The sequence below is a fragment of the Esox lucius genome, chromosome 13 (assembly GCF_011004845.1).
Source record: "Esox lucius isolate fEsoLuc1 chromosome 13, fEsoLuc1.pri, whole genome shotgun sequence".
Classification (NCBI taxonomy): Eukaryota; Metazoa; Chordata; class Actinopteri; order Esociformes; family Esocidae; genus Esox; species Esox lucius.
Genome location: NC_047581.1, coordinates 6,082,519 through 6,645,086, shown reverse-complemented (window position 1 = coordinate 6,645,086; position 562,568 = coordinate 6,082,519). Strand labels below are relative to the sequence as shown.

Here is a 562,568-nt window from a genome sequence, read left to right as displayed (position 1 = left end):
TCATTTTGGCCCCACTTAATTAGGAAATACAGATTAAAATGCACATTCATACACACATACACACACACACACACACACACACACATGTAACTTTTTTCTATCGTTGTGGGGACTCAAAATATTCCCATTTAAAATGATATTTTCCCTGACACTCACCCAAAACCCTAACGCTAAATCACACTTAAGCCTAATTGTTAGGTTTACCCTAAAACTTACCCAAAAGCCTACATAAAAATCCTAAAATAGCCCATGAGGTTGAAGGATGTTTGTTACTCTGGCATAGTTAAACAAGGACACGCAGAAACTCCCACACAAAGACTCAGACATACACACACGCAAAGACACACAGTCCTCCAGAGAGAGGCAGGTCCGGCCCGTATCCCGTCTCTGTCTGTCACTGTTCATTAGGTTATGTCACTGCACACTCTTCACTAGGCCCTGTGTACAGGCGTACATGTGAATGTGAGCAGTGCTCCCAGCAGGGCAGCTCATTATGGGGAGGATTGATAGTTAGGTCGTCTCTGTGGTCTGACTAATGACTCTCTCGGTAGTTGGGCTCTGGTCAGCTCTACACTAGCTCTAAGCTGCTATCCCTCATGTAATACAGGATCTGCGGTCAGACCTTGGAAGGTGATCAACAGCTCGGTAGTTCTTTATACACCTCCACTGTGACTTTCAGCTCTTTCAGGATTTAGCTCTCCATAGGATGCACGGACTACTTAGAAATACGACCCTCATTCTAAATTACTTGATACAATATGTAGATGGTAATATACAGAGCCCTTGAGTATATTGGCCCACTTGGTAAAGATTTGCACTAACAATTATTAATTGTTTTAACAATTATTATTTGTTAAAATCTTACAGACATCTACATTTCTTGTGAGGTAAAATAATTATAATTATTTTTAAGAAAAAAATTATGATCTTAAAATAAAGAAAAATCTCAAACAAATTGTATAGTTGTCAGCACCCCTACATTTAGTACTTTGTGTAGATAAAAGCACTGTGCCCTTTTTGTCCTTGCTTGTGGACTCTCCTCTTCAGGTCACCCCACAGGTTTTCAATGGTGTTTAGGTCGAAGGACTGGGATGACAATTACAAACATTTGATTCTGTGGTCAATGAGCCTTTTTTGTGTGGATGTTTTGGATATTTCCCTAGAAAATGTATTGATAAACCAATGTCAGCCTCCTAGCATCGGCAGACAGATTATGCTTTAAAATTAGCGGTGTAACTGTATGCAGAAATCACAGTTCGGTACATACCGAAACTTTTAAGTCACGTTCAGTGAAAGAAAACATGCAAAACATAACATATTTAAATTTATTTCGAAGTTATACAGTGGCAATGGGCAAAGTTTATTTAAAGCATGCAGTAGGTTGGATTCTTTCTGTAAAAAAAACAATTACAGCATTTTGCAATTACTCACCGGTCAGAAAGCGGTTCCGCACCAATGCCCGATAGAGAATGACGTTACGAATAATAATATGAAAAATAGAATTACCTGTTCCAAAAAGCACTAACTCAGAGTTTGGCATTAATTTTAGTCTTACTAACATTAGCTTTGGGTTCCTGGTTGCTAGCTAATAGTTTTTTCAGTTTTTTTCCACTGTTCTGAAATCATACTGAACGTGACTTATTTTGCTCCAAAACCTATATATTGTTCAGCATTTATAGTTCCTTCACAGATATTCAAGTCACCAAGGCCATGTGCACTAACACACCCCCATACCATCACGGATGCTGACTTTTGTACTCTGCACTGGTAACAAGCCATATGGTCACTCTCCACTTTAGCCCAAAGGATGCAGCATCCAGGATTCCTAAAAAATCTTAAATGTTGATTTGTCAGAGCGCAGCACAGTTTTTGACTTGGCCTCAGTCCATCTAAAATGAACTTGGGCCCAGAGGAGGCACTGGTGTTTCTGGATCTTGTATATGGTTTCATCTTTGCATGGTGGAGTTTTAACTTACATTTGCTGCAACGTACTGTGTTTACAGAAATAGTTTTCAGAAGTGTTCCTGAGCCCATGCAGTGATGTCCATTACAGAATCATGTCTGTTTTTCATGTAGTGCCGCCTGAGGGCCCAAAGATCACGGCCATCCAATATTGGTTTTTGTCCCTGTCCCTTGCGTACAGACATTACTCCAGATTCTCTGAATCTTTTATTGATATTATGTACCATAGATGATGAGATCCTCAAACTCTTTGCAATTTTACATTGTGATACATTATTCTTGAATTGTGGCACTATTTGCCTGTGCAGTCTTTCACATAATCGGTCGCTTAGGGCCTGTGACCACTAGGGTGGCCTCCGACTGCTAGGGAGCCCTCGACCGATAGCGGAGTGGGGGCCCCAAATCAAATTTACCTTAGGGCCCCCAAAAGGCTAGAGCTGACACTGCTCTCTGGAATGATCTTTTACTACCCAGTCATGTTACTGACCTTATGAAAATTGGCCTAATTTGTTGTGTAATATTCTACCAGGTTTAGCATTACATAGTTTCCGGTCTTTTGGTGCCACTGTCCCAACTTTTTTTAAACGAGTTGTTGGCATCAAATTCAAAGTGAGCATATATTTTCCAAGAAACAATAATCTTTCTCATTTTCAACATTTGATGTGTTGTCTTGGTACTATTTTCTATTGAATATAGGTTTTAAATTATTTGCACATCATTGCATTCTGTTATTCTTAACATTTTGCACAGCGTCCCAACTTTTTTGGAAACATGGTTGTAGATGTAATTTATAAGAATGTGTAGGGATGCCAATGACTGTGATACACATGTCTTTGAGTAAAATATGTCATTGTTGATGATATGTAATTGTTCCTTTTAACAGCTCTTCCTCGACCAACTCTTACATTTTAAGTGTAATGTCAAACATATAAACAACAATGATATTGATTTTCTTAACTTTTCATATTTTTTACGAGGGGGGCAATAGTTCTGGAGGGCACTATACATTGTGAACATGATTGATGATCTGTTATATATATATATAATATATATAGTAAATTCTGGATCTGACCACTGATGAGTTCTTGATTCACTGATAACGAGGTAATGACTATTGATTCTGGATCCCCTGGTCCTCCCAACATACAGCAGATTTAATTGATGGATTTTAGGTTTGTTTTAGGATGACAGTTATGCTATTTTTTATTTGATTCTGTGTTTGCTTATCGCTTTAGGGTCGTTCACTTGTTTAGGAACGATCTAATTTATCCATATTGACTGAAATCATGAAGACAGTTTGAGTGTTTTGTAGATATCCTGAAGTGGGTTGATCCATGCAATGGATTAAACTGAGTGTGTGAAATCTAAGTGCAGGGAGAGTGTGTGTATGTGTGTGCATGAGAGTGTTTGTGTTTACTGTGCTAACCAAAGTGTTTCATTATAGTCAGCAGAACGCACCGGGGTTGTTCCAAACCAACCAATCCTGGGACAGCTTTTACGGGACCGGCGACACCCGTTCCTACTACCTCCACGACGTACGCTACCTTTGTGACACGCGACGCCTGTCTGTACGCCGTCAAACTTTACCCTGTTTAGCAAGTCCCTGGAAGGAGGTATTTTGCCATCTCGCTTTTTTATTTTTAAAACTAATCTTTAAAACTAATTACTTTAGCCTGTCTTACACCATCTCAACCAGTCATTTACAACCAACGAAACTAACAAAACTAACAAAACAAAACTTAACAGATAGGAAATGCTGTGCAAACCTGAAGCTAACATGCTACCGAACTGAGATCACATGCACATGCATGTTGAAACAGACTTGTTTGCTGCTAAAACACATTTGAACAATCCATCAGTTCCTTTATTCTAAGTGTATACTTGCATGTAATGTCTGGAGATACCACCAAATTAATAGAACAAATTAAGTGAGAGGCTGCTGACTGGCCAGTTCATCCTTAACTAGAATACTGTTTGGCCAGTTTTAACTTAAGAAGATGATCGTCCTGAACATGTCACAGTTTGTTTGAGACATTGGACGGTTTGAGGTGGGGTTTTGATTTGTTATTTATTTTTATCTTTGGCCACATTCACTTACAGCATTTACAGCGCTTTGTCTGACTATTAATTAGCAGAATAATAACTTTGAATAGTTAGATTTTCACTGGCCAGTTACTTTAACGTTGGTTGCAATTGACTTTATATGGCACTTGCTAAGATTTTTATCTAGCATTTTAGTTACCATTATATTTGACATACATGTGTATTGATTTTCTGTTGGCTCTTTTAATTGTCCCCATTTAATTCATGTTCACTCATTGGCAATGACAGTTTACAATTAAGAGCTCTTTCCCATTGGACTCATTATCTGCATGGTGAATGTATGCATGTGTGTATTGACTTCACGTTTGCTGCGTTTGTTAATTGCCGCCCATTTTATTTATGTTCATGTTAGTCTTCTCTAGACACCTCTTGTTACAACTCTACATCTTTTGGTTCCTCATCCTTCACTGGCTTGTAGTGGAGACAGAGAGATGATTATTTAAACTACTGTGAGGTTGTTATTCTACTTATTCAGCCGCATAGAACAGGATATCATAGGGAACTATTGTTTATAAAACTAGGTAGTATAAATAAAATACTCGCATAGCGGTATGAAGAGAGATTTTTTAAATATCTAAAACTGTCTGTGAATCATTATAATGACCTGATAGCTGTCTGACATTAAACAGATGTACTGTAAAGGTACCTGTTGGTTGGTTCCTCTCATAAGCACAATACATTTACCTGTCTTCTCCTTTTTTCTGACTTAATTAACATAATTTCAAGGTGTACATCAGCCCACGTAGTACCTCTTGGCTGTGAATAGAACATGTTTCCTTTCTGTGTTAGTTGGAGTAAAAGAGTAAACCTCTGCTGGGGCTGGAGCACTGGTACTTTGTGGGAGTCAAACCATCTGTCTTAAGAGTCTAGGTGAGAGTTGTTGATTTTTGTCTGGTGGCAGAAAAAGATGCTAATCTTTTCTGGATGTTGAGATGACAATAGTTTGTTCAGTTGTTTTTATGATAGGGTTAAACCTGTATTTATTTTAAATTATTATTCTAGCACTGACTTTGCTGATTGGTACTTTAGTTAGTACTTACTGCTACTGGGCTGCATGGTTGTTTCATTTACTGTACCTACTGTATTGTCTGATAAATGCACTAACTTTAAGTCATCATGTATACCTTCTAAATGTTAAATATTTAAAATGTAAAAATTTGAAATATTTGTGATTAAGAGGCTTAAGGTCAGATATCCTTTTATGCCACAGCATTGTACTCTGATTACAGAAAACCTGAAATAATTGTTTTGAGAGTCCAGTACGTTTATTACCTTGTATGTCACATATAAGAGTAGTGTAACACAATACGTTAGGTTAGGTTATTGAGGTTAACGTCAGATTTTGGGCTAGGTGTTAGGTAATATTGTTATTTTTTATTGTACTATTTGGCCAGTCTGCACCTTGATAGTAAAACCTACAGTATGTGTGTGTTTGTGTGCCCACACACTTTTCCCCCATCTCAGACTGTCGAGAGACACACCAAGTATTCTCTGCAGGATCTCTTTTCAGAAGCTACATCTCAAGCACTCTCTCACAGTAAGCTATGGTGCTGAGAGGCCTGAAGTCGCAAATGTTTCTATCATTACCAGTGATTAACAAAATGAAACTCCAGGGTAGTAAGACCTCCTCCTTCCTCCCCCTTGACCTTCTCCTCCATCATTTTTTAATACAATTTAAAGGCAGAAGAAATGTTTTGTACACGTTCCCATGACTGCTTTTTAACTAAAACATTTAATGTCTAAGTTGGAAGAAATCAGAAAACCAAGGTAAATGTTCCATTCGCAAAAGGCATCTTGGATGTTGTATCCTTTGGTATGGACAGTGTTCTAACGATCCATTTACAAGTCGTGTTGCTATACATAACTCTAAACTATAACTATGAGTGCAATACATTAGCCGCCCGTGGTTTTACCATTTATTTACCCTGATGTCACCACTACTGCATATACAGATTTGAATCCAACACTTTTTAATTAGAGCAAATATCCGGCAGCTCCCGAAGGCCCATAAATCTCCGGAATAAAAATGTGTCAGACGGCTTTTAAAACAACCTCAAAACCAAGTTGTATATTTCACAGACAGATTCAGAACAGAAAGGAAGGTGAAGAAAGAAAAGAAATATGCTGGATCAATGTTGTCGTCGATGGCCGACCTCTCCCTGGCCACATTAGAATGCCATTAAGCATATTGGGAACGCCACTGATTTATCCTGCAGGGACGCAACCACAAACACACACACACACACACGCACAAACACACGCTGGGTCCACTGACTCCTGCAGTCTCAAAGATGGAGAGTGGGGATGCATATATACAAGGCATTTTCCAACTGCGAAAGCTCTGGATGCATTTCATATCTGTTACAGACACAGTGGGCCCCTGTTGCAACACCACGCCTTATTGTCTTATTAAAGGAACCAGCAGACAACACACAATATGGCCCAGTCCCACAGGGACTCTCTTCAACTGTGATCCGCATGTAATTGCTGAGCCCATAGATGGCTACAGCAGCACCTTGTGATCTACGGTTCAGTTACGGAAAACCCACTTTTGGATGGGAGACTGTGCTTTACCGCCATGGCTTGGGTGGATAACGAGCCTGTCTACTAAACAGGAGATCCTGGGTTCAATTCCCAGATGTGCCTTTCCCAATGAGGTTCACTGTTTGGGGCGGCAGATAGTGGTCAATAGCAGTGGGCCAGTAAATGACAGATCACCAGTTCTAATCCCAAACAGACAACATAAAAAAGGGTTAAAAAAATGGTTGTGCCCTTGTGCTGGCACTTAACGCTAATTGCTCCTGTAAGTCACTCTTTATGCTACATTCCTAAAATGGCCCCTACGTATCTGTAGCTACTGTACTGAAGTGTGTTTGAATATATTTGGCCTATCATTACATTGTAAGGATATTTTGACATTAAACTCTTAACAGCGTGGCTAGTCATACACAACATGTATAATCTTCCTGGTCTTTACAGTACTTTTGGCCACTGGTTTGGTGCTGTCGAGCCAAAATGGGCCCCCAACAATATTGTGATTCTACTTATCAATGATGCAAATATTAACAACATATCCAAAACTGTAGAAGTCCCAGGCTGCATCTTTGACAGATACTTGTTCTGTAGACATACCAATTGTATTGTCAAGCTCAAAGCATCCCCTCTAGTGGTTGTCTGTGGTACTGCACCATAGCCTACCCTGACTAATGGTAATTTAATACTGACAGCTGCGGGATGCAACTACACGTTCTGAACAGTAAATCGATAGCACCGTTTAAAAAAAAATTCAGTGGCAGCTTGTCGTCGCAATTGAGATGTTAACCGGATGTCTGTTTTACAGTTGGTCTGACTTTGAACCGAGACGGGAGCTGGATACTGGACAGCGACCTGAGAGGGGGTTATAATGGGGCGGTAGTATTTGTTTGGCCGTTTGTGCAGATGGCGGATCATTAACCCTTTGACTGACATTAACTCCTACCCCAGCCCCCCATCCCCTCAGCATGCCCAACCCTCACCCTAACCCTCACCCCAACCAATTCTGATCCTCATAACTCTTAAAACTGTTGGTCATAGAAACACTTTCCATTTGACGGAAGGCCTCTTGTGGCTATTTCTGTCTGGGGCAGGCTGAGAGTTTTTAAAGCCTGGTGGCTGATTCATCTCTATCACTTTCTCTCCGTCACTCTTTCTCTCTCTCCCGCTCTCTCTGTCCTTTTCTCTCTCTCTCTCGCTCTGTCTCTCTGTGCATACCGATGCATATTTCATCAGCAATACTGTTAGGCTGGCTCAAAAGGAAGGTTTACCGTGCCCCCTGTGAGAGGAAAGGCCAGCGCTAAGTCCACTGCAGGACTTCAGAGAACATGAAAACCACCGTGAGCCAAATGGCGCACTAGTCGTCACACAGTCCAGTACATCTGTAGTGCTCTAGAGAGTGTGTCATTTGGAACGCCGCCTGCAAAAGGAGTTATGAGAAACCATCCAACTGTCAATCATCAGCTGCTGCCGGGCTCTGTAAAGAGATGTCCCTGTCCTCATTATAAGGCCAAAACATAGAATGGAGAATGGTATCCAGCCAAAACATAGACTGGAGAATGGTACCCAGCCGAAACAGACCGGAGAACGGTACCCAGCCGAAACATAGACTGGAGAATGGTGTCCAGCCGAAACATAGACCGGAGAATGGTGTCCAGCCGAAACATAGACTGGAGAATGGTGTCCAGCCGAAACATAGACTGGAGAATGGTGTCCAGCCGAAACATAGACTGGAGAATGGTGTCCAGCCGAAATATTGACTGGAGAATGGTGTCCAGCCGAAATATTGACTGGAGAACGGTACCCAGCTGAAACATAGACTGGAGAATGGTACCCAGCCGAAACAGACCGGAGAACGGTACCCAGCCGAAACAGACCGGAGAACGGTACCCAGCCGAAACAGACCGGAGAACGGTACCCAGCCGAAACAGACCGGAGAACGGTACCCAGTCGAAACATAGACTGGAGAACGGTACCCAGCCGAAACAGACCAGAGAATGGTACCCAGCCGAAACAGACCAGAGAATGGTACCCAGCCGAAACAGACCAGAGAATGGTACCCAGCCGAAACAGACCAGAGAACGGTACCCCGCCGAAACAGACCAGAGAACGGTACCCCGCCGAAACAGACCAGAGAATGGTACCCAGCCGAAACATAGACCAGAGTATTGGTATCCAGCCGAAACTTTCTATGCAAGATCCCCATCCTCTTTGCTTTGAAAGGAATTGAAACAATTGACAGTGAATGAAGCTCCTTTCTATGCCTTCTTGGGTACGGATCCATTTATTTTCCACTGCGATAAAGCATAATTAAAGCAGGTGTGGGTTAACTTGATTTACCTGAAGGGTGAGTAGTTCACAACTCAACAGCACAGTTATGGAGGGATGTAATCATGTGCGAGTGTTGGTTAGGAGTGTCAGTGTGGTTACTCCGGAGGAGGGTGTAATTGCATTGTTTACATTATTTATCATTTGTATTTTTCCAGTGCTCAACCCTCTCGAATCCTTGCCCTTGAATAACCTCTGTTTACTTTCTTTCATAATCTCCTTCCTTTTCTCTCTCTCGAAACGCCTGTACAACACTGCCTTTAACATTTTACTATTTTGTCTACCTCTCAGTGTCTCCCTCCCTCTTTCTCCCCCTCTATCTCTCTCCCTCCTCCCAGTAGGAAGTGAATGAAGGGCAGGGTGAGTCGCTGATGGATGCCAAACCCTCTGTATTCCTCTAGTGTCCCCTGGGATCACTCTGCCATCTATTTATCCTCCTTAATTAGCCCGTCCCAGATACCCCAAACCCTGAACTCCTGAACATTACACCCGTGGGGCAGACAAAACACGGAGGCCCATTTGCATATTGCTAATCAATAGAAGGTGCGTTGCTCTAAGAAAGAACGGTTCAGGCTGTATTTGAATTGGGTTCTGTTGCTGCCGCAGTGTCGGATGGTTCCATTTGTTTATGGTTTCAAACACCGGTCAGAACAAAAACACGACATGAAGAACATGGAACCGCTTCATCCTGGTTTTATCTTCGACAGTGTCCGTTGTCAGACAACCTCTCTTGTTGTGTAACATGTTACGTCCCACAGTTCTACATCTCTATTTTTATCCGTTCTGGCGGTCTTTCATCTCTCAGGGGTGCGTGTATTGTATGAGGCTCTGCATATTAAACAATCTCTAATGAATTTAAAAGGCATAACCCGCTGATGAGGTAAACACACACGTCATGTTCTCTGTAATCATCGTTCCATTTGGTAAGATAATGTAGGGCCCATAATTACTCCTTTCTGTGTGTGTGTGTTTGTTGGTGCTAGTGTGCGCAACTGTGTTGTTAACACATGATTACATTAGGTTGTAAATAAGGTCCATAATCCTTTGTCTGTCAGCAGCTACACGTTTATCTTTCACCATGACAAGCAGATATCTACAGATACAGAGAGACGGAGAGGGAGGGAGAGACGGAGAGGGAGGGAGAGACGGAGAGGGAGGGAGAGACGGAGAGAGAGAGGGAGAGACGGGGAGAGAGAGAGGGAGAGACGGGGAGAGAGAGAGGGAGAGACGGGGAGAGAGAGAGGGAGAGACGGGGAGAGAGAGAGGGAGAGACGGGGAGAGAGAGAGGGAGAGACGGAGAGAGAGAGGGAGAGACGGAGAGAGAGAGGGAGAGACGGGGAGAGAGAGAGGGAGAGAGGGAGAGATGGAGAGAGAGAGGGAGAGACGGAGAGAGGGAGGGAGAGACGGAGAGAGGGAGGGAGAGACGGAGAGGGAGGGAGAGACGGAGAGGGAGGGAGAGACGGAGAGGGAGGGAGAGACGGAGAGAGGGAGGGAGAGACGGAGAGAGGGAGGGAGAGACGGAGAGAGAGGGGGAGAGACGGAGAGAGAGGGGGAGAGACGGAGAGAGAGAGGGAGAGACGGAGAGGGAGCGAGAGACGGAGACAGAGAGGGAGCGAGAGAGAGAGAGAGAGACGGAGGGAGAGAGAGAGACAGAGGGAGAGACAGAGAGGGAGCGAGAGAGACAGAGAGGGAGCGAGAGAGACAGAGAGGGAGCGAGAGAGACAGAGAGGGAGCGGGAGAGACAGAGACAGAGAGGGAGCGGGAGAGACAGAGACAGAGAGGGAGCGGGAGAGACAGAGGGAGAGAGGGAGCGAGAGAGACAGAGGGAGAGAGGGAGCGAGAGAGACAGGGGGAGAGAGGGAGCGAGAGAGAGGGGGAGAGAGGGAGCGAGAGAGGGAGCGAGGGAGCGAGAGAGACAGAGGGAGAGGGAGCGAGGGAGAGAGAGGGAGAGACTGAGAGGGAGAGAGAGCGAGGGAGAGGGAGCAAGAGAGGGAGAGGGAGAGAGAGGGAGAGACAGAGGGAGAGAGAGGGAGAGACGGAGAGGGAGAGATTATCTATTGCACCTGCAGCAGTTACTCTATCAGCTATTAACAATAACAAGGCGCTATACACAAATGATGTATTAAATCTGTTTTTGGTTTAAATACGGCGAAGAAACACATTCTGGTGCCTCGTGGGCAAACAAATGTTTCTCAAAAGGACCGATCTCTCCTCAACCCTTAACCATGAAAGACTTAAGGTTTTAAGACAAGGCTTTCTGTTCAGTTTTGAGACAGGTTTTTCTTCGCTTCATCTGAAGTGTCACTGGAACTTGACTAAAAGGACCGGAGCCTGAAACCACTAGGACAATTGATATATCCCAAAAACCCTGTATTTTTATAACATTAAGTACATGTAAATGTACTGTACCTTCAACGATAATACCTTCTTTCATAACTCATGCACAGCTTCAGTTGAGGTTAACTTTAGAATTTTTTTTAAACCTAATACAGTGCATTTAGTTTTAGATTTATTTAAGACCAGTTAATTGGTAATCACCCATTCTGATACTGGCTGGAGTTCCTTATTAGGAGAGATGAGGGTTTAGAGGAGACCCCGATCCTAAATCATATTCTGAATATTAGCACATTTGTGCCTAGTGTGGCGCGGTGGTCCAGCTGGCCTCCATGAACATACCCAACTCCCCATCAGGCCATATGCATTCCAGTCCAATAGTGTCTTCTTGTCACTTACTTTTTAAAATGAAGCATGACAAATATGGGAGGAGAGTGATTCTCCTCTCTCTTTTAGTAGTTACCACCCCAAGACCTGATAAGTAAATATACACATACTTAGTATTTTATTTGGTGTGACAGTCATTGCGACTGATAAACAACGTGGCAATGAATACAAAGGTTGACAGAGTTGATATACACTTAAATGTAGTGGTGAGCATATAAGATGAGGATATACAAGCCTAAAAAGAGGCACTGCTGAGACACGTCCTTCAGAATGCTCTGTGAGCGCCCCTTGTCTCCTGAACCCACCTCTAGAGGTCACTAACGCAGTAAACACAAGCCAGTCAGACGTTTCAACACCCGCTACTAATAGAGGCAGCCCCATTCTAATCTTTAGTTAATCTTTCAAAGAAAGTTGTGTTTTGAGCAATCCTATTCAATCCCTTTCAGAGCTGAAAAAAACAATTTGGCTGACTGTGAAAACCCAGCCACAGGGGAACGATTAGCGATGAACATGTCAATTTCTTATTAATAAACACATTACGCTAATGTACTGGATTGACAGCTGTTGGACAATCAAATGAGACTCCTAAGATGGCCACCCACCAGCACCCTATTACCCGCATTTCAGTTTGTATTGCATGATAGGAGTGCAGTATTGAAGAATTGTCTCTCTGTGTTCACTGTGTTTTGTGCTTCGATGCGGAAATGACGGGAAGTAGTTTTTGGAGGTGGGTTGATGGGTGACCTACATAAAGGGGCGTTAGTAGCATGCTCTCACACACACATGACCCACCGTCATCAATAGCACATCACGCGCACCCTAACCCCCATCACAATAGTGTTTTTGTTTCCGGTGTTTGAGGATGACGAGGAGCCGAGGCGCGTCTTCAATTCACGTTTTACATTTAATTGTATTTACAGTGGGGAGAACAAGTATTTGATACACTGCCGATTTTGCAGGTTTTCCTACTTACAAAGCATGTAGAGGTCTGTCATTTTTATCATAGGTACACTTCAACTGTGAGAGAAACTAAATCCCGAAAATCACATTGTATGTTTTTTAAATAATTAATTTGCATTTTATTGCATGACATAAGTATTTGATCACCTACCAACCAGTAAGAATTCCGTCTCTCACAGACCTGTTAGTTTTTCTTTAAGAAGCCCTCCTGTTCTCCACTCATTACCTGTATTAACTGTACCTGTTTAAACCCGTTACCTGTATGAAAGACAGCTGTCCACACACTCAAACAGACTCCAACCTCTCCACAATGGCCAAGACCAGAGAGCAGTGTAAGGACATCAGGAATAAATTGTAGACCTGCACAAGGCTGGGATGGGCTACAGGACAATAGGCAAACAGCTTGGTGAGAAGGCAACAACTGTTGGCGCAATTATTAGAAAATGGAAGAAGTTCAAGATGACGGTCAATCTCCCTCAGTCTGGGGCTCCATGCAAGATCTCACCTCGTGGGGCATCAATGATCATGAGGATGGTGAAGGATCAGCCCAGAACTACACTGCCAGGACCTGCTCAATGACCTGAAGACAGCTGGGACCACAGTCTCAAAGAAAACCATTAGTAACACACTACGCCGTCATGGATTAAAATCCTGCAGTGCACACAAGGTCCCCCTGCTCAAGCCAGTGCATGTCCAGGCCCGTCTGAAGTTTGCCAATGACCATCTGGATGATCCAGAGGAGGAATGGGAGAAGGTAATGTGGTCTGATGAGACATAAATAGAGCTTTTTGGTCTAAACTCCACTCGCCGTGTTTGGAGGAGGAAGAAGAAGGACGAGTACAACCCCAAGAACACCATCCCAACCGTGAAGCATGGAGGTGGAAACATCATTCTTTGGGGATGCTTTTCTGCAAAGGGGACAGGACGACTGCATCGTATTGATGGGAAGATGGATAGGGCCATGTATCACGAGACCTCCTTCCCTCAGTAAGAGCATTGAAGATGGGTCGTGGCTGGGTCTTCCAACATGACAACGACCCGAAAACAAAAAGCCAGGGCAACTAAGGAGTGGCTCCGTAAGAAGCATCTCAAGGTCCTGGAGTGGCCTAGCCAGTCTCCAGACCTGAACCCAATAGAAAATCTTTGGAGGGAGTTGAAAGTCTGTATTGCCCAGCGACAGCCCCGAAACCTGAAGGATCTGGAGAAGGTCTGTATGCAGGAGTGGGCCAAAATCCCTGCAGCAGTGTGTGCAAACCTGGTCAAGAACTACAAGAAACATATGATCTCTGTAATTGCAAACAAAGGTTTCTGTGCCAAATATTAAGTTATGCTTTTCTGATGTATCAAATACTTATGTCATGCAGTAAAATGCAAATTAATTACTTAAAAATCAATCAATCAATGTGATTTTCTGGATTTTTGTAATAGAAATTACAGACTTCTACATGCTTTGTAAGTGGGAAAACCTGCAAAATCGGCAGTGTATTAAATACTTGTTCTCACTGTACCTTTATATAAGGCAGCCATTTTCTATAATGTATATAGGTTCTTAACATGGCTGTATTTAAATTGCTGCTGCATTGTGTCTTGGCTGTAGGGACACTGTAGAATGAAACAATCCCACTTGTGTTTTGGGTGGGCCGATTGTATCGTTTTGCATTAATAGACAGGTTCTGCACACAGTAAACACAGTAAAGTGCAGGGAGAGTGTTCTTTTAAGGGTATAGGCCTGTTCTAAAATGAATAAAGGTTTTTGATTAGTATGCGGTTGCATGAAAAATGCATTGTATAATCTGCAGTGGTTGCAACTTCAGCACCGTGGAAGTGATTGGTAGTCTGTTCTTCGGGTGCTGACACTTTTTCATTTATATTCAGACCCCTTCACTTTGTCCACATTTTGTTGGATTATAGACTTAATCCATAAATGATTAAATTCATTTTTGCCAATTTATTGAAAATTAAAACCAAGCATCTCGTACATACTGTATATAGGAGGGCTCTTAGGGCCCCACCCCCGTTTATTCAAGATTCAAACATTTTTGAGGGCCCCTCTACATGTTAGCGCCCTATATACTTAGTACCCCTTTTCCCCCCAGTCCAACGCCACTGCTAATAATGAAGACCCTTAACAGCATTCCTCACATAGCCCAGCTTGACCTGCATATGGAGCTGCTCATTTGAAAAATATAAGCGCCAAACTCTTCTTTCTCTCCATTTAACATGCATGATAAGAACCGAACTCCAACAACCCCTGGGACCCAGTTTCTCAGGCACTCTAACTCAGTTCCCATGGGCACCCCCGAGATGACTCTCTTAACAGGATCCTTCTCCGACATGTAAAGTACTACACATCTCAGGATCATATACTTTTACACTCTTCCTGTTCGTCCGACTGACAATTTCAATAACAAGACCACTCTGGTGAATTCAACTTTTCCCAACACGTCTCTCACTAGATTCAGTATATCGATAGCCCAAATATACATCTTTATTCAAAAAACAAATACAACTAGTAATGAATTCCTCCAAGTCAGTTTTCCTGCCATACTCCACAATGTAGTGATGGGCTGCTCAGAACTCCCACTCGATACTGTCCCAATCTTTTCAACACTCACTACATCAGAAAAAAAATTCTGATAGGTTCTACGAAACACTTTGGGTCACGTGACGCCTGGTGTTGAAAACTTTGTCCAATAATATTGAATGAATGAATGAGTGTCAAACACCTAATTCTCTCAGGTTTTGAAAACGTGGTGGCAATACTAGCAACATAGAATTAATTTTGTCGATTAGTTGCAAGTGAGACATTTGACATCTCAGTAAGATTATTGAGAGACTGTGAGAAGTGGCTGTGTGACAGTTGTTCAATTAGCAGTAGCTTGTTTCAAAGTACTTGTTGTAAAATGCAGGTTTCCACAGTTCTTCGATGCTTGAGTGTAAGTATTGGTGGTTTTATACAATTGATTTACAAATGTTTTCAACTATTCTTACTTCAACGGGATACGCTTAGCACGTAGCGATGCAGACTTCTAAACTAAATTGATGAATTTTTGAAAATGTTTAAAGTTGAAACACTTATTTATTGTTATTCATATAATGTTATTTAATGCATCTTCTGACACACATTTCATCCCCACGTCTTTATCATTCAAATCTTTATAATGAATGAATGGTTACAAAAAATGGAAAGGCCAGAGAAATCTCAGGTACGAAGCCCACATTCTTATTTCCCTTTTCAAGGCAAACACACACCAATCCATTGCGCTACAACTTATTTTCCAACAGTATGGAAAAATGCGTCTGTATAAACGTTAAACAGCTGATATTTATTTATAACCAGCAGATGTCACTCTCTAGTAAATGTTTAGAGCATTTCGTAAACCCTCGTTTAGATTTTCTCAGTGCTTCGGGATGCCTTGTTCTGCCCATGAATACCACCATGTCCTCCATGCCTCTGATGAGGCTGGATTGGATTCAGATGGGCCTCATCAGGGGGTGACAAATGAGCTGCATTCAAGAGTCTCTAGTTTTTGAAGCTTTGGGCCTTCTGGTGCTCATGAGAGCTTAGGTGTGATGTTGAAATAATGAGATGGCATGGCTGCGTCACAATTCCCAGTGGTCGTATTGGAAGTGAGGATGACCTCATGCAGAAGTGAGAGGGTCAAGGGGTGACAAAACAATAGATTAATTAGGCCTGTCTCTGATCACTTGTCACATATGGAACAGCTGGTGCCAGTTACAAAAATGCTCCCTGTGGTCGAGATAAACTGACCCTGATTCAGCTCTTGGAGGACCGACACATGATACATCATGCCATGTGTTCTATAACAGGCTTTCCCAATGTTTCACAGTAAAAAAACAGGTGTGTCCAGCTAATTTGGATAATAGAGTAATGAGAGGAGGGGACAGAACGGAAGAATGCAGAGGACAGGAGAGAGGAAGGGAAGGGAAGGTTGGTTTTCATGTTGGGCTATTAGGGAAGGACAACCCTATGCCCTGTTAATAACGACCTATCTTCCCAATCTATCTCTCTGTTACCCTGTCTCTTTCACTATTAAACTGTGTGTCTCAGCCTCTCTCCCTCTGACCTTCCCTGCATTACCCTTCATTCTTTCAGTCAAGCACTGATTTGCAGAAAAAGTTAGTAGGTGACAGTGACACAGGTTTTCATGTTTTATCTTCGTATTCCATCACATCGGATTTGAATTAAAACACAAACTAAGAGGTTAAATTGCACCTCTTAGTTTGCACTTCCATTTTTTAGGGTATTTACATCCGTTAACTATGTAGGAGTTACATCCATTTTAATACATAATACCCCCTATTTTAAGGGACTAAAAGAAGTTTTAGTAATGAATTACTATTCTTAAATTGAGTCATCATATTTAGTACTTGGTTGCAAATCCTTTGCATTCGATCAATCAATCAATCAAATGTATTTATATAGCCCTTTCTACAACAGCAGTTGTCACAAAGTGCTTTACAGAGACACCCGGCCTTAAACCCCAAGGAGCAAACAACAGTAGTGTTGCATTTCAGTGGCTAGGAAGAACCCTAGAGAGGACCCAGGCTCAGAGGGGTGACCAGTCCTCTTCTGGCTGTGCCGGGTGAGATATTAAGAGTCCAATTGGAATAATAAATACATTTCTCTGGGATAAATCCAGAGTCTATTTGATTCTAGACTAGGTCAAAAGTATGACCAGGTGGACAAGGACAGGGACAGCAACGGGCCCTCCGAACCAGATACTCCGCAGGTGTGGACCAGGACCTCATCTCCTCCTAAAATGTAAAACTGGAGGAGACTGAGAAAAGTAAGAGTGCATTCCTCATATCCCCCAGCACAATAATATAGCAGCGTAACACCTTGGAACTGAGATGGGGGGTCCGGCGACACTGTGGCCCTACCCGGGGGAGGCCCCGGACAGGGCCCAACAGGCAGGAAATCAATCCCACCAACTTTGCCAGGCATCAACCAAAGGGACACCCACCAACCGCAACTGCCTGAAGTCCATGACCCATAGCTATCACCAGCCACTGGGTGTCTTCCTTGGTGAGGCTCTGCGAGGCCTCTACTGCAGTCATCTTCATTTGTCGTTTGTTTCAGAATATGTTTGACTTTAGTCTTTGTCTTCAGCAAGGGAAAAGCATGTTAGATTGGGTGACTGACTTGGCCAGTCAAGAACTTTCCACTAGTAGGCCCAGACTCATTGGTTTATTTGTCAGTATGTTTGGGGTCATTGTTTGGCTACAGGGTGAGTTTTGAGGTATCTGAGCAGATCTTTCTGTACCCTTCAGAATCCATCCTAATGCTGCTGTCAGCAGTTACATCATCAACGACGATAGGTGAGACAGCCCGTGGCAGCTGTAACTAAAATAGTAACTGTATCATTTAAAATCCAGCTGCCGGAGTACAGAGCCAAAACAGCCAAACTTGTGTTACTGTCAAAATACTTATGGAATGCACAGTGACCGTTTTAGAATCCAGTCTGATTTAAAGTATTGCCACGATTGCAGTCCCACAAAGGTTTATCAGTTGTGAAGGAGATATCCTATGAATCTAATCTCATGGGAAAATTTAAGGACTTACAGGATTTAGTTTCCCATATGTGAATGGTGCTTTTTTCACTATTATATAGAAGGTGCATATATTAACACTTTGGGATAGACACAGGATATAGCATGTGATAGAACATATATATATTGAAACCTAGTTAGAAGAAGTCAGGGACCAGAATTGCTACAATTGGACTCTGTAAGTAAATACACTTGTTTATTTTCTGTGAACTCTTGAGAACAGTAAATCAATGTGTCCAATCCGGACGAGTCCACTCCGGCAGAGGGGTGGACAAAATATTATCTTTACACATATTTATGCGCAATATTTATATGCTGGAATTAGGTTAAACTACTTAAAATTGATGAGTAAACGTAAATCGGTCAAGCAATCGTTTTGTTAACACCCACTTAAATGAGTATAGACGCAACATTAGATCCTCCCGTTTAGCCCCGTATTCCTAAAAGTAGGTTGGCTGAGTTAAAACTCCGTTTCGGCTCCCACCGTTAGGTTAAAGCAGCATTTTTTTTAAGGAACTCGGGAGTCGGACACCGTAGGAAGTAGCAGAGTTAAGCTGACTTTTAGAATCGCTGTCATAAGCACTGTTTCATTTTAGAGAGTCGTTTCTAAACATATCATTCCTGCAAGCCTTACACTTGTATTACGGTTAACAGAAATCGACATTGTTTCAAAACTTCTACGGCGCAGAATGCCTGTGAAAGGAGGCGGAAGAGTGACTGCGTATCCAAGCAAAGGCGAAAATGTCGGAGTAAGTTAACGCTGGTTTGTTTTACCATTTTAGACGATAACTTTTAGCATTCCCCATCACCTCATTAACCTGCTGCGTCACATAAATACGCTTTGGGTATCTGTAAAACATTTCGATTTCTGGGTGAAAATTATTTTACTACTTTTGCAACTGAGTTACCAATGGCGTAAACCAATTCACCGTGTGAATTCACCTGTTGAGTTTCTCTCTCTGTCAGCCAATAGGAATGACGACTGAAGTATTTAGTTACATATGCGCATGGGGTCAAGTAGTTGTTCATTATTTGGATACCGCTATAAAATAATACGTTGTGACAATATTTTTCTTAATTATGTATCTTTCTTTTTCCGAAGACTATTGAGTTTAATAAGTGTGTGTGTGTGTATACATTAGGGTTAATAATTTAAAATCGGGCTTGTGCATGAATCAGGAATTATTTTCTGATTAAAAAGTCGAACTGTCACTTGATCAAATCCCTCCCTGACGCAGTCTGCGAGCGCTGTTTACGGGAAACAGTACGCATCAGTATTATGAGTAAGGTAATGTCAAAGGATTGTCTTATTCATTAGCAGTCCAAAGAAGTGAGCCATATTGTTCTCAGACCTTAGGACATGTTGCCCATTTAGCATAGTTCATTTCCGAACCTAGGCTAAGCATGCCTAAAATCATATCCGCTTGGTTGTTTCAGTCTGACAGTTAGTTGGCTGGCTGCTGGCGCGTGTGTGGGTCGGGTTGAATCTGTGTGTATGTGTGTGTTGTGTCAGTAAGTGTGGAAACATTTTGTCAACACATTCCTTTGGGACTGAAATGTCTAAACAATGCCTCCCCTGGCTGGTTAAGGCTGACCGTTCCTTGGCTGGACGTGTGTGTGTGTCGGGTTGAGGTCTGTCCGTCTGTACCAACCCCCTCCCCCAAAGGCCTTCTCTGTACTTGTCTCATTATTGCCAGTCTGTCTGGCCTCAGCAGGGGAGAAGCTTAGGGCAAGGCACGCACATTACTGGTCATCATTACTGGGATGAGAAGAGCTAGAGGTGTGTGTGTGTGTGTGTGTGTGTGTGTTAGGTCTTACTGAACTCATGGGGACCAAATGTCCCAATGAGTATAGTAAAACCATAAACAATTGGACTCATTGGGACCTTTTGCTGGTCCCCGTGAGGCAAAAGTCAATTTCCGGCTCAGGGTTTAGGTTTAGGGTCAAACTTACAATTGATTTTATAATTACAGTTGGGGTTTCTTTAAGCTCCAGGCGTTGTTAGTTAAGTTTAGGGTTAAGGTTAGGCATTACATCTAGGTAAATTTTAGGCATAAATGTTACTTTATTGATGTTAGGGTTAGATTAGGGTAAGGGTTAGGTTTAGGGTTAAGATTAGGGCAAGGGAGCATGCAATTTCTATTTTCTGGTCCCCATGAGGGTAGCTGTACAAACGTGTGTGCGCGTGCGAGTGCGCGTGCGAGTGAGTGATGGGTTGAGGATGATCACGTTGCTAACCTCGGACACCCAGAAGCTTCCATTCCCCAAATCCTCTGTTTTGGCAACTTGCCATTCGTTTATACTGCCAATGCTCCTGTAATACTCAATTGGAACTTAACACTAATTTATTTATTAGTTTTGCAATAATAAATAATTGTATGTATTTAAATATATATATTTACACACACCAACACAGATTTCAACTTTGCAAGTACAGTTAGTGGGGCTTCCTTCAACTCTTTGATAGATTATTTAGAGAATGTTAAGTTTTGATTGCCTGTTCATGTGACACAACATTTGTTTGGTCTCTCTAGTTTGAACTGTCAAGAGGTACTCCATTAGGATTATTTATTACTAATTATGCAAATGTATGCACATTTGTCTCATCATAGCCAATACATGTTCAAGAATATTGAGTTGGGACAGCCTAAATATATTATACAAAGTTGCTTTGGTCTCTTTAGCTTACATGGTGAAAGAGAAAGAGATTCCGTTAGTGTTCCCATTGAAGGCAATGAAAAAAATCCCATTAAATTCAACAGAAGTTTTAACTGTTTCAACTATTCCAGACCATTCTGTAAATGTTAAAGTTAGAACAGAGGTTCTACCTTAAGCGGTGTAGGAGTAGTATTGCAAAGAATTATAATAAGCATTATTCTTATGCTATGCAAGCCACAGTAATGATATGCATGCCCCAGCTATTACTGCTGATACACACCTTATTCATATATTATGTGTCTTTTCAACATGTGACATTGTAAAGCCCAGTTATTTTCTCCCCCCTTATTTTAAAGAAAAGTGGGGAAAAACATTCGTCGGCTTTATTTGATATTCATTCAGTCTCCCCAAGCACTATAACACATCTCTGAAAAATCTATATAGGCCTTATAAATGTTTTAAGAAGTCTTTTGAAATTGGAAAAAAAAATCGGACACAATCCTTGATTGTTTGATTGCTCTTAACGTCATGAAGCTTAAGATGAAATCATTCTTAGTCACTGTCAACGCCCTCCACTGAACCCTCCTTGTCCTCCCCTGTTTTATCTGGTCAGCTGCGGTGGACCTGGTTAGAAACAGTATGCAACTCAACAAACTGAACTTCCCTGTCACCAATACTCTGGGATGAGAATGGAATGGAATGAATCAAGTTTCTATTGAGTAAAAGGCCGACTCCATTTACAAGGGAGTATCTCTTGCAGTGCTGTGTCATTCTCTATTGGGTGAAGACTTCTGGCATGCGGTAACACTTTATTCCAATTTCCAGAGGAGGTGATCAAAATGCACGCTGGTCTCCCGTGTCTCTCTGAGAGGTAGGGTGTGTGTTTCAGTGTGCACGGCAGTCTGTAAGAGTGTGTGTGAATACACGAGCCTGTAGCCCTGTCCTTCTTTGTACATGTTTCAGAGCACAATGTGAACTGAGCATAAGAAACTGTTGCTTCAGGGTTTCAGTGGAGAGATGTTTGGAGAAGGCCTAAGGGCGTGTGTGTGTGAGGGGGGGTGTGTGTGTGTGAGGGGGGGTGTGTGTGTGTGAGGGGGGGTGTGTGTGTGAGGGGGGGTGTGTGTGTGAGGGGGGGTGTGTGTGTGAGGGGGGGTGTGTGTGTGTGTGTGTGAGGGTGTCTGCCAGAGGGGCCTGTGTCTTGCTGACCGCTGTAAGCATGGAGCAGGTGGTCCCAACAGTAATCCCCCAGAAGGCCATAGAAGAGATGCAAGCAGTGGCACTTCTAATCTCCCAGGGGGTCGTTTGGCTTTAGCTCAGCCACCCCACCCCCCACACACACACACGCACAGATCTAAACATGCACGCTCACACTAACACCCGCCCTTGTAATTACGACAAGCGCAAACTGGATTTAATTGGCACTATCTTTCTATTTCTCCGCATGAGATGAATCGATTTAAGACCGTACATTTATTTCATTATTCTTGCCTGATGGAAGCAGATGGGGTTTCTGTTCTGGTTTGGTAAGGCCAGTTAAAGGGAAATGGTTCCCCAGAACATAATACAGAATGTGTTCATGTCACCTCTATCCATTCCTAGCGGTTATTGTGGATCAGGTCTGACGCACCCTCTATCATATCGTCTCAGAGAGGACCATGTTACACATCCTTATGCGCCTTGCTAGGAGAGCTGTTATTTATGTTGGAAAATACCCAGCTGGTGAGTAGGCTGACTGGAGAGAGCTCACTTAGCGCTAAGCATTTCCCTGTGATGAGGCCAGGGGCACAGTCGTGTTGATGTCCAGTCCCTTGTGGTGGGAACACATTTGGACTATATCTGCCTGAGCTATCTTTCAACAGTCTTCAGCGGGAGGTCAGAGGTTGTTGCCGGTCAAAGCGTCGGTGCGCTTCGCTCGGAAGATGAGTTGGCCAGTTGTCACGTCACAGAAACACGGGCTAACGCACACGGCCGGTGGTCATCCAGTGTTGTGTAGTTGGGCCTGGTTTGTCATGATGACCCTGTGACCTCTGACTGGCAGCCCGTGTAACATCGATGCCTAGTGCCCAGATCGGCTGTCCTGCCTCCAGGAATACACATGCACGCACAAACTAACGCACACATGCATACACACAGCCTTATCCGGTTCTGTTGTTAAGTGTCTGTCTATCTGTCTGTCTGTCTAAGTATATTTGTTTCCCTATCTTTTCTGAACAACAATGACCGGATGCTACATGCAATATTGTTAAAGCCTGTACCTTTGTTAAATACATTTGTAGTCTTATAGGTTAAGGTTAATATTTAATGTTAGGTTAATATAGGCTTACTGGGTTTTTAGAATGGGGGGACATTATGTGTGTGTTTTAAAGTGGACAATTGCTGTGCCTCTACGTTTCACCCTGTAGTGAAGGGGTTTAAATACCCTGACCATACCCATCTGAAACTCCTCCTACCCTGCATGTCATCGGCTTACCGTAGCCACGTTCAGAGCGCCCAGTGCATGACATGGAGGGAATAGAGGCGCTGTTCACAACTCGATAACTGCTGTGTGTAACATTCCCATCACTTGAGGTGACTGCTCTTCTGCACATGTAGGCCGACTGAATGCCGCGGTTGTCAGTGGCATATAATCAATGGGGGGGCTTTCTGCTAAACCCAGAGATCCACAAGTATCCCAGATATGCCCCAGGAATATCCCATCAGGATATAAGTGTACGCTGCCCGAACAATGCCCTATGCCATTTTGAGGGCGTTGTTTGGTTATTCCCAGGGCTGATCAAAGATAGTGCTCTGTTTAGGGGGTAGGATGCCATTTGGGATGTGTCAAATGGGAGGGGGTGCACTTTTTCTGGTTCAGCTGTAATTACATGGCATTGATTTCCGTGGTGCTGGCCGGTTTCGGCGTGGTGCTGGCCGGTTTCGGCGTGGTGCTGGCCGGTTTCGGCGTGGTGCTGGCCGGTTTCGGCGTGGTGCTGGCCGGTTTCGGCGTGGTGCTGGCCGGTTTCGGCGTGGTGCTGGCCGGTTTCCGCGTGGTGCTGGCCGGTTTCCGCGTGGTGCTGGCCGGTTTCCGCGTGGTGCTGGCCGGTTTGAGGGGACAGACAGGCTGAAGACACACAACCTGCCGCCTCCTGTAATTGCTACTCTGGCAACCATCTTATTTCACTGACTTTGTTTTGATGTCACAACAGAGCTGGTTTGGAGAAACAAACATCTCAGCTATTTTAGGGATTTCTTGGAGAGCTGAAAAAAGCCCCACCTTGGTTTTATTTTTATCCCTCAAGTGAAACATTTTCTTCTGAGGCACTTCTATTTGTGGGTATGAATTTTCAGGATGTTGATTTAGTTCAGACGTTTTTTTATCCTAACCTCTTCTTACAGGTTATATATAGAGATCTTAGAGATGTTCCCATAGGAGACTGTCCGTGCATGCCTGCGTGCGTGTGTGTTTCTGTTCTTCCAGTGCGTAGCATTCCAGCACTCAACAACCAGTTGTTTTTTTCCCTGTGTCAACATGACTTCTAAGATATTTCTAAAATCTTTATCTAACAAATGGCAGGAAGTGGCAGGCCGAGAGAGTTTACAGGACACTTCCTTTATGGCTGTCAGGCCAGCAATTCCTTTCTCAATCCACCACAACTCAGTCCAGAGGGTGGCCAGGCCCAGACCGTCAGGAAGCCGGCTAACGCAAACTGAGATCTCAGAAGCTTGGTATTATTGCTACGACATGAGAGGCTGTATTTAATATGTGCTATGTACTCCTAGTATAAATACAAGCAAGAATGACCAGTAGACATGGTGGTTTTTCTACATTATTGTTTAAGGTGCCTGAGGTATTCCCATTTAAACTTTCTTTCCAGTCTATCTATCAGTTTGCATTGATTTGAAGTCATTCATCTTAGACACTCGCTGTGCTGTATTTAGTATATAAACCGATATAAATAAGAGTAAGGCAGGACCAAATGTATTGTTCTGTGCTAATTTAGCTTTATTTACTATATAGATATCAGTCAGATATGTTCAGATCCTGGTCTAGATATACAGAATGCAGAAGTCTTGGATATCATCAACTCCTCCACTAATGACGCGATGAAAGGTACGGAATGTGTGTGGGTCTGGCTGTGTTTGACAACAACTAACTTCTCTGTGGCTGCCCTGGGAAATAAAATACCCTGATTATTTAGTAATAACAGGAAGAGTCCTTTGAAGCAGCTACGAGGAAGAATGTGTGTGATTTGTATGTTTGGTATTTCTGTACTTACAAGCATAATAAGCTATGGACAATTTTGACAAGTTGAGACATTTTGCCTGTCCACACAAGCAATCATACTATGTTAGGCGTCGATGTTTACTTAGAGCTAGGGATTTGGTTATAGGGTTAGGTTTAGGTTTTGTCAGTGGAAAAAAAGGATTTTGAATAGGAATTTCCCCGCTCCCCCCAAAGTCCTCAAAATACAGTTAAAACACAATGTATGCATGCATTGTCATCCAAGTGAATAGGAATTGCTTCTGGCTTCTGTAGTCTCTTTCAGATCAACCATCCTCACAAGGCAAATCCACAATCCTGGATGCGACAACAAATAATATTGGCCTCAGCACTAAGCCAAAATGCTGTGTTAACACTCTTACTGGTACATTGTAATTGAGGAAGCCCATCAGAGTGAATTGTTTTTCCATAGCAACCCTAGTTCTGTGGTACAAACAGCAGTGTTTTGATTGTATTGTTATCATGTATTTTACCTGACATCATTTCCTCCTTGAAGCAGCCAGGACAATAGCCGGACACTGGTCAACTGGTGGGCTGTGAGTGAGGCACAGGGGTGAGGGTGCGAGGCACAGGGGTGAGGGTGCGAGGCACAGGGGTGAGGGTGCGAGGCACAGGGGTGAGGGTGCGAGGCACAGGGGTGAGGTTGTAAGGCTGAGAAAAGGCCTGTGTCTGAAGGCGTTGTTTACCCAATTGGTCCTTTCAGCAGTCGAACGGCTAATCATTTCTATTCTGTACTCTGCTGCTTTGGCCTACCTCCAGCTCTGATCTCGATTACTCTGCCCTGTCAGATGTTCTGAAGACATTCCCAGGTGCAACACTGAAGAGGAAAGGCTAAAAATAGAACAACTATTTATCATAAAGAGAACAAAAACGGAGATCTTCAATGATGCACGCCTAGGTGGCTGAAACAAGACAAGAAATATTTTTTACTCTCCAAAACTAAGCCTCGTGGGATTTAAAAAATATAGATTTCAGTGATGAGACAAGGTCAACTTATGAATAATTTAGACTAAGAATGCTAATGGTGCTAGTAATGTTAATGTTATTTAAAGAACTTTCCCATACATTTGGACAAAATAAACAGGCCTTTCTAATAAAACAATGACGAGCAATTCAAAATATGTGAATACAATGAGTCGCTAATGAGATGACATCATAATAGAGAGGTCTGTGTGGAGAGGGGGGAGAGAAACAGCAGCCCGAGGTGGGATGCAAATGAACAGAGCGCTCTGAAATACTAGCCTGGCCCTCCAATGCCAGCATTGTTTTATCATAACAAACAACAGTCTGAAACCGGTGTTGGCTGGAACAATCAGCCTCTCTGTTTTTCGAGTGCTATCTCCAGTGCAGTCTTGCCAGGGTTGGAAAGATCCACTTTATGTGAAGAAGTGATGAGTGCATTTGTAGTCTTTTGGAATAGTATTCACTGAAAGAAGCCCTCGTCTACACCTAGACGGACTGTGGATGTCATTAACTTAGAATAATAATAAAAAGTTGTATTGTTTAGATTTCTCAGTAAAACATTCTCCAATCTAACGTATGTCTCATTGGAGAGCCAAGTGGGGGGAGATGTGTTTTAGACCCAGGCTGCAGCAGTTGATGTGCCCTTGCGATGGCTTGCTGAAGGACCCTATGCCAACCTTTCTTGTGTTTTAAGAACCACGGAATGCAGGGTCTGGTTTAGACGTGGCGGGACGTGTCTTAAGGAATTGGCCTTTTCATTCCCTCGCCACGTGTCTGGCTCTGTACAGAGATGACATCACAAGTATCCTGCTATAAGCACTTTAGTAGTGTGATATGACCTTTCCAACATTCCAGCGCTCAGCAGAATGGATTAGATGGCTCCCGTCTTCACTACTGAACATTCTATAGGACTGGAGAGATTGCTGGAGGAAGTGGGCTTGAAAGAGAGAGAGCGGGAGGGAGAAAAAGACGAGAGGGGAATTAGTTTGGAAAGAAAGTAAAATTAAAAAAAAAAAATTAAGAGGGATAGAAAAAAGGCTGGGCGTTGTGTAGCCTTTGATCGCTGAACAGGAAGTGGATTGGGCATCCCTGACTTAACATCACAAATCCTCTTCCGCTTGTCAGATTGACTCCAAAGACATTCCTCCTGCTCTCTCAGATGGAAGGAGTCATTGAGGGAGGGGACTTGAAGATCAGACTGCAGTCTTCTCCTCTTAGATCTTCCTCAGGATGTCCAGGCTTGGGCCTCCCCAGCAGTTGTAGGGTGTGGTTGACTGGCTTCCTGGTAGAGATTGCGTTGATGGTCTGCAGCCACAAAACCTGCTCCACCCTCGTTAACAGTTCCCAGCAGAGTCATCACATTCCCCAAGAGAGGCTGTATGTCTTCATTTCCTATGGCTAGCTGGCTAGTCCTCTCCGTCTCCGGCCCTCTGCCGCATCGTGTGCCTTCTGCATATATTAGGGATAGGCAAAAAAACACATCTCAATGTCTTTAATTGAACCTGCATGTTTTCTGACCAGGAGCCATCATAACTACTTTTCTCAAGGCTCTCCTACTGCAGCGGACGTGTGGTGCACAATATGTTCAGAATGTCGCCTTGCGATGCAGTCGCAGTATGATATCTCAATGCAGCATACTGTGCATTCCTGAGAATTGTTATGCATATAGAATAGAAAGCCTCTCTGAGGATTTTTCATATTAAATTCCATGTTAATTCCAGTCAATTTATGCACCACATTCAAATGCCCATCCTCTTGAAAATATTTTAATTAGGAAACATTTAACTTTGAGTTTGGTTGAAATAAGAATTAACTGGAATTTAAATGGAATTGACCCTAACTGATAAAGCCATATTATATACAATTAAGGAATATCTTTATTTTAAAACAAAGGAATGAAAAACAAAGGAATGCTTTTGGCTTGCTACTGTGTGTCTGCTCTGCTGGAGGGGACAGAAAATAAGCTCCAGTTACTTGACTGGTGTTACCTTTCACACAGGTAGGGAGGATCCTTATTGGCTATAACTGCTAGGCTGAGACACCCAACTGGTCACTAACAGTCCGGGATCTGTGTCCCTGACCAGGAACCACAGATGTTTTAATCCTTAAGGCACAACATTGCACAAGATCCAGGAGTGCTAGCAGGGCAGATTAAATGGGCCAGAGCAGGTTTCACAACTCAATCAATCATACTTATTTTATGAAGCCCTTTTTGCATCAGCAATTCTCACAAAGTGCCAAAACACCCAGCCTAAAACCCCTAAGAGCAAACAACGACAGGGTTGATGCACAATGGCTAGGAAAAACTCCCATAAAGGTTCAGAACTTTGGAAGAGTCCTTGAGAGGAACCAGGCTCTGAGAGGTGGCCGTTCTTCTTCTAACACATGCAAGTTGGCGGTGTCCACTGTCTATAAACCCGCGGAGTGGCAGCCAAAATTGTCAGGTTAGTCATCAGTTACTTTAACTGCAACACAACCAGGAGGACTTCTGACAGGGACAGCTACGAGTCTTTTGGGCCTGGTCGTCCTGAGGTGTGGTCCAGGGGCTCATGTCTTCCTATGTGTAGACGGAGCAGGACACAAGGACAATTTAGAGAGCGCGTTCCTTAGATGTACAAAGGAGAAGAACTGACCCCGACATGATAATATAGCAGCGTAAAACCTTCGTGCTGCGACAATGAGTTGTGAAAAATGTGTCCACAGTTAATTTTCTCAATCCTAGATTCGAGCCAAAGTCAAATGTAGCTGACTCTGTCACTATTACAACCATGTGGATGTATCAAACTGACATTGTGAGAAAGAAAAATACTCTATTGTTCTAGTCTAGACGTTGTTAATGTTTCAAATGATTATTGTAGCTGGAAACGGCAGATTTTTTAATGGAAAATATGCATACTGTAGGTGTACAGATGCCCATAGTCAGCAGCCACTCCTGTGTTCCACTGGCACGTTGTGTTTGCTAGTCCAAGTTTATCATGTTATATGAGGATTAGAAAACCCTTTTGTAAGTACAGGTGCATCTAAAAAAATTTGGATATCATGTAAAAGTTCATTTTTTTCCGTAATTCAAATGACACCTTCATATTCTAGATTCATTACACAAAGTGAAAAATGTCAAGCCTTTTCTTTCAATCTTGATGATCATGTTTTACAGCTCATGAATCTCAAAAACCCAGTTTAAAAAATGTTTTACCTGATTTAGATGGGCAAAAGAACACAGACACTGGACAGAGGAAGAACTCTGCCTTAACAGTTTTCAGTGGTGCTAAAATCGTAAAAGGGTTTTCTAATCCTCAGTTTGTGCAGGCTGTTTTTAGAGCATGTGGTGTATTCAGAATAGTGTTTTGGAGGAGTTAGTGTTGGGTAGAAATTTTGGAGCATAAACACACACCTCATGTATCAACAGGGTTGGGTTCTGATGATAAGACCAGAGTCCCACCAGGCTCCGGCTGGAGACATAGCTTGCATGCTTGTGTTAAAACAATAGTTGGCCTGAAAGAAATATCAGACTGCATAACGTAGCCAGTGGGACCTATCCCAACACAGCATGCTCTATGCACTCAGGCTGGACAAACAAGCTCCTTTTGTATCATTATAAAAATATTTCATTCTCTTTTATTCTTTTACGTTCATTATGTGGCCCACTCACTCTGCCCATTGTCTAGTGCTTTTCTGTAGAAAACAAGGGCCTGACCCATTTCTCAAGTGCAGAGGGCTATTTCCATTTCTAGTCAGTGACGAGTAAAGATGGCAGCCGTAACGACAGTGTCATGGCACAGCTGTAGTCCCAGTTCCCAGGGGGGAGGTTCACATACAGTGGGGACCTTGAGCCAATGTCTCGACTCCAGAATCCCCACTTCTGGAACATGGGGGAGGGGTGGGGTTGTCCCACTTTGTCAAGGGATTTTTTTATTATGTAAATGGAAATTGTTTTGCCATTTTGAACAAAGGCACTTTTTTGGCATGATTGTTAAGTTTAGGGCAAAATTTGCAAATGGGGTCAGGGTTAGGTGTTTGGCCTAGTAAATGTTTACGCTTCAATTTTAGATTGATGTTGGGGCTAGGGTAAGGTTCAGGGTGAGCATTAGTAAACCTAGATATTTTCTGAAGGCAATCAACTTAAATAGCTGCGTGTGTGCGGGCAGGCGTGCGTGTGTTTGTGCACCTGTGCGCATGCGGGTAGCTACTACACATTTGTGGCCTAGCCAATGGGCCCAAAACACATTTAAACAGACCTAGTCAACTCCGCTCCACCCCGGTTCACCAGAAACACACAAGAACGACTAACATAGCTGCCTAAAGACATGCTGCTATGTGGCATTGAACTGTCCTTAAGAGTGGTCAGGGACAGCGCTGGGCATGTTCAGGCACCCAGCTACTGGAACGAAGGCATATATTCCCTCCTGGGGGGAACGGCTATGCAGTCATGATATTCTTATAGTAAACGAGTAGTGATGTTATTTATCTGGGAAGTCAACATGCAATCTAGAGTGACCTTGACTGTGTCCATGCCACTCTGAATGTCGCTCTGGAAAAGACTGTCTGCTAAATGATTGAACTGTAAATGTTCTTGAGGGGTGTGTGTCTGTGTGTTGTCAGAGGAATTTAGTTTGGATCTCTGTTCTCTCCTGTCCGCTGGGCCACGTCTTTCATATGTCATCTGTCAGGATTTTGAACATCAGAAAGGATTTAATGCATTGACATAACTGGAATAATTCTATTCCAACATTTTCTTTTATTTCTATATCCGGTGGAATGGGCTGCATCTCTGTGCATTTGAGAATGTTGGTTGTTTGGTGGGGTCCTGTATAATGTTGGTTGTTTGGCGGGGTCCTGTATAACGTTGGTTGTTTGGCGGGGTCCTGTATAACGTTGGTTGTTTGGCGGGGTCCTGTATAATGTTGGTTGTTTGGCGGGGTCCTGTATAATGTTGGTTGTTTGGCGGGGTCCTGTATAACATTGGTTGTTTGGCGGGGTCCTGTATAACGTTGGTTGTTTGGCGGGGTCCTGTATAACGTTGGTTGTTTGGTGGGGTCCTGTATAACTTTGGTTGTTTGGTGGGGTCCTGTATAACATTGGTTGTTTGATGGGGTCCTGTATAACGTTGGTTGTTTGGCGGGGTCCTGTATAACGTTGGTTGTTTGGCGGGGTCCTGTATAACGTTGGTTGTTTGGCGGGGTCCTGTATAACGTTGGTTGTTTGGCGGGGTCCTGTATAACGTTGGTTGTTTGGCGGGGTCCTGTATAACGTTGGTTGTTTGGCGGGGTCCTGTATAACGTTGGTTGTTTGGCGGGGTCCTGTATTACGTTGGTTGTTTGGCGGGGTCCTGTATTACGTTGGTTGTTTGGCGGGGTCCTGTATAACGTTGGTTGTTTGGCGGGGTCCTGTATAACGTTGGTTGTTTGGCGGGGTCCTGTATAACCTTGTGGTGGTAGAACACAACATATTTTCTCTCAAGGTGTTCACCAGGCAGCTCTTGGGGCTTTCTGTTTGTTGTGTGATGTGATGTGTTGTGAAGAAATTGGTGGCTGTGGAATGGATTAACTGGGATCCACAGCTAGTCTTTTCCTTCTTCTGTTTCTTTCAATATTGTTTCTCACCCACGGTTTTTTTCTCTCCTTTGGCTACTGTACTGCAGTTCAGGTAAGCTCCCATTGAGTTTAAATTTTTATTTTACCTGGCCAGGTTTCTTTGATCGGGTGTCAGCCCCTGACACAATTTCCCTTTCCAGTTAGCAAAGCCCTTCAGCCGCATACTAGCAATTATCAGCAATAGTGGCGCAACTATTTCTAGAGTCTCTCATGCTTTATATGGCTTACGCTACGACACCTAATCCCCCGAACCTGTTCAGCATATCGCATGCAGCTCATCTGCTGTCCGAACTGAACCACAGCGTGTATGCCCATGCCATCTCTCTTTCCCGATGATCAGGGTATATGGTTGTAACAGGTCTAGCTGGTATTATTAGCCAGGCCTGTAGTAAAGGGTAAGGGTGGGGTGCGGTTGCTGTTTACTGTCAGATGGATGGACACACACAAGTTGGTATGGCTATCCTCATGGGGAACAGAAAATGGAAAATGCATGCTCCCTTGCCCTAAACCTAACCCTTATCCTTACCTTAACCTAACCCTAATCTAAACCTAACCTTAACCTAGTAAAATTTGTGCCTAAACTTTACCTAGATGTAATGCCTAACCTTAACCCTAAACTTAACCAACAACACCTGGACCTTAAAGAAACCCGAAATTCTAATTATAAAATGAATTGTAAGTTTGACCCTGAACTCTGAGCCGGAAATTAACTCCCCCCCCCCCCCCCCCCCCCCCACACACACACAGACTGTTGTCCAGAGCGATTAGAATCCCCACAGCGACCTCTCCCTGTCACAATATGGGGAGGGTTCAGTGGAAGCCAGGGTCATGCCACGTCAGCATCGTGAACGGATTGGGAGGGAGGAAAAAGATCAAGGCTGTTATAGCTGACACAGGCCCGGGCTAGCCTAATTGTTACTCCCCTTCCTTCCTCCCTACTGACATCTACCCACTCCTGTAGATCCTCTGTATAATCAGAAGGGTGTGATACAGCCATCAGGTCCACTGTGGTCTGTTCCCTGCACTTCACACGCTCCTGGCTTCCCTTCTCCCATTCAACCAGTCAGAGGTCTGTTACCCTCATAGAGAAGGATAGAGGACTCTAAGGGGACCAAAGCATGGACAGCCCTGTTTAGATAACATTTTTGTTAACTGGGTGGGATTTGTTCAGGAAGGATCAAATAGTTTATATCAGTTTTTAAGTTCTTCAGCTTTTTTTCATATGACTGTGACTGCATGGAATTGTAATAATAAAATAATACTAATTATTACAACTTCTTTTACTATCCATGAATATATTTCAACATTCAATCAACACAAAATACTACTTGATGCAGCCTACAGGAAATGACAAGATAGCTAGTTGAAGCTAACCAAATAATGGCCAAAACAAACTGTCCTTATGTCATCAGAAGGTATCAGCCAATTGTTTACTGTTATGCAAATGTATTGAAACCCCTGACCAATTCTGTCATATTATTGAATTACAAAAAAAAGGTTATTCTCCTACGGTATTTTATTCTATAAAACATGAAAGATAAACAGCATTCCAAATGGTGTTGTATTGGCCATTACAGTATCACTTATGCTTGCTAAAAGTTTCATCAGAAAATGAGCACTTTTGGTCACTTCTTACACCTCTGTACGAATGTCATTGCATTCACATTGTTGACAGAATTATCTTTTTTATATATCCTCTCAAATATTTTGTTACCAGTCTAGCATTTAGTTTGGTCCTAAGGGGGTAAATTTTCTGCCCATATTGCTGAGCCATAGTCCAATGAGACCAAGATGGAGCTTTTTTTCCAAAACATGATATGCATGGCATGAGCTTAACACTGCCAACACCATCCCTACAGTTAAGTTTGGTGGTGACAGCATCGTGCTGTGGGGAGCTTTCTCATGAGCAGAGACTGGTAAACTTAAAATTTAAGGAAGACTGGATGGAACAAAATACAGGGAAATAACGCAAGAGAACCAGATTTAGTTGGTTGCAAAACTGAAGCCAATGCAATATTTAGTTGGTTGCAAGTGTAAGGCCAATGCAATATTGTACTGGCTTATAAACAAAAAGGGGGCTGTCCTACAGTGACCAATTCAAAGTCCTTATTTTAGTCACACAGATGATCTGGCGACTTCAAAAATTGCGGTCCACAAGCATAATCCCACCAAACGGATTAACCTGGAGCGAAACTGCCAAAATCACCCCAGCACAGTGCAAAGTTGGTACATACTTACCTAAGGAGCAGTTATTAAAGCAAAAGGTGGCTCTAATAAATAATAATGTGTAAGAGTTTAATACTTCTGCTAGCAACACATTTCACTTTTTATGTTTCTCAATATAAAACCAGTATCACCATACAATAATTGATATTAAGTGTTGAGTGTAGGTGTTTTAAAATACAAAATCAATTCTAAATCTGTGATATGAGACAATTGGTCAGCTGTTTCAATACTTTAGCAAGGCACTGCATATTTGCCAGTAAACATTCCATAACTGCAGGTGGCAGTAAACTACCAACTTGGTCTTTGTACATTTTCAAACATTACACTCCAGGGGGCAGTACCAACCCTTTTAGTACATTTACCAACTCATCAAAGTGGTAGTAGGAGAAAAGCATTTCCGGAAGATTGCTTTAGGGCAGGGGTATTAAACTCTTCCCATACGCGGTCCGGAGCCTGCTGGTTTTCTGTTTTACCTCATCATTAATTTCACCCACATGGTGTCCCAGATCTAAATAAGTCCCTGATTAGAGGGTTGGAATGAAGAAACAGATTGTAACTGGCCATAATGTTCAGCTCTAGGGTTTCATTAAACTAAAACTGTTGGACAACCCCTACGGTTTGAAAGATGCTAATACGTTTGTGCTTTTATTTTTATTTTAGTTCTATGTATTATAATTTATTTTCTTTTAAGCATTATCATCGGGACATACTTGCAAATGATACATTGTTCTGAATGTGTATCCCCGAGTAAGAAAAATCTAAAGTAATATCTGAAAAATGCTTACAGTAGTTACTCCAATAACCCTTTTATATACATTTAAAGTGTTCTTTAAAGAAGTCATTTTGAAGAGTTCCTAAGAAAATATAGATGTAATTTTATTATATATATTTTTATTTTTGGAGTGGAGGCATTAGATGTGTGATTCTGTACCCACAAAGCGGAAACCATAGGGCTGTGCTAGCCCTACACAGATACTATTTGTCTATCTCAAATGCCTCATCTTACATTGGTCAATATCGCAAATGTTTGACCTGAAGTGGGTTAGTTGTTTTATACTCCTTGCATCCACATGAGCAAAAAAAAACATTGATCGTTGAACAGCTAGATACATTTATATGAATAATAGAACATATAAAAGGACTGAATCGACAAAACAACAAGGCCTATTTTCAGTTATCATTGTGATGGCGGTAACACGTGAAGCTAACAGTCAGCAGGCTAAGTGTATGGATGTGTGGTAAAGGGTCAAAGCTCTGATTCTTAGTCCCTGGGTAAAGCGGAGCGCCTACTCTCTGCCTTGCTTTGGAGATTAAACTTTTCTTTTAATGATTTACTCTTTTCTTCTCACTCTGGAATAAGGGGGAGGGTATAAATGGCTTTTGTAACCGGTCTTGCGATCTTGTCTTATTTTAATTGCTTGCATTCAGCAATGTCATAAGGGTACTTATTGAATTATTACTATGGCTATTGGGAGGGGATTGGAAAATGTGAGATTTCTTTTGAGGCTGGTTGAAGTGTTGAGTACTGGTTTTATCATTTGGAGCAGGTCATGTGGGTGACAAATGTAGGGTTGGTTGGGGTCATTTTAATTAGAGGTAGTCATTATCATTAACCTATTGTATGAACTGTGGGCTTTTTAAATGGAATTAAAGCAAGGGACTTCAATGGCTATTTCTAAAATGGGGGAAAATAACAATCACAGTATTCGTTGGGAATACATTACTTAGTATGAAAAATCAATACCATAAGCCCCCGCTCCATTGTCTACTACTTTGTAGTCTTTGAGATCTACTTAAACTTGTTTTTATTAATCTTTTTGATTGGCGTGGGGCTTTTTACTTTTCGTTTTGGATTCCTCATTCTTTTGTAATTTCTTAAGATGTAGTGTGGTCCGAATCTGAAGTATAATCAATCAGCTGCCATTTTTAGAGATGTTAACAAGATAAATAAAATATTAAATATTAACAAGAGCATTTATTCAACGTTATCTGTCTTATCAGATCAACTATATTGGAACAATTGCAGATGTTAAGGTTGTCATGACATTATGGAAGAACATTCAATAACCATCAGTTATTATTAGTGGTCTTTGGAGAACTCTGTCCAGATTCCTGTCTGGTACATATCTCTTCTTGCCTGTTAAACCACCCTACAAGTCTAGAGCTCTGCTATGCTTTGCGCTTCCAAATGCTGATGGACACATTCCTTATTTATACATGAAGGAACGATGATGTCTGAAATATTTACGTCAGAGGAGCCATAAAGAACTCTCAATAACACGAGGCGCCACATTTGCTAAGTTTCTACTTCCTCACAGATTTTAAGAATAGCTGTCTTTGGGACCTCTGGTGGCTGGCTGCTTAAAGTGCCGGATAAGAACTGTTGCTAATTTAGACTGAACAATAATGAATAAAGCACAGTTATCAGGACCCAGATAGACCATTCCCCTGTTCACTACAAGCCCTTCATAGTAGAATTTGAGTATGTAAGGAGATTCAATCACTTCATAGCCATGTCCAAGCCTGTGAAAGTCTGGGAAATGGGAAAATGTTCAGTCTACTCAAACTACAATACATGTGTGTTTGTATTTTGATTGTACTGAAGCTGTTGCCAGTCAGTTTAACATGTTTTGTGAAGCGTGTTGTCCTCCTACATAGGCTGAATATCAAAGAGGCTGATTATGAGAGAATACATTTAGTGCTCCTGCATATAACTCAACGGGCTGCCACTCCCTCCTGGCAAAGCGTATCTTACTCAGCAACCTTTGCTTACAAGAAGCCGGAAAGCACTTTCACTGGCTCCAGTGTCTGGTTTATAGTCTTGTAAAGTGTCACTGCTTGGGCTTATCCTCCATGCGGAAGCTTTGAGCACCTACATCTTCCAGTTTGTCCTGCTGGATGCTTGGGCTAACAACGCAGCATTGACAAATGAACCCAGCGGGATGTAGTTCTGTCCGTAAAAACGGCAACGGTTCCACGCGCGGTGAGTGAACACTACACAGTTGTGCCGCGCCGGAACATCTATCAAATAGTAATGTGCGTCATGAGTCAGATTTTCCTTTCGCAGCGTTTATTCTCTCCCATTTCCAAGAGGACAATTTTTTTAGCAGTCAGAGTAGTATTATATTTTTCTGCCCTGTTTTTTGTGTTATTTTAAGCCCCTTTTGTAGTGTGGTTTTAATCGGCCGCTGTGTGTTTTAGTTGCGTAATGTACACAGGAGTAATGGTCTCTCTGCTCTCAGTGGACATTCTGTCTGACTGTCTGCCTGCCTGCTTATCTAGGTGCATTTGGCTACAAAGCTTCAGTTCATAACTTTGTAAAATGAAAGCATTTCTCAGGGTATAGAGAACAACAGACACATTCCTACTTATTCCAGAACTATTGAAATTATATTGACAAAAGTTATGACATTTATTAGCATCTTTGGAATATAGAGCAGTGTGCTGGCTTGCTTAGTAATTGTGTGTGCGTGCATGCGCTAGAACACACAAACGTGTGTTCGTAAATGACAGGAATGTGTTCTGACACAGTGGAGAGCAGCCTGTCTTAAGCAGTGAGGGCCACCTGCAGACAGCTAGGGCCAACTGCCTGATCTACATTGGCCCTGGCCACACACACACCCACACAGTGTGTTATTCTAGGCTAGGTAGGGGGAAGAGTGTTACAAGCAAAGCCCCTGTGTGACTTGTAAGCAAACAGAGAGGGAGAGGAGGACAGTTAGAGATGTGGGATATGATTGTATGGATACTTCATCCTGTTCAACTGTGAGCAGTAGAAAGCAGATCAACTATTGCTATTTTAGTTTCAAGTCAGTTAACAGCTGTTCCCTTTCTGCCAGCACATTGTCAGTTGATTAATGTGCACTGTCCCTAGATATTTGAATAAATAAATATACTTCAAACGCACGTTTAGATGTTACTTTAAAGCAAGGCTTTCGGGGGAAACTTTTGAGCAGACAGTGGAGTTCTGTGGTGCACTTTCTGGTTACCAAAATTAGTCCGTCTCCAGTCAGACCGGTGGCTTTCAATATCTGACAATTTGTCATCCATTTTAGAGATGGGCTGAGTGTCTCATGAACTTAACGACCGCAGTCTACGAATGCTTATGGCAAAATCTTAGGAAGCATTATGAATAGGATGAGGGCTCGACCGCTTCCCTTGCATGAACAGTCAAATGAGTACTGAGTGTCACCGTTTAACCCTATGAAGATCTCAGACATGCTTGTACACACCCTCACCATCTTAATTTCACTTTAATTCCAGGGGAATCTGTTCCAGGTCACCCCAAATGTGCTGCCTAGAGATCTGAACAATCACACACACTGTCTTTGCAAGTTTTATATCTGCACAGGGAATACATTGGCTTAGGGATCGCAGCTCGCCAACATGTCTGGTCATGTTGTGTGTGTGAGATCCATTGTCCTGACTAGTCTCTGCCTTGTGGATCAGGAAGTAATTAAATTAAAGGGGTCTAATTAATACCCAGTTAGACTGCATAACTGGATTCCAAATTGGATCCCAGCCGATCCCACTAGATCCAGTCTTTCTCTGGCTGTTTGTCTCTTCTTGTTTTTCCTCACAGTCTCTCAATTCCAATAGGTGCTTTATTGGTATTGTTGGGTGGTTGCCTCTATTGACAAAGCACGTGTTTAAACAGTAATAATATGACCCTATGTATCAACCGAAAAAAGGAATTCACATGGAAAATTATAAACCTCAAAGAAAACAAATCTACAGAGCTCATGAGTGTGCTGTTTCTGTCTGCCTCTCCATGTGTTTGTGTGTTTCTCTCAATCTGTCTGTCTCCCTCAGTTTAATTATGTTCGAGTCAGTTCAGTGTGTCATGAATCATATGAGTTAAGAAGAGCTGTAGATGCTCAGATCAGCTTGCTCTTTTTTTATTTTCCTGGACTTTTCTACCGCTGCTGTTTTTAGCATGGCAACTAGTGAACATGTCACTGTTTGGCTCATAGCTAGGGGTTTCTGACACTTCACTATGACTCAAAGTATTACTGTGTGTATGTGGGTGTGTGTTACTAAACTTGTGAGAACCGAAAGTTATAAACAATTCCAAATCTGACAAAGTGAGAAGATTCTATCTGTCTTTACTTTAAAAAAAGTCATTTCAGGCTTGTTGTGAGTACCATGGAAAATAAAACAAAACAACACCCAACACCCATGACGAAAATGGCAAAGGCAAGCGTATGGTTTAAAAATTATAATTAGGTTTGGGTATGTATTTGAGGTTAAGGTTGGGTTTAGGGTCAGGTATAGTGTTAGGGGTAATGACTCATTGGATTACATATAGGAATAATTATGGGATGTAAGGATGGACCTAAAGCACAATCCCAAAGTTGCGTCTGTGAATGTGGGACATCGTTCTATTAGGGTTACATAAGACTGGAGGGAGCCGTTGAATTTGGGGAAATTAGTCCTTCCTGCTCTGCACTGTCTAATGTTAATAGAGAGATGGATGGGAGAAAGAAAGTGAGGGGAGGGAGGGAGGCAGGGAGAAAGGGAGCTAGAGATGGAGGGAGGGAACAGCACGATAGAGCGAGAAGAGCGAGCATGGTGGGAGGGAGAGTGGACGTGTCAGGCGGACAGGAAACCCTGGCGCCCTGACCCCCGTCCTGGCTGCCAGCTCGGCAGGTGTCTCGTAAAGCCCGGTGATTCGACATGTCGACAGCTCTCCGCAGGAAGTGGGTGCGCGCCGTGTGCGTGCTCAGGACTCTGAGAGCCAGAGGAGGTGGGAGCGGAGGAGCAGACGGAGGAAGCGTGAGTTGGGTTTATTTTTAGTTCCCCCTGGTGCGACTAATCCATTCTGCCATGCCGGCTTAACGGGATTGAAGGTCGGCCGACTCCAGTAGGCATAAGACTTCAGGAGCGTAGGGTTGCTCAGCGGGCTCGCTCGCCGGGTTTGTCTGCTGTGACCCGAACAGGCTGCAGGGTCTGAACCGAGCCAGCCTGGGCTTGGGATGAGATGAGCTATGAATCTGGACTGCCTACACTTGGGAGACTGGTGTTTGGGGCCCCGAGGGGGTCCGTGGATGGGCCACACAGAGGAGGACCAGGGCGGCGGTGGTGGGGGCCGGGTCGTGGGCCAGTGCAGGGCGGCGGGGGGAGCGGGCGGAGGTGGACCCATGCTGAAGGTGCCTTTCCTGGGTGGTCCCTGGCTCAACCCGGAGGAGCTAAAAAGTAGCGTGGTGGTGCTCTACGCTCCGGCCGGAAACACCTGTTTCCTCCGACTGGTACTGGAGACAGAGGTTATCGTCCTCCCTAGATATCACATTATCTAGCCCGGAGGACCGATCATTCCCTGCTCTTCCCTTTCCCCTTAGGTCCCTCATTCCACTCTCACTCCCTGGTTTTCTGGTTTGTGTTTGACTAGTCGGTTGGTTGTGGGAACGGGCTCTGAAATGTTAGAAGTTTGTTTAACCTGTGTTTGATGTTCTGTCGTTGTAGCTAGCTATACCACTTTATAGTCCGATTTTTTTATCAACTGAGGAACACTGTTCAATTGCTGGTGTTAATCATTAGGTATAAACCACCGGAACATGCTACTGGTCATTTCTAATTTTTTTATTGATAGCAAATTGCTCAAACCAAGTCTTGTAATGGCGAAGTGAATATTCCGTTGACGGGAAACGTGCGCTGTTCTGATGGGCAATTGTTCTGGCTGAGAGAAACTAGATTTTTTTAATGCCTTTGTTTTGAGAGTTGATGATGTTCACTCATAGTCCTATAGTTGTGTGTGTGTGTGTGTGTGTGTGTGTGTGTGTGTGTGTGTGTGTGTGTATGTGTGTGTATGTGTGTGTATGAAGAGATTAAAGCTCTCCTGTTCCTTTTCTGTTAGCAGTGGAGTGAGAGAGTGCTTTAACATTGATGTTCGATGGCATTTCGCAGTGGGATTTGAAAAGCAGGTAATCAGTCAATCTCTTAGTCAGTCAGGGCTGTGGGTAGGAGGGAACGGTTATTTCCAGGTGGCTAGTGAGATGTGACACGTCAGCGATGTCCATCCTTTGGGTCCAGTAGTCAAAGCACACCCAGATCTTCAGAAAAGACAGGATCTGATACGGATTCTGATGCTGTTCACTGTGAGACTGGATCTTACAGACAGGATAGCATCTCAGGGTTGCAGTACGACTTGGACAGGTATGTAGCTGTTGGTGTCAGAGATGGGACAATAAACGCAAAAAGATCGACATCATCATGTTGACCACTTAAAGTACTGCAGGAATTTTGCTGATGTAATTGATCACAGTAAAGTAGCCTATGCTAGAAGTTTGTGATGTCTGAAACTAAATATGTTTTGCTAATCTGGCTGATTGTTATTGAGAAAGATATCCACAACCACCAAATGAGTACTAGCGGGGGAATGTGGAGTTATTTCAAATAGTTGTTTAAATGTTTCCAGAAAATAGGCAGAGACTGGTTTCCTACAGCTTTAAATATGTCTGATGATTAGACTTGAGGGTTTTTGCTAAGGCGTGTGCAGGCAAGTGTTCCATAACATTCATGATTCATTTACTTATATCTTTTAATATTTGTTTCACATTTTACAGGTCATCCTAGATGAGTTATTTTTTCCATTAAGACTCCCGTGGGAATTTTGCCTACAATACTGGCTTTGTAAACAGCACGCTTCTGACCTGGACAGGGCTCCGTTGTAGTTTTCTCATTCATATTAAAATGGATGCTCGAGAATCGGTTCTCGCTAACGTAAAATGTGGATGTGTTTTTGGGTGGTAAGAGCACTACTTTTGCCCCTGGGTTCTTTTTTAAGTCCTGCTGTTCAGAACGGTTCGGTGAGTTGCTCAAAATGTGTGTGATGTCTAATGTAGGAGTAGAGTGTGTGTTTGTCTTGTCTTAAATAAGAACAGTACGTCAGGTTTTAGAATACATGTTTTTTTTTTTCTCCTTTTGGGTTAGTCCTCGTGGGAGAGCTGCTCCTCTTAGTGAGATGTCTTAAGTGCAGCAGTAGACACACACCGACACACACACCCAGTACCAGGTCTCAGAAAACATATATTATAGGCTTGTTGTGGAACTGTCTGTGTTCAACATGACGTTGTTGTAGCTTAGTGACTCAGGCAGTTTTTCTAAGATGTTGTTTGATGATGGTTGATGAGGCCATGTGTGGGCCAAGTGTCCAGTCTCTCTGCTGCTGAAAGACTAGTTGATATTTTAATGGTCTTAATGCCTGAAGAGGATATAAACCACTTGTTCATTGTTCTGGACTCTAAACCATTGCAGTTTGCCACAAGATGCTTCCTTGCCGACCTAACTAGGTGAAAGTTTGAGTTTTTTGCCTCAGGGCCCTGAAATCTCATTCCATTTCACATTCAAGCAGCAGTTGGTCTTGAGGCAGAAACACAGCAGTCAAAATGTCAGTCTGGCATTTATCTGTTGTTCAAGTGTGTGGTGTAATTTAGCAAACACCAACCACTGATTATCAGTGACTCACCAAAGCACCTACCAAATTCTCTTACCAATTGAACATGTAGAATGTTTGCCCAGTCAGTGATGAGTCAATGAGAGAGCATGGGCAAGGAGCAAACTAAATAGGCTATCTTTTGGCATTGAAATCATTAATCTTGCAGCTTGATACATTTGTCAGTGACATGCTTATGGAAAGATAGCTGTTAGCTTTCTAGGTATAAGGCTAAAAAAGCACACAATTGAAATATATATATATATAAAAAAAATATTTTGCTAGATTGTTATTTATTTGTGACATAGCTACAAAAAGGACTTTCTCCAACAATAGAAACAGTATCCCAAAGAGTTGGTTAGCTAGCTAAAATTGTCTGACTACCAGCAGAACTATTTTTTTATGACAGCTCGTACTATAGTATGACCTTCTGCTCTGCAATTGGTAATCACACATTACCTACTTCTCCTTGAGGTAGATAATGTGGGATATAATTAAATAAAGCCTTTAGCAAACAATATGAAAGCCCGGATATAATTAAATAAAGCCTTTAGCAAACAATATGAAAAAAACATTTTAGAATCATGGCTAAAACTATTGTACTATTTGATGACAGGCATTCTGGTATAAGTGGAATTACCATTGAGTTATAGAACTGTGCCACCTAGTTGAGAAGTTCCCACTATCCCCTGAGACACGCGGTCTAAAAAGTGTTTTAACAAGGTCTGAATCCTACTATAGCCTTCTCTTTATCAATATATTCATTCACCACGTACTGGCTGGGAGAATGTGTTAGGAACTATAGGCTTTGTACAAACAGTCACACACAGAGAGCATACCCATTAATTGAGTGTCCTCACGATAAACTGTGTGCAAATATCTGCAGGCAGAGTCCTCAATTAAATACCAACAAGGGGAAGGGGAGGGGAGGTGGGGGTGGAGAGATGTAACTTTATTGAGCCTGTTGTTTCTGGTGTATAATGATGGTTTGTGTCTAACACATCCATAGTTAAAAGAATAGGATTTTTTGGCCTACACACGTGGGTACCTATTAAGCAGAATTTTAGACATTTCTAATGTTCTGCACAATGTGAAAAGTTCTGGACTGAGCTTAATGGGTACGAAGTGTAACCACTAAAACCAGCTCTCTAAAAAAAGCAAACAATGACATGCTTGTTTTAGATTGAACTTATCATACTGATCCCTCTTCCTCCTCTGTTATAATTGGCTCTTATATGATTTCTCTTCAGGTGCATCGGTCATGCTCCTGTGCAATGCAAATTAGTTTTGCAGCAAACTGTCTTTTTTCTTCTTCTAAAGTGTTCCCATACTTTAGACAACTTTAGTCACACACAACTTTCCACTAGTAACCACTGCCACATTTAACCATTTTTTATTATTTTCATCCTATTGTTATTATAGTGAATCGATAATGATCAGTTAGTTGTTGCACACCTAGCACTTTTCTTTTTTTTTCTTTTAAGCATCACATCCTAAAAATTATTACATTATAAGGTAATGTACACCGATCAGCCATAACATTATGACCACTGACCGGTGAAGTGAATAACACAGGTAATCTCGTTATAATGGCACATGTCAGTGGGTGGGATATATTAGGCAGCAAGGGCACATTCTGTCCTCAAAGTTGATGTGTTAGAAGCAGGATAAATGGACAAGCGTAAGGATCTGGGCAACATGGACAAGGGCCAAATTGTGAAGGCTAAATGACTGGGTCAGAACATCTCCAAAACTGCAGCCGTTGTGGGGTGTTCCCAGTCTGCAGTCAAATCAAAAAGTCTACATCAAAAGTGGTCCAAGGAAGCCGGAACCGGCGACAGGGTCATATGTGGCCAAGGCTCATTGATGCACGTGGGGAGTGAAGGTTGGCCCGTGTGGTCCGATCCAACAGACGAGCTACTGTAGCTCAAATTGCTGAAAAGGTTAATGCTGGTACTGATAGCCGCAGACCTGTCAGGGTGCCCATGCTGACCCCTGTCCACTGCTGAAAGCGCCTACATATGAGCATGTGAGCATCAGAACTGGACCACAGAGCAATGGACGAAGGTTGCCTAGTCTGATGAATCACGTTTTCATTTACATCACGTGGATGGCCGTGTGCGTGTGTGTCGCTTACCTGGAGAGCACATGGCACCAGGATGCACTATGGGAAGGAGGCAGGCCGGCGGAGGCATTCATGTGGATGTTACTTTGACACGTAGCACCAACCTTTCAGGGCAGTGGTATTCCCTGATGTCATTGGCCTTTTTCAGCAGGATCATTTGCCTTGCCACAAAGCAAAAATGGTTCGGGAATGGTTTGTAACAAAACGTTCAAGGTGTTGCCTTGGTCTCCATATTCCCCAGATCTCAATCCAATCGAGCATTTATGGGATGTGCTGGACAAACCGGTCCGATCCATGGAGGTGCCAGATACTACAGCGCACATTCAGAGGTCTAGTGGAGTCCATGCCTTGATGGATCAGGGCTGTTTTGGTGGCAAAAGGGGGGCCTGCACAATATCAGGCAGGTGGTCATAATGTTACGGCTGAAAAAACAACATCTGTGCCCTCTGTTTCAATTTAAAATAACTAAACGGGAACACTAGTGGTCTATTGTAACCAGACAGAATTATTTGACTTAGATATAAAATAAAGAACATTGGTAATAATTGTTAAATTAAATAAATGTCGATTTGGGACATTGTGTTGTATGATGTGGTGAAGTTAAGCTGAGGGACATAGAGGACAAGCAGGGAATGCTGTCAGTGGTGTGACCAACTGCCTCTTGACTAATCTTGCACACCTGATTCAATAATTGGTTGGATGCAAAGCTGATTCAGGTTAGTCACTGGGGTTAGAGAGAGTGTACTAGACTGTTGCTCTCCAGGAACAGGATTAGGCCACAAAAAAAGAATGAGTGGGCTGTCTTTGAAGTCACCACCCTCAGTTTATGCGCTGCCTCAGCCCAATCCTGATTTGTCCAAATAATAAATGACAACTGACTTTGCCTCTGTTACAAAATCACTAAAATTCTTTCTTGTTTTGAATGTGTGTCTTTGGACACAACCACTTATTCTGAATTGAACTATGAAATTCCAGTCAATAGATCTCATTGTGACAGTTTTTGCAGCATTGTACAAATTAACTGGAACATACATGTGAGAACATTTCATACTACTGATGAACACTGAATGTCCTCTTGAATGAGCCAGTCTGCTTGGTTCTAAAGCATGCCTACTGATATTGCTCAATTGCTTCTGCCTTTTAATCAGACTTACTTCAGTAGGATATTTTAATTTGTTGCTGTTTAGCAAGGTTATGGTGATTGCCATATAGAAACAGTGGCATCAATTGGGTATCACAGGATGGTGTGGGTGGGTGGTTAGGTCTTACTGAACTCATGGGAACCAAATGTCCCAATGAGTATAGTAAAACCAGAAACAATTTGACTCATTGGCACCTTTTGCCGGTCGTCTTCGTGAGGCAAAAGTCAATTTCCGGCTCAGGGTTTAGGTTTAGGGTCAAACTTACAATTGATTTTATAGTTAGAATTGTTTTTTTTTTAAGGTCCAGGCGTTGTTGGTTAAGTTTAGGGTTAAGGTTAGTCATTACATCTAGGTAAAGTTTAGGCATAATGTTACTTTATTGAGGTTAAGGTTAGGGTTCTATTTTCTGGTCCCCATGAGGGTAGCTGTACAAACATGAGTGTGTGTTTGTGTGTGGTACTTTCCTGTGTTTTCCGGACCAAGATTCCCCATATACTGACAATTAGGTGTAAAGGTTAGGTTTAGGCATGCAAGGTTAGGTTTATGCTTAGGGGTTCAGGGAAATGTACTTTGTTAAATATAAAAACAACTTTTAAACATGTGTAAATGCAGGCCAGGCTCCTGTGCTGACTAAGTAAATCACTAAGTTATTAACCAATGCATTGATCCGCCCAAATGTGTTTCTGTTTCCACTGTGTTCTGGCACTCTGCATGTGTTACTTCCAATTCATTTGCTTGGAAAGAGTGGGTCTAGCCTGGTTTAAAGTCTATGCTGGCCAGTGTTTTTAACCAACGTAGGATGTTTTCTTTTTGTTTCCCCATCCACGCCTTTATCATAGAACCTTAAAGATAAATGTTTTTTATGTCAAAGCTTTGCTTCATCATCATGAACATTTCACAAGTTGTGTCATCAATGAAAATCTGAAACAAAAATGTTCTTGAAGGTTTTTTAAAGTTTCCCAACAGAAAGGCCCTTTGTGAAAATAGATTCTTGCATGTAAGTGTCATGAACTTCTTTAAAAAAAAGAAAAATCCTATTGAGGGCCTCTTCAACAGTGAACTGCAGTCCAGGTCTAAATACACTTTTGGTCCCGGCAATACACACACTTTCTTTTTATTTATTTACATTTCTCTCACCAACAAGAGGACTCTGATAATATTTGGGGTCCCATTGGCTGCGAGGCGGCGGGTTTGTTACTATGTCTAAACATTTGAATATGCAGTACTACGCCCCAGAATGTACATACAAACCTTGGTCACAAATCCTTGAAGTGTGCAACTGCACATTCTCAACTTAGTGCTCAAGTGCTCTCTCAATATAATGACCGTTGTTTAAATGTGTGTACCTAAATGTCTTCCCTTATAGTGGAATGCCTACTATTTGCCAAATAGTTACCACAGTCCTTAGGACTCTTTGCTGGTCTTAAGACTTAGTGTTTAGCTAAGTTATGGTTTTAAGATTTGTGTTAAGATATTTAATTGTGTGTGAATGTGGCATTCACTAACCCTGTGTGTTCTTGGTTGTTTTCCACAGAGCTCAGGAATGGAGGAGACTGTTTGGGAGCAGTACACTGTGAGCCTACAACGGGTGAGTGGACCTACTGGTAGACCTACAGCACTCTCACTCGCTCACTCACTTTCTATCTCTCTATCTCTCCCTCCATTAATCTGTCTATCTCCAGCTGTGTGTGCCTCAATTTCTTTCTCTCCCTCAAACTCTTTCTCTCTTTTGCTGTCTCCGTCAATCTGTCTTAACCTCACTGCCTCAATCTGTCTTTCAACCAAATCTGTATATATATATATATATATCTTTCTTTGTCTCCTCAATTCTTGTTCTTGCTCTTTTAATTTTTCAGTTTTTTGCCCACTCCTGCTCTTCTGTCTCTCTCTTAATCTCTTTGTTTCCATTTCTAACGCTCTCTCTCGCGCTCTCTCTCGCTCTCTCTCTCATATTTCTGTGTTTGTTTCTGATGCCACAAAGGAGGATTGGGCGTGTGACCTTTACATGGACTGGCCCTGGAGTCTCTCCTGTGCTCTTTCTCCTAGTGGATGACCAACAATATTGGGAGTGTGTGTGTCCTTTGCCTTTAGCCAATGACCCCAGCTGGTATGCATAAATCTATTGTGTGCATGTGTGTGTGTACATCTCCCAAGTCCCTGACTGGACAGCAGTTTACTGAAGCCCCGTGAGTCACCAAGCCCAGTTCATCTAGCAGAAAGACAGGCAGATAGGCAGGGAGGAGTGTCTCTGTGGTCACTGACTCTTGGGATTGAATCAACGTTTTATCAGCCTTATCAGGTCAACTAGAATCTCAGGATGCATCCAAATGGCACCCTATTTTCTATACAGAGCGCTACTTTTCAGCCAAGCCCTGTGGTCTAAGTATCAGATGAATTATCGATGAATAGTGATGGAGGATGTGACATCAACCAGAATGGGAATCTATGGGAAAGGCTATCAACAGGAAGAGAGGGATAGTTCAGGAGGAGGACTGAGAGTGGTTCCAAGAGATGGTTTTCAGATGTTTGGTTCTGTTACTTCCTCATTACACTGATTCATTCACTAGACCAGCCCCTGGCTACATACACACACACACACACACACACACACGAGACACACACACTTGCAGCTACACACGGTGGCACTCGCATAAACATGGCCATAATAGAGGAGTTGAAAAGTAGAAGGCAGAAATAATTCCATTATAAGTCACTCTCTGCCGGGGGTCTGTGACTGTTTTATCACATTAAACAAACCATATGTCTTTTACTCTGCTTGCCATATTTCCTCATTACTGCGTGCGTTGGACGTCTCCTACAATGCATCTTTGTTTAGGACCGGAAATGTTTCGTTTCCCTCTGATAGCTCAGAGCTCCAAGGTTCTCTCCCCCTCCCCCCCCTCGCCCCCTCTCCCTCCCTCCCTCCCTCCCTCCCCCCCTCTCCCTCTCTCCTCCTCCCCCCCTCCCTCCCCTTCTCCCCTCTCTCCACCTCTCCCCTCTCTCTCCCGCCCCCTCTCCCGCCCCCTCTCCCGCCCCCTCTCCCGCCCCCGCCCCCTCTCCCTCCCTCCCTCCCTCTCTCCCTCTCCCTCTCCCGCCCCCTCTCCCGCCCCCTCTCCCGCCCCCTCTCCCGCCCCCTCTCCCGCCCCCTCTCCCGCCCCCTCTCCTGCCCCCTCTCTCCCTCTCTCCCTCTCTCCCTCTCTCCCTCTCTCCCTCTCTCCCTCTCTCCCGCCCCCTCTCCCGCCCCCCTCTCCCGCCCCCTCTCCCGCCCCCTCTCCCTCTCTCCCTCTCTCTCCCTCTCTCTCCCTCTCTCTCCCTCTCTCTCCCTCTCTCTCCCTCTCTCTCCCTCTCTCTCCCTCTCTCTCCCTCTCGCCCCCTCTCCCGCCCCCTCTCCCGCCCCCTCTCCCGCCCCCTCTCCCGCCCCCTCTCCCGCCCCCTCTCCCGCCCCCTCTCCCGCCCCCTCTCCCGCCCCCTCTCCCGCCCCCTCTCCCGCCCCCTCTCCCGCCCCCTCTCCCGCCCCCTCTCCCGCCCCCTCTCCCTCTCCACCTCTCCCTCTCCCTCCCTCTCCCTCTCCCTCCCTCTCCCTCTCCCTCCCTCTCTCTCCCTCTCCCTCCCTCTCTCTCCCTCTCCCTCCCTCTCTCTCCCTCTCCCTCCCTCTCTCTCCCTCTCTCCCCCTCTCTCTCCCTCTCTCCCCCTCTCTCTCCCTCTCCCTCCCTCTCTCTCCCTCTCTCCCCCTCTCCCGTCCCTCTCCCGTCCCTCTCCCGTCCCTCTCCCGTCCCTCTCCCGTCCCTCTCTCTCCCCTCTCTCCACCTCCCCCTCTCCCGCCCCCTCTCCCGCCCCCTCTCCCGCCCCCTCTCCCGCCCCCTCTCCCGCCCCCTCTCCCGCCCCCTCTCTCCCTCCCCCTCTCCCCCTCCCTCTCCCCCCTCCCTCTCCCCTCTCCCGCCCCCTCTCCCGCCCCCTCCCTCTCCCTCTCCCCCTCCCTCTCCCTCTCCCTCTCCCTGTCTCTCCCTCCCTCCCTCTCCCCCTCCCTCCCTCTCCCCCTCCCTCTCCCTCTCCCCCTCCCTGTCTCTCCCTCCCTCCCTGTCTCTCTCTCCCTCCCTGTCTCTCTCTCTCTCTCTCTCTCTCTCTCTCTCTCTCTCTCTCTCTCTCTCTCGCCCGCCCGCCCCCTCTCTCTCCCTCTCCCTCCCCCCCCAAAAGCTGTTTCTAAAGTATTAACTTGCCCTGAAATTGTTACCTGGTGTTTGGGCTTGGGTTGTCCTTCTGCCAGTGCCCTCACTGTACATAACTCAAAGTTACATAACCCAGTTCTCTGGGGCTGTTCTGTATGCAACCGGTTTGGCTGTGATTGATTTACTGCTTGAACACATCTGGCCACTGTCATCTGAGCCTCCGGGTCTCCCCTTTGTGCCTGGGGAACGTGACCATGGGGACCAGCCTCTGTCGGTCTCCCCTTTGTGCCTGGGGAACGTGACCATGGGGACCAGCCTCTGTCGGTCTCCCTTTGTGCCTGGGGAATGTGACCATGGGGACCAGCCTCTGTCGGTCTCCCTTTGTGCCTGGGGAACGTGACCATGGGGACCAGCCTCTGTCGGTCTCCCCTTTGTGCCTGGGGAATGTGACCATGGGGACCAGCCTCTGTGGGTCTCCCCTTTGTGCCTGGGGAACGTGACCATGGGGACCAGCCTCTGTCGGTCTCCCTTTGTGCCTGGGGAATGTGACCATGGGGACCAGCCTCTGTCGGTCTCCCTTTGTGCCTGGGGAATGTGACCATGGGGACCAGCCTCTGTCCGTCTCCCCTTTGTGCCTGGGGAACGTGACCATGGGGACCAGCCTCTGTCGGTCTCCCTTTGTGCCTGGGGAATGTGACCATGGGGACCAGCCTCTGTCGTTGCAGGATGCTCTAATGGGCTTAGTTGCATCATAAATGCTGAAAACGATAGAATCTTCCTCAGCTGATGGGGTGCAATGAGCCGCCATGACTCAATACATCGCTTTGGCACATATTTGTGCAGAGCTGGACGAGTCAGCATGGGACCATGGCTATTTACCTTTATAATAGGAAGGTGTTCTAAGATAAAAAAATGTTTTTATGTTTACTCTGGATGAGAGCGTCTGCTAAGTGACAAAAGTAAATGTCCAAAGGTGATGTTACCTTATTACATTAGTGAGTTTGGATAAGCCAAAAGCTACGGTGCTGATTAATGTTTTGGTCAGGTAACTACAACCTGGTTTCCAAAATAAATGTAGGGATGCTGCATTAAATGCAAATAAAAACAGAATGAAATAGTGTGCAAATAATTTATCCCTGTATTTAATTGAAAATTGTACAAAGACAACATATCAAATGTTGCAAGAAATGTTGTTGTTTTTGGAAAAATAGATGCCCATTTTGAATTTGATGCCAGCAACACGTTTGGTTTCGGGACAGGGGCATGTTTACCACTGTTGCATCACCTCTTCTTTTAACAATACTCTGTGAGCGTTTGGGAACTGAGGAGAACAATTGCTGTAGTTTTTAAAGTGAATTTTTTCCCCATTCTTGCATGATAAAGGATTGCAGCTGCTCAACAGATCAGGGTCTCTTTAGTCATATTTTTTGTTTCAATATGCACCAAATTCTTTCAATGGGTGACAGGTCTGGACAGTTGGCAGGCCAGTTTCGCTCCTGGAGTCTTTACGATGGAGCCATGCTGTTGTTATACATGCAGAATGTGGTTTCACACTGTCTTGCTGACATGTGGAAGACCTTTCCTGAAAAGTGTTTGGATCTTGTCTATATATGGTTTCTTCTTTGCATGGTAGAGTTTTAACTTGCCTTTTTGGAAGCAGTGATGTATTGTGTTTAGTGGTGTTCGGAAGTGTTCCTGAGCCCATGCAGTGATGTCCACTACAGAATCGTGTTTGTTTTTAATATTGGTTTTCGGCCGGGTCCCTTGCAAACAGAGATTTCTCTGTATTCTCTGAGTCTTTTAACAATTTACGATTTTATGTACCACAGAGGAGATCCCCAAACTCTTTGCAATTTTACCATTATTCTTATATTGTCACAGAGTGGTGAACCCCTCCCCATCTTTACTTCTGATAGACTCATCCTGATAGATCCATCTGTTACTGACCTGTTGCCAATTTACTAAACACATTAGTTGTGAGCTGTTCCACCAGGAACATTATACAATTTTATATATTTTTTTGCATTACACAACTTTTCCTGTCTTTTGTTGCCCCTGTCCCATCTTTTTTGAAACGTGTAGCTAGCATCAAACTGAAAGCGGGCATTTGTTTTTCAAGAAACAATAACATTTCTTAGTTTCAACATTTGATATGTTGTCTTTGTACAATTTTTCTGTTGAATATAGGTTTGAAATGACTTGCACATCCAGGGATTTTTCTGCATATAAAACTCCAAAGGCAGCTCCTTCCTAAAATCAAACACCGCCTCTGTGTGTCGGCGTTGTAAAACATAATTTTGCGCTCATATGTTAAATACCTGCAAAAATACTGCAGCGAATGTGACTGTAAGGAGGAGAGTTTTTTTGTGTGGAGTAGGCATATGGAGTTACTTTTGTTTCAGTAAGAACAAACAAAAGTATTAGTATTGCAAACAAAATAATAGATATTGAAAGCAAAGCATCAACTAAAAAGTGTTCATCAAAAATATATATATTGCAAATTAAATCTTTTGAAATGTGAAAACAAATGGATTTAAAATGAATAAAAATAAATCTTTGAGAGGGAATATTTTTTTCTTGATAACGCGATTTTGGTTAAAACAAATGTTTTTCCTATTTTTGGTTGCGTTACCCTGGATTTTGCTCTCGTTTTTCTTTTTTTGCGGTTGCGTGTTTTTGGCACAAATTATACTGTGTCAAAAGAGCGGAAATGCGTCATCCATTGGTCCATTGAGATGAGTAATGTCAGAAAAACAAGTGGATCCTAGTTTTCCTTTACACCCCCACATAAAACAAATCCACATTTGTTTTAACATTTTAGATGACTTCTAGCAGAATCACCTATTTTATTCCATAGAGTTCGTGAGACAAAGATGACAGGTGAAAAGATGATTAGATTAGAGTGTGTAGGTTACTGTCCCTAATGACATTACATATGCAATATACAGTGTCAAAATGTACAATGAACATATTTAAGTCACTAACAATATAAATATATGAACATGAAGACACTGGATCAGTGAAAGCAGCATAGCCAAGTACAGCTGAAGGAAGTTAAGAGAGGGAGATAAATGGCATGGCGTCAAGGCAAGGATTGAGAAAAACAGCTCTGATCCATTTGTAAAGCAAGTCAAATTAACAAGAATTTTGACTGTGAATCATTATTAAGCTTGAGTCATTTTTGTGATTTGTAGGTCTTCTAATAAACTTCGGTTTGATGTTCAATGGCAAAAATTTTCGGGTGGCTCAGACATAACAAAAAGGGAATAATACTCTGTATGCTAGAAGCATTGTATTTGGGGCCTTAGGAAAACAGCCAGGCAAAAACTATAGGCTGGAGGCACTATATGGACAGGCAGAGGAGAATAAAAATAATACACGAGGATAGAAACCTACATGTGTAAAATAATATTGTGTGTGTGTGTGTATACACGGTACCTAACATGTTAATATGTAAAGATAAATATATTGCTTGTTGTTTGGTTGCTATTAGGGAGGACCTTGTAGTGTACATTAGCTGCTCAAGTGGACATGTTCAACTGGGCAGATTTAACACTATAATAGTTTTCTTTTTCCTGTATCTGAGGGGCATCTGGTGGAGTGTGGGGTACCATCTTTACCTAATTTTGAGCCAGGAAAAACCCTGACATCAATGCATTCTAGTTTCAACTACTACAGGGTTGTGTAACATTTACCACATTACCGTACCCAAACCTGTTTTCAACCAGCGACGCGGTTTTTCTTTCCGTTTGCCCAAACCCCATCTCAATTTTCCTTCTTTTTCCACGTTCTCTCCTCACTCCATTTTTTCCTCTCACTGTCCTGCATACAGGATTCCAAGATGGGGTTTGGCATCGCCGTGTCCGGGGGGCGGGACAACCCCAATGTGGACAGTGGAGAGACGTCAATCATCGTGTCGGATGTCCTGCAAGGCGGGCCAGCTGACGGGTTACTGTTGTACGTTACATCATTTCCTCTCAATAGTCAGACCCTGATCAGACCTCCAGAGGTTTTCCCATCAATAAGTCTGGGCCATCAAGGAGCGGTTGGTTCTCGCTTCATTGTGTGAAATTACATCAGATGAAGGGAACAAACATAGCAATCTAGTAGAAAGTGATTCAGCCTGTGTATATCTGGAGTGATTATGTATAGGTCTGAACTGCTGTTCTACATTGAATGTTTGTTTTCCCCCCCAGTGAAAATGACCGCGTCATCCAGGTCAACTCTATTCTCATGGACAACGTGCCTCATTCCTTTGCTGTACAGCAGCTACGCAAATGTGGGAAGACTGCCAAGATTGTGAGTACCTCTTTGATGCTATGTATAGCAGCTAGATACAGTCTAGGGATCTAAGAAGATAGAGGTTATAGAATCAAATAAAAACGTTCACAATTGACTAAAACATTTTGTCTCACTGGTGGATGACTTGGCCTTTAACTTGTAATGAACCCAGCGAATCTGACATTAACCCCGATGTAACATTTGTGAAAGTTTCTCACTTCTAGTTTTACTTCCAGTGCAAACAATATAAACGTGTGGTTTTCAATGTGTATTAGAAGGAAACCAAGGCTCCTCCCGCGCCAAAGGAAAAGCCAAATTCCTCCCTTCCGCTAATTTCAGTAGTGTTAATCATACACAACAGGCTTGATATCCGCCACCTAGTTTTGTCACTGTCTTCGACCTAATTCAGATTTTTCCAAACGATCAATGACAGACACCCCAAACTGGGAACTGCTACTCATTACCTAATTCTATGTAAGCCAGATCCTCAAAGTTGCGAGATGCCAGACAGGTGATATGAAGACCGGCAGTTCTATCATTGACTTGGCCGGAGTGGAAAACCTTGAACCTGTCAGAGATGATCCGGACGGTGTAAAACAACTTGCCCGGCTGTGTAGCGTCACTCAATTGAGCCAACATGTATTTTCTAGCTGATTCGACTCCTGGCTCTGTGTTCCCGTGTGTCTCTTGGGTGTTTACTAATGCCATCCTTTCCCTCAAAATGCTGCACTCCAGTGTTTTTAGAGTGCAGTTATGCCTGGGCTGTTCAGCATCTTAACTTTTTAGTCTCTGTTTGTCTTTTTGTTTTCCCCCAGATGGTGAAGAGGCCTCGGAAGGTGGCTCTCCACTCCCTGAAACGCCCACCCTCCCCCGGCGCCGAGAGTCGTGAATTCGGCACCACCCGTTACTATGACGCCGACGACAACCAGAGCGACAGCGGCTGGCACCGCGGCAACGGCGGTCCCGGCTACCCTCGCGATCTCACCCCCGACAAGAACTACCTGGATCCCGACTATGGTAGCCGTGGAAACCGGGGGAGGAGCCGCGGGCGGAGCATTGACAGGGCGTCACCGAGCCCGGAGCCTCGTCGTGACAACAACAGGGGCCGGACCTTGGACCGGGAGCCGCCCAGTCCCGAAAGGATGCGCTATTCACGTGAACGCAGCCGGGGGAGGAGCATGGACAGAGCATCGCCGAGTCCGGAGCGGCACCGTGACAACAGCCGGGGGCGGGCCTTGGAACGTGAGCCTCCAAGTCCCGAGAGGCCGCGCTACACACAGGATCGCAGCCGGGGGAGGAGCGTGGACCGGGAGGACAGCTATGAACGCGGAGGGGGGAGATACGGTGACGGGGGAGGCACTGGGGGGAGGATTGTGAAAAGTAAGAGTAGAGACCATCTCCAGGAGCTGTCCCCCTCGCCTTCCCCGGACCTCCCCCGAAGAGGAGGAGCCAAGGACCTGGAGCCGCTGGAGAAACCGGTTAACGTCCTGTTGGTCAAGAACAGACCCAACGAAGGTGAGTCGCTGATGGCACTTCCTCCCGAAGAGTTGATGTGTCATGGATGCAGGACCCTTTTAAACCGTATTCCCTGTCTACAGCAGTGCATTACTGAACATTCACTGTAGGAAAGGGGCAACTTGTTAGGATGCAGTACGTCGTTACTGCTTTGAATTGGAACAGTCTGTTTTTCGTGTTACAAATGTTGGGAAATGGTCAGGTTTTAAGGTCCGATTGGAGGCATGTTCTCTGGTCCTCCCTGACTAGTCACTAACTGTGCCTGGGTTTGTCTATGCGTTTAGAATATGGACTTCGTTTGGGCAGTCAGATCTTCATCAAGGAGATGACCAGCACAGGACTGGCTTCCAAGGATGGAAACTTACAAGAGGGAGACATCATTCTCAAGGTTATATTGAACACACACACACAATCTCTTTCTCACACAAACATTTGTTGTCATCTTGTTCTCCACACACACTCACAGTACACTCTTAATGTACGCTGAATTGGTGGTCATTGCGATCGCTTTGAAGCAGGATTGTTCCTAATAGGAACATTTTAAATGGCTCTCATTCCTATCGCTCTACCTTATACCCCCATCAGAATGACTATCCTACACCTACTTACACTTATCTCTCTCATTCCTATCGCTCTACCTTATGCCCCCATCAGAATGACTATCCTACACCTACTTACACTTATCTCACTCATTCCTATCGCTCTACCTTATGCCCCCATCAGAATGACTATCCTACACCTACTTACACTTATCTCTCTCATTCCTATCGCTCTACCTTATGCCCCCATCAGAATGACTATCCTACACCTACTTACACTTATCTCTCTCATTCCTATCGCTCTACCTTATGCCCCTATCAGAATGACTATCCTACACCTACTTACACTTATCTCTCTCATTCCTATCGCTCTACCTTATGCCCCTATCAGAATGACTATCCTACACCTACTTACACTTATCTCACTCATTCCTATCGCTCTACCTTATGCCCCCATCAGAATGACTATCCTACACCTACTTACACTTATCTCTCTCATTCTTTTTGTTTCTATCTTTTTCTCATGGTTCTTCTGTCCCTCTGCTTTTTGTTTCTCTCTCTTTGTGTCTCTTTCTTTTACTTCTACTCTCTCTTGCCCCTTCTCTGTCTTCTCACTCCTTCCATCCTGATTTCCCACTCGTCTGTCTCCAGATAAATGGGACGGTTACAGAAAATCTCTCTCTGAGCGATGCAGGGAAGCTCATAGAGAAGTCAAGAGGAAAACTCCAGCTGGTCGTCCAGAGAGACCGCCGCCAGATCCTCATCCGTATTCCGCGTCTCGTAGACTCCGACTCCGAACCTGATGGTGAGTGACTGTGGGTGATGAGCTATGACGGACACCCGTCCTGACCAATAGCAGAGCAGAAATTCATAGAAAATAGTGGGCCCAGTGATTTGCACGGCCCTGTTCTGGAAGGATATTGAGTTATGTGTCACTGCTAACTACACTGATCATGAACCAGCACCATTGTTTGGCTAAAGACTGGGAATTTCAGATGCAGTACTTGGGCCAAATCACTTGGCAGTGCAGTCAAAAAGGATGTGTTCCAGCTGACACAGTGAAGTTTAGAATTTAGGTGAAGATATGCTATTAGGTTTGGTTCTCTGAAAACAATATTCACAAGTATCCAATGGCATTATTTCAACATTTCAGACCGCCACCAGTCAGGGCCCAGGGCCCGGTTGGTGTAAAAAATATCCAGGATTTAACGCCTTTTTAGGCACATTCAACATCTGTTTAGGCACATTCAACATGTTTTTAGGCTCATTCTCAATGGCTTTTTAGGCACATTCAACTGGGTTTGGCATTTCTGCTTGCAGCTGCCACATTGCACACATTCCCTGGTCAGCCAGTCTTTTTCTGTTTAATGTACATATAGGATATAGGGACTTGAAGTCATTCATTACTGGCCTAAAGTTGGACTCTTTGCTCCGGGAGAGCTGTGACATTGTATTGCTATCGCTCAAGGCTACATCCTATATCCCAGAAATGTTTTCACCAGCCTTTTGGTTTTCTTGTCACGAAGGCGAGTCTATGATCAGTCGAGCGGACTATACAACATTAGTTAGGTTAAACAATGTTTCTCTAAGCTTGCTCCCTTCTCCCTACACAAAGCAGTTGCCATGTGATATTACAGTGTAAACCCAGATGACAGATTCTTCATGGTGTGCAAGTTAAATATGCATGATGCTTTTGGCACATTGTGTACCCGCCGGACTGATATGGCTTTACCGTTTTTAGATCTGCATTCAGTGATGGGAAGCTTTCTCTGAAATGGGTGAAATAAAAATGGAGAAGAAAAAGTTCTATTTTTCTGGGACACGGGATGTAGCCTCAGTGGTGGAAGACAGTTCTATTTGGAGTGTAGTGGCTAGGCTAAAGTACAATATTTTTTTTACGCTAAACATTTTGGACGTTTATTCTGACTCTATCAAGTTGAACTGCCATGAAGTTCCATGCAGTATTGACAACAAAAAGAGATTTCCTCAATTGTAGCATACAAAAGAGAAATCCTTTTTTGTCTTCTCTCTTCCAGATAAAATGTCATACTTTTAGATGAAGAACCACCCAAGAGACTACTGTAACGTTTGCATTGGTTGCCTTAAAGCTGTAAACCTGCCACTAAATTACATACTATGTTGTAAAGCTTTTCAAACATTGCACTTCCTTTTTTGCTATTAAACTTGCATTTTTTAATACTTTCCTAAAACCAATAAAAGTATTTTAATCACTGTTTATTTTGTTCTGTGTGATTTATTAAGTACAGTAGGTTGAATAATGCCAATGGAACAAATCTTTTTTTCTTGAAGTACATTTTAGTACAAACATCTTTTGATGTGTATTTAGGTGTGCTAACAAGTACCTTAGATTTCTAACAGTTGAAGTGATCTGTTAGTCTTCCTATGATATCATTATTTTTTTCTTTTCATTAGTATAACATGCAACAACTTTGAGAAGGGGTAATAACATAGCTGCTTTTTAATTGCAAACACAAAAATGTGCCTGAACAACAGTGGCTTGTATTGTATGGCTGGGTAAGTCATATTTATATATGTGTAACAACATGAGCATTCTTCCTTTATTGTTAGCAGGGTTTGAGTAAGTGTCACTATTCATGTCCTATCACATACACCATGTTATTATGTACAATATTAGCATGATCTCTTCCTGTAGTTGTGATTGTGTGTTGAACTGATATCAGACCAGCCCATGAAAAGAAACAAAATGTCTTTGTCTATCACCTGTCAAAACAAACTACCTCTGAATGGGTATATGGAGAACAGCTGAAGTCACTTCAGATATGTTTGTTGTGAAGAACTTGACATTTCGCCTTAAAAAACAAACATAAAACAAGGAAGAAACCCAAAGGAAGGACAAAGTCTCAGAAAGAAAGAAATAAGGAAAAAAACACCCCTAGCAACACCCCTCCCCCTTTCCAACCCTCCCCATTCAACCCCACTGGCAGTTGAAAGACTGAGAACAACAGCATGATTACTGGCTGGCTGACCCACTTACAGCCTGGTTCTTTACTGTCCATCGCCCCACAAACCCTTAGTTTTAAATGGGGTCTTTTGGTGGATTTGTGTATCGGCCAATGTTTAGCCAACCTCATCGTAATCCGGGCATCCAGGGTCGCTCCTCCCTCACCCAGTTCACCTTCTGTGTCCCTCTCTCGCCCATGTTTCTCTCACCCATCCTCACCCCTCTGTATAATCCAGACTGTCCAGATGAGATTGCCAGGCTGAAATTAATCCCAGCGTCCATAATGGAACAGATCTGAGGGCTAGTGTGTCTGATAAGGTTAACGCTAATCCCAAACCTTTCCTCTAAATTACCCCCATGCGCTTTCACCCTAGAGTAAAAAAAATAACTTCTAACGCTGGATTTGATCTGTTATTTTTCTGTAGCTCGGTTTGTTTATCTCTCTCGTCCCCTGCCAAAGACCCAGCCTGTGCCTTTGCCAGTATTCTGATTAAAAAGAAGGATGGAGAAGGGTAGAATGGGAGGGATGGGAGAGGGCCGGGCCCACATTGCAATGCCAGACCACTCTGTTCAGAGCATAACAGACACACACACGCATCGAAGCCAGCCCGAAACACAGACGCACAAGCCTTTTTTCCTTCTCTAGTTTTAACCTTTTTGCGGCTTGTGAGTTATGATATCGGAATGGCCTCCTGCTGCTGTGCTTGTGTGGCTGTCCTGGAAATATATTTGCTGTTACGAGAGGTTGTCTGTCTGTCTTCGTCCGCCTGTCTGTCTGTCTGTAGTTTTTTACAGGAGCTGAGGAGGCTTAATGCAACAGGAACTTTCCGATGCAACACCACCACTCAGTAAATACCTTCCTCACACCTCCCTCCCTCCCTCTCTCCTCCTTCCTCTTGTATTATCGGTCCTTCGCTCTTGCCTCTCTCTCTTGCCTCTCTCTCTGCCTCTCTCTCTGCCTCTCTCTCTGCCTCTCTCTCTGGTGGACCAGTCATCTCTTCCCCTCTGCTGGTGTTGGCTACACGCGGCTGTGTGACAGTAGCAGTCTAAGGGACATCAACTGGAACCCATTCAGTAGCCATACGTTCAGTAGCCATACGTTCAGTAGCCATACGTTCAGTAGCCATACGTTCAGTAGCCATACGTTCAGTAGCCATACGCTCAGTAGCCATACGCTCAGTAGCCATGCGCTCAGTAGCCATACGCTCAGTAGCCATACGCTCAGTAGCCATGCGCTCAGTAGCCATGCGCTCAGTAGCCATGCGCTCAGTAGCCATGCGTTCAGTAGCCATACATTCAGTAGCCATACGTTCAGTAGCCATTTAATGACCTGTCCCAGACAAACTCCCCCACTAACAAATTTACTCATCACTTTTTGAAACGGCCAATAGTTAAATGTGAAGAACGTATTGAGTAATGGAGTGTGACTGAAAATACTGCCGGCGTACATCGTAACTAGCGTCCCAAGTACTGAGCTGTAGAGAGGGGGTGATTGAGTGTCTGTGAGTTTTATCTGGCCGGAGCGCATTGGTTTTTACGTATCACTCAAGGCCCATAGCTTATATACGTGGGTAGGGTGCTAGATACTACTGTATACTGTACATTTGTTTCAATACAAGGCTCATTTTAAACAGGGACTTTTCACAGACTTTCTATAACATGGTTTCTGTCAAAGCCTGTTTTGAGCTCCTTTCCGCAGGCTTCTATGTCTGACAACTCCCCCTGTCTTCTTTTCTCGTCTTCTGGCACTTCCGAGCACTGCTCTGAGTCCGACACTTTGGACAGCCACAGATTGACAAGATCCAAACCCCTGACAGACAAATGAAAGGCTTCTCATTGGCATTGGCATCAGAGGGAAGGAACGGGAACAGCCTGGCAGAACACATTGACTGGGGCCTGTTAGATCTGTACAATCGGTGTGTGTCAGGAATGTGTCTACTGGCGCTTGCTAACCTCTCATGACACTCGTATGAGACTGTTTGCCTACTACCCTGACATACTTAGCAATATTAAGGAAACATTGGAGTAAAAGAGAGGAAACAGGAAATTTCAAGCAGACTTTTCAATCACCGCCTGAAAACATAAAAACAATGAAACCTTCAATAGAGTTTCAGACATTTGTAGAGTGTATGCCAAAACACATGGAAGCTGTTATGGTGACTAACTTTTTTACTTTTATCGGTCGTCTCTGGTTTTAGAATAAATGCACTGCACTGATCTGGAGAGTAACTGCTTTAGTCATAAATAGTACAATATTTGCAGACTAAATACTGTGTCATAATGGCTTTGTAAATTCAGAATTTCTAACAGTCACAACAGTTTGGAATAATGTAACTATCTTAGCAATAAGGAACATGGGGGTGTTCTTTTGGTTTAGAATGGCAGGATCTACTTTGCATAAATACTGTAGATTAAGAAGGACCGTTTAGTACAGAACTGTGGGATGTGCTTTGAAGTCACACAGAGCATGGGTTTGACAGAATACTTAAGTAACTTTGGTAACTCTACTGGCCGACTCTTGGCTCTGACGCAACTACCGCTGGGTTGGTGATGGGCCTATTTCTTGGGACAACAAATCAGGTTTCCGCTTGTGTACCTGTGTGATTCTCCTGGTGAAGGGAACAACCATCAGCATTTGCTGCCACGGTAACACCCTGTTTCTCTTCCTCTTTCCCCTTATCTCTCTTTCTCAGACATCTCCGAGATGGAGTCCTACCATTCCTACTCTCCACAGGAGGACCGGCGGTCTCGTCAGTCGGACCTCTCCTCCCACTCCTCCAACGATAGAGAGAACCCCAGGTATGAGGGAGGGATGGAGGGAGATGCATGAGAGCAGATGGGCAGTCGCAGGAGAGCAATGGAGGGTTGGAGCAGATATATTTTCTATGAATAAAAAGCAAAACGTGGAACATACTACTTTTTTTCTTGCCATTGTCACATTGCAAAAAGTTAGTCTGTGCTTCATCGTGCTTGTAGCTGAGAGTCTACAGAATCATCCCCCTTCATTCTACTATAAAAGAAGACCAATTAATAAAATGTAAAAGTAGTGCCAGACTTGAATTTGCTGGACACCAGTATTGGAACCATGTCCAACTAGGGAGGCAGGAAGTTGAGTCTGTAGGTCAGTTGGTATACAGTAATGCTTGCATAACCGGGGATGTGAGTTCAATTAGGGGGGATCATTACAAAAACATTCTAAAGTATGAATGTCGTGCAGGTCAGTTAGATGTGGTGTCTTTCAGTTTTGCTTTGACCAACCTGTCCAGTGTGTGTCTCCCATCCAGGCCTGTGACCAGTCTGCAGGACTCTCCCAGGGTAGCCAAGATGTCTGCCATGGCCTCACCCTTCAGGGTGCCTGCCCCACAGGACCCCCCCGCCCCCGGGCCTGCCAACCTAGACTCAGGGGGGCCGCAACGCCTTGACGAGCCGAACGGTACCCACAATGCATAATTTCTCCACTTTGCATCTAGAAAACGTCTTGTACTCGTGTACTTGTCATATTATTATTATTATTTTTTTAATCTCATAAAGTGCCCATGTTTTTAATTCACAGTTTTTCAGTGGCATTTTCACAACGTTTTCAAATGCATTTATTATTTAGATGTGTGAGAGCATGTTAATGTGTGAATGTGTTTTGGTTGTGTTCTAGCTTCAGTAAAAACCACTCCAAAGATTCTGCTGCGCCCCAGTCCAGAGGACGTGGAACTCTATGGGTAAGTGGATCAGATACATTTCTACTCCCCTCTATCTTTTCTCATTCCTCCTCTTCTCCTTCCTTTTCTCTCATCCTCCTCTTCCATTTTCCCTTTTTGTTTTGTGTGTACAACTGGGTAGTTTATGTAGTTATATAGTCACAGCCCTGGTTCTGAAGAATTACACCGTTTGAGTTGTTTCTGTCGTAACCGTATTCCCTCAGGCCGAACACGGTGATGGTGAGTTTCCAGAAGGGGGACAGCGTGGGTCTGAGGCTGGCGGGGGGCAACGACGTGGGCATCTTCATCGCTGGCATTCAGGAGGGCAGTCCTGCCGAAGAGGAGGGGCTACGCACTGGAGACCAGATCATGAAGGTATCCACCTTTGACCTTGAGCGACATCTGAATTCAATAGAAAACCTCAAATTGTTGTGTTAGTCCCTGGCAGACACATTATGAATCGTAGTCTGTAAAACTACTCGTAATTAGATTGTGAAGTGTGTGTGTGTGTGTGTGTGTGTGTGTGCGCAGGTGAATAACGTTGACTTCCGAGGCATCGTGAGAGAGGAGGCCGTACTCTTTCTGTTGGAAATTCCTAAAGGAGAGGATGTCACCATACTGGCCCAGAGCAAACCTGACGGTGAGGTTTCTTCAGCACAGCTCTGAGGAGAAGTTGGAGTGGGTTGGTCCGTTTTCCTAGAAGTCTAGTCGGAATACGCTGAAGGTTGATATTTTAATTCTCAGGGTTGATATTTTACTCCGTTCATTAGACTCCCATTTACCTATTGCACATGCAGCAGCTGCTCTCCTTACCGTCCCCATAAAACCTCAAACCCACGACAGAGTTCCAAACAGGGCTAGACAAGACAGCGCAATGCGGATTCCATTGTGTTCAACTACAATACATTAAAACTTTGTGTCTTAAGTAAAAACCTTGAATTCCAATGGCACGAGAAGAACCCAAGAACAGGGATATGACGGGTTTAAAGTGGACAGTGGAATAATGCCTCAAGCACAGAACTGCACACTGCTCTCCACGCTCTGCTTGTTACTCATTAAACAAACACCGTGGGTCCGACCCCAGGGCCACACACGCACGCGCGCTCACACGCACACAGACCAACTTTGTGTCAGGATGATACAGAACACCAGCTTGTTGCCCATCGGCACTGGAACCAGTTATAGCCAGACACACACACACGTGCGCACACAGAGACAAGGACATACAGTTGCATAATGCCTCCTAAAGCATTGCCTCCTAAAGCAGTTGGCCCTGAAATGTGACATGTAATGACGGAATCTTTGTTACTGTATTGGCATTCACCGAGATGTATTCCTGTGTGCCAGAGGAGAACAGTGCCACTGTTTAGTGCCAAAAGTTTCAGCACGGCTGCTCCACTTGATCTGTTTGAACAGGACAAGACCCAAATGGGACTCATCCGTTTTATAGCGCACAGCTTTTGACCAGGGTCCATAGTCCCTGTGTGTGAGGAGCCATCGTCCTCTAACGGACGGACAGAGATGGACAGGCTGGGAGGGGCAGTGTATTGTTGGGGGTGCCGCCCGTTATCCAGCCAGGCAGTGCAACGCTAGCAGCTGGGTTGTAGGAAGGCAGTGTGGGGATACTATTGATCTTGGAGACCCACCAAACCGTGTGCTCTATACACTGACACACACACATTCACCGCCAGCGTAGACAAGGACAGGCATGACTGACCTCTACTGTCACAATCACTCTTATCTGTTTCTCCTTTTTTTCTTTCTTTTTCCCCTATATTTTTTTTTTCTTCTCAATATTGCTTTATTTCTCCCTTTTTCTTTCTCCTAATGTCTTATCTCTTTCTCCCTCTGTTCACTCCTGCTTCCCGCCTCTGCCTCTTTCTCCCTCTGGCCTTTTTCTTTCTGTCCCTTGCTCATAATCCCTCTCCATCTCTTTTGAGCGAGTGCCTGGGGGTTAGAGGTCTGCTGGCGTGATCTGTGAATCGTGGGACTGAATGGGGACACAGGGAAGTAGAACATGGAACCTGGCTAGTAAGGAACAACATAAGCCACTAAATGTTCCAGTTGACTCTCGAATTTGTTCACTGGCCATTAAGGCGTACAGGTTTGGACTCTAAGCAAGTGCAAGGCTGGACCAAAGGCTCTGTAAATCTCCAGGGGGTGTTGACCACTGAAGCACAGTGTTGTACATTTCTACATGGAACAAAAATATACAAATAACCGCAACATGGCAACAATTTCAGCAATTGTAAAGTTTTAGTCAAATCAGTCAAATGAAATTAATTAATTAGGCCCTAATGTATGGATTACAGACATAGGAAATTAAAACAACATATCTTCTATTCTATAACAATCTTCTATTTCATCTCAAGAAACAAGGGCCCAATACTTTACTTTATTTTTATATTTATTTTACAGCTTTACAGTTTTTTATATTTTTGTTTGCTGTTCTTGTTGCATGAGCGAGGAGCGAAGCCTGATTTATCTCATTGTTCTTAATTTTGTCTTTCTTTCGTCATCTTTTTTTTTCTGTCTCCAGTCTATAATGACGTCCTGTTGTCCGGACGTGGCGACTCCTTCTTCATCAGGACTCATTTTGAGTATGAACGGGAGACTCCCCAGAGCCTTGCCTTCTCCAGAGGGGAGATCTTTAAGGTGGTGGACACCCTATATGACGGCAAGCTGGGCAACTGGCTGGCCATCCGCACTGGCAAGGACAAACAGCTACTGGAGAAGGGCATCATCCCTAACAAGAGCAGGTAATCATCCGTCAGGCGTCGTCCCTAACAAGAGCTGGTAATTGTCCCTAAGTCATTATCGTCCCTAACAAGAGCCGGTAATTGTCCCTAACGAGCCGGTAAACAGGCTTAAGTCGTCATCCCTAACAAGATTGGTTAATCGCCCCTAAGTAGTCTTCCTTCACAAGTTATAGGTAATTATCCCTAACTTGTCACCACTAACAAGAGAAGTTCATCTTTCCTGAGTACCCTGTAACAAGGGCTGGTAATTGTCCCCAAGTCGTCATCACTAGCAAGAGTAGGATGTACTTACTTGAGTTATTGTTCCACTTAGCTATGACTAGATCTCCCCAAAACCATTAGTTGGTCTGGATAAAAAGCATCCGCTAAATGACTAAAATGTAAATGTATGGCCTCATGGCTGAGATTAAAGGTTAGACCAAGACAGTTGGGAGCTAGCTACAGTAGCACACTGGGGTCAGGATCAGGCCCTTGTATAGTAACTTTCAGAGGAAAGATAAGATTCCCCAGTCATCCTTTGACTGCCACGGGATCACTCAGCCGGAGTCAAATAAGAGTCAAATCTCTCACCATCCTTTAATGCTATTGAAGAGACTTTGATATCACATACACACGCCTCTTATCACCGGCCACTTCACCCACATCTCCGCCATTTATGTCTCCCAGAGCCGATCAGATGGCGAGCGTCCAGAACTCCCACAGGGCTGCCGGGACAGACCGCGCCGACTTCTGGCGTCTGAGGGGTCAACGTGCGGCCAAGAGGAAGGAGCTGAGGAAGAGCCGAGAGGACGTCAGTGCCGCGCCCGTCGCCACGCGCTTCCCAGCATACGAGAGGGTCGTGCTCCGCGAGGGTATGGTCTTATCAATGGGGGAAAAACAGGAAATGAAATGCATGCGATTGGGGGAGGGGTGCTGAAGAGAACTACACATTGACATGAGGTTTTAGAGTGTAGTTCACAGGAAATAACACAACACAAACACACACAAAATGTGCAGAAAGTAGAAATGGCCCGTGAGAGGGATCGAGAGTGCGTGTTGGAACGTTCACAGAGATGATAGTCACAATGATTAACAAAAAAGGACAACTGCAATAGAAATTGAAATGAAATCTTACAACTTTCAAAAGAATAAAAACACTTCAGTTACTGGTAGTCGCAGTGTGCAATTGTATTGCAGTGTTATTGCACTATATTATTGGCAGGGTGCAATCTTATTACAACATGTAAATAGCTAAAGGGCAAATGACAACTGAAAATTACTTAAATAACTGTCTGCCCTTTTCTGACAGATCTTGCTAAAGTGTTTTGCCTATTAAATAGTGTTTTGCCTATTCATAAATCTTGGTTTATTAATGTTTTATTGGTTATATACCTTTCTTAATTCTTATAGCCGGTTTTAGGCGTCCTGTAGTACTGTTTGGTCCTATAGCCGACGCAGCCAATGAAAAGCTAGCCAGCGAGTTGCCAGACCTGTTCGTCATTGCAAGTGAGTCTGTCTGCCTGCCTGTCTGCTTGTCTGCCTGTCTATGTACATTGCTTTCGAAATGTATTTAGATGTCCTCACTTTCTCCACATTTTATTTATTATTATACTTTGTTCAAATTAATGCCAATTTATAAAAAATAAGAAATGAAGTGTACATAAATATTCATATTATTTGCTGTGGCACACCTAACACTCAGATGTATCCTGTTTACTTTCATCATCCTTAAGAGGTCACTAAAAAACCTGAATCCATCTGTAGCAAATTCAGCTGATAGGACATTATTTAGAAAAGCACTCACCTTTCAGTATAAGGTCCCACTCTTCACAGTGCCAGTCAAAGCAAACACCAGGCACTGAAGTTAAAGGAACGCTCTGTACAACTCTGAGAATTTTTTTGAGGCATAGATCAATTTATATAAGTTATAAAAAAAAAATTATTAAATAAATGGTCTGAATACTTACACTATCGTTCAAAGGTTTGGGGTGACTTAGAAATGTCATGGTTAAAAAGAAAAAGAATCGAATAGATCAGAAATACAGTGTAGACATTATTAATGTTGTAAATGACAACTGTAGCTGGAAACGATTGATTCTTAATGGAATATATACATAGGCGTACAGAGGCCCATTATGAGCAACCATCGGTCCTGTATTCCAATGCACGTTGTTTGCTTATCCACGTTTATCATTTTAAAAGGCTAATTGCTCATTAGAAAACCCTTTTGACATTATGCCAGTGCAGTTGAATACTTATGGCTTACGGCCACACCTCCCTGAGAACGCCCGATCTGGTCTGATCTCGGAAGCTATGCAGGGTCGGGCCTGGTTAGTACTTGGATGGGAGACCGCCTGGGAATACCAGGTGCTGTAAGCCTACCCCTCCATGAACTGCCACCTGAATGTGGTGGAGGGGTTTGAGTACCCGAGTGACCCTAGGAGCTATGTTGTCTGGGGCTACATGCCCCTGGTAGGGTCTCCCCCAACACGTCCTAGGCGACAGGTCAGACTAAGAGCGGTTCAAAACCCTTTAATGATGAGAAAAATCTTGAGGTCGCCCGGTATGGCGCAGCCGGGGCCCCACCCTGGAGCCAGGCCCGTGGTTGGGGCTCGTACGCGAGCGCCTGGTGGCCGGGCCTTTCCCCATGGGGCCTGGCCGGGCTCAGCCCGTGGGCTCACCACCTGTGGGAGGGACCATAAGGGGCCGGTGCGGAGAGGGTTGGGCGGCAGTCGAAGGCGGGGGCCTAGACAACCCGATCTCTGGACACGGAAACTAGGGACGCCTAGGGACGTGGAACGTCACCTCGCTGGCGGGGAAGGAGCCTGAGATTGCGTGAGGTTGAGAGGTTCCGATTAGAGGTAGTTGGGATCACCTCTACGCACGGCTTGGGCTCTGGAACCACACTCCTTGAGAGAGGATGGACTCTTCACCACTCTGGAGTTGCCCATGGTGGGAGGCGGCGGGCTGGTGTGGGTTTGCTTATAGCTCCCCAGCTCTGCCGCCATGTGTTGGAGTTTACCCCGGTGAACGAGAGGGTCGTCTCCCTGCGCCTACGGGTCGGGGATAGGTCTCTCACTGTTGTTTGTGCCTACGGGCTGCCCTTTGTCGCCGGTTCTGTTCGTAATTTTTATGGACAGAATTTCTAGGCGCAGCCAGGGGCCGGTGGGTGTCAGGTTTGGGGACCACACGATTTCGTCTCTGCTCTTTGCGGATGATGTTGTCGTGTTGGCCCCTTCAAGCCAGGACCTTCAGCATGCACTGGGACGGTTTGCAGCCAAGTGTGAAGCGGTGGGGATGAGAATCAGTGTTCCTCAATCGGAAAAGGGTGGCTTGCCCACTTCAGGTTGGTGGAGAGTGCCTGCCTCAAGTGGAGGAGTTTAAGTATCTAGGGGTCTTGTTCACGAGTGAGGGAAGGATGGAACGGGAGATTGACAGACGGATCGGTGCAGCGTCTGCAGTAATGCGGTCGATTTACCGGTCAATCTACGTTCCTACTCTCACCTATGGTCATGAGCTTTGGGTCATGACCGAAAGGACAAGATCCCGGATACAGGCGGCCGAAATTAGCTTTCTCCGCAGGGTGGCTGGGCGCTCCCTTAGAGAAGCTCGGTCACCCAGGAGGAGCTCAGAGTAGAGCCGCTGCTCCTCCACATCGAGAGGGGTCAGCTGAGGTGGCTTGGGCATCTGTTTCGGATGCCTCCGGAACTCCTTCCTGGGAAGGTGTTCCGGTCCCGTCCCACCGGGAGGAGACCCTGGGGAAGACCTAGGACACGCTGGAGGGACTATGTCTCCCGGCTGGCCTGGGAACGCCTCGGTGTCCCCCCGGAAGAGCTGGAGGAAGTGTCTAGGGAGAGGGAAGTCTGGGCATCTCTGCTTAGACTGCTGCCCTCGCGACCCGGCCCCGGATAAGCGGAAGAAAATGATGATGATGAATACTGTTGTACTGATTAAAGAAGCAATGAAACTGTCTTTCTTTAGTCTAGTTGATTATCTGGAGCATCAGCAATTGTGGGTTTGATTACAGGCTTTAAATGGCCACAAAACAACAAACTTTCTTCTGAAACGTGTCAGTATATTCTTGTTCTGAGAAATGAAGTCTATTTCTCAGAACAAAAAGGAGTGGGAAGCCCCAGTGCCCAAAGGACAAATACATTAGTTTCTGTTCACAGGTCCTCAACTGGCAGCTTCATTATATCGTACCCACAAAACACCAGTCTCAATGTCAGCAGTGTAGCAACTCTGGATGCTTGCCTCCTAGGCTGAGTTGCAAAGAAAAAGCCATATCTCAGACTGGCCAATAAAAAGAATAAACAAATAAACACAGAGGCCTTCACCATCATCTGGGGGTGCTTTGGTGGTGGTAAAGGGCAAGAACTGTACACAGTAAAAGGTATCTTGATGAAGGAAGGCTATCACTCCATTTTGCAACACCATGCCATAGCCTGTGGACAGCGCTTGATTGGAGTCAATTTCCTCCTACAACAGGACAATGACCTAAACACAGCTCTAAATTATACAAGAACTATTTAGAGAAGAGCAGTCAGATGGTATTCTGTCTATAATGTCTCAACCCCTAATGAGGTAATCTCTTCAGATTACTTCAACAAATTGACAACTAGAATGCCAAAGGTTTGCAAGGCTGTAACTGCTACAAATGGAGGATTATTTGATAAAAGCAAAATTTTAAGGATAAAATTATTATTTCAATAAAAAATGTTTAATTCTAACTTTGTCAATTACAATATTTCCTATTCAAACTCATGTACGTTTTCATGGAAAACAGTGACCCCAAGTGACCCCAAACTTTTGAACGATAGTGTATGTATATGGGATATTGTAGTTATTCATTTTTAATAAATTGGCACATTTCTCAAAACATGTTTTCCTTTGTCATTGTGTATTATGTGTAGATAAAACAAAAATGCTTTAATGAATCAAATGAAGTTTATGATTATTAATAAAACAAAATGTTGCTCTGAATATGTCTGTTTAAGAACGTCTGCCTGTATTAGAGTGAAAACTAACATGGGCTCTGTGTCCACGGTCAGAGACAGAGCCTAAAGATGCCGGGTCTGAAAAATCCTCAGGAGTTGTGAGACTGAACACCATCCGCCAGATCATTGAGCAGGTAGGAGTCTCTCTTGCACTCTGTCTGTTGGTCTGTTTTGTCCTGCTCCCTCTATCTCGACACCTTATTTATGTGTCTGTATCCTTCGCTTTCTTTAATTACATTTGACATTTAAAGCGCTTTATTGGCATGGAAAAACGCGGAAAATAAGGATATTTTTAAAATAATACCATTGTTGCTTAAACAGGAAAAGGCAATTCTAATGTTAATATTAGCTTTGTGAAATATAGTAATTTTGAGTATGAATGACAAGGGAAAACAAGTGATAAACATGGGTTTGGTTCAATCTTGTTTGTGCTCCAATGGTTGCCCTTTTCTCATGGCACCAGGCTCTAAATGGCTCCAATGGTTGCCCTTTTCTCATGGCACCAGGCTCTAATTTGCTCCAATGGTTGCCCTTTTCTCATGGCACCAGGCTCTAATTTGCTCCAATGGTTGCCCTTTTCTCATGGCACCAGGCTCTAATTTGCTCCAATGGTTGCCCTTTTCTCATGGCACCAGGCTCTAATTTGCTTTATTGGTTGCCCTTTTCTCATGGCACCAGGGTCTAATTTGCTCCAATGGTTGCCTTACAGATAGAAGAGTTAATCCATGTTTGATTTCAAATTCTTTGTGACTCTGTTTGTTCTGGGAAATCTTTATCCATCGATTTATTTACTTATTTTCGTCTTTCTGTTAATGCCTTTCTCTGTCTCTCTCTTTCTACCACCCCCTGGCCCTCTCTCCCTGTACTTCTCTGTCTCTCTATTTAACCCATTTGCCATCATTGGCTCCTATAGGACAGGCATGCCCTGCTGGATGTGACTCCCAAGGCGGTGGACACCTTGAACTACACCCAGTGGTACCCAATCGTGGTCTTCTTCAGTCCAGACAGTAAAGCCGGAGTTAAGGCCATGAGGCAGAGGTTGATGCCTTCATCCAACCGCAGCGCTAGGAAACTCTACGAGCAGGCTGTCAAACTGAGGAAGACCTGCTCTCACCTGTTTACGGGTCAGTCACACACATTTAAAGAAACATGCAGAGGTCCAGAATAGTTTTTTCCTTATGTTCCCTACACCCTAATCTTAATCCCAATATCCTAAACTTTTTATGTTTAATCTCAAAAAAGGTTGCGCCCTTTGCTGTAAGTTCCCACCCTCAGGGGAGTACATACTCCAGTAAATACTGTATTAGACCAGTGACTCATGTTAGACCTCTCGATTTCTGTAAATCCACATCTAATACACACAATCACAATCCCAAGTGATTCATGTTAGGCCCATCTTTGTTTATTGACATTAGGAAACGGATAGTCATCAACAAACAGTTAAATTGCTTGTACTGCTGGGACAATAATGTTTTCTCTTTTTCCGTTACACCCTCCCCTTTCATTCTGCTTTCATCTCTTTCTTACTTTCTTTTCCCACTTTTTCCTTTCCTTGTATTTTTTTCTTCTCTTTCTCTTCTCTGTGTCTATATTGCTCTTTGCTCTTTGTGTCGCTGTCTTCCCTGTTCTCCGTACAGCTACCATTGACGTAAATTCGGCCAACGATGCATGGTATGGCAGTGTGAAGGACTCTATCAGGGAGCAGCAGACTCAGGCTGTCTGGGTCTCTGACGGGAAGGTAAACAAACCCAGCATACAGTGCCCTCTGTAAGTATTGGGACAGTAAGGTCAGAAATGCTATCTTTACTTCACACTCAGGACACATGAACGTACGATTAAAAGATGAATATGAGGCGAGAGTACCGACTGTTACCTTTCATTTTTGTCCATTTATACACTTGTATGTTTTACCAACCAAGAATAACAGCACATTCAGAGACCCATCCACCCCTTTCGTGCGAGTGTAACTATTGGGATATTTGTTTCACAGGTGTTTCAGATTGATCAGGTGTTTCTTGTTGCATTAATTGTTCACAAATAAAAGACCTGAATGTGTGGTCTCGGTTTTCTCCTTTGCTTTTGCCTTTGGAGTCTTGTTTAGTTTCAGTAGGCCTAATCAAACATGAAGATTAAGGGAGCTGTCTATAAAAGAAGTACGAAGATCAGTCTCAGATTTGGAACATAATTTTGTGTAAAGGTGAGACAGGAGAACCTTAATCAAAGTGATGGAAAGGCAAAACTGTAGTGAAAAAAACGAACTGCAGATTATCCAAGGCATACCATCTGTGAAGCACAGTGGAGTTAGTGTCATGGCATGGGCATGCATGGCTGCCTCTGGAACTGGCTCACTCATCTTTATTGATGATGTTACAAATGATGGCAGCAACAGAACGAATGTACAGAAGCATCTTGGCTCCCAGTGTCCATGGAAATGCCCCTAGGCTTGTTGGATGGCTCTTCACAATGAAAAGGGACAATGACCCAAAACACCCTGCTGATGCAACCAAGGACTTCATCAGGGGTGAAAAGAGGAACGTTTTAGACTGGCCACGTCAATCTGCTGATTTAAATCCGATTAAACATGCATTTCACTTGCTGAAGAGGAGTCAGACACTACCCAAAACGAGCAACAGCTCAGAATGGCTGCAGTAAAAGCTTAGCAGAGCTTCTCAAAGGATGATACCAAGAGTTTAGGGATGTCAGTGGGTCGAAGTCTCACTGTTGTTATTGCATGCAAAGACTTTTCTACTTAATACAAGCTTTATACTTCTTAGGTCTGCTTTTAGTTGAATTGTCTCAGTACTAATGCGCGCATAAAGTGGGGGATGGAACTCTGCTGTTAGTCTTAGTTACAAAAACATATATTGTGTTGAAGCAGACAGAAATAAAAGGTAACTGTCTGTACTTCTGGGAAATATACATATTTTCAATGTATTTTCATGTGCCTTGAGTATACAGCAAAAATAGCAATTACTGTCCCAGTAATTATGGATGTCTCTACATACACCAGATACTGAACTATATTGTTCCTATACCCCACTGCACAGCACTACTGTACTATATACTATGCTATTCTATTATCTACTGTACTGTACATTTATGTATTTTACTGTATACTTGTTGAAACTTCTTTTACTATTTCAACCCTATATTCTATCATGTCTTATTTATCATTGTTGTTAAGTCATGCTTTAGAATAGTCCTACTGTCCTCATTTCTTTATAATATTCTGTGATTCTTCCTATCAAGTCATTTCTTTAACTTTCTATCATTACTTTCCCTTGACACTGCTAAAACTAGTTTTGTTTCTTCAAACTACTCAGCGTTTTGATACAGTTGCTCCTTCTACTTCCTGTCCAGTGTTTTGAGCATGCTCTGTGTGTGAATCCTTCTACCACTGGTGCTCTACAGCTGGGTTCTTCTTTTCTTTCTTTGTTTCTTTTCTGTTTTTGTTTCTGCTTCCTCTCTGTACACCAAGATCCATCATGTGTCTCTTTTAGCTGGACGGGACGGAGACGGACCTTGATCTCCACGACGACCGCATGTCTTACCTGTCAGCCATGTCGGCCGACTACCTGAGCATGGACAGCCGACTGGCCAGTGACTATGACGATACGGCGGACGAGGGCGGGCCATACACCGATAACGAGCCGGACAACGAGCCAGTTGACCAGCTGCACGTGTCGGCTATCAGCCGCTCCTCTGAACCCGTTCTGGCAGAGGAGGTTAGAGACTGACAGAAACACACACACGCACTGTTAGCAACGCGCACACAATTAGTTTTTCCTGCCCTGGGTTTGTATGGATCAGAAAAACGATTCCGTATTCTCAGTAACCCTGATGCTTAGTTCTAAAACTAACACCAATTCCAACGCTAACCTGAAGTTTTATTGTAGACCTAGCAATTAATGCAAAAAATTGACTTCTGGTACCCACATATTTGGTAAAACCAAGATCACATATTTCACATTATAATATCATTGCAGGATCGTTTTTTCCTAACCCTTATTCTAAACCTAACTGAAATATTTTCCCTGAACCTAACATCTAAGCTGTAAACTAACCTTTATCCTGATAGGCACTGTGAAATATTCTGACAAAGGCAGCTGTTGCTTTTGCTATCCTTGCAAGGGTGTTCCCAATAAGTGTAGTAAAACCTGCATACACACACTCACTCGCCCCAGACATACTCAGACAAAGCCCATTTCAGAGGAGAGGTAGCCTATTGTGCTGTCCTTAACCCAACGGTTATCAAACAAGGGAACATTTTATTTGAACATTGGTATGTAAAGAGAAATGCATTTTGTACTTTGCTCTTGTATTACACATCTAGACTCTTAATGAACAAGACACATGTTCTTCCAAATGTTTTAACATTTAAAACTACAAAATACCCTTGGAACATGCGTCTCCAGTTTCTTTCAGATACTCTTGAAAGGGTGGGTATGACCAGGTAGCATATCAGAATTGGGGGGGGAATTGTATTATTCATTTCTCATTGAATGTATCACTTACATATGCCTATTTTATGAGGTTGCACTTATTTTCAATCAAAATTAGGTCACAGGCCAAATTACATTGGGAAACCCTCTCATAAAATAGCTTTAGGGTTATACAGCTAGAGTTGTAAGAATCTCTGCTGCCCTCTACAGTTAAACCATCTTTATTACACTACTGTATGTATCCTCCAGTCCAATGTAGTCCTAAATGACCAAAATCAATACCAACTAATTAGCATTTCTGTGCAGTTTACAATAGGCCATTCAGCACTATGATGAAATCCCTTCCAAAGGCCGGTAGCTTGTTGGAAATGTTAGAAACATTTCATTAGGCAACTGTAAGATTCTGTTTAGCTGTGCAAGAATCTTAAATGGTGCATGTGTGCGTGCGTGCGCGTGTGTGTGTGTATGCGTGCGTGCGTGCGTGTGTGCATGCGCCTGCGTGCGTGTATCCCATAGGGGTAGGAGTGCATAAAAGTATTACATACTAACAGCATGACATTGTAACTTCCTCTCTTCCCTTTACCAACGTGTTCCCTTGTTATTTAGCAGCCAGACACCATGACAATGGCCTCTATGTACCTGGTTTAAGCCGGTGTGACCTCTTTGCCCTTACTGAGAAACAACCAAATCTACAGTATTACCCCTAAAACAATCAGCATGGTTGACCTTTGACTTATCCTGTAAACCTGCATGATACTTCCTGTTGACCCTGTGTGTCTGTGTGTCTGTGTGCTCACTTGTATATGTGTGCACGGGCGTGTGTGTGCATGTGTATGTCTGTGGCCAGATCCTGCGCAGGTGTAGTCCAGACATACGTGGTCACATCAAGAAGGTTGGCAGCAGGGAGATCCTCAGCAGCGCGAGTCCACCCCCCGCATTCGTACCTGATTCCCCCAAGGTGAGAGAGAGACAACGTTCATACTAATTCATTCCAAAAAAATTATACTGTATGCAGTATTGGGCAAAAGTCTTAGGCACCTGAAAGACGAACTAAAGTCATTTATATGACTTTAAACTAAAGTAATTTCAGGTGCCTAAGACTATTGCATAGTACTGTATAATATAACATGTTTTTGGTAGTCTTTATTAATTCCTTTGTTTTTTTTACCACCGATTTCTTTTTATTCACTTTTTTGTATTTTTCTTGTCTTTTTTAAGAGTGAAAAATAAATACAACTACTGTAAACATATTTAGCATGTTAATGTCAACCTGTTTGGAGCATCAGGTTTCTGGGAAAAGATATTTATAGGACCTCGGGTAGCTTTCAAAAACCCTCTTATGTTTCAATGTTTGAAACCCCACCCCTTAGCTCTTTAACTCTATCAGAAGAAGCAAACTCCCCTTCTCTATGAAGAATGGTCTCATCTGGAGAAACCACGCCCACCGCGGCTCGGATTCCTCCAACGGCAGCTCATTGGACCACTCTGGTACCTAGCATAATCACGTTAACTCCTAGAATTCCTTGTGGTGATAGAAGGGTCCTGTGAGTGTAGAACAATCCCTCATAGACAGAGTGTGAAACTACATGTTAAGTTAGCGTTGTGAAATTTTGTGAAATTACAGTCCCTTTAGGGATCATGGCTTCATATTGGTGAACAGTAGAAATAATTAAAATGCCAACTTTTTCTCTCTCAAAATCTGAATCAACCAAATTAAATGATTAACCAAGTGGCATATGGTAGAATGCTACATTAGCTTTTTGGGGTATTCTTTATTAATTTCAGCACTTGGCAGGTCCAAAGTCATAACCAAACTTAGTCAGCTAGCTACAGCTTGCATGGTTGACTGGCTGTCCAGCAGACAAAAAATAGGAGTATGACATAACCTACTTTGCTACCGCTCTGTAAAGTTAGTAAATTATTCAGCGTCATCACTCAGTGCTTCTTTACGTTGAGTATTTTCAACAAAAATGTTAAGAGGGGAAAAGTACCCAGGAGGGAATTTAATGTAGAATCACATAATGCTCAGTTCTGGCTCCACCCAGCAGACTCACAAACAATCATCCCCTAACATTCCCACATTTGCAAATCAGCAAATTAAGCGTATCTCTTCATTATTTTTTGGGGTAGAGTCCTGTTTTTTGTGTGTTTAGGGGGTCACATAAAAATGTAGCATGGAAGGGATGGCCATCCATTTTCATTTCAGAGATCCAACTTGCTGACACCAACACTGCCTCAGTGTGCCTGAGAAAAGTTCATATGAAATCTTATATCATGTGCCTCTATGATTTTAATTGGCTGATATAGATGTCTGTGGTTTGATCATGGTGTTCTGAAAATTACCATTGTCTTCTGATTGTTTTTAGGAAAGTAGCACCTGAAGCTTTTATCTAATCTGTTTTCAATAAACAGTGAGGTAGTGAAGGTGGAAGATTTGAGTTAATGATATCTTCAAACGTCTTTTCCATTTTTTGTCACAAATCTGTTATTCATTTTCACAAATGTTTGTGTTGCACTTCTGTCACTTTTTTTGTTTGGTCCCCATGGAAATTAAATGTTTCCGTTGACTGAAGTGAAAGGATTCTATCCTTATTCTGTGCTCGTCCCCCCTCCCCTCCAGGTAAAGCTGCTGTTCGTGGACGAAGTAGCCCCTCCCAGGGGAGTGGTAGGGGCCTACGAGGCCCCGCCCAGCCGAAGCTACGACTCCCACTCCTCCAGCCCTGCCAGCAGCGACCCTCCTCCTCTCCCTCGTGCCCTCAACTCGTTCGGCAAGGCCAAGCCCCTGGCCCCTGCTCCCGCCGGCTTCAGACCCTCCTATAATCCCCAGGACACCACCAGCCGTCTGGCCCCAGTCACAGCAGTGTCAAGGGTCCCGGAGCAGCCAGGCGGGAGTCCCGAGGACCCCAGCCTCAGAACATTTCTGGGGAAGATCAAGGCCTTTGAGAAGATGGACCACTTTGCCCGCGCTCAAAGGATGCTGGAGCTGCAGGAGGCCCAGAATGCCAGAGTGAGAGTTTTGGATTGTATGTGTGTGTACAGCTCCGGAAAAAATTAAGAGACCACTGCACCTTTTTCTTTCCTTTCCAAAAAAGTTGGAAAGGAAGCTTTTGAGTGAGGAACAGACGGGTTAAAATTAAGAGACCACTGCAAATTGAACCCTTCTGTTCCTCACTCAAAACTTTCCTTTTCAACTTTTTTCCTTTTCTCCAAATTTTTTCCAGAGATGTGTGGTTGTGTGCGTTATTGAACCAGAATAAAAAAAAAAAAAAGATTTAACCTCTGTAATTCTGGGACATTTTGCCTTTATATAATATTTAAGGCTTGTGGTCAAGTTTCTGCTTCGGTTTAGTGTTACATATCAATCAATCAATCAATCAAATGTATTTATAAAGCCCTTTTTACAACAGCAGTTGTCACAAAGTGCTTTTACAAAAACACCTGGCCTTAAACCCCAAGGAGCAAACAACAGTGTTGAATTTCAGAGGTTTAGTGGTAGGAATAAAATATTTTAGATTTAGGGTAAATGTTTGCATTAGGTATAACAAGTAAAGTAAATGAAAAGTGTTTGTCAATCTCAATGTGAGCGTGAAGTAGTGTATTTGCTAGGTTGTTCTGTCACAAAGGTATCATAGTAATGTCTGTCTCCTCTGTCCAGTTGGAAATAGCCCAGAAGCACCCAGATATCTACGCTGTCCCTGTGAAAACCCAGAAGCTGGACCACAGCCGGCCACAGCCAATAGGGTAAGAACAACCGGGGAGGGTATTAACCAACCAATTTCGTAAAGATTTCTGTCTTTTCAGCTCCTATTCTATTCCGAATGAATACGTGTGTCTGGCTTTTCACTAAGTTCTATGGTGAGTTTAGCGCCTCAGTATGTATCTGTGTGTGTGCACGTGTGTGTGTTCAGTTCCAGCTCCCGTCCCGAGCCTCAGACCCCTTCCTCCAAGTTTCCATACCCTGAGAGTCGTGGGTTCTACCCAGGCGAAGAAGAGGAGGAGTACCGACACCAGCTAGCAGACCACACCAAGAGAGGCTACTACCAGACCAACAACCAGAAATACCAGGACACAGAACTCTAGACCCCGTCACCTACAAACAGAAAAACCAGACCACAGAACTGTAGACCACACCGCCTAAAACCAGAAATACCAGGACACTGAATTCTGGACTACTCCATATGAAATCCAAAATACCAGGACACTGAACTGTAGACTAACCGCCTAAAACCAGAAATACCAGGACACTGAATTCTGGACTACCCAATATGAAATCCGAAATACCAGGACACTGAACTGTAGACTACAACGCCTTCAACCAGAAATACCAGGACACTGAAATGTAGACTACACCGCATATAGCCAGAAATAGCAGAACTGAAGGTTAGCGCCACTATGAGCGCTAACGCCCTAAACTGTAATGCCCCTCCTCTACTGGACCACCTGCCACCCCTTACCATATATAGGCATAAGACCACCCCTTACCACCCTATATAGGCATAAGGACCACCCTGTATAAGTATAGGGCTGGTTGACAGAACCAACCACACACACCATCCATTCCTCCGGTTCTCCTCCCCTAGCCCTGCACCAATCCGCTGCTGACTCAGAAGCCATCCCGCTTTACGTTTTTTCTTAAAAACTTTTTTTTGCTTCAAAGAAGTCAATTGATCTGTACTATCCATTTGGATAGAATCACACATTTTTATTATTATTACAATTGCTATTATTATTTGAAAGAATTAATTGTATTAGCCAGGCCCAGCACCGGGGGGGGGGGGGGGGGGTAATATGGGGCTCCAGATAAAATCTGTGCCCCATCAGTTTTGTTTCCCCATAAACACTGCAAATGGTATATGAATTAGATATGCCCCCTTGATTTCTGAAAAATCCCCCCTCAGTCATTTCATTCTGCAGCCGGGCCTGATATTAGCTTTGTTGTTGTTTCAGACAGGTCTTTTGTAATACCGTTCTCTAGTATGATGTGTTCATTCAGGAGCCACGTGTTATTTCTTGCCTATGCAACTCATTCGGTTGGTCCTGCCTGCAGAGCAACTGGAACTTATAGCCACAAGACTCTCCACTCACTCCTAGAAGAACCTTAAACCTTAAGAGTGCTCCAAGCTTTTGCTTCTCCTCACTCCCCCCTTTCCTTTTGTACTATATCCTATATAACCAGCTGTCTCCAAACTATTTTAAAAGGTCACAAATATACATATTATATTACATATAAAATGTCTAGTGTTTATACTCTATCCTGGCATTCCTTCCTATATGATTGTGTGTATGCACAGTATAGTATTTATATACAGTTTAAAAAGCAAGAGAGCGAAATAGAGGGAGTGCGGGCAAATGAAAGAAACATTCTATTATATACGTACAATACACTGGAATTTGTTCAGATTTTTTAAAGTGCCTTTTACTTTGTGTAACATGATGCGGTTTGGGGACACGCGTCAATGCGTGGCGCCCCAGCCCCTGTCCCCTGGACCACACCACTCTGCTGCTCTTAAGCTTTTAGGGAAAACAGGGAACAAGAAACACCAAATCCTTAATACTGCATCGTCCGTCCATTTGTCCCCCAGAGACATGGCCAAGATGGGGACAGCATTCAATCAAAACCTTTTCTGAGTTGCCGAAAAACTTTCTTCAAACATGTTTTGACATTGATATGATGTTCAGTGTGTGGAACAGAATTAAACCAGTCAATGCTATTACTCAAACATGATCTTACACAAGAAGTCAATGTTTTACCCACGGTAACCTGGCAAACGGTTTTAATTGAACAGAACACCATATCAGGTGGGTTCAGGGTGCAGGTTTGATTTTGGTAAATGTCTAATTGGTTAATATGTGGGTTAGTCCTTTCTTTTGTAGCGTCTGCCGTTTCCCACTGTTGATGTGTCAACATTTTATTACGATTGTATCTCAGTTCACACTTTACCTCCACCAATGGGCTTTACTTGCTTATTAACACACAGTATTTAAGTATATCAGAGGAGAGAATGAAATAGAAAATGGGCTAGAGAGAAAGAGAGGAATGACCAACTAGTGTCTGAGTCTGTCGTGGAGTTTCATCTTACAACACCAAATAAAAGAAAGTCTTTAACTGACAGTGTGGAGAATGTCTTTTATCTGTTTTATATATTGTCTTTTCCTTTGTGATCAACTGTACCTTCTCAAGAACACAAACCTGAACAAAAGAAGTAGGAATGGAAATACACTGATGAGCCGAAACATTATGACCACCTGCTTAACTTCTAAGTCGACATCCGCGGAACCGCTGACAGTGCTCATTTGCATAAATATTTCGAAAAATAGATTCGCCATAATGTCCGATTCCAATGGTATATTATTTGTAGCCACTTTCGTGAAGCGTTCTGTGTATAATTGGGGTTGTCCGTGTATAATATGGGTTCTATAGTTTGGGTTGCTATGAGAACTTTTCACCAGGCAACGACATTGACCATGCATCTTAGAAAGGCTCATGTGTAGACAAGAATAGAGATTACAAGGGTGTACATCACTATATTTGATGTTTTGAACCATAATACATCGTTTGTATTATAAATATGATATAAAAATAAATATTTAGTCCACATAGTATGGGGGTGTTGAGTTTTTGGGAAGAAGTTGGTAATTTTTCTGAGTTTATAAAATATATAAGTCCAAACGTAACTAGCGATCTAGTGCTGCCACCTGCTGGCCGTTTTGTGTCATTACACCTAAAAAAAACGTTAGATAGGGTTATAATCTTTCATTTTATAGTGTTTTATTTCTAGGTAGAAGAACCAATTTTTTTGGGGGTGCCTATATTTTTTACCTTCTATTATTTAATTATTTCATTATTTTCAACCCAATTACAGTGTAATTTGATAGTAAAGGCATGAAAGTATGAGGAAATACCATTGACACAAAACCTCATAATGCTTTCAAAAAAAAATCTTGATGCTGAATGGCAGAAATGTTTTCCGAAAACAATTTTTTTGCCTTTCAAACAGATGAGTTTTATAAATATTGACACAGAAGTCTGTTTTTATGTGTTTTTATTGTAGCCAGAGGTGTTGTTATTACCAGGATACATCATAATAGGTTGTATCTGTTACAGAAATGAATCTAGGACCCAAAATGTCCAAGTAGTGAAATCCGGCCAAAATCCCCATAGGCTACCTTATGCTGTTGGTCCTTCATATGCCCACGCCTGAAGGTGTCCTGTGGTATTTGGTACCAAGACATTAGAAGCAGATCCTTCAAGTCTTCTAAGTTGGGAGGTGGAGCCGCTGTGGATTGGACTTGTTGTTCCAGCACATCCCACAGATGCTGAATCAGATTGAGATCTGGGGAATTTGGAGGCCAGGGCAACACCATGAACTCTTAAATCATGTTCCTCAAAACATTACAATGTGTACAGATTTCCAACTGAACAACGTGTACAGTGTGGCAGGGCGCATTATCCTGCTGAAAGAGGCCACTGCCATTTGGGAATACCATTACCATAAAGGGGTATAACCGGTCTGCAACAATGTTCAGGTAGGTAGGTGACACGTGTCAAATTGACATCCACATGAATGCCCAGACCCAGGGTTTCCCAGCAGAACACTGCCAAGAGCATCACACTCCCTCCACCAGCTTGTCATCTTCCCACAGTGCATCCTGGTGCCATCAGTTTCCCAGGTAAATTGCGCACGTGATGACGTGATGTGAAAGAAAACGGCACTGATTGGCCCAGGCCACCTTCCACTGCTCCACGGTCTATTGACGCCCCCCACGTGCCCATTGTAGGTGCTTTCAACAGTGGACAGGGGTCATCATTGGAAATCTGACCGGTCTGCAGCTACACAGTCCCATACACAGCACGGTGCGATGCACTGTGTTGCACTGTGTTGTGATGCATTGTTCCCGTAACTATTATTAACAATTTCTGTGACTGTGCCACGGCAGATCTTCTGTCCGTTCAGAGCAGATGGCATAGCCTTTGTTACCCTCATGCATCAATGAACATTGGGCACCCATCACCCTGTCGCCGGTTTGTGGTTTGTCCCTCCTCTGACCACTGTCGGTAGGTCCTCTGACCACTGCTGACCTGGAGCACCCTGAAAGCATGGTCGTTTTTACTCCGGCCCATTTCTCCTGCGTTCACGTTGACTATGAGAACTGATTGTTCGCTTAAAATCTAATTTACCCGTACCTTGACATGGAGACGTGCCCTCGTAGGAGATGATCAACGTTATTCTCTTAGATTCAACTTTGTCATTGAACAGTACAAGTACAGTACAACAAAATGCAATTAGCATTTAACTTGGCACATGAGACAGGGATTGTACAAGCTAAGAAATTAACTGTCAACATACAATCTGTTAACAGTAGCTGCTGCTAGTTTACAGTGTTATGTATATTATTGCTATATTTTTGCTTTATATATTTCTTTATTCTTACTACGTAGATGTCGTGTGCCATATCACATGAATTTCCTTGTGCAGGATGACATGTTATTTGTTGCATTTGATAAATAAACTTAAAGATTTAAACTTTGAACCTCTATAACAATATAGTTCATAAAAAGCATTTTCTTCTATTTTTGTGCCATTTTAAGGTTTGAAATAACTCTACAGTTGTACAAAATGTGATAATTCTCTTTTTGTGTAAAAGCAATTTTAAACATTTGGCATGTTCTGCCTGTTTGGAAGACTGGGATGATTCTTCTGGCCACATGTATGACACCCTAACGTTGATGTATGACACCCTAACGTTGATGTATGACACCCTAACGTTGATGTATGACACCCTAACGTTGATGTATGACACCCTAACGTTGATGTATGACACCCTAACGTTGATGTATGACACCCTAACGTTGATGTATGACACCCTAACGTTGATGTATGACACCCTAACGTTGATGTATGACACCCTAACGTTGATGTATGACACCCTAACGTTGATGTATGACACCCTAACGTTGATGTATGACACCCTAACGTTGATGTATGACACCCTAACGTTGATGTATGACACCCTAACGTTGATGTATGACACCCTAACGTTGATGTATGACACCCTAACGTTGATGTATGACACCCTAACGTTGATTTAACAGAACTAGAGCAATGACCTTTTAGCTAGGTAATGGGGTGGACAAAATGTATACAAATATATGCTTTCATTTATTTATTTTTTATCTTTTCAATAACTTTATGGTTTTCAGATGGTTTTCAGATTCAACATTTGTGAAAGGTTAATACCAAAGAGTAAAGAATATAAAATTTGAAAAACAGGCAACTTCCATACAACTATTAGAACAGTTTCAAAGCAACAACTCAACTTGGAATGGATGGCACTGATTGAGATGGGGGAAATTGTTTGAACTTCACAGTTTCTCAGAAAAGTCACTGACAGTGAATAGCAAGCAGTTTCCTTGTTAATGCAGGCTTTTTGAGCAGATTCCTTGTTAATGGACATTTCCTGTTACCCCAGTGACATTTTTGAGCTGATTCCAGCATCAGTTTCATCTGCAATTATGTCAGCTAATTAAGGAACTTTATTCCTAACCTTACTCCTAACCCTTACCGTAACTTTAAACTAACCCTAAATTCAATAATCCTACATTTATGCCGAAACTAAAATATTTTGTGTGGTCAGTGCCCCTGGGTGGGTGGAGTTTGAATATTTGAAACCATTCCATCGGTCCTTACGTGAAGGAATTAAGGTTTTCACCAAACCTTTCTAGCTCCCAATCACAACATTTTAAGAGAACAGGTTGGAACCCTTATATTCCTTCTTATCAGGAGGGATCAGGTAATGACCAGCTGGTTCATCAGGAGAGATCAGCCAATGACCAATTTGATCATCAGAAGGCAATATCCATGTTTGAATAACTTTGGTCCTAGTCAAGTCTTCTAACAATCTCTATGATTTCTTTCTCATCAGCTCTTTTTTTTTAAAACCTGTTCTGATTGGGCAAATCATCAATTAGTGAAAAATCTGCGGAATTGGGCTGTCTGTGTGCTGGGCTTTATAAGCTCAAAATGTGGTGGATGACCATTTAGTTATACTGATTCACAGAGACATGACAGTCACTCTATTAAACTTACTGGTCTTTAGTCCACTTGCTGGCACTTATGGTGAGTAACCATCATCAAAATGGCTCTAAACATAGACTCTGTTTGCTCCAATACTGTTTGGTGTTGTTTACTTTGTCTTAGTATACTTTACTCAAATGGCTTTGGTGTTTCAATACAGTGGCATGGGACTGTCAGAAGGTTGGGAAAGTGAAAGATCTGTTGCAGATTGATGCCGGACAAGGTCAGGTGGTTGCAACAGACAAAAGTCAGATTCCCTACTCCCTCCGAGGGTCCAAATGGAGCCGCCTGCCTGGTACTCTGAAGCATGTCACTGTTGGACCAGCAGGGACCTGGGGGGTCAACAAGGAGGATGCGATCTACAAGTATGTGGCTGGGAACTGGGTCCTAGCTCAAGGTACACACCTCAATTATGAATTTTGAGTACTTATGTTAATTCTTCCTGATGCAATCAGTGTCCATAAGTATTCATGTTTTATGAATTAAACATGTATGCCATTGTTAGTTGTCTTTAAGTGTGTCTCTTTGGTCTTCAGGCTTTCTGAAGCAGGTGGATGCTGGGGGTGACCAGTTCATTGTTGGCACCAACAGGCAAGACAAACCTTACTGTTTAAGTAGTAGTGCCACACTTGGCTACAAGGGTCCTGGCTCGCCCTTGCCATGGACAGAATTACCAGGAAATGTAAAGTACTACAGTTGTGGACCCTTTGGGTGCTGGGCAGTCAACAAACAAGACGCTATCTTCTTCATGAGAGTAAGTTATGGGAATGTACGCTGAAATGGAAGTGTTGTCTGAACAGTTAATTCGTTTAGAATAATTTATTTTGTCTTCTGTTCAGCTGAGGCCAGACTGCCAAAACAATGGGTGGAGTGGTGTTGCTGGACAGCTTTCCATGATTGAGGTGGCAACTGATGGTAGTGTCTTTGGGGTCAACTCTGCAGGTGACCTCTACTCCAGGTAAGATTACAACATGGTTGAGAAATGTTTCTTGTTCAGCTTTAACCCAAATTCAACTATGGGGGGGGGGGGGGGGGGGGGGGGGGGGTTTAAAATGTGCACAGTGACTAATGTAAGCCCTCTGGATAAGTGAGTCTGCTAAATTACTTGCACATTAACATTTAAGCAGACCAGTGCATTAAGGGCTTTAGTTGGCTCTCTTTCCAGTTTGGGATTAAAACAAATTAAATCATCACACTCCGGCCATGACAAGGCAGAAACGTAACACAAATTCATAGATATGGATGCATTAATTAATCTTTAGTTTTAGTTCTGTAAAGCTACTGTATATACATGTGGTTGACAAAGTGAAGGCATTTTAGTGGTATTTGGCTCAAGGCAGTGATAACTTGTATCAATGGCAATCAATCAATCATAATTTATTTATAAAGCGCTTTTTACAACAGCAGTTGTCACAAAGTGCTTTACAGAGACACCCGGCCTTAAACCCCAAGGAGCAAACAACAGTAGTGTTGAATTTCAGTGGCTAGGAAAAACTCCCTATGGATGCATGGCCCTTAAAATGTGCTTTAAACATATGAACCCCCCCCCCCTGCAGAGATGGTGTCACTTCAGATAAACCCTGGGGAACTGGATGGAGCCATATCCCAATGAAGATGCCCATGAAGCACGTTAGCTATGACCTGGGCCGTCTTTGGGTCATCTCAAAGTCTGGAATCACCTTTCTGTGTACACTTTAGTCTCTCCTGCAGATGAAGACTATTCAGGATCTGACTTGAATGTATTCCATGTAATTGCTGATTAATATCCAATGAATAAAGTGGTTCAGAGTTAACATTATTTTAAATGTTATTTGGAATAGGGGGCTTCAATGTTTCTCTGTAGAGATCTAGTGACACTGTAATATTAGCTCAGGGAACTGCATTAACTGTTTGAATTAGATGGTCTGAAGGTGATTTGCTACATTGAGAAAAGCAATGTGTAATTCGCATGAAGTAACCAATTGTGCATTGGCTAAATGCACTTATCCTCTAAGGAAATTACCCATAATTAGCCTTATCTAATAGGGAGTGCCAGAGCTGTTCCATTTCTGCATCGAAGTGTGAATCAAACCTGTAAATACTGTGCTGTATAGTAGGCCTAGGAGTCGCGTCTTCCTCATCTCTGTGCAGAGCTGCTCATTTTGCTGACTACCTTTTTATCCCAACAAAACCTACCCCATAGTGAATGACACAGCTGCAGGAAAAGTTTGCTTCTGTAAAGATCAGGCTGGACCATACTTACAGAGGTTGCTCAATGATTCTGCAGATCCATTGTATTTCTCATGGTAAAAAAATGTGCTGCCTGTTTCAACCGTAATATGTAGGATAATTCTTCACAAAGAATGAAAATCTTAATCTATGCTTGGTAGAGTAAAGTGTAATATTTGTAGTGTGAGAAAGGGCTGAGGTCGGCTCCATTTCTCAATTTTCTATCCTTTTAAATAAAGTGGCAGTAAGTACAGATTTCCTTTTTCATTTTTGCATAAGTTTGATGTACCAGAGGACATTTGATTACATTTAAGAGGAGAACAGAACTGAAATAGTTTGAGGACTTGTTAGTGGAGAATGCATCCTGTTGCCATTCCAGACGTCACAAGTGGGTCAAAATTAACTCTCAATGATCTGATACCTCTTAGGAATTGCATGTTTTACAGATCTACACTGAACAAAATTATAAACGCAACACTTGATTTTGCCCCCATTTATCATGAGCTGAACTCCGATCTAAGACTTTCTCTATGTACACAAAATGCCTATTTCTCTCATATTGTTCACAAATCTAACTCTGTGTTAGTGAGCACTTTTCTGAGATAATCCATCCACCTCACAGGTGTGGCATATTTCTTTCCAGAGCTGTATATACAAGACCCAGAACCTCTGCCGCCACCTCCGGGCCCGAGCTCATTTTAGATGGGCTGAGGTGAAGTGCAAATCTGTCCTGTGGTCTGATGAATCAGAAGTTGAAATTCCTTATGGGAATCATGGACACTGAGAGACAATCTGGCATCTTGTCAGCGTACAGTTCAAAAAACAGCATTCGTGATGGTACGGGTTGCATTAGTGTACATGATGACTTCTGTATCTCATCATGTATGTATGATGGTACAGCACATCTGTGAAGGCACCATTACAATTTTTCTGAATTGCTAAAACACTAAACCCCATTCTCTGAACCAAATTCTCAGTGTCCTAAACCCATTTCTCGGATCAATCACACTTTTGGCAAAACAAACAAATGCAGGTAGTTAGACACCATTTGCAAATTGCATTCACTCTGTTTGCAAAACTCTAAACACATTCTCATGCACTAAATCATGTTTTGCACTGTGATACACTTGTGTTGCAAAATGGTAAACATGGGCTGCAAAAGTTAAATACAACTATAATACAGATGTCATCGTTAACACACAATGACTCAAAATAGTTCACACTTGTTTCTAATAATGTGATCAAACTAATTGTACAGAATATAACAGTTCAGTGTACATGTGACGGCCACAAAAGTGTCATATTTGTGTTTTAAGAATATTCACAATTTTTGTCTTTTATTTGAGCACAAGTTATGGTATTTCTTAAAAACAAAATTGAAAGAAATAAGTATCCCAAGGGTTTTATTTTTATGTGAATTTTCTGCTTCTAAGTTAATTGTGTAGTGATTGCTCCGAGCCAGCAGGGGCAGGGTCGGGTGACGGGTTTACTGTAGCTGCGTGAGTTGTGAGTTTCTCATTACTGCAGAGAGCTCGAACCTGATTCACTGTCTCCTCGTTTCTCTCCTGGTTTACAGGTGGGTAAATGTACAAAAATGTAGCCATGCTGAAATGTATGTGGGATATGAGTGGATTGTTTTAGTGAAATAATTCTCGTTAGTGTCGGTTTACGACTGTTTATGATGAGTTTGAAACGAGACGGCAAAGTCCGGCAGAGTAACGGTCGACCGACAACGCACACATTACTTTAGAGAGCAAATCAGCTCAACAAACACACTTTCCCATGCACACATGCACCTGAAGATATCGTTTTGAGCTTACAATGTTAACAGATACGGTTAACTCATTGTATGTTCGTTCCCCACCATCAGTTGGAAATGTTTTTGCTCAATAAGTTTAGACAAAAATGTTTACAGTTAAAAATTAAGTTTAAGGTTACACTTTAAGCACTTAATTAGTTTTGAGCATTATTTTGCAGTACTTGACATGATACTGATAAAAATACTGTGAATGGAAGATTCTAAGTATCTTTAAAAATAGCTGGTGAATATTACCATTGTCTTTACATTTCATTTTGACAAAAAGTGTAAAATACAAGCACTAAGAAAGGTGAACATGCATTTGGTGAGAAGAGGTTTATTTTATTGTGGATTATGTACTGACATGGACACTGAAAATTCATTGTAATGTTAAAAAGACACTGAATATGCAATATGTGAAACATAGTGTTTGCTGAAGAAAATTCAGAAAATAAATTACTGCAGAGAGCTCGAACCTGATTCACTGTCTCCTCGTTTCTCTCCTGGTTTACAGGAATCAATCTGTTTTCCACGGTGCCGTTGCTACGGTACCCGTTACATACACAGGGGGCACAGGTCTGAGGCAGAGGAGAAGAGTATGTGTCAGAATTGGTGGATGAGGAGGAGGAAAAAGACCTGTAACAGGTTATGGACGAGGAGGAAGAGTCCTCTGGCCGGACCCATCACAATGACATGATGCTCAGGCAGAATGAATTGACTTTGATTTTGCAGTTGCACCAAAGAATTTTGTTTATTGTAATGTGCTTTTCATTTAGAGTTTTATTTTTTCTTTGGGCTTTTGCAGTTGGACTGAGTGCTGAATATAAAGGCATTCAATACTGTATTACTTACAGTACTTTCAGTATGCAATTTATTCATAATACTAAGTTGTGATTGTTATACTTTTTTTTTTGCAAAATGCATTTACTTTGTAAAATAAAATGATAATTTTGACCTACATGCCCTGGATCCTGTGTTCTCTGATTTTTATGTAATGTCTAATGAATGCTCTGTACTGTTTATATATTGACTGGCAGTGTGTTTGATCTGAAAGTATTGTTTGATTTTGAGAACAGATGAAATGGTTTTGAGGCAAGAGTTTGATTTTGACAGAGGATAAGGAGTTGAAGATATCGATCTGTGTTTACACAGTGTCAGCACCGTGTTATGCACTTAATTTAATACCTTTTATTTGTAGCTGGCAGTGTTGCTTTTCATTCTTTTCCTATATAGTTTGGTTTTGAAGTTCCGTCTGTGTGTATTTTGTTTTAGAAAAATAAATGTGTCTTAGCAATTGTGAAAACCTGTAATGCCGAACAATATATACAGTTTTGGAGCAACATTTGCTGCCATCCAGAAAACATATTTTTCAGAGAAGGCCTACATGCAGTCCAGACCTGTCACCCACTGAAGACATTTGGCACATTAGGAAATGAAAAATAGAGACCCCAATCTGTTGAGCAGCTGCAATCCTATATGAAGCAGGAATGGGAAAACATTTCAACTGGTCCCCTTCAGTTCCCAAATGCTTACACAGTATTGTTACAAGTAGAGGTGATGCAACACAGTGGTAAATATGCCCCTGCCCCAACTTTTATTAAATGTGTTGCTGGCATCAAATTCAAAATGGGCATGTATTTTTTACAAAATAATAATATTTCTCAGCTTCAACAATTGAAATGTCTTTCTCCAGATGCTGGCTGCCTTGGCTGAGTTGCAAAGAAAAAGCTGTATCTCAGACTGGCCTGTATAAAGAAAAGATTAACATAGGCAAAAGAACACAAATGCTGGATAGAGGAAGAATGGAAAAAAGTGTTATGGACAAGCTAATCTAAGTTTGAGGTGTTCAGATCACAAAGAAGAACATTTGTGAGACACAGATCAAATGATAGGATGCTGGAGAAATGCTTGTTGCTATCTGTCAAGCATGGTGGAGGCAATGTGATGGTCTGGGGGTGCTTTGGTGGTGGTAAACTGGGAGATCTGTATAGGGCACAGGTGTCAAACCGGTTCCACAAAGGGCCGAGTGTCTGCAGGTTTTTGGTTTTTCCTATAAATTGGTTCCTAGTTTAGACCTACACAACCAGGTGAGGGTAGAAACTAACCAATCAGTGACCTAATTAACCAATCAAGTACAAGGAGAGAGCAAAAACCTGCAGACACTCGGCCCTCCGTGGAACCGGTTTGACACCTCTGGTATAGGGTGAAAAGGATCTTGATGATTCTGCAATGCTATGCCATATCCTGTGGACAGCGCTTGATTGGAGCCAATTTCCTTCTACAGGGCAAGGACCTAAAGCACAGCTCCAAAGTCCTTTCATGTATGTTTTCATGGTAAACAAAGACATTTCTAAATGACCCTAAACTTTTGAATGGTTGTTTACCTGACTGCATCACGAGAACTGGCCAGGATTGTAGGCTTAGCTGATGGTTCTGGTAGCCATGGAGCATAAATAGCACCACTTCACTTTATACCGAGTCTGAGTTTTGCACCTAATGCGGATAGGGGATTTGCTTTCATTTTATGCATGGTAATAGATAATTAGATATTAACAAAGGCACTGAAATGCTTGCTCTCTCTCTTTCCAAAAACTAAAGTCCAGTAAGGTTAGTTAAGACTTTAGTCACAGCCCTTTTTACATCTGCAGGTGTTAAATTGGTTACACAGATTCCGCTTAAACCCCCAAGAGCTTAAACCCCCAAGAGCAAGAGAAGAAATTCATGCACTGTGGCTCCGAGAAACTCTGTCGTAGAGCTGGAACCTAGAGAAGACAATCAGGAGTTGGACCCTGAGGGGTGGCCTGTCCTCAGCTGTGATGGGTTAAGGTAAAAGTACATTAACAACTAAGGCAACATTACTAGGTTACCATGTTCTGATTACCAGCATTTCAATTAATACAAGCACTGCCCAGAGTCTTTAAGCAGAATCCAGGTTAGCCGCACAACCAGGTGGCCTGTTGTAGGAAACTAGATCTGCAACACATACAGTAGCTAGGAGTCATCAAGCCATGTAGTTCTGATGCGTAGTCCAAGGGTTTGGGTGCTCTTAAGATAGAACTGTACACTAGAACAATTGGAGAGAATTCCATGAATTCAAAGGGGTACCTCAGCATAAAAATCAGACTGACCCTAGTTTACAGATGTCACAGGACTCGGTACTTTGATTCCAATTCTTTACTAAATAAAAAAACTGTTCTGATAGTATTAATAATACCAGAGAATAAATGCACATGTCACAAAACGATGTCAAACCTTTGCAAGGACAGAGAAAAAATCACCATCATGGCGAGTGCAGCATCTGAACATGGCGAGTGCAGCATCTGAACATGGCGAGTGCAGCATCTGAACATGGCGAGTGCAGCATCTGAACATGGCGAGTGCAGCATCTGAACATGGCGAGTGCAGCATCTGAACATGACGAGTGCAGCATCTGAACATGGCGAGTGCAGCATCTCAACATGGCGAGCGCAGCATCTCAACATTGTTCAAATGAGTAGCAAGCCTAGCCGGTAATTGGATATTTGGATATTCATAGATCGGTATCCATCCTGCATTTTAATAAGCATTAAACAAGCATTAAACAAACATATTTTGTACAAAGGCCACTAAATCAGCTGATAAGGTTAAAACATTATTCCTATTCAAAACCCTCTTTGTGGACTTGGCAGTAGGGAAGGGTTTTGGAACAATGGCGCTTTGGTTGCTAACTACAGAGCCCCACAGGCTTTAAGCTGGACAAAAGCCAGGCAAATCAGTTGCTTTAGTCCATTTCCTCACCTTTCCAATTCATTCTCTCAAATTTTAATAATTCCCTATATTTTTTAATGAATATCCTAAGATCTCAACGGTTCAGTAATGATTTGAGTAATGGAATACTACACTACTCAAATAAATGAAGGGAACCCTCAAATCACACATCGGGTCTCAATGAACAAAGTATATTAAAGATCAAAATCTTAACTGTACATTGTGTAATACATTGAGGACAAAACTGACATTAGAGTCAAAGGAAACAAACAACTGATTGAGGGCTGGATTCAAACTCACATTAAAAATTAAACAATTGAAGTCACAGGCTGTTCCAACTCATCACGGCAACTCATAATGTGACTCAGTAGTGTGTGTGGCCCCCACATGCCTGCATGCACTCCAACAATGTCTGGGCATGCTCCTGTTGAGACGGTGGATGGTGTCCTGGAGGATCTCCTCCCGACCTAGATCAGGGCATCAGTGAGCTCCTGAACAGTCTGTGGCACTACTTGGCGGCTTTGGATGCACCAATACATAACATCCCAGAGGTTCTCGATTGGATTGAGGTCTGGGGAACATGAGGGCCAGGCAATGGCATACATTTTTTCATCATCCAAGAACGGCCTACACACTCTGACCACACTCTTGAGACTGTAATGGGAGACACAGCAAACATTGTGACAGCACATATGGATCCTGGAGGAGCTGGACTACCTGTGCAACCTGAATGGGCTGCAGGTACCGCCTCATGCTACCTGTAGTGACAAGAACACTAGCAAGAAGAATCAGTCAGGAAGGATAAAGAGAGCGATTGTCTGTGGTCCCGACCTGCAAAACCATTCCCTTTTTGGGGGTTGTTTGCTGTTGCCTTTCCAGTGCACGTTTTCACTTTAATATGTACCAAAACAGGTGACATTGATTCACAATCGCTTATGCTTCCTAATTGGACAGATTGATATCCCTGAAGTTTAATTGACTTGGTGTTATACTGTGATCATTACGTCTTCCCTTTATTCTTTTGAGCAGTGTATTAAATATTCAGAACGGCTGGCATATAACCAGTGCTCTCGCATATGAAAAAAAAAAGTCCGCTGTAACACTTCCGTCCCCCACATGTGGTCGGTCATATACCTACAGCCTTGATATGCCAAGGAAGGGGTTGAATTCATGTAGAAAAGTGGTCTAATGGGAAACCTCTACAGCTTTGATGTTCACAAAGAAGAGTTGGGAGGGACCAAGAAACAGATTTCATTGTGATTACCTAATTTAAAAACAATATTAATCTCCCTCGTCAGTTTGCCTTAAACCATATTCTCACAGCAATATAGTAAGTTTCTAAACAGATTTTTGGTTTCACTTAACCACTGAGAATAATAAAAATTATAATCTTCTGAAAAAACAAACCTGGATAAATTTGCTTTGATTTAACAATCATTATACTGCACATGTAAACAATTTACTTTGATAATAAAAAAGTGTTTTTGTTAAAAAAAGAAAACTTTTCCCATGCGCCTTTATCACTCCTAGTGGAAAATAATTGGTTCATACTGAATATATTGTCACATGGCACAAATTTTGTACGCCCTAGATTTCTATGGGGTGGGTCAACTCAACCAATAGTTCAACTTACCCCACTCTCCCCTATATTTTATTCATCAAGTGGACAATTTCTAAAATAGTTATGGATTCTTTTTGTCAGAGTGTTGAGCATTGAGATAAAAAACCTGTCATTGCAAGTCAAAGGTTTTAGTTTGTAGATTCTATAATAGCAGTTTTGAAAGTTATTTTAAAAAATTATTGATCATACTTTCTTTTTTCTCCCATATTTGTTTACTTAGTTTTTCTTAAAGAAATTATTGATCTATCAAACTTTCTTTTTTCTCCCATATTTGTTTACTTAGTTTTTCAGGTTTATACACAATGTTTGTTATGCATATCAAAACAGTGACAATTATAATTATTTAGTACATTTTCAAGTGCAATAAAAAAGTGATCAACAAAAAAAAAAACAGACACAAAAAATAAATAAACCAAAAGCTAGGTTAGGTTTAAGTTAGAATATGCAATATCCTAAGATATAAGTATATAGTCAACAGGTCACAAGATATCTTGTAGTACACTCTACACAAGAATAAACCATAATATAAGGAATCAGTCGGGACTAATGGAGAGCACCACTACCTTAGCACCACATGCCCCCACGTCTTGTCAAATTTGGCAGAGAAACACTTTATTGTAAACCAGATTATTTTCTAATTTAACAAAGTGGAAGATATCTTTTATCCAGGAGGAGGGAGAGGGAGCAGCAGACTTGTATCTAAGAAGAATTAAGCATCTGACCAAAAGGGTCACAATGGCAATGAAGTCCGCTTTATATTTTGCAAGTCATAGAATGGGGGGGGGACGACACCATATAGTGTTGTGAGAGCAGTAGGTTATATTGGAGTTTTAATGTTTTTGGGATATAGTGTCAAAGTTTTCAGACCAAAATGTATGCAAGCGTGAGCATGACCAAAACATGTGAATATGAGTAGCAGGAGCCTGTTTACACCTGACACATGTGGGATCAATGTCTATCCAGATCTTAGACAGCCTGACTGTAGTTAAATGAGTATGGTGAAGGAATTTACACTGGATAAAGCCTTGCCTAGCGCAAACGGTGATGAGTGAACCCAGCACAAAACTTTATCCCATGTCTCCACTGAGATTTCCTTCTTCCCATAGGGCTTTAATATTATCCAACAAAGCTGGACATAATGAATGGACGCAACAATACAAGACCGAGAGCATGCCCTAACCAGTAGGCAAAGGAGTCAGAAAGGAATCAATGTCTGTACCCTCTGGGATATTGGGAAGCAACAAGCTAATATTGCAGACAAAACTGCAGATCTGTAAGTATCTGAAAAAAATGCTGATTAGAGAGGGAAAACTTTTCATAGAGTTGCTGGAAGGAAGCAAATATATATACCAAAAATAAAGGTATTTAAATATGTTGATACCAATGTCAGGCCATAAGGATAATGCCTTATCAATTATATTGTAGAAGAACAAAAAACAGGGTTAGATGCAATTGGGTCTAAGGAGGCTTTATAAAAATGTATTTATAAAGCCCTTTTTACAACAGCAGTTGTCACAAAGTGCTTTTACAGAGACACCCGGCCTTAAACCCCAAGGAACAAACAACAGTAGTGTTGAATTTCAGTGGCTAGGAAAAATTCCCTAAGAAGGCCGAATTTTAGGAAGAAACCTAGAGAGGACCCAGGCTCAAAGGGGTGACCAGTCCTCTTCTGGCTGTGCCAGCAACGGGACCCCCAAACCAGGTACTCTGCAGGTGTGGACCAGGACCTCATGTCCTCCTAAAGTTTAAAACGAAAATTCAGAAAATGCATTCCTCATATCAACAACGATTTATAGTGGAGAAGGAGAACTTAATGGGGAAGGAGAACTGACCCAGTATCCCAGCACAATAATATAGTAGCGTAAGACCTTGGAACTGAGACAGGGGGGCCAGCAACACTGTGGCCCTACCCGGGGGAGGCCCCGGACAGGGCCCAACAGGCAGGAAATCAATCCACCCACATTGCCAGGCATCAACCAAAGGGACACCCACCAACCGCAACCCCCCTGAATGAGGGCAGAGTATTGCCAGCAGCGTACAGCCCAATTGCACAAGTGCGCAACAGAGAGACAACAACAAGCCAGTGACTCTTCCCCTGAAAGGCATCGGAGGGAGGGCATCCCAGTGGCGACGAGAGCCCACCTGGCAAGACAGCAAGGGTGGACAGTATCAAGCCTACTGGTCACCTTCACGCCCCCGGGCCAATCTACACCTAATTATAAACTGTGCTGTAGAGATGAGTTTTTAGTAGACACTTGAAAGTTTGCATTGAGTTTGCATTTCTAACCTTAATTGGCAGATCATTCCACAGTAGTGGAGCTCTATGAGAAAAGGCCCGGCCTCCGGCTGTTTGTTAAGAAATTCTAGGTACAATTAAAAAGCCTGCATCTTGCGATCTTAGGTTACGTGTAGGTATGTATGGCTGGATCATTTCAGCAAGGTAAGTAGGAGCAAGTCCATGTATTGATTTATAGGTTAGCAGTAAAACCTTAAAATCAGCCCTAACCCTAACAAGCAGCCAGTGTAAGGACGCTAGGACAGGAGTAATGTGTTACATTTTTTTTGTTCTAGTTAGGATTCTAGCAGCCGTGTGCAGCACTAATTGAAGCTTATTTATTGATTTGTCTGGGTAACCAGAAAGAAGAGCATTACAGTAATCTAGTCTAGAAGTAACGAAAGCATGGATACATTTTTCTGCATCAGTTTTTGATAGAAACTTTCAAATTTTTTGCAATGTTTTTCGAAAATGAAAATAAGCAACTCTTGAGACATATTTTATATGTTCTTCAAAGGAGAGGTCAGGGTCAAGGGTAACGCCCAGGTTTTTTACAGTATTTTGGGATATGACCATGCAGCCATCAAGGTTCACAGTGAGATCTGGTAACAACGCTCTTTGTTTCTTGGGTCCTAAAACAAACATTTCTGTTTTCCTTGAGTTTAAGAGCAAGAAATTCTCTGTCATCCACTTCCTAATATCTGAAACTCATGCTTCCAAAGTAGATAATTTTGGGGCTTCTCCATGCTTCATTGAAATATATAACTGTGTGTCATCAGCATAACAGTGAAAATTTACAATGTGATTTCGGATTACATCGCCCAGAGAGAGCATATATAGTGAGAACAATAATGGGCCCAGAACCGAGCCTTGAGGAACACTAAAGCATCTCTTTGACTTGTCAGAGGATATGCCATCCACACTAACAAACTGATATCTTTTAGATAAATATGATTTAAACCAGGCTAGAACATGTCCACGTAGCCCAATATGAATTTTCAGTCCCTCTAAGAGAAGGGAGTGATCAATAGTGTCAAAAGCAGCACTAAGATCAAGATGCCTTTGTCTGAGGGCATTAGAAGGTCATTTGTTACCTTCAGGAGTGCAGTCTTAGTACTATGATGGGATCTGAAACCAGACTGGAGCATTTCATAAATGTTATTTAGCTTCAGGAAGGCATTCAGTGTTTTTTTCTAAAATTCTAAAACATTTTAGAGGAACGGGAGGTTCGATATTGGCCTACTTAGACTTGCGACTTTCTATCAAGGATAAACCCTGTTTGTTCTGGAGAAATAATCGAACGTTGAACAGTCTCTAAACACATGGTTAAGAGCTTAGATAATAGCTGCACATCAACACAATGCAAACTTATTGCACAATAGCTTGTTAGAGGCAAGTTAAGGGAGTGAAACGATTCATTAAACAGATCAGAGTAGGTGCCCATTTTTAAATTTGATAACTCCACTGGGAATCCATCTGGCTGTTGGGCAGACATAAGTGTTGCGAACAACATGACTGACGATCAACATGTGAACCGCGCTGTGAATTGTGCATTTTTGTTGAATGGAAGCCCTTCTGGTTTTACTGAAACACCTCTCACACACTATAGTGAAATCCTTTCACACATTATAGTTAAATATTATATATATATATATATATATATATATATATATATATATATATATATATATAATAATATTTAACTATACATATATATATATATATATATATATATATATATATATATATATATATATATATATATATATATATATACACTTACAGTACATCCCCCGTATCCATGAGGGATCGGTTCTGCCAACCTCCGCGGATGAGTGACACACCCTTAAAAATCCCTCCCTAACACCCAGTTACCCAACATGCCCCATTACCCCAGTTACCCTACCTAACATGCCCCATTACTCCAGTTACCCTACACAACATGCCCCATTACCCCAGTTACCCTACACAACATGCCCCTTACCCCAGTTACCCTACACAACATGCCCCATTACCCCAGTTACCCTACACAACATGCCCCATTACCCCAGTTACCCTACACTACATGCCCCATTACCTCATGCCTCAGAACACTAATGTCTACCCAACAGCCTGCAAGCAGCCTAACCAAGGCAGCAGCCTTACTTCACACTGTGCTGGCGTCAGCGAAGACCATCAGAACCTTGTCAAATGCGACTACAGTCGGGCAGCTTTTCAGTAGTGTATATAAGAGCGTTTCACTTGTATGTATGAGAGCTTTTCAGTAGTGTATATAAGAGCGTTTCACTTGTATGTATGAGAGCTTTTCAGTAGTGTATATAAGAGCGTTTCACTTGTATGTATGAGAGCTTTTCAGTAGTGTATATAAGAGCGTTTCACTTGTATGTATGAGAGCTTTTCAGTAGTGTATATTAGAGCGTTTCAGTAGTGTGTGCGAGCGAATAATCTTCCAGTTGTTTATGTGAGAGTGTTTCAGTAGGTTAAGTAAGAGCATTTCACATGTGTTTGTGAGAGGTAATTCTGAATAATGTCCCTGACGGCCCCTCATACTTCTGGGTCACTGTGCAGACAGTTAAGTTTTGTTGATTTTGTCGATATTTTTTATAAATCAACTGTAATAATATGCATCTTACAACAATATCTCTTATATACCACAGAGAGGAAGATGTGAAAATGAGGAAGATGTTTGGGAGACACCCGTCCCCAGCAAGCGCCCCTGCCCGTCATTCTGTCATTTCATCTGGAGGTGTGGGGGCAAGGAAATCTAAGTCTCTACGTAAAAGTGGGATAGGCAGTGGAACCAGACCAACTGAGGGAGACACAACTAAGATCAGATGGCAAACAGTCCTTGAGGAGGACGGGAAACCAGAACCCCTCTGCTTTAGACCAAAATGACACGATAGCCCACAGTTGGTTAAGGATGCAACATACAGCCCACTACAACTGTTCCAGCTTTTCTTCACAACAGTAGCGTCGTTTAGGCCTGGGCGTCCGGGCCTTCGAAAATCCACCAGAAACAGTAGCAATCAAGCATGAATATCCCTTGATTTATTCATCTATAATTCCGATAGCACATTATTACAGTGTAGACATGTAGGTCGCTAGCATGTACATTGACATTTTCCTCATGTACATTCATTCACAGAACCGATCCCTCGTGGATACGGGGGATGTACTGTGTTAGGTAATTTGGCGTACACCAGCTTAAAGAAACTCTCATTATCCCTGGTCCACAATGACACCAGAGCATGTAAATGAAACTGAATTATGAATTACAATGGCAACAGCCCTAGATTTGCTTTGAAAATATGAGTAATTCACCTGACCAACACCTGACATCTTCCCTGTAAACTAACATGATCAAATACCTTTAGATGAGTTTGTTAAGGATAGGCAATGTGAACCCCCAAATGTTGAAGATGAACAACTTTTTCTGTTTAACTAGCTGGTTCAGACCTCATTTTAAGACCAAATCCCTGACTACTAAATTCATATACACATGCACACCCAGATATACATGCTCATACACATACCTAAACCTATAAACAAGCACAGCTTCAATACCTTAAGTGACTACATGAAAACAACATCTAAAAGGGTCAAAGTCTTGTATCAAATACACCGAAAAATATAGCGTCATTCTGAACAATTAAATACTTATGACATGGCACAACATCTACACAGTAAGAATTTAGAAATGTATAAAGAAAAAAAATACACGAGACTACAGTCGCAGCAATTTCAGTGAATGCAGGAATATGGACAGTATGAAAAATCTTCAATATTTTACATGTTGTAGTGCTTATAAATGGATACATTGAAATGTGCTAATGTATATTGAATGTATGTAGAAAGTGACCAGAGCATATGAAATGTTCATGGAATACATTAATGTTGCTGGTTGAGAAGCCTTATGGCCTGAGGGGAAAAACTGTCTGGAAGATGCTCCAGTAACAACTATCAGACTGCAGCAGTTTGAACAGACAATAGCCTGGGTGGGTATGGTCTTTTAAGGTGTTCTGTGCTTTCCTAAGGCATTGTGTATGGTAGATGCCTTGCACGGAAGGGATATGGCAGCCTATGATGCGCTCCGCTGACTTCACCCTCTGGAAGGCCTAGCAGTCAGCAGCGATGCAGCTGCCGTACCAGGCAGTAATGCAGCCTGAGAGGATTCTCTCAATGGTGCACCTGCTGGGCAACAATCTCAGTGGGATGTGGCCCCTCTGATACTCAAATTAGTCAAATGTTCCGTCAACCTTCCCTCAAAGTCCTCACAGGTATCAGAAAAGCTTTACCTCTGTTTTTAGGTCATTTGCTGCCCAGACCATAACAGCTAATTGGTTGCTATGGTCAGAGCAACTTCCAGTCACTCAATGGCCTGGTAATAAGTGACAACATTTTGCTGCATAGGTTCGACCATGCTCGTCAACTCCTGTCCAACCAATGCAATCTCCTGATTGAGAGCCAAATCCAGAGTTGATCTTACTACAACTAGTTCAACGAGTTCTGAAACAGTCACCATTATATAAACGAACAGTCACCACACACTTGATGCTTGACCACACCATGGCACATCTGATGCAGGGGCATCAAGAATTGTGTAGTTTGTCTGGTATCAGGATTTGAAAATGCTGGTTTTATGACATCGCTACCCTAGTCCTCAATTAAAAATGAAACACTAGGATGCTCAAAAATTCTTTGACATGCAAATGTTTAAAATAATGCTTTATTTGCAGGACATTTATATAACCTTTCACATTCATCCATCCCTATTGTGTAATGACTTAATGAAGGCAAATCAGGTCAAGTGGCCTTCAGCAGACACTAGCGTGTGCAAGAAAAGGTGATGCCAGACTTTGAGATGGCCCAAAGACGTCCCTGGTCAAAGCTCACATGCTTCATGGCAGTTTTCTGTGGGATATGGCTCCATCTAGTCCCTTTGGGTTTTTTGGCAGTAATTCCATCTCTGAAGAAAAGGGTTCATGTGTAAAGCTGATTAATTGACTTTGTATATTATCACAGATTTAGGAAAACAATGGATCACTGAAGAAAAACAAGGAATCAGAAGTCAATGTCTACAAATAATTAAGACAATGCAATTTCCCCTTCCACAGTGCACCTCAGCTGTTCATCCAAAAACTGGCTACAAATCTCAAACAGCATATTTTGCTTTCACTTTAGGCCCGTTTTATAGTGTAACACCCTCACATTTCATAAGATCTACACATTTTTAGATTTAGTCTACTTTCAATAGGTTTAAGGCATGTAGTGTAAGAGTTAGAGTAAAAGGCAGAACTAGAAATGGTAAAGAAATTTAACAAGACAAACCTCACCTGGTATAAATATCACCCACAGAGTTGACCCCAAAGACACTACCGTCTGTTGCCACCTCAATCATGGAAAGCATGCCATCAATGTTACTCCACCCACTGTATTGGCAGTCTCGATCAAGCTGAATACATGGTAAAGACTGATGAGACACTTTCACTTGTTTGGATGACTAATAAACATACACATATATATCTTACATTCATGAAGATGATCGATTCATCCTTGTTGACTGCCCAGCACCCAAAGGGTCCGCAACTGTAATATTTCACACTTCCTGGAAATTGTTTCCAATTGGACCCTTGTAACCAATGGCGGCACTGCTTTTTAAACAGAAGGGTACATTTTGCCTGTTGGCACCCACAATAAATTGGTCACCCCCAGCATCCACCTGCTTCAGAAAGCCTGAAGACCGAAGACAGACAACCAAGACACTGAATTACTACTTTGAAGAACTTCAAAACAATTAACTTCTGAACCTCATGATACTTAATCAGTACCTGGCTGGTAACAGGAAAGCTAAAAAGCCAATACCCTTTGGATCAGAACTGAACAGTGCCACTTACCTTCAGCATGCACCCATTTACCCTCCAAGTACTTAAAGATTCTATCAGTCTTGTCAACACACCAGGTCCCTGCTGGTCCAACAGTGATATGCTTCACAAATCCAGGAATGCGGATCCATTCGTCTTGGATGAATCCACGTTGTAGGTAATAGGGAATTTCATTTGTGTCAGTGGCCACCACATGTCCCTGGCCTGCATCGATCTGCATCAGGTTCTTGATGTTCTTCACCTCCTTACAGTTCCATGCTATGGAAAAAGACATGAGTACAAGACAAACACATGAAAGACCAGGACAAACAGTCTGGAAACAAGCTTCAGATTGTTACTCACCATGAGTGGCTCTCAGCAGACTGAAGATCAGAACAACTAATGCAATGGCTCCCACAATGTCTCTATAAAGCTGCATGATGACTTTAGGTTTTACAATACTTCCAAAAAGGTCACATTTTATATTTTTTTAATAATTGATCTTTTGACCAATCAGCAGTGAAATACATCATAGAGGTGGTGGGAGTACTAAATAGGGGCAGAATTCCAGCCTAGACAAATCTGCTGTTTGAATGTAGTCAACTGGGTGGGACTTCACTTTTCATTGACTGAGCCCTGCTGATGCGCTGGTTGATCATAGGCCAATCCTTCCTGATGACCCGTATAGATGAGCAAAATAATTTTTCCATGATTACTACTTCAACTTGAACAGGACCTCAGAGGTTGTGCCCATCCAGATATCATAATGGCATGTTACATAGAAGAGACCTCCTTTCATCTCTATGGAAAATATCTGATGTGATTGGTCAAAAGACCTGTTAAGCTGCATTTACACAGTTTAATTCTTAACTAGTCTTCATTAATTAGGCTTTTGGCCAATGGGACAATACTGTGACTGCTTAAAAGAATGAAATGTGCACATTTATTTTACAATTTTAACCAAAACCTGGTGTAAAATACAGAATTAACACAGAAGTAAAAAAATAAATGTCTCTACTCATGGAATATATAAAATTGTAGTTATGTTAAAATATAATCACCCTCTAAACTGCTTGCATTAACTGCTCGCTTCAGGTCCTGCCACACCATGTGAATTGATTTTAAGTCTAGACTTTGCATAGGCCATTTCTTAATGCCAGGTATGTTGCTTTTAATCCAATCTGACATACTTGTGTTATTTGTCTTGCTGCATGACCCCGGTGCAATTCCAGCTTCAAAGTCAAAGTTTATTTATCAAATGCACAGAATAATATAGTGTCACCCTGCACAATAATGTGACATGACACACAACTTCTACGTAATAAGAATGAAGAAATACATAAAGCAAAAATATAGCAAACATTTAGCAATACAATACATAATGTAAACTAGCAGCCATTTATATAAAGAATAGGATGGGAAATGTGGACAATGTGGGTAGAAGTATTAAATATTATAGATATAGCAAGTAAAGCAATAATATACATTACAATGTAAACTAGCAGCAATTTAAAAAAAGAATAGGATGAGGAATATGGGTAGAATTATTAAATATTATAGATACAATATGCGTGTAGTATGCTTATTGATTCGGCTAATGCATTTTTCAGTATTCCTGTGGCAAAGGAATCTCAATTTTACATTCCGTGGGAAGCGATGGACCTGGTCCGTCCTCCCTCAAGGGTATGGAGTCCACACCATGTGCATCTTGGGTTAGAGCTTTGGTCGTTAGAATCCAATCTATCCTTGTAGTCTCTTTTGGCATCTCTGATGGTCTTCCAGAGGTCATATCTGGACCTCCTCAGAGCCTCCAGGTACTGGAACTATAGGCAGAGGGCCGTGCTCTGAGCATAGCATGGACATTACCATTAACCCAGGGCTTTTGTTTGGGGAAAGTCTCAACATCTACCCTCGAGATGACATCATTGATGCACTTGGAGATATATGCTGAGTCTTTGTATTCATCAGTGTCTCCATCAGCCAATTTAATAATGGCCTGACATTTGTTTTTTAATCCTTTAATATAGAGAACTGATGTAATTCATGGTGGCAAATTTCAAATACTGCATTCCACAGTAGGAACCCAATACCAACAGTGAAGAATGTTGCTGATAGCAAGTCAGACAGATTCCTGTAAGCTTTTCCATAGCAGCGGTCCATTTGGTTTGAGGATGCCTAGCTGCCTCAGTACTTAGATTACTTTTTATGACTGAAAGAGCTATGATATCTGCTCTGTATCAGGTAATTCTAAAGAAGAATATTAGGCCATCAGTCAGTGATCTTATGCTGAAATGCAATGGGTCATGCAGCAATGGTCCATGAACAATGTGTCATGCAGCATTGATCCACACACTTGCTCAGCCAACCAGGCTATCTGTTGTGGCACCTCTATGCCCACTGGATCTTCCTCTTGCTTTCCAATGTGTTCTGGGAGGACTTCCCGATTTACATTTGTCTAGCTAGCTATATAATTAAGTATTAAGTATGAGCCGACATTTGGTACCTGAGGTATACAAAAATTTACAGTATCTCACAAAAGTGAGTACAACCCTCACATTTTTGCTAATATTTGATTAGATCTTTTCATGTGACAACACTGAAGAAATGACACTTTGCTACAATGTAAAGGAATGAGTGTACAGCTTGTATAACAGTGTAAAATTGCTGTCCCCTCAAAATAACACAATACACAGCCATTAATGTCTAAACCGCTGGCAACAAAAGTGAGTACACCCCTAAGTGAAAATGTCCAAATTGGACCCAACTAGCCATTTTCCCTCCCCAGTGTCATGTGACTCATTAGTGTTACAAGGTCTCAGGTGTGATTGGGGAGCAGGTGTGTTAAATTTGGTGTTATCGCTCTCACACTCCATCATACTGGTCACTGGTCAGCCTGTCACTGCTCAGACCATACGCCGCACACTGCATCAAATTAGTCTGCATGGCTGTCGTCCCAGAAGGAAGCCTCTTCTAAAGATGGTGCACAAGAAAGCCCACAGTTTGCTGAAGACAAGCAGACTAAGGACATGGATTACTGGAACCATGTCCTGTAGTCTGATGAGACCAAGATAAACTTATTTGGTTCAGATGGTGTCAATCTTGTGTGGTGGCAACCAGGTGAGGAGTACAAAGACAAGTGTGTCTTGCCTACAGTCAAACATGGTGGTGGGAGTGTCATGGTCTGGAGCTGCATGAGTGCTGATGGCACTGGGGAGCTAGAGTTCATTGAGGGAACCATGAATGCCAACATGTACTGTGACATACTGAAGCACAGCATTATTCCCTTCGGAGACTGGGCCGCAGGGCATTATTTCAACATGACAACGACCACAAACACAGCTCCAAGACGACCACTGCCTTGCTAAAGATGCTGAGGGTAAAGGTGATGGACTGGCCAAGCATGTCTCTAGGCCTAAACCCTATTGAGCAACTGTGGGGCATCCTCAAACAGAAGGTGGAGGAGCGCAAGGTCTCTAACATCCACCAGCTCTGTGATGTCATAATGGAGGAGTGGAAGAGGACTTCAGTGGCAACTTGTGAAGCTCTGGTGAACTCCATACCCAAGAGGGTTAAGGCAGTGTTGGAAAATAATGGTGGCCACACAAAATATTGACACTTTGGGCCCGGAAGAGGGTGAAAATGACTGTCGACTGACCGAGATAACCATCAATTCATTTGAATGTCACTCAACAACCGTAGGATGACATCAAGTGACCTACAAAAAGAATGGCAAACAGCAGCTGGGGTGAAGTGCACGGCGGGGACAGTTCGAAACAGGCTCCTCGAGGCAGGGCTGAAGTTGTGCAAAGCTAAAAAAAGGCCCATCATCAATGAGAAGCAAAGAAGAGGCAGGCTAAAGTTTGCAAAAGACCATAAGGATTGGACCATAGAGGAATGGAGTAAGGTCATCTTCTCTGATGAGTCAAATTTTCAGCTTTGCCCAACATCTGGGGATGCTTCAGCAAGGCTGGAATTGGGCAGATTTGTCTTTTTGAAGGAGGCATGTATCAAGCCAGGTACAAGGTTATCCTGGAAGAACACCTGCTTCCTTCTGCTCTGACAGTGGTGCCCGACTCTGATAATTGGTTGTTCCAGCAGGACAATGCTCCATGCCACACAGCCAGGTCAATTGAGGTGTGGATGGAGGACTACCAGATCAAGACCCTGTCATGGCCCAATCTCCAGACCTGAACCCCATTGAAAACCTCTGGAATTTGATCAAGAGAAAGATGGATGGTCACAAGCCATGAAACAAAGCTGAGCTACTTGAATGTTTGTGCCAGGAGTGGCATAAAGTCACCCAACAGCAATGTGATAGACTGGTGGAGAGAATGCCAAGACGCATGAAAGCTGTGATTACAAATCAGGGTTATACCACCAATTATTTATTTCTGAACTCTTCCTAAGTAAAGATATTAGTATTTTGTTGTTGAAAAATGAATAAGAATTTGTTTTCTTTGCATTATTTGAGGTCTGAAAACTGCATGTTTTTTTGGTTATTTTGACCAGTTGTTTTCTAGAAATAAATACTCTAAATTACAATATTCATATTAGATTATGTTGTCAGTAGTTTATAGAATAAAACAAAACATTTAATTTTACTTAAATATATACCTATGAATAGTAAAACCAGAGAAACTGATCATTTTGCAGTGGGCTCTTTATTTAATATATGTGGAGGATTTCTCAACATGCCATTAAAATGTTTATGAAATATATAACTTGCAGTCACTATAACTAGTATAATGCATATAATATATTTTACCATTGAATATTTTATGTGTTCAAATAATGAATATATGAATATGCAGTACAACAAGCATTTCCCATCAACCCATCATGGAATTAACCTTCAAATTATTATTTTCCAGGGAATCTCCTTGTTATAGTGAGTTTAATTCATTATCATTGGCAAAATGGGGAGCAAACCAAAAAAACTACAAGTCTAGGCCATATTGTAATACATGATTTACTGTGAAAAGACAATTATCTTTTACAAACAAGAGTTTATCTGTATATTGTACAGTATTGATTTTACCATAATTGCTATTAAATACATTGCAATTGCAAGTAAATAAACAACTAGTTAGAGTAATCTTAATTAAATAAGGACCTTTATTCCCAGTGTCATACAACTGCCATTATGTCACAATATAATGAAAAAAGTTTAGTAAATACACCAAAGTTTAGACTTTAGTTACTATCAAGCAGCATATAGAACCTTTTTCAGTTTCAATATAATGAACCACTTTATACATATTGAAAACAATATGCATACATTTTAACACAAAATCAAAAATGCCATTCCTTTCTGTATAAGTACTTCAAAGAAACAACTAAATAACATAATAAACACATGACAGGAAACAGTACAAATATGGAAATACATCAGTTAGATGTAAATGCCACATGCATATTACCAACTACAATTTTGTCATTCTTGTAAATATATTTACATGTATTTAATATGAAAAATATAAGAATATTTCTAAAATCGAATTTGTAAATATATGTATGAAATATAGGGCCATACATTAGTAATATGTATAATACAATAGTATATTTAAAAAATATATATATTGGCACATATTAAAAATATATGTTTTTGAAACACAGCTCTGGCAAAAATGTAGAAAATGTATTTATTATTATATCATTTTCCTTTTCTGTTAGAAGGCCTTTGTGTTTGCTTGAAACATTACATATACTCAACAACTTGTCTTTCCCTGCCAGCAACCCATGATGTCTCTATTTGTGTGCAGTAATGCATGGGATGTCGGCCATCAATGTGTGGTAGACTAAGCCTTGGGCCTAGCAGAGACCACTAGAAGAAGTCTCTCTTTTGGGGGTATGTCTTAATAGCAGCAGTGGGGCTCCTGCTCCTTATATTATAGAGGTGAACAGGACTATTATAGAAGTTGAGTTAGCAAAACCACCAATAGTAACATGCCCCTGCTGCCGTGTGTGAGCTTTCACCAAGTTGTCTGGGCAACCGACATTCTATGATTACCTATGATTCCTGGATTTACATCTGTATGCAACCTTGCATTCACTAGGCTACGTCATGGCAACAGCAATTCTTTGTATGTACATTTTTGCAAGTGCTGATGTTGTCACCTGTACTGTTGGAAGAGAATATAAGCTTGAACCTGAAATGCCATTATTGTCAGAACTGAAAGGAACCCAAACGCAGACCAGATGAGTGCAGTGCGAAAATCTATTTAATATGAAAGGGGGAGATCGGGGAAGGTTCGAGGGCAGGAGTAGGTGCAGGGTAGTCGTGGACAAGCAGAGGTTTGGTACACGGGCTGGTGGCGGAGGCACAGGCAGGGAGTAGGCAGAGTAGTAGTAGACGGGCAGGAGGTCGGTACACGGGCTGGCGGCGGAGGCACAGGCAGGGAGTAGGCAGAGTAGTAGTGGACGGGCAGGAGGTCGGTACACGGGCTGGCGGCGGAGGCACAGGCAGGGAGTAGGCAGAGTAGTAGTGGACGGGCAGGAGGTCGGTACACGGGCTGGCGGCGGAGGCACAGGCAGGGAGTAGGTAGAGTAGTAGTGGACGGGCAGGAGGTCGGTACACGGGCTGGTGGCGGAGGCACAGGCAGGGAGTAGGCAGAGTAGTAGTGGACGGGCAGGAGGTCGGTACACGGGCTGGCGGCGGAGGCACAGGCAGGGAGTAGGCAGAGTAGTAGTGGACGGGCAGGAGGTCGGTACACGGGCTGGCGGCGGAGGCACAGGCAGGGAGTAGGCAGAGTAGTAGTGGACGGGCAGGAGGTCGGTACACGGGCTGGTGAGGGTCGTCAGGAGATTCCTATAATCCCAGGGAGACAAGATTAATTGAGATCGAATAGCAAGGCTATCTCAGGAATTAATCATGAGGCGTAACACATACGAATGTGGATCAAAGATCCGGCAGGGACGGGTCGTCAGGGCTCCTCAGATATACAGCCGGTGATGAGCCAAGCGGGAACAGGTGTGTGATTGGTAAGAGGGAACAGCTGGTACCAGCTCTATTCCAAAGAGTGACGCCACGCCCCTTAATGCATTGCCCCGACATCCTGGAGAAACCAAAACACGGCACTTCAAGGGAGGAAGGACGTGACAATTATCAGAACAACTGTCATGACACCACCCTGTGTTGGTCTCTGTACTTGTACTCATTTTGTTCCCGTATATATGATTAAACCTGAAATAATTAACTGTTATGCTAATGACTGAAGGAGTTTTTACTTGATACATTTCGAACATTTTCCATCTTCCACAGACCACTAGACCTTTTTCTTTCCTTTCCAAAAAAGTTGAAAAGGAAAGTTTTGAGTGAAGAACAGAAGTGTTCAATTTGCAGTGGTCTCTTAATTTTAACCCTTCTGTTCCTCACTCAAAACCTTCCTTTTTAACTTTTTTGGAAAGGAAAGAAAAAGGAGCAGTGGTCTCTTCATTTTATTCGGAGCTATATATGTCAATATACAGTTGTGTTCATAAGTTTGCATACCCTGGCAGAAATTTTTAAAATCACTGATCAAGCAAAAACACTGTATTTTATTTAAGGATAGTGATCATATGAAGCCATTTACTATCACATAGTTGTTTGGCTCCTTTTTAAATCATAATAAAAACAGAAATAATCTAAATGGCCTTGATCAATAGTTTACATACCATTGAATGTTTGGCCTTGTTACAGACACACAAGGTGACAAACACAGGTGAAAATGGCAATTAATGGTGAATTGTCCACACCTGTGGCTTTTTAAATTGCAATTCGTGTCTGTATATAGTCAATGAGTTTGTTAGCTCTCACATGGCAGGATAGATACTGAGCCATGTGGAGTAGAAAAGAACTGCATAACAAGGTAATGGAACTTTATTGCAGATGCCAGTCAGTTCTGTTCAATCACTTATTAAGAAGTGGAAATTTTGGGGACCTCTTGATACCAAGCCAAGGTCAGGTAGACCAAAAAAGATTTCAGCCAAAACTGCCAGGAGAATTGTTCGGGATACAAAGAAAAACCCATAAGTAACCTCTGAAGAAATATAGGCTGCTCTGGAATAAGACGGTGTGATTGTTTTAAGGAGCACAATAAGGAGCACAATATGACGACACTTGAATAACATAAATGAGCTGCATGGTCGAGTTGCCAGAAAGAAGCCTTTACTGTGCCAGTGCCACAAAAAAGCCCACTTACAATAAGCACGACAAAACCTTGACATGCCTCACAGCCTCTGGCACATTGTAATTTGGAGTGACGAGACACAAATAGAGCTTTATGGTCGCAAGCATAAGCGCTATGTTTGGAGAGGGGTTAACAAGGCCTATATTGAACATAATACCATCCCCACTGTGAAGCATGGTGGTGTCTCACTGATGTTTTGGAGGTGTGTGAGCTCTGAAGGCACAGGGAATCTTGTGAAAAATGATGGCAAGATGAATGCAGCATGTTATCAGAAATACAGGCAGACTATTTGCATTCTTCTGCACAAGAGCTGAGCATGAGACGCTCTTGGACATTACAGCACGACAATGACCCTAAGCACAAGGTCAAGTTGACCCTCCAGTGGTTACAGCAGAAAAAGGGGAAGGTTCTAGAGAGGCCATCCGACCTTAATATCATCAAGCCACTCTGGGGAGATTTCAAACATGGGGTTCATGCAAAACAACCAAAGACTTTGCATGACCTGGAAGCATTTTGCCAAGACGAATGGGCAGCTATACCACCTGCAAGAATTTGCGGCCTCATAGACCACTATTACAAAAGACTGCACGCTGTCATTGATGCTAAAGTTGGCAATACACAGTATTAAGGACTAATGGTATGCAGAACAGGGGTCAGTTCATTTTTTTCTTTGTTGCCATGTTTTGTTTTATGATTGTGCCATTCTGTTATGACTTAGAGTTTAATGTGAATCCCATAGGAAATAAAATAATTGTGTTTTGCCTGCTCAGTCTCAGTTTTCTGTACAAATGAAACATATATTACCAATTCTCCAAGGGTATGCAAACTTTTGAGCACAACTGTATAATACTTCTGTGTGGGAAATGATTAGCCATAACATTATGACCACTGACAGGTGTTAGAAATCAGCCGTTTCATATAGTGGTTGAAATATTGATTGCATACCTGATCGTCAAGGGAGAGAGTAATTGAATAATTCATTGCAGCATTTGATAATCTCTTGTTAATGAGCTCACAGACTTGTTACTCGGTCTTACAAACTCAATCTCATCTCAAAGAAACTTCATTTGCAGGAAAATGGGGAGGGTAAGGATCTAAGCGACCAAGGCTCCTTGATGGCCAAGGCTCCTTGATGGCCAAGGCTCCTTGATGCAGGGGGGAGCGTGTGGTTCGATCCAACAGCCAAGCTACTGCCAGATACCACAGCACACCTTCAGAGGTCTAGTGGAATCCATGCCTTGATGGGTCAGGGCTGTTTGGCGGCAAAAGGGAGTCACAATATTAGGCAGGTGGTCATAATGATATGGCTTATCGGTGTATACCTAGGTACTTCATTGCTGTCCTAGTAGGCTATCATCGGAATGTTAATTTCTTAACAGATATTTCTGTTTGATGTGAATGCAGGCACAAAAGTATTGCTTTCAACTGCCTAGCTTGCTTGATCCTTGAGATAACATCACTCAGGAACAGATCAGAATGTCACTGATTGAATAGGGGTCTATTCTACAGGACTAGTCTTGGTCCCTTTATGTTTGCTAATCAACCCCCACGACATCAGGTTGAGATATGAACCAGAGTGAGGTATGGGAAATCGCTTGAATTTTCCTCAATTCTGCATGAGTTTTTGCTCTTGCAGCATCTCCAGAAACCTTTTATCTTTTGTACTGTAATTTTAATAATTTCTTCATATATTAAATTCATTTGTTACATTAATTCATTGACTATTTGGAATCATTTTTAAACGGGTCAAAAAGCCTGTTCCTTCAACACTAACCGGCAGGAATCAGAGACAAACAAAGGAAGCAGATAGCGAGAGGGCAGTAAGAGGGCCGTAATACATTATAAACTAGAGACTGGTATCCTATCTGTCTTTCCTTTCCAACCGGACCTGAGAGTCTAAACCATCTCCCCATCCACACTTACCAATGATGTTCCCCAAGGTGTGGTTCTACGGCCTCTGCTGTTCTCTTTGCACGTACACTGTGTCATATTCTCACTTGGTCTTTGATTTCTATTCTTACCCTTCCCTGGCAGGTGCCTTACCCATCCAAGCATCTGCTTGGATGTTGGCCCCCCACCTCAAGCTCAACAAGACAGAGCAGCTCTTTTTCCATGGGAAAAACAGGTAGCAGGTACAGGTAGCAGCACTCCACAGTGGCATATGAAGAAATAAAATGAAGGGGACGACACTGTAACCTTACCTGGTATAAATATCACCCACAGAGTTGACCCCAAAGACACTACCGTCTGTTGCCACCTCAATCATGGAAAGCATGCCATCAATGTTACTCCACCCACTGTATTGGCAGTCTCGATCAAGCTGAATACATGGTAAAGACTGATGAGACACTTTCACTTGTTTGGATGACTAATAAACATACACATATATATATATATATATATCTTACATTCATGAAGATGATCGATTCATCCTTGTTGACTGCCCAGCACCCAAAGGGTCCGCAACTGTAATATTTCACACTTCCTGGAAATTGTTTCCAAGGAAGGGGAGAGCCAGGACCCTTGTAACCAATAGCGGCACTGCTTTTTAAACAGAAGGGTACATTTTGCATGTTGGCACCCACAATAAATTGGTCACCCCCAGCATCCACCTGCTTCAGAAAGCCTGAAGACCGAAGACAGACAACCAAGACACTGAATTAGTACTTTGAAGAACTTCAAAACAATTAACTTCTGAACCTCATGATACTTAATCAGTACCTGGCTGGTAACAGGAAAGCTAAATAGCAAATGCCCTTTGGATCAGAACTGAACAGTGCCACTTACCTTCAGCATGCACCCATTTACCCTCCAAGTACTTAAAGATTCTATCAGTCCTGTCAACACACCAGGTCCCTGCTGGTCCAACAGTGATATGCTTCACAAATCCAGGAATCCGGATCCATTCGTCTTGGATGAATCCACGTTGTAGGTAATAGGGAATTTCATTTGTGTCGGTGGCCACCACATGTCCCTGGCCTGCATCGATCTGCATCAGGTTCTTGATGTTCTTCACCTCCTTACAGTTCCATGCTATGGAAAAAGACATGAGTACAAGACAAACACATGAAAGACCAGGACAAACATAGTATGGAAACAAGCTTCAGATTGTTACTCACCATGAGTGGCTGTCAGCAGACTGAGGATCAGAACAACTAAAGCAATGGCTCCCACAATGTCTCTATAAAGCTGCATGATGACTTATGGTGTTTACCACACTTCCCAAGTCTTGAGCTGGTAGAGCCCATCACACAAAAAGTCAAAGTTTATATTTTATGAGTAATTGGTCTTTTGACCAATCAGCAGTAAAAAGAAATACCATAGAGTGGTTGGAGGACAAGATGGGGCCAGAGTTCTAGCATGGATTTGAATGTAGTCAGCTGGGTGGGATTTCAAACTTCATTCGTTGAGCACTTCTGTAGATCCGGTTGATCATTGGCCAATACCTCTTGATGACCCGGATGGATAAGCAACTATACAGAAATTGCTACTTCAACATGAACATGGCCTCAGTGGTGCTGCCCATCCAGATATCATAATGGTATGTTTACATTGATAGGACCTCTTTTCAACTCTATGGTAAATATCTGATGTGATCGGTCAGAAGACCAGTTAAGCTGCATTTACACAGGCAGCCCAATTTTTAACTATACATCCATAATTAAGCCGTTGGCCATATTTGGCCACTTGAAAACAAAACCTAATATTAAATAAAATGAGTCATTAAAAACCCACAACATTTCTAAAGTTGCATAATGTATTTCATATAAATGATGATAACAAAGGTAATCACCCCATAAATTGCTTGCAGTTTGTTTCAGGTCCGGTTACACCATCCAAATTGGATTTTGGTTTCGACGTTGACTAGGCCATTTCAAAATGACACACTTGATTGTTGATGTAATTCATAGTGGCAAATGCCAAACAATGCATTCCACAATTAGAACCCAATACCAACAGACAAGAACACTGATAGCAAGATAAGGTTCTTTGGATCCCTGATAGTTTTTTTCAAAGGAGGGTCCATTTGGTTTGAGGATGCTTGGCTGCCTCAGTAACTGGACAACTTGTCATCACTGAAGCCTGCATCTTTCAACACTTTCATTTATTGATTTACCTTATATTCTGTTAACTATTTTGTGTTGTTCTTGTAGGAGTTTCAGCTAATTATTAACTATTAATTTCAATGCATTCATTGCTTAGCTAAGCAAACATACTGTATGAGTTTACATTTGGTACCTGAGGTATACAAAATGACATTAATGTTGTTCTGGTTCTTATAACACTGCTCACCCAACCTAAGTAACTAACTCTGCTCTCTCAGAACAATCTCCTCGACCTTAAACAGTCAGGCTTCAAGACATGCCACTCGATCAAGACTTTTCTTCTCTATATAGCCAAAGCTCTTCCCAATGCTTAAACAAACTCTGTTCTTATTCACCTAGATCTACCAACTAACTTCGGTACTGTAAACCTGCCCAGGCCGCAACTCACTGTTGGTTTTCCCCAAGGCTTGGTTCTTGGTCATGTTCAGTCAATACACAAAGTTATTTGGCACTGTCATATTGTTGAATGTAGCTATGCAGATGACACTATTGTTCTGCTTCCCCCTACTGACACCTTCCTTGGATGTTGGCCCACCACTTCGAGCTCAACCTCAACAAGATGGTGCTGCTCTTTTACTTTTTTGCTACAATCCATAGTGCCTGGCTACAAGGCAACAAGGTTAGCTTGCCCTGCCTACCTTCAAGACATGCACTGACTTCTGCCAATAACTGACTGGAGTGTACTCAATATTAGTGAGTTGTTTGTTCCACCTTATTTTGTAAAATGTATGCATTATATTTAAGTCACTCTGGATACGAGCATCTGCTAAATTACTAAACTGTATCCATTAACATGGCACATCAACTTCCTCACTAAACTTTCTTGGTGATTTAAATTTGCTAATATCTATAAGTTTAAAGAACTGCCGACTACATGCCACTGAACTATAATGTTAGGTCTACAGTTATATGTCGTGGAGCTCCGCCCCCAAGAGGGGCTTTAGCTCCTAGTGGTTTACCCTGGCCGCCTCAGCGGCTGTATTTAAAACTTGTTATGCAAGATGCGTCAGCCAATCAGGGCACACCTGCCCCTATATAGGACCTGTGAGCCCAGAGAACGCCCTCCCTTTTTATTCAGCAAATCCTTGCTGAGTGCTTACTGATTACTCTACTTCAGCCTGATAATTTTTGCCGTCGACGTTCTTTAGCTCCGGGTAGATGATGATCCAGTTGTTGGCAGACTGTTCGTGGTCAGTTCCGCCCAGGCAGGATGCACTGTCCCAAGCGGAGGGCTTGATTCTACACCTTCTATCGCTCTCAGGAGCTCTCAGGGTCTGGCCCTGGCATTTCTATTTACTAGACGTGTCTCCGTCTTCCCTTGTTCTTTCGGTCCTTGGTGCGGCTGCCCAAGATCTCTGAACTCGGTTAAGGAATCACATGCTTTGCATTGATTCTATCCTCTCCTTCTCAATGCTGGACCCTGTGGTTTGTTGGCTTAGGGTTATTGTCACTGTCTACCGATACACTTGGTGTAGGTTTGCCTCCTCCCAGGGGTGTTCCCTAACATTTCATATTTTTTTGTATTCTCATGCCTCTCATCTCGTGATGTGTGGTGCATGGGTATTTTCTGTTGTGTTTGTGTGGAACGGATACGTTTCCCTCTCGCTTGAGCTCAACTTCCTTTCTCCCCGGGGTGGCCTATGTGTTCATGGGCCTACACTAAGGGGGATTCCATCATTACACATTCGATCATCCCTTTCTGACCTTGTCAGCTGTCAGGGATGTTATCGTCTTGGGGTTTTTGGGGTCGGTTTTTACTGGACCCTGTGAGCTTACTGGTGTTCCGGCAGGGAGTACATCTTTGGCTCGCTTCCTCCGCCGTGAACCACTAGGAGCTAAATCCCCTCTAGGGGGCGGAGCTCCATGACATATAACATTAGTTATCGGGAATGTAACTCCGGTTATATGAGTGGAGCGGAGCGGAGCCCACTAAACCTGTTGCCCTGCCATCCCACAAGTAATGCTGAATAATCTCGGGAGGGTGTTCTCTGGGCTCACGGGTCCTATATAGGGGCAGGCGTGCCCTGATTGGCTGACGCATCTTGAATAATGAGTTTTCAGTACGGCCGCGGATGTGGCCAGGGTAAACCACTAGGAGCTAAAGCCCCTCTTGGGGGCTCCGCTCCACTCATATAACCAGAGTTACATTCCCGGTAACTAACGATCTACAGTCTAACAAATTCTAATAAACACCAAGCTTGTTACTTCAAATATATTTTCCCTATTTAAAAGTCCCTATTTACATCTGCAGTTGTCAAATTCTTATTCAGATTGCCAGCAGAAAAAATCAAGAGAAGTAGTTTTAACAAGGCGGACTCACTCCATCCGCTACTGGCTGCCAGAGTCCGGAACTCCAATGCATAATCTGCTGCCGTTCGTTCTCCCTGTCCGATGTCACACAGCTGGTCCCCCACACTACGCCCGGAGAGTGGGTGGTCGAACACCTCCCTAAAGAGGTTCAAAAACTGATCCAGGGTTTTCATCTCGGGGCTGTCAGCAGACCACAGGGCGGTGGCCCAATCCAGGGCTTTACCAGTCAGGAGGGAGATGATGAAGTGGATCTTATCAGTGTCCGTGGTAAAGGAATGGGCGTGGTGCAAGAAGTAGATGGAGCATTGAACGAGGAAGCCTTTACAGTGACCGGGATCCGTCGTATTTCGCCGGGACCGCCATAGATGGGCAAGCAGCAGGTGGACTGGTCTGGCCAGACGAAGCAGCAGGAGCAGTGGTGACCTGATGGAGGAGGCGACACAACTCCTTGATGCGGTCCTCCTGTTGCTGTAAACGGTGGAGTAGCTCCGCTGGATCCATGCGTTAAGGTGAGGTATTCTGTAATGAATGGGGAAAGGGAGAGGGAGAGAGGCTGGTTCCAATCGCGGAGCAGTGTTGTGGAAATTCTGAAACCTCTGATGCATTCTTACTGATTAAAGGACAGAGTCCCATTGTTTGGATGTGAAAATGAATGTGTTAGAGAGGGATCTGGTATTTGTCCTAGGGGGCATTCTTGATTGGTAACAGTAGATATTAGGGTTAATCGTAAATCTGTAGGTTGTCCAGATGCTTTAGGTCCCCCTCAAGGGTTGAGGAGGATACCCAGATGGGGAGGACAACATGTGACTTAGGACATGAACAGAGGGAATGAGTTGTATTGACATAAGACAGACGGGCAGCATCTTACCACACCCCTTTTCCTCCCTTATATACTGATAATTGACCTGTATTGAGTTAGAGACTCCTTGGACGATTATGTTTGTGTTTGACGCTACTCTCTTATTTGCAAAGAATTTTGTCTCTGTTTCTTACTCCTTTAAGATCAATCAAATGTATTTATAAAGCCCTTTTTACAACAGCAGTTGTCACAAAGTGCTTTACAGAGACACCCGGCCTTAAACCCCAAGGAGCAAACAATAGTAGTGTTGAATTTCAGTGGCTAGGAAAAACTCCCTAAGAAGGCCGAATTTTAGGAAGAAACCTAGAGAGGACCCAGACTCAGAGGGGTGACCAGTCCTCTTCTGGCTGTGCCGGGTGAGATATTATAATAAATAAATTTCCCTGGGCTTAATCCAGAGTCTATTTGATTTTAGACTAGGTCAGAAGTATGACCAGGTGGACAAGGACAGGGACAGCAACGGGCCCCCTAAACCAGGTAATCCGCAGGTGTGGACCAGGACCTCATCTCCTCCTAAAATTTAAAACTGGAGGAGACTGAGAAAAGTTAGTAGTGCATTCCTCATATCCCCCAGCACAATAATATAGCAGCGTAACACCTTGGAACTGAGACGGTCGAGTGTCGATCGATGGAATTGCCATCACAGCAGGCGGTTTATAAGGGAGACAAACTCCCAGTAGGGCAAGGCGAAGAACGGTCGTACAGGCTAGGGTCAGAATCACAAGATACGAAACAATACAAAATCACAGGGCTAGAGACGAAGTCGAAGAGCAGATCAGGCGAAGGTCAAAACACGAGAATCAATACCACGATAACACTAGGCACCGGCGAAAACAGAAGGCTCAGTAATGAATGACAACATGACCTCACAAAGGGCAGGGAGAACTGAACCACACTAAATAGGGGCATAAACTAGACACAGGTGGAGGCACAGGTGCTCAGAATGAGGGTGATTGGGATCTGACTGGGGTGCGTTCGTGTGCCGTGGAGTTAGGGGTGCGTTCGTGTGCCCTGGAGTTAGGGGTGCGTTCGTGTGCCCTGGAGTTAGGGGGGCGTTCGTGTGCCGTGGAGTTAGGGGTGCGTTCGTGTGCCGTGGAGTTAGGGGTGCGTTCGTGAGAGGTGGAGCGCGGAGGACATCACATGTATAACTAGTAAAAATATTAATAGCAAAAGTTGTCGATGGGGGGCAATGGAAGAAGACTGTGTTTTGTCCGCCAAGTGGGTGTTCCCATATGCAGTGACGACACGTGAAAACTATCAATTTAAGAATGATTCTCTTCTCGGCATAGACCCTACTTATGCATACGACGTAGACCCCACTTACTGTTTCCTCTGGTTTGAGCGCAAGTTCACACAAAAGAGGTGTTCAGATATTTTGATTTCACTAGAGATGTGACACCTTACATGCCCTTTTATAGAGGTAGGCTACATCTGTACACAGGCCAATTAATTTGTTTAAAAGCAATAGTCTATTAAATAAATAAATGAAAGTGAACAAATTATAGTGTAGCCTAATATGTGTTCAATCCTTATTAGGGATGTGTCTATGAAAAAACTAAGCTGTACATTGTAAACCATGTTAGACTGGCACAGCTATAACATAAAATGCATGTGAAACATTAGCGTTCACTGCCATAATAGTTAAAACAATATTGCGTAGATAAAAAGCAGGTGCATTTTGTGTCTTTCTTATAAATTGTGTTTGATAGCCTAGGAGAGACCTGGGCATTGTCATAGGGTCTTCTACCCTGAAACTAAAAGTCTTTGAGTCGTACAGTTGGACAAATATTAGCATATTCATAAGGGGTTTTCTAACTTTGTTTTGAGTTGTCTAGGTCAAAACATCAGGTGATTACAAATGGTATTTTTTCCATACACTTTGTGTGACAAGGTGAAGGTTATCTATCATTTTATGTTAAGTTTGAATGGCTGTGTCAAGCTATGTGCTCAGGGCAGCATAATTTGTCATAACATTCTGGTCAGGGCAACACTGATTGTGGGGCATGTTGTTACATGTGACAACTTACCCCATTACATTGTATTCCTCTTTAATTCATGAAAATATTGTAAAACAGATGACTTGGTGGTGTAATGGTAGTGCTATGATGATATATAACATTATATTTTCCCTAATAACATGATGGAGATTTGGTGGAGCAATGGTTAGGGCACTGGGATTACAGTGGGGAGAACAAGTATTTGATACACTGCCGATTTTGCAGGTTTTCCAACTTACAAAGCATGTAGAGGTCTGTAATTTTTAGCATAGGTACAGTTCAACTGTGAGAGACAGAATCAAAAATCCAGAAAATCACATTGTATGATTTTTAAATAATTAATCTGCATTTTATTGCATGACATAAGTATTTGATCACCTACCAACCAGTAAGAATTCTGGCTCTCTAAGACCTGTTAGTTTTTCTTTAAGAAACCCTCCTGTTCTCCACTCATTACCTGTATTAACTTCACCTGTTTGAACTTGTTACCTGTGTAAAAGACACCTGTCCACACACTCAATCAAATAGACTCCAACCTCTCCCCAATGGCCAAGACCAGAGAGCTGTGTAAGGACATCAGGGATAGAATTGTAAATTTGCACAAGGATGGGATACAGGAAAATAGGCAAGCAACTTGGTGCGAAGGCAACAACTGTTGGCGCAATTATTAGAAAATGGAAGAAGTTCAAGATGACGGTCAATCTCCCTCGGTCTGGGGCTCCATGCAAGATCTCACCTCGTGGGGCATCAGTGATCATGAGGAAGGTGAGGAATCAGCCCAGAACTACACAGCAGGACCTGGTCAAGGACCTGAAGAGAGCTGGGACCACAGTCTCAAAGAAAACCATTAGTAACACACTACGCCATCATGGATTAAAGTCCTGCAGTGCACGCAAGGTCCCCCTGCTCAAGCCAGTGCATGTCCAGGCCCGTCTGAAGTTTGCCAATGACCATCTGGATGATCCAGAGGAGGAATGGGAGAAGGTCATGTGGTCTGATGAGACAAAAATAGAGCTTTTTGGTCTAAACTCCCCTTGCCGTGTTTGGAGGAAGAAGAAGGATGAGTACAACCCCAAGAACACCATCCCAACCATGAAGCATGGAGGTGGAAACATCATTCTTTGGGGATGCTTTTCTGCAAAGGGCACAGGACGACTGCACCATATTGAGGGGAGGATGGATGGGGCCATGTATCGCGAGATCTTGGCCAACAACCTCCTTCCCTCAGTAAGAGCATTGAATATGTGTCGTGGCTGGGTCTTCCAGCATGACAAAGACCCGAAACACACAGCCAGGGCAACTTAGGAGTGACTCCGTAAGAAGCATCTCAAGGTTCTGGAGTGGCTTAGCCAGTCTCCAGACCTGAACCCAATAGAACATCTTTGGAGGGAGCTGAAAGTCCATATTGCCCAGCGACAGCCCTGAAACCTGAAGGATCTGGAGAAGGTCTGTATGGAGGAGTGGGGCAAAACCCCTGCTGCAGTGTGTGCAAACCTGGTCAAGAACTACAGGAAACGTATGATCTCTGTAATTGCAAACAAAGGTTTCTGTACCAAATATTATTTTCTGCTTTTCTGCTGTATCAAATTCTTATGTCATGCAATAAAATGCAAATTAATTACTTAAAAATCATACAATGTGATTTTCTGGATTTTTGTTTTAGATTCGTACACTACATTTAACGTGTTAAATTAGAAAGAGATTACTGTAGGGACCGATTGGGACAAACTACCTGGTCATAAAATTGTGTCTCGACATTTTGTAAAAAATTAACATCACGCCAAGTATGAATATTTAGCTAGATACCATGAAGCATTGTGTTAAACTGACTAACGTTTCTTATTAAGTTTACTTCCACTACAAATAGCATCTATGAACTGTATGGCTTTTGCCACTGGCTGTTTTAACAGCTTATTAGCCAGTAATAGGCCTACTAGTATCTACTTACTACTTGGAATAGTAATAAGAATTGAGCAATTGCTAGCATGACTGAAGATTAACTTTACACTGCCATAGCTATTTCATTTCATGTTACAACATCGTTAGTTTTTCTTCCATCTGGACAACGGGATTTTTTCCAACTAGTGGATTTTAGGCTGGACAATTTTTTGGTTGTGAGCCTAGGAAGTACAGGATTGAGAGGGGGTGTTTTTTAGGGGTTGGGGTAATAATAGACCTAAGTGTTTTGATTTGTTTCGGTCGGGCATGACCGGAACCGGATGGAAATATAGATGTTGTTTATGGCTATGTAGGGGTGGGAGTGAGTGTTTGTAAGCTGCTGTCATGGTAAGGGACCATGGGAAAATCATGATTGGGGATATTGTGTAGTGGTCCTTGAGGTTCCAAGCGCATCCAGACGATACACTTGTGGTGTTAAACATAATACTGTGGTTTAACTTAGTGTGCTCCGTTGTGCTGAGGTGTGTACAAGCTTGGGTGCTCTTTACAGTGGTGAGAAGTATTTGATACAGGTTTTCCCACTTACAAAGCATGTAGAAGTCTGTCATTTTTATCGTAGGTACTCTTCAACTGTGAGTGATGGAATCTAAAACAAAAATCCAGAAAATCACATTGTATGATTTTTAAGTAATTAATTTGCATTTTATTGCATGCAAGTATTTGATACATCAGAAATGCAGAACATAATATTTGGTACAGAAACTTTTTGTTTGGAATTACAGAGATCATATGCTCGGTTACAGAGACGGTTGCCTTAGACATATGCTCAGCATCATTGATTTTATACAGAAAACTGCAACACAAAGAATGTGTTCCGAACTAAGAGCATGTCCACCATGTATCATAGGAACAATATGAGGGCTGAGAATATTTTTCAGGTAAATTATTTTATAGGGGTTTGAAATAATTGGAGAAAAACTGTAATTCTCCAACAGATAATCATTAGGGAATGATAAAACATCCAAGCGGGGTCTGATCACTCTCTCCCCTGACTGAGATTTCTGCTGAGAATTTGTGCTTCTACTGGCTTTTCGAGAAAAGGACACACCCTGTCTGATACATTCAGATGGCAGGTTTCAGTGAAAGAGTAAGACAAACTCAGGGTTAGTTAGATAAAACCTGCTAGCGAGCAGGTTAGCTTCACAGAGTATGTTGCCATACTGAACTGGACTGGCTGAACTGGCTCTTTGAAACCGTAAACCCAGAGTTTCCATCAACTTTGATTCAACTAACTCTAGGTTTTCACTAAACCTGCTTTCTGAAATTATGTTCTTATTGTTCAACAGCCAAATTAATGACTAATAGTTTAGAATTGGGTTGCCTGTGTTCTAGTTCTTTGACCAATCACATAAGATATTTTCCATAGAGAATAAAAGAGGTCAGAAATGTGCCATTATGATTATCTGTCCCAGGATGGCTAGCACCATTGAGGCCATGTTGATTTTGAGTAATTTCTGCATGATTAAATTGCTTATCCTTCCAGATCATCAGGAGTGTTCAGCCAATGACCAACTGAATAATCAGTAGGGCTTAGCCAATGAAGTAGGAAGTCACATCCAGTTAGCGATATTCAAATAGGAGATAATTTTAATGGTGACATCCATGTTAAAAAATCTGCCTGATCTAGTCCTCCAATCACCTCAAAAAAAAAATTTTACAATTGATTGGTCAACGAATAGATTGTTTGAAAAATTTACTTTCTGTGTGCTGTGCTATAAAGGCTCAAATATTGGGAAGCCTGGTGAAAACCAAAGTTATCCTGCAGACTTACAGAGGCATCATGGGAGTCACTGCATTAGGCCTACTGATCCTCAGTCTGCTGACAGACACTCATGATGAGTATGAATCTGAAGCTAGTGATGGTCAGAACAATGCTTTCAGAAACACAGAGACAATTGAAAAATTTGTTTTGAGGCTTTCTGATATGCTTGAAATATTTTCTTGGTAGTGATCTTCTGGTTAGAAATGAAAATCACTTTAATGATCATAGATATTTTCACATTCTGTTGAAAGTCTTTAGTGCAGTAGTTCAGAGCTTGTGTGCTTTAAAAAGGGAAATTCCAGTTTGCTTTTTATTTAACCATGCGTGTGCATATGTGTGCAAGTGCCTTTGGCTGGACTAAATAAGAAATAATTTGACCAACAATAAACAATGAGGTTTCAATTGAGAATGTTTAGAAAAATGTCATCAATCTTGTTTAGTGTTGCTTAGAAGTCAGTGATACTATGTGCTAAACCACTGCTGAAGTTAGGATTGTAAAACATGTTTGTACTTAAATTGCTAAATAAGGTGTCTAGTTAAGGTTGCTGTTGGAAAGCATCAACATGTTCTCTTATACATTGGAGAACTGTGGAAACCTGCATTTTTCCTCAAGCACTTTAAACTTGATACTACTAACTATGCTCCCTATAAAGAATATCACACTAATAACACATTCAATCTATCAGTAATCTCATGTCTCTGTGATTCTGTTCATTCAAAGTAGTTTTTAGACACCTGGCATCATGTGACCAGAAGTGTTTCGGAACATAGTTTCAATGAACTGACTGACTAAATGATCGGAACAGTGCACCACTGCTTTCTTTAAGGGTGCCTCCATTATAATGTTTCCTATGATAATGGAAGAGTCAAAGGATGAAAGGAATCATTTAAGAACAATACATAATGGTGTTTCAGGTGAAAAGATTCAGTTTCAGAAAGTTCAAGATATTGATCTTGTATGGTAGTACTGAGAATCTGAAACAATTGACAACGTCTGTACCAAAAATGCTAATTTGTCCAGTAGAGGTTGTGACATTTCCTCTCAGGTTTTGGAGAACTCTTGTTGCCTGTTGTTTTTTTTTATGTATTTTTACTTGCAATGTTGATTTAAACATTTAAGATAGTGTTTGACTTGTAACCAGCACCAGTGTTTGAACACACAATGTCACCAGAAGTGTTTTGGAACAGTCTAGGAACACTAGAGAGACATGCTGTGAATGTCAAACACAATAATATCAAGCATGAGTGCCAAGCAGCTAACTGACTAGTAAAAATGCTGGGCAGTCAAAAAGGATGACTCCATCTTCATGAATGTAAGTTATGGAAAAGGGTTAATAAGTTATCCTAACAAACTGCCGATACAGTGGGTGGAGTAACATTGATGGCATGCTTTCCATGATTGAGGTGGCAACAGATGGTAGTGCCTTTGGGGTCAACTCGGTGGATGATATTTATACCAGGTGAGGTTACAGTGTCGTCCCCTTCATTTTATTTCTTGATATGCCTTTAATCTTACACTACTTGCTGTAAGTCCTGTAAAACAATCCCCTTTCTTCAGAGATGGAGTTACTGCCAAAAAACCCAAAGGCACTAGATGGAGCCATCTCCCACTGAAAATTGCCATGAAGCATGTGAGCTATGACCAGGGACTTCTTTGGGCCATCTCAAAGTCACAAGTAACCTTTTCTTGCAGACACTAGCTTCTGCTGAAGACCACTTGATCTGGCTTGGATTCAACAGGTGACCACACAATAGGGTTGGATGCATGTAATACATTCTCATTATCTATTTGTCCTGCCAATAAAGACCTCCATTGCTGCATCTCAGCTTACTGATGCTTCAGAAATAAGAACACTGAATGGAAAAGTTTAGGAAGCTTCTTCTTTCAAAAATATTCTTAACTTTGCAAGAGACCCCCTAGATAAATCAAATAATTTCTGGAAGTACATTTGCTTGACAGATAAATCCAAAATATAACTTTTTGGTCACAATCAAAACAGCTATGTTTAGTGAAAATCCAACAATGTCTACCACCAAAATAACCTTATCCCAACATTCAAGCATGGTGGTGGGAATCCGGGGCTGCTCTTAGATCCATGAACTCAGGTCAGATACAGTAGTAGAGCCCAGAGTCCAAACCATACATGGCGACGCAGCGTTTAGCAGTTATGCTGCACACAACTGGAATAAACTACCAGAAGTTCTTAGACATGCCCCAAACATTATTTATTTATTTTTCCAGATTAATCCAGATTAAAAACACTTCTTTTTTTCACGTCTATGACAGAGCGCTAAAACCTAACCATCATTTAGTTTGAACCAAACCATAATTTTCATTTAAAGACTGACAAGTTGATCCAAGCACTGGAACGTGAGGATTGAGATACCGGGGTGGTGCAGTAAACAGTTCTGGGAACTGTAATTCATTGAGGATGAATATTAAATACATCTCCAGACATGCCATAAATGTCCCCCTGGAGACAGCCAGGTAAGACATCGATGCAGAGATAATATCACGCAGGGACTGACTGGTTCATTCTAGCGTTGTGCAAGGATTGAAACAACGGCGTGGAGAGTCCCCCTGGAGGGTGGTTAGAGAACTGTAACAATCTGACTTAAAAATGTTTTTTTATTGCATTTCAATATTTTTTCATTGTAAAGCACATTGAATTGCTTCTAAGTATGATTTGTGCTATATACGTTTGCTTGCTTGCTTTTCTTCCACTGGACCAGGTCAACTGTTCACCATTAAGGGTTCTGTGAAATCTGAGGTGGACAAGGAGATTCTTGAAATGATTCAGGCCATCAGTCAAGGAGCTGAAGCTGGGCCTAACATTTCTTCAATGTCCCAAAGCAATCAAGCAAATCTACCAAAGAATGTCTCAGAGAAAGATTTGTGTTTTGGAAGGGCAAAGTCAAAGACCATACCTTAATCCAGTGGAGATGCTGTGGCAGGACCTATTGCTCTGACATTAACGGATATAGCAGAGTTGTATTTAGTTAAGGTAAATACAATACTAGAAAGTTTGCCTTTCTATATGCGTGCATGTAGCATTAAGACAACTCATCGGTACTAAAGACTGAAGGGAGCAAAATGTTAGCAACTTTAACGTTTTTGCTTGAGGTGTCTCCACACTGCACTTCTGTTATTTGTTAACCAGTATGGATTATTGTTATACTGGTTAAGGTGTTGCACTTGTCAGTATGTTAATTTGATCTGTTCTTCTTTCAAAGGGTTAAACATTTTGTGATCGGTACTACCGAACATGTTAGAAATGGAGATCAGAACCATTTTTTGAATTTGGTATGGATTTGGAAACTAAGTATTCATTCTCGTGACATCCATATAATAGAATTAGTCTAAATTAAATGCTGAGGTATTTTAAATCCATGGAATGGTCTCTTTGGTGTCCTGTTGCAGTGGCAGAGGACCCAAACACTTGGAGTACGCCTCACAACTACCTAGCCTGACAACTCCTAGCTGCAACTTTTGTTGTGTTTCCTTCAGACAAACTCCTGCCACAGGCCACCTGGTTGTGCGGCAAACCTGGATTCTTCTTAAAGACTCTGGACACTGCTCACCTGTATTTATGGACCCGTTGGTGATCTGAACATGGCAACATATTGGTGTTGCCTTAGAAGTTCATGTACACTTATCTTCACTCAGTACAGCAACTGGAGGACTGGCCACTGTCTTCTCTAGGTTCCAGCTCTACTGTGGAGTTTCTCTGAGCCACTGTGCATACATTTCTTCTCTTGCTCTTGGGGTTTTTAAGCTGTGAATCTGTATAAACACTTTGAAATCTTCTTTGTACAGAGGCTTTATTTAATACATTTTAATAAGTGTTTTGACTATTGATGTATGGGCTTAGAATTCCAGTAGAATGTTGGTGACAGTGCTTGCAATTTCTAGATGGTTGCAAAGTTTTGTTACAATTTTTAACAAATAAGGGGATTGTGCCATGGAGAAGGGTTGAGTTTAGTAATTTTGCCATGGAGTTACCTAAAGCTAATGCATACATTTTTAGCCAGGTGGAGCACACAACTGAGTTACAGTGAGTACACTCCACTCACGTTTTGGCACAAGTCAATAATGAACATAGCAAGTGTTAATAAAGTCTACAGAAGGAATCGCTTTTATTTTGGAGTTCTACATATGAGGATTTCTTGCTCCAGGGAGGAAATGGATTTAAGGCCCAGTGGTGGAACAGGCCCAGTCTCTTGGAGAGTAGGGACAGCTATAGCCAGTACACAGCCAGCTATACAGGGCTCCTAAAGACGGAAGCTGTGATGCTTATAACTTCATAAAAAATTTTCTATGGAGTAATCAAACATTATTTAAAGGTTATTACTTTTTGAACATATCGTGAAGGTATGAAGGGCAAGCTCTCCTTACTCTCCTTGATACCAAGGGCACCATGGCCTTGCAAAAAATACAAACGTAATTCCTCCAACAGTTCCTCCAGCCCTACAAATAGTAAGTTACAGTAATCAAGACAACATATGACAAGATCTTGGATTAGAACCAGTGCTGCTACCTGTATGAGAAAAGCTCATACTCTACAAATGTTATAGGGCGAGTCACTGCTTTGATGTTTTCAGGGAACTAGAAGGTCTAGAGTCAAGCCAAGGTTCTTTGGAAGGGGGACACTGTGCAGTTGTCAACCACGTTGGACCTTACTAGGAGCAGACAAAGCGTCCCATGGAAAAAGAGCTGCTCTGTCTTGTTGAGCTTGAGGTGGGGGGCCAACATCCAAGCAGATGCGTCTCCACCTGCCAGGGAAGGGTACGAATAGAAATCAAAGACCAAGTGAGAATATGACACAGTGTACGTGCAAAGAGAACAGCAGAGGCCGTAGAACCACACCTTGGGGAACATCATTGGTAAGTGGGGGTGGGGAGATGATTTAGACTCTCAGGTCCGGTTGGAAAGGAAAGACAGATAGGATACCAATCTCTAGTTTTTAATGTATTACGGCCCACTTGCTGCCCTCTCGCTATCTGCTTCCTTTGTGTTTGTCTCTGATTCCTGCCGGTTAGTGTTGAAGGAACAGGCTTTTTGACCCGTTTAATAATGATTCCAAATAGTCAATAAATTAATGTAACAAATTAATTTAATATATGAAGAAAGTATAAAAATTACAGTACAAAAGATAAAAGGTTTCTGGAACCTGCAAGAGCAAAAACCCATGCAGAAGAGAGGAATATTCAAGCGATTTCAACCTGATGTTGTGGGGGTTGATTAGCAAACATAAAGGGACCAAGACTAGTCCTGTAGAATAGACCCCTAATCAATCAGTGACATTCTGATCTGTTCCTGAATGATGTTATCTCAAGGATCATGCAAGCTAGGCAATTGAAAGCAATACTTTTGTGCCTGCATTCACATCAAACAGAAACATCTGTTAACCATTAACATTCCGATGATTGCCTACTAGGACAGAAATGAAGTACCTAGGTATACACCGATAAGCCATATCATTATGACCACCTGCCTAATATTGTGACCCCCTTTTGCCGCCAAAACAGCCCTGACCCATCAAGGCATGGACTCCACTAGACCTCTGAAGGTGTGCTGTGGTATCTGGCAGTAGCTTGGCTGTTGGATCGGACCACACGCTCCCCATGTGCATCAAGGAGCCTTGGCCATCAAGGAGCCTTGGTCGCTTAGATCCTTACCCTTCCCCATTTTCCTGCTTCTAACACATAAACTTTGAGGACAGAACGTTCACTTGCTGCCTAACCTATCCCATCCAGTGACAGGTGCCATGATAACCAGATTATCAGTGTTATTCACTTCACCTGTGTTGAAGTATATGTTTATCTGTACACAGGAAGTCACGTTCAGTCAAAGCGCGACAGTAATTAGACAATGGGCTCACAGTACTATGATGTGTATTCTGGGTAGCAATGTCTATAAAGTAGAGGTACGACCGGAAGTTTCTTTGAGATGAGATTGAGTTTGTAAGACCGAGTAACAAGTCTGTGAGATCATTAACAAGAGATTATCAAATGCTGCAATGAATTATTCAATTACTCTCTTCCTTGATGATCGGGTACGCAATCAATATTTCAACCACTATATGAAACGGCTGATTTCTAACACCTGTCAGTGGTCATAATGTTATGGCTAATAATTTCGGAAGTATTATACAATTCTGCTCAAAAGTTTGCATACCCTTGGAGAATTGGTAATATATGTTTCATTTGTACAGAAAACATGACTGAGCAGGCAAAACAATTATTTTATTTCCTATGGGATTCACATTAAACTCTAAGTCATAACAGAATGGCACAATCATAAAACAAAACTTATACAAAACAAGTACTTATTCAGAAAGGAATGGCATTTTTGATTTTGTGTTAAAATGTATGCATATTGTTTTCAATATGTATAAAGTGGTTCATTATATTGAAACTGAAAAAGGTGCTATATGCTGCTTGATAGTGACTAAAGTCTAAACTTTGGTGTATTTACTAAACATTTTTCATTATATTGTGACATAATGGCAGTTGTATGACACTGTGAATAAAGGTCCTTATTTAATTAAGATTACTCTAACCAGTTGTTTATTTACTTGCAATTGCAATGTATTTAATAGAAATTATGGTAAAATCAATACTGTGCAATATACAGATAAACTCTTGTTTGTAAAAGATAATTGTCTTTTCACAGTAAATCATGTAATACAGTATGGCCTAGACTTTTAGTTTTTTTGGTTTGCTCCCCATTTTGCCAGTGATAATTAGTTAAACTCACTATAACAAGGATATTCTCTGGAAAATAATATTTTGAAGGTTAATTCCATAATGTGTTGATGAGAAATGCTTATTGTACTGCATATTCATATATTTCATTATTTGAACACATAAATTATTCAATGGTAAAATATATTATATGCATTGTACTAGTTATAGTGAGTGCAAGTTATATATTTCATAAACATATTAATGGCATGTTGAGAAATCCTCCACATATATAAAATAAAGAGCCCACTGCAAAATGATCAGTTTCTCTGGTTTTACTATTCATAGGTATATATTTGAGTAAAATGAAATCTTTTGTTTTATTCTATAAACTATAAAATATTGTAATTTAGAGTATTTATTTCTAGAAAACAACTGGTCAAAATAACCAAAAAAACATGCAGTTTTCAGACCTCAAATAATGCAAAGAAAACAAATTCTTATTCATTTTTCAACAACAAAATACTAATATCTTTACTTAGGAAGAGTTCAGAAATAAATAATTGGTGGTATAACCCTGATTTGTAATCACAGCTTTCATGCGTCTTGGCATGCTCTCCACCAGTCTGTCACATTGCTGTTGGGTGACTTTATGCCACTCCTGGCACAAAAATTCAAGTAGCTCAGCTTTGTTTCATGGCTTGTGACCATTCATCTTTCTCTTGATCAAATTCCAGAGGATTTCAATGGGGTTCAGGTCTGGAGATTGGGCCATGACAGGGTCTTGATCTGGTGGTCCTCCTAAGTACTGAGGCATCCTCAAACCAAATGGACTGCTACTATGGAAAAGCTAATAGGAATCTGTCTGACTTGCTTTCAGCAACATTCTTCACTGTTGGTATTGGGATTTGCCACCATGAATTACATCAGTTCTCTATATTAAAGTATTAAAAAACAAATGTCAGGCCATTATTAAATTGGTTGATGGGGACACTGATGAATACAAAGACTCAGCATATATCTCCAAGTGCATCAATGATGTCGTCTCGAGGGTAGATGTTGAGACTTTCCCCAAACAAAAGCCCTGGGTTAATGGTAATGTCCATGCTATGCTCAGAGCACGGCCCTCTGCCTATAGTTCCAGTACCTGGAGGCTCTGAGGAGGTCCAGATATGACCTATGGAAGACCATCAGAGATGCCAAAAGAGACTACAAGGATAGATTGGATTCTAACGACTAACCCAAGATGCACATGGTGTGGACTGCACATCCTTAAGGGAGGACGGACCAGGTCCATCGCTTCCCACGGAATGTAAAAGCAAACCGAAATTGAGATTCCTTTGCCACAGGAATACTGAAAAATGCATTAGCCGAATCAATAAGCATACTACACGCATATTGTATCTATAATATTTAATAATTCTACCCATATTCCTCATCCTATTCTTTTTTTAAATTGCTGCTAGTTTACATTGTAATGTATATTATTGCTTTACTTGCTATATCTATAATATTTAATACTTCTACCCATATTGTTCTCATTTCCCATCCTATTCTTTATATAAATTGCTGCTAGTTTACATTATTGTATTGTATTGCTAAATGTTTGCTATATTTTTGCTTTATGTATTTCTTCATTCTTATTACGTAGATGTTGTGTGTCATGTCACATTATTGTGCAGGGTGACACTATATTATTCTGTGCATTTGATAAATAAACTTTGACTTTGAAGCTGGAATTGCACCGGGGTCATGCAGCAAGACAAATAACACAAGTATGTCAGATTGGATTAAAAGCAACATACCTGGCATTTAGAAATGGCCCAGACTTAAAATCAATTCACATGGTGTAGCAGGACCTGAAGCGAACAGTTAATGCAAGCAGTTTAGAGGTTGATTATTTTTTAACATAAATACAATTTTATATATTCCATGAGTAGAGACATTTTTTTTTTACTTCTGTGTTAATTTTGTATTTTACACCAGGTTTTGGTTAAAATTGTAAAATAAATGTGCACATTTCATTCTTTATCCACAAACCTCTGATTAAACAAGCAGTCACAGTATTGTCCCATTGGCCAAAAGCCTAATTAATGAAGACAAGTTAAGAATTAAACTGTGTAAATGCAGCTTAACTGGTCTTTTGACCAATCACATCAGATATTTTCCATAGAGATGAAAGGAGGTCTCTTTTATGTAACATGCCTTTATGATATTTGGATGGGCACAACCTCTGAGGTCCTGTTCAAGTTGAAGTAGTAATCATGGTAAAATAATTTTGCTCATCTATACGGGTCATCAGGAGGGACTGGCCTATGATCAACCAGCGCATCAGCAGGGCTCAGTCAATGAAAAGTGAAGTCCCACCCAGTTGGCTACATTCAAATAGCAGATTTGTCTAGGCTGGAATTCTGCCCCTATTTAGTACTCCCACCACCTCTATGATGTATTTCACTGCTGATTGGTCAAAAGATCAATTATTCAAAAAATATAAAATGTGACCTTTTTGGAAGTATGGTAAAAACCTGAAGTCATCATGCAGCTTTATAGAGACATTGTGGGAGCCATTGTCTTAGTTGTTCTGATCCTCAGTCTGCTGACAGCCACTCATGGTGAGTAACAATCTGAAGCTTGTTTCCATACTGTTTGTCCTGGTCTTTCATGTGTTTGTCTTGTACTCATGTCTTTTTCCATAGCATGGAACTGTAAGGAGGTGAAGAACATCAAGAACCTGATGCAGATCGATGCAGGCCAGGGACATGTGGTGGCCGCCGACACAAATTAAATTCCCTATTACCTAAAACGTGGATTCTTCCAAGACGAATGGATCCGCATTCCTGGATTTGTGAAGCATATCACTGTTGGACCAGCAGGGACCTGGTGTGTTGACAGGACTGATAGAATCTTTAAGTACTTGGATGGTAAATGGGTGCATGCTGAAGGTAAGTGGCACTGTTCAGTTCTGATCCAAAGGGCATTTGCTATTTAGCTTTCCTGTTACCAGCCAGGTACTGATTAAGTATCATGAGGTTCAGAAGTTAATTGTTTTGAAGTTCTTCAAAGTTCTAATTCAGTGTCTTGGTTGTCTGTCTTCGGTCTTCAGGCTTTCTGAAGCAGGTGGATGCTGGGGGTGACCAATTTATTGTGGGTGCCAACATGCAAAATGTACCCTTCTGTTTAAAAAGCAGTGCCGCCATTGGTTACAAGGGTCCTGGCTCTCCCCTTCCTTGGAAACAATTTCCAGGAAGTGTGAAATATTACAGTTGCGGACCCTTTGGGTGCTGGGCAGTCAACAAGGATGAATTGATCATCTTCATGAATGTAAGATATATGTATATGTATATGTATGTGTATATGTGTATATGTGTATATGTGTATATGTGTATATGTGTATATGTGTATATGTGTATATGTGTATATGTGTATATGTTTATTAGTCATCCAAACAAGTGAAAGTGTCTCATCAGTCTTTACCATGTATTCAGCTTGATCGAGACTGCCAATACAGTGGGTGGAGTAACATTGATGGCATGCTTTCCATGATTGAGGTGGCAACAGACGGTAGTGTCTTTGGGGTCAACTCTGTGGGTGATATTTATACCAGGTGAGGTTTGTCTTGTTAAATTTCTTTACCATTTCTAGTTCTGCCTTTTACTCTAACTCTTACACTACATGCCTTAAACCTATTGAAAGTAGACTAAATCTAAAAATTTGTAGATCTTATGAAATGTGAAGGTGTTACACTATAAAACGGGCCTAAAGTGAAAGCAAAATATGCTGTTTGAGATTTGTAGCCAGTTTTTGGATGAACAGCTGAGGTGCACTGTGGAAGGGGAAATTGCATTGTCTTAATTATTTGTAGACATTGACTTCTGATTCCTTGTTTTTCTTCAGTGATCCATTGTTTTCCTAAATCTGTGATCATATACAAAGTCAATTAATCAGCTTTACACATGAACCCTTTTCTTCAGAGATGGAATTACTGCCAAAAAACCCAAAGGGACTAGATGGAGCCATATCCCACAGAAAACTGCCATGAAGCATGTGAGCTTTGACCAGGGACGTCTTTGGGCCATCTCAAAGTCTGGCATCACCTTTTCTTGCACACGCTAGTGTCTGCTGAAGGCCACTTGACCTGATTTGCCTTCATTAAGTCATTACACAATAGGGATGGATGAATGTGAAAGGTTATATAAATGTCCTGCAAATAAAGCACTCTGTTAAACATTTGCATGTCAAAGAATTTTTGAGCATCCTAGTGTTTCATTTTTAAGCGAGGACTAGGGTAGCGATGTCATAAAACCAGCATTTTCAAATCCTGATACCAGACAAACTACGCAATTCTTGATGCCCCTGCATCAGACGTGCCATGGTGTGGTCGAGCATCAAGTGTGTGTGTGGTGACTGTTTCAGAATACGTTGAACTACACTCACCTAAAGGATTATTAGGAACACCATACCAATACTGTGTTTGCCTTCAGAACTGCCTTAATTCTACGTGGCATTGATTTCAACAAGGTACTGAAAGCATTCTTTAGAAATGTTGGCCCATATTGATAGCATAGCATCTTGCAGTTGATGGAGATTTGTGGGATGCACATCCAGGGCACAAAGCTCCCGTTCCACCACATCCCAAAGATGCTCTATTGAGTTGAGATCTGGTGACTGTGGGGGCCATTTCAGGACAGTGAACTCATTGTCATGTTCAAGAAACCGATTTGAAATGATTCGAGCTTTGTGACATGCTGCATTATCCTGCTGGAAGTAGCTATCAGAGGATGGGTACATGGTGGTCCTAAAAGGATGGACATGGTCAGAAACAATGCTCAGGTAGGCCGTGGCATTTAAACCATGCCCAATTGGCACTAAGGGGCCTAAAGTGTGCCAAGAAAACATCCCCCACACCATTACACCACCAGCCTGCACAGTGGTAACAAGGCATGATGGATCCATGTTCTCATTCTGTTTATGTCAAATTCTGACTACCATCTGAATGACTCATCAGACCAGGCAAAATTCTTCCAGTCTTCAACTGTCCAATTTTGGTGAGCTCGTGCAAATTGTAGGCTCTTTTTCCTATTTGTATTGGAGTTGAGTGGTACCCGGGGGGGTCTTCTGCTGTTGTAGTCCATCCGCCTCAAGGTTGTGTGTGTTGTGGCTTCACAAATGCTTTGCTGCATACCTCAGTTGTAACGAGTGTTTATTTCAGTCAAAGTTGGTCTTCTATCAGCTTGAATCAGTCGGCCCATTCTCTTCTAACCTCTAGCATCAACAAGGCATTTTCCCCCACAGGACTACCGCATACTAGATGTTTTTCCCTTTTCACACCATTCTTTGTAAACCCTAGAAATGGTTGTGTGTGAAAATCCCAGTAACTGAGCAGATTGTGAAATACTCAGACCGGCCCGTCTGGCACCAACAACCATGCCTCGCTCACCTTTCTTTCCCATTCTGACATTCAGTTTGGAGTTCAGGAGATCGTCTTGACCAGGACCACACCCCTAAATGCATTGAAGCAACTGCCATGTGATTGGTTGATTAGATAATTGCATTAATGAGAAATTGAACAGGTGTTCCTAATAATCCTTTAGGTGAGTGTATATTTGTAGTAAGATCAACTCTGGATTCGGCTCTCAATCAGGAGATTGCATTGGTTGGACAGGAGTTGACGAGCATGGTCGAACCGCTGCAGCCAAAAGTTATCACTCATTACCAGGCCATTGATGGACTGGAAGTTGCTCTGACCATAGCAACCGACTAGCTGTTATGACCTGGGCAGCAAATGACCTAAAAACAGAGGTAAAGCTTTTCTGATACCTGTGAGGACTTTGAGGGAAGGTTGACAGAACATTTGACTAATTTGAGTATCAGAGGGGCCACATCCCACTGAGATTGTTGCCCAGCTCCTGAGGGATCTTATTGGTTTGGACAAAGTACCCCTTCTTGACTAAGCGCACCATACCCTTCCTGAGGAGACTCAAGAAGTTTGACATATGTGCAAAAACTCACCTACTTTTACAGGTGCACCATTGAGAGAATCCTCTCAGGCTGCATTACTGCCAGCGGAGCGCATCATAGGCTGCCATATCCCTTCCGTGCAAGGCATCTACCATACACAATGCCTTAGGAAAGCACAGAACACCTTAAAAGACCATACCCACCCAGGCTATTGTCTGTTCAAACTGCTGCAGTCTGATAGTTGTTACTGGAGCATCTTCCAGACAGTTTCCCCCCCCCCAGGCCATAAGGCTTCTCAACCAGCAACATTAATGTATTCCATGAACATTTCATATGCTCTGGTCAATTTCTACATGCATTCAATATACATTAGCACATTGTAATGTATCCATTTATAAGCACTACAACATGTAAAATATTTTATACTGTCCATATTCCTGCATTCACTGAAATTGCTGCGACTGTAGTCTCGTATTTTTTTTTCTTTATACATTTCTAAATTCTTACTGTGTAGATGTTGTGTGCCATGTCATAAGAATTAAATTGTTCAGAATGACGCTATATTATTCTGTGTATTTGATACAAGACTTTGACCCTGTTAGATGTTGTTTTTATGTAGTCACTTAAGGTATTGAAGCCGTGCTTGTTTATAGGTTTAGGTATGTGTATGAGCATGTACAGGTGCTGGTCATAAAATTAGAATATCATCAAAAAGTTGATTAATTTCAGTAATTCCATTCAAAAAGTTAAACTTGTATAATTTATACATTATTTCCACACAGACTGATATATTTCAAGTGTTTATTTCTTTTAATTGTGATGATTATAGCTGACAATTAATGAAAATCACAAATTTCTTATACTGGTCATGAGAGTAAGTTCAGGAGGGAAAAGCTACCAGAGCCCTCTAGACAAATCAGTAGTGATGCTAATTAACCCAAACACCTGCAAAGGCCTTTAAATGGTCTCTTAGTCTAGTTCTGTAGGCTACACAATCAGTGATGGTTTGGGGTGCCATGTCATCTGCTGGTGTTGGTCCACTGTGTTTTCTGAGGTCCAAGGTCAACGCAGCCGTCTACCAGGAAGTTTTTGAGCACTTCATGCTTCCTGGTGCTGACCAACTTTATGGAAATGCAGATTTCATTTTCCAACAGGACTTGGCACCTGCACACAGTGCCACTGCTACCAGTACCTGGTTTATGGACCATGGTATCCCTGTTCTTAATTGGCTAGCAAACTCAGCTGACCTTAACCCTATAGAATCTATGGGGTATTGTGAAGAGGAAGATGCAATACGCCAGACCCAACAATGCAGAAGAGCTGTAGGCCACTATCAGAGCAACCTATGCTCTCATAACACCTGAGCATTGCCACAGACTGATTGACTCCATGCCAGGCCGCATTGCTGCAGTAATTCAGGCAAAAGTTGCCCCAACTAAGTATTGAGTGCTGTACATGCTCATACTTTTCATGTTCATACTTTTCAGTTGGCCAATATTTCTAAAAATCCTTTTGTGTATTGGTCTTAATTAATATTCAAATTTTCAGAGATACTGAATTTGGGATTTTCATTACTTGTCAGTTATAATCATCACAATTAAAATAAATAAACATTTGAAATATATCAGTATGTGTGTAATGAATAAATATAATAAGTTTCACTTTTTGAATGGAATTACTGAAATAAATCAACTTTTTGATGATATTCAAATTCTGTGACCAGCACCTGTATACTTATATCTTAGGATATTGCATATCTTAACTATAACCTAACCTAGCTTTTGGTTTATTTATTTTTTGTGTCTTTTGTTTGGGTGATGCATGTTTTCCATATAGGTGTATTGTATTGTAAAAAAAAATTTGTACTTGAACTTAAATATTTAAATATTGTAATTTGTTGATCACTTTTTTATTGCACTTGAAAATGTACTAAATAATTATTGTAATTGTCACTGTTTTGATATGCATACAAAAACATTGTGCTCTGTTCATAAACCTGAAAAACTAAATAAACAAATATGGGAGAAAAAAGAAAGTTTGAAAGATCAATAATTGTGGTTTTATTTTGAAATTGGAATTGAAGTTTGTATTATAACTTTCAATACTGCTATTATAGAATCTACAAACTAAAACCTTTGACTGGCAATGACAGGTTTTTTTCTCAATGCTCAACGCTCTGACAAAATGAATCCCTAACTATTTTAGAAATTGTCCACTTGATGAATACAATTTAGTGGAGAGTGGGGTAAGTTGAACTATTGGTTGATTTGACCCACCCCATGGAAATCTAGACCGTACACAATTTGTGCCATGTGACAATATATTCAGTACGAACCAATAATTTTCAACTAGGAGTGATATAGGCGCATGGAAAAATGTTTTCTTTTTTTAACAAAAACACTTTGTTATTGTCAAAGTAAATTCTTTACATGTGAGGTATAATGATTGTTAAGTCAAAGCAAATTTATCTAGGCCTAAAAATATGTTTTTTCAGAAGATTAGCTCTTGCTAAACTGGGTACTCTTTTCCAAAGTGGTGGATGTGGGGCAAGATTGAACCAGTGGTTCACTTTGCCCCACCAAGTTAAGTTTCTGGTGAATCAAATATTTCAATGTAAAACAGCACACATGACAAGTTATTTCTTATTTAAAATATTGGAGAAAAGCTATCATGACACAAAACATTTGTACATCTGTGGCGTGTATTTGTCATTGCATAATGTAATGTCATTGATGTCCATTTTTGTTTCACATGCTGTCTTGTGTTTGTATTTTAATCCACAGCTGTGTCTAAATACACTGCTCAAAAAATTAAGGGAACACTTAAATCACACACTGCTTCTCAATGAACTAAATATATTAAAGATTAACATCTTTACTGTGCTTTGTGTAGTTATTTGAGAACAAAATCACATAACAACGGTCAATGGAAACCAAAATCATAACGTCCCAGAGGTTCTCAATTGGATACAAATCTGGGAAATGTGAGGGCCAGTCAATGGCATCAATGCCTTCGTCATCCAGGAATTGCCCACACACTCTGACATGAGTGAGCAGGCAAAAAGTCTGCATACCAAAACATCAGTGAGCCACCACCATGCTTCACAGTGGGGATGGTATATTGTTCACTATTGGCCTTGTTGACCCCTCTCCAAACTTAGAGCTTATAGTTGTGACTATTAAGCTTTATTTTGGTCTCGTCACTCCAATTTACAGTGTGCCAGAAGCTGTGAGGTGTGTCAAGTTGTTGTTGGGCATATTGTAACTGGGCTTTTTTGTGGCACTGGCGCTGTAAAGGCTTCTTTCTGGCAACTCGACCACGCGTGTAATTATTTGATCAGGGCCATTTGAGTGATTTCTGTTATCATTATGATTTAAAAAGGAGCCAAACAACTATGTGATAAAAAATGACTTCATATGATCACTATTGTTAAATAAAAGACAGTTTTTCTGCATGATCAGTCATATTTTCAAAATCAATTCCAAAATGTCTGCCAGGGTATGCACATTTATGAGCACTGTATGTATGTCTGTATTTGTGAACACAAATTATGGATTAATCCCATTGAAAATCCGTTGGTAATCTCGGGAGGATTTTTGTAGAGATGCTGATTTAAGAAAAATTAGGCATGGTCTCTAAATTTATTTGTATGTGCATATATATATATATATATTTTTTTTTTTAGATATACTAGTATATGTTTTATATGTACTCCTTATATATGGCCATATATTTCATACATTTATTTACATATTCGATTTTGGCTGTTTTCATTTATCTTAAATACATGTAAATATACTGATGAATTTCCATATTTGTATTGTTTTCTGTCTTGTGTTTATTATGTTATCTAGTCGTTTCTTTGAAGTACTTTTACAGAGAGGAATGGCATTCATGATACTGAGCATATTGTTTTCATAATGAGTCTTTTTTTAAATGTAAATTTTGAGTACAATGTGGTTAATTATATTGAAACTGCAAAAGGTGCTATATGCTGCCTGACAGTGACTTAAGTCAAAACTTTGGTGTATTAACTAAACATTTATCATTATATTGTGACAAAATGGCAGTTTAATGATACTGTGTAAGTTCCTGATTAAATTATGATAAATACATACTGTACAATTTACAAATCGGCCCTTGTTTATAAAAAACAATACTTGTCTTTTCACAGTAATTAATGTATTGCAATAAGGCCTAGACTTGTGGTTATGTTGGTCTTTCGCCAATGTTAATTAGTTTAACTCACTAGGAGATTCTCTGGAATGTAATGACTTGAAGGTTAATTCCATGATGTGTTGAGCTGGTGGGATTATCAAGATCTGGGGCTGCTTTTCCTCCTCTGGACAAGGACGACTGCACATAAGGGAACCATGAAATGTGAGGTACAGTATACAAGGAGATTCTTGAATAGAACAATTGAACAGTTTTGGTAAATACAATATTAGTTTTGATAAATACAATATTAACCTCCCTCCTTGATGTTAACACAGACAGTTTGCCTCAAACTTTATGCGCGCATGTAACGTTATGACAGCTATTCGTATTAAAGACTGAAGTGAGCAAAATGTTATCTACGTTTTTTAGAGGTATCTCCCCACTGCACCTCTGATGTTATTTTTCAACTAGTATGTATTATTGTGATACTAGTTAGCATTTTGCACTTGCCATAACTTTTTTATTTTCTTCTTGGGTTTGATAATTTAGTGGTACAATTTAGTGGTATAATTTATTGGTATAATCGATACTACCAAATGTGTTAGAATTTAGATTTATATTTTTTTATATATATGAAAAAAGGTATTAATTATTGTGATATCTTTAGGGTAAATCTGAATGATATGCTGGGGTATCCTATTGAATTAATTGCTCTATTCTCTGGTGGAAATACATTGATGATGCCTTAGAAGTTCATGTACTCTTATCATCACCCAGCCACAAGATAAATGCCATCCCTCTTTTCTATGTTTTTCCTAGGTTCCCATCCTACTATGGAGTTTCTCAGTGTCACTCTGCTTAACTGTTTATCGCAGAGGGCTTACCAGAGCACTGCAGATGGAGCTTGCCTGCTGAGGAGACCTCACAGACCTGAACCGGTTCATTAGAATGTCCATTGCAGTAGACCGCTTACTGGCAGACCAGAGGAACGTGCCACAACCGCCCCCCTGTCATCGCCAATGGGACTGCGCCATAAACCTCCTCCCCGGACTCCTGCCCCCTAAAGGGCGCATCTACCCACTGTCTATTCCCGAAAAACAGGCGATGAACGATTACATTGATGAGGCTTTACAAACGGGATCCATCCGCACTTCTACGTCTCCGGTGGCTGCCAGCTTCTTTTTTGTGAGCAAAAAGGACGGCGGCTTGAGGCCGTGCATCGACTTAAACGACATCACCGTGAAAAACCGTTACCCTCTCCCCCTCATTCCCGCAGCTCTGGAACAGGTCGGGGGGGCTCAAATCTACACTAAACTCGATCTCCGCGACGCGTATAACCTGATCCGGATCCACGAGGGAGACGAATGGAAAACCGCATTCATCACACCCTGAGTACATTTTGAATATCTCGTCATGCCCTACGGTCTTCCGACATCTGAAAGATTTATTCACCATGACACCTATCCTTCGTCAACCGGACCCTGCTCTGCCCTTCGTCGTAGAAGTAGATGCGTTGGAGGTGGGAGTAGGGGCTGTTCTTTCACAGCGACACAGTTCCCCCGCCAAACTCCATCCCTGTGCGTTTTTCCCCAAAAAGCTCACTCCCCCCGAACGGAACTACGACGTTGGCATCCGTGAACTGTTGGCCATCAAACTGGCCCTTGAAGAATGGAGGCACTGGCTAGAGGGTGCTCGGCACCCATTCCTGGTATTAACGGATCACCGGAATTTGACATACCTGAAACAGGCAAAGATGTTGAACCCACGTCAAGCCCGTTGGGCCCACTTCTTTAACCTCTTCAATGTGACCTACCACCCAGGGAAGAAAAACCTTTGCCTCTTTTTCTCCTCATTCGAATGGATACCCATTCGTTTTGACCTTCGCCTGATCTGCTCCTCAACTTCATCTCTAGTGATTTTGTATCGTTTCGTATCTCGTGATTCTGACCCTAGCCTGTACGACCATCCTTCGCCTTGCCCTACTGGGAGTTCGTCTCCCTTACATCCGCCTGCTCCGCGATTGGAACCAGCCTCTCTCCCTCTCCCTTTCCACATTCATTACAATACTGTACATCTCATGCTAAATGCCAGATAGTTGCAGTTCCTCTGGATGTGTTAACCACATTATATTTGCAATCATATCTACATTTAAAGTGGTGATTTAGTTTAGGCCCTGAATACATTTCAAAATGTTTGAAGAATATAAACCAAGCAGGGCTCTTAGATCCATGAACTCCGTTCAGATAGTAGAGCCCAGAGTCCAAACTAAACATGGCTAAGCTGCGTTTAGCTGTATTGCTGCACAAAACTGTAATAAACTACCAGAAGATCTTAGATGTGCCCCAAACGTATAATTTTTCATCCTGGTTAGAAACACTTCTTTTCACACGCATATGACTGAGCCTTTAAACTTAACTGCACTATTTATCTTTACAGCTTTTATAGTGTCCTATGATTTTATCCAGTTTTTATTCTATTTCTATTTTCTTATTCTATGTTAATGATGTTGTTTTGATGTTTTCATTTGAGTATTTGTTTTTATGCTATTGTATTAATATATTTTTTCTTTGTAAAGCACATTGAATTGCTTCTATGTATGACTGGTGCTTTATAAATAAACTTGCTTGCTACATGTAATCAGCTTAATGAATGACAGTCTGTTTTCATCTGCAACAATGCAACCAACTCCAGTGGTCTAGCTAAAGTTAGTGAGGCTAGCTAAACCTGTCTTGTTAAACATATCCTGTAATGTATGCTAAATTAATAAAAAAAAGTCAATACAGGAGAAAATCGCTCCATTCCAACCTTCTCCAGAGCAACCCAGGCTGTCAAAGGTGGGTCATGTACGAATGGTTTACCTGACACCGAGAAAACGTGTATAATATTACTGGTACATTTGTCACAAGATTCTGTGTTATTCATGTTTTGTGAGGTGATCTAAACTCTCATGGGCTGTAAAAGTAGAAAATTTGACCGACTTGCGCACTAGCTCAATAGAATTCCCAGTGTTAGTAGCCATGTTGTAACAATGTTTTACCCGCCAGGCTGTCACAGCAATCACTTGACTGAAAACTATGAATTATTGATACTGAATCAACTGCAAATGGCAGTACATGTGCGTCTTTGTTTACATTTTGATGATTAAGGCTTACCACCAGGCACATGCACATGTAAGGCTCAACCTGTGCAGAGCACATGCCCCTTTGCTATCTAGTGCCCATTCCATTTGCATGTGCCCGTCCACCCTGGCCAATAGTATGTGGCTGCAGTACTGGAGGCTGAGGTTTCAGGACCGCAGTCCTAGAACCGCGTTTCTAGGACCCTCGCTTTTCTCGACAGCGCCACCTAGTGAATTGGATGACTGAAAAAGTGCAACCAAAGCAGTATTCCACATACATAAAACTTTCTGTTTTTCAATTCAACTTGGTTGCTAACTAAATTAGTGTAATTAGCTCATTGTTAGTTGAACTAATTATTTCTGAGACTGCTTTGACAACAGTGTTTTTGACAACACACTTGATGAAGCTTTGGAGGCTTTGTCAGGGTATGTGATGATGTTTGAGGAGGCAATTATACATTCAAAGAAAGGTATAATATTTGAAAATATGTTCAAATAATAAAACTTGGATTAAAGAACTTCAAATAACATAAAATTGTATGTTTTACATATTCCATAGGTGTCAAGATCCAATGTAATTTGTTTCAAGGTAAATGAAGTAAGCAAACCAAGGACGCTAAAATGGCCTAAAGAAAGGTGGAACATTTGTTTCAATGTGGACAGATGTGTGCTGCCTGGAGTGGCCTCAAAACATTTTCTGGGGCTACAGAGAACCACTGTAAACCCTGCAACATGAGCAGTGAAGATGGTGACACATTTGCAGAGACCCCACCTCGCAACTTACAAGACTTAAAGGATCTGCCGTTAACATATTGTTCCCAGATACCACAGAACACCTTCAGAGGTCTAGTGGAGTCCATGCCTCAATGGGTCAGGGCAGTCTTGGCATAATCTCTAGTTTTGATCCTTCTCTAGTTTTGCGTTTTGCTAGTGTCCTTGTCACTACTGGTAACATGAGGCGGTACCTGCAGCCCATTCAGGTTGCACTGGTAGTCCAGCTCCTCCAGGACTGCACATTCATATGTGCCATCGTAAGAAGGTTTGCTGTGTCTCCCAGTACAGTCTCAAGAGGATAGAGGAGATACCAGGAGACGGTCCAGCGGGCTACTGGTATGCATTATTCTGACCAAACTGTCAGAAACAGACTCCATGAGGGTGGCATGAGGGCCTGACATCCTCTAGAGGGATCTGCCCAGCACTGTGCTGCTCGATTGACATTCGCCAGAGAACACCAGAATTGGCAGGTCCACCATTAGCGTCCCGTTCTCTTCACAGATGAGAGCAGGTTCACACTGAGCACATGTGGCATTTGTGAAAGTCTGGAGACGCCGTGATGAACGTTATGCTGTCTGCAACAGTTTGGCAGTGGGTCACTGATGATCTGGGGAGGCATATCCCAGAACTCTGACAGCTAGCCAATGGTACCCTTACTCCTGTTAGGTTCCAGGATGAAATCTTCAGACCCATCGTTAGACATTACGCTGGTGCAGTGGGCCCTGGGTTCCTACTGGTGCAGGACAATACCTGGCCTCATGTGGCCAGAGTGTGTAGGCTGTTCCTGGTGTTGAAGTGTATGTTTAGTTTTACCACAGAACATCTGTTTATCCATACACAGGAAGTCATGTTCAGTCGAAGCGCAACAGTAATCAGACAATGGGCTTACAGTCCTGTGATGTGTATTCCAGGTTCCAATATCTATAAAGTAGAGGTACAACCGGAAGTTTCTTTGAGATTGAGTTAGATGAGACCAAGTCTGTAACATAATGAACAATGGACTATCAAATGCTGCAATAAATAATTTAATTACTCTTTCCCTTGATGACTGGGTATGCGATCATAATTTCAACCACTATATGAAATGGCTCATTTCTAATACTGGATGAAGAGGGCATTGATGCCATTAACTGGCCCTCCAATTCCCCAGGCCTGAATCCAGTTGAGAACCTCTGGGACAAGTAGCGCCACAGACTGTCCATGAGCTCACTGATGCCCTGATCCTGGTCTGGGAGGAGATCTCCCAGGACACCATCTGCTGTCTCATCAGGAGCATGCCCAGACGTTGTCAGGAGTGCATACTGGCATGTGGGGCTATACACACTATTGAGTCACATGAGTTGCCATGATGAAAAAAGTTGAAACAGCCTGTGATTTCAATTGTTTTCTTGGATTTTCAGTGTGAGTTTGAATCCAGCCCTCAGTAGGTTGGTGATTTTAGTTGCCATTGACTGTTATTACATCATTTTGTTATCAGTGAATTACACAATGTACAGTAAAGATTTTGATCTTTAATATATTTTGATCATCAAGACATGGTGGGTGCTTTAAGTGTTCCCTTAATTTTTTTGAGCAGTGAAGCCTAGCCTTTTGTCACAGCTGTGTGTAGGCAGGACAAGAAGCGCAGAGCTAATAAACATCCTTTTAATTGTGCAAATGGAAACCAACAAAAGGAGCGGTACAGACCATAGACTGAAGAGCACCAAATAACACACTCCAAACAGTGACGGAAATCTAAGGGATACACAGGGCAACTTAAATACGGTCCCCAATCAAAGGCAATAGGGAGCAGCTACCTCTGATGGGGGATGATTAAACTGCAATGAACATAGACCTTGACTGTGGCTTCCAGGCACATAGAGATGCCTAGAGGGACCCCAGTCAGGACCTGACAGCTATTATCTAGGGAGACCAGATGTCATGTTTTCCCCAGACAGTCCACATTTCAGTCCATTTTCAGTTGTCCCAACTTATTTAGAAAAAAATAATGTTTTGTCCCGTATTTTCACTTGGTCCTGTTTTTCTTGGTCCAACCTACTGCCCATTCGAATGTGACAGGTGTCATGTCACCACTGTCGGTCTTAAAGTTCATAATTTTTTACAGACTATGATCCAATCACATTTTAGTTCTCATGAGCTGTCAAGCCAAAGCACCAAGTAACCATCCATGAAGGCAATGTTACTTGTTTGAGTTAATTTTGCATTAAAGTGCACAGAATTCTATGACAAACTCATCAAAGACAAGCGGACTCTGAGAAAGATTGGCTCATGCGAAAAGTACAACAGGCCATCGAACTCTACCCCCCGAATCAAATTAGCAAAAAACGAATAGGCATCATTTTGATATGTTATTACAGTTGTTGCTGTGTACACCTGAAACATATGCTGCGTTAATTTTTAAGAGCTTAATGTGTTCATGTTATCTGTTGTGCAAACATTGTTATGTTGTTGTTTCAATCCAATTAATTCATTTGTCATTTATGGTATATTTTGTTATAGCATAGGGTAAAGTCAGGCTGAGTGGGACACTTCAGCTGCTGTGTGGTATGCAGGGTTCATTTTGTAAGACAATCATAGCAATTGTTATTGTTGAATGTTGCTGTATGAAACAAAGCATATGATTGAAGCACATAACAGAAGGGGTCAAATTGTTATTTTTCAAATTGCTTTACTCACAGAACCTCAAGGTAAACCACCAACTGTGGAACTGTCCTTTGAATGGCAGAAAAATGAGACCTAATAAAAATGTAATTCATTAAATGTTCAATTCAAGTTTACAATCTTAAAATGTCTGCAATACTTCCAGAAATGCAATAACAAAAAAAAAAATCCCTATTTACATATCAGTATTAATAGCATAGCTAGTATTAATAAATTGAAAAAACGTTGCCTTTATGCTACTTGCCAACTTAATACATCATATTTTTGATTATATGATATCTGTATTTAATTATATGTACACATTAATTTATTAATACATGTTGTTATATGTTGTTCAAAAGTTTTTCTCATTTGTCTAATCGTTAATTTTAATCATAATATAGTGTCCCACTATTCCTGACTTTACCCTAGCCTTTACAGTTTAAACTATTCCAGACAGACGCAATGTGTTGTTCTGAGTGAAACGCCCTTTCGTTGCTTCAATTAAATTAATTCGGTACAAACACAACAGACTATTTATGTATTGGATAATACAATTTGATGAACAGTAGTAGGCCCTACTTTGCTTTGTGTAGATGGTGGGTGTGTGCGCGGAAGCGGGGGGTGAAATGACTGTCCCGTATTTAAACCTGTTGAATCTAGCCAACCTGCTATTATCACACCGATCCGAGATCCGTGGTGACCATGGTTGCACAGTCAAAATGTCATATCGATGGTATCCCAAATAAAATCCCATCCCGAGGTGAAGACTTAGATCGCAGCGGTTTGTCCATGTTTTTTTAAAGTTATACTTGAAATAGTGTAACGTTTTCTTAATAATGCAGTTTTAAAGTAAGTATATTTTGTTGGGCACACATTACAAAGTATAGGCGTGTTTACGTTGCCATTACAATTTTCTGTGTAAAATTTTGCTTTCAGATCAATTACATAAATTGTGGCCTTATATGGTTATAAAACTGGGTTGAAGACATGCAGCTCAATTTATCGCTCACTACCTTTATGCAAATAATGATGAAAATAAAATATTTGTGTATTTAATTTTCACACCCAAATATAATGTCTAACCCTTCAAATGACCGTCGGGGTGTGGATGGCCTATTGCGCCCGCCTTCCCTCTTTTCCCTTCCTCCGCCCTTCTTGTGTCTCTGCCAACATATGTGAAATGCAATCCTTGCCTCTGGTCAGAGAGCAGTTATTTTAAAACTTAAAACTCAGCCACCTCGAGACGGCCATGGCCAAATCAGCTATGCTAAAATCGACGCAACCAACTGACCGATCCTCGATTAATTTTGGAATAAGAGCCTATTAGAAAATTATCAACAGCTTAGAAAATATACGAATCTCATCCACGATCAGTTGCTGTTTGTTCTTTCTCTTCTCGCTAGTCTCCAATGTCTCTCCCTGTAGTTCTTCCCGGATCGTGTTGCCCTGTTACCGGGGTGTCGTTGGCCTCTCAGCTGGCAGACCCGTCGTTCAGGAGCCGGCCGCCCCGCTGTATATCTACGTCTCGCATGCCTGGTTCTCAGTCGCGGTTACTCCCAGCGCTGCTCCCCGGCCGCCCACTGCTCTCCCTCGGATTACTGCAGCTGGTTCTCGGCTGCTCGATGGTCGCGCTCTCTTTCGGAGCTCTCTCTCTCAGCAGTTCGCCACCAATCCGAAACTCGTGCCCTTTCTGGGCCGGATCTTCAGTGAGTTGGCTGTTATGTTTGTCATCACACATGAAATTAGTGGTTTGGCAGTCATAATGACTCCATATTTTTGACTGATAACATTACCTCTGTCAACAGGTGTTACAGTCCAGCTATTGCTCACATTACTCTGGTAGCGGATATAACTCCTCTTAGAGAAGGCAGGGCTTTTGGTATTCATCTGTTGTCAGGTCAAGATGTTAGTTTTTGTTGACCAGTACGGCTATTACCTGGCTTCTTGTTCTTGACAACTACTTTCTTATTGTTATGATGAGGTGTTTAGTACACAAGAGTGAATATGTCTGACCACGTTAAAAAGTTGAAATGATAATATTTATCAAACCAAATATAAGACTTAAAACCTTTGGTATAATAAGTAGCCTAATCAGGTCCAGGGGTAACAGCCCACCCACCAGTGTATGGTGGATCTTTTTTAAGACTAGAAAGAAACCATTTTCCAGACTATGATTTCTCCTCAGGAAGCCCATTTTAAGTTTCACCTTTTCACAGACAACAGTATGACTAAAGATGTGTTCTTCTGGGAGAACACGGTTGCACCTCTTCTGAACAAAAATCTGAGAAGTAATCTTTCTCTCACCAGGCTTTCCGTCTTTAGCCTTGGTATCAGTCATTTCACTTACATTCCATTCCCTGTGCTCCAAGTTATGTGCCAAAATCTTTGGCAGTGGCAAGGATTGGAATGTAAGCTAACGAGACTGTTACTCAGACAACTCCATCTGATGTTGAGCCCTGAATGGCACCCAAATTCCCTGCGTAGCTCAAGTTATATGGGCCCTGGTGAAAAGTAATGCTCTCAATGTGTGCTTTATATATGAAATGTAGAGTTCTATATATGCTATTGCTAGGTGCAGCTCTTTCTCCGTTGTGGTTTAGCAGTATTTTTTTAAAACAATGCAGGTGCCTCTCTTAAGTTATCCAGTTATTCCCAGGCACCTGCAGCTCAGTGACTGAAAAAGTGCTTTGAATTTGATTGAATCTTTCTGAGGATTCCTCCCTGCTGCCTCAGACTAAACTCCTCACCTCTAAGACCCATCGATAATAACCTCGTTTAACAGAGTAACATTGCTCTCACCACACCTGTAATGCTTTATAATGACCTCTCTCATTCTCTCTGTTTTGAATGCATTGTTATCTACCCTTTTCTGCTGCTCTTTCGCTCCGCAACAGACATATTAACTTCACAGATGCTTTCAGTTGAAAAGGCAGAAGATCCTAGCCTGCAATTGCTTGTCACAGATGTATGGACCTGTTATAACACGTTTCGTCGCCCTTATATGGATTCACATGAATAATTTGTGTAGCATCCCATGTAGCTTAGTTGGTAGAGCTTGCAACACCAGAGGTTTTTGTTTAATTCCCACAGTGAGACAGTGAAAATGTGTGCACTCAATACTGTTAGTTACTCTGGACTCTGCCTTTGCACAATTACTTAAATGTTAATGTTATGTCTACATATGCCATTATAAAGGAGATAGGAAGGCTTCATCATTAAGTCTTTAATAATTGTTGTTTTTTTAAGTGGAGCTTTGCATTGTACAAATCCTTACATGCATGTTAAGCAGACCATTTCTTATGCCGGGGTTATATGCTTGTCAAGCTACTCAGACTAAATACAGTGGAGGTTGCCAGAGCTGCCAAACCTCAAAATAATAGCCCTGGTTTAGTCTTAATCTATCCAGCCACTGTGACAGCCCACTTCAGTTACAGCATTGGACAGTGGTTCATTAGATCAGAAAATATTTTTGAAGAAATCCGGGCATTTCAAGGACACAAATGTTACAACACATTCGGCACAATTTATCTTTGTGTTCTTACTAAGAATGTGAAATGACTGAAGAACATTTATTTATATTATTTAGTGGTTCCAAATGGATTTAGATTAAAATACACAAAATAAAGTGTTCCATGAAGGTTCTTTGGCTGTGTCTGGGAAAAATATAGGTTCCCAGTTGAACATTTTGGTTTTACAGTACCTGGAAACCAAAATAGTTATACCTAAAAAGAGTCCTCCTCAGAACCAAAATAAGGGTTCTCCACAGGGACAGCTGAAGAACCTTTATTGGGAGCATTTTTTGCAGGCGTGTGGGGGCTGAAGTGTTGGAGGCTTCAGTTGACCTTGGTAGCCTTCTGTTTTAATGAAACCTGGCCAATCACTCCTCACTAAACCCAGCAACTCAGTCAGCAGCACCCACGTACCAGGAAAACTGTGAAAGGGAGATATGGCCTGTTGGGTAATTCTCTAGTTATTCTAGGGAAGCTTGTGGCAATTGCCTACAGAGTAAACAGAAATAACCCACCATTCACTGCTTTATTTCATTGTCAGATTTAGTCCAAAAACTGGTAGACAGAATTCACCCAACCTGTAGCAAACCTTTAAATAACGACCCGCCCTCCAGCAAACAAGGGACATCCTAAATAAGTGCTACAACCTTTTAAAAGACAACACTCACACCACCATAAACCACATCCACACATCTACTACAGCCAACACAACCATCACCTTCAATCAACATTCATCTCGGCTGACCTAAACGATCACAAACAGTTCACATGGATTTCCAGACTCTATTGTATAGGAAAACTCTGGAATGGATATGCATATCAATCCAACTGTAAGAAGGTTGGCTCACATATAGCCCACACAGGCTCAGTTTTTTCTGAACCTACAGCGGCGGCGACACATTGACTCATCTATCCACTCGGTGCTAACCACTGCCATACGGACTGAGAGAAGGGGATGATCATTGCGAGAGGGGAAATGATGACACAAAGAGAGAGAATACATCCCAAATGTCACTCTGTCATGCTATTTTAGTGCATTTCTTTTTCAACAAGGCCTGTCTTGCATTTGGGGCACAGCCAGACCAGACATTTCCTGCTGTGGCAGGAAATCACCTCAGAGTGTTGTTTCTGTCAGGGCTTGTTTACATTCTGCTTTATTTTCCCGAGATGTATCTAAGAAGAATGGAGATTCTAGATTGTTTTGTTGTGTAAACATGCAGATATCGATACTATAGCTCCAGACGCCACTTTCCAAGGTAGTGCAGCCACATTTTCAATAGATCCCCCAATTGTGTTGGAACTGTATCAAGTTTCTGTGCAGTGCGCACTCATATCGCTCGATTTTCCCACAATTGCCTGCCACAATCCTGGGTGGTACGTCTTGAACGTGCCGGTGTTATTTAAACTATGGAAATAATTATGCGAACCACATACGTCTATCTAGCATTTTTATTCTCTCTTGCATTGTTAACATGGCCTTAGTTAAAAACAAATCAGAACAATGTTTCTCACCTGGTCTTCTCTTCCGAGTGACCGACAGAGAGACAGACAGAAAAAATAGAGATGTTGGCTGTACTGAAATTGCCAGGCCTGTTTCTGCTGGTATTTATTTGATGTTCACGTTGAAGCTGTTGAATAAATTGTTATTTTTTGGTTGTTATTTGAAATTAGTTTGAAACAATTGGTACAGTACAATCAATAGTATGATTGTGTAAGAAACTTCACTCACAAATCTCCCAAATTGTAATTAATATGTAATTACAAAGAAACTATTAGGATATTACATGTAATAATAGTGTTTGAGTCCAATGCTGTGTAATAATGTTGGTGATTGGTGTGGGTTCAAGATGGACAAGGCTTTAATGGTAGCTATTAAAGAGTAGTGTCAAGACAAGCATGGCTCCCATTAACACTAACCCAGAATAGACTGGCTATATTTATGGCTGGAGGGACAAGGCCAAGTCCAGAGCTCTGTCCTTTCTTACCACCAGATCCACTGGGACAAGAGCTCCTCTAGCTAGGTTAGACCCCTCCCTCTCACTGTGTGTCTGTGTGTGTGAGTGAGAAAGGGTGTCCCAGCTTCAGTGCTAATGCAGTCAGATAGAACCAAATTTATCTGAGCAATCTAAACTATGTGAGCCCATATCATAAGCTGACAGACGAGCTGAGGAAAACAGGAAGCACCGGAATTTAGAACAACTCCCACTGATACCAGAGGATAATGGAGACACAAATGTGTGTTAGTTTGTATGTGTGTAATGATGTAAAGGTAGGAAAAGGGAGAGAGGTTCTAACAACAACATCTGATCCAGCATTAGCACTCTTTTACCCTTCAAACCATGACTCATTCTGGGTTCTACATTAAATCAATTTAATGGACTCTGTTGCCTGTGATGTGGTTGCTGTCCTTTCAAGGACCAGTACATTTCCAGACATGACAGAATTGTTAATCAGATTTTTTGCAAGGGGAAGTATTTCTAAACAGAAGTAGAATTGTTAAGTAATTGCTTAGTTAATTTATGCATAGTCCACATTTTTCTCTTGGTTTTGATGTGTTCTCTGGTGTCCAGAACACTCCTGATGATGTTGATGTGAGGGGAGGCCACAGGGAGGTCATTCTAGAAGTGGGCTTTTCATTTGACCACTATGGAGCATGCGTTTATTGACAGGCTGCTTGACAATCAGACCCTCATGTTACAACTGACCAGCCTTGGAGCCTTGGCCATATTCACGTGCTAACAGTATGTGGTCTTCAAATGGCTTAAATACTTCAAGGGGGAAGCAGTTTGTCAGGCTCCTTGTCAGCTGTCATGGGCAGCCTCACTCTGTGCAAATATCCTAGCAAGAATAAGTCAAAATAAGCAAAATTAAGCCTTGTAGATTCATTTTGCTGGTCCCTATCAAAAAAATGTTTTTAAAAGTTACAGCTAAGGTTAAAATAAGGAGTAGTGTTAGGGGCTGAGGGTAAGGTATATGATTATATTTTTTTGGATTGTCATATGTATTTAATACCCAAGGTTTGTCCAACAAAATCCTAGTTTTCCGGTTGCCTAACAACAGTGCAGCGAAAATATTTTTTTTCTGTCAAGGGTTAGAACTAGCTTCTGGGTTAAGAGTAAGAGAAAAAACGTTTTTGGATGGGTATGTTTTTAGGTTCTCAGAAAGATAGTAAAACAATTGTGAATGCGTTTTACGAAATCTTATGCACATGCGTTTATGTCTGTGTGTCAGTCTGGATATCAATGGATTATAAAGGCAGGGACATTGTTCCCCTGAGGGAATGCATGGTTGGATTAGAACCTTTGTTTACATCTGTTTACATGTCATGTTTCTGCTATAGCAACCGAAAGTGGCAATGACGGCAACCAATTGCACATCAGTTTTAGTGCTGTGTAGCAGTCATAAGATAGATGTTTCTGTGTTTGAATGACTGTGTTTTGTGTTTTTTTGGGAGTGTGTGCAGGTACATTTAGTCTGCACATGGTATAGGCCAACAGTATGTAACCTTTCTGACTGATACTGCTGTTTTTTCTTTTCTAGGTGATACTGTCAGGGATCGTTGGCCTCACAACATGGAGGAGGCCCATGCTACTGCTGGTAGGTTCAAATTAAGCAGAAAAGTCAGTTTGTTGGAAAAGTGTGGCTCTCGGTTTGAGCAAGAAAAACGATTACATGTGAAATATGAATGCTTAAAACAAAGTGAGTAGTTTTTGTGTAGCATAAGTGTGGTGACAGTAGGGTGAACATAGTAAGTCTGCTTATTGTCAACAGTTGCTGGGGCAGGTAGGCCTGTACAGCACATTCCTCTGGCACTTGACCTGCTTGCACATATAAAAGTAATGATCGGCATTCCAAGTCTTGTTAATGAGCAGTCTTTTATAGTTCAGTTTACATAAAGAAAAGGGCTAATTTGGCTCCGAAAAGGCAATTTTTTCAAATTGTTCAGAAATCCCAGACCTATGATCAAATATCAAATTTAAATTCTACAAATGTGAGAATGTGAAATGCATGTTCACGTTTTATTTTTCTGCTTGGTGTAACCAAATGCTGTATATTTTATATTGGCTACCTAATGTAGCCTATGAAAAAACGTTCTGGGCAGTGAACATTGATAAAGTGTTCCCAGAGTTGTGCTTAGCTTATGCCTCGATTTCAGCCCACAAACCTCACTCAGGTTTTCTGGATGTACAAAAACTGAAGTGTCATGTAAATTATTATGTAAAAAAGGACCTTTCTCTTGTTTATTCTCTCTTGTAGTGTAAAGAGGTTCTAGTACCCTTGGTTAGAAAACACAATAATTCTCTAGTGGAATGAAAGGCTCGATTAAATTTATACACCAGTACTGATTGTGCAATATACATTTAACAATAGAACCGCCAATCGTTTCAGACAAACATTGACAGCCAGAGCCAAACGCTGTTTGTCATCATTAGCATACAAATCGTCCCTATTAGCATACACATGCTCCTCCACAGCATCACCTTCCAGCCAGAGCATCAGTTCATCTACTGGGTCATTATCAAACTATATAGAATATAAAAAATAAAAAAATACAGAATTTGTTTGTTTTAAATGGTTAATTAATTTGAAAAATTCTCATCATATTAGAAAAAAAAAGTATTAAGTATACATAGTATACAAGAACACAGGCTACAGTATTTTCATTAGTTTTTTAGGCCCTACAAATGTACAAAATGAAAATTACACAGCCAATCTATAGGTGACATGAATCGTCTATAGTTGACATGAATAAGTTATCGAATAACCGAGAGGAGTTATTAGAAAAAGACGATGTCCTTTTCTCCAAATGAATAGGCTATGGAAACGGCAGGTTTCTCCCGGGGGTTCTAGTCGGGCTATCAAGTTGATTTCAAGACCAATGCATAGCTCTAGTGGTAAAGAAAATCTGTGGTATTTAGTTTAGTTTATAACTATTTAGCCTAATACATTTGTAGAATATTAATCTTCAGTAAAATAAGTTGAGAAAATTCAAAGAGAGATGATAGGATGTACAGTGGGAAGAACAAATATTTGATACACTGCCGATTTTGCAGGTTTTCCTACTTGTAAAGCATGTTGAAGTCTGTCATTTTTATCATAGGTAAACTTCAACTGTGAGAGACGGAATCTAAAACAAAAATCCAGAAAATCACATTGTATGATTTTTAAATAATTAATCTGCATTTGATCACCTACCAACCAGTAAGAATTCTGGCTCTCACAGACCTGTTAAGAAGCCCTCCTATTCTCCACACCTTACATGTTTTAACTGCACCTGTTTGAACTTGGTACCTGTAAAAAAGACACCTGTCCACACACTCAATCAAGCAGACTCCAACCTCTCCACAATGGCCAAGACCAGAGAGCTGTGTAAGGATATCAGGGATAGAATTGTAAACCTGCACAAGGCTGGGATGGGCTACAGGACAATAGGCAAGCAGCTTGGTGTGAAGGCAACAACTGTTGGCGCAATTATTAGAAAATGGAAGTCTCAAAGAAAACCATTGTGGACGTCCAGGCCTTTTTGTGTTGCAGAGCTCACTGATGCATTCTTTTTTTTCTCAGAATGTACCAAACTGTTGATTTGGCCACCCCTAATGTTCCTGCTATCTCTGATGAATATTCTTTGCAGCCAGGTGGCCTGTTTTACTTGCATCAAGAGCTCCTTTGACCACATGTTGTGGGTTCACAGCAACAGCTTCCGAATGTGAATGCCACACCTGGAATCAGCTCCAGACCTTCTATCTGCTTAAGAAATAACAAAGGAAAAGCCCACACCTCTCCATGAAACAGCTTTTGAGTCAATTGTCCAATTACTTTTGGTCCCTTGAAAAAGAGGAGGCTACATATTAAAGAGCTGTAATTCCTAAACTCTTCCTCCTTCCTTGGATGTGAATATTCTCAAATTATAGCTTACTGTAACATGAATATATTTTGGTAAACAGCCAAAGTAACAAAACTTGTCAGTGTCCAATTATTTCTGGACCTAACTGTATGTTTGGTGGCATAGGGTGGTTCAATGGGCGAAACAGCTGACTCTGATGCATATGTACTAATGAAACATAGGTTTTGATCACACCCACTGCTCTTTCTGCGAAATAATTATAAAATTTCAACCACTGTCTCTATCAAATTAAAGCATGAAATGCCGAAATGAATTTATGAAAAGAGTTTAGTCAGGTCCATTTTCCTGTTTGACAAACCTCTGTAAAATAATGGTGTGAGAGGTTAAAGACTATTACATTTGACATTCCTTATATTGTGTTTCAGAGTATGTTTGCTCAAGTGTTTGTCTGTCTGTGTAGTTTAGCATCTGTATCCAGTTTGTGCATGTGACATTCCCCAGATTAGTCTTCAATTAGAAAGAGAGAATGAAAGACGGAGAGCAAAAAAACAACATTAAACTCGATCTGAGAACTCATTGCCCTCTACGGTTGTTAGGTCTTGGGTGTCCTTGGAAACAAAAATCCACAAAATGAGACAAACACCAAATTGAGACTGCATGCAAGTTAATTATCAGAGTACAATCCAAACCCCCAAATAATGTATGCAGTGCTAAATTATGCCTTTACACATTAATGAATCAAATCCAGTGAAGAGCTGTTACCTTCCACACCCAACTATTGGAATGCAGCTCATAAACCTTTCTTAACAAAACCCTCATCTACAGAGAGATAAACCCAGAGAAGAGCCTATTTAGACTACATCAATAGTTGTGAAAACAAATGAATTTAAATAATGTTAACATAATATATGATTACAATATTTCAGTCACACTAGCAATGTAAAAATGTTGCTTCAGCTTAAGGTCAAACATGCAGTGCTTTCTCAGACCATCGACCTGGAAGACATGTAAACTCACTGACAATGTTGTTTACCTTTGTATACCAAAAAGGCGCCCTGTCAAACATGTGCTATTCCTTGTGATAGTAGAATTGTTTCGGTGCCAGTATAAGATGTTTTTAGTTGCTTTGTAACGAAGTTATTTTATGATTCTGTTTATGGAGCTGGAAGGACTTACAGAACCAGACCTCCTATGTACAGTGGGGAGAACAATTATTTGATACACTGCCGATTTTGCAGGTTTTCCTACTTACAAAGCATGTAGATGTCTGTAATTTTTATCATAAGCACACTTCAACTGTGACAGATGGAATCTAAAATAAAAATCCAGAAAATCACATTGTATGATTTTTAAATAATTAATCTGCATTTTATTGCATGCCATAAGTATTTGATCACCTACCAACCAGTAAGAATTCCGGCCCTCACAGACCTGTTAGTTTTTCTTTAAGAAGCCATCCTGTTCTCCACTCATTACCTGTATTTACTGCACCTGTTTGAACTGGTTACCTGTATAAAAGACACCTGTCCACACACTCAATCAAACAGACTCCAACCTCTCCACAATGGCCAAGACAAAAGATCTGTGTAAGGACATCAGGGATAAATTTGTAGACCTGCACAAGGCTGGGATGGGCTACATGACAATAGGCAAGCAGCTTGGAGAGAAGGCAACAACTGTTGGCGCAATTATTGGAAAATGGAAGATGTTCAAGATGACGATCAATCTCCCTCGGTCTGGGGCTCCATGCAAGATCTCACCTCGTGGGGCATCAATGATCATGAGGAAGGTAAGGGATCAGCCTGAAGAGAGCTGGGACCACAGTCTCAAAGAAAACCATGCAAGGTCCCCCTGCTCAAGCCAGCGCATGTCCAGGCACATCTGAAGTTTGACACTGACCATCTGGATGATCCAGAGGAGGAATGGGAGAAGGTCATGTGGTCTGATGAGACAAAAATAGAGCCGTATTGAGGGGAGGATGGATGGGGCCATGTATCGCGAGATCTTGGCCACCAACCTTCCCTCAGTAAGAGCATTGAAGATGGGTCATGACTGGGTCTTCCAGCAAGACAACAATCCGAAACACACAGCCAGGGCAACTAAGGAGTAGCCCTGTAAGAAACATCGCAAGGTCCTGGAGTTGCCTTGCCAGTCTGAAAGTCTGGAGGGAGCTGAAAGTCCATATTGCCCAGCCACAGCCCTGAAACCTGAAGCATCTGGAGAAGGTCTGTATGGAGTTGGCCAAAATCCCTGCTGCAATGTGTGCAAACATGGTCAAGAACTACAGGAAACATATGATCTCTGTAATTGCAAACAAAGGTTTCTGTACCAAATATTAAGTTCTTATTTTCTGATGTATCAAATACTTATGTCATGCAAATTAATTACTTAAAAATCATACAATGTGATTTTCTGGATTTTTGTTTTAGATTCCGTCACTCACAGTTGACGAGTACCTATGATCAAAATGACAGACTTCTACATGCTTTGTAAGTGGGAAAACCTGCAAAATCGGCAGTGTATCAAATACTTGTTCTCCCAGTGGCGGAGCGTGCATTTCACACCTAGGCCTTCAGTGGGGTCCTACCCGAATTAATCCACCTCTTAATAGGCTAACGTTACCATCATTATTACGCCACGACTTTAAACTATCAATATTATACCGTAAACGCAGTACAACAGGCTGTTGCATCACAGACGGTATCTCTCATGCAGCGAGAATGAATGCCATTACTAAAGCAAGAAACCCTAGGGGCCGTTCACATATCGTGTCTAAAAACGCGCCACTTTCTTTAAAAAGAAAAGAAAAGAGCTTGCGCTCCCATGGCGTCTGTCGTTGCTATGCAACCATCAAGCAGCCACAGCACCAATCTGCGCCTGTGTCCTGCCTCTTTCACCGTGACAGAGACCTATTATGTTTATTTTGAACCTTGGACTGTGATGTGCAACAATAGCCAATTTTACCCATAATAACGAAATATATCCTGTTCTCCTGAATAAAACTATTGTAGTGCAGAAACCTACATAAGCCTGCTGGTTTTGGGGCTGTGTTCACAAACCGAAACAGACTCCTCTGAGCCCAGGATAGCAACCCAGTCATACCCAAACCAAACATGAGAAGAAAAAAAGAGATCTACCTAATTTACACTTCATTTACGTAGACAGTTTACAAATAGGGTGTTTTCTCTCTGGAGCCCGGTCTGCCTTTAGCGGCCTCTCTAGCCAGGCTACTCTTATCGTGAGTCTGTATGCAGGTAAGGTTTTTCTTAATTTTGGGCTCGGGTCATTGATCAGGTTACCTCACACTGTTGTACTCTCTCTTAAGGTAGATTACCTGACTAATAATTTGTTATGTGTACTGTATTTCTTTCTTTTTGTCATTTTCTTTGGCAATATACGTATTATAAATGATTGCACAAAAGCCCTTGAATATACTTTTTGTGTGAGACGAAGAGGAACAGATTCTAATTGGAGACTAATCTATGGAATTTGGTGTGCAGAGACAGAAAGAGAATGAAAGAGGGAATGCATGAGCAACTCAAAGTGACTGTTGAGTGCCACATCTGACTGCTGTACATACAGATAGGAAAAGACACTGAGGGCCAGACATGTCACCATGCATCAACTCAGCTTTGCTAAAGACAGATACACAGAGAGAGACAGATGGGCAGACAGACAGTCACCATGCGTCCCAGTCGCAGATCTATAACTATAAATACCCCTTTCCTTACCACAGGAGGTTGGGGACATATCCTGCTGTTAAACTGTGCTAGACCCCAACCCACTCTAGACCCCTCAGCTGTGCCCCCACTACTCTTTCTCAGAGGTTGTCTGTCACACAACACCACCTCTTCTTCGTGACCATGAGTACCAAAGAGTCAGAGAGTTGCTACATGGGGCACTCTAGACATAGTGAACAGAGCTATTCTGAGTACCCTTATTTGTTTAAGCTTAAATTAGCTCTTCACTTACAGAGTTTATGTTAGTACTTTTGGATGTTTGTATCACCACAGCCACTTCACCGTAACAATATCTGCAGTGTTATCTTAGCCACTGTATCTTCAGTGACTTAAGTCTGTCTTCTGTTTAGTTTCTTCTCGTTTCAACAATGTCTTTTATACTGTATATGTTCAGTTCAATGTTACCATCCCTCTCTCTTCTCCCCTCCCCCCATCCCCCTTCTCTGTCTCCCAGGTGAATCTGTTCGTGCTGTTGTCAGTGGTGTGTGTCCTCCTTAACCTGGCTGGTTTCATCCTATGCTGTCAGGGGGCTCAGCTGGTCTCCACCATGACCAGCTGCCAACTGGTGAGACAAACACACATTGGCACAGACATCACCCATTTGAGGACTGTGTTTAAGTGTTGGGTTAGCTGCAGTCTGCAGAGGTGGCATGTGTAGGGGTGTGGTTAGCTGAGTGTGTGTTTGTCTTACTATATTTGTTAGGACCACACGTTTAGTTAATCAAGGTAAACCATGACTAGTGAAGACATTTTGCAGGCCCTCACATTTATGAAAGTGTTTTTAAGCTACGGGTTAAGGACAAGGTTAGGGTTTTACTCTGTTTAGGTGTGGGATTTTGGTTTAAGATGTTGATAGACTGCTCACGATTAACAGTGATCTATTTATAGCAGATGACAAACTGTACTCCTGTTTTTTTTTCCTCTCTCTTTCACACTTCTACATAAAATTTAAGAATCTGTATCCATTCAAATAATATCTTCCCTAACCCCAAGCTGGCAAGTCCTCTTCTGTCTGTGCCTGCTGAGTTTAGGTGCCATTTGAGAAGATTTTTTATTATACATATGTATTAGTGTTGGCATACCTGCGCTCATAAATTCAGTGGTTCCCAATGATTTCCTCTTGTTTATTTAGGTCTGTTTGTTGTGTAGCAGCGTCATGCTGTTTTCAACAGCCAGATTGAAACCTTTATAAAATGTAATTTACACACAAAAACTGCTTCAAGTCAGATTCCAATATTTTTGCTTATACAGACAGCTTAGATATTGCATTGTTTTGGTTAGACTGTTCACATTCTTTTACCAGGGGTATAATAAAGGCAGATTTCCAAATGCTAGGAAGTCGCATCATGCTCAGGATTAAGATATAGAAGGTGCGTAGGGAGTCAGATTTTCTGGACCAGCTGCTTTTTTTATGGTCAATGCCTTTTTAAGGCTTTATATATCGCATAAACAGCAAAGGCAAAAACAAAAAATCTGATCCCTTCTTACTTCTACATAAAAAACGCATTACAATATTGATTTCATGTAGTCTCAAATAGTACATTTGATTAACTCAAATTACATTGAAACTGTTCAACTTATGTTCTGTCGAAAACCATTATCAAAAGAAAGTTCGGGGTCCAGAGTAACACAGAGATCCTTCACAGTTTTTTGGAGACGACTGTACAAATGCATGCTCATTTATGGAGGAGTCCCTAATTTGTTCTCCAATGATCCATGAATACATCACTGACAATGTTAGTGCCAACTTTACTTGGGAAATTCAGCAGTTATGTTTGCAACTGAAAATGTACCTTGGATGGTTTCTGCATTCTTCAGTGGGATTGAAAAAGCCGGCTGATTGAGCAGAAGTAAGCTCTCTTCGATATTGCACATTACTTTTCAGTCTAGTCTAAATACTTCAAACTTGGTGAATAGCCAAAGTTTGCTTTAGGGCTCAGGTATTTTCTGCATAGCATGGAACAAATTTATTTTTAAGCATTTGCTTAGTTTTTAGTTTTGCAACTGTATCCCTCTTATGCAGGGTTAAGCGTGTCCTCTGTTACACTAACAGATGTATTTACTGATGTCCTTGGGTATCAGGAACAAGAGTCCAAGAATCTTTGGGTTGTCTGATCATTTTTTGGTGTCCAAGTGAATGAGTTGTTGGGACTGTAAACTGAACAAAAATGGCAGTTTCATTTTCCAGGATGATGAGGAAAAACACTTAGAACCACCATATCTATTTCACAAGACAAAACTAGATCCTAGGTATGATTGTGGCAACACACAAGCTCCCTTTTGGGGAGGTCCACTGGTCTTCCCCATGAAAATATTGAATTTGGCCTGTAAATAGTAGCTATGAAAAGTGTTTGAGTAAGTGGTATAGATTTCATGACTGGAACCTCAAAAGACATAAATCCATTAAGTTTGTATTGATTAATATTCTTTCATAAACATTAGCAACAGCTTTTACTTTTTGTTATGCACAGGAAAGATGGTCACTAGTGTTACCAGGAGAGCAGGCCTCGTTTAGGGCAGTGAATTCATCAAGTTTTAACCAGGTTTCGCACAGGCCAATTACATCCAGTTTGTGATCAGGGATTTGTTCCTTGACTGTGATTGCCTTGGAAGCAAGGAATCTAACTTTAAGTCCCAGGTTGAGATGTCTGCTATTATTGCTGTCTAACATGACTGGCATGAAAGAGGGCTTTAATATGAGTAAGATTGCAATGGTGAGCAACATTTTGTTTTGCTGTGCTCAACCTCGATCGAGGCACAAATGTCTCAATGGAGAAAACTAAGCTGACTATTCTATGTTAGTGAAAGACTCCACCAACCTGTTGCCTTACCTGCACACTATCGCATGGTGAGGCTACAGGAGTTAGGCTCCTGGGTAAATGAACATTACTCCAGCAGGTCAGCCTTTGCTCTGAAAGTGAGACAGTTCTCTACAAACTCTATTTTCTGCGACAGGCAGGACTCGAGTTGCTGTAGATCACATCCCTAATTAGGAAGAAGGCCTGAGACAATTACTTAATGGGGACACATCATCCTAGCTGAAGCTATGTTCTGCTTTTTAACCTCTAAATGTTTCATCCTGACGTTGTTGGGGCCAACTTGGATAGCCCTACCTTCTGATAAATGTAAACAAAGTATGGTCCCTGGCTGATTTTTCAGTCTAAAATTGCAGGTAATGAACTAGCCAAGGAATCAGACAGCTTAGGTCTTGGTGATTTTAACAGCAAATGAGGGGGATTCTAATGTTAATGTATGTCTTCTTCCTCTCCTGTGAAAGTCAATGTGACCTTTGTACATACTAACATGCATCACCTAATTAGTCCTAACAGCCCAAACTGGGCCTTTGCCCAATTGGCAACATATTGTCTATACAGTGCTCTTCTTTTGGCCAGGTACAGTGGATATAAAAAGTCTACACAACCCTGTTAAAATACCAGATGTTTGTGATGTAAAAGAATGAGAAAAAGATAAATCATGTCAGAACTTTTTCCATGTTTAATGTGACCTATAATGTGAACATTTCAATTGAAAAACAAACTGAAATCTTCGAGTGGGAAAAATGAAAAATAAAATCCTTACAATAACCTGGTTACATAAGTGTGCACACCCTCTTATAACAGGGGATGTGACTGTGTTCAGAATTAACCAATCACATTCAAACTCATGTTAAATAGAAGTTATTACACACCTGTGACCCTGATTAATCACAAATTAAGTTCAGCTGTTCTAATAGGATTTTCCTGACATTTTCTTAGTAGCATCTCAGAGCAAAAGCCATGGTCCGCAGAGAGCTTCCAAAGCATCAGAGGGATCTCATTGTTGAAAGATATCAGTCAGGTGAAGGGTACAAGATAATTTCCAAAGTATTAGATATGCCATGGAACACAGTGAAGACAGTCATCATCAAGTGGAGAAAATATGGCACAACAGAGACATTACTAAGAACTGGACGTCCCTCCAAAATTGATGAAAAGACAAGAAGAAGCTTCCAAGAGGCCTACAGCAACATCAAAGGAACTGCAGGAACAAGTACTGGCTGTGTGCTACATGTGACATCAATCTCACGTATTCGTCATATGAATGGGCTATGGGGTAGGGTGGCAAGACGGAAGCCTTTTCTTACAAAGAAAAACATCCAAGCCCGGCAGAAGTTTGCAAAAACAAACATCAAGTCCCCCAAAAGCATGTGGGAAAATGTGTTATGGTCTGATGAAACCAAGGTTGAACTTTTTGGCCATAATTCCAAAAGGTATGTTTGGGGCAAAAAAAACTAAAAAGAACACCATACTCACAGTGAAGCATGGTGGTGGCAGCATCATGCTTTGGGGTTGTTGTTCTTCAGCTGGAACCGGGGCTTTAGTCAGGGTGGAGGGAATTATGAACAGTTCCAAATACCAGGCAATTTTGGCACAAAACCTTCAGGGGTCCATTAGAAAGCTGAAGATGAAGTTAAACTTTCAGCACGACAACAACCCAAAGCACACATCCAATTCCACAAAAGCATTGCTTCACCAGAAGAAGATTACATTTTTGGAATGGGCCAGCCAAAGCCCAGACCTGAATCCAATTGAACATTAGTGGGGTGATCTGAAGGGGGCTGTGCACAAGAGATGTCCTGGCAATCTGACAGATTTGGAGCGCTTTTGCAAAAAAGAGTGTGCAAATATTGCCATGTCAAGATGCGCCATGCTAATAGACTCCTACCCAAAAAGACTGAGTTCTGTAATAAAATCTAAAAGTGTTTCAACAAAGTATTAGTTTAAGGGTGTGCACACTTATGCAACCAGCTTATTGTGAGTTTTTTATTTTCCCCCCTCAAAGATTGCAGTTTATTTTTCAATTGAATTGTTGAACATTATAGGTCACATTAAAGGTGGAAAAAGTTCAGACATGATTTATCTTTGTCTCACTCTTTTACATCACAAGAACCTGGCATTTTATCAGGGGTGTTAAAATACCTTTTTATATCAACTTTTTATATCAACTGTATAAGTTATGCACTATTCAGGCACTATTAGGGTACCATTTTGGGACACAACCAGTTTCAGGATGACACACGGAACTGTTTAATAGCCTAGAAACGGGCCAAATAGAAAGGATTTCACACATTGGACCAGCTGGAAGCCCATCCGCCTAAAATGTCCTTGAAAGCAAGCTGTGTATCGGTCAGGCTAGATCAGGGCATCAACACTCTGGCACACAACCTGGTGCTACTGCAGTGTGAGGCTGACATGTGTTTACCGTACCCCCTGTCCTACCCTGTGGTCTAGTGGTTTACCCCAGTCTCTCCTCTGAGCGGGTGAGTAATGGAGTCTCCCATCCAGACCATCTGCTCCTTAAATCTGGTATTACTTTCACTGCCCGGAATGGAACGGAAAAACATACATGATTATCTTTTTGTTCTTACTTTGTTGATGCATCTCCTTTCCTCCGTTCCTCCTTTCATTTCCACTGATTGAAAGTATTGACGATCATAGTGCAGGTTGTGATTGATATGCCAACACAGAACTGTCATTTTTATATTTCCTAACAGCTGTTCTGTTGTGTTTACTGGTATCTGGTGTGCTTTGCGGATTTCACAGCGAATCTAACTGACTTGTTTCTGGTGTGTAATGCATGTTTCAGAGCAAAGCTGGGGACGTGTGCAACTGCTGTCCTCAAACCCCCACTGTCAACTGCCCTGAGGAGAAACTTCTTAAACTATTCCCTGGACACTCTTGTAGTACCATGAAGGTCCTGCTCAAGGTGTGTGTATGTCTCATGAATTAATTCATGTTCATTGAATTAATCAAAAGTGGGTCTAGAGAGTGGTTTTTGGTTGTTTGAGGGTTGTTCCACCTAACTTTGCCTTGTGTGTGTTTGTCTGTCTGTGTTTCCAGAAGGTCCTGTTTGCGCTGTGTGCTCTGAATGCTTTGACCACCGCAGTCTGTCTGGTGGCAGCTGCCCTCCGCTACTTACAGATCTTCTCCACCAGAAGACCATGTTTGGTAAGACCGCCCCATCACAACTAATCACATGTCCCAAGAACCACCTAGCTTCTATCATGTATCTGCACCATGGCCAATCACATAGCAGAAGAATATTGATAATACCACAAGCTATTTTATTGTTGAAACTGCCGGTGCTTAGCGCTCTGTGTCTACAGAGGCAAGTAACAACCTTTTTATTTTATCGTAAATGCTTAAATTCTGTCTTCTTCCCTCAATGTGATAGGATGAACCCAGGCCAATCGCAGAGGAGGTGGAGGAGCCCGCTGTCATCCCTGACCCGGATGAGTTTGTCCCCCCGGCCCCTCCCCCCTCATACTTCTCAACTTTCTACTCTTATACACCACGCCTGGCTCGCAGGATGTTTGGCGACAGTGTGATACCGTTACCCCACATATATGGTGCCAGGTTTAAAGGAGTAGAGGTGTTCTGCCCTTTAGATCCTCCCCCTCCCTATGAAGCTGTCACTGGTGGCTCTACTGTTGCCGAAGCAACACAGGTAATTACTTCATGGAGTGGAGGTAGTTAACTACCAAACTGGTCATTTAGTTGCGGGTAAACAGTGTGTTTTGGACAAAAAAGTGAAAATGGCTGCATAAATTTTTTCATACCGTCATTGCATCCTGAAATATTACTGCGGTAGGGTTGCATGATATTGGAAATACCTGACATTGTGATGTTTTGTTTTCTGCAATATATATTGCGATATGAAAAAACAGAGGATGTCTTCAGGAAGAGCTTTGGGTATCAACCTGCGAGTCTGCATCCTCTACAATTAAAATTTATGAAATTTATGAAAATGTTTATATTTCAGAACAGGTTGCTAGGTAATAATATGTAACTGTAATAGTAACTGCAATAGCAACAGTAGTAAAATGCGCAGTTGGGCATAACTTACCGACTGCCAGATGCAGTCTGTGGCCAAAGCACTGCAATCTGGTCTACTTGTTCAGGTGCAGCCTTCACCATGTTCATGGCCTTGTCTGTTGTAATACAGACTAGACGACTCTCATCTAGTCCCCAATCAGCTAAAGGTTCTCTCTGCTCTGTTGCAATGTTCTCACTTGTGTGATCCTCTGGGAAAAATGCAGTTTGCATTAATAAGTCCTCATTAATAAAGTATACGGTCAGACTTATGTAGGGCTTCGTTTTCCGGCTGGACCACAAGTCTATTGTTGCTGTATAATATTCCACTTGAGACAGCTCAGTTTCAACTTGTGTCTTGCATTTCTCGTACAGCTCTGGGATGGCAACTTGAGAAAAATAGTTGCGTGATGGCATTACATACCGCTTGTCAAGCAATCATGTTTTTAAAACCCTTTTTGGTAACCGTGTTAACTGGTACCATGTCTTTGGCGACGTGAAATGTTATTAAATCTGTGATTTTTCTCTATCGTTTGGAACCTTTCTTGCAGTGGCGTGTTCATATGAAAAAAATGTGTGGGCCACAAACCATTTCAAAATATAGGATACATACCAGTAAAGCTACAAAACTCCCTCTTGCTACTGATGTGTTTATTTAACACATCAACAAAACATTTTTACGACAGAGCAGCTTGCTTCTACCAGGTGTTATAGTACACATACTGGAGAGAGAGAGACATTCTTGTGTAATTGCTCTCCTTCTCTCTCACACACAATTACCACTGTCACATTTACAAACCTAAATTAGGAATGCAACCAAGCTCAGAAACAATGTGCCTACAGGGCCATATGCGAACAGCAATGAGCTCAACACCACTGAAGGCCACAACGAAGCGGAAAGACAACTTTTTAGGGATGCAGATCCATTCTAACAGCCTTAATAGATAAGCATGGACAAACTGACACTCGTTACCATCTATATCAATCGATCCAGCACAAAAATATGACCAATGCACGGATCAGCACCAAAAAGGCAGGAGGATAAAATGCTTTCACTCACCAAGGCTGAGGGCTCACTTGAAGAGAAAGGTGGCGAGGCGGTTCTTCCTCTGGGCAAACTTTTCGATGACTTTGGGAATGAAGTTATGTAGCTGCTGAATCAGCTGGCTTTCGATGGACAACATGGCCAATGCGTTGAGTTGCGGCTGGCCCATGGTATTGCGAGTGAAGGTTTTTACCCCCTTCAAAGTGGAAAAGTTCCTCTCTGATTTGGATGTTGTCATAGGTGTTGTTATGATATTTTTTTGCAGATTGACTCAGCAAAAGCCTCCTCTAGGTTTTTGTCATGGATGGATCTTAACAGAGACAGGGCCGTCTTACCAGCTCAGACTTCAACTTTTCCTAATATCCTTGAGCCCATAGTTTCACCGAGCAAGCTGTCAACCAACTTGGTAGTTATCAGATTGTCACTTTGTGAAAACTTCTGCTCCACCTGGGAGATGACTGTCGCATCACCGGCGCTGTGTTGGTTACTCGTCGGCCTGGCTCGTCTGTTCCAACGTGAACGGTGGCAGCCCATTCATCAGTTTGTTTCTGTATTTTCTGGACATTCTCCTTGAAACGGGTGAGTGCACTGCTAATCCCAGATGCATCGATGCTCTGTTTTTGCAGTGTTGTATGAAACATCAACTTCTGGCATAAGGAAGAAAATTAATTCCAGCAGCTGCAGAAAGGCTCGGTCTCTGAGTTTTTTTGACAGGTGATATGCCTCACTTATGGTGGCCTCATCCCATCCTGGCTGTGTGCGTATGTCCTCCATACACAGGAGCAGCAAAGCGCGTTTCCCAAACATTGACAGTTATACTATTAAAGTTCCATCGTACAGCGGGTGGTCTTGGAATGCGTCTCTGTGCTGCCTCAGTATGTGCCGCAGCTGAAAAAAAGGTGGCAAAAACAGTTAAATCTGCAATAAACACCTTCAGGATGCTCATCCTTGCTGAACAAAGTTGCTACATGGTCAGGTTCAGCTGGTGAGCATAACAATGAACAAACTGGGCATGTGGCTATGTCTCTTTCATTAGCGTCTGTACTCCTCGGACATTTCCACACATTAAAACCGCACCTTCATAAGTCTGAGCGATCAGCTTTTCTCACAGCTTCAGTGGTTCCAGCACACCCTTGATGCTATTAGAGAGGCCGAGTCCAGTTTTATCTTTGACTTCCACAAACTCCAAAAACATCTCTATCACTGTATTGTCAGGCAACATGTATCACAACGCAACCACCATTTGTGATTTACAGGAGACATCAGTTGTCTCATCTGCCTGTATGGCAACAAATGATGTCTCTTCCTTTTGCTTGGCTATCTCCTCCCTGTACACTTCATACATACAGTCTAACAGTTCATTTTGTACAGTGCTAGATGTCCCTTTGAAGATGGGCTGAGCATCATAGTGCCTCTGAAGTCTCGAATCGCCCTCACACATAGTCTCAAAAATGCATCTGAATATTCCAGGATTCAGGGAGTCCACTGACTCGTCGTGCCCCGCAGTGCGGCTTCACATTTTCCACATAGTTTAATACATGTTATGATCTGACTGAGAATGTACCTGTTTTCCTCCACCTGTTTGTTATGCTGCTCAATGGAGTGCCTGTATGCACTGTCAACTGGGGCTGCATTATTTACCCTTCCAACTAAGCCCAATTTCACAGCGTAGTCCAGATGAATCCCAATGCTCTCATGTTTTGCAATCCTCTCAAAAAGCTTATTAGACAGCATGATGATTGCACAGGTGTGCCTTTGGCTGGCCACAATAAAAGGCCACTCTAAAAAGTGCTGTTTCACTTTATTGGGGGGGAACGGGGGGATCCGAAAACCAGTCAGTATCTGGTGTGACCACCATTTGTCTCACGCAGTGCAACACATCTCCTTCGCATAGAGTTGATCAGGTTGATAATTGTGGCCTCTGGAATGTTGGCCTACTCCTCTTCAATGGCTGTGTGAAGTTGCTGGATATTGGCAGGACCTGGAACACGCTGTCGTATACGCTGTGATGGCAATTTCATCTTTCAGAACTCTTAAAGGAGGAAGTACAGAGACAAAATTCTCTTGGCACAATTTAACAGTTTATTTGCAATTAGAGAGAGGCTTACCAACATAATCATCCGAGGAGTCTCTAAGTTAATACATCAACAGTTCGTATTTATAGAGGAAAAAGGGGTGTGTTAAGTTGCTGGCCTTCTGTCTTGTGTCACATAGGTTTTACATAAAGGTAGGGCTGTCACCTCCACCTTATCCTTCCTGCCATAATATTTACTGTTGTGTTTACCTAAACAAGCCAATTGCTCCTACTTCCCCCCAAGGGCCACATTCCTAAGGAACAAAAGGACTGACACCCTTCGTGGTCTAGGCAGAGGAACATGGTCAGAGTACCTAATAATCCTCTGATATTATACAGACATGTGTCTCACAATCAAAGTAAAGATTTACATACCAGCCAATAGAAAGACAGACATTTCCCAAATGTACCTTAGTTCAAAAGTTTCATAACAATCCATCCTCTTGATACCAAATCAACCCTTGGTATCAATCCTTTAACAGTTTACTCATTAGGATGTAGACTGCAACAAAACTGTACTCTTTAACAACATGACCCAGTCAATATGATTACCCTAATGATTAGATAACGGAACAAATCTCATTTAAATGGTTCTAGACCATTACCTTCGTATTAACTCCAAGACCACACATTTTTCTTATACAGAATTATAACAGTACTGCAAACCTTTTATGTCAAAATCATTGGTCAAAGGAAGTAATTTCAGGTGACACATATACTGATAGTATGGGATATGTAGCATCGACATGTGGGTGTGTAAACACCAATCACTGAATACATCCTTTTGTCATTGGTACAAAGTCCTCTCATCCCAATTGTTCGATTCACTGAAAAGTCCTCTCATGGTTCCAATTAGATGTACTTCCAAAGTCATCACAAATGTTCTGCTCCTCCAAACGTCAGACAGTCAGATATAAACCATTTCTTGGCAGACCATTAACAGAACGTGAAAGTCAGATGTATATTCCAAGGTGTTGTCCTTCATAGCTCAAATCAGCAAGGTCAGGAGTGTTTTCTCCTTTGTGAATGCCAAGATGACCAATTTTTGCTAAAGGCTCTATAGCTGCAGGCCGGGTCAGAAGTGATGGTAACTAGCACCAGAAAATTCACTTTTCCCTCAGTGACTTCAATTCACTGTGCCTAACCTTTAAACACTGAAGCCCTCCTGTAGCGTGTGTCGTCGATCCCTGGTTCCTCTCTCAGCTACCTGGACAGCAGATGAGATGTAACTGGTATGGACCCAATCAGCGTGGCATGATGTCGTGCAGTTGGACTTCCGTGCCCCATTAAACGTTGTCCAGAACCGAAGCTTTCCTTAGCCTCCATCCTCTCGGTTGGAGGTTGCCTTCTCCATCTCATGGCAGAATCATCAGGACTAGAATTAGTCCAGCTGTCAGGAACCAGGCATCACTGTAGACGTGTGGCACCCCAGGGTAGAGTCCGCTCGTAGCTGTAGGATAGTCTGTGTGTGTGTGGGTGTGTGTATGAGATCCATCTTATCTCAGCCAACCTCACAGTTGTCCTTTTAAGCCAAACTCAGTGTCTCTGGGTCCAACCATCCTTATTGCTGAATCGCTTTCAAGTGTCCTGTACCTGTCAGTGAATTCTCCTTGAATTCTCCTTGAATTAGTTGCAGCTGCACAGTACACAATCAGAAATATGTCCATAGCATTAGCTTGTTGCATCTTGCTAATGCATTAGAACCCAATCCTACCAAACAATTAAACTTATATTTCCAATGTCTTTCTGCTTCCTTTGTCTAAATAGATTAGAACAGTTGTAAACAGTAACAGTATAGTTAAAACATTGACATTTATGGTGCTTCTGTTCTGCTAGTGTAGAAAAATAACAATTCCACTATTTTCTATAGTTGGTTTAACAACCAACAAATAACAAAACAACACACAGAACAGAACACAGTTTTCCATTTCCCACTACTGTTCCAATTACTCATCAGTTATGATAGTTTGCTTACATTGAAGTATCACTCTCAAAGAGTAGTTCATGAACAATTCTCCGTTCACCTAACCAGATCTCAGTTGGTATATAATTACATCTGATTGTGTTGTATCAGAAGTACAATCAAATGCACCATTGTTTCACATAAATGATCAAATACCTTATTGCAAATCAAAACATTTCACACCATCTCGAAGGTCAGCTAACATAACTGTTATTTAGCCAAATTTCTCCACAAGATGAAACTCAGTGTGAATTTCTCTAAGTCTCTTCTTATTATCCTAGAACATCAAAGACACTCTTTAATCCTGTCATAAATCATGATGCCCCCCTTTATGCCCTATCTCCCCAGAGCTCACCATGGAGTGGGGGATGGTTTACTAACCTAAGGATAACAGACCCTAGTCTTGAAGAATGGTCCCCTTATCAATTAGGGACAAACCTTTTTGTGTCAACATACACCTAAAAAAAACCATCTGTTAACCATTAACATTCCAATGATTGCCTACTACGACATAAATTAAGTACATAGGTATGAAGTGTCATACCTATGTACTTAAATATGAAGTGTCATTGAATAAGTAAATAAACATGGAATTGACACTTCCGGTTCCTTCAAGTCAAAAGCAGAATAATGAACACCAAGTATTCAATGTAGCCGAATTAGAATACCCAATCTTGATAATGTCACCAGTAAGTCTGTTTCTCTTCTAAAGAGTTCAAACAAGTCAAAAAACCCATCTCAAACATCCCCCCACCCCACACACTGGTGTTTGGGTCAGTAAGTTGAACACTCCAGGGGGTCTGTACCTTTCTTTACAATTTAGACTATGTAAAACTTCTCAACTTGGTTTTCTAGAATAGAACTTGATGCAGAATTACTTTCTCAGTATTAATTAAAACATAACAAAACTTAGTAAACATGCAAGGAATAACAAAATGTGCTCCCTGTACGTTTTTACCCACTTATTCCATAATGCATGAGATTAATATGAGTACTTCTAATCAAATATCAAACAAACTGAACAGTAACAATCCCATAGTCACTTATTCATCCCATCAAATTAGTTATTTCTTAATTAAACTATTTCAAAATGGTAAGATGTATTCTACTCAACCATAATCATGTTAGAATTCTTCATGTAACTCTAAGTACCTATTTAATTAGCTTTGAACTCTAGTTCAACTCTTTGTCATTATAGATAATAATTTCAAACGACTCTGTGCGTGAAAGAAGAACCATTACAGGATGGACATGAAAAGAAAATCGATAGTTGGGATGAATCTAACATTCATTCAGTAAAAAAAAGGACAAAAACCCAACATCCATAAAACAAATCAAAATAACAAATGTGCCACACGTTCGCTCGTGCAAAGGAATTATAAACCATATTACCCATAAACAAAGTTGTCTCACCCGAAACTCCCAAATGAGCATATCAAAATTTGAATTTCCACAGGCAATTGCCAAACTAAGTTGAGACAACACAAACAGCATGACTAAAGTAACCTCCTAAAGTCTAGGGAATTTGTCCAACTTTAATGCATGTCTATGTTACACCAAATAGTGGTGATCAGCCAAAATCGCTACTTTCATGCCTATGTCATGGACAGACATCAAGATTGTTCTAGCTATTAACAATGGGGATGACTTAATGGTCTCTACCCTCACTACAAGTAGGTTTCAAAACCATACATTTTGACATGAAGCTAGTGAAAGAAAAACATAGTTAGCTTGCACTAAACGTTTGATTAACCCAAAACTGAACATACTCATATTGGGGAAATTACCACAGATGAGAGCAGTCAGATCACTCGAATGTAGTAAACTACTTTGATTTGAGGGGGAAAGGTTGGAAAAGGCCAACCCAGGGGGTCTGCCCCCCTTCCTGGAGCCAAAGAAAGTTTCCACACAAAAACGAGACATGGTCTTCAGACTGTCTGTAGTAAGAGACATCATGCGCCCAATTTAGCGGATATCCCACGTTAACTGAAAGTTCAGAGTTATTGCTCTACCCATCTAATATAGTTGCTGTTTGCAAAAAAATTGCTTATCTTATCAACACAGCAACAGTAGGGGAAAAACCTCTCAAGAAAGGCCAAGTTAACAGAGAACAGATGCATGAAGTCACTAAAATCAAAGAACAATCCAGCAGTGATCCCCAGGATACTCCAACCTAGATCTCTAAATACAGTCACATCAATCTACCCCATATGTCAGTTTACCAGGCTAGAATTGTAACGCCGGTAACGAGCATCAGGCGTAGGTCTGAAAACACAAGTATTATTCCAGTTATCATTGTAAATACAAACAAAGTGAAACTACATTACTTAACCAAACCCAATTGAACATTTAAAATAGGACGTCTATTTTTACGGGCTTCCGCATATTGGGGAATAAACAGGCTTTGGCTATTTGCCCTCTGTTGCAGGCCATGATTACATTGGATGCAAATCCAGTCGACATGGGAAACAGCGTTTTCCTCAACGTTATAGACTAACGCCATGTTCTGCATTCTACTCCATACACAATATTTTAACCACTCATAACGAAACCACAAGATCATATTTTACCAAATTAGAGAAGGATCATTGTACCAATTTCCAATCTATCCCTCTAATTCAATTTAGGACATTATTCTCGTATACAATGCTAAGTTAGCAGGCGAACACCTCCACGTGTGCCAGCCACCAGCACAACACTAGAAGGCAAATGTCAATTTCGTAGATTTGGCACTAAGGCAAAAGCTGAAAGAGTGGGCCTCGCCAAAGAATCACATTAACGACGCAATGAATGTGTTCACCCAAGTGTACACCAAACAAAGCAAAACCTTGCGATTTCAAAACTTCCAAGTTAACAACAACCTGGGTAAACAAGATCAAATATTCCACCAAGGAATACACAATGCAGTGAATCGGAAACCCTCGTGCACAGGGAATACCAAAATGGACAAATGCATTTACTGTGTCGACAACAACCAGATATTGACAAATGCACGGGACTCGGGCCACAATCTCATACAGAACAAGCACAATCGGCGCACACGCATATAAAACTTCATTAACTCTACTATTCGCCAACCACAAGCTGACCAACAACTTGCCGTTTTACAGGAGCAATCCCTACTCTATCCTACAGTCTCGTAAATTGGTGGACATAGAGCTTGACAAAATCTGCAAGGTCCCCCGAGCACAGCATTTGGTTATACCCCACCAAATAGATGCGCCACAGATATAGCCCCTAAGCCATCAGTGCCCTTTCTACATGGTTGGAAATCAACCCGAGGCCTGCTCACCGGACCGAATCTCCCTTACCTATAATACAGGTTGCACGAGGAGACATAGGGGCACAATTCCCCTACTGTCGAAAAACCAACAAGACATATTTCTCACATTTAATATACAGCAATAAGGCCCAACCATAACTGCATATTTTAACGATAAGGTCCAACCTCAACTGCAGATTTTGACTATAAGGTCCAACCTTAACTGCATATTTTAACGATAAGGTCCAACCTCAACTGCAGATTTTGACTATAAGGTCCAACCTTAACTGCATGTTTTAAGGTCCAACCTAAATTGTAGATTTTCCAGCAGTCCAACTGCCACAGTCCAAATGCTTAAAATCCTGCACGAAATGCCCCACAATAGGCTAACTGCATGGGAATTGTTGTCAGGACATGGAACAACTACAGCTGCTATTACTGAAATACCCTAAAAATACCATACTTTCTCAAATCCATCAATCGTGACTTACTGAAACCAACCACCTAGTTTACTAAATCCTAAGAAAAGGTATAAATCCTGTTTAATCTAAATTCATCAGAGAAAAAAACAGGGCTGTGTTAAGGAATGATCTCACCGGCCTATGCTCTCTGGGCCGTCTCCTCTGACCATGAGCACCCCTCCCTCAGGCGGTTCAGCCTTCCTGCTTGTTCCCGTTGGATCGCCCGCGGCGAGGCCAAAGAGGCAGCCGGAACTGTCTCTTTTCTTGCAGGAACACCACATCTAAACAGCCGTTGTCTTGATCCCCACTGGAAACTTCCCAAATCCAATGTCCAGTCGAATGTCTAGCGGTAGCTTCATAAATTAAACATAGCGGTTAGCATAGTCTCTTCCTCAACCCCGGGTCTGTAGTCTTCTTTGGTCTCAGTCGCTGCAAACACTGGAGATTACGGATCTGGTGTATACTACTCTCCCCTTTTGGACTTTTTCTCGACCCGCGTAGACACGCTCAACACTGAGATCTTGAAAAACAGACATTTCCCAAATGTACCTTAGTTCAAAATTTCCACAACAACGCCGATCCAGAGCATCCCAAACATGCTCAATGGGTGACAGCTCCGGTGAGTATGCTGGCCATGAAAGAACTGGAAAATTTTCAGCTTCCAGGAATTGTGTGCAACAACATGGGGCCGTGCATTATCATGCTGCAACATGAGGTGATGGTCGTGGATGAATGGCACAACAATGGGCCTCAGGATCTTGTCACGGTATCTCTGTGCGTTCAAAATGTCATCAATAAAATGTACCTGTGTTCGTTGTCCATAACACACGCCTGCCCATACCATAACCCTACCGCCACCATGGGCCACTCAATCCACAATGTTGACATCAGCAAACCACTCACCCACACGACACCAGTTGTCTGCCATCTGCCGTGTACAGTAAAAACTGAGATTCATCCTTGAAGAGAACACCTCTCCACAGTGCCAGACGCCATCAAATGTGAGCATTTGCCCACTCAAGTCGGTTACGACGACGAACTGCAGTCAGGTCGAGACCCCGATGAGGACGACGAGCATGCAGATGAGCTTCCCTGAGACGGTTTCTGACAGTTTGTGCAGAAATTCTTTGGTTATGAAAACCGATTGTTGCAGCCGCTGTCCGGGTGGCTGGTCTCAGATGATCTTGGAGGTGAAGATGCTGGATGTGGAGGTCCTGGGCTGGTGTGATTACACGTGGTCTGCGGTTGTGAAGTCGTTTGGATGTACTGCCAAATTTTCTGAAACGCCTTTGGAGACGGCTTATGGTAGAGAAATGAACATTAAATTCACGGGCAACAGCTCTGGTGGACATTCCTGCAGTCAGCTAGCCCATTGCACGCTCCCTCAAAACTTGCGACATCTGTGGCATTGTGCTGTGTGATGGAACGGCACATTTTAGAGTGGCCTTTTCTTGTGGCCAGCCAAAGGCACACCTGTGCAATAATCAGGCTGTCTAATAAGCATCTTGATATGCCACACCTGTGAGGTGGATGGATTATCTCGGCAAAGGAGAAGGGCTCACTTAACACAGATTTAGACTGATTATGTGAACAACATATTTGCCTTTTGTGTACATAGAGAAAGTCTTGGATCTTTGAGTTCAGCTCATGATAAATGGGGGCAAAAACAAAAGGGTTGCGTTTATAAATTTTGTTCAGTGTAGATACATATGAGTGTAATATGCTTATAAATGGTACATGCAAAGGGATATTCTAATGCCCATTAAGATAGTTGAAAAGACATCAGAACATCTGGTATGATCATGGATAAATGTTGCTGGTTGAGGAGCCTTATGGCCTGAGGGAAAAAAATGGTTTGTAATTCTGGAAGTGCGTGCTCCGATTCTCCGGTAACGTCTATCAAACGGCAGCAGTGTGAACGTACCATAGCCTGGGTGGCTGTGATGATGTTCTGTGCTTTCCTCAGGCATCGTGTATGGTAGATGTTGCGGTCTGCAGCAGAGCAGTTGCAGTACCAGGCAGTAATGCAGCTTGAGAGGATGCTTTCAATGCTGCACCTATAAAAGTTGGCAAGACTTTTTACAGACATGCCAAATTTCTTGAGTCTCCTCAGAAAGTATAGTAATTTTTGGGCAGTTTTCACTGCCGAGTTCACTTGTGTGGACCATCCTTAAAGAAACACACAGAGAAACTTGAATTTCAGACTTTCTCCACTTCAGCTACATTGATGTGTATGGGGGGTGTTGAAGTCTATGCTTGTTTATGTTTATCTGTTTATCTGTACATAGGAAGTCATTTTCATTCCAAGTGCAACAGTAAGTAGCCAATGGGTTTACAGTAATTCTGTTTGGGATGTCTCCAAAGGCGCTAATACCGCGGTTTACAGTATTGCCATCATACCAACCGAAACCTATCCTTGATCTCAGACAGTCGGCATGCTTGAAGTTGTCTTCCAACGTTTGCGCCAAGTATCATCAACTTAGCTTGTAATGGGAGTTTTTGAGTGTTGCATATGTTTATTTATTATAGAGTTTCATTTAAAACTGTTGCAAGTATGAATGTCTCCATCTCCAGTTATAGCACCATCTCTAATAAATGTGTTCTTTTCAGAATACAGAGATTCAGATTCCAATGACAGACCTGACAGATTTGGCAGAAGAGTTGACGGACATCTCAGAGGCTGGTACTTCACTTAGAGGTAGGACACATGGATGGAAATACACAGTACAGTATACACAAGAATCCGGTGAATGGGCATGTAATTATAATGATGTTGATGATGATGATGATAACAACTTTGGTATGAATATCTAAAATCCTCTTTCCACCATCTTAATTCAGAGTAATTAAACGACTCGTAAATCCTTAAGAAAAGCTATACAAATGCATCTTAAGATGTAGCCAGTCTATACTGGCTGAGAGATTTGTTTTGCTAGTAGAGTAACTGTCTACAGTGAAAGTACTGATTTACTTAGTACTAACATCATTTTAGATGTTTTATACATTTTTCTCAGATTTACTTGTGGTATAGATATCCTGTTGAAATTGCTGCTATAATTATCCTGGTGTAATTACTGGTATGGTAATCTGAGTGAAATGACTGTTATAGATACCCTGGTGAAATTACTGCAATAGTTATCCTGGTGAAATGATTGCTTTAGTTATTCTTGTGGAAGTACAGCTATTGTTACCCTGGTGGTATTACTACTATAGTTATCTTACTGGTATTACTCCTATAGATGTCCTTGTGAAAGTACAGCTTTAGATATCCCAATCCGATGATTGGCATATAAACCTGCCCAGTTGTCACAGATGGATTCACCAGTGGGCCGTTATGTCATCCATGTAATATAAGACCCGTCATTTCAGTCTCAGACATTACAGTCCTTTCCCCCACGTGAGCTCAAACAAGCTGGTGTAAACTCAGTCTGCTTTATATGTATACTTAGATAATTTAGTTATCTCAATTCTCTGTGAAAAGTGCAGTTTCCCTACTTGCATTATTCAGACTGGCATATCAAACCCCACTGTGTTTGATATCATGTCAGAGAAGAGAAATAAGTCTGGTAAGCAAAATTTAGAAAAAGTTAATTTCAGAATTGCACATGAGTGTACCCCTGTAAAGCAGACGGTTTGATATGAATCCATTGTTTGCTATAGTTTGTCTGCATCATTTAAACGTGCTACCATTTTGGAATGTGTTGCACAAATCCAAGTCCAGAAACCTATATAAATTTTTTTCATAAATCATAAATTATCCAAAATAAAAGTTTCTGAAATTGGTCAACAAAGGCACTTATGGATGGTTTGAACATAATGCGTGAAGAATGATTATATTGCTATCATTATATGATTGGGAATAGTTTCCCAAAGGCCTTGTATTCATGGTACCACTGTTATAACTCAATGCACGTCATATTAAAATAACCTTTAATGCCTCTGTTAAGCTTCACAATACATTTCCAACATTTTTGAATGATTGACAGTATCACAACCCTCACATTTTTGTAAATATTTGATTATATCTTTTCATGTGACAACACTAAAAGAAATGACACTTTTCTACAATGCAAAGTGGTGAGTGTACAGCTTGTATAACAGGCTGTACAAAATAACTCAACACATAGCCATTTATGTCTAAACCGCTGACAACAAAAGTGAGTACACCCCTAAGTGAAAATGTCCAAATTGGGCCCAATTAGCCATTTTCCCTCTCTTGTGTCATGTTACTCGTTAGTGTTACAAGGTCTCAGGTGTGAATTGGGAGCAGGTGTGTTAAATTTGGTGTTATTGCTCTCACACTCCATCATAATGGTCACTGGAATTTCAACATGGATCCTGGCAAAGAACACTTTGAGGATCTGAAGTAAATAATTGTTGCTCTACATGAAGATGGCCTAGGCTATAAGAAGATTGCCAAGACCCTGAAACTGAGCTGCAGCACGGTGGTCAAGACCATACAGCGGTTTAACGGGACAGGTTCCACTCAGAACAACCCTGGCCATGGTTGGCCAAAGAAGTTGAATGCATGTATTCAGTGTTATATCCAGAGATTGTCTTTGGGAAATAGATATATGAGTGCTGCCAGTATTGCTGCAGAGGTTGAAGGGGTGGGGGGTCAGCATGTCAGTGCTCAGACCATACGCCGTACACTGCATCAAATTGATCTGCATGGCTGTCGTCCCAGAAGGAAGCCTCTCCTAAAGATGATGCACAAAAAAGCCCGCCATCAGTTTGCTGGAAACAAGCAGACTAAGGACATGGATTACTGGAACCATGTACTGTGGTCTGATGAGACCAAGATAAACGTATTTGGTTCAGATGGTGTCAAGCGTGTATGGCGGCAACCAGGTAAGGAGTATAAAGACAAGTGTGTCTTGCCTACAGTCAAGCATGGTGGTGGGAGTGTCATGGTCTGGGGCTGCATGAGTGCTGCGGGCAATGGGGAGCTACAGTTCATTGAGGGAACCATGAATGCCAACATGTACTGTGACATACTGAAGCAGAGCATGATCCCCCCCGTTCGGAGACTGGGCTGCAGGGCAGTATTCTAACAACCCCAAACACACCTCCAAGATGACCACTGCCTTGCTAAAGAAGCTGAGGGTATATGTGATGGACTAGCCAAGCATGTCTCCAGACCTAAACCCAATTGAGCGTCTGTGGGGCATCCTCAAATGGAAGGTGGAGGAGTGCAAGTGATGTAAAATAATGGTGGCCACACAAAATATTGACACTTTGGGCCCAATTTGGACATTTTCACTTAGGGGTGTACTCACTTTTTTGCCAGCGGTTTAGACATTAATGGCTGTGTTTTGGGTTATTTTGAGGGGACAGCAATTCTACACTGTTATACAAGCTGTACACTCACTACTTTACATTGTAGCAAAGTGTCACGATGCAGGTGTAGTGGAGTGTGTAGAAGAGAAACTCGAGTCAAACGCAGGGAGGCGATAAACATAACTTGTATTTTCAATATACAAAAATCAAAGGCACGCTATAAAACTGTGCACAAGCACTAAAACAAATGTGCCTATCTCCAGTAATGTAAGACATAGAACAATACCACACAAAGACACCCAGAAACACAGAAACTAATATAGGCAACATAATGAGGGAATAGACAACAGGTGTGTGCAATAACAAGACATGACAGTGCCGTGGGAGGAGGAGCGGCGTGGCTAGAAGGCCGGTCTCTGAACTTGGGATGGGATTTGTGCCAGAAATGCTCAAATGCTTGCATTTAGAAGCAGTGCCAGGGAAACTAAATCAAAGCATGTATTCCTGTCATGCTTTGTCCATAGACTGCATACAGGGTCAGGACACTAATGTACCATTTTGGATTTTGGGTGAACTATCCCTGTTAAATTCGGGTAGCTAACCTTTAAATCACAAGGTCCAGGGCATTTGTTTTCTCAGGCTCACAGTTGAGGATATGATTCTACAGGAAAGGGAGAAATTTATGTTTCGTCTCTGAAAGGTCAGACAAAAGATGTGGTGCTCAAACACAGCTCCATCAAGACGTCGTGATCAAACACAGAAGTTTAACTTTCAAACCTTTACTTTCTATAGTCTCTTTATACAACACATGGTTGTAATAAAATCTCTGTCTCTAGGGAGAATCCTAAACTTGGAAAGCAGCAATAGCATTAGCTAATATTTCTGATGCTATTATGGTATCTAGGTCAGTCACATATGGGTGAGGGGCTGCCCAGCATGTAACCAGGTAATTTGAACCTATACGCAATGTCAGTTGCCCTGCAAGTATCAACGGCTTGTTTATGACCCCCGTTTACACTAGATAATAATATGTCAGTCTTCCCACCCCTCTGTCTCTTCTTGGCATTTAATTGCTCTATGAAAAAGAAAAAAACACTTCCACTTCAAATATTTAAAAGAAAAAGAAACACTCACAATCCTTAAAGCAGTACCAAAGCGGTTCACTGGCATTCAGGAAATACAGTACTGGATATTTACAACAGCAGCTAGAGCAGAACTTTCATTACAGTAATATTGAACAGTAACTGTGATACAATATTTAGAGTAACTATCACCAAGATTACTGTAGAAGTACTTTCACTGGATGTTTGCAGTAGGAATGCAATAATTACAGCAGTACTATCAAGGAATATTTCTAGCAGTAAATAAAGCAGTACTTTCATGATATAAAATACAGTAAGAATAGCAGAACTTTCACAAGGATAACTACAGTACAGCTGTGCTCATATGTTTGCATACCCTGGCAGAAGTTGTGAAATGTTGGCATTGATTTTCAAAATATGACCCTTTCATCTGACCATGCAATCTTTTATTCAAGGATAATGATCATATGAAGCCATTTATTATCACATAGTTGTTTGGCTCCTTTATAAACCATAACAGAAATCACCCAAATGGCCCTGATCAAAACTTTATATACCCTTGAATGTTTGGCCTTGTTACATACACACAATGTGATACACACATTAAAGGTGAATTTCCCACACCTGTGGCTTTTTGATTTGCAATACGTCTGTGTATAAATATCACTCATGTGGATGCACTGACCAGGCTAGATACTGAGCCATAGGGAGCAGAAAATACTTGTCAAATGACCTGCGTAACAAGGTAATGGAACTTTATAAAGATGAAAAAGGAAATAAAAAGATTTCCAAAGCCTTGCAAATGCCATTCAGTACTGTTCAATCACTTATTAAGTGTAAAATTTGGGGATCTATTGAAACCAAGCCAAGGTCAGGTAGACCAAGAAAGATTACTGCCAAAACTGCCAGAAGAATTGTTCAGGGTACAAAGAAAAACCCACAGGTAACCTCAGGAGAAATACAGGCTTCTCTGGAAAAGGATGGTGTAGTTGTTTCAAGGAGCACAATACGACAATATTTTCACTTGAAATGTGTTTTGCTGCACGCTCAAGTTGCCAGAAAGAAGCCTTTACTGCGCCAATGCCACAAAAAAGCCCAGTTACAATATGCCGGACAACACCTTGACACGCCTCACATCTTCTGGCACACTGTGACAAGACCAAAATGTTGTTTTATGGTCACAACCATGAAGCCAACTCATGTTTTCTTTACAAATGGTACATATATTACCAATTCTCCAAGGGTATGCACACTTTTGAGCACAACTGTATATCAGTACTTTCAATGCAGAGATACAAAAACTATAGCAGTTCCTTTGCATAAATTGTACATATACAGAGTTTTTTGGGATCAGAAAGTGGTGATGCTTAGGTGAAGGGCGTGGTCAGGGGTGTGTCAGGGGGCATGGCCAAGCACACAGCGATAGCCATGCCCCAAAATGTCCCATGAAGCTGAGTACAATGGCCCTGCAAACACTGCATACACATTCAGCATTTTAGAAATATAATCCTATATAATTATTGTGGGAACAACATTTTCTGAGATTAGCCCATCAACAAAATGACATGTCACGCTGTTTTGGATGTTTTACAGATAACTCATTTAAATGTGTTTGTCTGAATCAAAAACACTTGCCCTATGTTTTCCTAAAGGTTAAATAAGGGGGCAAAGACGTTACTAATAGGAAAACTATTAATACATGACTCATATTTTGTGAAAACATTGAATAAATAACTTATGAAGCCCCTATGTTTTAAAAGCTTTGTGTCTACCTACATTGATATTAAATGTATACAGTTCATGCTCATTGGTCAGGATTTTATTCCTATAATCCCTTAATCAAAATCTTGCTCACCGCTGTCTCCCTGTTGGTTCAGTCACTGTCCACTACTCTCTAGGCCACTCTGTCTTCCAACTCCTGCCGGCTGTACTTCTTCCTCCAGCACCTCTACCCAGCTTTATTTACCATCCATTTTCTAAATTTACTTGAATTGTGTAAAGCAGTTACACAGGGTTAATGAAATTAATTAGATATCATTACTTTATATTTAAAAATCTACTAAAAAGTTTTGTCAGTGAAATGTTTAGGCTATGTGGTGACCTTGTTAACGTACTTTCCATTCATGGCCTCTTACTCTGAGAAGTGAAGAGTTATGCTATTTTGCCTTTTGCCATTATTTTGCAGGCAAAATATGAATGCATTATCTAGGTACTTGTCTAATTAATCACAAAACTAAAACGCCGATGGCAGCATTACTGTTGACAACTTTAAATTGTATATACTGGGGATGTGCATGAGAAATATTTTCACTATCGATAATTCCTCAACTTTTATCATCCAATAGTCGACCCCACCTACTATTGCCAATAAGAGGGGATTATTATAATATTTTTTGTATTTAAATTGTAATATGTTATGCAATAAATATATCTAAGAATCTATCTAAAAATCTAGTTAACAACCTCAATAACCTTTTAGTATAAACAATTAGGCTAGATATACTATTACTTGGGAGACATTCAGATTCAGAAATGCCATAATAACAGCAGCAAGTAACCAAATGCATATGCCTGTCAAGTCATTAGTATTTTATAGCTAGTGATTTATTTCTAATTGTTGTTTCAAGCTTTTCCATTAATTACAATTGCAAATGAACTGTCTAGTGCTACAAAAATCATGAGAGAAGCTGTCTTTATAATAACTGGATTTTGCATTCTTTGTTTTGGTCTTATTTAAATTCCTTAAGTATCTGTAGGTTTCCCCATCTGTAGAATCTTTAGACAAGCGATATTTTGCCCAAGCTTTGTCCCTTCGTTTGAAGAGGTTGATAAGATGTGTGCTGATCCAGGGTAAATATGTACCTTTTATTGTAATTGTTTTTATGGGTATTTATGAATTATCAACTGACAATCCAGCATAAACAAAGGTTAGACAAAGTTGTCCTCAAGGAGTAAGCCTACACTTCCCCTTACTAACCCATCTTCTAAGCCTGGGATTTTTATATCAAAGGACTTTGAATATTATGAAGCCCTGAATGAGGACACCTGCTACATTTTTTTAAATTTTATATCGAGAGCTGGCAATTACATTAATGAAGTTTCATGCAGCAAAAATGCTGGTAATATCATTCCTAGTATTTTACACATTTTTCATGAGTTTGAGAGAAAATTTGGGAGTTTTAATTTGAAGCAAGTTTGGTGTAATTCTACACATTTTGCCACCACATACACAATGTTTATTTGCTATCTGACTATGGCCAGCTTTACCTTTTTGGGCCAGTTAGTATACCCTACAATAGAATTAAAACTATAATAGTAATTGGACTAGTAATTGGAGCATGTGCTCTGCAATCCCCAGTATGTCGAAAAACCCCTGTCATTAAATAATGTCAGTCTCCTTTACTGCCCCCCTGGTTTTTACTTTTTTGCTGCCGTTTAGGAGAACTTATGCAACACACAAGATTTACCTTAGGAAGTCAGGAAAATTTGCTTCAGGTTAGCAAATAAAGCAACTCCCAGTCCTCTTCTAATTCTGTTTATTTGTCCTGTGTTTTAAGACGTTAGTGCCCAAACAGCGGTTGTTCCATTGTCTTCGTCTCCGCTGTCAACCCCCATGCACCAGGCAAGGTCTCCCGAGGACACTGCGGTGCCACTCATCAGGAGTCAGAGGCGTCAGAGGATCAGACGCTCCAGCAGCGACCCCGTACTGCTTGACCTGGATGTCAAAGGTAGAATATTCCGGCTGTCAGTCCTCAGTAACTCTACAGCCTTTGCATCTGTCAGCAGACACAGTAGGATCTCTTTACAGAGATAGCAGCCATGTTTTTTGCTAAGTGCTAACACTTTCAACAGATGTCCCACTGCATGCCAGTCTACAGACACACCAAACATATCTCTCTCGCCCCTGTCGTCTTCAGTTTTAAATGGCCAGGCGGCCACACAGACCATCGAGGCTTCCACCCAGACTTCCCAGTCCGCCCTGGCTGCCCAGTCAGCTCAGCTCCAGACTGTGACCCTCAGGCGGGGAGGTAGGGGCCCTCGGCGCCCCCGGCCCTTCTCCATGGTAGACTACCAAAGCTACAGACACACACAGCAGCTGGTCAGCCGCTTCCTGGAGCAGCCGGCCCATTCCAGCCTGACCCCCGAGGTCCAGGAGCTGGTGGACAGCATCCGCAGTGTGCTGCGCTCTGACCAGGAACATATGGAGGAGGCTGTACGCTGCGCCAGCTATATAGAACAGGTATATATTAAATAGAGGCTATATAGAACAGGTATATATTAAATAGAGGCTATATAGAACAGGTATATATTAAATAGAGGCTATATAGAACAGGTATATATTAAATAGAGGCTATATAGAACAAGTATATATTAAATAAAGGCTATATAGAACAGGTATATATTAAATAGAGGCTATATAGAACAGGTATATATTAAATAAAGGCTATATAGAACAGGTATATATTAAATAGAGGCTATATAGAACAGGTATATATTAAATAGAGGCTATATAGAACAGGTATATATTACTTAGAGGATATATAGTGTAGGTAAATATTAAATAGAGCCTATATAGAACAGGTATACATTAAATATTAAAATATTAAATATTAAAATATGACAGAGGCTACATAGAACAAGTGTATATTACAAAGGGGTTTTATAGGATAGTAACATCCACATGAATGGCAGAACCCAAGGTTTCCTAGCAGAACATTGCCCAAAGCATCACACTGTCTCCGCCGGCTTGGCTTTTTCCCATAGTGCATCCTGGTGCTGTGTTCTCCAGATAAGTGACGCACACACACCCGGCCATCCACGTGATGTAAAAGAAAACGTGATTCATCAGACCAGGCCTTCGTCCATTGCTCCATGGTCCAGTTCTGATGCTCACTTGCCCATTGTAGGCACTTTCGGGCAGTGGACAGGGGTCAGCTTGGGCACCCTTACTGGTCTGCGGCTACCACTTTTCCTTCCTTGGACCACTTTTGATAGGTACTGACCACTGCAGACTGGGAACACCCCACAAGAGCTGCAGTCTTGGAGATGCTCTGACCCAGTCGTCTAGCCATCACAATTAGGCCCTTGTCATAGTCGCCCAGATCCTTACGCTTGCCAATTTTCCTGCTTCTAACACATCAACTTTGAGGACAGAATGTTTACTTGCTGCCTAATATATCCCACCCATTGACAGGTGCCATGATAACCAGATTATCAGTGTTATTCACTTAACCTGTCAGTGGTCATAATGTTATGGCTGATCAGTGTATATTATATAGTGACTATATAGAACAGATAAAGGTTACATAGAAACGGTTGAGACTGAGACTACTCCAGATAGGGGTAGACTCTACATAGAAGAGCTATAGTGGTGGATTTGGGGAGAAGAAAAGGGGGGTGGATTATAATGTTGAACAAAGGGGAGAGAAGGGCGAGTAGGAAACTAAGAATACATACATTTGTGTGAACTATCCATTTTAACGGGACCGTTCTCCTCTCTCTCCAGGTGATAACAGTATCAGCAGCGTCACCTCCAGACTCAGCTATACCCCAGTCCCTACCCAGGCTCCGACCCAACTCCCCTCTGTCGAACTACTCCTCTCAGACGCTGCCCCAGCCCCTCCGGAAAAGACCCGGCCTTCTACACCTCCGCAGCTGTGGGGACCTCAGCACCTTCACCTGGGCCGAGCAGCAGCCCCTAGAAGCCCGGCAACGCGGCGGGTCCAGGTCCCGGTCCAGAACGGGTTCCAGAGTGGGTTCTAGGTCATCGTCACGTGCAGGCTCACGTCTGGATCATCAAGAGCGTCCCCACAGCCTCATAGGGGTGTGCAGGGAAACTGTACTCTGAAGGACATCCCGGGTCCCAAGCATTTCAGGCAGAGAGAAATGGAAATGTATATACATGTATTATTTTTTTTACTGCAACCGCCAAACTCGTGGCACGTGGACACATAAGATGCAGACTGAAATTGACAATGTTTTTTGATGAAGTTACTTCTTATCTCTTAGGCTCATAGATTTTTTCTGAATTATTTCTTAATCTGGCCCTTCTAAAGGCCAACACGATTGACAAGGACTGGCTGGGCAAGAAAAGCCATTCTATAGAATATATAGTCCCAAAGAAGGTACTAAGTACAAGCTTTAGTACAGTCTTTGATTGCACCTGTGTGTATGCGTCAGACCACCTAGTGGTCAAGTGCGTTGATTTCTGATTCAAATCCCTACAAATGTCTGTGCCCATAAGCAAGGCATTTAACATGTGTCTACGAAATGACAAAAATGAGTGTGTATGTGTGTGTGTTGTGCAAAAGGTGTGTGTGAGAGTATGTGTTTTAACTTGTGCTGTGCATTGTGAGAGAACATGGATCACCTTAAACACATATAACACAAAATTAAAAGATATCAAAATGGACACTTCCCATCAATAATGATTTGTTACAAACTGTTAGGGAATGATTGCCACTGAACATCAACAGTCTGCCACTTTAAGCTAAACACCTTTTAAAGGAAAACGCATTCACGGTTAATGCGTCATATAGCCTTATCAAACCCCTAACTGTAAATTGGCAAAAACACAGATCCACTAACTACATGGGGAGGGATGATATCTGCCGGACTAGTACATTCTATGGTCCAGATCTAGGTATTAATTTTTAAAAGTTAATCTATGGGATAAAGATGATATAAATATGATATACTTTTTCTATCCAGTGCATTAAGTACATTTAATCCTACACCAACTGCCTCGTATTTAAGCCTGAATTAAACCGGTCATGCAGTACCTGAGTATTAAGTCCTAGTATGCTCAGTTTAGGTGTAATTAATTTAGCCTGAGGATATTCAAATGCTCTGTAGCATTGTTACACACGGTCTATGCTGTGGGCACAAACTTTTCATTCTCAGAAAGTGAAGCCACACCTGTGGTGACGTTGGTGCTGGGGGTTGTAGTTTCTTATGGAAAAAATCCTGCCGTAAAAAAACACGAGTCCATTCGTCTGCAAGTAGTTTATTGTTGTAAATGCTGTTACAAACATTCCAGTTCTGGCAAGGGAATGTAGGTCATGAACTGTAACATCACAGGAAAGCCAGCAAATAAATTAACATTGCCGTAGCTTTTACAGAAAGTTATTATTTTTTAATCCATGTAGTTTCTTAGTTTTTATAATATCATTTTCAGACATGTCGACAAACAGTTTAAGATTAATTACATTCAAAACAGTGCATTATAAACACTAGTTAGCCCATTACTTAGTCACAGTCTACTCATACGTGTTTGTTCCCCCATCCGTTAACAAGGGGTTACAACATGGACAGGGCGTCGCTAGCAATACGCCCCTGTGTTCGTTACCTTGTGCTCTAGCCAAATATGTACAGTTATGTCTTCACACAATCACCTCCATCTACTTCATATGAAACCTGCTTCTTCTTCGTCAGGTTAGAGGGCCCTAGCCACAACACAGAATTCTCTTTTTGACTTCCTTGTTAGTCAGTGCTTATACGTTCAATCCAATGTCAACACACGAAAAAACTGTTAGAAGTATATATACCTTTATATTTATATTCATGTATATATTACTATGTATTCCAGCTGGTTTTGGTTTAACGTGGAGTAAAGAAGTTATCACGCCACACACACTAGAAGCAGGAATTCTACAGCATTTCATCGTCTGACGACTCCACAGACAGACCATGCTCGAACGTAATATGGTCGAACTGAAAGGAACGTATTCTGTGTTGTTAAGTTAGTAGTTCAATATGATCAAAAGTTCAGTAATAGTTCTAAGGCCAAAATTAGCTTTAGGGATGAGCTAGAGCTAAACAATCAATGGTTTGGGGGGGAACACAGGCCCAGATGTCAGCAGCAGTTCAGTAGGTGTAGCGTCGTAATGTGTCCCACAAGCCGAAAACTGTCCCGTGACAATTCTTTGTAAACACAAGACCAGAGGATGCTTGTCTCAGGCAGGGTGTGACGCAGGGGACAAGGGGACAAGGGGGGGGGGGTCTGGGTTCAAGTTCACCATCAATGAGGTGGAAGCTTCCGAAAATGAGGTTTTAGAACTGATCACAATCTGAGTGTCTTTTAATCGTCTACATCTGTTTTAAGAAAAAAGTGGGCAAAATCGGAATTTTGACAAAATCAGAACAAAAGACATGTTAGAACCAGGTATAAACAGGGTCAGAATGTGATCAGAGCGAGATGACAGTCTTCTTTGTCAATGTGAGGAAGTAAAGAGCTTTGAAAATGAATACAGCAGGCCGGACAGATCACTAATGGGGAAGGTACGAGGTTATGGATGAAGAATCATCCATATTTTAAATGTAAGTCATTTTGCAGAAGCTCTTATCCAGAGCAATTTACAGTAGTGAGTACATACATTTTCATACTTCATTTTCTGGTAAGACTTTATTTGGAGAGTCCAAACAGTGTTTCTATAGATGCTCTGTAGTTTTCCTATTGACTTTCGTAACATTTCAACTAAATACGAATCATTTTAACATGTATCCTAACTGTAGTATGAAGTTGATTATCAACAGAAACTTTTTGATAGTATACCGTCTATAGAATACCTACAGATGGAAATTGGGACTCTCAAAATAAAGTGTTACACTTTTTTATTAGTGCCGTTTATTCTCACATGTGAGAATAAAATGAACAGTGGTCATCTATCTTCCACTTCAAATTATCCTCCCACTGCATAATCAAAACATCTCATTAATTTACTACCATGACTCAGGCCCTGTTTATACCTGGTTCTAACATTCAGCCTTTGTTCGAATCTTGTCCAGAATTCTTTCTATACACATTTTGGACACTGGTATAAACAGGGCTCTAATGCTTCCATTGTAGCTGCCACAGTTGTCACATCTTGCTCTAGTGAGATGCTAGAAAACAAAAACACTTAAACCTCATTAATCAGCCAGAAAGGCAACTATAAGGGAGGTTCTACCCTTTAACACCGATCAATTTGAGGACTTGCAAAGTAACTTCATTTCATCCCATTTGCTAGACAAAACAGAATTAGAAAATAATAATAAATACTTTTTTAAACAACTAAATAATGGCCCATGTCCTGTGCAATGACAAGTATCCTTCAAGTATAAAGATTGCTATCCAAATGCAAAGCAATATATGACGCCCATAGAATTACAGTACAGTCTAGCATAAACACTGCAGAAGTTTCTACAACCCAAAAAATACTTAAAGCATGTCCTACTAAATAATACAGAGGAATGTAAAATTCTAGAAAGTAAAATACAAAATCATTTAATTGCACATTAAGGTTGTACTGTAACACAATCTGAGGCTTGAGCGAGGTATTTTGTGGCTGGTCGACCTTTGCTATCTCAGATTAAAATGAATCAAAACTGCTTTTGTTCGGCCGTTTTATCCTACAGTATTCGACAATTGCAGTCCTGTAAAGTGTGGCCCAAATGACACCTTATCCCCTAAAATAGAGCACTACTTTTCAACAGAACCCTGCTTAACGCACTACATAGGGAATGGGCATGTTGTTTTCATACCAAGTCTATGTGAATTGTAACATATGGTCTCAAAGTGACATTAAAATGAGATATTGTACTTTGATGAGGCAGAGGCCCCAGGATGAACAGAAACTGTGCACATGACCGTGTGATGGCTCCAATAAAAACTGTGCACGGAGCCATGCTGAGCCTCCATCCTTTTGGAACGTCTTTCCTGGACAGCACTTTGTTTGGGAATGTGAATTCCTCTGAAAGTTAGAAATCGTTAGGTCAGCATAGGACTCCCTGGACAACTAGAAGACATTGGAGAGTGAGAAAGGAACTGTGAATTTTTGTTATAGCCCAAATCATAGACCAAATAAAATAAGAAAAAACTAGTCAGGAACTTGAGCACGGTTTGTTTTGTTGAGCTTGATTAGTAAAAATTCCAGAGTCTGGGGAAAGTCTTTCATCCCTGCTGGCACTCTTGTTAACGTTAAATGAAAGGCATGGAATGTTTTAAGGACGAGGAGGGAGTGGTAACCCAGTTTTATCAGCAGGTCTCACTCTTCCTCTCTCTTCCTCTCTCTTCCTCTCTCTTTGTTTTGTTGGAGAACACGGAGGGATTCGACAGCACAGCAGAAGAATGACACGGCCCGAGACAGATGGAAGAGAGACTGAAAGATGGGAAAGAAACAGAGACACACAGAGAAAGATGGGAGAGAGACCGACAGGGAGAGAGAAAGGAAGGTCAATGAACAGTTGGCCGTCAGAATGGGAGGGGGCTTGAAAAAGGAGCCAAACTCGACTCTCAACAGCCAAATTGTTGGACTGGTTAAAATGGGAATCCAATGCATCAGTCAACTCTTAAGGCTTAGGAAGCTTCAGCCTCTAATAGTCAGCTAGGATCTGAGGAAGGCGGAAGAGATGCTCCCACACTGAGGTGCAATGATGTTGCAGTTCAGGGTTCTGGATAAAGGGTCAAAGTTGACTATTCAGCGGGCAAGGTCTTTGAAGGGTCAAAAGGTCAGGGGTCATAGAAGGAAATCAGCTCTAGATGTAAACAGGTTGTTCCTGGGCCGTTAGCAGGCGATACATGGCAGCTGGCATGGTCTTCATGTGGATCTGGGGGGAGAGAGGGAGAAAGAGAATGAAGAAAGTTATAGAGGTAAAGAATGAGCTCTACTGCTGACCACAATGATCATAGATACAGTAACTAGACAACACTGAAAATGTTTCCCCATCCCTAGAATTCAATCTAACCCTACTCAATTTAAACCTAGCTTTAAACCTAGGTCTAGGCTTAACCCTAACCCAATCCCTTGCCTCCGGTCTAACCTTAGAATCAACCTGACCCTAGTCCAGCAATACACCAAACATCACCAGAAGTGGACTGTGTACTATTCAAATCTATCCATAATAGTCTTCTTTATCCATATTAACATTTCAGGGTTCACAGGCCCAACATTGTATTTGACCTCTGATCTCACCTCTCCCACAGCGTTGGACAGGATGTGGACAATCTTTTCGTGAGGTGTGGCCACCACGCTCTGGCCATTGATCTCAATGATGCGGTGGCCGACCCTAACCCCTCCCCTCTCAGCGATGCCCCCTCGCATAAGGCTGCAGATCTACGGGTTTAAAGAAAAAACTGTTTCAGCTCTTCTTCTATTCCATCCAAGTCAGTTTCAGCAAAAGCATTAGCCATCCCTTCAAGAGTCCACTGTAACCAGTACAACTTGAACATGACGTCAATCAGAAACACACATTCCACAGTGATACCCACAATGCCGTTCTGTACGCTGAAGCCCAGCTGGTATCTGAGGTCAGGTCGTCTGATGAGCACTGTGGTCACGGGAGGACACCGGACAATGTTCAGCTTGATACGAGACTGATTCTTCAAACCCTGGGAGAAGGAATGAAGCCAGTCTACTAAGATCGTTGATAACACTTAATGGCATTCCTGATTTCACATAAAAGAAAACAACAGCATTGGGAAAGAAGGGCAGCGAGGAAAGAAAACAGACGCAGAGCAGGGTGAGATTCCGAAAGGATGTGCCTCCGTTACCTTGAAACTGGACAATACTTTTTTACATGTTTGATGTTTTGCAGATGATCTAATCCAGAGTGATTTACAGTTCGTGCATTTACAGTTGTACTCATAAGTTTGCATACCCTGGCAGACTTTTTTTTAATTTAAGGATAGTTATCATATGAAGCAATTTTTTTATCACAGATGTTTGGCTACTTTTTAAATCATAATCATAACAGAAATCACCCAAATGGCCATGAGTAAAAGTTTACATACCCTTGAATGTTTGGCCTTGTTACAGACACACAAGGTGACACACACAGGTGAAAACGGCAATTAAAGGTGAATTTCCCACACAGGTGGCTTTTTAAATTGCAATTAGTGTCTGTGTATAAATAGTCAATGAGTTTGTTAGCTCTCATGTGGAAGCACTGAGCAGGCTAGATACTGAGCCATGGGGAGTAGAAAATTACTGTCAAAGACCTGCGTAACAAGGTATTGGAACTTTAAAAAGACGAGACCAAAATAGAGCTTTATGGTCACAAACATAAGCGCTATGTTTGGAAAGGGGTCAACAAGCCCTATAGTGAACAAAATGCCATCACAACTGGGAAGCATGGTGGTGGCTCACTGATGTTTGTGGTGTGTGAGCTCTAAAGGCACAGGAAATCCTGTGAAAATGTATGGCAAGATGAATGCAGTATGTCATCAGAAAATACTGGCAGACAATTAGCATTCTTCTGCACGAAAGCTGCGCATGGGATGCTCTTGGACTTTCCAGCACGACAATGACCCTAAGCACAAGGCCAAGTTGACCCTCCAGTAGTTACAGCAGAAAAAGTTGAAGGTGGCCATCACAGTCTCCTGACCTTAACATCATCGAGCCACTCTGGAGAGATCTCAAATGTGCGTTTCATGCAAGACAACCAAAGAGTTTGCATGACCTGGAGGCATTTTGCCAAGTTAAATGGGCAGCTATACCACCTGCAAGAATTCAGGGCCTCATAGACAACTATTACAAAAGACATGTTGTCATTGATGCTAAAGGTGGCAATACACAGTATTAAGAACTAAGGGTAAGCAGACATTTGAACAGGGGTCAGTTCATTTTTTTCTTTGTTGCCATGTTTTGTTTTATGATTGTGCCATTCTGTTAGAACCTACAGTTAAATGTGAATCCCATAAGAAATAAAATACATGTGTTTTGCCTGCTCACTCATGTTTTGGTTACAAATGGTACATATATTATCAATTCTCCGAGGGTATGCAATCTTTTGAGCACAACTCAACATAAAGATAGCTAGGTGGGACGACCACACAAGGACTGTAAAATACACCTTAATCAATGAAGTAGTTCTTAGCAAAGTCAGTGTTAGAAGGAACATAGGGGGATAGATGGATGGGCAGTGCAACTAAACAGAGAGAGAGAGAGAGAGAGAGAAAGAGAGCAAGAGAGAGAGAGAGCAAGCGAGAGAGAATGTGTTACCTTTATAATGGTCTGGCATGTAGAGAGTGGCAATCCCACCAGACTGGTCCCATTGATAGACATGATCTGGTCTCCAATGTTTAGACGACCTGACTTCTCAGATGGACCAGCATGCATCATGTTGGCGATGATGACCGTGGGCAGGATGGAGCCCCACCCGCTTTCCACAATGACCACACCCAGAATCTCACCTTTCTGCTTTTCAATGTAAACCTGGGGAGAATCATCAAATCAAGTAAATGTATTTATAAAACCTTTTTTACAAAAGCATTTGTGAGTATCTGTGAAGTACTCAAACAGTAAATTTATGATTTGTAAAAAAATTATGCTGTGTATCATCTGTGTAGTATGCCTTTATTTTGAAAAGTTCTTACTACACATCATGCTCCAGTGTGACCAATTACTGCCTGCATTGACCAAGCGGTGACTGTTGGTGTCAAGGTAAAAATGCAAATACCCTAAAATAAAAGCTGAGAAACCCTAGTTAAACCTCACAATATACACTCACCTAAAGGATTATTAGGAACATCATACTAATACTGTGTTTGACCTCCTTTCGCCTTCAGAATTGCCTTAATTCTACGTGGCATTGATTCAACAAGATGCTGAAAGCATTCTTTAGAAATGTTGGCCCATATTGATAGGATAGCATCTTGCAGTTGATGGAGATTTGTGGGATGCACATCCAGGGCACGAAGCTCCCGTTCCACCACATCCCAAAGATGCTCTATTGGGTTGAGATCCGGTGACTGTGGGGGCCATTTCAGTACAGTGAATGTCATGTTCAAGAAACCAATTTGAAATTATTCGAGCTTTGTGACATGGTGCATTATCCTGCTGGAAGTAGCCATCAGAGGATGGGTACATGGTGGTCATAAAGGGATGGACATGGTCAGAAACAATGCTCAGGTAGGCCATGGCATTTAAACGATGCCCAATTGGCACTAAGGGGCCTAAAGTGTGCCAAGAAAACATCCCCCACACCATTACACCACCACCACCAGCCTGCACAGTGGTAACAAGGCATGATGGATCCATGTTCTCGTTCTGTTTACGCCAAATTCTGACTCTACCATCTGAATGTCTCAACAGAAATCGAGACTCATCAGACCAGGCAACATTCTTCCTGCCTTAAACCTTCCAATTTTGGTGAGCTCGTGCAAATTGTAGCCTCTTTTTCCTATTTGTAGTGGAGATGAGTGGTACCCGGTGGGGTCTTCTGCTGTTGTAGCCCATCCGCCTCAAGGTTGTGCGTGTTGTGGCTTCACAAATGCTTTGCTGCATACCTCTGCATTTTCGCCCACAGGACTGCCGCATACTGGATGTTTTTCCCTTTTCACAACATTCTTTGTAAACCCTAGAAATGGTTGCGCGTGAAAATCCCAGTAACTGAGCAGATTGTGAAATACTCAGACCAGCCCATCTGAGTATTTCTTTCCCATTCTGACATTCAGTTTGGAGTTCAGCAGATTGTCTTGACCAGGACCACACCCCTAAATGCATTGAAGCAACTGCCATGTGATTGGTTGATTAGATAATTGCATTCATGAGAAATTGAACAGGTGTTCCTAACAATCCTTTAGGTGAGTGTAAGTATATCTAATAAAAATTTTTTTGGATAGTGCCAAAATTGTAAATGCTTACTTCCCAATAATTATAGAAGGTAATATACACTAGTCATTTTGTCTGGTCTTTGATTGATTGCAGACAAACTATTTGTTTTTCTTTTCTCTTGCGTAGTTGCCATTAACCAGTTTTCTGGTAGCTCAGTAAGGAGTTAGTTATGGATTTGTGTTGAGCATACATCTCCATACATACATATAACAAACATACATTTGTTAATTCATTGCTTGTGTGCCATAACTTTTTCAGAACAGTGATAACTGCCTTGTACATTTTTTCCATAATTATTTTGGTTTTACTTTATCATTACATTAGAGACGTATCTTTTTTTTTATAGTATTTTAACTTCTTGTTCTAGACAAAGACATTGGAATACTAGCCAGCTCTGGTTTATTTAAAAAAGAGCCCCAATGGTTGGTTTTAACCTTCATGAAAAAATAACTGAATGACCGTATCTTAGTTGCCTGCTGTAGAATCAGTTTGGAAAAAAAGTTATATAATTTTTTACATAATGTAGGCTTTAAGTGAGAGGTTCATGGCTTTAACATTCAATAGTTTTTACCCTCTGGAGTCATATTAGTTATACAGATAAGGCCTTTTAACTTTATCTGGTTTGCCATACCAGAAAAAAACTATATTTCTTTCTATATCCTCTTGGAGTCGGTAGGGCCAAGATTAGACTTGGTTGACTCACATCTTTGCAGTTCTCAGACTTGGAGAAATGTATGAGGTCGTCGTTGTACATGTCCTGGGTGTTGAGCAGGTCACTGTACTCCTTCTGGCTCAAGTCCTCTGGATTGATTCCGTTAGCCCTCAGGAACTCTTGGTAAGCCACACTGAAGGCCTGGCCTATGGACTGTGCTATCAGCTGGGCCTGGAGGGAAATGTGTGGACAGATGGAAGGAGGGACAGTAAAGGAGAAAAAGAAAAGAAAGACAAAGGATTAGATAGAAAGTTGCAGACGGAAGGGGGTGGTTAACAAAACAGAATAAAAAAGTGGGGAATGTAAAAGGAAATATTTAACGATGGGAACGTTGAGAAAGATGGAACAAAATGTAAATAGTATCACTACAATCATGGTACTGCTTCTAGGACTGCATTTATTCAAATGCAACATATCTGAATGCATATCTCTGCAACATAATTATCAACGCCATCACAACCACTTCCCTTACTGAAAAGAGAAAAAGCAGAAGTCAGAACTGTTTAATACTGATGAGATAGATGTTTCATCTCATCAAGTGGCACTACGTCTTCTGAAGCAGATATGAAATCAACGGAGCACAGCAACATGGGAAAGGTCGACCATGCTGTGATAAATCACACATGATGGGTTTGTGCGTGTGTCTGTGTGACGTAAAACTCTGTTAAGTGAAAAGCACTTAACGATGGCTGTGGAAGCTCGGGTTAAGATTTATCTTTAAATACTTCATTCAAATTAAATGAGTTAGTCACAAGGATGTGTGAAATCTAAACGTCAGCATAGTGAGACAGAGAGAGAGAGAGCAAAGGCCAAGACTGAGGAGAATTGTAAATACTAAAGATTGTAACCAAATAGAGAGAAGAGGATATTTATCAGCATTAATCAAAGTCCTATAGGGTAACCTAACTTCAGATGTGTCCAACTGACACTGTCCAGGTACACATTATATGGCAGTAGATAATATCCATGTGCAAATGATAAGGGAAATCATTGTTTTTGTTGTAATTAACTACTTTAGCCTGACCATCTGTAATACTTGCACTATTGTTTGCATGTAACCCATGATCAAATCAGAAAGATAGTGAAAGGGTTAAGACAGAAAGAGAGAGGGAGGGACAAAGAAATGGAGGGAGAGAGAAAGAGAAGGAAAGAAAAAGGCAGATATTGATAGAGAGCAAAAGGTGATGATACTTTGGGCGTGAAGTCAGAAAGAGTGATCCTCACATCCTCAGACTCAAAGACGTGGCAGATCATCTTGTACTGTTGTTTCTTTTCGTCCTCAACTGGGTCTGATGCCTCCACGCCAGAGTCTGGACGGGGCATGCGGCGGCGCGCCATCAGAACCACGATGTTGCCGATGTCAGCAATGTAGGAGATGGTGCGCAGTGGGTGGTCCATCATTGTCTCCTGTAGATGGTCAAAAGAAACGTTGAGGACAGGGGTTAAGGGGTGGCGATAGGGTGAACGTAGTGTACAGGGACAGGGGTTAAGGGGTGGAGATAGGGTGAACGTAGTGTACAGGGACAGGGGTCAGGGGTTAAGTGGTGGCGATAGGGTAAAAGTAATGTATTGGTAAATGTGGGGAGGTTTTTTGGTCATTTAGCAGGCCAGTGTAGTGTAATGAGAAATGTCTGAGGAAGAGTAGAAGCGTATTTGACAAACAGGGAAGTCAGACCCCACCAAGTCTCCAACACACCCTTGGTGATTTTAATCAGGGATCCTGCATATCATGCTTCTCTAAAGATCTGGAACACCACTTGTGGGCCATCAACACCACCCTCCTGAGCTCACCTGGAGAACCTTCTAAGTGGTAAACCTTTTGAACTAGTCTCTCTCACCCCTCACTACACTAGTGGCTCTATATCTGCTGTTAATGTATGACATAAGCACGCCCGCAAGCTACTGTAGATACTCTTGGCCAATGCTAGTGTGGCTACCTAAATGTTCACATTCGGTGTTTATGTGCTGGCAGTATTAGTGCACCTTTGTCTTAGCTCGACAAGCAGGACAGGAGGAACAAGAACAGAGCAAAGTGAGAATCTGAGACAAAGAGGAGGATAACAGATGGGATCAGATGGCCTATTTCGACAATGTCACCTTTTTATATAAAGTATTGAAGAAGACTCTGTTGTGCAAACGTGGGCAGTGGTGTAGTGGTGGGTATATGCTAGGGATGGGCGGATCCATACCAAAGTATCGATACTTCCGATTCTGACTTTTCTTTTTGATAATCGATCTTCACATGAAATATTGATACCAAATGCTTTCTTTAACCAGGTATTATTATTTTTTATCAACTCAATGTGTTTCAGATGCTGGAAAAAGGTTGTTTATAGGAACTATTTCTTCCGCTCCTAATGTAGCCTACACACGGGCACCCTGTGAAACACTCAAGGAGTTGACGAGCTGACCTAGTGCGTTATGCAATAACAGAAATTAGGCGTTATTTGGGGTTATTTCACTCCAATAATAAAAAATTAAGCAACATGTGATCTAAGTAAAATGTTGGGGAGAAAAGGTATGTGGATGATGATTAGGCTTAGGAGAATAAACTATAAGGGAACCAAAGAAGAGGGGCCAGATACCCCTTATAGAAGGAGGGCCAGTTATCTCTTGTAGAAAAGGGGCCAGTTACCCCCAACACACTAATCTAACATATTACTACTTTGTTCTCTCTAAACTTGTGTGTTATTCATCTGAAGACTTTACTACTTGTACCTAACAAAATGTATATATCTAACCTAATGGAAACATATCTGGAAATCTTTAAACAGATTAACTTAAGTCATTTTGTGGAAATATGTCTAAAAGTTGTGATGACACAGAGAACATTTTTTGTTAAGCAAGAGCAGTGGCAGCCAGGGAAAGTGTTGGACAAATTTTTGTGAATTACATGGGGGCGTCAAGTTACCCAGGGGGCTGGTTACCCCATTTTACCCAATTCCCGACTATGTAAAAGTTGGACATATTTTCAAACAATATCTGAACTCATTATATCCATCTTGAGGACGAACTGATATTTATTGCTCAGGATTTCTAAAACACAGAAAATATCTCTTGAAATGTGCTCAAAGTAAAGATCTCAGTGATCAATAGGGAATACAACTCTTATGTTAGCCATCATTTTATCACAAAGGTGTCACTTATTAAATTGTGGATAAAGTACTTTGGAATTAAACTCTTCACATAAATGTTTTTTTTCATGGAGCTACTTAGAGTTATACGCTCCAAATAAAGACTTAAATACATTAAGTTAAGCTTGTAGGAACACAAGAAGCCTGGGAGAGATGACTGAGAAGGACCTCATGGTCAGTAGAGGAATATTTGACTGTGTCCATTTATTTAATTACAACCGGCAAATATGTACACAAAACATTTAAAAGTATCAGTATCAGTATTGGTGTCGGGATACTAACCTTGGTATTACTTGATTAATTGATACAAAGCCAATCACATGTGAATGATTACAAACACAACACTTTAAAAACGACTAGAAAATAAATAATGTGCATGAGATCGACGTTTGGAATTGCTCTGATTGGCTCAGGCCCTCATGCCACTTTTATTGAGTCTGTTTCTGACAGTTTGCTCAGAAACATGCACATCAGTAGCCCACTGGAGGTCATTTTGTTGGGCTCTGGCAATGCTCATCTTTTCCTCTTCACACAAAAAGCAGATACCAGTCTTGCTGCTGGGTTCATGCCCTTCTACGGCCCTCTGTTGTGATTTCTCTGCTGTGATTCACTTTTTAATTGTTATTAACTTTTAGTGTTTATCTTAGGAGCATTTTGCATTGATTCATGCTATCAAAGAGCAAACGCTGTTCTCTTGACCTGTATTCAAGTTTGAAATCAACACAGAAGTCAAAGGTTTTAAAGAGATCATCTACAACTTACCTACTTTCAAAATTAGTTTTTTCTCTCTGAACCAACTAAAAGGTGTCTGTAATAAAATCAAAAGGTGCTTCAACAAAGTATTAGTTTAAGGGTGTGCACACTTATGCAACAAGATTATTGTATGGTTTTTCATTTAAAAATGTTCCCCCTCAAAGATTTAAATTTGTTTTTCAATTGAATTGTTCACATTATAGGTCACATTAAAAGTTTTGACATGATTTATCTTTGTCTTATTCTTTTACATCACAAAAACCTGGGTGTGTACACTTTTTATATCTACTGTATAAGTCTAAGCGACCAGACTTTGAGTCCTGGATTTGGAAGCAGCCTGGTTAGGCCCTGGAACACGACACTGACTAGTCATCACTTAGTCCTGGATTTCAAAAGTTTCTTTATAGCCCCAGGAACACATGCCATTTTATTATACGGTTCGTGCTAAACGACCTACACCTTATGGGTGCTTATGAGCGATTACGGATATAAGCATACACACGTACGTAAGTTGAAGTGACCAGATTTGTCATGCCTGAGTTCTGGGTCTCTAGGTGGTGCCAGGGACACATGTCATTGTGGGTATCCCTGAGTCTCTGACCAGTCTGGGTGGACCCAGGAACAAGTAATTTTACTGTTAGGCTTGTGACGAAAGGAGTAGCTAACCTTTACCAAGGACATCCTAAATTTCATGGTCATTTACGATAACATTTATTTACAAACAATATGGAGTCAGATTATATATTTATATATATATACACTCACCTAAAGGATTATTAGGAAAATCTGTTCAATTTCTCATTAATGCAATTATCTAATCAACCAATCACATGGCATTTGCTTCAATGCATTTAGGGGTGTGGTCCTGGTCAAGACAATCTCCTGAACTCCAAACTGAATGTCAGAATGGGAAAGAAAGGTGATTTAAGCAATTTTGAGCGTGGCATGTTTGTTGGTGCCAGACGGGCCGGTCTGAGTATTTCACAATCTGCTCAGTTACTGGGATTTTCACGCACAACCATTTCTAGGGTTTACAAAGAATGGTGTGAAAAGGGAAAAACATCCAGTATGCTGCAGTCCTGTGGGCGAAAATGCAGAGGTATGCAGCAAAGCATTTGTGAAGCCACAACACGCACAACCTTGAGGCAGATGGACTACAGCAGAAGACCCCACCGGGTACCACTCATCTCCACTACAAATAGGAAAAAGAGGCTACAATTTGCACAAGCTCAATTGGACAGTTGAAGACTGGAAGAATGTTGCCTGGTCTGATGAGTCTTAATTTCTGTTGAGACATTCAGATGGTAGAGTCAGAATTTGGCGTAAACAGAATGAGAACATGGATCCATCATGCCTTGTTACCACTGTGCAGGCTGGTGGTGGTGGTGTAATGGTGTGGGGGATGTTTTCTTGGCACACTTTAGGCCCCTTAGTGCCAATTGGGCATCGTTTAAATGCCACGGCCTACCTGAGCATTGTTTCTGACCATGTCCATCCCTTTATGACCACCATTTACCCATCCTCTGATGGCTACTTCCTGCAGGATAATGCACCATGTCACAAAGTTCGAATCATTTCAAATTGGTTTCTTGAACATGACAATGAGTTCACTGTACTGAAATTGCCCCCACAGTCACCAGATCTCAACCCAATAGAGCATCTTTGGGATGTGGTGGAATGGGAGCTTCGTGCCCTGGATGTGCATCCCACAAATCTCCATCAACTGCAAGATGCCATCCTATCAATATGGGCCAACATTTCTAAAGAATGCTTTCAGCACCTTGTTGAATCAATGCCACGTAGAATTAAGGCAGTTCTGAAGGCGAAAGGGGGTCAAACACAGTATTAGTATGGTGTTCCTAATAATCCTTTAGGTGAGTGTATATTTATCACTAAGGTTACGTTCCCTTGCACTCAATACAATATTCCCCACGTCATGTTACATTTCTACTTTATTAACTGTGTTGAATCCTTTTCTGTGTCTCTCAAAACAGAGATGCAAAATCAAATGATTATCGGATTCCTTGGATGGGTCCATGACTGTACGTTCACCAAAGCTCCTGAAGGAGAGGATACAGGACTCTACAGCTGAATATTTTCATGCGCGTTGCCCAGTATACCAGGGACATTGACCTTCCAGTAGAAGAGTATTCCTCTCAGGACAGCACAAGGACCTTTCTTGATAAGCAGATACATCGTCACCAGACAGATCACCTCTATTGGAATATCTGACCTCATCCTGAAGGTCCTGGGTTTGGCCTACTCACCCCTCCTCAGACCACGCACTCACCCATTGTTCTGTGGCCCCCCTTGTTTCTTGGATACCAAGCAGGGCCTAACGGGATTACCTCAATAGTAGGAACAAATAAGGGATCTGATCAAGGATTGCTGCACTCCTTTGATTGCAGGGTGAAACCCTTTGCATGGTCACTGACCATACAAACCAGTGTAAATTCAAACACTATCGAAATTCTTCTGAAAACTAAGAAAAGACAGTCTATCGATTTATTTTCTCTCTCCTAGTCTAAAAAGACCTTGAGAGAGAGACGGAAATGAGGAGATAGATAAGGAAAGAGAAAGAGACAAAAAGAGAGAAATGAAGACAGAGAGAACAGGGAGAGAAAAAGGAGAGAAAAAGAGAGAAAGAAAAGGAGAGAGAGAAAAGGAGAGAAAAGGACAGAGAGAAAAGGAAAAAAACACAGAGAGAGAGAAAAGGTGAGAGAGAGAGATAATGAGAAAAGAAGAGAGAGACCAGGAGACTGTGTGTACCTGTGAGTCAGCATTGAGGACTTTGATCCTCTGGGTGGAGATGAACAGGTCCACCTCGGTCATGGGCTGGGCTTCACCCTCTGGGGCCTGCTTAGACACACACACACACACGCACACGCACATACACATGCACACACACACACACACACACACACACACACACACACATGTATGCACCCACACCCACACACACAAACAGAACAATTCATACATACAGTGAAACAGAAAAAAAAAAGCAGACAGGACAGGACAAATGAACATCAAGTCTATGAGATTAGTACTGCTGACATCATTCCATAAAGAAGACAGAGAGGTCACAGAGTCAACACTGAAGGAAAACCAAGCTCCAGATCAACCTATGGTTTGGAGGTAGCTCGTGGCATCGTTTTCTTTCAGTGTGCCTCTGGCCAGTACAGCACATTTGGTGTTAGTTTGTTAGTTTTTTCAGCATAGCCTCTTCATAGCCTCTTCACCCGAGATGTTGGGTTTAGTGCTGAGGTTAGTAGTGAGGTAGGGACAGTGGTTAGTACTGATGTTAGTATCAGGCTTTGTGGGGTTAGTACTGAGGTTACTAACAGGCTAAGTACTGTGCTTAGTAGTGGGCTTAGTACCAGGGTTTGTACATTGCTTAGTACTCTTGTTAGTACCAGGCTTAGTACTGTGTTTAATATCAGGCTTAACCTTGTTATTAATATTTTAGACTTTTTTTTGGTCTTGATTCTAGGTTACCCAAAATTAGAAGAGAATATGCAGGAAATCTGGATTTCTAAAAACCCTGAGTTCCAAGTACAGGTCCGGAAAGAATTGAGACCACTGACATTTTTTCTTTCCCTTCCAAAATAGTTGAAAAGCAAAATTTTGAGTGAGGAACAGAAGTGTTCAATTTGCAATGGTCTCTTCATTTTAACCCTTCTGTTCCTCATTCAAAACCTTCCATTTCGACTTTTTTGAAAAGGAAAGAAAAAGGTGCAGTGGTCCCTTAATTTTTTCCAGAGCTGTATATTGCAACCCTAGTATTACAGAGATGGGACTGGTAGTTTTTAATAAAAACCCAGCTTGATGCCTGTGAGTTCCCTGGAGTTGGAAAAACCTATAGGTTACAGTGAATATAGATGTGGCAGAAGAGAACAAGGTGCTGTTGTGTGTAATGTTAGCCTTCCACAGGATTCACAGCAACCAGTCTTACAAATGTAAGCACCACAGTCAAATAACACAATATCACAGAGGCTTTGTGCCTGAGGAAAAATACAACCACAAACACAACACAACTTCACGGTATAAAGAAAATAATAGTTTTCTGCATCCAGCAATTTCAGTTTCCTCCTCGTACAGGCTTGTGAAAGTCTATAAGTCTAGGTATTCTTGTCAGCATCCCATTGAAACTCTACAGGGGGTTAAGTTGGAGAATGTCTCACATGGAATGGGAAAATGGCAACGGATTTAATTGACAGACAGATCTAACAATGGAATAAATAACACAGGACTTGGTTGCTGGATTCAGAAAATAATGCTAGTGAAAAGAAAATATAACGTAAAAAAACTGAAAACAGAACGAGCGAGAGAGAGACAGACAAGACTTTGACACACAGGATGTCTCCCAACTGGCAGACTAATCCCTATAGTGCATCTTTATCCATCGGGGTCTATTCAAAAGTAGTGCACAATATAGGGGCTAAGGTGCCATTGGGGACATTACACAAGCAAACACTACAGTAAACACTAAACAGCCAATCAATGAGTGGTACCGCACCTTCTTCTTGTTTTTGGCTAATTTCTGGGCCGTCTGCTTGGCATGGAACACACACACACACAGGAGAATGGGTTAGATCTGACACAGAACTCAGGCTGGGTCTGCGTGCTGGATGTGTATGTGCCTGAAGTAGCAGAGACATTGTCTGAATGTGGTGGGGTGGCTTAAGTGGCAGTGTGTTTATTGATTACATACATTTGTCCAACCCATTTTAGAAGATATACCAAACATTCTGTAATTCAATGCGTCCGAATATATAAAAAGTGCCTATATTAAACTACACAGTCCAACATGGGTCATTTTCTTTTCAGCCAGCAGGTGGCTCACTTTGACACAGTTACTACCGTCATGCTTTCTTAAATATTAAACTGCACCAAGATTTCATGTAAAATACACTTAATGAGGTCTTGAATCAACCCAGTGTAACATTCCTTATTAGAATCTTGAGTGTGTTTTTACCACACATAATAAACAAATTGGTTTAGTGAGTGACAATAGTCCAGAGGATGGGTTTATAGTAAAACACTGTATTATAAACCAGTTAAAACACTGAATTCTATGGTACATCAGACCGTATACCACAAATAATGTGTAAAAAAATAAGTAATAATAAAGAAAATTGATTGATGTGTTTTGTCATGCCTAAAAGCAGACCCTAACTGTAGTAGAGTGACCATACAATGTACTCATTGTCAAAATAAATTAGTATGAGTGAAGGTCAGATGCAACCCCTGGTTCACTTCTCACATGATTAATGAAAGGAATATGGCAAGGGCTAAGATTACAAAAACATATTTTGAGAAGTTGAGAAACATGCATGAAGCAACATCTGTTTACTATGTAGACACACTATCTCACAGGTGTCAAACCGGTTCCACGGAGGGCCGAGTGTCTGCATGTTTTCACTCTCACCTTGTACCTGATTGATTAATGAGTTCACTAATTGGTTAATTTCTACCCCCACCTGGTTGTTCAGGTCTGACCTGGGAACCAATTTAAAGGAAAACCCAAAGACCTGCAGACACTCGGCCCTCCGTGGAACCGGTTTGACACCCCTGCACTATCTGATTGTAGGAGACAATTTCTAGAAAATGGTTAAAACCCTGAAGAATAATTAATCCACCTGGCTGCCTCAACAGATTTGGACTCTGGACCAATTAAAGATAGAAAACGTTATTGCTTTTAATCTGTTTGACAGAACATCCACATCTAGTTAAAAAAATACATGAAGGAGGAATACAGTGGATATAAAAAGTCTACACATCCCTGTTAAAATGCCAGGTTTTTGTGATGTAAAAGAATGAGACAAAGATAAATCGTGTCAGAACTTTTTTCACTTTTAATATGACCTATAATGTGAAGAATTCAATTGAAACACAAACCGAAATCTTAAAGGGGGAAAAATAAAAACCTTACAATAACCTGGTTGCATAAGTCTCAGAATTAACCAATCACATCCAAACTCATGTTAAATAGAAGTTATTACACACCTGCCATAATTTCAAGTTACTCTGATTAATCACAAATAAAGTTCAGCTATTCTAGCAGGAATTTCCTATCATTTTCTTAGTTGCATCTCAGAGCATAAGCCATGCTCCACAGAGAGCTTCCAAAGCATCAGAGGGATCTCATTGGTGATAGATATCAGTCAGGAGAAAGGTAAGACAAAAAAGTAAGAAATACCATGGAACACAGTGACAGTCATCATCAAGTGGAGAAAATATGGCACACCAGATACATTACCAAGAACTGGATTTCCATCCAAAATTGATGAAAAGACGAGAAGAAAACTGGTCAGGGATGCTTCCAAGAGGCCTACAGCAACATTAAAAGAACTGCAGGGATTTCTGGCAAGTACTGGCTGTGTGCTACATGTGACAACAAACTCCCGTATTCTTCATATGAATGAGCTATGGGGTAGGGTGGCAAGACAGAAGCCTTTTCTTACAAAGAAAAACATCCAAGCCCAGCTGAAGGTTGAAAAAACAAACATCAAGTCCCCCAAAAGCACATGGGAAAATGTGTTATGGTCTGATGAAACCAAGGTTGAACTTTTAGTCCATTATTCCAAATAATGGACTTTTGTTTGCCGCAAAAGCAACACTGCAGAGAACACCATACCCACAGTGAAGCATGGTGGTGGCAGCATCATGCTTTGGGGCTGTTTTTCTTCAGCTGGAACCGGGGCCTTAGTCAAGGTGGAGGGAATTATGAACAGTTCCAAATACCAGGCAATTTTGGCACAAAACCTTCAGGCGTCCGTTAGAAAGTTGAAGATGAAGAGGAAGCAGAAGATTAACGTTTTGGAATGGCCCAGCCAAAGCCCAGACCTGAATCCAATTCAACATCTGTAGGGTGATCTGAAGAAGGCTGTGCGCAGAAGATGTCCTTGCAATCTGACAGATTTGGAGAGCTTTTGCAAAGAAGAGTGTGCAAAAATTCCCACGTCAAGATGCGCCATGCTAATAGACTCCTACCCAAAAAGACTGAGTGCTGTAATAAAATCTAAAGGTGATTCAACAAAATATTTTAAGGGTGTGCACACTTATGCAACCAGATTATTTTGGGTTTTTTACTTTTCCCCCTCAAAGATTTCAGTTTGTTTTTCAATCGAATTGTTAACGTTATAGGTCACATTAAAGGTGGGAAATGTTCTGACATGATTTATCTTTGTCTCATTCTTTTACATCACAAGAAAGTGGCATTTAAACAGGGGTGTGTAGACTTTTTATATCCACTGTAATCAATAATCAAGCAGTTATGTAGGGACACTTCATGTCAATACCTAAGGTTTTCTGCTGAGTTTGTTCACAGAAAAATAAGCTATTAATGCTTTGCTAGCTATCAACACTAGGACAGCCACAAGGGCAGACATACCTGACCCAGATCTGCTGGTTAGTAATGCACCATTTATCTCTGGAGATCTGGAATGTATATATTAACTATAACACTTATTTCTGAGGAAATTCCTAAAGTTTATGCTGCCACTACAGAAAGGTGGGCAAAATAGATACGTTCACAATCTTGATCCCATCTCTAAATTATCTTACCTAGCTAAAATTCTGAGGTAATTGGTAAATATACATTTATTTTTATCAGACAACTGCATGTTGAAGAAATATCAATCTGGTTTCAGACCAGGACATAGTAATATTACATTTACAGTTAGGTCTGGAAATAACTCAACACTGACACAAGTTTTCTTATTTTGTCTGTTTACCAAAATATATTCAAATTACAGTTAAATAATGAATGTGGGCTTAAAGTGCAGTCTCACAGCTTTAATTTGAGGGTATTCAAATCCAAATCAGAGGAGGGATTTAGGAATTACAGCTCTTTAATATGTAGCCCCCTCTTTTTCAAGGGACCAAATATAATTGAATAATTGACTCAAAAGCTGTTTCATGGACATGTGTAGGTTTTCCTTCATTATTTCTTAATCAAGTAAGCAGGTAAAAGGTCTGGAGTTGATTCCAGGTGTGGCATTCACATTTGGAAGCTGTTGCTGTGAACCCACAACATGCGGTCAAAGGAGCTCTCTAATGAAAGTGAAATAGGCCATCCTTAGGCTGCAAACACTAAATCCATCAGAGAGATAGCAGGAACATTAGAAGTGGCCAAATCAACAGTTTGGCACATTCTGAAAAAAAAACGAACACTGCAACAAAAAAACATCTGGACGTCCATGGAAGACAACAGTGGTGGATGATCGTATGATCCTTTCCTTCCAGCCAAGTGAAGGACACTCTCCAGGAGGTAGGCATATCATTATCCAAGTCTACCATAAAGAGAAGACTTCACAAGAGCAAATACAGAGGGTTCACCACAAGGTGCAAACCATTCATAAGCCTGAAGAATAGAAAGGACAGAGTAGACATCTAAAAAAACATCTAAAAAAGCCAGCCTAGTTCTGGAACAGCATTCTTTGGACAGAAGAAACTAAGTACCAGAATGATGGGAAGAAAAAAGTATGGAGAAGGCTTGGAATGGCTCATGATCCGAAGTATACCACATAATCTGTAAAACACGGTGGAGGCATTGTGCTGGCATGGGCATGCATGGCTTCCAATGGCACTGAGTCTGTACTGTTTATTGATCATGTGACAGAAGACAGCGGCCGGTTTAATTCTGAAGTGTATAGGGATATATTGTCTGTTCAGATTCAGACAAATTCAGCAAAGTTGATTGGACGGCACTTCACTTTACAGATGGACAACCCAAAACCTACTGCAAAAGTAACCCAGGAGTTTATTAAAGCAAAGAAGTGGAATATTCTGCAATGGCAGTCAATCACCTGATCTTAACCCGTACGAGCATGCATTTCACTTGCCGAAGACAAAACTTAAGGCATGTTTATGCTGGTGACCAATATTGTACACTGCTGCCCATCTCATGTTTATGCTGATGGCCAATACTGTGCTGCCCATGTCATGTTTATGCAGATAATCAATACTGTACACTGCTGCCCATCTCATATTTATGCTGATGACCAATACTGTACACTGCTGCCCATCTCATATTTATGATGATGGCCAATACTGTACACTGCTGCCCATCTCATATTTATGCTGATGACCAATACTGTACACTGCTGCCCATCTCATATTTATGATGATGGCCAATACTGTACACTGCTGCCCATCTCATATTTATGATGATGGCCAATACTGTACACTGCTGCCCATCTCATATTTATGCTGATGACCAATACTGTACACTGCTGCCCATCTCATATTTATGATGATGGCCAATACTGTACACTGCTGCCCATCTCATATTTATGCTGATGACCAATACTGTTCACTGCCACACATCTCATGTATTTGCACACCTGCAATCTAATTTCTGATATAATCTTAGTTTGGTACTAAACACAAATTAAACCAAATATATGCTATTCTCTAGGGCCCAAAACCTACATTAGGATGATATCAACATTACTACCTTAGACAGTTTCCACCTACATATGGTTATGATAACATTTATTTAAAAACACGTTACTGAGTCGGTTAAGAAAGTAAACATTAAAATTGTTTTCTTTAACAGAAACAAACAATGTCTGTCTTTGCAAGCATTGAAATAAAATAGTAAAAAACTTTTGTCAGCAACAGTACTACATGTATAGGTGATGTGTTTATTCATGCCTCAACATCAGTACTGAAACTTCTGCATACAGTCTATCATGCAGTTTTGAATTGTATTACTGGTTGAAACTTTTGCACACATCATTATTTTATATTTTTCAGTTGGCAAGAGTCCCTGACTTGCAGTAGGACCTAATGTTGGCTGATTTGTAAATAAAGCTGTACTGCATAAACATCTGAACAATCTAAACTAAAAAATAAATAGGAAAAACAGAATGTTTTTAAATGCTCTTTTATGACTGTCAGGTTCTTGAGATACCACAGGCTTATGCAGACATAACTTCCATCCATCCATCTTCTCCCGCTTATCCGGGGCCGGGTCGCGGGGGCAGCAGTCTAAGCAGGGAGGCCCAGACTTCCCTCTCCCCAGACACTTCCTCTAGCTCTTCCGGGGGGACACCGAGGCGTTCCCAGGCCAGCCGGGAGACATAGTCCCTCCAGCGTGTCCTAGGTCTTCCCCGGGGTCTCCTCCCGGTGGGACGGGACCGGAACACCTTCCCAGGAAGGCGTTCCGGAGGCATCCGAAAAAGATGCCCAAGCCACCTCAGCTGACCCCTCTCGATGTGGAGGAGCAGTGGCTCTACTCTGAGCTCCTCCCGGGTGACCGAGCTTCTCACCCTATCTCTAAGGGATCGCCCAGCCACCCTGCGGAGAAAACTCATTTCGGCCGCCTGTATCCGGGATCTTGTCCTTTCGGTCATGACCCAAAGCTCATGACCATAGGTGAGAGTAGGAACGTAGATTGACTGGTAAATCGAGAGCTTCGCCTTGCGGCTCAGCTCTTTCTTCACCACGACAGACCGATACATCGACTGCATTACTGCAGAAGCTGCACCGATCCGTCTGTCAATCTCCCGTTCCATCCTTCCCTCACTCGTGAACAAGACCCCTAGATACTTAAACTCCTCCACTTGAGGCAGGCACTCTCCACCAACCTGAAGTGGGCAAGCCACCCTTTTCCGACTGAGGACCATGGCCTCGGATTTGGAGGTACTGATTTTCATCCCCACCGCTTCACACTCGGCTGCAAACCGTCCCAGTGCATGCTGAAGGTCCTGGTTAGAAGGGGCCAACACGACAACATCATCTGCAAAGAGCAGAGACGAAATCGTGTGGTCCCCAAACCTGACACCCTCCGGCCCCTGGCTGCGCCTAGAAATTCTGTCCATAAAAATTACAAACAGAACCGGTGACAAAGGGCAGCCCTGCCGGAGTCCAACATGCACTGGGAACAAGTCTGACTTACTGCCGGCAATGCGGACCAAGCTCCTGCTTCGGTTGTATAGGGACCTGACAGCCCTTAGCAAAGGACCCAGGACCCCATATTCCCCAAGCACCCTCCACAAGATGCCGCGAGGGACACAGTCGAATGCCTTCTCCAAATCCACAAAACACATGTGGATTGGTTGGGCAAACTCCCATGAACCCTCCAACACCCCGTAGAGGGTATAGAGCTGGTCCAGTGTTCCACGGCCCGGACGAAAACCACACTGTTCCTCCTGAATCCGAGGTTCTACTATCGGCCGTATTCTCCTCTCCAGAACCCTGGCATAGACTTTCCCGGGCAGGCTGAGAAGTGTGATCCCCCTGTAGTTGGAACACACCCTCCGGTCCCCCTTCTTAAAAAGAGGGACCACCACCCCGGTCTGCCATCCCAGAGGCACTGTCCCCGACCGCCACGCGATGTTGCACAGGCGTGTCAACCAAGACAGCCCCACAACATCCAGAGACTTGAGGTACTCAGGGCGGATCTCATCCACCCCCGGTGCCTTGCCACCGAGGAGTTTCTTGACCACCTCTGTGACTTCAGCCCGGGTGATGGACGAGTTCACCTCTGAGCCCTCATCCTCTGCTTCCTCAATGGAAGACATGTCAGCGGGATTGAGGAGATCCTCGAAGTACTCCTTCCACCGCCCGACGACATCCTCACTTGAGGTCAACAGCTGCCCACCTCTACTGTAAACAGCGGTGGTAGGGCACTGTTTCCCTCTCCTGAGGCGCCGGATGGTTTGCCAGAATCTCTTCGAGGCCAGCCGAAAGTCCTTCTCCATGGCCTCACCGAACTCCTCCCAGGCCCGAGTTTTTGCCTCCACAACCACCCGGGCTGCAGCCCGCTTGGCCTGTCGGTACCCGTCAGCTGCCTCAGGAGTCCCACAAGCCAACCAGGCCTGATAGGACTCCTTCTTCAGCTTGACGGCATCCCTTACTTCCGGTGTCCACCACCGGGTTCGGGGATTGCCGCCTCGACAGGCACCGGAGACCTTACGGCCACAGCTCCGAGCGGCCGCTTCGACAATGGCGGTGGAGAACATGGTCCACTCGGACTCAATATCTCCAACCTCCCTCGGGATCCAGTCGAAGCTCTGCCGGAGGTGGGAGTTAAAGATCTCTCTGACAGGAGACTCGGCCAGACGTTCCCAGCAGACCCTTACAGTACGCTTGGGCCTGCCGAGTCTGTCCAGCTTCCTCCCCCGCCATCGGATCCAACTCACCACCAGGTGGTGATCAGTTGACAGCTCCGCCCCTCTCTTCACCCGAGTGTCCAAGACATACGGCCGCAGGTCAGATGAGACGACAACGAAGTCGATCATCGACCTGCGGCCTAGGGTGTCCTGGTGCCATGTGCACTGATGGACACCCTTATGTTTGAACATGGTGTTCGTTATGGACAAACTGTGACTAGCACAGAAGTCCAATAACTGAACACCACTCGGGTTCAGATCAGGGGGGCCGTTCCTCCCAATCACGCCCCTCCAGGTGTCACTGTCGTTGCCCACGTGGGCGTTGAAGTCCCCCAGTAGAACAATAGAGTCCCCAGTCGGAGCACTTTCCAGCACCCCTCCCAGAGACTCCAAGAAGGTCGGGTACTCTGCACTGCCGTTAGGCCCGTAGGCACAAACAACAGTGAGAGACCTATCCCCGACCCGTAGGCGCAGGGAAACGACCCTCTCGTTCACCGGGGTAAACTCCAACACATGGCGGCAGAGCTGGGGAGCTATGAGCAAACCCACACCAGCCCGCCGCCTCTCACCATGGGCAACTCCAGAGTGGTGAAGAGTCCATCCTCTCTCAAGGAGTGTGGTTCCAGAGCCCAAGCCGTGCGTAGAGGTGATCCCGACTACCTCTAATCGGAACCTCTCAACCTCACGCACTAACTCAGGCTCCTTCCCCGCCAGCGAGGTGACATTCCACGTCCCTAGAGCCAGTTTCCGTGTCCAGAGATCGGGTTGTCTAGGCCCCTGCCTTCGACTGCCGCCCGATCCTCTTTGCACCGGCCCCTTATGGTCCCTCCTGTGGGTGGTGAGCCCACGGGAGGGCGGCCCCACGTCACCCGTTCGGGCTGAGCCCGGCCGGGCCCCATGGGGGAAGGCCCGGCCACCAGGCGCTCGCATTCGAGCCCCAACCCCGGGCCTGGCTCCGGGGTGGGGCCCCGGCTGCGCCATACCGGGCGACGTCACGGTACTCAAAATTGAATTCTTCATTAAGGGGTTTTGAACCGCTCTTAGTCTGACCCGTCGCCTAAGACCTGTTTGCCTTGGGAGACCCTACCAGGGGCATATAGCCCCAGACAACATAGCTCCTAGGGTCACTCGGGTACTCAAACCCCTCCACCACGTTAAGGTGGCAGTTCTTGGAGGGGATGGCTTGAATGGCTTAATAATGCCACCCACTAAAGGGGAATTCAAAGCAAAGTTTTACTGTTCACTCATAGATTTTCTTAATGTATGTGTATTTCATATGTTTTAACTATTGCAGTAATACAGGGCTCGACTTTAAAGAGACATAATATCATTAACATATTCAGAGAATCCAGAGAAAGCTCTGTATGCAAGGGACAAGGCCGAAAACCAATATTGGATGGCTGTAATCTTCAGGCCCTCAGGCTGCACTGCATTAAAAACAGACACGATTCTATAGTGGACATCACTGCATGGGCTCAGGAACACTTCCAAAAACCCCTGTCTGTAAACACAGTACGTTGCTGCATCCACCACTGCTGCCTTCTCTGTGCTTGAGCTAATTTAAGAAAGACTGAGGCGAGATGGAAAACTGTCCTGTGGACTGACAAATCAAAATGTGAAATTATTTTTAGAAATCATGGATGCAGCATCCTCTGGACTAAAGAAGAAAGAGACCATCTGGCTTATTATCAGTGCACAGTTCAAAAGCCACCATCCACAATGGTATGGGGGTGTATTAGTGCACATGGCATGGGTGACTTGCACATTTGTGAAGGCATCATTAATGCTGAACAATATATAAATGTTTTGGAGCAGTATATGCTGCCATCCAGTCTTTTTCAGGGAATGTTTGGCATTGTCTTGCATATTTCAGCAAGACAATGCCAAACCACACTCTGCACTCAGCATGGCTCTGTAGTAAGAGTCTGGGTGCTGAACTGGCCTGCCAGCAGACCAGACCCGTCACCCACTGAAACCATTTGGTGCATTATGAAATGAAAAATACAACAAAGGAAACCCCAAACTATTGAGCTGCTGAAATCCTATATCAAGTGCGAAAGGGAATACATTTCACGTTCAAAAATACAGCAATAGGTCTCCCCAGTTCCCAAACACTTACAGAGTATTGTTAAAAGAAGAGGTGATGTAACACAGTGGTAAACATGCCCCTGTTCTGAGATACCTTACTGTTTTAATAAACCAGTTACCAACGTAATTAGATCATTAAAAAGAGATGTCATACTTGTGGTATACAGTGTCATTTAGCATAGTAATCAGCCAATCAGCATTCAGGATTCAAACCACCTGGTTTATGAAAGACCATATTATATGTGTCACCACAACTACTTGTGTTCTGTTATAATTGCATTGGTATCTGGATTGATAATAACAATACGATACCAGTATGAATGGCTAAGGGGTAATCTGTGGTACATGTCAGGAACAACAAACCCCCTCTGGCATAATAGGAAACGTCTCTGCAGAACTTTTGGACTTATGGAAGTTATGGACTACAGCTCAGACAGGCAGTAAAACGCCCCTACTCCAGGATCTATGGGCAGTCTGAGGAAGTGAAGGGCTGACATACCTGGAAGATGACAAAAGTACCTTTTTGAGGTGTGACGCAGTCATGTGGAAATGTACTGATGTTAGACCTTAACCCCGTTCATAGAATTTTTCTATGCAAAACAGATATCCAGATGAAGATGCTATTAAACAATACGAATTACGCTTTATTCAAAATGACTAGATATTATGCATTAGTTTGGAATCAATCTAGAACCACCCCCGTAAGAGAAACGTTGAAACATGCTGTCGAGCACGGTTGAAGTCAATACACTCTGAAATTCAGAAAGTAAACCAACTTCCGATTCCAAATTGGCATACTTTCTGAACTGAATCAAAATGAAAATGACGAAATTAAATCTGTCTCTCCCCTCACCTTGATGCGGCTAACAGCCTCCTGGGCCTGCATCATGCGGACGTTCTTGGACGGGGTCTTGTCGGACAGGAGCTGGGTGGATCCCAGGTAGTTGGCAGCGAAGATGATCCCATCAATCAGGTCCTCTGGGTCACACGGACCGGGGACTAGAGAGGAGCGCAAATGAGGCAAAGGGAAGGGAAAAGGTAGAAGCGCAGAAAGATTTGAACTCTGTCCGTGTATTATGCTGGACAGAAAGGTATGAATCCCTTTTTTTTCTCAAACATATCTTTAAAGGCGCCAATTCTAAAGATGTCGGGAAAACAGAGAAGTTGAATCAATGGATGATTTATTGGCCTGGAGGCTGATGAGAGGGAATGTATGCACGCAAAAGAAAGTCCATGTGAATCAACCAGAGCTAAAGGACCCAGAGACACAGTGCTCCATCTAAACTAAAACCTGCAGAGTGCATGAATAGATAGGGGAGGAAATAGGGCATGAGAAAGAGTGTGGGTGTGTGTTTTGAGAGAAATAGATGAATGGATAAAATCAAGGAGAAAAGGGAGAGAGAGAAGTATAAAAGAAATCGAAGGAGAGAGACAGGCCACACTGAATCGTTTCACCAGAGCACTAAAACCTGTCTCGTTCTTGAATTTCATTTCGACCGCCACACTTTTGCTCTCTCTGTCCTGCATGACATACAAAAAATGTTGATATGGCAATAAATGTAGGTATCGGCAGAATACAAGTGATGTGCTCCATCAACCAAACCAAAGAAAAACACTTCTTGAATATAATCAGTCTTGCACTGGAGGCAAAGGCAATAGGTCCCTCCCCTCTGACCTCCACCAATGAGGTTTGAGAAGGACATGAGGGGCATTTCTACTGAGATCTTCCCACTCTGGGTTACCTTACCCGGCCACACTCTGTCAGTGTCAAACTGAATATATTTAAGAAGTGGGTTTCTCTAGTAAATGCTTGGTTGACTGAGCACAGTGGGGTACACTGATGTGTAAGCCTACATTTAGGGCTGGGTCAGCAATTTAAAATGTCATGCAAGGCTGAAAGAGAGAGAGAAATAGAGGGAGCGAGTGAGACACAGAGGGGCTCTAGTCCACTATTCAAACGCTTCAGTGCGGTTTGTCTGCCTGACTCCTTCACTCTCACACGCATCTCTCCCCCTCTCTATAATTCTATCAAAAGGACAGGAACCAGTCAAAGGAGCAGAGCAGGTCTTACCTTCTACATAAGTAGGGAATGAAGCCAGGCTTCTCCTGGTCTGTTAGTGGACAGGAGAACACATTTTACTAAGGGGTCACTTTGTTGTCATAACACCATCACTACCAGCCACAATGGTGAAAAACTCAAATGTTGGCAGACTCATTGGGCGTCAGAATGCAGGGCCACTTTTATTAGTGACACTGTCAGGTAAATACCGTAATGGACAAACACATGTACCTCTTTAGTGGAAAGGGATGGAGATTCAAAGCTGTCACTCCCTTCAAGCATGGGTGTCCGGATTGAAGATTCTGCTCCCTGAGGAGAGGTCTGAGAATCTGAACCTGGAGACTAGGGAGAGAGTGACAGAGAAAGGGATTTCAACTGTAAATCAAATGGATTCATATTATTTCAGGAGTTCACTAGCAATTTGTACGTTGTTACATTATGCCAGGAATTTGAAGAGAGAAAGTGTGAGAGAGGAAAAGAGAGAGAGAGAAATGTGGATTTGGTTGGGGGGAGACAACGATAGATGACGGAGAAAAAAGACTGAGAAAAAAAGGCAATAGAATAAAGTATCCTGCAGACACACAATGCAGGTTACAATCAAGCGTGCCGCACAAGCCCTGAAAAGTGAAGCCAAAACGTCTCGATCGCCCCCTGGTGAGTGGTCCCAGTATAGGTCATAAACCCCGCCCTCCCCATGTTATTCAATGGGACGCGAGGCCAACTAAACAATTAAATTACCCTTCAATTATCTTTTTTCCGAAGCTGGTTTCTGTCATTTACTGTAGTTTGTATCACGCTAATGTAAATTCAAGAGTTTGTTTTTAAAATAAGTTTGTTTTTAGTTAGTTATTTAATGCTCTAAAAACGGTGGTGTGACGTCGTGATTCACAGCTTTGATTGACAGCTATCTGAGCCAAGGAGCCACTGAAGCGCCATCCTCCTTCGGAGGACTGAGGAGATTGGAGCTTTACATTTAATCTCTAAATTTCTATAATTGATATAATTTCACACGGACATAATGGGTTGTTCTGCAGTACATTGTGCTAACCGATCTGGCATTTCCAATCGATCTTTGAATTTTTTTTGGTAAGTTAAATTTATAAGCTATTTAATTAGTAAATAAATGTAATGGGCTAGCTAACGTTAGCTAAAAGACAACAAGCCTCGTTAATAGCTAGCAGGTGATCGTTAGCTAGAAGTTACCAATTATTTTTGTATTAGGCCTATTCTAAATTAAGGTTAAACATGATGTAAGTTAGGCTATAACATATCGTCTAGGTTTAACAAGCAAAGGTTGTACTGTACTTGGACTTACGATTGATTACGGTATGCGCATTCTGTGAGGGCGGGGCACAGGGGAGGGGCCGTTGATTTTGCGGCTTTACGGCTTTACTTCCTGCTCGCTACTGTGCATAACTACTGCGCAGAACTGGTCCCAAGATCGCTATCTGTGCAGACGCAAGTCCAAGATGTCAGCGCCGTATCGGGACACTGGCGGCTTCATTTTTCACCAATGGAAAAGAGCGAAAGGGCGTCGTCCATTTTATATACAGTATATGGTTACAATGGACAACAACAACACATCTGTCTATCTGCAAACACAAGGCAGTGATGCACACACCTGTTATATTATAGATCATATTTCTCCAAACCCTTAAACCTAACCTTAACCCATAAACCCTAACCTTAACTCTCTACCATTAACATACATTCTAAACCCAAGCCTAACAGTTTTGAACAAATATCAATCCGGTATAAGATCTATTTGTTGTCAATGATATTGCCTAAGTTTTGGAAATGTCCTCTCCTGCCCAGATTAGCCATGGGTTACTACATTCTTAACACGTGGGTCCTCTACGGCTCAGTTAGTCAAACATGACATTTAATTCTAACAAAAATTTACACTCACCTAAAGGATTATTAGGAACACCATACTAATACTGTGTTTGACCCCCTTTCGCCTTCAGAACTGCCTTAATTCTACATGGCATTGATTCAATAAGGTGCTGAAAGCATTCTTTAGAAATGTTGGCCCATATTGATAGGATAGCATCTTGCAGTTGATGGAGATTTGTGGGATGTATATCCAGGGCACAAAGCTCCCGTTCCAATGATTCAAGGTTTGTGACATGGTGCATTATCCTGCTGGAAGTAGCCTTCAGAGGATGGGTACATGGTGGTCATAAAGGGATGGACATGGTCAGAAACAATGCTCAGGTAGGCCATGGCATTTAAACGATGCCCAATTGGCACTAAGGGGCCTAAAGTGTGCCAAGAAAACATCCCCCACACCATTACACCACCACCACCAGCAGCCTGCACAGTGGTAACAAGGCATGATGGATCCATGTTCTCAAATTCTGACTCTACCATCTGAATGTCTAAACAGAAATCGAGACTCATCAGACCAGGCAACATTCTTCCAGTCTTCAACTGTCCAATGTTGGTGAGCTCGTGCAAATTGTAGCCTCTTTTTCCTATTTGTAGTGGAGATGAGTGGTACCCGGTGGGGTCTTCTGCTGTTGTAGCCCATCCGCCTCAAGGTTGTGCATGTTGTGGCTTCACAAATGCTTTGCTGCATACCTCGGTTGTAACGAGTGGTTATTTCAGTCAAAGTTGCTCTTCTATCAACTTGAATCATTCGGCCCATTCTCCTCTGACCTCTAGCATCAACAAGGCATTTTCACCCACAGGACTGCCGCATACTGGATGTTTTTCCCTTTTCACAACATTCTTTGTAAACCCTAGAAATGGTTGTGTGTGAAAATCCCAGTAACTGAGCAGATTGCGAAATACTCAGACCGGCCCGTTTGGCACCAACAACCATGCCACGCTCAAAATTGCTTAAATCACCTTTCTTTCCCATTCTGACATTCAGTTTGGAGTTCAGAAGATTGTCTTGACCAGGACCACACCCCTAAATGCATTGAAGCAACTGCCATGTGATTGGTTGATTAGATAATTGCATTAATGAGAAATTGAACAGGTGTTCCTAATAATACTTTAGGTGAGTGTATATATTCACTATGTGTTTTGGGTTAGAGCATCTGCTAAACGACTTAAATGTAAATTAGAAACACCCGCACTTGATCTTATCATTCATAATCTCGATTAACCCAGAACTAAAGTACTGATTAGTCGGCCAGATGCTATGGAAAATTCTGGGTCCATTCATGTTAAGAGTAGAGATTGAAACAAGGATTGGAGGGTTTGAGAGTGAGAGAAAAGGTAGAATGAGAGAAATTAAATGAACAGGTAAGGGAGACACAAGGCATTGCTAGGCAACCAGACACCCGATCTGGCCCCGTGTGATGGCAGGGGTAACCTGAGTGGGTTGTGAGTGTGGCCACTTGCTTCTGTGGACAATGATGTAAGAGAAACAACAGTTTTGCATGTGACACAGTTTCCCTATCCACCCGTCAAGCATACGCCATTGAATGGTTGAAAATATATATAAAAAAATTGAAAAAACAAAAGACACCTTTGTTATTATATTGCTCACTACGCAGGACCAACCGATCAGTTATTTAACAGAGACTTCTGTCTTATAACAAGAGATTTACTACAAGTACATTCTTACAAACCATACTGTAACTCTATAGGCCTTGAGCACTCATAGAAATACAATTTGTAGAATGGACATCCCAAATCAAAGCAATGACCCTCTCTCATGCACACCAGGTACCATACTGAATGCAGCATGTGAATTGCTCATTAAATAGAAGAGGAGCATTCCAAATAAATCAACAGAGAACTAATCTATGTTCAGTTTATTGATTATATTTCTACCTGGGAGCTCCTATCAATCAATACTCCATTTGCCTGAAGCACACAGTTCTGGTCCAACGATCAGACATGTTGCTGAGGTTGAGAGCGGTGTATACAGGGAAATTATCTAAAGCTCATTTGATAACATGTAATCCATTTATAATGCTACTTATGCTAATGCTGGAGATACAGCCGACAGCAATACACCCCGGGGGGGCACTGGCAGTCCACATTAGGATCCAACCCTTTAAGCAAATGGAAATAGTGTGAAATGGCTTGCCAATATAGCATATACATTGGTGATATTGCTCAGCTTTCACGTTGTCGTTTCTCTTGCTTTGCAAGGTCTGCGTCTTTTGTGGAGCGACTGAAAAACACTGCTTTGTGGGAGTGCATTCAAATGGTCCATAGTTGGTGCCTAGGTCAAAGGCTTGAAGGACAGCAATTCCGTTATACTACAAGAGACTTGGCAACGCTGTTCAGCAAACAACCATCTTCAGAATCTATCAAGCCACAAGCAAAACTGGCAACCCACTGTTGGATGGAACTATACAGGCTTCTATAACTAATGAATGTAGCTAGTGGCAGGTCTGGCAACCTTCTTTGAAGTGCCATAATCCTACTCTGTTCTGCACAGACAGCACTTAATATTTTAGTACAGCATTTAGTGATGTTTCATTCATACAGCAAACCGTTTATGCATTTCAGAATCGTGAATTTAGAAGGGTAAACAATGGCCTGGATCAACAGTCTATAGGAAAATAACAATAGAATAAATGTTAGTTCAAATCCACTCAAACTACACTTCACTAACATTCGCTCAAAACAAACCTGGTTATCATCGTTTCCATGCAGATGGTCTACCTGGAAATCCCAGAAGTTCTCCATGCCGTGAGCCTTAGCAACAGTCCAAGTGAACAATGACTACAGACCTACGTAACTTACAGGAACAGTGAACGGTGAGTGCAGATCTTCGCTGAGGTAAATGATCTAACCTTCTCTCTTTGCTTTTGTCCTCATACTGGGGTCCTTATGGTATCTAATGGCTTGATACCAAGGCTGAGCAATGCATTATTCCTATGACACAAGGTATCAGAATTCACCATGGGGTTGTCAGACCGGCTTGGGGAGGAGCATGTGGTGCGTGTCTGCATGTGCAGACTGAGGCCTGCAGTGGTGGAAAACAGCCGTTCTCTCCAACGTTATTGGAGACCTGCTGAATTATTCACCCCTTCTCTCTCCCAGTCTCGCCTCTTCATCCCCATCTTTCTGCTCGCCTACACTAAATAAATGATCCTGGGGAAGGCAACAATAACATGTTCTCCTGACAAATGGCAAAGTGCTAGCGGAGAGGAGAGCTGGATAACACTGTGGTATAGTTTGGATAATCCATGTGATTCTATCACCCAGGCATAACTGATATTACTGACATACCGGTCTGGGATTCATTCATATGCTTCATTCAGTCTCTCATTCTGTCAATATGCCTTTCAGACTTGATGTTTTAAAATTGCCATTAGCACACTACATCATCATTCTCTTTCTCTCTCAGTTCAAGTCATTAGGTACTTTACTGGAATGAATTGAATGTCGCCACATTGGCAAAGCAGCAATAATAATTCAGTATACAGTAGGACAAACGACAAATAATTAATATGGAAAAATAACTAAAACAAATGATCAACAAATCAAAATTGGAGCAGTGGAAGTATGAAGTATATAATATTTCACTTTACCTAACCCACAGTGTTTACAGTCTTTCTTCTCTGACTTAGGTCACAGAATCTCTATGGCGTCCTATCTCTATGGTCAGAATAAGGTCACAGAATCTGTATTCTTAATCTTTTCCTTTTTTATTTTCCTAACAAGATGTTGTGTTAATTTTATATTTTTACCAATAATTGTTTAAGTATGTGATGACATATTATTTTGCCAATAATTACTGTAGGTTTTTGGATAGAGATTGAGTGGTTTGAGTATTGTTATTGACTTTCAGGTCCTGCTTGGGGTCCTCTAGCCATCTCGATGAGCCTAGGGGCCACAGTTAGGGCCTGACCGCAGAGGTTCCTCTAGGCATCTCTGCGCTGCAGTTTTGGTTGTCCCCAATTAAAGGCTGCTGCGCTGTGTTGCCTCTGATTGGGGACCCTATTTAAAATTCCCATGTTTTGCTTTCAGTTGTGGATCATTGTTTGTGTTATGAGCTTCAGTTTGTGGCTCCTTTTGTTAGGTTTTTGTTCAACTTTATAAAGAAGGGCATTGAAAGGCTATGTCCTGCCTCCTAAACAGTGATGGTGTTGTGGTTGGATTAAGCTGGTGCTTATGGACCAATTGCTCTAAAGGGTCACTGTCTCTCCCTGTACCTCTGTTCTCTGTCTTTCTCTCGCTCTCTCTCTCTTTGTCTCTGTATCTCCAAAAAATGTGTTTACCTGTCCAAAATCAACAACATTGAGTGTGTGTGTGCGCATGTGTGTGTGCGCATGTGTGTGTGCGCGTGTGCATGCACTGTTTGATTTGATAACGATGGAAACGGATCCTTATATCTCTAGACTGTTAGAAAAGTAAACAAACATCCCCTCACCACGCTGATGATGCTGCACATCCTTCGGATGATAAGCGTGAATGCATCTAAACGTCACTCAGCTTAAACGCAAATGAAGGCCCGCTCCCAGATACAGGCTCATTGTTGAGTAAGCACAAGAAGCTCCTTCAATCTCTGTGATAACAAAGAATCTTTATTTATCATTGCTGCTCCTTTTTTAAAGCAGCACAAGGTCTTTTGTAGTCTCAAGGTTTATTTCTGGCTAGCGTGACAGTAGTGAAGCGTACATCCATCCACTATCCAATCTCATCACTCCTCGGCCCCCTGGGTAGTAATACTAAAGAATATGAGAACCGGTTGAATACACAGCTTCCCACCCCCGACCACCACTAACCCTTTCAATACCCCCAGTACCACACAAACCATAAATGTCCATGAAGTCGTGCACAGACCAGCGTGAGTCTCTGTCACCCTCCCGCTGTTTACTCACAAAAAGCTCAGACGCAACAAATGACTGAGCTCAACTTCAGTTGAATGTTTCACATGTGATTCACATGTAAGGAGTTGTTGGTTGATACACTAAGCATAAGACAGCATATGAATCCTTCCAGTGATGTTGTAGAACTCTTTCAGCCTTTCAGATGAACAGTCATCCAATGAAACAATAAAATAAAATAATGGAGTCGTGACTCTCGGGTCAGTAAAAGGAGTCTTTCAAAAAGAAAGAAACATTTACATACAGCATTTCACTGACTACTTCACAGAGATATGAGTGAGCTCACCCCGTGGGGGAATTTGTGTTTGTCTGAGTCAAAGAAGCTGGGGTAAGGATATTGGGCGAGGGAAAGGGAAAAAAATACCCCTGTAAGATGCAATTAGCTGTTATATTTTGAGAAAGTTAGCAGCTGCTAGGACTGTTGTGTGTCTTTGCAAACTGCCTCCAGCCTGTTTTTGGCAAAACACGTGCAGACCATTGTGTCACTGCCATGCACAGCTAATCTAAAGTAGCAGACAGACATTTTGATTTACTACAATTTACGACAGAGGGATTTCTGAAGTAATTACACTTAACTTAGCTGCAACAAAATTGAGCTCATGCTAAGAAATTGGTACATTTTACCAGATGTTGAATTACTTAGCTAACTTGACAACAATCCCCATTCATGCATGTATTATTAATGAGCAGAGCAATGTTCCAAAACAATTGGGTGCTGACTTTTAACTTTTCTAGATATGTGTTTAGAAGAAGTTACAGTGAATACAGTTGTACTCATAAGTTTGCATACCCTGACAGAAATAGTGAACTTTTGGTATTGATTTTGAAAATATGACTGATCATGTAAAAAACATCATCATATGAAGCCATTTATTATCACATAGTTGTTTGGCTCCTTTTTAAATCATAATCATAACAGAAATCACCCAAATGGCCCTGAGCAAAAGTTTACATACCCCAAATACCCTTGTGACACCAAGGTGAAAATGGCAATTAAAGTTGAATTTCCCACACCTGTGGCTTTTTAAATTGCAATTTCTGTCTGTGTATAAATAGTCAATGAGTTTGTTAGCTCCCACATGGATGAACTTAGCAGGTTAGATACTGAGCCATGGGGAGCAGAAAAGAACTGTCAAAAGACCTTTGTAACAAGGTAATGGAACTTTATAAAAATGGAAAAGGATATAAAAAGATATCCAAAATCTTGCAAATGTCAGTCAGTACTGTTCCATCACTTATTAAGAACTGGAAAATTCGGGGATCTCTTGATACCAAGCCAAGGTCAGGCAGACTAAGAAAGATTTCAGCCAAAACTGCCAGAAGAATTGTTCGGGTTACAAAGAAAAACCCACAGGTAACCTCAGGAGAAATACAGACTGCCCTGGAAAAAGACGTTGTGGTTGTTTCAAGGAGCACAATAGAACGATACGTGAAGAAAAATGAGCTGCATGGCCGAGTTGCCAGAAAGAAGCCTTTACTGCGCCAATGCCACAAAAAAGCCTGGTTAAAAAATGCCCAAAAACACCTTGACATGCTTCACAGCTTCTGGCACACTGTAATTTGGAGTAATGAGACCAAAATCGAGCTTTATGGTCACAACCATAAACCTAACCCAAGCGCTATGTTTGGAAAGGGGTCAACAAGGCCTATAGTGAACAGAATACCATCCCCACTGTGAAGCATGGTGGTGGCTCACAGATGTTTTGGGGGGGTGTGAGTTCTAATGGCACGAGGAATCTTGTGAAAATGTATGGCAAGATGAATGCAGCATGTTATCAGGAAATACTGGCAGACAATTTGCATTCTTCTGCACGAAAGCTTAGCACAAGGCCAAGTTGACCCTCCAGTGGTGACAGCAGAATAAGGTGAAGGTTCTGTAGTGGCCATCACAGTCTCCTGACCTTAATATCATCTAGCCACTCTAGGGAGATCTCAAATGTGCGGTTCATGCAAGACGACCAAAGACTGCATGGCCTGGAGGCATTTTGCCAAGACAAATGGGCAGCTATACCATCTGCAAGAATTTGGGGCCTTATAGACAACTATTACAAAAGACTGCACACTGTCATTGATGCTACAGGGGGCAATACACAGTATTAAGAACTATGGGTATGCACACTTTTGAACAGGGGTCAATAAAAATGTTTCTTTGTTGCCATGTTTTATTTTATGGTTGTGCCATTCTGTTATGATTTACAGTTGAATGTGAATCCCATAAGAAATAAAAGACGTGTTTTGCCTGCTTACTCATGTTTTCCAAATGGTACATATATTACCAATTCTCCAAGGGTATGCAAACTTTTGAGCACAACTGTAGTTTTTGCATAGTTTGGAGCTGTGCTTTGGGTCATTGTCCTGTTGTAGAAAGAAATTGGCTCCAGTCAAGGGCAGTCCACAGGGTATGGCATGGCGTTGCAATATGGAGGGATAGCCTTCCTTCTTTGAGATCCCTTTTACCCTGTACAAATCTCCCACTTTACCACCACCAAAGCCTCCCAGACCATATTATTGCCTCCACCAGGCTTAACAGATGGCGTCAAGCACTCCTCCAGCATCTTTTCATTTGGTCTCCGTCTCATGAATGTTCCTCTTTTTGAATTGAACAACTCAAACAAATAATCAATCAAATTAATGTTTAAAGCCGTTTTTACATCGGCAGTTGTCACAAAGTGCTTTTACAAAACATCCAGCCTGAAACCCCAAGGAGCAAACAACAACAATGTTGAAGCACAGTGGATAGGAAAAACTTCCTAAGAGGGCCCGAAATTTAGGAAGAAACCTAGAGAGGAACCAGGCTCGGAAGGGTGACCAGTTGTCTTCTGGCTTTGCTGGGTGAACATTTTAAGAGTAAAAGTTGTAAGAATTAGTAAATGCATTTGGGTTGTGTCCAGAGTCTATAAAACCTCATCCAAGTCAGAAGCATGACCAGATGGACAAGGACAGGGACAACTGGATTGAGCTGGACTGGGGTTGGGAGTGATTATCAGACTGGCATCTGGAATCGTCAGGTATCCTCTTGATCTGCAACACAGTCAGGAGGAATTTGGACAGGGGCAGCAACGAGTCTTTAGAGCATGGTACTCTGGAGATGTGGGCCAAGACCTCATGTCTTCCTAAGTTTGAACAGAGAAGGAGACAAGAATATTTAGAGAGTGCATTACTTAGATTTACAAGGATTTAAAGTGGAGTAGGAGAACTGATCCTACTCCCCCCGGCATATTAATATAGCAGCGTAAAACCTTGGGGCTGAGACAGGGGGGTCCAGTGATACTGTGGTCCTATCTGGGGGAGGCCCCAGACAGGGCCAAAACAAAGATTTATCTGTCCATAACACCTTTTTCCCAATCTTTCTCTGTCCAGTGTCTGTGGTCCTTTGTCCATCTTAATCTTGTCTTCGTATTGGCCAGTCTGAGATATGTCTTTTTCTTTGCAACTCTGCATTGAAGGATAGCATCCCAGAGTCGCCTCTTCAGTGTGTCCAGGAGAGGTCCTTGGTGATGTCCACACCCAGGAATTTGAATCTGGGCACACACTCCACCTCAGTGCCACCGATGAGAACTGCGGCGTGACTGCAGCCTCTTGACGTCCTGTAATCCACATTGAGCCCCTTGTTTTCTTTTATTGAGGGCCAGCTTGTTTTTAGAACACCACACTTGACCTCCTCCCTGTAGTCCAGTTGCAGATAGAGGGGCTGATCCCCAGGTCATGGAGTTTGTTGAGCAGCCTAGAGGGGATGACCATGTTGAATGCTGAGCTGAAGTCTATGAACATCATTCTCACATACAACTAGTAGGGATGCAGTGTTGATTCCAGCTACAATAGTCTTTTACAACAATAACAATGTCTACACTATTTATGATCAATTTGATGTTATTTTAAGGGATATTTAAGGGATGTTTGCTTTTCTTTTGAAAACAGGACATTTCTAGGTGACCCCAAACTTTTGTAGTGTTTATTACAGAGTTGGAATACCGACACAAAAGCCTTGGGAATCTGGTTAGGATATATGGCATCATGGGCTCTGTTAAGTACCAGAAGATGTTAGAGCAAAATCTGTCTCCCTCTGGTCAAAGCATCCCTCCAAATACACAGAACAAAACATCACTGACCATAGAAGAAAGTTTTTGATGTAAACCCCATTAAAAAACTGTGGGGTGACATGAAGAGGACAGTCCACAAGGGAGAACCAAAAACTCTAAAGGATTTGAAAAAATTCTGCATGGATGAATGCTCTCAGATTCCTTTGCTGTGTGTTCTCCCACCTGACCAAACATTATTTTAGAAGACTCAGTGGCATTATCTTGGCATGGATAAGATATAAAAAGTAGCAATCATTTGAAGTATGTATTTCTTCATTAAGTGTTTTAATCAAAGGTTAGATTTTTGGCTTATTATGATTGTAAGGTCAAGCTAGTAGACAAGAGCAAAAAAAATGTAATCCAGTTTTGCTCATCTTTACCAATGGGGCTGATTATTTGAGGGCACAATATGCTTTTTGACAAGCAAACTTGATATATAATATTTAAATACAATTATTGTTGCTGAGTTGTGCCGGTTGGTTGCTCAACCGACCCTCTCTGCTCCCTGTTTTTCTTCTCTTCACCATTATGTATCAGTGTTGGGCTGTCTTTAGGTATGGAAGAGCATGAAAGCTCCATTTGCAGGGCTGGCAATGACCGTACAAGGACAAGATGTGATGTCAGCCGCAGAGCTAACATGAATACTGAGGAGATGAGGCGGCTGGGTCAAAACATTCAACCAGCCTATACCAATTCTTTTAACTAGAACAGCAGTCAAAGGGGAGGAGGGAAGAGGGAGATTTCTCTTTAGGGTAGATAGCCACCACTCTGAAAAAGGAACCAGTATGCCACAATCAACCCCTCAGAGGGGAATAGATAATGGAGAAGAGAAAAGAATGGGTGAGGGAGGGAGGAGTGGATGACAGAAACAGAGACATGAATTGAGAGAGGAATGGAGAGACAAAAAAGGGAAAGATACATATGGTAGACTTTTTTTGTCAAATACAAAACAATTATTTTAAGTAGGAGATACTAAAATAGTAGTTGAGTTGAACACATTTAAACTTTTACAAAGATCTGGAAAGAAGACAGCTACAGTAACGAAGCCATTTCAGCCTAATGTAATGTCTCTGTCCTGCCAAAGGTTGTACCTCAAGCTTCTGTGTGTTCTTTGAAGGATGACTGCATCTTTAACCCTACCAGTTCCATTACAACTTGTTATGTGACTACCCACGTTCATGCATGTCTCTTATTGCTGTTTGTATCACTATGTAAACATTGCTTTTTTCAAAATGTTCCATATTTACATTTCTTATTCATTAAATGCCATTGGTATTCATGGGAAAATGAGCTTTCAAGTAAGCAATGTCTGCCCACACCTGTTCTTAAGAAAGCATGTGACAAATAAAATGTAATTTGATGTGATGTAATAAGTTTTATCTTATATACAATACCAGCCATGAAGCTGGTTGAGAGAATGCCAAAAGTGTGCAAAGCTGTCATCAAGGCAAAGGGTGGCTATTCTGAAGAATCTAAATTTATTTTCATTCATACTACGTGATTCCATATGTGTTATTTCATAGTTTGTTATTCTAAGTTGTGGAAAATAGAGATATACTTTTGAATATAATGATATACCCTTGAATGAGTAGGTGTGTCCAAACTTTTGACTAGAACTGTATGTTTATATGATGTATACATGTCTAATGTAGCATATGGGAGGATATGTCTGAAGAATCATATATAGCATGAAAATACTATATAAAGCTCATGTTTCCTCCCAAGAGGCTCATCAAACTGGTAATCAAATTGGCATTCCATACCTAATGTATCTCTCCCAGAGTTTATTTTGTCAACACAAACAGTGACCAAAATGTTCCTTAAATAACTATTTTTCAGTGGCAGCTGAAAAGGTGATAATTGTCTAAATAGACCCAGAATAAACAATAACTTAACAATTTTCTTTCTTCATTTTGGTTGACAAAAACAAGACAAGAAGAAAGTCTGATATAACTATCATAATAGAATAGGAGAATTTTGGAATGAGAGCTTGTCAGGGTTTTTAGTTTTTTCCAGTCAAAAGCATGCATGGGCATTAGTAGAGTTTGTTCTCATTCCAATGTGGCAATGCTTTTATTGGTGGAAAAGAAATGTCATGGCCAGGTCATTCAATAGTCACCTCCCTGACGCTTCTCTAATCTGGCGGCAACGTATTGACTGGGTTCACTGTGACTACTGTCCTGGTACAAATTCCAGGTAGGAAAAAAAAGGACATTTTTAGGTACTTTTCATATCATGTCAATAGCTTCATTTGTTGAAAGGATGGTAGACATTTCAGGTTAGTCAATTTAGCAAAATATATGTGATTTGAAGTTCAGTATGCATTGTGAATTATTCCATATTAAAGAAAACCTAAAATTGTACGGTTATATTGCAACTGTTTCTGGCATGGAAAAGTTAATCTTCAGTCTCGCTAGAAATTGCTCAATACTTGTGATTATTCTAAGAAGTTAGTAGATACCAGTAAGCCTATTACTGGCTAATAAGCTGTTCAAACGGCCAGTGACAAAAGCTAACAGCTCATAGACGCTATTTGTGGTGGAGGTAAACTTAATAAGAAATGTTAGTAAGTTTAACACAATGCTCAATAGTGTTTAGCGACTGGTGAAATGCGTAATGCTATGGCGTTATGTTTAAAGACAGTGCCTCTCACATGGAAGGCACAAGTTCAAATCTATTGTGAACAAGTACATTTATTTATTTTATTTCCACGATTCTCTCGTCGTTTCACTTGATGAAAAAGTTAGTTATCGTCACCTTTCTTGATGGTTATTGTATCAATGTTTCACAAATTCACAAATGAAAGAAAAAAGTATGTTGTTATGTCATGAAAGAAAAAAATAAATTCCTATGACTATTCCAGTAAGTTAGTAGATACTCAAAAAGCCTATTACTGGCTAATAAGCTGTTCAAACAGCCAGTGGCAAAAGAGGATTTATTTAGGATAGAGGCTATACTGACACACATTGAATGTAGAGGCTATGTATGTTTGTGAACATGTAAGTCAGAATGGTTAACGGCTAAATACACTAAAACGTGATCAAAACATAAGTGCATTTTGTTGACCAAAATGTCTCACTGTGTTTATCATTTTGACAATAACTAGACTAAATCATTATTCAAATGATAATTTTAGTCAAAATGACTATGACTAGACAAAATTAATACTTATCCCTCCTCAATCTTGTTCTGTGAATATTCCAATGTTCTTTGTAAAACACTTTCAAATTAGTATTTCTTACCTAAACGTGAAAAACGTTTTGGAGGAGTCAATGAACCCTTCCACAGACACACACACACACACACACACACACAGCAATGAGATAAACAAAACCAGCACTTACGTCGCCCCCTAGTGAGGGCTGCAGGTCACAACACTCGGCGGTGGGGCTCAGGTCCTGTCTCATCACCCAGATGGGTTCTTTAGGCTCGTCGGGGGTGTATGGAGACCTCACCGTCCTGGTCTTCACCTCCTCAATGGCTTCCTTAATATCCTTAATGGCCAGGGAGATGGCATCTCTCTTCTCCCGGCTGTTACGAACCGCCTCGGATGGAATGTCTCCTGGCGCAGGAATGTTCCCTCCTCTTCTCTCGTCCCCCTCTATTTTCATCTCTCCCTTGTAGCGGTTGGACAGCTCCTCCTCCTCCTCCTCTCCACCGTCCGTCACCGTTTCTTCACCCTCCCCCAGCCCAGTGGCTGCACTCTCCAGGCTCTGAGAGCTGAGGCTCTCCCTAACCTCAGCTACAATCATGTCGATGTCCTCCTCGCCATCTTGGTCACAACTGTCCAGGCGTGGGTATGGCGCAAACTCTGCCTCCTTCTCCGGGCTGTCGGACTCGCCGTCTGAACGCTCGTCATAGTGGTGCAGCCTCGATCCCACCGCCTCCTGCTGCCGGTAGTCCCCTCCCCCATCCCGCCCCTCGAAAAGACGGAACCCAGCCTTCCTCTGCTGGAGGTTCTTGTTGGCGTCGGTAGGCTCTACACCATCAACTGAGGCAACGCCAATCTCCTCGTACACGTGTTCCGTCAGGGTGTAGTCGTAGGGTTCGGAGTATGACTCGTCTTCGGGCTCCGCCCCTTGCTCCACACTGCTGTCCCGCACTCTGGCCCCTCCCCCACGACGATACAGAGGCTGGCTATAAACATAGTTAGAGTAACCACCTCCTGGGTTAAGGGTCTCCTCTGCCTCCTCCTGATTGGGGGGCCTCCCAATGTCCGGCAGAGGTCCTCGGGGTAAGGGTGGAGGCTGTGGTGGGTAGTTGAGGTTCAGGTTGGGGCGGGGTTGTGGATACTGCTGCTCCGACTCGGCACTCTCCGTGTATCCCTCTGCCTCGGGGCGAAGAGTCACCTCATAGGTACCGCCCTCATCCTCCGCCTCAGCGTCTGCGGCCATGACCGCGTCACCTTCCGCACGGTCCGAGTGCGCATGGAAGGCGCTCTCTGTGCTGCCCGAACGGGCTAATGCAGAGTCGTCCCCCTCACTATCCCTCTCGCCCTCATCCTCTTCTGGCTCCTCTCGTCCCTGTCGTGGAAGGTGGACAGGCAGTGCAGTCGGCAGAGGTTGTTGTTGTAGCTGGGTTCTCTCAGCCTCCCTTTGCTGTCTCTGCCTGTGTCTTTGCTGCTGCGCCCTTAGCCTGGCCTCGCTGTCCCCCTGTCGGCGGTAACGTGTCACCGCAGGCCGTGGGATTGGCTGAGACTGACCCTGGGCTTGCAGTTGTGGAGGAGACCGGGCCCCCTGTTGCAGCTCTGCCTCTGGCTCCTCCAATGACCTGCGCTGTAGGGCTCCTCTGGCCCTGCTGCCACCTGAGGCATCAGTATGTCTTCGGTAACGTGGCGCCGCATGGTTGTTGTTCTCCCTGCTGTGGCCACTGGGCTGCCTGGCTATCCCATTGTTGGCGGTGGCCGTGTTGTTGTCACGGCGACGGCGCTGAGGAGGGGGTAGGTCAGCTTCAACTTCCTCGCCCGGCTCCTGGCCGATCTCCGTTTCTTGGGGGTTCATGGCTGCTTTAGGTTGGCCGTGGCAGGTGGAGGGAGGAGAGGGGTGGGTGGGTGTATGATCCGGAGTCTAGGCAGAATGCATTGCCCGCCGTCGCCCGGGAGACGCACGTCTCAATGCAAGGGCTTTTGGGAAAGAGGGGAGAGAGAGAAATTGTTAGAGTGCTATTATGAGCTGAAATCTCCAAAAGGACACTCATAGGACGATGGAAGTTCTTCATGAACCTGAGGGATTCATTTACTGAAACCATCGATCACAGTATTAAGTCTTTAATGCCATAAATTATGAGACAGCTGGAACTTCTAAATAAACTGTACTGTGATGCCTCCAAGGGAAGAAAGCTTGGATGTCTCTTCAGTTTTGAGAAAGACAGAATCCACACAGAGATGATCAAAGAGGCAGACAGACATTAGTAGAAATCCAAATTTACATTGCACATGTTCTAAGGTGAAACAGTAACGCCAAAATTAATCTATAGATCTCCTCAAACATCAAACCTTTAGGGAAACATAGAAAGTTGTATATAGGACCTTTGTTTTTGATCTTAGTTTAACCTAGATACAGTGGTAAGAACAAGTATTTGATACACTGCCGATTTTGCAGGTTTTCCCACTTACGAAGCATGTAGAAGTCTGTAATTTTTATCATAGGTACTCTTCAACTGTGAGTGACGGAATCTAAAACAAAAATCCAGAAAAAACATTGTATGATTTTTAAGTACCTAATTTTAATTTGATTGCATAACATAAGTATTTGATACATCAGAAAAGCAGAATTTAATATTTGGTACCGAAACCTTTGTTTGCAATTAAAGAGATCAAACGTTTCCTGTAGTTCTTGACCAGGTTTGCACACACTGCAGCAGGGATTTTGGCACACTCCTCCATACAAACCTTCTCCAGATCCTTCAGGTTTCAGGGCTGTCGCTGGGAAATACAGACTTTCAGCTCCCTCCAAAGATGTTATATTGGGTTCAGGTCTGGAGACTGGCTAGGCCACTCCAGGACCTTGAGATGCTTCTTACGGAGCCACTCCTTAGTTGCCCTGGCTGTGTGTTCCGGTTCGTTGTCATGCTGGAAAACCCAGCCACAACCCATCTTCAATGCTCTTACTGAGGGAAGGAGGTTGTTGGCCAAGATCTCGTGATACATGGCCCCATCCATCCTCCCCTCAATACGCTTCAGTCATCCTGTCCCCTTTGCAGAAAAGCATCCACAAAGAATGATGTTTCCACCTCCATGCTTCAAGGTTGAGATTGTGTTCTTGGGGTTGTACTCATCCTCCAAACATGGCGAGTGGAGTTTAGACCAAAAAGCTCTATTTTTGTCTCATCAGACCACATGACCTTCTCCCATTCCTCCTCTGGATCATCCAGATGGTCATTGGCAAACCTCAGACGGGCCTGGACATGCGCTGGCTTGAGCAGGGGGACCTTGTGTGCGCTGCAGGATTTTAATCCATGACGGCGTAGTGTGTTACTAATGGTTTTCTTTGAGACTGTGGTCCCAGCTCTCTTCAGGTCATTGACCAGGTCCTGCCGTGTAGTTCTGGGCTGATCCCTCATCTTCCTCATGATCATTGATGCCCCACGAGGTGAGATCTTGCATGGAGCCCCAGACTGATGGAGATTGACCGTCATCTTGAACCTCTTCCATTTTCTAATAATTGTGCCAGTTGTTGCCTTCTCACCAAGCTGCTCGCCTATTGTCCTGTAGCCCATCCCAGCCTTGTGCAGGTCTACAATTTTATCCCTGATGTCCTTACACAGCTCTCTGGCCTTGGCCATAATGGAGAGGTTGGAGTCTGTTTGATTGAGTGTGTGGACAGGTGTCTTTTATACAGGTAACAAGTTCAAACAGGTGCAGTTAATACAGGTAATGAGTGGAGAACAGGATGGCTTCTTAAAGAAAAACTAACAGGTCTGTGAGAGCCGGAATTCTTACTGGTTGGTAGGTGATACTTATGTCATGCAATAAAATGCAAATTAATATTTTTTAAATCATACAATGGGATGTTCTGGATTTTTGTTTTAGATTCCGTCTCTCACAGTTGAAGTGTACCTATGATAAAAAGTACAGATCTCTACATGCTTCGTAAGTAGGAAAACCTGAAAAATCGGCAGTGTATCAAATACTTGTTCTCCCCACTGTAGGTCAAAGCTTTTTTTACTTTAAAACTCAGGCATCCTAATTGGTTGGCACATCTAGAACTGATACTGAATCACTCCTACATTGACATACCATTGAATGAACTATGTTTTTTCTTCTTTATCACATCAATCAAAAAGGATAATTGATTTAATAATGGCTAACAATTAGTATTAGTATTTCCAGGTGACCACCAGTGGAGGAAATGAGGACCTACGGTGGCTCTCAGGAGTTACAGTCTTCAACGGCTTAGCTGGTAGACAATGTGCATACTGGAACAATAACCGGGATGCTTCAGAAAAGTGTCCTTTTTTGGTTGAGAGGAAGAAAAAAAAAATCTAATCACATTTCAGCTAGTGTTCCCAAGAAGGCGAGTGGGAGACTAATATCAAGTGGAAGAAGATTATATGGTGTAATTGAAATGTTTTGGCCTCAACGCCAAGTGCTATGTTTTGTGCGAGGCAAACACTGCACGTTCTTAAGAGCTCCATCCGAACTATGAAGTGTGCTGGTGGCAGCATCATGCTTTAGGGATGCTTCTCACCAGCAGGGACTGGGAGACTGAGCAGGATTAAAGGAAAGATCAAGGGATCAAAATACATAGAGGTCCTTGAAAAAGCTGATCCAGAGTGCACAGAACCACAGACTGGGGTGAAGATTAATCTTTTAGCTTCAAGTTTATTTGTCAAATATATCGAATAACACAGCATCATCCTGCACACTGAAATTCTTGTGACATGACACCTGACAGCTAGGTAGAAAGAATTAAGAAAAATATATAAAGCAAAATATATAATAAAACAATTTAAGTGATAAAATACAAAACACTAAAATAGCAGCAATGTAAGAGTACTGAAAAATCACCAGCAAATGGTTGGAGTATTAAATATTATAGATATGGCAAGTATGGCAATAGTATATAAGTAAGGCCATAATATACATAATATACATAGCAAAGTAACTAGCAGCAACTAAGGAGTAGGACTGGGAAAATGCACAATATAGGTAGAAGTATTGAATATTATAGATAGTGTAATATGCTTATGAATGGCACATGAGACAGAATATTTTAGTGTACATTGAAAGTACCTAAAAAGACATCAGAGCATCTGGAATGTTCATGTGTGATCAGTATGATCATGAATCAGTGTTGTTGGTTGAGGAGCCTTATAGCCTGAGGGAAAGAAAACTGTTGAGTCTGAAGGTGCGTGCCCCAATGCTCCGGTAGCATCTAACAGACGGCAGCAGTGTGAACAGACAATAGCCTGGGTGGCTGTAGTCTTTGATGATGTTCACTGCGCTCCGCAGATTTTATCACCGTCTGGAGGGTCCCCAGCAGAGCAGTTGCTGTACCAGGCTGTAATGCAGCTTAAGAGGAAGTTGGTGAGAGTTTTTACAGACATGCCAAACTTCTTGACTCTCCTCAGGAAGTCCAGTCGTTTTTGGGCAGTATTCGCTGCCGAGTTCGTTTGCCGGGACCAAGTTAGGTCATCTTTGATGAACACACTGAGGGAATCCGGAGAATCTCTCCACTTCAGCTCCATCGATGTGTATGGGGGCATGGTCTGCCTTCTGCCACTTTCTGAAGATCCAATTGCAAAGGAAGGTGTTAAGACCCAGGGTCCTGAGCTTAGGAACATGCTTAGTGGGCACAATGGTGTGGAATGCAGAGCTGTAGTCCACAAACAGCATCCTCACGTATGTGTTTCCTTTTTCCAGGTGGGAGAGGGCAGTGTGTGTCACCAGGGCGATGGCATCATCCATAGATCTGTTGGGGCTGTAAGCAAATTGAAAGGGGTCCAAGGTGTCAGGAAGGGTGGAGCAGATGTGAATTCTGACCAGCCGCTCAAAGCACTTCATGATGGTGGAAGTCAGTGCTACAGGGCGATAGTTGTTTAGGCAGGTGTTGGAAAGTTTCTTCGGTACAGGGACGATGGTGGTCTGTTTAAGCAGGAGGGGACTACAGACAGGAGCAGGGAGAGGTTGAATATGGAGGTGAAAACCTTCCCTAGTTGGTCAGCACACTCCCGAGGACACAGCCTGGAATGCTATCTGGCACAGCTGACTTCAGAGGTTTAATTTTTCTAAGAGCTCTTCTGACGTCAGCCGTGGTTAGGGATAGAGTGTAGTTGTTCTGGTCCTCAGCAAGACTCACTGAAGGAATGGTGTTGGTTGCCTCAAACCGTGTATAGAAGGTGTTGAACTCATCAGACATGCATCATTGCTATTCTTCCCTTTGTATTCTGTGATGTGTCACAGTCCTCCCTACATGCCTCTGGGGTCAGAGCTATGGTAGTTAGACTCAAACGTATCCCTGTAGTCTTTTTGCACCTCTGATGGCCTTCCATAGGTCATATCTGGACCTCCTCAAAGCCTCCAGGTCCCCAGAGCTATAGGCAGAGGACCATGTTCTGAGCTTTACACTGACATTACCAGGGATTTTGGTAGGGGAAGTCCTGACATTGACCCTTGGGAAAACATCATCAACGCACTTGGAAATATATGCTGTGACATAATCTGTGTATTCATCAATGTCCTCAAAGGCTGCATCACAGAACATCTGCCAATTCATTGTGTAACGGCCCAAAACACATGGCTTCGAGACAAGTAAATGTAAAAACCTGGACCTCAATTCAATTGAGAATAAGTGGAAAGAGTTGAAAATTGCTGTTAACCAAAGATCTCCTTCCAACCTGACGTACCTTGAGCAATTTCAGAAAGAATAATGGGCAAAAATAGTGCAAAGTTTGTGGAGACTTTTCCAGATAGACTCACGGCTGTTATTGCTGCCAAAGACGCCTCTATTAAATATTGTTTATGGGGTGTATACATATGACATCAATTATTTTCTGTTTTGTGTTTATAATATATTTAGAAAAGGTTTGTTGATCAGTGCCAAAATCCCCTAATTAAATGTATTTTTTTTATTCATTTGGATTTCATGTTGTAACAATAAAATGTGGCAACATCCACGGGGGTGAATTATTCTGAGAGCTGGTGTATGTGAAATTGCAATAATTTCCCTCAAAAACAGTATAGAATGGTTCTCTAATACACACCCACATCCACACACACACACACACACACACACACCCACACACACCCACACAGACAGAGTCAGAGCATGCATCTCTGGTAAATATGGTTTTGGTTTTCCATGTAAGTAGCTAGACGAGGTTTTCAGAAGGCAGCAAAGAATGTACTACTTCTACGATCCATTCCTCTTCGCCCCTTTGCTTAGCAACCACCTCACACCTGTGTGTGCGCGCGCACCCATGTAGATAGCAGACACACAAACACAGATGCATAAAACACACAGACAAGCATGCTCACACATGTACGCATAGACATGCACACACTCACTCCCGAGGGATCTGACAGCCCTTACCGGTGCAGCAAGAGAGAAGGAAACCATCGATGAATACAGAAAAACAAGAGCGAGAACAGCTCTATATCCAGACGGAGGTAGCTACATCAGGAGAAGCTGCAGTGGAGTGAAACAAAAACATTGAGGCAGTCGAGAGAGGGACTGATAGAGATGGGAGAGAGAGATGGAGAGAGAGATGGGAGAGAGAGATGGAGAGAGAGATGGGAGAGAGACTGCTGTGTGGGAACAAGCACTGCTTGTCATTTCCATACTATAGAACGTGAACCATCTGCCTGCTACGGCACTACGCAGGAGGGTGCATAAAAATATAACAAAAACACACACACAGAACCACAGAATCAGTGTCACTACCAACTGATCTCAAATCAGTCTTACTTTATCCCTTGTAAACCATGAAGAAGATGTCACTCTAAATGCTTGCTCAAATCACTATGTAGTTCAGACAGATTCCATGCATAGTGAGTCTGCACTGATTCCCTTAAAAGTCAAAGGCCAAAGGAAGAGATAGTGAAACACAGCAGGACAACACAGCTGGACAACCCAGCTGGACAACCCAGCGGGAAAACACAGCGGGACAACACAGCGGGACAACCCAGCGGGACAACACAGCGGGACAACCCAGCGGGACAACCCAGCGGGACAACGCAGCGGGACAACACAGCGGGAAAACACAGCGGGACAACACAGCGGGATATCCCAGCGGGACAACACAGCGGGAAAACACAGCGGGAAAACACAGCGGGACAATACAGACGGACAACACAGCGGGACAACCCAGCGGGATAACACAGTGGGACAACACAGAGGGATATCCCAGCGAGACAACACAGCGGGAAAACAGCAGGATAACACAGCGGGATAACCCAGCGGGACAACCCAGCGGGATAACACAGTGGGACAACACAGAGGGACAACACAGCGGGACAAAACAGCAGGACAACACAGCGAGACAACACAGCAGGACAACACAGCGAGACAACACAGAGGAAAACACAGTGGGACAAAGCAGCGTGGCAACACAGCGGGACAACACAGCAGGACAACACGCCAGGATAACATAGCAGGGATCTGGAAAGCTGCAGAGGATGTTGGGTACGTTGCATGAATGTTTCATGACCCACCCTGGGTCTGCAGTGGGCTACTGCCGCTGTATTGAATAGAACGCCTCCTTTCCCCTCCCCTCCCGCCTCTTTGTCTTCTCTCCTCCTTCTGTCTACGTCCGCCTTACCCACTCTCCTTCGTCTCCCTCTGACCCCCCCTCCAAAAAAGAGTCAGAAAATCAAACTGCAGATCCAGGGCAGGGATCACCTACTCATGTGACTCTGGGTTATAACCCGTGACCTGTCTTTCCCCTGGTGGGGTCGGCGAGGTGGAACACAAACTGATATTTCCTCTAAGAGCGTTTTTACACTAAATTTGTTTTATCTAGATGAACGAGACATGATTTGGGGCCTGATTTGCCTCTGAGATACATTTTCATATTGTGCAAAGAGGTAAAAATCTTAATTGTTGCACATTACTTTCCTGAGTTCTGAAGAGAATGTCTTGCTGAATGCCACTGCTAAACTAAGCGGTCTTGACTCCTGTAATTTCTTCCAGAGAACAGCCTAGTAATAATCAGCCCATAATTATACCAATCGTTCCAGTCAATGACTTTGACTGCATTTGGATGAAACGATTATGTACCAATACGCACATACAGTACTTCATTCTCCTCAGCTTCAAATTGTCAGCCGTCATCTGTTTAGCCTATGATGACAATGACCTATGTCTGCCTTTGAGGACACTGAGGTCACATCCTCTGTATTTTTTGTATTTTATTTTCTGAAAAATATATACTTTTTTTTTAGGCATGAGCATCATTTGCTACCATGATTATTCTGGGTGACCAGACAGGCATTGATCTTGTTTTCTATAAAATCTTTGCTTTATTAAAGATGTACTTGCAAGTCCTTTAAGTTTCTTGGAGTGATGAAACATTGTAGCTATAGTGAGAGAGAATTTGTATAACTTATTCAAAGACTGCGGATACAGAAGCCAAGCATAATGTAGGAAGCTGGATAAATGTATACTTAGTTGACAAAACCTTTTGTGTAACTAGCCCAATGTCATTCCTAGAGATATTTTGTTCTTAACTGACAAATAAAAAAGGAAAGATACAGCCAAATGAATCAAAACATTCAGAAGGCAAGAGGTACAGGAGGAGAGATACAGAAACAAAGGTAAGGAGATGAAGGAGAGAGAAATAGCAGATATTGCAAAATAATAGACACTGCCAGAAATGTAACAGACATTTAAATCATGCTCAGACTGTCATTGCTGAGTTGAACCCGGCATCCTCTTTGGCTGCTGTAACCCACTTCAAGGTTTAATGAATGGTGCATTCAGAGATGCTTTTCTGTACCACTGTTGTAAAAAAATAAGTATATCCTTTGTGTAAACTTAAAAAAGTCTGGCCATTCTCACAAGGTGTTTTCGCATGCAGAATGGCTGATTACTGGATATGTTTGATGTATTGCACCATTATCTGTCAACTAAAAGAGACTGTAGTGTGTGAAACTCCCAAAAGGCAAGATGTTTCTAAGATGCTGGAACCACCGCGTATGGCACCAGCAATAACACCATGCCCCTTAGATCATGCATCTTCCCGATTGAAGCGTTTCATCAAATAACAGCTATACCTCTTAACAACATCTGCATTCCAAATATATTGAGTTGCAACTACAGTCCTGTTTCCAAAAAAGACTGCGTAAAATGCAAATAACAACAGAATGCAATGACTTGAAAAACATTTATCCCAATATTTAATTGTAAATAGTACAAAGACAACATATTGAATGTTGAAACAGATAAAAGATAAATGACTATTTTGAATATGATACCAGCAACACGTTACAAATCAAGTTGGGACAAAACTTTTACCACTGTGTTGCATCACCTCTTCTTTTAACAATAAGGGTTTTGGAACTGAGGAGACAAAGTTTTGTCATTTTGAAAGTGAAATGTTTTCCAATTCTTGCTTGACTTAGGATTTCAGCTGATCAACAGTACGAGCTCTCCTTTGTTGTATTTTTCGTTTCATTATGCGCCAAATGTTTTCAATGGGTGACAGGTTTGGACTGCTGGCAGGCCAGTTAACATACAGATTCTTTTACTATGGAGCCATGCTGTTGTAATACCTTCAGAATGTGGTTTGGCACTGTCTTGTTTAAATAAGCAAGGCCTTCCCTAAAAGATATGTTGTCTGGATGGCAGTATATGTTGCTCCAAAACCTGAATATATTGTTCAGAATTAATGGTGCCTTCACAGATGTGCAAGTCACCCATGCCATGTGCACTAATGCAACCACATAACATCACGGATGCTGGCTTTTGAACTGTGTGCTGATATTCTAAAAAAGTAATTTCATATTTTGATTCGTCAGAGCACAGGATAGTTTTGCACTTTGCCTCAAGCCATCTAAAATTAGCTCGCCCAGAGAAGTCGGAGGCGGTTCTGGACCTTTTTTATATATGGTTTCTTTGCCTGGTAGAGTTTTAACTTGCATTTGTGGATGCAGATGGATATTACACAATTTTTATAGTCTTTTGTTGCCTCTGTCCCAACTTTTTTGAAATGTGTTGCTGGCATCAAAATCAAAGGGGGCATATATTTTTCAAGGAACCATAGAATGTCTCAGTTTCAACATTTGATATGTTGTCTTTGTACTGTTTTCTATTGAATATAGGGTTTGAATGATTTGCACATCATTGCATTATGTTTTTATTTACATTTTACGCAGCATCCTAACCTTTGGGAAACAGGGTTGTACATGATTTGCTGTTTGCAAGTTGCCTTAACGAGCAGCTGTACTTAATAAAGCAGCCTCAGAGTGTGCATTAAAATCAATTTTTATGGTATTTAATGTTTTTTAATGGAGAAAGACAGATGACAGTGTGCTGAAAAGGGATTTGCCTGGACCACCCTTGGCCACAACATTCTAAAAAGAAACTTACATTTCTCTCTTACTGCATAAGACCAATAATTGATAAATGTTTATTCTTTTTTGCTTTTTCTTTCCTATCGTGTTATGTTATACCCCATTTTCCACTGCTGCATATATCATGATATCCAATTTCCAATTATTGGTCAGCAGTGGGTTACCTCCCCTGGACTGAATAGTTTCCTTTCTCATCCTCCTTAGTAAACTGACCTTCCCCTGTCCTCAATGTCCTCATCCTATCTTCTCTCAAACCTCTCTCCTAACACGCTCCAAAATAGTGTCAGAAAGTCAATTTACAGATCCTGTCAAGGCCAGAAAGTGATGAGATGTGGCACATGGATTAAACGCCTCTACACGCAACGCTGACTTATGAGCTTTGACCTGTCTCTTCCTCTGGTAAGTTTGGTGAGCTGGAACCCAGCAGGAATGACAGACGGCAGTAAGAGGTGATCTTTGGTCATGATGAACTATTGTAGGCCCTATTCCAAATACACTGCCAAAAAGAATTAAGTGAACACAGTATAATGATCACAGTATAACCACCAAGTAAATTGAACTTCAGGGACATCAATCTGTCCAGATAGGAAGCATAAGCGATTGTGAATCAATGTCACCTGTTTTGGTGCAAATGTAAGTCACTACAGCAAGACAATCCTGAAAATCTTTGCAGGTGGTGGCCACATACACTTGCTCTCTCCTTATCATTCCTGGCTGATTCTTCTCTAGTTTAGCATTTTGCTATTGTCCTTGTCACTAATGGCTGCATGCAGCGGTACCTACAGCTCATTCATGTTGTACAGGTAGTCCCAGCTCCTCCAGGATGGCACATCAACATGTGCTGTCGCAAGAAGATTTGCTGTATCTCGCAGTACAGTCCTCAGAGCATTGAGATTCCAGGAGATGGGCCGTTTAAGGGGGAACTGGACAGGGCTGTAGAAAGGCATCAACCCAGCAGCAGGACCGGTATCTTCAAAGATTAGAGGAGGTTCACACTGAGCACATGACATCACTAACTGTTGTTAGGTACCAGGATGAAATCCTCAGACCCATCGTCAGAACTTACGCTGGTGCAGTGGGCCCTGGGTTCCGCCTGGTGCAGGACAACGCCCAGCCTCATGTGGCCAGAGGGTGTAGGCAGTTCCTGGATGACAAAGGTATTGATGCCATTGACTGGCCCTCACATTCCTCAGACCTGAATCCAACTGACAACCTATGAGCCGTTATGCATCCGTGCATCCAATACCACCAAGTAGCACCACAGACTGTATAGGAGCTCACTGATGCCCTGATCAAGGTCTGGAAGGAGATCCTCCAGGACACCATCCACCGTCTCAACAGGAGCATGCCCAGACGTTGTCAGGAGTGCATGCAGGCATGTGGGGGCCATACACACCACTGAGTCACATTATGAGTTGCCGTGATGAAATTCACACAAGTTGGAACAGCCTGTGATTTCAATTGTTTTCTTAGAGTGTGAGTTTGAATCCAGCCCTCAGTTGGTTGATGATTTTGGTTTCCATTGATCATTGATTCGTCATTTTGTTTTCAACGAATTACACATGTACAGTAAAGATTTTGATCTTTAATATATTTCGTTCATCAAGACCCGATGTCTGATTTAAATGTTCCCTTATTTTTTTTAGCAGTGTATTAGGATTACATTTTTCTTTAAATTCAGTGGAGACAATTCACATTTACGACAACTTCATGAGACAAGCACCTTGTTTTGGGAGTGATAGAGTTAGCTAGCTTAACTATCTAGTGAGGTAAAAGTGCAATATGTAAGATTCTTTACTGTACTAATAGCAGAAAAATAAGCAAAAATGACCAGGTGACATTGGCAGTTAATATTTTAAGGTAATGTTTCAAATAACAATAATTTTCTACAAAAGTTTTCAGAGTGATTTACATATTCCTGAGTGTGACTCTCATCTCAGTGAGACTCATGTAGTATAAATTGGCCCCTTTGTCTACTGAAGCCTGTCCATCTGGTGTGTAGTTCGTCTGGCAGGCTGGCTGGATATACATCTCTCCCCACTGTGACCTCTAACCATCCTAGCTACACATCCTTCACATTCTCTGCAGTTGATCCACTTGAAACTTGTCTCTTTCAAGGGCATATTTACTAACGGACACACATCCACTTTTTTACATTACATTTTACATTTATATTTTAGTTATTTAGCTGATGCCAATATCCAGAGCAACTTACAGTAATACTAAGTCCATTTGTTTCCAACCTGTTTCCTCTGACGTGGCATCCAGGAATCCCATTTTTTTTGTTGTTGATAATTTTGATTTGTCAGACCACAGGACAGTTTTACATTTCACCTCAGTCAATTTTAAATGAGCTCTGGCCCAGAAAAGAGTGCCCGCGTTTCTAGATCTTGTTTATACAGTGGGGAGAACAAGATTTTGCAGGTTTTCCTACTTACGAAGCATGTAAAGATCTGTAATTCTTATCATAGGTACACATCACCTGTGAGAGACGGAATCTAAAACAAAAATCCAGAACATCCCATTGTATGATTTAAAAAATATTAATTTGCATTTTATTGCATGACATAAGTATTTGATCACCTACCAACCAGTAAGAATTCTGGCTCTCACAGACCTGTTAGTTTTTCTTTAAGAAGCCCTCCTGTTCTCCACTCATTACCTGTATTAACTGCACCTGTTTGAACTTGTTACCTGTAGAAAAGACACCTGTCCACACACTCAATCAAACAGACTCCAACCTCTCCACAATGGCCAAGACCAGAGAGCTGTGTAAGGACATCAGGGATAAAATTGTAGACCTTCACAAGGCTGGGATGGGCTACAGGACAAGCAGCTTGTTGGCACTATTCAAAAATGGAGGAAGTTCAAGATGACAGTCAATCTCCCTCGGTCTGGGGCTCCATGCAAGATCTCACCTCGTGGGGCATCAATGATCATGAGGAAGGTGAGGGATCAGCCCAGAACTACACGGCAGGACCTGGTCAATGACCTGAAGAGAGCTGGGACCACAGTCTCAAAGAAAACCATTAGTAACACACTACGCTGTCATGGATTAAAATCCAGCAGCGCACGCAAGGTCCCCCTCCTCGAGCCAGCGCATGTCCAGGCCTGTCTGAAGTTTGCCAATGACCATCTGGATGATCCAGAGGAGGAATGGGAGAAGGTCATGTGGTCTGATGAGACAAAAATAGAGCTTTTTGGTCTAAACTCCACTCGCCGTGTTTGGAGGAAGAAAAAGGTTGAGTACAACCCCAAGAACACCATCCCAACCATGAAGCATGGAGGTGGAAACATCATTCTTTGGGGATGCTTTTCTGCAAAGGGCACAGGACGACTGCACCATATTGAGGGGAGGATGGATGGGGCCATGTATCGCGAGATCTTGGCCAACAACCTCCTTCCCTCAGTAAGAGCATTAAAGATGGGTCGTGGCTGGGTCTTCCAGCATGACAAAGACCCGAAACACACAGCCAGGGCAACTAAGGAGTGGCTCCGTAAGAAGCATCTCAAGGTCCTGGAGTGGCCCAGCCAGTCTCCAGACCTGAACCCAATAGAAAATCTTTGGAGGGAGCTAAAGTCTGTATTGCCCAGCGACAGCGCCGAAACCTGAAGGATCTGGAGAAGTTCTGTATGGAGGAGTGGGCCAAAATCCCTGCTGCAGTGTGTGCAAACCTGGTCAAGAACTACAGGAAACGTAAGATCTCTGTAATTGCATACAAAGGTTTCTGTACTAAATATTAAATTCAGCTTTTCTGATACATCAAATACTTATGTCATGCAATAATATGCAAATAAATTACATGTGCCTTTAGGGCAATTGGATTTTTGTTTTAGATTCCGTCACTCACAGTTGAAGAGTACCTATGATAGAAATTATAGACTTCTATATGCTTTGTAAGTGGGAAAACCTGCAAAATCGGCAGTGTATCAAATACTTGTTCTCCCCACTGTATCTGGTTTCTACTTTGCATGGTAGAGTTTTATCTTGCATTTGTGGATGCAGCGACATACTGTGTTCACAGACAATGGTTTTTGGAAGGGTTCTTGAGCCCATGCAATGATTTACACTACAGAATTGTGTCTGTTTTTAATGCAGTGCCTCCTGAGGGCCCAATATTTGTTTTCGGCCTTGTCTCTTGCATACAGAGATTTCTCCGTATTCTCTGGATCTTTTAATGATATTATGTACATGTACATAATATCATTGCCGGTAACCAACACGATTCAGCTCTATTATCTTCTTTTAAAAGTTACGTTTTTCAGATGTCCAATTTGTGACTAATGTACTATTCAACAACTTCAACAACTTTTGCTAGAGCATCACAAGCCTCAACAACTTCAAAGAATGTAATTGCTTTATTTGATCATTAGACAATTAATTGCTTTTTAACAGTAGTTCATGGTTTGTCCCAACGGAATGAAGTACATAAACCTAGCTTCAAAAGTATAATGATACAATGATACCATTGTAGAGTCATATGGATAAAGGTATTATCTTAATGCATTTCTCTGATCCAGCGCAACCAAACTCAAATGTACTGTAGTTGACACACATTTCACCACCCCGTCTCACTGACATCACTGACTAAACCATCGGTTACCACTTGAAAGGACTCCTTTTGTTTCCAAAAAGCTGAAATGCCTCAATACTGTCATTTCAGTTCCAAATGACTTCAAATCTGTTTACAGCTGCCTCTGTCTAAAAGCTCAGATGAGTTCTCCTCCCTTTCTGTCATTCTAATGACTGTTCTCCATCAGCCCATCAATTACTGACGACTTGAGTAATTGTGAGATAAATCCATGTTGACAGAGTTGCGTCAACAAATATTTACCCATAATTTCAGTTGAGTCACGCTGTATTAATTTCTGTGAGAAAAGAGCCATTAGGAGGTAATAGTTGACATGGCGTAGTGTAGTACAGAAAACCCAGACACATTTCACATTTCACCATCCTTGTTGGAACCTCAAACATTATACCCATTCAAAATCTTATTATGAAATTCTCAACCTAAACCTAACCTCATCCCAATTGTGTATTTTTTCTTAAATCTAACCCATAAGCCAAAAATAGGCTTGTGTTTAGGATCAGATGACACCTACAACGATCACCCATAAAATTATGACCACCTGCCTAATATTTTACTACATAGAGGCTACTTACAACAGGTATACACTGATCAGCCATGACATTATGACCACATGGCCAATATTGTGTAGGTCCCCGTTTTGCCGCCAAATCAGCCGTGACCCATCAAGGCATGGACTCCACTAGACCTCTGATGGTGTCCTGTAGTATCTGGCACAAAGACATTAGCAGCAGAACAGCAAGTCCTGTAAGTTGCAAGGTGGGGCCTCCATGGATCGGACCTGTTTGTCCAGCACATCCCACAGATGCTCGATTGGATTGAGATCTGGGGAATTTGGAGGCCAAGTCAACACCTTGAACTTGTTGTTGTGTTCCTTAAATCATTCCTGAACCATTTTTGTTCTGTGGCAGGGTGCATTATCCTGCTGGAAGAGGCCAGTACCATCAGGGAATACGTTCCCAGATGTGGGGGACTCGAGTCACATGACTTGACTCGAGTCACAATTTTCAGGACTTGTGACTTTCTTGATTAAAGTATGGAAATGACTTGACTTGACTTTGACTTGAGAACAAGTTACTTGAGACTTGACTTGTCTTGAAGTGGAAGACTCGACAATGACTTGAACTTATAATAAACAAACAGCAATCAAATTATTTGATATGTTGTGACATCAGCACTACTAATCAGCTTTTAACGCTGCACAATTCAAACCGCGCCAAACATGGCAGACAGTAACGTTAGTAGAGCTCCACAAATAGTATCGTTTGGATACAAAGACTTTGAACTGGACCGTCTGAATAAAAAAAGATTTGCCAGATGCAAAATATGCAACAACCTCAAATTTCATTAGTCATTTTAAGAACCACAAGTAAAGGTAAGAAAGTAATGTCTTTATATTCAGTTTCACTAAGATCTATAACGATTAAGTTACTAATGTAATGAATTAATCTTTTCTGTTTGTCATAATTTGGCTTTGGTTGCATATTATGTTTGTATTTTTTTCTTGTTAGAAATGTGACCATTATCATTACTGAATACGTCTGGTAAATAGTTGTAAGAGAATTTGACTATAACAGTGGCATAGCCTGAATTTTAATGTTGATGGGCATCTTAAATTGAGCGGGAATGTATATTATTACACGTAGGCTATAATGTCTGTATTAAATGTGCGCATTTTCAAGTGTTTGTGGACTGCGCGTGGAAACTAAAAAGCATTGTGCTTACACCATAACAGTTAACTTTACTGCATGAAAGGCTAACATGGAGGCGCCGATGTGATTACACCTAAACATTTCGAAGAGTTTCTTTTTTTTACTCATACAGACAAGAATAATTACAGCTAATTACATATTAGGCAGTTTTTCAGTCACAATAATTAGTTTCTAAGGTTGTTATTATTAGCCCTTGTAACATGGATTGGCTGAATTCCAGTGAAGAATGCGTGTTATTTCTTGATAACAGACTGTTGCCATGAAAAACAGCGCGTTGCTATGGACGCAGCAGGATTCTAACCAGAGACGGAACGGACTATTTTCTTTAGAGAAAGATCCCTCCGCTTCGTCCCCCCAAAAAAATTGTACCGCGGAGGAGAAAAATATTTGATTTTGAAATCGAGCTTCGCACCGAGCGCACATCAGAATCAGAGGACAGTGTGTGTGTGTTCATCTCTTTAGTACTGTGACTTGCCTTGAAACTTATAAGGACTCGACTTGACTTGCTTAGGGTGAACCCTTGACTTGACTTGCTTGATTTATCTGAACTGTGACTTGAGACTTGACTCGAGACTTGATGGTTAAGACTTGAGACTTGCTATCTCTGACCGTTCCCATGAAAGGGTGCACATGGTCTGCAACAACGCTCCGGCAGGTGGTACGTGTCAAAGTAAAATCAACATGAATAGCAGGACCCAAGGTTTCCCAGCAGAACATTGCACAAAGCATCACACTGCTTCTGCCGGCTTGCCTTCTTCCCATAGTGCATCCTGGTGCCATGTGTTCTACAGGTAAGCGACGCACATGCACCCGGCCATCCACGTGATGTAAAAAAAAAAGTTATTCATCAGACAAGGCTACCTTCTTCCATTGCCCCTTGGTCCACTTCTGATGCTCACATGTCTATTGTAGGCGGTGGACAGGGCAGTGGACAGGGTCAGCTTGGGCACCCTTACATAGTCGACATCCGCGGATCCGCGGACAGTGCTCATTTGCATAAATATTTATAAAAATAGAATCGCCATAATCGTCCGATTTCAATGGTATATTATTTGTATTCACTTTCGTGAAGCGTTCCGTGTATAATTTGGGTTGTCCGTGTATAATTTGGGTTGTCTGTGTATTGTTTGGGTTGCTATGGGAACTTTTCAACAGGAAACGACATTGACCATGCATCTTAGAAAGGCTAATGTGTAGACAAGAATAGGGATTACAAGGGTGTACATCACTATATATGATGTTTTGAACCATAATACATCGTTTGTATTATAATATTGATATAAAATAAATATTTAGTCAACATAGTATGGGGGTGTTCTTGAGTTTTTAGGAAGAAGTTGGTAATTTTTCTGAGTTTATAAATTATATAAGTCCAAACATAACTAGCGATCTAGTGCTGCGTTCTGCGTCATTACATGCAAAAAGAAGTGCTATACATTCAATCTTATTTATTTCATAGTGTTTTATTTCTAGGTAGAATAACCAAATTTTTTGGGGGTGCCTATATTTTTTACCTTCTATTATTTCATTCTTTCATTATTTTCAACCCAATACAGTGTAATTTGATAGTAAAGGCTTGAAAGTATGAGGAAATACCATTGACACAATTCTTTATAATGCTTTCAAAAGAAAAATCTTTATGCTGAATGGCAGAAATGTTTTCCGAAAAATATTCTTTTTGCCTTTCCAATAGATTAGTTTTTAAAATGGTGAGGCAAAAGTCTGTTTTTATGTGTTTTTATTGAAGCCAATGGGGTTGTGATTACCAGGATACATCATAATAGGTTGTATCTGTTACAGAAATGAATCTAGGACCCAAAATGTCCAAGTAGTGAAATCCGACCGAAATCCCCACCGACTACTTACGGTTAATGGCCCCATACACAACAAACGGCAATGCACTGTGTGTTCTGACACCTTTCTATCAGTATCAGCATTAACTTTTCAAGCTTTTTGAGCTACAGTAGCTCGTCTGTTGGATTGGTGAGCCTTGCCCGCTCATGACCGGTTCACTGCTTTTCCTTCCTTGGACCACTTTTGATAGGTACTGACCACTGCAGGCCGGGAACACCCCACAAGGGCTTCAGTTTTGGAGATGTTCTGACCCAGTCGTCTAGCCATCACAATTTGGACCTTGTCCAAGTTGCTCAGATCCTTACGCTTGCCCATTTTCTCTGCTTCTAACACATCAACTTTGAGGACAGAATTTTCACTTGCTGCCTAATATATCCCACCCAGTGACAGGTGACCATGATAACCAGATTATCAGTGTTATTCACTTCACCTGTCAGAGGTCATAATGTTATGGCTGATGGGTGTGTCAGTGTTATTCACTTCACCTGTCAGAGGTCATAATGTTATGGCTGATGGGTGTGTCAGTGTTATTCACTTCACCTGTCAGAGGTCATAATGTTATGGCTGATGGGTGTGTCAGTGTTATTCACTTCACCTGTCAGAGGTCATAGTGTTATGGCTGATGGGTGTGTCAGTGTTATTCACTTCACCTGTCAGAGGTCATAATGTTATGGCTGATCAGTGTATTTTTCCTCAGGCATTTCAATCATATTCTTAGAAGGAAGTGTTTGAAATGTTTTTGCTTTTGAACATGCAAAAATTATTTTTAAATATATCGAAAAATACAGATAATAAGCATTGAAATAACAGACAGTGTATACATTTTTCATCAGAGCAGTGGAATAACTCCCTTTATCCCTCTAACTTTGTCTTCTGTCCTCCACCTCTCTGCCTAACTCTCTCTATCCCTTCTGTTCTCTCAATCCATCTATTTTGTTCCTTATCTCTTTCACTACATGTCTGATTAACTCGTTCCCTCTCTACCTCACACGTGTCTCACTGTCATTACTGAAGTAATTACATTATTCTGCCTAGAGAGACAATCTATGAGGCGGGGAGAGAGAAAGATGTGGGGTGCTTGTGGAGGAGAAAGGAGGAAGTTATTAAAGTGAATTATTAAAGCTGAAGCAGAACATTTACTACTGAGTTGCAGAAAGACAGTAGAGATGAAAAAGCCTAATAGAGAGATCTCATTGACACACAATCACACACATACATCAAGACACTTTTTAGGGAGGTGGTGGGGTCTTAAGTGTAAAGTTTAGGGTAAAAGTTAGATTTGACCTGTTTCACTAAGTTGACTGAAAACACATTCTTGTTCCCATAATGGTCTGGGAGCCTTTAGGGCAAACTGTGTAACTCAAGGGCAGATCGAAAAGTTTTGGGATTTTATCTAGCAGCTTAATAATTTACTCGTCAGATGAACTAAACTCTAGGTTCTCAACCAAATTAAGGTAGGGGCATTAGGTTTAAGAGTTAAGGTTAGGTTTAGAGTCAAGGTTAGGTTTAGGGTTACAGTTAGAGTGACTAGGTTTGTTTTTTATGGCTAACATTAACATTAGGTAAAAAATTGATTTTCAATTTTCATGTGCACCTTTGTTTTATAGGCCAAGGTCGACATGTTTATTGTGTGTGTGTGTGTGTGGGTTGACCTTCAGTTTGTGTAAAAGACAAACAGATGAGAAGACAGGATATATAGCCAGGGTGTTCCACAGTAGTCCTTGAGAAGCACATAGTACAGTACAGTACACCGCTGCTAGGGTGATCTCTTTATAGTTGACCAGCTGTATGCTTTGGTCAATCAATCACACTACTCATTATTTGTGAGTGTGTGTGTGTGTGTGGGTGGGGGGGGGGGTGATTGTCACAGTGAGTTAGTGATGATCCTAAGCAGTGAGAGAGATATCAATCCTGATAACTACGGGACGATGACAGGATGACTGCAGGACTTGGAGGGGGAGGATGAATGACTAATAGCACTTTCCATCCATCCTTCTCTCTTTCTGCCATCTGCCCCTTCCTCCCTCCCGATCAATTTCCTCCAATCTCTCCTTTCTGTCCTTCCCCTACTTCAGAGATCTATAGAGGTGGTGCCCCAGTGGTCAAACTGCTCTGTAAAAAGAGACAGTATATAGTTATACTGGAGCTGTGTTGAATAGCTGAGCTACTGCAGTCACAAAGAGACAGAAAAAGAGAAAGCAAGAGAGTCGGGTTGCAAATCCAAAGCAGTCAAGGCTGTATCTAGCAACAACTGAGTATTAAAATCTGTTTGAAAGTATCCAATTTGAATACATAATCTCTTGATGTAACATTATCAAAACCAGGAAAAAACGGCTTCTGCTATTTGCTCACTTTAATTGATACAAAAAAACTCAAACTCAAAACATTGAAAAATTTCTGGAGAGATATATTAGAAGAGACTCTCAATTTGGGATGAATCCCAGTAGCAGTATAATTGATTACGTAGCTAGTTCCAATTTGATTCAGAGAAACATTCTGTGCCATATCATACAACCAACCCAGCAGGTGTCAATAGCTCAGTGGTCAAGGAGTCAGGGTTGTAGTTGGAAGGTTCCAGGGTCAAATTCCTGACTGGGCCAGTTGTTGTTGTGTCCCTGGGCAAGGTACTTCACACTACACTGCTCCTGGGAAAAATGTCCTTGCACTTACTTTGGCTAAAAGTGTCTGGTAGAATGTAAAGTGGGATGTTTTTCCATGTTTGAAGCGGGTTTATAGGCCAACGTATTGAAGACAGCTGTTCATGACAGCATCTCCATAGAATAGTGAATAATAATTGAATGCGTTTAAAGGCTTTGTGGCTCAAACTCGTGAAATGCAGTGGAAAGGCAGGGTTCTATCTCCATGTTCTGGTTAGGCTATGAGGGAGAATAACGCATGCTTTCCAGGTTTGTCTTCAAAGTTGCATTGGTGTGAGAGAGGGACTATTTCATACTGTACTAAAACACAGTTGGATTTATTTTTGCATCATCTTCCGCTTATCCGGGGCCGGGTCGCGGGGGCAGCAGTCTAAGCAGGGATGCCCAGACTTCCCTCTCCCCAGACACTTCCTCCAGCTCTTCCGGGGGGACACCGAGGCGTTCCCAGGCCAGCCGGGAGACATAGTCCCTCCAGCGTGTCCTAGGTCTTCCCCGGGGTCTCTTCCCGGTGGGACGGGACCGGAACACCTTCCCAGGAAGGCATTCCGGAGGCATCCGAAACAGATGCCCAAGCCACCTCAGCTGACCCCTCTCGATGTGGAGGAGCAGCGGCTCTACTCTGAGCTCCTCCCGGGTGACCGAGCTTCTCACCCTATCTCTAAGGGATCGCCCAGCCACCCTGCGGAGAAAGCTCATTTCGGCCGCCTGTATCCGGGATCTTGTCCTTTCGGTCATGACCCAAAGCTCATGACCATAGGTGAGAGTAGGAACGTAGATTGACCGGTAAATCGAGAGCTTCGCCTTGCGGCTCAGCTCTTTCTTCACCACGACAGACCGATACATCGACCGCATTACTGCAGAAGCTGCACCGATCCGTCTGTCAATCTCCCGTTCCATCCTTCCCTCACTCGTGAACAGGACCCCTAGATACTTAAACTCCTCCACTTGAGGCAGGCACTCTCCACCAACCTGAAGTGGGCAAGCCACCCTTTTCCGACTGAGGACCATGGCCTCGGATTTGGAGGTACTGATTTTCATCCCCACCGCTTCACACTCGGCTGCAAACCGTCCAAGTGCATGCTGAAGGTCCTGGCTTGAAGGGGCCAACACGACAACATCATCCGCAAAGAGCAGAGACGAAATCGTGTGGTCCCCAAACCTGACACCCTCTGGCCCCTGGCTGCACCTAGAAATTCTGTCCATAAAAATTACGAACAGAACCGGTGACAAAGGGCAGCCCTGCCGGAGTCCAACATGCACAGGGAACAAGTCTGACTTACTGCCGGCAATGCGGACCAAGCTCCTGCTTCGGTCGTACAGGGACCTGACAGCCCTTAGCAAAGGACCCAGGACCCAATATTCCCGAAGCACTCTCCACAGGATGCCGCGAGGGACACAGTCGAATGCCTTCTCCAAATCCACAAAACACCTGTGGACTGGTTGGGCAAACTCCCATGAACCCTCCATCACCCTGTAGAGGGTATAGAGCTGGTCCAGTGTTCCACGGCCTGGACGAAAACCACACTGTTCCTCCTGAATCCGAGGTTCTACTATCGGCCGTATTCTCCTCTCCAGAACCCTGGCATAGACTTTCCCGGGGAGGCTGAGAAGTGTGATCCCCCTATAGTTGGAACACACCCTCCGGTCCCCCTTCTTATAAAGAGGGACCACCACCCCGGTCTGCCATCCCAGAGGCACTGTCCCCGACTGCCACGCGATGTTGCACAAGGCGTGTCAGCCAAGACAGCCCCACAACATCCAGAGACTTGAGGTACTCAGGGCGGATCTCATCCACCCCGGTGCCTTGCCACCGGGGAGTTTCTTAACCACCTCGGTGACTTCAGCTCCCGGGTGATGGACGAGTCCACCTCTGAGCCCTCATCCTCTGCTTCCTCAATGGAAGACGTGACGGCGGGATTGAGGAGATCCTCGAAGTATTCCTTTCCACGCCCGACGACATCCTCAGTTGAGGTCAACAGCTGCCCCACCTCTACTGTAAACAGCGTTGTTAGGGCACTGTTTCCCTCTCCTGAGGCGCCGGATGGTTTGCCAGAATCTCCTTCGAGGCCAGCCGATAGTCCTTCTCCATGGCCTCACCGAACTCCTCCCCAGGCCCGAGTTTTTGCCTCCACAACCACCCGGGCTGCAGTCCGCTTGGCCTGTCGGTACCCGTCAGCTGCCTCTGGAGTCCCACAAGCCAACCAGGCCTGATAGGACTCCTTCTTCAGCTTGACAGCATCCCTTACTTCCGGTGTCCACCACCGGGTTCGGGGATTGCCGCCTCGACAGGCACCGGAGACCTTAACGGCCACAGCTCCGAGCGGCCGCTTCAACAATGGCGGTGGAGAACATGGTCCACTCGGACTCAATATCTCCAACCTCCCTCGGGATCCAGTCAAAGCTCTGCCGGAGGTGGGAGTTAAAGATCTCTCTGACAGGAGGACTCGGGCCAGACGTTCCCAGCAGACCCTTACAGTACGCTTGGGCCTGCCGAGTACTGTCCAGCTTCCTCCCCCGCCATCGGATCCAACTCACAACCAGGTGGTGATTCAGTTGACAGCTCCGCCCCTCTCTTCACCCGAGTGTCCAAGACATATGGCCGCAGGTCAGATGAAACGACAACACAAGTCGATCATCGACCTGCGGCCCTAGGGTGTCCTGGTGCCACGTGCACTGATGGACACCCTTATGCTTGAACATGGTGTTCGTTATGGACAAACTGTGACTGGCACAGAAGTCCAATAACTGAACACCGCTCGGGTTCAGATCAGGGGGGCCGTTCCTCCCAATCACGCCCCCTCCAGGTATCACTGTCGTTGCCCACGTGGGCGTTGAAGTCCCCAGTAGAACGATAGAGTCCCAGTCGGAGCACTTTCCAGCACCCCTCCAAGAGACTCCAAGAAGGTCGGGTACTCTGCACTAGCCGTTCGGCCCGTAGGCACAAACAACAGTGAGAGACCATTCCCCGACCCGTAGGCGCAGGGAACGACCCTCCGTTCACCGGGGTAAACTCCAACACATGGCGGCAGAGCTGGGGAGCTATAAGCAAACCCACACCAGCCCGCCGCCTCTCACCATGGGCAACTCCAGAGTGGTGAAGAGTCCATCCTCTATCAAGGAAGTGTGGTTCCCAGAGCCCAAGCCGGTGCGTAGAGGTGATCCCGACTACCTCTCGTCGGAACCTCTCAACCTCACGCACCATCTCAGGCTCCTTCCCCCGCCAGCGAGGTGACATTCCACGTCCCTAGAGCTAGTTTTCCGTGCCGGGGGAATCGGGTTGTCTAGGCCCCCGCCTTCGACTGCCGCCGATCCTCTCTGCACGGCCCCTTATGGTCCTCCTGTGGGTGGTGAGCCCACGGGAGGGCGGCCCATGTCGCTCGTTCGGGCATGGCCCGGCCGGGCCCCATGGGGAAAGGGCCGGGCCGGCCACCAGGCGCTCGCGAACGAGCCCCAACCCCCGGGCCTGGCTCAGGGTGGGGCCCCGGCTGCGCCATGCCAAGGGCGACGTCACAGGACACACAATTTTCTTCTTCATTAAGGGTTTTTGAACCACGCTCTTAGTCTGACCCTCGCCTAGGACCTGTTTGCCTTGGGAGACCCTTACCAGGGGCATATAGCCCAGACAACATAGCTCCTAGGGTCACTCGGTACTCAAACCCCTCCACCACGTTAAGGTGGCAGTTCAAGGAGAGGCAGTTGGATTTATACAAATCTAATTCTAGTAAGCCAGGGCTAGGCTGAGGAAGGACATGACATCATCCCACCAAGCTAATAAGGATGAATTCCAGATATGCAAGGCCAGTCGTTCAATCTGCCCATGGTTTCATTCTGTGTTGGTCAGTGGCTGGCCAACAAACATACCTGATCATCTATAGACACTTGGGCTCGGATCCCATACACAGATTAAGCTGGTTCTGGAATTCAAGAATCTTATATTTATGCCCGTTACTAGGGTCTAACTTAATCAGACTGGAAAACTATAGGTTAAAGAGATAAACACATGGGCAGCCTGCACCGTTTGGCCATGCACAACACACACTACTCATTAACACCACTCATTTAAATCATAACCAATAATGGTTTAGACACATTTGTGGCCAAATCTACACGTGGAGAAAAAAACTAAACTAACAGATCAAAGCTTCTAAACTAACAGATCATTTGAAAAATACACTACTAGGGTCTGAACTTTAATCTGAATCCATTTGTGTGTGTCCCCAACCTCGACTCTTCACTCTAGTCTCTCAGACTGTGGATGTCATGGTACGGTGAGCAGCAGCGCCACCGTGCATACATCTTCAGTTTCCCATCACTCACGAACACATCCCGGACTTGTTTTGTAACGTCTCAATCTTTCACACCAGGTCCCAATTGATATCGTTTGTATGTGTTTTAAATGTTTCCCCTCTGCTCCCCACATTGTGGATCATTGTCGTGTTTGTTGCCGTTATATGTAAGTACTTGTACCGTTGCCTGCTTTCGGTTGGCTGCGTTAGTCAGCCCTTTTCTTTCGTTGTGTTTTGTGTTCGGTGTTTGTTTTCTTCTAATTAAAAGAGCTACACCGACTACTCCTGCCTGCCCCTGGTCCTTGCTCCGCAACACTACACCGCAATCGTTACAGTGGAGCAACTGAGCCTGTCGATAAAGTTAAGAGCATACACCAATCTCTCTTGTCTGAGTTACAGAGAGATGTGTCCTTGCAAAGGAAATATTACAATATTTTTCCAGGTACAAATAATAAAAGAGATTTGTCTACTCCTGCTTCTTATTCCACCCGCTTTCAATCCACACAATATTTCATGACCCTCACCACTACTTACTGGGGCAAAATGTCAGTATTTTTGCATGGGGTAAAAGCACTACAGACTTACTATGCTGCTGAAAAATTATTGCAAAAATCTGCATTAATAACAAAATTGGTAATCTGCAAGTAATCTGTTTTTTCCCACTATAACTCTCCAACATCAATCAATCAATCAAATGGATTTATAAAGCCATTTATACATCAGCAGTTTTCACAAAGTGCTTTTACAAAACACCCAGCCTGAAACCTCAAAGAGCAAGCAATGACAGGGTTGATGCACAGTGGCTAAGAAAAACTCCCTAAGAGTGCCGAAATTTTGGAAGAAACCTAGAGAGGAACCAGGCTTGGAGGGGTGACCAGTCCTCTTCTGGCTGGTGCCGAGTGAACATTTTAGAGTACAAGTTGTAATAATTAGTAAATGCATTTGGTTTGTGTCCAGAGTCTATAAAACCTAATCCTGGTCAGTAGCATGAGAACTGCAGGCTGCCATTAGCAAACAGCATACGGAAACACCCGGATGGTGTTGTGATTGTAGATCTGGAAACTGCTTTTTCCATAATGTCTCCTGCCCCACCAGAGGAGACAAAAACACTAGATCACGTGAACACAAACTTTCCGGAGGCTTACAAAGCCATTCCCCTCCCCCACCTTTGACAGTCTGAGCATCTTTCACTGTTCCTACTTCCCAAGTACTTACCCCTCATTAAACGTATGAAACCATCAGTGAGGACAGTCAAAGTGTGGCCAGAAGGTTCAGACTCACTTCTACAGCACCAGTTTCAACACACAGACTGTAGTTTATTTGCCACTCACGCCACCCTTGACTCCCATACAGATATTGAAACATATGCTTCCTCCATTCTGGATTACATCAACATCTACACCAAAAATGTCACCACCCATAAACTAATAAAGACCTTCCCCAACCAGAAACCGTGGATGAACAGAGAGGTCCGACAACTGCTAAAGGTACGCAACGCTGCTTTCAGATCCAGCGATGCGGAGGCCTACAGGTCATCCAGGGCCAACCTGAAAAGGGCATAAAAAATGACCACAAATTGCGGACTGAGGAGCATTTCAACAACAACTCTGAACACAGATGCATGTGGCAGGGCATCCTAACCATGACAGATTACCAGCCAACAAATCCTACCCCCACAGCCAGCGACGTCTCCCTCACTGACGAGTTAAACAGATTCTACGTACGCTTCAACAGGGACAACAAAGATCCAGCCAATAAAGCTGAACTCCCCCAAGACGTCCCCCCCTCAGACTGTCCACCGTCGAAGTGTCGTCTGCACTGAGCAGAGTGAATGCACGCAAGGCTGCCGGTCCTGATGGCGTCCCCGGGCATGTGCTCAGGACATGTGCTGGGCAGCTGGCCGAGGTCGTTACATTTTCAACCTGTCACTGGCCCAGGCAGTTGTCCCAGTGTGCTTCAAGACAGCAACCATTGTGCCAGTGCCAAAGCAATCGACTGCATCTTGCCTGAATGACTGTCGCACTCACCTCCACAATCATGAAGTGCTTCGAAAAACTAGTTCTGGCCTACCTGCCTCCCCCAATACTGGATCCCTATCAGTTTGCCTTCCGGTCAAAAAGGTCTACAGGTGACACCATCTCCACGGCTTTACAATCTGCCCTGACCCCCCTGGACAAAACCAATACCTATGTAAGAATGCTATTCATAGACTTCAGCTCAGCATTCAACACAGTCATCCCGTCTAGGCTGGTCAACAAACTCCATGACCTGGTGATCAGCCCCTCTCTCCTGCCACTGTACTTTTGACTTCCTAATCAACAGACCCCATTCTGTCAGGTTAGACAACTTCACCCTCTCCACCCTGATCCTGAAACACTGGTGTTCCACAAGGCTGGGTGCTGAAGCCCTCTCCTGTACTCCCTCTTCACCCACGACTGTGTGCTTGTACACAGTTCTAACACCATTGTCAAGTTCACAGATGACACCACGATGGTAGGCCTGATCAGTGACAATGACGAGTTAGCCTATGGGGAGGAGGCCAAGCGCCTGGCGGCATGGTGCGCTGACAACCTGGCCCTCAATGCAAAGAAAACCAAGGAGGTCATTGTGGATTACAGGAAGTGGAAAGGCTGCAGTCACGTCCCAGTTCTCATCAATGGCACTGAGGTGGAGCAGGTGTCCAACTTCAAATTCCTGGGTGTCCACATCTCTGAGGACCTCTCCTGGACCCTCAACACCTCAGCCCTTGGTCCAAAAAGGCACAGCAGTGCCGGTACATTTTGAGGAGGCTGAAGAAAGACCGCCTGTCCTCCAAGATTAATTTGTGAACTTTTACTGCTGCACAATCGAGAGCATTCTGACTGACTGCGCCACAGTGTGGTTTAGCGGTTGCTCATTAGCCAATTGGAATGGCCCTGCAATGGGTAATGAAAACCACCCAGCACATAACTGGTGCCCAGCTTCCTGCCATCATAGAACTCCAGTGCAAGCAGTGTCTGCGCAGGGCATGCAGCATCATCAGGGACCCTTCACGTCCAGGCCACAAATTGTTTGCCCTCCTACCATCAGGCAGGCGGTGCATGTCTCTTCGGTCCCACACCAGCAGGCTCAGGAATAGTTTCTTTCCATCCACTGTAACCCTGCTGAATTCTGTGACCCAGAAAACTCTGTGAACCCTATGACCCATCACTAACCAACCCCCCCCCCCCCCCCGCCTCTCAGGGACCTTGGTGCTCTACTCCCTTTGCGCTACTCTGACACTGCCTTGCAAAGTCTGATAATGGAAGTTTTCAGTTGTTACCTCAGGAACCTCAGTACCCTGATCCCTGCATTTCAGTTGCACATGCACTTTGTACATTCAGTTTGCTTCTTTGCACATCTAGAATTGCCATCATGCTTGGATTTCTACAGTTGTCACATACGCACGTCTACCTCGGGGACCTCATTGCTGCTATCTCTGCATCCCGGTTGCTATCTCTGCATCCTGGTCCCGGTTGCTAATTGAAGGCTACTCCTTCAATTAGCCTCAATTGCACATCTAAAATTCCATTTAGAATTTGCCATTTGTGCCCATAAAACTATTATCCCACTTGTAACATACACTATACTTAATACAAAACAGAAGTTCTGCCACTCCTATAGCTGAATTTGCCCACTGTAATGTGCTGTCATAGTGGTCCTTGTAGCACCACCACCCAACACAGAACTTAACAAATATGCACACAAACCCCCCCCCCACTACACACACACATACACACACGTTGCCTTGGGGCTTTCTAGTGAACTGGCTATCCAGCTGCGCCCACATTGATAGGGACACAACTTTGATTGAATCCTTCCTCCAATAAGATTAGTGCTGGAGGATTTGTGTGTGTGTTTGTGTGTGTGTGTGTGTGTGGGGGGGGGGGGCATCAAATGACGGACAGAGACAGACTGACACAATCCCAGGGCATTACGTAAGGATCACACACACACACAGTTCTCTCTCCCTCTTCGATTTTCTCCCCATGTCTCCGTCTCTTTCTGTCACTCTCCTTTCTCTTGCATTCTCTCTCTGTCACCCTTTCTCACTTTATCTCTCTCTTTCAATTCAAAGGGTATTCATTGGTATGGGAAACACTCCTCCACATTGCCAAAGCAGGTAAATAGAAGAAAGAAAACAGCAAAAGTGAAAGTAAAACTCAGAAATTCTAAGCATACATTTCACAGAAAACTTGCAAACGATAAAGACATTTCAAATATTATATTATTAGGTATGTACACTGTTGTGTGACAATGTGAAAATACTCTGAATGGGAAGGGAAAATAAACAAATAGATATGTATTGCTTAAGGCAAAGAGTCCCAAAGCATGCCGCTGTAAGGGTACGTTGATGTATCTAGTGAATGGGTCTGTCCAAACCTTTCACATCTTGATTTGTGAGACCACAGAACAGAATTTCACTTTTCCAAAGTCCATCTCAAATATGTTTGTACCAACAGAAGGTGGCAGCATTTCTGGACCTTGTTTATACAGTTAGGTCTGGAAATATTTGGACACTGACACCATTTTTATAATTTTGTCTCTGTACACCATCACAATGGATTGGAAAAGAAACAATTGAAGTGCAGACTTTCTGCTTTAATTCTAGGGGCTGAACAAAAATACTGTATGAAATATTTAGGAATTGCAACAATTTTTATACACAATCCCCCTATTTCAGAAGTTGAAATGAAATTGAACAAATTAACACAATCATAAATAAAATGTTCCTTTTTAAAACTTTGAGAATCCTTTGCAGGCATTGACTGCTTTATGTCGGGAACGCGTGGACATCACCAAACGCTGGGTTTCCTCCTTTGTGATGCTTTGCCAGGCCTTTACTGCAGCTGTCTTCAGTTGTTGTTTCTTCGTGGGTCTTTCTGCCTTAAGTTTTGTCTTCAGCAAGTTAAATGAATGCTCAATCGGGTTGAGATCAGGTGATTGACTCGGCCATTGCTGAATATTCCACTGCTTTGCCTTAATAAACTCCTGGGTTGCATTCGCAGAATGTTTTAGGTCATTGTCCATCTGTAAAGTGAAGAGCCGTATAATCAACTTCGCTGAATTTGGCTGAATCTGAGCAGATAATATATCCCTATACACAGAATTCATCCATCTGTTTCTGTTTTCTGTCACATCATCAATAAACACAAGTGACCCAGTGCCATTGGAAGCCATGCATGCCCATGCCATCATACTGCCTCCACCGTGTTTTACAGATTATGTGGTATACTTTGGATCATGAGCCGTTCCAACCTTCTCCATACTTTTTTTCTTCCATCATTCTGGTGCAGGTTGATCTTAGTTTCATCTGTCTAAAGAATGCTGTCCTCAGAACTGGGCTGGCTTTTTTAGGGTTTTTAGAAGTCTAATCTGGCCCTTATCTATTCTTGAGGCTAATGGTTTGCACCTTGTGGTGAACTCTCTGTATTTCCTCTTGTGAAGTCTTCTTTTTATGGTTGACTTGGATAATGATATGCCTACATCCTGGAGAGTGTTCTTCACTTGGCTGGATGTTGTGAAGGGGTTTTTCTCTGGATTCTCTGAATCTTTTAACTATATTATGTACCATAGATAATTAGATTCCCAAACTCTTTGCAGTTTTATGTTGAGAAACATTTCTCTTAAGTTACACTATTTGCCCATGCAGTCTTTCACAGAGTGGTGAACCCCTCCCCATCTTCACTTCTGACTGACCCATCCTCTCTGGAATGATCTTTTTATACCCAATCATGGTGCACACCTGCTGCCAATTGACCTAATTAGTTGTATGCTATTCCACCAGGTTTAGTTTTTTAGCATACCATAACTGTTCCATGTATCAGACAGTAACTGGTGACTGTTTGGGCTTGCAGCAACACAGACTATTGTGTGTATTTCCTTGTTTCTGCTGTTCTGTACTCAATAGGTAACGTTCACCAGTCAGTCAGAATGAAACATCACAGGCCGCTGATTATCGACCACAACTATGTATGTATCTGGGACACACACAGTATACACATTACACACACATTTGCACACACAGAGCAATAACATTCACTCAACCATGATGCACTCATGTAGATATCCTGTTCCTTTTCTACATAAACCCACATTTAAGCTGCACACAAGAATGTGCAGTCTGCATCGATTACTGATATACAGACCATTGATCATCCCAATCCATAAACAACCCCACACACACACGCATATACGCGTACAAAATGCACAGAGTGCATATAGGACGTAATTACATTCCTAGGAACACAGAGAAAACATTAATGAAATAGTAAGTAAACAACATTCTTCCAAAACTATACATATTATAATAAACAAAATGGAGAGGTTTCATTCCAATAGTGTGGGTACTTAATAGAACAGATAGGAATTCTGGAAATCTTTAAAGCAACCAGCCAATACATAAATATAAACATAGATTTTTGGTCTGGGGCATATTTTCTCTGATTGATGATCAATTCCAAAGAGTGGATGCACACAAGCCAAAAATGAATACAGCCTATTTTAAACGTATGGGAATGGAAGTCTTATTTCCATTACAAAAAAATATATATTAAATGAATGATACGCGATAATAAAAAATCCTGTTATTTCCATGGTTGTCTTTGTTGCTTAAACCTCCTTGCTAACGGATTAGCCAGTAAGGCAAAGCAAAGACCCAAATCTCAGATGGAGAAGAATGCCAACATGTTGAGGTTGAAACAGGAAAAGGGTTTCCCTCAGGTTTCCTCAGCTTGACTGAATGTTTATTTTACTGCTTGTAAAAAAAGGTCTTACTTCAGCTAGTCTCTACTAATTATTTCAGCATTGGTGAGAGCCATTATTGAAAGTTCTGTTGATCTTCCTTAAGGGTTTTTCATTCAGCTGTTCTCACGCAGTATAAAACACCTCTGGGGATAGTATGGATCTGTGTTCTGTACTTCTAAGAGTGCTGGATCAGTTCGGTCTGCAGAAGATACAGGGGTACCCACAGGGCACACATCCATATCTCACTGTTCTCAAGTAAACAACTGAAACTCAACCTTTCCCAAGATGGTGTATGTGTATGCACGTGCGGGTGTGTGTGTTCAAATGGAGCAAGATACGTATTTGACTCTTAGCTAAACAACACAACCAATACATCCTGAAGGGAAGTCAAAGAGCTAACAGAGATCATATGATTGGTTCAATGGCAGTTGGAAGGATTTTGGCATCAGTACAAAATGCTCTGGGCTATTCTTTCCTTTGGATGTTGTAAAGTAAGTGAAGCATTTTGTTGGGAAGAGCCCTCCAAAAGTATTGCATTTTAGCCATTACCCCACAAACAAATTTAGACAAGAAAGATATGTTACTTGTGGCAAGGCCAGGAAAAATCAAACTTTCAGGTCAGCAAATGCCAACATTAAGGTAAATCATGGTGATGGGAGCATCATACCTGAACTCCATTGAACATATGACCTGAAGATCAAATTTCGTCCAACAAAAGCTGACATGCTGCAATTCAATCTTTATTGTATCATTTCAAGTGTACTGGAATATAGAGACAAAAATAACAATTTCACTTCAATATACCTTCAGAGTTACTGGATATATGAAAGTTATTGATCAATTAGGCTATTACAAAAATACATTGTAAAATATATAATTGTACAATGTATTATTGTAAAAAATAATAAATAGTAAAATGTATAAATAGTCAAATTTAAGAAATACATTTGAATGAGTAAGTGTCCAAAACATTTGGACTGGTAAGATATATTATTTAGATAAAAAGTATAATGTATCCATCTCTCCTTTGGGCAACAGTCCAGTTCACAGAGTCTAGTCGGGTATGAGGGGATATCAGCTGAGTGTTCTTCCAACCTTGACTCTTTTCCAGAACCTATTGGAGGAAAGGATCAGAGGGGAAGGATCTGGCTTTCCCTATTCGGTGAGTTTTGGAAGTGAGAGAATTCTTTTAGTTTCCCTAACTTGGAACCTGCAACTCCTAATCTTGAAGTGTACTGAAATTTAGGCTGGATTCACCTAAGAGCAATGGGTATACAAAGTGAATCAGAATGTGAACTCCTGTATGCTGTTCCTCAAAATGCAGATTTGCCATCAAGTCTCCTCTCCAGTTCTGGGACCCAACCGATGGCTGTTTATCCCAAACTGCGCAGTGCTATGGATCTAGCTTCTGCCTCAACATTCTCCCTCTGGAACACCAAGTCCTTGAAAGCTAGGCCAGAAAATCAGTGTTTGAACAGAAACATGCACTAGCTTTGAACAGATATAGCGTTTCTGGTGACATATTTTGTTTGATTATGCTGTTGTAGCAGCTATTTTTATTAATCCTATTGGAAATGGTATGTCAGTGTAACATATTTACATTAAAAGGTACTTGACTTATATTAAGTCTTGGATGCATTTGTCTTCCACCATATTTTTTTTGTTTCACACACACAAAATCACAGCCACAACTCTTATGAAAGTAAAATGTGGCACTGTTTTAGTAAAGATGAAAAGAATGAAAGCTGTATATAACTCTAGAGACTTCAGCTAGGCATGCATTTAACTTTTATAGTTTGTTACTTTCTAGAAAGCTCAAGTTACTCAGAACCTCAGCCTTCTCCTCCCAGGGTGATTCCCAGCATGCATTGCAAAAACAAATTCACTGCTGTAGCCTGTGGAGGCAAGAGAGATTAACAATCAATATTTCACCAACACCCAATCCTTATTTCTTTCCACAATCAACAATTCATCTCTTAAGAAAGCCTTGCACACAAATGCCCTGTTTCCTGTATGCTTCTTCTTTGCAGGTCAGATAAGATCAGGGGTTGCATGTATTAAGAAGTGGGAATGCTAGGATCAAGACCACCCTGTTCTTGTTCACATTTCAAGAGAAAAGAAAACATGCTAGACTTATCTTAGTTTTCATTACATTTCCACACTTGCAAACCTTTTGGAGGGGGCTCTATCAAAAATGTTGAGCACGCTACCTTAGAAGGTGGTGTCCACTGGCAGCTGGGAAACCCCCGCAGCCACCGCAAGGCACTGCACAAAATAAGCTAGGCCTAGATAAAAAATAATTAAAAGCAGAATTTGAGGACGAGAAAACTCCACTCGTTGAGAGACCCTGAGTTTTGAATGCCAGGTAAAGGAAGCCTGTGAAGTAGGTTACATAAAAGATCATAGCAGCCCAAAGCAACATCAGTGTTAATGTCGCCAACAAAAATAGTGATGAAAATATTAGTTAAATACCTATTTTTCAGTGGCAGTTGACGAGACGACTGAACTGACTAAATAGAAACAGAAAAAACACAAGGATTGCTGGCCTTCTAGGCAGGGTTGCAAATAAAAAGAAAAGATAAAGATGGGCAAAAAAAACACGGACAATTGACAGAGGAAGACAGGAAAAAGGAGTTATAGACAGACAGATCTATGCTTGAGGTGTTCGGCTCACAAAGAACAACATTCATGAGACACAAACCAAATGAAAATATGCTGGTGTAGTGCTTTGATGCCATCTGTCAAGACTGGTGGAGGCAGTGTGGTAGTCTGAGGGTGCTTTGGTTGTGATAAAGGGGGTTAAATGGGATCTTGAAGAAGGAAGGCTATCACTCCATTTTGCAACACCATGTCATACCCTGTGGACGGCACTGGATTGGAGCCAATTTCTTCCTACAGCAGGACAATGACCCAAAGCCCAACTCCAAACTATGCAAGAACTATTTAGGGAAGAAGCAGTTCCTTTCCTTTATATACACACAGTGCCAGTCAAAGATTTGGACACACCTACTCATTCAAGGATTTTTTTAAATTATTTTGTTCCACATTGTAGAATAATAACATCAAAACTATGAAATAACACATATGGAATCATGTATTATTTCTGAAAAGTGTTAAAGAGATCATAATAAATGTCATATTGTTGATTTTTCAAAGTAGCCACCTTTTGCCTTGATGACAGCTTTTGCGCAGTCTTTGCTGTCTGTGCATTCAAGCAACTGGAATAGACTCCTCCAATCATTCTGAATTAAGAATTACCGCTAACCATATACCTGTAAAACCTGTATTTTTGTTCACATTTTATGTTCATGTATTACAAATCATAGGTTACAGGTTAGATTTAAGGTAAAACATTTGTGGTACAAGTTAGTATTCAGGGTTGGGTTGAGAATTAGGAGTTAGGTCTAAGTACACTGACTACTACAGTAGTAGTTTGTGTGTGTGTGTGTGTGTGTGTGTGTGCCTGAGTCTATCAAGTGTAGAAGTTCATTTGATCTGTTGGCCAGTCATTTAACGGTTCAATAACACTGATCCTCTATACCTAAAACCACTGTCGATGTAACAGCCAACACACCTGGCACAGAGAGATAGAGAGAGAGAGAGAGAGAGAGAGAGAGGATGGGAGAGTGAAAATGAGGGAGGTAAAGATAGGGTTAGAGACAGAGAGGGTGGTGAAAGACAGAGGGGATTTGAGGAGGTGGAGAGGTAAAGAGAGAGGGATGGAGAAGGTGAAATAGGAAGAGAAAGGTGGTGGACCACCGGAGTTCCTGCTTCAGCCAGGCTAATCATGCATACGGAGTCTCTACTTCAGCCAGGCTAATGAAACGTACAGAGTCTCTACTTCAGCCAGGCTAATGAAGCGTACGGAGTCTCTTCTTCAGCCAGGCAAATAAAGCGTACGAAGTCCCTGCTTCAGCCAGGCTAATAAAGCGTACGGAGTCTCTACTTCAGCCAGGCTAATGAAGCGTACAGAGTCTCTGCTTCAGCCAGGCTAATGAAGCGTACAGAGTCTCTGCTTCAGCCAGGCTAATGAAGCGTACAGAGTCTCTTCTTCAGCCAGGCTAATGAAGCGTACAGAGTCTCTTCTTCAGCCAGGCTAATGAAGCGTATGGAGTCTCTACTTCAGCCAGGCTAATCAAGCGTATGGAGTCCATGCTTCAGCCAGGCTAATAAAGCGTACAGAGTCCCTGCTTCAGTCAGGCTAATGAAGCGTAAGAGAACTCATGAACAAATGTAGCACAATGGCCAGCTGGCTAGTAACACACACAAACACACCAGTACACTCTCACACAGACACACGCACATATGGTGTCTTTAACAAGGCTAATAAAATTACCTGACAAAAGAAATAATGCCTACATTATCCTTGTTTGTCACTGTCAGAAATCCTAGAAAACTGCATGATTGGAAGGACAAAATAAATAAAAGTAAGACAAATTCAACCATTACTATTAAAAAGTACAAACATGTTGTAGTTCATGCAGAAGATTGTTTATATCCATACAGAGAAACCTGTTATAGAACATCTATTTCCTTCTAGAACAGTCACATTGGTAGATAGATAAGGAAGAAAGGACGGAAGAAAGGACAGGAAGCATTTTCATGGGGGTGGAAGCAGACAGACACTCACTTCCTTGAAACATCTATGTAGGTTCAGAGGCTGGTCAGAGGGCTCCTCGAAGCTAAGGTCAGGCTGCTGGAGTTGGACCCAGTGGTTCTGTTCTCTCAGGGTCTGTGAGACTTCACTTCAGCGTCGGGTGACCTGATCCTTGGACAGAAAAAGGAATATACAGCTGTCTTAGAACATCCCGGCTTCACCCTACAACACACAGATGAAAACCATAAGATGTAGATCAGGATATTAACACACAGGCAATGCAAGAGAATTGTTTTAAATAAATGAGTAACAGTGCCCTCCTCACACACACACACACATTGTTTAAACATGCTTATTGGCAGGGTGAGAGAAGAATATATATTGCATTGGCAGGGTGAGAGAAGAAGAGACAGAACAGAGGAGCTCCAGTGTGTCTGCTAGTAATCTGATGTGAAGTAATCTGGACAGAGCTGCAGCAGAAAGGCCCAGAAAAATCGGCGTTCTGGTTCAAATTTTGGGCTTTATGATGCGACTTCAGTGGCTATGTTACAGATGAAACAGCGTGACTTGGAACATGAGCTCTCACACAGACACACTCTTTGGCTAATTTGTCACAGCAATGTTGACATGATATAGAAAGCTGTAACCTAGATTTTCTCTGAGCCTATAGTCTATGCTTTAATAATGTACCGTTGATTTGATGAGTTCAGACAGAGCAAAGCACAACATTGCACATTGTGCATTGTTTCAAAGATGGCATCTGTTACCTACAGATCAAGTCCAGACAGAACATGAATTAAAAAATGTAGGTAATGAGATAGATTTTTAGTTATCATGATGTTCCAAAAGCTGTTTGGTCGAGATCATGAAATAATTTTCTAGTGATCACGGCATCACATAAAGCATAATCTAAAGTATCAGGTATATTCACTAGCTCAGATGCACAATCACCAAATCAGACCGTAGTATATGTGCGTTACCCCCTCTCTAAATTGAATGAAGAGATAGAGGGTGAAGTTTTGGGGTTACTGGTCATGTTGCATGCATCATGTGGTATCAATGAATGCCCCGGTCCCTGTCATGATCTTAATAAGTCCATTCTGGATATCCATTGTTCCCTGGTACCCTAATTTCCCGCTCATAAACTGTGGCTTATACGCAGATATTATTTTTTTTTCAACCACAGTTAATACATGGGTGCGGCTAACACGAGTTTACATTTTTAAAACCGTTTCCACCAGCAAACTTTTTCACAGATGATTGCTTGATGATGTAGAGGTCTCAGAAACTCATGTATAATATTTGATTCAATAAAATATGATACAATTGCCATTACAGTGTTTTCAAACAAATTACTTTGGGTAGTTGTAGGTAGGTACAGTAGGTACAATCAATGTCAAACACTGCACTGTCTCTCTATTTCATTACTTTCACGTGTATTAAAAAGTGGAAAACTAGAATGTAATCGCTATAAGTGTTACGTAGGCTATATCACTGCTGAATGTGATAGTTTTAACGACATCGTCAATACGTCATTTGTGCTGGAACTGTAATTGTAGAAATAAATAATATTTTGCTGAAGGGTCAGTAATTGTAAGTGGAAATAAATGGGCCGATTGGCGAAGTGCTAATAAATCAAGCATCACAAATGTTAGCTATCATAACTAAGTCACCTGGAAAGCGAATTAGCCACACATTCACCCAGCTACCAACAACGATGCTCATAGGCATTTTCAACAAATGTTAATGTCTTTATTTGATTTTATTATATTTGTCAGAGAGCCCATGTGAAGTCTAAGTAAAGTGTCATAATAATTTATGTTGCGCTGCATGTGTAATTTATGTAGACAGAATTAGCTTTCATTTATTGCATATATGTATAGTATACTGTATAGCTGTACATATAAATAGCATTTGTAGTGTTTGTTTGATTAAAGTGCAAGGAGTTTTATTACAGTCAGCTTTCATTCTCTGTGAGTGTCATTATGAGCAAGAGGAAGGGTGGCAGTGATTGACATTCGTCCGTTTTTTGGGCAGCCTCAGAAAAGTTGAGAGCAGTTCAGATCAGAAATGGTTAGTAATCGATTCCTGACCATCATAGCAAGAAACACCTCTTGTTTACTGATAATATTTATATCATGTTCACTCTGGTGCGTTCAGAGTATAGAGAGAGAGGGAGAGAGGAAGCATGAGGATGCAGGCAAGGCAGGGACAGCAGGTGACATGGAGGTGAGTGAGAAAAGGAGCAAATATTGATGACTGATCTGATATGGCCATGTTGGTGTTGTTCCTACAACATCATACATAATGTTGGCACATCTGAGGTTAGGTTTAGGGACAGGTGTCTCTTAGGTTAGGTTTAGTTACAGGTTTCACTGAGGTTAGGGTAAGGTCAAAGGGTGGGGGGTGGAGGTATATTCTGTCTTTGGACTGGGGTAACCAACTAACTACAGGTCAGTTAAAATGATGGTCCTGGAGCAACATTAATTATGATGTTGTAGGAATAACACCAACACACCGATATCAGATTGTGCAAATATTGATGGTTAAGAGTCTTTTTATCGGGGACCCGTAGACCCCCTGCCAGATTTCATCCCCCCAATGTTGTCTCCATGGCTACGGCCTTGGGAAAAGTAGTATAATACCATACCTGTCAAGTATCCCGTATTTTACCCTTCTTTCCCGCCGTCCTTCCGTCTTAGTATTTTCCCGTAAATCTCCCGTATTTTAGCGTTATTAAAAAATAATAATACCCCGGGCCCGGGCGGAGTAAAAAAAAAAACATTCCCAATCTGAGCTCTGTCACTAGCCTACTACAGGGACTGTAGGTGGCAGCCAAGCGTGCCGCACAAGCCCTGAAAAGTGAAGCCAAAACGTCTCGATCGCCCCCTAGTGAGTGGTCCCAGTATAGGTCATAAACCCCGCCCTCCCCATGTTATTCAATGGGACGCGAGACCAACTAAACAATTAAATTACCCTTCAAATATATTTTTTCCGAAGCTGGTTTCTGTCATTTACTGTAGTTTGTATCACGCTAATGTAAATTCAAGAGTTTGTTTTTAAAATAAGTTTGTTTTTAGTTAGTTATTTAATGCTCTAAAAACGGTGGTGTGACGTCGTGATTCACAGCTGTGATTGACAGCTATCTGAGCCGAGGAGCCACTGAATCTTCGGAGGACTGAGGAGATTAGAACTTTACATTTAATCTCTAAATTTCTAAAATTGATATAATTTCACACGGACATAATGGGTTGTTCTGCAGTACATTGTGCTAACCGATCTGGCATTTCCAATCGATCTTTGAATTTTTTTCGGTAAGTTAAATTTATAAGCTATTTAATTAGTAAATAAATGTAATGGGCTAGCTAACGTTAGCTAAAAGACAACAAGCCTCGTTAATAGCTAGCAGGTGATCGTTAGCTAGAAGTTACCAATTATTTTTGTATTAGGCCTATTCTAAATTAAGGTTAAACATGATGTAAGTTAGGCTATAACATATCGTCTAGGTTTAACAAGCAAAGGTTGTACTGTACTTGGACTTGCGATTGATTACGGTATGCGCATTCTGCGAGGGAGAGTGAGGGCGCGGCACAGGGGTGGGGCCATTGATTTCGCGGCTTTACGGCTTTACTTCCTTCTCGCTACTGCGCATAACTACTGCGCAGAACTGGTCCCAAGATCGCTATCTGCGCAGACGCAAGTCCAAGATGTCAGCGTCGTATCAGGACACTGGTGGCTTCATTTTTCACCAATGGAAAAGAGCGAAAGGGCGTCGTCCATTATTTATACAGTCTATGGTGGCAGCTGTCGCGAGGTTAGTGTGTGAGGTCAGGTGACAAGTGATAACGCGGGAAAAAAAAGAAAAAAAAACAGAGACGGATGATGGACGCTACGACAGAGACGTACGGAAGAGGATTAGTGCCAAGCAATAATAAAAAACATTAAAGTCATTATAATGCGATAATAAACTCATTAAATATCGAGAATAAAAGTCATTGTGTTTCGAGAAAAACTCGTCGAAATACAATCTTGAGAATAAACTCATTAAATATCGAGAATAAAAGTCAAAATTAAATGTAGAGAATAACGCATTCGATCAGTGTGCATTGCATAGCCTACTGATATAGGACATGGCAGAGTTGGATCAATTAGTCAAGCTATATTATAGACTTTCAGTAACAAATAAATACTATCAACTTTAGCTAATTATGACATAATTATAATTAGCATACGAACTTTAAAGAGAATTGGCAAGCGGCTAGGTCTTTTTAGAAGAAAAAAATCTGTCCAAATGTGCGCGATGTACTCGCTTTTGTCCAACATGAATTGACAACCAGTGGACAAATGCAAGGTTATCGCTGGCTTCACCTACGCGCGTTTCCCAGGATACCATAAAACGGATTAATAAACTTTATTCTCGATATTTAATGAGTTTATTCTCAAGATTGTATTTCGACTTTTTTCTTAAAATGTAACAAGTTTAATCTCGAGATGGTTTTATTTTTTTTATTATTGCTTGGCACTAATCCTCTTCCGTAGCGATCAATTGGACAGCGAATTTACTTTTCTGAAGAGGAGCAGGGTTGGGGACAGTCACGCGTTTTGTAAGTTTTGTAACTGCGACTTTAGCATCTCACACGGGGGAAGGAATGATATATGTCAGCACCAGAAATCCGCCAAGCACAAGCGCGGGCTAGAGGCACATAGCAATGCAGAAACTGTGTTTAGCATGGTATGAAAGATTGTTACAGAGAATAGGATGATGTTAGACAACAGAACTGTTTGCGCTCTACTCTCATGTAAAATTAACCACTCTGGCCCAGCCCACAAATACACTCCTTCCAAAACAGTCTTAAAGAATGCAAAGTCTGCAACAAATTTGTACAATAACTCACTAAAAGAGTAAAGAAAAGTCATGTGAAATGAAACGAAAACTGTAAAAGAAAAGCAATATGAAATGAAAATAAAATGTAAAGACAAGCAATGTTATAAATTATAAATGTTTTCAGCATTCTGCATCAAGTGGTGATTTTAGCTTTCTTGTACACCTGTCTGAAAATGTAAGGGATACTGGAGCTTGGTTGGGGTGGTGGGACTGCTCGCAGTAGGTGCCGGAAAATTTCCCTTATTTTCAAATCCAAAACTTGACAGGTATGTAATACCGGTCACTGTAAGTGATTCTTTTTGGAGTAAAACCTCCGTAATATCTTCCAGACTGAGGCATTGCAATATGCAGTGGAAGGATATGTTCACTATACTCAGATAAACAAGGAAGGGGACACAATAACTGAGCAAAGCATACAGACCTCAATCAAAGAATGAGAATCTCCATGAACTCAAACGTGACCAGCACAGCCTTGTGGACTAGTCATGCTCTTGCACTGCTATCACACTTTTTGTGATATTTTAAATATTTCACATATTTGTTCTGGTTATCCTGTGTTATATTCTTGCATGCCTTTAGTTTGGGGAATACTGAGGATTGTGATCGTACTGCAGACAGGATGGTTCAGGCCCCATCTCACTAGACAACAAGTATGGAAGTATGCCGGAGGGTCAGGGCAGGCTAACCCTGTGCTAACTATTGACATACACAGCAGGCTAACCCAGTATTAACTCCTGACACACACACACACAGAGAGCAGACTAACCCATTTTACTCATAACTGACAGGGACACTTAAATGTCTCAGAGGGGAAAAACTACATTTTTTCTCCATCTACACCATTACTTCTTCAGTCCTCTACTCACCAGCTATCATAGTTTCACCCCTGGGATATGTGTGTTTGTGCCTATCTGTGTGTTCTTCTATATGCATGTGCACAAACTTCCAAAGAGTCATCTCCTTAAGTCCCTCTGGGCTAAATGTCTGATGGCTCCCTCTGCAGAGATGAGGAAATAAGTCCTGGCTTGTCAGTAAGTGAATGTGTGTTGAGGTAATCTGGCCATGATGTATAACTGTTATTCTGTGGTTTTCAAACCTCTCAAGGATGCAGAGAAGTTTCACCATTTTGTTGTAGCCTTGAACTACCTCACCTGATTCACCTAGTCAAGGGCTTGATAATTAGCTGACAAGTATCTTTTGGGTTACTTGTCAGCATGGAACAGCTGCAGGTCCCTGAGGAGAGGTTTGAGAACCAGAGTTAGCATGTCTTCATAATGTCTCCAGAGCCTTGTCTGGCTCTTACCTACTGAGTAAACAGCTCAAGCATAGAATTGAACGCCTTATGTGGCTAGCTCTGCTGTGTCTGTCTGTGAACATGTTAGAGCAAAGCTGGTAAAAGCTAGCATCCTGTAGTTCAACCAAATAAAAAATGTGTCATTTCTGATAATGAGGTACATGAATCTGGTTTTACTTTCCGTTTACTGGTCAGACACTCTAACCAACGGACTATCCTGTTGTCTCACTCATATCTCCTGCTCTTGTCCGATGTACTGTTGGCATAATGTGTCAGGATAATGCTAAACAGAAAACCAAAAATAAAACAGTTATTTGGACACTAATGGTCTTTGTGTGTATACACAATCCGGAAAATGACACAACCATTTCCTCTCATTGGGAGTAAGAAGAAAGACAGGGGAAAGGCTAAGCTGAATCTGCCTGCCATAAAAAGGGTCTGAGCTAAATAACCAGTGAAGCCTGACTAGATTATACAAGTGGGAGTCTTGACTGTCCTGCTTGCTGATGTTTCGCTTGGAGCTCCATGGGCATTGCACATTGGCCAAGTCCCCGAGGTGGTTCTTGGAATCGTCAACATGGATTTCCTTGTCTGGTCACTCAAAAGCAAACTAAGGTCGTCAGTTGAGCCAATTTGTAATTGTTCGCCCTGACTTGACCAACTTCCTGGGTGGATGTGCAGTGTGGGGGAAAGCAGAATGGCCTGGTGCATGTGCCTAGGTGGAACACATTCCCTCCCCCATTCCATGATGCAGACTCTCTCCACTCTATTTGTAGTTGCAGCAACAAGACAGGATCGTAGGTACATCACTGAATGGGGGAGGGGGGACGTTCAGAGAAGGGGGAAAAAAGGTCTAGATATATTTCTCTACTTGTGTCTTTCGCTTCTGTCCCTAATATCTCCCTTTTCACACAATTGTTTCAGTCACATTCTCTCTGTCTCTCTGGGCGAGCGTTTGAAAGACAGCGATAGTGTTTCAAAGACTGTTTAAAATGAATCACAGTGTAATCCACAATAGACAAAGTAGCAAAATTACCAAGACAGCTACCAGGTTGAATATTTCTATATCATAAAACTGATTCACATGAGCATACAATGTCACATGAGCATTGATTAATATTACATAACATAGTTAGTCAATTAAACAACCACTGTAACAATGTATTTGAGAGACAAGTGCTCACTGTGCAAATGCATTTATGTTTTCAATTAACATTTGGTAACATATGTATGGTGTACATGTTGTCAGTAATCCACGCCAACACCAACTGTGTTTTGCCCCACGCATTTCTTTTGTTGTTGAACAACTTCACACCTATTAATTTTGACCTGTACAATAATCGTACCCTAAGAAACAATGATATCAGACTTCGACATCATATCAGCCAATAAGATCACACTTCGGCAATATATTAACCAATTATACCATATCTCCACGTCATATTAACTAATCCAAAAGACATCAGCCAATTATACCTCCAATCATAATATTTCTTATCTGCCTGTACAAGTTGTTCAGGGTGGGAGTGTCATGAATTGGCCTTGCTGAACCTCCACACGCAGGGCTAGCTACTGCTGGGTTGTCATGGCGTTGTCACGGCGTGCTCCTGGGTTGCTATGGTGATTCCTCAGTAATGACTCCCTCTGGGGCGGGAGGTGAAGGAAGTGACCTTTTACACAGGGCACAGCTGAACATTTTAACGTGTCCACACCTCCATCTCAAAAGCAGTCGCAGGCATCTTAAGGAAAGGTTGTGAGGTGAAAATGTTTTAAACGTACTAGATTATCTACCAAGATGCAACCAGGATGTCAGAAACCTTTATCCATCGTCTTCCGAAGTACTGCACAAACCGTCCTCTTGATCAATGTACACTCGACAAAAGCCAAGGTCTGTGGAAGCGACAAACAATGCGGGTGCTGTTCTCTGCACATGCCGCACGTGCGCACCCAGATAACGCACAGAAAACCATTTACATGGAGGATGAAAGATACATGATTAAACGCCACTGTAGTATCACATAGAATAACTTTGTCTCAACGTGTGAAAACAGCTCAATTGCATTCCTAGCAGAATATAAATTCAGTTCAGTGTCGAAAAAGCCACTAGGTTTGAACAGGTATATGGTAGGAATATGGCAGCATACAGACGGATAATGCCATAGCATTATGTGTGTGTGTGAGAGAGAGACAGTGAGCTAAAGAGAGCGGCCTCGCTGAGAGATTCTCACAGGTGTCCATTGATAGAGTTTGAATACTCAGCCATGCACCTGTATGAACATGGCTGCCCAACAGGAATTCTCCCTCGAAAACCCACACCTACACTCAAAGACATGCGCACAGACTTCAATAACAAATTGAGGTCCAGGTTTCTGAAGACAGCTTAGCTCAGGTCTGTGAACATTGGAGCAGTTTGACATTTGCTGGAAGCTATAACATTCGATAGTCCCTCACACAGACACACACACAAATAAGAAATGGCTAGGATCTCTAAAGTCAACTCAGGTTAGCTCTGAGAAAATTGGAGAAAGGTGACTAGGCTGGAAGATAGAACATTAGACTGTCACACACACACACAGACAAACAGGGATCACATCTGTGGTGTGACAGAAATGGTTTACCCTCTGCTGTCTGACAGGAACTCTGGGTAGTGTCAGAGCAGGGTTGGAGATCAACTCTGAAGAGAAGCTTAAAGAGAGAGCACAGAAAAATTTTTTAGACAGCTACCAAGGACACTATCTAAGAAATAAACACTCATGCGTGTGTACACGTCCGCTCGTGTTTGTTAGCGTTGTTGGAAGACCTTTCATGTTTTTGCTTCACTGCACAACATTCCTCTGGCGATCACATTCCTTTTGACAACAACATGGCATTTCATCCTCACAGCAAAGGTGCACGACCTGTGAGGGCAAACGTATCTTACCACGAGTAGTAATGGTAACATTTGGTTTGCTCTTTATAGTGTCATAAACGTTTTTTTTAACTGTTGGAAACAGATGTAGCACCAGACATAGTAATCATTATCTCCACTAAAATATGACTTACTGTTCTCTGTCCGTTTCAATTCCACTCTGAATTGAGATAAATATTGGTGCACTCTCAGCACTGTTCCGCCTCCATTTTATTGAGCTCTGATGTGGAGAAGACGATGAATAAACAGCTTTGAAGTCAGGGAGTGAAAGTAGCATACTCAACAGCTGTGTGTGTGTTGTGTGACCAAAGAGCTCCCAGGCTATAGCCCCCCCCCCCCCCCCCCCCCCCCCCCGCCACACACACACACACACACACACACACACACACACACTGCACCAGCAGGGCAGTTAAACTAAAGCTGCATCCCTATCTGTATTCTCACAGCACCTCCTCGGCACCGCAGAGCCCTCTGACGTGACTGACAGCCACTAACCTCCGTCACGCCTCAGTCTGCGGCTGCCACCCAAGCAGGGCACTTTCCTACACAGGGCCGGCACATTTGTCCAGAGACTAACGCAGCTCTGCTCGTTTTACAACAGAGGCAAATGGCTGCCATTGTATTACACTGGATGTGACACACCTATGCTGTAGCTGTCTGCAAGACACTCAGACACGTGCAGATAGCTCTATCAAGTTTTGGGAAAATGGAGGAGTCAAGGTGCTGATATACTGGTCTGTATGCCTCTCAAAAAAGGCAGAGCCAGCATGTTTCTTGTATGTCTATGGTTAGAAAAAAATCTAGTCAGTAGCAGTCCTGGGAACAAAAAAAGCTTGCAGACGAGGGAGGTCGAAGGTGTATGGCGAGAATAACAGGCGGGCTACAATCGCGTACATAACGGCGCATTAGAACTGTGGTGGGCAGCACACCAACTCTAAGCACAAATAAGCTCATCAGTCTTTGTCACGCATTAACGCAGCCGACCCCAGGTGTTTAATAATTGATATCAGATAGCCACAAAAAGAATCAGTTACAGTGGGCACGCAATTGACGAAACTGGACAACTGCATTGTGGCAAAACTCTGGTTCTGACAAATACTGATTTAGTATACTTGAGTGGCCCGCACAGCCCTCCAACACCAATCCATATCGAGCGTCTTTGGGATAAGATGAAACAGGCTGTTGGCACCAAGCGTCCAATCTGCAGGAACTGGGTAATGAAATCACGTCAGCAGGGACCAATGATCCTGTGGCACATTTAAGGTGATTTGTAGAATGTAGGCTCCCCAGAATTGAGGCTATTTTGCAGGCAAAAGGGTCCAATCCAGGACAAGATGGACGTACCTCCCTGTCGCTCTCTTTCTTTTGTCAGAATGTATCTTTCTCTTCTCTCTTCTACCTCCTCCTCTGCACTGTCTTGTCCGCTTCAGAACCCCTTCACCCCCTTCGCCTGCCCCTCTCCTTTCTCCCTGGCCTGATACCTCCTGACACCAATTTCTCCTGCCATTTCCTTCTCTCACTCATTCTCCCTCCCTCACATCCTCCTCCTCTTCTCTGTCACCCTCCCTCTACTAATTCTCACTCCTTGGTGCAATATCTCCTCATGCCCGCCTTGATACCATTTCATTCCTCGCTCCTCTGGTCCCTCCATCCTCTATCTCTGTCTCTCTCTCCCAGAAATACTCCTAGTTATTGCAGTAGGCTTCGCCTCAGTGTTCGCTGAGTTGATGTGAGATCCACTCACTCGCTCAACTACCCTAGTCACAACCACTTCCACACACTCTCTCTAATACACACACACACACACAAATAAACACAAACACTCTCCTGAAGCCTGCAGGCACTTAGTGCATGCGGTGGAGAAATGTTAACACGTCATGGAGGTTTCTGTGTGTGTGTGTGTGTGTGTGTGTGTCCGTGTGAGATGCTGCACGGAAGGTTAGGCTAACAGTGTGAGATGAAAGACATACCGTCATTAAAGCATCTGATTAAAGCAGTGGAATAATTAACCCCTAGAGTTAGAGAAGAGTCTTGTGGTGTGTAAGTATTAGCCAGAGCAGCAAATGGTTATGTAATTAAGCAATAAGGCACAAGTTGGGTGTGGTATATGGCCAGTATAACACAGCTATATCTGATTGTTCTGCTAAACACTACAAGGAGTGTCTGGATACAGCCCTCACCCTGCATTAATCCACCTACTAACACTTTGCTTGTAGCATAGTAAATTGGTATTATTTAATGTTTTTCCAAATCTAAGCTCAGCATCATTATTTCCACCAAAACATATTCCAATAGTGAAATTAACAAACAACATTTGTGCTCTGCATGAATTACAGATTAATGGTTGTTGTTTGCCTATTCAAGTAGCTTAATTTATGCATTTGGTTGGATTTGAGAATCAATTAATAGAGAACCCCACTCTAACCACATTTCAACCTTAACATCAAAAGACAATATCTTGACCCTGCAGCTGTCCAGAAAAGAGGGGCTGATATGTGTTTTATATAATAGCCTAACATAGTATTACTGACAACGGTGTGTTAATCAAGAGAACACTATGAGATGGTAGAACTATGGGATCAAAGACCAGCAACTTTCTATTTAGATTTACATGGGCTACATTAAGATGGGGCCAGTTATTGTGGTAAGTTAAGGACTGACATTTAAGGGTTGTGACAATTAGCATTTATTTAATTCCAAGTCAAGTACTGTCCATAGTTTGCAATAAAACACAGCATGTCTTTAACAGAATGCACTGCTTTTTAAACATTTTGTAAATTAGGATCAAAATTTGAACACATTCCACAATTATGATTAGTCGTGATTAACTACAAAAGATTATGCAATTAATCACGATGAATCATTTTTATCGTTTGACAGAATGAATATAGATATAGACATAAATAGAAAGAGAGGACATTTTATGCATTATATAGTACTAACAATGAGGGAGGGCGAGAGAGAGCAGAGCAAGAAAATAGTGAGAGAAAAAACATTTGCTCTGGGTTGGAGAGAAAGAGAGGGGGATAGAATAGAGAGCAGGAATATAGAACAATAAATATGCACCAACAAAGAGAAAAAGAGAGAGACTGGGGCAATATGGAGACTGACTGAGAGAGACCTAACAAAAGGAGGGTGAGTTGTGGAATGCTAATAGCCTCATTTCAACAGGACATTCCAGAGTACAACTCACTTTATTAATATTCTGTCAGCTTCTCTGCAGTCATAAAGAATGGAATAACAGGAATATTTAATGGATTATTACTGCCCATCATCAAACACACACAGACATTCACACACACACATTTAGGTTTTACTATCAAGGTGAGGACCGGTAATTTAGCACCACCAAAAATAACTATTTTACTGTAACCCCTAAACTTAATAACCTAAACTTTATACCTAACCTTAAACTTACTGAAATCCTAAACTTAGCCCTTAATGCCTAAACCTAACCCCAATCCTTAACGTAAACTGAGTTAAATCAGATAAAGCTTCTTGTTAATGTCAGGACCTGCCATATCTCCTCTATTTGCATGCCTTTCTTTGTTTTACAATTATAGTCAGACCGGAACACATTCACTCACTCAGACACACACACACACTCTCACTTATGCATACACACACATGCATATACAAACACATTCACTCACTTACACACACATACACTTTTAATTACTCAAAAACATTGATAAACGCACACACACAGACACACGTACTAGTGCCTTTTCCCAACTTCATACATCAATAGTGACCCACATCCAAACTTTGTTTATCCAAAACTCCTCATCAAATGCCAATTAACAGTTTTGCACATGAAAAAATACAGATTGGTGTATAATTAGGCCATTCTCAGAGAATTCACTCTATCAGGAGCAACCTGCTGATTGGTCACATTAATATGCAGTAGCCAACGCTAAGGTTTAGCCAGCATTAAATATTCCTTTTCAACTGTAATAGTATTACTGACAACGCTGCTACTGTGCACTGTGTTCTTGATCCAACTGACACACTCTTTTCTAGTGCACTTCATGGCCCCGTTGGTCAAAAGTAGGGCACAGGGACTAGGGAGCCATTCTGGATCAGCCTGTGATTCATAAATTCAAGCGAGATCTTCTATTAAAAGAATGTCCTTCAAGGAAATAATTAACTAGGAACAAACAAAGCAGGAAGGCCAGAAATATGCACACAGCCTTCTGCTGCATTACTCAATCCCTTCATACATCCTTCCCTCAATCACACATCCATCCACCCTTGGTGAAAAAGATTGCCTGGTCATTCCGGTACAACTGCTAATCTTTGAAATACATAAGTAAATATTGCATCATTCAGTCAGCCTCATTACATCTTCCAGTTTAAAAATGACCTTTGTCCAACTCTGATTTGTCCAAAAAATAAGTGACGAAAAACAAAAAAACAGAAAAACAAAAAAATGTGCCTCACGTATCTCAGCCCTGGCAGAGTCTGCGTTAAATAAACTCTGCCCATGGGATATTGGGGTGACTGCGAGGTCAGTCATAGTTGATGGTCTGGGAATTAATTCTCCTCCAGTGTGTGTGCCGGTAAAAACTTCCTGGTCGAGCTAGCATTGTGATAAGAAGCAAAGGCTCCTCTGAGGAAATGTCAAAAACTTGGACTCTCTCGTCTAACTGTGGAGTCTGTCAGTTCCTGGCTGAGGTGCCTCTAGGCATCTCTATGCCCCCAGATGCCACAGCCAGGGGTTGACTGTGCGGATGCCTCTAGGCATCTCTGCGCTACTGTTTCTGTTCTCCCCAATCAGAGGCAGCTGCTCCTTGTTGTCTCTGATTTGGGCCCCTATTTAAGTTCTGTTCCTTAGTGTGTGGATCATTGTTTCCACCAGATGTTTTTGTGTTATATGCGTCAGTTTGCCTCTCCTTTTGTTGTTTTCTGTTCAAGTAGACAGAATGAACATTAAAAGGAATGATTCCCTTGTACTTTGCACCTGTGTCCTGCCTCCTGCCGTGACATAGTCGCTGCAACCAGATTAGGCCAAAATCACATATTTGACAGTACAAAATTGGCAAGGGAGAAAAAATGTGTACAATTAACCAAAAAAAGATACACTATTACCTCCTGATATGTATGTAGCTGTAGTGATTCCTTACCCTATCACTAAATCAAACCCAGCTTGGATGCTCAGAGGAGGTCATATGTAGGTTGGAAGTGCCAGATGTTTTCTGTCTACCAAATTATATTTTAATATTCTGTTGACATCACTACACAGAATAATAGGCATTTTGAAATGCATTCTTTCATGCTCTAACTACAACCATTCGGCTTGCCCTAACCACTCTTCACGGTAGCCTAATCTCTTTTTTTATGGGGTCTAATTTGCAGGTAATCAGTATAATATTTTTTTATAAATATATAAAAACTGCTATAATTGCTGTAAAGAGAGAATATTGCAATATGTATTTTTTTTTATAATTATATTGATACTTGGACTCCAACGAGCTGAGATGGAAGGGTACGGCACTTACAGACACAGAAAGTGTATGCACTCGCTACTGTTTGTCGCTCTGGATAATACTGTATATAAAATCTCGACACACAATGTAATCGCCATATAATTATCTGAGAATTATCTGAGGTCCATGGCAATTCCCGACACTAGTTAAAAGACATTAGAGTTTGGCTGTTGTAGTGGTTACACAAGTCTACCCAAACAAAGTTAGGACATGTTTGTGGACACCATTCTAGTTTCCAGACAGGGCCTTCTGGCTAGTGGACTATCCCAGATACGGATATTAATTTGGTAGGTCTAAGCTATTCCCTAGGTGATCATTCGTTCACCTAGAGCCAGTCCTTATATGTGCCACATTTCAATATCACTACTGTAACTCCTGTTTGACTCCCTTGGGTGTGCCCAGGGCATGAGATAAGAAGATAAGTCAGGAGTGCCAGGATCCAGAGAGAAGCAAAGCACCAGGTAGAGAAACCTTCATAAATGTCTTTGGTCCATTTGGTCCAAAAGTCCTCCATTCGCTGTGATATTATGACTGGTAAAGTTGTGTTGTATTGAAATATGTTAAATGATGCGGTACTGCCCTGCCCACAGAATAATTCTGTGGGATATACCGTACCACACACAGATACATCTAAAACCTAGGAGAAAACACAACACTGATTAACTACTAGTTAGGTTTTCGGTGCATTGTTTTCTGCGTTCCCTGCTGAGTGGAAAATACGTCACTTAACGAAGTCTGAGATTTGAGAAACAGCTAATTAACAAAAAAGGTGGCTAAAAATATCCTAGTTAAGAACACAAAAGATTGTTTTGGACTACTGTCGGTGAGCTCACCGGTGAGGTTGTCTCATCGCCCTGGTTCACCCACATACTGACAGCTCATTAGGAGAGAGTGGGAGGTAGGTAGTGAGGGAAAGGGAAGAGGCAGGGCCCTGAGACTGTCTATAAACATCTAAGAACGAGCAAAAGACAAATCCCACGTCTGCGTGACACCAATTAAATAAACCAAAAGCCACACATTTGAATAGAAGTGTACAGTAGTCTGAAACTGTGACACTGGAAACCTCACAGTCTGCACAGTGCCGCTCAACAGTATGACTCAAGTCTCAACAACCCAACTCCTGTCCTATCGCCTTCAAGCTGACTGTTAATTGGAGGCCGATAGTAGAAGAAGGCACTGAAATGTTCTAGTCCTAAACAGTGAGTAGCAGAGCAGAAAGCCAACAGAGCTTTATAGGCTGACTTTGTGTTTAGTAGTGGACTACTTTTGGTTGGAGACTATGATCTGTGAAAAAAAGGGAACAGGATTTTATTTGGGATATGTGTGCAGTGTTACCAGATGCAGTTTTCCTGCACAATTGGATTCTTTTAAAGGACCATGTGCAGGCAGAAATGGGCTTGGGCAGGTTGATTTACAGATAGGGTTGTATAGTAAAAATAGTGTTCTTGTAGGATTTCTGTGGAGTCCGTGGATGATTGGGCAGTATAATGTCACGAAAATATGGCAACTCTGACTGTGTGACAAATTGATGAGAATTGTTGAAGCACACAGCCTTTGTTAGATACTAGCAGTGTGGATGCTATAAATGAGATGGCTGTTTGCCCATGCTGTGCAAATCATAGACTGTATATAAAATGGACGACGCCCTTTCGCTCTTTTCCATTGGTGAAAAATGAAGCCGCCAGTGTCCCGATACGGCGCTGACATCTTGGACTTGCGTCTGCGCAGATAGCGATCTTGGGACCAGTTCTGCGCAGTAGTTATGCGCAGTAGCGAGCAGGAAGTAAAGCCGTAAAGCCGCGAAATCAACGGCCCCACCCCTGTGCCCCGCCCTCACTCTCCCTCGCAGAATGCGCATACCGTAATCAATTGCAAGTCCAAGTACAGTACAACCTTTGCTTGTTAAACCTAGACGATATGTTATGGCCTAACTTACATCATGTTTAACCTTAATTTAGAATAGGCCTAATACAAAAATAATTGGTAACTTCTAGCTAACGATCACCTGCTAGCTATTAACGAGGCTTGTTGTCTTTTAGCTAACGTTAGCTAGCCCATTACATTTATTTACTAATTAAATAGCTTATAAATTTAACTTACCGAAAAAAATTCAAAGATCGATTGGAAATGCCAGATCGGTTAGCACAATGTACTGCAGAACAACCCATTATGTCCGTGTGAAATTATATCAATTATAGAAATTTAGAGATTAAATGTAAAGCTCCAATCTCCTCAGTCCTCCGAAGGAGGATGGCGCTTCAGTGGCTCTTTGGCTCAGATAGCTGTCAATCAAAGCTGTGAATCACAACGTCACACCACCGTTTTTAGATCATTAAATAACTAACTAAAAACCAACTTATTTTAAAAACAAACTCTTGGATTTACATTAGCGTGATACAAACTACAGTAAATGACAGAAACCAGCTTCGGAAAAAAGATAATTGAAGGGTAATTTAATTGTTTAGTTGGTCTCGCGTCCCATTGAATAACATGGGGAGGGCGGGGTTTATGACCTATACTGGGACCACTCACCAGGGGGCGATCGAGACGTTTTGGCTTCACTTTTCAGGGCTTGTGCGGCACGCTTGGTGCAAATCAATTTATTGTTTTGAAGATACAGTGGGGCTTGAAAGTTTGGGCACCCCAGGTATTTTTTTTTATTAATGTGCCTAAAGAAGATCTCCAAAAGGCATCAAATGACAGATTAGAAATTCTTATAATATGTCACAAAAAGTTAGATTTTATTTCCATCATTTACACTTTCAAAATAACAGAAAACAAAAAAATTGCGTCTGCAAAAGTTTGGGCACCCTGCAGATTTTATAGCATGCACCGCCCCCTTTGGAAAGCTGAAACCTGACAGTGTCATGGATTGTTCTCAATCATCGTCTGGAAAGACCAGGTGATGTCAATCTCAAAGGTTTTAAATGCCCAGACTCATCTGATATTGCCCCAACAATCATCACCATGGGTTCTTCTAAGCAGTTGTCTAGAAAACTGAAACTGGAAATAGTTGACGCTCACAAAGCAGGAGAAGGCTATAGGAAGATAGCAAAGCGTTTTCAGATGCCAATATCCTCTGTTCAGAATGTAATTAAGAAATGGCAGTCATCAGGAAAAGTGGAAGTTAAAGCAAGATCTGGAAGACCAAGAAAAATATCAGACAGAACAGCTTGCAGGATTGTGAGAAAAGCAAGTCAAAACCCACATTTGACTGCACGATCCATCCAGAAAGACCTGGCAGACACTGGAGTTGTGGTACACCATTCCACTATAAAGATACTTGTACAAATATGGTCTTCATGGAAGAGTCATCAGAAGAAAACCTCTTCTACGTCCTCACCACGGGGGTGGATCAATCATGGGGGTGGATCAATCATGCTTTGGGATTGTATTGCAGCCAGTGGCACAGGGAACATTTCACAAGTAGAAGGAAAAATTGATTCAATAAAACATTTTGGACGCTGACTTGATGCCATCTGTGAAAAAGCTGTAGTTAAAGAGAGGATGGCTTCTACAAACGGATAATGATCCTAAACACACCTCAAAATCCACAGTGGATTACATCAAGAGGCGTATAACTGAAGGTTTTGCCATGGCCTTCACAATCTCCTGACCTCAATATAATTGAAAATCTATGGATAGACCTTAAAAGAGCAGTGTGTGACAGACAGCCCAGAAATCTCAAAGAACTGGAAGACTTTCAGAAGGAAGAATGGGCGAAGATACCTCAAACATGAATTGAAAGACTCTTGGCTGGCTACAAAAAGCATTTACAAGCAGTGATACTTGCCAAGGGGGGCAGTACAAGGTATTAACTCTGCAGGGTGCCCAAACTTTTGCAGACGCCATTTTTTTTGTTTTCTGTTATTTTGAAAGTGTAACTGATGGAAATAAAATCTAACTTTTTTTGACATATTATGAGAATGTCTAATCTGTTATTTGATGCCTTTTGGAGATTTTTCCATATTTTCTTGGCTTCTTTATGCACATTAATACACATTTTTACCTGGGGTGCCCAGACTTTCGAACCCCACTGTATACACTCACCTAAAGGATTATTAGGAACACCATACTAATACTGTGTTTGACCCCCTTTCGCCTTCAGAACTGCCTTAATTCTACGTTGCATTGATTCAACAAGGTGCTGAAAGCATTCTTTAGAAATGTTGGCCCATATTGATAGGATAGCATCTTGCAGAGATTTGTGGGATGCACATCCAGGGCACGAAGCTCCTGTTCCACCACATCCCAAAGATGCTCTATTGGGTTGAGATCTATTGGGTGGGGGCCATTTCAGTACAGTGAACTCATTGTCATGTTCAAGAAACCAATTTGAAATGATTCGAGCTTTTTGACATGGTGCATTATCCTGCTGGAAGTAGCCATCAGAGGATGGGTACATGGTGGTCATAAAGGGATGGACATGGTCAGAAACAATGCTCAGGTAGGCCGTGGCATTTAAACGATGCCTGATTGGCACTAAGGGGCCTAAAGTGTGCCAAGAAAACATCCCCCACACCATTATACCACCACCACCAGCCTGCACAGTGGTAACAAGGCATGATGGATCCATATTCTCATTCTGTTTACGCCAAATTCTGACTCTACCATCTGAATGTCTCAACAGAAATCGAGACTCATCAGACCAGGCAACATTCTTCCAGTCTTCAACTGTCCAATTTTGGTGAGCTTGTGCAAATTGTAGCCTCTTTTTCCTATTTGTAGTGGAGATGAGTGGGGAAGTAGCCAATCCACCTCAAGGTTGTGCGTGTTGTGGCTTCACAAATGCTTTGCTGCATACCTCGGTTGTAACGAGTGGTTATTTCAGTCAAAGTTGCTCTTCTATCAGCTTTAATCAGTCGGCCCATTCTCCTCTGGGCTCTAGCATCAACAAGGCATTTTCGCCCACAGGACTGCCGCATACTGGATGTTTTTCCCTTTTCACACCATTCTTTGTAAACCCTAGAAATGGTTGTGCGTGAAAATCCCAGTAACTGAGCAGATTGTGAAATACTCAGACCGGCCCGTCTGGCACCAACAACCATGCCACGCTCAAAATTGCTTATTATAATTGCTTACAATAATTATTTATTTTAGAAAACATAGGTTGATCAAATTGGCCAGCTATTTTTAGAATAATATGTATCAGGATTGAAGTTTATATTACCATATTTGAAAAAGATATTGAAGATACAGAGATTTAAATCTTCATCCGCTCATCCGGTATCGGGTCGCGGGGACAGCAGCTCCAGTAGCTCCAGCAGTCCGACTTACTACCGAGAACCTGAACACAGCTCTCACTTTGGACGTACAGGGATAATAATAAATCAATAAAGACTTTTTCCACCATAACAAAGCTTGAACAAGTACGCCAGATCTTTTTAGAGTACTAGGCATCAGGTTTCACGTTTCTATGACCATTATTGAAAAATATATTGAAGTTGTACAGAAATAAACGTGTTTCAATTGATTTATTGATTAGTGACAAATCACTAATAAGGACTATGGTTCCTAAATGTGGAAGGGAGCCCGAATGGAGTAACAAATGTGAATGTCTGTTGAATCTTGAATACAGTATAAAACGGATTTCACCTTGGTACCAAATGAACAAGATGAAATAGTGTGATGTCAAAAGAATAGATAGCTATCCTTATACTAGGATAGATACTGTAGTTACTTGTGTGTGTGGTGAGTTATTAATTGTGTTTGCTAAAAAAAAGTCCTATAGCCTCATGTTTGCTTAGTTAGCCTAATACCTAAACGTTAAGAATAAAAATGCTACCAGTAATATGTTTCTGGTTAGCTAATCCAGCTAAACGTGCAGTTATATCCCAACCCTGAAAGGAACCAGGCAACCATAGTTCAGCCGTCCTGCGATTAGAAGAGATGAATGTTGTAGTCACTGGCTGGTCTTGATCCACGGTTTTCTATTGGGCAGACTGTGTTTTTAACTATTACGCTATTTAAAAAAAAAATGTGTTGAACGTGGTAAGTGTCAACTGCTGTGCAAAAGCAAATGGCCATAACTTCAGTTCAGAAAATTAGTTATTGTCATTTTTGGAACATGAAAGATCAGCTTTATTGTGTGGACAAATATCTTGAGTACATTTTTTTGCTTTTTTTGAGAAAATAGTGTGTCATCTGCCGTGACTTCCAAAAGCTCCAGAGAAGTCAAGGCAGAATCCTGTATCAGTTACACTCAAATTGCTGCGAATCAAAGTGCTGGAGTTACGGTGTTAGGCCTATGCTTATGTATAAATCATCAAAGCATTTCTGACACACACAGTAGTTTGAATAAAGTGTAAAGCAAATTATGTTGCAGTGGTGGTTTTTACAAACGTTACATCTAGATTTTAAGAATGGCCCATTGCTCTCAAGGGTGGTGGAGATTTAAAATGCGGACACCAAGATCAACGTAAAAAAGATTAGGCTACAACATAGACAATGTACTGAAATTACTTTTTAGCTAACTTAGGCTTGTTGTGCGACGACTGTAAAAGTATAGAGTGGATAAATATTTCTGAGTGACAAAAACTGGGAAGTCTGAGAGTCTGAATTGAACCGGGGTCAAAACGTTAATAATATATAACAATGTCACTGATCTACCCACAAGACGACCAGGCTTGCAGGTACTCAGATCAACTCTGTAAAGTCTCCAAATGCAACATTTACCTCTTTTACATTTTTGCTGAAATAACATGGACAACAAAACATTTATTAACAAATAAAGTGTAGTCTTGTACAAAGATTACTGTAGCTAATTAATAGCTATGCAGTACCTATAATGAAAACAAGGTCGGGGATGTACCCACAAGATCACAGGGCTTGCTTACTCAGTTCAGCTCCATATAGCTCCATATAGTGCTGGACGCTTTTCACCCCTCACTGCAGGGCCTTCCGGTCGGCCACGGAGCATCCGCCAAACCACACTGTGGCACAGTTAGTCAGAATGCTTTCGAATGTGCAGCAATAAAAGTTCATGAGGATCTTGGAAGACAGGCGGGCCTTCTTCAGCCTCCTCAGAATGTACAGGCACTGCTGCACCTTTTTGACCAGGGTTGAGGTGTTGAGGGTCCAGAAGAGGTCCTTGGTGATGTGGACACCCAGGAATTTGATGCTGGGCACACACTCTACCTCAGTGCCATTGATGAGAACTGGGGCGTGATTGCAGCATTTAGACTTCCTGTAATCCACATTGACCTCTTTGGTCTGTAACCTTTTCTTTGCATTGAGGGCCAGGTTGTTATAAGTGCACCATTCCCCAGGCACTTGACCTCCTCCCTGTAGGCTGACTTGTGATTGTCACTGATCAGGCCTACCACCGTGGTGTCGTCTGCGAACTTGATGATGGTGTTGGAACTGTGTAAAGGAACGCGGTCGTGGGTAAAGAGGGAGTACAGGAGAGTGCTTAGCACCCAGCCTTGTGGAACACCAGTGTTCAGGATCAGGGTGGACGAGGTGAAGTTGTCTAACCTGACAGACTGGGGTCTGTTGCTTAGGAAGCCAAAGTCCAGTTGCAGAGAGAGGGGCTGATCACCAGGTCATGGAGTTTGTTGACCCGCCTAGAGGGGATGACAGTGTTGAATGCTGAGCTAAAGTCTATGAACAGAATTCTCACATAGGTGTTAGTTTTGTCCAGGTGGGTCAGGACAGAGTGTAAAAAGCAGTAGAGATGGCATCCTCTGTAGACCTGTTTGATCGGTAGGCAAACTGGTAGGATCCAATGTTGGGAGGAGGTAGAACTTGGGTGGGTCAAGTCTTTGATATGATTTTTTCAATATATTGTCTTGGATTCACTTTATCTCTGTAGGATATATGATTCAATTAATTGTATTTGGAATGACAAGCATGGCATACTAAAGATGTTCTGTCTGTATGTCTGCGTATCCAACTGCTGGCTTGCTTCTGAAGCTTAGCAGGGTCGGGCATTGGATGGGAGACTGGATGTCTCCCATCCACAGGGTGCTGTCTATTGAATGGGATGCCTTTGTATGGACACCATAGGTTCCATGTTACTGATTGTAAGGGAATGGGTGTGGTGGCAAAATTACATCTCAGATCAGCATAGTTACCTAATCATCCCCAGCTTCCAATTGGCTCATTCTCCCCAGGTCGATGCTCAAATTGAGAATGTGTTCTCAGTCAACTTACCTGGTAAAATAACGGGTTAAGAAAAATCTCACCTGCTAATCAAAATTGCAACAGGTGCTGGGACTGAAAGGTGTTAACAAAACAAGATCTCTGCACGCATCACACAGTAATGGGGGGAAACTGGGGAATAGACTGGCTTTTAGAGTTGGGCTGGTTCCCAAATGTTTGCGGATTCAGATTCCCCTAGTGACATGTTGCAACATGTCTATGCCTTTGAGCAAGGCACCTAACGAAAATTACTACTGTAAGTTGCTCTGACTAATAGTGTCTGATAAAAGACTCAAATGTAAACATTTGAACAGACAGATGGCGGGTAGGATGATGGAAAATAAAAAGGGCCTTGCTGATTAAGGAAATGTGAGGGCACAAATAACCAGACAAAAACAATACAGTATCAGTTTCAGTCTTGTTGTCACCGGTCTCAATATGTTGCCATTCATAATCTCAAACTCTTTTCAGGTAAACTGCCTAAAGCCCCACCTTCTGTCCCCATTTATGGCCATCAGTTTTCTGGAACATGATATTTCAATGTGGACCCTGACTGCTGAGAACATCACAGCCCTAAAAATCCTGAAAGAAGTTAACCACTTATCCTTCTACTCACTCAGACCTCAACATCTCACTAATCCCAAACACACCTCTGTGTATTCATAGTATTCCGTATCATTATATGGATACTGCACACTAATCCTGTGAACACCTGTTCTGATGTGATGTTTCAGCTCCTGTAAACCCTGTTTCCAGGTGGTTTGTTGTCAGTGTCCCTTTGGTGGTCTGGTGCTTGGCAAAATGGGTTTAGCTATTTCCTGCTTGCTTGGCCCTGTCCGGGTTTATTTTTAGATGGGGCCACGTTTCTGCTATTCCCCTTGTAGATACTATGTAGAAGACTGCTAAGACCTGCCAACTTTGATAAATCTTGTGGTTTTATGAGAAGGAATTTAGTAGCAAATAAAACATTTGGAAACTCAGACTATTTCATTTTATATTTTATTTAACCTTCATTCATACAGGTTAGTCTCATTGTGATAGAATCTACAGACGAGTGACAAATCAAAAGAAAAAAAAACAATAAATGACTCAGTAAGGTGTTGGGCCACCACGAGCTGCCAGATCAGCATTAATATGTCTTGGCATAGATTCTGAGTCCCTGGAACTGTACTGGAGGGATGGAGTTCTAACAATTACATCCTTTCTTCCTGCCATCTTGATCCAAATTCGAGGTCAACTGGGCATGTTCAGCCTTTCATAGATGCGAAAGAGAATAATAGGATGTTAATTGTAACATGCAGCACACCTATATGGAGGTTTCTGCATTCGTCATGTTCCTCCACTCATTTATTCAGGTTTTTCCTTTAAATTGTCACCATTTGTACATTCCAACAGATAATTGTAATACATTTGAACAAATTTACCAATGCAAAAGAGACATTTCTACAACCTTTATTAAAAACAGTCATGAATGACAACGTCCACCCAGACCTATCTAGGAAATGTGGGTGATATAATCAAAGAATGGCAGAATACCCTTTTCCTGTGGACTTTGAGCTACTGCTGCTGACACTGAACACTACCAGATTCACCTTGTCCTGTGGAGTTGAAGATACCACTGCTGACAATGAATACTGCTGCTTAGCCCCATCCTGCTGAGTTGAAGCTACTACTGCTGCTGACACTGAACACTGCTGCTTAACATTGTCCTGTGGCATTGGAGCAACTACTGCTGCTGACACTGAACACTGCTGCTTAACCTTTTCCTGTGGCATTGGAGTTACTACTGCTGATACTGAAAACACTTCTTGATCTTATCCTGTGGACATGAAGCTACTACAGCTGACAATTGATACTGCTTTCTATCCTTCTTCTGTGGAGTTTGAGATACCACTGTTGCTCAGCCTTTTCCTAAGGGCTGAAGCTACTACTTGTTCTACTGAACACTGCTGGCCTATTAAGTTGGAGCTACTACTGCTGACACAACACTGCATGTTTACCCTTGTCCTAAGGAGTTAATGCTACTACTGCTGACACTGAACACTGCTGTTAAATCTTGTCCTATTGTTGTGAAGCTACTACTGCTGACACTGAACACTGCTGTTTAACCTTGTCCTATTGTTGTGAAGCTACTACTGCTGACACTGAACACTGCTGTTTAACCTTGTTCTATTGTTGTGAAGCTACTACTGCTGAAACTGAACACTGCTGTTTAACCTTGTCCTATTGTTGTGAAGCTACTACTGCTGACACTGAACACTGCTGTTTAACCTTGTCCTATTGTTGTGAAGCTACTACTGCTGATGCTGAACACTGCTGTTTAACCTTGTTCTATTGTTGTGAAGCTACTACTGCTGATGCTGAACACTGCCTTGTCCGGTTGAGTGAGACAAAAGATTCTACTGCCGACACTGAACACTGTTGCATGATGTTGTCCTATGGAGTTGGAACTACTATTGATGACACTGAACGCTGCTGCATAACCTTGCCAGCCTCTGTCACTGTTAAGCCAGATCGACCCGCAGAGCGACTCTAGAGAGTGATTCATATTGAAAGAAAGCTCAATGGCCTTCCTACTGAGTAGAGGGATGGGACAGGACAGAATACGAAATCAGCAATAGCATAAGATGAGAGACACACGCACACAAAACACACACAACTGGAAATCAGCAACCGCACTGGGAAAGGAGAGGCAGAAGGTGAATGTTTCAAAATTACAAGGTGAAAATTGGAATAATTTTTAACATTACCCAGACGCGGTGTTGCAAGCCCATTCATACACAAAATAACAAGGGGATCATCCATTTTCTTTCATTACAGAGAGGGGTCCCTAGTGGCGGTATAAATCAGAAGGAAAACATGCTGAGAGAAACGAGAAAACTTGTGCATGCCCTACCTCCTGGATTAGCCTCATTGCCGGCTCTATCCCGTCACACCCCAAACAGACACCACAGGAGGCGATGAGAGCATTTACTGACAAATTTACATCCAAGTCCAACAACAGACTTTATAATGTAAACAAAGACAGAGACACAAAAATGTGCAGCGCTGAGAGAAAGATTAAACATGTCCACAGAGAGAAAGAAACGGAGGGGGCGGAGGAGAGGGGGGTGGAAAGAACAGCCAGGAGAGAAGAAAGCCAAGCAAAATTCATGAGATATAAATTGGTGATGGGAAATAATAAAAGAGAGAAAGGGAGGGACAGAGAAAAAGAGAATACAGTAAAAGAAACAGCAGGGTAAAAGAAAAATACACCCTGCTTAATGTTTAATGCAAGCCCTATATAATATTACTAATATTTATACACCATATTTTTTAATCATGGTTCTGTTTGTGAATATTAAAAAGGTTTGAAGGACTGTGGTATCTACTGTTTCCAGTGTCTAGCAACTTCTTCAAGAAGTTGCAGACATTGTGGCTTAATGGTTAAGGCATTGTCTGACAGCTCCTGGGCCCGGGTCACTACACTGGTGTCAGAAGAGAGATGGCTCCTGTAGTCAGCTGAGAGAAGAGAAACTGACAGTTATAAGGCTAAACTATGAACCTTTACAGGAGAGACTTGGTCAAATGGAAGAAAGGTGTTTTGGAAAAGTCTATGAAAGGGAAATGTCTGGTGTTGCAATTCTGTGGGACATTGTCATCTTGTACAAATGAGGCTGTTCGCTTCCGCGGGGCATCGGACATACAAGGTGGTGGGTCAAAGAAATCCGACTCGCTCAGACAAACCCATTTGGTGATGGATGACATATTAGTGAAGTAAAATGACATTGTTGGATAAGTTACACTGTTGTTTGGTCTTTTTGTGTGTCCCATAAAGGGAGGTATTCTACAGTATGTTTTGTTACTGTACATATTACATATTAGTTGCTATAGGTAAATACAGCTCTGGACAACTGCACCTTTTTCTTTCCTTTCCAAAAAAGCTGTTGTGTCTTAGGTAAGGGGGTCCTATTGTTGATGCAACAGGGAGTTTGGGGCTGTTCTGTTGGTCTAGGATAAAGAGTAAATGTTAATGATCTAACTCCACAAATTAAGTTAGATCATTATCTGATCATTCTCACACATACCAGTGTATATAAAAAGTATACACACCCTTGTGAAAATGCCAGGTTTTGTAATGTAAAAGAATGAGACAAAGATAAATCATGTCAGAACTTTTTCCACTTTTAATGTGACCTATAACATGAACAATTCAATTGAAAAACTTTAAGGAGGGAAAAATAAAAAACTCACAATAATATGGTTGCATAAGTGTGCACACCCTCTTATAACTGGGGATATGTTCAGAATCAACCCACATTCAAACTCATATTAAATAGAAGTCATTACACACCTGCCATCATTTAAAGTGACTCTGATTAATCACAAATAAAGTTCAGCTGTTCTAGTAGGGTTTTCCTGACATTTTCTTAGTTGCATCTCAGAGTAAAAGCCATGGTCCGCAGAGAGCTTCCAAAGCATCAGAGGGATCTCATTGTTGAAAGATATCAGTCAGGAGAAGGGTACAAAAGAATTTCCAAAGCATTAGATATACCATGGAACACAGTGAAGACAGTCAAAATCAAGTGTAGAAAATATGGAACAACAGAGACATTACCAAGAACTGGACGTCCCTCCAAAAATTGAAAAGACGAGAAGAAAACTGTTCAGGGAGGCTTCCAAAAGGAACTGCAGGAATTTCTGGCAAGTACTAGCGGTGTGCCACATGTGACAACAATCTCCCATATTCTTCATATGAATGGGCTATGGGGAAGGGTGGCAAGACGTAAGCCTTTTCTTACAAAGATAAACATCCAAGCCCAGCTGTAGTTTGCAAAAACAAACATCAAGTCCCCCAAAAGCACATGGGAAAATGTGTTATGGTCTGATGAAACCATGGTTGAACTTTTTGGCCATAATTCCAAAAGGTATGTTTGGCGCACAAACTCTGCACATCACTCAAAGAACACCATACCCACCATGAAGCATGGTGGTGGCAGCATCATGCTTTGGGTGTCACGTTCCAAGGAGGGAGACAAAGGCAGGCGCAGAGGTTGCGGCGTCTTTTAATGATAAACAAAACAGAGTGCTACGCACAATGAACAACAAGGACTGGGAGAACATGGCTGAACTAAATAAACAGGCTAACAAGGAAAACAGAAACAGGTGGGTGAAAGGAATAGACTGATAAACTGAAACAAGAACAGGAAGGACCATACAAGGACAAGACAAGCCAAGGACAAACAGAAAACCCGAAGCGGAACAGTCCCATCAGGCTGGGACCGTTACATTGGGGCTGTTTTTCTTCAGCTGTCCTTAGTCTGGGTGGAGGGAATTATGAACAGTTCCAAATACCAGGCAATTTTCGCACAAAACCTTCAGGCGTCCATTTGAAAGCTGAAGATGAAGTTCACCTTTCAACACGACAACGACCCAAAGCACCCATCCAGTGAGGAGTGAGGAGTGGCCAAAAAAGGATCACATATTTGGCATTTTATTTTTTAACAGCAACACAAGTAATTTAGTGCAGCAAACATCAGATAGAAACATGCAAAGAAAAACGATTAAAGGACATTGCCTGGTAAAGGTGGAAAAAGTTGATTTATCGTTGTCTGACATGATTTATCGTTGTCTCATTCTTTTACATCACAAGAACCTGGCATTTTAACAGGGGTGTGTAGACTTTTTATATCCACTGTATACATGCTATAGTGTGTTTCACATATTTTGTATACTTTGTAGAGTATTAGTCAATTAAAGAGGTCTTTGAATATTGCTGGTATGTAACTACAAGTGGTGGACAAAATATCGGAAACACATAACAATATTGATATTTAAAAAAAATTGACATTGACACAAGTTTTGTTATTTTGGCTGTTTACCTAAATGTATTCAGGTTACAGTTACATAATGAATATGGTCTCAGCTTTAATTTGAGGGTATTCACATCCAAATTGGAGGAAGGGTTTAGGATTTACAGCTCTTTAATATGTAGCCCCCTATTTTTCAAGGGACCAAAAGTAATTGTACAATTGACTCAAAAGCGGTTTCATTGACAGGTGTGGACATTCCTTTGTTATTTCTTCATCAATTAAGCAGGAAAAAGATCTGGAGTGGATTTCAAGCGTGCCATTCACATTTGGAAGCTTTTGCTGTGAACTCCCCACATGCAGTCAAAGGAGCTAACAATGCAAGTGAAACAGGCCATCCTTAGGCTGCAAATAAAATCCATCTGAGAGATGACAGGAACATTTGGAGTGGCCAAATCAACAGTTTGGTACATTCTGCGAAAAAAAAGAATGCACTGTTGAGCTCTGCAACACAAAAAGGCCTGGACGTTCATGGAAGACAACAGTGGTGGATGATCGTAGGATCCTTTCCATGGTGAAGAAAAACCCTTCACAACATCCAGCCAAGTGAAGAACACTCTCCAGGAGGTAGGCAAATCATTATCCAAGTCTACCATAAAGAGAAGACTTAATGAGAGCAAATACAAAGGGTTCACCACAAAGTGCAAACCATTCATAAAACTCAAGAATAGAAAGGCTAGATTAGACTTTGCCAAAAAACATCTAAAAACGCCAGCCCAGTTCTGGAACAGCATTATTTGGACAGATAAAACTAAGATCAACCTGTACCAGAATGATGGGAAGAAATAAGTATGGAGAAGGCTTGGAACGGCTCATGATCTGAAGCATACCACATCCTCTGTAAAACACGTGTAGGCAGTGTGATGGCATGGTCATGCAAGGCTTCCAATGGCACTGGGTCACTTGTGTTTATTGATGATGTGACAGAAGACAAAAGCAGCCACATTAATTCTGAAGTATATGGGGATATATTGTCTGCTCAGTTTCAACTAAATTCAGCGAAGTTGATTGGATGGCGCTTCACTTTACAGATGGAGAATGACCCAAAACATACTGCAAAAGCAACCCAGGTGGGTTTTAAGGGAAAGAAGTGGAATGTTCTGCAATGGTCCATGGTGATGTCCATGCGTTCCAGACTTCAAGCAGTCATTGCCTGCAAAGGATTAAAAATGCATATTTTATTTATAATTGTGTTAATTTGTCCAGTTATATTTGAGCCCCTGAAATAAGTGGACTGTGTATGAAAATGGTTGCAATTTCTAAACGTTTCGTACAATATATTTGTTCAACCCCTTGAATTAAAACAAAGTCTGAACGTCAATTCCATCTCGGTTGTTTCATTTCAAAACCTTTGTGGTGGTGTACAGAGCCAAAATTATGACTTAACTGTATATACATATAGACACAACCTTATCCAGATTTGCATAACTACATTCTCAAACACACCCCTCACCTATAACCCCTCTTTTCCAAACCCAACCCAGGCCCACATGATGATGCCTAAACTCAAAAGAGACCCCAACACCCAACTCAAGTCCCTTTTAACTCCGTCCCTCAAAATTACAGATTTAACCACTGTTTAATCATTTTCCCTTGCAATATATCTGTGTCTTGCTTTACAAAATATTTGAACCTTTCCAGTCTTACCATCTCTTCTGATGAAGCCTTACAGATTAATGTTTTCCCCAAGAGAATAACCATATTTTCCATTGATTGGCAATTATTTTATTTTTTTATCACCAATAAGCATTGTCTGTATGTCCACCTCAATAGAGATACAATGACCCAACAACCAATTCTGATCTTGATTCCAGAAGTCTGCTGTAACTTGACAGTAACAGAAGAGATGGTCCACCGATTCTATTTGATTGTGACAGTCTGCACTGTGCCGATTGTTCAATTCTTCATATATTTCACTTTTTTCATGCAAGAATTTTATACTACAGTTGCAACTTGAAGGAACAAATTGAAGCATTAAAACTTGTTTTGTATATAATTCCATACACCCTTCGCCATGGAAGTGGGACATAAAAATATTGTTCCCAACTATCCTGAATTCCACATGGTGTAGCAGTCAAGCCTTTTGCCCTGAAATGGAAAAGGTACACATTACGGCAATTTTAGCCAACCATGGTTTTTAATAGGTGGCAGACTGGGTGAATCAATGCTGTTTCATTGTTTTTATTTCTTCTTCCATTCTTGTGGCAGGGCTAAAACTGTACCTCAAGGAGTTGCTTGAAAGAAAGCTTTTTACTGTCTGTATTAGTTATGTCTTCAACAAATATGATACCTTTCTTGAACATGTTCTCTACGAAAGTTGATTGAACTTCTATTAATATATTTGATTTTAGCCATATTATTTACTGTAACATCTGATTTGGGTCTTCTGGAAGACAGAACTGGAATTGGAACCAGAATATTGACATCAAGGACCTAATAGCAGTAGGGCCACCTTTTGCCATCAGAAATGCTGAAATATGGTCACACAACTCCTGAAATGTGTGTAGTGGGAAATCTACTTTGCACTTCGCACTGCAGAACTTCCCAAGGAAAGTTTTGCATATCTTTCATATCTGGTGATTAATGTAAAACGTCATGCTGATGTTCATAAAAACACACTTTAATATGTTTTAGCAGTGCATGTAGGGGCATTATCATCCTAGAATATTGGAACATCATGAGAGAACAGTGTTTGTACCATAGCGTGTACCTGGTCCTCTTAAAATGGCCTCATATTTGGCCGTTGTATGAGCATGCAGAGCAATCATCAGACCTAATGTCTCCCACAAGATGGCTGCCCATACCTTAATGGGTCCCCCACCATGTTGGCAGGAGGGTTGGCAGCATTGTGGGCTGAAGGCATCCTCCATCTGGATATCGTCAATAGGGTGAAGGATGACTCGTCAGACCATATAACTGTGTTTAGCTGCTATTTAAACAGGTGGTTTAGTTCAGCCAGGGGTGAGTCTGGTGACAGGGAGTTACTGGGCCAGCCTATAAAATGTCTGTGCTAATGGATAATTTACCCGTAGCCAGGTAACTCAGACTATAATATCAGCTACTCATAGCACGATTGGGAACAATAAAGTTTACTTTTCAGTCAGGACCTGTTTTAGGTTCCTTTTTGTTTAACTTTGTACAGTAGGTTTTGTTTTCCAGTATGCTAGGGAATTGTAATGTCACTGTACTTTACAACATGGGGAAGATCAAATAAAATCAATCATAGAAAATTGAGAGGTTGTCTGTGCTGGTCATTGCCTGCCATCTCCCTTGGCTCTTGGCATCCTTACGTTCCAAGTGTCCATCCATTATTCCTTTTTGCTGGTGCAATTTCTCTGTTTTCATCTTTTGTTGTAATTTTTTTTTAATAAGCCCTGGACACATTGAATAATTTTACCATTTCTGTTAATGATGCACCTGCAATTTGCCACTTTGGAACTTGTTAGTTGCCTCATGTTGCTTTTGTCAGGTCCTGGCTAGGGGCCTCTAGGCATCTCTAATGCGCCTGGGGGCCACAGTCAGGACCTGACCGGCTCTAGGCATCTTTACGTTACTGTTTTCTGTTCTCCCCAATTAGAGGCAGCTGCACCTTGTTGTCTCTATTGGGGACCTTATTTAAGTTGCTGTTTTTTCTTCAGTTTTTCGGTCATTGTTTGCACCAGTTGTATTTGTGCTGTTTGCGGTAGTTTACAGTGTGCCTCGCCTTTTGTTTTTTTCTGTTTGAGTCATGAAGAAGAACATTAAAATGATGATTCCCTTTAACCCTGTGCCTGCCTACAACACAGTGACAGCTTTAAAAAAAATCTAATATCAAAGTATTAATAGTTTGACATCTTTTATTGCTGACACATATGTACTGTTAATTGGCTTGGAACGTAATGTGACCTCTACAGCTGCGGTTATCATTGTTATTTGGTTACTTCAAAGTAACAGCCTTTTTCCATGTGGCCTTTCAGTTATTTTGTCCACACCCTGTATCTGATCCATTGTGACATTATTACTTGATTGGAATAAACTGTATTTCTTTGAAATATAGATTGCTATCGCATTCCTCATTCATCTTGATTACTTTGGTGTAGTAATTGGGAACACATGTCAATCCTCTTAGATCTACAGATAATTACGCACACATATGAATGTCAAAGTGACCGGACTTGACATCCCTGTGTCCGGATAGCTACATTCATTGAATTACGTACTTAAGTAACACCGGCATCAGCCATTTAGAACTTAATTGAAAGGGCAACAATAGGCCTGGGCTACAAGTTCATCACTGTATTAATTTGTGATGTTTTGCACGTTGTAGTTCCTTATTAACAATATGTAATCAGATTAAAGTTTAAAAATTATTACGGTTATATTCTCCTGCACTAATTTCCAACGTGTCCCCACAGCAATGTTCTGTGTGGGACATTTTTCCAAACTAACTACAAATCCGATGATGAGATCCTCACTGTGAAAATGTACCAATTCAAAACTCCTCTGGTGAAATCTTTATGGGTACCCAAAATAATGGTCATGTCTGGTTTTATTTTTTGACCTTTAAAACATTATGTTAATAGATATGTCATTTTTAAATGTGTCCTTTAAAAGGAGTACACTGTGTTGCTGAGTCTCTTGTGAGGAAATCAAAATGCACTGGTTGGACCCCCTTTTACTAATGAACTGAATTAGCTGTATCAATGATGTGCTTATCTAGGACTCCTACATGGAGATCAGCCCCAGGGTTAAAAACACTGTGTAATTCCAGGAGGTATAGAGTCATTATTACAGATATTACAAAGCTAAATGACAGTGCCGTGAAAAAAGTATTTGCCCCGACTGATTTGCTGTATTTTTGCACATAGTTCTTCATTGTGAGGAGTGGTTCCACACCTGAAAATTGCCCATTTGATTACTGTAACATGAAACAAATCAAACCGGATTCAAATTTTCTGATTTTTCTCTCAGACTCCCTATATATATTACTACAACCTACAAAACAAATTGACCAAATTCAGTATGAAACCTGAATCTGGTGAGGTTTGTAACTGCACCAGGACTTTAACTCTAGGATGCTAATGTAGCCTTTCAGCACACAACTCAATGAAGAGGTCTCACTGACTGGCTAGATCAACACACACTTGATGAAAGAGACTACCTAAGAGAAATGGATGGTAATTTTTTACCCAGTTGACAAGCTGTGTGTGTGCATGCGTGTGTGACCAGCTGTGAGTGAATGAGTAGAGAGAAATTGATACTAGACGACATATGCTGTCTCTCAACAAGCAGGTCAACAACATATGTGCATTTTTGCCTCTGAGAAAAGACCAGGGCAGGGCTCTTAGATCCACGAACACAGGTCAGCTAGTAGAGCCCAGAATCCAAACTAAACATGGAAAAGCTGCGTTTAGCACTTATGCTGTACACAACTGGAATAAACTACCCGAAGATCTTAGACGTGCCCCAAACATTTTTAAATCCAGGTTAAAAACACAGTCCCTATGACTGAGCACCTAAACTTAACCACAGTGTTTAGCCTTATAGCTTCCTATGTTTTTATCCCATGTTTTCTTATTGTATATTTTATTATACAATTATAATATTTTCATTTGTTTTGATGTTTTCATTTCAGTATTTGTTTTTATATTATTGTACTTTAATATATTTTTGTTATTTTTCTTTGTAAAGCACATTGAATTCCTTCGATGTATGAATTGTGCTATTTAAATAAACTTGCTTGCATTGCAGAGTGCTATAAACACAGACAGACAGAGACAGACAGACACATACATTTACACTATTTCCTTGTGAGGGGTAATGCTAACCAATTCCACAACTCCTGGTCACACTAGTACTTTTACCTGTAGGTCTGAGAACATCTCTCACACTCTCACCATCACCCCACAAACACAAACACACACACTGTCACCTCTTCAATCTCTCCTACCTCCCAACATTAATATCTCTCAGCATGTGGAGCTCTCATGTTCTTAACATCCACTCATGCAGGAAGCCTTCGATATAGCTACACCAACTGTCCAACCAATCACATCTCATTCTAATGGAGCTATGCCTGCTGCCCATCATCACAGCTCATTCTGAAGTACTGATGCCTGCACCAAATGAATCTCATTCAGAAGTAGTTGCAGGAAACATAATTCAACCTGCTGTCCAATCTCGTTCTGCCTGCTGTCCAACCAATCACACTTCATTCTGATACAGGAAACAACAGTTGGCCCCAGCAAAAGGTCAGAGATTGGACTAAACCCACCAGGGAAATATAGCCTGACTCGACCTTTCTCCTCATCTCAATCCTCCTCAGAGAAAGGACATCTCTAGTCTAGGATCTCCACCCCTTCCTTCTCGCCTTTCCAAGACAAATGAACTTGACTGTTTGCCAGAGGGAAATGGCTGCCCTGACTAGAACTGCCAACATCTTGTAAGGACAAAAAAAGGAAGAAAAAGAATCAGCAGTCTTTGTAGGCTGCTGATTGCAGGTTGCCAATGACAATGTGCAGGGAGGGTCTAGGACACAATCAATCATTGGCTAACAGGTTGAGATGCCGGCCAAGGCAATCAGGGTTGGGAAGAGAAGAGAGGCAGCCAACTTGTTGATGGAGAGCCAAGGAAGACAGACAGACAAATGCTGTCAAATGCACAAACCAAAATACCACAGTAAATTGCATTCAAATCGTATGTTCTAGCTCTTATACATAATAGAACAAGAGTTACTAAGTCTGCATGATTTTACTCAAACCCAGCATGGAGACGCATAATTCAACCGATCAATCTTACCGAGCCAAGGATTATTGAACCAGATATGTCAGTCGATGTCCAGCAGAAACCAAAACATGCAACCCAGCTCTCAGGACCAGGCTTTGCCGAGCATACGACTTTAGCTTTATTTAAATCATTCTTGACCTGTTTAATTAACATTTTCATGGTAATCGACATTTTAAAATTGCATCCGATCACGCACTCTACAAATATGAGCACTGCACTGATACAATGTATCTCGGACTGATCATGCCGTATGCCCCTCGCACTGATAGTCCAAACACACATCGACTACAGTAATCTCACAAGACTCAAGAAGCAACACTATCTGTGGCATGATCAACTAATAGCAGTAACCTTTCTCTGAATCAAACATTATTCCACATCCCTCGTATACTGCGCACTTATGAATGAGGTTGACTACATCAGGTTTTAATAGAGATGTGACTTATTTTGACACCTCTCCTCTTCGTTCCCCCACGCCCAATCTCATATTTTTCCTCTGCGACACGAGTACGTGTTATTTTTATCTAGGCTATCACATCGCTACACTATATAATAAGAAATTATGGATTATCGTTATTTGTTATGATATTCATATTGCAAAGAGCGGAATTATTAAAAAACGTTCTAGAGTTAATAGCCTAATATCCATCCCGGTTAGGTGGTGAGATCTGATATTATGCTGTAGCCTACCTGCATGGCTGCATCGATCGTCGGTATGATGAACAGGAAAAGTGTACTTCGACTTCAGGATGTGAACTGCTAACAGTAAAGCGGAGAGCTCCAAGTACGGAACCCCCTGAGATAACTCCTTCAAATCTAAACATAAAAGTGAAATACGTTCACCTTTAAAATCTCAGTAGCTGTTTTACGTCTCACATGGTACGAAATAAACTCGAGGCAACTGGGAAAACAGACAAGCAGGTAGGCAAAATTCAGATAACCTATATGGCGCTTGCGTATTCCGAGCCGGTCCGCCATTCATCAACTCACAGACGGACCATAGCGCACAATCTGGCAAAACACCGACCGGTCCCCGTGGACCGTGGAAGCAGCTGCGGTAGTAACAATTATCCCAGTGAAAAACACATAATGAATGCTCACTTTTACGGGTCTGCAAACAGGATGAATCATCAGTCCAGACCAAAGCCTACCAAGATCAATAAGACTATGTGGCCAGTCTTGTCAGGTTTAGGAGGGGCTGGCTGTCGCATCCCTTGCAGCAACAACACACAAAAAACACCTCGATTGCACAGACATCAAGTTATGGGACAGCCTGTATCTCATGCCATGGCATCAGAAGCAAGCCCACCCTGTTAAAACAATTATCTCAGATGCATGAAAAATTGAAAGGATAGAATGACAAAAGCACGATATATGCAATTGCTTAAATTGTCTATCGATTACTTGTTCTCGGCTATCTAACATTAAAATGTATTCTAAAATTAATCCAAGATGATTAATGCGTAATAAACAAATGCCAATGAACCGTCCTGTTAGAATTCCTTATATCGCCCGCCGGAATAATAGTCAACACAGTGGGCGTTTACGTCTTCCATCTATGTGCGATACGATGTAACTCGTATTTTGTTCCTTATCTAAAATAATTTCCGGCTGGCCATGACAGGTCTCAGCAACAGGAACACTGACTTGGTTATCTTGGCTCCTCCTGTGTCATTCGCAGACAATCTCTGTTACTGTACGTTCTGCAAAACACTGAAAAAAAGTGTCGTTCTTTTTTAAACACCATTATACGCACTCGCGCGCGTGGTTCATTTCACAATAAATCTGCGCGGATCAAATGTAATTAATCTCACCTCAGGAGCTTCAATATCAGCGTCTCTGCAAGCTTGCGGTGTGTTCCACTCTCTCAATGCCATCATATTTCGTTTGTTCGACACCTCTCTCTCTCTCGCTCTACCCGATGTGGCTCAGAATCGGTAGCATTCGGTCTGTGTGCAGCCCTGAGAGCGAGCTGCCGGAGCTGCCTCCCTCCCAGCCCCTCCTTCACAGCCACCGTGACATCAGAAAGGGATTGCCAAGAACAATGCGAAAACCGTTTTTAAATGGGGAAATTGTGTCCACCCCTGGACGTAGGCCTACTGCTTCAGCTGTCTTGAAAAGCTAAAATTGTCTTGAACTAGACTGACCAAAATGTTTTGTTCTGTTTCAAATACAAATGCTATTTTGCATGTCAGTAACATGCAAAATAACATAATCTTAGTGTGTCTTGTTTTGTCCTTTTTTGTACTTTTTAATAATTGAACCTAAACTGTATGTAAACATGTACATGCAGCTGTAAAATATTACTTTGTCTCAGCCTGTGTTCCTTGTTGAAATAAAGGTTTAATACAATAATAATAATAATAATAACAAAGATCCAATGTCATAAATTTAAACTCTGTAGCTACACAAGGGAAATTTATTTGAATCTTATTATAGACCTATGTGATTGTGCAAACATTACAAGACTGGCTGAAACCAGAAGTAAAAGAGAGAAGTCTTAAGTCTTCTATAGCAATCGACCAAGGACGTTTACCATTAAGTTAAAACCATTTGAGCAGACATTACATACCTACATTTGCATGTAATATCTTATTCCTATTGCCTACTGTTTCCAGTTATTTCATATTTTCTTCCCAGTTTACATGTAGTGACAAAGTTGCATATTCCAGATAAGCTTTATTAAGCTTGGTAAGCTGCTGAGAAAAAACAAACAACATAAGTGGAGAAAGGACATGGTACAACTCTTATCAATAAATTAAAACAAAACAATCTAAGATGAGATGCTAGGAATATAATCATTGGATAATAACTTAGAAAAAAAGTAACATGAAAAAATAAACAGAAGCTACATAATCTTTTAAAATCTCATAGAACCTTAGTAAAACAAAAAATCTGCATAGATGTATATTATCATATTATAACATTTGTGTCTAATGGCTGTTAAACTGACCTAAGTATGCAACACATCAAACCCAAATGGTAGTAGTGTAAGGATATGTTAGTATTCATCCATTCAAAAGATGCTGACACAAAATAAAAACTGCTCAATGACAAAAATGGACAGTTCCATAAAATAACAAAAAAAATAAATGCAGTTTCCATAGTAGTCATATCATTATCTTAAAGCAGGACAAAGGTTGTGAGATGATTAGTCATACAAAATTAGATGTTAGGTTATACATCTATTTATTCCTTCTTAATGTGTAACAGAACCTTAAATAGTAAAGCAAATGCAATGGAAGCCCTCGTAAAAGTTGTGAACTAACACAGGAGTGCCTTTGTCAAGACAGGGAGAATGTATGGCTGACACCCAATATCCAAATTAAGCAATAAAAGAGGCTGCATTTGAACTTACTGCAATGGTTTCCATAGGACACTGTGGCTGTTTCAAATACCCAAACCAACATATCATTTAGAAAGCATAATTCCCTAAACATTGCTTCTTACTAAGTGGTTCACTTTAAGACATTAAACTGGCCATCATGATGTGTTTCACTGCAACATGACACCATGTTGTAGCCTCTACCATCTGCACCCCTAAAGCACAGGTTAGAGCCGCTTCACAATAATAGCAAAGCGGTGTTGTCTGAAGCGGTTACAAGTTTATGTCGGTTAACCATGGCATTATGAATGTTTTACACATGCTTGACTAGGGCTACGTCTCAGGCATGTCTTGCTAAGCATCATGGGAACACTTGCGTGCTGATAGCTATGTTCCGCTACCGCTTTAAAAAATGAAAAATGGTGCCCCAGTGCCCCTTCTGCTCAAAATGTCACTTGAGGCTTTTGATCTCGAGCTCGCTCACATTTTTGTGACCCAGCAGCCATGAAAATAATCCTTCAGTACCAACCACCAAGCTCTCCCACAGCTTGCTAGTTTGTTTCCTTAGTGTCTTGGTTCTTAGTGTCTGGTGGACAGACAAGGGTTCAGATCATGCCACAGCCTCCAATGACCGCAGCCTGGGACCAGAGCACTGCTTCTACTTGGTGACTCTTTGTGTACAGCGACTAGCTGTTATGTAACACCCCCACCAGAGGGCCCTGACACCTAACTGAAATACAAGCATGTCTTCACTGAAAATGGATAACCACTACCAATCTAGCCTGGTTACTGGTCCCTGTTCCCATCATTCCACTACTTGCAATTCCATGACAAACATTTGAATGATAAACTATCTTTTCTAGTCTAAGTGAGGCCAAACGGTTTTCATGGGAGACGAAAGCTAGGTTGAAAAATCAGTATCGGAAAACCAGTTGATTCTGGTTTCCTTTGACCCCACTATAGAGCCAAAACGGCAAAAACCTAGCTCTCACACCTGCAGTTGCACACTATCAGTATTGTATGGTAACCATTCTGTGACTGAGAGGACGTTCTGCAAGATGGGTTTAGTCCAATCCATCTGAGATTTTAGGGTGGTTAAGTGGAGGTTAGAGTAGGTGAACTACCCCCTTAAGAAGACAGATCTATCCCTGTAAAAGAACACCGAAACATCCGCTTTAAAGCTATAATCCCAGTCTTAATGGCATCCCTGACACTTTAACCACAATGGGGCTCAGAAATGTTACATTGAACACAGCTTCAAAATGTCCATGCTGCATTGGAGCTTGGCTGCTCTATTGAAAAATATCTATTTTCTTTTACATACTTTGTTAGCTTAGTCTTGCTAGTTAGAAGCAATCAAGTGGTTTGTGAAGTTGTGAAACAGTTACATTGAACTAGGGTTTGCTCTGTTAATTCTCTACCAGGCTAGTAAGGTTGTGGTTTGGCCCCATCATTCCACTGGTGTGAGTATTTAGACTTCTTCATTTCCTCAAGTGGCAGCTTGACATGGCAGTGTTTTCGTGGAAGGTTAGAGAGAAAGATACCCAATCAGTTGAACCGTACTACCGATCTGTTGTTGTGTTTTGTGCAAAGTGTCTCTTTCCAATCCGTGTCCACCTGTCCGCTCATCACCCTCAATCCCGTGGCTGCAAACTTCCTAATCTTGAGTTCCCAGCCCGGACAACCCATGTGGAAGACCTGCTTTCAGGCAGCCGAACTGCTGTCAACAAGTCCAAATTCATCTTGGCCTATGCTGCCCCCCAGGCTCTTAACTTCCTGGCCCTTAAAGAAACATGGATTGCTCAAGAAATTACTGCTAGTCCGACTGCTCTCTTAATCAGACAATGCTTTTCCAAAGTCCAAGAGGATCTGGTTGCAGTGTTGGCATCAAAGTGCTGGATGTTGGTTCAACTTTGAGATTCGCTCTTCTCTCTTGCTCACCTACCCATCCTCTTTTGAATTCCATGCAGTCAGTGTGACCTTTTCGTTCAAGCTCAACATTGTTGTCATCCATCATCCGCCAGGGGCTCTTGTTGACTTTCTTAATGAGCTTTACATGCTGATTAGTCCGCTCCCATGATGACTCACAACTTACATTATTGGGCGAATTCAACCTTCCAAAATCTGCCTTGGAGTTATTTCTTTCCAATTATTTTTCTCTACTCCGTCCCTCATTAGACCAAACGCTTTCCTTGTCAAATCTGACTCACAAAGCAGGCAATGCAATCTTTACTAGATGCTGTCAGTAAACTAATCTCACCACTACACTGCTCCAGTCATCTGACCACTTCTATCTTGTCTCTTACGCTCTATACTCCTCAATCCTACCATCTCTCCAACCTCCTAAATCATTCTTCCCTCTATTTCCAGAGTCTGCTTCTTCCACCCTACTCTCTGAGCTTTATAAGTCCTAAGACTCTCACGGTCTCCTTTTTTCCCAGCCGGCACGGCCATCCCCTCCTGCTCTGTGGCTTAGTGACTCACTTTCAACTCTGTGGGCTTCAGAATGACAATTCCTACTTACTACCTTTGTTTCCTCCCTATCGGCTGCAAAAGCCACCTTCTATAACTGGAAATTCCAGGTTTCTTCCTCTAACCCCAGGAAACTCGTTTCCACCTCTTCCCCACCATCTTCCCTCTATGCAGAAGTCTTTGACATCCACTTTCAGAAGTTGATGTTATCCATACATTATTAACTCAGCCCTGCGGGCCCACTGGTCACTCCCACACTGAACTTGGCCACGCAATAAACACTTTTCACCAGAACTTACAACATGATATCCTGCAGCTGTTGATCCCCACATCATGCCTTCCTGATCCTATTCCAGTATCCAGAAAATATCAGGCCATTCTCCCATTCCTCACCTTTCTCATCAACTCTGCCTGAGCACTGGCAGCATCCCGGCGGACGTTAAGATGGCCAGAGTAGATACCAACACTAGCCTCATCTGAAATCCCAAACAACAGAACGGTTCCCTCTCCCTTTCCTTTCAAAGACTCTTGAGCAGGCGGTCTCCACCCGAATCTACACCCAGCCTCGCTCAGTTCTCAGTCCTCTTCTCTCTATACACAAAGTATCTTGCCTGTCATATCCTCACATGGTCTTTGCTATCACTACTAGGCAGATAACGCAGCGTTTCTCCCCACCCCCTTCCAACACCCAGGTGACAATGCTCAAACCCTAAATCCCTATCAGGGCTCATTGTTCAGCCACCTCAGGGCTTTTGCATGTCCCACCCCTTGAGGGCAGGTCCAAATCCACGCTGTCAAATCTCTTCTCTGTCCTGGCAAGGTATGATGGAACCAGCTTCCCTTGGAGACCAGGATAGGCTCTGCATATCTGACAACTCACCTTTTCACAGTACTTAAAATAGTTTCCCTGCAACCACCTCAGTCTGTTGTTTTTATTATTTGTATGGTCTTCTGAGCACTGACGTTTGTGTAAAACTAATTGATTATAATGCGCTTACTACTAATCTGTGTCATTGTTTCACCTAGCTGTTTTAAAGTGCATGCAACATAAACATCAGCTAAATGAATATATTGTGAATGTGCCCCGACTGCACCTTTTGGAAAATTATACCAAAGGATCCGAACTTACTTCTGAGTTGCTCCTCTGTAAAAGCTTGATCTATGTAACCGATAAAGCACAGGTGTCAAACTGGTTCCACGGAGGGCCGAGTGTCTGCAGGTTTTCGCTCTCACCTTGTACCTGATTGATTAATTAGTTCACTAATTGGTTAATTTCTACCCCCACCTGGTTGTTCAGGTCTGACCTGGGAACCAATTTAAAGGAAAACCCAAAGACCTGCAGACACTCGGCCCTCCGTGGAACCGGTTTGACACCCCTGCGATAAAGGGTAAAGAAGCATCCAGCTGTTATGAATACGTTCATAGTGGTTTATACAACTGTACAAATGACATCTACAAAAGTATAGGACAGGGGACCTTTCTTACACAATGTAACAAACTAAACATGTACCGTGGGAGTAACTTTAAGATATGTTCTGTGAATATATCAGTTAGGGAATGTGATGTCATGCTTACAAAACACACAATTAGATTATGAACAATGACATAATATGATATAGTATTAAGTATGTAACACAGCCATAAGATAGTCTTCATACCATATTAACCACAGTTAACCATAAAGTAACCTATTATCTGATTCTATTACGCATTACATCGGCCTTATCTCAGTGTTTCTTTGAATACCTCAAGCATATTGTGAAAGTTGAAAAACATCAGCTTATGGATCAAACAAACATCTCTTGACGATTATACTCCTCGGATGTATGATGCCATGGAGACAGAGCCAGGGCAGATGAAAGCAACTTGTCTTTCACAAAATGCTTTTACTGACTCCTAATGGCAATAAGCTTCAATACATATGCCTATAATACCCAGAAAAGTGAGAATGTCAGATACAAGGGGTACTGTAGAAATCCATACTTAATGAGGTAGTCAGCTAACTTGATAGGACTGAAACAGGCATGGTCTAACTTACTCAGCAACCATGACACCCATCTAAGTTCAGATTTTCTTAAAGGAAAATAATTTGTCGTAACTTCATCTGAGACAGTTCCTCACCATGAAATGTGTCTTAGGGGCCAAAAATATAACCAATGGTTAAATTTTCCTCAACTTACAACAATTTTTTTTGCCACCGCTACCTACAAATCAGAAGACGTATTCTGTGAGCTTATCTTTATTTTCATGCTTAACTCTGAACTTAAAGTACTCTCAAACAAAATATGTATATGATTCAGGTGGTTTGGATATGTGTCTTAGATTGCGATGGCTAAAGTTTGTAAAGGCTATTTAAAGGAACCAGAAACATTTGCGGTTTAATTTGGCTTATATACTACTTCAAGTTGTAATATTGTGAAATTCCTCAAAGAATTAGGGTTGTTTATTGGAAGTTAGCTGGCTAGCCCACTTTGTAGTACACAATTCTTGACTAAAAAGCTGTAAGCGGGAGCCTATTTACTTGCTAGTGAGAAGCCAGATAAATGTTAAAAACAGGATGAGAGCAGCAATCTGACCTTCAATTCCAACTGTCCAAAATAAGCAGCCATTTTGAATGTAATTCACATTGAGAGGCATCCAGGTTTGTTACTATCAGATACAAGCAAGAATAACAATGTTCCATATCAAGAATGACTAGATATCAATATGGTCGTAATAATGGGGTTTACTACCGGACATATCAGTCAACCAAGAATGCGACACCTTAAAAGCCAGCATTGTTCAGGCATAAAAGGATATTTCGTTCTCCTGCCCATTAGACCTCATGTAGTAACTCTATAGCCATCTCATGCCAAAACACTTGGCATCTTAATCCCTACATAGAACACATTCGACCAGGTCTCACTGTAACAATGTGTCACTGAGGTTGCAAATAACTGGACGTGAGAAGATAAACATTACCGCAGAATGGAAATACAGGAAGTCTGTGAGTCCATGCTAACCTGTGGACTAGTATGATTGTACCGTCTCGTCAGCTGCTAATGGAATTGTCATGCCAAAACATTAGCCTCGACCATGTCAACAGAGTGGGAGAAAAGCCGCAAGAGGTCCGGGACCAGGCAAGTGCCAGGTTATTCTTGAAGAAGGAAAGAACTGATCAAACCTGCCAAAACAGTTGTGCTTGCATATATTACTGCAGTTAAAAGGGAGGACAAGTGATCTTGTGAGGGAATATCAATATGCCGAAATGTGCTTTGTCACTTTTGAATAGAGCGCACTGCTACAATTCAAGGGACTCCTGCCATGGTGTGCCTGGCAGTCGAGACATATCTGGCAGCCAGGTGTGAAGAAACCGTGATCAACCAGAATTGATTATCCCTGCTAGTTTTTGATTAGCTCTCCTTTCCTTGAGAAAGGCTGACATTCTATCACTTTCATTTCGCAGAGAGCTAAAGCATGAATTTCACAGTTTTGCAAGTGTTCTGTCTGAAAGTGTTTCATTTGTCCACAGAGATGCACAATACACCGCGTTCGGCAGATAATTGCTTCCCTAGTTTCCGTTCCCAGTTTTTTTGACGATGACAATTCTTTGCTGCACCACTCATCTCCCCAGTTGTTTAATTCTGCAGAGTTGACTAAAGAACAACATGGTAAGTGATATATAAATCTTCAGTAACCATGGCAGTTTCACTCAAGTGATTTTGCTACAATCCATTAGCTAGTGGAAGACAAAAGAAACGGGATAAATGGATTTTGTGGAGAAAAAAAATATTTGGTGCTCTGCTCCCGCACATTGAGAGAGAACTGAGGTATTGAGGAACCTAAACATAAGCAGAAGCGACTAACAGACACACTCAGGCCATAACAAGCCCGCCTTTCAGAGCGGAGCCATACTCACAATACCATTCTGAAAATGGACTGGCTCAGACAAAGCTCTGCTGACAAGACAAATAAGAGTCCAGGCATCTCCAGTACGCCAGTAGGGTGGGCAGGGCCAAAAACCTTTACTTATCAGAGATCCCCAGCCCCATTCCCAAGCCTTCAAGACAAGAAGGAACTTACAAGCCACTATATGCTGAACTGGAGACGCTGTTTACACAGTTGCTGCCCTAATGGTTAAGGTTAAAGGTCAGGTGAGGGTAAGGTGATCTTAAATCTGTGCCATTGACCAATGACCATTTCTGCCAATCACTGACCAATCACAGAGTCCAACCACTTCCTGTACGCAAGGGCAAATCGTCCCTGCTCCGGAGACCGGCAGCCGTCCAGGATGCTGGCTACAAAGCCGTGTTCAGAGGGAAGGACGGGGGGACCTGGTAGACACCTTTTGAGACGCTTGATATCCCGGGGGTCCGGGACCCCGTCCACCTCCATGGCGTCTTGACTCTCACAAGCCGGTCCATTCCTGCTATCAGCACGGTCCAGACGCACCGCTCCAGGGGAGGCTACACGGGGGTGACAGATCAGCCCAGCGTCTGTGTGGTTCAGCTGGGGAGACTGGCAGCCCTTGCCGTTGTGGTGGTCATGGTCCCTCCTCCAGTGATGCCAGAGGTAAAAGACGTGGCGCCTGGGGACAGACCATAGTTAAGTCATGCACTCAGACAAAAAGGAACAGGTGATTGGATTTTGACTATTTGATTGGATGCAAAGCCAAAAAAAAAAAAATCCTAGTTAAGCTACATTACATTTATAGAGTGAATCATTGCTGATATGAATAAAAATAATAATATTATTTTAACATGGCAACATGAACACTGTGGTCAAATTGCCATATTAATAATCTTCTCGCTTTTGAGAACCTTGCGCCATCCATGTGAACACTGTTGCCATGGCACCCCTGTCTTGGCTCTATCACAACACAATCAGGTATAAACACCTACTGAGCAGCTGGTCTTCAGCCCAGGGGCAAACTACCTCCCTCTCTTCTGTTTCTCTCCGTTCCCCTCTGTCCCTCCTCTTTCCCGGCCCTCCCTCATCTCTCCTCCCGCCCTTCCACTCCCTCTCCCCATTCCTGCCTCTCCTCTCTCCACTCCCCCCCCTCTCTTGCCCCTCCCTTTCTCACCAACCCCTCCCTCTTTATTGCCCACCCCCTTCCTCCCGCCCCTCCTCGACTCCCTCCCTAATACCCACACCACCATCCCTCTACCCACTTTCTCATCCCTCCACTTCTTCCGCCCCTCCCTCTTCAGCCCTCCCCTCTTTCCTCTAGTTGTTCTCTCATCTCCCTCTCTAGAAGAACAAAGAATGCTCTCAGGCAAACGACTTTAAGGACATGACAGCCCCACCCCCCAACCCATCCACTCCTGATACTCATGAAAACATTGCATCCTTGAGACTGAAACTGATTGGCGTGATAAAGCATGTGCAAGGCAACATGGAGGCTAGTTAGCCAAAGTGTAATGATGCACCTGATAATGAAATCTGTTCTTTGATTGGCTAGCATTGAAGCCAGGGTCGACTGAGCGCTATGATGGCCTGCGGCACAGGGCTCATACCTGTGGCACCAGAGTGCCTCATGTCCGGGGAATGACTGGATGAGGTCAGTGCACAGCTCCATCTCCTGCTGAAACAGGAAAAGCACAGCCGGCACCAAGGGCTGCTCCTCTGGCGAACGTGGGCAGGAGCCCGCTGCTGTGGCCTCCCCGTTAACCTGCTGGGGGAGGCGGCGCTGGCAGTCCAGGCTGAGCCCACGAGCGTCGGTCTGAGGAGAGGATGACGGGGACAAGCTGAGCGCCCCGACCAGACACTTAAGGAGGAACTGGCGGTAGTGGAAGCCACTGTGGTCTGACACGTGCATGGAGACCCACTGGCGCATGGAGGAGAGCTCGTCATGGAGGACCTGGATGGGGAAAAGGAGATGTAGTGAAGGCTTTTTTTCACACTGGACTTTCCCTTTTAAAAGGCATGTACCCATTGCCAATTAATGTAGGATGACAGTCGAAATACTGCTTCAACATATTTTATTACAAAAAAACATTCAGACAAAGAGCACACATGAAATATAAACACCACATATATTAGAATTGGGAACTCAAAGACAATGAATTTATTTGGCTATTGTTACTAGCTATTACTTTGACAAAACTTTGTTTGACGCGTAAAACACCAGGGCAGCAATTAAATTACCCATAGAAAAATGGCAGGTCAGAAATCTTGTCATAACTGGAAGTGCATACTGAAGCATCAATGGTAAAGTCTATAAAACAACAGTTCTAACTTCCTGGGCAGGTTTGGGGTCACTTTTGAATGTCTGATTTTGAGTCAATGAACTGTATTTTAATTATAATTGCCCCGCCACCAAAGGGGGCTAAATTCATAAATTAAGCAGCATATAATTAAAAGCAATTCAACTGAAATGTAAAACAGTTTCAATAACAAAATATGAAAAGGATAAGCCACTAAAGCAAAAAAAAAAACAGATTTAAACTACTAGTTTGTGCAACTTTCAAATAAGATTTTACTTTGTCCAGAGATGTTGGATTGCATTGTGGGAAACATTTTCTATCTACAATTAAAGGCAACACAAAACTAACTATGTAAATTAGTTTGAGAAATGTATTTTATGGAAATGTTCAACCTTGATGGTAACAGTGCAAATATATAAGCCACTTCAATTTCCTTTAACTCAAATTCTGCAGTGGGGATTGGCAAGTTCAAAATATAATGAAATTCAAGAATCATATTTTATTATATTTACAACAACAGAGCTTTATACATTCCCAAGCATATATATTTTATTTTGCTTGAAGGCATTGGAAACACAATTGAAAAACAACCCCAAGCCAGTCCCTAAAAGGGTTCAGCCACTGGGCCCTCTCATTGACTAATGAAATGAAAACAGACACAGATTTATCCTATAAAAAAATATTTACAACCAAATTTACAATACAGTTGACAACAAAATTTGAAATCACTTGAAGGCTACAAAACTACATTTCCCCATCAAGCGCATATAAAAATACATTATATCTAGTCTATTGAATTAACGGTTCACCACAGATGTTTGTACCACTTCAACATGGAAGCACTGTAAACAACAAAGTGGTCAAAATGGCTACGTGAAAAATGAATTGCCATTGTATATCCCCATTCAGAATCTCAGAGATAGGACAGAGCTTGTAAGCTCTACAGCAGTGTTAAAACCCCAAAGAGCAAATAAGATGCACAGTGAATAGAAAAACTACCTGGTACGGTTAGAATCCAGGACATATAATAAACTCTGTGCATAACTCTGGTTCTATGAAGGACGTGTCAATGCAATCAATGGGACTTCTCATGAGGAATATGTCATGGAAATGCAGGCACTCCCCCATGGACCAACCAGGGTTTGAAAAATGCTGCTCAAACGCATATCAGAGTGCCTGTTATGTCTAGAAAATGAAAACCTCATCAACCAAGCCACAACAAACCCCAATATACCCACCTTTAAATCCCACTTATTTGAGAACCAGACTTTGGGGTTTCACTGCATCAGCGTTAGAGGCCAACTGATTGATCAGCCTGGCCAACTAATCTGGGCCGATTAGAGGGTTTTGAAAAAAAAAAATCAGTAATCAGTGCTATGAATTCAGTTTATTGGCTGCCTGCCAAACTGTCCAGAAGAAACCAAATCAAATTGCAAGTAATTTGGATGTTTTTGGAAACTTCATAAGGAACTTAATTGGAGTGTACTCAAAAGCTCAAATGCCACAACCTGCGTACTCACGTATGCGCTGCAGAAAGAATGCATGGGAATGAATGAGAGACACCAGACGGGCCATGACCGTCAAGACGTCAATGGCGCCAGTGCACTTAAAATTAGAAACCAAGTCTATTTTCCTTGCGTCTACGCACGCAACACTGCTCCAATGGGCTGATAATAGAAAGGGGGTGTGCCCTGTATATATTTATGAAAACACATACTAATTAACAATGGGAAAATGGCAAGTAAAGCAACATTTAAAACATGTACACGTTTAAAATATATACATAGTATATTAATAATAGGGTTTTTTGAATTTGTTCAGTGTTTTATGGTTTCCTATGGCACAATTGGTTGTGACCCATCACCATGAACTATGCAGCGCTTGACATTAACCTTTTTGCTCACCAGCCACTGTGGCTAGTGGTTTTCCAAAGTTACTAGCCACTCACACTATTGTTAAATCTGCCCTGTTGTCCATGTCCACTTGTTCAGCTAATGCACGCAACAATGTCCCCCCAGCGATCTCTCTATATACACATTCTTAACATAACCTAGAACTATTAACGTTATTTAAAAAGAAATATGAAATCACCCATCAGCTTTATAATTAATCACAATCAATATTATTGTTGTCTATTTTTGTTATGCTATGTTCTTGTTAATATAGACTTGCATAAAAACAAAACAGAGCTGTATTTATTACAGCTTTGTCAAGTTATTTTTCCCCCATCTTTGCCTTGATGCCACATCGTTAATGTCCCTCGACTTCCTTCAGCTGCACTAGGCTCTGCTGTCGCTGATCCAGCGTCTTCACCTACATATATTTATATTGTTAGTAACTTAAATAAGTATTTTTTTAACTCTATATATTGCATATATAGCCTAATGCTTTTGTTGATAGTACATACTCTAATCTGATGGTCTTTGCAAGACAAGAACGAAGATGACAGGTGAAATCTCTTTAAAACTAAAAAAAGAATCTGTAATTTTAAGCTACTAAAACACCTGAAAAGTTTAAAAACATGTTTTGCGGATTAGATGTATTTTGAGGTTTTGAAGTTATTTTGACATGCTTGTGTGTGAAAGAAAACTAGGACCCACTTGACATTAGTCATCTCCACGATGTCTGGATCGGTGTGGCCCTGTATGCAAGGTTGCCAGATTTCATTGACCGTAAACTGTATTCTGCCGCTGTCTCCAGAAAAAACAATAAAAATACTAAAATAAATAAATCGACTCACCCAAGCCCATTAAAAATAGCCCTATTGAGTAGGAAACGCAACCCACCTGGCAACACTCACTCAATATGGAAAAAGTTTCGTCCTACCGTCATTTTAGCTGCAGTGTTTCATTGGTATTTTATATATGGGCACAAAATCATGTTTTACCATGACAACACACAGAGGCAGTGCAATATTTTGGGAAGGCTGTTGCCTATGAGCTTTGAATGCAGGAAAAACACTGTATAGACATACAGAATGCCATCCGACAAAGTGGCTAATAAGTGTGACTGCGTTACACGCCACAGCTAAATTCTACCCGCATTTGGCGGGTGCCAATGTCAAGCCCTGGACCTATGCCTTTGGCCAGTCACCCACCTGATCTGGCATTAACTCACGAAAAACAAATCATGGATGAGGAGCGATTAGTCTGAGGTAGAAAAATGTGCTGGTAGAAAACGTTTGCTGGTTAGTACTGTTACAGTCTGAAATATTGTTTTAATAGTCTATAATTCCCCCTCCTACCTCTTCACTGCAATCTTGGTCATATATAAATATTATATATACACAGTTGTGCTAATAAGTTTGCATAACCTGGCAGAAATTGTCAAATTACGACACTGATTTTGAAAACACACATTTTATTTAAGGATAGTGATCATATGAAACCATTCATTATCACAGATGTTTGGCTCCTTTTTAAATCATAGCAGAAATCACCCAAATGGCCCTGAGCAGAAGTTTACATACCCTTGAATGTTTGGCCTTGTCACACACACACACACACACACACACACACACACACACACACACACACACACACACACACACACACACACACACACACACACACACACACACACACACACACACACACACACACACACACACACACACACACACACACACACACACACACACACACACACACACACACACACACACACACACACACACACACACACACACACACACACACACACACACACACACACACACACACACACACACACACACACACACACACACACACACGTTTGTACAGCTACCCTCATGGGGACCAGAAAATAGAAATTGCATGCTCCCTTGCCCTAAACCTAACCTAACCTCAAAAAAGTAACATTTATGCCTAACCTTAACCCTAAACTTAACCAACAACGCCAGGACCTTAAAGAAACCCCAATTCTAACTATGAAATCAATTGTAAGTTTGACCCTAAATCTAAACCCTGAGCCGGAAATTGACTTTTGCCTCACAGGGACCGGCAAAAGGTCCCAATGAGGTCAATTTTTTATGGTTTAACTATACTCATTGGGACATTTGGTCCCCATTCGTTCAGTAAGACCTAACACACACACACGAAAATGGCAATTACAGGCACATTTCCCACACCCATGGCTTATTAAATTGCAATTAGTGTCTGCGTATAAATATTCAATGAGTTTGTTAGCTCTCATGTGGATGCAGTGAGCAGGCTAGATATTGAGCCATGCAGAGCAGAAAAGACCTGTCAAAAGACCTGCTAAGACCTCACTAATATTTGGGGGGGGGGGGGGGGTGAGCTCTAAAGGCACAGGGAATCTTGTGATAATTGGTGGCAAGATGAATGCAGCATGTTATCAGAAAATACTGGCAGACAATTTGCATTCTTCTGCACGAAAGCTGCGCATGAGATGCTCTTGGACTTTCCAGCATAACCCTAAGCACAAGGCCAAGTTGACCCTCCAGTGGTTACAGCAGAAAAAGGTGAAGGTTCTGGAGTGGCCATCACAGTCTCCTGACCTTAATATCATCAAGCCACTCTGGGGAGATCTCAAACGCGTGGTGCATGCAAGACGACCAAAGACTTTGCATGACCTGGAGGGATTTTTCAACTGTATATATTTTTTACATTTTGATTGTTTTGTATTAAACATTAATTGGCTAAACATTATTTTTTGGTATCCTATTAATAATAAGCCTTTAAAAAGCATAAACCAGACAACCTAGTTAGTGTTTCACTTTCATTCACCAGATTACGTGAATGAACCACAAAGATCCATCTTGTCAGACAGACAGGCCGAAGATGAGGCAAGAGAGGTGTAGGAGAGACACACAGACCTTGATCATACTGTAAATGCCACGCTACCTGATAGAGCTAGTTGCCTGCCTGACTATCACAGAGGATTTCTACTCATGTTGAAAGAGCACATTACCTTTTGATAGGGGCCATGTAAGAACATAGAGAAAAAGACAAAAGGAGAATGAAGAACAAGCAAGAAGAACAACATGAGAGATGGAAGGCAATGGATGACTGGGAGCGAGAGGCACAGGAGAGGGAGAATTAAACAATAGAGGGATAAAGAGGTTCATTTTGTGCAATTGTCCTACCTTGAGGTTGTCCTGGGCCATGTGCTGCACGACCCAGATACGATGCGACCAGGCATTGTAGTTGCTGGGGTAACGGCCTGCGGCGTTGGCGCACACCTTTATCTCATCGTGAAGGACCCTGTGGAGGTGCTCGCCCAGCCGCAACCTCTCCACCGCGTTGCACCGATCACCGCCCACCTGCTCCTTCCTGTCTGGTTCGGGGGGAAAACACTCCCGTAGAACCTGCTTTAGAACCCAGCGCCTAGGAACACAGAAACAATATTTGACACGCTGACAGTAAAAATCTGGACTACCAAAACAAAAGTAAGAAACCCAAAACAGACCAAACCGAAGTAGCAGGTTTAACAACCCCAACAACCGGACACAATGCACGGAGTAGAGCCACTTTAGTGAACTACCAACTCCTGCAGCGTTTCTCTGGGCACAACCGCAGCCACCTCAAACTGCCCCAACCTCTGGTAGCTAGGGGGTCGTTTGGGGTCAGACACACGGTCACACCATATGGCCGCACAGGGAGTACCTGTGCCACGGAAGTAACGCCAATCTGAGCCGTTAACCACTATGACATAATAATATGTTGTTCCATCAGCAAATGGAATCCCTCTCTGGAAACTCCCCTCCCTGAACCAGCTGGGAGCACAAGATGTAACAATTCCCACAGCAAAAACAACAGTAACAGCCACGCTATGATCTCGTACAGCGCAACGCTAGAGCGCTCTCACTCACACGTTCCCTCTGCCTGTGTTCTCATGTCTTCCCCCCTCATCCTCCCCCTCTTCGCTCCGTCCTCCTCCAGTTAGCTGAATGAAACCCCAGGCCAGGCCAGTGATGATAATGTGCCCCTAATCTCCCAGGTTCCCTCGGGGTGCGGGGTGGCATGTGGGCAGACAGGGCGTCTAGCTGATAGGATGTGATCTTATGGCTTTGGGGAACCTGCAGGGGCTCTGTTATAATCTAACACGATGCTCTCCTCTGGTAAACTGTGCAAATTAGGCTGGCCTGGCCCCTCCAGTCTCTGAAAATAGATCTCTGCTTTCCAGTGCCCTCTTTCTCTCTCCTTCCCCATCTTCCTTCCATCCTCAACCTTTGCATCTCACGGTCTCCTTTCATACCTTTCTTTTACTCTTCCTCCCTGCCTCTCTCTCCTCCCTCACAGCAATTTAAAGGGTTTCAGTGGCATGTGAAACCTCTTTCATCATGCCTCATCCACTCCTTCCCTTTCAGCTTGAGTTAGTGGTGGCAAATCGCTTACTTTATTCCCTCATTAATACTTTAACGACTCTGTTCTGTGCCCTGGTTTAGAGCAGGGCTGAGACTGAAGAGGAAGAGCCGACCAGTTTACCTGTGTGTGCTTGTACCAAGATTAGAAATGACAAACGTGTGTCTTGTGCAACATATACAGAGTTTTATCAGCCTAGAGTAAATACACAGTATATATAATCATGATACATGAGAATTCAATCAAATAAATCAATTCATAGAAATTAAATGACTCGAATGCAGCACTACCTGTGTATCCATGTCTCAGGACTTTTGGGGAACTTGGTCAGGGCCAGTTTCCCAAGGTAGAGGTCTTTTTGAGGACTCAGGGCTCCGCATTGAAGCAGCTCCTTCCTGTCACAGAGCAAACAGAGGAAACCATTTTTTATCTCAACACCCCTAAGGTTGTGTTACTGCGTACGCCATTTGCATGCTCATGTTCGGTTCATGAAAAGGACTTCCCTCACAGAAATCACGGTACATGAGGCCTGATTTTCAACTATAACATTCTCATTACAGACTATGTTCACATTCTCTGCCAAATGAACATACGTCTGAAGAAGGCTATGGCATAATCAAATATAGCAGGAAGAGCACAGGTGTTTTCAAATTCTGAGACAGCAGACCAAATCAGAGAACATCAAGACAAACTCTAGGGAAAGGCCCCGCCTTTTCCCTATTTTACTGTTATACATAACATGCTACAGCAAAATCTTTTGACAAATCCTGCTAATAGCCAAACCAGACAACCCCCGCTTTATCTAACAGACAACAATGAGAAAATAATGTAGAGCCAGTTGCAAATTCTGCATTTCAATGCTGCTGGCTGAATCAAAGCAAGACAAACTGCATCGGTCATAGATATGATACATACTCATTTTTAGAGGACAGCTTTACTTGGGATTCACTGTTTGACTAGTTATAAAATACATATTTGAAAATATACATGCTATGCAATTTTGTTGACACCTCCTTTGAAGCTCTCAGGCACCCTCCTGGGGTGGATGTCTAACACTAAATACCCCTGCCCTAGTATATGTTTTGTTTAAAAGGTGATATTTAGTGCCATCTCCTGGCCAGAAGTGCAAGTGCAGGATTGAAGGTATCAGGTGTTGTGCCGGTGTTGTACAGCGAGAGGCAAAACAGCTGCTTCAGGTGGCCCAAGTTCCCTTGAGAAAATTAGATGCACCCGACTAACCAGGATGATAATCACCGTCTAGTCCCTGTGGATCAGTAAACAGAGCTTGTTGGGTTGATTACCGCTGGGTGGGTGGGTGGGGTGGGGGTGGGGGGTAAGTATCCACTACTACGTCAGACATTGAGACCAGGCCACTTCAAGGTGTCCTTGTCACCCACAATGGTTGCAGTTATTTGTGAAGTGGTAACTAAAGTGGCTTCATGGGTGATGGCATGTTTGAGCAAAGGATGGGGACAAGGAGGCCAGTAGCAAGACTCATAAATGCAAAATACATTTTAATTCAATGCATCTCTTTCACAACTTCCCCATTGTGTGATTTTTGTTGTTTGACTTAATGAAATACAAAAGGTATAAAACAGTGATGCAATAAAAGGCAATACATGATAAAAAAATAAAACAGCATGGCCTAATTTCCTTCAGAGCAGCTAAGTAGTCTGGGTGGTTAATAATTTAACAAAGTACCCGGTTTAAGCACAATATAAATGTATCTAAAAGAGGATGTGGTTCCATAAAGCATTCATATCCAGGAACCTGGTGGACGTTGTCTGTTTAGCTGACGGGAGCGAGTGGAAGGGTCTATGTATTGCGGCCACGACATACAAACACAGCGGGTTGGGGGTCCTACCTGACATTCCAAGCTGTGGTAAAGTCTGGGTTGAGCAGCAGCAAAGTGCATGTGATGTCCACCAGAGCTGGAAGAGACAGAGACATGTTATGTATATAGGCCAGTCACAACTTAACCCTTTAAAACATTTGCTAAAGGGACATGGGATTGGTTCACACTGTCCCAACTTAATACACAAGGAAACAAATGCACAAAATCATCAAACTATAGGTTAAGTTTATGCTGCTTTGCACACATACACCTCTGGAGTAAACCTAAACTAAGAAAAAAAAAATAGAAAACAACTCCTGGCATATTTGCATTTCATGATGTATAATTAAGGTGCACTCCAGACACATGATCACCCAACTGATATTTCTTTTCAATTACTTCTTAGCCTTTTTAAAAGAGAGCAGTACCCTCCTCCCCTAACAACCTTACAGTAAGTGAGACTGATGATCATGTGACCAGAGTTAACCTTTAAAAGCTAACCAGGGGCATGAAATAAACAAACCAGGCGACAAATGTTATTTTTAATAGCAATGGATATTTACCAATTCTGTTTAGTTGACAAGTGTTGAAGCACATCATAAAAAACCGTTTGATTCAAACTTCACGCTCCCACTCTACAGTTCAATAGAACTGGTAGTAGCCTGTCCACAGATGGTCAACCCGAATACACAGACAGGTAAAAAACCTACAGGGAAAAACCTACAGTTGCTCAGTAAGGTGAAGTGCTTCGAGTCCCTGCTTTGTGAACATGTATTGTTTTGAGTATAAGCTAGGACCCAGTATCTCTTCCTGCGTTGATAAGAAATAGAAGGAATCGTGTGCATACAACTTAAAGAAAACTTGACTAATCTGTTAACTGTAACACATCAACATACTAGTACAGGAACCCCTATTATCTCTATTAAGCTGGCTTTATTTAATATCAGATCTCTCGCCAACCAATCATTCTCAGTAATTGACATAATATCCTACAACCTAGATTTTATGTTTCTCACTGAAACGTGGCTAACAGAAGATTGTAGTGCTACTATTCTTAACAAGACAGCACCTGTGTCATTAAGAACATTTGGCTATATGAACGTGTGTCGAAATGGTAGGAAAGGAGAAGTGGCTGCCCTATTCAAAGATACATTCCAGTGCAAAGAAAATACACAAGGTCATTTTATTTTGAATACCTGTAGTGTTTTACATTGAAGGGTACCCCCAAAATTTTGTTTTTAACCATTTACAGACCTCCACTATACTCGGCAAATGTTATTGATGATTTTGCTGAACTACTGTTATCAGTTGATTATAACTTGTTTATTATTACAGGGGATTTTACCATCCACATGTCAAATAACTTTATGCACTACTTGGCACTTTTGATCTCACGCAACATGTGAAAGAGCATAACCAGATCTAGAATGTGACCTTGTGCATGTGTATCTCTAAAGGTCTCGATATTTCCTCTGTCATGGTTAAAGATTTGGCCCTGTCTGCCCCTATCTGTGTCTTTTTTAATCACTTATCCCCTCTAATGTTCCAGTAAACTCCGTTTCTGTAAAGAAAAGGTACATTAGAGTGTACCAATGCTCAGTTTATGGAAGCCATAGCTATCTCTCCAACAATATGTGCTGAGTCAGTTGATACTCTGATGAACGCCAAAATATTGTCATGAATCGTGTTGCACCGATAAATGTAAAGAAAACTATGAGCAAACCGAAAACAACATAGAGAACCACCATGATGGTAAGCGCCCTGAAAAGAGAATGTAGGAAACAGGAACATAAGTGGAGGAAAACTAAACTTCTAATTCACTAGGACAGCTATAAACAACGCCTTGGTAGCTTCAACTATGAGTTACGCAGGGCCTGTGAACAACATTCATCGGGACGATCAACAAGAATATCAACAATACCTGCACTCTATTTGTCACGGTTGACAAGCTTACAAACCCAATGAAGCCGATAGCATTAGAACAACAACATTAACCACAGCTATGCCGATGATACTCAAATATATATTGCTCTCTAATCATATGACAACAGCTCAATAGACTGTCACTGTATAGAGCACATAAATACCTGGATGAACCAAAATTGTCTACAATTAAACAAAAATAAAACAGATTGTGTTTGGCAACAAAAATAAAAAAGGTTTTAGTAAAGAGACGGATTGTCGGGCCCTTAAAAGCAGGGACCAAGTGCATAATCTTGATGTTCTGATAGATTTGGACATCACCTTTAACAGTCATATCAAAGCGGTCACTGATTCTATCAAAAAAATACAGCCAGAATCAAAGGCTTGGTGTCCCAAAAAGACCAATAGAAGCTCATCCATACTTTAATCTCTAGTAGGGTTGACTACTGTAATGGCCTCTTAACTGGACTCCCGAAAGACTGTAAAACAGCTGCAGCTCATTCAGAATGCTGCTGCTAGAATGTTAACCAGGACCAAGAGAACAGAGTACATCACTCCGGTTCTTAAGTCTTTGCACTGGCTTCCAGTCAGTAACAGAATAGATTTTAAAGTGGTGCTTTTAGTTTATAAATCTCTAAATGGTTTAGGACCAGAATACATTTCTGATATGTTTGCAGAATATAAACCATGAACATAGGTCAGCTAGTAGAGCCCAGAGTCCAAACTAAACACGGAGAAGCTGCGTTAACAGTTATGCTGTACACAACTGGACTAAACTACCAGAAGATCTTAGATGTGCACCAAGCGTATACATTTTTAAATCCAGGTTAAAAACACTTATTTTCAGTTGCCTATGACTGAGCACCTGAACTAAACACACTGTTTAGCCTTATAGCATCCTGTGTTTTTATATTTTATTATTAAAAAAATGTATTATCATGATGTTGGTTTGATGTTTTCATTTGAGTATTTGTTTTTGTTATTGTATTTCTATATTATTTATTTCTTTGTAAAGCACATTGAATTGCTTTGATGTATGAATTGTGCTATATAAATAAACTTGCTTGCTTGCTAAGGTGTTGGACAACGACAAGCTGCCAGAACAGCTTCAATGTGCCTTGGCATCTATTCTACGAATCTCTGGAACTCTACTGGAGGGATAGAACACAGTTCTCTCAATTAGTGTTTTGATGATGATAATGGGAAGCCATGTCCAACACGTCAGCCCGAAATATCACATAGGTGTTCAATTGGGTTGAGATGAGGTGACTGAAGGCATAGCATATGATTCACATCATTTTCATACTCATCAAACCATTCAGTGACCCCTTGTGACCTGTGGATGCGCCACTGTCATCCTGGAAGAGATCCAATAATGAACCCACTAACGCTGCATATCCACAGGGGCTTTACCCCGGTACAAGGGGGATTTAGGATAATGTTGGCTCTAGACTGTCCTGTTTCAAATATACATTTAGTACCAAGGATTTGAGAGGCTCAGATGGGGAGAGAAGAGTAAACTAGCAACGTGATTTGGCTTTCTGGTTATGAAAAATAATAGGCAACATTTCTCTGGAAGTTTCTCTGGAATAAAAACAAAAATAATGGCATGCACAATTTGTTTATAACACAGACTCATTGCTCCATACTTCTGTTGAGTCAATGGCATCGTACCACCTTTGGTCGTTCCAACTCTCTGTTCTAAGTCTTCACTTCCCCGTACTGTTGCTTTAATTTTCATTATTTTAACAGGGATAGTTTAGTTCGAATTAAAACCATTACGAGAAGCCTAAGACTAAGCAAACGATCCACATCGTTATTCGAATAGCACAACATGCAGCATTTTCACAGCACATAACACGTCAACCGTAGTCGGCTTTTGTGAGCCGACTAAGGCATTCTTCTATCCCCTACAGCAGGGGTGTCAAACCGGTTCCACGGAGGGCCGAGTGTCTGCAGGTTTTTGGTTTTTCCTATAAATTGGTTCCTAGTTCATACCTACACAACCAGGTGAGGGTAGAAACTAACCAATCAGTGACCTAATTAACCAATCAAGTACAAGGAGAGAGCAAAAACCTGCAGACACTCGGCCCTCCGTGGAACCGGTTTGACACCTGTGCCCTACAGGCTTCCCTTCGTTGACATCTTTACCGCATCTGACAGCCAAGTTGTCAATTAATTGGCAAATAATGTACCCATGCTGCAGTTACTTAGGTGTGACAGCCCATTACATTACCCCAGAGAGGGAGATTGAGTCCTACAGTTACGCTACCTTTACAAGTGCATATCACACATACTAAAGGACAGTGTCACAGTGCCTTCATTACCGAGTAGGATGTGGAAATTTAACTCAGAGAACCACTTTGTAATTAGAAGAGTTACACGCATCTAGAATACTGATCATCCACTTAGCCTACATAGTGAACCATTAAGTACATTAATTCAGTATTAAGTTACAAAATCTCAATTATAAAGGAATTCATTTAATTTGCTTAAATATATTAAATATAAGTTTTAATATACTGTTCTGTAAACAAACATGATAGCTGTACTTTTAGTTTATGTCCAAAACTGTTTTTTTTACCAATAGCCAATTGTCATTTCTCAATAAATTCAAAGAATAAAATGGTTATGAACGCAGCGTCGACGTCTCCCACACGGTTATGAACACAGCGTCAAAGTGGGAATTGAGAGGCACAACGGATAACCGCTGGAGAATTTCATAAGCTTATCATTACTCATTTCATTTTCCAGCTGTACCGAAACTGAACCTTGACCCCCCCAAAACACATTTCACACCTAAGCTAATCTATAGGCGGAATTATAGTGTTTCTTACCTTCCCTGTCCAGCCACTGTTTGCGCTGCCTGTAAAGCAGTAGCTTATTGTGGACGTATGGGAGCAGGAACTTGACACACCAGCTCTCCACACCCAGCTTGTTCTCCACTAGCACGATGGGACTGCGGTTATACCTGGCCTCTGGACACGGGATGAGACCGATCTCATCACTGGGAGGGAGGGGGAAAAAAGGGAAAGGGAGAGCAAGAGGCTGTGTGAAAACCAGCCCACTCATTACACGACAAGGACAAATGCTCTGACACAAACACAGACGCTAACAACCTTTTAACCTCGACACAGCGCAGCTACCTTCCCGCCAGGCGGTGGGCTTTACTCAGTGCCTGGTCTAGGGAGTTGAATACCCTCATATTTACCCTAAGTTTGTAGTTGAATGGTTGAGTGCGTTTTTAATGCCTAACCCAACACCGGATGGGACATGAGCCTTGTTGAGAACAGCCTAGTTTACACAGATGCATCCGCAGAGAGCCTGTCTCCCTGAGCACACAGCACAACTGATTTGCCTCAATCTACAGCTCACATTCAGACACACACAAAGCTCTACAGCAGGGCCACGCTCAGCAACTGCAATGGACATCGTGAACAAAATCCCAAATCCAACCGGGTTGATTGTTCTACATGTTAAGTGTTTCTCCAAATATATTTCTGAATGTTCCTTGCTGTTATTGGTCTCAAGCTCTTTGGCACAGCCAGAGGGAGACACAGGAGCCGGGTAGGATTTGACCTTTAAGTGTGTGCGCGCGTTTGTTTGTGGGCATGAAGCAGGTCAGTGAGAGCAAACAAACACACCTACCATTCTCATATCACGGGACGTACCAGTGCTCAGTATAGCTCTCAGCACAGGTCACTCACAACATGAGAGGAACAGAACCTAAGTAAACCTTATTAACTCTTAGAAATGCCTTTTACTTAGTGTGTACTCTGTACCAAAGACGTTGAGACTGGTTGACACGCGTTTGACCTCTTATGAACTGGAAGCTAAATGTCCATTATATCAGTCATTAAATGTTCTCTTTTACACTGAAGCACCTACACCACTTAGCGTCTTTCGCTATCCTCTTATTTTTTTATAAAATATTTGTTAGAAGCTAACTGTCAAAACTCAAGGAGATGCAAATGAAAGGGAAAATATCTGGGCTGTTCGGCATAAAAGTTAAAGTATTCACACCTTGTTCTTAAACGAGGTACAGAATGTAGGCCAGTTCTAATTTAGAACTGTTAGTGAGAGAGGCTTCTAAACAGAATATATCTACCCAGCTGTCTTCTAAACCCAACAATGCATTATTTACAATTTTTTGCAAGTAATAAAAGACACTAACGCAGGTAGAACAGCATAGGCATCTCGAAAAAGGTTGACTGAGTATAAGTTAGATTAAGAGTACAAACAACTCCACTGCAATCAAAACGGTAAATTAGAAATCAAAGATAAATGAAATATTTAACATAAAGACACACCCGTTAATCACAAAACCACAATGATATTTAAAATCAAGGCCAACATGACAACTAATGCATGTCAGAATCTGGATATGAAGATGACAGACCTCATGTGTCAACAATACTAACAGGGAAAAAATCTGTTAATGTTATATTCAACAAATTGCGAAAGCTATTCCAAGTAGTCGGCGAATTGAGTCCATGGCCGAGTGACGTGTGAGTCGGTCCATCACCACGGCTGGCAAGTAACTTTAATTTGTAGTAAAATCAAGCACTTTCTGATCACGAATTATGCTAGGTAAGACCGCAACTATGGAATTGTCTCCTTACTATATATAGGATATTCATTTGTCGAACCCTTTAGTTGTGCATCGTTTCCATAGTAGGCAGAGAAATATAAATATAAACCTGTTTGAATGTGTCCCTGCCTTTCAACAAACGTATTTATTAAACATATTTGTTTGCCTTAAAGTACGTTTTTGGTGGGCCCCAATACTATTCATAGCGTTTGCTTCGTCTCACTCTACTAGCAGGACAATGCCCAACTTCTCGTGAATATCCCAAAATTAGTAAGGAGACAATTTCGTAATTGTGATAGAAGACAGAAATATACATGCAATTCCAGAACTGGAAAAAACAAGACGTAACTTTTTCTGCAAAACAATTGCTATGTAATGTGGCCTCATTGGCTACTGTGAATAGTAATCGTACATAGCATGACTGTAGCAAGCTAAGTACTGTAATTTGCAAAAATTCCAGAGCCCACTCAATAAAACTATAAAGTATTGACCCTACAATTTGTTGCACAATGTTACATTTTCAAATGTAGCGTTAGGCAAATACATGTTTCACAGCCTCGTGCAGCGATAGCCCTTCTAGTTAACTCTGGGCTCTGGTTAGCCATCTACCCGGCATGTTTAGCTAACAGCTACAGTATAAGCTAGCGTCGAGCAGACCAACAAGCGGTAACGTTTTTAACTAGCTAACATTAGCTGGCTAACTAACGTTTATGTGTCTAGCTAATCATTTTGCAGCGAGAGAAATCTAGCTAGTTAACAAGCTAAACCGGGTATACGTACATATTGGGGTTTCTCTTGAAAGCGTTATTGATATCTTTCACAACTCTCTGGACCAAGACATCCACCTCCTCCTCCGACTCTGCCATTTTTATGCACTGAAGACGTAAACGAAATATCTGTTCATCCGGGTCATTAAAACTACATTATGCGAGGTGCGCATGTGTAAAACTGGTTTCACCATGGCAACGTTGTAGCAAACAGTAACGAACAACCACACCAGCTACGTTTCTTTAAGTGATTCATTAATTTCATACAAACAGGGCGACAAAGGATGCATTAAGCATATTAGCTATGTCATTTACATTTAACTCATACATTTAACGTACATAGTTAACGTTTTATTGGTCAATAACAGTTTAGTCTTCAACCTCAAAATTTCTGAAACGAATATGTATTACAGCAGACCAACTCTCATTTCTAATTGGTGAGTATATTACCATCCAAAAAACTATTATTCTCAAATATCTACAAATCGCATAAATCTTGTACCTTCAACAATAGACTACATGAATTATGTACCTTTATGGAACACTGTTCTATGTAGGCATTACAACAGAGAGGCAGAGCCCAAGGACTATGACTACAAAGCTTGTCCAGAGGGTAAGAAGAAACTCAGCAAATCAACATACAAACACTTTGGGACCTACATGGATGATGTGAGCAATACTTCTTTGTTGTCATAAAGTATCAGAAAAAAAATGGATTAACATTGATGTGTTTTCAATGTCTTGTAATTTCAATACAATTCTGAAATATGAATTGAATTTGGATTGATGTCATAATCATGATAGTACTGTAATTTGATTGGTTTACATATACATATTTTGACAAATCGAAAAGTACCATTCACTTTAACACTTGACAGATAAAGAGTTTCCCAATTAAAGAAATGACACAGAAAGTATACATTATCCTCAAGAATTCTTTAGTACATTATGGAATTGATGGTTGATTCAGTAACCTCCATGCTTTACAGTTGGCATGAGGTTCTTCTTTTCAGAGACCATATTTCAGTTTTGCCAAACATGACGTCTGGCATTGAAGCCAAAGAAGGCCACCTTTGACTCATCTGTCATAGCACATTTTTCCAGTAGTTTTGGTCTTGGCCAGGTGCTGTCTGGTAAATGTCAGTTTTGATATTCTTTTTTAGAATACAGGCTTCTTCCTACCTGACCTCCCAACCATGCCAAGTTTCTGTAGTTTCTCTCAGACAGTTCACTCTTGTACTTCGACAAAGAGAGGCCACAATCAATGTAGATCCCCTGATGATACCCTGGGGTTCTTGAGCATCTATGAGCATTGTTTGTTTAGCCAATATACCAAGCCTATGGGCAGTAACCAGGAACTACGCATTGCTTTATGCACAAGAACAGCCCTTCCTTTGCACAAGAACAGCCCTTCATAATTTTAGCTTTACATAAAAATGTTATAGATACGTTTTGTTACGTTTTATAAAGCATGACATATGGTTATAAATGTTTTGTAACATGTTTGGTTGTGCTTATGAAGACATTATAAAGCATTTATAAGCTCAACTTCATTTAAAGCAGAACCCAATACTCTTATAGCTCCAGTTCTTTAAATAAAGATTGATTGTCCAAAAATACATAGCATCCAACTCTATCACTCCTTCAGATTTGATCATGAGAGTTTTGCATGGATTTTTTGCATGGATCATTTGCAAGTGGTTAGTGAACTACTCGCAAGTTACCTATTGGAGACCCAAGATGTACACTTTATCAAAAGGCCTGTAAAATATTACTGTTGTTGCTGAACAGTCGGTAATATGAAGCCATATAGTTAATAAGTTATTAATGGACCCTGTCAACATTTTCTGTGTATTTGGTTGTATTTCATTTTATTCTTACAGTGTATTCATTTTATTATTTGTTCAGTGTATTGTGTGTCAGAAATGTGCTGTAAAAATGTAATTACCTCTAATTATTATCACTCCTTACCCCAAAAATGTATCATATTCTATTTACCTCTAGGTTTGGAGAACCACCACAGAAAGCCAAATGTCTCAGTGTCTGCTAAAGAACAAGTATGAACCAAAGCAAATGGTGGAGGCTGAACACTTCCAGTCAGCAGTCTTTGATAGACGTACAGTCAGGTACCTACAATCAGGCTACAGGAACACTAGAGTATTTCAGCTGAAAGAAATGTCAAGGACCTTAGTGTGAGTGTAGTGCCATGAAACAATAAGTTAGTGGATCAAATCCCCAATCAGACAAGATGAAAAATTGGTTGTGTTGCTATCCAGTAAGGTGCGCAACCTTAATTGCACATGTAAGTTACAATGTAGTTACAGTACATAATATACGAAGCATTACCATTCAGGTCATCACAATGTAGTTACAGTACATAATATACGAAGCATTACCAATCAGATCATCACAAGAAACAAAGATGGCAATGAATTAGAAGGTGCAGGTACTTGTACGTCAATGTTCCACTACTTCCACCAGCAGCTAAAACTCCTTCAGTATGTTTGCCATGAATGTTTCATGAAACACAAAAACATGAGCACTAAGACCCACTTTTTCATGAGCACTAAACCCACTTTTTCTCAATGACCTTTCAAAAGCACATTCTTCTTCTGTTCGAAGAGACTCAAGGAAAAAAGGAATGAATGATTTACAAGAATCACATTGTATTAATATTAATTTTGAAAGTAGGCTCCCTAGTGCAGATGGGTTGCTTCCATATACAGTGGGGAGAATAAGTATTTGATACACTGCTGATTACACTGCATGTAGAAGTCTGTAATTTTTATCATAGGTACTCTTCAACGGTGAGTGACAGAATCTAAAACAAAAATCCAGAAAATCACACTGTATGATTTTTAAGTAATTACTTTGCATAAGTATTTGATACATCAGAAAAGCAGAACTTAAAATTTGGTACAGAAACCTTTGTTTGCAATTACAGAGATCATACGTTTCCTGTAGTTCTTGACCAGGTTTGCACACACTGCAGCAGGGATTTTGGCTCACTCCTCCATACAGACCTTCTCCAGATCCTCCAGGTCTGGAGACTGGCTAGGCTTCTTACGGAGCCACTCCTTAGTTGCCCTGGCTGTGGGTTTCGGGTCGTTGTCATGTTGGAAGACCCAGCCACGACCCATCTTCAATGCTCTTACTGAGGGAAGGAGGTTGTTGGCCAAGATCTTGCGATATACGGCCCCATCCATCCTCCCCTCAATATGGTGCAGTTGTCCTGTCCCCTTTGCAGAAAAGCATCCCCAAAGAATGATGTTTTCCCCTTCATGCTTCACGGTTGGGATGGTGTTCTTGGGGTTGTACTCATCCTTATTCTTCCTCCAAACATGGCGAGTGGAGTATAGACCAAAAAGCTCTATTTTTGTCTCATCAGACCACATGACCTTCTCCCATTCCTCCTCTGGATCATCCAGATGGTGATTGGCAAACTTTAGATGGGCCTGGACATGTGCTGGCTTGAGCAGGGGGACCTTGCGTGCGCTGCAGGATCTTAATCCATGACGGCGTAGTGTGTTCCTAATGGTTTTCTTTGAGCCTGTGGTCCCAGCTCTCTTCAGGTCATTGACCAGGTCCTGCCATGTAGTTCTGGGCTGATCCCTCACCTTCCTCATGATCATTGATGCCCCACGAGGTGAGATCTTGCATGGAGCCCCAGACCGAGGGAGATTGACCGTCATCTTGAACTTCTTCCATTTTCTAATAATTGCACCAACAGTTGTTGCCTTCTCTCCAAGCTGCTTGCCTATTGTCCTGTAGCCCATCCCAGCCTTGTGCAGGTCTACAATTTTATTCCTGATGTCCTTACACAGCTCTCTGGTCTTGGCCATTGTGGAGAGGTTGGAGTCTGTTTGATTGAGTGTGTGGACAGGTGTCTTTTATACAGGTAATGAGTTCAAACAGGTGCAGTTAATACAGGTAATGAGTGGAGAACAGGAGGGCTTCTTAAAGAAAAACTAACAGGTCTGTGAGAGCCGGAATTCTGACTGGTTGGTAGGTGATCAAATACTTATGTCATGCAATAAAATGCAAATTAATTATTTAAAAATCATACAATGTGATTTTTGTTTTAGATTCCATCTCTCACAGTTGAAGTGTACTTATGATAAAAAATTACAACTTACATGCTTTGTAAGTAGGTAAACTTGCAAAATCGGCAATGTATCAAACATTGTTCTCACCACTGTATGTAATAAAACAAATTCCCCTGATCATCCTTCAGTCTTTGGATGCCCACCCAAGCCTTTAGTCAATCCAATGACCACCATCATAGCTAGCTCACTTGGTTAATTTGATTCCCACATGATGCCAGTGTGAAAATGTGTGTGTTCAAATAGTGTAAATAAAAAAGCTGAAATAACGTAAAAAAATGTAATTATTAAATATATAATGTAAATGAATACTTTTGGGACCCCTGGTTATACATCCTTTGTCTAGAGCGCACCCCCTTAACCAGCAGAAATCATGAATCTATGAGCATTTTTCACGCTTCCTGGTTTGAGGAACAGAAGTTCACCATAGCTCCTTAAGTTATTTATAATTGAAGATACAGTATATTGTTTGTGGAAGAACATCTTGATAGTTGAAAATACAGTATATTGTTAGTGGAAGAAGGATCCTTTATCTAGTTTGGATCTCTTTGTTTGGGAGTGTTGGTGCACAATATTGACCACTTCACTAAGGGATCGCCCAGCCACCCTGCGGAGAAAGCTCATTTCGGCCGCCTGTATCCGGGATCTTGTCCTTTCGGTCATGACCCAAAGCTCATGACCATAGGTGAGAGTAGGAACGTTGATTGACCGGTAAATCAAGAGCTTCGCCTTGCGACTCAGCTCTTTCTTCACCACGACAGACCAATAAATCGACCGCATTACTGCAGAAGCTGCACCGATCCGTCTGTCAATCTCCCGTTCCATCCTTCCCTCACTCGTGAACAAGACCCCTAAATACTTAAACTCCTCCACTTGAGGCAGGCACTCTCCATCAACCTGAAGTGGGCAAGCCACCCTTTTCCGACTGAGGACCATGGCCTCGGATTTGGAGGTACTGATTCTCATCCCCACCGCTTCACACTCGGCTGCAAACTGTCTCAGTGCATGTTGAAGGTCCTGGTTTGAAGGGGCCAACATGACAACATCATCCGCAAAGAGCAGAGACGAAATCGTGTGGTCCCCAAACCTGACACCCTCCGGCCCCTGGCTGCGCCTAGAAATTCTGTCCATAAAAATTAAGAACAGAACCAGTGACCAAGGGCAGCCCTGCTGTCCAACACGCACTGGGAACAAGTCTGACTTACTGCCGGCAATGCAGACCAAGCTCCTGCTTCGGTCGTACAGGGACCTGACAGCCCTTAGGGGTCTCGATGAACAAAATGTATTAAAGATCAAAATCTTTCCATAATATTGTACAATTAATTGAGAACAAAATGATGTAACAACGGTCAATGGAAACCAAAACCACCAACCGATTGAGGGCCGGATTCAAACTCACAACGAAAACCGAAGTAAACAAGTGAAATCACAGGCTGTTCCAACTCATAATGTCTCAGTGGTGTGTATGGCCCCCACGTGCCAGTATGCACTCCTGACAACGTCTGGGCATGCTCCTGATGAAACAGCGGATGGTGTCCTGGGAGATCTCCTCCCAGACCTGGATCAGGGCATCAGTCTGTGGCGCTACTTGACAGTCTATGGCGCTACTTGGCGGCGTTGGATGCTCCGATAACGTCCCAGAGGTTCTCAATTGGATTGATGTCTGGGGAACGTGAGGGCCAGTCAATGGCATCAATGCCTTTGTCATCCAGGAACTGCCTTCACACTCTGGCCACATGAGGCCGGGCATTGTCCTGCACCAGGAGGAACCCAGGGCCCACCACACCAAGATAAGGTCTGACGATGGGTCTGAGGATTTCAAATAGAAGCCAGGTTACCATTGGCTAGCAAGTGTAGGTCTGTGCGACCCCCCAAACCATCAGTTACCCACTGCCTAACTGGTCATGCTGGATGATACAGGCAGCATAATGTTCACCACGGCATCTCCAGACCCTTTCACGTATGTCACATGCTCAATGTGGACCTGTTCTTATCTGTGAAGATGAGATACCTGCCCATTCTGGTGTTCTCTGACGAATGCCACTGTAGCTGCACGGTGCAGGGCTGTGAGAACAGGTCCCACTAAAGGACATTGTGCACTCATGGAGTCTGTTTCTGACATGCACACCAGCAGCTTGCTGGAGGTCATTTTGTAGGGCTCTGGTAGTACTCCTCCTGTCACTCTTTGCACAAAGGAGCAGATACCGGTCCTGCTGCTGGGTTGATCCCTTCTACGGCCCTGTCCAGCTCTCCTCAGGTAACATCCTGTCTTCTGGTATCTCCTCCATGCTCTTGAGACTGTACTGGGAGACACAGCCACCTTGCGACAGCAGATATGGATGTGCCATCCAGGAGGAGCTAGACTACCTGTGCAACCTGAATGGGCTACAGGTATCGCTTCATGCTACCAGTAGTGACAAGGACACTAGCAAAACGCAAAACTAGAGTAGAATCAGTCAGGAAGGAAAAGGAGAGAGCGATTGTCTGTGGCCACCACCTGCAAAACCATTCCCTTTTTGGGGGTTGTCTTGCTGTTGCCTCTCCAGTGCAGCTGTTGTCATATTCATTTGTACCACAACAGGTGACTGATTGTTTCACAATTGCTTATGCTTCCTAACTGGACAGACTGATATTCCTGAAGTTGAATTGACTTGGGGTTATACTGTGATGATTACATGTTCCCTTAATTATTTTTGTCAGTGTATAAAAACATACAATTTTAACCATATTATTGTTATTTTAACCTTTAGGGGCAGGTTTTGCAGGTACAGATCAAGCCTAGTCCCAAACAAAAACATCTCCATTGAGCATTTAGAAACAGATACTATGGACCAGGACAGATTACTATGTACACTGTCTGCACAAATTTACAAATGAGATTTATTTGAACACTTTGTCTTCAATGATTATATAATGCATTGACTTATTGTTGTTTTTAAGCAGAGATACAGCAGGACACGTGATTGATGTGACGAATACCATACTGCCACGCCATCGTCCAGGACATAACCAAGTGTAAGAGACTGTGCTTAGTTTGTCTTGCTTCCACATACAGTGACTAATCTCTCTTACTTTGCCTGTGGTTTTCAAACCTCTCCATGGGGATCACCAGCGGTTTCACAATGTTGTTCCTGCGCTGAATTAGCCAAACTGATTTGACTTGATGGTTTTGACATTTTGCTGAGGGGAGTTTTAAAAACCTCTCTAATAAAGGATATGGTGAACAATAAACATACACTGTGTGAACCCAGCAAACATGACCCCTATTGGCCCTATATGAGTATTTGGTGGGCAAGATTGGCATGGAACAGCTCAGACCAGACCAATATGGACAAGCCCACAACAAGCCCAAAATGGCTGAACACATTGAATCACCTTTAAATACCTTTAGCGCTTGAATGGTATCTATTTCATGCATTGAATTAGATTTGAGCAAAAACATTGTAATTGATCTCATTTCCTATCATTTGAGAAAGCTCTACCAACCTATATGCGATATTGTTCCCTGCATTGGGTCCACATTGTGCAAATCGCAAAGTTTCTTAGGAAAGTAATATTCCAGACAAAGTGAGGACTGGCTTGAACAAATATGGGATGACCACACTGGAGAAAACGCCTTGTGAGGCAAGCATGGCCCACATCATTAGTCTCAATGACACCTGCTCTCTACCAGTTCTATATGTACAATTTACTTCTGAGTCTGAAATTGGTGCTTTGATGTGTTGCAGAACCAGCATTAATAATGAAGTGGTTGTGATCTCTGACATCAAGATGGTACAGTAATGTACAGCTTTTACTCTTCAATCCATCCCTTCTGGGTCTGAGCTTTAAGCTATGTAGTCCTGTTGTTTGCCTCAGTCATGGTACCACATTATGGTGAAGTTGGGAAATTCGATCTCCAGATGGTGTTACAACTATTATCTGCCAGTAGAGGGTGATAAGACTGTTTGGTCACTGAGATCTCCAACTGATTGAATAACCCGGCTTCATATTGTTTTGAACTTATATACCAAACAAATAATTCAAATGTTGAAATTTACAAGTTTAATACATGATAATTCCTGAAAAAGCCATGTTGATAGCCATCTTTGAAAAGTTTGGAATGTTATTTGATGAGAGAGGTGGAGCTCAAATTTGGCTTTTGCACTGAATTCCTTGTTTTCCCTCTTAAAACTGTCAAATAGGCCTGTAAGATTACTTTAATACACAATTGCATAAGAGATGGAGAGCGTCTGTGGAAAATGTGAGGTCTTCCTGATGTGGCCCCGGTTGTCTGTGTGTGGGCGGAAAGGATACAGTTCACACCAACTTCTGTGGTATTTCTCACTATCCTACTTTCAAAATGAATAACATTTAAAGATGCACAGTGGAATTTTTACCAATTTGATAAGTAAAATATTGTAAAAATTGCAGAAAAACAAGAAAGAAAAACTAGCCAAGCCTAGATTAGCCGGGGCACGGGTAGAAGTGGTGAGCCAGGGAGGGGGCTTGAAAAGCAGCTGTTTATTTACTTTAATTATATTTGAAACCTTTATTAGTTTTGGCTTGGAGGAGATAAATGGTGGAGAAGCTAATCCCTGTTAGCTAGCTTCTGTCAGTGGGGGACAACATGCATGATGCAGTCAATGTGGGCATGCAATTCATCCAACAACACCTTGATAATGCTGAACTGACTATAAAGGTTTAACAGTGTAGTATTTAAAAATCAGATCATAGCAATAAATATTAAAAGTATTGAAATGATGACCCATTGCCACTTAGCTATCTAAATTTTGATATGTTTTTCCAGCAATGACAGGCGTGCAACACAACTATCCTGGCATGATTACAATGCCTATTGAAAATCATCATAACCTGTCAAAATCCTTACCTTTTGTCACATTACACCCTGGATATTAAAATAAATTAAATCTAACTTTTTCCAGCTGTATTTACACAGTATAACCCTCGACATCTAAGTGAAAAGAACATATTAAAAAAAATCTGAACAATTACAAACATTTGATTTGTGAAATACCTGGTTTAGATAAGTGATCAACCCCTTAGAGTAACCATTATAAACTTTCTCAGGTACAACCAGTCACTTCCCAGATCACACACCATGATAAGTGCCCCCCACCTGAAATCAATTGTAGTGGTTTTGATTACTCCATAAGAAAACCAGCTGTTCCATGATGATTGCATTACCAGTAGTGGATAGCAATGCGAAGAACACACCATGGTTGGAAAGATGCTTTCAAAAGGGCTCTGGGACAAAGTTGTGTAAAGGTATAAGGTAGGAAAAGGATAAAACAAGATTTCAAGGGTTTTAACTATCCCTCTGAGTACCATTCAGAGCATTATTAAGAAGTGGAAAGCATATGGCACCACCAACACCTTGCCTAGATTGGGCTGTCCCTCCAAACTGGATGAACGAGCCAGGAGGATTTTCATCAGGGAGGCCAATGGCAACTTTGAAGGACTTACAAGTCCTGAGATTGGTTGGTCTGTGCATGTGACAACAATCTCACAAGCTTTACACAAAGCTGGCCTCTATGGCAGGGTGGCAAGAAAGAAGCCTCTTCTGAAAAAAGGCCACACGGTGTCTTGTTTGTGCTTTGCAAAAAAACACTTGGAGGATTCTAATGCCATGTGGCAAAAGGTTTTATGGTTAGATGAGACCAAGATTAAACTTTTTGGACTGAAGTGCAAGCGTTATGTTTGGCAAAAACCAAACACAGCACACAACCCAAAACACACCATACCTACTGTGAAGCACTGTGGTGGCAACATTATGTTGTGGGGATGTTTATGTTCAGCAGGGACTGGGTAATTGATCAGGATTAAGGGGAAAATGAATGCTGTCAAGTACACCCAAATTCTTGAGTACAACCTGTGGCCCTCTGCTAGACAGCTGAAGGCAAGTAGTTCACCTTCCAGTACGACAACGACCCTAAACACTCGGCCCATGATGATTTTCTATAGGCACTGTACATACAGTTAGGTCCGGAAATATTTGGACACTGACATAGTTTTCATATTTTTGGCTCTGTACGCCACCAAAATACATGGACATCACCAAACGCTGGGTTCTGGAGAGTGTTCTTCACTTGGCTGGATGTTGTGAAAGGATTTTTCTTCAACATGGAAAGGGTCCTACGATCATCCACCACTGTTGTCACGTCCAGGCCTTTTTGTGTTGCCGAGCTCACCAGTGTGGTCTTTTTTTCTCCGAATGTGCCAAACTGTTGATTTGGCCACTCCTAATGTTCCTGCTATCTCACTGATGGATGTTTTTTTACAGCCTAAGCATGGTCTGTTTCACTTGCATTGAGAGCTCCTTTGACCGCATTTTGTGGGTTCACAGCAACAGCTTCCAAATGCGAATGCCACCTAGAATCAACTCCAGACCTTTTAACTGCTTAATTAAAGCTGAGAGACTGCACTTAAAGCCTACATTCATTATTTAACTGTAACTTGAATATATTTTGGTAGACAGCCAAAATAACAAACTTGTTTCAGTGTCCAATTATTTCCTGACCAAACTGTATGTATCGATGATTCAATGTGACAAATAAATTCAGAATGATAGTCTAATCTCTATGTGTAATAAAGAGGTTACACACGAAGAATTAAGTAACGATAGTTCATATTCAAGTGCTGATTGGCCAAGAGGCTTGTCCAACGAGTTAATAGTGTTATTTAACATGTTAATTTTGAGACACAAAGACCCAAACATCCTTCCATACTAATGGATTTTAGCTCTTCAGGCATTTCAAAGGCCTGTAAACAGGACCGAATTTGTAGTGTATTTCCTGCCTCCGCAGAATATTCGGCCGATGCGGATGTACTTTCCATTGGGCTTGTTTGCTTGGTTTACTGCATGTAGCTACTGACGCTTGTAGCCAGCTTATCCTCAGCTTATCTTTCTTGTCACAGACTACAGTACATTCAATACATGGTGTCTTGTGTGTCAGTCTGATTGTCTAATCACAACAGTATTTAAAAATGGGTAGTCAGTCAGTAACTCAGTAAGTCACTCAGTCAGTCTCTCAGTCAGTCACTCAAGACATTAGCTCTTCTTGGTCGGCAAAAATATCAAATGAAGACATGGCACACAAAAAACAATGTCCGGTTTTGGCTTCGAAGTGCCACTTACACAACTACTGGCAAAAAAAAAATGAAATTCCTCCCCAGACGCTCATCATGATAGCCCCTAGTTCCATTCCATAACAAAGGGGTTGAGTTAAATGCAGAAGCCAAATATCAGTTGGACCTTTTATTTTTATTTTGCTGTTTTAATTTCAGAGAGTTTTACTCCACATATGCATTGGAGTACCAGACCCCATGGGACTACAGGAAAGAGACGGTGAGTTTGAGTTTCAAACCTTATCAGAAAACAACAGCTTGCTCTTTCAGATGCACTGTTTTTGAATTACTCTACCCTTTTAATTTGACTTGTTTTGGGATTCCTCTCGTCTTCACCATGCAAACCTTGAGTTGGCAGATAGATTTTCATTTACAGATACATTTATGAAGCGTGATGTAAACTTTCGGACGGTCACTTTTGGACTAACTATAAGAATTGGGTTGATCAGCTGAATCATTTTAGTGTATGTCAAGTCATGTGTCATCATTTGGCCATTCCAGAAGCCCCAGTGATATTTTGCTCTGTAAAAAAAGGTTCAAAAAGGTTATTTAAAACTGTTAAGATAACCCATTCAGTGTTTAAGATAGAACTGTTTTGGATTACATGTAACCCTTTGCACAAAGGGCTCTAAAAATGGGTTTAAGTTATCCCATGGGAACAGCTGAAGAGTCTTTTTGTCACCCTTTTGTCAGAGTGTATTGTGCAACTGCAGGTTTCTAGCTCTACATATTTATTGCAATGTTTTGTTTTTTTCTCCTCTTTAATAACTGTTACCAGATGTGTAATATGATGGATAATGCTTCACAGAAGGAGTAGCCTCCATGATTGTGAGCTCTTGCTTACCCTGCAGAGAGCTACATACATTTCACATTAAAACTTTCATTACCTAAAAATATATAATATAAAAACAAAAAATATGGATTGGAGAGCAATAGGTTTCCTATGTGGAGTGATTGTTGAGTGGATTTCTGATTTCTCTATTAAAGTGCTAGCTAGACCTAGATTCATATATTTGAATGAAATAACGCTTACCCTGAGTTGTTTTCGAAGACCCATGGAGTAATTGTTCATGACAAGCAATTATTCGCCTCTGTCTCAGTCTGGAATTAGCGTCATCCAAATTCCTTAATTAAAACTGCATCCTGTACAACGAAATCTGCATTTCAAGGAGAAACAAACTTTTAAAAAAACACTTGTAATGCATTCAGTTATCTCTCGCGCCAATGTCTACTTTTTTGACTGCACACTTACCAAAGTTAGCGGAGCGAGGAGCGGAGCGATTACAATTTGACTGGAGCGAATAACGTTATTTGAAGTCACTTCACATGGTTAGAGCCATAGATATGAAGCATAGATGGGACATATTGTTCTATCTGACGTCTCAATAGCTCCGCCATCTTAACTGGGACAAGTTAGGAAAAGTCAAGCCATAGTCATGGTGATATTTTGTGCAGCAGTAATTTGGTCCAGAAAAAGGATAAACAATACAAATATAAAGTAACAGTTAATTATCTTTGGAAATAAAGAAATATACATTTGCACTATATTTAAAGTAGCCTACTATCCTGTATCTTCCTACATTAGACCCTAGCCATTTTGTTCTCTTATATTAATAAATTATTGAAAACTATTTCAAAGGAATTTATTTGTTAATATTCTGAAAAGTACAGTCATTTTATGTATTATGCTATGCACAGTGGCTATTGATATATTATTAAGGAAATGTAACTGTAATAAGAACTGAAATGCCACTTCATGTGTTTGTGTTGTAGATTGTTTAGAACACGTCCCAGGTAAGATGTCTGTCAAATTGCTCCATTCTGATTGATAGGGGCTCTATATGACATCATCCCATCTACTGTTCTATTATCTATGGTTAGAGCATGCTCATCCCAGCATGCATTTTTAAGACTCCTGTGTTTTAGTTCGTTGCTTAAGCTATCGTTTACTAAATTACAGAATTGAGGAGAACTAACAACAGGGAGTGTCGTGACGTAGTAACCATAAAGATTAATTGTGGAATCTGAAAAGACTTATCTCGAAAGCATGACAATGTACTAAGTGCAAATGCTAACAGAAAGGAACGAGGTGAGTAGCTAGGCCTAATTGGGACATAGTAGCGAAGGATTAAAATGTTTAGTTAATTTTGGTTTTATGTGTCTTATTTTGTTCTATGTATCTTATATATATATATATATATATATATATATATATATATATATATATATATAATTGATCAGCTGAATCATAAAAAAAATAACTTAGTGTTTTTAAAAAATAAAAATATTTTGTCTGCATATGTTGTGACTTTTTAGCTACAGATATACAGTTCTGCAAAAAAATTAAGAGACCACTCCTTATTTTTCTTAAATCGGCATCTCTATATGGCAGCCATTCCATTCCAGTGTCTGTTAAATTCCAACATAGGCACACCTCATTTCACTTAATGAGGTACTGATTAGGTGATTACCTGAACCAAATCTAATTTAACAAGGAAAAGTATAATAACCACTGCTGTGGTCACCACTATCCTCTTGCAATAGGACCAGCTGGATGGCAAAAACACTGCAAGTAGCACCTCAAAGGTAATTTGAATTAAAAATAACTTCAGCATGACAAAGGAGTTGAAAAGAAAAGCTTTGAGTGAGGAAAAGAAGGGTTCAATTCAGGCTTTACTGACAGAGGGATACAGTGAGCGTCAGGTTGCCTCCATCCTGAAAATGTCAAAGACAGCAGTTCATAAGAACAAGGTCAAGCAACAGACATTAATGACAACAAAGCTACAGACTGGCAGAGAGCGAAAACAACTATCCTCTGACCGAGATGACCATCAACTCATTCGAATGTCGCTCACCCTAGAATGTCATCAAGTTACCTACAAAAAGAAACAAACAGTAGCTTGGGTGAAGTGCACAGCGAGGACGGTTCGAAACAGGCTCCTAGGGGCAGGGTTGAAGTCATGCAAAGCTAAAAAAAATGCCCTTCATCAATGAGAAGCAAAGAAGAGCCAGGCTGAAGTTTGCAAAAGAGCATAAGGATTGGACTGTAGAGGAATGGAGTAAGGTCATCTCTTACAAGTCAAATTTTCAGCTTTGCCCAACACCTGGTCGTCTAATGGTTAGACGGAGACCTGGAGAGCCCTACAAGCCACAGTCTCTCGCATCCTCTGTGAAATTTGGTGGAGCATCGGTGATGATCTGTGTATGTTTCAGCAAGGCTGGAATCAGGCAGATTTGTCTTTGTGAAAGACGCATGAATCTAGCCAAGTACTAGGTTATCCTGGAAGAACACCTGCTTCCTTCTGCCCTGACAATGTTCCTCAACCTAGGTGTGGATGGAGGGCCAACAGATCAAGACCCTGTCATGGCCAGCCCAATCTCCAGGCCTGAACCCCATTGAAAATCTCTGGAATTTGATCAAAAGGAAGATGGATGGTCACAAGCCATCAAACAAAGCTGAGCTACTTGAACTTTTGTGCCAGGAGTGGCATAAAGTCACCCAACAGCAATGTGACAGACTGGTGGAAAGAATGCCAAGACACATGAAAGCTGTGATAAAAACCAAAATATTGATTTCTGAAAAGTTGAAGCATTAGAATTTAGTTGTTAAAAAATGAATATGAATTTGTTTTCTTTGCATTATTTGAGGTCTGAAAACAATGCATTTTATAAATACTTATGGACTTGTAGACTAGTTGGGAGGACGTTGAATCGTGTTGGTATGGAACTATGTTTTGTATTTTAACTTTATTACTTGATTGGAATAAATTGTATTTCTTTGGAATATACAGTATCTCACAAAAGTGAGTACATTTGGAAATTTTCACTTAGGGGTGTGCTCACTTTTCTTGCCAGCGGTTTAGACATTAATGGCTGTGTGTTGAGTTATTTTGAGGGGACAGCAAATTTACACTGTTATACAAGCTGTAGACTCACTACTTTACATTGTACCAAAGTGTCATTCATTCAGTGTGGTCACATGAAAATATATAATTAAATGTTTACAAAAATGTGAGGGGTGTACTCACTTTTGTGAGATACTGTAGATTACTACTGCATTCCTCGTTCATCTTCACACTCAAGCTCGTAGGGCTACTGGTAATTACACACACATAGGTATGTCTAAGCGACCAGACTTGGTATCCCTGAGTCGTGGATATTCAAAGCAGTCTGGTTAGGCCCAGGAACATATGACATTGGCTAGTCATCCCTGAGTCGTGGGTTTCGTAATATTCTGTGTAGCCCCAGGAACACATGCCATTTTACTGTAAGGTTCATGTTAAACAACCTACACCTTATGGACATTTATGATGACTGATATAGACGCATACCTACAGTTTGAATAGTAAAACCAGAGAAACTGATAATTTTGCAGTGGTCTCTTAATTTTTTCCAATTATTTATTTACAATACCCTCTTAATTGGGGGGTAAAAACACTTTTTGACTTTTAAGTGATATTTAAAAATGTGTACGAGTTTTGGTAACAGGACTGAGAAAAATGCAACCATCTTCCATTAAGAAACCTTGTAAAAAAAATAAGAACAATTGCCTGAGACTGACCGTTACACATATTAAATAGTTAAACATGTGTATTATTACATAAAGTGCTGAAAAAAAATAAAGAATGAAGAATGAATTTTAAGTTACAACATGCAAATGACACCGATTTGGCAGAATGGCACTTATACTGTAGTCTCATATTTTCATGTTGATAATGAAAACAAGCTAGCCGTCTTTAAAATTCTATATGGCCTGGTTATAAAAAATGTAATAATACTCAACGTACATAACTGAAATTGGTGACTTTATACTGGCACTACGCAAACTATTTTCTGTATCCACACATACCGACTCTGTTATTTGGCAGTTATATCATCTTTAGCTAGCAAATGCTTTGTGGTTAAGAAAATAAAAACATTTAAAAAATAAAAGCAAGGTTAACAAAAAATATTTCATTGTATAAAGAAAATAGATTCAAATGTGTTAAAAGTGTATGCTTTACTCATTAAATGGATTTTCACATTCGACCTTAAGACAACCGCCACATCGTCAACAGCCTTGTCCTATCTCCACAGAGCACAGAATATACTCAGTGATGTGCTTTGGGTCCCTGCTATTGTAAAATTAGCAATGCCAACTGTCTTGAGAATGAGCTAGGACCCACCCAGCTAACAAAATTACGTCCCAGGACGTGACCTCAAAGTTATTTAAGTCTCCACGAAGTCACGGTTACGTACTTGTGAAACGTCGCCTGTACGTACCTATGGTGTCAGCTGACGAAAGTTACGTCCCAAGTCTGTCCAGGACGTAGAAATGTGGGGGCCTCCGAAAGGCCTAATAACGTTATTTAGTAACGTTATAAAAGCATCAAACATCTCAAACTCAGTCTTAATATTACAAGCCACATCTGTCTTTACATGTTAAAATATACTTTAACTGTAGACCTAAAACAAATCTTAGAAATAAGCAGAGGAAAATGCTAAATGCTTAACATACTAAAGGGTAGTACTGCGATAATGGAAATTCTATTCCTAATCTTTTTCTCTTTTGTTGTCACAATCATCGGACTATACAAAATATTTTGAACCAATCACGTTATAACATATGTCTAGAAATGGTATGAGAAAGGATGTTAAACTATAGTTAATGATTTGGAGTCCTCTGCATGTATGGTTTGTATACAATGTATTGGAACCTCCACTGACCTCAGTGAATAAAGACTTGAATCATTGAACTTGTTGGTACTGCTTGAGCAATTTATTTAAACAATACCTAAAGTATCCTACCACACTAAAGCTGGTACTGCTAAAAAAAAGTCTAATTAATTCAGGTGCTGGTTCTTCATCTGTGCCCTCCTTCTCAACATCTTGTCCAATCTGCTCCTGGAAACCAGAAAAAACACAAACATTTAGGGGGGGGGGGGGTTTGAGTTGTACACCGGCTTGGTTATTGCGTATTGCAGTCTTCCACGCTGATTCTGAATGTCTTCTGTAACTACAGAGCATGCGGCAGAACTTAACATGAAAGACCTGTTCCCCAACAATAAATGCTTCTTCATTTAGTGTCTTGGTGATAGCCTCCAGCAAGTGAATCACATGCATTTGTGTCAAGCTACTGTAAGCATGAGAAATGCAATTCTTAAAAAGGACAATAATATAGGTTTCTGACCACTGCTTTAGAACATATCTTTTGATACAAGCACACAATGAGCCATTAAAAATAATTATTGTAATTTTCAGTCATACCTTTCTCTTACTCTTCAGCCGAGCAGGTGCATGCTTGAGGGTGTCGGCAATCTTTTCATCTACCTCTAGGTAGGTGGCCTTTGGGTAGGCTTTCAGGGCAGCACCTATATTGTTCAAAATGGTAATCTTATTTAAAAAGCCATGAATTGACAAACTTACATTCAATGTTACATAGTTATATGGAAATGATGGATGCAATGGTACAGTGGGCCAACTGTTTGGTGTGTATCACGGTTTGTGGGTCATGGTTTATCTAGGTCTGAATGACACGTTAGAAGTGGAAACACTTCTAACATGTAGACAACAGTGGCAAAGCAACGCTTGCAGACTACTACTCAAAAATAGTAAAAAAAGAAAGATTATACTGCCTTGAAAATTATACGGAGTGAATTGAATCTTGGTTTGGGTGGGTATCCCGGGAAAAGAAAAGGATGAAAACCCCTAGACTAGGCAACTATTTTGAAGAACAGACAAGGTTGAGGCTAAACATCTCTAGGTTGAGGTTCCCTCACTCTAGGAACGCCTCAATACCTTTGGCAGTGTTTTGTTGATATTCCCAAAAAACTATCCACAAAAAATAATTTCAAATTATTAAATTATACATCTGTACATATGCGCATTTACTCACATGCGACAGCATTCTGCATCCTGCCCTTCGAATAGTAGCCTGCCCACAGCTCCTCCGTTCCAATTTTCTTCAATATTCTCCTGAATAAAATTAATTCATAAACCATTGAAAAATATAATTCCATCACATTCTCTCATAACTGTAACTGTTAACTGGTAAAACGTGCCATTCCGTATTTAAAAAACTTCGTACTCAAATCCTATGAAATACCAAAATTGGCTAACTGCAAAACTTAGAACGAATAGTGTACTGCACCTCTAGTATAGCTAGCTACAATAGACTATGGGTTTGCCCCATCGCTCATATTTTTTTACCTGAGAGCTTGCGTTTACTGTAAAGTATTTCAGGATAAACCGCACATTTGTTTCTTGTCTGAACCTTTTGCAAATAATTAGAAACGTAAATAATTAATACAAATTACCTGACTGTGTAACATAGCTAGTTAGCTAGCTAGCTCTTCAAAAGTGTCGTACATATGTTCGCCCGCTCCAAATCTGATTTTGTTTGTGTTACTGTCGACTTTGTGTTACTGTCGCCCCCACCTCATTTCATATAGTATAAAGAGCACCATTGATTCTGAGCAAGACGACATGGAAAAAGAGCAAGTGATTTTTTTTTTTAACAAGGGCAAATTGGTAAAACCTGTACAACTTACCTTTCATATAATCTTTCAGAACCGTTGATTGTGTTTGACTGTCTCGTTCATACAGTGGATTTTTCAAAAGACCTTCGGCGGGAACCTTTCCATCGTGCAACACTGCGCAGAATCGTTCTAGCCACGCCCACTTCTCGATCTTTCTGGATAAATTCAGAATACCTTGCCTTTACCACAAACGTCAAGGGTCGTTGTATTCATATCATTTTTTCCCCACTTTTTACGCTTGAATAGGTTTACGCGCATGTTTCAAAGAAGTTCCCTGGATATCTGAATAGTGTCGTGATATTTAACCCTTGCGTGGTATTAGTATTTTAGTTAGTCAAGTCAAATGTATTTGTATAGCACATGTTCATACACAAGGCAACAAAGTGCTTTCCAGAAGACAAGAAAGACATATATATAAAATGCATGTCACCCAATGTTTGTCAAAATACTTAGGCCTAATAGATGTTCCCAGGAAGGCGTTCCGGAGGCATCCGAAAAAGATGCCCAAGCCACCTCAGCTGACCCCTCTCGATGTGGAGGAGCAGTGGCTCTACTCTGAGCTCCTCCCAGGTGACCGAGCTTCTCACCCTATCTCTAAGGGATCGCCCAGCCACCCTGCGGAGAAAACTCATTTTGGCCGCCTGTATCCGGGATCTTGTCCTTTCGGTCATGACCCAAAGCTCATGACCATAGATGAGAGTAGGAACGTAACGAACACCATGTTCGAGCATAAGGGTGTCCATCAGTGCACGTGGCACCAGAAAACCCTAGGCCGCAGGTCGATGATCGACTTTGTTGTTGTTTCATCTGACCTGCGGCCACATGTCTTGGACACTCGGGTGAAGAGAGGGGCGGAGCTGTCAACTGATCACCACCTGGTTGTGAGTTGGATCCGATGGCGGGGGAGGAAGCTGGACAGACTCGGCAGGCCCAAGCGTACTGTAAGGGTCTGCTGGGAACGTCTGGCCGAGTCTCCTGTCAGAGAGATCTTTAACTCCCACCTCCGGCAGAGCTTTGACTGGATCCCGAGGGAGGCTGGAGATATTGAGTCCGAGTGGACCATGTTCTCCACCGCCGTTGTCGAAGCGGCCGCTCGGAGCTGTGGCCGTAAGGTCTCCGGTGCCTGTCGAGGCGGCAATCACTGAACCCGGTGGTGGACACCGGAAGTAAGGGATGCTGTCAAGCTGAAGAAGGAGTCCTATCAGGCCTGGTTGGCTTGTGGGACTCCTGAGGCAGCTGACGGGTACCGACAGGCCAAGCGGACTGCAGCCCGGGTGGTTGTGGAGGCAAAAACTCGGGCCTGGGAGGAGTTCGGTGAGGCCATGGAGAAGGACTATCAGCTGGCCTCGAAGAGATTCTGGCAAACCATCCGGCGCCTCAGGAGAGGGAAACAGTGCCCTACCAACGCTGTTTACAGTAGAGGTGGGCAGCTGTTGACCTCAACTGAGGATGTCGTCGGGCGGTGGAAGGAGTACTTCGAGGATCTCCTCAATCCCGCCGTCACATCTTCCATTGAGGAAGCAGAGGATGAGGGCTCAGAGGTGGACTCGTCCATCACCCGGGCTGAAGTCACTGAGGTGGTTAAGAAACTCCTCGGTGGCAAGGCACCGGGGGTGGATGAGATCCGCCCTGAGTACCTCAAGTCTCTGGATGTTGTGGGGCTGTCTTGGCTGACACGCCTGTGCAACATCGCATGGCAGTCGGGGACAGTGCCTCTGGGATGGCAGACCGGGGTGTTGGTCCCTCTTTTTAAGAAGGGGGACCGGAGGGTGTGTTCCAACTATAAGGGGATCACACTTCTCAGCCTCCCCAGGAAAGTCTATGCCAGGGTTCTGGAGAGGAGAATACGGCCGATAGTAGAACCTCGGATTCAGGAGGAACAGTGTGGTTTTCGTCCAGGCCGTGGAACACTGGACCAGCTCTATACCCTCTACGGGGTGTTGGAGGGTTCATGGGAGTTTGCCCAACCAATCCACATGTGTTTTGTGGATTTGGAGAAGGCATTCGACTGTGTCCCTCGCGGCATCCTGTGGAGAGTGCTTCGGGAATATGGGGTCCTGGGTCCTTTGCTAAGGGCTGTCAGGTCCCTGTACGACCGAAGCAGGAGCTTGGTCCGCATTGCCGGCAGTAAGTCAGACTTGTTCCCTGTGCATGTTGGACTGCCCTTGGTCACTGGTTCTGTTCTTAATTTTTATGGACAGAATTTCTAGGCGCAGCCAGGGGCCGGAGGGTGTCAGGTTTGGGGACCACACGATTTCGTCTCTGCTCTTTGCGGATGATGTTGTCGTGTTGGCCCCTTCAAGCCAGGACCTTCAGCATGCACTTGGACGGTTTGCAGTCCAGTGTGAAGCGGTGGGGATGAAAATCAGTACCTCCAAATCCGAGGCCATGGTCCTCAGTCGGAAAAGGGTGGCTTGCCCACCTCAGGTTGGTGGAGAGTGCCTGCCTCAACTGGAGGAGTTTAAGTATCTAGGGGTCCTGTTCACGAGTGAGGGAAGGATGGAACGGGAGATTGACAGACGGATCGGTGCAGCTTCTGCAGTAATGCGGTCGATGTATCGGTCTGTTGTGGTGAAGAAAGAGCTGAGCCGCAAGGTGAAGCTCTCGATTTACCAGTCAATCTACATTCCTACTCTCACCTATGGTCATGAGCTTTGGGTCATGACCGAAAGGACAAGACCCCAGATACAGGCGGCCGAAATGAGCTTTCTCCGCAGGGTGGCTGGGCGATCCCTTAGAGATAGGGTGAGAAGCTCGGTCACCCGGGAGGAGCTCAGAGTAGAGCCGCTGCTCCTCCACATCGAGAGGGGTCAGCTGAGGTGGCTTGGGCATCTGTTTCGGATGCCTCCGGAACGCCTTCCTGGGAAGGTGTTCCGGTCCTGTCCCACCGGGAGGAGGCCCCGGGGAAGACCTAGGACACGATGGAGGGACTATGTCTCCCGGCTGGCCTGGGAACGCCTCGGTGTCCCCCCGGAAGAGCTGGAGGAAGTGTCTGGGGAGAGGGAAGTCTGGGCATCCCTGCTTAGACTGCTGCCCCCGCGACCCGGCCCCGGATAAGCGGAAGATGATGTATTTGTATGTATGTATCATAGACTGTATATATAATGGACGACGCCCTTTCGCTCTTTTCCATTGGTGAAAAATGAAGCCACCAGTGTCCTGATACGGCGCTGACATCTTGGACTTGCGTCTGCGCAGATAGCGATCTTGGGACCAGTTCTGCGCAGTAGTTATGCGCAGTAGCGAGAAGGAAGTAAAGCCGTAAAGCCGCGAAATCAACGGCGCCACCCCTGTGCCCCGCCCTCACTCTCCCTCGCAGAATGCGCATACCGTAATCAATCGCAAGTCCAAGTACAGTACAACCTTTGCTTGTTAAACCTAGACGATATGTTATAGCCTAACTTACATCATGTTTAACCTTAATTTAGAATAGGCCTAATACAAAAATAATTGGTAACTTCTAGCTAACGATCACCTGCTAGCTATTAACATGGCTATTAACGAGGCTTGTTGTCTTTTAGCTAACGTTAGCTAGCCCATTACATTTATTTACTAATTAAATAGCTTATAAATTGAACTTACCGAAAAAAATTCAAAGATCGATTGGAAATGCCAGATCGGTTAGCACAATGTACTGCAGAACAACCCATTATGTCCGTGTGAAATTATATCAATTATAGAAATTTAGAGATTAAATGTAAAGTTCCAATCTCCTCAGTCCTCCGAAGATTCAGTGGCTCCTCGGCTCAGATAGCTGTCAATCACAGCTGTGAATCACGACGTCACACCACCGTTTTTAGAGCATTAAATAACTAACTAAAAACAAACTTATTTTAAAAACAAACTCTTTAATTTACATTAGCGTGATACAAACTACAGTAAATGACAGAAACCAGCTTCGGAAAAAATATATTTGAAGGGTAATTTAATTGTTTAGTTGATCTCGCGTCCCATTGAATAACATGGGGAGGGCGGGGTTTATGACCTATACTGGGACCACTCACCAGGGGGCGATCGAGACGTTTTGGCTTCACTTTTCAGGGCTTGTGCGGCACGCTTGGTATGTATGTATTTGATCAAAAATCCCTAGAAGAAACAGTTCGACATCTTAAAGCTTCCACATGTTGTCTCGACACACTGTCATCTGACTTTTTTACAATTTTTTTTAACTCTATAACAATGGATCTAAAGCAATTAGTACTATAGACCTGTATCAAATCTCCCTTTTATAGCCAAGATCATTGAAAAGGTTGTCTTCAGTATTTGACACTGTCATAGAACACTTCTAGACAGGCTGGACAATTTCCGATACAGTCTTTAATTGGTACAGATCTTATCTAGATGGCTGGAGTTATTTCGTCACCATCTGCAATCATGAATCTGATAGGGTGGCTATGATATGCAGAGTTCCCCAGGGATCAGTTCTTGGACCGCTTCTATTCTGTCTCTATATGCTACCTCTGGGCCAAATTCTATAGAACAACAACATTTTTGGCAACAAAAATAAAAGAACTAGTATCAGTAAAGAGCAAGATGTTCGGGCCCTAAAAACCAGGGACCAAGTGTGTAATCTTGGTGTTCTGATAGACTCAGTCCTCGCATTTAACAGTCAAATCAAAGCGGTCACCAAAAAATTTAGTCAGAATCAAGGTCTTGGTGTCCCAAAAAGACCAAGAGAAGCTCATCCATGCTTTTATCTCTAGTAGGGTTGACTACTGTAATGGACTCCCCAAAAAGACTGTAAAACAGCTGCAACTCATTCAGAATGCTGCTGCTAGAATGTTAACCAGGACCAAGAGAACAGAGCACATCACTCCAGTTCTTAAATCTTTGCACTGCCTTCCAGTTACAAAATTTATTTTAAAGGGGTGCTTTTAGTTTATAAATCACTGAATTGTTTAGGCCCTGAATACATTTCTGATATGTTTGAAGAATATAAACCGAGCAGGGCTCTTAGGTCCATGAACACAGGTCAGCTAGTAGAGGCCAGAGTCCAAACTAAACATGGCTATGCAGCCTTTAGCTGTTATGCTGCAGACAACTGGAATAAACTACCAGAAGAGACGTGCCCCAAACGTATACATTTTTAAATCCTGGTTAAAACACTCTTTTCACTCACCTATGACTGAGCGCTTAAACGTAACCACACTGTTTAGCTTTACAGCTTTTATATAGTATAGTAGTATAGCTTTCCTCTTGGAATCTACTATGGAATCTACCAGTTATGTTTTTATTTAGTTTTTATTCTATTTGTATTTTCTTATTCAATGTTTTATTATGATTATGTTTTATTGTTATTTGTTTTCATTCCATTATATTCTTATATTTATCCTTTTCTTTTTAAGCACATAAAATGAGAGGCATTCAGCTGCAGCCCTGCAGACTTGGCTGGCTAAAACTCATACTTCTGTTTAATCACTTCCTTCTTGTCAATTCCCTTTCAGTCTTAGAAGAGACATCGCAAATGACACTGGTAAGAAAATGATTAAACTTTAGATAAAATCAGCATATTAAATTCATACACATTTTCTATTTGTCTACACCGCTAACTAGTTAGTACTAAGTAGCACTGTTTGTTTTCAAGGTACTGTGTCAGGTCACTTGTAAACCTGGCAACTTTTTCATGTTTGCTACGGTAGCTACTGCATAGTACTGCATAGTACTGTAGCTACACATTGTTTATAATGATAGTTATGTAGGGAGTTACAGGTTTACATTAGCTGTGAGCAAAATTATTGAAGCAGTGGATTTCACACTTAAAATTGCTGGACAGCATGATTATCCAAAAAATACTCTATCATGGGATTGTCCCTAGGGAATTATTAATTAGTGATGGCCATTCGAGGCTTCATTAGCGCTATTTTAGCAGCAGGATATCACAATAAAAGCCATAATTGAAATGTATAATGCAATATAGTTAACAATCTAGTCTGTGAAAAAGAACAGACAAGAATAACATTGGAACGGACATTAAACATAAAATGTACAGATTAGATTGTTAACTATATTACCTTATATATTTCAGTGATGGGACTGTGTCTGTCTGCGGGTAGCGTTTCGATGTACAACTAAAAACTGGTATGGCCTTTTATGAGTTTTCAGTTAGGATGATATAAACAAGTGAAACAAAGTTGTTTTTGTATCTAACTTAAACAACATATTTTCAAGAGATACTGTTGGTAAGCTAATATTAATCATGTACATGTAATATTCGTAGTCAATAACATTAAAGAATGTTTAGTTTGGATAGCTGTAACATAGAAAAATAGTTTATTTTATGTTTATCTGAGGTGATTCTACAGATATTGTTAGTGGGTTGAATAATACTATTTAGTTATGCTATTGTATTATAAGTCATTGTTTTAATTTTGATGTAGGTTTTACATGTACTGTTTTTGTACTGTGTTATGTGTACAGTAAGTGGGGCTGTGTGCACGATGTGGGTAAAATATTGAATAGCAAATAATTTTTTGACATATATTGCAAATACGCTTGATTTGATATATTCAAACATGGGTGTAAACAGCGTATCATAGCCTACATAGAAAAACATTATTGTGTATCGGACAATATATTGGTGCCATTCTAGCTTTAAACATATGTCTTCGCTAGCAGTTGCAATATTAACTCAAAATAACATGGAAAAAAAAAGATTTTTCCAGGTATTTAAGTTAATCTCCAAAAAACCTACTGCACCTGCAAGAAAATCTGTTACGGACGTAGGATGCGTGCCCACTGATGTTACGCCCACTGATGTTCGCCATTGGTCGGTTTAAATTGGGGTTCCTGAATATTAAGTTACACTCAATGATGTTCGCCATTGGTCAGTTTGGGGACATCCTGGTTTGACACACGTTTCAACGCTAGGTGTCATGTATGGGTTTGACGTCATTACGTTGAGTGTACTAATGGAGGAAGAAGAGTAAACTAAAGTTACAACTTTATCTCAGATTCCATGTGATTTCATTCAATATAATTTGTCAAGATATAACACTAGGTTCAAGCAGTTCAAGAAACTGATATAGAAAACAAAAGTGTATTTGCTTTGACTACATGTTGCAAAAGTGCTCTGGTCTGATTATGCTTGTACCAATTATGTAAAATAAAATGGTATTTTCCATTAACATTTAATTGTATTTTTTTTCAGGATTTAAATTGTTTGATAACATACAACTGAAATATATTAATTTGATGACTTAAGTGCCTCTAAAAAATAGTTTTAAGTGTTTTGGTTACAGTCAAGAATGAGACACTGGTGGTTTAGAAAGCTGCTGAGTGCAGTTATAATACAGACATATGCATACTCACTATGCCTGCCATGGTCAGTTTTTCTTTGAGTAACCATTGCTTGGTTAGATGTGATACAGTAGAAGGCCATCATTAGGATGTTGATGGTTAAGAATGCTGCTTATTGCAGTTACAATAGTTGATCTGAGCTCTACATGTTACAAAGTGAAACAGGCCTCCCTTTTGCACAAGTTTTTGCACAGGATTACAATTTATGTATTTTCCATAGATTCAACATATTAGACAAATGTGAACATGCTGTGTAAGGTACATTGTGTGGTGGACCTGTGAGGAACAACTTCAGTGTCAGCTAAACTGTTCTGAAGGTCCTTTGCCAGGACCTGTGGGTTCTGCTGTGTAGATCTGACCAGTTTTCATACAAATCATTGTAATGGTTTCTCGTTCCTCTGACTTGCACTGTACAATTTAACAGCAGTCTTTTAGAAAGTTGAAATTGGAATTTTCTACAGCCTGTTGCAGAAAGGTGGCAAGTTTCAATTTGCATCATGTAGAGGTCAACATCTGCTTACAGAACAATTCATTTTTAAAGGGGTGCCTGGAACAAGCACATTTTAAATTATATAGTAATGACATGGTTATGGATTTATAAGTGTTAGATGTCTTGGAATTCATTATCTGGGGTCTAATTTAACCCTTGTCCTAAAAGTTGATTCAATAGCATAAATTACAAGTAGAACAGGTCCAAAAGAGCATAACATACATTATTGAAACTCAATTAATACAGCCCAAAATCTTAAAGTTAATGGCACAACCTAAAAATACAAAATTAAATGATATGCCAGTTAGACAATTAAACATTTAATTACCCCATTAAATATTCAAAATATTACATTCCAACAATGACAAAACTAAACTGTTTCTTTATGTACTGTGTATTCAGCTTTGGCCAGATTCTGTAGGCTTTGGCTTCATCCTATAATGTTGTATGGCCTGCTGAACCTTTCCAAAACACTGTACAGTTTACTTTTGCTAAACAACTGATGTTCCTTTTCTCTTTGTCTCATAAAATTATATTGTGTTTTCTGGATCTTGTAATTGTTGTTGTGTGGAAACCAGCATTAGCTGATGGTTTAAAGACAGCTAATAGGTATCTCCATAAACAAAAATAATAAACAGAGAAGCTCAAAAAATCCTCCTTTGTCTATTTCATCCATTAATGTTTCAGTGTCTTCAAAATTATCAAATAACAACATGAAATGGGAGAGAGCTTATTGTTCCTCTTCTAGAGTTGAGGCCTCTCTGAACATCTGCACAGCACCCTGTATTTCCTCATCATTCAGGGGTGAGGACTTGTACCCGGTCTCAGAAGAGGCCCATGTTGGCATTTACCCAGGCAACAGCATCCCCCAGCTCAACAACACATCTTGGGAACTGAAATGAAAGATCACAACAATCACATAGAAGTAGAGGTGTACAAAGTAAAAGTACTCAACTGGGTTTGGCTGTGTTCTCCACTTTAAGGAAGTATCTAATTAAAGATCTAAGTAACATGGTAAAGCAAGCAAAGAAAAAGAAAAAAATATATACATAAACATACAATAACATAAAACAAATACTCAAATGAAAACATCAAAACAAATGAAAACAATCATAATAATAAAATATAAAACAGGATAAAAACATAGGCTATAAGGCTAAACACTGTGGTTAAGTTCAGGTGCTCAGTCATAGGAACGTGAAAATAAGTGTTTTTAACCTGGATTCAAAAATGTATACATTTGGTGCACGTCTAAGATCTTCTGGAAGTTTAGTCCAGATGTGTACAGCATAACTGCTAAACGCAGCTTCTCCAAGTTAATTTGGACTCTGGGCTCTACTAGCTGACCAGTGTTCATGGATCTAAGAGTCCTGCTCGGTTTATATTCTGCAAACATAACAGAAATGTATTCGGGTCCTAAACCATTCAGAGATTTATAAACTAAAAGCACCACTTTGAAATCTATTCTGTAACTGACTGGAAGCCAATGCAAAGATTTAAGAACTGGAGTGATGTGCTCTGTTCTCTTGGTCTTGGTTAACATTCTGAATGAGCTGCAGCTGTTTTACAGTCTTTTTGGGGAGTCCAGTTAAGAGGCCATTACATCAACTCTATTAGAGATAAAAGCATGGATGAGCTTCTTTTGGTCTTTTTGGGGCACCAAGCCTTTGATTCTGGCTATATTTTTAAGATGATAGAATGCTGTTTTGGTGACCACTTTGATATGACTGTTAAATATGAGGTCTGAGTCTATCAAAACACCAAGATTATGCACTTGATCCCTGGTTTTAAGGGCCCAAGAATCCAGCTCTTTAATAATACTTGTTCTTTTATTTTTGTTGCCAAACCCAATAATCTCACAATTATCTTGGTTTAATTGTAGACAATTTTGGGAGTTCAAAACTAACCAGTGATCAATAAAATTAATAGGAAGACTGTAAATTATCAATTAAGGTCACTGGTTAGTTATGAACTCTGTTTAGGTAATTTAGCTCATCCTTAGCAACTTAGCAAAAAAAACATTTTACACCACTGCATAGACGATGGCCATGACAAATTATTATTTTGTTTGCATTTCTAAATAATGACAACATAGTGTATATGAAGCTACAAAATAAATGGATCTTACCTGCTTGCATAGAGTGACAGGTGCATCACGCTAGCATCATTAGCTAGTTATAACGTACCCTAATTGACTAGAGCTGGCTTATGCCTCGTGTGGTGCATCCACCTGTCAAACCCCGGCCGGTGTAAATTTTGCACCCCCCTCTGCTGGAGCCTCATGCACTGTCAATACGCCTCAACCAGGATTCGATTGAAGCAGAGTTGCAGCTGCACTGCAAGCTGGAACGCTTCGGTACTTTACCGATAGGTTTTAGGTAATAATCGCAATCCATGCGCCACATCATGGCAGAAATAATACAAGTACCCTACCTCGTCGCGTAGCTAGCTATCTTTAAACGTAGCTATAAGGGGTTGTCGTGTTGTCTGTCTCTGGAAAGCTTTTCGAATATCAGATTCAAAGATTATAGTAGATAAGCGATCTTAATGAACACGTTAACTATCCCTAAATATATAGCTAGCGGTTGTCATTTGGAAGCACTTAGCGCAATCTTCGTCATTGACCCTGTAATACTTCATGCACTTATTCGAAAACACCACATCAATACAAACCTAAAATGGACGTAACTTAATATTAAGGAACCCCCATATTAAGTTATGCCCCCGACTTGCGGTCTGCTGACATACCCTCCTCTGTCTAACTTCAGTCATCAGAACACGTTAAACTTTGATCAGTATCTGTGACCATGGCAACAGTGACGTCGGTGCAACCTGGGAATGACAGTTTATGTTCAACTTTCATTTAGTTCCTAAGGAAGCATTGATGGACAGCAATATTCAAGAAATGCCAAGACATTTTCAAGTGGATTTTAATTGGGGTTATGACTGGGCCACTCAAAAATATCTGCCTTGATAATCCTTTTATAATCCTTGGCTTTTTTCTTTGGGCCATTGCCATACTGAAAGTTGAACTTACTTCCCAGGTTTCTTGCTGCATTTTTCCCCCAATTACTTCTCTGTACATTGCTCCATTAATTTTTCCTTCTATTCTGACATTTGTACCCATGAGAAACAACCCCATAACATGAAGCCATCACCACCATGCTCCACATTAAGGACAGAGAAATCTCCCTTTATATTATTTTTAATATTTATGTTATATTTGTTATAGTATATACTATACTGTTTTCCTTTTTTTACCTTTTATTATTTTATTCGGTAAGCACTTTGAAATGTGTCCTTTGTAAGAAACTTGCTAAATATGGCATCCTGTAGGCTAAAGCACAACTGTCAACGAAACTGCATTGCAATGCTGGGTTCTATTGCAATATATTAAATACATGTGTTTTGTCCAGAGTACCATGAAGAGCCCAACTGATAGCAGCCCTGACTACAGGAAGCCCCGGTCCCAGTTCACAGACACGGCCGACTACCGTCGCGTGGGAAGGAACACATGGCAGGATGAGAGTGGGGTCTATAGTACCCAGGGAGGCACATCCAGGGCCCAGGGTCAGATCTCTAACCCTGTCTGCCCCTAGATCCATCACCTTCCTTCCACCAGAAACAACCTGGCCTGCCTATGGTTCTCACATTAGTGACCACAGACTATCTACAAAATGTTTTCTCTTTCTTTCTCCACTAACTAGTTCTGTTAGTCTTTTTTTTTACTTTAATAAAGCACATATTGCTGGACCTTTTGGTTTTCCTAGAATACTTATTTGCTTGGTTTGAGTGGAAGCTAATATACTGCTGTCCTCACTATTTGGGTTACATCCCTCAGTGTTTAATTTTGTCTTCAAACATCTGCTATCTCTCTGTCTGAGCCTTATGATCTGCTTTCCTATTGCTTTCTCCTCCCGACTCCTAAGGCTATGGTTGTCTACTTCATTGTTTATATTGGTAAAGACCACCCCATCCTAATATCTCAGTGTTCTTAGTTCCTCAAAATAAAAGCATCTGTGTTAGTTTTTTCCTCAGCAGAGGCAGAAAGAAACAGACCAATTATTCAAGTCTAATAGTCAGAGGACTGGCGTGGGCTTTCAGACTCCACTGGGTCTCTGCAACCTTAAATGCTCTCTTATTGAATTACACAGGTTTTATACATGTGTTGTGGGGGTGTTTGTGTGTGTGTGGGTCTGTCTGTCTTTACACCACTGACATGATGGTCTGTGTGTTTGTAAATGTCATTCACCATTTAGCAGATGCCCAAGCAAACTCCCTGACCCCCCCATGGGATGTGAACTTTGTGGATGTTGACCCATAAAGCACATCTGTGGGTGCCCATGAATTCTACGGTCTTTTCTGTAACAATGCAAATATTCAGAACTCCTAAAAGACATCTCAAGCCAATTTTCTTCTTGTATTTTCTTGCACACCCCCCCTTCAAAAATGACTGAAAGAACAAAGTGACGATGCACAATTATGCATTGAATTTTCCAAGCTCCATTATGGTAACTGGTGACCTTCGCCCTATTGTTGATTAACAGGACCGCCACAACAGACCCCTCCCCCTCTCCACCTTGTGCCCTCACACACCCCAACCATTTAAGTTACCCAAAGCTGACGGAGTAAAGATTATTGAGGGTGTAGAGACTATAGACCATCCAGTGGCCCCTTCAGATCACTGCAGCCTCCACAAGCTAAGTTGAATCCCATAATGCATCAATTTGTTTTAGATCTTGTGCAATTTCACACAAAGTTTTGTGTTTTCAATACTTGAGGCATGCAAAACAAAATACAGCTCCAACTGAAAAAAGTTGAAAAGTAAAGTTTTGAGTGAGGAACAGAATCATTCAATTTGCAGTGGTCTCTTAAATTTAACCTTTCTGTTCCTCACTCAAAACCTTCCTTTTTGACGTTTTGGGAAAGGAAAGAAAAAGGTGCAGTGGTCACTTAATAGTTTCTTGAGCTGAAAATTTTACTTTAAATGATTCATTGTTAATGTGGTTTATTTCTAATGAAACTATAGGAGGAATTATTACATTTAATTGAATTGTTGTTCTATTGATTGAAGTGGAGCATGAATTGCATTATTCAAGACACAAATGAGTCCCAAATTTGATGTGTTTATTATTAAAGCCCTAGCCACTCTGGAAGTCATCCTTGGAGTCAGCAAAACATGACCAAGAGGGCAATCTAAGCAAGTGTCAGGTGAAGTGATGGGTGACTACCGCTGACTCTATAAAGGTGACTTCAAAGCACCTCAAACATTCTTTGTGTGATTGTTTAAACTGTACTCTTAATGTCCTATTTCATTATATAGTTTAGTTCAACATATCCACAGATTAGTCAAAACATCATGACCTCCCACAGGTTAAGCAAATAACATTGATTATCTCCTAACAAGGACATATGTCAAGGTCTGGGTAGATTAGATGGTAAACGAACAATCAGTTCTCATAGTCCATTTGTTGGATCCTGGAGAAATGGGAAGGAATACAGGTGCTGGTTATAAAATTAGAATATTATCAAAAAGTTGATTTATTTCAGTAATTCCATTGTCACGTTTGTAGATTAGGAGATGGAGGCAGGCGCAGAAGGTTGAGGGTTTCCCCTTTTTATTTAACAAAAAATAAAGAGAACCAAACAGAGTGCCGGGCACTGCAGAAATACCCCAGAGTTCAGGGGTTCAAAGGCACAGGAGCACACAAACATGACGGGCATACACGCACAATGACCAACAATAACAGGGAGAAAATGGCTGAACTAACTACACTGAGAAACGAGGAGAACAGAAACAGGTGGGGGCTAAAACACAGGTGAAATGAATATACCGATTAACTGAAACAAGAACAGGAAAGACCATACAAGGACAAGACAAGGACAAACAGAAAAAACGAAGTGGAATGGTCCCTTCAGGAAGGGACCGTTACAGGAATAATTTACAAATCTCATAAACTTATATTTAATTCACAATAGAATATAGATAACATATCCAATGTTGAAAGTGAGACATTTTGTAATGTCATGCCAAATATTGGCTCATTTTGGATTTCATGAGAGCTACACATTCCAAAAAAGTTGGGACAGGTAGCAATAAGAGGCCGGAAAAGTTAAATGTACAGATAACTGCTGGAGGACCAATTTGCAACTTATTATGTCAACTGGCAACATGATTGGGTATAAAAAGAGCCTCAGAGTGGCAGTGTCTCTCAGAAGTCAAGATGGGCAGAGGATCACCAATTCCCCCAATGCTGCGGCGAAAAATAGTGGAGCAATATCAGAAAGGAGTTTCTCAGAGAAAAATTGCAAGGAGTTTGAAGTTATCATCATCTACAGTGCATAATATCATCCAAAGATTCAGAGAATCTGGAACAATCTCTGTGCGTAAGGGTCAAGGCCGGAAAACCATGCTGGATGCGAGTGATCTTCGGGCCCTCAGAGGGCACTGCATCACATACAGGAATGATACTGTAATGGAAATCACAACATGGGCTCCAGAAAACATTGTCGGTGAACACAATCCACCGTGCCATTCGCCGTTGCCGGCTAAAACTCTACAGGTCAAAAAAGAAGCCGTATCTAAACAGGATCCAGAAGCGCAGGCGTTTTCTCTGGGCCAAGGATAATTTAAAATGGACTGTGGCAAAGTGGAAAAGTGTTCTGTGGTCAGACTAATCAAAATTTGAAGTTAATTTTGGAAAACTGGGACGCCATGTCATCCAGACTAAAGAGGACAAGGACAACCCAAGTTGTTATCAGCGCTCAGTTCAGAAGCCTGCATCTCTGATGGTATGGGGTTGCATGAGTGCGTGTGGAATGGGCAGCCTACACATCTGGAAAGGCACCATCAATGCTGACAGTTATATCCAAGTTCTAGAACAACATATGCTCCCATCCAGACGTCGTCTCTTTCAGGGAAGACCTTGCATTTTCCAACATGACAATGCCAGACCACATACTGCATAATTGTCATGGCTGCATAGAAGAAGGATCCGGGTACTGAAATGGCCAGCCTGCAGTCCAGATCTTTCACCCATAGAAAACATTTGGCGCATCATAAAGAGGAAGGTGCGACAAAGACCTAAGACAGTTGAGCAACTAGAAGCCTGTATTAGACAAGAATGGGACAACATTCCTATTCATAAACTTGAGCAACTTGTCTCCTCAGTCCTGCAGTCTGTTATAAAAAGAGGGGATGCCACACAGTGGTAAAAATGGCTTTGTCCCAACTTTTTTGAGATGTGTTGATGCCATGAAATTTAAAATCAACTTATTTTTCCCTTGAAGTGATACATTTTCTCAGTTTAAACATTTGATATGTCATCTATGTTGTATTCTGAATAAAATATTGAAATTTGAAACTTCCACATCATTGCATTCTGTTTTTATTCACAATTGTACAGTATCCCAACTTTTTTGGAATCGGGTTTGTAGTACCAAGACAACATGTCAAATGCATGCAGGCCAGTTTAGCACCCAGACTCTTTTACTACGGAGCTATGCTGTTGTAATACATGCAGAATGTGGTTTCGCATTGTCTTGCTGAAATAAGCAAGGCTTTCCCTGAAAAACACATTTCTATTTGGCAGCATATTTTACTCCAAAACCTGTATAAATTGTTCAGCATTAATGGTGCCTTCACATATGTGCATGTAACCCATGCTATGTGCACCCCCACCCCCATACCATCACGGATGCTGTCTTTTGAACTGTGCGCTGATAAAATGTCGGATGGTTCCTTTCCTCCATAGTACGGACAACGCGGCGTTCATATTTTCAAATGTTGATTTGTCAGATCACATCACAATTTTCCACTTCACCCATTAATTGAGTTCAGGGCCCAGAGAATGCGTTTTTTGGATCTTGTTTATGTGTGGTCTCTTCTTTGTGTGGTAGAGTTGTAACTTGCATTTGTGGATGCAGAGATGTACTGTGTTTAAAGACAATGGTTTTCAGAAGTGTCCCTGATCATGAGCCCATGCAGAGATGTCCACTGCAGAATCGTGTCTGGTTTTAATGCAGTGCAACTTGAGGGCCCAAAGATCACGGACATGCAGTATTGGCTTTCAGCTTTGTCTGGATTCTCTGAATCTTTTAATGATATTATGTACCATAGATGATGAGATCCCCAAACTCTTTGCAATTTTATGTTGAGAAATGTTATTCTTAACTTGTTGCACTAATTGCTTGCATAATCTTTCTCAGAATGGTGAACACCTCTCATCTTTACTTCTGAAAAACTCATCCTATCTGGGATGCTTTTATTTATACCCAATCATGTTACTGATCTGTTGCCAATTATCCTATATAGCTGTGTGATGTTTCATCAGATCTTTTTTGCATAACACGACTTTTCAATTTCTTTGTTGCCCCTGTTCCAGCTTTTCGGAAACGTTTTCCTGGCATCAAATTCAAAGTGGGTTTATAAATATTAAGGTAATGCTTAAATCCCACACCGGTTCTTGATGAACAAAATGTATTAAAAATCTAAATCTTTACTGTACATTGTGTAATTCGTTGAGAACAAAATTATGTAACTATGGTCAATGGAAATCAATATCACCAACCGATTGAGGGCTGGATTCAAACTCACACTGAAAATCAAAGTAAACTACAAAGTAAATCACAGGCTGTTCCAACTTGTGTGAATTTCATCACGGCAACTCATAATGTGACTCAGTAGTGTGTATGGCCCCCCAGGTGCCTGTGTGCACTCCCGACAGCGTCTGGGCATGCTCCTGATGAGACGGCGGATGGTGTCCTGGGGGATCTCCTCCCAGACCTGGATCAGGGCATCAGTGCTCTGCTCCTGGATAGTCTGTGGCGCTACTTGGCGGCGTCTGATGCACCGATACAAAACATTGAGGTTCTCAATTGGATTCATGTCTGGGGAACATGAGAACCTGTCAATGGCATCAATGCCTTCACATGAACTGCCTACACACTCTGGCCACATGAGACCAGGCATTGTCCGGCACCAGGAGGAACCCTGGACCCACTGCACAAGCGTAAGATCTGATGATGGGTCTGAGGTATCATCCCGGTATCTAACAGCAGTCAGGGTACAGTTGACTAGCACTGGAGGTCTGTGTGACCATCCAAGGATATGCCTCCCCAGACCATCACTGACACACCACCTAACCGGTCATGTAGGCAGCTTAACATTCACCACAGCGTCCCCAGACTCTTTCATGTCTGTCACATGTGCTCAGTGTGAACCTGCTCTACTTTGGTGAATGCCAAACGAGCTACACGGAGCTGGGCTGTGAGTATAGGTCCTACAAGAGGATGTCGGGTCCTCATGGAGTCTGTTTCTGACACCACTTGCAAAACCATTCCCTTTTTGTTGGCTGTTTTGCTGTTCCATCTCCAGTGCACTTTCATTTGCACCAAAAGGTGACATTGATTCACAATCGCTTATGCTTCCTAACTGGACTGATTGATATCCTTGAAGTTTATTTAACTTGGTGTTATACTGTGATGATTACATGTTCCCTTAATTTTTTTGAGCAGTGTATCTTTAAAGAAACAGTAACATTTCTCAGTTTCATCATTTGAAACAGTGGGGAGAACAAGTATTTGATACACTGCCGATTTTGCAGGTTTTCCTACTTACAAAGTATGTAGAGCATGTACAAATGGTTTTCTTTGAGACTGTGGACCCAGCTCTCTTCAGGTCATTGACCAGGTCCTGCCGTGTAGTTCTGGGTTGATCCCTCACCATCCTCATGATCATTGATACCCCACGAGATGAGATCTTGCATGGAGCCCCAGACCAAGGGAGATTGACCGTCATCTTGAACTTTTTTCTAATTATTGTGCCAACAGTTGTTGCCTTCTTACCAAGCAGCTTGCCTATGGTCCTATAGCCCATCCCAACCTTGTGCAGGTCTACAATTTTATCCCTGATGTCCTTACACAGCTCTCTGGTCTTGGCCATTGTGGAGAGGTTGGAGTCTATTTGACTGAGTGTGGGGACAGGTGTCTTTTATACAGGTGACGAGTTCAAACAGGTATGTGAGAGCCGGAATTCTTACTGGTTGGTAGGTGATCAAATACTTATGTCATGCAATAAAATGCAAGTTAATTATTTATAAATTATACAATGTGATTTTATGGATTTTTGTTTTAGAGACCTCTATATGCTTTGTAAGTAGGAAAACCTGCAAAATCGGCAGTGTATCAAATACTTTTTTATAGAGTGTCCCAACGTTTTTGGAAATGGGGTTGTAGATTTACATTTTCTTTGGGCTTAGCTGTGCTTTTGTAAAATCAGAAAGAATTAGTGGAGAAAAATTAACAAAAAACATGTGGTCAAATGTTGTGTATTATACTGTCTAATGCTGGTGAAAAATGTAAGTGTCACATTTTTGAGAGCACAAATGAATATATGGGTCCCCATGCATTTAGAAAAGCAGCAGTTTAAGATGAGAGGGTGGAGTGGATTGGAGTGTGGTTTGAAGTGGAGAGTTGGGTAAGGCAGGAGAAGTTTGGCATGCAGTAATCTTGCCTGAAGGCCATTGTGCACACAGTTCTGTGCAGTGTCCATCGAGACAACTCAGCTGCATTGTACGCTCAGGTGTTCCACCTCAACGCTGATACATGGGCACACAAGGCACGTGATATGGAAGACGATTGGTTGGTAGACTAAGAAGATTAGAACAATGCCAAAAACAGCCGTCATTTCTCACAATTTTCTCAATGACTAATGAAGGCCGTGTTTGACAGTGTGTTTCAGCAGACCTTAATTAAATTTGGGCATAACAAGATTAAACATGGATTCGAGAGGAGTGCTTTCTACCAATGTGACACTGTTTATGTCCTCGGTAGAGTGACATCATCTCCCTATAGTGCTTATTAAAGGAATTTCACTGCCATGCCTTGTGATATTACCATGGTTACAGACTTTTAAAGAACCCTCCCACAAACCTAAATGGCAATCAATGCCCTAGAGCTGTGATGACCGTGTAGAGTATTTGTAGCATGTCAGTGTCTGTTCAAGTCATCATGCTGTCTGTAAATCCATCAAAAGGATCAGTTTGACTGAAAAAGGTTCTGTGCTAGATGTGTAATTATGTTGCGTTTAAAAGAAAAGTTTGATTAACTGCTCAGTTTAAAGTGGGAAACATTGTTTTTTGGGGGGGTTTCAGTGTTTATTTAAACAAAACGGTGCCACATGGAGGCCTCCTTCTATTTCTCAGTGAGGGTGACATGTCACACAGCCACAGTATATTCATCAACAGGAGAAATGAAGGTATACTTCATCAACTGTTTTCAGTTCATCTTCTGGAGTGCCAGACGACTTCACTCTTTTGAGTATGAACATTCTGTTGTTTTCATCTGGTTGGGGTATTGGGATGGGAGGGCACTTGGTAAAGAAGATATGAGCACCCTGCTTTATTTGGGGGTTTCATTTCTGTTGCCTCTGTCCCCTCTGCTGAGATACGCCACACATAGTAACAAGGCTGGGATCTGTCTTACTGTTCTGTATGGAACCACATTCAAATTCCTCTGGAGAACAGATGTCTACTTTCTTGGTTTACAACATGCAATCTGAAAGTATTCAGACCCCTGCACTTTCTCCACATATTGTTGTGTAATAGACTTCATTTATAATTGTTTAAATGTGTTTATTTATTGCCATCAATCTTCACACAGCACCATAGAATGACATAGCAAAACAACTTGAACAAAAAGTTTTTCCAAATCATTAAAATTGAACATGAAACATTTCATGTTCATAAGAATTCAGACCATTTACTCAGTACTTTGTAGGTCTTTGGCAGCAATCACAGCTTTCAGTGTTCCTGCCTCTACCAGGTTTGCACAACTGGATTTGGGCAGTTTCTCCCATTTTCCTTAACTTCAGAAAGTTTAGATAGGGAGCATCAGTGAACTTTGATCTTTATGTCTCCATGTTCAATTTGGTTCAAGCTTTGGCGGGGCTGCTCAAGGTCATTCACAGTCACATAGCTGTTGTTGTTGTGATGAAAGATTAATCTTATCTGTATTTTGCTCTGTTCAGTCTTCACTCAATTCTGACCAGTATCTCAGTACTTGAGAGAAGCATCCCCAGGGAATGATGCTGCCACCACCATGTTTCACCGTCGGAATGGTATTATAAGTGTTCAGCATAACCTTTACCAGATCTAATGCTTAGCAATCAGGCCTACTAGTTTAGTTAGGTCTATGGAGTGTTTTTTTTATGGAGAGTTTCTTGGCCTGTTTTTTGCTCTGGCATCATGCAGTCTGGTTCCTAAACTAGACAGGTGTGTGCCTTTTTAAATAATATCCAATCAATTGAATTTTCCACCTATTTTCTAGTGTCATGGCAAAAAGTATGCTATAATAATTAAGTACATGAGATATTTCAAGATATTTTCAATAAATTGTCTATAAATGTATTTTCCTTTGTTCATTATGATTTATTGTGAACGGATTGTTGGCATGAAAAAATTGTAATCAATTATAAATTAATTCTAGTTAGACAAAAGAAATGTTGAGAAAGTGAAAGGGTCTGAATACCTTCCGAAAGCACAGTCTGTTCAGTTACTGAGTTAGGTTTATTAGGGACACAGAACGCTGCCTCTATACTAATGGAAAGACAGTGCATGAACAGCTGAAGATACATTTCATTGGAGCCATGATGACAGAGGATGATGAGAGCTTAGCACTAGAAATGTGATAAAGGGACTATTTTTCATAAAATTCTAACTGGCTTTTTTATCGGGTTTCCGTTAAATCGACAAGAAAAACAAATCATAAAATTCCATATGAATTTGTAAGTGTAGGTTTTTACTGTCATAAATCATCAAACAAGCACTAGATCATATAATGCTTGAGCCACCTTGTGGCAGCATTTTAGGAGATGCTGTATCAGGCTAATCAATTGAAGATGGATTGAAAAATTGCAGAACTGATAGTTAACATGAGTTTGGCAATGGAGATGTAGGGGTTGAAAACAAAATGTATATAATTTTTACTCTTATATACAGTAGCTTAGAAATAGCTGCTATGTTATTTTAAGAGATTAGAAATGAAAAGCAATACGTTTTACATGGCCAGCGTTAATTGACTTTGTCTATCTCACCGTTCCCCTCCTCACTCCAACATGGTTGCTTGCTGCTGCTATGCAGTTGCATTCCAGCATCAGCACAACATCATTTTTGAACTACAAATGTTACAACATTGTTGCGTTAGGAAACTGTAATCTGAGGTTGTTTTGAAGACAACACTGTTGCATGAATTCATGAATCCATAAACAGGTATGTATTAAACTTCCATCTTCCCCATAGTGGTTAAATGTCTGGAGAAGATAGAATGTCTGAAATAGCAAAAATTACAGAAGGATATTCAAGTGTTCCTCTGTGGAACAGAGACCTTGTGTTGTTGATATAATGTGAGGACTCAAATTTACTATAGAGACAGAGAACAAAGGAAAAGCCATAGTAGCACTTCACCTGTCATGATGGTGAAAAATACCTATTTAGTGGTTGTGACTTACAGTTCTAATAGTGGAAAAATCTCTTACTAATTTATGTAATGGACAATGGCATATTCAGAAAGTATATCAAGAGAAGGTTGAGGCTTCCCTAGCTGTGGTTGTCATGTTCCTGCTTTTATTGTGTGTTGTTTTGTTCATCTGCACTTCCTGTTTTATTTTGACATCATTAGTCGCTCTTATCCCAGGTCACTTGTCTTCCTCCCATCGTTTGCTTTCCCGCCTGTTTGATTACTGTCCCCGCCCTAATGTGTTTCACCTGTTTGTTTTCAGCTTCCCCATTCATAAATACTCACCAGTCCCACTTCCCAGTGCCAGATTGTAGTTGAACTTATGTCACTCTCTCCAGCGTTTTCCTCCAGTGTTTGTTGTCCCGTGTTACTAGACCTCTTGCTTCGGTTCTCGACTACGATTTTTTGCCTGCCGTTTTTGTAACTCTGCCTGCATTTTGTTCTTGGAACAATAAAGACTGCTACTTGTGACACCCCTCTGAGTCGTGCATTTGAGTCCGCCGCTGTACCCTGTCAGTGGTGGGCTTCACAATGCCAAATAAACATACCAGTTAAACTGCAGAATTGATTCACAAAGGAGTCCCAGTCACACTATCCCCCACATTATCCTCTCAGGACCCTCCTTTCCCTCCCCGTGGGCCAACCCTCTGAATGCCATGTCATCACAGACTAGGGAGGTCAACAGACTTCCCACTTCAGGAGACCGCACCACAGGAAGACTGCTGGCACAAACAGGGTTTTCAATGACAAATTCATCACTGGAGCAATCTACTGTTCCTGACACAAAAACAACTTGCCTGAACAACTACAGACTTGTGACACTCACCTTGGCAGAAAAGCAATACAAATTAATCAAGACATTTTCTTTCCCTGTGTTTTAGCCTATCACACAAGAAACATGCAAGACACACAATACTAACATCAAACCAACAATAAAACTGGAAACTAAAATGTTGGAATATACTTTATTTAAAAGTCTGTTCATCTCCCAGCATCTATGTATAATAAATATTGTCTACCACTGGCAGCAACACTACAGAGCAAAAACTGAATATATGTAAGTGCACTTACTGATTAAAGGTAATTCCCGATTCTGAGTAGAAGAGATAGAAGACAGAACTGCCTTAATCTCACAATTAATTTCACTGTTTTCCCCCATTCCAAAGAACTGACAGTCAACGCATCTGGTTTTCCTTCATGCAAAGTAATTCATTTCACTTGGACAGTTGGACAGATGCCGAAAACATAGTTAACATTCAGTTAGACACATATCCGCTCAGACTTGTTCCATACAAGTAAATAAAAAGAAACACAAATCTATCACCAATGAAATTACATTCTCTTTACTTCATGCGGGGAGAATGTGAAAGCGTGCTAAAATTGTTTGCATATGTTAGCCTAGCCACAAACAGTGGATGCAGGGCCAAACTACATGGAATCAGGGTATGTATGTACAGTGAGTATAAATAGTCTTCACACCCCTGTTAAAATACCAGGTTCTTGTGATGTAAAAGAATGAGACAAAGATAAATCATGTCAGAACTTTTCCCACCTTTAATGTGACCTATAATGTGAACAATTCAATTGAAAAACAAACTGAAATCTTTGAGAAAAATAACAAATAAAAACCTCACAATAACCTGGTTGCATACGTGTGCAAACCCTTAAACTAAGACCTTGTTGAAGCACCTCTTCATTTTGTCACGCTTCATAAATGGAGACGGAGGCAGGCGCAGAAGTTTGGGTTTTCTTTTAATAATGTTCAGGAGTTCTTTTAATAAAGTTCAGGAGTTCTTTTAATAAAGTTCAGGAGTTCTTTTAATAATGTTCAGGAGTTCTTTTAATAAAGTTCAGGAGTACACAAAATACGACAGGCACACAAGCACAATGACCAACAGCAACAGGGAGAAAATGGCCGAACTAAATACACAGACAAACAAGGAGAACAGAAACAGGTGGGGGCTAAAACACAGGGGAAATGAATATAGCAATCAACCGAAACAAGAACAGGAATAGATCATACAAGGACAAGACAAGGACAAACAGAAAACACGAAGTGGAACGGTCCCTTCAGTACCCCCCCCCCCCCAAAGGCGCGGACACCCGGATCGGGGACTGGGACAGAGTCAGGGGCCGGGAGAGCCGGCAGCCAGCGCCCCGTGCTGCCCAGGAGCCATGGACTAGCCGCCTCTGCCCGAGCCCGCCTCTGCCCGAGCCCGCCATGGACTGGCTGCCGCCACCCGAGCCCGCCGATGACTGGCCGCCGCCGCCCTCTCCTGCCCTGGAGCCACCGCCTTGTCCTGCGGTGCCCTCTCCTGCCCTGGAGCCACCGCCTTGTCCTGCGGTGACCTCTCCTGCCCTGGAGCCGCTGCCTCGACCAGCAGCACCCTCTCCTGCCCTGGAGCCGCCGCCTCGACCCGCGGCGCCCTCTCCTGCTCATCTGCAAGCTCCTCACCCTCCGCCGGCTCCACCTCCCCGGGCTGTACTGGCAGCTCCGGGTGCTGGGCATCCACCTGTCCGGGTGATGTCGTCCCGCCCCCCCCGGTTCACTTTGGCAGATACCAATTAGCTGATACCAATGGCTGAATGATATATGTGTATCCCTAGACCTGACTTTGGTGTTTCAACTACGTAGCACTGTGGGCCACCACCTCGGTTCTGGAAGACTAAAGAGCTATGTTCATTCTTTCAAGGTTTAAAACAGAAATCAGCCATTGAAACAATAGTGAATTGTACACTCTCCCCCAGTTTCTGTAAACATAATTGCAAAAAGGATTGTTTGAACCATGTTTGATATTGTATGGTGTTTTAATTGGGTTTCAATTAGAAACAATTCTTACAATAAGTTAATGAGTCTCATAAGTTGTACTTCAGATTGCCCTTGGAATTATTCCACAGCTTGTTCTAAAGTCTCTAAATTTGTCTATAGAGATTATTATTTACGGTGTTATTTTCAAGCCACAGCCACAAATGGACACAGAAAAGAAAAGTTAATCAGATGTATAAATCTAAAGCATTAGGTAATTTCCCCTCCGCATGGGGAACAGAAGCCCCGTGGTCGGGCAGCGGAAGTCTATGGAGATGGATTGGAACTGGGCCAACATTCTGCCAATTTTCTCCTTGATAAAACATCTGATCTCAATACATTTTCTTCTTCCCAAAAACAGAATCCATTACAGAGTGTAATGTATTTTTTTTGGTTCTAATTAGGTATTTCCAAACAGAAACATGCTAGAATCTGCCAATATTGCCCAATAGGCAACACTGGCTACCAACACTGCCCACCTGGTTTCACTAGCCTCCCATTAGAAATGACAGCTTGTGGCTATCTTTGTATAGTAATAAAAATATGTAGTTTCTACAGCCCTTTGAGCATCAGTGAAACAGACAACGAAGCAAGACAGAACAGCATGTTACATCAGCAATTTGAACCATATATTCGTTGCTCCATATAAAGACGAGTGACATTAAAAACTATGAGAGCACAACTGGTATGTGTTTCAGTCAGAACTGTGACCATTGTTAAATCTTCATTTAAATCTATGGGACACACATCAGTAAATAGGGTTGGAAACTGTATTTGAAAACATACATTCGATGATCGTGATGCCCATGCATTAATGCGATAAACACTCACCTAAAGGATTGTTAGGAACACCATACTAATACTGTGTTTGACCCCCTTTCATCTACAGAACTGCCTTAATTCTACATGGCATTGATTCAACAAGGTGCTGAAAGCATTCTTTAGAAATATTGGCCCATATTGATAGGATAGTATCTTGCAGTTAAAGGAGATTTGTGGGATGCACATCCAGGGCACGAAGCTTCCATTCCATCACATCCCAAAGATGCTCTATTGGGTTGAGATCTGGTGACTGTGGGGGCCATTTCAATACAGTGAACTCATTGTCATGTTCAAGAAACCAATTTGAAATGATTCGAGCTTTGTGACTTGGTGCATTATCCTGCTGGAAGTAGCCATCAGAGGATGGGTACATGGTGGTCATAAAGGGATGGACATGGTCAGAAACAATGCACAGGTAGGCCGTGGCATTTAAACGATGCCCAATTGGCACTAAGGGGCCTAAAGTGTGCCAAGAAAACATCCCCCACACCATTACACCATCACCACCAGCCTGCACAGTGGTAACAAGGCATGATGGATCCATGTTCTCATTCTGTTTACGCCAAATTCTGACTCTACGATCTGAATGTCTCAACAGAAATCGAGACTCATCAGACCAGGCAACATTCTTCCGGTCTTCAACTGTCCAATTTTGGTGAGCTTGTGCAAATTGTAGCCTCTTTTTCCTATTTGTAGTGGAGATGAGTGGTACCCGGTGGGGTTTTCTGCTGTTTTAGCCAATCCCCTCAAGGTTGTGCGTGTTGTGGCTTCACAAATGCTGTGCTGCATACCTCGGTTGTAACGAGTGGTTATTTCAGTCAAAGTTGCTCTTCTATCAGCTTGAATCAGTCGGCCCATTCTCCTCTGACCTCTAGCATCAACAAGGCATTTTCGCCCACAGGACTGCCGCATACTGGATGTTTTTCCCTTTTCACACCATTCTTTGTAAACCCTAAAAATGGTTTTGCGTGAAAATCCCAGTAACTGAGCAGATTGTGAAATACTCAGACCGGCCCGTCTGGCACAAACAACCATGCCACGCTCAAAATTGCTTAAATCACCTTTCTTTCCCATTCTGACATTCAGTTTGGAGTTCAGGAGATTGTCTTGACCAGGACCACACCCCTAAATGCATTGATGCAACTGCCATGTGATTGGTTGATTACATAATTGCATTGATGAGAAATTGAACAGGTGTTCCTAATAATCCTTTAGGTGAGTGTATAAGGAAAAACAGAAGAGCAACTCATTCCCAGGTGACTAAGAATGTCTATGAACGTGATCAGACAGTTAATAGAGAGGGACTATATAGAGAGGGAGTTAGTGGGGTTGCCATGAATAAACCCCTCATTACAAAGGTTCCACCTTTAATTTGTCACCCGTCTGTATATCTGAACCACAATACAAAACATCACATTTCACTGTGTCTCACAGAAACAACCAGAATGGGGGCGTCAACAACATGTCTCTGTCTTGGAGGTAGAAGTTAAACAGACATGTCTGACCTGCAAATAGATATACAGTTAAAAAAATATATTTAAAAAATGTTGTTTCTGTGAGGTCCTCGCATCGTTCCTGCTACAGCTCCTCCCTACCAGCCATCACTATGCACCCACAACGCAGTGTACCTGAACGCAGCTCGCAATCCAGATCTCAGTCACCAGAATACTAAACACCTGCGCCCCTTTGTCTCTCTATATATTAGCCAGTTCTCTACCACCACTCAGGTGTGAGGTATTGTTCGTAGTGGACCTGCTAAGCCTTTGTATCACGCTCTTGCTTATCGTTAATTCCCAGCCTGTTGTTTTGCCCTCCCTTGCCCTGTCCCCTTCTGTCTCCGTGTTTAGAAGCCTGCCTCTTGACCCACCTGCCTGCCCCGTGGACTATCCTGCCTGCCCCGTGGACTATCCTGCCTGCCCCGTGGACTATCCTGCCTGCCCAGTGGACTATCCTGCCTGCCCCGTGGACTATCCTGCCTGCCCCGTGGACTATCCTGCCTGCCCAGTGGACTATCCTGCCTGCTCCGTGGACTATCCTGCCTGCCTGCCCCGTGGACTATCCTGCCTGCCCCGTGGACTATCCTGCCTGCCCAGTGGACTATCCTGCCTGCTCCGTGGACTATCCTGCCTGCCTGCCCCGTGGACTATCCTGCCTGCCCCGTGGCCTATCCTGCCTGCCTGCCCCGTGGACTATCCTGCCTGCCTGCCCCGTGGACTATCCTGCCTGCCTGCCCCGTGGACTATCCTGCCTGCCTGCCCCATGGACTATCCTGCCTGCCTGCCCCATGGACTATCCTGCCTGCCTGCCCCATGGACTATCCTGCCTGCCTGCCCCATGGACTATCCTGCCTGCCTGCCCCGTGGACTATCCTGCCTGCCTGCCCCGTGGACTATCCTGAACATCGGTTACCGTACCTGCCTGCCTGTCTCTCTCGTTTTATTTGTGCCTCATCCCTTTGTGCCTTAGCCAATAAATCGACAGTTGTGTTCCGCAACTGGAATCTCAAATCCCTGGTTCCGGTGTTCATTACAGTTTCAGATTTTGGTTACACATCAGAAGGGTTTGTGACCAAAATCTGACTCTTAGTACAGTGTCTCACGTTTATGACATCACTGATGAAAAAACACATTGCTCTGACCACAAAGTTGTGTCATCATCCTCATCGTAACCATTCCGCACAGCTGTCAAAGCAGATCAGCAGCTGCTGATTTTTTAATAACTTGTTTTTATTGGTATTTTTCCATACTTAATCTTTTAGAGGGATTCTAACACATCTGACGTGTGCCTGAGTATCCATTTGTTCATTGGATCCTGGAGACCACATATCATACCCAAAGGCCATCCTGGCATTATGAAGCCATGCCAGTAAGAACACAATGAACAGAGTTGACACATGAGGGCACCTGCAAGAGATTTCAGCATTCAGCAGTAAATAGCAGTGTAATGGTGAACTTACCCTGAACCGAAATCTCAATTGTATTTCAGTTATTCCAATCTTATTCTGACATGGCCTTTGTCTCTTTGGTAGAATTGCCTATGGCGTATCCACGTTCACAGGCAATAACATTTTGCCATACGCACATAAGACAATTTCTTGAAGTATTAAATGTGGATATTGAGGTGCGGCAGCAAGCAATAAAAGCAATTGAGAATCCACAGATGTGGAATTACCTGTGAAATCTTTCTTTGCCATTCAATCTCCTCAGATCACAGTGAAGAAGCTGCTCCCAGCTGCTAGACAAGAAAGAATGGAAACATTTATAGTTGTTTTGTCTCTATCCACACACCTCTGAATCTCTCATTTGAATATTTTTGGAATTAATTCTGAGTATATGTAAATGTATTTAGCAATTCGCTTTGATTCTCATTCTCTTCATTATGATAAACATTTATGAATGAGAGAGGGTGACAATAAGGTAGAGTAACACAGATATGAAGGTGCAGGCATTGTTTAATAATCTGGCTCCCTGAATAAACAATCATGTGGCAAGTGGGAATCTCAATATTTTCACAACTAATTTAATGGATATTGTGTCTTCTCTTTCACTCTCTACTTCACTCTCTGTTCCTCTCTTGCTTTCACTACCTGTATCACTCCCTTCTGTATCTCTCCATCTCTTCCCCTTCTCCATCCCATTATTTTGCCTCAAGCTATGTGAGTGGAGCTCATTTCCAGTCAGAAAGCAGGCTAAGGATTATAGTTGGTGGGCATACAGCTGGTCTGCAAATCCTGCCTACTCCACCCATAAACACACACATCCCCTAAGCAGCCGCACATTGGCACAAATCAAAAGGTTATTGAGGACTGTAAGTATTTTGGTCCCAGAATTCAAATAAGACATTTTCCTATATTTTTTCTCTTTAATAAGTAGCAGCCAGAGGTAATTACAAAACGAATCATTTAGCCCTTAAAGCAGGCTCTCCAACCCAGTTCCCTGGGAGCTACCATCCAGTAGGTTTTTAACTGGAGTGAAAACTTACTGGACGATAGCTCTACAGAAAGAGAGTTAGAAACCACTGAGTTAAAGTCATTATGGCAATGAAAATATACCCTAGGTCCAGTTTGGTGGTTATCCTCACTGTGTTTGTTAGGGTTAAGTTCAAAGCAGGAAGTATCGCCCCAGCAGAGTTGTAGTGTTTGAGAAAGTGGAAACATTTTGACACCTTGTGCATATCGAGACTGCTGGTGGGAACATCAATGAAAGTCATCCAGTGGCTCTATCAATCAGGAATGGGATTTGCATTGCTTAGCACGCAAATCCCATTCCTGGACTTTTTCAGGCCAAATCTTGTTTGAAACAAATCTCTCTGACTTGGAAATCTCTCAAACATGATACAAACCAGCCAGCATTCCCCCAGCGTGAAATGCCCCTTTAAACATGAAACAAACCAGCCAGCGTTCCCCCAGCATGAAATGCCCCTTTAAACCTCCATCTGTGAGGCAGCTGCACCCCCCTAGACTGTTGAGGGCAAATGTACATAATGCGATATTAGATGGCTGCTCAGCCTGAAAGTGGCCTGTTGGCCAAGAGTGACTGCAAACTACGATGCAGTTGTCATTGGTCAGTATTTCACTAGTTAAAAATAAATTGAAGTAATGTGTTACTTGTGAGCATAAAAAAAGCTGTTCCTAAAAATACAAATCACCTGAAAGGAACTCCATATTTTGCTTGGTATGAATTAAAAGTGATGGCAATTATATGCAAGCTCACACTCTCAAATAATTGTTTTGCAATTGGTGGCTAAAGTTAGCTGATGTTTGTAATTCTCCTTTAATGGTCAGAGTAGGGCTCTGTCTCTGTCAGACTGTGCCAATGACTGTTTCAGCTCTTGCAGCTGTGTTCCTCTGACATTCAATGTTTACACACACACACACACACACACACACACACACACACACATACAAACAGACTAATTTACTGTAGATGTTACTGATTCTAGAAAGCAAAAGAAAGTGCCAGAACTGCTGACCTATATTGGGGAAAGAGAGGGAGCAAGAGAGAAGTTTTATTGATGTTTCCACAGTGGCTGTTAGCACCTTTCCCCACTGTACAGCTGCTGCTGGCAGTGTGTTGTTCCCTGAGGAAGGAGGTCAGGTCAGTGACTAATGAGGAAAACACAAAAGCCTCAGCTAGAGAGGGAGAAAGAGCGAGAGAGAGAGAGAGAGAGAGAGAGCGAAAGAGTGAGCTCTTAGCTGTAAAAGAAACATGGATTTACTTCTCCACTCACTGTATCAAATTGTGTGTATGTGTGTGTGTGTGTGTGTGTTTTAGTTTGAGGGATTTGTCCCCTTCAACTTAATCCCAACAACACCTCAATCCTACACAAAAGCCTGGGCTCTCTAGGGCCTCACCATGTTTACATTGACAGTAGGAGAAAGAGAGAAGAAACCTTAGACTAATCATAGATGGCACCCTACAAGGATTTGGCTCAACGGCATAATGAAAATCAACCCTAGAATAGACCAACACATCCTCATGCTGAGAAGCCAACATGCAACAAGTTTTTAGAACTTTACTGTGTTATAACTTGATGTTGGATGGTTCCTCAATGTGAAATAAGTCTATAGAGAAAAAAACAACCCTTTCAAACATAAGCCATTGCTATCTAAAAATCTAAGTAATGTGTGAGCATGTATATTTCATGGCCAAAGTTTTCTGTTTTAAATGTCACATGCCGCAGTGATCCCCAAGGCGACCAATTCAATAAAATTCTTACTAGCAGAACTCGACTAAAGAAACACAAAAAAAATAGCAGAAAAATATTGTAGGCTCAGCAGCAACTGTAGCATGCAGAGAACTGATATGGGTTGATCAACCGGGTCTGCGCTTGTGGGGTTGGGGGTGGTGTTGTTTGTTAGTTTGTGTGTGTTGTGAACCAGAGTCAGTGTAGGTGTTCAGGTGTTCACCAGTCTGAACCGCATGCTTCGGTACACTCCTCGCCAACAGTTGGCATAGCATGTGTGTGAAGGGTCCCTGATAATGCTGCATTGCTTTTGTCCGGCATCCTTTCGCAAAGATGTCCAGGATGGGTGGGAGAGCAGCCATAGTAATGGCCTGAGCTCTGCAATCTATAACCAGGCCGTGAATAAGCCAGTCAGGATGCTGTTGATGGTGCAGCGATGGTGTTAGAAGAGGACCCAGTATGTCATGCCTCATTTCAGTTGCCATAAGGAGAGGGGTTTATGTTGTTCTGCACACCACTTGTGGTATTGTTGGACCAAGACAAGTCCTTGGTTCTGCGGACAAATTAGAACTGCAGACTGTTGAATGTTTCTACTGTAGCCCCTTTGATGTACTCTCTGATACCTGAATACAACAATCACACCTTTGTTTTGCTGACATTCAGGGACAGGTTGTTATCCTGGCACAACTCTTCCAGTTTGCTTACCTCTTCCCTGTAGGTTGACTCATCATTGTTAGTTATCAGGCTTAAAACCATGGTGTCATCAGCAAATGTTTAGATGGAGTTAGTGTTATGCAGAGCCAACAGACTTAAGCAGAGGCCTGAGCACATGTCTCCGGTGGTCCCTAGTGTTAAGAGTTGTGAGGAGAAGGTGATAGCCAATCCTCACAGCCTGGATTTTCACCCTAAACATTTAACATTAAAAAAAAACATTCTCTGTTGCAGTTTCTATGTGTTCGCAAGGGACTGTGATTTAATGCACATTCAATGGAAACTTCTTTTTGTGTACTATCAAGTAATGTAAGAGTACAGGAAATACACATTTGCATTTACATACTGTAGTATTCTGACTGTATAAATTATGTTTAGTAACAATTAAGCTTATCTAGATTCATTAATTAAGGGACAAGAGAACATCTGTGTTTAGATTCTCCCTCAGGAAGTCACGCTCTGCCAACTTCAGGAATGTGTGAGTGACCAGTCGGCTTCAAGGGTAGAGTGATCTGTGGGTCACAGAATTGTTCTAGGTAGAAAGGCCCATCTTTTATATATCGGTGAGCAAGCATCTAATGATGCTTGATGCAAATCCAATAAATAGCTGAATGTATCTCTCCTTTTGACTCAAACAGGTACGCTATTATTTGTCCACTATATAACTTCTAAAATCCAACAATCGAAATAAAATATTGACTTGAGCACTCCAAACCCAAAATGATGGACTTGGGTCTTAATTGAGATGTGTCCATTATTCTTAATACTTGACTTCAGACCTGAAGGTGAAAACTTGAGTCTTGCTTAGGACTTGCAGAATTGTGTGGTCCCATGTCTGGTCTGCATCGATTCATGTTCCGGTCTGTATTCTCAAAACAGGCTTGTACCATAGAGTCCAGTTGATCTGTTCACCATTTCAGTTAATTGTCTTGAAAGTTGATGGTTCTCACTTAAATTGATGCTTTTACACTTTGCAGACGAACAATGGGAAAAGGAGATGATCTGATTGGCCCCAGATGGGGTCTGGTGTCTTGGAGAGCGTTTTTGAGTATTTTTTGTCAACCATGTTTCCACAAGAACAAACACACAAGAGTAATTCAAATCTCCTGTGAAGGAAGCCTTATCTGTAAGTAATATCAAACAAATGTTAGATGGTTTCAGATTATTTTGCAATGTTATTTTTACATGCTGACATGCTCCCATTACTTTCATTAAAGATGTTGCTAGTGATGGTTGTGGTACATTAACGTTTATAATGGTTATTTAAAGAAAGTGAATTGTAGACAATTTTACTTGATCGATAGTTCCTAAACCTTAAGTAGGCTATCTAATATCAAGTATAAAAACAGGGCAAGTTTTTAAATGATCTTAGCCCTATTCAGAATTCAGATGACTTAACATGGACTTACGTCAATAAAATATGGACTGACAGATACGTAGCATTGACCCAAGAGAGCTGTTCTTCATACATGAAGGAATAAGATATAGATGCAAACATAGAAATGTACTGTATCAGTGACTTACTCACCCCAGAAAGTGCTTACAAACGAGGAGGCTGGAGGAACAAGTGGTTTTCCTGTTCTCCACTAAAAGGAACCAGAACAATCATTTGTCTGGTCTGGTCCAGTGGAAACACTATGCATCCCAAATGACACTCTATTCCCCATAGTACACTCATTTTTAATGGAGCCCTGGTCAAACACATAGGGATCTATAGTAAATAGTGAGTCATTTGGAAGGCAGAATTCTTTTCCGTTACATAATATCCTTCTTGGATGAAAATCTGTTATATCAAAATCACAAATGTAATTTTATCAACAATTTATAGACCTTAGAGGCTATTTTATATTTATTATGTTGGTCCTTAAGCATGTATATTAAGGGGCGATCCTGCTTTTCCATACATGCAAATAAAGAGATTATAAATGGTTTTCATTGACAATAACCACCAGGCAGGTATCTGTTACAATGATTCCAAAATCTGTTCCCCTTACATTAAAGATGTTTGAACAGATGTGGCTCCACTTATTCGGACAAAGACTATGTTGAAATAGAGTCTGTTCCAAATGACAATGTGTCCCCTAAGTAGTGCAGAATTTTCGGATTAAAAGTAGACTATGTAGAAAAAAGGGTGCCTTTCAGGACACTCATACTGTTTCACAGGAATTGGGGGTTTTCCTAATAAGAGTTTATTTGCCACATGCAGGGAATACATAAGTGAGGTCTTACATCAAGATCTTATCCTAGTCCAAACGACATACACTCAGACACACACAGCAGTGTTGTATAATATTAGGCCGTTGGCTTTCATACTTTTTCCAATACTCAGCAAAGCTCATGCTGTCAAGACATTTAAATGAATAAAGGACCATGATGGTTGGGAAATGTGCAGAAATGCAATCTTGGGCTGTACATCCCCCACAGATGGAGGCCTTAGTAATGATTAGCTCAGGACAGTGGACTGTTTTATAGTTTACTTTTTTTATTTTTTTTATAGTTACTCCTCATGACAAAAAAGCATGTTGGATAACTTGTTCACAAACAATAAAAGCTGTTGTTATCTCTGCACAGCACCAGTGCAGATAACTTTTATCCAGGAACCAGGATTGCACTTTAATTCCATCAGCTGCTGCAGGTCCAGCTGACCCAACTAGCTAATAGCCTGGCTCAGTTAACACCAGTAAAAACCATACTGTTTCAGACTGTTCCATTACCTAATTCCACTCATAGACACATTACCACACTCTGACCGAGTCAGACTGGACATTGTTGTCACCACATATTATTACTGGCATTTGGTCCACAGACTAAGAGGTGAATGAGAGGCAGACAGATACCAAACACATTCAATGCAAAGCAAATCACATGCACTCTGCCATACACAGTACATTGTACAGCCAATGTACATTTCAAAAAGGACTTGCATGAAAACACTTATGGAAATGAAAAATGGGCATAGATCTTTTGGATGCCCACTGAAAGGAAACATGGCATAAGTGAAGAAACTCTGGAGGGAAAAGAAAACATACCTTTGGGGATGGCATAACATTTTCCTGGGTACATAACAATGTCTGTCTCTCTGTGAAGAATCTTCTCAGTAAATGTTTCCTAAAACCAGAAAGGGCCACATAGAAGGATATATGGGTCACTTGTAACTCACTTGTGGCAAAGAGCCTTAAATAAGTAGGAGCACCTAGTCAGTTTTTCTGCATTTTTATTTTTTTTTATTTATCACATTAAATCAGATCGATCAGAGTATTTGTAGGTTCGGTTAATATATAGGTAGACTCAATCTCGATTGGTCCACCCCAGCTGTGTGAAAAATCTTACTATTGCTAGCTGATTTCCCATATCAAATATATTGGCAAAGAATTGCTATTTAATACATTTGTCAATTATTTGAACAAGTTGTATCAATACTGAACAAAAATACACTGCTGCAAACAATTAAGGGAACACTTAAATCACATATAGGGTTTCGATTAACAAAATTAAAGATCAAAATCTTTACTGTACAGTGTTTAATTTATTAAGAACAAAATGACATAACAACAGTCAGTGAAAACCAAAATCACCAATCGATTGAGGGCTGGATTCAAACTCACACCGAAAACCGAAGTAAACAACTGAAATCACAGGCTGTTCCAACTTCAGTGAATTTCATCACGGCGAGTCATAATGTGACTCAGTAGTGTCTAATGCACCCACATGCCTGTATGCTCTCCAACAACATCTGGGCATGCTCCAGACAAGACGGCAGATGGTGTCCTGGGGGATCTCCTCCCAGACTTGGATCAGGGCATCAGTGAGCTCCTGGACAGTCTGTGGCACTGCTGGGCGGCATTGGATGCACCGATACATAACAGGTTCTCAATTGGATTCAGGCCTAGGGAAGAGGAGGGCCAGTTAATGGCATCAATGCCTTCATCATCCAGGAACTGCCTACACAATCTGGCCACATGAGGCCGGGCATTGTCCTGCACCAGGAGGAACTGAAGGTCTACTGCACCAGCGTAAGGTCTGACGTTGGGTCTGAGGATTTCATCCTGGTACCTAACAACAGTCAGGGTACCGTTGGCTAGCACGTGGAGGTCTGTGGATCTGTCCAAGGATGTGGCTCACCAGACCATCACTGACCCACCACTAAACTGGTCATGCTGGATGTTGTTGCAGGCAACATAATGTTCCCCATGGCATCTCCGGACCTTTTCACATCTGTCACAACCTCAGTGTGAACCTGCTCACATCTATGAAGAAAACAGGGTGCCAATGGTGGACCTGACAATGCTGGTGCTCATTGGTGAATGCCAATCGAGCTGCATGGTGCTGGGCTGTGAGCACAGGTCATACTAGAGGATGTCAGGTCCTCGTGCCACCCTCATGGAGTCTGTTTCTGACAGTTTGGTCAGAAACATGTACACCAGTAGCCTGTTGGAGGCCATTTTGTAGGGCTCTGGCAGTGCTCCTCCTGTCCCTCCTTGCACAAAGGAGCAGATACTGGTCCTGCTGCTGGGTTGATGCCCTTCTATGGCTTTGTTCATCTCTTCTCGTGTAACGGCCCATCTCCTGGAATCTCTTACATGCTCTTGAGACTGGAGGAGCTGGACTGCCTGTGCAACTTGAATGGGCTACAGGTATCGTTTCATGCAACCAGTAGTGACAAGGACACTAGCAAAATGCTAAACTAGAGAAGAATCAGTCAGGAAGGATAAGGAGAGCAATTGTCTGTGGCCACCATCTGTAAAACCATTCCCTTTTTGGGGGTTGTTGCCTCTCCAGTACCTGTTGTCACTTTCATTTGCACCAAAACAGGTGATGTTGGTTCACAATCACTTCTGCTTCCTAACTGGACAGATTGATGTCCCTGAAGTTGAACTGACTTGGTGTTATACTGTGAAGATTTTGTGTTCCCCTTAAATTATTTGAGCAGTATATGAACCCAACATGTAGTGTTGAACCCAAGTTTCATGAGTTGATGATCCCAGACATATTCCTCAGAAAGATTATTTCTGTCTCTGTTGCACCCACATTTGTTTGCATCTCTGTGAACATTTCTCTTTTGCCAATAGCAGATATTATAGCCGAAATTGTTGCATATTACATTCATATATTTGTTCCTTTTACCATGATGACCAGAAGCTTGTGTTAGGCTACAGACATTCAGACCTGCCCTTATAAGACCTTGCTGACCGCTGCTGTCGGACCTGGATCATCACTTTTTCCATCCCTTTCAAATTTGACTTTGCCATGCTGCTGTTGTTGTCACTGGCAATGCTAGTAGTTACTATTAGCATCAGGTCTTTCAATCTTCTCATGCAGCTGCACAACAACTTTATAGAAGACATTTTTAAGGCAAATATCAGTCTTTATAAACGTTTTTCTTTTCCCATTTGAGCACCAGACATATATATCCAATATTAATTAGTTAATTAGGTGCGGGTTTGCTTATAGCTCCCCAGCTCTGCCGCCATGTGCAGGAGTTTACGCCGGTGAACGAGAGGGTCGTTTCCCTGCGCCTACGGGTCGGGGATAGGTCTCTCACTGTTGTTTGTGCCTACGTACCCAACCTTCTTGGAGTCTCTGGGAGGGGTGCTGGAAAGTGCTCCGACTGGGGACTCTATCGTTCTACTGGGGGACTTCAACGCCCACGTGGGCAACGACAGTGACACCTGGAGGGGCGTGATTGGGAGGAACGGCCCCCCTGATGTGAACCCGAGCGGTGTTCAGTTATTGGACTTCTGTGCTAGTCACAGTTTGTCCATAACGAACACCATGTTCAAGCATAAGGGTGTCCATCAGTGCACGTGGCACCAGGACACCCTAGGCCGCATGTCGATGATCGACTTTGTTGTCGTTTCATCTGACCTGCGGCCGTATGTCTTGGATACTCGGGTGAAGAGAGGGGCGGAGCTGTCAACTGATCACCACCTGGTGGTGAGTTGGATCCGATGGCGGGGGAGGAAGCTGGACAGACTCGGCAGGCCCAAGCGTACTGTAAGGGTCTGCTGGGAACGTCTGGCCGAGTCTCCTGTCAGAGAGATCTTTAACTCCCACCTCCGGCAAAGCTTCGACTGGATCCCAAATGAGGCTGGAGATATTGAGTCCGAGTGGACCATGTTCTCCACCGCCGTTGTCGAAGCGGCCGCTCGGAGCTGTGGCCGTAAGGTCTCTGGTGCCTGTCGAGGCGGCAATCCCCGAACCCGGTGGTGGACACCGGAAGTAAGGGATGCCGTCAAGCTGAAGAAGGAGTCCTATCAGGCCTGGTTGGCTTGTGGACTCCTGAGGCAGCTGATGGGTACCGACAGGCCAAGTGGACTGCAGCCCGGGTGGTTGTGGAGGCAAAAACTCGGGCCTGGGAGGAGTTCGGTGAGGCCATGGAGAAGGACAATCGGCTGGCCTCGAAGAGATTCTGGCAAACCATCCGGCGCCTCAGGAGAGGGAAACAGTGCCCTACCAACGCTGTTTACAGTAGAGGTGGGCAGCTGTTGACCTCAACTGGGGATGTCGTCGGGCGGTGGAAGGAGTACTTCGAAGATCTCCTCAATCCCGCCGTCACGTCTCCCATTGAGTAAGCAGAGGATGAGGGCTCAGAGGTGGACTCGTCCATCACCCGGGCTGAAGTCACAGAGGTGGGCAAGGCACCGGGGGTGGATGAGATCCGCCCTGAGTACCTCAAGTCTCTGGATGTTGTGGGGCTGTCTTGGTTGACACGCCTGTGCAACATCGCATGGCAGTCGGGGACAGTGCCTCTGGGATGGCAGACCGGGGTGGTGGTCCCTCTTTTTAAGAAGGGGGACCGGAGGGTGTGTTCCAACTATAGGGGGATCACACTTCTCAGCCTCCCGGGAAAGTCTATGCCAGGGTTCTGGAGAGGAGAATACAGCCGATAGTAGAACCTCGGATTCAGGAGGAACACTGTGGTTTTCGTCTGGACCGTGGAACACTGGACCAGCTCTATACCCTCTACGGGGTGTTGGAGGGTTCATGGGAGTTTGCCCAACCAATCCACATGTGTTTTGTGGATTTGGAGAAGGCATTCGACTGTCTCCCTCGTGGCATCCTGTGGAGAGTGCTTTGGGAATATGGGTTCCTGGGTCCTTTGCTAAGGGCTGTCAGGTCCCTGTACGACCGAAGCAGGAGCTTGGTCCGCATTGCAGTAAGTCAGACTTGTTCCCAGTGCATGTTGGACTCCGGCAGGGCTGCCCTTTGTCACCGGTTCTGTTCTTAATTTTTATGGACAGAATTTCTAGGCCCAGCCAGGGACCGGAGGGTGTCAGGTTTGGGGACCACACGATTTCGTCTCTGCTCTTTGCGGATGATGTTGTCGTGTTGGCCCCTTCAAACCAGGACCTTCAGCATGCACTTGGACGGTTTGCAGCCGAGTGTGAAGCGGTGGGGATGAGAATCAGTACCTCCAAATCCGAGGCCATGGTCCTCAGTCGGAAAAGGGTGGCTTGCCCACTTCAGGTTGGTGGGCAAATCTGAGTGCCTGCCTCAAGTGGAGGAGTTTAACTATATAGGGGTCTTGTTCACAAGTGAGGGAAGGATGGAAAGGGAGATTGACAGACGGATCGGTGCAGTTTCTGCAGTAATGCGGTCAATGTATCGGTCTGTCGTGGTGAAGAAAGAGCTGAGCCGCAAGGCGAAGCTCTCGATTTACCGGTCAATCTACGTTCCTACTCTCACCTATGGTCATGAGCTTTGGGTCATGACCGAAAGGACAAGATCCCGGATACAGGCGGCCGAAATGAGCTTTCTCCGCATGGTGGCTGGGCGATCCCTTAGATATAGGGTGAGAAGCTCGGTCACCCGGGTGGAGCTCAGAGTAGAGCTGCTGCTCCTCCACATCGAGAGGGGTCAGCTGAGGTGGCTTGGGCGTCTGTTTCGGATGCCTCTGGAACGCCATCTTGGGAAGGTGTTCCGGTCCCGTCCCACCGGGAGGAGACCCCAGGGAAGACCTAGGACACACTGGAGGGACTCTGTCTCCCGGCTGGCCTGGGAATGCCTCGGTGTCCCCCTGGAAGAGCTGGAGGAAGTGTCTGGGGAGAGGGAAGTCTGGGCATCTCTGCTTAGACTGCTGCCCCCGCGACCCGGCCCCGGATAAGCGGAAGATGATGGATGGAGGTTAACTAGTTATCTTCACAGCTCAGATTTGAGCTAACTGGCGATAAGATCTGACATTACACCCAGTCACAGATTCGTCGATCTTTAAAATACCAAGCACCCATCACACCCATTGAAGCTCCGTCACTGGGTGGTCTGAGAGACAAAATTGCACCAAAGTTAGGTGTCTATTTAATTTGTTTCGTGTTCTAGGTAATTAATGAATCCCAAAGAATGGGATTATTAGGGTAAGGTGTTTAAAAGACCTGGAAAGACATTTCTAAGGCTCTAGGACTCCATCAAACCATACTCACAGTCACATTGTCCTAATTTAAAATGTTTGGAACTGTAGGGATTCTTACATTTCTTTAAGAACAGGACATAAAATCATCCAGGATGTCACAAAAAACCCTAGAACAACATGCAGCGATCTGCAGGTAATTGTTCATGACTCCACCGTCAGAAAGAAACAGGGATAAAATAGGATCCATGGCAGAGTAGCAAGACAAACCACTGGTCACCAAAAAGAACACGATTGCTCGTCTTGAGTTTGCCAAAATGCAGATTGATGATCCACAATAGTTGTGGAACAAAATTCTATGTACAGGTGAATCACGTCTGGCAAAAATAAAACACTGGATTACGCATTAACCAACGGTCAAGCATGGTAGTGGCAGTGTCATGGTCTGGGGATACTTTGCTACATCAAGACCTGGACATTTGCCATTACTGGAAAACATAGGAAACATAAAATCTATATACAGCATGGAGAAGGTGGCTTTATGGTTTGGGTTGCTTTGCTACCTCAGTGGTGTTAGAAATCAGCCGTTTCATATAGTGGTAGAAATAAGGATCCATACCCGGTGGTCAAGGGAGAGAGTAATTCAGTTATTCATTGCAGCATTTGATAGTCGATTGCTCATAATGTTTGTGGAGATTTCCGGTTGTACCTGTCACAATAGGTGGTGTAGTGATGTGTTGCGAGAGCAAGGAAACAAGTGCAGACAGGTGTAGTCGGTGTTGAGTCTTTAATAGACAAGAAATAAACAAACACCGAGCACAAAACACACAAAAGCAAAGGGCTGACTAAAGCAGCAAAAACAACAATATACAATGGAACACGTACTTACAAACAACGGCAACACACACGACATCCAAACAAGAACAATGAGCCACCATGTGGGGAGCAGAGGGGAAACATATATACACATACAAACGATTCAAATTGGGACCTGGTGTGAAGGATTGAAAACATGTGACAGTCCGGGATGTGTTCGTGAGAATATGGGAACTTGAGAAACAATGGCACGGTGGCGCTGCTGCTCACCGCACCATGACAGTACCTCAGCTTTATAGACATCCCAAGTTGAATACACATTAGCCCATTGGCTATTTACTGTTGCGCTTTAAATGAACGTGACTTCCTGTGTACAGATAAACAGATGGTCTCTTACTATTTAAACAAGCATAAACCCTGACAGTGGCAAGAAATCACTACGTTCATTTATTTAACCCAAATGGGACTAAGGGAGCGATTGAAGCTGTGGAGCGATTGAAGCTGTGATTAGCAGTCATTCTGGATGATGTCCCACTATATAGTAGTTTGCTAATCAGTAAGAAACCTACAGAGGAACCAAGCCCTGAAGGGTAGTCAGTCCACTTCTGGCTGAACATTTTAAGAGTGCAAATTCAAATTATTTAAAAAAGCATGTGGGGTGTGTCCAGAGTCTATAAAACATAATCCAGGTCAGAAGCAAGACCACATGGACAAGGACAGGGACAACACAGGGTCGGGGGGAATGGTCAGCGGAGTGGCAGCTGGAATCCTCAGGTATCATTTTGATCTGCAACACAACCAGGAGGACTTTGGACAGGACAGCTATGAGTCTTTTGAGCCTGGTACTCCTGAGGTGTGGTCCTAAGTTAAAACGGAGCAGGAGACAAGGAAATTGTAAAGCGCGCATTCCTTAGAATTACAAAGGATTTACAAAGAAGAAGGAGAGCTGAACCTACACCTACACACCCGGCACAATAATATAGCATCTTAAAACATTGTGACTGAGACAGGGGTGTCCAGTGCGGCCCTATCCGGGGGAGGCTGGATAGACCCCACCGAATGGCATTGGAGAGAGGATAACTCAGTGGAGACGAGAGCCCGTCTCGCAAGACAGCAAGGGTGGATAGTATCCAAGCCTTTCTGTTCACCTTCACTCCCCTGGGCCAGACTACACTTAATCATAGACCTTGCTGAAGAGATTTTTAGTTGACACTTAATGGTTTGCAGAGTCTGCATCGCTAACCTTAATCGGCAGATCATTCCACAGTAATGGAACTCTATGACAGAAAGCCCTGCCTCCAGCTGTTTGTTCAGAAATTCTAGGGGCAATTAGAAGGCCTGCATCTTGCGATCTTAGGTTACATGTAGGCATGTATGGTTTGGGTTTACCATAAAAGCCCTGGCACGCCTATCCTGGCAAATAGGGGATGCACGTAGAGTCGGGCACACATTAAGATAAAAAGCATTCAATCCTATAACGCTGAGAAATATTGCATTTAATTTGAAATTACTTGACCCTGTACAGACTACACTATGAATTACACAATGTAGGCTACAGTAAACATTCAGATTTTTCACATATTAAATATTATTATGTGTGATTTAAGTGTTCCCTTGTTTTTTTCAGCAGTGTATATACAAACAGTGCGAAACATTTGCAATGTTGCGAATATCACACAGGGGGCCAAACACATTTTCTCTGCACTGTGGTTGCTATTTCACAACTCTTTTCAAGTAGTACATTTTTAGTTTGTGATAAAGCTGTAATTATTTGTCAAATAATTTGGATGGCTAACAGTTTTGTTTGTGTATCCAATTAGATTCTACGTTTGAATAAGTCATTGCTGGCCTATTAATGAGCTAAAACGTGCCCTCCCTATTCTACCCCGGTTATGTGGGAGGAGGGTATACTCTTTTATAATGCATCCACTGTCAGCCTGCCCTGGAGAGCACGATCCGGCGCTTCATCCCTCTCCTCCACATCCTGTTCTATCCACGACTCGCATCCGAAAATCAAGCGCGTGTTTCGGACTGGGATTAATGGGATATTAAGCCATGTTACGGACCCGTAACTGGACAACTGTTCAGAGACGGCACTTCAGTCGTTGAACTTTTAACGATTTTAGTCTTTTGGACATCGACATTGCAGAAGATAGATGATCTCGCTCCGTATAGTGGTTGTATTCCCTTTGGAAACAGATAAGTGAGGATTTAACGAGTTGCGCTCAAGAGGACTGATCTACCCGCTTTATTGACTCGCTTCCGCATCATGAATAGCATTTTCCTTCTCGCTCTTCTCTGTAAGTTGCATATTTTATATTTGTAATATTTTCATACTACAACTTTTGTGTACAGATGCTAACGTGTACTTGCGCCTATTTCAATGCCTCTCAGATCTGCTTCTGTTATTTATTGTTTTTAACACTGCTGCTTTTTAATGGGCGCAGTAGACTCTAATGCAGGTCCTGCAGGATGATTTGCCATTTTTGAAATAACTTTTTTGACTGACTGTGCATGATATAGATTAGAAGTATGTTTTAAGGGAAGTTATGGCATACTGGTAGCCACGTTGTATGGATGTTATTCTTCTTGTCCTCCAGTCCTTGTGTTTGGGGCGCAGTTGCAGCTTTTACCCGGCTCCTGCAACTTTGATAACGGTACCTGCGGTTACACATCTGATCCTGTTTACGCCAAATGGACCAGAAACAGGGAAGGTTGGAGAATTTCCTTACTTTTTTTATATTTAAATGACATTGGAGTGGACACCCAATCTCCTTACATTGCATTTTTTGACAGACATTGAGAGATGAAAGAGTGATAGTATGTAGGTTTCTCATAGTTTCTAGTTTATTATGCATAGGATACAGAAGGCAAACCACAAAATAATTCTGGGTGAAAACAGGTAAGATAACTCTAACGGTCAAACAAGCTTTCAAAATAATAGGCTAATGTTTGATTATGTTCTTCAAGGTTTCATAAAATGCTGCAGTTTCTTGAAGGGTTGCAATGTTTGCTGTGAAGTTTCCTAAAATACTGTAAAGTTACATAGACTTCTGCAAAGTTTCAAAAAGTGCTGTGAAGTTTCATAAAATCCTGCAAGTTTCATAATATACTGAGAAATATCAAAGAGTGCTGTAATCTTTCATAAAGTTCTGTAAAGTTTCATAAAGTGCTGCAAAGTTTTGTAAACTCCTGTGAAGTTTCACCATGCTGCAAATTTTCAAAAACAGTGGCAAATTCTTTCATAAAATGCAAAAGTTTTATCATGTGCTACAAAGTTTGGTAAAAAGCCCATTCAGTGAGGAGTGAGCTACTCTATATATCATAAATATATAAGAATACCTCCACTCAACACCACAGAAGAAGATATAGAAGTCAAAGTACATGTTTTGTGACTAAGGATTTTATAGATCTGATCCTTTGAATTAGCTCATTCTGAAACTCCTCAAGTCAGAGGCTTTGATTTTAAAAGCAAAATATAGCAAAACACGGTAAACAATTGCTTTTTGACATAATGAATGGCCTTGTTCGGGTATTCATGTTTTGTTAAACTAGCAGTAACATAACACTGACCCTATGTGCCTGCAAAGTAAATCATAGAGCCCTAACACTCAGCTCTGGACCAGGAAGCCAGATCCACAACTTTCTTCAGTGTTCTCCTGTTGTCAGGGACAATATTAGACCTAGGTGTAATTCATTATCAGGCAGAACATAAAATCAGCAGGACCTGGAATTCAAAAGGAATATACCATAACCTAAATGAAGGCATGTGATAATAGTTCTATAAAAAGTGTTGTTGTCTATTTTGTTTTCCATAACTGTGACTCTAAACTGGTAATAAAAGTGACTCTAAACAGTGACTGAAACTTCACAGCAGTCTACTACACTTTCAAGCATTTTATGAAACTTTGCAGCACTATGAAACGCCCCAGGAGTTGAAAAACATTGCAGCTTTTTTTTTGACATATTTGGGTTGCATATTTGTTTGCATTTCTTATGTGCAGAATGAATGTGCAATATACATGGATAAAGTCAAAATGCTTTCAGTTGGCAGGTTTTCTTCAATGACATGTTTTGAGATTTTCCAGAGTTTTTTGTACCTCCTTTGAGGCAGGGCTATATGTTTCAGAATAGACGTTAAAGATGTAAAGAAGGACAGTGGCAGTAAAATCGCAAGGCTACATTGCAGTTAAATCTGTCTGACCAGGTTAGTGTTTATCCTGAGCCTGTCTCCACGCATCACTGTCTGAGTTAGAGAGAAAGAAAGGGGGAAAACTCAGAGCGAGCAACAAATTGGGACAGAGAGATGAATGTGTGAAGTGTGTAGAGGAGAGTGAAAAGTGGAGAGATCGGTAGAGACACACATGTGTGTGTGGGGGGGGGGGTAGACATTCATGTGTGTCGAGGGTAAGAAAGACCCAGTATTACAATGATGTCTATTCATTATTATGGTAATGGTTCTATACACACAGAGAATTCAGAAGAGTAAAAATAACTATAATTGTTATAGTTTTAAGAATAATAATTGGACTGAGGCCTCTGTCCAAAATATGACACATCTGGCATTACTGCTTATGAAAGTTGTTCATTTTTCAAACCAGAGGAAGTAATTACTAGCCATAAATTGGAAAGTTTGCTAATGGTCATTATGCAAATTAGTTCACCCAAACAGGAAAATCCCTCTGGTGAAAGAAAGGGGACAGAGTAGAGAATGAGATAGGATGGCAGAATGTGAGACAGAACAAGTGAGATGGACACCGAGACAAAGAGAGAGAGAGAAAGAGAGAGTTAGAATTTAGATTAAACTTAATTTAGTTCATTTCATTGAAGCAGGAACTTTTGACCTGGTGAACTTGTTCTTATACATTGTAATATCCCCCAGTTTCAGTTTGAAAAAGCCCTAAAGACAAACGTGTTAACATTAGATTGTTCTGAGTTTAGAATATGAATCTGCTGGTGCGTAAAAAAGAAACATTTGGGCTGAGAGGTATGTCACCACCCAGAGGTGTGTACGCCAAGCCACACACTGTCTGCAAAACTCCTCTCCCAACTGAATTTCTGTTTTTCTTCCTCTTCTATCTCTAAATTTGTTTCTGGGCTCTTTGCAGCTCTGAAGGACAACAGCAGTCAACAGCAGGCCTAGTTTATAATATGACCCTGGTGTTTACATTATTCCCTCTAAAAATAAGTGTTGGTCTTGTAGCCTACTCTCTCTGTGCCATGACTTTTTGACACCCTCTATATAGTGCACTACTTTTGAGCACTGAATAAGGGATTAGGGTCTGATTTTCTATGCAAATATAGTGGAGTTTCTGCAGCCAGCTGTAGGCTACTCTTAAGGAGTGAGTGAGTGCAGTGCTATCCATGCCAAGAGACCTCCTGTGTTTGAGCTTACAAGTGGTTGATGAATGAAACAGTTCACTTTACATTGAAAGACTCAAGCATTTATATTCAAGAGCCCTGTCAGACAAAGAACAAAGCAAGCAGGCAAGATAATGGAATAACTGCCAAACATGGACTCTGATCCTCTTGATAATGGCCTGACACAAACTTGGTGATGTCGGTGGAATGTGGTGGCTCGTGGTTTTTCTACTCCTACTGAATCAGAAAATGCATCCATAAAAACTGAAAGACTGTCCCACAATGCATGTGTTTTGTTTGGTTTCCACAGCAACTCTGGATCTAATGCCAGATGCAACAAAAAAAGAAAAATATGCTAGTGGAAAGATAAAAATAAAACAGCTTTACAAATTGAGATGGTATCAAGCTTCAGCTGGTCACCCTAGAACCTTCTCATGGTGGTTTTGCAGCTGACCAGTTTAAGGTTGGTTTTCAGCCCATCCATGCAGGTTTTGGCTGGTTTACCAGTATCAGTATTGTTATTAACCTTCATTAAACCAGCACTGCCCAACTTGGACTAGCACTTGACCAGCACTGACCATATAAAACCTGCTTAGACAATATTGTAATGTAATCTGGTCATGCTTTACAAATAAAATTTGATTGATTGATTGATGCTATTTTATTTAATCACAGAGGACTGCAGTAAGAAGTAAAAAAATAGAAAAGGAAAATTTTCTATCATCTATGTCATCATTTCACAGTGTGGGACACAAATCCCACACGCCTCGGCTATTGTAGCAAGATTACGATGCACAACGATATGCAGAGATTCTCTTTGGGGTTTCAGGCTGGGTATCTGCAAAAACACTTTGTGACAACCACTGGTGTAAAAAGGACTTTATAAAATACATTTGATTGATATAATATAAGCTTTTTATCTCCTTCTGGAAGCATGGACACGGTCAGTAGGTGGGTTGGTGTTCATTGAACCATCGGTGTACCAGTTTAGGTTCTGGGGATGAGCAGATGACACGAGAGACAGAAATAACCTGTTCAAGTGTGGTGGGATTCATAGTCATGTTGACATGTGCAGGAACACATTGATAGACCAGCCACAGGCAGTTGGTTTAAAAGTCTGCAAGGCTTTAAGCCCCAGACATTTGCTCTCAGAGATGTCTCCCTGTCAGATAAGAGATTTAAAGGGGATTTCCTCCAGCATTTACTGTGTCCCAAATGGCTCCCTAAGAAGTGCACTTGTTTTTTCAAAAGGACAGACATGCTCTTGCCCTTGACCATGGATGTCTGTCTCCGGATTTTGGAACACACCCTGGATCCAGAGCAGACGTCTTTGGTTTTTTTGTTCCCTGTCTAGTCAAAGGCATTATCTAAATATGAGTCACTATGTTTTGTGCTGATGTACGTATTTTTCTTCATAACTAAGGCATATTTGCAAAACAGACTTGATCTCTCTATGGTTAAAATAAAGGTTGATGAATAAATAAATAACTGAAAGCCCATATATCAAACAATGTCAGGAGACGTACACAACGGTCAGGATGAGGTAAAGCAGACGTCTAATGCTCCTGTTTTCTGTCCTGTCATGGTATAGGTTTGCTACATGGTGTTGTTATCCTGTTGCAGGATTTTTTTCCTGCTGTCATTAGTGGGCTCAAATTTAGATACTACATGTGTACATTAGTTTAAGCCTGCTGCTACTTACTCAATTATATTACATACCCACACAAGCATCAAGCCCTTTAATATACACAGTTGGTGATTTACAAGGCATGTACACATGTGTACTATATTACACACCAGGGAACCCCCAGATAAAACTTTCAGAGAAAAAGGGTGTCATTTTATCCCTAAGCAAGACAGTAACCCTAACTGCCCACATGTTGAGCATTGACATCTTATTAATGTAGAAGACCTCTCACACCTCTCCTATTGGATGGGCTGGATTGAAAGCAGAACTTATATTTCAATTGGACCTTCTTTTCAAATGACAGCTAGGTGAATTCAGTCTTTGAACATGTTTGTGTATCACTCGTAGATCATGACAAATGACTCTTTTCTCCCTTAACAAAATATGTTTGTTATTCCAGAAGTGTCCATATCCTTAGCTTGGAAAGTAAAGTAGTATGCAATATCTGCATAGACTGTACGCTAACAAGAATCATCAGTGTAAGGAGCTGTTTACAGTTCAGAGGTTGTGAAGCTGTTTGCTGGAGAACAGCATTTGTCTCAGTCAAGTGTGTTTTTGTTCAGAGACTGTCTGTGGTACAGCCGAAGATCCAGAAGGCAACCTTTTCCATCATCTTTAGTCAAGATTGTAGCGCATACAATTTAGGGAATAAGACCATATTTTGGACACAGCCCCAGTCAACAGTGCTGTAGTTAGCAGACTGTTTTAGTGCAGGAGAATAGTGTAATTCAGCAAGGAATGTAGTTGACCTACTCTGAGACAGCGGGGCAGGGGAAAGCATTATTTAAGTTAAGACCGGGTGGGGGGGTTGGGAAGGGACATTGGGAAGCTTAAGAGAGAGATGGCCCACATGCCATCTGGAAGGAATGCCATCAGGTCCACTCACTGTCAGAACATCTGGATGGTTATGGACAAAGTAATGAAAGTGGATGGAGTGAAAAACGCTTTTAAACTTATATGAAATACCACAGTAGGTGTGAACAGATCTGGGCCATGGGGGGAAATCTGACCTATAACAGGGTCCAGTTTTGCCTGTGGGTGGTTTATGGATTAATCACCAAATTTGAAAACTGGACAGCCAAGGAGTGCTGGAAATACAAAAAATTATGAATATTGAGGTCAACATATCTAGCAAATGTGGGTTTCAAATAGGTATATATTTTAAGTTTATCTCCAATTCCAGTTCATCTCCAACCACAGAACATGTGGCTTGTCTGATCTGTGTCCTCCCAAAACAAAACAAAAAACAGTCCATACTGAGTATGGGTGAAAACCCTCACAAACGGAAGTTGGTTTCAAAAAGGATCTGACTTCCCAGCCAGGTTGGTCTATTCATCCATTACCAGCCGATTTAAGATTAAAGAGATTATTTAGATTGTAGAATTTTAATCCTTCTCCCCCTTTACTCTTCTTTCTCTCTCTTTCCATACTGAACCCACCACCCACTGTGCAGCGTGGGGGAAAATGGGACCAAGTTCATTAGGCCTTCTTGTTTCCAGATGATAGCTCAGATTTTGTCAAACTTATTTACCGCTTTTGACAGAGTTTTCCATAATCTTCCTTGGTTAGCCACCAACATGTTTATGTTTATGTTGTAAATATACATTGGTTCTGTGGTTATTAGCTCATCTTAGGCTTCTTTCATATTCTGATGTAAGGTTATGCTGTGCTCATACAGTATGTTTTGTGTTTTTTTATATGCTGATGTTAGGTTTTGGTTTGCTTGTATGGAGTTTTGTCTCTTTGTTTGAAAAGTTTATACACTATCACTAAACAGCATGGCCACACACACACAACCCACCCACACACACTCCTCCCCTCACATCCTTAGCTTAGCGATATTGGCCTTTGACATAATAGTTTGACATAATCATTTACAACTTTAAAAGCCCTCCTCTCTCTCATCCACCCCAGGGCGTTTTATCACAGCAGACTCGTCCTTCATGGATGGGATGGAGAAGGCTGTCCTGGTGAGCCCGGTCTTGGAGATTCTGGACTGGAGCTGTCTTAGGCTGGTCTACCAGATCACTGGGGCTGGCTCTCTGCAGGTGCACCAGAGACAAGAGGGAGACAACTTTGACTATACTCTGTGGAGTGTAGACAAGCCCTCAGACAGCTGGCTCATTGCTAGCATTGACCTCAGAAACACTTCCAACACATATCAGGTAATGTGTAGATGCACGCAGTTACTTCACACACACACACACACGCACACCTTAGCAACACCAAATATGCATGCAGACTACACAACTAAAACACATCCCCTTAACCTCAAATCCAGTAGGAAAAAGGGGATGTACTGACCAAAATATTCAGCTGTCTATATTCTTTACCTAGAAGCAGAGTTATTCTACAACAGTACTGCATTATCTAAGCACACTTAAGTAATCAGTGAAACGTGTTTACAAAATACTTTGGCTAGCTGATAGAACAAGAGCCAAATAACCCCACTTTAACAACTTGAGAGTATATTGTTTTGGTTTTGGACCAAAGCCATACATAGCATAATGCTACAAGAGCAGCCTTACTGATGATAATGTAAGCGTGTTCATTTCAAATGAATAACTTGAGTTACTCTCTTACTCTCTAACTTCCAAACAAGCCAATACGTTCACAATCTGAGTCCCAAATGGCAACCTATTCTAATTTTAGCATCCTATTTTAGAGCTCTAGCCAAAATTAACACACAAAATTGGGTGCCATTTGAGTGTATGCAGGGGAGTGACAAATTGGAAAATAGTAGGGGGGTTTCTATTAGATAGCCAATGGATGTGTGAGTTATGATGGGAAAAAGAGATCCCATCCCACACCTTGTCACAACGATTAATGACGTGAAGGAAATGTTTTCAAGGTTTACAAAAAATTGCTGCATTAAGGTCGCCGTCTTGTCTTCAATCATTAGTGTGAAACAGGTTGGACAGATTACTGTGCAGGCCAAGGGACCTAGTGGTTCATAGGGAACAGGCAAGGCAGCTTTGTCGCTGGGCAGAATTCACTTGTGATTCAGTGATGTGGGATGATGGGTTGACAGGAGATTACGGTTTTGGAAGGGGCCCACTGCCTTGCAAAAGTTCCTGCAAAATTCCTTGCTACCCAGGAGGGGGGGTTGAGATTGTAATATTTTATTCTCATATGTTGAGCACATAGAATACACATTGTTCTCTAATATACAATACAGTCCTTTAGTATTTAGACTGACATTTGTTTTGTTGTTTTGTCTCTGTACTCTAGCACTTTGGATGTTAAATGTTAAAATGATTATTGGGTTAAGAAAAGACTGTCAACTTTAAAGGCGCCATTGGTATGTTAAGCCTTCTTTTGGCTAGTAGTGGAATTGTAGAAACAAATAAAAACTGAAAAATAACTTAGCTACTGAGCATGCATTAGGTACTGAGTTTTGAATGACACAATCTCTTAAAAAGGCAAATTATTAATAGCTAAGCCATTTGTTATAATGTTTATGTCACTAGTTTGATTTTAGATGCATCAACATTACCTAAAACAGAGGCTAGTCTACCAAATTTGAGAAGGAAAGGGAAAGTTTTGAGTGAGGAACAGAAGGGTTAAAATTAAGAGACCACTGCAAATTGAACACTTATGTTCCTTACTCAAAACCTTCCTTTTCAACTTTTTGGGAAAGAAAAGAAAAACGTTCAGTAGTCTCTTAATTTTTTGTTTTAAATATTTGTAATGTTTTAAATAGCCATATAATAGCCTACATTTAAACAGCAATGAAACACAAACTCTATGATCCTCTATGATTTTTTTTTCCTTTTTTTTTTATTAGTCAGCAGAATGAACTCTTCACAATCCTTGTGAACTGAGCCTAAATTTAAACAGCTGAGCATATAGGCTACAACTCGGGCTGTCGCAATTATTAGGCCTACATAATTGCATGATCGAAATAATGAGCCGGATCGCAATTATTTTTATAGACAATCTATTGGCACAATATTTTGATTCCAAAATCATGTTTCCAATCCGAATAAGGTAATTTTGAGGCCTATGTTAGAAACATCTCAACAAATGCCATGCAAATTATGTTAGTTTCCATAGGATGTCAAGCCCACGTGTGCAAAAGAGCATTTTACGGGTTCTGCAGAAAGTTATAGCCTACTTTATGCTCAGATCATTACAATTACTAAATTAATTTTAATTTAGTAAATAGAACTCAGCAAAGTTCAGCAAAGGTGATTGGACATTGCTTCACTTTACAATTGGACAATGATTTAAAACATACAAGCAACCCAGGAGTTTTTAAGGCAAAGTAGTGGAATATTTTGCAATGGCTGAGTCAATCACCTGATCTCAACCCGATCGAGCATGAACTTCACTTGAAGACAAAACTTAAGGCAGAAGACCCATGAACGAATAACAACTGAACACAGCTGTTGTGTTCTGACAGCTGCAGTAAAGGCAAAGCATCTCAAAGGAGGAAACCCAGCGTTTGGTGATGTCCATGCATTCCAAACTTCAAGCAGTCATTGCCTGCAAAGGATTCTCAACAAAGTATTAAAAATGAACATATTATTTATGATTCTGTTAATTTGTCCAATTACATTTGAGCCCCTGAAAGAACGGGACTGTGTACGAAAATGGTTGCAATTCCTAAACATTTCATACAATATTTTTGTTCAACCCCTTGAATTAAAGCTGAAAGTCTGCACTGCGATTGCCCACAAGAATGGTCACACACACACACATACTGTTTGACAATTTTTCTCTATACACATTAGCACATGCCATATGCCAGAATGATGGAACGATAGGCTACATGATAGAACAGAATGCTCTATCATAACCCGCAATTTCAAAAAAAGGTCCACCTAGAGAGGCACTACAAAACGTGTTCCAACTGTAACGACTGCCAATAATACTGCAAATGCCTTTATCACAACCATTATGCAACACATTAGGTAAAACATCATGTCCCGCAAAAAACAATTTGTTAACAATAGAAAAAATGATGGTCATTATAGAAGAGAGACAGGCAATGTAGACAGGAGAGTGAAAGGAAAAGAGGTCTATAGGCTTGGGCCTACCTTATTGGAAGAGAAGCTCACATCGACAACCTTTCTGGGACACAAACTGGTTAATCTTCACCATCAGCTGCGCCAGAGAATTGTGATTGGGGGAGCTACGGGGGCTGGATAGTTTATAGCAGGTGCTGAAAAATTTAGAGGCAACAAACAATCAGAATATTACTACAGAAAAAAACGAGATTCAATGATCCCAGGCTAACAGGCTGCATAATTGAAATGCGTGTAACTAAATGTTTAGCGTTATACAACAACGCAAGCACAATCAATGAACGAATGAAATGCATACAAAAAATGTACAACAAGAACGAACAAACAATCACAATCCAAATCATACACTGAACAAAATTATAAACGCAACACTTTCGTTTTTCCCCCATTTATCATGAGCTGAACTCAAACATCTAAGACTTTCTCTATGTACACAAAAGGCCTATTTCTCTCAATTATTGTTCACAATGGCATCGTGTGGGTGAGCAGTTTGCTGATGTCAACGTTGTGGATCGAGTGGCCCATGAAGTTGCCACTCGATATTGTGAATGCACGGTATCTCTGTGCATTCAAAATGCCATCAATAAAATACACCTGTGTTCTAATTATGGACCGCTTAAGTTTATTGTCCCCCAAAAAACAAGGCAGAGTGGATAATGTGAATGCTAACGTGGTGGAGGACATCGTGGTGCCAAACATGGAGGATAATGAGGACGAGGAGCACGATGAGGAAGAGGGAGTAACGTTAGTGGCAGCGAGGGGTTAGTCTTTGGCAGAAGACTAGTGAGCAATAATGAGGAGTGGACATCAGGTCGGCTGAGTCAGTGAATTCCTTCAAGTCCCTTCTTAAAACATACTATTATTTATTATTTTCTTCATTTTTTGTATTTTAACAGTATTTTTATTTTTTAAGTAGTGTTCTTGCTTTTATCATGTATGGTGATTTTTGGATTAAGTTCCGCTCGATAGACAGCCAGTGCGCAGTGGTATAGCTATCGGGGGACAGGAGGTTGTACCGGGGCCGTGGTGGGTGGGGGGGCCTGTGTTTGGCCTCTATCATGAAATTATTTCGCATTTTCATTTTATATATTGTGGTTCTGTGCTGTTAACAGTCCAGAACTTCAGGGTCAATAAGTTCAAAAGGCACTAAGTGCCGGACCTTCTCAAAGCGAGCCTTTGACTGCTCTATCATTATTTCACAGCACTGTGCGTCACATCCTGTGTGGCGTTGCTGCAGCACCAGCCTTGTCTGCATCTGGATGTGGCTGGGTGTCGTCTGTGGTCAGCTTGTCATTCAGTTCAGCTATGGAGCAGGAAAAATTCCCCAAGGCCTTGAGAGGATCTGTAGTTCAATTTTGAAGAATGCTGTATAGAATATCAACATGCGTGAGGGCAGAGTGGAAAAAATATAAAATGAAAGAATTCACATCCCTCAGTAATGCAGACAGGCCATGTGCTTGACATACTGTCCCAAGACTGATTGTTGTCATTCCAGATTTTTTTAAAACACTCTTGATGTTCAAACACTGTCTGGATGGTGTGAAGTTCCACCTTTTTTGTCCTGACGCTGGAATCCTCCTGCCACACACTTCAGTTAAATTCCAACACAGGCACACCTCATTTTACTTAATGAGGTACTGATTAGGTGTTTACCTGAACCAAATCTAATTTAACTAGGAAAATTATGAAAACCACTGCTATGGTCATCATTATCTTCTTGTAGTTGGACCAGTTGGATGGCAAAAACAGTGCAAGTAGTAGCTCAAAGGTAATTTGAATAAATAACTATTCAGCATAACAAAAGAGTTGAAAAGAAAAGCTTTGAGTGAGGAAAAGGGTTCAATTCTGGCTTTACTGGCAGAAAGATACAGTGAGCGTTATTTATTTATTTATTTAAAAAGTTTGTAATTCCTTCATAGTTTATGGTTCATGGATGTAAATACCCTCAAATGTAAGCTTACACTTTTAAACTGAATCTCTTAATTAGCAGACTTGTGAACTATTGGTTCTCAGTGTCTCCTTGCAGGCGAAGTGATGTACACAGTGTGAATTATTCCGTATTGGCCAAAACTTCGCTGGCTGAAACTGTTTACGGTAATGTTGCGACTGTTTCTGTCAGTCTCGCTAGCAATTACTCAATTCTTATGATTATTCCTAGGAAGTTTGTAGATACTAGTAAGCCTATTACTAGCTAATAAGCTGTTAAAATGTCCAGTGGTAAAAGCAATACAGTTCATAGACGCTATGGTGGAGGTAAACTTAATAAGAAAAGTTAGTTAGTTTAACACAATGGAGTCTAGCGACCTCTGGAACATGTAATGCCGTGGTGTAATGGTTAAAGACAGTGCCTCTCATGTGGAAGACCTAAATTCGAATCTATTGACAGCAATTATATTTATTAATAATTTCTAGTAGATTCCACAATTCTCTTGTCTTTTCACTTGATGAAAAATTGAGTTATCGTCGCCTTTATTGATAGTTATTGTATAAATGTGATTCACGAATGAAAGAAAAAAGTATGTTGTTTTGCCATGAAAGAAAAATATATGTTATTATGCCATGAAATGAAATAGCTTAGGAGACTCCCTAGCAATTGTTCAATTCTTATGACTTTTCCAGTAAGTTAGTAGATACCGGTAAAGGTTATTACTGGCTAATACGCTGTTAAAACGGCCAGTGGCAAACGCAATACATAGAAGCTATTTGTGGTGGATGTAAACTTAGTAAGAAACATTAGTTAGTTTAACTGTATCAATGTCATTCACGAATGGCCAATTAACTATTAAAACGGCCAGTGGCAAAAGCGGATTTGTTCAGGATAGAGACAAGAGGCTATACTGACACCTAGCAAATGTACAGTTCTGTGGTGTAGTGGTTAACCACACAGCCCTTCATATGGGTGCCCTGGGTTTGAATCTTGAGGTGACATCTTTTTCTATTGCGGGCCGGCTGAACTAGGCTTGCCTGGTTTCTTGTTTGATTACTTTTTCAGGCTTCGTTGTGATTTACTGACAGTTCCAAAAGATAAGATTGGGCCAGATTCAAACACAGTATATGTACCAGCACTTTGTGACAACTGCTGATGTAAAAAGGGATTTATAAAATCAATTTTATTTGACAAAAGGCAATGGCTTAGACTGTTGGACATCTAGAAGCCAGCCAAACATTTTGTAGATCAGAAAAACTTTCTAAATAGTCTGATTAGTCCCAGAAACCAATGGGTTGGTCAAGACCCAGAAGATTTGGTTAACATAGCGTTTTGATTGGTTAGACACAATCCAGTTTCTGATTTCTTTGTTTTGTACAACAGCCCTTACTTTGACATCACCACAAACGACTTCAATGGACACAGTCTCAGACTGTAATTTACAGATAACAATAGAACAGCGGAATTCAAAGAGGCCCATCCCACAAAAAAGAGAGATGTGCAGATGAGAGCTATCATCTCATAGTGTTTTTATCTCTAGCAGAACATTTCTTCTAACTGGAAACTGATATAACTGATATTATGTTTTTTTCAATTCTCTCACTCTCAAGTTCTTTTTCTCTCTCGCTCAACTCTCCTTTCCTACCATCTCCCTCCCTCTCTCTCCCCTCCCCAGCTTTTGATGGAGGGTCAGCCCCGTAAGGAAACAGGCAGCAGCGTGGCGCTCTTTGAGATTCACATCGTACCTGGCTACTGCATAGGTCAGTTGAGCGGTGGACTGTAACAACTGTGAAGCCTATGACTCACGATCTACAACGACCCGTGGTAATCTGATGACCTTGTGATGTGCTGAGATGCTGAAATAGTACTAACATAGTCACATGACAGATCTATAAAGTATGCGACTGGCGGTTGTTTTGAAAAAAAAAGAAACCACCAGTAACGTGAAGTGTTAGCGGGAAACCTAACTGTCGCCGTTGTCGTCAGAGTGTAACTTTGAGGAGCATCACCTGTGCGGTTACAGTAACCACTGGAACCCCAACGTCAACTGGTACGTTGGAGGAAGTCTGGCCCGAGACCCACAATCCAACCTGCCTGATGACCACACCATGAACAACCAGAGAGGTACGGACACACCAATGATGCCAAGAGCAGTCAAATAGTTAGGCCAGTATAAATACACACACGTACACAAAGGTATGAATGCACTCTGAAAAACACACACAGGTGACATCATGAACGCTGTTCCTTGTTTTTTTGCAGTACATGTACACATTTTTTCTCTTCATGATTTGCTGTCATATCTTCGCTCAAACCCATTACCCTCTGCCCCTACACTCTCCAGGACACTACATGTATGTGGACTCAGTATACGCCAAGCACTTCCAGGAAGTGGCCAAACTGACATCTGCCATGACCACCACGCCAGTGTCCGGCTGCCTGTCATTCTACTACCAGCGCGACCAGGAAAGAGGCAACATTTTTTCAGTTTTCACCAGGGACACTCTGGGACATTATGAAGAGATCTGGAGACCAGAGGTCTATGCTACAATAAGCTGGCGGCTCGTCAACGTGGACATCAAGGCCCCGCACCCCCTGGAGGTCAGAGTGAAAACCAAACCCTTGAGATAAGGGGACTGGGGCATTATTATTTTATAGATTTAAATGAATTTGGTCCACATACAACTACATTTGTTGTTTGAGAAAAGGAAAGAAAAGTATAAAAAGAAAAGAACATAAAGTAAAGGAAGTGGATCCAGTTTTCCTCAGCTACTAACTTTTGGTGGACAGGATTGTTAAGGGTTACCTCTTTGGTAAATTCCTTGTGCAATTGCTCCTGAAGGATTTTCCTTACAATTTAGAGGGGAATATTCTTGGTAAAAATATTACTTCCATTTGGAGGTGAAGGAGTGTTTTCTATCTACACTATAAACATTCACCTGTAGGCAGTGTGTGTTTTTCTACATGTGTGTGTTCATTGCGTGTGAATTTGTGCTTGTGAGTTTATGGCCAGTATAAATACAACTGAAGTAACAGGCCTGGAGTTCCTCCCAGTCAGACTCATTTTCTCTCTTCCCATATGTTTGGTTTGTCTCTTTGGCAGCCAAACCATTTCCGTTACAGCTCCACAGAAGTTAGTCAAACTGCTACTGCTGTTGCAAAGTGGTTTCTGTAATGTAGACAGCTCTAACAAGGAGGTTTTCATGCTTCTATTATCCCTGAATGACATGGTTTAAAATACACTTCCCACCATACATGACGTCTTCAATAATTGAAAGTTATCATTCGACAGGGAGTTATGGGGTTTTGTCTGTGGTTTTAGGTGGTGTTTGAACGTGTTGTTGTCATGGATGAGAGGCAGGACACGTGGAGCAGAGCAGACTTGAAACATTCCTTTATTACTGTGATCACTCACTTGAAACAATTACAAAAGAATAAAGAAAAGGCCCCGCCGCGAACGGCCACAAACACAACTGGTGCAAACAATGACCCACAAATGAAGTCAAACAAAGGAAACTTAAATAGGGTCCCCAATTAGAGGCAATGCAGCGCCACTGTCTCTAATTGGGGACAACCAAAACTGCAGCGCAGAGATCCCTAGAGGTACCTCTGCGGTCAGGTCCTGACTGTGGCCCCCAGGCACATAGAGATGTCTAAAACCCCCAGCCAGGACTGACAGTTGTGTGGTTTTAGATGGTGTTCGTGGTAGCCTTTAACAGTGTTTTTTGGTTTTATGTGGTGTTTGGGGTAGCATTTAACAGTGTTCTGTGGTTTTAGGTGGTGTTTGTGGTAGCCTATAACAGTGTTCTGTTGTTTTAGGTGGTGTTTGAGGTAGCCTTCAACAGTGTTCTGTGGTTTTAGGTGGTGTTTGAGGTAGCCTTCAACAGTGTTCTGTGGTTTTAGGTGGTGTTTGAGGTAGCCTTCAACAGTGTTCTGTGGTTTTAGGTGATGTTTGAGGTAGCCTTTAACAGTGTTCTGTGGTTTTAGGTGGTGTTTGAGGTAGCCTTCAACAGTGCCCGTGGAGGATACGTGGCAATCGATGACATCTCCTTCTCTCCTGAGTTCTGCCACACAGAGACAGGTGAGAAGCTCAACATCCCTATGATACACACACATGTTGTTTAGTCCAAGACTCAGTGTAATACAGTAGCTACTAGCCAAATGACACCACAGCTAAGACCTGAGGAATCTATCATGGCCGATTATGTTTTCAAGCACAGCTGGAATGCCATTCATGCAATCTACGGCTCAATTCTAATGTCTGGAGAATGTTTTGATCGGCAACCCTCCCAGACAAAGCATCCTGCCATATTTCCAGTTAAGCTACGTGTACGCTGCCCGCTCGCTCAACTCGCAAATCGCTCAATCTTTGGTGAGCTGTCGCTGAGCCTTCTCTAGGATGCACACTGCCGGCTTGGGCGAGGCGTATCTTCCTAATTTATGCCAGCAACAATCGGTCAACCAGGATAGGGGAACACAGATGGATGTTCCCCTATACTGGTTGACTGATTGTTGCTGGAAATATTAATAAGTATTTAGTATTTGCGTGACTACTACTAAAAACATATTATGCCAAGTCAATGATTTGTCAATGTTCAAATAACAGTTTACTTCATTTTACGTTATGCATGTATCACCCCGATCCCGATGAACAACCAGAGCATCCATTTTTTTTAATTAGATCTCTGCATGAAGCCAGAGAAGCATCATAAATAACGGGGAAACCAGACTCCGCAATTATACGTTTCTCTCTCATCAATATATTTTAGCTAATGAGTGAGTTTTAACTAGTGAGTAGAAAAGAGAAGGGACTTCAAGACGCCAAGAACATCTGCCCTGCCATTGATAGTCACCGAACTCTGTCACTGCTCGCTCACTGGAAATTAGCAGAAAGTTGAACATTATCTCAACTGTCGCTGTCGCTGGGAGTTTTTGTCTCCAAGAGTAGCTCCGCCCGCTGTCGCCATGATTCGCTGACTCTCGTTGGAAATGAATGAGTGCTTCTTTGTAGGTCTAGCAAGCCGACAGTGTGCACGCACTTTTAGAATGAGCAGAGCAACAGGAATATTGATAATGAAACGTTTCTATTCACATTATCCTTTTTGTCGTTCACAAACTTAAAATCCAGACAACGGGGTACGTTTACCGCTGTTGTTGTCAAGAAGAGACATTTGTCCCACTTGCTGCACCTTGTTTTCCATGGCTGGTTAATTTCAGAGCCTTTGGTCGACCCATCCATCGCCAACTGTGACTTTGAGAAGGACCTGTGTCACTACCACCGAGAAAGAGTGGCGAGCAAGGTGTGGAACTGGGTGACAGTGAAACCCAATGCCTACAGGATAGGTGACCACACCACAGGAACTGGTGAGATGTAACACTTTACTTAAAGCCTGTGCAATAAATATGTCTTACGCTATTTTATGTGTTATTTATGTGTAACCTCACCAGTGAATGCTAACTTTTGCCCAAGTCTTTGAACTTACAGTATTTTTCCAATGAACATGCATATAAAGAGAATATGTTACTTGGAAGTGAATGTTAGGCTTCAGTTTACAATGATTCTTACTAAGTAAACCAACATTTTCAGTTAGGGGGAAATGTATTTCCATACAGTATTTAAACAGATAATTTGTTAGGGGGCCCCAGGTGTCAATTTGGTGTAGTGCTAAGCTAATTCATAGCGCCAAAACATTTAAAGAAGTAACATGATATCCTATGTCTACTCTCTAGGCTCGTTCCTGCTAGTGAACACATACTTCACGTTGTGGTACGGTTACATGGGACGTCTCCACGGTCCCTTCCTCCCCGGTAACCATAAGTATTGCCTGCGTTTCTACTACGCCCTGCATGGTTTCAGGAGTGTGGACAACGCACTGATGATTTACATCTATGATGAGAACAACGTGGCTCAGGAGAAGGTCTGGAGCCTCACTGAAACCACCAGAGAAATATGGACCAAGGTGGACATCACATATACCAAACCCATGACCACCAAGGTAAGATTGGGAGGGAGTATGCAAGCAAGCAAGTTTATTTATATAGCACAATTCATACATGTAAGCAATTCACTGTGCTTTACAAATATATTTTTTTAACGAAAATGCATCATAATAATCAACCATAATAATCAAACATAGAATAAGAAAATAGAAATAGAGTTAAAACAAAATGGGGGGTATGGGGGATAAAGGAATGCTACTGAGTGGACAGGTAGGAGAATTCATGCAAATGAGAATCTATGACCTAATAGTCTGACTCCATATTGTTTGTAAACATACGCAGTTATCAATTACCATGTTATGCTGGAAGTTCTTAGAAAAGGTAGCTAATCTTTCGTCACAAACCAAACATTTAAAAGATCATGTGTTTCACAGCCTATATTATCCTCAATGCTCCTCATCAGTCAAGTAAGGAAAACAAGGGATTGTGTAGCAACCTGGAACTCAGGGATGATCAGTCTGGTCACTTTAATTTACATATGTGTATGTGCCTATAATAGTTATCATAAGCAACCATAAGGTGTAGGTCATTTAACATGAACCTTACAGTAAAATGGCATGTGTTCCTGGGGCTACACAGAATGTTACGAAACCCACGACTCAGGGATGACTAGCCAATGTCATATGTTCCTGGGCCTAACCAGACTACTTTGAATATCCACAACTCAGGGATACCAAGTCTGGTCGCTTAGACTTACCTATGTGTGTGTAATTACCAGTAGCCCTACGAGCTTGAGTGTGAAGATGAACGAGGAATGCCGTAGTAATCTACAGTATCTCACAAAAGTGAGTGCACCCCTCACATTTTTGTAAACATTGAATTATATATTTTCATGTGACCACACTGAATGAATGACACTTTGGTACAATGTAAAGTAGTGAGTCTACAGCTTGTATAACAGTGTAAATTTGCTGTCCCCTCAAAATCTTCATTATTTATCCCCACCAGACAGACCAATTCCAAACTCCCCCATTGCATCTATAATAGGATCACCTCACCTTGGCTAAAACAATGAAAACAAAGAAACCGGCATTCACACATTAACATACAGCTCTGAAAAAAATTATGAGACCACTGCAAAATTATCAGTTTCTCAGGTTTTACTATTCATAGGTATGTGTTTGAGTAAAATTAACAGTTTTATTCTATAAACTACTGAAAACATTACTCACAAATTCCAAATAAAAATATTGTCATTTAGATTATTTATTTGTATAAAATAACTACTCAAAATAACCAAAAATATATGCATTGTCTATAGACCTAAAATAATGCAAAGAAAACAAATTCGTATTCATTTTTCAACAACAAAATACTAATGTTGGAACTTTTCAGAAATAAATATTTGGTCGAATAACCCTGATTTTTAATCACAGCTTTCATGCGTCTTGGCATGTTCTCCACCAGTCTGTCACATTGCTGTTGGATGACTTTATGCCACTCCTGGCACAAAAATCTTTGTTTGATGGTTTGTGACCATCCATCTTCCTCTTGATCAAATTCCAGAGGTTTTCAATGGGATTCAGGTCCGGAGATTGGGCTGGCCATGACAGGGTCTTGATCTGTTGGTCCTCCATCCACACCTTGATTGACTTGGCTGTGTGGCATGGAGCATTGTCCTGCTGGAAAAAACAATTCTAAGAGTTGGGGAACATTGTCAGAGCAGACAGAAGCAGGTGTTCTTCCAGGACAACCTTGTACTTGGCTTGATTCATGCGTCCTTCACAAAGACAAATCTGCCCGATTCCAGCCTTGCTGAAGCATCCCCAGATCATCACAGATCCTCAAAGCTGAAAATGTTACTCGTAAGAGTAGATGACCTTACTCCATTCCTCTATGGTCCAATCCTTATGGTCTTTTGCAAACTTCAGCCTGCCTCTTCTTTGCTTCTCATTGATGAAGGGCTTTTTTCTAGCTTTGCATGACTTAAGCCCTGCCCCTAGGAGCCTGTTTCGAACTGTCCTCGCTGTGCACTTCACCCCAGTTGCTGTTTGCCATTCTTTTTATAGGTCACTTGATGTCATCCTACGGTTGTTGAGTGACATTCTAATGAGTTGATGGTCTTCTCGGTCAGTGGACAGTCGTTTTCGCCCTCTGCCAGTCTGTAGTTTTGTTGTCCCCAATGTCTGTTGCTTGACCTTGTTCTTATAAACTGCTGTCTTTGAAATTTTCAGGATGGAAGCTCCCTTTATCCTTCTGCCAGTAAAGCCCGAACTGAACCCTTCTTTTCCTCACTCAAAGATTTTCTTTTCAACTCTTTTGTCATGCTGAATAGTTATTTTTTATTCAAATTACCTTTGAGGTACTACTTGCACTGTTTTTGCCATCTAGCTGGTCCTACTACAAGAGTGATGACCACAGCAGTGGTTTTTATACTTTCCCTTGTTAAATTAGATTTGGTTCAGGTAATCACCTCATCAGTACCTCATTAAGTAAAATGGTGTGAGATTAGGATGTACCACTGAGATGAGACACCAGACAACATGACACCGTCACAAACATTCCAAAACACATATTTCATTACACTATAGTAATATTAATGTTAAGGCCTGTTTTGTCTTTCTCCCAGGTAGTGTCTGTGTCAAGGCCTGTCTTTCTTTCTCTCATTTAGTGTCTATGTTAAGGCCTTTCTTTCTTTCCTCAGGTAGTGTCTGTGTTAAGGCCTGTCTCTCTTTCTCTCAGGTAGTGTTTGTCAGCATCTGTCAGAACTTCTGGGACTGTCCCCTATTGGCTCTCGATGACATCAGAGTGGCCATTGGCGACTGTCGAATCCCAGCAGGTAAGACAGCAGGAATGTATACACAGCTCCTCAGACATTTAACCCTACCATTCTGTCAGAGCACGGCACTTGAAACGCCAGTGTTCGGGTTTGATTTCTTCATGGGTCCAGTAGGAAAATGCACTCACCACTGTAAGTCACTCAAGGTAAAAGCATCTGCTATATTTAATGACTTAAATGTTAATGTAAATAACATCTTACAGAGCCAGATCATAACTTAGGATATGCACAGCACGTACAACTGTCCTGCAAATCTCCCACTGACTTCAACACTTATAGCCCAAACAGTGTTCAGGGTCAAGTGATTAATTGCACTGTTCTAGTGTTGATTTCTGTGAAAATAAATGTTCTATTTTTATATTTATCTTTTTCTCTAGCCAGTCCAAGCCATAGCTGTTTATCTCCAAAGTTAAGTGTTTATAAAAAGATTGCCATTTAGTTTTACCAGAGCTGGCACAGACAGCTGCTTTGGATAGGCTGCATATTCAGGCTCTGTGTGAGGTGCTAAAGTTGTTCTGTGCACAGGAGTACATGTTTTTGTTAAATTCACTTAGTGACTGGATCAGGAGAAAGCCTTGACACCTTGTTCAAGTCAGAGCAGCTTGAAAGTAACCCAAGTTGGAATTCACGACTGCTCTATAGCCATGTGGATAAGTGGTTTCCCTGTAGATCTTTTTTTAGCCTGTTGCTAAGTGAAAGGGCTGGGTCCTTCAGTTAAACTGTGACTGTTACTAAGCTCTTGGTCAGCTATTCTGGGAAACATTTGCTCTTACCATCTATGATGTATCATGGTAATTACATGGGCAGTGCAGAAGGCCTCACAAGTAGTTTCTCCATAGACTGTTTGCATTGTGTTCACTGTCTGATACATGAAACATAAATGAGGCCTTTGCAAACAGTTTGTTTCTAACTATCACCAATTTGCTGATTTCTATTTCAATAATAATTACAGAAAATTATTTTGTTTTCACAAAATGTGATGATATTTGTTTGAAACCAGATGTAATCAGTATGATGGCCACAATATGAAAAACAATCTTTGCTTCGCAATGTACTGTATGTATGGCCATTTTGGCCATTCCCAGTATCTCTTCAGGAGTTCAGGAGGCAAAATAATGGGAATAGGATGACATCACCCTAAAGCACTAATTGTAATAAAGCAACATGGCCAAACTGTCTGGGAATGTACTGTAATCAGGGAAGAAAATGTGTGTGTTTGTTTATGTTCACTAAGAATTTCTGAGTAAAATGGGTGACTGTGCATATTCTTTAATAAATCTAAGAAAAGCAGAAATACTAAGACAATTGTTCATTCTCCGTCTATCTGTAAATTTCAAAGTGCTCAGCCAATCAACAGGGTTGTGATTATGGCTTATTGGCGTACAGACAGGAACTTTTATAGATGATTTACGTACGAACTTGGTTGTGCAGAGCAGGGAAGATACTTATTCAAAGCAGCAGTCATTTATTTTCTGATAATAAATCACTTGAGTCATTGCTTATACAACAGTTACAGTTCTTAAGAAATGTAACACCGCCCCAACCCCACTTGGGATGATGGAACTCAAGTTGGATAACAGTGATTGCCAACTACAATGTAAAATGAGAAATAAATAAGATACAGTTATATTTCTACTTTGAATCAAGTGTGTTTGTGTGTGTGTGTGTCAGGGCCAGTGCCTGGCGAGTGCGACTTTGAAACAGGAGATTGTGGCTACACCCAGGAGAAGACAGACTCAGGGGACTGGCTGCGGGTGCAGGGGCAGACCCCCACCTCCTACACTGGGCCTCGAGGGGACCACACTACAGGGGTGGGTGAGTCACTCCATTCATTCATCCCTTCACATACACACACATTTCTATCAAAGACTAAAGACGCAGACAAAGCCACCGTTTACCTGATACCATTCAATCCCATGTGAAGACTCATGCAAATTTGAAGTCAAGGAAGGCCGAAGGGAGTAATCTTAACTGCTAGACTTTGAATTTGTATAAGGTACATCATGTACTCATGTACTCAAGGTATTTCTGAGAAGCAATACGTTCTGTAAAAAAATAATTTAAGGTAGTCATGTTAGGGTCATTTAAGATTCTGTGGTTCTGTGACTTAAAAATGTTTGTACGTTTGCCCACTGATAAAGAAATGATCAGTCTATAATTCTAATGGTATGTTTATTTGAACACAGAGAGACAGAATAACAAAAAAAAACACATGTAAAAAATGTTATTAATGTATTTGCATTTTAATGAGTGAAATAAGTATTCAACCCCTCTGCAAAACATGACTTAGTATTTGGTCGCAAAACCCTTGTTGGCAATCAAAAAAGGTCAGACGTTTCTGGTAGTTGGCCACCAGGTTTGCACACACCTCAGGAGGGATCTTGTCCCACTCCTCTTTGCAGATCTTCTCCAAGTCATTAAGGTTTCGAGGCTGACGTTTGGCAACTCAAACCTTCAGCTCCCTCCACAGATTTTCTATGGGATTGAGGTCTGGAGACTGGCTAGGCCACTCCAGGACCTTAATGTGCTTCTTCTTGAGTTACTCCATTGTTGCCTTGGCCATGTGTTTTGGGTAATTGTCATGCTGGAATACCCATCCACGACCCATTTTCAATGCACTGGCTGAGGGAAGGAGGTTCTCACCCAAGATTTGACGGCACATGGGCCCGTCCATCATCCCTTTGATGCAGTGAAGTTGTCCTGTCCCCTTTGCAGAAAAACACCCCCAAAGCATAATGTTTCCACCTCCATGTTTGATGGTGGGGATGGTGTTCTTGGGGTCATAGCGAGTTGAGGCCAAAGAGCTCGATCTGTCCACAACACTTTTTTCATTGTCAGTGTGCCAACTTAAAAAATCAGCAGGGGATCAAATAATTTTTTCCCTCACTGTATTTAGTACCAGATTTTGGTAACAGTTGGAAATCAGACTACAGGTGTGAAACGGCTTGTTCAACAGAGGGAAGCGTACCGTTGTGTGTTATACCATATAGTACTGTGCTGTCAGCATATAAAAATGCACAATTTCTTAAAGAGTTACAGATTTCATTAATATATAGAGCAAACAATGGAGAACCCAGATTGAGCCCTTTGGATCTCTTTTGTGGAATACAAGAAATGTAGATTTCCATCAGCTACAATAGCCTGTGTTCTGTAACCAAGGTCATTTTGAAACCGTGTGCAAGTGTCCCTGGCCAGGTCCAATCAAGACAGCTTTTTTAATAAGACTGAGTAATCTTCTATATCGAAACACCTTCGACAGGTCAACAAACAGAGCAACCCAACTTAATTTCTCATCTAAGTCTTTGACCATATCATTTACATACAGAGCAGTAGCTGTGATAGTACTGTGCCCACATCTAAAACCAGACCAAAATCTGTTCAAAATGCAATCTTCTGATAATAGCATTTCTTTTATGAATAGCATCAGATATTTTCAGACTTAAATCAGGGATTGGATCTCTTCTTGACTCTTATCCTCCTATAAGGCTATAGAGGTAAAAACGCTAGTGAAATATTGTACTGCTGTCTCTGTGTCTGAAATGCTTGAAATGCAGTCAAGGTCACTTTGGGAGAGGTCTTGTAAAAAAGCATTTTCACAAAAAAATCTAAAATGTCTTTTTGTGATGAAACATGGTTTGGTCTTCAGAATTATGACATTTAATGCATACAATCGGGCAATAGATGCCAGTGGAAATACACAGCTTGCCATACATTTTTTCTGGAACATGTTTTAAAATATAATACAAATGTAGACTGTATAGGCTCCAATTTGGCTGTTTTGGCTTGGTGATTAGCTGGGTAAAGTTTAGTCCAACATAGAACTCCCTTATACTATCTGCTACCTGTGATTCCAAGTCCAGGTTAAAATCATCACAAATAATCACTTAATTTGATATAAATGTGGCCAACAGGTCCATTAGGGGGTTTGGTATAACTTTCTTGGCAGAGTGGTAGGCGATGTACTCAAACTTTCATTTTAGAATTATTTCCTAATTAAATACTTAAAGCTAGCAATTCAAATTCCTTATGAATACAGATTGAATTAAGAAGAGAGATTGAAAGTAGATTTTTTTGGAGGAAAATGTCCACGCCTACACCTTTTTCCCAACTGCGCTAAATACATATCGTCCATCAAGTGCAAAATCAGCATCATTTGTGTTCTTAGATAACAACGTTTCATTTAAAAGAAATAAGTATAGATTAGATTGAGATAACAAAATCGTAATATATCTTACTTAGTGTATTTTACTATACTGGTTGTTTTGCACTTTTTAATTGTCCCTCACATTTTTTGTGCCAATAAATTACCTAAACATTGCCAGTGTTAAATTTAACACTGGTCTGAGTTAAATATCGGTCCTAACTTTTCAATTTGTTACACTGATCCTAGTGTTGACATTCCTCCATAGTAATGAATAGTTAATTCCAACATTGTTATGTATAATCTTACAATCTTATGTGAAGTCTTACCAATAGGATTTATAGAGAACCTTGAAAGATGGAAAAGTCTGTTTATTCTGGCTGGCAAAGTGTTGTGTAGTTTCTCGTTTACTGATTTTCACAAATGTTAATGTTCCCTTATTTTTATTCTTTTCGTATTTGAAGCTGATCCTCTAAAACGTTTTAGGATATTTTTAGTCACAAAAAAAATCACATTTTGCCGTCTCATTCAGATTTAACCATACAACAACACATCAAAGCATGTTATGAAAAAGTTTACAGTTGGGGAATCACCTAAAAACGCAGAGTGAAAATAATGGTAAATGTAAAAACCGATGAAATTCTCCTATAACACTTTACATTACAGTGGTTGCGGAGTGTTAATGTAACTCCTTAATCAACATTACAAATGTTCAGCTGAAAAATGAACACTAGCTTTCACTGGTCTCTCTCCAGGGTACTTCATGTACATTGAGGCCTCTCTGATGCGTCCGGGTCACACAGCCCGCATGCTGTCCACGGACCTAAGGGGCTCCATGGAGCCACATTGTCTCATCTTCTACTACCACATGTATGGCTCCGGCACTGGCATATTGAGCGTGCTTCTGCGCCGTGGTGACACCCATCGCGAGGCATTGCTATGGAGACGGCACGGCGAGCAGAGTATCTCCTGGATGAGGGCAATGCTGGACTACATGTGCGACTGCAGACATCAGGTAAAGCAAAGGACATGCTTTTAACACATCAGAGGATGCCAATGCTGCGTGGAGAACAAGGGTTACTTGTGTTTGCTCCATTTACAGATTGTTTTCGAAGCCATCCGCGGCCCATCAATAAGAAGCGATATTGCTGTTGATGACATTGTTATTAAAAAAGGACCATGCACAGCAGGTTGGTATTCCAGGACTTCGTTGAACTTGAAAATAGGCATAACACACATTTCCCTGTTGACACATTGTATGCTATCCAAAAACCCCAACCAGCTCAGTGTTACATAATAATGACATACATGATCAACGACATTGTATAAGAATTACTGTGCTCTTTTTTCATTGAGTAGAACCACTTAACACAGTCTTGTCCAGGGCTGGAGAAGTACAGTCACATTGTGCTTGATGGTGTTGTATCTAATCATTGTTCAGTAACTCAGCATCATAACCTCACTGAAACACTGCAATGTATACAACAGGTCCTGGGTCAAATTCATCCAATTTCTCTGTACAGTACATAGAATAGACACTGTTCACATATGAATGTTGTTAAAATGACCAATTTCTCTTTTTTGTAGATCTTGGTGATAATATACCATACTCCGGCTTCTCCGAAAACTTAATCGAGTTCGAGTACTGAGGTGTGTGACACAGCTGTGTGACTGTGTTTGTGTGTGATGTTGATGGTTGAGAATGTGTTTGTGTGTAGTGTGTGTGTGTGTGTGTAAGAGACTACACTTCAACAAGAACATTTACATAGAGTAGAGCAATGCTCACTGTCTCCTTTTCTTAGGATATGTTATAATCTAGGCTACAGCCCTTTGTACAGTGAAATGTTTGTTTCAGTATTCTCCAATCATGCCAACATAAGGAATCAAATGTTCCCTGATGGATGTGTATGACAATGTGTTCTTCTTTTTATTTATGTATTGTAGGTGCAGAAATAACATGTTGGAGTAGTTTTTCCTAAGTGGTTCAGGTTGCCTTATACTGTTTTTAGATTGTCATTGTTGTTGGTTTATGCATAGATCACGCTGCCCTCTAGTGGTGAGAGATAATCACTGCAGAATGTTTGCAGAAAAAAAAAATAGGACATTATACTTTGTGTACAGTAAGAACCAGAAAAACTTGTATAGCACTGACCCATTGGTATATCATCCAATGTGTATCTTACATTCACAATATGCATTTTTAGAATATCAAGCTCCACTGTGACAAAGGATTTGTGTCCAGCTTTGGGTCTGAATTCACAAGAAACCAGCAGTTCATTTATCAGAGTCCACTGCAATAAGCTTCTTTTCTCTCTCCCTCAGGTGTCAAATATTTCTCTTACAAATCGTGTTATTTCCTATATAGGGCTATTAACTGCTGATGTTTAGTATGTGTATAGAATGTGGTCTAGAAATAAAAAATTAATTGGAGTCCTTTTTTAATAGAACCTAGACCACTTTGTCAGGAAAGTAATTGTGCAACCAAATCAGTATTACTGACTGATTGATTGACAGAGTCAAAGTAACTGGTAAAGGTTGGTCCCCTCACACGCCGGCTGCTTCGAGTGTTGTGTCTTATCATAATGTCACATGTTGCATTCACATGCTTGCCGGAGCTTCCTATTTCCTGTTTATGAAGTAGGAAATTAAACTTTTTTTCATTCATTTGCCTTTTGTTCAGAACAATTCTTCGAGTGGCACAGTGGTCAGAGTCACTGTACAGTGTAATATCCAGTTATCATAAAGTTGTCACAAAAGATTGTAATTAAGGGGTGCATAATGCTATATAACTATCCATCCAGGTTGAATGTTTTGTCACCTTGCACATAGAAAAGTGCAAGTTTCCTGCAATTTTCTAGGATTTTCATCCATTTCATTTTGGTGTTTTTCCATTTCATTTTTTTTAAACCATGTGAACTGATTATAAAAACTAAACAATTTACAACACATTATTCCCATCAAATTTTACCTGCCAGATATGAAAAACAACTGGCCAGATTTTTGTCAAGTATTTTTGTCACTCTGGCATATGTGAAGTTATTTTGCTAATTAAAATAAAATGTAACTTGACAGCTACTTTAATTGTACCTAATGGGTATTAAGTACCTTTGCCACCCTTACAACCGCTAGAATCACAATACATTCGGGGCTTAGCCCATCCCCCCAATGCCCACCCGCCACACCTAGGAGAGAAAGTATAGGGTTTTTAATGTGAGTCAGAGTCCAGGTCCTTTGTACTTTGTTCACAAGTTGGGTCACAAGTCCCTCGGTTGTGCCAAAGGTTGCTGTCTGTGGAAATAATTAAAATATGTTACCAAATATTGATAACGAGGTCAAAATCAAATATGTCAATTAAGAAACCATGTGGAATAAGTGGATCCAAAAAACAGATGAAAATGTATTTCTTGCATCTGAACCAAAGTATATATTTTTATGATCTTAAAATCTTGTCAAATAAATGAAATAATAGACTGACTATAGACTAGCACAATGTTTCTCAAACCCAAGCACAGTGTTTCTGTCAGGCTTCATATAAAGGAGTGGGGCAGAGGAGTCAAACGAAGGAGCGTTTATTTTTAACCTTGCTGGCACGAGGCAAATAACTTGACCAAACATTAATGGTCACAAAATACTACTGGGATAATGACATGATGGGAATCAGGTGTGAGTGATTGACAAGTCATGAGTGGTTGATGGATGATAGACGGGGCGGTGGTGACAGAAAGTGATGCCAAACACAGAAGCCTGGCTGTAACGGTGAGGAGAGGCAGCAGATGGTGCAGTCGTCACTGTTTCTTCAAAAACCATAGACTTGAAATCAAATTTCAATTTGGTTTAAGTACATAAAAGTGTTATTTAGGTGTTTATTATAATTCATAGGTTCTACCCCTTAGGGAGTTTTTTGGCCCATCAGTATTGTTTTGTTGCTTACTGTTGCTTACTGTTTGGGGTTTTGTGCTGGTTATAAGCGCTTTTTGAAAACTGTTGATGTAAAGAGGGTTTTAAAAAACACATTTGATTTGATTAATTATTATGAGTGTAGACCAAAGGTCAAATATTATTTTTTTAATCCCATAATTGTATCCAATAGCCCCAATGACTCCTAAAATGTAAATAAATTCTCACGCAAGCTGTCCGCAGAGGAATAAGGCCATTCTCTTCTGGTCCATGGCACAAACGTTTGAGACACTGGATTGCAGAGGCACCATGGGTTTTATATGATGGATGGATGGGTGGATGACATGAGGGCAGGCAAATAGTCTACCGGTTAGAGCATCTGATCAGTGAACCAAAAAGTTATAGATCTATTCTCTGATTCAGTCCTGAAACAAGGCATTTAACCCTAATTTACTCTCCAATTCATTACTGTAAATTACAATATGTTCAATGCGTTCAATCAACTGGTAAATTAAGGGTGAAACAAGAAATGAGCACGTTTTCAGCGTTAGGTTCTCAAGAGATTACATCGGCATAGCAAGGGATGTAAAAACAAACGAAAGGCTCAATTCTTATGATTATTCCTATAGGAAGTTAGTAGATACTAGTAACCGTATTACTGGCTAATAAGCTGTTAAAACTATGCTATGGTAAACTTATTAAGAAACGTTAGTCAGTTTCTTAATGACTGCTGAAACGTGTAATGCTGTGGCGTAATGGTTAAAGACAGTGCCTCTCATGTGGAAGACCTAAGTTAGAATCTATTGATAGCAACAACATTTATTAATTATTCCTGGTAGATTCCACGATTCTCTCGTCTTTTAACTTGATTAAAAAGTTAGTTATCGCCTTAATTGATAGTTATTGTATAAACGTCATTCACCTATGAAAGTAAAAAGTATGTTGTTTTGCCATGAAAGAAAAACATGTTCTTATGCCATGAAATGAAATAGCTTTGGCAGACTCTCTAGCAATTGTTCAATTCTTATGACTATTCCAGTAAGTTAGTAGATACCGTAAAGCTTATTACTGGCTAATACACTTTTAAAACGGCCAGTGGCAAACGCAATACATAGACGCTATTTGTGGTGGAGGTGAACTTAGTAAGAAAGGTTGTCATTCACGAATAGCCAATTAACTATTAAAGAGGATTTGTTTAGGATAGGGACAAGAGGCTATACTGACACCTAACAAATGTACAGCTTTGTGATGTAGTGGTTAACGACACAACCTTGGGTGACCACGTGGGTGACCTGGGTTTGAATCTTGAAGTGGCAATATTTTCTATTGTGAGCCGCTGAACTAGGATTGCCTGGTTTCTTGTTTCTTTTTAACAATGCATCCATTAGAATGTTTTGAATGATAATTAATCTTTTAAAAAGAATAACTATTGGTGTTTCAATTGGAAAAAGTTAGATTTTGGACTGAAAAGAATTCAGCAACACTACTGTGATAGTAACAAACATTTACTTACTCTGACAGTACCCAAATTCTTAATAACGTGTCCTGAGTAGTGGTCATGATGTGTATTGAAAGAGTTACTACCATAGATAATAGAACGTATCTATGGTTACTACCAACTAGGCTTTGGTAGTAACCAAATTGACACCACTCATTCAAAGTTGTTGGTATTGAATCTAGTTTTCAAAACCTGAGAGTCAGTCAATTGTTTGTGATGTAACAATACCGGTTTCTTTTAATAACACATGATCTTTCGACACCTGGTGTCACGGGACCAAAAGTGTTTCAGGAACATGACTCGGAAAAAAAATTCCGATGCAGTGAGCATCGATCAGAAAGGCATTGAGCATGAGTGTTGAGCAGTACACTGTACACTGTACAGCATCTCTAGAGCTCAGTTACAGCTCAGCCACAAAATGGAAGACCACGCAAACTCACAGAGCGGGGTCGTCAAGTACTGAAGCGCATTAAAATAAATCTCATACCATCTGTTGCATCACTCACCACAGAGTTCCATACTGTATCTGGAACTTAATGAAATGGGTTTCCTTAGCCGAGCAGCTGTACGCAAGCCTCACGTCAGCATGTGCAATGCCAAGCATCAGCTGGAATGGTGTAAAGCATGTCGCTACTGGAGTGAAAACGTGTTCTCTGGAGTTATGAATCATGCTTGGTATCTGGCAGTCTGATGGGTGGGGCAGATGCCAGGACAACGCTACCTACCGGAATGCATAGTGCCTACTGTAAAGTTTGGTGTTGGAGGGATAATGGTCTGGGGCTGTGTTTCAGGGTATGGGCTAAGCCCCTCCAACCTCACAAAGGCTATTTTGGCTAAATGGGCACAAATTCCCACAGAGATACTCCAAAATCTTGTGTTAAGCCTACTAATGCCCATAGTTTGGAATACTGATTCATATTAATCTTGAGGAAAGCGTATTAATGCCCATGGTTTTGAATGGGATGTCCCACAAGCTCATAGGTGTGATGGTCGGGTGTCCACATTTTGGCAATATAGTGCATGTCCCGTCCACCATTCCTTAAACCTAACCCTATTTGAAGGTTCAGTTGGCAGTGTCCCTGCTCGGTAGCCATGGCATTCGTGCAGCTTTTACTCATAGCCTCCTCCCCTTCCCGCACATAAATACAGGGAGGCATGGCTTAATTTATCAGGCCCCCTGTGACATTTAAAGGAGCACCACGCACACCTAACCAGGGCCGTTGTCCCGAATCCTGGGCACTGTGACAAAATATATACCTGGGCCCCTGTCCCTCCAACTATACAAGACATTCATACTAGTACAAAATCAGAATGTTGTAGTGTTATTGTCTACCACGATCAGTTTTCTGATTTTTGCATGCTGTTGTGTTATAGAGCTCTCTCTGTTACGTAATACCTATGCCAAGCTTTTTCATCCACAACTATACTGAACAAAAATATAAACACAAGTTACAGTACATATATGGAAATCAGTGAAATTAATATACTGAACAAAAATATAGATACTATGTACAGTGTAGGCCCCCTTTTTCATAAGGAATATCTATACCCAGTAATAAGAAATGTATAGATTAACGTCTGTTAAAGTATTTCATAATATCTGAATGGTAACCTAGGAAGTCATTAAAGTCATTCAAATTGTTCAGTGGAAATGTCTGTCATTTTCTAATAAAATAAATAAAACATACATAATGCAACTTTAACACACCGATTATCATTTTATGCAATTCCATAAATCAATGTTTCAAATAACTACATATTGTGGACATAATGTGGTCATTTCTTTAATCAAATGTCTCTCTATAGAAAGAAGGGCAAGACTGTTTAATTTGTTTGGGACATTGTGGAGCAAAGATTTGTGAAACATTTTTGCTTGCTGAATGCACGTTCTTCATCAGCAACTGTAGCAGTAAGACTGCAGCACACTACAAACCTCTCCAAAAATACTCTCAAGCTGCATCTTAAAGATGCCATTCAGTAGGTCAAGGGGAGATAGGCTTTCTACACATTATTTGGATAGCTATAGACTCACCTCCAATATTCTCAGATTCAGAAAGTGGAGCTTCACTGGCATCACTAATCCTAGAAGAATCTGGTCTGAATAAGGCCAGGATTGGGACATATTAACTACTAGCTGTGGTGGTTCGCTAGTGTGCAGGACTAGTTACTTTGCCCAAAACATTCATCCAGTGCAGGACAGCATAAAATGAGAATCCCAGACGGTGAGTAATGGGTAAATTGAGGTTGTATATTTTCCTTAATTTTTCTTAACAGGTTGACATATGGTGACAGGACAGAGACACGGAGCCTTTACAACGCCACGCAGTTGCAACGAGACACGCAGGGTAACAAAACATAAATCAAAACCAACACCCAAAAGGTAGTACCGCAGGTACTCTGTGGCCCATTTTATCACAAGGGCTTCCTGCTTCACCGTCGCGTAATTACGCTAACTGAGTGTCAGCTCCCTACAAAAAGGACAGGGTGGGCCTCCTCCCCTTTCCCTTGGGAGAGCACCGCCCCTATCGCCATCTCAGAAGCGTCTGTGGAGAGATGCCATTTTTAATACGGGCTCACTACACAAGATGGTTTGAGCCTCTGAAAGGCCTCTTCGACCTGGGCATTCCACCGGACTTGGGTGGGCTCAGCCTTCCTCATCAGTTCTGTGAGCAGGGCAGCAATGCCCACGTAGTAGGGCACAAATCTCCAGTAGTAGCCTGTGAGGCCCAAGAATGCTCGTACTCCCTTTTTGTCTCTTGGGTGGGGCCACTCCCTCACTGACCTGGTCTTCTCCTGTTGGGCTTGATCAACCCACGGCCAATGGTGTACCCTATGTACTCGGCCTCATCTAGGTCTAGGTGACACTTGGCTTGGTTGGCCGTCAGTCCCGCCGCCTCTAGGCTCGCAAGGACTGCTTGTAGCTTCCGAAGGTGGTCTCCCAGTCGTCTGCATGAATGATGATGTCGTCAATGTATGCTGCTGCATACTCCTGAGCGAAAGTGGCCTTCGCTAGTCGCTCTATCATTGTTGCACTGTGAGCTTAGTCCCCAAGTGGACCTCGATTGGGGCAGGCCGCTGTGCCCCCATACAGCGCCGGCACTCCTCGTTCCTGATAAGCTTTCAACAGGTTAATGTGATGAATCTGCTCTGGCTTGCTCCTACCGGGCTGTTTTACCCTGTAGTTCACCGGGGAGTCTTGTGCCACTACTTCATATGGGCCCTGCCACTGGGCCAGCAGGTAATGCTTCGATGTAGAGACTAACAACAACACCTCATCCCTGGGCTGGAACTGTCACGGCTGGGCTGTCCTGTCATAAGCCCTGGCCTGGGTGGCTTGTGCCTTTGCCATATGTTCCCGGACCACCGGCCACACTGTAGCCATCCTGTCCCTCATTAGAACTACGTGGTTCAAACGGTGAGAAGCCTACGGATGCCTGGGGGACCTCCCCCAGACACCACTGTCAGAGGTGGTTATAAGCTTCAAAATGACGTTAATACATGTGTATTAACTCCCCCAACTGATCTTGATAGAACATATTAACATACGGTTTGTTCTTGGTTTTCAACGCAGGCAATGTCATGTAACTAGCTATGACTTACAACTAATGTTATTAGGCTAGTGCTTGCTAACGGGTGTGCCTGCCGCCACATAATGATAGTTACTGTACTGTTGCTGCCCATCTCTCAAATCCTTGGATTTAGTGGTGAAAAAACGTGTTAACCCTAGTTGAACAACATTTCATCTGTTTTCTCTAGCCTTTTACTATTTTCTGTGCAGCAGATTTCCACTTAGTGTGCGACATTCTGCCCTCTTCCAGTTGCGGACAACTATCCAGCCTTCCAGTCAAATTGCGTCTCACTCGTTCGCACTGTACAATACTTTTTTCCAGGTGGGAACCAAAAGTTGGAGCAGACCATTTATTAGAGCGGGGTGGAGGATGCCCGGAGAGGTATCTAACCATTACATCTAGAGAAAGTGAATTCAATATTTATCAGCAACTGCATTATTTTGGTTCAAAATATTTATTTAAGTGACAAATAATCATTACTGACATGTGAAAACCCACACAGTAATAAGCCCCCGCCAAGCCATGGGCCCTGTGAATCATATCCACCATATCCACCCTGCAGCTAACCCCTGGAGTGGCTGCTGTAGAGCCCTCCCCTGGCGGGTTACTGATCCATCACACTACCTATAAACCTCCTAGCACACGAAGGCAATTTGAATTGGCTATACTCACCTGGGAAATGGGTTCAGTGTTTTAGAATAAATGAAAATGACTAGGTTATTTTATTATACCCTTATTACTTTACCTGAAAATCAATAAACAAAGCTTTCTTCACCCATGCAGCAAAACATACTTTGAAAATGACCTTTCCGATCAATCCTACATTTTGGCAATGTAATTTATAGGGTTGCCACTAACAGTCACCTGAATACACTGTGGATGTGGCCTTGTACCAAAGGAGGCACTTGTTTGTAAAAAAGAAAGAAATGTTATAGTCATCTGAATATGTTATTTGAGGTGATTCAACCTGGATTGGACTCTGATCATTTGAAGAAAATTTGTCTTGACTTTAATCTGAGTCAACTAATCTCTAAATCTACAAGGATTAGTGTTTGGAAAAAAAAAGCAAATTCCTAACTGATTGACCTAATTCTTACAAATAGTCCATATCCAATGGTGACTTTACAAATCACATTATTGATCTCTGTGTTCATTGTATGTATTAGAGATAACATTCTGAGACACGTACATTTCTAAATTGTCTCACCATAGACATTTCTTGAGGGTATATATTTCTTAGAATTGTCCTGTTTTTGTTAACCCTGATTAGTTAGTTTACTGCTACTTCACATCCCAGCTTCCAGTTAGCTTGATAAAAGATCAGTCAAACTTCAATTTAATTAAACAACTTTCTACTTGTTATGTGTAAGAAGCCTTATTGAAGATTGATGTAAAAAACTTTACAGAATGGCTTAATCCTTTCTATCTGTTTTTCTGCAACATCTGATTGAGGAATGTTTAACACAAAGGTTGAATACGGTGTGCTGGGCACAAAGGGAATCTAACTGGGACTAATTCTTTAAAATAACTTTTTCAAACATTTTACTTAGTTAATCCCGGGGACAGTTGGAACCGTGATCGGGTGGATCCGTGATCCACCTGTGCAGGGCAAACCTCTCCAGCATGCCTGTGGCAACTGAGTATTAGCCCGCCCATGAGTTGTCACGCGGAATTGCAGTTAGGGCATGATCTGTTCTGAAATAAACCATTATCTTTCCCACCCGACCAGATATGCATGAATAAAAAAATTAACATGTACAGAATTATATCCTTGCAGCAAGTCTCATCAATTAGTAGAACAATATTGGCTAAAATGGCAACTTACTGTAAGCTAGGCAACTTACTGTAAGCTACACATCCTTAAAATAACGTAATGAAGAAACCTTAAATGTTTGCAATCATCGTTGTCACGACGTAATGATAATGATTGCTACTACCTGCTAGTTTAATTGTGTTGACATTCCTTTATGTACTGTACTTTTGTCAGTTTTTGTCCAAAATATTGAGTAATTGAAACTAACAGTTTATACTCGCGAAGGGCTGGAGTCTTAAAAAAAGTAAATTTGTATAACAATTTGATAATTTTTCTTCCACGCCAAATCGTTTTCGGTGGCTACACATCTGCAGTAGATTTAGAGGGTAGCTGGGTGCCATTCAATAAAGAAATAAAATAAACCTGTCCCTTACATTTTTTATTTAAAACCCAATTATGATATCATTAAAATGTTGAATTTAACAACGATAACATTTTTTCACATCAGATATTTTTCAGAGCTGATCTCATTTCCTCAAAATACCAGTAGTTGAAACTTTTGTCTGTCTGTTAAACGCGGCCTTCGTGTGGGCATTCTGGTTTCCACAAGGTAACACAGCAAAACGATCTTTTGCTGTAATAATTGAAGACGCTCGTCATTCTCCTTAGCAGTACGGGGCGGTCTTTTAAATTTCGACGTCACTGATTCGACCTCCTCTCACACATGTTGAGGAGAGCAGATCTGGTCCACTGTTGTCTGGCATAAGAGCGAGAATTCTAGCTTCGATTGCAACTTCGAGACAGTACAAGTGGTCATTTTTATGGTCAAATGATTGCAATTTAAAGGAACGAAAACACATGCACGGGAGGTTGCTCAGACATTGGGTAGCGAATCTCCACGACCATCATCATCTCAAGTGTGGGTAACGTACCGTAGCTTTCATCACTGCTGGATTGTTAGCTACTACTGCTAGCTTGTTCAGTATGCATTGCAGTTCTGTTATCAGTGTTGTTACCTCGTCTCTTGCATGAACCAACTACGTCTTACAACATTTGCGTGGTTTGAATATCATCATTATTATTTTGGACTAGCTAACAGCTAGCTTTGCTACTAGGTACACACCGGGTCTCCAACTATGGGCTCGAACCTTGTTGCCATCAGCAACATAGTACCGTAGTAGTCACACGTATCACTGTCCCTAGGAAATATATTTATCAAATTAGCTACGCGTATCCCCTACCACCTCGCTAAGACTGGCTAGCCAGGTTTGCTACACATACTGGGGGTGTGTGCATGACGTGGAAGGATGCTAGCTATCCGTAGCTGTGTTGCTTTGGTCTGACCGCTGCGCTGCTGTCAGTTCACTGGTGTTTGTTCTCTGGTGTTTGATCAAGAAAACGAGATATTATTGATCAATTATTTGATAACCTCGGCACCCAGAACTAACCAACGAGCTTTCTAAATTTTATCTGTATTATTCGTACATGAAACAATTTGCCTTTAATTATTGTTACTACGATGTGAAGAATTGTATGCACGGAAAGACACAACTGTACCGCTTTTTCACTGTAGTTGTACTCTTGGCAGGGTTGTGCTAGTTTACATTAATAATGTGCGCCTGACGTGTTGTTTGAATTGTCATTGTTTGCGACATTTGGCTCTCATTTTAATCGTTATACTTTAACTGTATTTTGCCAACCAGTGGTTTTGGGTCTGTTCGAAATGTAGAATTCGCAACATTTAATTTATACCTATAGTTCAGTTATTGACTACACTTAACAAGAAGCAGCCTTTAAATGTTATTTAAATTATATTATAATTGTTACATCATTTCAATGTTTATTGTCTATTGTTAATGTCTGTTGTTGCCAATATGGACAAAAAATTTATGATGATAAATAGAAAAATCTGCTCAGCTAGTACTCTTTGAAGTAATTTTACTAGTTTGATTGTTGTTGATACATTTTCCCATTTATAATCACCCAGATTAGCCTACACATTTCTCTAGTCTACAGGCTACTTATCTCAGTGAATCTGCAAAACACCTGCAATAAGTGGTTGATGTTGTCTGTGTAGATCATTTGTTTTATAGCCCCAGCTCTAGTTACCAATACTATATACAATATGTTCATGAAACATATTTAAAACTCCACCTATGATTACAGTAGTTTGGGAATATTCTAAGAATTGTGTATATCTGTAATGTCTAATAATTCTCTTAACATGGTGCTAGAAACCATTTCTGATCCTGAGCACCAAAATACTATTTAAAATACTGTGAATGGAGGAATAATGGGAAAGCAAATGCTGCTTTACAAGTTGATGAACTTGCTATCCTACATAGCAGAGAAGTAGGCGAAAAATGCCTTTGAAGGATTTAGTAATAGAGAGCACTAACTTGTTGATGCCCATTCAGTGTTGTTCACACCCAACTTTGCCTTAAACATACCCATTCCTTCCAGAATCAATTTCTTAATGCATGACCAGCTATCAGCATAGTCCATGACACTGTTGTCAGTGCCAATTATGACTAGTCAGGATAAATCCAGTCTTGCTCCTGATGTATTTTAAGGCTTTCTCCTTGGATTCATCATGAACTGCTCATAAATGTCAACTAGACTGTACGCATTGCATGTGTGACCGTTGGAGAGTACATTAACACATGCATGTCATTCAGTTATTTGATCAAAAGTGTTTCTGTATTTAAATGCTCAAAGTGCTCCTAGTGCTACCATCCCAAATACACTTGGTGTGCTACAAGTGCCCATCTCCCTTTTACTCATGGTTTACACAAGCATTCTAACCCACGTAGGTCAGTAAAAGGTTATTTAGGGGAGGGATGATTCACAGATATGTAGATTATTTAGGGGAAGGATATCTGTGGATTAGTCCTTGGAGTAGAGGAACAGTTGATTTTGTATGACTCCACAAGTCAGCATTCTACAAAGATCCAGCACAATTATCGAATAGACTAAATAATTGAAATTAAACATGTTCATGAAATATATTTTGAGTGAAGGCCCCAGCCAACTACATCAACATTTGTAATTTGTTTGCAGAAATTACATGCCTTCTGTATATTCAAGAACAGAGATATCTCTCCTTCAGATATGATAAACTGGAGACGTAACATAAAAGTCGCCCTACAAATTATATTAATGATAACAATTGTTTGAAATGCTTCAATTGTGTCACTTTGTTGACCTGGAAAAGTCTGTATGCCCTCTATTGAAATCAATTGGATATCATAGTAGTCACAAACGACAGGAGCCGTACAGTAGAAAACAGTACAGTGAAGTTGATTATTAAACTAGTTCTATGGATCATGGATGTTGAGCAGCATTCCTAACTGTGCTGTATTGACTGGCACAGACACCCCTGCCAGCTAATAGTTGCATTGGAAATATTATCACTAATGCCTCCATAAGAATTTCCTCAGGTTCACATTGCTGTCTGTGTAATGTATTGTATGCCAATAGCCAATACCACAATTTCAATACTGATGTTTTGACCATTTCTGTATAGCATAACTTGTGGTAAATAGCCTATGTATTCTGGCATACATTTAAATAAACCAGTAAAAAATTAGGCAAGCTTAGTTCAGCAGGCCCTCAGGTAGAAGTGACCGGTGAGCCAGGGAGGTGATTTGAAAAGCAGTTATGTACCTAGGCCACCTTTCTTGTGAGAAGTGGTCAGGACTTGTGATGTTGTATGTGATCAGCATGTGTGGATGGGCCTGCAGTTTATTCTATAACACGCTGATAATTCAGGAACCTATGCAAGGGTCCTATTTGTGGATTTTAGCTCCACATTTAACGTCTTCACACCATAACCTCTGGGAAACATTAAGCCAGGACTTTCTGTTCATTTCTGGAACATGATTTTAATTCATGGCTACAATACCATTGTTGATAGGGTATTGCAATATAATTGAAAGGGTTGACTGTGTTATAAAGGCAAAGGGTAATTGCATAACATTAGCAAGCCTGGGGTTCTAACCTAGGAAATTGCACATAGAGTCCACGTTAAGTACCAGAAAAGCAGGCTGTGGATTCCCATCTACAACGTTGTGCACGCAATCAATGTCTGTTATGCTGCTGAACAACGTGTAGTTAATATGCAGAATTTCATACCGAGTACAATGTAGAACAGGAAACTTTGATTTTATTCAACTAGATTGAACTGCGTATTCAACCTTTAAGCCATGCCTTTCTGTTCATCATTCTGCAGATTAATGTGAATCTATTTCATAGTTAGGTTGAGTAGGAGACCATAATTGTAAAACAGTGATTTCACCATGTAAGGTACAGTAGATATAAAAAGTCTACACACCCCTGTTAAAATGCCAGGTTTTTGTGATGTAAAAGAATGAGACAAATCATGTCAGAACTTTTTCCACTTTTAATGTGACCTATAATGTGAACAATTCAATTGAAAAACAAACTGAAATCTTCGAGGGGGAAAAATAAAAACCTTACAATAACATGGTTGCGTAGGTGTGCACAACTGAATGAATAGCTTAACAGCATAGTGAATAAACTGCTTTGAGAAAGGGAATGGAAGTTTTATTTCTTCTAGCCACAACCAAAGTACTGTAGGCCGCCTTTCCTGTAACGACCGGTGTGCAGCTCAACTGTCCCGCATGATTACATACCGATAGTGTTATTTAACACTTTAATTTAGCGTCATGAAGACCCAAGCAGTGTTCCATAATGGTGGAATTTAGCTCTGCATTTCAAAGGCCTGTAAACTGTACCACATCTGTCGTGAATTTCCTGCCTCCACGGACAGTTCAGCCGATGCTTTTGGTTTGCTTGGTTTACTGTATGCAGCTACTGATGCTTGTCAGCTTATCCTCAACATATCTTTCTTGTCCCTGGCCAGATTGGATAACCAGTCTACTGGGTGGCAGTCTGTCTCTAGCCACTACAATATTTACATTTGGGTAGTCAGTCACTCAAAGAAATTCACTCTCTTTGACCAACTCCGCTTACTTTCTCGGCAAAAATGTTGCGTCTGATGCTTCTAATTTCAGCAAATCCAAATTCAATCCGTTTCTGGTCACTTAGAAATGTCCTTGTTTTCCATGAAAACATACTTGAAATGAGTTTGAATTGGAAATATAGCGAAATGAATAGGAAATATCGTAATTGACAAGGTTAGAAATACTTTTTAATTGACAATTGTGTCCTTCAAAGTGCTTTTGTCAAAGAATCCTCCATTTGCACCAATTACAGCCTTACAGACTTTTGACTAGTTGTCAATTTGTTGAGGTAATCTGATGAGATTTCAATCCATTCTTCTTGAAGCACCTCTAACAAATTTCATTGCTTTGATGGGCACTTCTTACATACCATACTTTCAAGCTGCTCCCACAGCTCAATAGGGTTGAGATCCGGTGACTGTGCTGTCCACTCCATTATAGACAGAATAACAGCTTACTGCGTCTTCCCTAAATAGATCTTGCATAGTTTGGAGCTGTGCTTTGGGCCATTGTCCTGTTGTAGGAAAAATGGCTACACTTAAGTGCTGTCCGCAGGGTATTGCATGGCGTTGCTAAATGGAGTGATAGCCTTCTTTCTTCAATATCCCTTTTACCCTGTGCAAATCTCCCATTTCATGACTACCAGAGCACCCCCAGACCATCACATTGCCTCCACCATGCTTGACAGATGGTATCAGGCACTCGTCCGGCATCTTTTCATTTGTTCTTTGTTTGACTAATGTTCTTCTTTATGATCTGAATACTTCAAACCTATCTGTCCAAACAAATTTTTCCAATCTTCCTCTGTCTATTGTCTGTTCTTTTGCTTTTTACTGGCTAGTCTGAGAGATGGCCTTTTCTTTGCAACTCTGCCTAGAAGGCCCGCATCCTGGATTTGCCTATTCACTGTGGATGCTGAGACTTGTGTTTTGCGGATACTATTTAATGAAGCTGCCAGTTGAGGACCTGTGAGGCATCTGTTTCTCAAATTAGACATTCTAATATAATTGTCCTCTAGCTCAGTTGTGCACTGGGGCCTCCCACTTCTCTTTTCATTCTGGTTAGAAAGAAAGTTGTACAAGGTCTACAGTTTCTTGGCAATTTCTCGCATTGGAATAGCCTTCACCTCTCAGAACAAGAATAAATTGATGAGTATCAGAAGAAAGTTCTGAGTTTCTGGCCATTATGAGCCTGTAATTGAACACACTATTGCTGATGCTCCAGATACTCAACTAGTCTAAAGAAAGCCAATTTTATTGCTACTTTAATCAGCACAATGGATTACAGCTGTGTTGACATACTTGCAAAAGGGTGTTCTAATGATCAATTTTCCTTTTAAAATGTTGAACTTGGATTAGCACACACAAAATGCCATTGAAACACAGCACTGATGGTTGCAGATAATGGACCTCTGTACCCCTAAGTATATCTTCCATTAAAAATCAGCTGCTTCTTGCTACAAATAGTCATTTAACAATGTCTACACTTTATTTCTGATCAATTTCAAAGTGACCCCAAACTTCTGAATGGTAGTGTACATACTACTGTTGTATTAATAACAATAGAATCACAAATATAAGTATGATAATGAATGGAACATTTATAAATCATATGGTAATAGCCAATACTGATTGTTCATTTTTTGCCTATAATTGCCTAAAACCGAGTGGTGGCCGATATATTGGGCATCCCACATTTATTTACTCGCATGTTATATCTTGTTTCTAGTCTAGCATTTACTTTGATGTTTTTATTGCCTAAATGCAGAAGATTAGTTTCACTTTCTATTTGCCAACTCCCCAGTCTGTATAGCAGAGGACAGTTCAATATTATAGAGCTGTGGTTTTCAAGTAGTCTCTCCTGCATCTACATTTTTTGGGCCATGAACCAACATCTGAAACCCACTAGAGTAGAACACGGAGTAGAATGCAGTATGAGGGGTTGTTGTATATGGTCAATACCACACTCTTTAGCCTACCATAATTACAGATTTGAACTACCTGTTTATAAGGTAATATACTCTCATCTGTTGTACTTAACTGGCTGTGGACCACTAGTGACAGAATTACCACATTGTGCCCAATGGTAATTCATATTACTGTTTATGGAGATGTCTTAGAGATGCGTTTCTAAGGCAAACACATTATACCCCACTGGTTAAGCTGGTGGCAGTATCCACCTCTTGAAACATTGTTTCCTTTCTCTTTTATGAGGTTAACAGTTGACCTACATCTGCCTAAGATTAGTATGTGTTTTTCAGGTATTGTCCAACCAAATTTGGTCTGTCTTGTTTAAGAGTTTTAGCTCATTAGGCAGTGTGTGGAATTATACAGAGAAAAAAAAATATATTCCTTCCTTTATTGTTAAACCATTCAGAATAGATGGCATCTAGGTATTACTGCCCCTAGCAACGGTATTAGTGTCAAAATTGTACAATACACTGATCAGCCATAACTATATGACCCCTGACTGGTGGAGTCAATAACACAGATAATCTCATTTTCAGTGGAACCTGTCCATGGGTGGAATATATTAGGCAGCAAGGGAACATTCTTTCCCCAAAGTTGATGGGTTAGAAGCAGGAAAAGTGGGCAAGCGTAAGGACTTGACTTTGACAAGGTCCAAATTGTGATGGCTAGATGACTGGGTCAGAGCATCTCCAAAACTGCAGCCCTTGTCGGGTGTTCCTGGTCTGCAGGGGCCAGTACTTATTAAAAGTGGTCCAAGGATGGAAAAGCGGTGAATACTGATTTGAATGCCAAAATATGTCCCAAACCATAGTACGCTGAAAAAAGTATACAAAAAGTGCCCGTATGGTCTACTATTTCTGATGCATTTTCAAAGTATGCATGTGTGCATGCTTTTTTAGGTAATATAGACCACAGCCCCTTGCCCAGTAAAAGAGGGGTTTGCATGATTCTCTTGTTTTCTCATTTCACAAAAAAGTCAGTTATTATCACCTATATTGCTATATTGATAGTTATTGCATCCATGCCATCTTTGCCTGCCCAGATAGAATCTGTGCCCCCCCCCCCCACACCAGTTTGTTTCCTTTAACACTGCAAATGGTTAATTAATTAGATATGACCCCCCCCCCATTGATTAAAAAAATGCCCCTTCAGTCATTTCATCCTGGAGCTGGTCCTCAATGTCATTCATATATGAAAGAACAACTAACATTGTAGTGCCATGAAATGAAATAGCTTTGTCAGTGTAAAGTTTGTCTTCAGTCTCTCTAGCATGGGACTATTCCAAGTAGTAAGATACTAACGGTATCTTAAACGGTACGAACATTAACATCACCCATGAGGTACGTATGTACGGAAGCGTATGTTTTAACTTAATTCAAATATTTATGCAATCCCACATTGCATTTTCATTTTCCACTTTTGCCTGCAATATTTTTGTCAATATGAAAATTTAAATGCAATCGAGATTTTCATTTTCATGTACTCACTTTATTTTTATTGATCCACTGTATAAATAAAAATTGGCATTTCAATTTCTAAGTCATGTCCCACTTTGTACGGAGGGATTTTGGGAACTTAATTCCATAAACATATACACCATGAAATAAATAAATAGGGAAATGTATAATTTAAATAAATAAAAGAATGAACAGAACATGTAACATTTAGTGGTGCATTCATACATTTTAGTGATTTTATTCCACAATTTCATAATTCACTATTTATATCATAGTTGCAGTCATTGTGAAATCTGTCATTATTGAATCTGTCACTTTCACCCATCAAATTTGGAGATGCGGGCTCTACTGAATACTGTATAGTATGCTCAAAGTTTACTTGCCACCAGTCAGTACCCTCCACGTTGACTAACTCGCTGCGGTTGCTATTGATGTCTAGTGACAATAAGTGGATGTGCTACATTTTTGGATTAATATTAGAATATAACTCCAGTATTAAAAATAATCAGCAATTCAATTTGAATAACATTATAAATGAAGATTGACAGCCCTATTGTGTTTTGTGCATGTTAAAGTGGCTTGCCTTCAGAGAATGACTGACAGGGCTGTAGAAAATGAAAATGCAATCGCATTACAATGTCATTTTCATTAAGATAGGAAATCAGCGTTAGAGCGTGGAAATTCAATTGCATTCACTTCACTTTTGAATTAATGTCTGAATTTTGTTAACCACGAAGCGGGGCATGACTTTGAAAATGAAATGCCAAATGGCTTTTCATAAAAAAATATATATATTGACAACGAATGTGAATACCAGAACATTAAAATTAAAATGGAAATACATTGATTGCATTTACATTGTTGTATTGGCTGAAATAAGACAGGCAAAAGTGGAAAATTAAAATGCAAGGTGGTTGTGCATTAACATTTGAATTAAGTTAACAATATGCTTCCATATGTGTATAGTATGTGATTTGAGATTTAGCCTAATTCATTACTTGTCCTAAATTAATATTTTTCTCAAAGTCCACTCACCAAAAGATTATCCTGAAGACACAGTAATTGTTTCCGCTCTGTCCCAGTCTGTAATTAACGTTATTAGCATTGTCTAAATACATGATTCGGATACGGTTCGTACTGCTATCACAAAGCTGCATTGCAAGTGGAAAACGTTTCTTAAAACCCTCCAAAGACAAGTGCTGTTTACCTCAAAGAACATGATGACAATGTTGTATTCCTAAAAATATATTTTTTTAGAGCCTTAGTTTTTCTAACCATAATACACAGATGATTTTGAACGAATAGAAGCTTGCCAGCAGCAAAAGGGGTCGATGGTGAACCAGTTAATCCCCAACCCTTGCCCAGAATATCCGGAGGCATTGTGGACTTTGTGTATTATAACATAGCATTCAGAAGTATTACTTACAATCTGTCATGTCTCCACGGGTTGAACTGTGTAACTTGATGGAATTGCAATCACCTTTAGCCCTCTTCTAAGTGAACGTGGGTCACAGTGTTCTGTAGAATGTTTCTTGCAAACTTTGTATGTCTCTGATGAAGTTGCTCCTTTGATTCTCCCACAATACGACTTTGGAGAGGCAGAGGTATTGTCCCATTTGCAGAGTGGGTAGAATTGAATTTCAACCCAAAATCTCTGGGAGCATGCAAACAGTGTGTTCAAGATGTGATCAAGCAGAAGTCCATCCAAAGGAAATCCAGGAGTTCAAAGTTTATTTATCAAATGGACTGAATAACACAGCATCAACCTGCACAATAAAATTCTTGTGACATGGCACACATCTACGTAGTAAGAATAAAAAAAATATATAAAGCAAAACAGAGCAACAAATATAGCAATAATACAGATTAGGATAAGCTAAATTTTAAACACGGAAGGCATGCTAGTATCAAAGAACGTTAGAAAGCTATCACAAACTCTTGAACGGGCTTAGTATTTTGGTGATTGGAGCACACGCACTCCACAAAAAAACTCCTAGAATGCTAGTTGTTCTATACAATCCTATCAGTAATTTGACCTGCCCAAGCCCATTTTAGCCCACACTCTGTCATTAAATATAGCCCAATTGAGCTCAACCGCCCCATCTGGCAACACTGGTGTGTATTGGAGTGGAATGAGCAGTGATGTATCCACGGTCCTGTCCATTAGCTATCTATTATTTTTATGAACTGAACATACACTCACCTAAAGGATTATTAGGAACACCTGTTCAATTTCTCATTAATGCAATTATCTAAACAACCAATCACATGGCAGTTGCTTCAATGCATTTAGGGGTGTGGTCCTGGTCAAGACAATCTCCTGAACTCCAAACTGAATGTCAGAATGGGAAAGAAAGGTGATTTAAGCAATTTTGAACATGGCATGGTTGTTGGTGCCAGACGGGCCGGTCTGAGTATTTCACAATCTGCTCAGTTACTGGGATTTTCACGCACAACCATTTCATAGGGTTTACAAGGAATGGTGTGAAAAGGGAAAAACATCCAGTATGCGGCAGTCCTATGGGCGAAAATGCCTTGTTGATGCTAGAGGTCAGAGGACAAGGACTGATTCAAGCTGATAGAAGAGCAACTTTGACTGAAATAACCACTCGTTACAACCGAGGTATGCAGCAAAGCATTTGTGAAGCCACAACATGCACAACCTTGAGGTGGATGGGCTACAACAGCAGAAGACCCCACCGGGTACCACTCATCTCCACTACAAATAGGGAAAAGAGGCTATAATTTGCGCGAGCTCCCCAAAATTGGACAGTTAAAGACTGGAAGAATGTTGCCTGGTCTGATGAGTCTTGATTTCTGTTGAGACATTCAGATGGTAGAGTCAGAATTTGGCGTAAACAGAATGAGAACATGGATCCATCATGCCTTGTTAACACTGTGCAGACTGGTGGTGGTGGTATAATGGTGTGGGGGATGTTTTCTTGGTACACTTTAGGCCCCTAAGTGCCAATTGGGCATTGTTTAAATGCCACGGCCTACCTGAGCATTGTTTCTGACCATGTCCATCCCTTTATGACCACCATGTACCCATCCTCTGATGGCTACTTCCAGCAGGATAATGCACCATGTCACAAAGCTCGAATCATTTCAAATTGGTTTCTTGAACATGACAATGAGTTCACTGTACTGAAATGGCCCCCACCCAATAGATCTCAACCCAATAGAGCATCTTTGGGATGTGGTGGAACAGGAGCTTCGTGCCCTGGATGTGCATCCCACAAATCTCCATCAACTGCAAGATGTCATCCTATCAATATGGGCCAACATTTCTAAAGAATGCTTTCAGCACCTTGTTGAATCAATGCCACGTAGAATTAAGGCAGTTCTGAAGGCGAAAGGGGGTCAAACACAGTATTAGTATGGTGTTCCTAATAATCCTTTAGGTGAGTGTATTAATTCCATGAGGAAGTGACATAGATTACTAAATCATTGCTAAGAAAAAATGTGAAGTGTTCATTATTTTCAGGCTGATTGCTTAAATTAACAAATGTTGTTTTTGTGTAAATCTTATTAGAGAAGAGCAGCGAACATTTATATTGTACTGGTGTACTGTACCATAGTGGGCATCACAGCTTAAGCTTGTGCCAATCAGAGAAACAGTTTACATTTAAATATATATATTTTTATTTCAGCTCATGAAACATTGTACCAAGACTTTGCGTGTAGTTTATTTTTTGGTTCAATGTAAAAAGTGACACCACATAGGCTGCCAGCCATTTCTTTTCAATTATTAATAATAATCGAGCGTTTAATCCATAGAATAATAAATTATCAAAATAATCGATAGCTGCAGCCCTATCCCCATCTAAAGTAGGTTTATATTTATGCATTTGTGTACAGTGCCGATCAAGGCCCCATTATGTAATTCCGTTAGCACGCCAATACTGTTGTTCAATATCCAAAGTAAGTTTTATAACAGACATCCACATTTTAGCATTTGATTTTAGATGCAGATAGTTTAACCAAATGACATGTAAAAGTATATTTTAAGTAACACAGAAAAAAGAACACAGACAAACATTCCCTGACTCATCTGTATTCTCTGCAGTAAAAGTACCAGGTATTTTTATTGGCCAAAATGTTTTGAATTTAATTCATGTTGAATTGACCCCAATTGGATGACTTCCTGTCCCACCACTCCTGTCCTTACTGCTGTGTTTATCATTGAAAAGCCCAGAATGTTCTCCTAAAGGCACAGCGGTGGCATCAAATATGACTGTCCACTAGAGCGGACAAACTGAATGGGTGGTAGGATATAGCCTAGTAAATACTCTGTCATCTAATGACAGAGGCAGTGCTGGTTGATAACATCACCTGAGGCTCTTTAATGTCTCTTCACTGAACTCTATAATTACACTCCCACAGAATAGTAGGGTTGTGTTTTGAACCACCACTACCCTTACAATATGGTTTGAATTGCAGGCTTTGTCCCTTATCTACCCCAGCCACTATAAGATGGGCTATGATAGCAGTTTTGTCAGTCTGAGCATCTGAATGACTCAAGGAGCTCTTGAGTTCAGCGTCTGCTTTTATCAACACTCCTCACAAATGGTCTTCGAACGGGCAAGTTACTTTTCATTCTATTCCTGTAATGTTTTTTGTTTTATTAGGCCGTATTCAGTTTGGGACCATTGTGATTTGTCTAATTCAGAATCTTGGAAAAGTGGAGTGATGACTCTCCTTTAGTGGGCTGCTGGTGACTCATTCCTGTTGTGTGCCTAGAATAGGTCTGCTTTCACCAAATCTCACCAAAGAAACTTTATGCACAATTCAACACTTTCGTTGGCAAACTTTGCTAATAAACAGCTTAGGACACAGTTTCCCTGAGCATTATGGAATGGATAGTATGCCAGGAGGCAACTAGTTACAGTAGCCGAAACAGGGTTATTATTTCTTTATGCAATGCAGACTTCAGTTCCCGGTTGAGTCGTGTCCAGTCAAGAGTACTGCCATCATTAAGGATTTGCTTTCTCTCTAGATGTTTCATGCTGTGATGTTTATGCCTCTATGGCACATTGTATTGCTGAGCATCAATGATCCTTGTGCTCCTTGCGGACATAAAATGACAAATTCAGTAAAGTAACTGTTGATATGCCATTCTTATTTATGTAACTGTCTTAAGCTCTATATTGAAAGTTTTACTTGAAGACCAAACTACCTTCCGAAACTGCTATATTGCTAGTCTTTACTTTGAAAGTTGTATAAGGCTAATATAACAGCCCCCGAAATGTTTCTTTAAACGTTTCTTTAAAGCCCCCGAAATATGTCCTGTGTTCTAAGGGTTAGTACTGGGTTTTTAACGTGCTGCTTCTGCACAAATTTTATCTTAGGATATGGAACCAATGCAATATACGGATTCAAAATTGCATCCCTATGTTTTCACATTACATGGACTTTATTTTAATAATCCCTATTGTGATCGGTTGCATGAAATATCTTTGCTGTATTTTTGGGTTGGCAACTTAAATGAGATTGTGTGACTGCAAATGACCACATGATTATTTTCAAATGAATTGATTAATTGTCATATACCCCAAGCAAATCATGACATCCATTTAACCAAGACACAACCTTCTGATGTTGCTTGGATGTCTTAATACATTTTCTACATGGTTCTTTGATTTAATTTTCACTTATTCTGAAATTAAAGTTGAAGTAAATTCACACCTAGAACAGCCTCCAGATTTCTGTCACAATGTTAAAAGTTGTTCCTTTTTGTTATCCCTGTAGTTTTGCAAAAACCAATAGTGTCTGAAATGTTCATGTGAAAAACAGAAATGCTGAGGCAATAACAACATTACTGATGTTCTATAGTAACACAAGTCCTGTGTGAAAAGGGTTTAACTGTAACCCCATCTCATTTCCTACCATTGTACTTTCCCCAGAGATGTCCTCTCTGTGTTGTGATAGCCTACATTCCATTGGATAACCTTTAGAACAGTGGCAGGCGTATACTGTACACTATATGCCATTTATTTAGCAAACGCGATGCACCGTGCTTTGAAAACTGAGCCATACAGCAAAGTGTTGTGGTGTTCCAGACAGACCATGATATTGGAGAACAGCTGTCCTTTAACAGCTATTACATCCTGGACTGATGTTTCTGCTTACTATATTACACGTTTCCTGAGGACTTGAGTGATCTGGTTCTGGACTGGTGTGGATGGGAACTGATAACATTGCCCTGTGACATTATCAATGAAGAGGTCATTCTGCTTTTCTCTGACAGACCTGGGCCTTTTTCCTTACAGCATCTCAGAGGGTCGATCTAGGATCTGTCTATGTAATCCTCTTATCTTTTTGAAGTCAAATTGATCCTAGATTGGTGCTCGTACTCTGCGACTCTTTGTAGCAACGGGCCCATGCTGCAGGGTGGAAAACGGTGATATCAGTTCTGTGGTTGTGGTGGGTGTGCCTTTTGTGTGTTTTTCCATAACCTCTACCCCTGTCTTTTGACTTAAGTATACGCAAGTATACACACACTGCCTTACTCATTAAACAAGCTGAGTTCTCGCTATTTTCAAAGAAGAGTAGAAAGTACTGTTTCAAAATATATCTTAATCTTAAGTTGAGTTTTTATACAGTGGATATAAAAAGTCTACACACCTGTGTTAAAATGGCAGGTTCTTGTGATGTAAAATAATAAGACATAGATAAATCATGTCAGAACTTTTCCTACCTTTAATGTGACCTATTACATGAACAATTCAATTGAAAACCAAACTGAAATCTCTGAGGGGGGAAAAATAAACAATAAAAATCTCACAATATAAACTAATACTTTGTTGAAGCACCTTTTATTACAGCACAGTTTTTTTGGGTAGGAGTCTATTACCATGGCACTCTTTGCAAAAGCGCTCCAGATCTGTTGCGAGGACATTTCCTGTGCACAGCCCTCTTCAGATCACCCCACAGATGTTCAATTGGATTCAGGTCTGGTCTCTGGCTGGGCCATTCCAAAACGTTAATCTTCTTCTGGTGAAGCCATGCTTTTGTGGATTTGGATGGGTGCTTTGGGTTGTTGTCGTGCTGAAAGGTGAACAACTTCTTCATCTTCAGCTTTCTAACAGACACCTGAAGGTGTTGTACCAAAATTGCCTGGTATTTGGAACCGTTCATAATTCCCTCCACCCTGACTAAGGTCCCGGTTCCAACTGAAGGAAAAACAGCCCCAAAGCATGATTCTGCCACCACCATGCTTCACTTTGTGTATGGTGTTCTTTGGGTGATGCGCAGTGTTGTTTTTGTACCATACTTCGGAATTGTGGCCAAAAAGTTCAACCTTGGTTTCATCAGACCATAACACATTTTCCCACGTGCTTTTGGGGGACTTGATGTTTGTTTGTATTTTCAAACTTCAGCCGGGCTTGTATGTTTTTCTTTGTAAGAAAAGTCTTGCCACCCTACCCTATAGCCCATTCTTATGAACAATACGGGAGATTGTTGTCATATGTAGCACACAGCCAGTACTTGCCAGAAATTCCTGCAGTTCCTTTAATGTTGGCCTCTTGGAAGCCTTTCTGACCAGTTTTCTTCTTGTGTTTTCATCAATTTTGGAGGGACCTCCAGTTCTTGGTAATGTCTCTGTGTGTCATATTTTTTCCACTTGATGATGACTGTCTTCACTGTGTTACATGGTATATCTAATGCTTTATAAATTATTTTGTACCCTTCTCCTGACTAATATCTTTCAACAATGAGATCACTTTGATGCTTTGGAAGCTCTCTGCGGGCCATAGCTTTTGCTCTGAGATGCAACTAAGAAAATGTCAGGAAAATCCTACTAGAACATCTGAACTTTATTTGTGATTAATCAGAGTCAATTTAAATGATGGCAGGTGTGTAATGACTTCTATTTAACATGAGTTTGAATGTGATTAATTAATTAATTCTGAACACAGCCACATCCCCAGTTATACTCATGCAACCATTTTATTGTAATGTTTTTATTTAAAAAAATATAGATTTCAGTTTGTTTTTCAATTGAATTGTTCACATTATAGGTAACATTAAAAGTGGAAAAAGTTCTGATATGATTTATCTTTGTCTCATTCTTTTACATCACAAAAACCAGGCATTTTAACAGGGATGTGTAGACTTTTTATATCCACTGTATGGTATGATTGTTTAGTATTACGTAAAATAATATCGGATGCATTAATATTTGGTTGATGTTGATATAGAATTATTATGTTTTTGGTTTAAGAGTATCTGTGACCAATTCAATTTTTTTCCTGATCGCAGCTCAGCAATCAGAGCCACATTTAGTTGCAGAATGTTCAGCAATTCAATAGAGTAGACACAATTTCTTATTATGTCAGTCGCATGTTTGTTCAACATGGGGCCCCCCCTCGCAATTTTATCTCACTGTTTAAACGTTCTGGAATATGGCTTCCTGCTGAATGTGCCCCTGAATCCAGTCGGGCTGACTGGTGTTGACCAGAGCAGACTGACATGACCCCCCCCCCTTATCGCTGGTCTAGAAATAGCCTCTGGACTGTAGTATGGACCTTGACGATGTGTCTGCTCTGCCAAAGTGACGGTTTTATCACAGTGCCTTTCAGCCTGAGAACAGTTGATCAGTACATTGTTAAGCCCTGTAGTAGTTAAGATTTTCATTAGTAATGTGGGAATAATTTTTTGTGCTTGTTACAGTGCGTATTCAAAATAATTAGTATAATTTTGATAATAGTTGAGTATAACTGCACCAAAACTCTGTAGTTTTCCTTTGTAGCTTGTCCCTCATCTCTTCAGGACGTATTTTCTATCAATGATGAAATCATTGAATGTTGGATTGAGGAATATGTATTGATCGTCAAAGTACAATGAAGTCCCGGTGATGTATCACTATGTATATAGTGTATTAAAAATTTTGGTATTTGTGATGCCATGATGTTAGGCTCCTGTCAATTCCCAGCTCTGATTTCCATTTACTCAGCAGCAGCTGCTTTATCTGCCTATGTTTTTACCTGCACTTCAATTGAACCAGACAATTAGGAGTCAGTCAGGACTGTGTTTCCTATGGGCTGCCTGCATGAGCTGGCTACCACCTGCTCTAAACCTGCTCCACATCTAGCTGGTCTGAAGGTGTTGCCTTGAAACATTGATGAGCCACAAGAGTTCACTTTACCCAACGCTATTCAGCAAACAATAAGATGTCTTTCTTATATCAGAGCCATATGGCCCCAACCCCTTATAAATTGCCTGAATCGACATGAGAACAACAGAATTCTACGGTAAACATTATCACGCAGCAGTTAATTTGAACTGAGCTAATACTGGCCATGAAATGATCCATATTAAAAAACTGCTTTCATTTCAAATGTCTCATGCGTCAACTTGTAATGAAGGATAACAGTCAAGTTCCCACTGTAAGAGTTTGGTATTGTTGCCTCACTACTTTCAGTTTTGTCATCCCAACAGTGTCACCGGGTCAGTCACCAGGGCAACCCGAGGATCTTTGATTTGAGGTTCAGACTTCACAGTAAAGTCTTACCTCCTGGTCACTCTCACTGAGGCCAATTTTAAATTGTCGATATCCCGGGCTTGAGTTATATGCGCTGTGCGCAATATCCTGATGACAGGGTTCTACGTGGAGAGCTCCCATTGAGCCAAAAACAACACAAAGAGGCAAAGAGAGGGAGAGACGGACAGGGACAGTCAGACTGTACCAGGCCTGCTACGGGATAATGCCCTCTTGACTTGGTCACAACCAGATGAGGTTTTGTCTGAAAAACAGAACAGAATCAACAAGGAATGTTCGTCGAGGTCGTGACCAGAGTTCTTTGCCAGACTGTTGTGGCTTTGCAGCAGCTGCTTGGTTCTTCAGTGTGCAGTAAGGCAAGGGGGTACACGTTGTTTTGGCTGGACGCTCACGCTGCTACTACTCTGCTTCAGTATGTTTTTTTCCTTCTTTTTCTTTTTTTAAGTTTTTTTTGTCTCTTCCGCAGATGACAGTATTCTGAAGTGCCTTCAGTTTACACCCGTCTCTTCTGTCTCTCTTGCTCTCCTGAACGTTGGAGCGACGAGCTTGACTTTGTACCGAGGACTCAACGCGGGCGCTCAAATACCCGCTGCGCAGAGTCTAGAGGAGGTGAGTCCTTCATACCTCAGTGTAACGCAATGAATAGGGAGGTTGTTTTAAATTCTTTCCTCTCCATTTATTTACCCCCCCCCCCTACTCGTCATCAGTCAAATGCCATGGCGTAGCTGGAGTTTACTGAATCATGTCTGTGTGTGTGTGCGCGCGCGTGTGTGTGTGTGCCCGTGCGTGTGTGTGTCTGACATTGTAGCTTCCCCAACTTCCTTTAGTATGGGCTCAACCAGGTGGAGGTGATGACTGATGTCATTGTGTTTAGACTGGGGGTTCAGTTTTCCCTCTGTTCATTGTCCTGGCATTACACAAGGTGATCTGAAGAGGGCCCCTGTAATGTTTAGGTGAGTGGTCAGCTGGGTGCCCAGGACCTCTTGGAGACCACTGACTGTGATGGTGTACTTCCCCCACCTCAGTGACCTCCGGATAACCCACCCCACTACCCCTCTGTTCCCCAGCCGTCGCCCGGTGAGCGGAAGAGTAGCCACCGCCGTCATGACCCAAAGGCTGACCACAGCCCAACTGACGGTCCTCCTCGCCCTGGCCTTGCTCCAGTGTCCCCCGGGGAGGACGCAAGACGAGGACCAGGCTTCCCCAGCCCAGGTGCTGCAGGGCCTGCTGGAACGCTACGGGGACAACGCCACCATCTCCGTCCCCCAGCTCCGCTCTCTGCTCACCCGACTCAGTGCTCCAGGTCAGGGGGGGAACGGCACGGCAGCCGAGGGGACAGCAACGGCACCGTCCGCCCCGCCCAAAATGAACCGGTCCAGGGTAAGTAGATCTTTACCGGGGTTTATGAGGAGGGCGGGAAAGGCAATGGCACCTATAAAACATGTTAAGCCTTGTTTGGACAGCCCGCAGTATTCACAATCTTTCCAATAGTAATTTCCTCATATATCCACACCTACAACTACTCCTGGGAGATGACATTTACAAGTTTCACTTCTCAAATGAAATGCCTGGATGACACGTTGGATATAGACACCCCATAAACATCTTTGGCATATTCGAATGAATTCAGCCTTATATAAGGGGACCAACAGAAGTAGCCCTCTGGCCTTCAGTCAGCCAAATACCTGGGATGTTTGGCGAGCTTAATGCCATGCGGGACTCCACGCGCGCTACGGTGTGAGGTTTCCATTATATCCGTGTAATTGATTGACTAAGGTGTTTCCCTCTTTAGTGTTTACCTGCAGACAGGCTCGCCGTGTACAGTATGAACGAGCAGTCTCGTCTGGATGGGCGTGACTTGCAGGAGCTCTGCCCCACCATGCTGCAGCAGTTGGACATTGGCGCATGTGGGGCGGAGAAAGAGGAGGAGCTCATCAAAGAGCCGTCTACCAAACCCACTCCTGCTGAAGGTGAGCCTTCTACACGTATCCAACTTAATTTTAGTATTTAAGGAACTGCTTGTCATAACAACAGGTTTTTAAAGAGAACTCGGACATGATACGCTATCTTCAGTTTCCAACATATTATGATTAATTTCCTGATTCGTGTAAGAACAAAACAGACATCAAGTGAAAATAGTTCCCCTGAGGAAAAAGCTAGTCAACAGAATCCTCTTAGTAGGTACAGTTGATGCATCACTGCACATCCATCTTGCATCCGTTTGGCTAACTGCCCTACAGCTTCTCAGACTGCTGACAGTAGAGACTACTCAGCCTTGAAACTTTTTTTATAATTCTGTAGCATCTAGTTCAAATCCATGTGATGTTGCGGATGTACTGTAAGCAGACTACAGAATAGTTTTTAGTACATGCTAGGGTAGCTACTGTGCATTCAGTTTTAGTACATATTCATTGGCAGTATGCATCACCCCAGCAAATAACACTGTGTTCTCAACAAGCCCAGTCTGAACTGGACCCTGTGTTGGATTCATGAATATTAATAGATTATTAATGTGTTCACTGAAAAATGTAGTAAATCAGTGTGATATTCCTCCCAATGGGTCATTGCACCTAGAATTACAGCACGTAGAATGGGAATTCCAACAACTAGAGTTCCCTGCACTGCATTGAGCCGTGACTGTTCTACTCATTGTGTTTCTGTGCTCTACAGCACTTGCTGTTTTTAGAAACCTAACTCCAAAATGTTGCTCCAGTCAGACATTGCCTCGGCCTCTAACAAACAGTTTCTCTGGTTGCAAATATTGTCTGGTATAGCTTTGAACAATTGAATGGCGTTTAGTGACTGGCTATGATACTGTTTGTTCAACGCCAACTCTTTGAAACTAATCCACAAACCGTAACTCCACCCGACTGCAAAATACAGTATATAATCTAAGATGTTTTAACTGTTTTCACTATTGTGGATATTCATGGTTCTTTGTCCGTCTCTGTGTCCCAAGTTCATATTTGGCAGTACTAAGGATAGAAACAGGGAGTGTTTCGGTCCAGAGACATGTTTTCAGTCTCTTATCTTCCACAAATGCCTGGAGCTCTCTCCCCATGTTTGGCAGGGCCTGGGCAGTGAAAACCTGTGTTCACCGAGTACTTTAACTCTTTGTGAAGCATTTGGCTGAGTGGGTCTGAGGTAACCTGTAGATGTCCGACTTACAAACATTTATCCTTCTCCAGGGTTTAAGCTCCCTCATTTTGTGTTTGAAGAGGCATTGAAGAGCTATTGCAGTTGTGACAGTGTATGTCCTTGAAGCTGAAGGGAGTTGGGTTTTATCATTTACCATGTATTCTTGCTCTTTAAAGGTGACTGATGCATATTGGTATTTTCAGCATCATACTAGAGTCAGTTGCGAAGAGCATTTGAAAAATAACTATAATATCAGGTCATCTATTCTTCCTATTCTAAAAGGGTATTTTGAACCGCAGCCAAACCTTTCTCTCACTCACAGGGTGTTTCCGTGTGCTGAAAGGATCTGAAATGAACCCTTTAACCATTCTTTTTTGCAAACCTCCCATTAATGTGTTTTACTTAACAGGTTCAATGCACGCTATATTGGCTAATGTCAACGCCCCTAACATGGAAGTCATTGTTCCCAGCCAAGTAAATGTACATAACATAGAAAGTATATTAAACAAGTACTGAAAATGTATGTATGATGTTATTTGACCATCTAAATGCCTTTAATATTTTTCAAATAGTTTTTACAACTTTTGTAATCTTATGCATCAGACAATTGTTGGGTGTAATTTAACTAACTTCCACAAGGAGGCAGCAGGTTTGGGATATAGCCATTAATATCTAGGGGTAGTCGGAGAGAAATAAGGACAATATCTTGGTTCTTGATTTGGTTGTTTAGTGTACTAGGTAATCAAACATAGTCTTAATGTGTGAAAAAGTTATTGATCCCATAGTTATTGCAAACCAATTAAAGGGACTTTTAGTATCAGGTTTTGAAAACCTTGGTAAACAGTCAGACCTGATTTGTGCCAGCACTGTTCAATATAAATCTGACAGATTTTGGCCCTTGCCATCAGAGTGAATTTTGCAACACACATGTTCTAAAGCCAGATTATGCTACGGTCAGAAAAAATTGCAGATTGACTCCGGAAAACCTGTTGATGCATATCGGTTTGGAAAGTATTACAAAGCCATTTCTAAAGCTCTGTGGCTCCACCAAACAAGTCCGAGACATATTGTCTGAATAAAGAAAGTTCTCCCTGTAGTGGCTGTCCAGCCAAAATATCTCCAAGAGCATGGGTTAAAAATCATCCAATAGGTCATAGAGAAGGGACAACACTTGGGGATCTGGCGGATTAGCAAGGCAAAATCACTGCTCACTAAGAAAGACCTGAAAACTCATCTAGGGTTTGATATAAGCAACTAAATGATCTTCAAGAATTATGTAATGTTCTATAGATAAATAAGTTAAAAGTGGAACATTTGGGGAACTTTGGTCCTGTTATGTCTTGCAAAAACCAAGGACTGTCATGTTAAGAAACTCATGCCAATGTTTAAGCGTGGTGATGGCATTGATATTTTTCTGTATTAAGACATGGACAACTTAATTGAATTGTGTTTTAAGATAATTCTAAAGGAGAAAGTCCGGTCAGCTGAAGTGCAGCTGGGTCATTCACCAAGACAGAAATGTCACTGAGTTAAAGCAGTTCTGTATTGGAAATGTGTGCCAAAATTCCTTCACGGTGCCATGAGAGACTCCTTAGTAACTACAGGGCGCACTTGGTTTCAGTCTAAAGGTGGCATAACTGGTTTTTGGGTCTTAGGTGGCAATAACTTTTTCACACAGGGGCATTGGGTATTACATAGTTTTCTTTTTATCTGCAATTTTCTGTGTCAAAAATGTTAGAATCAGAGGAGGGGGATCATTTTGCATGGCGCCGGATGGCCCATATACCAGGGCTAAGTTCTGTTCTTAGGCATGAGGTAATGTGTGTTTGTATGCGTCTTTCCTCCTTCCTCAAAATCACCTCCGACCACTGTGTCACGACCAATAATATATTCATGCAGTGTCCTACTACAGAAAGAGAAAGGCATGTGGGCCAATGTTCACTTCAAGCCCCCCCCTTCCCCCCTTCATCCCTCTGTGTGTGTCACCCTCCCTCCCTCCAACAACAGTTTGGGGTTTCTCATTTCTGAGCGTGACCCTGGTCAGCGCCTTCTCTCTCACCGGTGCCTTCCTGGTTCCCCTCATGAAGACGCGCCACATGCGCCGGGCCCTCGTCTACTTCATCGCCCTTTCCATCGGCACACTCTACTCCACCGCTGTGTTCCAGCTCCTGCCCGAGGTGCAGTATCCATCGATAACACCCCCTCCATTTCTCCCCCCGCACACACAGTCCCATCAAAGAGCCCATTAAGGGGTTCCACAACACTGGACTTCCAGGCAGAGACACTGGGGTTAATGGTGAGCCCCAAGGCCCACTCATATCCTGGCTTTGGTTTACATGTCCTGGTTGTCGTGGGCCTATACCTGCCTGAGGAAGTGAAGTTGATCTCCCAACCAAATAACAATGCACCACCGAATACCTCCTCTTGGCATTTCCTTTCTTCTGTTTCCCCTCCCTCTTTTCCTTCCTGGGGTTGTAATGAGCACCTTGGGAGTTGTCGTGGTCAAACAGCTGTCATCAAAGACCAACTGTGATTATACAGTTGCCTCAGTGATTCTCTCTGCTACTGGACTCAATTGTCGTGTGTGGGTGTGGGGGTGGGTGTGTTGGGTAAGAGAGAGGTTAATTTGCTCAGCCCTTGGCTGGCTAAGGCATGCATCAATGCCATCTATGAAAACTGGTCCTCCTTGAATAAATGCACAGTCTGTGAGCAAAAGCTGCACTGAAAATATAGTTTACTAAGCTACCAATTAGTTGACTATGTAAGACCATAGCCTACATTAAAGATACACATAAGTACATGCTGCAGTTTAAAGTTGCTTTATAAAACATGTTCACCAGTTTTTTAATCCAGCTTTCGGATTAGCTCACTGAGGGTGAGGGAAAAAGAGGTCACCAAATTGGGGAGATAAAAACAAGTTCACTATATCCAAGCTACTTTGTGATAAATGTGACATGCTATAGACTACAGATAGCAAGAACAGGTAAATCTGGAGTCAAAATGTGTAATTTATTTAATTTAGTAGGCAAGGAATAGACAAAAACAAATGTAGTTCCAGGGGGAAAAAAGTTAAAAATGAACTACTAGAAGAAAACAACATAGTTTGTTTAGTTCAGCAACCACCAAGCCACTGCAAACTAGTTAAAATGTATGTAGTAGTAACACATGCAATTTACAGTGCCATCTAAAAGTGTTTGGACATTCAAAAGAACTCTGACTGTTCTGTATGTAGTGCTTTTCAAGGATCCTGAGTGGATTGTAGAACTGTAAAGGCAAAACAACTGAAGACTAAACAGGAACAAAGAGGGAGGTGGGAAACATGTAACAATTCATCTGAGAAGATGAGAGGCTGTAAGACTAGCTGGCTGAGAGGCAGACCGGCTGGGGGGTCAGAAGACTAGTTGGCTGAAAGACTCACTGGATGTAGAGTAGTTAGTGTCTCTAACCTCAGCTGAGTGAAACAAGGCCGAGTGGGCAATGTCCTGCCACTTGTCTTCCCTTTGTAAATTAACTTAAAGTCTTTAAAAAGCAATGGGTTGATGTGCCAGTGCCATTACAAAGGGCTTGTAACAGAGGTAATGTGTAACTTCTGCCGTGTCTCCTGTTCAGGCAGCTTTCATGTTTAAGTTGTCGCCAGTGATAATTCCAGGACAGGAGAACAGGTCTCACTTTGCGTGCGCGTGTGGGGGTGTGTGTGTGTGTGTGTGTGTGTGTCTTTCCTGTCTATATATATATTTACCTGATTAATCTCATTATTCTTGCACACTCCCCCAGCCTCCAAGGGTTCTGAGGATGCTGTTGCTCTGTCCTTTGACATAATTGCTCCCTAATAATCTCCCTCTTGTTGATCACAGGCGGTGTCAGGTTTGAACCCCCAGATCTGACAGGAAACAAATCACTGTGTCCTCTAATCATACAGTTCTAACGCACGGGAATGTTACCTTTCCATTGGTCTCAAACCAAACAAAGAGGTCTGTGAATGGACAGTCCCACTGATTGGGCACTTCCAGTTACCTGGGTGAAATGTGGGTGATTTTGATTCTTTCCTTCAGGGCAGTTTCATCCATCGGTTTAATATCCTCAGGTTTCTCCTTCCGAAAAGGGATAAAACTACGAGCTTTTAAAAATTCATGTCATGTTTGTTTTTGACTAATTTCCACCTCCTTTTTTTCTGACCCTTTTTTTCTCTCCTGCCCTTTGACCCTCCCTCCCCTTCTCCTCTCTCCTCGTTGTGGTCAGTTTGGGGTTATGGGTTCCTGTGCGTGACGCTCATCTCTCTGTGTTCGCTGGTGGGGGCCAGCGTGGTCCCCTTTATGAGGAAAACGTTTTACAAGCGCCTGCTGCTCTACTTCATAGCCCTGGCCATAGGCACCCTCTACTCCAATGCCCTGTTTCAGCTCATCCCAGAGGTATTGTGAAGGGCATGCTAATATTCCCTTTGTAATACGCTTCATGTCGCCGTGTCATTGTGCAATAACAACCTCTGTGGTTTCTCAAATTCAAAATCCTGTCAAAAAAGGCTCTGACATGGAGTTAAATACATTAGTATTGTTATAATAGTATGTAATAATTTTATAATAGTAGTAATATTCCCTGTGTTATGTTCATTTGGAACTAATGTTGTTGCCATAAACAAATGGTCATTTTCTTGTTATTCTTTTTTTTGTATGTCAGTGCATAATATGGCAATCTCAGTGTACCAACTATAGAATTTGGCACCCTTATAACTCAACTCTAAATACATTACTCTGGGGCATAGATCTAGATAAAGGGATGCACTGTCTCTCCCTGAAGGTGAACAAAGGGCTGAGCCTCCGACACTAGTTTCAGCCCGTATCCACCAACCATCTAAGAGTAGGAGTGCTGATCAAGGAGCAGATTGTCCATACAATAGTATTCATTTGGATCTAAGTCAAAACTGATCCTCGATCAGCCCTCTTTCTACAGGCTTTGTTAATATGGACTCTAGCATTAATATACTCTAATATACAGCCTGTTATTTTAACTGTCCTCATCATGCCATATAAACCTTTCTATCTCAAAACTATTACAACTGGTCCCCACGCTGCAAAATGATAAAAACTAACACCCAAAATGAGTGTCTTTATTGGTATCCATGTTTGCGCCCTTGACTCTGGACAGCGTTTAGAGATAATCCACTGTCCTTCCAGCTGTAGGCTGCTGTCTGCTCCCTGGATGATATCAGGGGATGTTGACCTAACTTTGCTAGACTTGTTGGCACCTGGTATGGTTGAGTATTGTCTCCATTAGCTGTGGACAGCTAGCGTTTGGTGGATGTGGGGTCACAAGTGGTTTCATTGCTGACATTCCCAATACAATTGATTCAAACACTACACACACTGTAATTTGTGTTTATACAAATACATTGATTTATAGTCAAATATTAGCAAACCCATTCACATTCCATCGTCACCTTCTGCCAACGTGTGTTGAATGAACACTGAGCCATAAGCTACATGCAAGTGATTCTCTTCTTAAACTACGCTTAGTTTAGTCAAGCCATTGACGTGTTTTTACACAAACCAATCGAGGGATTTTGTTGTGTCTACTGTCTTAGGCTTTTCAGTGTTGTTTTCTGTCGGCTTTCATTAGATTCTGTCTTTGTCTCTAGTGCCCTTAGCTGTGGCTACTCAACTTCGGTCCCAGAGGAAATGTTTTGGCCCTCCAGGACTGGACCTGAATAGCCCTGTCATAGGCTTTAATTAACTGACTTCTCTACCTACCAGGCGTTTGGCTTTGACCCAATGGTGGACAACTATGTGTCCAAGTCAACAGTGGTGTTCGGAGGGTTCTACCTGTTCTTCTTCACTGAGAAGGTCCTGAAGATGCTACTCAAGAGGAAGGACAAGGTGAGTACACAAGGCGCCTTTAATTGACGCTCAACCATGGTCAGTAGTATTTGCTTTGGGATCAGTGAGGAACTGAAAAAAGCACAAGACAAACATGAGAAAGAAGTCAAGGATTTCGGGTTTAAAACGACATTAACGTTTCCCCAGTGCAAAGCTCGTCTGTGGTTTCCATGTGAACACACCGTTCAGCAGTGGCGTCGTTAGGCTTGGGCGTCTGGGGCTATAGCCCTGGATCTTTTATGAAAACCCCTGGATTTTAAATTGACCAAAAAATTATAATAATACATAAATATCCCATGATCGATTTATCTATAAATCCGACTTGAGCATTATGACAATGTAGATGTGTAGGCCGCTAGAGTGTACATAGAAATGTTCCGCATGTACATTCAAAACCCTGTACTTTCTGTCCCGGGTGGGGCGTGGGGTTGGGCTTATTCTAGTGACACATCTGCCGTTCAGAAACCAGAAAAGTGATTCTGTTCCATTTACATCCTTTCCTCTAAACCATCAGTCACCTCGTACATTTTGTACCTTCCATTTCCAATATGACCACACCCGATTTTACTAGTCAATTAACTTACGGAGCACTCTGTAGAATCCTGCCTCTAAACAATAATATGATTTCTCTTCCTCGTCTTCCCTTATGGAACGACACTCAAATAAAACTAGCAAGTCCAGGGTGGGAAGGATAGTACTGACTGGTATAGTACTGGCAAGTCCATGGTGGTTCAGGGTGGGAAGGATAGTACTGACTGGTATAGTACTGGCAAGTCCATGGTGGTTCAGGGTGGGAAGGATAATACTGACTGGTATAGTACTGGCAAGTCCATGGTGGTTCAGGGTGGGAAGGATAGTACTGACTGGTATAGTACTGGCAAGTCCAGGGTGGGAAGGATAGTACTGACTGGTATAGTACTGGCAAGTCCAGGGTGGGAAGGATAGTACTGACTGGTATAGTACTGGCAAGACCACGGTGGGAAGGATAGTACTGACTGGTATAGTACTGGCAAGTCCAGGGTGGGAAGGATAGTACTGACTGGTATAGTACTGGCAAGTCCAGGGTGGGAAGGATATTACTGACTGGTATAGTACTAGCAAGTCCAGGGTGGGAAGGATAGTACTGTGTGTCGATGGCAAGTATAAGGAGATTACAAGTCAATGCAAACTGATATATGGACCAGTGTGAACGTTGAAATCGGGAATATCACTGGCACTCCGAAAGCGTTAGTAGATACATATAATTTGAAACATTAACTTCAAAGATTAACTGCTGATGTGTACTGATAGTTATCACTTGTATGTGTGCTAGTAGTGCAGTATAATTTTTCCATGTTGTCCCCTTTAGTTATGTTGTTTTTCAAGTGGAATCAGGTGTGCTGGTTTTGGAATGGAACATATGTGAATGGACTGGATTCCAGGTTTGTAGAAGAAACAATGTTATTTGGAGTGGCCTTATAACATGTTCAAACATCCACTCATCCTTTCCAAGGCTCAGAAGTTATACCCAGATAAGCATTGGCCCATATATGGGGGGCGGAGATAAGCATCGTGAATGTGTGCAAAAATCTGATACCTATTCAAATGAAGTCTTCACTTCCTTGGCCGGTTTGGCCTGTATGCCTAGCTGAGGACCGGGTGTGGTTTTCCAGTAAATGAACAGGATCTGCTAATCGCAGCATTCACTGACCTTCAGATGGGTTAGGGTTATGGTTATGGTTGCGGCATACCAAAGTTATTTATATATTACATTTCTTTTGTTTCGTTATCACCGCGTTCATTAACGTTTGTTTCCTTTCTATTTGTATACATATACGTCAGTAGCTAATCTTCTTTGTTCTTGTGTTGCCATACTGTACTAATGGGGTTGGATACTGTGTGCTTTGTGTGGGCGTAGTAGGGAGGACACGTCAGTTGTATCAGCTTTTGAGTTACACGTGTACTGCTTCACACAAGTTTCCTCAAGGCTTGCTTTGTCTAAGATTGCAGTTCACACAAATAATCTGATAAAACAGCTTTTGTCTAAGGCAAGAGACTTGCTGAATTGAAAATGGGGTTGGCAGAGAAACTGGATGAATAAGTACAGAAGCTGCCTGATGTTACAAGCCTGATTTCATTCTTATTGGCCAGTTAGTGTTCAGCTGGATAAGTTGAACTTGAGCCTTTTATTTGCCAATCTGGATGGAAACCCAAATGATGCTAACAAACACAACATTTTAAAATATGTTAAGTAATGATTTAAAAAAAGATTTCCAAGACTACCTGGCCAGAGGCATGAGAGTTCAAGACAGTAGCATTGATCAAGGTGACGCTCCCCTCTGGTGGTCATCCACTGTAGTGCTGCATTGAGCCATATGATTTAAACCAGATTTGAGCTATCAACTATACCAGTTTCAGCCAGACGAAGAGTGTACAGCCGTCATGCTCCACCATGTTCAGCAGTGATACCAGTTTTCTGGCCTCTTAAACCAATTATGGAGTCCTCTCCTAACTAAAGGCATTAACTGTATGCACAGTCACAGTGTCGATCCAGCCTAAACTCTCTGTCCCAGTTTACAATTTACTAAAATACTACATTGTCTACACACAAAGTAAGGAATCCTTAACTCCATTTCCTCTTTCCACACACCTATAGACCTCTAGTGATTGGCTTGCTGATGGTCCTGCTTTTCTCTCTCCCTCACCAGGGTCAGGGACATGGTCACAGCCACTTCCCAGCCTCGGAGCAACTGTACGCCGCAGCCAACGGAGACATGGAGGAGGGCATGACCGAGAAGCTGCAGCAGAACGGGGAGGCGGGGCTTAGCCTCCCCAGGGTTGATGGAGGAGAGGGGGACCGCATGCTCACACCCGCCCTAACCACGCCGGTAAGAGCACACACACCCCACACTGACCCCACCTATAAGACACACCCACACTGCCCCGCCCCTTAAACTTCTTCCCCATAGGACTCGCAGAGCCTCGGGGGAGGGACCAGCAGAGGAGGTTGCTATTGGCTAAAGGGTACGGCGTACTCTGATATCGGCACGCTGGCCTGGATGATCACACTGAGCGACGGCCTCCACAACTTCATCGATGGCCTGGCCATTGGAGCATCTTTCACTGCCTCAACGTTCCAAGGCATCAGCACTTCAGTGGCCATACTTTGTGAGGAATTCCCACACGAGCTAGGTGAGTCTGCTTTTTAACATACTATTACAAGATGTTCCACTGGTTTATAGGTCATACTTCACCTGCATTTCGTGTCAGGCTTTTCCCTTACAAGGCCCCAAAATCAAATGTGAATGAACCACAGTATATTAATGTAGGGACATGTCGAAACATACATGAAACATTCAGTGACAGTCAGCTTGAAGATGGGCATTAAGCATGTTTCTCTACTCGGATTAATCCACATACACAAAGGAAAACAAGATGGACTTGCAGCACTCACAATAGCTGCACCGCTAGTTCTGTTTGCGTGTTAGGGAGTTGAGTCACCTCCCCCTTGGTGTTGCTAGTCCATGTCAAGTCCTCAGCTATGTAAACGCAGAGGAGTTTAGAACTGCTTTTTTGTTATTGAAATAGGTCAAACATTTTTCTGAGTTGCTTGCATACCTAACAGATAGGAGAGACTGTCAATATCTGATGTGAGTGCCCCTTGTTAAACATCACAGTGGTTAGAGACTCGAACCTACAACTAATAGGTCCCGCGTTCGAATCTCATCACAGTCCCAGCAAGTTATGTATTAGGATTTGATACACTGCCGATATTGCAGGTCTTCCTACTTACAAAGCATGTAGAGGTCTGTAATTTTTATCATAGGTACACTTCAACTGTGGGAGATGGAATCTAAAACAAAAATCCAGAAAATCACATTGTATGATTTTTTAAAATAATGATTTAGCATTTTATTGCATGACAGTAAGAATTCCGGCTCTCACAGACCTGTTAGTTTTTCTTTAAGAAGCCTTCCTGTTCTCCACTCTTTTCCTGTATTAACTGCACCTGTTTGAACTGGTTACCTGTATAAAAGACCCCTGTCCACATACTCAATCAAACAGACGCCAACCTCTCCACAATGGCCAAGACCAGAGAGCTGTGTAAGGACATCAGGGATAACATTGTAGACTTGCACAAGGCTGGAATAGGCTACAGGACAATAGGCAAGCAGCTTGGTGAGAAGGCAACAACTGTTGGTGCAATTATTAGAAAATGGAAGAAGTTCAAGATGACGGTCAATGGGGCATCAATGATCATGAGGAAGGTGAAGGATCAGCCCAGAACTACACGGCAGGACCTGGTAAATTACCTGAAGAGAGCTGGGACCACAGTCTCAAAGAAAACCATTAGTAACACACTATGCCGTCATGGATTAAAATCCTGCAGCGCACGCAAGGTCCCCCTCCTCGAGCCAGGCCTGTCTGAAGTTTGCCAATCACCATCTGGATGATCCAGAAGAGGAATGCGAGACGGTCATGTGGTCTGATGAGACAAAAATAGAGCTTTTTGGACTAAACTCCACTCGTTGTGTTTGGAGGAAGAAGGATGAGTACAACCCCAAGAACACCATCCCAACCGTGAAGCATGGAAGTGGAAACATCATTCTTTGGGGATGCTTTTCTGCAAAGGGGACAGGCCTACTGCACCGTATTGAGGGGAGGATGGATGGGGCCATGTATCGCGAGATCTTGGCCAACAACCTCCTTCCCTCAGTAAGAGCATTGAAGATGGGTTGTGGCTGGGTCTTTCAGCATGACAACGACCTGGAACACACAGCCCGGGCAACTAAGGAGTGGCTCCATAAGAAGCACCTCAAGGTCAAATAATGAAAGCATCTCAATGAAATAGCTTTGGCTGTGTTAGGTTCAAGTTGAAAGTTAGATACTAGTAAGACTAATACTGGCTAATAAGCTGTTAAAACGGCTTGCGGTTAAAGACACAGCCACTCACGTGGGAGGCCATTCAGTGAGCGTGGTAACCACTCTTATCACATTCAGGTGTGGGCCGGCTGAACTAGGCTTGCCTGGTTCCTTTTCTGGTTTGTAATTGTATTTAATCCTCAGTAAATAAATGTGTAGAATGGCATACAATCTGAAATCTCTTCAGATTTTTGCCGGACTGCGTAAGTGGAGCTGGCCAAAGAAGAGCGAATGTCTCTTTCTGAGTGAATGACTGAGTGACTACCCATTGTTAAAAAGCATAGTGATTACAGACATGGCCTCTCACGCAGGCAACTGGGGTTTGATCCTTGCCATGGCCCAAACAAATCAGGAATTCGGTTTTGTTCAGTTCTATACTACAACTTTGTGTTATTGCTCTCATTTTCAATTTACACAGCATAGTTTAAATGGCGTAATGATTTTCTGTTCAAATGTCTATTTGTTTTCTAAAGAAACAAATCAGCCATGAAGTGATTTAAGTCATTTTCATTATAGTAATTTCTTTCTAATTGAACGTGTTGAATGTACAGTAGTGTAGCGATCCTGTTATACCTGTTGTTGGTTTGGATGTTAACTAATGTAGGGAAGCGTGGAGTTCAGACTAATTGGTTTGACGATGCAAGTTAACAGACACCACATCTCTACACACGTATCACGTGCACCCACATTGGCTGTTTAAATAGCGTAGTGGTTAAAGACTCAGTCGAATCCAACCTGGGCAACAACATTCATCCCTTCTAAAGGCGGGCCAGCAGGACTATGCTTGCCTGGTTCCTTTTCTTGTTTCTTAGTGGTAAAGAGGAGGGTCCTATAACTGTTAGGTAGCAGAGTGCAATGTGCCACATCCTGGTATAATACCAGGGTTCCCGTGGCTCCTAAAATCAAATCAGGGAAATTTGAGGTAATAAATTATGGAATTGACTTAAAATGTGCAGTAGGTATTACATTTGCAGATGGTGTGTTTAAGGCTGATGGGGAAAATGTTCACGCTCAGTGAAACATCTAATTAGCGTGTATTTGTTTGATTAACTTGCTCTGCCATTATACAATACTGAAGCTAGCTACAGAGGTTGACGTCTGGGTGCGTGTCATCTGTTCGTGGTCGTCAGTAGTTTCTAGCTAGGGATGAGCCAAGTTGGGGAGATGCAAGTTGAATGAAAAATGGTTGGAGGAAGATACGTTTCAGAGGTGGTTGCCAGAAGGAAACGAGTATGAGGCAAGGTGCAATTTGGTGGACCTAGACCATGAAATGAAGAGGGGATTTTGTGGTGATGTTACAAAACAATGTTGGATGGCTTGTGTAGGAGCTACGCTACGGCCATGGAGCGTTCAGCGTTGCCATCAGACCTTTGAAATAAATGATGCTGCTACATTACTCGCGTTGCGATATGGTGCAAGAACCACAATATTGTGCAAGAACCCTGAATACATTTGTTAAAAATATTGCTTCTCTCTCTCTCCCCCCAGGTGACTTTGTGATCTTGTTGAATGCTGGGATGAGCATCCAGCAGGCTCTGTTCTTCAACTTCCTGTCTGCCTGCTGCTGCTACTTGGGCATGGGCTTTGGCATCCTGGCAGGAAACAGCTTCTCACCCCAGTGGATCTTTGCCCTGGCAGGGGGCATGTTTCTCTACATTGCCCTGGCAGACATGGTACGACCAGGTGTTGGTGTTTCCCCTAGAAATGTAGAACTGCATTAAAACCAGGTGGTTCAAACCTATCTGCCGATTGGCTGAGAGTCAGATAGGCACAGGGGGGTGTGGTATATGGCCAATGTACCAAGGGTTAAAGCAAGTTTATTTATGTAGTACAATTCACACATAGAAGCAATTAAATGTGCTTTATAAAGAAACATTTTTTTTTTACAATACAATTGCATAAAAACAAATACTCAAATGAAAACATCAAAACAACATCATTATAATAAAACATAGAATAAGAAAATAGAAATATAATAAAAACATAGGAAGCTATAAAAGCTGTAAGGCTAAACAGTGCTGTTAAGTTAAAGTGCTCAGAGAAGTGTTTTTAACCTAGATTTAAAAATGCAAATGTTTGGGGCACATCTAAGATCTTCTGGTAGTTTAGTCCAGTTGTGTACAGCATAACTGCTAAACGCAGCTTCTCCGTGTTTGGTTTGGACTCTGGGCTCTACTAGCTGACCAGTGTTCATGAATCTAAGAGCCCTGCTCGGTTTATATTCTTCAAACATATCAGAAATGTATTTGGGTCCTAAACCATTCAGTGATTTTATAAACTAAAAGTACAACTTTAAAATCTATTCTGTAACTGACTGGAAGCCAGGGCAAATATTTAAGAACCGTAGTGATTGGTTTGGTGACTGCTTTGGATATGACTGTTAGACTCAGACCTCACATTTATCAGAACACCAAGATTACGCACGTGGTCCCTGGTTTTTAGGGCCCCAGAATCCAGCTCTTTACTAATACTTGTTCTTTCATTTTTGTTCCCAAACACAATCTGTTTTATCTTGGTTTAATTCTACACAATTTTGGTTCATCCAGGTGTTTATGTGCTCTAGTCAGTGTCACAGTGAGTCTATTGAGCTGTTGTCATACAGTTCGAGAGCCTTACATATTTGAGTATTGTTGAAATAGCTATGGTTGTTAATGTTGTTTTGTAGAATTTGGCCCAAATGTAGCATATAGAGATTGAACAGAAGCGGTCCATGAATTGGGGAACTCCGCATGTCATAGCCACCCTATCAGATTCATGATTACCAATGATGACAAAGTAACTCTGGCCATCTAGATCTGAACCAATTAAGGACTGTCCCAGAGAGTCAGTTCTTAATCCGTAATAAACAATAAAGGTGTTTATTATGTCCATAGCCGTAATATGTCATCCAGAGTCGGCGCTCATCTCCACGCCTTATTGAGGGGGAAAACAAACCCGCATTCCATGTAGAAATTACAATAGTGTAAAGAAGACAAACCGCCCTTTTTATATTAATAACGCTTGTTATGCTGAAGATTTACTGTGTAGTTGGTTGGTTGTCGCTCTTGCCATTCCGTTTTGCACCTATTACTTCTGTGTCACCTACTCAAAGTATCAGCTACAGACTGACTGGATGTCCGGGTAGGACACTTCTGGCCATAGAGTGGGGTTATGGCACCAGTTTGATGCTGAGAGACTAAATGGACATGATTTACGAAGGACCAAATTCATCTTTTCTATGTATCTTGTGTGTTCTATGGCAGGCATAGTGGACATATATTGACTTGACATAATATATTTTGGGTAATTTATAAACTAATGTAATTCTGGTGGTTCTCTATTAGTGTTGTTTTTTACTGCTATTTTACATGAATGTCTATGGCGAATGTCTATGTCTATGGCATGAATGTCTATGGCGTTTGTTATCCCCCAAAATGAGGCGAGAACGTTCCCGGATGTGCCAGTCTGATGTATACCATTGGTCTAATAATCATTATGACTCTCTCTTCTCCACAGTTCCCGGAGATGAACGAAGTGAGCCGCGAGGAGGAGGAGGCGGGTGGCAGCAGCTTCTTCCTGACTTTCACCATCCAGAACGCCGGCCTGCTGACTGGCTTTGCCATTATGCTGCTGCTAACCACCTACTCCGGAGCCATTGCCATTGATTAGCACAGGCACCCAAACCACTGGACCAAACCGGTGGGAAAGCCTATCCGACCTGTAACAACGGACACCAGAACCCAACCTGGGACTGGCCTGACAGGGAACACCTGACCCCAGGCTCCCGCTCTTCCTCTCAGACCCTGTTTGGCCGTGCATACCCTTTAAGGACTATAGAGACCTGGGGCTTCTAATCAAGTGCGTCAGGAACGCACCCTATAAGACATTACAGAAACCATATGAAGTAGCTACTAATACACTGGCAGGGGTACCTTCTTTCCTTATGACCCCTCTGATTCCTGCTGCCCTGGGGCAGGGGCAATATGTATGGGGAAGGGCATGCCCTGTTAAAATACACGTGCAATACCAACGAACCATTCATATGAACAGACGGTTGATATAGTTTTAAGAACTCTAACAGTCTCTTGTTCCTCTGACTACTTACTGGAGCTCTGCACAGATTCTAGTTGTTTTTGGAAGTAGACGTTGAGCCTCGGCTGAGACCTTTAGAGCCTGGAGGGTCGAGGGACTCTGGCCACTACAAAGTGTGTTTTTGTTACCCATAATGTGTGCCCAGGGGCCATTCTACGGGGGCCTCAGCAGGACAATCAGGTAAAAGCAGCAGTGGTATTGTAGACATCCTGGGATTTTCAGAGGGCAAACCCCCTTATTTCATTCCTTACCAAAAAAAGAGAGGCTAAATCAACATAAACTGAAATGTTAAGTCAGCCAGTGTCCAGAAGAACAAAAGCCTTTCACCAACAAATGACTGACATATAGATGTTATTTTTTTACCTGAGGCGCCACCAGATAAACACATTGAAACGTGTACATTTTAAAAACCAAATATGGACCGAACTAGTTAGGGCGTGAAGGGCTCCATTAAGATGTTGTTTTTCCTACCAAGTGTGATCAGCCTGAAACTGTTTTCGGATTTTACTACCCTGCGTTCTTTGTAACATTTGTCCCCTACTAACATGTCTGAAATACTTCCCTATTATTGGCTTTTTTTCATGTAGAACCTAAAACTTGTGAAAATATGAATGTCCATGATATGCCATTGACTATGTTGTTTTGCTACTCTTGAAATGGTATGAATGCAACCTTCCATTCCTTAGCCCTATACTCTTATCTTATGAAGATTTGTAAGTTTCATTGTGAATTTGTATTTGTGTGTATTAATAAAAGGTAAAAATCTAAAAACGGTATGAGGGATAATAGGCAGTGTATTTGACACACGTTGGGCATAAAGACAAACATTATACAACACCTTTTAATGTTGTTTGTTACAGAGCTGTGCAGCTTCTCTCCCAAAATGATTGTGTAAAAACGACTTGAAACATATACTGGAGAAGAGCAACAGAGCCTGCTGGATATTCAGCTTGAGTCTTTAGCAGTATTTGGCTGGAGTCAGTCAGTTATATTTTTATTATAAGGTGGTTAGACTGATTTTAAAGCCCCAAGTTGGCCTTTAAGAAGTGTGCCTGCGTTTTTCCAGATGGTAGACCACATTTAATTAGGCTCAAATATCATGGTTTATTCTGTAAGACTGGTCTTTCTTTTGCCTGTACTGGATAACAATGTCAATGGTTGAAGTCTTCAGTTGTGAAAACCATGGTACGTTATGCCCTGAGTGTTTTAAATGCCCGACAGGCTGAAAACGTGTATATAAGACCAAATGCATCATCCCTATGATTAGCCCGTGTCTGTTGTATAACGGCTGTATACCTCACCCCCTCATACCGTATTTCAGTGTTCAAGGCACTGTCATTGATATTATATCCTGCTATTCCAGTTGTTAGTCGGTTAACTGTTACTGCTATAGACAACAACAGTTATAGGGTTATAACCGTTATGCCAGTTGTTATACGACTGAGGTGTAATTTTATTAAAAACATTACAGTTTATAGGAGTTGTCATCAGGGGAACATCTGGTATTATACATTCTGTTGAACAACAACAACAACAACACTAAAAGGAGAGTATTACCATAAAAATGCTAGCTCTGAGGTATATTGTTCCATAGATATGATCAGTCATATTGTGTGCTATATATTTGGATTGTTTCTTGATTGTAGAGATGTTTTATTTTTGCAGTGACCGAAGCACATGTGTCCCTAGAGGGACACAAAGCCTCTTAAATGTACCAGCGTAGAGCAATAAATAATATTTTCTTAACCCCCCTTGAATGTTTGCTCAGAGTTGTACTATAATTGCTATGCATTGACTTCTGTTTCAGTTTCTAGTCACTTATTGTTTAGAATATGTGAAAATCTAAAGAGTTAGGTGACTTGGTGAGTAATTTCTTTGTCATTACTAATGAAAATGCACATTCAAACGTTAGAATACACTTCTTTAGCCATTCAATCATACAGTGCATTATTTAGGCAGTAAGGCACACGGGTTGAGGTACAGGGCCAATATGAAAGGGCTCAGGGCTGTTCCTACAGAGGAGGGAGTGCCTTGGGGGAAGCCATTAGTTTTAGTATCTTGGCAATAAACCACAAACCCCAGAGTCTCCTAATTTATTTATAAAACTGGTTACCAAAGTAATTAGATGACCGAAAATGTATTGACATACCTTTGGCATGCAGTCTCACCACAGAAACGTTGATTGGTTGAAAGCTGTGGTATGTTAGGACGTATGTTTTTGGTGTGACAAAAATGACAATGGTTCTAATTACATTTGCAAAGTTTTGATGCAAAATGCATTTAAAACATGATGTATTTAACGTTTATGCACACTAACTTTTTGTTTAGAAACATAAGCCATGTGATGCCAGACAGCAATGCAGTTTGTTTTATTTTTTTTGTAGTTTACATGGAACATACCAAACACATCCAATGGTCTACAAAGGAGGTCTACATCAATACAGCTACACTCTGTACAAAGGGCAGTCAACTTACATTTCCACCACCTCACAATGTCCATACCTCCATGCAGGATTGTGATATCTGATACAACTTTTGTGTTACTGTATTGAAAAATGCTATTTATTAATGCTATGAAGTCAGACTGCTGTGAATAGTGGGATCAAAGAAGTGTTGTACCTTATGTATGTTCTGGGGGACCTTGTCATAAGCCTTTGCGATGCGTTGTGAAAACAGAACTTGTTTTATAAACCATTTTCCTAAACCAGCTCATGTCTCAATACTTTCTTTCACAATTCATAAGCAAAACACAGCCTGCAGGCAAAAGGTTATTATTTATAAAAATGTTACTAAAAAGTCCCAAATGTAATGTCCGTTGCCCCCACCAAATCTGTATTTTCCTTCTCTTGACACGTTGAATGACATTTTCTCTTGCTAGCAAGTTTATGGTTTTGAGCTAATTTAGACTTAAAATATTTATAGACCTAATTTCCCCACCAATGAAAGCACAAACTGGCCTACACCCCCACAATAATAATTACATAAGTCATACATTGGTGATCTTATGAGTATAATCAGATAAATTGTTAAACTACTGTCATTGAAATTATTATATGACAGTAATTTGTATTATATTCAAGTATTTACCTATTATTCATTTGTAGTATAGACTATTAGTTGCAGTGTTACTTACACTATATAGCCAAACATGCATGTGGACACCTGACCTTCACACCTCAGCTTGTTGGACATCCCTTTCCAAAACCATGGGCATTTATATGGCAGCTGCCACTCTTCTGGGAAGGCTTTCCACAAGACTTTGGAGTACGAATTTGCACCCATTCAGCCATTTGTGAGGCCAGACACTGATAATGGACGAGAAGGCTTGGCTGGCAATCGCTCTTCCAATTCATCCCAAAGGTTTTCAGTGGGGTTGAGGTTAGGGCTCTGGACAGGCCACTCGAGTTCCATCACACCAACCTTGTCGAACCATGTCTTTATGAACCCCGCTTTGTGCACAGGGGCACAGTCATGCTGGGACAGTACTGTGGCCAGAAAGTTGGGGAAGATCTAAAATAACTTTGTATCCAGTAGCATTAAGATTACCCTTCACTGAAACTAAGGGGCCTAGCCCAAACCCTGAAACATAGCCCCAGACAATTATCCCTCCCCCACCAAACTATACAAGAGGCACTATACATTTTGGTAGGTAGTGTTCTCCTGGCTTCTGCCACACCCAGAATCATCCATCAGGCAGCCAGATAGGGAAGTGTGATTTCTCACTCCAGAGAACATGTTGTTGCAGAGTTCAGTGGCAACATGCTTTACACCACTTATATGCACCTGTGAGCAACAGTTGAGGCCAGTGCCAACCCTAGCATTTTGGGGGCCCTAAGCAACATTTGATTTGGGGGCCCCCTCTCCTCTATTGGTCTGGGGTTCACTAGTGGTTTGGGGCCCCCTAGTGGTCAGGGGCCCTAAGCGACCACCTATGTCGCTTATACCTAGGGCCGGTCTTGGGGTAGGCTGAAACACCTGAACTCAATTATTAGTAGGGGTGTCCACATACATTTGGTCTAAAAGTGTATATTCTGGCATGTGCAATATTAACTGAGAATACATTTGTCCCAAGGACAGACCTAGTTTCTGACCTGCACCTCAGGTTGCTTTTTGAATAACACAAAAGGTATATAGGATAAAAAGTTAAAAAAATCCAATGTGCTTTTTTACAAAGAAAATGTACCAATCCTCAGCACATTAGAGTTCTGAAAACTCCATAAAGGCCCCGCCTGATTCCATACTGACAACTAAATCATATGTACTTGCGGAGATCTGAGAGCATTTGATTGGTTTTAACATGGTGAATTTTACACCTTTCTCACAGACGTAAAATCCTCTTAGAGCACGTCATTTGCGTCAGCTGAACCAACATTGAGGTGCGTCTGCGCGATGTAGAGCGTTTCCGGTTAGCCTCACTTAGCTTGCAAAACAGAATAGTGGCAACTGGAAAAGCTCGTTATTTTGAAAGAGACATACTGTAGGTTATATTAAAATAAGTGGTGAGTATAAAATTGTGCGTATGGACAATTACATATGTTGGAATAATCATCATGACTTTATTTGGTTTACTAGTTACGCTTTGTTGCTAAGGAGGTAGTTAGCTTGACTAAGCTAACGCGTTAGCCAACTTGAGTTCAGCTCTGACAAGTTCAGCAGCAGTTAATGCTAGCTGATGGCTAACTGTCTGTGTAGTACTGTTGCTATGTCTTTCTTTTTGATACCAGTGCCACGTTGACGTAGTGTGGCACCTTGCTATATAATTACAGTATTCAAACTGTTAACGAAAAACTAGCTAGATATACACAGCCATTCCTCAAGTTAATGTAATCGATTTAACTAAGCCAGCTGTTTTATTAACTTGGAGTGGTCAGACTTAAATAGCAGACTGACTACCTCACTAATTGAATGCGTGTCCTGTCACTTGCAGCAAGCTAGCTGTCTAATAGAAGGATCAACTTGAAAGAGTGAAGAGAAGGGATGGCGTGTGCCATGGTACCGCTTGATGAGCAACAAGTCACAGAGGCTGCTGGGCCCATGGGAAAGGAGCGCACCCTGCCAGCCTTGGTACGATTAGCGAAACCCATCACAGTCCTTAATTCTGACTGTCAGACCACAATCGAATTGTGTTCATTTATGTCATTGTTAAAAGGTTACTCGTGTTAACACATTTCATGACAGTTTTACGTTGTGTAGAGAGGAAGGTGTGTGTGTGTGTGTGTGTGTGTGTGTGTGTGTGTGTGTGTGTGTGTGTGTGTGTGTGTGTGTGTGTGATTGTCTAAGGACATACCAATGAGCCAATGTCCACTTTAATTGTGTATCCATTGCAGCATCCAGATAGGAAGGAGGAGCGTTGTTTTGTGCCTTATAAGCCCCCTCCTGAGGACAGCTCCCCGGCCGAGGTGGAGGAGTTCTTGGAGCATGGCAGGTTCATTACTGAGGACCTGGACTGGCTGCTAAACCTACCGCACGACAAGTTCTGGTGCCAAGTCAGTCACCGTAGCTTTCATCTGTCAAATTATGAAAAGGCTCTGGGATTTAATAACACAGATATTTAAATTTCACCCAAACCCCATGTGTTTGTCATACTTCAAGCATCGACGGATCTCTCTCTTTTTAGGTGGTTTTTGATGAGTCGTTACAGAACTGTCTGGATTCATACCTACGCCACGCCCCTCGGGGATTGGACCCTTCTTCCCTGCCCTCTTCTCCAGCGATGGCAGAAATGCAGCGCAGCATCCACAGAGCAGTCTTCATGACCTTCCTCAGGATGGCCACACACAAGGAGTCCAAGGTACCGCTGGTGTCTCTGTAGCCTGGATATTGTCGTTTTGTTGAGTCGACATGCTGTCTTTTGCATGTATCGATAGCATTTAGACTACATTAAAGATGTAATATTTAATCTCTGTTAGAGGTTAAGTTTCCTTAGAATGAACTTTTACATTTTCCTGTTCCCTCCATTCCTTTAGGAGAGCTTTATAACTCCGTCGGTTTTTGGAGAGATCATCTACAACAACTTCCTGTTCGACATTCCCAAGATCCTGGATCTCTGCGTTTTGTTTGGGAAAGGAAATTCTCAGCTGCTCCATAAGATGATCGGTGAGCTCAGCAATGGGACTTTTCTACCAGCTCAAACCGATGTTGAACCAATGTTCCCTCCTAAAGCCAGGCTGATGTTACACATTTTTAGCTTGACACTACAGTAGGGTCCTAATTTGTGAAGGTCTGATTTCACAATGTGGCATCCTTCTTATGAACAAAACATTCAGAACAAAATGGAAGAAAATATGACAACATTTAGGGGTTGCTACCCCAGGAGAGAATGTAAGCCTTTGGGCCCATGTGACTTACGCTGTAACAAACATTCTCGTGTTGACCAGATGTGTGACTGTGTGTTTGAGCTAGCTTAAATACCACAAGAAAATGTTGTTGCACTTAAAAAAAAGTATTTCTTTACTTTCTGCTTTTATTTTTATATACTTTGTCTGGTTGCAATCTCTAAAACTCATTGAATTGCCACCAACTTTTAAATATTACTTTTACACCGACATCTTATTAAATATAAGGGTGAATTTCAAATTCAAAGCAACATTTTTTGCATTACACTAAGGACTGCCCTACACTACAGCTCTCAGACAACTCTTAGCGCCAACTGAAGCAAATCCAGCAGCAAACGTGACATAGCAACTGAGGTTTGTTTTATGAAATGGCTTATAAGAGCAGGTTGTGGGAATATGCGTCACATCCAATTTGTGTGAATGTCACAGTAAATACACCCTGGAAGTTGCTCAACATTTTTCTAACGGGGACGTGTGCGATCAGTAGAACTGAATGGAGAAAAAAAAACGTTTGAGTGTATGTTGTCTAAAAAACAAAAATCTGTACATGTCACCTCATCTTTTTCAGAAAATATTTTTACCCAGCAGCCGTGTTACTATGGAGACCTGGATGAGACAGTGCCCTCGATTCTGCAGGTAGAAATGAAAAAAATGATTGAGCCCTCCACGTCTGAGTTTTAGAGGTTGTCTGGTGCACTGTGTAGGGTGTCAGGAGACACTGCTTCATGTATCACCTCATCTTTGCGTCTGAGTTTTAGAGGTTGTCTAGTGAACTGTGTAGGGTGTCAGGAGACACTGCTTCATGTATCACCTCATCTTTGCGTCTGAGTTTTAGAGGTTGTCTAGTGAACTGTGTAGGGTGTCAGGAGACACTGCTTCATGTATCACCTCATCTTTGCGTCTGAGTTTTAGAGGTTGTCTAGTGAACTGTGTAGGGTGTCAGGAGACACTGCTTCATGTATCACCTCATCTTTGCGTCTGAGTTTTAGAGGTTGTCTAGTGAACTGTGTAGGGTGTCAGGAGACACTGCTTCATGTATCACCTCATCTTTGTGTCTGAGTTTTAGAGGTTGTCTAGTGAACTGTGTAGGGTGTCAGGAGACACTGCTTCATGTATCACCTCATCTCTGTGTCTGAGTTTTAGAGGTTGTCTAGTGAACTGTGTAGGGTGTCAGGAGACACTGCTTCATGTATCACCTCATCTTTGTGTCTGAGTTTTAGAGGTTGTCTAGTGAACTGTGTAGGGTGTCAGGAGACACTGCTTCATGTATCACCTCATCTTTGTGTCTGAGTTTTAGAGGTTGTCTAGTGAACTGTGTAGGGTGTCAGGAGACACTGCTTCATGTATCACCTCATCTTTGCGTCTGAGTTTTAGAGGTTGTCTAGTGAACTGTGTAGGGTGTCAGGAGACATTGCTTCATGTATCACCTCATCTTTGCGTCTGAGTTTTAGAGGTTGTCTAGTGAACTGTGTAGGGTGTCAGGAGACACTGCTTCATGTATCACCTCATCTTTGTGTCTGAGTTTTAGAGGTTGTCTAGTGAACTGTGTAGGGTGTCAGGAGACACTGCTTCATGTATCACCTCATCTTTGTGTCTGAGTTTTAGAGGTTGTCTAGTGAACTGTGTAGGGTGTCAGGAGACACTGCTTCATGTATCACCTCATCTTTTTATACTAAATGTTTTGATTGTGTTTATGTGACACTGAGCGTTGTCTTTGCGTTCTGTTGTTCATTGTAAATGAGAACTGGTTCTCTAACAATTTTTTTATATATATCTTTTCACTTTACTTGGTGAAAGATTTGCTTACTTTTATAGATTGAAGAAAAATCGTTTTCAGATATGTAGTTTGTTACAAAATGCATTAAAATATCTCCCATCCACACTGCAGAAACAATAATAGTTGGGAGTGCCCCATTCTCCCGGTAAGGTAAAAATGCAGGTGATCAAATAATTAGGACAGGTCAGATGTAACCTATTTGAATGGCCGTTTCATACTTAACATAATTCAAGTCTACTTTTTTTGGCTGTATGTTGGATTTGTTTACACTTAAAAGATCCTGGGGTTATTTTTAAGCATTTTGAATGATTTGTTCAGGAGCCTAATCAGCCCGCTTTTTTTTTGGCGAACATAGCCAAAAGAGCCGTCACACCAAAAATAATCTGAATGCCCTTCACTAGTTGTCAGTTGGCCTACCTGGTTGAATAAATGTGAAAACGGTGTCTCTCTCCCAGGTGATGGACACTATCCTTGCTAAGTGCGGTCTCCAGTGTGAAGGAGCCCCAGCCACTGAGCCCCTGAAGCTCAACTCACACGGGCGACCCAGCGCCATGACCATGAGTCAGCAAGTAATGTTAACAAATCCTGCTCTTCTTATACTGTAGGCAGACCACAATTATACAGTAGAATCGTCAGTCTGAGAGTGGTGTCTTTTTTAAAACATGTCTGCTGCAATTTAAAACCCTCTCTTAAGTGAGATTTGGTTGTTAGGGAGTCATCATTACTGTTTGTTGATAGTGGTTGAGACCGGTTCTAACTGGCTTTGCACTCTATTCCATCTCCTCAATGCAATAGAGTTCTTATTAAGAGAGTGACTGGTTGTAACTTTTTACTGGTTCTGACCGGTTGGGCCTCTTCTAGGACCTTGTGGACCTGGTTCTGTATCTGTGTGACAGCTGCACCACCATCCAGGCCTTCCTGGACATCTTCCCTGCTGCCTGCTCCACTTTCCACTGTCACAGCTTCCTCAATAGGTGACCAGGGTAACACAATGCAGAGAACAAGGCTTAATTCTCACCTCTAGTCATCCCTAGTAGTGGTCTGTGGTCCAACAGAATCTAGAGTCTATAGTTTAGTTTAACAGTCTGGTCAGATCTTGTTAAAAATGAATGGCTTTTTCACTTTTATGTAACATCAAGCCAAATATGGAGTTGATTTCTGGTGATTACGAGACCATTGTTTTATTCCATTATTGTGGTTTGTTTAAGCAACTGACATTTATTCCTTTCAGACTAGCCTCATTCTATGAGGCGGCTGTGCCTGACTTGGAGAAGGCCGTGAGGAAGAGAAACTTTGATGACAAGAGGTATGTTTCCACTTGTGTGTTTGTACTCGTATTACTATCAAATTGAGATCCAGTTTGAATTTGATATTTAACTGGGAAAGTTTTGGTCTGTCCTCCCCTACACAATACATTTTTTAGGTTTAGGGAACATGTTTTTTTGTTCTCTGGTCCACTTATACAGAACTGTACACTTATACAGAACTGTGTGTGTATGACCTCTCATAGCATGCACTGTCTATGTACTGGTGCGCGCGTGCATGTGTGTATATAATGTGACTGACCCCTCTACTAGTCTGCAGGAGGACCTGTGGAATAGGGTGTGTCACTCTCGGAGAAGGATGGTGGAGACGGCTCACCTGATGCTACAACACACGTGTTTACAGCCCATACTGGAAGGGTGAGAATACAACACCTGTCTCGCCCTCTATCCATTTCCCTGTATTTATCAGCGGAACAGTGTGGCAATGTGTGCTCTAACCTCTGTGTCACTCTTTCTGCGAGTCAAATTCAATACTTGATTTTCCTGTCTATTTCTTTATTTGACCTAACCATGCTGTTTTAGGAGAACCTAAGTTCCCTGAAACACAGTTACTGTGGTTATCCCATCTTGCTCCTGCCTTTTCTCAGCCTTTAAATGTTGACGTCCTTCTGTTTTCAGCTCTGAGAACATTCAGATGTTTGTGGAGGAACTTCTGCAGCACTTTACTTCTTTCTTACCGGAGAAGAGGTACAGTAATGTTTTATCTTAATTGTCATAAACCAGTGTTAATTTTGTCACCTAGTTTAGTCGTACGTAGGGCTTATATTAGGGGAGAAAGAAAAAAATGTTAGACTTAGTTTGCATAATAATTTCATAGCACTTGAATTTACATCGGCATGTTCAAGAAGTGTTACACTATCGATCAGTTCAGTTGAGTGAAAATCGATATGCGTGTGCGCAATGCACAGTTCTGACACAGTTGTGTTCACACTTTCAAACCTACCAGCAGGAGCTCGATTTAAAGGTGGCATCTTGCGCTATCGATATCTGCTAGTTTACATAATATAATAATCTAGAGTCTCAAGTATTCAGTATGCCTGATTACAAAGCTGCCATAAACGCCTTCAACCAATCATTAACGTCAGCACCAGACTACAGCACATATGTCCCTAAAACAACCATTCACATTTGGCCTATAGGAAGTGACATTACTGATTAAAATGTAATGTTTGATGCTAGCAAATTTTCATCTGGTCCAGCCTGCTAATGGCTTTCACTACTAATGTTTTATAACAATGAAAAACTTTCAGTGAAGCAAGACATGGTTTGTTCCGTCCACAGCCCATGCAGTATATACAATAAAAACTCAGCTGTAGTGTGTGTGCTCCGATCAACGGGAATCATGCTTTTCTCACTTTGACCATGTCTTCCAACACTTGGGTGGGAGTGTCTGGGTGGGAGGTTAACCAATCAGTATTCTTGACTGACCTCATTTATGCTGGAGTGTTGTCTTGTGATTATCCTGCTGCTGTTGTGTGACGGATGGGACTTTAAGGAGAATGTTTGTTTGCTATTCATCCTTGTCTGTCTCTCTGTCAGGTTCCTAGCGGACTATGATGAGCAATTCCCTGTTGCTGACGACGTTAGTCTTCTACAGCAGGCTTTCCCTCTAATGTATCCTCTAGCCGCATACTATCAATGACTCATCGACTTTGCTGACAACTTCTTAGGGGGAAATTGTGGTTATCACTGTTGTGCTACATGTTTGTCCCACCTAGCTCTTGTAATGCTTATGTAACACTCCTTGTTGTGAGCAAAGTGTGCTTCTAAAACCTCTCCCTACGGACCTCCGGGCATCTCGCCTTTTTGTTGTATGATCATTTTTGGACCAGTTGATTCCGGTGCGCTGACTTTGTGTCACGTCTACTTTGTGGAACTGCTGGGGTTTCCCAGGAGAGGTGTGAGAGCCGTTATCTGTGGGCTCTAGCACCCTTTCCTGCAGCAGCACCACCTGTGGCCTTTCCTTAACTCTCACTTGTTAGAGACGAGACCAGGACCTCCTATCTGCTCCAAGGGGTGGCCGATGCCTGGGACAGTGTAGGCCGCAGGCGGCCCCAGGCCAGGCCCCAGCAGACACCCTCCCCCGAGGGCCTGGCTATCCCGGGGGCGGAGGGTGGAGCTGGGGCCTGGGGTGGAGAGATGGGCGTCAGAGAGCCGGGAGAAGGGGGGGAGAGCCCCAGAGGAGCAGAGGCAGCGCGGGATATGCCCCATAAAGGAGACAATGTGAGTTCTGACTGGCAGGTGGCAGTTTGAGGCTAATGTCTAGCCTGAGCTAGCCTGCTGGGGCCAGTCCTAGCGAGGCGTTCACTATTGTTTTCTATACTTCAAATGTCAGTCATGCACCGATCCTCATTGAAATTATTTAAGGCTGTAAGTCAGGGCATTGTTCAAAAATAACTTGTCCAGTTTTGATTCCCTTTCACCAATCGAGAGCACGATGTTAGACCACACGGGCTCAGAGCGTGCAGCTTGAAGCTAGGCAGGAAGTGGTTCTCCAATAGGAATGTAAATCATACTTGTTGGCAACGTCATGGTGCATCATCTGGTAGCGCTGCGCCACACTGCTCATGTGCTGCCCATAAAATCAAAGGCAAATGGTGTTTGACAAAAATGTCAAAAAGTTGACAAAAGTTTCATTTCGCTACTCTAACAAATGTTCAGCTACTTTAAAACAGAATAATCTAGGTGTATGTGTATATCAAACTGTTTTCTGAGGAATCTCGTCTGGCTTTAAGAACGCTTTGCTTCCTGTCTCAAATCTGCCCGTTGTTAATTTGAACTGGCAAAATAATGAGTATAATAAGAGTAACCCTCAGTCAAGTCAAAATGTTTGGACCCACTTACCCATGGGTTAGTGTGTATTTCTGATGATAATGAAATTCAATTTACAGAGCACGTTTCATGGGTCTAATCAGGGATATGTTGTCCAGGGCGCTGCGTGTACGATAAGTGCTGGGGAGCTGGAGTCTCTGTTAAGCCACATCAGAGACCTCCTGCCTGACCTTGGTGAAGGCTTCCTGCTGGCCTGTCTCAAACAGTACAACTACAACTCTGAACTGGTCATCAATTACATCCTCGAGGACAGACTCCATCCAGACCTGGACAAACTGGACAGAGCCATGCCCAGGTAGAGGGACTTGAGTCTGTGTATCCTTATTTGTTTATATACATATGCTATTCTCAGTTTTCTTTTTGCTGATTTCATAAGCTCTATGGGCATCACTTTGGAAAGACGTACCCCATCGTTCGTGCCGGTGAACCACATTTACTTTTAAAGCGGAGAGAGGGGACAGTTTGAGATCATGGATGTGGTTGTTCCACTCTGTCTCTACAGGCCCACAAAGGAGGAGCTGCCCCCTGTCCTCAGCACCAGGTCCAACGTATTTGATGACGACGAGTTTGACGTCTTCAACAGAGACCAAGTAGACATGACCCGTGTCTGGAAGGGTCGGAGGTGAGTTGAATATAACTGCCAAGATGGCCTCCCGGTGATTCACCACACCAGAAACAAACATTATCAGCTTTATCAAGTTATTACATTTCTAGATGAATACCTGGTTGACTGTCAATTGTGTAATGAAGCATGCTGTTTTCTTATTATTACTGTCCTAATAACTGTGTTAATTGTATTATTACTGTTCTAATTGTGTGTGTGTGTGTGTGTTACTACTGTTCTAATTACTGTTCTAACTATTTATTACTGCTCTAATTGCATGTGACGTGTAGTGTCTTTATATTTGGCTGTGTTTTGTGGCCATTCAGGAAAGGAGAGAGTACCCGGGAGCTGCTGGATAACAAGCAGCACATAGCCGAGCTGAAAGAGCGCTACATGGCCTACGAGACTGTGGTGGACGAGGTGGTCGTGACCCCGGGAGAACCCGGCGCCACCTACGACCTGGACGACTATGACGACGAGTACGATGACACGTACGATATCAACCAAGTGGGAGCCAACGACCTCGACGGAGACACCGACCTGCTCAACCGCAGGTAGAGAATGCGGGTTTCTGTCTGGCGTTTTCTGTCTCATTATCTGTGTAGTAAAAACTCCCGGTGATGACGCTTAATGTACAACATTGATGTAAAAAAGGCTTTTGTGTTTGCTTATTGTTCGAATGTTGTGACCCCCGCCAGGCCGTTCACAATCCCTCAGGTCCTGCGACAAGGAGGTAAACCGACGGTCCTGGAGGAAGAGGAAGGAGAGGACGAGGAAGAGGATGAAAAGGTACCGTGTTTAAAATGTAGTTTTATCACAAAAGAACTTGCCTTTACATCTTGCCACCCCAAAGGTGGAGCTTGTTAGCTGCTGGCCACAGGATGTATTTTTGATACAGTTCAGCCATTAATTGAGCTTTACTCTGTAGTGTTACATCAAGAACAAGGTGCAGATGGATTAAAAACGTATTAGATGTATTCCTTGAATCATTAAAACCATTACATGTGTGTTTGTTTTTAGGACAGTGCTGTCAAGAGAGATCAGTTTGTTCAGGACCCAGCCTTGCTGAGAGAGCGGGCAGAGGCCAGGAGAGCTGCCATGCAACACAGGAAGGGGTAAGGAGAGAGATGCACGCGCACACACACCGATCAGCCATAACATTATGACCTCTGACAGGTGAAGTGAATAACACTGACACACCCATCAGCCATAACATTATGACCTCTGACAGGTGAAGTGAATAACACTGACACACCCATCAGCCATAACACTATGACCTCTGACAGGTGAAGTGAATAACACTGACACACCCATCAGCCATAACACTATGACCTCTGACAGGTGAAGTGAATAACACAGATAATCTGGTTATCATGGTCACCTGTCACTGGGTGGGATATATTAGAGAGCAAGTGAAAATTCTGTCCTCAAAGTTGATGTGTTAGAAGCAGAGAAAATGGGCAAGCGTAAGGATCTGAGCAACTTGGACAAGGTCCAAATTGTGATGGCTAGACGACTGGGTCAGAACATCTCCAAAACTGCAGCCCTTGTGGGGTGTTCCCGGCCTGCAGTGGTCAGTACCTATCAAAAGTGGTCCAAGGAAGGAAAAGCGGTGAACATGGGTGGCCAAGGCTCACTGATGCACGTGGGGAGCGAGGGCTGGCCAGTGTGGTCTGATCCAACAGACAAGCTACTGTAGCTCAAATGTAGCTCAAAAGTTCATGCTGGTACTGATAGAAAGGTATCAGAAACCACAGCGCATCAGTTTGTTGTGTATGGGGCTGCGTAGCCACAGACCAGTCAGGGTGTCCATGCTGACCCTGTCCACTGCCAAAAGCGCCTAGAATGGGCACGTGAGCATCAGAACTGGACCACGGAGCAATAGAAGAAGGTGGCTTGGTCTGATGAATCACATTTTCTTTTACATCACGTGGATGTAAAAGACACGCTGGAGGGTCTATGTCTCCCGGCTGGCCTGGGAACACCTCGGTGTCCCCCCGGAAGAGCTGGAGGAAGTGTCTGGGGAGAGGGAAGTCTGGGCATCCCTGCTTAGACTGCTGCCCCCGCGACCTGGCCCCGGATAAGCGGAAGAAGGTGGATGGATGGATCACGTGGATGGCTGGGTGAGTGTGTGTTGCTCACCTGGAGAAGACATGGCACCAGTATGCACTATGGGAAGAAGCCAAGCCGGCAGAAGCAGTGTGATGCTTTGGGCAATGTTCTGCTGGGAAACCTTGGGTCCTGCCATTCATGTGGATGTTACATTGATACGTACCACCTACCTAAGTATTGTTGCAGACCATGTGCACCCTTTCATGGCAACGGTATTCCCTGATGGCATAGGCCACTTTCAGCAGGATAATGTGCCCTGCCACAAAGCAAAAACGGTTCAGGAATGGTTTGAGGAACACAACAACAGGTTCAAGGTGTTGACTCGGCCTCCAAATTCCCCAGATCTCAATCCAATCAAGCATCTCTGGGATGTGCTGGACAGACAGGTCCGATCCATGGAGGCCCCACCTCACAACTTACAGGACTTGAAGGATCTGCTGCTAACGACTTGGTGCCAGATACCACAGCACATCTTCAGAGGTCTAGTGGAGTCCATGCCTCAGGGCTGTTTTGGCAGCAAAAGGGGGACCTACACAATATTAGGCAGGTGGTCATAATGTTATGGCTGATCGGTATATACGCTCACACATTAACTTAGCTATTTCAACTGGAACAATATAGTTGACTGTCCATAAAAAACATCCTAATGTTACCAACCCTAAACCGTACCCTACCATTAACCTCATCCTAACCTGATCCCTGAACTGGAACATTTGCCTTAAACCTAACACGTAACCCAACACAATTTGCCTTAAACCTAACACGTAACCCAACACAATTTGCCTTAAACCTAACACGTAACCCAACACAATTTGCCTTAAACCTAACACGTAACCCAACACAATTTGCCTTAAACCTAACACGTAACCCAACACAATTTGCCCTAAAACCTAACACGTAACCCAAAACAATTGCCTTAAACCTAACACGTAACCCAAAACATTTTGCCTTAAACCTAACACGTAACCCAACACAATTTGCCTTAAACCTAACACGTAACCCAAAACATTTTGCCTTAAACCTAACACGTAACCCAAAACAATGTGCCTTAAACCTAACACGTAACCCAAAACATTTTGTCCAAATGTGGACACAAATTAAGTGTTTCTGGGGACATCTGAAATCTCTTTCCAGATAAAAAATCCCATTTTGCAAACCAATCATTGTTTTAGAGGACAAAATAAGTGATGTATATTAGTGCATCCCGCTCCCCAAAAGACCTGCTGCTTACCTGAACCTATTTTGTTTGTGATTGTTGAACAGGGTGAGGTAGGTCAGCAGCTTTATTATTTTTGCAGTGTGGGCATGACCCTAACAACAATATGGTGTGGGCCTTTTACTGGTCCTTAAATGTATCAGAACAGCAGCAGATCCAACATTCAATATCTCCAGTCCTATTGGTCCGAAACATTGGGAACTTCCTGACGTTCTGTTGCTGATCACGTGTACTGGGCATGTGACACTTTTTAGTGAAAATCGGAAAAAAGTCGTTCTGCAAATGTTTTTCCTCCCAATCATTAACTGGAGTCAAAATGATTGGTCAGCCCTGCATTCTGCTGTTTAAACTGCAGACTGTGTATGAGGTCTTACTGACATTGATTCAGCTTTGATTAAAACATTTTAAACTTGACACTGTAGCATGTAATTATCTTGAAGTTTTTAAATGTTTTGTATCAAGGTTTTGTTTTGGTAAAAGTACGTGAGAAGTCAACTGATTTGGTTACCGGGTAACAGTGTATCAACATTTTAGATATTCACTGGACTTCACATTCTAATTACATGTTTTCCAATGTCAATATAAGACTACATAGAGGTTTGTGTATATGAGTAGCTGAATAAGACGCCTGTGCGTAGATGTGTTTTTCTCCATTGAGCTCATCTCCCCTTGCCCCAGGTACCGTCCGGAGCCTGCCAGAGAGCGAGACGTGGTGGGTAAACCTAAAGGCCAGGGTCAGACTACAGAGACCCTCCTGGACAGACGCAAGAAGGAGGCTCACAAGAGCCGGGGAGCCAACCACAACCGCAGGGCTATGTCCGACCGCAAGAGGAACAAAGGAATGATCCCCTCTTGATGATGACAAGGAAGTGTTGCCATGAAGAATGACCGACTGGATGGTGCGTACAAGATGGGATTACTGCAGTCAAGGAAGGAAGGATAGAAGATGCAGCCATCCTGGAGGTGAAAGGTCATGACCCCTTACCACTCCCAGGGTCATGCCAAAGTCTGTCCTCCATATTAGTCCGATTTATCTTTCTGCAGCAAATCACAGCCCAGACCATTTGCCTTTTGTTCTCTTTCAGTAAAAACATTCTAGTTGTTCATTTTTATTTTTCACAAAAGGTCACCAAGGATTAGTTCAGTGACAACTTGGAAAATAGCCTGTTGGTGGAATGTTGAAAGAGACAAAGAACACAAAATGGTTTATGGAAAAAAATAAAAATAATTGAAGGTTGCAGTTGCTTGGTCCAATACGATGTGTGGGTTGATTCACTTCGACCAAAGTGCTGCCTAGGTAGAGTTAGTGAGCAAAGGCCAAAACAAGCTTTAATCCATTTATTAAGATTTGGATTGATTGAATCATTAGCTTTGACATCATCAACATTTGATACACAAGGAATAAAACAAGGAAAAGCAAGATCAGCCTGACCAAAATCAAACTTCTGTTGAAAATAGAGGAACGACGGACCAGAACCTGTCAGTTGAGTACAGATTCAGACAAAAAGACAGGCTAGGACCAGAGGTGGCAGAGTTCATGTCACCCAGCTGACCCTCACCACCTGCTGTAACAACATAATCCTGTGTGTTGGGAGTATGGTTCTGGCATCAGACGGTATAGAGACTTCTACCACTAGCCACGTACAACTACCGTACAATGTGAGAATCATCCAGAAAGATGTAGAAGAGCATGTTTGTAACAAAAAAGAGAAATCACTTTTACAATGTGATTTTGGAAGTTCTCATAAAAAAAATAAAATCACCAATACGTTTAAGTGTGGTTTAAGAGCTTTTTTTTCAATGTATTATCTCTGAATTTAAGTGTTACCACTGATACAACGTGCTTGTTTTTCTAAAATAATTGTATAGGTGGAAGAGACAATGCAATCAACTGCAGAGACATAGAAAACTGCACTTTCCACCATATTGCTCAAACAAAACCAGTCATTAGCTGATTGTAAGAAGCATTTAAAGTGTTCACATTTCTGTAAGATGATGATTGAAGTGCACTTCAAGTGGTGCCATTTGACCTCCCATACTACTCTGGCTAGCCATGGTCCAGTCTTTCAGTTCTGCCAGGTAACTCGATTAAAATGAAATAACTAAAGTACTACACAAATATTAAATAAAACTACAGTACCAAGCGAAACCGTCTTCAGGAGTTTGTAAAATGTTTTCTGTCTACGGCCACTACTTTTCTGGTAACAGTTACCAGCGTTTAATAAAAGTATTGGTAAAACAAATGTCAACACCCCTCAGTACACTGTTGACATTAGTGTCAGCTCATGGATATCCAAAAAATTTAAATGCACTATTGAAATGATTCTGACATCAATTCAGCAACAAACTGTTAACCATGCTTTGTGCCAAAATGCATTGAACATCCATGCAAAGATTAAAAAGGCTGTGAGCTAGGTTTTCCATACAATAAAACACATTGGACTTACCAGTTGTTTCCCTGTAAAAAAACAGAGAACAGTGAAATACCCTTCTAGAATGTTCTCAACATTCTTCCCAACATTAGGCCCCATCGACTATGTCTCAGCCCTCTATCACATGTACACTTGACATACCAGCTAGAGAGTGGTGGGTGATGGGAAATACAGTAACATACAGTTTAGTGATCTCAGGAAAAATAAATACTGTTTGTTTCAACAATAGTACTGGTACAGTACAGTAACATTTGGTTTACAGTAACACATACATGAATGCAGTTTCTTCAGGATTAGGATACCCCAAAAGATCAGGAGTTCAATACCATCGTCTAATAGGAAGGGCCAGTGGCCGTGAGAAGATCCCCGACCCACAATCCAGTGCAGCAGGATGTGGAAGAGGTGTCTGAAACTACTACTGGAAACATGAGTCACCAAATATGATGTAACAAAACATGATCTCAATTATCCGATCAGGTTGGGAAGGGGGTCTGGGTTCTCCTTATTAGCTCTCTCGACAAAGGTTACCTGTACATGGAGGGAAATATAAAGTCAGCAGGAAAAATGGCAGCTGATGAAAACAATACATCAATTTCCATTGGCCCTAACCCTTCAACGCACTGTAGGCTGGTGAGAGGAGGGCAGATCAGAATGGAGCAAATTAAATTGTAACAAACAAATGAACAACATATTTACACTGTCCATACAGACACCTCCGATCAGCAACCACCAGACGTAGGACAACAGATAGGTGAACAGTGAACGGCTGCGCACTCTGGCCAGATCTAAAGGCTGACAACTCACTGAGTATGCTGCGTTTACACAGTGGGCAAGTGTGCTGCAACATCAGCCACGGATCCACGCAGTCCCGGTGGAACTCGTGGAGGCAGGGAAGCACGCGAAGACACTGCAACACACACGCACACATTGGTGAGTTCACATGCCCTCACAACCGCTTTAATTAGTCAAATTCACACGTGCGTCATTGTGACCTGGTTGTTGTTGAACTGCTCCAGACACACAGCACAGTTCTCCGTTTCTGCGGCCAGGCCCTGCGCCGGGTCGCACCGCAGTTTGGGCTGGCGGTATTTCCTGGTCTTCAAGGACAACAGTCTCTTCAGGATGTCCTGTTTTGGTAACTGAATGGAATTGGAACGGTTTAGTCTGAGACTGATGACAAAGTGAGGTTCACCTGAATTTATTCTGGCCCTGGCAGCTAATAGGTGCCTATTGGATATCCACCCGTTAAGCACAACAGAATTACTTGAACTGAATGGGATATCTTCATTAAAGCCCTTCATTTCAAATTATTGTTTATTGTTCACAATAAATCCAGAATAAAGTTAGGTTTACAACAAGAGGAGGATTTCAATTTTCTCCTTAAATATATAACAAAATAAGGTTGTGAAAGAAACCTGCATTCAAGAACAAAAAGGGAAGACCTACCACCCACTTACCACTACCTTGTACACCAGATATAACCCCCCCAGGCTGTACCTCCAGGTCGTCGTTGAGCTGGTTATCCTGGTACTGCCATCGAGCCTGAACTATGACCCCAGTACAGAGTATCAGAGCCACCAGGAGGACCGTGTTCCACAGCTGCTGCAAGTACTTCTGGAGAAAACGTTTTTGATCAAGCACTGACATTAACCTACCCATCCAAAATCATTTGTGGACATCACATTGACAGATGTGTATGAAAACAGTTGCAAAGTTTTGCCTGCGAGGAGGTGTAGGGCAAAACTATTTCACGGTCTCTCTTCAAAAATGTTCTTGCATTTGTAAGCATTGTATTCACACCTGAACTTGTGTGTTTGTCTCTCCGGTGCAGATAACCCCCTGCCACTCTCCATACAGGCCGCCTCTGGAGAGACCACACGTAGACCACAATGTCAGGGTGGCCCCCTGTAAGACCACACATAATCTATCAATACAATGCATTTTTAGAGCCTTTTGTTTTTTAATATTAGCAGTCGACACTAAATGTTTAGGCAATATTCGACCTGAGCACAAAGCGCCTCACCCAAATAAAAGCAAACAGAAGTAGAGCAGTAACTCACTGGACTTTCTGTCTCTACCCATTTCAAGAACGCCCCGTATCACTTTGACATAAAGCCTGTTTGATGTAGTCAGAAGCACAAAACAACAGATTCAGAGTACTCCTAACAACTGGGGTGTATTAATTCCAGCAAAAAGACCATTTTAAATATTTGAAACAGCTTTTCAAGCATGGTTTCTATTGGATGAATTCAGGTATGTCCCTCCCCGTTTCAGAACACAACAGGGAAGAATCTGCTTCAGTTAAAATCTAAACTTTAGATGAAAAAACATTGAGCAACTAAAATGTTTTATTTGTCAGAATAAATACACCCAATGTTGGTTTAGGGTCAGCCATTCGTAGCGCTGTGTAACTGACAATGTCAAGAAAAAACATGATCTCACCAAGTTGTCCTGCAAAATAGTCTTGTAGGTGATTTTTGCGGTGGCATGAAGGCCCCTAAAAAAGAAACCATGCTGTTTCCCAGTTTTCCTTTGAGTATTTGTATAGTCAAAGTGATACTGACAAGGATTGTTTGAATTCCATCACTGTGGTACCTGAGGAGGGCGCCGATGAGCTTAGTGACATTTTCTGATGTCTGGATGATGATTATGGGCTTGGAGAGGACCTGGGATAGATCCATCTAGAAAGAGAACACAGAAGATGCACTATTGTACTTAAAAGAAACCACAAACACCGGCCATTTCTAATACAATTTATTTTCATTTTTAAAGTGCTTATTCAAACAGCTGACAGTTGGATAGTAGCATTGGTGTTATGCTTCACATGTAGTGGTCACCACCGCTAATTCAGTAGAGAAACAAGAGTGTGCAGCCTTTTGCCCAGCAGGGCAACGGTCAGTGTGCAGGAACAGGACTCTTACCTCTCTGACCGTGTTCTGATTAAGGGCCAAAATGATGAGTGCGGAAGCCCCCAGGACCAAGGCCCGTTTCATCTAACAGGGAGAGATAGTGGGTCAACTTGGATTACTTCAGACTCGCTCAAACCACACTGATTTTAATAAGGCATGTTACGGTTGGTTTCACGGTGGTTTCAAAACCTTCTGTTGTGCTGTGAAGCAGCCTAAACTGAGAATTGAAAATGGAGTGTAGTTTACATTCTTTATTATTGTTTAGTTTTTTGTCATGCAGTTGCCGATAGGTTGCTTGTATGAAGGGTTGAGGAAAGGCCACAGGGTGACTGGTTTGGCTAGACACAATGACTGGCTAAAGTTAGCATTTGAAAGATGTCAAGACCACCTGCTTCAGGATCAGTGAACCCTGACCCCAATATGGAAATGAAAAAGTGCACATTTTAAGAATGACCTGAACAGTTGGTGGGCTATTTGCACAGAGAGACATTACTCTCCACTCATCAATGGTGGAGAGGTAAGACTGACGTCCATGGTACATAGAAGCTGAGCTGAGGATGAGATCAGGGACTGCAAGCTAACTCTGGGAGTTACTGGCTACCCAGGCTATACTACAGAAACGGATACAACAAGGATATTCCACTCATACCCGACGAGGTCCCAAGCCTGCTGGTTTTCTGTTCTACCTCATCATTAATTGCACTCCCCTGGTATCCCAGGTCTGAATAAGTCCCTGATTAGAGGGTTGCAATGAAAAAAATGGGATGAAACTGGCCAGAGTTGAGTCCAGAAGGTCCAGAGTTGAGTTTGAAGATAGATATACGATACAAGGTTCATCCAACCCAGCAAGCTCATTACATTACTACTCTGGTATCAACAGAATCCCCCGGCCTCACCCGGCTCTCCATCATAAAACCATTATCTAACTCGGTTTAGGAGCCTGAGAAGACGGGCCGACTAGAACATTCTTGTCCTGTCCTTTGTTGCGTTGTGTAGGCATACTTATGCCTTGTCGGCTAGCTCAAATGTGTAGCTAACGCCTATGTCTATGGATTTATGGACCACAATGGAGATATATGTTAATTATACTGTATTTTCAGCCATTTGATAGGAAAGAAGTGAAAATGTTTATGCTGAAAGAGCACACTAAACCAGTGGCTTCACCAACTTCAGCAGCTGGAGCGGCTTCTTCTGTGGCGGCACCCCGGCCTCTGACTTCTTTGTCAACCTGCCGGTGTAGCAAGCTGGACCCGGCGATGGTCACGCACACATTGTGCTGTGCGTGTCTAGGACCGCTGCATGCTCGTGACGGTGCCACCAAGGAGCCTGTATGCACCGCCTGCGCCATCCTCCCTTTACCGGTGAAGATGGAGCGGCTTGTGTATTTCGCTGACGAGATCCCCCTCGCCGACGTCCTCTCTCTCCTCTCTGAGGAGGACTCCTTTCAGGAGTCGGGGTCGGAGGCTGAGGAGACTGGCCCGGTTTTGGATCCGCCAGCCTCAGGAACTGTTCTCCCCTGCTTGGCTGAGTGGGTGCGGAGTCGTTCCAGCTCTTCCTCTTTGGAGGAGGCTGTCGCAACCCCAAAGGACAGGGGTGTCGACCCCCCGGCAGTAAAGGAGGACTTATTTTCTGCCATCTCTGCCGCTGCCCGGCGCCTGCGCATCCCCATTCCGGTGCCCGCGCCACAATAGAGATATATGTTAATTATACTGTATTTTCAGCCATTTGATAGGAAAGAAGTGAAAATGTTTATGCTGAAAGAGCACACTAAACCAGACTAGAACCCATTGTGCAGAAATACATTTGCAAGAGAGGTAGCAGCCCAGACCTCTGGACCACCCATATATAAAGAAGTCACACCTAACTTTTTGTGTGTCAACCTTGATGTTCTGATATCTGCCAATAAGCATTCAGGAGTCAAAGTCAATTATGAACCAGGTGCACTGAATCCTAATTGACGTAGCATATAAGAATGTATACCACACCCCTTAGTGTGTTATTGCTTAAATAAATTAATCTGCTGTTTGACAATTGTCACAATACATCTTTCACCCAAAACAAATTTTTCAACAAAAAGGCAAATTGTCAGTTGCCATGTCCATGTTCTCTCCCTGAACTCACTTTATTGACAACTGCAGCAGCAAAGGACTCCTGGTTGTTCCCGGAAGTTGAAGCTTTGCTCTCCTCCACTTTGACCGGTACCACACCTATCCATGGTTTCTGGTCTTTGGCTTGGACACCCTTACCTTTCCTCCGGCTCAACTGCCGATCTTCATCCGGCACCTGGCCAATGCCAATGAAACACTGGGGTCACTATATATGAATTAATGTTTATTCAGCTTTCTACACAGACAAGTTCAGCGGTTTTATTTGGCATATGCTAGCTGAATTACATCACTCACTAATATGAGGTCTCCTTCAAAATCATGCGCTTGTTGATCATGTTTTTCGGTAACTCTGCGGCTTTCCAAGCTCGCCTCGAGCACCTCGCCTTGCAGAACCGTACTGGCGTCCCGACGTTCCCTCAATACTACCTCCACTAAGGCGACCTGTTCGCCCGTTACTAGCATAAGGGACAAGAATGATGGAGCTGACAGCAGAAAAACAACGGTGAAATAGCAACAGCAGCAACAACAACGAGCAGACATATCCAAAAAAATGCGTAAGTTACATGTACTATAAAATAAATAATCCTTATCAAGTGTCAACCATTTTAAATAACCACTACATGTACGACTTAGCTCCTTGGACCGCAAAAATTAAAATGTAAACAAGAATACTACTTCCGGTCGAACGGGAAGCTGGAAGATGAGTTTGTTGCATAGAGATGGCTATAGGCTTAACTTGAATGGATTGCGTTCTAGTACGGAATTGTCCATAGTTGCTATTCGTAGTTTTCAGTCACGTGATGCTTTGAAAGCCTTGCGGGCAGAACATCGTTGAAACATTGCGGCTAAAACTGGGAAATCTATGGAGCCGGTCAGATTTTCTACTTTTACAGCCCATGAGTGTTTAGATCACCTCACAAAACATGAAAACCAAAGGTATGCAAACACTCTGCAAGTCTTAGGCACTTGTGACCCATGTACATAGCACCTGCTGAGTTGTTTACATCGTTTAAAAAAAGCGACATCCTTTCCAGATCTGAAATTAGGGGATATGTACATATTCCTTGTGGAGAATCCATCCCTTTACACTGCTACCAAAATAAAAGCATACAAAAGTACAGACAGCTATCTGTACGTACAATCAGGTTGGATCAATAATGCAATTGTTTGGGAGGTGAAAAAGAAATTCTTCATTGTCAAAGTGAAGTTTAATTTTAATTTACCTAAATGTATTTTTTGTGGGTGGTCAGTGTAGCTAGTGCAACCAGTGTAACACGTTTGCCCATAGGGGCTTCTCTCCTATTGGTTTACCCCTCTGCCAATAGGTAGGCACTGAAAATTTCAATATGCAAATCGCACCTCTCATGGCCATCTGCCCCCATGGCAATAGAAGAGGTCGTCACACCCCAATCTGCCTCCATTCTTTCTTCACGAGAAAGTTTAGTTTTATGCATTTCAGTGAATTCTACAATAGCTACGGATGGCTTCACCAACTTCAGCCGCTGGAGTGGCTTCTTCTGTGGCGGCACCCCGGCCTCTGACTTCTTTGTCAACCTGCCGGTGTAGCAAGCTGGACCCTGCGATGGTCACGCACACATTGTGCTGTGCGTGTCTAGGACCGCTGCATGCTCGTGACGGTGCCACCAAGGAGCCTGTATGCACCGCCTGCGCCATCCTCCCTTTACCGGTGAGGATGGAGCGGCTTGTGTATTTCGCTGACGAGATCCCCCTCGCCGACGTCCTCTCTCTCCTCTCTGAGGAGGACTCCTTTCAGGAGTCGGGGTCGGAGGCTGAGGAGACTGGCCCGGTTTTGGATCCGCCAGCCTCAGGAACTGTTCTCCCCTGCTTGGCTGAGTGGGTGCGGAGTCGTTCCAGCTCTTCCTCTTTGGAGGAGGCTGTCGCAACCCCCAAGGACAGGGGTGTCGACCCCCCGGCAGTAAAGGGGGACTTCTTTTCTGCCATCTCTGCCACTGCCCGGCGCCTGCGCATCCCCATGCAGGTGCCCGCGCCAGAGGACGGGGATGATTTGTTTGAGGCGGCGCCGGAGGTCCCCTCTCTGCGTAAATACGCAGAGGAGGCGTGGAGCGCTCCGTTCATGCCCCGGGGGACCGTGAAGTCGCACCTTGCCTTCACTACTGTGGTTGGAGACGCTGGGCAGGGGCATCCCACCCCTGGAAACAGCACTGGCGTCCTCCCTGGTTCCGGGCCTGAGTACCTGGTCCGACAAGCGCCCCACTCTACCTTCGGTGAGGGACCGTGTCTCCGCCAGCCTGGCGGAGAAACAATACGCCCTCTCGGTGCAGTCTCTCGCGGCCTGCAACAATGTGGGACTTCTGGCTGCAGCTGTGGCCGGGATGACGGAGGGTCGCACCTCATTGTCCCTGGCTGAGGTGAGCGAGGTGGCGCATGCTTCGGCAGCCATTTTGAAACTCACCCAAGCCAATTCCCTCTCGGCCGGTCGGGTCATGGCGACGTCGGTGGTGCAGGTTTTGCATCTATGGTTGGCGCTGACTTCCCTGAAAGAGCCGGAGAAGGTCCCCTTCTTAAACATTCCGATACAGGAGGACGCACTATTCGGCGCGGCGGTCACCGAGGCCCTGGTGTGCCAAAAGAAGGACAGGGAGGAGCGTCTCTGTTTGCGTCCCCTCTTGCCGGTCCCTTCTTCATCTGCGGCGTCCTCTTTTCCTCCTGAGACCTCGCGGAGATGGCGGGTGCATCTGAACTGGACACGGCGTGCCTGACGCAGCGTGAGGTGCGGGAACCTCGCCCCCAGAAGTCGTCCCCTCCTCCTCCTCCCGCCGACAGAACGACGGGGGCCATAAGGCCCCACCGTTTAAGAAGCGGCGTACCTGACTCTTTGGGGGGGGAGTGTCCCTCGGACGCTTCCCCACACTGTGTGCGTTTGGTGGGGAGCTCCTCTGTTTCGGTAAATAAAGCTGTGTGTTCACCTTATTTACCTGTGAGTGAGCCTTCATTTCAAACGGCCGCTGTAGGCCTGGGTATGTTTAGTGAGCGGGCTCCCTGCCCTCAGTCTCTGCATGAGGTCAGAGGGGTCCGACTCCATAAGTCTGTGTCTTCCCTCTCTGCCACCCCTGAGGTGGCTGGCCGGGATGGGGGTTCGGGCAGTTATCTGTATGGCGGGGTAGACTTCTCTGCTCGCCCCTCTGTGGTGTCAGGTCCATTGTGCTCGGCTGCGCAGCCTGCTGGAGCCTCTATCTCCTTGGTTACGGCTGTTACCGGTGGGGAGACGGACGGCTCGGCCCAGGTGGCGCATGCGTCGTCCTCTCCCTTTCGGGTTGGCCCCGCCTTGGGCGGGTTGGCTGTTCGCGGACGGCCCAATCAGTGGCTGACCACAGCTCCCCAGCTGCATGCTCGCTCGCTCTCTCTGTTCTACTCAGAGTGGCGTCGGCTATGCACTCTGCCGGGTGGCTAGACAAGACGCTGAGGAAGAGGTACGCTCTCCCCAACACCATCATTCTCCTTTGATAGACGGTCAGAGACATGGTGTGGTCTATCCAAGTCTATGGTTTGACATCTGCCTAGGTGGATTGCTTTGAAGTTTGCCATCTACTGGGAAAATACTGATTTTCGTGAATATATAACAACAATTAGCTGTGGATGCTGTAGTTAATTTTCAGACCAAAAACTCCTGCCCAGGCTATTGGTCACGTATCTGGGAACGAAATTATGAACACCAAAACGCAGGGTACAGCGCAACTGAAGTATGCAACTTTTAAAGTATATTTTCTTTTTATGAACCAACCCAGAATCTGTCATTGTAAGTTAGAAAATGTTAAGGCATATTTGTTTATTTTTATTTTATCTGGTGAATTAATCCATTGCTCTGCTGCACAAGGTTCTGTTTCAAATGCACCGATTAATTTTAGTTTACTGGCCCTTTAAATGTGCGTCTTGTGTTTACACCACGTGACTTCATAGATGTAGAAGATACCGGCAATGACAGGACAGCGTTAAATCCACAGACCTACTGCAGTCCAGCTAACAGGGATTGTGACGTGCGTGTCTTCAACATCATCGTCTTCAGTTGACGGAATAAAAGTGGTGGTGTTTTTATTGTTTGTCTTGCCAGACGTAATGAGTGGAAGGGTTGGCGACCTCAGTCCGAAGCAGGCTGCAGCGTTGGAGGAGGTGAATTTATTTACACTAGATTGCTATGTGTCGCATGTTTTTGTTTGTACGGATGACGGATAACGTTGTTGAAACTCGGAACATTCCGGTCTTCTAGGAGCGGAAAGAGTATTGGCTGCTATACACGTTACAAAATATGATCTGCAGAAACAAAAGATTACAAATACGTTTATTTATTTCATGCAGTAATTATTTCTGTAGTTCCTTGTGTTACCTTTTGCAAAAGTTGATTGTTGATTAAAATTATGTAACCACATAACTGGATATAAAATCTAACATAGTCTTATTATGAATAATCGTGGTCTTCACAAGAAGTTATGTAATTATAAAGGCTTGAAAGATGTTTCTTGTGTGTGATTTTATTTTGATCTAATACATTGGTGTGTGTGTGTGTGTGTGTGTGTGTGTGCGCGCACGCGTTTTGAACAGACAACCCTGACTTTGAAGCTTTCATGTTATGCAAATATATTAAATAAATCCTTTGAAATAAAATTCCCTCCGAACTAAAATGTTTAATTAAAGGGACCTTTTTGTAAGATTTTTACTGGTACTACTATATGAATACAAGCATAAATGACAAGAACATATCTGCAGTTAATGTTTTAAGTTAATTTTTCTAATTTCTAATTGTATTCTGCAAAATGTTTTCAGTTACCTGAGAAATTCCCAATTAAAACTATTTCACCAGTCTGTCAGTTTGCATTGACTTGAAGTCTCCTCATACTCGCTTTAGACAATTGCAGTACTACCCACCCTAAACCACCCTGGAATAGCTAATACTATTCCTGTCTTAGTAAGGGAAGAGGAGGACACAAGTTGTGTCGTTGTCTAAAATATTAGAAGCAGGACAGGGCACCTTTAAATGTAAGTCTTTCTGGATAAGCACTGTAGCTAAATGACAAAAATGTAGATGTAAGATATAGCACCAGTTGGCTGTTTTCTAAAACTAATTTTGCATGCGTTCTTATTGTCAACCACTAATCTGTCTTGTCCACCATCACTAACACATTTTTTGGCCTTCTTTCCACCTCTCACTCCACTCTTTCCTCCTCTCACTCCACTCTTTCCTCCTCTCACTCCTCTCTTTCCTCCTCTCACTCCTCTCTTTCCTCCTCTCACTCCTCTCTTTCCTCCTCTCTTTCCCCTGCCCTGTTTCATCCTTGGGCAGTTTCGAGAGAGGATTCAGGATGTTCTTACACTACTTCCAGCTCAGCATGACCATTTCCTGTTGCGCTGGCTTAGAGGTGAGGCAAAATAACACATTAAATGCCTGTTGCTTTGCTACGGTACCACTACCATATATAACTGTAAAGCTGTTGTTTTCAGAGTGCTGCAAGGCTGCTAAGACTGTACAGGTTGATACTGGCTATGCTCATCTTGATGGACATATTGTTTCATAAGCAGATCAGATCTGGGCTTCAACCTAACACGTTCAGCTGTTTATTTGTATTGCTGAAAGGTTCTGCAAAAAGAAAAGTTAACAGTTACTGACTAACAGAGAAGTTGAAACGTGTGTATCTGGCTGTGCTACGCCACTAAGGTTTTTGAGATTGGGAGGACTTTATAATCAGTACACTACTGTCATTCATTTAGAAAAACTGGCTAATAGAGAGTTAACTTGAACATGAACAGTGTTTGAGCTTTTACAGTCAAGTTGCCATTGACAGTGAGAGGCAAAGAGAACTAGAGAGTGAGAGACAGAAAAAGAACAAACTTTGCTCTAGAGTTGATTAGTGCAGTGAAATGTTTTACTAACACTGTAATCTAGGGCTGATCACACTAAACCTGTAAAACAATGACTCATGCATCTGTTATTAGCCTAGCTTAGATGTAGCTGCCTGGATCAATCTACTGCTAGTCTGTCTCAGTCAGGTTTTCATCTAACGGTTATTCATTTCTTTTACTGTCAGTGAGAGCTTGTATGTTGATTATTGGGCTGATCATAGTCCAGGACAAAAATCTGATCTGCACTTAAAATGTATTGGCTATGCTATGCAGTTTGAAATTGCCAACACACCTATCAAAGAGTTCTGGGTCAGTAGATGGTTGTAAGGTTAACTAAAACACTATCTCATTTTGAGATCGAGATGTGAGAGAGAAATAGGGTTTGTAAGTTGAAAAGAGTGAAAAAGAAATTGAGGGAGAACATGAGATATATATATATATATATATATATATATGTGTGTGTGTGTGTGTGTGTGTGTGTGTGTGTGTGTGTGTGTGTGTGTGTGTGTGTGTGTGTGTGTGTGTGTGTGTGTGTGTGTGTGTAAAAGGGTAGGTGCACTGTGGTATATAAGTACAGACAATGAGTGCTTCTTTGCTAACCGTCTGCTTTCAGTGATTCTACACTTAATTTGTCCCTGTTGCTGTGGAGGTCAATACCCCTGAAAATGATACATTTTTACTGATGTTCTTTAAAAGCTTTGTGAGTTACAGTATTAAAACATTTTCCTCTGAGGCAAATCATTACTCCAATGGGCTGCTGCTGTTTCTATGAACCATGACAGAGAAAAGGACTGTAAACCTTTGTTTAGTATAAAGAAATGTAGCTGCAATCACTGTGTTTCATTAGACTGATTTTAGACCGTTTTAGACAGGCATTACTGTAACCCTTGTGACAGGAAGACATTGCACTCCAGAGGTGGTTGAACTTCCCTTTTTGCTTCTTCTAGTCATCATTCTCCATAATCAGGGCTTCACGCTGACACATATGTGCCTAACCTGAACATTGTATGCACACACAAAGAAATAAAGCAGAATAACAAAAAAATACTTTGAAGTTTTCTCATATTGGTATATATGGCCACATATGCAAGTATAAAGGCTCCACCCTGTTTCAGTTGCAACACCACACGCAAAGCATATTGGTCATTAATGTGTCTCAAGTTACAAATGGCATCCATTCCCTTTGTAGTTTATAGGGCTGTAGTCAGAAATAGTGCACTACATTAGGGGAAGAGCTTTGGGACAAAGCCACTGATTGACCGCTGCTGTCAACCCAGTATTTAATCACCTTTAACTAGAGCATTAGATAAGCTGATTAGCATCCTCTGTCGAAGTGAGTACTGTGCTGTGCCGCTTTGGTAAATGAGGAGTCTGATGTAAGGGGTTTTCACACAGTGGACAAAAGCCTCTAATTCAGGCGACTAGCGGTTCTTAAGCTCAGTGAGGAGCCTTAATGGAAGCTAGCCATAGACGGTTGTTATGGGGACATTCCCGGCCCAGCTCATCGGCTAAAACAAGGAGACTGGAATAAAGTAATGTCTCAGATATATAGAGCGAGGTGGAAACTCATTTTGCACAGTCACAGCCCTGGCAAAATGAGTCAGTCACGCGTCACAAGAAGGACTCTGACTTTCTTCTTTAGTGCTCTACTTCTTTAGTGCTCTACTTCAGACCAGCCTTTAAGCAGGGCACTAAGTAGGGATTAGGGTGCCATTTGAGTCGCAGGAAAAGTCTGGAATGGTTCCGTCGGGGTCGTTTCCTGCTTGTTCGCTGTCTGACTGTTGTTTGTTGATTCATGTTTATAGCTATCATTGGCTGTAGAGGCCCGAGATGCTCTAAAGCTGTTGGCCCATGCTGACATGTCTCTCAGTTGTTGAATAACCAGTCACCATTGGCTGTGATCTACAATGGCTAATTATTCTTTCTTTCTGTCTTTCTCCAAACTCTTCTCACAGCCAGGAACTTCAATGTCAATAAGTCAGAAGCCATGCTTCGAAAGGTAGGCCTTACACGTTCATGACAATAATGAAATGGGTTTTTGACTGTGGGTTTGTACCTCTTCACTGCCCCCATTATTACACAAGCCCTGGTGTAGCAAATCAATTATAAATCCTGTCTTATACAAGTACTCTGAATTCAGAAGGGGAAAGCACATGGCAAATAGCAGAAATGCAGCTTAACCACAATACAACACAGGCTCTTTGAAAGAGTTGGTTCTGTCAGATTTTAAGTGCTGCTTATGAAACAGAAAAAATCCAGCGCTTTCATTTGATTAGTTGAGAAAATCCATTATGTCATGTAATATGCAATGAGATTTTTTGCCACATTCTTATAGTACAATCTGCCTATATTTCTTAGGTTGAAGGGGTGAGCTCTGACGCTTGAATCTTTTTTCATAACGTGTCAAAGTGCTGTTCCGATCTAATCAGTTTGACCATTTTTAAAAACAGAGAAATTCAATTTGAAAAGCTGAGGAATTAAATTCTCAGAAACAGTCTTATTTTTTTGGAAAATGAAACACATGACTCGAGGGGCATAGTCGTTTAAGTCACTGCCTTGCAGTACAGCTGCGCCATTGCTGTGACAAGTTATAATCCTGGTTGTGGCCCTGGTTTTCCCGGGGACTGAAGTGCACTGGCTCAGCACTGTCCGGGGTCTTGTAATAGATTGTACCCCTGTTAACCTAACCATGGTTGTTGGCTGGAGAGGGCATTCTGCGAGCCTGTTCTGGCAAATGCTTCCTGTCTAAGTTAGACGTGTGTGAAAAGAAGCAGAACAGCTTGGTGAAAAGTTGCATTGGAGGACATGTCTTGTTCTTCGAATCCCCCAAACCTACCTGAGTTGGTCTGATGTTGCAAGGCCATAATCATACATTTGATATCCAAGTTTCAGTTATGCTACTCTTCCGTTCATCCTTATGAACTTCAAATAGTGTGCAGACTAGGTGTGGCCACACCTGGCACACCCTTATTCCACTGTCTGTGACCAAGACCAGACCTGCACACCACTCAAATCAGTCAATTGAACTAATACATGGCCTAAGAAACTCCTATTAACTGCCATTACTTGTACTACTATTACTACTACTGTGAAACGCATACTCAAATTTGAAAAAATGCACAATCTAGAATACTCTGCCTTTTTTCCAAAGACTAGTGTGTTATCCCCTTCATGCTGATATGCTGTTCATGAAGGTCTTAGTTAAATTGTCCGTTTAAAACCTACTCATCCACTTACCCACTTATGCTCACTCTTGTCATGACACAAACAGCGTGTGTGTTTATATGTGCATGGGGGGTGTGAATCTTGATTTCATGCCGTCACTTGTTACGTTATTTGAGCCACTCATGTTCTGTCTTGCTTTATTTCCAGCACCTCGACTTCAGGAAGCACATGAAAGCAGACACAATCACTACGGAATGGCAGCCTCCAGAGGTATGACCGACTGGTGTAATCCTCAGTCCATTGACCTGCTAGCAGACTTCATTTGTATATTCTAACATTACTAATATCCCTGCTAGGCCTAAATACTGAAGTGGTTAAAATGTGGGTGTTGGCATGGCACTGTATTACCACAGTAGTTATAGTGCCTTGCCGTGGTGCAAATGGTGTCTTACCATGGTGTTTGTTCCCAGGTGATTGAGAAGTACCTGTCCGGTGGGATGTGCGGGTACGACCGGGAGGGAAGCCCCATCTGGTGGGATGTCATCGGTCCAATGGACCCCAAAGGACTCTTCCTGTCCGCCTCCAAACAGGACTTCATAAAGTCCAAGATAAGAGACTGTGAGCTGCTGCAGAGGGAGTGTGACCTGCAGTCTGAGAGGGTACGGGAAACGTTTCCGTCACAGAAATAGTGTTAGAATGGGAATTACCACTTAAGTTGTGGGGAGCGTTGTCTATGTTTTCAGTATGGTATGTGGAGTTCCAGGGGTTTCAACAGTATGTGTTTGGCAGGACCAGGACACATCCTGTATCACAAATGAAGTGTAGAATCTCAGTCGTCTATTTTCAAGAGCCTGTAGATAAACATCTGAGATGTTTTTATATGAATGCATTTACTCCTCGCTCAACTTCCTCTGTGATTTTTTTTTATCCTTCTTTTTCATTTCTCTGTCTCTTTTCTGCTTCTTCCTCCATCTCTCTCTCCATTCCTCTCCTCTCTCCATGCTTCCATCTCTATTTCTTTATTCATTCCTCCATCTCTCTGGCTCTTTCTCTCCCTTTAGCTTGGGACACATGTCGAAGCCATAACCATGATCTATGATGTTGAAGGTCTTGGTCTCAAACACTTGTGGAAGCCTGCCATCGACACTTACGGAGAGGTATAAACACACACACACTCACACACACACACACACACACTGCTCTGTTGAATCCATGTAGCGGGTGGTGTTGGGAGTGAATACTGTGTAATTGTGGTTGTTGTATATCTGCAGATCCTGACTATGTTTGAAGACAACTACCCTGAGGGTCTCAAGAGGCTATTTGTCATTAAAGGTTAGTTTCAGGCTATCTAGCATCTGGATTGGATTAAAAACCATACTATCATAACTCTGTACATATAAAAAAAGACACGTGAAGACTTCGTTCACACCACTCATTCATTGTTGTGTGAGCAAATGCTCCTCTTGCCAGTGTTCTGGGTCCAGAAGAAGCAGGGTTTGGTTTAGCACATTTCTGCTTTGGACTGTCGTCAGCTGTTAATTTTAAATTCCTTCCTGTTTTTGGTGATACAGTAGTCTTCATTTTTCACTTTACATTTGTGGAAACAGGTGTCTTCTAAAATGGCCCAGTTGTAGGCTGTGTGAAGATATTTAAAAGTCTCTTTTTGGATTTAGGTTTGGGCTCAGCTTAGCATGGAGATTCACATTTATATTTCCCTCATTCACTTCTAGTCCGTTCCTTGTCTTGTCATTGGTGTTTTTCTCTATTTTCTTCCACTTCCTTCTCTTTTTCCTCGATCATTTTTGTTTTCTTTGTCCCTTCCAGGTCTCTAGTGTTCCTCTCCCAAGAGCAATTACCCTTGAGCCTTCGCCTGTGTTAGTTAATAGGCGTGATCAGAGAGTCCAGTGATGATTCCTTGTGATCTCCCACTTCTGTGGTTCTCACCGAGTCCTGCGCCTGTCATGGTTCACCCATATGTCTCACTGGAACTTGTTAAACCGGTATTTGGTTTACTGCCCCGCAGTTTACAACTTGGAAATGTATAGAAACAGATCCGTACAGTCAGTGAATCCTTGTCTTTCATGAAAGTATTACACTTTAGCATTATCGTGGTAACTATAACAAATATAATCGTGAACATTTATGCTGTTTAGTTGAGGATTTTCTTCAAAGTGACCGATTTCTATGTGCATTTATTTTACACATGGGTGGTCTGATGGGTATCGAACCCACAAGGTTTGGTGATACAAGCGCCATGCTGTAACGACTAATTTGAACAGCCATCACCTGTACTAAGTGTTTCAGACCTGTGTAAGGTTCCTTTCCCTTCTCATCTCCAACCAGAGAATTAGTTATTTATTCAAAATACATAATTAAACTATATTTAAGTATTCTGTCATTTGTATTTCACTGTCTTGAACTACAGTCCGAAGTACTTTGTGACAAGATACCTCGGAGGGCAGTATTTTATATTATACAACTATTTGAGCACACTCCTCTACATTTCCCACTGTCTATCCTCTATCCAATAAAGCAAAATATGCCAGGTGTGAGGCCTGCAGTCAGGTCTCGGTCACACCCTGTTCCAGCACCTCCTGAACACAGCACGCCCTTGCCTTCCCAAGCCCTGCACCCAGCTCCCATCCCCGCACTCACTCACTACACTGACCTTGATCACTCCACGTCTTGGTTCTCTTACCTGCACAGCCCCAGTCTCCTTGTCATCCTGTGTTCCACAAACGCTGTATCTTCCCGTCACAATCACCTGCATTCATCTCACCTGTGTCTCTTTGCGTTTGTGCACTATTTAGTCCTCAGGTTGTTTCTTGGTCACTTGTGAGGTATTATAAGTTTTGACTACATACTGAGTCTTTGACACAGAGTTTATCCATAGTATTTTTGATGTACTGTGTTTTACCTTGTATTTTTTTTTAGTCTGTGTTTTTCCCTTAGTCCTTGTGTACCTTCGCCTGTGTACCTTCTTGGATTAATGGATTTTGACCTTTGCTTGTACGTTCGACCACTCTTTTTGCTTGCCCCTTCTAATAAAATATACTTCGCTCTCTGCAATTGAAACCAAACTGCCTGCCTGGTATTCCTTACAACAGGGAAAAAAAACATTTGCAAGTATTTGTATTTCATTTTGCCTTTGTGTCCTTTAGCGTCCAGATTGACATACTCCAACTAAAGTAGATAAACATACATATATCGTCCCAACACTAATAATAAAATGACCATTACCAAGAAATAATAGTAATAATGATGATAATAAGAAGATAGTCAGCGTCGGCGTTAATGTGAGACATTATAACATGCAAAGTCACACCCACCATTTGGGGAAGACTGTCGTCCCATAGACTGCCATTCAAAGTAGATTTTCAAAGGCAGTACCTTTGAAGTCCCATTACAAAGTTGTTGTATCGCAGGGTGCACCTCTAATAACAAGAAAATCCAAAATCAGTGCTGTGCCTTCATACTGTGTAGCTAGCATGAAAATCACTGGCTAACTAAGATTAGCTAGCTATTAGCTGCTATAGTCTAATCTAGTACTGTACAGCTAGATTACTAACTAAGAGTTGTCTATTGTTGTCTAAAAACCTCTCTTTATATTTCCATACTGTACATAGCAAACATTTCCTGTGTTTCCTGGATGAACAATTATTGACGATAAATTACCTGATGATTCTATGCTTTTTATTTTTCTTTGTTTGTTTTTAGGCTATTTAATAATTGTACATTGTAATATTTACTCATCTCGGTCTCCACCCCTCAGCTCCTAAGCTGTTCCCCGTGGCCTACAACCTTGTCAAGCACTTCCTGAGTGAGATCACCCGCAACAAGATCATCATTCTGGGCGGTGAGACATTTCCTTATTTCTCATAAAAATACAATGTTTACATTGGGGAGTTTGGAATGTCTGCTCAATGTCTGACATTTCTACTAGCAACATTCCATACATTGTGAATACATGCATAAAGTTGCACTTTTAGCAACTAGGTTAAGATACAGATACTGCAGATCAATTTGAGTTAATTTCACTTGGCAGTAAAACATGTCACTACAGAACGACTGACATTTTTTGTCTGGTAGAAATATAAATTAATTATTGTGTCTTGTCACCTTTTTGTTCTGCAGCCAACTGGCAAGAGGTGTTGATGAACTACATTGACGCTGAGCAGCTTCCTGCTGCTTACGGAGGTAAACTCACCGATCCGGATGGTGACCCTCGTTGTAGGACCAAGGTAAGCTCCCGGCACCAGGACAAGGGATGCTTTCTTCCAGGGTTGGTCAATTTGTCTAAGACCCCCACTTCCTTATGTTGCTATAGCTGTAAAGAGACATGTCTAACACTGTAGTAATTGCTTTTCTTTAGTAGTTTGGTGCGCATTTAGTTTTTAATACCTGGCAACCTGTGACTTTTTAATAGTTGCTCCATACTTGGCTTAGGGCTTTCTGCAGTAGGAAAGACTTTTCCTGCGTGTGCCAAAAGTTTCAAGCATACAATGTTCTTATAATCCATCTTGCCTTCACTAGGACAATACTTGTAATTCAGTGGGCATATATTATAGAGATCAGATCAACCCAGGGAGTGCGCTTTGTTCCTTATTTAATGAAGGGTTGTGATTGGAGTTCAGCATTAAACAATATGTGAGCCTGTTTTGATTAATGGAATACAGCATAAATGCTTAAATTCAGTCAACCACAACAGGCTCTTTATTTTTATTCTCATCGTTGAGCTCCTACTTGTTTCTCAACATCAGTTTTAACAGGTACTGTCTTACTGAGGATGTTTCTATTAGACTATTGCATATCCATATCCTCTGTATAAGGGGTCAGAACCAAGGTTTGGCCAAAAATGTTAGGAGCTAATGTTCTGCAGGCCAGAATATTATTAATACCAGTGAGCCTAAACCACAGATTGACCAACCATGGCCTTCTGTGTGCCCAACATAATCTTGCTCCTATGCAATAGAATCAGTGTTTTTTCTGATGACATCCTGAATGAATCAAACAGGCCTGAGTCAGAGTACGAGCACAGGGGAACTGGAGTAGACTGTGCGTAATTTGGTTAGAGCGCATAGCGCTAAGCAAACCGACAGCTTCATAACCACCCTTGCTCTTCTAAGATTGCCTACTTCATAAGCAAATGGTAACCTAAATAATTACAGAGTAATGAGTGAGAGTACAGACCGCCTGGAGAGTGCTCCGTTAGTAATGAGTGAGAGTACAGACCGCCTGGAGAGTGCACAGTGAGTAATGAGTGAGAGTACAGACCGCCTGGAGAGTGCACAGTGAGTAATGAGTGAGAGTACAGACCGCCTGGAGAGTGCACAGTGAGTAATAAGTGAGAGTACAGACCACCTGGAGAGTGCACAGTGAGTAATGAGTGAGAGTACAGACCACCTGGAGAGTGCACAGTGAGTAATGAGTGAGAGTACAGACCACCTGGAGAGTGCACAGTGAGTAATGAGTGAGAGTACAGACCGCCTGGAGAGTGCTCCATTAGTAATGAGTGAGAGTACAGACCACCTGGAGAGTGCACAGTGAGTAATGAGTGAGAGTACAGACCACCTGGAGAGTGCACAGTGAGTAATGAGTGAGAGTACAGACCACCTGGAGAGTGCACAGTGAGTAATGAGTGAGAGTACAGACCACCTGGAGAGTGCACAGTGAGTAATGAGTGAGAGTACCGACCACCTGGAGAGTGCACAGTGAGTAATGAGTGAGAGTACAGACCACCTGGAGAGTGCACAGTGAGTAACGAGTGAGAGTACAGACCGTTTAACTTAGTTCACATAGCCTACTCTGTCCTGTGCCTTGGGGAGTGAGACAACAGTATCATACCAGCTCACACTGTGCACCAAACAAGTCGTTATACCTGTTCCAGAATAACCACAGTTTTATATAATCACAATAAACAATAATGGACAAAAATTGGGACTGCTGGATTCCGGTGACAGTGACCAAACAGACCTACTAGGCCAATAGAAAATAAAATATAAAAGCATTCCATTTTATTCACTGGATATAAATAAGCCAGTAAGCTTCAATAGTAATACAATACAATATAAAACATTTCCAAATAAAAACTTTTACTTCCCATTGCAAACATCCGTTATCAAGTTCCACACAGAGTTTAAATGCAAAACTGTCAGTCTTGCACTGTCACAAAGCTACTACAAAGGAAGACTATTGTCTACCTTCTATCAGATCCATGCCAGTCAATGTTTTAGCGGGATAAAGGTGGAACTACATTAGAGCTGTCAAATAACCCAAGTTGCTCCAGTCATTACGTCTAAAGCGTTACTCCAGTCATTACGTCTAAAGCGTTACTCCAGTCATTACGTCTAAAGCGTTACTCCAGTCATTATGTCTAAAGCGTTACTCCAGTCATTACGTCTAAAGCGTTACTCCAGTCATTACGTCTAAAGCGTTACTCCAGTCATTACGTCTACAACGTTATTCCAGTCATTACGTCTACAACGTTACTCCAGTCATTACGTCTACAACGTTACTCCAGTCATTACGTCTACAGCGTTACTCCAGTCATTACGTCTACAGCGTTACTCCAGTCATTACGTCTAAAGCGTTACTCCAGTCATTACGTCTAAAGCGTTACTCCAGTCATTACGTCTAAAGCGTTACTCCAGTCATTACGTCTAAAGCGTTACTCCATTCATTACGTCTAAAGCGTTACTCCAGTCATTACGTCTAAAGCGTTACTCCAGTCATTACGTCTAAAGCGTTACTCCAGTCATTACGTCTACAGCGTTACTCCAGTCATTACGTCTACAGCGTTACTCCAGTCATTACGTTTACAGCGTTACTCCAGTCATTAAGTCTACAGCGTTACTCCAGTCATTACATCTACAGCATTACTCCAGTCATTAAGTTGAAAGCGGAAAATTCCATTTGTTACATTTACAGCGTTATTCCAGTCATTACGTCTACAGCGTTATTCCAGTCATTAAGTCTACAGCTTACTCCAGTCATTAAGTCTACAGCGTTACTCCAGTCATTACATCTACAGCATTACTCCAGTCATTAAGTCGAAAGCGGAAAATTCCATTTGTTGCATTGTCACCTTGAGAAAGCCATGCCTAGTGAATTTGTTCAATGATTTTCCATTTGAGCGTTCTTTCAATATTAATTTCCCTTTGTAATGCGAATGTGATGGGTGTGGTTGTGTGATAGCGAATGCAGGAGCAGCTGCCTGTTAATGCCTGATTTGATGTAATCTACAGTATATCACTAGCCAGTAAGGATAGTGTGTTCTAAAGATAATTGGTGGTCTTGTTCTTAAGATGGCTTATACAGACTTACACAATCTCTGGAAGTGTGTGACCTTCGAGCCCATTAATACCTGGTTTGATTTATACAAACCCGATTCCAAAAAAGTTGGGACACTGTACAAATTGTGAGTAAAAAAGGAATGGAATAACTTCCAAATCTCAAACTTATATTTACTTCACAATAGAATATAGATAACATATCGAATGTTGAAAGCAATATGGAGCAATATCAGAAAGGAGTTTCTCAGAGAAAAATTGCAAAGAGTTTGAAGTTATCATCATCTACAGTGCATAATATCATCCAAAGATTCAGAAAATCTGGAACAATCTCTGTGCGTAAGGGTCAAGGCCGGAAAACCATACTGGATGCCGTGATCTTCGGGCCCTCAGATGGCACTGCATCACATACAGGAATGATACTGTAATGGAAATCACAACATGGGCTCAGGAATACTTCCAGAAAACATTGTCGGTGAACACAATCCTGGCAACATGACAGTGCCAGACCACATACTGCATCAATTACAATGTCATGGCTGCGTAGAAGAAGGATCCGGGTACTGAAATGGCCAGCCTGCAGTCCAGATCTTTCACCCATAGAAAACATTTGGCGCATCATAAAGAAGAAGGTGCGACAAAGAAGACCTAAGACAGTTGAGCAACTAGAAGCCTGTATTAGACAAGAATGGGACAACATTCCTATTCATAAACTTGAGCAACTTGTCTCCTCAGTCCCCAGACGTTTGCAGTCTGTTATAAAAAGAAGAGGGGATGCCACACAGTGGTAAACATGGCCTTGTCCCAACTTTTTTGGGATGTGTTGATGCCATGAAATTTAAAATCAACTTATTTTTCCCTTAAAGTGATACATTTTCTCAGTTTAAACATTTGATATGTCATCTATGTTGTATACTGAATAAAATATTGAAATTTGAAACTTCCACATCATTGCATTCTGTTTTTATTCACAATTGTACAGTGTCCCAACTTTTTTGGAATCGGGTTTGTATTTACAGCAGCTGACTCAGCAGTTTTCTCAGCATACCTCATTACATTCTTCCTTTTTTATATATGTGCATTCCAGATCCACTATGCAGGGACGGTGCCTCCATCCTACTACATTTGTAAGTCGGTGTAGGCCTATGCAGCATAATATCTGCTGCTTACTTAATGGCTTTCCATCCTAGCAATTTTGCTGTATAGATTCCACAGGCTGCAGCCGTACACGTAGCAGTAGCCAGGCTAAACATGCCACCGCAAACCCCTGCAGATAAATGGTTAATTGTTTCTTATTGATGGATCTGCCCTTTGGTCTGATGTCTCTGTAGATACATAGGTACAGATATCGCCCTAATCCAGACGATAAGGAGCAAGAGGAAGAAGAGGCAGATCTTTGTCCTTCCAAATAAGACCAGAGAAAGGATCAACTCTTTTTGTTTTTTGGAATAATCCGGAAGAATCACTTCCTAAGGACTGGAATTCTTCTATTTGCATTTGCATTTTTTTCTTCCCTTGGTCATATACATTTTTAATTTAGGATTGACAGGAATTTTATCTTTCATCATCAGTAGCTCACCAATTGCTTTCGAGGTTTGTAGGTCATAGTGGAGCAATTCTCATTCCTTGACTTTTCTTTGAACTTGAAAAACTTATCACCACCAACTTGTTATTTCATGTCATGTCAACGACCCATAGGTTAGCCTATAGTACTTCTACAACCTTCACTGTGATGTGAGTCACTGGTAGGTTATGCAGACATTTATAGCCTCATCATTATATATTGGGGTCTGTACTGTACATATTATGAAACAGTCAGTCAAAGTTGAAAGGTCCTTTGGAACACTTACCGTTGGCAGCGCCACGTGTATTTTGATCAGGGGCCTAACCGTTTGTGTCTAGACAACTTGCACATTAAATGTATCACACCTGCCCCCTATTGAGGGTAATCAAATATTGCAGGTCTAGATTCTCCATACATAACATGCACAGTTTGAACATCCCCAGGAAATGATACTGCATGTTGCAACCTGTGGAGAAAAACTGCCTTTGTTTGCAAGAGTATCTCATATTAAATGCTTCAGGCATGTGGTAGCAAATAAACTCCCCCTCATGGCTGTTTAGGGTAATACAGATATTTGCCAGTAAGGACAGGCAGTATGGTATAAGGAAAATTATTAGGGTTTCAGCAGTTCACTGGTGAAACCCTATTGTGTTTGTTCCCGTTCATTATTGTTCTTGTTGTTATGCAAATAAATTTAAAAATGTACATCTGCGGACATTTCTCTGGACTCTCATTTCTAACCTATTAAAGTGTGAACTTCGATTAGATTAGATTAAACTATATTTAAGTGCATTACAACAAAATGCAGTGAATCAAATGCTCATGATAAAACATTTAACTGCAAGAGATTCACATTAGTGAGTAAAGCTTTCTTTTTAATTTCCTTATCAATTTCTCCCTCAAATCAGTTTTCTTCACATTTTCTCTGCTGACTTTCACAGAATGTCAACATGCTGATCTTATCCTTTGTTTGTTATGAATGTGATATAACATCCTTGATCTTTTATAAATGTCTGCATTACAGATCCACTATGCAGGGACGGTGCCTACATCCTATTATGTCCGCGAGTCTGTGAAGGTGGACTATGAACAATGTTTAACTGTCAGCCGAGGCTCCACACAGCAGCTAGAATATGAGGTCCTCTTCCCTGGCTGTGTGCTCAGGTGAGTGGACTGCTGTCACTTTCTTTTTCATTCCTTTTTTTGTTCCCTCCTGCCACAATTTATCCCACTTTTTCTCCATCTCCTCGACTTTGGTGTCGTCCAATTCTCAATGATGGCCTTGCACCATCACAACAACCACAGCAGGTTCCACAGCGTCAAAGATCACCACATGGGTCCTCTCACCAAGCCATTCTGCTTCTTATCACACTGCTCGCTCTTCCAGAAAGTATTTTCTGCCACATACGCACTGGAGGAGAGCGCATTCTTTTGCAACAACGACAATTGAGCGTTTGGGCCTTAAACCTACCACAAGGAGTCACTAGAGAGCAACACGACAGGGCAGCCTTGTGTGACTTTCTCTACCAGCGGTGCTGCTCTGCCCTTAACCGGACCCCCAGCCACTACCAGTATGGTGAAATCCTAGCAACAATGATGCAGTACTTAGACAGTGACTTAGAATCTGAGCCACTCGGGGCCGCTACTTTGTTAATTAACCTGTTTCTTATCCTCTTTTTCTGGCTTCTCTGTCCTCCATCTTGGCTTTCCTTCTCCTTTCTTGTCCTGTTTTTTATTTTTCCTCATCTTTCCCTATAGCATCCTCATCTTTTTGCTCTCTCTTTTCCCTCCCTCACAATATGCATCTGTCTCTCAGCTTGCTATTTGTTTATGGTGAACAAAAAATATGAAGTATGCCATTGAAATGATCAATATATAAAATACCTCTTTGTATAATATTACATCCCGTGTTGCAGGTGGCAGTTTTTTAGTGATGGTGCAGACGTCGGGTTCGGGGTTTTTATGAAGGGGAAGTTGGGAGAGAGGCAGAACGCCGGGCAGATGCAGGAGGTACTTCCAAGCCAGAGATACAATGCCCACCTTGTTCCCGAAGATGGCTCCTTAACCTGCAGCGAGCCTGGAGTCTGTGAGTACAGGAAGGCCAGACATGGGACCCACAAGGGACCCTACTCCAAGTTTTCATGCTTCCAGCAACTTCCAAGTGCTGTGAAAATCCAACAGTAGACTAGAACAGTTTAAATCATACAGGCAGAGACACATGATAACCTAGTCCACTTTTTCTTGTTCCATATGCACCTTTTTCTGATTCATGGTGTGGAATCTGAGCATTAACAATTACAATATGAATGTACGTTTCATGGGAAGTGAATGTGCCTAGATAATGAGAACAACAGAAACCTCTCTGTTTAGATTATCTCTCTGTAGGTTATGCTCTAATGACCAAAGGAATGTTTATGATGGCCATTTGGCATGGGGGTTACTGTCTTGGAAACCTGATCTTTGCTAGGTAGACACACCCTTCAATGTATATATCAGCTTGTAACCAACATTACAGTGAGAAGAGATTGAATGAGATGAGATTGAGGTTGTGTAAGGAAGACCAGGTCCGTAACCTCACGAGACTTTCTAATGTTGCAATAAATAATATAATTTCTCTCTCCCTTGACAAACGGGTATGCTAATTATTACAACCACTATACGAAACGGCCGATATCTAACATGATGCTGCTGCGACCCGATTGAGATGTTTTAACGATTCTGCTGAACTTTGGCTGTAGAGCATAGGGGCTCGATTTGCAATCGCGAGGAAGAAGTTGTTTTTCCCGGTTACTGGTGGCTGAAAACAACTGAACAGTGAGTCGCATAACTACGCCATAGAACGAACTGTCAAAATTGCAAAAAGCGTTAGTTTGTCAAAGAAGCCCTATGACGACCCGACTAGGCCGTGATTTTTATTGCGTGGAATCTGTCTGCGGGTGCGGACAGTCCTTCTCAATTTGTTGACCGGTGTGTTTCAGTGCTGAACTGTCGCCATAGTATGATGACACTGCATTTTCCTTTTGAGGATTAGGCTGTGGTATTGTATTTTTCGGCGATTATACAGTGACTTATATAATGTCGTTCAGTTGTACAAATATAACGAGGACTGCAACCTCTGACTCGCATGATGCGTTCATGTTTAAAAATAATGGCGCGAATAGGATACCATCAAGAACAAAATAGATCACACACAAGAGCGCACAGGTACACCGGAGCAGCGGACGGACCCAACTCACACCCCAGACTCTGCCACACTGAGCACAGAGTGGGCCAATGTGCCTGTGGCCATGTCATGCAAGTAAAATCAGACAAACTGCGACGGCGTCCACCAAGACGCAGCAGCACAAATGTCCCCCCCCCCCACGCCCCTAAAAAGTGCAGCTGAGGCCGCCACCCCACGCGTGGAGTGGGCCCTGAACCCACTAGGCGTAGGAACACCACGTGACTTGTAGGCCAGATCAATCGCCTCACGCAACCAGTGAGACAGACACTGTTCCGACAACAGCTGGCCCACCATGGGGCCACCGTGATACACAAAGAGCTGGGGCGCGGTCCGCACCGTGGCCGTGCGCTGCACATACTGTGCCAAATCACGGACCGGACACAACCGATGCAACCTCTCCTCCCTCGCACCCGTATGGGGAGGTGGAGAAAACGGCCACAACACCATCTTCATGGAACGAAAAGACGCCTTGATCACCTTGGGGAGAAAAGCCGGGTTAGGGAGCAATGGTGAGACAGCCAGGCTGCGTCGACAGCACAAAGGTCACTGACCCTCTTAGCAGAGGTCAGAGCCAACAAAAGCGGCGTTTTAAGGGACAGCATCCGCAACGGTATCTGATCAAGAGGTTCGAACGGCGCATCGCACAGTGCCTCCAGAACCAAAGCCAAATCCCACTGAGGCAACGCAAACAGCGGGACCCGGCCAGAAACCGTTTAACCAAGGGGTGGCAAAACACAGACACTGCATTGAAACCCTCATGACATGCGTACACCTTTAGCGTGCCAGGGGACCTTTGCTGCTCAAAAAAACTCTGCAGGTACGTCAGGACACTGCCCACGTCGCAACAGAGGGGGTCAACCCCTGTGTCCTCACACCAGCGGGCAAAGATACCCCAGCGGCTAGAATAGCTAGCCGACGTCGAGGCTGCCCTCGCGCCCTGAATGCTGCCCTCGCACCCCGATCGAGCCTTTCACCTGGGACAGCGCCCCGTGGCGGTAAGGGATCGGCCACGGCGTCCCCACCACCATCTGGGCTGCCTCCCCAAACCACAGGGCCCCCGGGCAAAAGGGGGCGATCAGTATGAGCGACAACCCCTCTGACCGCACTGTAGAGGGGGAAACGCATACAACAGTACTCTCGGCCACATCCTCCCGGGACGCGAACAGATCCACCTGCGCCCTCCCGAAGCGTCTCCAGATCTCCTCCCCGAGACAGCAAGTCCGCGCCAACATTGAGCTCTCCGGAAATGTGAAGGGCCCTCAGAGACCTGAGGTGCACCTGCGCCCATTCCCAAATCTGCACCGCCAACAGGTGGAGGGGCAGAGACCTGACCCCGTCCTGCCTATTCACGTAAGCAACCGCCGTGCGGTTGTCTGACCACACCAACACATCCTGGCCCCACAGGGCCGGTGCAAAGTGCAGCAACACCTGTCGGATCGTGTCCAACTCTAGCCAGTTGATGTGGGGCTCCAAAGGAGGCCAAACGCCTCTGACCGAGCGCGACTGGCACCAACCGGAACGTGTGAACCCTTGCCTGTTCCGCCGAGTGCACCAGAACCAACAGGTCGTCCAGGTAGGCCAGAACCCTGACCCCCTGACCCCCCCAACGCTGCCTCTATGCACTTGGTGAAAGTGCGGGGGGCCAACGCGCACCCAAACGGAATCCTCGTGTACTCGTATGCTTGAACCTGAAAGGCAAACCGCAGGAACTTCCTGTGGCGTGGCAGAACAGGAACATGAAAGTAAGCATCCTTCAGATCGATGCTGACACAAAAATCCCTAGGATGCACACACTCCAGGAGACGCTTCGTTGTTAGCATGCGAAACGGCCGCTTTGACACGCATTTGTTTAAAACGCGCAGGTCCAGAATCGGCCGCATGCCCCCCGTCTTTTTGGGCACCAGGAAGTAAGGGGAGTACAGCCCCTTCTCCCTCTGTCCCAACGGGACTAGGGATACAGCCCCCTTTTCTAGAAGGTCCGCAATCTCCCCTTGTAGGGCAGCAACCTTCACAGGAGACGTCATGACGGTCTCCACGACCCCCGAGAACGGGGGAGGCTGGCAGTGAAACTGCAGTGCGTACCCCTTCCTCAGCGTCTTGTCTAGCCACCCCGGCAGAGTGCATAGCCGACGCCACTCTAAGTAGAACAGAGAGAGCGGGCGAGCACGCAGCTGAGGGGCCGTGGTCAGCCACTGATTGTACACGTCCTCTGCCCCGACCGCCGCCGGACGGCTGTCCATGAACAGCCAACCTGCCCAAAGCAGGCCACCCAGAAAGGGAGAGGACGACGCATGCGCCAACCGTGTCAAGCTGTCTGTCTCCCCACCGGTTACAGCCGTAACCAAGGAGACAGAGGCTCCAGCAGGCGGTGCATCCGAGCATATCTGACCTGACCTCACAGAGGGGCCAGCAGAGAAATCTGCCCCGTCCAATGGAAACTTGCCTTCTTGAACGGCAGGGCCTTACGACCCCTGTTGGCCTGTCGACGAGGAGGAGGGGACGACCTCTGGGGATGAGGTTCTCTCACCTCCCGTTGCACAGGATGTGCCGCGTCCTGTTCAGCTGCCCCTGCTGCCTTGGCACGGCGATGTTGCGCTCCTCTCTGTCCTTCTTTTGGCGCACCAGGACCTCGGTGACTGCCGCAATGAACAGGGCGTCCTCCTGAAGTGGAGCGTTTAGAAAAGGAACCTTCTCCGGCTCCTTTAGAGAGGTCACGGCCAACCATAGGTGCCGGACCTGCACCACTGACGTTGCCATCACCCTACCAGCCGATAGGGAATTGGCCTGCTTGAGTCAGCTTCAGTATGGTCGCCGAGGCACGTGCCACCTCACTGACCTCAGCGGGGGACAGAGGTGCGACCCTCTGTCATCCTAGCCACAGCCGCAGCTAGGAGGCCCACATTATTGCAGGAAGAAGGGGTGTGGTAAGATGCTGGCCATCTGTCTTGTGTCACAAAGGTTTTCCCTAAAGGGAGGGCTGTCCCCCCCACCTTATCCTTCTTACCATAATGTTAACTGTTGTGTTTACCTAAACAAGCCCACTTAAAAAACTAGGGCTTGACTAAGAACAACTTAACTAAGAGGCATCTGTTTGTTTTTGTTCTTTCTCCAGATGTGCTGCGATTCGACAACACCTACAGCATCTTCCAGTCCAAGCGAATCAGCTTCACCGTTGAGGTCCTGCTGCCTGGCCAATCAGAGTCACAGAAGAAAAGGTCTGCATCAGAATCAGGGGCTCACAGCCAGTTGCACTCTCCAAAGAACCAGGGCAGTTCAGAATCAGCACCCAGCAGCCGATCGCAATCTCTAAAGAACAAGGGCGGTTCCGAATCTGTGGCGAGCAGCCAATCGCAATCTCTAAAGAACAAGGGCGGGTTAGAATCTGAGACCAGCAGCTAATGGTGATGCACATCAGTGAGCTAGAGTTGACCTAAACCCCTGTCATGTTCAATAAAGTCATACCCGAAAGCACTGAATCCAACCTCACTGGTCAGCACTGATGTACTTCAGCAGACCATGGGCCATTCCATATGATGCTGACCAACAAACAGCAGGGCTGCCGGTAGCCTAGCAGACAGAGTTTTTGGCCAGTTACCAAAAGGTTGCTAAAATAGTTGGAATTCCAAAACCAAGAAGGTGGCAAACCTATTGTCCTGCCCTTGAGCAAGGCAATTTACCCTAATTACTAAGTCTCCATCAATAGTGACTGGCTGTGACCCTACTCTCCAAGGGTGTCTAAAGGAGACTAGTATATACAAAAAATATTTCCAATTCACACATGCAGATTTGTACGTGTGAAAGAGGAAAATATTGGCAGCCAGCTTAGTGCTACGTCAGTTAATCTGTGCTGATCTATACGTTGACTCACAAACACTCATATTCCAGTGACAGTCCCTTCTTTGCAGCACAACATAATCAGCTAGCTGGCATACTAGCTGAACATACTGTATATCATTTTAAAGAACCTGGAGGTAATATGCTGCTTATTAGAACTACCCCATTTTTATTTTAGAAAATGTATGTGACCCCACCCCATGACAGTTACTTTCTAAATTGGAGCTATGACAGTCTTCAAAAAATCTAAATCTTAAGGTAATGTTTAAATTAGATGTGGTAAATAATTAGGCAAATAATTATGACCAACTCTGTAACAAAAGAACATCTGATTCACAGTCTGGTTCTGTCCACTCGATTCCAAGAGGTTCTGGAGTCTTATCTATGAGAAATCAGGTAATAATATTTTGTAGATTTAACAGAAAAGTTGGAGCCAAATAAGAAATAAGATTTTATTATCACATAGTAGATAGCAGAAAATGATAACAAAAACTGCTCTGGATAATACAACCACATTTTGCGTATTCAATCAAATTTCAATCAATCACATTTATTTATAAAGCCCTTTTTACATCAGCAGCTGTCACAAAGTGCTTTTACAAAACACCTGGTACTCTGTTTTATTGACCACATTTCAAATCAGGGCCACCTCACCTCTAGTTTGAGAAATGCTGGACTATTGCGAATAAACAAACATTATGTTCATTATTTTCAAGTTCCACAACTTAAAATACAGATAGCTTCTGGAGACACTGCCTCATCTGTAATGACACTGTCTGGTATTCCACAATGATGCACCTATATAGTTACTATGATTATTATTGTTAATTATTATTATTAGTTCAGGTCCTATGCATTACATGAGGCTTTCCGATGACACTACATGTAACACCCTGGACCGGATCTAGAACATGCAATGAACAGAGTTAAAAAACTCTGGGTCCCCTGAAATAGAGATGTATTCAAACCAAGACTGAAAGAATTTACTTGAACATTTTACTAAGTTTATGGATTTATTTTTATACACCAGATGGTACAAACTCCTTAAGGATTAAGGAAAAATGTCAGATTCAACCTATTTCTTACCCACTTTCTGTTTCGGTAATTACTAATTATGCCATTTTGAAGTTGTGTTCTCTTTTCACCATAAACATGAGATATGTTGAAATCACTGTTGACTTACCGAAATGTTGTTATATGGAAATTTCGTCCATGGAAGGCAAGTGTTTTATGGAATGCATATCCTCGGTTCGTTATTCTAGTATTTCATAAAAATGTGTATCATTAAGTATCCATCCACTACATTAGAATAACATTCCATTTTCCTGTACAACACTGTTGCTTAGTATGTTAATTTGCACAATTCTGGTAAAATGCAACATTCTAAGGTTTTCCCTAGTTGTGCTAGTTGGGGGATTCTGAGGTCCAAGCAAATTCCCTTATGATTTCAGGAATCCCCCAAATTACATTTCTAGAAAGCCTGGGACATTTTGAAAAGTTACCAGAATTTTGGTAAACCCTGTTGCTGTCTATATTTTTGTAATAACAACAGGAGACATGCCCTTTTTATGCTTGCCTTAAATAAAATCTATTTGTTTGAATGTGCTAGACTTGACAAGCTGGCTTTTAAATATACCAAATGCTCTGTCTTATCTAATTTATCAAATGTACAGTATGTGTTAAAGTATCTTGATGAAGTGTTTTGTACAGTGAAATCATGGAATGTACTGTTGCTAGCTGTTATAGCCTTACTTGACATTGGTTTGTGCTTACTCTTCAAGAGATACGTTTGTATGTGTTTTAGTAATGTATACCGGGAACAGTACTTCTTCAAACGCATTGACATATTTGTGAAAATATTGTCTTTATTTCTTTTCTTAGAAGTGGATACATAATTTCGTTTGGTAGAGTTGCCTGTACTACGTAGGGTGCTAATCTATTGTAATGGAAACTATAGTCCACTTTTTTGGTCAAAATATACATAATTGAATCAACTTGAATTCATGACACCAATAACTCAATGACACCTACAGTATTTGTGTTAGAAATAAAGCCTGGGGACACCACTACACTGTCCATATTCTTAATTTTAAGGATAATCATGGTGTGCGTTTTTCATTGCCACATTGATCCGGTCAAGAAAGTTGACTCTTTGGTTTGACTGTGATTTTGAAACCGAATCACCATAAATCATTAAGTTACTCGTTTCAGATTTTACTTGGTGTAATTGATGTCCAGCTGCTAGTGTAAACAATGTAAAGGGATAGAATTTGCAGAGTCTACACGAAGTTGACATAAAATCAAATTTATGATAAGCATATAATAATGGATTTACACTTGATTGACAAAGGTGAGCAGATTTACAGTGCAGTATAGTCACGGACGTAGGAGGTGGTGATGGGCATTTTGAGTCTTTTTGGTGAGCTGACTCTTCTGGCTCCGTTCACCTGAAATAGCTGGATGATTTGGCGCCCTAACGGCTCTTTGTGTAAAATGATTAAAAATGACCTCATAATAATGAAAAAGGTGCACATCTCAAACTGAAAGCAAAAATGTAGTGTCTCAAATTGTTGTGTGTGAAACTGGAGTTGTATTTTTCCAAGAACTCCTCTCGGTTTTTCCATACCTTACTCATGTCACCTGTAGACAAACGATGCTTAAACAAGGAGTCTGGACCAATGCACTGGTGTTGAAATCAACTTGTTAGCCCAAATAGAACCCCCGGGAGAGATCTGGAAAGACGCGCCGTTTTTGCCCATTCACATGGTTAAAAGGACGTTATGATTTTCTAAAAACTCCTCTCAGTTCTTCCATAGCTTATTCATGGACAAACGATGCATTTAATTAAACTACGATTCATGACCTATACATTAGTGTTTGCATGAATGCCTTTTCATAGCCTATTCACTGGGAGAAAATGTTTTGTATTTTTCCAAAAACTCCTCTCGGTGTTCACACTTCTAAAAATTTCAGTAATTACTTCCAATGTAGGACACATACATACAATAAAATTGGTGGATTATGTAGGACACACATATTGCATATTGATGATTATACAGATTACCATACTGATTAGTTGTATGAGTGTGATTAACATACAGATACATTCATTAAATACATGATTGAATATATGCAAAATATCCAATACTTGCTAATATTAGGTAGCCACCAGTCAGCTAAGGTATCTAATATTGACACCAGAACCACCAACTATCTCCGCCACCTGTAAAAAAAAAAAAATTCACCTCTGTATGAAAATAGCATGCAACCTTATAACTCCCATCATTGCTACTAAAACTTGTTACATTTTTCATCCATCTTTTAAAAAGGACCACACATTTTTATTGCACAGAGAGCATATCATAATTTGAGCATTTTCATGAATTGAGCCATCGCTCACATCGCAAATAGTGTGAATGTACCTTAAGGCCTTGTGGATCTTTTTATCAGTTCATCTGGTTGCCTTTTCACTATGGGTTAAGTGTAATTGTTCTTTTTGTACACTTTTATTTTTTTATTTGTACAGTTATAGTTACAGACTCTCTCCACGTCCATATACTATTTGGAGTGTATCTCATTTGCCCCCAAAAAAGTAAAAAAACACATTAAATAAAGTTGAAGATGATTTTGACAAAAAAATTATTCTTCAAACTTTCTATAGCTACTGCGACAATATCTGTGAGCTAAGCCCCAAATGTATTGTGATCCTAGCAACGCCTCGGGTCTTTTTTCATTCCCTTCCAGAAGAAGATGATAGGTGAGATGCAGCTGTTTAAAACTGACAGGGCAGTTGCTAGGGGTAGAACTTGTGTGATCAAGCTGTTGTACGTGCTCAATTTAACCTGCAGCACAGACAGACAAAGAACGGGCGCCCAGCATAGGAAATGTACGCTGATCACAAGTGTAACAACCACTGACTTTTTGTTGTTTTTCTTGAAACAGTTGAAACAAGTCACTACCAAAGGTAGCAGCAGCCCAAAAATCAAGCGGCAGCACATCACTGCTGTCATCCTCAACAGATCTTCAGTGGTATCGTACTTATCAAGGCAGACTTTTCCGTCAGCTGTGTCCTGAACCTCCCTGTACAGTAGAGAAGGGATGCTCAGTATGACCCCGATGACCCAGGACAGCAGGACCATGTGCTTTTCATAGGATTTCGAACAACACCAGTCCATCTTCCAGAAGGTGATCATCATAGAGACAGAGAACATGTTGACTATTCTCACGTAGGACACCAGCTTGCAGGCTTCATCTCCAAATTTCCAGGTGAATTCCTGCCAGGCACTGATCAGGTTAAATGGGAGGAAGAGGCAGAAGACGAGGTGGGTGACAGCCAAGCTCAGGATTAACGTCTTTCCAGATTGGAACTTGTCTTTTTTGGCCATGAAGATGACAATCGTGTTGAGCAGTATACCCAGGAAAATGGTGATTGAGTACACTGCCACGTACATAAATCTAAAGATGACTGCGGACTGGGGCGTTATCTCCTCTTGATTCTCGTAGTTGTAGTCCGATGTGGTCAATGAGTCCCCCATGTTTTTGGTTGTTTTTCACTCTAAATAAAGGATTACAGTGATTTAGTCAGAACCGTCTGCAACCGTATGCTAATTAAAATAACATAATATCCCTTCCAATAATCCAGAAAAAAATATTTATGTATCTAAATATAACATGAAACATGAATGTTGTACTTTAGGCATACTACAATTTCTGTATGTTGTACTATAAAATAGGACTATTAAAAATGTGGAATGTAATGGTTGCAACCAGTCAATCACCATACATCAAGGGACAATGCCTACTGTAGAAGTAGGATGACAGCAGTACGATTCATCGTTTTCATTCTGCTTAAACTACTTTATTAACTCACACCATTCTATCTTTGCTGAAATCCAAACTTTTCAAATATACTTGAAATACAACCATAAACATTTCCTAACTTCTCAATGCCTCTCCTCCAAAATGGGTTTGTTTCAGATGATACATTTTTCTGCATTTACTTGGAAACTCAATGGCCAAAAAGAAACTAATCATTTTGTGGGGACTCCAGATCTAGGAGTCTGTGTACATTTTGGCAACATGAGAAAATGGTCAATATTCACTAATTTTATTTAAATCTGATTTCAAAACAGCCCAATGAGTTTTTGATTTTAGACTTGACTTGACTATGAGTAGTCTATCTGGAAAATTAAAGGACCTTGGAGAAGTTGTAAGGTTCACCAAGAGACATGAAGGTATAGTGCCATTAGTGTTTAATTTTTTAACATAACGCTGGTTATCGTGATGATACTGCAATACAATTTAGACATTTGTTTAAACAGTTCAAAGTGGATTAGGCTTCAATGCAGCCAATTCCATTCAGCAACCAAACACTAACTGACCCTAACCTAATCAAACTGGCACTTAAAATGACAACAAAAATAAATGCAGGCTGTCTGTTTGCTTCCAAGAAACTAAAAGTGGTGAAAGAGAGGATTGGTAGGTGATTAAGAATGTTTTTACGTTCTTGGTTGTGTTTTAAATTAGTAGTGTGACCCAACCAGAATAATGCTTTGATTTCAACAGCTCTGTTCCATCATCTGCAGTGATATATTGCTTTACCTATTTGGCAACAGATCTGTTGCCTGTGCCTGACTGTAAAATTAATGTGTAGACGGTTGTGACACAGTAGTAATTATTTATCTTTCTGAGCTAGGCCAATGAATGTCTTGAATCAAATTGTTTGATGCCATCACACCCTTAAAATTAAAAATGTGCATATACATTTCATTCTTCCTTTTCTTGTCTGCAGCAGCATACTGCTCAATTGCAAGACTCATCAAAAAAATAAAAAACAAGGGTGATAAACAGGTCTGCAAGATTAGTGTGACAACACATGGAATCTAAGCCTATCCTTCCAAAAGCAACTAGCGGTAACAGACATTTCATGTAAACCAGAGACATCACTAGAAATTCAAGGATGGGGGGGCTAAGCCTCGTTTTGTGGGGTCTGGGGATACTCCCCAAAATTTTCTTCATCATGTATTTTTAGAGTAACAACGGGGTGTAAAATATTTTTGGTCAAGGCTGGCTAAAAGTATACCTGTCTCATAGTTTGTTAGACACTGATCTAAAATGACTTACTTAAATTCTAACCAAATAAAGAAATTATAAATTACAACATCCATCTCATCCATCCAACACCAACAAACTGCACAAAAACTTGTCAGTTACTTGTCAACTGTAGTTAATAGTAGATGAACATCTACATACAGTATATTCTGTTTCTAAATGAGATTTTAGATTAATTCTGAATTATTTCAAAACTGATTTAGTCATTAGCCCATTCATTAATGAAGTCATTAAAAAAATCAATCATAGTTACAAAAAGAAACATTTAATAACCAGATATCCCTTTCTCTGAACAGAATGCTTTGCAATAGAGATGGGTGATACCACTGATTTTCTTTTTGATCCAATATCAAGTAATACAAAGATAGTATCCTGATACCAATACCAATACTTTTAAAAGTCTTGTGTAAGTATTTGCAGGTTGCAATGAAAGAAAAGGACAGTCAAATATGCCTGGAAATCCATATTTCTGTTGAGAGAACAACAATGTCTGCACGTTGTTAAGTTGCCCTTACTATGTCTTGACACTCTTTATACAGGTCTGCAATTGTACCCTCCATCAAGCATCTTGCAGCTTGGAATTTTATAGTACCAATCAAGGGACTTTACAAATACCTTAAAACAGGGCTGCCCAACCCTGTTCCTGGAGATCTTCTGTCCTGCAGATTTTCTCTCCAACTAATTTAGCACACCTGAATCAAATAATTAGCTGGTTGAAGAGATTAACTGGGTAAGTCACAAAATGGGTTTGAAGAGAAATCTACAGGACAGTTGATCTCCAGGAACAGGGTTGGGCCACCCTGCCTTAAAACCTCTGTCTTCAACAATCGAGATTGTCTGGAGGTCCTTCAAATTCACCTCTCTCAGGTTTCTTGTAATCTATGCTGCTCTTTGCGAGTCTTCTTTATTGGAAGAAAAATGTACAAGCTAAATGTAATGTTTTTAAGCCTTCCTGGACTGTACAACTCACATACAACCTAAAATGATATAGACTAAGTAGCTACATGCAATTATTAAAAAGTTTAAGAGTTCCAAAATGCATTACACAAATTGATAAGTGACACTTCTGTGATAAAATTATGGCCGGCATAAGAGTTGTATTCCCTATAGATAATTGAGATCTTTACTTTGAGAAAAGTTTATGAGATATTTTCTATGCTTTAGAAATCCTGAGCATTGCATATTAGTTTCTCCTCAAAATTGATATAATGAATTCAGATATTGTTTGAAAATATGACCAACTTTTACATAGTTGGGAATATTAGCCTTAGTCAGTGTATCAGAATATTAGTTTACATGTAAATGCACCCACTGTAAATTCTGCACTGTGATTACAACCGAGGTATGCAGCAAAGCATTTGTGAAGCCACAACACGCACAACCGTGAGGCGGATGGGCTACAACAGCAGAAGACCCCACCGGGTACCACTCATCTCCACTACAAATAGGAAATATCTTTGGGATGTGGTGGAACGGGAGCTTCGTGCCCTGGATGTGCATCCCACAAATCTCCATCAACTGCAAGATGCTATCCTATCAATATGGGCCAACATTTCTAAAGAATGCTTTCAGCACCTTGTTGAATCAATGTCACGTAGAATAAAGTTCTGAAGGCGAAAGGGGGTCAAACACAGTATTAGTATGGTGTTCCTAATAATCCTTTAGGTGAGTGTATAATAGGCTGGATAACTATCACAAGCCTTTATTTGATCAAACATAGATATCTGGCACACTCTCTAACATTGAAAAACGCTATTATATTGTAATAACTTTTCGAAACATTTTCATAGAAACTTCATTCCAAGTTCAAAATGTTCTACCCTAGGGTGGACAACTTTGACAACCTTTCATTTGATCCTGAAATCACAATTACAATGTTCATTTCGAAAACCCAAGTTGGGAAAACCCAAGTTCAAAATATTCTATCATAACTTTTACAACCTTTGATTTAAACAAAAAATCTATTTGATCTATTGGTTGACATTTTAATAAATTAACAACAATAACCACCATGTCACAGCCATTTCTTTATTCATGCTTTATTTCCAGCAAAGAGGCCCCTTCCAATCTTTGTCTTTCTTTGTGAAATATTTTGAAGTTAAGTTTCTATTATACTTTTTGAAAAAGGTATTGCATAAACACCTCGTTTTTCTAAATTTGAGAACTTTTGAAGATTCTAGTTGTGATTTTTTGATCAAATCAAAGGTTGTAAAAGTTGTGACCACTAGGGCAGAATATTTAGAACTTGAAATTAAGTTTCTATGACAATTTCTGAAAATTTTATTGTAATTTTCAAAGTTTTCAAAGTTTGAAAATGTGTATTAAATGTAAGTGTACTATTTTGATCAATTTAAAGGTTGTAAAAGTTGTCCAGCTTACTGGAGAATATTTTGAACTTGGAAGGAAGTTTCTATGAAACTTTTTGAAAAAGTAATTGCAATAAAACTGTGTTTTTTTCAAATTTGCTAAATGTTGAAGAATCTAGTTGTGATTTCTGGATCAAATCTAAGGTTGTAAAGGTTGTCTACCCTAGGGTAGAATATTTAGAACTTGGAATTAAGTTTCTATGATACTTTTTGAAACAGTTATTGCGATACAAAGGTAATTTTCAAAGTTCGAAAATGTGTATTAAATGTAAGTTTACTATTTTGATCAGTTTAAAGGTTGTAAAATCTGTCCAGCTTACTGGAGAATATTTAGAACTTGGAATTAAGTTTCTATTATAATTTTCGAAAACGTTATTGCAATAAAACTGTTTGTTTCAGATTTTGCAATATTTTGAAGATTGTAATAGTGAATTCAGGATCGAATGTTGTCCACCCTACGGTACAATATTGTGAACTAGGAATGAAGTTTCTATGATACTTTTTGAATAAGTTATTACGATATAACAGTAATTTTCAATGTTTGAATATGTGTTGAAAAGCTTAGTGGACTTCTGTGATCAATTTAAAGGTTGTAAAAGTTGTCCACCCTGAGGTAGAATATTTTGAACTTGGAATGACGTTTCTATGAAAATGTTTCGAAAAGTTATTACAATATAATAGCGTTTTTCTATGTTAGAGAATGTGCAAGAAATCTGTTTGATTGTTTGATCAAATAAAGGCTTGTGGATGTTATCCAGCCTAATATAGGATATTTTGATAAGTCAGTCATAGTTATCAGTGAGGAATGCAATTAGTTTTTAACGTTGAAATGTTTGCTTCAAATGTCTGTTGAATGTCTGTTGAATTTCTGAATATAAAACCAACTTTACATCAGTAAGTGTCAATCGAAAGTATCTAGTGTAAATGCCCATCCCTACTTTGCAATACGGTAACTTCAAACCTAAACAAACATGAATCTGTGAAACATGCAATTTCGCAAATGTGTTCCGTTGAACCGAAGAACTGAACATAACAAATCTCGAAACCACTATTATCGGCATATCCAACAGCATAAAAACATCTTATTGTATTAGTGACAGACAAATGTTAGCATGGGAAATTTATATTTTCAGTAGTTGGATAGTGACGTTGATGAAAACAAATAATGGCCACCTTACTATTTTGATGAATTACATTATAATTGCTTTTTATTTGTATTACAAATTACAGATCTTAGTAATCTCTGAAGGGTGTACTAGAAAGTTGTAGCTAGCATTACCTGACAGGTGGTCTGTCGTGCAAGTCGAATTTCACGAATTGCAGCTTGTCTAAACAATTTCCATACATTACATTTTTTTGCTCCAAAATATTTTTTAACATCCATTCATGTCTATACAAAATGGTGGTGGGCTTGCTGAAAGAAAATATGATTAGCAAAACATACCTTTGCTTTCCAGTGCATTTACATTTAGATGGTTTTACTTCTCCGACCACTAGAAACGTCAGTATGGGGATGGCAGATATAGGGAGCTTTAGCTACTATTTGCAGAAGACAGCTCGGTTCAGATAAGCGAGCTACTTTTAAAGTATCAAACTCAACCGAACATGCTGCCAAATGAACACGATTCTATACGATTTCTATGCAATTTGTAAGAAGTTTAGATGCGATGGAAAGGTTGACGAAAAATAAATCACGGAGAAAATATATTGACTAATATATTGATTTATTTAGGGGGGGGGGGGTAATTAATATTTAAAAAATAGGTCTGGCAACGTCCCTGATGTAAACAATATAGCAATGAAAATACTTTTTTTACTAAATATTATCCCTTACATGCATGAGTTCTTCAAATTATGTTGTGTGTTGAAGAAACAGATAAAGTGCAACTGTGGTTAAGAAAAGGATTATATTGATACTTTATATTATCCAAGTAAACTTTTATAACCAACACTTTATCATCAGTGGGGGAGAAAATATTAATTAACAGTACTTACAAGTTATGTGTAGTGGGCTGCTTCTGTTGAAGTGTTGCCTTTTCTGTTTTATTAAACCCGGATAGAGAGATTACATTCCAAAATGAAACTGATTTCATTCTGAGAGCTGTCCTATTTATAAAAAAAGCTTGGTTATGTAACAGTTGGGGTCTGGCATGTCGCCTCTTGAAAGGTGGCCAGCAGCTTTCCAGTTCTCCAGGATGTCAGATTTGTTTGTAATGAGAGGTTTAAAAAGCTGGCAATGGGAAATGACATAACAAGGGCAAACAAGTTTTAGAAAAATTGGTACCAGATCATCAAGCGCAGGTGATTGTACATTAAATTTTATATTGCAAAAAGAGCCCCAGCATCAGATAGGGGAGTTTTCAATAGAGGGACTGACACTTTCCTATTCGATAACAGTGAGGTTTTAGTGTAGGGAGACTATTTCTTGTGGAAAGGCTAATTAAAGATGACAAAAAATAAATTTTAGTTTCTCAGTTTCCCAAACAGGGATGTGTTCACCAACATGCTTTATTGTACCCTATGGGTTTAAACATTCCAGGTATATTATAGTTTCATTTTGGGAGTTAAACCAATTAAAAGAATCAGCCAGACAAAATCAATCTTTTCACTGTAACTACACTGAACAAAATTATAAACGCAACACTTTTGTTTTTGCCCCCATTTATCATGAGCTGAACCTAAAGATCCAATACTTTCTCAATGTATACAAAAGGCCTATTTCTCTCAAATATTGGAGACGGCTTATGGTAGAGAAATCCACATTCAATTCACGGGCAACAGCTCTGGTGGACATTCCCGCAGTCAGCATTCCAATTGCACGCACCCTCAAAACTTGTGACATCTGTGGCATTGTGCTGTGTGATGGAACTGCACATTTTAGAGTGGTCTTTTATTGTGCCAGCCTAAGGCACACTTGTGCAATAATCAAGCTGTCTAATCAGCATCTTGATATGCCACACCTGTGAGGTGGATGGATTATCTCGGCAAAGGAGAAATGCTCACTAACACAGATTTACACAGATTTGTGAACATTATTTTAGAGTACATAGAGAAAGTCTTAGATCTTTGAGTTCAGCTCATGATAAATGGGGGCAAATATATAATAAAAATATATAATTTTGTTCAGTGTATGTCAATTTGGCCTTGGTCTAATTTTGTTCTCAGTGTTTGGCATGAGGAAGTAATTAAAATGTAATGCTGTGGGGGAGTTTGATGTTTCATTCAGATAGGAATACTATTGCTTCAGTAAGCACAATGTCTCCCACCTCAGCAAGTTGGAAGACTGTAATTCTTCTTGGTTGCATTCCCCGGCATGGCGCCCGGCATGGCGCAGCCGGGGCCCCACCCTGGAGCCAGGCCTGGGGTTGGGGCTCGTTCGCGAGCGCCTGGTGGCCGGGCCTTTCCCGAACGAGCGACATGGGGCTGCCCTCCCGTGGGCTCACCACCCACAGGAGGGACCATAAGGGGCCAGTGCAGAGAGGATCGGGCGGCAGTCGAAGGCGGGGGCCTAGACAACCCGATCCCCGGACACGGAAACTAGCTCTAGGGACGTGGAATGTCACCTCGCTGGCGGGGAAGGAGCCTGAGATGGTGCGTGAGGTTGAGAGGTTCCGACTAGAGGTAGTCGGGATCACCTCTACGCACGGCTTGGTCTCTGGAACCACACTCCTTGAGAGAGGATGGACTCTTCACCACTCTGGAGTTGCCCATGGTGAGAGGCGGCGGGCTGGTGTGGGTTTGTTTATAGCTCCCCAGCTCTGCCGCCATGTGTTGGAGTTTACCCCGGTGAACGAGAGGGTCGTTTCCCTGCGCCTACGGGTCGGGGATAGGTCTCTCACTGTTGTTTGTGCCTACGGGCCGAACGGCAGTGCAGAGTACCCGACCTTCTTGGAGTCTCTGGGAGGGGTGCTGGAAAGTGCTCCGACTGGGGACTCTATCGTTCTACTGGGGGACTTCAACGCCCACGTGGGCAACGACAGTGACACCTGGAGGGGCGTGATTGGGAGGAACGGCCCCCCTGATCTGAACCCGAGCGGTGTTCAGTTATTGGACTTCTGTGCTAGTCACAGTTTGTCCATAACGAACACCATGTTCAAGCATAAGGGTGTCCATCAGTGCACGTGGCACCAGGACACCCTAGGCCGCAGGTCGATGATCGACTTTGTTGTCGTTTCATCTGACCTGCAGCCACATGTCTTGGACACTCGGGTGAAGAGAGGGGCGGAGCTGTCAACTGATCACCACCTGGTTGTGAGTTGGATCCGATGGCGGGGGAGGAAGCTGGACAGACTCGGCAGGCCCAAGCGTACTGTAAGGGTCTGCTGGGAACGTCTGTCCGAGTCTCCTGTCAGAGAGATCTTTAACTCCCACCTCCGGCAGAGCTTTGACTGGATCCCGAGGGAGGCTGGAGATATTGAGTCCGAGTGGACCATGTTCTCCACCGGCATTGTCGAAGCGGCCGCTCTGAGCTGTGGCCGTGAGGTCTCCGGTGCCTGTCGAGGCGGCAATCCCCGAACCCGGTGGTGGACACCGGAAGTAAGGGATGCTGTCAAGCTGAAGAAGGAGTCCTATCAGGCCTGGTTGGCTTGTGGGACTCCAGAGGCAGCTGACGGGTACCGACAGGCCAAGCGGACTGCAGCCCGGGTGGTTGTGGTGGCAAAAACTCGGGCCTGGGAGGAGTTCGGTGAGGCCATGGAGAAGGACTATCGGCTGGCCTCGAAGAGATTCTGGCAAACCATCCGGCGCCTCAGGAGAGGGAAACAGTGCCCTACCAACGCTGTTTACAGTAGAGGTGGGCAGCTGTTGACCTCAACTGGGGATGTCGTCGGGCGGTGGAAGGAGTACTTCGAGGATCTCCTCAATCCCGCCGTCACGTCTTCCATTGAGGAAGCAGAGGATGAGGGCTCAGAGGTGGACTCGTCCATCACCCGGGCTGAAGTCACTGAGGTGGTTAAGAAACTCCTCGGTGGCAAGGCACCGGGGGTGGATGAGATCCGCCCTGAGTACCTCAAGTCTCTGGATGTTGTGGGGCTGTCTTGGCTGACACGCCTGTGCAAGATCGCGTGGCAGTCGGGGACAGTGCCTCTGGGATGGCAGACCGGGGTGGTGGTCCCTCTTTTTAAGAAGGGGGTCCGGAGGGTGTGTTCCAACTATAGGGGGATCACACTTCTCAGCCTCCCCGGGAAAGTCTATGCCAGGGTTCTGGAGAGGAGAATACGGCCGATAGTAGAACCTTGGATTCAGGAGGAACAGTGTGGTTTTCGTCCAGGCCGTGGAACACTGGACCAGCTCTATACCCTCTACAGGGTGATGGAGGGTTCATGGGAGTTTGCCCAACCAGTCCACATGTGTTTTGTGGATTTGGAGAAGGCATTCGACTGTGTCCCTCGCGGCATCCTGTGGAGAGTGCTTGGGGAATATGGGGTCCTGGGTCCTTTGCTAAGGGCTGTCAGGTCACTGTACGACCGAAGCAGGAGCTTGGTCCGCATTGCCGGCAGTAAGTCAGACTTGTTCCCTGTGCATGTTGGACTCCGGCAGGGCTGCCCTTTGTCACCGGTTCTGTTCGTAATTTTTATGGACAGAATTTCTAGGCGCAGCCAAGGGCCGGAGGGTGTCAGGTTTGGGGACCACACGATTTCGTCTCTGCTCTTCTGCGGATGATGTTGTCGTGTTGGCCCCTTCAAGCCAGGACCTTCAGCATGCACTTGGGCGGTTTGCAGCCGAGTGTGAAGCGGTGGGGATGAAAATCAGTACCTCCAAATCCGAGGCCATGGTCCTCAGTCGGAAAAGGGTGGCTTGCCCACTTCAGGTTGGTGGAGAGTGCCTGCCTCAAGTGGAGGAGTTTAAGTATCTAGGGGTCCTGTTCACGAGTGAGGGAAGGATGGAACGGGAGATTGACAGACGGATCGGTGCAGCTTCTGCAGTAATGCAGTCGATGTATCGGTCTCTCGTGGTGAAGAAAGAGCTGAGCCGCAAGGCGAAGCTCTCGATTTACCAGTCAATCTACGTTCCTACTCTCACCTATGGTCATGAGCTTTGGGTCATGACCGAAAGGACAAGATCCCGGATACAGGCGGCCGAAATGAGCTTTCTCCGCAGGGTGGCTGGGCGATCCCTTAGAGATAGGGTGAGAAGCTCGGTCACCCGGGAGGAGCTCAGAGTAGAGCCGCTGCTTCTCCACATCGAGAGGGGTCAGCTGAGGTGGCTTGGGCATCTGTTTCGGATGCCTCCGGAACGCCTTCCTGGGAAGGTGTTCCGGTCCTGTCCCACCGGGAGGAGACCCCGGGGAAGACCTAGGACACGCTGGAGGGACTATGTCTCCCGGCTGGCCTGGGAACGCCTCGGTGTCCCCCCGGAAAAGCTGGAGGAAGTGTCTGGGGAGAGGGAAGTCTGGGCATCCCTGCTTAGACTGCTGCCCCCGCGACCCGGCCCCGGATAAGCAGAAGATGATGCTATGCTATGATGCTATGCATTCCCCGTTTTAGTCAATTTCACAATCCTCTCAGTTCTCTCCATTTTACTGTTCTTTGGGGGATATTCAATGCCTTGGAAATGTTCTTATGTATTACCCCAGACTGGTGCGTTTGAATAACCTTATTCTGTATATACTTTAAATGTTCCATCTTCTTCATTATGTTGTTTTTGTTAGAAATCTTACTGATCAAATGTGGGACCTCCTGGAGACAGTTGTATTTAACCTGACATCCTGTGAAACACCTTGATTGCACACAGGTGGACTCCAACTAATTACTTCTAAATTGGTTGCACCACAGGTGTGTCATTGCAAAGTGGGTAAATAATTATGCAATCAATTATTATCTGTTATATATTTGCAACTGATTTAGAACAATTAGCAGATTTTAAGTTTTGACATTGTGGACTTTCTTGTGTTGATCGGTGGCAGAAAACCCTTATTAATCCAAAATCCAAATATTATAATAATCAAATTCACTGAATAACATAGCATCATTCTAAACAATAAAATTATTGTGACATGCACATGACATCTATGCAGTAAGCATTAAGAAATGTGAAGCACAATTATAGCAAAATACACACAGATGAGCCATAACATAATGACCACTGACGGTTGAAGTAAATAACACTGATCATCTCGTTATCATTGCACCTGTCTATGGGTGGGATATATTAGGCAGCAAGTGAACATTCAGTCCTCAAAGCTGATGTGTTAGAAGCAGGAAAAAAGTGTAAGGATCTGAGCGACTTTGACAAGGTCCAAATTGTGATGGCTAGACGACTGGGTCCAATCATCTCTAAAACTGCAGCCCTTGTGGGGTGTTCCCGGTATGCAGTGGTCAGTACCTATCAAAAGTGGTCCAAGGAAGATAAAGAGGTGAACCGGCGACAGGGTCATGGGCAGCCATGGCCCAGGTCCTGCCATTCACGTGGATGTTACTTTGACACATACGACATATGGATACGTTGCTTACCCTTGGATAATTGGTAATATATGTACCATATGTAAAGAAAACATAAGTGAGCAGGCAAAACATGTCTTTTATTTCTTATGGGATTCACATTCAACTGTAGGCCATAACAGAATGGCACAATCATAAAACAAAACATGGCAACAAAGAGAAAAATTAATTGACCCCTATTTCAAAGTCTACAAACCCTTAGTTCTTAATACTGTGTATTGCCCCCTTTAGCATCAATGACAGTGTGCAGTCTTTTGTACTTGCCCCAAAATTCTTGCAGGTGGTATAGCTACCCATTTGTCCTGGCAAAATGCCTCCAGGTCATGCAAAGTCTTTGGTCGTGTTGAATGAACCACACATTTGAGATCTCCCCAGAGTGTCTCAATTATATTAACTGCTGTGTCACCTCTTCGTTCTGAGTTTTGAATTAGCCTAGCTAATTATTTTTACCTCATCAAAACTTATTTTATATTATAGCAGAAGATTACGACTGGAACCTCATACCGCTTTAGAATACCCACCATTCCACATTCCAGTGTTACTGGTCAGATTATATCTTCTAACGCATGTGTGTAGTCAGGTTTCAATAACGACAATTTACCTAGGAAAAGGTTATGTTTGTTTCTGAAAGACTGATATGGTTCACCACAAACCTTTCCTAATATTCTTTTGGTCCTCTGCATGGACTCTACAAGACCCTTGAAGGTGTCCTATTGTATTTGGCACCAGGACATTAGCAGCAGATCTTTCAAGTAACGATGCAACAATGTTTAGGTAGTTGGCACATGTGAAATGAACATCCACATGAATGCCCAGACCCAGGGCTTCCCAGCAGAACATTGCCCAGAGCATCACACTCCCTCTCTACAGGGAGTGATGCACTGTATGTTGTGACACATTCCTCTCATAACCATCATTAAAACGTTTTGTGTTCTTCAATAGACCTTATGTCAGTTCTAATAAAATGGTATAGCCTTCGCTTTCCTTGTGCATCGTTGAGGCTTGGGCAACCAATACCCTGTCGATGGTTTGTGATTTGTTTATCCTTGGACCGCTGTCGGTAGGTACTTACCACTGCTGAATGGAAGCAATCCACAAGCCTTTCAGAGATGCTCTGGCCCAGTCATCTGGCCATAACAACTTAATTAGCAAATTACATATCTGAGCAAGCTAGCTAATGGCCTGGACGGTGGACGGATAAGATAAAGATACAGGAAACAGAGACAGAACTGTATTCCATCAAGGCAGATAAAGGAAAATACAGGCTTATTTCGATAAGTTTTGCTAACTTAAGTGAGAGTTCCGTTCCATTAATATGGTTTATAGGAGTCCCTGCTCAGTAAGCAAGGTAACTTATACCGCTGAACTAGCCGGCTCCCTGGCAAGCTCAGAAATGTTTTTCTCTCAATTTGACCAAGCATGAATAAAAATGAACAAGTTAAGAAAATCATGTCTTACCACTATCACTGTCTTCAAAATCAATAGTTTAACACTAGAACCGCCAGGCCTTTTTTACCCTCTTTAACCACCTGTGTGAATTTGGCCCCCCACCCAATGCAAAACTTCAGCAAATTAGGCTCAGTCGTTTGCTCCGTTTCTGCTGATTTGCGCTGTTAACATTTTGTTTATAATTTTATAGATCCATCCATCATCTTCCACTTTATCCGGGGCTGGGTCACAGGGGCAGCAGTCTAAGCAGAGATGCCCAGACTTCCCTCTCCCCAGACACTTCCTCCAGCTCTTCCGGGGGAACACCGAGGCGTTCCCAGGCCAGCCGGGAGACATAGTGTCCTAGGTCTTCCCCGGGGTCTCCTCCCGGTGGGACGGGACCGGAACACCTTCCCAGGAAGGCGTTCAGGAGGCATCCGGAACAGATGCCCAAGCCACCTCAGCTGACCCCTCTCGATGTGGAGGAGCAACGGCTCTACTCTGAGCTCCTCCCGGGTGACCGAGCTTCTCACCCTATCTCTTAGGGATCGCCCAGCCACCCTGCGGAGAAAACTCATTTTATAGATATTAAATCATATTTTATAGGTCATTCTGAGGTCACTCAGCCCCCTAAAATCCTCTGAAATCAACGAAATTGTCTTGTTTGTTTGTGCTTTGTTTGTGCTGGTTTGTGTCATTAAAATTTTTGCCTGTGCTGCTTCAGTATTTTATATATTAGATCTTGTTAATCTCCTTATTCCAGAAACCTGCGTCCTGACCTGTTTACCAGCCCCGTAGATTCTCTAACCCGCCTAACCCTGCCTGTGTTGTTGCCCTTACGGACGGATTACCCGGAACGCCGACATACCTGCCTGCCCCTGGATGCCCCTGTGCCTTCGCCTTCGAGGACCGATCTCCTGGTTACCGAACGATCTGCCTGTCTTTACCATTCTTGTGCTTGCCTGCTCCCTTGTATGAAGAAAAATAAATCTACAGTTGCACTTCTGCAATTGGACCCACACTACTCTGGTCTTGGTGTTCACTACAATAATTTTGTCAAAATAGGCTCATTCGTTTGTGCTTCGTTAGAGCTGGTTTGTGCAGTTACATTTTTCATCTGTATTTTTAATATTAGACATTAGACAATATTGAAAGTGGAAATCAACTGCAATTCAAAAAAGCTGCCCCTCTCTATGTGTACTGTAATTACTTAACTTAGCTAACATTAACTAGCCTCTCCACTGCACTGAGTAACAATCGAAATGTTGGAGCATAAATAAAATTTGCAAATATTCAGCAACTATAATGGCCATTTCTTGTCAATTTTTTTTTCAGATGCTGATTTACAGGTACTGTTTACCTGAAATAAGAAACGTTTAAAATTATTACAGTTGCAGAGTTTTTCCTGCTCTCCTAACATCTTGCAATGACTTCTGGGATATCAGATGCATTCTCTCTGAACAAGTCACCAACCCATGCATCCCATAGACATCATATATAAAGGCTAGACATCTCATGGCGTAGTCACTTCCGGCATCACCGGTGGCCATCTTGTCACAGGCAGGCTTCCTGGCGGGCTCTGTGGTACCTGATGTAAGGTGAGTGATCAGCACTAACACAAATACTCTTATCTCGCTGAAACCTTGACGGATTTACAAACGGTTTGGTTTCTTACAAACATTATTAACGTGGCTATAATTCTGAATGCTTGAAATTGAAATTATTCAAATGTTGAAATTGCAGCTTTTCTTTTCTAAAAACGTCTAAATCGTGCAGCATAGTTGGATCACGGCTACTAGCGCAAGTTATCAAGGCAGATATCACAAACGAGCTGTTCGATTATAGAGGTTTTACTGACACCAATAACGATTTTATGACAACTAATCTTTTGTCTAAATTACAATATTTGTGGATGTGGTTGTAGTTATTTGCTGGCTAATAACAATAAGCTTTGAGTGAGACCTATGGCAGCTAACGTTACAGTTTAGCTGCTAACCAGCAAAGTTGCACATGCTTTTCAATCCGGTAGGTTCCTGTGCTGCTTGAAGGACAGCAATATGTCCTGACCTACAGGTTCAGCCAGGACCACTTGGAGCTTCTCTTAAACTCCATCAGAGCATCTGGTAGGGTTCATCATTGATATTTACCAGCTGCAACACTAAGTGACACAGTGTCAGCAAATGCTTGTATTGTTTTCAGTTTGTAACATGTTTTCTGAAGACACAGGCATTAAGACATACACAATTCCTGGAAGTGTCACAAACCATTTTGAGTATTTAGAAAAATGCCTGTGTTTTACTATTTGTTTGCAGAAGTTATCATCACTGATACAGTCTGAATTGTATGATAATGTCATTCAACCTATTTTATGTGGAAAGATCATTCAGGGGTGGCTAGTTCTAATTAGTTTGTTTGTAAAAACGTTTTAAGCATAAAACATTTTAAAGCATGTATTGAATATCTGTGTACTATACTCATATCTTTTTTAATTAAAAAAAATAATAATTAAACGATGGCTGGAATAACAACCCTAATGCCAGCCATTTCAAGTACATCTTTAGGATGTAAAGCTGATGGCCCAGTGTGGGGTTGTTAAACCATGAAGAGGCAATGTGACGGCACAGGGTGACAGAGTCCCTACCAGCTGTCATCGACACCTCTACAAGCCTGTCAGCTGTAGATGTGTCCTCTGCAGCAGGAGGAGAAGATCTTCCATCCCTGTTTGCTGACATTCCTGCCCTAGTACATGATCACAGCTACCTTCCCGTCCACTTCGATGGTCTTGTGGACAATGCTCTCATGTACATTTCAGGTGAAGGCTAACTGAAAGTCAATTTTCCCTATAACCAAAAGTGCCAATAGTCACAATCTGGGGAAAAACAATCTCACGATTGTCCAAAAAGAGAAGTGTTCCCTTAATTTCCCCATGCTTATTAATGATTATTGTTATAAGTTATGATATTACTAACTCAAATTTCAGGATTTGTTGTGCGACAGGCTCTGAAGAAGCTGTCGTGTGATGTCTGCCGTGCCAGCCTGGTGACCGATACTGCATCCGCCACCAAGGACCAGAGCTACCTCCTGCTGACTTTAAAAAACAATGGAGGTCTGGTGATTCCATCAGAGGGAACCGTGAGGGTCGTCAGGGCAGCACAGTGGGTCATTCAGCAGTCATCAGGCAGTACCAGACGATCACAGCCCATCAAACTGCTTGAGGTTGTTTACATTGTCTGAAAAAGGAACGGTTCAGAGGATGTTTGTGTTGGGATAGACAGCCACCACTATAGGCTGTTAAAAATAATTCTGTCCCTGTTTTTGAAGTTAAGGCTGCACCACATCACCATAATTACAATCCTCAGCTTACAGAGCAACAACATGCAACAGAAACCTAATGAAACTGTACTTTTCAAAGGGCATTAGCCCAAGGTATGTGTTTTCAAGGTACTGTCCTCTTTTACTTCAACAGTAGTGCAGTTCTCTCTACAGCATTTCTTTTTTGGATATTTGTAAAGGGGAATCATGTACCTATGTTTTTTTTTGTGTGCAAATAAATGTCACTTTTATAATAGTTTAAAAATAGAGACCATATGTTTTGTAGTCATTCTATATCAGAACCCCTGACATACAATCCAAATGGTCTACAAGTAACATCCGTGTTACCTTTCATTTGATTTAATTTCATTATGCTTCTACACAAAGAGGTTGCCACTCAGTAAGCATTTTATTGTCAGCATTTTGTCTGACAAAGTCCTATGGGGAGTTTCCATAGGGCATTTTATTATACGCATGACCATACCTTGGCAAATAATGGTCTGAAGTACTCAATTTCATTCTATATTGATCTGCTTTTTTTATATTGATGGTGCTAGGGCTCAGTTGTGTTTCTAAAGTCATATCAAGTGACCTAGAGGGCTGAAATGTGGTCAGTTCAGAGATGCTTGTTATCCGGCAGAAAGAAAAAACATAATATAATTTTATTATAATAGTACAAAAGTGTATATGTCTTGTTGCCATTCTGTAGCCTATTTATTGATTTAACATAAATACCTTGTTTGTATATTCATTACACCTATCTGGTTCTGTTCAAGGATATTTTCATATGGAAGTCCATGTTTTTAATGTTTCATATGTATGCAGTGTCATAACTTCATCTCTGACGTTTATAAAAAACCAAATCGGTAGAAAAATGTGAAAGTTATGGTTATTTAAAAAGTACATGCACCATAAAACACAATGTTACGAGTGAGCGAGCGGCCTGTGGCAAGATGGCCGCCATGTGCGGACGTCGACCTCCATTGGCCGACAGCGCGGACAAGGTATCTAGCCTTTTTATATGATGTCTATGCATCCTCGATAAAAGAGGCGGATCAAGTACACATCCGGGCATTTTATGCTTTTTGGTAACTTGGGTTCTTTGGATTGGAACCGTACTTGGGCCATGAAAGATCACGTCAAACGAGTTCACAAGTACGGACAAAACCGCAGATTGATAAACTGCCATTGTCTTCATTCTAAAAAGCGTCTTGTAACCTAAGCTTGTTTGCGCTGCAATATTAACCTTGTGATATTTGGATTCTGCATCTATGTATACGTTTTTTTTTAAAACAGCCGCAGAAAGCAAGTATATTGTGTTGGTTAACGTAGTACAGTATTGTTGCAATGACAAAAGCCATGTTTGCGTTAGCTAGCACAGCCAGTCAAAGCAGCTGTGATCTTAGTTTGCCAATTCAATTTGTTGAACTTCAATAGTAACAAGCTACCCATAGGGAAAATATATGTATTTTACCTTTATTATCTCTGTACATTTGAATGTATGTCAAAGTGTTGCAATTGGATTCTTTAAATATATTTCGTAAAAACATTACTATAAATGCATGGCTGTATTAAAGATATTAGAATATATAGCTAACTAACTACCTGAATACTGTAGTTGATCTCTTGAAAAGTTGGCTAATGTTGTAGTTCCCTGCATTGGTAGCTGCATTTGACATTTCAACCTAATGTGGGTCTTATAGATCAAACGTTGCCATCAGGTTCTGTAGGCATCAATGTAGATCAAGTTGTTCATGTCGTATGTCCTGCATTTTAGCAGGATCAGATGGTGACCATGAGAAGGTCGTGGCAGGATCAGACAGCCAGGGAGAAAAGGTCAACTGTGGGGCTGAGGTTAAATGTTGTCTTTAAAGGTGGATAACTTAAATAAAATTAGTTGTGTTATGTGTAGCCCATATCTTGAATGTTCTTATTTATTAGTAGGACCAGAAGGATGTTGAGTCAACCAATGTAGTCATGCAAGAGAGTGAGGGAGCTTGGGAGGTGAGGTTGTGAAATGTAAGTACAGTATAGGCAAAATGTACATGTAGATCACATATCAGCTACACACATTGAAATACAGCGTTCTGTAGTAACTCTTCACTAAGAGCACACATCATAGACAATATGTTAACTAAGCGACATTGAATGAAATGGCTGAAGGGCATATTTTGCGTGTTCATGTTAGCAGAATCAATGAGATGAGATCAGTGCACATACAGCATATGGCCAATTGTATGTGGACACCTGACCATCACACCTGTATGAGCTTGTTGGCCATCCCATTGCAAAACATGCGCATTTGGAAAAACATATTTGTCCCCACTGGTGTAGCTATCCGGGGTTGCCCCAAGTCCCACGGTGAGTGGAGGGCCCGTGCTTGACACCTGTAGATTTATTTATTATTTTTATTGTGTGTTTCTATTTGGTTATCACTGTCAGACCTCAGGATTGGCGTTCAATGCATATATACCACATGGGGTCAGATTTTGCAGGTTTTCCCACTTACAAAGCATGTAGAAGTCTGTAATTTTTATCATAGGTACTCTTCAACTGTGAGTGACGGAATCTAAAACAGAAATCCAGAAAATCACATTGTATGATTTGTGTGTAATTAATTAGCATTTTATTGCATGACATAAGCTATTCTGCATTGTAGAGGACCCAGCATTGTAAAACCTCTAAGAGCCCTACAGTCGTAACTATACTGTATTTAAGGTCAAGCTTTCGTAACACCTCATTATGCCATGTCTATTTGTGAGATGGCTCAGTTATTTGGGCTTGCTCTGACCCTTCTGACTACCCCTCAACACAAAACCTGAATTCAATGAATCTGTGGGTGTGCGCGGCTGACCCCCAGTCAAGTTACCACGAAGCTGATCCAGATGTGCATCTCTGGTGATGTGCATCAATCCTCCCTCCCTTCTCCCAAACCCCCTCCCTCGCTCGCTCTCACTCCCCCAGTCCTCTTTCTCTTCTGCCCCCTTATCCATAACAGAGTTTTCCATTTCCTTTTTTGGTGAAAAATTCAGAAAAACGGGAGGAGGGAAAAAGACGTTGAACCAATGCCGACAGGAGAGAGCATATCTGGGGTCTGTTTGTTATTTGCTTCATCAAGGCCACGGCAGGACCTGGTCAATGACCTGAAGAGAGCTGGGACCACAGTCTCAAAGAAAACCATAAATAAAACACTACGCCGTCATGGATTAACATCCTGCAGCGCACGAAAGGTCCCCCTCCTCAAGCCAGCACATGTCCAGGCCTGTCTGAAGTTTGCCAATGACCATCTGGATGATCCAGAGGAGGAATGGGAGAAGTTCATGTGGTCTGATGAGACAAAAATTGAGCTTTTTGGTGTATCAAATACTTATGTCATGCAATAAAATGCTAATTAATTACTTAAAAATCATACAACGTGATTTTATGGCTTTTTGTTTTAGATTCCTTCACTCACAGTTGAAGAGTACCTATGTTAAAAATGACAGACTTCTACATGCTTTGTAAGTGGGAAAACCTGCAAAATCGGCAGTGTATCAAATACTTGTTCTCGCCACTGTATATTTCCAAGGTCTTTCTGCTTCCGTTCTTTAAATAGATTAGAACAGTTGTAAACAGTAACTGTATAGTGGAAAAATTTCTGGTGCTTCTGTTCTGCTAATGTAGCAAAATAACAATTCCACTCTTGGAATTGTTATTAGCAACCAACAAATAACAAAACTACAAAAAGAACAGAAGAACACAATATCCTATTACTGTTCCAATTACTCATCATCAGTTTAGATAGTTTAGATAGGTCAATGACCTGAAGAGAGCTGGGACCACAGTCTCATCTCATCTTCATCCGCTTATCCAGTATTGGGTCGCGGGGGCAGCAGCTCCAGCAGGGGACCCCAAACTTCCCTTTCCCGAGCCACATTTGCCAGCTCTGACTGGGGGATCCCGAGGCGTTCCCAGGCCAGTGTCGAAATATAATCTCTCCACCTAGTCCTGGGCCTACCCCTAGGTCTCCTCTCAGCTGGACGTGCCTGGAACACCTCCCTAGTGATGCAAAGGAGCAGCGGCTTTACTCCGAGTTCCTCACGGATGGCTGAGCTTCTCACCCTATCCCAAAGGGAGAAGCCAGCCACCCTTCTGAGAAAACCCATTTCAGCAGCTTGTCTCAAAGAAAACCATTAGTAACACACTACGCCGTCATGGATTAAAATCCTGCACAAATTATTAAAAACCATATTGTCAATCAAAACATTTGATACCATCTTGAAGCTCAAATAACAGAAATGTTATTTAGCCTTATTTCTCTACAAGATGAAACTCTGTGTGAATTTCTCCAAGCCTCTTATTATCCTAGCACATCAAAGACACTTTAATCCTGTCATAAATCATGACCCCCCCCTTTATGCCCTATCCTTCCAGAGCTCACATTGGAGTAGGGGGGATGGTTTACTGACCTAAGGATAACAGACCCTAGTCTTGAAGAATGGACCCCTTATCAATTAGTGACACATTGGTGTTACTTTGAGAAACAAACCAGCTAGGCAAAAGCAAGCAAACCTTTCTGTCTAAACATATACCTTCAAGAAACATCTGGTAACCGTCAACATTCAAATGATTGCCTAATTGGACAGAAATTAAGTACATAGGTATACATGTCTATAAAAAGTGAAGAATCATTGAACGTGTAAATAAACATGGAATTGACATTTCCGGTTCCTTCAAGTCAAAATCAGAGTAATGAACACCAAGTATTCAATGTAGCTGAATTAGAAAACCCCGCATCGCATCGCATCATCTTCTGCTTGTCCGGGGCCGGGTCGCGGGGGCAGCAGTCTAAGCAGGGATGCCCAGACTTCCCTCTCCCCAGACACTTCCTCCAGCTCTTCCGGGGGGACACCGAGGCGTTCCCAGGCCAGCCGGGAGACATAGTCCCTCCAGCGTGTCCTAGGTCTTCCCCGGGGTCTCCTCCCGGTGGGACAGGACCGGAACACCTTCCCAGGAAGGCGTTCCGGAGGCATCCGAAACAGATGCCCAAGCCACCTCAGCTGACCCCTCTCGATGTGGAGAAGCAGCGGCTCTACTCTGAGCTCCTCCCGGGTGACCGAGCTTCTCACCCTATCTCTAAGGGATCGCCCAGCCACCCTGCGGAGAAAGCTCATTTTCGGCCGCCTGTATCCGGGATCTTGTCCTTTCGGTCATGACCCAAAGCTCATGACCATAGGTGAGAGTAGGAACGTAGATTGACTGGTAAATCGAGAGCTTCGCCTTGCGGCTCAGCTCTTTCTTCACCACGACAGACCGATATATCGACCGTATTACTGCAGAAGCTGCACCGATCCGTCTATCAATCTCCCGTTCCATCCTTCCCTCACTCGTGAACAGGACCCCTAGGTACTTAAACTCCTCCACTTGAGGCAGGCACTCTCCACCAACCTGAAGTGGGCAAGCCACCCTTTTCCGACTGAGGACCATGGCCTCGGATTTGGAGGTACTGATTTTCATCCCCACCGCTTCACACTCGGCTGCAAACCGTCCAAGTGCATGCTGAAGGTCCTGGCTTGAAGGGGCCAACACGACAACATCATCCGCAAAGAGCAGAGACGAAATCGTGTGGTCCCCAAACCTGACACCCTCTGGCCCCTGGCTGGGCCTAGAAATTCTGTCCATTAAAATTACGAACAGAACAGGTGACAAAGGGCAGCCCTGCCGGAGTCCAACATGCACAGGGAACAAGTCTGACTTACTGCCGGTAATGCGGACCAAGCTCCTGCTTCGGTCGTACAGTGAACTGACAGCCCTTAGCAAAGGACCCAGGACCCCATATTCCCCAAGCACTCTCCACAGGATGCCGCGAGGGACACAGTCGAATGCCTTCTCCAAATCCACAAAACACATGTGGACTGGTTGGGCAAACTCCCATGAACCCTCCATCACCCTGTAGAGGGTATAGAGCTGGTCCAGTGTTCCACGGCCTGGACGAAAACCACACTGTTCCTCCTGAATCCAAGGTTCTACTATCGGCCGTATTCTCCTCTCCAGAACCCTGGCATAGACTGAGAAGTGTGATCCCCCTATAGTTGGAACACACCCTCCGGACCCCCTTCTTAAAAAGAGGGACCACCACCCCGGTCTGCCATCCCAGAGGCACTGTCCCCGACTGCCACGCGATCTTGCACAGGCGTGTCAGCCAAGACAGCCCCACAACATCCAGAGACTTGAGGTACTCAGGGCGGATCTCATCCACCCCCGGTGCCTTGCCACCGAGGAGTTTCTTAACCACCTCGGTGACTTCAGCCCGGGTGATGGACGAGTCCACCTCTGAGCCCTCATCCTCTGCTTCCTCAATGGAAGACGTGACGGCGGGATTGAGGAGATCCTCGAAGTACTCCTTCCACCGCCCGACGACATCCCCAGTTGAGGTCAACAGCTGCCCACCTCTACTGTAAACAGCGTTGGTAGGGCACTGTTTCCCTCTCCTGAGGCGCCGGATGGTTTGCCAGAATCTCTTCGAGGCCAGCCGATAGTCCTTCTCCATGGCCTCACCGAACTCCTCCCAGGCCCGAGTTTTTGCCACCACAACCACCCGGGCTGCAGTCCGCTTGGCCTGTCGGTACCCGTCAGCTGCCTCTGGAGTCCCACAAGCCAACCAGGCCTGATAGGACTCCTTCTTCAGCTTGACAGCATCCCTTACTTCCGGTGTCCACCACCGGGTTCGGGGATTGCCGCCTCGACAGGCACCGGAGACCTCACGGCCACAGCTCAGAGCGGCCGCTTCGACAATGCCGGTGGAGAACATGGTCCACTCGGACTCAATATCTCCAGCCTCCCTCGGGATCCAGTCAAAGCTCTGCCGGAGGTGGGAGTTAAAGATCTCTCTGACAGGAGACTCGGACAGACGTTCCCAGCAGACCCTTACAGTACGCTTGGGCCTGCCGAGTCTGTCCAGCTTCCTCCCCCGCCATCGGATCCAACTCACAACCAGGTGGTGATCAGTTGACAGCTCCGCCCCTCTCTTCACCCGAGTGTCCAAGACATGTGGCTGCAGGTCAGATGAAACGACAACAAAGTCGATCATCGACCTGCGGCCTAGGGTGTCCTGGTGCCACGTGCACTGATGGACACCCTTATGCTTGAACATGGTGTTCGTTATGGACAAACTGTGACTAGCACAGAAGTCCAATAACTGAACACCGCTCGGGTTCAGATCAGGGGGGCCGTTCCTCCCAATCACGCCCCTCCAGGTGTCACTGTCGTTGCCCACGTGGGCGTTGAAGTCCCCCAGTAGAACGATAGAGTCCCCAGTCGGAGCACTTTCCAGCACCCCTCCCAGAGACTCCAAGAAGGTCGGGTACTCTGCACTGCCGTTCGGCCCGTAGGCACAAACAACAGTGAGAGACCTATCCCCGACCCATAGGCGCAGGGAAACGACCCTCTCGTTCACCGGGGTAAACTCCAACACATGGCGGCAGAGCTGGGGAGCTATAAACAAACCCACACCAGCCCGCCGCCTCTCACCATGGGCAACTCCAGAGTGGTGAAGAGTCCATCCTCTCTCAAGGAGTGTGGTACCAGAGCCCAAGCCGTGCGTAGAGGTGATCCCGACTACCTCTAGTCGGAACCTCTCAACCTCACGCACCATCTCAGGCTCCTTCCCCGCCAGCGAGGTGACATTCCACGTCCCTAGAGCTAGTTTCCGTGTCCGGGGATCGGGTTGTCTAGGCCCACGCCTTCGACTGCCGCCCGATCCTCTCTGCACCGGCCCCTTATGGTCCCTCCTGTGGGTGGTGAGCCCAATAAGCCCAATTAGAAAACCCAATATTGATTATGTCACCAGTAAGTCTATTTCTCTTCTAAAGAGTTCAAACAAGTCAAAAACCCATTTCAAACAACCCCCAACCCCACACATTTCTGTTTGTGTGAGTTGATCACTCCAGGGGGTCTGTACCTCTCTTTACAATTTAAACTATGTAAAACGTCTCAACTTGGTTTTCTAGAATAGAACTTGATGCAGAATTACTTTCTCAGTTTCAATATCAAACCTTAGTAAACATGTAAAGAATAAAAAAATTTGCTCCCTACACATTTCTACCCACTTATTCCATAATGCTTGAGATTAATATGATTACTTCTAATCAAACATCAAACAAAGCATCTTAACAGTCACATTCTCATAGTCACTATTGATCCCATCAAATTAGTTATTTCTTAGCTAAACCAAATCAAAAAGGTAAGATGTATTTTACTCAACCATAACCATGGTAGATTTTGTATAAAACAAACTTTTTCAAAAACAAAAATACAAATACTGTGAACGGGCGCTAAGGGATGCTGATTTTAACAGATGCCAATTATCTGTTATAACTATGGAAACAAAACAATCCAATTATTCGTGTAACTCTTTAAATACCTATTTAATCGCTTTGAACTCTTAAGTTCAAGTATTTTTCATCACAGATAATAATTTCTTACTTTCTCCCCCTGGTTTCACAACGGAGTCAACGGAAAACGACTCCATGCCTGAAAGCAGAACCATTACAGGACGATAGTAGGGAGGAATCCAACATTTATTCAGTAAAGAGTCGCAATATCCATCAAAAACAAAAAAAGATAAAAACACAACATCCACAAACAAAGTTGTCTCACCCAGTGAAACACCCAAATTAGCATATCAAACTTCACATTCCAACAGGCAACGGCCAAACTAAGTTGTGACAACACAAACAGGATGACTCAAGTAACCTCCTAAAGTCTAGGGAATTTGTCCAACTTTAAGGCATGTCTATGTCACATCAAATAGTGGCGGTCAGCCAAAATCGCTACTTTCATGCATATGTCATGCATCGACATTGATAGGAAATGGGCATGAGAAACTTAACACAACACAGATGTGCTGACTAACTCTGAACAAAGGACCATAGACAGGACGTGTTGCCTGTTACTGATGGGCCCCACACATCCTGTCCATACATTCTGTCCATATCTCCTGCTTTGAGTTGCCCATGTGACTGACATAGGCTCTATGGATATGTCCATTGACCATAGGTTGGAACATACCATACAAGGGTCTGTTGTAGGATAAACCTTTCTTATTGGAGGGTATTGGAATGTGTAATGGTTGGTTATGACCACTGGCCACCTCCAATGTATCCTTGCGTAAAAGACTGTGTTGCCTCTGTAATTATGGAAGAGACAGAAATGAGAAATTGTCTACATCATAGACTCATGCTGAATAAAGATGGCTCTCCCCTGACTTCAGGTTGCATTTATTTTGTTCATGGATCAAATTTGGACAGAATCTAACAACATCAAGATTGTTCTAGCTATTAACAATGGGGGACGACTTTAGGTCTCTACCCTCAGTACCAGTATGTTTCAAAACCATGCATTTCGACATGAAAGCTATTGAGAGGAAAACATAATTAGCTTGCACTAAACGTTTGATTAACCCAAAACTGAATATACTCATATCGGGGAAATTACCACAGGTGTGAACAGTCAGAACATTCAAATTTAACCTGTAGTAATAAACTAATTTGATTTAATGGGAAAGGTTGGTAAACCAAATGTTTATGTAAAGTATATGAGATTAAAATTCCCACACATAGAAATTGTGTCTGTTCCTCAGATTAACTGAAGATTTAGATTTAGTGTCCAACCCATCTAACATCTTTGCGGTTTGTAAAAAAAAAAAAGGCTTATCTTATCAACACAATAACAGCAGGGAGAAAAAGATCTACCCCATTTGTGAGTTTCCCGGGTTAGAACTCCAGTAACAAGTATCAGGCGTTGGTCTTAAAACACAAGCATCACAAGTAATCATTGTAAATACAAACAAAGACATCATTTACAACATTATTTACCCAAAAACATCTAAAATAAGATGTCTAATTTTACATCTTTGGCTATTTGGGGAATAAACAGGCTGTGGCTATTTCATCCACTGTTGCAGGCCATGATTAAATTGGATGCGAATACAGTCTACATGGGAAACCGCATGGTTTCCTAACATTAAAGACTATCGCCATGTAGTTCTGCCTTCTACTCCATACAAGGAGAGAGAAACACTATATTTTAACCGGTCCTAATGGAACCATGAGACCATATTCTACCAAAGTAGAAAAACATCACTGTACCAATTTCCAATCTATCACTCTAATTAAATTTAGGACATTATTCTTGTATACAATCCTAAGTTATCAGGCAAATACCTCCATATGTGCCAGCCACCAGCACAACACTAGAAGGCCAGTTTCAATTTCACGGAGTCTGCTCTTAGGCAAAGCCGAAAGAGTGGGCCTTGCCAAAGAACCACATTAACGGCGCTATGAATGTATTCACCCAAGTGTACACCCAACAAAGCAAAATCTGGCGAAGGCTAAACTTCCAGGCTAAGAACAATCTCTAACAAATTCACAAATATTCCACCAAAGAATACACAATGCAGCCAATCGGATCCCTCATGCACAGGGAATAGCAAAATGGAAAAATGCATTTACCAGGTGTCGACCACAACCAGATCTTGACAAATGCCTGGGATTCGGGGCACAAGCTCATACAGAACAAGCACAAACTTCATTAACTCTACAATTCGCCAAACCACAAGCTGACCAACAACTTTGGCATTTGACAGGAGCAATCCTTACTCCATCCTACAGTCTCTTAAAATGGTGGACATAGGTCCTCTGAGCATACCATTTGGTTATACCCCACTACATAGATGTGCAGCAGATATTGCCCCTAAGCCATCAGTGCTCTTTCTACGTGGTTGGAAATCAACCAGAGGTCTGCACACCGCCAGCCCACATGACTGAATCTCCCCTACCTATTGTTGAAGTCTAACACTTCCCCGAGTTGGTTTGTTGGAAAGGAGAATAAAACACAGGGAGTCAGGGCAATTACCGTAGTTATTCGTCCATTTATTACAGAAGCTTCTGGAGACACGTGTCGCCGCACAATGTCTAAGGATCAACATTCAAAACATCATTTTTATACTTCTACTACGCCCAAAAGATAGAGTCGTTAAATTCACAGAACAAGTATGCTATGGGTCCAGTTCCAATTTTATTCCTTATAAGGATAAACGCAAACATCTTGTCTCCTCCTGGTATCTGTCTGGCCTGTCAGACTATGTGTGTGTGTGTGTCTCTAACCTGTGTCCTGTTTCTCACAAAACAGACATACTAAATCTTTCTCTCCCCTGCAACTGCTTAAACAGGGTTTCCTATTCTCCTACTTGCTCCTTCAGTTTCAGCTCATATTACAAACAATTAATATTTTGTTTCATTGGTTACAACAGCTTATAACAGTTCACTAACTTATATAATCAATACATCTACATTGGTTACAACAGCTTATAACAGTTCACTAACTTATACAATCACTACATCTACACTATAATACAGGTTGCACAAAGAGACATAGGGGCACAATTCCCCTACTGTTGAAAAATAAACTAGACATCTTTCTCTCATTTCGCACAGACAGTTGCACAGAAACCAATTCCACCAAAAGAGAGCTGCACGAATCGCCCCACAATAGGTTAAGAGCATGGGAGTGATACCCATGCTATCAGGACACCGAACAACAACAGCTTTGTATTCACTACAGTTACTATAACTGAAATACTATTTAAAAAAGTACTCCTACAAACCAAACTTTCTCAAAACCACCTATCAACTTCCACAAATCCATCAAACCTGACATACTAAACCAACCACCCAGTTTACTAAACCCTATGAAATGGTATAAATCCTGTATACTCTAAATATGTCAGAGAAAAAAACAGGGTTGTGTTAAGGAATGATCTCATCGGTTGATGCACTCTGGTCCTTCTCCTCTGACCGTCAGCACCCCTCCCTCGGGGGGGTTAGCGTTCCTGCGTGTTCCCGTCGCATCGCTCGCCGCGAGGCCAAAGAGGCAGACGGAACTGTCTCTATTCCCGCGGGAACACTACATAAACAGCCATCATCTTGATTCCCACGGGTATCTTCCGAAACCCAATGTCCAGTCGAATGTCTAGCGGTAGCTTCATAGATTTTAACGTAACAGTTAGCATAGTCTCTTCCTCAACCCTGGGTCTGCAGTCTTCTTTGGTGTCAGTCGCTGCAAACACCGGATATTACGGATCTAGTGTGTACTACTCCCCCCTTTTGGACCTATTCTTGACTAGACTAGACTCTCCCAATACTTCTAAAGTGGAGCAAAATGGCCTCCAGGAGGCTTACTGCATCACCACGTTCACAACGAAAAGGTCCATAGAGCATAAGGAGTCGGGGGCAATCTCGGTCACCAGCGGGATTGGCTATGTCGATTGTAGGGAAATCCACCGATGCAGTGTCGCCGGGCGGGGTGGGACCACGCAAACCTCCAAGGAGTCCCAGCGATCGGCCTCGCGGAACACCGCGGGAGGGTGGGGGCAGTCAGAGGGACGATCCATCCAACATGAGCGAAAAGAACTACAACATAGAGATCAACATACACCACACAAACTTTCCCAAAACGTCCAGACTTTCTACATACCGTAGCCTACGCCTTCCAAACAACTTTATATTATACTTACTGCAACTTCCATACGTCAACTTGGTCATATTCCTCCAATCTGCCCGGGAGGGCAGACATCCGTCACCGAACGAAAACGGCATTAACCGGAAAACCCAATAACTCTCAAAGATGCATTTGTTCACATGCCCAGACAACAGAAACATTAACTATGCCGCCAAATATTTACCACAACGCATACCCATCATCAAATGCAGCAAAAAACATGCGTGGCGAAAAAACAAACATTGCCAATGAATTATTAATTCAGCTCACACGTGAGCGTGCCCTGCACGCCAAAACCACTTTAACTTAATGTGCCCTAACACATATTCCCGCACCCTAGCGCATAGAAGTGCCCACTTTCATCTCAATTAACATGCCTTGTAAGTATGAGCTGAAATATGTGCCACCAGAAACTGAATTTGAATCATTTATATTTGAATTTGAATTGCTAAACTTGAATAATTCCATTGAAAAACTGAATTTGAATCACATAATTTGAAATTGTATTGTTTAATTTGAATAATTGCATTGAAAAACTGAATCTGAATTGTATAATTTGAAATTGAATTTATTCGTTTGGATCCGAAGTCCAATAAAATGTGATCCTCACTGAAAATTAAACTCTCTATATATCTTCACATTCACTTCTCACAATTCAGATTCAGTTCTCAAATTCAATTTCAAGTTACTGAGACAGACATCCGGGTAGTTGGAGGATGAAGGAAGAGCAATCGAGCGCAGATTGATAGATAGCGTTCATTGGCGCACAGGACTCCTCTTGGGCCAATCAGCACCTACGTTTTGGAGCATCGTACATGAAACAAGGAAGAAGCTCTTGCCTAGCCAGTGGCCAGCCTTGACCCAGAACGCCCAGTCTGGCGTGACCACCATGGATTCGGCTGGGACAAATACGGTAATTACAATTTCACATATCTACGATCTAACGATCTTTTGTTTAACTGTCGTTAATGTTATAGCTGTTTTGTAGAAACGGTTCGTTTAGTCCGCGAGCATACACAAATCATGTTTACAATTACATTAGACGACTAGCTAGCACCATTGTTCTATATTTATGACTAGCACGTTAGCATTGTTTCTGCTATTATTTTAGCAACGCAGCTAGGAGCGCTGGAGCTAGTCTACAAACAGCTGTGCGTACAATAACACCCCCCCCTTTTTTTTTTTTACTGTCAGTGAATAGCACCGAGTGAAAGTCAATGATTTCTTTATAACTAGTGACAGTGATCATGTCGTTAGCTCAGATAAGTACCGGTAAACTTAGGAAGATCTAGAAATAGAAGGCATCGTGCTAGCTAACTTGCCAGTCCCACCTTTGACTTAAAACAACCCAGCTGTTCTTTTGGAGATTAATTTTTGACCAACTTATGCTGTGATCTGCACAATGTTTAGGAAGGTGAAACTTAACGTTATAGTGATTATGGGCATGATCCAACCAGTTACAAATTCGTTTTTACTGTTAACATGGTATAGGAAACATATCTGGCAATATTGTTACATTCATAACTAGTTGGCTTGTAGTCACATAACAAATATAATTGGTTTGCTACTATTCCTTAATTTTGGTGGTTCCTCATCCATCACATTTGATATGAACTTGACATGAAATCCATAGCAATCAGTGATGATTAAATCTGTTTATGATAAAGCAATTACATTTCTTGGCAATGAAAACCTACTACTTTCAACCTTCACCGCTTCTAGATTATGTTACCAGCTACCTCTCTGTAGCTCACATCTCCTATTTGGAATATTATTAGTTCCACAATAGATATTAATACCCTACTATTAATGTATGAAATAATGTCATCTAATACATAGTATGTCAGTGATTCTCAGTGACATCCGAAAAGAATAGCTCCAGCTGATGAAATGGGTTGCATTACTAGATGATATATGTTAACAATTCATTAATACGATCTTCTGTTGGTTTTAGGGAATCCAAATTGAGGATTTTGATTGGGAGAGCTCAGGGCTCTCTCATACCTCTGCCAACACAGGTGTTACCATGCCAGAAATGGAATGTCCATTGAAGACCGAGGACATTGAATCTCTACGCGTTGCCATTGATCCCCTTTCTCATTCAAATAGTTTTGGAAAATACATTTATTTGACCACACTTGCACATGCATTGTACCTACTTCACCATCATTGACAGTCATGCCTGTGCCAATCAGAGGACTAAAGGCTTTTAATAATTCATGATTGCTTAAGTCCAGTCTAGGACCCCATGTATCCAGGCACCTTATAGTCCACCTTCCATTCACAGCAATTTTTTTAAATCGGACTTCTGTCTTGCTGACACAACCACAGGGAAGCGGGAAAGAACGTAGTGAAGGACATCTTCTCTGACAAACATTGTAATGGTGCGATGGAAATGCTTTTTGAAGTGTAACATTCAATGTGGCTAACAATGATTTATACTTTCTAAAATATCAAATCAATTAGCCATGCACACCGGATGTCTGTCACAGTAACTTGAAATTGAATTTGAGAACTGAATCTGAATTGTGAGAAGTGAATGTGAAGATATATAGAGAGTTTAATTTTCAGTGAGGATCACATTTTATTGGACTTCGGATCCAAACGAATAAATTCAATTTCAAATTATACAATTCAGATTCAGTTTTTCAATGCAATTATTCAAATTAAACAATACAATTTCAAATTATGTGATTCAAATTCAGTTTTTCAATGGAATTATTCAAGTTTAGCAATTCAAATTCAAATATAAATGATTCAAATTCAGTTTCTGGTGGCACATATTCCAGTCAGATAGCACTACTTCATAGCGTAATTGATTGGATGTAGTTAGTTTAGTTTGAAGTTAGAGATGTTGGAAGCAACACAGTTTTTTGACCGTGCGTACCATGTATCATTTTGTGTTTTATAAGTAAACATTTAAAAAGAAGACTGTTTGTTTTGCTCGTGTTTCAAATACTGGTTGTAGTTAGACTGACTTCAAAAGGTGGCCAGAAGAATTAGAAGCAACCAGATGCTACTACATGCCCTAACATTGTTAATAGACCCGTCAGCCCGTGAGACGTTCAAGGCCCTAACCTTGTCTGCAGAATATAAATGTGCCCTAACATATGTGACCAGAACCATATTTAACTGCAATGTGCCCTTACCTCCTGAGTTCAAAAGTTAAGCCCCGGTACCTGTACTGATGAATCCCAAAAATCATTCAAGCCGAGCACCCTGACTCTCACCCTTTACGTAGCTAGCCCACAAACGGGGGAGGATTTAGGCTCCTGGACCCAGTCTCCGGCTGTGCACGGTTAACCCGCTAGGAAATGTTTTTGAAACACCAAGTTAAGTAACCAAGGACGAGCTCCCAAAGTGTGATGGCAATTTCGATCAGAATTCTTAAAGGAGGAAGTTCAGAGACAAAATTCTCTTGGCATAATTGACAGTTTATTTGCAAATAGAGAGACGCGTCAAACGCTTACCGAATAATCATCCGAGGGGACTCTGAAGTAGATACATGAACAGTTCATATTTATTATAGTTAAAAGGGGAGTGGTAAGATGCTGCCTATCTGTCTTGTCAATAAAAAACATTCCCTTTGTTCTGTCAATACCTAGGCTTCACACAAGTCTGTCCTTCCCCACATTGGTAACCACTTGAACTCTAAAGAGCTCTTACAGCATCCGGACAGACAGTAGATGCCCTGATGAGTTATTCAGATGCACAGATTAATGAGTAACCTTATAATCTGCCGATACCAGTCAATGATGGCCCCTAGGAAAATACCAGATTCCCTCTCCTACATTCCTTTTCTCATCCAAACATGGGGACTCAGTACCTTTAACTAGTAACCCATTTATACATGTATAGGACCAAGTATACATCATTTCAAGAATTTCCACAACACTGCCGAGGCGTTGCATAGAACCGTTTGACTCTGTCATCAAAGAATTGCTTCTCCTACATAGGTCTGCAAAAGTAAAGATCTCAAGTCATGCTCTGTATACACAGGCATCCGAGTTCTCTATAAGTATGACGTCAGATTTTCCACTACTAAAGGCAATAGTCATCGGTTCGCCACTGGCAATCAGTGAGTTGATTGTGTATTCTCACAGCATGATGAGTTGGAGCTGCACCTTCAGATCACCAAAGACAGTGAGAGAGAAAATTTGCTGCAGAGCTTCTTTACCAGATGTACACTCATCCAGCCAACATTGTGTACCTAATGTTTTTGCAGCCAATTGTGGGAGAGTTGAAAAGGATCAACAAACTCTTTCAACAAGAATCAGCCAATCCAAGGAAACTGTTAGCTGACCTAATGACCTTCTACCGCTCTCTTGTGGTGCGAGTTATGATGCCACAAGAATTCAACACATGGAGGGAAGTTCTGGAATATGACCTGGCATTGTCTACCGCTCGAAGCTGTGAACTTTGGGGTTCAGTTCAGCCTTGCCTTTTCTGAAGCCAGAGGAATAGACCCAGAAATAGATATACAGGATATTAAAACACACTGCAGAGACTACATGGTAGTTTTTACAAGAGAGATCAAGATGAGACTTTCTGATAACATCAAACAACTGGAGGCCCTAATGTCTCTTTCCCCAATCATAGTGTTCAGCTTAAAGCTCTACTTTCCTCTATTCAAAGGAGATCCGGGAAAGGCTGACCATCAGTGGAGAGTGATCCACACTTAAGACCAACAATGAACACAATAAAGACCAACAATGAACACAATAAAATACAGGAGATCTGGTAAGAGGTGGCTGCACACACACATGCTGCGGGGGACAATGATTCAGCAATGCTGCAGCTGAACATGCCTTCTCTCAGATGTCATTGATAAAAAAACAAGCTGAGGAACCGAATGCAGGAAAGATCCCTTGAGAACATCATGCATGTCCGAGCTCATATGCAAAGAAACAAGATCTGCTGCCACAAATTCAAGCCATCACCAAGGATGCTGTCATTGTTCACTGCTGACATCTGCTCTGCACAACAGGCTGAGGTGGATGAAGACATCTCACTTATCTATGGGAATAGTGTGGATCTTTGGATATAAAAAAGAGTAGCACTTAACAACAGAAGGGTGCTCTGAATATGAACAAAAAGCAGGGTGAGAAACCAAGTGATTCGCAAGTTCATAACCTACACACCTCCTTTAGTTATGTGTCCCATTCCACTTTTATTGTAGCTGTTGCTACAGGCCACTCCAACAGGCAACCAGCTCACTTATCCAACTTTGGCTACAGTTCTTGACAACACTTTGTCTGGGAGTACAAACATAGCAGGCCTAAAATGTAAACATTGACAATATAATATAGAGTAATTTCTATTTTAAAATGCTGTTGCATTGATGGAAATGACCTGATGATGATGTTGCTGTATTATTGGTTCTACAGCTTTTTCCCCCACTCTCATGTTGTGACTGCCTAAGCCTACCAAAGACTCCAGGAAGTATTGAGTTTACTGTATGGAGTGTTGCTTGCAAGTATAGACATGTTTTGTAATGAATGCTTTGTATCCTTTAAACAAATCTGTCATTGTGTCTTGTATAGCACAATCATTTTTTACCTCAAACTCCTTTCTCTTTTAAGACGAGGTGAGTTGATGGACCAGAAACCATTAGTTGATAGCATTTGTATAGAATCAGGAAGAAAACAAGTAAGCAGCCAGTATAAGGCCAAAAAACACTTTCCAATTTCAACTATTTATATATTACAAAAATATACATAGAGCTATACTGAGTAAATCAGCCTGTGGTTTAGATCAACATTTGTGTACATTACATCTCTGTTCAACAGCATTAGCTCAGACAGATCCATCACAAAGCCATTGTCCACGTACTCCCAATCTTCCTCATCCCTGTTCCACCCCACTTTCTCCTGTATGTCCTGCTGAACCTCTCTGCCCGACTCTACTTCTTCAACACCTGCGGTAGTAACCTTTACTGACATTTTATCTCGTATGCTAAAACAAAATAGAAAGGAGAAATGGAGTGCAACCGCTAATCAAAGACTGGGTACCAGGAGTGTACACAAACTTCTTGGCCCTGTACATAGGAGGTCTCTTATGGCCCCTCCCTTCTTTATTCAAGATTCAAACATTTTCGAGGGCCCCTCTACATGTTAGGGCTCTATATACTTAGTACCACTTTTCCCCCGGGTCTGAACCCACTGCTGGGTACTACACTACATCATCCATTTTTTATTTAGCATGTGTATTACTGTATTAATGTATCATGTTTGAAACCCTGTAAGTCATGTTTGCATTACTTGTTTTTCTACTCGGTTTCTACTAGTTTCTTCTCAGATAACAAAAGTAAACAAACAGGGGATGTGTCTATGCATGCACCTAAGAATGTTGCATAGTGCATACTGTGTATCTAATGCAGATAATAATGTTATGCAGATACTAATACTTTTTCACACACCGCAAAGAGGTTTTGGGCGACCTGGTTGGACATGGCCCTGTGGAGCTTTGTTATTGCAGTTCCTCTGGGCAGATGGGAATTCCCAAAGAACTGTTATGGTATGTTCCAAAGACAAATCCTAACCAGGCAAGTGCATCCATTGAAACAGCTAGTCCTTGTGTTGATGGAGAATGTGGTGCGTCTGTGGATTGAAAATAACATTTTTCACTGTAGAGAACATTGCAGTGGCACCAAATGTCAAAGCAAGTTTGAATGCAGTCAATAAGTTGGCTTGGCCTCCCCCAAGGTTTTGTTGACAGGTAATGTTTATATCCTTAGGTGTTAGTATGAACTGCCTCCTCCTAATGACAATTTTAAATATGTCTGATGGGTAAGCAATAATAATGTTAGCCTAATTATTATTACTGCAACAGGAGCTACAAAGGGCTTTTAGAAATAAACCAGAAAAAGAAACAGACTAGTTCAGCCGGCACACGATTAGAAGTAGTAACTGTTGTTGCCTTCACTGGATTCAAATCTGACCCCCCCCCCACGAGAGACTGTATTTTTAACCACTACACCAGGGAGTTATACACTTGCCAGGTGTTGGTATTGGGTCTTGAGATTAGATCATTTTGTTACACATCACGCCAAGTTTGAATATTTAGCTAGACACCATTAAGCATTTGTTAAACTGACTTACGTTTCTTATTAAGTTTACCTCCACTACAGATAGCATCTATGAACTGTATGGCTTTTGTTACTGGCCGTTTTAATAGCATATTAGCCAGTAATAGGCTTACTAGTATCTACTAACTTACTACTTGGAATAGTCATAAGAATTAAGCAATTCCTAGCGAGACTGAAGATGAACTTTACACTGCTAAAGCTATTTCATTTCATGGCACAACAGCATTCATTTTTCTATCATTCGTGAATGACATTGATCCAATAACTATCAATATAGGTGACGATAACTGACTTTTTCATCAAGTGAAAAGACGAGAGAATCGTGGAATCTCCTACTCTTTTACTGCCCAATGGATTATTACCCCAAAAATCATGCATGGATGCGTACTTCGAAAATCCAACAGAAATATTTGCAATATAACTGGAAACAGTTTCATTTGAGGGTTACTATAACGTAGCTACTGAAAATTGTAGCCAGCAAAGTTTTTGTCTATCCTGACCAAAAAGCATGCACAGATGCGTACTTCAAAAATGCACCAGAAATAGTAGCAATATAACTGCAAACAACTTTGTTTTGGCTTACTATAACATAGCTACTGAAGGTTGGATCCAACAAAGTTTTTGTCTATCTTGAACAAATCCTAATGCATAATTTGTTTAGACTGTGATGAGACTTTAGTCAGTCAGTCAGTGAGTGAGTGAGTGAGTGACATTTGCTCTTCTTGTCTGGGTCTGCTTACATGGTAGTTAAATAACTACAATAAACTTACGCAATGTATTAGATTTTAATCTTCTTGTTGTCAAACATGAAAATATATAAACGTTATCAACAATACAGGCGAAACATTGTGCAAGCAAATTTCTTTTTTTAAACATACCATTTAAATCATATCAAACAGGTCTATATAATTTATAGATGCCACTATAATCAAATCAGTACCATCCCACCAAGAGGGGTGAAATTCCAGAGGTCTGTATCCCACAGCTCTTAGAAAAGAGCTCTTACGGATGGACACCAATATGGAAAGTCCATATCAGACAGTATCTAATTTACTCAAAGTATGAACAATGCACGACCAATAAACATCTCTATACAAAAGTCCTAAATTGGCTCCCGTAAATTCTATAAACTGTCTTGTGTTGTCATTTATTAATGTGCACATCATGGAAGTTAAATGTAAATTGTACTAATATGACAGTTTGTTAGGTCTTAATTGTTTTCTTTTTTAAATAAATAATGACTACATTGGAGTTCTATTGTGTGTAGATTCAAGGGAGGTGAGGGAGTCAGTCCCTGTGTTTGTGTGGATGTGTAGGTGAGGGAGTCAGTCCCTGTGTTTGTGTGGATGTGTAGGTGAGGGAGTCAGTCCCTGTGTTTGTGTGGATGTGTAGGTGAGGGAGTCAGTCCCTGTGTTTGTGTGGATGTGTAGGTGAGGGAGTCAGTCCCTGTGTTTGTGTGGATGTGTAGGTGAGGGAGTCAGTCCCTGTGTTTGTGTGGATGTGTAGGTGAGGGAGTCAGTCCCTGTGTTTGTGTGGATGTGTAGGTGAGGGAGTCAGTCCCTGTGTTTGTGTGGATGTGTAGGTGAGGGAGTCAGTCCCTGTGTTTGTGTGGATGTGTAGGTGAGGGAGTCAGTCCCTGTGTTTGTGTGGATGTGTAGGTGAGGGAGTCAGTCCCTGTGTTTGTGTGGATGTGTAGGTGAGGGAGTCAGTCCCTGTGTTTGTGTGGATGTGTAGGTGAGGGAGTCAGTCCCTGTGTTTGTGTGGATGTGTAGGTGAGGGAGTCAGTCCCTGTGTTTGTGTGGATTTGTAGGTGAGGGTGTCAGTCCATGTGTGCTATGTTGAGTGCAGAGATCGGGACAAGTCACACAAGGTGAAGTCCAAGCAAGACTCAAGTCTTAACCATCAAGTCTCAAGTCAAGTCTCAAGTCACAGTTCAGATAAATCAAGCAAGTCAAGTCAAGTCAAGGGTTCACCCTAAGCAAGTCAAGTCAAGTCCTTATAAGTTTCAAGTCAAGTCACAGTACTAAAGAGATGAACAAACACACACTGTCCTCTGTTTCTGACGTGCGCTCGATTTCAAAATCAAATATTTTTCTCCTCCGCGGTACAATTTTTTTGGGGGACGAAGCGGAGGGATCTTGAATCAGCCTGAAGGGGTTGTATTCGCTATAACAACCGCCTCGCTATACCTTATCCCGCTTATTACATGGCTACCAACCAAATAAATCAATAATTTTACACAAAATATTGATTTCAAAAGGAATTTATTGATTTAAAAACAATTGTATTGCTTCCTCTAAAGAAAATAGTCCGTTCCGTCTCTGGTTAGAATCCTGCTGCATCCATAGCAACGCACTGTTTTTCATGGTAACGGTTTGTTATCAAGAAATAACACCCATTCCGCACTGGAATTCAGCCAATCCATGTAATAAGGGCTAATAATAACAACCTTATAAACTAATTATTGTGACTGAAAAACTGCCTAATATGTAATTACGCTGTAATTATTCTTGTCTGTATGAGTAAAAAAATAAACCTATTCGAAATGTGTAGGTGCTAGTAATCACATTGGCCCCGTTAGCCTTTCATGCAGTGAAGTTAACTGTTATGGTGTAAGCACATAGCCAGGCCCGGGGTTGGGGCTCGTTCACGAGCGCCTGGTGGCCGGGCCTTTCCCCATGGGGCCCGGCCGGGCCCAGCCCGAACGAGCGACATGGGGCCGCCCTCCCATGGGCTCACCACCCACAGGAGGGACCATAAGGGGCTGGTGCAGAGAGGATCGGGCGGCAGTCGAAGGCGGGGCGGGGAAGGAGCCTGAGATCGTGCGTGAGGTTGAGAGGTTCCGACTAGAGGTAGTTGGGATCACCTCTACGCACGGCTTGGGCTCTGGAACCACACTCCTTGAGAGAGGATGGACTCTTCACCACTCTGGAGTTGCCCATGGTGTGAGGCGGCGGGCTGGTGTGGGTTTGCTTATAGCTCCCCAGCTCTGCCGCCATGTGTTGGAGTTTACCCCGGTGAACGAGAGGGTCGTTTCCCTGCGCCTACGGGTCGGGGATAGGTCTCTCACTGTTGTTTGTGCCTACGGGCCGAACGGCAGTGCAGAGTACCCGACCTTCTTGGAGTCTCTGGGAGGGGTGCTGGAAAGTGCTCCGACTGGGGACTTCAATGCCCACGTGGGCAACGACAGTGACACCTGGAGGGGCGTGATTGGGAGGAACGGCCCCCCTGATCTGAACCCGAGCGGTGTTCAGTTATTGGACTTCTGTGCTAGTCACAGTTTGTCCATAACGAACACCATGTTCAAGCATAAGGGTGTCCATCAGTGCACGTGGCACCAGGACACCCTAGGCCGCAGGTCGATGATCGACTTTGTTGTCGTTTCATCTGACCTGCAGCCACATGTCTTGGACACTCGGGTGAAGAGAGGGACGGAGCTGTCAACTGATCACCACCTGGTTGTGAGTTGGATCCGATGGCGGGGGAGGAAGCTGGACAGACGCGGCAGGCCCAAGCGTACTGTAAGGGTCTGCTGGGAACGTCTGGCCGAGTCTCCTGTCAGAGAGATCTTTAACTCCCACCTCCGGCAGAGCTTTGACTGAATCCCGAGGGAGGCTGGAGATATTGAGTCCGAGTGGACCATGTTCTCCACCGCCATTGTCGAAGCGGCCGCTCGGAGCTGTGGCCGTAAGGTCTCTGGTGCCTGTCGAGGCGGCAATCCCCGAACCCGGTGGTGGACACCGGAAGTAAGGGATGCTGTCAAGCTGAAGAAGGAGTCCTATCAGGCCTGGTTGGCTTGTGGGACTCCTGAGGCAGCTGACAGGTACCGACAGGCCAAGCGGACTGCAGTTGGTTGTGGAGGCAAAAACTCGGGCCTGGGAGGAGTTCGGTGAGGCCATCCGTAGAGTAGAACCTCGGATTCAGAATGAACAGTGTGGTTTTGTCCGGGCCGTGGAACACTGGACCAGCTCTATACCCTCTACAGGGTGATGGAGGGTTCATGGGAGTTTGCCCAACCAGTCCACATGTGTTTTGTGGATTTGGAGAAGGCATTCGACTGTGTCCCTCGTGGCATCCTGTGGAGAGTGCTTGGGGAATATGGGGTCCTGGGTCCTTTGCTAAGGGCTGTCAGTTCACTGTACGACCGAAGCAGGAGCTTGGTCCGCATTGCCGGCAGTAAGTCAGACTTGTTCCCTGTGCATGTTGGACTCCGGCAGGGCTGCCCTTTGTCACCTGTTCTGTTCGTAATTTTAATGGACAGAATTTCTAGGCGCAGCCAGGGGCCAGAGGGTGTCAGGTTTGGGGACCACACGATTTCGTCTCTGCTCTTTGCGGATGATGTTGTCGTGTTGGCCCCTTCAAGCCAGGACCTTCAGCATGCACTTGGACGGTTTGCAGCCGAGTGTGAAGCGGTGGGGATGAAAATCAGTACCTCCAAATCCGAGGCCATGGTCCTCAGTCGGAAAAGGGTGGCTTGCCCACTTCAGGTTGGTGGAGAGTGCCTGCCTCAAGTGGAGGAGTTTAAGTACCTAGGGGTCCTGTTCACGAGTGAGGGAAGGATGGAACGGGAGATTGATAGACGGATCGGTGCAGCTTCTGCAGTAATACGGTCGATATATCGGTCTGTCGTGGTGAAGAAAGAGCTGAGCCGCAAGGCGAAGCTCTCGATTTACCAGTCAATCTACGTTCCTACTCTCACCTATGGTCATGAGCTTTGGGTCATGACCGAAAGGACAAGATCCTGGATACAGGCGGCCAAAATGAGCTTTCTCCGCAGGGTGGCTGGGCGATCCCTTAGAGATAGGGTGAGAAGCTCGGTCACCCGGGAGGAGCTCAGAGTATGGTAAGTCTTCTGTCGGTGCTATAACAGTTTGGTTCAGTATTACAGGTTGTAATATATTATGTAATAATTTTGTATTCTTGTCCACCATGGTTGGTTGTGATGAGAACAGCCAGTCGAATGCTGAGCATGTTGACCCAATCCATTCTGTTAGAGGGAAACTAATTGACTTCTGGCTAACAGTCTCTGTATCAGTGGTTCTGTAGTTGTGAGTCGTTCAAGACACAGGCTTTATTTCTGTTCCCTGTCACTTATCTGACAGTTTGATGTGACTATACTTATGTTCTGATGATGATCTGATGTTGAGCTAGTGTTGTTCAGCTCTATACTTCTATATCTACTCATCAGTTTCTATTAAACTAATCCATCTTTACAGTTGTGCTCAAAAGTTTGCATATCCTTGGAGAATTGATAATATATGTACCCTTTGTAAAGAAAAAATGAGTGAGCGGACAAAACAAGTATTTTATTTCTTATGGGATTCATATTCAACTGTAGGTTATAACAGAATGGCACAATCAGAAAATAGAACATGGCAACAAAGAAAAAAATGAACTGACCCCTGTTTAAATGTCTGCGTTCCCTTAGGTCTGTGACGGTGAGGTGACTGACAGCTCCGTGGATTCCTGCAGGTGGTTGACTTGGCAAAATACCTGCTCATTTTTTTCAAGTATGGTCGTATTGTGAAACAACCACACCGTCTTTTTCCAGAGCAGCCTGTATTTCTCCTGAGGTTTCCTGTGGGTTTTTCTTTGTATCCAGAACAATTCTTCTGGCAGTTTTGGCTGAAATCTTTCTTGGTCGACCTGACCTTGGTTTGGTATCAAGAGACCCCCTAATTTCTCACTTCTTGATAAGTGATTGAACAGTACTGACTGGCATTTGCAAGGCTTTGGATATCTTTTTATGTCCCTTTCCATTTTTATAAAGTTCCATTACCTTGTTACGCAGGTCTTTTGACAGTTATTTTCTACTCCCCATGGCTCAGTATCTCACCTGCTCAGTGCATCCACGTGAGAGCCAACAAACTCATTGACTATTTATACACAGACACTCATTTCAATTTAAAAAACCACAGGTGTGGGAAAGTCACCTTTAATTTCAATTTTCACCAGTGTGTGTCACCTTGTGTGTCTGTAACAAGGCCAAACATTCAAGAGTACGTAAACTTTTGCTCAGGGCCATTTGGGTGATTTCTGTTATCATTATGATTTAAAAAGGAGCCAAACAACTATGAGATAATAAATGGCTTCATATGATCACTATCTTTAAATAGAAGACAGTTTTTTGCATGATCTGTCTTATTTTCTAAATCAATGCCATCGTTTAAAAATTTCTGCCAGGGTATGCAAATTTATGAGCACAACTGAATTTCCTGCTACAGCTTTTATCCGGTTTCAATCCTAGTGCCCATACATTTTAACTTCCAGTAACACTAAAAACACTGTTTTGGAAAGTTGCATGCATTTTTTAAGAAAATATCTTTAAATGCTTTGATGGTCAACAGGCTGATATGTAAGCTGAATAACTGAAGCGATACTGACTAGAACAATGCGGATTGGATTGTTCTCTTCTAAGGTAGCACTAAATTATCCCCAGAGAGACCTGAAACAGAGAAACTCAAATGTCTGAGTGCTTTTTAAAGACAGTATGATGCCCCTCCTTAATTCAACTAGACTCCTTTACACAATCTACTCTAGTCTGTCCTAGAACCGATTCCAATACAGGTTATGTGCCATGAACGCAGAAGCAAGCTAATGTAGGTTAAAGTTTGGTGTTGTTTTTGCTGTAAACCTCTGCAATGGCTTTTTCCCAAAACATGTTTCAATATGTGCGTTGTGTGTTTCCCACGTGTTTCATGAGCATGTAAATGCTGCTCTATGATTAGTTGCTACATTTCTGCTCAGTGAACCGTATAAGGATTTAGCAGGTTTTAATCACAGTGTACGCTGACTAGTTTCACACAACGCAACCCACCCCCCATTCAGCTGTGAGCACCCTCCGATTCAAACGTTCTTGCAACTATGAATTTACCTGTGTTCATTACTGGATGAGGGATGGGAGGAACTTTTGTACCACAGACTGCTCAACTGGCTAGTGTTTCAATATGTCAAGGTCAACTTTATTTATGTAGCACATTTAAAACAAACATGGTTGACCAAATTGCTGAACAGGAAAAAATATCACATACATGAATAAGCAAGTTCTAAGTTAGTAACAAATTAAAAGAAAACAAAAAGAAATAGAACAGCAGCACAGTAAAAGACATCTGATGCCAAGGTCAGCTAGGATTAAAAGCCAGAGTGAAAATGTGTGTCTTTAGCAGTGACTTGAAGGTCTGTAGTGTCTGTGCAGCAGTAATGTGCAGAGGTAAGCTATTCCAGAGGAGGGGGGCTCCCAATGTAAAGGCTCGATCCCCTCTATTTTTATGCCTGGATCTTGGGACATCCATGAGCATCTTGTTGGTTGACTTCAGTGCTTTGACTGGAGAATGGTGGTGTGACAGTTCAGCCAGATAAGGTGGTACCAACCCATTTAAAACCTTGAAAACAAGTAATAAAATCTTTAAATTAATCCTGAAACAGACAGGATGTTATGGGTGGGCTCTGTTTACCCTGTCCCAGCCTGGAATATCCTTTGGATATCCTTTCCTCTTCCCCTTTTCCTTGTGTGTGCTGTCTGTGTTAGTCTCCACCTGCTGGGCAAGGATCGCGCTCACAGAGGATCCTGGCCAAGGGGCGTGGCCACTCTCTCCTGCTCCGTTTCCAGCCAGCTGCAGCACATTTCCAGAAATCACCCAGCAAATATCAACCTGGGCCATACACCTATTCAGCGCCAGTTCGTTACAACATTACCCGTGGTAACTTGGCTCTGCAAACCTTCAGACATCCCGCTCCTAGTCCTAGTTTATTTCAGTGTGCCCTTATTAACCTGTATCTCCTCTATCCAGATCCTGCTCTGACATTGCTGCCTGCTCACCTGGCCACTCAGTTTCCATTGCTGCCTGCTCGCCTGCTGCCTGCTCACCTTGCCATCCAGCTTCCATCGCTGCCTACTCACCTGTTGCCTGTTGACTTCGCCACTCAACTCCCCTCACCGCTCGCCTCCTGGAGCCACTCAACCCTGTACAATCCCTCTGTTTGATTTCGGTCGTGTGAATAAACACCTCAACTGCCTCCCCTAGTCTGTGTGTCTCCCTCATCATCTGAGTCACAAGCCAGAGCATAACACAGGAAGCCAATGGAGGGAGGCCAAGACTGGAGTTTAGTGTTCACACTTTCTTTTTCCAGTAAAAAGCTGAGCGGCTGCATTTTGTACTAACTGGAGCCGATTTAGAGATGACTGTTCTACCCCCATACACAGAATTACAATAATCTAGCTGAGATTTAATATAAGCATGGATAACTTTCTCTTAACCTTAGCTAAAAGTCTTTACTGAAAGAAGCTAGTTTTGACAACTGAACTAATATGCCTATCAAATTTGAAGTAGCTATAAAGAATAACACCAAGATTCTTAACAAAGGATCGACTGTGAGAAGCTAAAAGGTCCAGAGTACCAGTGGCATTTTTATATGTAAAAAGTTGGTGGGGCACAAACCATTTCAAAATATAGTAGACATACCAGTAAAGCTACATAACTCCCTCATGCTACTGATGTGTTTATTTAACAAATCAACAAACAGCGTGGTTCCACAAAACAATTTTAACGACCTGGTTCCAAAAAACACTTTTTGCTTCTACCAGGTGTTGTAGTATACATACTGGAGAGAGAGAGACCTTCTTGTGTAATTGCTTTCCTTCTCTCTCACACACATGTAAATTTACCACTGTCACATTTACAAACCTAAATTAGGAATGCAACCAAGCTCAGAACCAATGTGCCTACAGGGCCA

General features: G+C 42.1%; 13 protein-coding genes, 3 long non-coding RNA genes, 1 other non-coding gene and 2 pseudogenes across 45 annotated transcripts in view; 11 read left to right on the top strand and 8 right to left on the bottom strand.

Annotated features, from left to right (window-relative positions):
- The window catches only part of LOC105014079 (tight junction protein ZO-2), a 125,460-nt gene extending 45,758 nt beyond the window's left edge, over nucleotides 1-79,702 (top strand). For 2 of the 9 annotated variants that reach the window (XM_034296708.1, XM_020052583.3), the window contains 22 exons: nucleotides 47,112-47,165; nucleotides 53,576-53,700; nucleotides 53,940-54,042; nucleotides 54,840-55,539; nucleotides 55,824-55,927; nucleotides 56,730-56,883; nucleotides 61,755-61,860; nucleotides 62,346-62,494; nucleotides 62,711-62,774; nucleotides 62,978-63,128; nucleotides 63,285-63,393; nucleotides 65,293-65,512; nucleotides 66,179-66,363; nucleotides 66,902-66,997; nucleotides 70,543-70,622; nucleotides 71,402-71,612; nucleotides 72,126-72,226; nucleotides 73,989-74,213; nucleotides 75,778-75,888; nucleotides 77,551-77,937; nucleotides 78,586-78,671; nucleotides 78,839-79,702. In XM_034296708.1, coding sequence (XP_034152599.1) covers nucleotides 47,121-47,165; nucleotides 53,576-53,700; nucleotides 53,940-54,042; nucleotides 54,840-55,539; nucleotides 55,824-55,927; nucleotides 56,730-56,883; nucleotides 61,755-61,860; nucleotides 62,346-62,494; nucleotides 62,711-62,774; nucleotides 62,978-63,128; nucleotides 63,285-63,393; nucleotides 65,293-65,512; nucleotides 66,179-66,363; nucleotides 66,902-66,997; nucleotides 70,543-70,622; nucleotides 71,402-71,612; nucleotides 72,126-72,226; nucleotides 73,989-74,213; nucleotides 75,778-75,888; nucleotides 77,551-77,937; nucleotides 78,586-78,671; nucleotides 78,839-79,010 — 3,684 coding nt within the window. In that variant the 5' untranslated portion in view covers nucleotides 47,112-47,120 and the 3' untranslated portion in view covers nucleotides 79,011-79,702. Of the gene's footprint in view, nucleotides 1-3,406; nucleotides 3,576-4,916; nucleotides 4,936-18,641; nucleotides 18,930-36,695; nucleotides 36,863-39,635; nucleotides 39,655-40,015; nucleotides 40,128-47,111; nucleotides 47,166-53,575; nucleotides 53,701-53,939; nucleotides 54,043-54,839; nucleotides 55,540-55,823; nucleotides 55,928-56,729; nucleotides 56,884-61,754; nucleotides 61,861-62,345; nucleotides 62,495-62,710; nucleotides 62,775-62,977; nucleotides 63,129-63,284; nucleotides 63,394-65,292; nucleotides 65,513-66,178; nucleotides 66,364-66,901; nucleotides 66,998-70,542; nucleotides 70,623-71,401; nucleotides 71,613-72,125; nucleotides 72,227-73,988; nucleotides 74,214-75,777; nucleotides 75,889-76,300; nucleotides 76,419-77,550; nucleotides 77,938-78,585; nucleotides 78,672-78,838 lie in introns of those variants that run through there. The other 7 variants (XM_034296705.1, XM_010876088.5, XM_010876082.5 and 4 more) reach the window with 7 other exon arrangements.
- LOC114840735 lies at nucleotides 67,752-67,870 on the top strand. The gene has a single exon (XR_003782826.1). It is a non-coding gene; the product is annotated as a 5S ribosomal RNA (ribosomal RNA).
- A 5,236-nt stretch (nucleotides 79,703-84,938) lies between the features above and the next one.
- On the top strand, nucleotides 84,939-86,799 carry LOC105014081 (fish-egg lectin-like). The gene is made up of 5 exons (XM_010876091.3): nucleotides 84,939-85,048; nucleotides 85,167-85,403; nucleotides 85,543-85,760; nucleotides 85,846-85,964; nucleotides 86,563-86,799. The coding sequence occupies exons 1-5, from the start codon at nucleotides 84,994-84,996 to the stop codon at nucleotides 86,702-86,704; spliced, it is 771 nt and encodes a 256-aa protein (XP_010874393.1). The 5' UTR covers nucleotides 84,939-84,993; the 3' UTR covers nucleotides 86,705-86,799.
- Nucleotides 86,800-101,362: 14,563 nt separating this feature from the next.
- LOC109616498 lies at nucleotides 101,363-102,982 on the bottom strand (annotated as a pseudogene).
- A 9,899-nt stretch (nucleotides 102,983-112,881) lies between these two features.
- Nucleotides 112,882-113,892, bottom strand: LOC114840721 (fish-egg lectin-like). Its single transcript, XM_029124849.2, has 4 exons — nucleotides 113,804-113,892; nucleotides 113,472-113,717; nucleotides 113,093-113,310; nucleotides 112,882-113,004 (listed from the first exon to the last, which is right to left on the bottom strand). The coding sequence occupies exons 1-4, from the start codon at nucleotides 113,877-113,879 to the stop codon at nucleotides 112,882-112,884; spliced, it is 663 nt and encodes a 220-aa protein (XP_028980682.2). The 5' UTR covers nucleotides 113,880-113,892.
- A 14,053-nt stretch (nucleotides 113,893-127,945) lies between these two features.
- LOC114840659 lies at nucleotides 127,946-132,436 on the bottom strand. Its single transcript, XR_003782773.1, has 3 exons — nucleotides 132,405-132,436; nucleotides 132,170-132,223; nucleotides 127,946-128,450 (listed from the first exon to the last, which is right to left on the bottom strand). It is a non-coding gene; the product is annotated as an uncharacterized LOC114840659 (long non-coding RNA).
- A 436-nt stretch (nucleotides 132,437-132,872) lies between these two features.
- Nucleotides 132,873-134,591, top strand: LOC105014082 (annotated as a pseudogene).
- A 13,396-nt stretch (nucleotides 134,592-147,987) lies between these two features.
- fam189a2 (family with sequence similarity 189 member A2) lies at nucleotides 147,988-188,539 on the top strand. The gene is made up of 10 exons (XM_010876092.4): nucleotides 147,988-148,721; nucleotides 154,065-154,121; nucleotides 160,564-160,674; nucleotides 165,735-165,854; nucleotides 165,989-166,096; nucleotides 166,323-166,595; nucleotides 178,376-178,463; nucleotides 185,685-185,855; nucleotides 186,045-186,367; nucleotides 187,634-188,539. Exons 1-10 carry the CDS (start codon nucleotides 148,425-148,427, stop codon nucleotides 187,973-187,975), a joined length of 1,890 nt encoding a protein of 629 aa, XP_010874394.1. The 5' UTR covers nucleotides 147,988-148,424; the 3' UTR covers nucleotides 187,976-188,539.
- A 68-nt stretch (nucleotides 188,540-188,607) lies between these two features.
- apba1a (amyloid beta (A4) precursor protein-binding, family A, member 1a) lies at nucleotides 188,608-306,763 on the bottom strand. Of its 10 annotated transcripts, XM_020052661.3 has the most exons (16): nucleotides 306,593-306,763; nucleotides 269,480-269,668; nucleotides 269,186-269,245; nucleotides 239,007-239,102; nucleotides 231,819-233,596; nucleotides 217,824-217,934; nucleotides 217,605-217,644; nucleotides 216,387-216,532; nucleotides 205,840-205,872; nucleotides 204,090-204,179; nucleotides 198,658-198,840; nucleotides 197,425-197,604; nucleotides 195,108-195,320; nucleotides 193,376-193,495; nucleotides 193,080-193,220; nucleotides 188,608-192,714 (listed from the first exon to the last, which is right to left on the bottom strand). In XM_020052661.3, exons 5-16 carry the CDS (start codon nucleotides 233,472-233,474, stop codon nucleotides 192,643-192,645), a joined length of 2,985 nt encoding a protein of 994 aa, XP_019908220.1. In that variant the 5' UTR covers nucleotides 233,475-233,596; nucleotides 239,007-239,102; nucleotides 269,186-269,245; nucleotides 269,480-269,668; nucleotides 306,593-306,763; the 3' UTR covers nucleotides 188,608-192,642. The 10 variants fall into 10 exon arrangements, with proteins under 10 accessions (XP_019908220.1, XP_019908221.1, XP_019908219.1 ...); XM_020052662.3 differs by lacking the exon at nucleotides 269,186-269,245; XM_020052660.3 differs by lacking the exons at nucleotides 239,007-239,102; nucleotides 269,186-269,245; nucleotides 306,593-306,763 and adding exons at nucleotides 305,469-305,586; nucleotides 305,880-306,052.
- A 7,180-nt stretch (nucleotides 306,764-313,943) lies between these two features.
- Nucleotides 313,944-332,311, bottom strand: ptar1 (protein prenyltransferase alpha subunit repeat containing 1). The gene is made up of 7 exons (XM_010903391.3): nucleotides 332,197-332,311; nucleotides 329,663-329,832; nucleotides 324,933-324,999; nucleotides 323,359-323,463; nucleotides 321,850-322,090; nucleotides 316,071-316,414; nucleotides 313,944-315,142 (listed from the first exon to the last, which is right to left on the bottom strand). The coding sequence occupies exons 1-7, from the start codon at nucleotides 332,280-332,282 to the stop codon at nucleotides 314,764-314,766; spliced, it is 1,392 nt and encodes a 463-aa protein (XP_010901693.2). The 5' UTR covers nucleotides 332,283-332,311; the 3' UTR covers nucleotides 313,944-314,763.
- Nucleotides 332,312-332,385: 74 nt separating this feature from the next.
- On the top strand, nucleotides 332,386-362,631 carry LOC105029835 (protein C9orf135 homolog). 3 transcript variants are annotated; one of them, XM_010903387.4, is made up of 6 exons: nucleotides 332,386-332,620; nucleotides 332,741-332,852; nucleotides 334,188-334,309; nucleotides 339,227-339,301; nucleotides 343,574-343,634; nucleotides 362,134-362,631. In XM_010903387.4, the coding sequence occupies exons 1-6, from the start codon at nucleotides 332,586-332,588 to the stop codon at nucleotides 362,314-362,316; spliced, it is 588 nt and encodes a 195-aa protein (XP_010901689.1). In that variant the 5' UTR covers nucleotides 332,386-332,585; the 3' UTR covers nucleotides 362,317-362,631. The 3 variants fall into 3 exon arrangements, with proteins under 3 accessions (XP_010901689.1, XP_019907703.1, XP_010901690.1); XM_020052144.3 differs by having other exon boundaries at nucleotides 332,387-332,620; nucleotides 334,188-334,240; nucleotides 339,230-339,301; XM_010903388.4 differs by having other exon boundaries at nucleotides 332,389-332,620; nucleotides 339,230-339,301.
- LOC105029834 lies at nucleotides 343,532-344,833 on the bottom strand. The gene is made up of 3 exons (XR_829530.3): nucleotides 344,667-344,833; nucleotides 344,448-344,571; nucleotides 343,532-343,936 (listed from the first exon to the last, which is right to left on the bottom strand). It is a non-coding gene; the product is annotated as an uncharacterized LOC105029834 (long non-coding RNA).
- Nucleotides 362,632-393,353: 30,722 nt separating the features above from the next.
- On the top strand, nucleotides 393,354-421,005 carry mamdc2a (MAM domain containing 2a). Of its 3 annotated transcripts, XM_010903384.3 has the most exons (15): nucleotides 393,354-393,716; nucleotides 394,017-394,130; nucleotides 400,379-400,629; nucleotides 407,097-407,181; nucleotides 407,408-407,545; nucleotides 407,766-408,022; nucleotides 409,409-409,502; nucleotides 410,639-410,785; nucleotides 411,152-411,417; nucleotides 414,104-414,200; nucleotides 415,872-416,015; nucleotides 419,097-419,356; nucleotides 419,444-419,531; nucleotides 419,929-419,991; nucleotides 420,286-421,005. In XM_010903384.3, the coding sequence occupies exons 1-14, from the start codon at nucleotides 393,686-393,688 to the stop codon at nucleotides 419,988-419,990; spliced, it is 2,034 nt and encodes a 677-aa protein (XP_010901686.2). In that variant the 5' UTR covers nucleotides 393,354-393,685; the 3' UTR covers nucleotide 419,991; nucleotides 420,286-421,005. The 3 variants fall into 3 exon arrangements, with proteins under 3 accessions (XP_010901686.2, XP_019907810.2, XP_010901687.2); XM_020052251.2 differs by having other exon boundaries at nucleotides 419,929-421,005; XM_010903385.4 differs by lacking the exons at nucleotides 419,444-419,531; nucleotides 419,929-419,991; nucleotides 420,286-421,005 and having other exon boundaries at nucleotides 415,872-416,011; nucleotides 419,097-419,238.
- An 8,743-nt stretch (nucleotides 421,006-429,748) lies between these two features.
- Nucleotides 429,749-467,663, top strand: slc39a14 (solute carrier family 39 member 14). Of its 4 annotated transcripts, none has more exons than XM_010903380.3 (10): nucleotides 429,749-429,977; nucleotides 447,442-447,584; nucleotides 448,043-448,355; nucleotides 448,768-448,945; nucleotides 452,121-452,290; nucleotides 455,861-455,983; nucleotides 458,671-458,850; nucleotides 458,932-459,154; nucleotides 462,374-462,558; nucleotides 464,381-467,663. In XM_010903380.3, the coding sequence occupies exons 3-10, from the start codon at nucleotides 448,080-448,082 to the stop codon at nucleotides 464,531-464,533; spliced, it is 1,488 nt and encodes a 495-aa protein (XP_010901682.1). In that variant the 5' UTR covers nucleotides 429,749-429,977; nucleotides 447,442-447,584; nucleotides 448,043-448,079; the 3' UTR covers nucleotides 464,534-467,663. The 4 variants fall into 4 exon arrangements, with proteins under 4 accessions (XP_010901682.1, XP_010901681.1, XP_010901684.1 ...); XM_010903379.3 differs by lacking the exon at nucleotides 452,121-452,290 and adding an exon at nucleotides 454,353-454,522 and having other exon boundaries at nucleotides 429,750-429,977; XM_010903382.4 differs by lacking the exons at nucleotides 429,749-429,977; nucleotides 452,121-452,290 and adding exons at nucleotides 446,166-447,326; nucleotides 454,353-454,522.
- A 1,627-nt stretch (nucleotides 467,664-469,290) lies between these two features.
- ascc2 (activating signal cointegrator 1 complex subunit 2) lies at nucleotides 469,291-482,932 on the top strand. Of its 2 annotated transcripts, none has more exons than XM_020052601.3 (19): nucleotides 469,291-469,455; nucleotides 469,884-470,020; nucleotides 470,284-470,442; nucleotides 470,574-470,747; nucleotides 470,923-471,052; nucleotides 471,860-471,927; nucleotides 473,524-473,637; nucleotides 473,930-474,042; nucleotides 474,300-474,374; nucleotides 474,646-474,750; nucleotides 475,012-475,080; nucleotides 475,933-476,007; nucleotides 476,376-476,616; nucleotides 477,285-477,520; nucleotides 477,728-477,847; nucleotides 478,156-478,383; nucleotides 478,528-478,618; nucleotides 478,850-478,944; nucleotides 481,836-482,932. In XM_020052601.3, exons 2-19 carry the CDS (start codon nucleotides 469,934-469,936, stop codon nucleotides 482,011-482,013), a joined length of 2,358 nt encoding a protein of 785 aa, XP_019908160.2. In that variant the 5' UTR covers nucleotides 469,291-469,455; nucleotides 469,884-469,933; the 3' UTR covers nucleotides 482,014-482,932. The 2 variants fall into 2 exon arrangements, with proteins under 2 accessions (XP_019908160.2, XP_010901676.2); XM_010903374.4 differs by having other exon boundaries at nucleotides 469,292-469,455; nucleotides 477,324-477,520.
- Nucleotides 482,482-489,304, bottom strand: rnf215 (ring finger protein 215). Of its 3 annotated transcripts, none has more exons than XM_010903375.5 (10): nucleotides 488,901-489,304; nucleotides 488,620-488,781; nucleotides 486,511-486,582; nucleotides 486,185-486,270; nucleotides 486,032-486,086; nucleotides 485,390-485,494; nucleotides 485,047-485,203; nucleotides 484,582-484,728; nucleotides 484,394-484,496; nucleotides 482,482-484,117 (listed from the first exon to the last, which is right to left on the bottom strand). In XM_010903375.5, the coding sequence occupies exons 1-9, from the start codon at nucleotides 489,144-489,146 to the stop codon at nucleotides 484,408-484,410; spliced, it is 1,119 nt and encodes a 372-aa protein (XP_010901677.2). In that variant the 5' UTR covers nucleotides 489,147-489,304; the 3' UTR covers nucleotides 482,482-484,117; nucleotides 484,394-484,407. The 3 variants fall into 3 exon arrangements, with proteins under 3 accessions (XP_010901677.2, XP_010901679.2, XP_010901678.2); XM_010903377.5 differs by having other exon boundaries at nucleotides 485,047-485,200; XM_010903376.5 differs by having other exon boundaries at nucleotides 485,087-485,203; nucleotides 488,901-489,303.
- LOC105029830 (SEC14-like protein 2) lies at nucleotides 489,077-515,654 on the top strand. Of its 2 annotated transcripts, XM_010903378.4 has the most exons (13): nucleotides 489,077-489,160; nucleotides 492,546-492,755; nucleotides 493,924-493,999; nucleotides 496,436-496,479; nucleotides 497,853-497,915; nucleotides 498,116-498,304; nucleotides 498,707-498,802; nucleotides 498,917-498,977; nucleotides 501,418-501,501; nucleotides 501,780-501,886; nucleotides 507,523-507,662; nucleotides 508,415-508,584; nucleotides 512,834-515,654. In XM_010903378.4, the coding sequence occupies exons 2-13, from the start codon at nucleotides 492,702-492,704 to the stop codon at nucleotides 513,118-513,120; spliced, it is 1,371 nt and encodes a 456-aa protein (XP_010901680.1). In that variant the 5' UTR covers nucleotides 489,077-489,160; nucleotides 492,546-492,701; the 3' UTR covers nucleotides 513,121-515,654. The 2 variants fall into 2 exon arrangements, with proteins under 2 accessions (XP_010901680.1, XP_034152264.1); XM_034296373.1 differs by lacking the exons at nucleotides 489,077-489,160; nucleotides 493,924-493,999 and having other exon boundaries at nucleotides 492,695-492,755.
- A 1,733-nt stretch (nucleotides 515,655-517,387) lies between these two features.
- Nucleotides 517,388-524,131, bottom strand: LOC109616514 (chemokine-like receptor 1). The gene is made up of 3 exons (XM_034296492.1): nucleotides 524,028-524,131; nucleotides 517,474-518,110; nucleotides 517,388-517,397 (listed from the first exon to the last, which is right to left on the bottom strand). The coding sequence occupies exons 2-3, from the start codon at nucleotides 518,088-518,090 to the stop codon at nucleotides 517,388-517,390; spliced, it is 627 nt and encodes a 208-aa protein (XP_034152383.1). The 5' UTR covers nucleotides 518,091-518,110; nucleotides 524,028-524,131.
- Nucleotides 524,132-547,629: 23,498 nt separating this feature from the next.
- LOC114840713 lies at nucleotides 547,630-548,885 on the top strand. The gene is made up of 2 exons (XR_003782814.2): nucleotides 547,630-547,661; nucleotides 548,703-548,885. It is a non-coding gene; the product is annotated as an uncharacterized LOC114840713 (long non-coding RNA).
- Nucleotides 548,886-562,568: the final 13,683 nt, after the last annotated feature.

Excerpts from the sequence above, each read along its gene's own strand:
- LOC105014081 (XM_010876091.3), top strand. The coding sequence starts at position 84,994 with ATGACAGTCACTCTATTAAACTTACTGGTCTTTAGTCCACTTGCTGGC. Across the intron at positions 85,761-85,845 it reads ACGCTATCTTCTTCATGAGA|CTGAGGCCAGACTGCCAAAA; the intron begins GTAAGTTATGGG and ends TCTTCTGTTCAG. Across the intron at positions 85,965-86,562 it reads GCAGGTGACCTCTACTCCAG|AGATGGTGTCACTTCAGATA; the intron begins GTAAGATTACAA and ends CCCCCCCTGCAG.
- LOC114840721 (XM_029124849.2), bottom strand. The coding sequence starts at position 113,879 with ATGCAGCTTTATAGAGACATTGTGGGAGCCATTGCTTTAGTTGTTCTG. Across the intron at positions 113,718-113,803 it reads TCTGCTGACAGCCACTCATG|CATGGAACTGTAAGGAGGTG; the intron begins GTGAGTAACAAT and ends CTTTTTCCATAG. Across the intron at positions 113,311-113,471 it reads TAAATGGGTGCATGCTGAAG|GCTTTCTGAAGCAGGTGGAT; the intron begins GTAAGTGGCACT and ends TTCGGTCTTCAG.
- fam189a2 (XM_010876092.4), top strand. The coding sequence starts at position 148,425 with ATGTCTCTCCCTGTAGTTCTTCCCGGATCGTGTTGCCCTGTTACCGGG. Across the intron at positions 166,097-166,322 it reads CCACCAGAAGACCATGTTTG|GATGAACCCAGGCCAATCGC; the intron begins GTAAGACCGCCC and ends TCAATGTGATAG. Across the intron at positions 166,596-178,375 it reads CTGTTGCCGAAGCAACACAG|AATACAGAGATTCAGATTCC; the intron begins GTAATTACTTCA and ends TGTTCTTTTCAG.
- apba1a (XM_020052661.3), bottom strand. The coding sequence starts at position 233,474 with ATGAACCCCCAAGAAACGGAGATCGGCCAGGAGCCGGGCGAGGAAGTT. Across the intron at positions 216,533-217,604 it reads ATTCCCTACTTATGTAGAAG|TCCCCGGTCCGTGTGACCCA; the intron begins GTAAGACCTGCT and ends GCTCCTCTCTAG. Across the intron at positions 193,221-193,375 it reads TCAGCGTACAGAACGGCATT|ATCTGCAGCCTTATGCGAGG; the intron begins GTGGGTATCACT and ends TTAAACCCGTAG.
- ptar1 (XM_010903391.3), bottom strand. The coding sequence starts at position 332,282 with ATGGCAGAGTCGGAGGAGGAGGTGGATGTCTTGGTCCAGAGAGTTGTG. Across the intron at positions 325,000-329,662 it reads ACAGTGGCTGGACAGGGAAG|CTCTGGTGGACATCACATGC; the intron begins GTAAGAAACACT and ends TGTCTCTTCCAG. Across the intron at positions 323,464-324,932 it reads ACCACAGCTTGGAATGTCAG|GAAGGAGCTGCTTCAATGCG; the intron begins GTAGGACCCCCA and ends GCTCTGTGACAG.
- LOC105029835 (XM_010903387.4), top strand. The coding sequence starts at position 332,586 with ATGTATTACAGCAGACCAACTCTCATTTCTAATTG. Across the intron at positions 334,310-339,226 it reads TTTGATAGACGTACAGTCAG|CAGAGATACAGCAGGACACG; the intron begins GTACCTACAATC and ends GTTGTTTTTAAG. Across the intron at positions 343,635-362,133 it reads GGGACTACAGGAAAGAGACG|AGTACCATGAAGAGCCCAAC; the intron begins GTGAGTTTGAGT and ends TGTTTTGTCCAG.
- mamdc2a (XM_010903384.3), top strand. The coding sequence starts at position 393,686 with ATGAATAGCATTTTCCTTCTCGCTCTTCTCT. Across the intron at positions 393,717-394,016 it reads TTTCCTTCTCGCTCTTCTCT|TCCTTGTGTTTGGGGCGCAG; the intron begins GTAAGTTGCATA and ends CTTGTCCTCCAG. Across the intron at positions 419,532-419,928 it reads AAAAGGACCATGCACAGCAG|ATCTTGGTGATAATATACCA; the intron begins GTTGGTATTCCA and ends TCTTTTTTGTAG.
- slc39a14 (XM_010903380.3), top strand. The coding sequence starts at position 448,080 with ATGACCCAAAGGCTGACCACAGCCCAACTGACGGTCCTCCTCGCCCTG. Across the intron at positions 448,946-452,120 it reads CAAACCCACTCCTGCTGAAG|TTTGGGGTTTCTCATTTCTG; the intron begins GTGAGCCTTCTA and ends CTCCAACAACAG. Across the intron at positions 459,155-462,373 it reads GGAATTCCCACACGAGCTAG|GTGACTTTGTGATCTTGTTG; the intron begins GTGAGTCTGCTT and ends CTCTCCCCCCAG.
- ascc2 (XM_020052601.3), top strand. The coding sequence starts at position 469,934 with ATGGCGTGTGCCATGGTACCGCTTGATGAGCAACAAGTCACAGAGGCT. Across the intron at positions 470,748-470,922 it reads CCACACACAAGGAGTCCAAG|GAGAGCTTTATAACTCCGTC; the intron begins GTACCGCTGGTG and ends CCATTCCTTTAG. Across the intron at positions 476,617-477,284 it reads TGCCCCATAAAGGAGACAAT|AGCACGTTTCATGGGTCTAA; the intron begins GTGAGTTCTGAC and ends TTCAATTTACAG.
- rnf215 (XM_010903375.5), bottom strand. The coding sequence starts at position 489,146 with ATGTCTGCTCGTTGTTGTTGCTGCTGTTGCTATTTCACCGTTGTTTTT. Across the intron at positions 486,087-486,184 it reads CTCATCGGCGCCCTCCTCAG|GGGCCTTCATGCCACCGCAA; the intron begins GTACCACAGTGA and ends TTTCTTTTTTAG. Across the intron at positions 484,497-484,581 it reads AGCAGTTCAACAACAACCAG|TGTCTTCGCGTGCTTCCCTG; the intron begins GTCACAATGACG and ends TGTGTGTTGCAG.
- LOC105029830 (XM_010903378.4), top strand. The coding sequence starts at position 492,702 with ATGAGTGGAAGGGTTGGCGACCTCAGTCCGAAGCAGGCTGCAGCGTTG. Across the intron at positions 498,803-498,916 it reads CCATCGACACTTACGGAGAG|ATCCTGACTATGTTTGAAGA; the intron begins GTATAAACACAC and ends GTATATCTGCAG. Across the intron at positions 501,502-501,779 it reads CAAGATCATCATTCTGGGCG|CCAACTGGCAAGAGGTGTTG; the intron begins GTGAGACATTTC and ends TTTGTTCTGCAG.
- LOC109616514 (XM_034296492.1), bottom strand. The coding sequence starts at position 518,090 with ATGGGGGACTCATTGACCACATCGGACTACAACTACGAGAATCAAGAG.